The 500,962-nt window shown below is 49.5% G+C and overlaps 3 protein-coding genes and 1 long non-coding RNA gene across 9 annotated transcripts; 3 read left to right on the top strand and 1 right to left on the bottom strand.

Moving 5' to 3' along the window:
- The first annotated feature begins 6,823 nt into the window (after positions 1-6,823).
- CRYBB2 (crystallin beta B2) lies at positions 6,824-16,393 on the top strand. The gene is made up of 6 exons (XM_019426488.2): positions 6,824-6,929; positions 8,556-8,635; positions 11,566-11,684; positions 13,132-13,264; positions 14,441-14,583; positions 16,117-16,393. The coding sequence occupies exons 2-6, from the start codon at positions 8,582-8,584 to the stop codon at positions 16,283-16,285; spliced, it is 618 nt and encodes a 205-aa protein (XP_019282033.1). The 5' UTR covers positions 6,824-6,929; positions 8,556-8,581; the 3' UTR covers positions 16,286-16,393.
- An 80,273-nt stretch (positions 16,394-96,666) lies between these two features.
- On the top strand, positions 96,667-228,508 carry GRK3 (G protein-coupled receptor kinase 3). 4 transcript variants are annotated; one of them, XM_053902228.1, is made up of 21 exons: positions 96,676-96,971; positions 122,625-122,701; positions 158,206-158,279; positions 168,733-168,834; positions 171,059-171,133; positions 172,240-172,301; positions 176,229-176,280; positions 178,294-178,385; positions 182,703-182,802; positions 190,303-190,381; positions 191,985-192,115; positions 194,304-194,398; positions 198,857-198,964; positions 206,868-206,934; positions 207,746-207,846; positions 212,149-212,215; positions 213,247-213,342; positions 215,018-215,180; positions 218,128-218,264; positions 220,673-220,786; positions 222,006-228,508. In XM_053902228.1, exons 1-21 carry the CDS (start codon positions 96,859-96,861, stop codon positions 222,165-222,167), a joined length of 2,067 nt encoding a protein of 688 aa, XP_053758203.1. In that variant the 5' UTR covers positions 96,676-96,858; the 3' UTR covers positions 222,168-228,508. The 4 variants fall into 4 exon arrangements, with proteins under 4 accessions (XP_053758205.1, XP_053758204.1, XP_053758203.1 ...); XM_053902231.1 differs by lacking the exon at positions 158,206-158,279 and having other exon boundaries at positions 96,956-96,971; XM_053902230.1 differs by lacking the exons at positions 218,128-218,264; positions 220,673-220,786; positions 222,006-228,508 and adding an exon at positions 217,746-218,035 and having other exon boundaries at positions 96,667-96,971.
- An 8,438-nt stretch (positions 228,509-236,946) lies between these two features.
- MYO18B (myosin XVIIIB) lies at positions 236,947-495,270 on the top strand. Of its 3 annotated transcripts, XM_053902227.1 has the most exons (45): positions 236,947-237,112; positions 243,756-243,878; positions 251,991-252,136; positions 253,566-253,724; positions 259,202-260,452; positions 260,959-261,025; positions 261,308-261,420; positions 262,718-262,894; positions 267,184-267,382; positions 269,391-269,533; positions 270,304-270,404; positions 270,736-270,799; positions 280,927-281,071; positions 303,758-303,931; positions 306,873-306,963; positions 308,099-308,291; positions 311,654-311,734; positions 313,731-313,878; positions 320,992-321,151; positions 324,090-324,273; positions 325,108-325,330; positions 329,610-329,719; positions 340,185-340,250; positions 344,945-345,073; positions 347,052-347,195; positions 348,156-348,245; positions 362,766-362,885; positions 363,202-363,310; positions 367,317-367,441; positions 372,158-372,312; positions 376,483-376,606; positions 377,408-377,608; positions 382,039-382,149; positions 386,617-386,721; positions 393,964-394,116; positions 414,688-414,801; positions 416,074-416,190; positions 418,929-419,012; positions 420,089-420,226; positions 422,993-423,178; positions 457,047-457,177; positions 466,829-466,873; positions 468,247-468,384; positions 491,334-492,582; positions 495,033-495,270. In XM_053902227.1, the coding sequence occupies exons 3-44, from the start codon at positions 252,098-252,100 to the stop codon at positions 492,568-492,570; spliced, it is 7,644 nt and encodes a 2,547-aa protein (XP_053758202.1). In that variant the 5' UTR covers positions 236,947-237,112; positions 243,756-243,878; positions 251,991-252,097; the 3' UTR covers positions 492,571-492,582; positions 495,033-495,270. The 3 variants fall into 3 exon arrangements, with proteins under 3 accessions (XP_053758202.1, XP_053758200.1, XP_053758201.1); XM_053902225.1 differs by lacking the exon at positions 243,756-243,878; XM_053902226.1 differs by lacking the exon at positions 243,756-243,878 and having other exon boundaries at positions 494,938-495,270.
- LOC109253517 (uncharacterized) lies at positions 371,232-374,754 on the bottom strand. The gene is made up of 3 exons (XR_008422179.1): positions 374,487-374,754; positions 371,685-372,988; positions 371,232-371,604 (listed from the first exon to the last, which is right to left on the bottom strand). It is a non-coding gene; the product is annotated as an uncharacterized LOC109253517 (long non-coding RNA).
- Positions 495,271-500,962: the final 5,692 nt, after the last annotated feature.

The following is a 500,962-nucleotide window of genomic DNA, read 5'->3' as shown; positions in this document are numbered from 1 at the left end:
CATAAATAAACAAGTAGATTTCAAATATAATGTTAGGAGTTAGCAAATGCTATAGACAAGGAAGTGCAATATTATGATAGGAGGTAATGAGTGGGGTCAGAGAACTCTGCTCTGAGGAGGTGACACTGGAGTTGAGACTTGAATAAACCATGAGAACATTCTAGGCAGAGAAATAATGGGTGTGAAGGTCCCAAGCAGGAGTGTGACTGGGTGATAGAGACATGGCAAAGACATGGCCAGTAGGTCTGGAAAGGAGTAAGCAGTAGAGAGGGGGAGTGGTCAGAGAGGGTGTGGGGCCAGGGCAGTTAGGGCTGCACAGACTCTTCTCTGAGGGAGGTGGGAGCCATGGAGAGTCTGAGCGAGGCAAGACACGATTTAACAGGATCACTCTGGCTGTGGCACAGAGTGTAGACCATGGGGCCAAGGGGGGACCCAGGGACACCAGCCGGGACACCCCTGGCTGAGCTCTGGTGGTGTGGCCTCCCTGACTCTGTCTTTTCCCTGCATCGGCAGCCCTGTGAACCTCCCAGAGGTCTCCTGAGAACCTATCCCACCTCCTACCTGTCACTGCTTGGAGCCTCAGTGCCTTCATCTGGCCAGAGGGGGGTGCTGTGGCAGTGCCGGGGATCCATGGGCGTCTCTGGCCCCAGTGAGAAGAGAAGGGAGTGTCCCCTCTGCCAGTCAGGTGACAGCTGGCTTCCTGCAGTCCCGGGGACCCGCCCTGGACCTTCCCACCTCCATGAGCCAGCCCTGCATGTCTCCCTGACTTTGTTCCCCTGTTGTGCCCAGAGCCCCTCCCAGCCACCTGCGGCCTGCCCATGGCTGATGCAGCTGGTATGTGGGAGGACTGAGGGGGCCTCAGGGAAGGCGCTGAAAAGAATACAGCAATTGTCACTTACCTCTGCTTGCATGTTTAAAAAACATATATGCACAGCCGAGAAATCACCTTGAATTATTTTTTACTTTGGTGTGCAGGGGAGAGCTGGGTGGGGCGCCAGGCTCCGGGTGGAGGGTGAGGGGCACCCAGCAACCAGGCAGACAAAAGGCGGGGTTGACTCCCGCTACGTGAGGATGGCAGCACCCCCCTTGTCCCCCATATGCCCCCCAAGACCCGCCCCCTCGTCCCTCTCGCGGACAGAGGCCTTGTTTTGCTTTATAAATGAGTCCTCGCTGAATGCCAGACGTCATCTGAATCACTGAGCCCTAAGAATGACCTTGACAGGCCAGCCCAGTTCTTCACCCCATTTCACAGATGAGGCAACCGAGGCTTAGAGAAGCAGCGTCACCTTCCTGGGGTCACACATACCAGAAGTGTCAGAGCTGAGGTCTGTTCTCTGTGTGCTGACTCTGGGACATCCTCCCCTGAGCCCCATACACTGCGACCTGTCCGTCAGGGGCAGGGACACACAGCAGAGGAAAAAAAACCAGCGGCAACAACAGTAATAAAAGCCACCAGCCTCTTGTCTCCAACACCACGGGCTGAGCACATCACCAAGGGCTTTATGTTATCATCTCTAACCTACTGATAGGAGACACCCATCCCTGTGGGCAGAGAGAGAAACTGAGGCCCAGAGCGCTGAAGCAAATTGCCCCGGGTGCCAGAACTTCAGAGTGGTGGAATTAGGACTCAAGTTCAGGTCTGCCTCCAAAGCTGTCGACTGTCCGTGCTGTGGCTGGCCAAACTGAAGCCCTTCCTGCTGCTGTAGCTGCTGGCTGGGGAGGTGGCTGCCATTTATTGAGCACCTACTGTGTTCTAGGCGTTGGGCCAGTCTGTGACTGGTCTCAGCTAACACCGAGAAGGCCCGTACGTAACCAGCTCCCGGGTGAAGGGGTCAGAGGAGGGCTCGCAAGGGGGCTAACTCAGTGCTGGCTCAGTGGGTCCCTCCCTCCCTCAGCCTGGGCTCGACCCCAGGGTCTGTAGCAGGGGCTGACTCTAGAGGTGGGGTGCCGCCAGACCCCAGTCCAAGGGGAACCCAGGAGGTCACTGACTTCCAAGTGACTGTCCAGTGCTTCGGTCCCCCACTAATTGTGCCAAGGAGGACTTGCTTTTCCACCAAGTACGCCAGGGCATCTTTCCTCTAAGGCATTCAATCCTCCTAAACGGCCTGGGAAGCTCAGAGAGGGAGAGCCGGCTGCCGGGGTCGCACAGCCAGGGAGGGACAGAGCCGAGATTTGACCTCAGGCTTGTCTAACTCCAAAAGGCTCAGACTCAAATCCTAGCTTGTGCAGGGACAGGACCCGAGAGGGACAGTGAAGTAAGAGTATCTCTCGGTGACAAGAGAGTGAGCCTGAGGGTCAAGAAATCACTTTATCTATTTAATGGAGAGGTAGGTGTAGTCAAATAACTCAGTAATGGGGTTCATCCTAAGGATGCCAGGGCAAACAAGGAAATAAGGCAACCGGGCTGCGTGGTGAGAATCCAAGCTGCAAAAAGGGCTTCATGCGAAAAAGGGGAGCTGGGGGTGAGCGGGGCTCACGGAGGCAGGACTGGAACCCAAGAACTCTTGGGAGCTGGGCCGCAGGCTCTGTGGGCATTCTCCTAGGGCCCCAGCACTGGCGAGCCTCAGAGAACCCATCACCCCCCAACTCCCCACTCCCTGGGGTCACCTGCTCCTCTCTGCAGCCCTCAGTCTGGACGTCTTTCATCTGCCCCGGATGGTAGCAGGTGCCGTGCGTGTCCCCAGAGCCCTTAGAACTCACAATGTTGGGGCGCCGGGGTGGCTCAGTCGGTTAAACATCCGACTTAGGCTTGGGTCATGATCTCGCGGTTCGAGAGTTCGAGCCCCGCATTGGGCTCTGTGCTGATGGCTCGGAGCCTGGAGCCTGCTTCGGATTCTGTGTCTCCCTCTCTCTCTGTCCCTCCCCTATTCATGCTCTCTCTCTCTCTCTCTCTCTCTCTCTCTCTCTCTCAAAAACAAATAAAACACTAAAAAACATTAAAAAAAAAAAAAAAAAAGAACTCACAATGTTGGTGTGCCCGGGGCAGCTGGGATTCTGGGGGAATTCACGCCAACTAGGTGTTATGACCTGTGCAATGACTCATCCAGGGGTCAACAGGAATCCGTGTACAGGTCCCCCAGGTCCCCGTCCTCAGGCGGGAACTTTGCCAAGCTGTCTTCCCCATTTTGTAAAGTCATGGGGCCCGTGGCAATATTGCCTGTGGATTGGGCATCATTGATCAATCACCTCTGGGCTAATCTGTGTGCGTGGCTGTATGATGTTCAAGATAATTCCTTGTAGGCTTGTGAACATGTCAAACGCACGTTCAGTCCAATATTATCTTCCTACCCAAACTTGCCTTTTGAAATGTTTATGTATTTATTTTGTGAGACAGATAGAGAGCAAGTGAGGGAGGGGCAGGGAGACAGAGGGAGACAGAGAATCCCAAGCAGGCTCCCTGCTGTAATGCAGAGCCTGATGTGGGGCTCAACCTCACAAACCACAAGATCATGACCTGAGCCGAAATCAAGAGTCAGACACATAACCAACTGAGCCCCCCAGGCGCCCACCCCCCCCCCCCGACTTGTCATTTGTAAGTAGCACAAACACTTCAGACTCCTTTTGTACATCATCTGGTATAGCTGTGTCCAAACCTTTCATGTTGAAATACATATTATTACACATTTCATTTATTATTCCTTATAATATAGTTAGGGCATTTTATTAGGCACTTATTCAGAAAGCATGTATGTAAGTGGGTTACAGTTTCAGTTTTATTCCAAGAAAGCGAAGGGGCTGTCACAAAATGACTGTCATGGGAAGCAAGTGTTGGTTTTGCTAGAGTTGAGAGCCTTTCAACTTGATGATCTCGGAGGTTCTTCTTCTAGCTCAGGGTCCTAAGTGTCTAAGGGTTAAATTGTATTTGGGGACACCAAGGCATATCCTATTTGTAGCACGGTGAGGCATGTATCAGTCAGGCTATGCTGGGTAACAAACAGCCCCCAAGTGTTGGTGGTTTCACCATAATGGTTTATTCCTCATCCATGCCACATGTCTAATGCTTGTCTAATACAGGCCATTCACGGACCCTGCCTGACGGAGGCTCCACCCTCTTGCAACAATGTCATTTCAGGGCAGTGGAAGAGAAAGCGCTGGAAAGCCTGACAGCAGCACTAAAATGACCAGACACGTGAGACATCTCAGAATCCACTGGACAGAATGAATCACATTGGCTCCCACCTAATTTCAAGAAGACACCGTGGTGGCCTGCTCCCTGATACACCCCATCGGCTGCCTTCCCTTCCCTGCTGATACTCCCTGGGATGAGTCCTCAAACAAACTACCTACACTTGGACTCTTGTCTTAGGGTCTGTTTCTGGTAAAGCCCAGATGAAGACACCTTCACCCTTCTCTTTATCTCTTACTCGTTAATGAATTCGACTGGCCAACAAATATCTTCTGAGCGCCTACTATGTGCTGGGTCTAGGCAGGCACTGGGGACATATGGACATGACTGAACCCAGCTCTGATTGGGCTCATTGTCCAGGACAGCAGATGGCTCAGAACACACCCAAAGCCAAGTGCGCTGAGATGTCCCCTCTAGAGTTGTCAGAGAGAGCACAGCCCTGCTTGATTTCCCATTTCTGGCCTCCAGAACTCTGAGATGATACACTTCTGGGGGATGGGCTTTTTGGACACGATTTTTAGCGTGGTAAAATATACATAAAACTTACTGTTTTAATCACTTTGAGTGTGCAGTTCACAGTGTTGTGCAACCATCACCCTCCTTTTCCAGAACTTCTTCATCTTTCCAAACTGAAACTCTGTGCCCATTGCACACTAACTCCCCATCTCCCCGTCCCCCTGCCCCTGGCCCCGCTGTTCCACTTTCTGTCTCTATAAAGTTCGCTACCCCAGGAGTCTCAAGTAAGTGGAATCATGTGGTATTTGTCATTTTGTGACTTATGTCACTTAGCATCATGTCCTTACGGTTCATCCATGCTGTAGCACGGGTCAGAATTTCCTTTTTTTTTTTTTTTAAGCGTATTTTTTTATTTTGAGAGGTGGGAGGGGGAGGGGCAGAGAGAGAGGGAGAGAGAGAATCTCAAGCAGGTTCTGTGCTCCCAGCATAGAGCCGGACCCGGGGCTCAGACTCACGAACTGCGAGATCATGACCTGAGCCGAAACCAAGAGGTAGGCACTAAACCGACTGAGCCACTCGGGTGCCCCAGAATCTTCTTCCTTTATGAGGCTGATTTATATTCCATTTTATGGATGTTTTGTTTATCTATTCATTGATCGATGAACATTTGCGTTATTTCCCCCTTTGGGAAACTGTGAATAATGCTGCTATAAACACGGGTGTGCAAGTGTCTGTTCAAGGCCCTGCTTACAATCCTTTGGACTAAGTATCCATAAGTGGAATTGCTGAGTAGAAATGTAGAAATTTTACTGGTAATTTTTTTTAGCTTTTATTTTATTTATTTATAAGAGAGAGAGAGAGAGAGCAGGGGAGGGGCAGAGAGAGGGAGAGAGAGAATCCCAAGCAGGCTCTGAGCTGTCAGCATGGAGCCCGATGTGGGGCTCAGTCCCTCAAACCCTGAGATCATGACCTGAGCCGAAATCAAGAGTCGATGTTTAACGGACCGAGCCACCCAGGCGCCCCTTTAGTGGTAAGTTTCTGAGGACCCGCCATACTGTTTCCGTAGAGGCTGTGCTATTTTACACCCCAGATTCCTGTCGTCTTAAGCTGCCTTAGCAAAGCTTCCTAGGCCCGTGTCAGGCCGTGGACTGGGTGGGAACCACGCAGACAATGGCTCTGCCCTCATGATGCCTACCTTCTGATTGGAAAGATGGCAAATAAACGAGTCGCGCAATCGTCGGGCGGTGAGAAGTGCAACAGACAGAAACAGCATGGCCGAGTGTGAGTGTGTGTGTGTGTGTGTGTGTGTGTGCGTGCACGTGTGTGTTGGGGCCGTGGAAGGTGGGGGACGGCAAGTCTTGCTCCAGCCTGGTTTCCGAGCCCCAGTGCTGTTCCCGGTCTCCTGCCTGATCTGGGATTCGGTCGAGACGCAGGCTGGCTGCAAGGGAGCCATGCACACTCGAGGCACGTGAATAAAGGCCAGGTGCCCGGGGGCAGTGGTGGAGGCCACAGCAGGGATCTGAGCGGTTTCTCCAAACCTCTGGGGCCTAGGGTCCTAAGAGCACCCGCTGAAGAACAGCAGGTGTTGGGACAGCGCAGGGTATTCAGGGTGAAGTTCACTCTCCCCGGCCTGCAGGATCAGGCCCCCTGCCCTCCTGGAGCTATCTCAACCGGCCTCCGAGTCTTTTAATGGCACGCCAGCTCCTGCACATGGCCCCTTTCTGTTTGGAACTCCCTTCCCCGTCTGGTTTCCCAGGCTAACTTACCCTCGTCCCCGAGGACTCTGTCTCTTCCGGGAGCTCTCCTGGATGGTCCAGACTGGGGTCGGTCCCCTCCCTGACGCTACTCACCTCGCCCGAAACGGAGCTTGGCACTATGTGCCAGATAAATATTTGTTGAATGAATGAGTGGATGGATGGGTGGACGGACGGATGCTGGACCCTGGCAAATCGCCGTCCCCCTTCCCTTGTTTTCTTCCCAGGGCCACTGAGATTTGCCTCTGTCTGCCTTTCCCCAGGGCTCGACTGACCACACCGGTGAACCCGGCGTGCCCCCGGTCCTGGCAGCCGGACGGCTGATGCATGCAAAGTGGACATCCCCTTGCCCAGCCGCCTGACCACCCTGGCGCGGCCGAATCCAAAAGCTAATGACATTATTGTGCAGAGACACAATGTCTGTGGGCATTTGCTGACCCGGGCTTTGGTGTGGGCTTAACCCAGCATTCTCGTCCTGCTTTCTGTGGGGACGCAGCGATCACCCGTCTCGGCACCGGCACTCCTGGGGAAGGTATAAATGCCACCTCCCGCCGGCTAGACTTCACGGGAGCTCTCGGAGGCTGGCGTCACTGGTAAGAATGCCTCTCTCGCTTGCCTTGCCTTTTTCTCTCATCCTTATCCCCTGTTGGTAAGTGTGGGAGACCTGGGTTCCAATCCAGGTGCCACCCCCTTTCTGACAAGGGGACCTTGGGCAAAGACTTCACTGCTGTAAGCCTCAGCCTTCTCTTCTGTTAAATGGGGAGAGGGGTCGTCAAACCTCCTTTGTCAGAGGTGACACAGGCGCGTGGTCCGGCACGGTGCCTGGCACACAGGCTCCTCTATTAATGTCAACCAGTCCATCAGCGTCCTTGCGTTGCTAGTGACTGGGGGGGAGAATCCGAGGGTTTGTTAGTGGAAGGAATCAAACCAGCGAAGGCCCAGCATCGTTTCGAAGGCGGTGAGACAGTGCTCCCCAAATCCGCAGACATTCCCGGGCACCTGCTACGTGTCCAGTCTTGGGGAGCGCTTAGTGGCCAGGAAGCAGCTGGGGATCTCTGAGAGCTTCCAGCGACAGGTGATTCCAAAGCCACTAAAGCTTGGTGGAAATGACCCTCATGATGCCATAACTGCTGCCATTTACAGAACGCCGGCTGTATCCCGGACCCGCTGCCCAGGGGTCAAGTCGTCACAACCTGTTCACAGATATCGTCGGGCGCCATGGCTGTCCCCACTTTGCAGAACAGGAAATTGAGGCCCACATTGGCGACACCCGAGTTGACCTGATTGAGCTTAACCTTTAGTGTGAGGCGGTCAACGACTGGGGGCTGCATGGCGGGGCCTCTGGCCGTGTGACAGGTGCACAGGGTTGGTTATTTAGGAGAACAGAGCGGGCTTGGCCCCCAAGCTGCTTATTTGCAGTTCTTTGTGGGGGACGTCCTGGCCTGGGCTCGAGTGTGGAAGGGGCTTCTGGAAGGCTGGGTGTCTTCTCTGGAGAAGGATTTCAGGTGTCTCCTGTTCACTGGAAATACGCAGGCTGGGGTCACTGCTCCTCCTGCGGGAAAGGGGAAGAAGAGTGCCAACTTCCCAGCCGTTCTGGAAAACGTTTTCTGACGTTCTCACCAGGGAAGAAATCTTCCCTGCTGCTGCCTATCACAGTGCCTGAGTTTCTACCATTATGCTCACTTCTTCGCCTTCTCGTAGCATGAGTCCATCACAGATATGGGCGCTCATGGGGAGTGGGGGAAGGTCAGCAGCAGAGGAGCATTCTGGGTAGTGGGTGCCCGGGGAGAGGGGGTCTTGAGGACGAAGTCGGGGTGAGGGCCTGGGGTTACAGGAGACTGTGAGTGGGGTTTGTGGCCCGCACTTTGCTTTTGATCGGGAACTTTCTGCACGATATGGATGGGGCTGCATCATTCTGCGTGGCTCCCTTTGTCCAGAGCTGAATGACGGGGACCCACCTGGGACCCTGCTTGAAGCCCCAGTTTATCACCGCTTTCTTAGCAGACCTCGATTTCCCCTCCGGAGCAGTCCTGGGCACCAAGAAATGAAGCTAAGGATGGGAAGTCAGACAGCCATTTGTGGACCCTGCTGCTCTGGGACATCCTGAGACAGGGATACCAGAAGTCTCGAGGGCCGGAGTGGAGGGGCCCCGAGGCACCCAGGGGAGAAAGCAGAGGGCCCAGAGAGGTCCTCACTGCCGCTTCCCACATATCTTCCAGGTCTTTCCTGCACAGGACCACCCACCATGGCCTCAGACCACCAGACCCAAGCGGGCAAGCCACAGCCCCTCAACCCCAAGGTGGGTATGATGCGGGGGAGGGTGGGGGGCACACAGAACTCCTCCTCCAGACTCAGTTTCCCTTCTGTAAAGTCCAAGTGGGTGTTTTCCTTCCTGAAGCTCCCGCTCTCTGCCCCTGCCCCTCTCTGGGCTCCAGTCTCCCCCACTTGCACAAGGGGGCAGTGATTCCGCCCCCCTCCGCCCCCGCCCCGGCCCCTGCACCAGCCCACGACTGGCCAGGATTCCTGACACCAGCTTCCAGCTCTGGAGACTTACGTTTCTCTGCCTCACCCCATACCCCGTACCCCATTGCCCACAGGGGCTCCCCAGAGCTGGGGCGGACCCACAGTCCCGTGCGAGAGGGGGCTTGTGAACCGAAGGTGAGGTGGGATTCCTGACCTGCTGTGTGACTCGGGCCAGTCACTTGACCTCTCTGAGCCTCAGTTCCCACCTTTGTAAATTGGGGAGAATAGGAATCACGGTGCAAGGTGGGTGTGAAGAGGCAAAGGACACCAGCTCGGCCTGGCCTGCGGTGTCCAGCTAAGACCAGCTATCACTGCCTGCTTTGCCCCCTCATCCTTCTCGCCCTCCTAGGGTCCAGTGAGGGGGGACTCATCATACCCAGTCTGCACCCAAACCTCTACCAGCCACCATTCCCCTGACTGCCTCGGCCGGGCTCCCTCCCATGGTCCCCTGCTTCAGGGACCCTGGGCAAGGGGTCCACCCGGGCACTGCCCTTTTGTCTGACATGTGGCCTCTCCGGCCAGGGAAGCTTGAGTTCAGAGAGTCGGGATGAATGAGGAAAGGAGGTGTTAGCTGAGGCGGTCAGGGAGGCCTCTCTGAGGAGGAGACACGGGAGGGGAGGCCCGGGTCACTGGCCACGTGAGTCGGGGTGGGGGTCAGGGGGAACATTCCAGGCAGAGGACACAGCGAGCGCAAAGGCCCAGAGGTGAGACCGAGCTGCATGAGTCTGAGGAGGAGCACGAAGGCCTGTGCAAGGTGTTTAGAGCTGCACTGGCCCACAGGCGTAGAAATCGAGCCCCCATGCCATTTAGCATTTCCTGTAGCCACGGTAAGAAGGTACAAAGGAGCCAAAGAAATTAGTTTGCGTATTCTATTTTATTAAACGCAATAGGCCCTAACGTATAATCAATAGAAAAATTATGAGAAAGCCCTTTGGCACTCTTTCTTGACTATCCTAAACCTTCAAAATCTGATGTGTCACCTTCTGTGACAGTGCGTCTTCATTGGGACGGCCTGAGTGCGTCCCTCAGACTTAGGTGGCCAATGAATGGCTGCAGCACTAGCCTGCACTTATTTATTTATTTATTTATAATGTTTATTTTTGAGCGAGAGAGTGTGTGAGCAGGGGAGGGGCAGGAAGAGAGAGAGACAGAGACAGAGAGACAGAGACAGAGACAGGATCCCCGACGCAGGGCTCGAACTCATGATCCGCGAGATCATGACGTGAGCCGAAGTCGAACGTTTCACTGACTGAGCTACCCCGGCGCCCCCGGACAGTGCGCATTTAAAGGATTAGATATCGCGTAAAATGTCAGCATCCGTGTGTGGATACATAGCAAGAACAGTCACGGTGACAATACTGAGCTTCCGGGCCGTCTGGGGACGTTTGAATATACGGAGAGGCTGACCTCCCTGGTCCTCCTCCTTGTCTCCCAGGCCAGGGTGATGATACGTTGGCTCCTAATGTCCCTGCTCCTGCTTCTTCTCGGTAACCCTGTAGAGTGCTCAGCCTCTCCCATTTTACAGACGGGCCAGCTGAGGCGCGAAGCAACCCGGTTGCTTGCTGAGGTTGCCCAGCTGGAGACGCAACAGGGGTGACATCAGAGCCCGTGTCTCCTGACCCTTCCGTGGTCGAGTCAGTGACCATAAAGGCCGAACTGAGCCCATGGAATTTGTCTCTGAGCCCCGCTGGGCCTCCCTGCCCTGCCTTTATCTAGCTAATCCCTGGCCTGGGAGAGAGGGACGTGTTTACACAGCCAGTGCTGACCATGTAGATTGTGCAGCTGCCCTTCCCAGGAGCCCGCTGCCCTGAGCCCGCCTCTCCACCCAGGGCGGGGTGGGGGGTGCTCCCTGGGGACGTGTGGCTGCAAACGCGCTCTGAAATTGTGCAAGGTGGCGGCTGCGAGGCCGTGGCGGGGTGGGGTGGGGGGCGCCTTCATCTTGCAGAGATTGTGGCTTCCTCATGGGGAGCCTGCTGGCCCCCTTCCCCGGGCTGATGAGAGCCCCCTTAAGGAGGGAAGGCCCCCTAAGAAGTGTCCCGGGGGAGGAGACCTGCAGAGCCCGTGGGGGCTTAAAGAAAAGGCACAGGTATGCGGGGTCTTAGGGGCCAAACGGGGTCACGTGTGTTGGTGGTGCCGGCCCGGCTGTAGCAGGAGCAGGAGACAGCCCTACCTCTCCTGGGAGCTCGTTAGGGATGCAGAATCTGGGGCCTCACCCCCAAGACGTGCTGCCCGGAAACCGCATTTTGTCAAGGTCCCGGGTGCCTTGTGTGCACGTTGGCTCGCAAAGCGCCGCCCTTAACGGAAACGGCACCAAACTTGGACTCCAGTTTCCACTCTGCCACTTGCCTGCCTGGGATCCGCAGGTTGTCCCTTCGTTCTCAGGGTTCTGCCTCCCCCCACACAGAGCAGATACTGCGTGCTCACCGTTGTGCTTCTCTGAGCCCTTCCAGCAACCCCGAGAGGTAGGCGCTGTCACTTCCCATTTTACAGATGGCGCAGCCGAGGCTCAGCGAGGTGAAATACAGGCTCAGGAAGGTCTCACAGCTGGCAGGTGCCAGGACTGTCTGGCTTTCGTGTTGGGTCTGTGACTCCTGAAAGTGGAGCCCGTCAGGATCCCTCGAGGCTCCCTGAGCCCCCTCCCCGCCCCCAATGCCCTGCTTCCGTCCTCCGCATCGTGACGGGTCCCACCCTCTCCTCCTGTCACAGATCATCATCTTTGAGCAAGAGAACTTCCAGGGCCACTCGCACGAGCTCAGCGGGCCCTGCCCCAACCTGAAGGAGACTGGCGTGGAGAAGGCAGGCTCCGTCCTGGTGCAGGCTGGACCGTACGTACCTGGGTGGGGTGCGGGAGGGGGGCTCGCCCGGTGGGAGCTGCCAGGGTGAGGCGTATGGAGCTGGGGGGACCTGCCCTCCCCCACTGTGCTCTTAGACCCTGAAATTTGGGGCAGCCTATGGAGAGAGTTTGTGCTTTGGGGTCACAGAGAACTGGATTCAAATCCCAGCTCGATCACTTTCAGGCTGTGTGACCTTGGACCAAGAACTTCCCTCTCTGAGCCTTGGCTTCCTCCTCCGTAGGATAAGAGGAACCACGCTGAGGGGGAAGGAAAAGAACTCATAGGCAAATCCTGACACGGAGGCCAGGCACCTCCTCGAGGTGGGGAGATAAACACAGTCTCTCTCATGGGCACAGCTGCCCGTCTGTGGCTCCCGGAGCATCTGCACTCTCCTGGGCGGTTTAAAGCTAGACGTCCCAGCTCTGCTTTCACCGTGCCCTTCCCAAATTCTGGCCACGCTGGATGTCAGCAGATTCACCGGCACACTTGGGGGCAGGCAGCCTTGGGTCCCTGACCCCGGAGAGGAGGGCTGGTAGGATCTGATTCTGCCCTGCTCAGGTCATAGAGCTAAACACAGCCTGCAGGGGACTCTCTCTGTGGGTGTTGACCACTCCTTCTCTGCAAAAGCCTCAGGAATCGGGGGTGGCCACTGGTGACCCAAGAGGTCAGTGATTCTGGAGGGGTTGGGGGTCCTACGTGACCCACACCCCAACTCAAGGTTCTCAGGGGATTCTGCAGAGTTCAATAAATGCTACTCATGTCAGGATCTGCCAGAAGAATGGCCCTACCCGGTCGCCCTTATCCAACACGCTCTGGGCGTCTGTGCGCCCCAGGAGCGCGTCTTCCTGGACGAGGGAGGTTTTGACCATTTAAGCACTGCATCTGATTCTCAGTTGCCACCCCCCTTTTTTTTTTCGCATTTGGATGGAAGAATTTCTCAAACGGACTTTACACTCCCCTGCTGTCTTTTTCTTTTTTTTTTTTAATTTTTTTTTAATGTTTATCTATTTTTGGGACAGAGAGAGACAGAGCATGAACGGGGGAGGGTCAGAGAGAGGGAGACACAGAATCTGAAACAGGCTCCAGGCTCTGAGCCATCAGCACAGAGCCCGACGTGGGGCTCGAACTCACGGACCGCGAGATCATGGCCTGAGCCGAAGTCGGCCGCTCAACCGACTGAGCCACCCAGGCGCCACCCTGCTGTCTTTTTCAAAATCTAACTTTTGGTATTTTTATTAATGACCGTTGACTGTTCAAAATTAAGTTCTGGATCACTGAGGTGACTCTGCTCCTGGACTGGCGGTGTCTGCATTTTGATGGGTGAGCTGAGCAACTGTGAGCCACCCCCCCGCCCCAGGGGGCTCGAGAGACTAAGCCAGGGTCCTGCCCGAGGAAGCCTGGGGTGGCTCGACCTCCCCTCTGTCTGTCTCCACTGCAGCTGGGTGGGCTACGAACAAGCCAACTGCAAGGGTGAGCAGTTTGTGTTCGAGAAGGGCGAGTACCCCCGCTGGGACTCATGGACCAGCAGTCGGAGGACGGACTCCCTCAGCTCCCTGAGGCCCATCAAAGTGGTGAGCCTCCTGTCACTTCCTGCTTCTTCTCTTTGCTGCTTGTGGCCAGGGCTTTAGGGACCAGGAGGGAGCCTTCGCCTCCAGCATCGTGACCCTTCTAATGCACAGGGTGCGCTTCCTGGCTGTGTGACCTGCTAGAAGCCGTTTGCCTCCCTGGGCCTCAGTTTTCCCATCTGTAAAATGGGGATATTTGGCTCTGCGGCCCTGAGATTCCCACATGCCCAGCCTGAGAGTTGCCACATTGCACAACCCCAGGGGGCTCCATTCACAAGACCTCAAAATGCTCTGGCGGGGGTGCCGCTCACATTCTATTCTGTACAGACGGTGCTTTCCGGGGTTGGGAACGCATCACAGAGCAATTGCGCAATAAACAGTAGCCATCATAAACATGAAAAGAAATCCTGGGATTGGTGTGGAGGAAAAGGTAGTTTAGCTCCTGTTTGTAACTCGTGCCGGTGGGGCCTTCTGGTGCATCTCTGAACCTGATTCTTTACAAGAATGTGAGCTCTTAGGGAGGACAGCGGGCCCAGCAATGCTCAGTTACACTCCCAAGCCTCCCCAGCACAGTCTAGTTCCCCCCAGAGCTTGATGGAAGGTAGGAGAACATTGCATCCCATGGACCCGGGTTCCTACCTTGGCTCTGGTGCTCCCAGCTGTGTGACCTTGGGCAAGCTGCTTTACCTCTCTGAGCCCCGGGTTTTCTCATCTGCCAGAGAGCATAAGAGTATTTAAAGGATTAAAGGGGATGACTAAGGAAAATGTCACAGGAACAGGAAGATGGGAAGAGATGTGGCGACGAAGGAAAGCCAAAGCATCTCAAGTGCCTTTTCGGGGCACCACCAGCCTGTGTCCCTGTATGTGTCGATTGTGGCTGCCTTTTTTTTTTTTTTTTTTTTTTTTTTTAAGCAGGCTGAGGCTATGGGGGGGAACATGACCTATCAGAATTGAATGTGCCTTAAAGTGTCGACTCCAGAGTGTCGCGTGCAAATAGCCTGTGGGACCTCAACAAACGGCCGCTGTTTACCTGCAGTTACAATTGCACTCGGGTGGCAGGGGTACTGGGCAGAGGGCTGTAGATGGAGTGTGCTAATCCCAACACCGCAGCACGCGGATGGGGCCGGAAGGCCCTCCCTCGCTCCCCCTCCCGCGCTCACTCTCCCTACTCCCTGTCAACAGGACAGCCAAGAGCACAAGATCATCCTCTATGAAAACCCCAACTTCACGGGGAAGAAGATGGAAATCATAGACGATGATGTGCCCAGCTTCCACGCCCACGGCTACCAGGAGAAGGTGTCGTCGGTGCGCGTGCAGAGTGGCACGTGAGTGCAGACCCAGCCCTGCTCACCCCGCCCGGGAGCCCAGACCCCGGGGCCCTGAGTCTCGCTCTGCCCCGAACCCTGCTGATCTTGCACACTTGCGACCTCAGTCTTCCTGCTGGAAAATGGGCGTGGAGATCGCGAGCTTGCGTGTGGCTTTCAGCCCTTGCCGTCCCCTCCAGATCTGCCTCTTGGGCAATACCCTACCTGGGGGCGGAGAGAAAGCTTGGCCTTAACCTCAGTCCCCAGGAGCAGGACCGTAAATGGTGGTGGGGGTATAGGAGAGGTGGGGATGAGTTGCGTGGTCTTAACAGGGCTACGGGGGGAGAAAGCCCAGCCCGTGCCGGCAAAGTTAAACCCTCTGGGGGTTCACAGAGGGGCTACAGGCAGTGGGGTGCTGCAGGTGGTTGGCTCCAGCTTGCAAGAGCCGACTCTGAAGGTTTCAGAATATCTGTGAGCTGGTTGCTGAATCATCGGTGGCTCGAAACCAGCCGGGGTGGGGGTATTGACACCACAGACATTGGAAAGTGAGACACGCCAAGACCTTTTTCTACCCCGCCCCCCCTCAAGAGAGCTGGTTTGACCCAACACCGACTGGCTTTTCTGGGGTTCGTCAACCTCCGAAAATGGTGTGCACGGCTCTGTGTTCATAGTCCTCGTCGTTTGTGTGTTTACTCGTTACTCAAGGGCTGGAGTCCTGCCACGTGCCAGGCGTCGCGTTAAGGGCTGCGTGTGTCAGAGCAGCTTCAAGAGACCTGGCCTTTTCTTTGTGTAGCTAACAGTCTAGTTGGGGTCAACGGTTCACAATTTAAGAATCCACACAGATCTGGGCTCCTTCCTTGAGGAAGGGACGTTGAGCTCAGATCCCAAGAAAGAGTAGGAAGTGCGGTGTGAAGAGAGGAAGGACATTCCAGATAGAGAAGGGCATGTGCAAAGGCCCTGGGGTTGGAGGAGCCTGGTGAGTTGGAGGGACTCTCCAAAGGTTAAAGTGATGGGTGCGCAGAGATATAGTGCACAAGACCACGAGGGAGAGCCGCAGGTATACGCAAGGGTTGGCCTGGCAGGTCCTCGTAGGCCAGGGCTTTGTGACATTTTGTGTGTGGGGGGGGGCGGGGGGGGAGAAACTGTAACTTTCATTAGGTGCTCAAAAGAGTGGAGGATCCCCCCTAAACGGTGCTGACTTCAAATGATGAAGGGATAATGGAGGGGCCCTGGGACCTAGCCTCCTCTCTCGTTTGGCCTTGCAGCCAGGCATGGGGTTGGGATGAGGGTGGACAGAGGCAGTTAAGAGACCTGCGTTCTTGTAGGCTTAAGTGGGCTTGAGGTCACCTTTCCCTAGTAGCAGGCCTTCAGCCAAAAGTTGCTTTAGGAGATAGTGATCTCCCCACCAAGAGAAGGAAGCAAGCAGAGGCCGGAAGGGTGGCGTTCGTGCTCGACAATCAGGAAGTGTGGAATGAACGGGAAACCCACCCTTCCTCACGGCCTAAGGCGGCTCTCCTTCTCTCTCTTTTCGTCTGCTTCCCCTCCGCCCCGCAGGTGGGTCGGCTACCAGTACCCCGGCTACCGCGGGCTGCAGTACCTGCTGGAGAAGGGAGACTACAAGGACAGCGGTGACTTTGGGGCTCCCCACCCCCAGGTGCAGTCCGTGCGCCGCATCCGCGACATGCAGTGGCACCAACGGGGCGCCTTCCACCCCTCCAACTAGTGCCCCCCCCCCCCCCCCCCCCCCGTTCCTCCTTCCCAGGGGCTGCGCCTGCTGCCCAGAATCCCCCTGCGCCCCCTGGCGAGTGAATAAAGCGTGACTTGCAATTTGTGCGTTGCATTTGCCTTTCGTCTCCAGCGGGAGCTGGTGCTGCGGGCGGGCGGGCGGGCGGGCCTGTGTGCGCGCGCGAGAGAGCGGGCGAGAGACCCCGAGACCGAGAGAACCAGGAAACGTCTGGGCCGCGGCACGACAGCAGAGCCTTCGCCGAGACTCACAACTCTGCAGCTACTTCGCTGTGTGGTCTTGGGCGTGTTGTCCAAACCCTCTGAACCTCTGCTTCTTCGCCTGGTTCGCCACCACCTTTGCCGCGTGAGCGGCTGGCTCGCCTGACCTCCTGGCTCCCTCCTGCGTGGCTGCTGAGTTCCCTCAAGGTCGGGGTGCAGGTGAAGGAGGCTCCAGGCCTTAAAGGTGCATCCACTGCTGGCCATCCCATTAGCGTGTTATCCCCTTTGAGCCTGGCCCTTTTCTTCCATCCGAGGGACCCACAACCCAGCAATCCCTCCCGGTCCCGGAGAGAGGTCGTAATTACCTGTTTGTGCGTATGTGTGCTCATGTGTCCCTCTGTTCGCTATTTGGATGGTTCGGTCTGGATTCTAACGGCTGTTCTGGAGCCCCGGCCAGTGACGGGGGCTCACACACATCACTCTACCTCTCAGCCCCTCCATGGGTCTACCTGGAAAGAATGGGGGAAGAAACAGGGCCTCTCTCACTGGGTCCCGTGAGGATGAAATGAGCTAACCCAGGCCCTCTCTGTAGAAACGGGGATCATTTGCTGGCTGCCTGCAGTGCAAATGTCTGTTCCCAGGGCACAGATTCTCTTCACTTTGTATTTGGTCTCTTTTGTTTTAGTGTTTATATTTTTGAGAGAGAGAGAGAGAGAGACAGACAGAGCACGAGCAGGGGAGGGGCAGAGAGAGGGAGACACAGAATCTGAAACAGGCTCCAGGCTCTGACTGTGAGCACAGAGCCCGACACGGGGCTCGAACTCACAGACCGCGAGATCATGACCTGAGCCGAAGTCGGAAACTTAACCTACTGAGCCCCAGGCGCCCCTATTTGGTCTCTTTCGACGTAAGTGGTTTTAAATTTTGATGTAGCACAACATCTGTCTGTTCCTTTACGGTTTGTACCTTCTACGTTTTCTTTAAGAAATTCTTTCTCACCCCAGGTCACAAATATATTTCCCAAGATATTTTTTTTCCCTAAAAGTGTTCAAGTTGTGCTTTTCACATGGAAGTTCTCGATCCTTCCGGAGCCGATTTTTGTGTATGGCGTGTGGTAGGGATCTCATTTCTTTCTGGATCTCCCTTTTGTCCTGGAATCATTTTTGTTAAGAAGTCCATTTCCCCCCACGGTGGAGCAAATACTACCTTGTCACATATTTGATTGGCATGTGTGTATGGAGTCTATTGATGGGACCTCCCCTGTCTTTCTTTCTTTCTTTCTTTCTTTCTTTCTTTCTTCCTTTTCTTCCTTTTCCTTGTTTTCTTTCTTTCTTTCTTTCTTTCTTTCTCTCTCCCTTCCTTCCTTTTCCTTCTTTTCTTTCTTTCTCTCTCTTTCTTCCTTCCTTTCTTTCTTTCCCTTCTTTTCTTTCTTCCTTTTCCTTCTTTTCTTTCTTTCTTTCTCTTTCTTTCTTCCTTCCTTCCTTCCTTTTCCTTGTTTTCTTTCTTTCTCTTTCTTCCTTCTTCCTTTCTTTCCCTTCTTTTCTTTCTTTCCTTCTTTCTCCCTTTCTTTCTTTTCCTTGTTTTCTTTCTTTCTTTCCTTCTTTCTTTTCCTTGTTTTCTTTCTTTCCTTCTTTCTTTCCCTTGTTTTATTTCTTTCTTTCTTTTCCTTGTTTTCTTTCTTTCTTTCTTTTTCTTTCTTCCTTCCTTTTCCTTTTCTTTCTTTCTTTTCCTTGTTTTCTTTCTTTCTTTTTCTTTCTTTCTTCCTTCCTTTTCCTTTTCTTTCTTTCTTTTCCTTGTTTTCTCTTTCTTTCTTTCTTTCTTTCTTTCTTTCTTTGAGAAGGTGTGGAGGGAGGGAGGGAGGGAAGGAGGGAGAGAGACAGAGAGAGAGGAGAGAGAGAATCTCAAGCAGGTTCTGTGCTGACTCAGGGCTTGATCCCACGAACAATGAGATCATGACCTGAGCCCAAATCAAGAGTTGGACACTCAACCAACTGAACCACCCAAGTGCCCCAATGGGGTCTCTTTTCTCTTCCTTTAGTCAATTTGTGTGTTCCTGTAGTTTGACCACATTGTGTCAGTAACTGCTGCTTTGTAGTCATACATCTCGGACCATTCTTCTTATTCAGAAATATTAAAAATTTTTAATGTTTATTTATTTTTGAGAGAGAGAGAGAGAGCGCGCATGTGAGCAGGGGAGGGGCATAGAGAGGGAGACACAGAATCCCAAGCAGGCTGCAGGCTCCGAGCCGTCAGCACAGAGCCTGATGTGGGGCTCGAACCCACGAGCCATGAGATCATGACCTGCCCGAAGTTGGATGCTCAACCGAGCCACCCAGGTGCCTGTTTCAGAAATATGTTAGATATTCTTGCCCTTGTATGCCTCCATGTAAAATCATCCCCTAAAGTCTGGAAACATAGAAAACCTTGTTGAATGAGCTAAATTGGATAAAATAATTGCCATGGAGGTGGGGACTAATCAGTGTTCAGCTGATGTTACTGGTTTCCATTTGCTCATTCATTCTTCAATCAACCCATTTTCTTGAGTGTCTATTTTCTTCCTGGAACTGGGCAGCGTAGGGGATACAAGATAAGTAAGACAGAACCCTTGCTCTCAGGAAGCTCCCACTCTGGAGAGATTGTAATAGTCAGGCAATAAAACCACAGGGATTAAGATGGGTTGAATTGCCCCCCCCCCAAAAAAATTCACGTGTGATGTCCTAACCCCTCAGGATCTCAGGATGTGACCTTATTTGGAAATATGGCCATTACAGATGTGAGTAGTTAGATTTAGATGAGGTCATGGTTTATATACACAATGGAGTACTATGTGGCAATGAGAAAGAATGAAATCTGGCCTTTTGTAGCAACATGGATGGAACTGGAGAATGTGATGCTAAGTGAAATAAGCCATACAGAGAAAGACAGATACCATATGGTTTCACTCTTATGTGGATCCTGAGAAACTTAACAGGAACCCATGGGGGAGGGGAAGGAAAAAAAAAAAAAAAGAGAGGTTAGAGTGGGAGAGAGCCAAAGCATAAGAGACTCTTAAAATATGAGAACAAACTGAGGGCTGATGGGGGGTGGGAGGGAGGGGAGGGTGGGTGATGGGTATTGAGGAGGGCATCTTTTGGGATGAGCACTGGGTGTTGTATGGAAACCAATTTGACAATAAATTTCATATATTTAAAAAAAAAGATTTAGATGAGGTCATTTAAATGAGGTCATAGTGGATAGGGCAGATCCTTAATCCAATACAACGGGTGTCCTTATGAAAAGGGGGAGATTCGACGCCAGAAACACACACGTGCATACATGGAGAACACCGTGTGGAGATGCAGGCAGAAATTGGGGTGATGCTGCAGAAGCCAAGCCACATCCAGGCCACCTGGAAACCACCAGAATCTGAGAGAGAAGCATGGAACAGAGTCTCCCTCCCATGCCTCCAGGGGGAGCCAACGCTGCTGACACTTGACCTTGGACTGCCAGCATAAAGAGAATAAATTTCTGTTGTTTAAACCACTCTGTTTGGGGTACTTTGTGATGACATCCCTAGGACACTTATACGGTGATGGCAAGAAGAAAGGGCCAAGGACACCAAGAGAAGGCAGGGGCGCTTCCTGGGGCATTAGACCTCCCAAAGAAGTGGGGAGGTTGAAAGAAGAGTTAGCATTTTGCAGGTGAATCTTGGGGAGAACAATTGTGGCAGAGGGAACAGAGTAGGTGAAGTCAGGGATGCAAGAAACAGCATGGTATGTTCCAGTGTTCTGGGTACAGTGGGTGCTTCAGGGTGTGGGAACATTGAAGGTTGGCTAAGCAGAAAGTCCTGAAAGATTGGATGATGTTGGTGATGGTGATGATGATAATGTGCGTGGTAGGTGGCACCAAAAGGGTTTCCATTCGTCTGTTCCTACATGCCAACCGACCTAAACTTAGCGGTAAAACTCCCACAATCATTTGTTTTGTGCACATGTGTAATTTGGGCAGGACCCAGTGGGAACAGCTCATCTCTGCTCCAAATGGAGTCATCTCGGATGGCTCAAAGGGTGGGGGTGAGTCCCACGGCTGGGCACTGGTGCTGACTGTTGTCTGGGCCTCAACTATGACTCTCAGGGCAGACACCTCCCATACGTGGACACTCCATACAGCTGCCTTGTTTCCCACCCCCACCCCCCCAGCAGGTAGCTGGATTCTGGAGCAAGTATTCCGAGAGAAAGCTGGAAGCTTCATGGCATTTGTACAACTTAGCCTCAGAAGTCACACGGCATCACTTCCTCCGTACTCTATTGGAAAGCGGGGGGGTCTCATACGTGGACCCAGGTTGAAGGGAGAAGACAAAGGCCCCACCCGTCAACGAGAGGAAGGTAAATGCATGGAATGAGATCTATTACGGTGGCCATATTTACAAAACATGCTCCACCAAGGGAAAGAAGACACTAAGAATGGGCTTTGGCAAGGCTGAGCAGGTAGCTGGGATCCACATGACCATGCGTGAGACACTTCTCAGCCCATGATCATCCTCCCCAGTGAAAGAACAAGGCTGGGCAAGATGGCCGGTGCGGTCACTCTTCCCCCACATTGCTGCGATTGTGTCTCTATTTTTTATTTTTCTTTGTGTTCTCTTGCCTCTCTATCTCTTTCTACCTCTTTCTGTCTCTTTCAGGACTCATCTTTATCTTTGCTGGTATCTCTGCCTCCTTCTTGATCTCTCTCCGTCTCTCTGTTTCTCTCTGTTTATTTCTATCTCCTTCCTTTCCTATCCCTCCCCTTCATCTGCCTCCCTCCTTCTGTCTCTGTCAACTGAGGACTGTGCTCTGTGGGTCCCTCTCCCTGCCCCCCAACGCCTCCATGCATAGCTAGACCCACCTTCACTCAGATCTCCGCAGGGAGGCCCTCTAGGCGCACTCCCGCAACCAGCCACCAGGCGTCAGCAGAGCGTCATCCTCAGGGCTCCTCGCCCGGTGGTTCGCTGTTCGGGCCCTGATTGGAGCCAAGCCCCGTCAGTCACACCGGCTGCCAGAGGTAGGCGGGGCCTCAGAGACTGTCCCGGGACAGAGGGGAAACCAAGGCTCCAGAGAGCGAGGTCTTGATAGAGCAGCGGCAGGCCTTACTGCCCTGTTTCCTTCTAAAGCTTGCTGGAAGGGGAAACAAACTCAGCACCGATTCTTTGCGTGAGAAGGTGCTTCCAAATCACTGTCTCACCCACTGTCACTGGAAGCGACTAGCGAAACTTCGTCCTGCCGCTCAGACATAAGGCTTAGAATAGCCTTGGAGTATGTCTCGGCCTCAGTTTCCCCTGAGATGGGGGAAATACTAGCGCCCGCTCATAGGGCTGCAGTGAGGATTCAATGAGATGCCATGTGTGAAGTATTTGGGGGCAGTTCCAGCCACACACCAGGGACTCAGTAAATGAACACGTGTGACAAGGGCTAAGAGGAGGCTGTGCTATCGTGAGGTGGGGTCAGGGAGGACTCCTGGGAGAAGGTTTTTAACCTGGGCTTTGTGGGACGGGTAGGAGTTCGCCAGGTGCGCAAGGATGGAAGTGTCTCCGCCACATTCACGCACCAATTCGCTCATTCACCTGCATCTTCTTCCTCCTGCCTTCCTGTTCTTAACCCACCCCCCCCCCCCACACACACACCCCTCCCCGCCTCACTCTTCCTCTCCCTCTGCCGCCTCCTTCCCTCTCCTTCCTCTCCCTTTTTCTTCCTTTCCTCCTATTGCTCTGAGTTCCCTTTGCCCCACTTTTTCTTCATTCCCCACCTCCCTCTTGCCTTTGCTTCTCCTTTCTTTCCTCTTCTCCTCCTCACTATCCTGCCCCAGGTTCTCAGCCAGGTCCCAGCCCCACCATCCCCCTCCCTGCAGCCTGATGGGGGGAGGGGAAGGGTGGCTGGAGCAGGCGGACTCCCTAGATGTCCCGTGTTCCTTGCATTATTTACAATATAGCAAACGCGTGCAAATAACCTACAATCCCACTGACAGATGAATGAATAAAGAAAACGTGGTAGGTGTGAAATGTTACTCAGCCTTAAGAAGGAAATCTTGCCATTTGTTGCAGGACGGATAAACTCGGAAGACGATTTGCCAAATGAAATAAACTTGTATTCTTTTCTGAGAACGTGGAGACTCCGTTTAAACAGGCCTCCCTATTAGTAAATCCCCAAGGTATGTCTGGTTGCCCTGCGGGGATGGTTCTCAACATGTGCTCCCCAGAACAGAGCAGCAACATCACCAGGGAACTTGTTAGAAATGCATATTCTCAGACACCGTGGCCCAGGGATTTGTGTTTCACTGATGCATCTGGTGTCTGAGAACCGCTGCTTTAAGGTTTTGTGTTTCTGCAAGAGTCTACCTCTCTGCATTGTTTTAAAAATAGGCAGCTGATGTTCATGAACACTTTATGGTTAACCCTGTTACTGCATGAAATTCTTCTTTTTCCATTAAAGAAGACAAACCTGAGTGGATTGCAATCCCCTTTCGCTACATTAATCCAGGAAAGAGGAAAGGCCAGCCAGGTGGGCCACATTGCCATTTCCAAGGCAGAAGTTTCGGTCCCAAATATTGATCTAAATATTGGTCAAATCCTTTTTTTCCCCTCAGACACTGAGTAGGTGCTTTATTTTATTTCATTTTATTTAAGTTTGTTATTATTATTATTTCAGTAATCTCTGCATCCGACATGGGGCTCGAACTCACGACTCCAAGGTCAAGAGTCACATGCCCTTCCAACTGAGCCAGCCACCTGCCCCAAGTAGTGGCTTTATATTCGTGAGGATCACTAACTCGTTCCGTCCTCATACCGTGTGTCTGCTCCTCGGGGCCACCCACGGACCCCTCACCTGCTTTGCAGATGTAACTGTCGCTACTCACTGTTTGGCCCGACTTCCAACTGGACTGGAAACTTCATAAGGACAGGGAGGGGGTCCGCTCACATCCCCACGCTGCACCCACGAGTGCATCCGCACGGTCCTTGTTACAGAGCAGGGCGCGCTAGCTGGGCGCGTGTGTGGAGCCCCTTCTCCATCCCTCGGAGGAGCCATCTCTGATCCACTCCTCCTCCAGGTAAGTTCTCAAATACCCAACCCGTGCAATAGGAAGGAAACGTTGAAGGGGGCGCCTGGGTGGCTCAGTTGGTGAAGCGTCCGACTTCAGCTCAGGTCATGATCTCGAGGTTCCTGAGTTCAAGCCCTGCGTCGGGGTCTGTGCTGATGGCTCGGAGCCTGGAACCTGCTTGGGATTCTGGGTCTCCCTCTCTCTCTCTGCCCACCCAGCTCATGCTCTGTCTCTCTCTCTCAAAAATAAATACACATTAAAAAAATGTTTGTTTGTTTTTTTTTAAAAGGAAGGAAACATTGACCTGTTGAAACTGCTCTATGTACTTGATCTCCACGCAGGTGGGTGGGACCAGGGTTGCCTTGATTCAGGTTTCCCCTGAGCCAGGTGCATAATAGCCCCACTATAAATGAATGTACGGATATATGGGCAAATGCAGGGTTCTCAAGTTCCGTATTTCTTCTTCTTAGTTCCTGTCCTCCCCCCAAGTACACCCACAAATGCCCACCTCACAGTTAGGACGATGGTAGCTGGATGGTTAGATGCGGAGCTGGGTAATTACTTACTTAATGTTAGTGTCCCGTTAGCCCTGAGACACGTCTCAGTTGCTGTTGTATCACACCATTTGGTACCATGGCAGGCTCACTGTGGGCATTTGGGGCTGGCTGGCTGATTTATTCACTCTCTGACCCGTTGACAACCTGTGGGTTGTTCCCATTTTGCAGATGAAACACGGAGGCTCGGAGAGGGGGCAGTGACGTGCCCGAGCCCACACTGGTAAGAAGTAGGAAAGCTGGGGCTTAAAACCAGGGCTCTGTCTGGTGCTCCATGATCAGCCTCTCTGGAAAGTCAGGGGAGGCCCTTTGAAGCTTTTAGTACGAGAGATGCCGATGGGCGGGGCACCCCGACCCCAGCTTTAAAAATAGTCTTTCCGGTGCCTTCTCCTCCCTGGGGGTCTTTGTTGCTGGCTGGCTGGCGGGGTTGCTGGGTCCCAGTGTCCTGCGGCTGCTGAGACAGGCTCTGTGGGGCGTGCAGGCTGGAAGCCAGGCCACGGTGGGCACGGCAGCATCTTCCTAAAAGCAAAGGTTTGCCCCCGTCACGAAGAGGTAGTTCACTGGTGATGGCCTTGGCATCAGGAAGCTTCGGCCAGACCGCCCCGAAGGAGCCGCCTGCAAGGGGAAGGGTGTGTGATTTCACTGTGTTGGTCTTCTGACTCTCTGTCACCCTGTTGACCTGAATTTCTGTTAAATCCCCTAGTCCTCAGCCATCTCTGGACCCAGGGCCATATCCTCTCTTCTTCACACAGTTCCAATAGCCTTCTCAGAAGGATCCTCTCCAAATGCAAATCCGATCATGACACCCTCCTGCTTAAGCCTGCTGTGGCTCCCCATCGCCCTCGGGATAAAGACCCTAATCTCTGACTCACAACACCTTCAAGGACTAATCAACCCCTGCCTCACGTCTCCAGCCTTCTGCATACACACACTCGTTCTTTCCATCCTTTGGACTCATCATGAACCCTCCAGCCACAGGGCCTCCCCAGTCAGCCTCACGTCAGCGTCTCCCCTGGCTTCACTGGCCAGGCCATTCCTCAGATGACCCACACTTTTCTGCTCTCCTCACCTCTCTCCGAAAGACCTGATCACATGTGTTGTTTACCATTTCTTTGTCTGGTTCCTTGATTCATTTCCATTCCCTCCTTGACCCAGGTCTCCATGAGGGCAAGAGCCAGGTCTAATTTTGTGTTCCATATACCCAAGAGCCTGCTACATACGTGTGGAGGCCTGATAGATACTTACAAAATGAATGAATGAATGAATGAATAGTCACACCCGAGATCAGGGACCTACCAAGAGGACAATCTCCTTAGAATCAGTCATGTCCAAGCAAAAGGCCATGGAAAATTCGGTCAGTCTAATGACGGTCAGGCGCCAGGATGAAAAACTTGTCTTGCTCTGTTGACTTGTGCCCATCCCACCCCACCCCCCTCCTTCGGAAATGCTTTCTCCTCCTTGAAATGGTGCCCCTCCCCCAGTAGTCCCTTCTGGAGCACAGACCCCGGGATCTGTTACACGGTGAGATGTGACTCCTGACTCTTCATGGCTGTGTGCCTGACGCAACTGAGCCTCAGTGTTCTCATCTGAAAACAGGGCGTATGAGGCTTATTCAGCAGGAGATGTGGCCTCAGAAGCGCGGGGCCCAGAGCCGGGTGCCTCGCTGCTACAAAACAAACCTCACTCCTCTCTTTTAAACTTTCAGTGCTCCTCCTGTCTCGGTGCCAGCAGGACGTTTCAGTCGGCTCCGTCGAGAGACTATAAAGAACAGTGTCTAATAAATGCCTTCACTCTAGGGCAAGGCTGCTGAGGTTTGGGGCTCCCCATCAGCCCTGGGGTCTGTCCTGTGCATCTCGCTACGTTCAGCAGCGTCTCTGAACTCTATCCGCTAGATGTCAGCAGCAGGTCAAGTTGTGACAACCAGCAGGGGCTCCAGCCTTTGCCAAATATTTCCTGGGGGCATAATCGCCCCAGGCTGCTCTAGGGGATGTGGGATAGCCTCCTGGGGGTACACATTCTCAAAGAGGGAGGCAAGTGGGCTCACAAACGGTGGGACTTCAGGCGGGGTTGCAGACAGGGAGGGGAGCAGTTAAGACAGACTGTACAAGGTAGGCCTTGGCCTCTGCCTCCTGCATGAGATGACTCAAGATAAACTGCTAGGGTGGGAGGGGGCGCCAGGCCTCTCATCTCACAGACAGGAAAACTGAGGCCCGGAGGCAAAGGCTTTGGTACTGGGCAAACAGCAAAACTTGGGTACCTGACACACATAAATATACATGCATTTAATATGCGCCAGTATATTAGAGATACTTTTTACGTGGTTGATATATAGCAACTCCATTAAAAGAGGCTATGGAGTCACAAGTAGGAGAGCTCTTTTCCATTTTTTTTTCCCCTGTGCACCTGTGCGTGTGCACACACACTTCTTGCTTCCTTCCCTTAGTTCTGGAAAGAGGAAATGGAATGGAACTGGGGGTACATTTGCTGCCTGTGGTCTTTGGGCTTGAAGCCTTGGAGAGAGGGGATCAGGGAGGGCTTGGCAGGGCGGACAGCATACATGGAACAGGTACCCCTGTGCCCAGCCAGAGGGACATCTGTGGGCTAAAGGAGAGGACAGTGTCATTTTGTCCTTTTGTCTTGTTCCACTGTTGGGGGGGGGGGAGGGGCTGCATTTGGTTTTGAATGAAAAGAGCTGAATTTTACCCTCAATTTTCTATGCAAGTTGTTAACCAGCAAACAGACTGCAGGAAGTCAGGCAGGGGGCGTAGGGAAGGGCCCATCCTCCAACTTTTGGGCACAGGACTTCAGACTCTCCCCAGGCAGCTTTGCGCCCCTGGGTGAGGCCTCTGGTTTGGCATCAGATGAACAAGGCTGGCGGCCGGGGGAACGCTTTCCAGAACAAAGGGGTCACAAAAGCAAAATTATCCAGGTGAGAAAAACTGTGTTAGCAGAAGGGTAACCGTAGGTGGTTCTGCAGGCTGAACTGGGGCTTCTGCACGAGGAAGAGCAGCGAGAGGCAAGGCTGGCCAGGTACCGGCACTGGGAACATGGAGGTACATGGTGACCACAGAAAGATGTGGGGGCTTGATCCGCAGGGCACTGGGGAGCCATGGGATGGTTCGGAGCAAGGGAGTCATGCCATCTGATTAGCGCTGGAGAACACTCCCTCTGGCTAGTGTGTGGAGTGGGGGGAGGCAGCAGCTGTTTTGTCTGAATGACAGAGACCCACAGCTTGTTCTGTTGGGTGGGGAATGTGCTAAGGAATGGGGTGGGACTTCGGTGCACCCACTCCTTGGAAGGCGTACCGGGGAGCCCTGCCGTCTACTTCGAGAGCTCCATGGGGTCCGGTTCTTCCTCCTTTTCAAAGCACATCGGTTCTGTTCTTTTTTCAGACATCTTTCATGAAAAGGAAAATGTTCCAGGTATGGTGCTGTGCCCCTCCCCCCAGCCATCCCCTTTGCGGTTCCACTTGTATCTTTCTTTTCTTTTTCTTCCCCCTCCTACTATATGTTTATATCCACCATGCTGCAACATGTAGCAGATTCAGATCCTTCACCTTATAACTGGTGTGGAGTGTTTTATTGCATAGACCTAATGCAAGTTACGAATCTTGTCCCAGACTGTCAGGCATTGATGTCATGTATTGCCATAAACCACAATGCAGTGACACCCATGCATGCGTTCACGGAATACTTTATCTAACCTCTGCTTGAGTGGCCCCAGGCCTGCTGGTGTTGAGAGAACAGCGTGGGGTGCCTGGGTGGCTCAGTCGGTTAAGCAGACACTTCTTGATCACCGTGCAGGTGCTCAGGTCATGATCTCAGGGTTCGCGAGGTGGAGCTCTGCATCAGGCTCTGTGCTCACAGGGTGAAGCCTGCTTGGAATTCTCTCTCTCCCTCTCTCTGCCTCTCCGCCATTCATGCTTGGGAGTGCATGCACTTTCCCTCTCAAAAATAAATGTTAATTTTTTTTTTTTTAAAGAGAGAAAATACTGTAATGGGGTTTACTGGACTCAAATCCCAGCTCTCTTGACGTCTGGGCTGGGTAACCCAGGAAGGTGCGTAAGGAACCCTGATTTCTCATTCGTAAAAATAAGAATCCAATTCCTTGGGGTGCCTGGGTGGCTCAGCCGGTTAAACCTCTGACTCTTGATTTTGGCTCAGGTCATGATCTCACGGTTCACGAGTTCGAGGCCCCCCCCCCATCGGGCTCTGTGCTGACAGCTCAGAGCCTGGAGCCTGCTTCGGATTCTGTGTCTCCCTCTCTCTCTGTTCCTCCCCCACTCGCACTCTTTCTCTCTTTCAAAAATAAATAAAAAAAATAATAATAATACCTACCCAAAAAAAGAATAATAATACCTATCTTCCAAGGTTATTGGAAGGACCGATGATGTTAATGTAGGTGCAGCACTTAGACCGAAGACGTCCTATGCAAGTGTTTGATATGACTGTTATGTTGTTATAAATTGAGCATCAGAAAAATGTGAAGGGAATTATGTAACGGCCCCTCTCCCAGGCTGTGTGACTTCGGACAAGTCCGTATACTTCTTTCCTTCTCACCTTCTGCATCTGCAAGATGGGGCTTTGTAACGATTTCAGGAGATGATGGCGCCATAGAATAGACCCTCCGCAAAGAGTTCATTTTTTCCCCTCTTACTTCCCTTACCTCCGGTTTAGGGGGGTTGTATGGGTACATGTTCTTGTTGGACAGATAAGGAGACTGGGACTCAGAGAGGTGGAGAGGTTTTCGACAGATCACGCAGCCTGTCGGTGTCAGGGGACTCTCTCTGGGCAACGTCCGAGCGTTGGGTCCCCGTGGCTGTTGTCACAGACCTCCAGGGCCAGCCTGCCTCTTCCAGCAGACCTCTATACCGCCACCGCCACCCACCCCCCCCCCACAACCTGAAGCCTGGCCTCCTGCTAAGTTCTTGCCTCCAGGGCGCAACTGATACAAACAGCCTTCCACGAGGCCTCTTAGAAACAACCACCAAATGCTCCGGTCGCATAGCAACCACAGAATCAAAACAAGCTCTTAATAAAGGATCAAAAAGGAAGGGGGGGGGGATAGAAAGCCCCCACCCCCACACTGCCCCCTGCCAGGACGCCCACGCAGGGCGTTCAGTTCATAGAGTTGATTAGGTTGGCCTTGTGTCTGTACATTTCAAGGCATTCCCCCTGCCCAAAGTTGTTTTCCTCCAGCGGCCTGGGGCTGGGAGCCAAGAAACGGGGTTTAAAATACACAAAAGGAAACAGAGCATGGTGAGGTCTAGAGGCGGAGGACCATTAGCAAGGGGGGGGCGGTGCTCGAGGCGGCAGAGCGGAGCAGGCACTGGGCGGTGTCTTAGAGCGGGACAGTGGCTTTGCCTCGACCCCCGAAGTCACTGGGCGGCTGCAAGGCAGGGGCCTCTCGTGCCTTGCTGCTCAGCCCTGCCTCAGCCCCTTGCAATGAAATCCCCAAACATAAAGCCAGGATCGCTCTGCAAGACGATCTGATCCAATGATTTCCAATTTTTTTTCTTTTTTTCTTTTTCACAGCAAAGAAGCTGTCTCCTGGATAATCTAGCATAAGGCATCCCAACATGTAAAGCTGATAAGAGGGTGTCAAAGGGGAAGTGGGGGTTCTCCACTTTATGCCCCGACCCACGGGGTCCCTTTCACATTTGCTCCCAGTATCAGCACCGCAAGGCACTGCAGGGCAGATCCAGCAAATCCACGGCTGCAAAAGCTATCTGTGTGGATAAGAATAGGAGCTAACTATTATTATCTGCACTTAAAATATGCCAGGTGTAGGGATATTGCTTTTCATGTGTCTTAGAATGAAATCCACAGCTACTGGGTGAGGGTAGATCCCACGGCTACCTGATCCCCACTTTGCAAAGGAGGAAGCAGAAGCACAGAGGGGTCTAGTCCGTTCCTAAGGTCACCCAGCTGGCAAGTGGTAAAGCCAGACTTCAGAGCGTTTGACTCTAGGCCCTGTGCCTCTAACCAGTGTATGGCCCAGGGGGGGACTGTCGCACTGTCACACAGGAGCTGGGCCAGCACAAAGAGGTGGTCTGGGGTGGAGGGAGGCGCACCGGATGTGCAGGGCTGGAGCTCTGGGTCCAAGATGTGCAGCAGGTCCACTTGTGCTGGCTGTTGGGTAAGAGTGAGGGTTAGTGGCCAGTGGCCATGAGAGGAGAAGAGAAGCCTCGAGATCGCTCAGGCGAACTTGGAACTAGGGAGTTACAGCAGGTGCTTGAGCTCGAGTTTGCAACCCTGCCCTTGGCCGCACATCAGTGTTGGGACAATAGGCCCAAAGTATTTTACTAATAATAATCACAACAGTTAGACACCGCGTTAGGCACTTGAGAGGCAAGATCTTGATTATCACGAAACCTCTGAGAGAGGTCATGTTATCATCCCATTTTATAGATGAGATCACTGAGGCTCAGAGAAGTGAAGGGATTTGCCCGAGGCCACAGGCCTGGTGCGTGGTAGAGCTGACATGGGGAGCCAGGACTGGCTGATCCCCAAGCCTGCATACCTGCCTCAGGCCACTGTCATGCTGTACAACAAATGACCACAAAATCTTGGGCCACCAAAGTGCCTTCTTTGCAGATTCAGCCACAAAAGGGCAACTGGGTTTGTAATGGAAATGTTGGCATCTGCCCTGAGCCCTCTGCTCCAGCAAAGTCATTGTAAAGCAAAACCCTTCCGCATGCTCCCCACCCTCCTGCGGGGACCCCTCAAGCTTCATTTCCCATCATTGCAAAGCCCAGCACGGGGGCTGGCAGCCTCCGGTGCCCTTGCTTCTCCCCAGCCGCCTCCTGCCGTTCCTACAGCCTGCCCTGGGGTTCAAGACCAAGGGCCTCATCAAGGAGCACCGCGGGGACTGTCACCAGGTGAAGAGCCCTGGGCTGCGGCTCAGCTACTGCAAAACAAACCCACCCAGAGCACAAGCAGAGACAGCTGTAGTTCCTGTCGCTGGAAGATACTGTGCAAAATTGTATTGCGTCCTCGGGAAATGGTGTCACTTTATGGAAAGACAAATAACATTTAAACACGGTGCAGTCTAAAAAAGAATCTCGGTGCCATAGAACGACAAGTGTTTATCGAGCTCACACGTCTGCCGTGTGTTGGCTGAGCCAGGCTGGGCTCCGTGGGGCAACTGTGTTCTGTTCCGTGCATCTCATCCTCTCCCGGGGTCGGCAGGCTGGCTGGACGTGTCCCTCTCTGGCAAGGGCAGGGGGGCAAGAAGGCAACCAGAGACCGTCAAAGCCTCTCGGGACCCAGGCTGGGAACCAGCGTGCGTTGATTCCACCTCATTCCATTGAACTCGGCCGCAGGACCAGGTTCAACATCGAGGGGTGGGGAAGGCCACTCCATCCCTTGGCAGAAGGAACTGCAAGGTCACTTGGTAAGAGTGGGGATACAGGGAGGGGAAAGAGCCAGGGCCAGTGTTGTGTTCTACGAGGCGGACTACGCTGGTGAAAAAGATGCTTTGATCCTCCTTTGAAAAGGTGGAGCCCTCAGTGTGGGCTGGGCTTCTTGGCTTCCTTCCAACGAGCTGAACAAAATGGAAGTGATGGGGTGTAACCTCCAAGGACACTGGGATTCCCTCCTTGCCCTCGTGAGGATCACCGCCCTGGGGAAGCCAGCCGCCATGTTGTCAGGACACTCCAGCAGCCTTCTGGAGGGAGCCACGTGGCGAGGACCTGGGGACTGCAGCCAGGAGCTGTGTGCGGGAGCCTTCTGGAAGCAGCACCCCCAGCCCCGGTCAAGCCCTCTGGCATCGTGCTGGCATCCTGACTGGCAACTTCCTGAGAGGCCCTGAGTTAGAACCATCGGGCTCAGGTGCTCGTGAATTCCAGAACGGCAGAAGCTGTGAGATCAGCAATGTTTATCCTTCGAAGCTGCCGAGTTCTGGGGCGATTTGTTATGCAGCAACAGATCACTATGCCTCATCATTATGCTAACCCGCTGCTGGCATCTCGCACGCGGCTTGGCCAGAAGATGTTTTTGTTTGTTCCCCAGAGAACCGACAAAATCCCAACAATTTACCAAGATGAGGGGACTAAAAATACTCGTGGTCAACTGGGGTCATTAAGAAACACCTGTTCTTGAGCGGCCCCCAAATAGGCAGTTCTCACATGGAAGGAAAATGCGGCAGAGGATGTGGGGACGGATGTACGCGGACGGATGCCCACCCCCCCGGCAGGCTCAGCGCGTCACTCGGTCCCTCCCCGTGGCTGAGATGGGAAGAAGAATCCAAACAGAGATCTGAGGCAATACGCTGAGAAGGTTGCCTTGGTGGCAAGGCACTGAGGGCTCTACCCAGGGGCAAGGGAGGTTCTCACGCTGACCACACCCCTACTTTGTGCCAGGTGCAAGGTGGGCACTTCAAACTCTGCATATGGGGACCAAAAGATGGAGTGCTGGAGGACTTTGGCTTTATGATGGGGACTAAGGGGTGAGAGGCGGGATGGACTAGTGGTTAGAGCCATGGACAGACCTGGGTTTGAATCTGGCAGTTAAGCTCTGGACTTGTAAATGGCCAGTCCTTTAAGTACCCTCACAAGTGGATGCCATAACAGTGCCCACTTGGTCTGTGGCTGGGGTCTGCCCGACTTTGCTTTGTAGGACTCCTCCCCTACTTATGTTTCTGCCAATCCTGGTGCCCTGTTATTGTAGCACATCCCCTCGGCCACAGCGATTGGTTCAGGAAAAGACACGTGAGCCAAGTGAGGCCAATCAGATGGACATGGGGAGGTGTTCTTTCTTTCTTAAAGTGCTAGATCTAGAAAAATGGGAGCCAGAGTCGCCAGGGTCCACCATCCTGCATACCAGGTGAAGAAATCTTGCCTGAGACGTGGCAAGTGATGACAGAACCACATGACACGGTGTAAGCTCCTGGATCCAGCCATACCTGAAGCCTACCCAGAATTTGTCCTGGATGTCTGTATTAGAGTTCTGTAGAGAAACAGAATAGGATGTGTGTGTGTGCTGTACACACATACACACATGCACACACACACACACACGCATCCTATTGATCGATAGCTACAGATGTAGAAAGAAACGATAAGACATTAGTTTATACAATTATGGAGGCTGAGAAGTCTCAAGATCTACAGTCAGGGAGCCCAAAAGAGCTGATGGTGTAAGTTCCAGTCCAAAACCGGCAGACCTGAGAGCCAAGAAGATCCAGGGGTTCAGTTAAAGTCCAAAGCCAGAAGCTGGGATGTCCAGCTATCCCAGACAGCTCCCTCTTACTTGTGAGTGGGTCAGCCTTTTTGTTCTGTTGGGCCCTTCAAGTGATTAGGTAAGGGCCCTGATGCTGGGGACTACATCTGCTTCACTCAGTCCACAGATTCAGACGTTAGTCTTATCCCCCCAATCACTTTCGCTGACACACTCAGAATGACGTTGGACCAAACATCTGGGCACCCCGTGACAGGGTCGGGTTGGCATGTAAAATCAGTCATCCCGCTGTCCCAGTTGTGGCATCTAATACCTTCCCTTGTTTGCCTTAAACACATTCAAGTTGATTAGAACTCACTTGCAGTCAAGAGTCCTGATGGATAGAAGTGCTTCTTTCGTAGGGATATTAAAAAAGTGAACGAGCTCTTGCAGAGCGTGGTGCCTGGGAGAAATAAGGAGCCCAGAATAATACCCACTGATGCATGCTGCGGAGAACCATCCTGAGAACAGGGTTTGTCTGGCCGGCCGCCGCTTCTCCCCCGTAACCCTGCAGTCAGAAAACGGGCTGACGTTTCTTCCGTTCATCTACATCGTCTCCTCTCTTAACATAGGTCGAGGGGTCCTAGGTAGATGGACCAGACCGTCTACCTCGCGGGAAAGCTATGTTCTCTGTCGTCGGACACAGTTATCAATAGGCTGAAAGCTGGAGGAGGCTGGAGAATCCCCAAAGGCTGTTGTCTGGGTGCATCATCTAATTTCAAATGTCCACTCTGTCTTTCTCTTCATTTTCTGAAATAAAGTCTAATCTTCCCCAGACTAATGGATGCCTAGGGCTGTACAGATCAAAAGCTGCACTCAGGGAAGCGAAGGGACAGGCATATTAAAAACTTGTAAACTCGTTATCCCAGGACCGTATCTTTCTAAGAACGCTGGGTGTGTTGTTTTTGACCACAAGCATCCTTTTCTTGATGGGAACACGCGTCCCCCACTCCCCACGGTCCCTCCAGGCTGTTCACCACAATCTCCCACCTGCCTCACCCGGGGGATGCGGGGGCGGGGAGAGTCTGTGTCCAGGCTGAGCAGATAGGGACAAATCCTCTCGGAACAGTGATTGGTCCTGAGCTGGCCATGTGATCCAAGCAGAGCCAATCTAAATGCTGCTTTGGGTTCCTGTACCAGCAGAGGAAAAAGAGAGGGGAAGAAGGGAGGGAGTGGGGAGGAAGAGATGGAAAGACAGAGGGAGGGAGACCCTTTCTCCTTTTGGATTGTGAGCCAAATCAATGAGGCCTAGGGCTGCCTATGGACATTCCTCCTGCCTCGTAGAGAGCGCAACCCACAGAGGGAAGAAGGGAGATAGAGAACTGAGTGCCAGGCCCATGGGAGGACGTCCCGGGAGCCCCTGGATCCAGCTATGCCTGAAGCAAGCTAAAACTTCCTCCTTTTGCTTAAAGCCCTTTAAGTTGAAATGACAGCCTGTGGCTCTTTCTCATTCCTCAAACCCACTTAAAACATGGTGACGAGAACTTCAGCCACGCTTGTGCCAAGAAGCGCCAGCTTGGGCCGGGCCGGGCTGCACATCGAAATGCCAGATGGCTGCGACTCTAGCTACCTCTCATAGTTTGGAATCCTGCCCTGTGCCCCAAAGTGCAGACTTTGGAGTCGGACGACTAGGATGAGAGCCCTAAATCTCGGCTCTCTGAGCCTCAGTTTCCTCCTCCGTAAACTACAGATAATGGTACCCACCTTCTCGGACAATCAGAGGATTAAATGCACCCCTGATTGTCGAATGTGCAGCTCAGGGCCTGGCACTCAGAAGTGCCCCATCCGCGGGAGCTGTCTAGCCCCAGTCCTCAAAGATCCCAGCCTGCTGCTCCCTCCTCTGCCTGACCCAGTTTTTCATCCAAATTTGGCCACAGGCCCAGGCCCTGGCCTATTTTAGGTACATGTCTTTTTGTTGCAGGAAAAAGAGCCCCACGCAAGTTACCTTAAAACAGGGGGTTTATTGTGGGGACAAAGGAGGACGGGAATGTGGAGGGGGTGGAGACAGGAAAGCCCTTGGGACTGGAACTGTTTTGATTGGAATCTCTTTTCTTTGCTTCTTTAAAAGGAATCGTTTTCACCTGTTCTTACCCGCAGGCCCCCCCCCCCTCCTTCGGAGCCTGGGTGTCAACCCGGGGAGGTCTGAGGACCCCAAGCTCCTGTACTGGTAGGGAGGGAATGTGTATTTTGGTTGCCAATAGTTTGGAGTCAGGTTTCAAGAGCTCTCAGAATCGGGGCGCCTGGGGGGCTCCGTTGGTTAAGCATCCGACCCTTGGTTTCGGCTCAGGTCACGATCTCACGGTTCGTGGGTTCGAGCCCCGCATGGGGCTGTGCGCTGACAGCACAGAGCCTGCTTGGGATTCTCTCTTTCTCCTTCTCTCTGCACCTCCCCTGCTCGCTCACTCTCTCTCCCTCGAAGTAAATAAATCAACAACAACCAAATAAGAGCTCTCAGAATCCTGGAGGCTACTGGGACAAAGAAAGTGGGCGGGCAGTTTGGAATGGAGGGAACGTCTCAAGTGACCGTAATTTATCATCCAAACCAGGGCACCTCGAGAATGAAAGGGGAGTCGTGAATGATGACACAGGGATGACAGCAGTCAACTGAGCCTGTCTAGGTGAGCGGGCACCTGTGGTCTAAGAAGGGAGGGGATCCAGACGGCAAACAGGTCTGCAAGCGCGCCTGCTGCCCAGGAAGTGCCCGGCTCATGAGTCCAGGGCTGGACCACGGGGAGGGCAGCGCTCAGGCTTCCAGAGGCCCCGTATCACCTGCCCCGGAGGTGCTGGACAGTGTGTGCACTCATGAGACTTTGCTCCTTCCGGAGCAGACGCATTTGGTGGCCCACAGCCCTCCTAGGAGACCCAGACCTTCCGCTGATCTTCTCAGACCCCCACCTAGGATGCTGGAAACCCATAGACGCCCCCCTCCCCCCGTTACCCTGACAGGTGATGGAAGGAGACTCCTCACTCTGATGCTTGGGGCTGTGGGGGGAGGTGGAGAGGTGGACTGAGCAGGTGCACCCCTGCCCCCAACCCGGGTCATCGTAAGTAGCTCTCTGGGTGACACATGCAGAGTCCTCAATGTCATATCTGCGTGCTCAGAACGCAGTATGTGCAGGAATTTCCTGCACTCCCTCTAGCTCTGCAGTTTCCCGTGACCCTGCCCCTGCCTGATTCTTCCCTTTGCCTTCCTGACTGGCGCCCAGCCCTGACCCCTGGCAATGATATCACTCCTTGTCTCAAATCTTAACAACTTTGACACAGCTCTTTTCCACTCCCCAGGAAAGCCTGGGATGATCTCACCTTCCGGGGGATTGCGGGCCCCTCCATGTGGTGAAAACGTGTGGCTCTTTTCATCCAGCTTATAGTCTCCCTCTTTTAAATGGCACAGTGCCCTAGTTTTGCCAGGAGAAGGCTCTCCTTTGCTCACACGCATTCCCTGGGCATTCAAGAAAATTGACTTCACCCCCTGGATGCCAACCATGGAGCATGTGACCTCAGCCAAGCCAATTAGCACCTTCTGTCTTTCTGGCCACTCACGGGCCCAGATAATTTGTTGTGTGGCTTGAGGTGCGGAGAAGAGCCTGGGACAAGAGAGTTTCTGATGCTCTCAGAGGAAGGCAGAATGAATGGAGCGCAGAGCCACCAACACTAGCTTTGATGAAGGATCTGCATGAAACCAACCCCCGGGAATGATTGCTGAGAAGTGGAGAGAGAGAAACTGAGTCCTGGTGACATTACTCAAGCCGCTGGATCAAGCCACACCTGAAGGTATGCCCCTGGGCTGGGCTGTTCAAAACAGGAGCCGACCAATTCCCTTTTCTCGGGTCAGGTTCTCTGGCTACCTGCAGTTGATTGAGCTCTAGCTGAAGGCTAGGTCCCAGAGCAAAGAGAATGCTCAAACCAACGATGGAAGGATAAATTAATTATGGGGCTGCTCACACAAAGTTCCGAGCCTTGCCCTCCTGTTGTGTGGATTTCTAGGCTCCAGTTAAAGCTAGGAGGCCCTGTCCTGTTCCCCTAACCCATGACTCTTACTGAATCCACTTCAGTCATATTGCGAAGTAGGTCAAGTTCATTTCGTGACCTCGGTGTCCCACCTGACCTCCCTCTGCACAACCTCCAGCCCAAAAACTGGCACCGAGGCCTCCACAGAGCCTGTTTCGTGAATATCTGCGCCCCGTGGGACTCAATGGCCTCGCATCTCCCTCTGCTCAAAGCCCCCATCCCGATGCTGCCTCCAAGCACCTGCACAACCGGGCCCCTGACCTCCCTGGGCTTGTCCTGGACCGTGTTCTCCCTGCTCCAGGATCCAGCCATTCTGGCAGCTTCCTAGGTTCGGGAGTTTTCCCCACATCGAAGCTTTGCAGATGCTTGTTGTTCTGCCTGGGATTCCCTTTTCTGTGTCTGGACCTAGTTATCTTCATTCCTCCTTAAAGTCTCTGCTGAAATGTCACTTCCCCAGGGAGTCAGTCCTTCGTGGCCTTTAACCTGGGTCAAGCCAGCCTGTTTTCCACTCCCGTGATGCCTTGCAACCTTTCTCTTGTCACTGGATGGCCGTGCTTCCTCACTCCCCGGGACCTAGCAGGAAACCCGGTACGTGGTAGGTTCTCAACAACACCTGGATGGATGAGTTCAGCAGTGTCCGAGCCCCGTCAGCAGTGCAGGCGGGGAACAGAGGTCCAGAGAGAGGCAGAACTTGCCCAGGGTCACACAGCAACTCTGTGGCAGTGTGGACACCTGAAGCGGGACTCTGGTCGGGTGCTTCTGAAGACACCTGGGGGGGGCACTTGTCCCCAAGGAACTTTTCTGGGACTCTGTGGCTGCCAGCCATGTGCTGATGGCCACGGAGGGCCCAAGCTGGTGGCTGGTGACACCCTGGGAGGCAGGGAGGTGAGCCCGGAAGGAGTTGTGGCTGTCCTGAGGCCAGGTAGAGACAAGCTGGGCTCATGCTTATCCTGTTCCCAGAGACGTGGGTCATCAGACCAACAGCAGGGGCAGGAGGGTGACCGTGCAGGGAGACCCCAGGCACCTGGGCCCTGATGTGTCTGCAGGGGACAGAACGAACAGAGGCAGAAGGCCCCGGATGCTCTGCCGTGGCCCGTGGACACACCTGGGCTCCACCCCCAGCTCTGCCACTTGCCAGCCGTGTGACTTTGCCACCTCACCAGTCTCTGCTTGCCTTTCTTTGTAACAGGAATATTAATAGTAACAACCTTATGAGGCAGCAATGAGAATTCAATGAGAACACAATTGTGCGCTTAGAGCTGACCCCGAGCAGAGGCACAAATTATGTCTCCTGCATAGCGGTTTAATGTGCCTACCCGAAAAGTTATCCTAATATTTGTTTTGTTTCCTTTGTTATTGTCTGAACCCCCTATGGACTGTAAACTCCATGAGGGCAGATTCTTAGTGGGTCTTGTTCACCAATGAATTCCTGGCACGGTGCTGAGCACATAGAAGGCTCTCAATAAATGTATGGAAGGAAGGAAGGAAGGAAGGAAGGAAGGAAGGAAGGAAGGGATAGAGGAAGGGAGAGAGGGAGGGAGGGAGGAAGGAAGCGAGGAAGAAAGGAAGGGAGAAAGGAAGGGAGGGAGGGAGGAAGGAAGGGAGGAAGGAAGGAAGGGAGGAAAGAAGGAAGGGAGGGAGGGAGGAAGAAAGGGAGGGAGGGAGGAAGAAAGGGAGGGAGGGAGGAAGAAAGGGAGGGAGGAAGAAAGGAAGGGAGGAAGGGAGGAAGGAAGGAAGGAAGGGATAGAGGAAGGGAGAGAGGGAGGGAGAGAGGGAGGAAGGAAGCGAGGAAGAAAGGAAGGGAGAAAGGAAGGGAGGGAGGGAGGAAGGAAGGGAGGGAGGGAGGAAAAAAGGGAGGGAGGGAGGAAGAAAGGGAGAGAGGAAGAAAGGAAGGGAGGAAGGGAGGAAGGAAGGAAGGAAGGAAGGAAGGAAGGAAGGGAGGATGACAGGGAGGACGTGTGGGTGGTTAGATGGGCAGGTGTTTGAGTGGATGCACTGATGGAAGTGTGGGTGGATGGGTAGATGAGTGGACGGCTGGCTAGGTGGCACGGTATAGATGAATGGATTCATAAAAGGTCAATTCACCAAGTGTCAGCTTCACTTTCTGACAACCTGCGTCTGAAGTCTGACCCCTCTGCTCGTGTCCGGAGTTCTCTTTCCTCTCCCCGCTAGGTGTCCGTGGCACAGGCTGCTGCGGGTGTGAACAGTGGGCAAAGCAGACAGCACTCTCTCCACGGGTATTATTTTCAGTTTCCATGCTGCAGAGGTCGGAATGTCAGACAAAGAGAAGGCTTTTCTCTTCTCTCTCAAGGAAAGAATCGGTCACATCTGTGTGGGCGGCGGTGGAGGTGGGCGTTCGTTTGTTTGGTTTAACAGCTATTTGACTCAGACCTCCTGCCAGCGGGAGCGGGTGACCTTTCCTCTGAGCTCCGGGCCCCCAGCCAAGCCCGGGAGGGCCGTTCCCTTGGCCCCTGAGCTCCGTCGATGCAGCTATGTCCTGCCGAGTCAATTCCCGCTGACTCCCGTGTTGCCACCAAATGTGTGCAGACGATGATCGCCTCGCAGAAAGCAGAGCTCCTCGGGGCCAGAACAAGGAGGGGGAGGTGATAAAACGCCCCCGTGCTCGTCGCGTTACATTAACTCATTAACCCCTTGGGGTAGGCAGTGTAATAATAACCTGCCCCGAAGTCCCGTCTCTCTGGGTCCACTGGCCTTCGCAGTGGGCTTTTGTCACTCGGGACGTGGAGTCTGCTTCTCCACCCTCTTGAACCTCTGATTTGCGCTGCCCAATAGGATGTGACTCAGGTAGCGCTGGGTGCCTTGTGAGGCTGGGTGTCGTTTCCCTGGCCCTCTTGGAACTCGGGAGCACCAGGCTGCACAGAGAGGCCACGTGGCGGACATCAGAAGGTGGCTCCTTGGGTGGCCAGGCACCAAAAGGCCACCTTGGACTCTCCCGCCCAGCCAACCTCCTGCCGTGAAGCTGCCGAGCCAAACTGGCGGAGGGGCGCCTGGGTGGCTCAGTCGGCTGAACGTCCGACTTGGGCTCAGGTCATGATCTCACAGCTTGTGAGTTCGAGTCCCACGTGGGGCTCTGTGCTGACAGCTCGGAGCCCGGAGCCTGCTTCGGATTCGGTGTCTCCCTCTCTCTCTCTCTCTCTCTCTCTCTCTGCCCCTCCCCTGCTCACGCTCTGTCTCTCTCTCTGTCTCAGGAATAAAAAAATACATGACTATCTAAAAAACGGGCAGAGGAAGTGCAGAAACAACCCAAAGGATCGTGAGACATAAGATGCTGTTTTAAGGCGCATTTGAGAGTGGTTTCCGAGGCAGCAGAGGCTGATGAAAGGTAAGCGTAACACACATAAAATGTTACCCAGGCTTTCGTGGCTCCACCCCTTCCCGTCCAGGTCTGATGTGCGCGGGGGCGTCTGTTCCTTGCAGTCATTCGGAGACCCCGACCTCTCCTACACGAGGGCCCCAACGTACCCCGAGGAGCCGCTGCCGAATCGCTGGCCAGTGAGGAAAGACAGCGTGGAGGTGGCGTGAGAGGCTTAGGCTCAGGTCACTCTGACTCTATTCCATCGGCCAGAACCCACGGCCATGCCGATGGCGGGAACAGGGAACCGGTGTCTCCCACACGAGCCCGTCCCAGCCCATCCGTGCCAGGCTCTGGACTCATGCCTCGCACTCGGCATCTCGTTAAAGGCTCACAGTCCTTCTGTAGGAGGGGGACTATTCGATACTCGCTCACACACCTACACAGCCCCCCAAATTGAGCCAGATGGATAAGACAGGTACAGTTTCTGCTGTCTTGTACCTTACCTTCCAGTGGGGGAACTCAGTTAATAAGGAGATGAATACAGTGATGTGGGAGAGTGATACATTCTCTGAACCGTGTATGGGAGGGCGGGTTCGGCAGGAGAGGCGCTCTTTTGGACAGGGGTGGGCAGGGGAGCTGCCAAGACCTTGCTGGAGAGGCTATTAGTTGCCTGTTATCCACCTTCCCCTTCTACCTGGGTAACAGCCATGCTCTGCTCAACAATATTCTTGGCTATAGAAGTATGTGTCTTAGCTTTTCTTGCAGATAGGAGCACATGATGGGATTTAAGTCAAAGTTATTAGATGGAGCCTCAAGAAAAATTCCTTAGAAGAAGCAGATTTAACCAGGAGGTGAGAGTAGTTTTGCCATTTCTGCCCCCCACCCCCCGCCTATGATGCAGTTATGATGTCTGGTGCTACAGCAGTCATTTTGGACTATGAGGTAAAATGTTGAAAATGTTAGAGCAGAAAGACATAAGAAGCCTGGTCTTCTGGGAGGATTTGTTAGCTCTGAAAAGGAGCATGCTGAGGGACCGAGGGGTTGCTGCAAAGAGCTCATCCCTTTTGGCTTTAGAATCTAGATCTAAGCTCTGTGATCCCATTGGCTCTCAGCCCCATCTTTTTTACCCCTGACGAGTTAGCTGATTTATCTCCTGTTGCTGTCTTAACACCCTCCTATAAAACCCTCTCTGGAGCAGCACTTGGTGAACTGCTTTCCCTGAACCCTCTCCAGGGCCATCTAAGCCAGTGTGAGCTCAGCCCCCTTGCTACCTGCAACCGGCACCAGGCAGATCCAGGCGAAGCCAAGTGAAAAGCAAATGCAAAGTGATTATGGTTAATCATACCGCACGATATAGTTGAACGTTGCTAAGAGAGGAGGTCCTAAATGTTCTCACCACAAAAGAAAAAAAAATGGTAATTATGTGACCTGATGGAGGTGTTACCTAACACGGTGGTAATCATTTTGTAATACATAAGTGTATCAGATCAATACGTGTGCACCTTAAGCTTATACAACGCCGTGCTGATTGTCTGTCAGTAAAGCTGGGGGTGGCGGGGAACAAACACGAGGTCTCTTAAGGGAAAACGATGTCACTGGTGGCTAAGGTGATACAGAAATCGAGAGGATATTTGCCGCAAGGCTGCGTTTTGTGGGGCTGTTGGGGGGAGGGGCAGTTGTATGCATTCCTGCCGGTGACAGGATCTGTCGTTTGAATCCCTCTGCCTCCACGTTCGACCCCCTCTTGCCCACGGCCCCCATACTTCCCCCAAATTGTGGGGCTGCGGGAAATCACCCCAGTTTGTCGAAATCCAAGATATTCCCCTCTGAGCTGACAATGAACACTTACACAGAATAAATGCAGATGACACAGCTCGGGAAGAGACCAGACACAGGTCAGCAGAGTCAGATCTCTGCAGGTCGCATGAAGATTCCTTTTACAGGCGCCTGGGTGGCTCAGTCGGTTGAGCATTCGAATCTTGATTTCGGCTCAAGTCATGATCCCAGGGTCGTGGGATCGAGCCCCGCGTGGGGCTCCGCAATGAGTGTTAAGATTCTCTTTTCCTCTCCCTCTGCCCCTCTTCCCTGCTCACACAAACACTCTCTCTCTCTCTCTCTCTCTCTCTCTCTCAAAAAGAAAGAAATAAAAAGGGGCGCCTGGGTGGCTCAGTCGGTTGGGCGTCCGACTTCAGCTTAGGTCATTATCTCGAGGTTCGTGAGTTCCAGCATCGCATCAGGCTCTGTGCCGACAGCTCGGAGCCTGGCGCCTGCTTCGGATTCTGTGTCTCTCCATCTCTCGGCCCCTCCCCTGCTCACGCTCTGTCCCTCTGCTTCTCAAAAATAAATAAACATTTTAAAAGTTTTGAAAGAAAGGATGCTTTTTAAATTCCTATAAAGATTGCGGCACATGTCCGACCTTTGTCTATATTGTCCACTCCGCCGAGAATAATCTTCCCCCAGCTTTTTACATGACTGGTTCTTCCTCACCCTTGGGATGGCAGGTTAAATGTCACCTCTTCAAGGTTACAATGTTTCCACATGAAAAGTTGAACGGGAAAGTTTTTAACAGCATTCATAATAGCCCCAAAGTGGAAGCAACCTAAGTGTCCATTAAATGTGCTATATCCTGGGCGCCTGCGTGGCTCAGTTGGTTAAGCGTCCGACTCTCAGTTTCAGCTCAGGTCATGGCCTCGTGGTTCTTGGGATTGAGCCCCGTGTTGGGCTCTGTGCTGACAGTGTGGAGCCTGCTTGGGATTCTGTCTCTCTCTCTCTCTCCCTCTCTCTTTGCCCCTCCCCTGCTCATGCTGTCTCTGTCTCTCTCAAAATAAATAAATAAACTTACAAAAATGTTCTTAAAAATGGGCTAAATCCATTCCACGGAATATTATTTGGCAATAAAAAGGAGTAACGTACTGACAACATGCTACAATGTGGATAAACCTTGAAAACATTATGCTAAGTGACAGGAACCATTCACAGCTGAGTGAAGTAAGTCAGTGACAGAAAGACAGACGGCATATGTTTTCACTCATATGTGGAACTTGGGAAACTTAACAGAGGATTCCGGAGGAAGGGAAGGGGAAAAATAGTTTCAAACAGAGAGGGAGGCAAACCCATAAGAGACTGTTAAATACAGAGAACAAACTGAGGGTTGATGGGGGGGGGTGGCGGGGAGAGGGGAAAATGGGTGATGGGCACCGAGGAGGGCGCCTGTGGGGACGAGCACTGGGTGTTATATGTAAGCGATGAATCAAGGGAATCTACCCCCAAAACCAAGAGCACGCTGTGTATACACTGTATGTTAGCCAATTTGACAATGAATTATACATGCACATAAAAAGAAATATTCACAGACGGCCATACATCGTGTGGTTTCATTCATAATAAATGTCCAGAAGAGCAAATTCATAGGGACAGAAAGTAGATTAGTGGTTGCTGGTGGGTTGGGGCAAGGGGAGCACGGGGTGTGACTGCTCACAGGTACAAGATTTCCTTTGGGGGTGATGAAATGTTCCAAAATTTGATTGTCACGATGATTGCACAACCTTACAAATACATTAAAAACCGCCGAATTGAACCCGTTAACAGGGTGAATGTTACGGTATGTGGTTTACATCCCAATGAATCTGATGAACAAAAAGGCACCTCCTCTGAGAGGTCTTCTGTGATTCTTCTCTTTGAGGATGGCGCCCCTGATGTCGTTTAACTTGACGTCTGCTTGATTCAGTCTCATGCCATTGGCCACCACTTGTGATTATTTAGTTGGTTTATGTGTATATTGTGCACGCGTGTGTGTGTGTGTGTGTGTGTGAGAGAGAGAGAGAGAGAGAGAGCATGAACATACATGGTTGTGCTTTTTTTTTTAAGATTTTAAAAAATGTTTATTTACTTTTGCTAGAAAAAGAGAGACAGAGCATGAGCAGGAAGTGGGGAGGGTGGCGCAGAGAAAGAGGGAGACAGAATCCGAAGCAGGCTCCGGGCTCTGAGCTGTCAGCACAGAGCCCGATGCGGGGCTTGAACTCACAGACCACGAGATCATGACCCCAGCCGAGTCGGATGCTTAACCGACCGAGCCACCCAGGCGCCCCTAGTTGTGCCTCTTTCAGGAGCAAGCTCCATGAGAAAGAAAGGCTACGTCTGCCTGTCAAAGCTGTGTCTTCAGCAGTTGGCATGGGGCTGGTTGTGGACCATTTGTTGGTTGGTTGAACTAGTCCTGGCAAGCTCGAGCTGCAAGGGAACTAGGTGCTCTTCTGATCCTTCTTGTTCATAGATGTGGAGGCTAAATATTGCGGGGGCGAGGGGGGCGCTCATGCAGTATCCTAGCTTTCCGCACTCAGTTGCCTTCCAAAGATTTGGAAGCCCAACAAACCAGTGACTCAGTGGTTACTTTGTGATAAATGATGTTGGGGGTCAAGGTTGAGTTAATTGACACTCTCTTCGATGGGAGTAGACAGTATGTGGCCTTATTGTACATAAATGCCACCCGTGTCCCCGCAAGAGCTTTGCCACCGCCAGGCTGCTGTCAGATGCTGCCACAAGGAATGGGGGCTTCAGTCACTCAGGTCTTGCCGTGGGAGCTGGGTGACAGGATGCTGCAGCCGGGCCGTGCCGCATCGTGGCAAATAGCTCCTCGGCGAGCCAGCTGGCTCCCAGCCTGCTGAGCAGTGGGGTCCTTTGTGCCTTGAAGTAATTAATTATGCCATATGGCAAGGAAACACAACAAGATTTATAGCAGAGTCAGCGACAGATGGCCCTGACAGAAAAACACAGATCCGTGCAGAGATGTTGAAATGCTGGCGTCCCAGGCCGTGGGAGATGGTGTGGTGTAGTGTGTGTGTGTGTGTGTGTGTGTGTGTGCGTGTGCGCACTCTCACACGCGCGTGCAAGGCAGGAGCAAGGAGCGAAAGGGCACTTGGCTGGAATCTGAGGCTGTGACACGTTTTAGAAACTGCCCAGCAGAAAGCACGGCCCCCTGTGGCATTTTTTTCTGCACCTCCCTCCACCCGTGTGCGGGAAGATCTGGGTTCTGGCTTCCAGGGTGTGTGTGTGTGTGTGTGTGTGTGTGTGTGTGTGAGGAGAGAGAAATGCCAGTTGAGAGATCCAGAAGAAAAGTGTGAAAATTCTAGAGAGGCTGTGACTGCTTTCCCGTGTGGCCCCTGCCTGCCTCAGGACTCCCAGGCTCCTGCATTTGGCTCTGAGGAGTGATTCCCACCCCCCAGCCCCCAACGCCCACCCTGGACTCCACGCCCCACCAGCACCTTAGATTCAACACACCCAAAGAGAGCTCCCCCTCTCTCCCTGCCCCCCTCCCAGTCTGACTGCTCCCAGTCTCTTTGAGGATGGGGCTCCTGACGTCATTTAACTTGACCTCTGCTTGATTCAGTCCCTCATCCCATTGGCCACCACTTGTGATTATTTAGTTGGTTTACGTGCATATTGCACACGTGCATGTGTGTGTGTGTGTGTGTGTGTGTGAGAGAGAGAGAGAGAGAGAGAGAGAGAGCATGCACATACCTGGTTCTGCTTCTTCTTTTTTTTTTTAAGGTTTTTTAAAATGTTTATTTACTTTTGCTAGAAAAAGAGACACAGAGCATGGGGGCAGGGTGGGGTGCGCAATGCCAAATCCTTCTAGGATGCAAATCTGACCAAGTCGCCCTGCTGCCTAACCCCCTCCTGGGGCCTCTTCCCAGGGCCCGGAGGATAAAGTGGAACTTCTCTGCAAGGCACCCAACGCCCTCTTGCATCTTTCAGGTTGACCTCCCATTATTTCTCTCTGCCTCCCACCTACACCATGCCTGCTGTTTTGTGAACTCAGCATCCTATCCCAAGCCTCCGTGTTTTTGTCCATGCTGTTCCCTCTCCCTGGAACGCCTTCCCCGCCTGGCTCGCCCAGGAAAGTCCTCATTCATCCCAGCTCACATAGCTTTTCCTCTGTGGTCCCTTCTCCGTTGGATTTAACAGAGTTAATCCTATTCTTTGCGCTGCCACTAAATTTTGAGCATTGCTCATGCATGGTGCTTATCACTTGATTTTGTAAAAAAAAATTTTAACGTTTATTTATTTTTGAGAGAGACAGAGAGAGAGAGAGAGAGAGAGAGAGAGGGGGATGGGCAGAGAGAGAGGGAGACACAGAATCCGAAGCAGGCTCCAGGCTCCGAGCTGTCAGCACAGATCCCGAAGCAGGGTTCGAACTCACAGACCGCGAGATCATGACCTGAGCGGATGTCAGACGCTCAACCGACTGGGCCACCCAGGCGCCCCTGATTTTTATACATGTGACTCAAATTCCTTGCTTGTTATCTCTTTATCCCTGAGCATAATAAAATGACTGGTTAATGTATGTGCCCTTAGGCTTCTCCGCGATTGGGGGTCCAGCATAATACATATTACACGCTAGAAAGATAAAAGAGTAGAGAGGAATCTAACTCTCTGGCCAGGGATGGCAGTCAAAGGTAGAAGTTAATGGACTTTCTTCCTCGATGTTGGCTATGGGATCGACTACAATGATATTCCAACTCAAGGCTTCCCAGGACCCACACCCCTTGTAATGAGACTTTGGAGAGCCCTCCAACCAAGAGGCAGAATCTATTTTCCCACGACTTGGATCTGGGCACCCTTGTGGTCCACTCTGACCAGGAGATTGAGACAGAAGTGATGGTACCCAAGTTCTGACTCAGGCCTCAAGACAACTTACAGGATTTTCTTCTCAGTCTCTTGGAAACCTGGACCAGCTGCCATGTAATTAAAGCCCAGGCAAACCTGCTGGGGTTTGAGAGACGCATAGAAGTAGAGATGCGCTGTCCCAACCAAAGCCATTCTGGGCCAACCAAATCTAGCCAACCTGCTACCCAGTTTAGCCAGTCACTGCCCAGCTAAACATAACCATCTGGTAGACCCACAGACTTGTGAGCTGAATAAACCCTTGTTGTTCCAAGACATTGATTTTGCAGGATGGTTTGTTACACAGCAATAGCTAACTAACACATACTCCAACATGAACAGAGATTCATCATGCTGTTACTGATTTGCAAACTGTGAATCTTGCTTGGAAAGAAGTTTGCGACCGGGCAGTAGAGTTAGGACTTGTAAATTTCTTATTGGTAAAGTGGGAAGGAGAGAGAGAGAGAGAGGGAGAGAGAGGCCAAGAGAGAGAGCGCACAGAGCCTCTACTGATTTTGCCCATCTCATCAAGTTATGGATCTCTGGGTTGGCTAGAACTTTAAACACCAACTTGCCCAGTGTTTCTCAAACTGCATTTGACAGGACATTAGTTCTTTGGGGTGTTAGTTGATGTTCCTAAGGAGGAAAAAGGAAGATATTTTGGTCTAATACCTTTGGAAAGTACTGGCTTAATGAAAGCCCACACAGTCAAGGCTCCTCGACTCAATGCCTTGTTGGTAGCTTTGATATGTTCACTGTGAGTTTGAGAAGAACTTAGTGACCAGCATCTCTCCAGCGGATTTGACCAGAGTCTTTTTCATGGGACACATTTTGGGAAAAGCTGAACTGGTGTCCACAGCCAAACTAGGACATTCTTGAAAAGTGATCTGTCAGTTTTCACCTGGGAAATGTCTACAAACGATTGGTAGGAGCTTCTTCCTTGGGTTAACAGCTGGACCTCTAAGCTTACATTCTTTGGTCGTACAGAACACACCTAATCTTCTCTCACAAGTGTGTCCTCAATCACATTTCACAAAACTAGCTTCTTTTTTTTAATTAAAAAAAAATTTTTTTTGATGTGTTTATTTATTTCTGAGACAGAGAGAGACAGAGCATGAGCAGAGGAGGGGCAGAGAGAGAGGGAGACACAGAATCTGAAGCGGGCTCCAGGCTCTGAGTTGTTGGCACAGAGCCCGATGCGGGGCTCGAACTCACGAGCTGTGAGATCATGACCTGAGCTGAAGTCGGACGCCCAACCGACCGAGCCACCCAGGTGCCCCCACAAAACTAGCTTTGAGTTCCTTCCATCTACCTGGATCCTCTTTTGCTGTCCTTTATAATTTGAGGAGAATCAGAACAAAATTCAGTAGTCCAAGCATGGCATCATCCCCTCCCTCATTTAGACCCTATACCTCTGTTAACTTGGCCTTGAGAAGTTTTCGCTTTTACCTCCATAGCAGTGCAGTCCTGACTTGCATTGAGTTTGGTCTGACCAAAGTCCCACCTGTTTTACTCATACATAGGAGCTTCTGCAAAATCCACTTTGTACACATGCAATTTTTAAGACCTAAGCATAAAGCTTTATGTTTATCCCTTATAAATGTCACCTTCTAAGATTTGCCTCCTCACTCCTGTTTGGATCCTGACTCTGAAATCCTTCATATTCCCAGTCCCTTCTAGAACTCTGTCTACATCACAAGGTTTCGCATAAGGCCTTTGGAATGGATGTGCGATATTTTTGCCACCCAGCAATACTTCTAGTAACAGCAGCATGACCTTGGTCTTGGAAATCCCCTCCTCATTTCTCCTATAATAACCTCAGGCGGAGGGGACTACACCACCATTCCCGGATGAGCATGTGACCAAGGTCTGGCCAATGAGAGTGTAGGACTCCTCCCCCATCACTGATTGGTTACTGGATGGACGTACGATGAACGATGAACGTCACTGAAAGCTTAACTCCTCAGCCTAGGCCGGAGGGACCCTGAAGGGGGAGGGAAGTGCCTCCTTTTCCACCAGGCTCGGGGTAACAGAATGCAAATCTGGAGCTGCTGACAACTGTCTGACCATCCCACAGGGGACCTGTCTGAAGGTGAAGCCGCACAGTGGCTTGCAGGAGAGGTGAAAGTAGGGAGGGAGCCATTCTTTGACCAGTCAATGCCCAGTGAAGGCAGCGCGGCTACTAGGGCAAGTTCGGAAACTTGTCCAGTGTTGCTGGCTGTCTCAAGGACGTGGACCCACTGGAACTCTTTGGAAAACACTCTGGCACTTTCTATGAAAGCTGAACATATACACCTCCCCCCTGATCCAGCGATTTCACTCTTAAAGTACATACCCAACAGAAATGCCTATGGACGTTCACCAAAGACCTCCGCAAGTCTCTTTACGGCAGCTTTATTCTCCAGTAGCTTAAAAAAGGAGCAAATCCTATGCCCCTGAGGAGCAGAATGGGTCATAACACCGTGGTGTTTTCATACCACGGAATACTGTACAAACATAAATAGGAACCAATGACTGCTTGACCCGCAATGAATGTGAATCACACAAACATTTTCTCTGGCTGCTGTCGAATTTTTTTCTTTGCCTTTGATTTTCAGAAATTTAATTGTGACGTGTCTTTGGTTCACTCAAATTTCTTTTTTTTTTTTTTAATATCTTTTTTTTAAGGTTTATTCTTTTTTTTTTTTTTTTTTTTTTTGAGAGACAGAGCATGCATGGGGGAGGGGCAGAGAGAAAGAGGGAGACACAGAATCCCAAGCAGGATCCAGGCTCCAAGCTGGTAGCACACAGCCCAACGCGGGGCTCGAATCCACAAACCATGAGATCACCACCCGAGTAGAAGTTGGATGCTTAACCGACTGAGCCACCTAAGCGCCCCCCTCCCACTTTTTTTGAAGAGAAAGAGAGAACACTCCTGAGCATGTGAGTGGGGGAGAAGCAGAGGGAGAGGGAGAGAGAATCTTAAGCAGGCAGCATGCTCAGCGGGGAGCCTGACATGGGACGGGCTCAATCCCATGACCGTGGGATCACGACCTGAGCTGAAACCAAGAGTCTGAGATTTAACCAACTGAGCCCCGCAAGTATCAGATATTTTGTCAGCGTCCCATAGGTCCTAAGTCTCTGTTTATTTCTTCCCAGTCTGTTTTCTCCCTGTGGTTCAGACTGGGTCACGTCTATTATGCTGCATTTCAGTTCACTGATATTTTTTTCTCCTGTCCCCTTCATTCTGCTATTAGCCGGCCCACTGAGTTCTTTAATTCGGTTATTCTATTTTTCAGTTCTAAAATTTCCATGTGTTTCTTTTTTTACATCTTCCATTTCTTTGCTGAGATGCCCTAGTTCTTTGTTGAGGATTTCTATTTTTTTCGCTTGTTTCCAGCATATCCGTAATCGCGCATGGAATCATTTGCATCGCGGCCTCTTTAAAATCATCGTGGGGTCATTCCAGCGGGTCTCACGTCATCTTGGTGTTGACACCCTAGCGGTTGTCTTTTTTTCATTCAGTTTGAGGTCTTTCTGGTTCTTTCTATGACAAGTGATTTTTTTAATTAAAAAAATTTTTTTAGTGTTTATTTTTGAGAGAGAGAGACACACACACACAGAGCATGAGCGGGGGAGGGGCAGAGAGAGAGGGAGACACAGAATCTGAAGCAGGCTCCAGGCTCTGAGCTGTTAGCACAGAGCCCCATGCGGGGCTCGAACCCACAAACTGTGAGATCATGACCTGAGCCAAAGTCAGATGCTTAACTGACTGAGCCTCTCAGGCGTCCGGACAAGTGATTTTTGATTGAAGCCTAGACGTTTTGTACCATGTTATGAGGCTCTGAATTTTTTTCGAACCTTTGGTTTCAGCTGGCTTTTTCTGACACATCCCTGGCAGGGCGTGTGGTAGAGATGTCACCCGGTTCGAGCCCCAAGTCGGGTTCTGTGCTAACACACAGCTCGGAACCTGGAGCCTCTTCAGATTCTGCGTGTCCCTCTCTCTCTGCCCCTCCCCTGCTTATGCTCATGCCTCTCTCTGTCTCTCAAAAATAAATAAATGTTAAAAAAAATTTTTTTAAGTCTCTTGTCCTGCGAGGCAGGTTTTGGTTGGAACGTTGGTTTTTTTTGTTTGTTTTTGTTGTTGTTGTTTTTTGTCTGCACCTGTTGGTTGGTTCCTGAGTCGCCTTCTTCTTCAGCTCCAACTTTCGGATATTTGAAGCCAGGAGAAGTCTCCAGCTGCTCACTGATGCATCCCTCCCCAAGTCCTAAGGTCCTTTGCTTGTCTGTCTTCTTCCCTCTGCCTTTCAAAGCCTTCTTATGTTTGTTTTATATAAAACATCCAGGGTTTCCAGTTGTACTTGATGGGAGGACTAGGAAAAAGGACATATATCGCATCTTCCCAGAAGCAGTCTTCATTTCCATTATTTTAAAATAAGAAAGTTATGGGGCGCCTGGGTGGCTCTGTCGGTTGAGGGTCTGACTCTCGATTTCGAATCAGGCCATCATCTGACAGTCATGAGACAGAGCCCCACGTCAGTCTCCACGTGGAGCCTGCTTAAGATTCTCTCTCTCCCTCTCTCTCTATGCCCCGCCCCCCTCAAAGAAAAGCGCTCTATCCAGCATTTTGTTTAAAATGTCACGTTGAACTTTGGAGACAGAAATACAATTTTTTTTTTTCTGTATAAACACATCAAGGTACATCGAGAGATGCTTACATTTCACAGCATTTGGGTATGAAAAGCCAAGACTGGGAAGTGAGACTTAGGAACTTTCTGTGGGACATGCTTGTAGGTAGGACCATACCTATGTAGCCATGACTCTAATATGTTAAATCTATAGTAACTCTGTTGACAATATCATCTCACATCTGTTGACTCTGCAAGCTTTTATTTACTTCATTATATCTTCGAGTGGCGTTGGATGTGAACGTTTAAGTAGTGACATGTGTATTTTTTTATTATTATATGTGTTTTGTTACTGAAGTGTAGCTGACACCCAATGTTAGTTTCAGCTGCATGACATATTGACGGGACAACTCTATACATTGCTCAGTGCTCACTCAGTCACCATGGTTACAATATTGTTGACTGTATCCTCTCTGTGGTCCTTCTCATCTCTGCGACTTATTTTACCCCCAGAAGTTTGCACCTCTTAATCCCCTGTGCCTATTCCGCCCATCCCTCCACACCCCTTCCCTCTGGCAACCGCCAGTGTGTTCTCTGTATTTATGAGTCTGCTTCTTTCTTTGTTCATTTATTTTGTTTTTTAGATTCCCCATATAAGTGAGATTATACGGTATTTGTTTTTCTCTGACGTTTCACTTAGTGTAATGCCTGCTAGGCCCATCTATGTTGTTGTAAACACCCAGATTTCATTCTTACTTTATGGCTGTGTAATATTCCACTGTATATATAGACCACATCTTTATCCGCCCATCTGTGAAACGGACACTTGGCTGCTTCCATGCATTGGCTGTCGTAAATAACGCTGCAGTAAACATAGGGGTGCATATATCTTTTTGAATTAGTGTTTCCATGTTCTTTGAGTAGGTACCCAGTAATGGAATTACTGGGTCAAAACAGTGGGGTACTGGCACGAAAACAGACACAGAGATCAACGGAACAGGACGGAGAGCCCAGAAATAAACCCATGCTTATATGATCAATGAATCTGTGACAAGGGAGGCAAGAATATCCAATGTGAAAAAAGGCAGTCTTTTCAACGAATGGTGTTGGAAAAACTGGACAGCTACGTGCAAAAGAATAAAACTGGGCCGCTTTCTCACATTGTACACAAAATGAAATTCAAAACGGATTAAAGGCCCAAATGTAAGACGTGAAACCATAGAACTCCCGCACAGGCAGTGATCTCTTCGATATAAGCCTCAGCAACAAATTTTTGACCCCTCGGGCAAGGGCAACAAAAGCAAAAATAAACTGTTGGGACTACCCCAAGGTAAAAAGCTTTTGCGCAGTGAAAGAAACCATCAACAAAATGAAAAGGCAAACTACGGAATGGGAGGATACTTTTGCAAACAGTATATCTGATAAAGGGTTAATATCCAACATATATAAAGAACTTATACAACTCAATGCCCCCAACACCAAATAATCCAATTAAAAGAGGGCAGAGGACCTGAAGAACCTTTTCCCCAAAGACATCCAGATGGCCAACAGACATGTGCAAAGATGTTCAACATCATTCATCATCAGGGAAATGCAAATCAAAAGCACAATGGGATATTACCTCACACCTGTCAGAATGGTTAGTATCAAAAACACAAGAAATATCAAGTGTTGGCAAGGATGTGGAAAAAAGAAACCCTCATGTGCGCTGTTGGTGGGAATGCAAACTGGTGCAGCCACTGTGGAAAACAGTATGGAGTTTCCTCAAAAAGTTATAAACAGAACTACCCTGCAGTTCAGTAATTCTACTACTGGGTATTTGCCCAAAGAAATGGACCTTTGTGTTTTTATTATAAGACTATTCTGTTTTCTTTCCTTGGTAATGCAGACAGGACACTCAATTGATTTTCTATTAAACTCTGTGATGGGTGGATTATATTATCTGTGAATTTCATTTCAGAATTGTAAAGGCAGCATGACAGATCATTTGTTATAAAAAGATGTTTGACCTAATAGTGTTGATACACCTTGATCAAACTAGACCTGAGTGTGTACCATCCCAACCTCTTAGCCACTATACTGACAGTTTGAAATTAAATGGACTCTTCCATTTCGTGAACCGATAAATGTATTTTTAAAAGCTAATTAGAGCTGGTATTTTTTTTTCCTACATCCCGACTCATACAATGATAGATGGCTTCTTCTCATCGCTTTCCATTTCCATGGTCTTTCTGCTCTCATGGTCAAGACCGTGAGCTTTTTGAAAGCAAAAATGGCATCTTTTCCTGCTTATGACTTTCCCCTTATTGTAGCCAGAAGGTGTGGTGAGGATTAAAGTTTGTTGACCACCTCTTTTGTGTTCAAGGTCTGAGCACAGTCACATCCATGACATCTATTGGGTGGCCACCTGTGCCAGGGACTGTTCTGAGTGCTTCGTAGGTATGACCTCCCCTGAGTATCACGACAGTCCTTTACAGAAGTGTTATCACTCTGGTCTTGCAGACATGGGAAAGGAGGTCTGAGAAAATGCTTGTCCCCAGTTGTTTCAGGCAAGAAACGACGTCAAGTTTCAACCCCGGGTCTGTGGGATTCAGCGGATAGTGATCATACAATTCTATACATCAGCAGTCACCATCTATCACGATATGACGTTATTGCAATATTATTGACTGTATTCCCTAGGCTGGACTTTTCATCCCTGTGAGTTTTTCATTTTATAAGTGGAAGTCTGTACCTCTTAACCCCCCTTCATCTATTTCGTTTGTGCCCCTACCCACCTCCCCTCCGGCCACCCCCAGTTTGTTCTAGTGAGAGGGAGGCAGTACAGGTAGGGATTAGGAGAATGGGCAAATCATTTCACCTTTCTGAGCCTCAGTTTTCCCACCTGTGAAATGGGCTCATAATGGTAGCTTCATCTTGAAGTGGTGGAGATTTAATGGGACAGTGCATGTCAATCGTTTAGCATAGTACTGATATTTACAGGACACAAATACATGTTCATTTGCAGTGGGAAATTTTACTCCATTGTGGTTCAGTGAATGGCCCTGGAGATGTCACTTAGACTCGGGTGTATCTAATTCTAAAACCAAAATTATATAATATCTTTTTTAAAACCTAGAACTGTATCCTTCCCCCACAAACATGTGTGATGAAAATCCTGCCCCACACCCTACCCCCACCCCACCCCACCCCACCCCTGCTCCCGGGGCATTTCAATGCGCACCAACCGTTTCATCTTTAAGTGGATAGTGTTTCCTGGTTTTGTTTTTTTTGTTGTTTGTTTTTTGTTTTTTTCCTCACTGTTCCTTAGGTTGTTACAATCAGATACTAAGATGCAGTTTTGAATAGTCCCTGGGAGACCAGGGGAGAGAAAAGATTCTGGTCCCTGAAGAGAACAGACTGGAGATGCCTCCCATCCACCAGTCACATGGCTCCATCCTGGCTCGGGGCTGATGGTCCCAGCCATAGGGGCTGTTGTACTTGCTCCTAAACTGCTTTTTGTTTGTTTGTTTCTTATTTATTTTTGAGAGAGAGAGAGAGAGCACAAGCAGAGGAGGGGCAGAGAGGGAAAGGGACAATAGGGAGTCCAATATGGGGCTCAAACTTGCAAACTGTAAGATCATGACTTGAGCCAAAGTCAGACACTTAAACTGAGCCACCCAGGCACCCCTGAACTGGGTTTGAATCCCGACTCCTCCACTTACTAACTTGGCCGTGTGACTGCCTCTGGGAGCCTGTTTCCCCATCTGTAAAATGAGTCTTGAGTCTTGATGGTGTGGCTCATAGGGTTCCTGTGAAGGTTACACCACCTAATGGGATGGATGTGCCAGGCAGTGGGAGACGTGAGCCCGCAAGAGGTAGAGAATGGGAAGGGTCTGCTTTCCAAGACCACTCCTGGCTCTGTGCCCAGGTGCCACTCTCATCTGACATGGCCCCTCCCCAACTCCCTGAGCCCTGCTGGTCCCTGCAGTTCCCTCTGCTTTTCAGTGCCCACAAGCTTCTCAAACGATGACATTAGAGGACAGGTGCTACCCTACAGTCTATGGAGGGTCAGTGGATCTCTCCAGGGTGGTTGTAAGTTTCTGGAGGCATCAACGGGTGCAGGTCTCCCAGGTCTGGATCACACATGGCCCTTCATGCCATGGGTGGCTCAATAAATATCATTTCCCAGGTGACTTATAAGACAATGAGGTAAGTTACAAGAACGTTAACAATGGTCATCACAGCAATGACCCAAGAATAACTAATTATCAATTTGCAGGTGCCATAGTAGGCTCTGTCAACAGCAGCTGAGCTCTGGGGTAGGAACCATTGCAATCGATTCCATACGGCAAAAGAAGAAACTGAAGTCCACAGAAGTCACACGGCCCATGAAATGGGAATGTGATCCGAGTTCTTAACTGGCTTGAGCCTCTTGGACTGGTAATTAAACATGAAAGGGGGGTGCGGGGGCATCTGGGTGGCTCAGTCAGTTGAATATCCCAATCTTTTTTAAATCTTTATTTATTTTTGAGAGAGTGACAGAGCACAAGCGGGGGGAGGGGCAGAGACAGAGGGAGACCCAGAATCCAAAGCGGGCTCCAGGCTCTGAGCCGTGGGCACAGGGCCCGAGGCGGGGTTCGAACCCATGAACCACGAGATCATGACCTGAGCCGAAGTCAGACGCTCAACCAGCTGAGCCACCCAGGCGCCCCTGAACATCCCAGTCTTGAGTTTGGCTTAGGTCATGGTCCCAGGGTCGTGGGATCAAGCCCCATGTGGGGCTCTGCACTGAGTGTGGAGCCTGCTTAATATTCTCTCCCTCTGGCCCTGCCCTTTGTATGCGCATGCACACCCTCTCTCTCTCAAAACAAACAAACGAACAAACAAACAAGAAGAACACAACATTTCTGAATCTCTTTACCTGGAGGTAGTTACTATTAACACGTTGGAGTGTATCTTTCCAATATATACACTATACAAACAGAACAAGTATGTGTAGCATTTATGTATTCATATAATGCACATATATGTATATGCATGTCGTAATCAAGAATTTGGTTGGCCTTTGTCCCTTCCTAGGACAGAGTTCTAAACTCTTGGAATTTCCCAGGTGATAGGATTGTCTTTGTTAATCATGGTAGGACCTCAGGACCACGTTCAGTTTACCTGGTCAGTCCCTAGATGGTTTCAGCAGGGGGCTGGTCAGGCTGGAAAGACCAACCTCATGATTAGAAGGTTGGGCCTTTGAGGGACGTCTGGGTGGCTCAATGGGTTGAGGGTCCAACTTCGGCTCAGGTCATGATCTCATGGTTCGTGAGTTGGAACCCCATGTTGTGCTCCCTGCTGTCAGTGCAGAGCCCCCTTCGGATCCTCTGTCCCCTCTCTCTCTCTGCCCCTCCTCTGCTCACACTGTCTCAAAAATAAATAAGCATTAAAAAAAAAGAAAAGAAAAGAAGGTTGAGGCTTTGAGCCAGGTGCTATCAGCCCAACGGTACAATCATGCCTACATAACAGAGCCCCAGTGAAAAACTCTGGCTCTGAGGTTTGGGTGAACATCCTAGCTGGTGAATACGTCAGGGTGCCCTCAGACCTCATCTTACCATGATTACCTCTTTCAGGTCCTGCCTCCAAAGAATGTGTGGATCCAAACTCAGCCTGTCGGGCTGTCTTGACAAACAAAAGATGCTTCAACACCCAAAAGGACAGAGGGTATGGCCATCAATGGAGGACAGTGGAGAAGAAGAGTGCTTCTAATTCCTCCCACAACACCCAAGAACCCCCGATCCCAAAGTCCCCAGTTAGCCCTGGGTTACAGGAGGCAGTGCACCTGTCCTTCCTCCCTCTCTTCCCTGGCACCCCCTGAGTCACCATCTGAATCCTGCTTTCCTTGAAGGTGGCAGGTCACCTTGGCGATCAGAAATCCTGCTAGCTGGATTTGGTTCAAGTTCACTTGCGTCCCCTGACCGGCCAGAACCTATCCATCCGTGCTGAAGTACTCGGCCGATAACAGCCAAGGGGATGAGGCCAGCTCAGGAAAATGGATTGCTAACAGGCTGGTTTGCTTGGCCTCCAACTCCGGATAAGATACGAGCAGGGACGTAAAATGGAGACGTGGCTGGGTCATTTCATCCTCCCCAGGGGCCTTGCTGCTTCTAGTGGAGGGTCCTTGGAGCTGTGACTTCACAAACTGCAGGCCAAAAAAAAAAAAAGTAAACTGTGCACTCACAAACTCCTAAAACTATTGTCCAGTGATTTTGAAAAAATTAATGTCCTGTGACATGTTAACATGATTTTCATGATTGAGGTGTTGGATATAGGTTCTGTATATACTTATTTATATAAGCCAACCCAGACTGGGAAATAATATTTTTAATTTTTCACATCTCTGGCAACACATTGACCGAGCTGTTTCTATGTACTTCACAGAGGTAGAGAGAAATTTCTTTCCATTGGAGAGATAAATGGGTAAGTAATAAGAGACTAGAGAAGGAAAACCTTATAAAACGACTCCCTGTTGTTTAATAATTCCTCTTGGTTTGTTTTTTGTATTTTGGGGTATTTTAAGAGTCCAAGGATTCAAGAATGAATCCTAAGACCATCACCCAGGCCCCCTTCTCAAAACTCTGGCAGCATATTCGGTCCGGACGCCTTAAAATTAAGGCTTAGATAACCATCTGCAATTCTAATTGGTAAGGAGGGACAGTGAAAACTCATTCAGCTCAAGCCTGGAAACTCCTGAGGTTCTACTGAGGATGGGGAAGATCTTTAAGCAGATCTGTGGCTCTTAATACTTGCTGGGGTCCCTGGTTTCTTGAGAATTTGTTGAAAGGTATGTGTACCCTCTCTTCAGAAAAGTGAGTACACAGCATAAAATGGTCACACAATATAGGATATATAGCGTAGGTGTATCGGTCAGCTATGGCCGCATAACAAATCATACCTAAACCCAATGGCTGACAACAAGCAGGTCTTTCTTGCTCATGTGATTGGCATGTATATGGGTTGGCTGGGGCATTTTAGTTGCAGATTATGGGTTGGCTGTGCTTGGATCCAGGCTTTGGGACCATTCAGCTCAACTTCATGTGTCCAATTCTGGAGCCCAGGCTGGAAAGGCAACCTGCCTTGTGGAGCATGGTTTTTTATTTTTATTTTTACTTTTATTTTTATTTTTATTTTTATCTTTTGTGGTGATGGTGGATGCTTAGGAGGTAAGCCATGCCACACAAACTTGTTTTGAGGTTCTATTACCTCCTGTCTGTGCACATTTCCTTGGCTGAAGTAAACCAAAAGGTCTAAAATATTCACTGGGGCCAACACTTCCCCAAAGAGGAGAAGAAAGGGGGTGGGCATGTGTTGAACAATACTCCGGTTTATTATCAATAGGTCGTGGACTCTTGGAAAGCTGTCCAGGGATCACTGGATTGGAACCTGAGTCTTGTGTGCTTAATTCCCAAACCTCAGCAAACATAGAAATCATCTGGCTCAAAATGCAGAAATGTGGGGCACCTGGGTGGCTCAGTTGGTTAAGCGTCTGATTTTGGCTCAAGTCATGATCTCACAGCTTGTGAATTCGAGCCCCGCGTCGGGCTCTGTGCTGACAGCTCAGAGCCTGGAGCCTGCTTCCCATTCTATGTCTCTCTCTGCCCCTCCCCTGCTCGCACTCTGTCTGTCTGTCTGTCTCTCTCTCAAAGGTAAATAAATGTTAAACAACGAATTTTAAAAAATGCTTTAACACCAAAGTGGTTCAAAATGCAGACCGGATGCTATCCTCCCCCAGAGATCCTGATTCAGTGGATCTGGGTGGGGCTTGGGAATCTGCAGTTTAAACGGTCACTCCCTGGGGCGATTGTGATGCTGACGCTGACCTAGGGGCCTTACTTCCAGAATCACTCCCACTTAGTGGGCTCAGGACTCAGAGAGATGAGTTCAGAGTCCAGTTCTGCCCTAGCTGTGAGCTTTGGGTGAGTAGTTTTGCTTTCCAGAGCCTTGGTTTTCTCCTCGGAGAAATGGAGTAATACCTCTCAGAGGGCTATCGCGGGAGTTCAGAGATGAAGTTGGTAAAACAACTAGCATAGTGCCAAAGGCTAGTTTACTGCTACATCACCATCCTCTGGTGTCATCCTCCTCCCCCTCCCCTCTCCTCCTCCCCCTCCCTCTCCCCTCCCCCCTCCTCCCTCTCCTCCTCCCCTCCCTCTCCCCTCCCCCTCTCCCCCTCCTTCTCCCCTCCTCCCCCTCCCTCTCCCCTCCCCCTCCGTCTCCTCCTCCCCCTCCTCCTCCCCCTCCCCTCCGTCTCCTCCTCTCCCTCCCCTCCCTCTCCTCTTCCCCCTCCCCCTCCCCGCTCCTTTAATTCTTTGCCTGAAAACCCAGGGTGGGAAACTCTCGCCGGTGGCCTCATTCATGTCCACATTTAATGTTATCTACCCCAACAGGCAATGTCCCGGACTCCTGACGCCAAGTCGGTGATGGAGATCCCCCTTCAGAACCAGGCAGACCAAAGCCTCTGAAGGCCTCCAGGTTGAGAGTGATCGATTTAAGATCCGTGAACAGTGGCCAAACAGGGTTCCATGCACGTCGCAGAAGGAAACAATGTAGGTAATGATTTACTGCAGTTCCCAGCTCAAACTTTTTCTTCCGTTTCCTCTCTTATCGTCGTTGGCTCCGTATTTCTATTTCTTGCTGCTCGGTTTCCCTTCCCTCCCACTTATGTTTCTCTCTCTCTTTCTCTCTCTCTTTCTCACTCTCTTTTCTCTATTCCTTTCTCCTATTTTCAGAAGCCCCGCCCTCCTTAACATTCTCTGCCCTGTCCCTCCTCCACGAGTGCTGTGCCTGATGCCTGGTCCCTGGTGGGTGTTTGATGAACGTCTGAGAGAAGGAGTAAGTGAATGAAAGGAAAGGCTCCCCATCCCTACCCACCCATCCGACATCCAGTTTCCCTCCCTTGAGCTTCCAGCACCTCCCCGGCCCATGGCTGGGGCGGGGGGTCCTTCTCCTGGTGAATAGAGCATATTGATTAGTTGAGTGAACCACAACCACATCCCCTTCTAAAGCAGAGGCAGGATCTCCATCTCTTGCCTTGAAAACAATTTTTTTTAAATGTGTTATTATTTATTTTTGAGAGAGAGAGGCAGAGCATGAGCGGGGGAGGGGCAGAGAGAGAGGGAGGCACAGAATCCGAAGCAGGCTCCAGGCTCCGAGCTGCGGGTACACAGCCCAACGCGGGGCTCGAACCGTGAGATCGTGACCCGAGCTGAAGTCGGATGCTTAAGCGACTGAGCCCCCCAGGCACCCCTCAATCTCTTGCCTTTTAGAAATGCCATCTGCAGCCTGGAACAAACGCTCACAGCTTGCTCTCCCCCCACACTGGAAGTTTTCTTGCTAGAGTTGAGTCTTTGTCCAAATTTTGAACTCCTTTTCTTTTTATCTCCCCACCTGTTGAAAATGCCCTTGCTAATCTCCCTGTCCCCTTTCCCACCCCAACCTTCATAAGAGCCGGCACGTCCCTTTCTGTCTCCACTGCCTTCCAGTCTGGGGCCGGCAAACTTCTGTAAAGGGTCAGGTTCGGTGGGCCATTTGGTCTGTGGCAGGAGAACAGCCGCAGACAAGCTGTAAATGAACACGGATGGCTCTGTTCCCATAAAACCTTCTGTATAAAAACAGCAGGTGGGAGGAGCCTGGGTGGCTCCATCAGTCATGATCTGGCATTTGTGCGTTCAAGCCCCACGTCAGGCTCTGTGCGCGCAGCTCAGAGCCTCCAGGCTGTTGGGATTCTGTGTCTCCCTCTCTCCCTGCCCCTCCCCTGCTTGCCCTCTGTCTCTCAAAAAAAAAAAAAAAAAAAAGAAAAGAAAAGAAAGAAAGGAACGAAAACAAACAAACTAACAAAACCTTGATTTGGGCTTAGGTCATGATCTCACGGTTCCTGAGTTCAAGCCCCACATCGGGTTCTGCCGTGACAGCGAGAAGCCAGCTTGGGATTCTCTCCCTCTGCCCCTCCCCTGCTCTCTCTCTGTCTCTCAAAATAAATAATATCTAAATACATAAATAAATAAAGTTAGAAAAAAAACCAAACGGCAGCTGGGCCCCCACCCTCCCCGCTGGAGTCTATAGCGTATTTAGGTTTGTAGCGAAGCTTCTGCCCTGCCACTTCCTAGCTCTGTGACTGTGGCCCCATGCCTTGCGTATGGAATTTCACTTATTCTCCCGTAAAATGGGGTCGGGCGGATTCATGGATGCATATCTGGGGGTGCTTATCAGGAGGTTTGGCAAATAATTACTCCATAAATGCTACTTGTCCCTTAGAATTTTGACTCCTGGATAATGACTTAGCCAGCCTTTACTGGGCAACTAGTATGTTCAGATTTTGCTTTTTACAGCGATTCAGAGTGTTAGGGCTGGAAGGCCTTTAGAGATGTAATCGAGAGGTTGAAAACTGGCAAAGTGTTCCCAGATCCTACCCACGGAGGATTCTTTTCCTGTATCAGCTGTGTGACTCTGGGCAAGTTACTGAACATCTCTGTGCCTCAGTTTCCTCATTTGTAAACGGAGATAGGACCTACCTCGCTGGACTGCCATGAGAACCACGAAGCTAATATATGGAAAGTGTTTAGGATAAGCGCCTGGGATGCTAAGTGTCCCATGGTATTAAGTACTATTACTATTATTTACACGATCATTGATATTGTTACCAGTTTTCTTTCCCGTGGGGCATACACACTCTGGTTTCCCTAAATTCTTTTACCTGCCACGCTTCTGAAGTTATTTGATTTGTCCGCCCCTCCTGAGGCCCAACACCTATATTTCATAGACAGGAAGTCTGAGGCCCGGATCCAAACGGGAGTGAGTTGGCCAAATCCCCACAACAAATCAAGGACAAAACTCATTTAGATTCGTAGTATTTACTCCCTAACTGTAGGGTGCACTCAGCTCTTCTCAGCCACAAGCCGCACACCGTTCCAGCTGAAATCCCCCTTTCTTGAATATTTCCACTGGTTACCAAGGAGCCCAAGACTACTTCTCTCAAAACCACTCCGACCCAAAGGCTGAAAGGTGTAAAAGAGGCCTCCAGCCACTTTGGCTGGGAGAGAATCCAGCTGAGGTCCATCTCGACCCACATGCACTTAACTGGGGCTCACAGAGTTTAACAGAACATAATTTAAGGGGCAGGGAGTCATGCTAAAAGGAAAATTCATGTTGCTTAATTGCATTCCCAGGAAGGGTCCGGAGAGAGCCTTCCAGAGAGAGTCTGACTTATTACCGAACTATTTCTGCCAGAAAGTCATTGAATGTCTGCCATAGATTAAAAGTCAATCATGGGGGAGTGAGAAGGGCATCCCTGTGGTCACAGGAAACCAATAAACCAATTTGATCTCAATCGGTTCAAAGGGGCAGAGACAGGAGTCATCTTAACATTACAAGGACCATTAAAAAAAACAAAACAAAACAAAACACTGTTCCAAACAGTCAATTTATCTTAATAAGGCCATGTTGCTTTTAATCGAAACATCTTTGATAATGGACCTCATCATTTGTTTCTGCTGAGTCGCTTTCACAGACCCAGTGGAGAGATATTTCCTCTTGGCGAAGGAGAAAACGGGAAGGTCTTTGGAGAGGTCAACCATGAAGGCACCAAGGAGGCAGCGTGTTTGCAGGAGAGTGTACGTGTGCGCTCGGGATTGGGTTACGTGGAACCTTCTATCAATAGCAATGTCCATGATGGGAACACAGGGGTCACCTCTGATCCAACAGCATGGAAATGTCCTCCAGCTAGCACAGCGGACGTCTGTGCAGTTGACCTTTGGCGCCAAACTTAAATCGACATTTGGCAGCTCCAATAATGGGGCTGTAAGTTCACGTAATGTGAAGCCACCAGGAGGGTAGAATGGACGTTCCAGGCCAGGTCTGTGTTGACGGTGTGAGCTGGAAAATCTTAAGGGAAATTGAGAATATCACAGGAGTGTGGATGGACAGGCAAGGAAGAACTAGCTTCCCATCAGATCGGAAGGTCATGCCCGGGTTACCTTCCAGGGCTGTGACGCGAACTATATTTGTGCCTCCTTACCACGCCTGGCTTTTCCGAATTCAGAGAGCACGTGTGGTGGTGGGAAAAGGTCACGGAGCTTGGATCTGGTCGGTCCCGGGTTTGAGTATCGCCCTCATCTCCTAATCGCTAGGTGACACTGGGCAACTTACTGAGTCTCTTGGAGCCTCGCAAAGTTTGTCCCATGGTTGTGGAGGTCAGGAGGGGTAAGAGACAGGCTACATAAAGTGCCTGAGAAACTAGGTGCTCAATAAACGTTGGCCCCCTTCTAGTGGTGTGCTGATAAATGTTTACCAACTGGCTCTCAAAAAACAGAGAGAGAGAGAGAGAAAAGAAAAGAAGAGAGAGCATGAGTGAGCTGTGATTTAGCGGTTGCCAGTTGCCATGGTGTGAATGCTCCCATCATGGCCGATTTCAAGCTATCGATATGATGTCATAGAATATGCAAGTAGGAAGAGATGAACACAGGAATGATTCTCCTAAGCTGGCGGTGCAGGTGGTTTTAGAACACCACTGCTCCTTCTTTCTGCTCAGCCCTCTCGCCTTCCCCACTCCAAAATCCTATACAGAATCCTAGATTCAAAGTCAGCCGGGAGCGGGGCGCCTGGGTGGCTCAGTCGGTGAAGCGTCCAATGTTGGCTCAGGCCAGGATCTCACGGTTTGTGGGTTCAAGTCTCAATGTTGGTCTCCTCACTGATCGTGCAGAGCCTGCTTGGGATTCTCTCTCTCCCTCTCTCTCTGCCCCTCCTCCATGCGTGCTTTCTCTCTCTCAAAAATAAAGAAAGAAATCTTAAAAAACAACCCACAAAGTCAGCAAGGAGCTCATTGGTGTTAAAACTCTCTTGTGAAATAGCTGGAAACTGAGTCCCTGGGTTAAAGGTCATACAGCCAATTCACGGCAGCACTGGGACCAAGATGTGGGCCTCCTGACTCCAAGTCCAGAGCACCTCCCACCCCATGCTGCTTGTGGGATTTGCCATGGGGTTGTCCTTTCAGGCACGATGGTCTCATGACAAACTTTTTGGGCTCTTGTTCAGATCAAGTCTTGTTTTCAAAAACTTTTTAAAATGTTTACTTCTTTTTGAGAGACAGAGAGAGACCGAGCACGAGAGGCAGAGGGGCAGAGAGAGAGGGAAGCACAGAATCCCAAGCAGGCTCTGTCAGCGCAGAGCCCGACGCGGGGCTCAAACCCACAAACCTGAAATCGTGACCTGAGCTGAAGTCAGATGCTTATCCAACTGAGCCACCCAGGCGCCCCTCGAATCAAGTCCTTTTAACCAAGATTGAATGAGTCAGCCTTGTTTTTGGCTAGATATTGAATAGGGTCACGCTGAAGGACTCCTATGTGCTTGGACAGCATTGATAATGGGATCATTCCATTTTTCTAGCCTGTGCACACCCCCTTCTCTCCACCACCTGTACCACTTGTCAGCAGGAAATGAAGCTTCTCAATTCTGATGTCCTCCAGGCTGTAGTTCCTGAACGTGGAGAAGCTTCCTTTGGACTGTAATGGGTAAGCCACATCCAGTGACATCAGCAAGGGAACCACAGGGACCCTACGTCAATGTTGATCCTGAATGTCCTTTCTGGCCCATTCAGATGACGTTATCGGAGCTGCTTCCAAGAATCCTTTGCTTTCACATCTAACACCTCTGGTTACTCAAATTCAGTGTGTATAGAGTGCTTACTATGCCCTCGGGTCTGTGATCGATTTCTGAGCCTTGGCAGGAGTGTAGGGTATGGTTCCTGCCTTAGCATAACTTTCCCCAGGAATATCCATCTATATCAAAACTTATCTATCTGCCAACTGTCTGTCTATCTATCTATCCATTCATCTCATTTTCTAGCTAGTATTATCCTTCCGTATTTCTTCATTTAATCAGTAAAACGTTCGTTTGTGTGGTGTCCCGGGAGGGATTATGTCACAGATTGGGCATTCAGAGACAGATGGTACCCGTCTTTAGGAAACACGTTTGAATGGAAAACACAAGCGTTTGTAACAGTTGGAGAGACCCACGTTCAAATCTCGGCTCCGTTACCTACCTGCTGCGTGACCCTGGGCGGGCTGTTGGATGTCTCCAGGCCTCTGTCACCTTGCGGGACGAAACTTTGTCTCTAGCTTGTGAGACTGCTGTGAAGGTTCAGCTGCACACTGAGTAGAAAGAACGTGCCTGAGGCACAGCCTCACGCACGGTGTGTGGGCAAGAAGTCTCACCTTTGATTGATGCTGTTGGCTGCGTACGAGGTGTGGCTTGGGGGCTGAAGATGTGAGTATGAATGATGCACACAGTACCCCAGAGCATGCCGTCTCCTGGGAATAGCAGGCATGTTAGATAATCTGAAGTGTTCCAGGGAGGTATTGATTGATAAGCACTGCAGGGGACTAGTGAGCTGGGCGGAGTCAACCTGACAAAGAAGAGGCCTCCTCTGTGCATTTCCAAGTCCTTTGTCTCATTTGATCCCCTGGAAGACACTTGAGAGATCAGAAGTATTGCCCCATTTTACAGATGCAGCAACAACAGATGCAAAGAAGTCAAGGCATAATGGTGCCCCCCCCCCGGAAGGGATAAGACGCTACCCAGGCATCCTTGCGGGTCTAGGTCTCACGGCAGGGGCCTAAGTCATGCCCACTGTAGAAGTCCAGACACCTCCAGGTGGGTCTGATAACCAGTGAGGCGGCCTCTGGGCTCAGCAGGAGTCTCCAGGCACAAGGAACAGAGTCTCCGGGCGTAGAGGATCGGGAAACCAGCGGGACAAGCTGGGCTCTGATTCCACGTCTCAGAACCAGAGGGCAGAAGTGACTTCCCGTGGAGCGTAACGACCAGCCCTGGTCTCTTTCCTCAGCCCAGTCCATGGACCCGTGTCTGGGCCCATTAGAGAGAAAGGTAAGTAGAAGCGGACAGGGGCTCCACGCTGGGACGCACTGGGGCCTGGGCAGCACTGCCCCAGGACCCACCACCTACCTACCAGGAGGAAGGAGGGAGGCACGTGTCCCCGACTCTGCCACTTTTGAGAGATCCGGGATCTCCGTGGAGACCCAAAGGTGGAGACCACAGACCCCACGAGGCATGAGACTTGGTAGAGACGGAGATAGACACCCCCTCCCCAGGGAATACACTAGCCGTATTTGTCAGCCTGTCCGAAGACAGCCCCCGAGACAGACAGAAATACTTGGCTGTGGAGGATATTATTAAAGCTGAGGTCCTATGGAACCAACGGGGGAAAAAGAGGTAGGAAAATGTGGGATGTATTTATTTATTCTGGTGATGGGGCTCCATTGACCCCCACAAACTGCTGAGGCCTGTGCAGGGGTTTGTTGAGGAAAGAGAACAACCAACCCCGTGCTTTAGAAACCCAATCCGCACCTACTGAGCACCAGCTATCGTACTATCGTACAGAGAGGAATATTGTAATCACCATCTACTGGAAGCCAGTGAGAAAATCAGGATTGTAGTTCAGTACAATAAGGGTTGGGATAGTAATAGCTGTGATGATCCCTGAATAGGTGGGCATGGCCAGCGATGGGCGTGGGATCTCAGCTTGTCCAGTCAAAGTGAATCTCAGAGCTCGTTGCTGGAACAAGAGTCTGTTCTCTCTTGTTCTGGGTGATGGGAGTGTGGATATAAGGTGTGGAGCTCTGCGGCCATGTTGCTGCCAGATAGACAGACAAAACTGACAGAGGAAGGCAGGACAGAAGGGGGAGAGAAATGGAGCTGAACTCTGGTGAGACAGTGAACCCCTGGATCAAACTATGCCTGAAGCCCACACTCCTGCTTGACCCTCCAGTTAAATAAACCAACACTCTTTCCCTATTGTTTCAGCAGGTTGAGTTGGGTTTGTTAGCACTTGCAATTGAGAGCATATTTTAACAACAGATAAGACATAGTAGGAAATTCAGGGCTTTGAAGGCTTTGTAATTAATGCCTTTGGTACTAAGTGAAGGAATGATAACCCTTTCCTTAAAGTCATGGGGGAGTTCTCAAAGTTCTCAAAGTATATATGTATATATATGTATATATATATATATATATATATATACACATTGTCAAAGATCCCTCCCAGCTAGTAAGCGAACACATCCATCACCTCGTATATTTATTCTTTTGGTGTTTATTTACTTAGAGAGAGAGTGTGAGCAGGGGAAGGGCAGAGAGAGAGAGGGAGGGAGAGAATCCCAAGCAGGCTCCACACTGTCAGCACAGAGCCTGACACGGGGCTCAATCTCACCAACCATGAGATCACGACCTGAGCTGAAGTCAAGAGTCAGATGCTCGACAGACTGAGCCACCCAGGCACCCCAAACCTCCTATATTTATTTTATATTCATTTTGTGTGTGAGAGAACATCTAACTTCCCCTCGCTTAGCAAACTTCAACCATACAAAACAGTGTTATCAACTATAGTCCCCACGTTTTATGTTACATCCTCAGACCTTACTCATCTTGTAACTGAAAATTTATACCCTTTTACTAACCTCTCCCCATTTCCCCCACCGACCCTCTGAGCTCCTGGCAACTGCCTTTCTACTCTCTGTTCCTAGGAATTTGACTTAAAAAAAAAGATTCCACGTATAAGTGATATCATGCAGTGTTTATCTCTGTCTGACTTACTGCGCTTAGCACAATGCCTCAAAGATCCACCCACACTGTTAAAAATGACAAGATTTCCCTCTTGCTCATGGGTGAATAGTATTCTTTGTATATTCATCCGTTGATGGATGCATAGACTGTTTCCATACCTTGGCTGTTGCAAATGACGCTGCCATGAACACGGAAGTATGGATAGATATCTCTGATATCCTGTCATCACTTCTGGAATGTGCCTTTTTTAAAAATCTTATTTTCGAGAGACAGCGTGTGAGCAGGGGAGAGGGGCAGAGGGAGAGAGACAGAGACGGAGAATCTTAAGCGGGCTCTATGCTCAGTGTGGTGCCCAATGTGGGGCTCGATCTCACAACCCTGGGCTCATGACCTGAGCCGAAATCAAGAGTCAGACGCTCAACGGACTGAGCCCCCCAGGCCCCAGAACGGGTCTTCTGACAGAGCAGCGGTATTTGGAGCATGGAATTAATGAGCCACCACCTCAGTGAGAGGGATTGCTTCACTGAAAAGCAGAGGCTCTTCTGATTCCGGTGTCTTCATGTCTGGCGGCCACTCAGTGTTCTCTTGTTTGTGAAATAAGATCAACAGAACTCTTCTGGAAGAAACTCTTTGATATTTGAACATCAAAATTATTAATTATTGTCATTAATAATTCATTATTTTAAAACCTCAAGTACTACACTCACTTGTTCAACTGTTTGGCCCCGAGTTCCCTTTCATTTAAAAATTTTCTTAAATGTGTATTTATTTTTGAGAGAGAGAGACAGGGTGTGAGCAGGGGAAGGGCAGAGAGAGGGAGGGAGACGCACAATCCGAAGCAGGCTCCAGGCTCCGAGCTGTCAGCACAGAGCCCGACGCAGGGCTCGAACTCACAAACCGCGAGATCATGACCTGAGCCAAGTCGGAGGCTTAACCGACTGAGCCACCCAGGTGCCCCTTTTTATTTAAATGTTTATTCATTTTTGAGAGGGAGAGAGAGAGAGAGAGAACAAGCATGAGCAGGGGAGGGGGAGAGAGAAAGGGAGACAGAGGGTCTAAAGCGGGCTCTGAGCTGACAGCCAGGCTCAAACTCAGAAACTGTGAGGTCATGACCTGAGCCGAAGTCAGACATTTAACCTACAGAGCCACCCAGGTGCCCCACCCAATTTCCCTTTTTAAAATGTATTTTTGGGGCGCCTGGGTGGCTCAGTCGGTTGAGCATCCAACTTGGGCTCAGGTCATGACCTCACAGTTCGCGAGTTCGAGCCCCACGTTGTTCTGTGCTGACAGCTCAGAGCCAGGAGCCTGCTTCGGATTCTTTGTCTCCCTCTGTCTCTGCCCCTCCCCCCGCTCACACTCTATCTCTCTAAAAAATAAATAAACATGAAAAAAATTTTTTTAATGTATTTGTATAATAGTGAAATGTAAATGCCCACTTCAGATTTTCGTGTCCCTGGGACTTAAATGGTTGTGGGTCTGGGGCACCTGACTGGCTTAGTCAATACAGCATGCGACTCTTGATCTCAGGGTCGTGAGTTTGAGCCCCATGTTGGGCATAGAGGTTACTTAAATGAATAAATTAAATGTTTGTGGGTCTATAAGTTCTTGCCACAGAGAAGACGGGCTGGATGTGTAATACTTAGATTTTGTTACTTGAACTATGGAAAATGTCACATTTTGTGGTGTCAGAGTCCGTTTTGCTGGCAAGGACAAATCAAGAGCCAAGATCAATTAGTTACCGTCATCACTATGACGACCCCCACATTTATGGAGCACTTACTGTGTACCCGGCACTGAACCAAGCATTGCACCTCACCATAGCTTTTGGTCCTCACAACCACTAGAAGCCGTGTGTGTTCATTGTCCCCCCTCTTGCAGGTAAGGAAACCAAGGCCCAGAAAAATTAATAAATGACCCAAGGTCCACAGCTAGTATGTGGCAGAACCAGCGTGCGAAATCAGGCAGACCAACTTCGGAGTCTTCAATCCTAACCGTTGTGCTATCCTGCTTGACCAAAGGTAGAGACAGTGCAAGGTGGGGCCCCCGTACCTTCTTAAGCGTGGGCCAAGCACCAAGGCTGTCTGGGTCTAAGTCACGTTCAAATCCGGAGGAAGAGGTGGGTATATGTAAGCTTTCCCGCTATGAAAGACAGACACTAAAAGTCTGACAACAGTGTAACAGAAGCACGGAGGGGAGAAGGACTAGTTTGGGGTGGGAGGTGGGGAGATGATAAAGGTTCACAGGAGAGGTGACCCTTCCACTAACTGGGCACTGTAGGATGAGTAGGAGTTGGTTAGGTGGCCATGTTGGGGAAGGAGATTCTGGGTAGGGAAACAATATGAGCAAAGGCAGAGAGGAATAAAAACACAAGGCGTGCTGAGAACATGAGGTCGGAAAAGTGCAGAGGGGGTTCCATGGACAGTCAGCCAAAAGAAAAAAAAAGAAAGAAAGAAAAAGAAATGAGTTTGCCACAAGATTATGAAAGATGCTTAAATGCTTAAAGCATGCCAAGGATTTTGGATTATGTTCCTTGATTGATGAGAAGTTATCAATAATTTTTATTTTTACTTTTATTATTATTTTTTTAAATTTATTGATTTCTTTTGAGAGAGAGAGAGAGAGCAAGTGGAAGAGTAGGGGAGGGGCACAGAGAGAGAGAGAGAATCCCAAGCAGGCTTGGAGCTGTCAGCACAGAGCCTGATGTGGGGCTGGAAGCCACAAACAGCGAGATCATGACCTGAGCCGAAGTCAGACGATCAACCGACTGAGCCACCCAGGCATCCCCCCCCCCCCCGCCGCCCCCATCAATAATTTTTAAACAAGGGTTTAAGTCTATGGGATTGACAATTTTCTAGAAAGATTGTTTCGGTGGTCGGATTGAGAGTGGTTGGAGGGGAGGGCCCGGTGGCAGAGGGGCTAGGCTGCTGGTGTGATCAGTCATGAATGATGCTGGCAGAGGAAGGAGACAATGTAGAAAGGGGAGAGAGGTTGGGTTCCTGAGACCCTGAGCAGTTCAATAGGACAGAGACAACCAGCAATGAGGAGAGAGAGGGGAAGAGCCCTCAACGATTAGGTGAAGGCTTCCAGCCAGGATTGTGAGGGTCCTGCAGGACAAGGAACGAGTTCTCTGTCGATGCTTAGAACATTCTATTTGTGTATCCGTGGAAGGAAGTTACAGACATGGCTGTAACGTTGTCACGTTAATTACAAAGGCTTTAAGGGGAAAAAAAATCTCCAAAGGGAATAAAGATTCTCTGAAAAGCATTCTTGTCTAAAGGAAGCTGCATGCAAATGGAAAAACCTTGACATTTAATTGATTTCAGTAATCGTGATGACACTGTGTTTTCATTCAGGCTGTGCAGTGGGGCTTTGACACTGTGGAAAATTGACAGACAGGCCCTTGTTAAGGGAAACAAAAACGGCGCCAAGTTGCAGGGTTGAATATTTTTCTTTTTTTTTTTTTAATAAGGAAAAAAAATAGCCCATCATTTCTAACAGTCTGAATGACATTAGCATTATTTCTCTCCTTTAGTAGATAGAATCTAAGGTGTTCCACATAATAAAAAGCAGTCTGAAGTGTGGGTGACACATTTAAAAATACTAAATAAATACCAAAAATATCTCGTTTTGTAGATTTGACGTGGGAACGACGTAGATTTCTTTTATCATCACAAAGTCAAAAGGAAAGTGCCGAGTACCTCTTTAAGAGCAAAAACAAAATGGCAACAAATAGCCCCAACTGGGTGTTGACTTGGTGACTTAATCACCCATAAGTAAGTTTAAAACTCATCTGTTTGTACATTCTTAGAAAGACCCCAAAGGCAAAGGAACTAAAAAAACCAACAGCCCAGACACTTAAACCATTCTCGTTAATCATATTAGTAGTATACCATCGGTATTGTTGTTTCAAAGCTGTGAGGTATAGAGGTGCCTGGGTGGCTCAGTCGGTTGAGTGCCTGACTTCAGCTCAAGTCATGATCTCACCATTCATGAGTTCGAGCCCTGTATCAGGCTTGCTGCTGTCAGTGCAGAGCCTGCTTTGGATCTTCTCTCTCTTTTTTTCTCTCTGCCACTCCCCCACTCATTTTCTCTCTATCTCTCTCTCAAAAATAAATAGACATTAAAACCTGTTAGGTATGTGCATGGTGAATAAACTATACAGTAAATGCATTCTTACATCAAGGTTGTTAGAAGCCAAAATTTTCAGCCTAAGGGAAAAGACATAAAAATACAAAGTCAACCAAATGAGTGAATTGGAAATCCTATCAGCTCCTGAGTATCTTCTCTTGGAACATTTCTTGTGCTTTCCAGCTTCCGTCACTGTAAATACCTGATAATAATGACCAACCCAATAGTAATGACCTAGACTGTAGTCTTGGGGAAAAATTTCCTGGTAAAGGGAACCAGAGCTCCTCGGAGCAATGGCTGATTCCAGAGCTGGGCAGGAAATGTACCAAGATGGTGATGGGACATTGTGTTTCATCTGAAAGCGAGGAAGCCATCAAAGACTACTGTGATTGCATCAAAAGGACTCAGGAAACACCTCACTGGCTCCCATTCCCCTCTGGACTCCCTGATCCTCTAAAAAAATAACAACTTCAATGCATTAAAATACATCAAATATATCAAAGTCCATGAATTCTTGATGATACTGAAAACAATGCGAAATAAGCAAGCAAACAAACAAAAAGCCTAAAACTCCCCGGCTCCCTTTGGACGATGTTAAAGAACCAAATCATTATTCTGAAAATTGGTAAATAAAAGACTCAAGCCGTTATTTTACCTTTCCTATAGGAATTGCATTAGTGTAATGAAATAGTTGATGAAGAAAAGCTTTCTCCATAAGAGCAGTCCAACTCTTCCATGGGGAATAATGAAAGAGTATTATAGTTAGAATAGCACCATTTTGCAAATAAGGAAATAATGGATCTAGGCAATGGTCATCACTGACTGCTAACATTCCCCCCAAAAGAGACCACCAGACATTACACGTCTTCTGGTGGAATAACTCAAGTCCCTAGAAAACATTCTTGCCCCAAACTCAAACCTGAATTAGGTCAAAACTCTAATGACAAATTTATAGGAAATACAAAGGATAGAGGAACACATAAAAAGACACCATGTGAATACAATCAACAAAATCCAGATGTGAGAAACTCTATGGAGCTAATGAGCCAGTTTTTTCATAAATAAGTTGCTAGGAAAATTTAAAGAGAGAGAGAAGCTATAGATAAAGGGAACTAAACAGACATATCAGCCAAGCACAAATGTGTGGACCTTGTTTAAATCCTAACTCAATCAAGTCCGCCGTAAAAAAAATCTGGAGGGCAGAGAAACAACCAGGGAAATTTGAACGCTGACTGGGTTTTTGCTAACATTCATGAATTATTGTTAAGGTTTTTGTTAATGATGACTTAGGGCTATGTTTTTTTAAGGTAGACTCCACACCCATCATGGGTCTTGAACTCATGCCCCTGAGATCATGAGTTGTGTGCTCTACCTACTGAGCCAGCCAGGGGCCCCAAGGCTGTGTTTCAAAATTTTTTTTTAACATTTATTTATTTTTGAGAGACAGAGACAGAGCATGAGTAGGGGAGGGGCAGAGAGAGAGGGAGCCGGCTCCAGGCTCTGAGCTGTCAGCATAGAGCCCGACGCGGGGCTTGAACTCACGGACTGTGAGATCATGACCTGAGCTAAAGTCGGACGCTTAACCGACTGAGCCACCCAGGCGCCCCCCCCCCCCCCCAAGGCCATGTTTTTAAAAAGAGAGAGAATAACTATCTTTTAAAGAGATGCATACTGAAATATACATGGATGGAATGATATAATGTCTGGAATTTGCTTCAAATAATCCAGTTTGGGGGAGGGGAGCGGGTAGATAAGGGATGAAACAAGAATGCCCATGAATAATGACTACTGAATCTTCATGATGGATTATAGGAGTATTATTATTATTGTTATTGTTTTGCTTTTGTACATATTTGAAATTTTCCGTAATAAAACGCTTAGGAAAAAGAAACACCAACATGGCAGTTCTCATTTAGGGATGTATCCTAGGACAGATGTATCAGGATTCTTTGAATTTCAGAAACCAAAATGGCACAGCTATTTCAATCTCATCAATGGTGAACTTTCCCTAAGAAATCAGGACCTGGACGTTTACCTAATTAGAATAGGGCTGATCTTATTAGAACAGAGGTAGACAGAGATTTGTACTTTAAACCTATACTCCCAATTGCCTTTAGTCATCCCTCCTTGAATTTCTCAACCTATCTGAATCTGAGTTCACCTATCTCCCTCTCAAATGAACAGGAGAGGTCAATTCCTCCCCCAGTGCCCACGTCTATGAAAATGGCCCCAACAGTTACCCTGTTGCCAAAACCAGAAATCTGGGAGTCACCTGTACCATTTCCTCTTTCCTGGTTCTCTCCAATCCCCCATGGCCCAGCCATATTGATTGTGGGCCTTCCTAGAGGCTCTTTGAGTCCCCTTCGCCCCATCCAGGTCACCATCATATATTTTCCTGGACTCTTACAATTGCCTTCTTACTGATCTCTCACTGCTTAAAAATGTTCTGCGGATCCCGATAATCCTCAGAACAAAACACAAACTCCTTACCACGTGTTGCTGGAGATCCAGCATCTGACAAGCCTGGCAAGGAACAGGTGCTCAACAGCCACTGTTAACTTAGGTGGTGACTTAATCTCTGAGAAATCTTCTTAGCTAAAGTTATCTCCCTCACCAAGCTGTCAGCGTCTCTAAACTCGACCTTAGCTTCTCATTTCTGACCCCAGCCTTTAATTCCAGGCATCTGCTTTTAAAATGCACGTTCACTTTTATAATAGTTGTAATAAAAGGGGCGCCTGGGTGGCTCAGTCGGTTAAGCATCTGACTCTCGGTTTCAGCTCAGGTCATGATCCCTCGGTTGGTGCGTTCAAGCCCCGCGTCGGGCTCCCCACTGACAGTGCGGAGCCTTCTTGGGATTTTTCTTCCTCTCTCTCTGCCTCTTCCCTATTCGCTCTCCATCTCTCTCTCAAAATAAATTTTAAAAAAATTAAAAAAAAAAAAAAGATCGTGGAAACCCAAGAAATGCTTGAGCCTGATAAGTGCTACTTATGAGCTGCATGCCTCAATGAAGCCCTCTGGAACTTTATATCTTGTTCTGTATTTCGTGGACAATGAAGCTAACTTTACAGGGGCACCGTATAATCTAGGGATTATTTTCATGAAGCGTCTTCTCTGTTTCACACATGGTGGCTACTCTGTAAATAACTACAGTTTAGAGGATTAATAACTATAAAGAAAAAATCGTAAATGAGAAATGGAGGTATTCAAAGTAAAGACGGTGACAGAAAATTCTCGAGCAGCCCAAGACATAAATTTTGTAGGTGAGATCAACACTTTGGCGAGTGCGTTTGGAGGGGCAACGCTTGCTTTAGGTACAAGGGTAACTTCATCTCGACCGAGTCAATGTAAAACAAAAACCAGGAACATGGATGGCACCCAAGTATTTCTGTAATAATTCATTTGTCATCACCTATTTCGATACGCATGCTGCATAGCCGCTCCCAAATCTCCGTGGTCCGTAACAAACCACACTTACTTCTCTCCCCGCCGCCCCCCTCCCTGGGTCTGGGTATTGGATTCAGGGCAGTTCCATGTTGGGACCAGGATTAAGAAGCAGTGGCTGCCTGGAGTAAAGCCAAGTCAACAGAACACAGGTGTATATAAGACCTCTGCTTATACGCGTCGGCCAAAACAAATCACAGGGGCTCGTCTCGAGTCTGTGGGGTGGGGGAGTCCACTCTGTCTACACTGAAGCTATGGCCAAACTGGGGGAGAAGGAAGAGCCTTGAACCCAGCGGTGCTGTCACAGTAGCTCAAAGAGCCATACATTTTTATCTCAACCATCATTCAAACTGTTTTGTGTTCTCAGCATGGCACAACCTACTGCAGGCAATTATTCCATTATTTATCCTTGGCAAGGAAAGTAGGATTTTTCTGATTTTTTTTTCCTCCTGATAAAGAAATAACAGTGATGACCATAGCCATAATTGGCTGTTTGCCCTATGCCCTGCGGCTTCGGTATGGAGGTCTCTTTTACATCCTTTCACATTTTACATCCTGGGAGAAAGGAACCGTGGTGCTCACATTTTAGAGAAGGAAGTCGAAACGTTGGAGAGTTAAGTGACTTCCCCAGGGTCACACACACAATGTGAGGCATGTGACTAAAATCTATTTTTAAACTTCCTCCTTTATCCTCAAGGGATGTCTCTGATTATATAGCATTTTCTTTTCCTAAACTCGTTATTTGAGAATAGATTTAGGGAGGTGCCCTGAGGTCTAGACTCAGAATTAGCATTCAGTCACCTTGGCCTCATTCTGTTGGCCAAAGAAAGTCATGTGGTCTAACTTGGCTCCACCCTCTCAGTGGAGAGGGAAGAGGGAGTGAATATTTCTTGAAAAATAACCTACCCCATTTCTGAGTGCCTGGGTGGCTCAGACAGTTGAGGGTCCAACTCTTGATTTTGGCTCAGGTCACGACCTCACGGTTCATGGAGTTGACCCCCCTCAGGCTCTGTGCTGACAGTTTGGAGCCTGCTTGGGATTCATTCTCTCCCACTGTCTCTGCCCCTCTTCCCTCCATCTCTCTCAAAGTGAATAAATAAATATTAAAAAAAACCTACCCCATTTTACTATGTACCCCCTGTTGTGGATCAGTTATAAAAATCTCAAATCAAGGTGTTTCTGGGGTCTTTGAACTTTCCCCAGTGAGCACAAGAACGAACTGCAGAGGTTCTAGAAGCTGTAATCAATGCCAGACTGTTGGAAACGTGCTTCTCCTCACCAATATCCGTGTGCCTCTACCCTGAACACCTGCAAGACTACATTTCCCAGCTCCCCTGTATGCAGATAGGGCCATGTGACTTCTTCCAGCCAATGGAATGAGACCGAACGTGTAACGTGCTGGCTCTGGGCCAAGGCAGTTAAACATGGATGCACCCTTCTCTCTGTGCTCTTTCCTCCTCTGTTCATTGAATATAGAAAATACAGTGAGGGTCTTCAAGGCCCTTGGGCGTGGAGGAGCTCTCAGATGCAAGAAGGCTGGGTCCCCGAATGAGCAGAGTGTCTTCCAACCCACAGTACTCTGGACCACTTTGACGAGTGCCATTGTGTTAAGTCACTGAGATTTGGGAATATTTGTTATAGCTGTTAGTACATAGCAACTAATATAATTCTCCTTCCTGATGGCCCCTAATAGTACCAGTTGAAGACATTTCCTTTGAGTTAATTTCAGTAAACTATAGCTTCTATAAAATTTATGCATGTGAGTGTTCATTCCTTTTTTTAATGTTTATTTATTTTTTTTGAGGGAGCATAAGTGGGGGAGAAGCAGAGAGAGAGGAGGACAGAGGATCTGACAGCAGCAAGCCTGATGTGGGGCTTGAACTCACCAACTGCGAGATCCTGACCTGAGCCGAAGTCGGTTGCTCAACCGTCTGAGCCACCCAGACGCCCTGTATGTGAGTGTTCATTCTTGACAAATGGTCTGAAGGTCTAATTCAGCCATCCCCCAACCCTTCCCACTTTTGACTATATGACTCTGAGTTTTGCCGGGGGGGGGGGGGGGAATTGTCCTTTCTCTAATCTTAGCTGATGTGCTTCTGCAAAAGGTAACTCCGCCCCCCCCCCCCCCCCAGCTGGGTTCGAGGGGTAAGGCACATGACTTGGGCCAAGCCAATGAGGTTATTGAATTCCCCTAGCTCAGTGATTATTCCAGGGATGGACACATCCCCTAAGCCGTCCAAATTTAATCTCAGGACTTTAGCTGGGCAAGTTGAAATAGACTGTGGCTGTCTTTCACTAGGCATTAACAAGTAAGATGATAGCCGGGGGAGATACCGGCAGCCGTCCCGTAATTCTGAAGGAAGCCAGCCTTAGGAGGAAGCGGGCACTATGGATTGTAGAACAGAACAATGAAGACAGAGGCTCCCCGGTATCATTGTCAAGCCACCAGATCAAGCCTCGTCTGAAGATGATGTACTATTGGACTTTTCAGTCAAAAGAGGTCAATAAATAGCTCTTATGGTTTCAAGCCAACTGGTTGAGTTCTCATTACTCCTACCCAAAGTGGTCTCAATGGATTCAGCATTATCACCTTTATCATCAAATAAAAAATTTCTTATCAGAAAAGGTAAAAGAGTAAATGATATTAAAAGAGGTGATCTTCAGAAACGACTTCTAGTTGTAAAATTTAGAGTTTATGAGGCCCAGTCCGAATTCCTAGCACTTAGTAATCTATACATAGAAGTATCTAATTATCTGGACAACCAAAGAGTCTAATTATGAGGAAGGTTTGGGCAGAAAGATGATGAATATTCCATAAAAGAAGTATAGACCTTCCCACACATGGCCAAAATCCCTCGATGACCCTCCATCATTCTTAATGGATTCCAGAAGACTCTATATGACCTGGCTCCTGCCCACCTCTCAGACCTTATTGACTGTACTCCCACCCATCCCTCTCAGCTGACTGAACTTTTAATTCTCAGAGCTCATTCCTTCCCCAGGACCTTTGTACTTGCTCTTCTCCTGGCTTCTCCTCCTTCTGGCATCTACCCAGATCTCCATTCCTCCTCAGAGAGACCTTGGCCGACCACCCATCTACAGGGCTCTCCCTCTGTGGTATTCTACAAATCACTGTTTAATTCCTCCCCTGTAATTCCTACAACCTAGCGGTGTCTGGTTCATTTAGTCACCTGCTATCTCTGTCTCCTGTTAAAATAAGAGTTCTTCAAGGGCAGAGTCCTTGTCCATTCTGGTGTCCCCGTGTCTCCAACACCTGGCACCGTGCCTGACACTGGCTGCCACTGTGTAAAAAATAAAGCCTTAGATGCCCAATGGAGGCAATAGTGTCCTTTGGAGAGGAGTGGGGAATGGAAGGGACTCGTGGTGTTGTCATAGGGTTGGGGGTTTGGTTGGGAGTTTCTGGGCCAAAGGCAGAGTGACATGGTCCAGGGGCAGGTTGTTGCTTGGGGTTGCTTTTCCAGTGTATTCAGAGAGCATTTTCATAAAGGAACGATGTGGTAAGAAAGAGAAAGGAGAGGGGAGAGGAGAGATTGACAAACAGAGACAAAAGAAGAGAAGCCTCTTCATCCGGAACAAGGTGGAAGAAACAATTAGAAGCTTTGCCACACGGGTCACTTCATTTCTGCCTGGTATTTGGGGGTCTGGGCTCTCTCTGCACCTTATGACCCCCATGAGTTTCTCCTCCCAGGTACAATCTGGGAGGATCCATCTGGGGGAAGAAAAGGACACTCCCGGCCATTGCATTTCGGCATTATCATTTCTTTCCACTCCCTTGTCATGAAGTGGGAATAAAGGTCGCTCTCCTAATTTCAGAAGAATTGAGAATGAGTTTTCTTTAGGCAGGAGGGTAACTTCCCCCTCCTCCTCTCGCTGCTGCTAGCTCAGATCCACCTGCCCCTCTGGGTTTCAGGGGGACCCCTCTCAATCAAAATACCGTTCCTAAATGTAAATCTCAAAGCAGAAATGCAAAAGGACACCAAAGGCACCTGTAGCCTTTTTTTAAATTTTTTATTTTAGCTGAGAAACAGAACATACGATCCGAACCTACTTCTCTTTTTCTCCTCTTTCCTTTTTATTTCTTTTCCTAGCAGATAAGGAAAGATGAAGCTGCTTCCTTTAGGGCTTAATTTTCAGAAAGATAATGTCGTACTGGGCTGTAAGCTCAGAAAAGTGCTCTGGAAATTGATATGAAACAGATCTGACGTGGTGGTTGTCGGAAGGCAAAGGAGACCATTAGTTTCCTTGTGTTTCATGTTCCCTCGTTTTGAACATTTTCCTGTCGTTGCGGATGCACCAGCCTCCGCACACGCGGCTGCGGGCACTGCCGTGTGGCTATTGTCGCCTGTGGTCTCCGTGTTACTTACCCGCCTCTTCCGGTCCATCTTGTTGACCCGATCCGTGTTGTCACTATTTCAGGGACAGTTCTGGGTCCAGACATCCAGTTCTGGATCCTGGATGGAAAAAGAGGTGACCATCCACATTTCACCGAGGACCCGTGGCCCAGAAATAGTAAATGTTTGTTCGACAAGGGATTTATTACCTTTCATGCCATGACTAAAGTTTAACTTTCATTGACCGACTGCTCCATCCAAATCGGTAAAAATAAATACTCGGGAACAAGTGTCATGGCCCTTTCACTGGCTTCCCCAGAGTCTGACTCCCCACTAAGCCAAACTCTCTACAGCACTTCATCTGAAAAGCAAAAATATAGCCATGCCAGGCGCTGGTATCACACACTCCATGGCTCCCTAGTGCCCTCTGAACTCAGTCCACACTCCTTACCCAAACTTCAAGGTGCTGCAGGGTCTGGCTCTTTATTGACATCTCCAGCTTATTCTTGCCCCTGCCGTCTCAGAGGCTAGGGGCCAGAATAGGTGCATCACTGAGGGGTCGGTCGCAGAAGCAGCACCACGCCGTGTTACGGGATATGTAGGACCTTACAGGAATCAGAACACACACGTGTGTGTGGAAGAAGCTGGGGAAGCAAAGGTCCATGAAGGGGAGCTGTGGCTGCAGAGAGCTCACTAAGCACGAGTTACTGAGCATCATTACAAGAACTGGTGATGTAAAACAGCCAGAGCTCGCAGGGACATCTGGCCCTTGTCGTGTCCCGCTGAAGCAGAACTCCGTGAAGGGGGCTGATGTAGGAGTGTCCACCCCTCACTGCTTGTGAAAGTCTGGGACACAGGAGAATCCGGCAGAGTGGGACGGGGTGGGGAAGAAGGCAGACACTGTCCGTCCATGCCCCGTGGCCTCACGTTCAAGTTGGCATTGCTTCCTTCCTTCCCGTCCTCCCTCCCTCCCTTCCTCCCGGCAGACATCTTGAGTCTGGTCCAAAGCTGGCCCGGGGAAGAGCGAAGCCTGCGTAGGTGGCCCAAGCACATGCAATTTCCATTTTATTAAAAAGGACATGTGTTTGGGGGTGTCTGGGTGGCTCAGTTGGCTAAGCGTCTGACCCTTGGTTTCTGCTCAGGTCAGGATGTCACAGTTCGTGAATCCAGGCTCCATGCTGACAGGGAGGAGCCTGCTTGGGATTCTCTCTCTCCCTCTCTCTCTCTCTCTCTCTGCCCCTCCCCCACTTGCGCTCTATGCCTCTCTCAAAATGAATAAATACAACTTTAAAAATAAATAAATAAAAGGGACATATGTTTCCAACGTTGCAAAACCACAATCCAGCTCAACTGTTGCCTTTTTTTAAGTTTATTTATTTAATTTTGAGAGAGAGAAGGGGGGAGGGGCAGAGAGAGAGAGAGAGAAGGAGAGAGAGAATCCCAACGAGGCTCCACACTGTAAGCACAGAGCCCGGTGTGGGGCTCGAACCCAAAACTGGGAGATCATGACCTGAGCCAAGATGAAGAGTCGCTTGCTTGCTGGGGGCGCCTGGGTGGCTCAGTCGGTTGAGGGTCCAACTTTAGCTCAGGTCACGATCTCACGGTTCGTGAGTTCAAACCCCATGTTGGGCTCTGTGCTGACAGCTCAGAGCCTGGAGCCTGCTTCGGATTCTGTGTCTCCCTCTCTCTGCCCCTCCCCTGCTCGTGCCGTGCTGTCTCTCTCTCTCGCTCTCAAAAATAAATAAAAACATTAAAAAAAATTTTATTAAAAAGTTTAAAAAACAGCACCTCCTTATTGGGAATCAAGTGACACAGAAGTCTGAAAAGGAAAAAAAACTAAACGTTATGTCTCCCTGCCAGCCCCACTCACTTTTTGTTTTATCATCAAACCAGCAGAAGCCCAAAGAGGTTAAGTGTCTCACCCCTCATCACACAGCCTTATCATTTTGGCTTTATGAAGGAGGCTCTTATGAGTGATCTATCTCTTAAAAGGCTACGCTCTCAAAGCCCGTTCTCCAAAGTGCATCGTCATCCACCCGAGAGGTCCGAGAGTGTCTTCACTTAACACAATTTGCATTGATCATTGTGGTTGCAATTTCCACTTTGACATGAAATTGGGCAGACTGAGTGATTGTCAGGCTGCTGTAGGGTGGTTCTTATGGGGTGGTTGTACCGACCGGAGCAACCACGGATGAGGGGCTGGCCTCGGTCTTGGGGACTCAATTTTATAATTTACTTGAGCCAAGTCAATGAATTACGAATTTATATTTGCAGTGACCGGAATGCTTGTGGACACATGATCTGGCTCAGGGGCTTTCAAAGTCGTTGATCCTGGCCCACCGTAAGAAGTACATTAAAATTTTTTTTTAGTGTTTATTTATTTTTGAGAGAGAGACAGAGTGTGAGTGGGGGAGGGGCAGAGAGAGAGGGAGACACAGAATCCGAAGCAGGCTCCAGGCTCCGAGCTGTCAGCACAGAGCCCAATGCCAGGCTCGAACTCACGAACTGCAAGATCATGACCTGAGATGAAGTCGGACGCTTACCGACTGAGCCACCCAGGCGCCCAAAGAAGTACATTTTATGAAGCAGCACACACACACACACACACACACACACACACACACACACACACACCAGCACACATCTGTACCTCTGAAACAAACGTCTCACAAAACAATGCTTAAAACTAACTCTGTGACTCACTCTGATGATTTTTACTCCATTCTATTTGACTTCATTTTAAAATGCTGCTTGCATCTGTCTAGATGTATTTCGTGACCTACCACCCATCAGTCTTGAGTCACGGCTTCAAAATCGCTGATCTAGGGCGCCTCTTCTTTCAATCAAGAAATCTCAGAAGTGGAATTAATCACCAAAGTGCTCATTCTGCCTTGAATCAGAGTCAAGCGTGTCTGAGGGTTTGGAGGGCAAGTTCAGAGAGGCTGCCGTCGGTCCGCCTGGGTTACTTCTGCTCCACGATGGGGCTCACTTCTCAGTGACCACACTGGTTCACGTTGCCAAGCAGTGATCATCGCTCCCGTTTATTGAGGGTTTACAGTGCGCTACGTGATGGAGAGTCAAAGAGGAAGAAAGAGGTCTGATAATAAGGTAGAAAGAAGTGGATAGACACAAGCAAGAGAAAGCAGCCCTCTGTCAAAGTTCCCACCCAGACACAAGTGTCCTGGAAATCGAGTTGTTTTAGCACCTGCCGGCGTCCTTGAGATGTGGCAGGGGAAACACCTGCCACTGACTTGTCAGGGTCACCGAGCATGATACAGTTCGCAAAGCCTTAGGAGAAAACCCCCAGTAAGGGTTTCACGCGGGAAGGGCTGCTCAGGTTCTAGGGTGGGGGCTCAGGACCGCAAATCTTCCCAGCATTCCTGTCATGAGATGAGGGAAAGCAGATGCACAGTCCTCCTGGCGTCCCAGGTGGGAATTCTGTGCACAAGATGCTCCTTGATGGAAAAAAGACATTAGGGAAAAAGAGCCTTCTTGGTTGTTTGTTTTGCATTTGGGAACTCCAGGCAGGCTGCAGGCTGTACGTCTTCGTCTGCTTCTGATCAAGTTCATGTAGATAGCGAATCTCATGGCTGCATATTCTGTTATTTAACCGGTCAATATCAGTGTGTGGGAGAACGCTGGGCTCACAAAAGACAGACGCCCTCTCTTCTGATGCCCTGCGTGAAGCAATCAAGGCAAGAAGGGTTGGGAATGGGAGCTGACGGTCGACACCAAATTTTCATCTACTTAGATCGTAAATAACTAGACCAAGTTGTAAATAACAACTAGATCGAGATCTAAAACACTGGCAGCCCTCCAGGAGGCTCCCTCCTGCCCTCCCAGTCAGTCCCCACCTAAGGTAACCCATTCTTCCGACCAACAGCAGCAATTAGTTTTTGCTTGTTTTTCAATTGCGTGTAAATGGCTCCATAACATATGCGTTCTTTTGTGTCTGACTCCTTTGACTCACAACTACGTTCGATTTATGCATGTGTCTGCACGCACCAGTGGTTCGTGCTTTTTCATTGCTGCGTTGTATTTCCATTGTATGGCCATGCTATGATTTGTCCATTCCACAGCTGATGGATGTCTGGACTCTTTCTGTTTTGGCTGTGAATAAACCTGCTGTGAACATCTGAGTACAGATTTTTTGGGGAGTGGGGAGGGGGGCATACCTAAGTACTCATTTCTGTAGGAAATATGCATATCTTGGAGTAAAATTCCTTGGTCATATGGTAAATGCATATTTAGCTTTAGCAGATTCTGCCAATTTTCCAAAACGGTCAAACCAATTTACACTCACAAGAGCAGTGTATAAGAGCTCCATCTGTTCTGTGTCCTTGTCAACATTTGGGTTTTGTTTGTACTTTTTAATTTTAGCCATTCTAACATAAAACACTGTTACAGGCATCATTCTACGTTGTACGGGTTATCTTGAATCTTTCTGACAAGCCTGTTACTGGTCCCACTTTCTCTTCTTTTTTTTTTTATGCATTTATTTATTTTTGAGACACAGAGAGAGCACAAGTGGGGAGGGGCAGAGAGAGAAGGAGACAGAATCCAAAGCAGGCTCCAGGCTCCGAGCTGTCAGCACAGAGCCCGATGCGGGGCTCGAACCCACAAACCGTGAGATCATGACCCGAGCCGAAGTCGGACGCTTAACCGACTGAGCCACCCGGGGGGCCCCCTGGTCCCACTTTCTGAATAAAGAACCAGAAGCCTTGGGAAGTCAGGGCATTTGCCTAAGGTTCCCCCAACCAGAGTGAATTAAAGTTGAGAATCCAACGGTGCAGGTAACACCCTGGTTCCTGGTCCATATGCTGAGCCACGACCAATTCTCACTGTCACCTACCAAACCAGTGTTTAGGGGCGCGATCCCACGGACCTCATCCCCATGGGTAATCGTATTATTCCATTAAGCAACACCTCTGAGTCTGGGCTTGTACCCTCACTCCATTCTTGACCCCCCAGGGTCCTATATTGCTGGAACTAGCTCTTTTCCATTACTCAGAGCATAAATTTCAGGGAAACCATACCCTTTTGTCCCCTAACAAATAGCAATTTACTTGAACCAGTGACCAAGGATTTCATTCTCTTGAGGGGAGGAGAGATTTCCAAGGCTGCGGGGACAGTTTCTAGGGTGCCCCCCCGTGATCCCGTCTCTTGGTGTTCACACCCTTTGGGCAGTTACCTCTCGTGGGGTGTGGGCAGGATCAGTGGCTGGCTTTGAGCTAGTACACCACGCAAGGGGAATGAGTCTATAAGATTATAATGCCCCTCTTGTGATACATCGTTGAGGCACATGGCCATGCTCAGGAGGTCTAAGTCACAAGAAGCTGGCTGTCACTTCTAGGAGCTAAGGGCAACCTCTGGCCCACAGTCAGCAAGAACCTGAGGCCCTAAATCCGACAGGCCCCAAGGAACTACATGTCAGTGGGACCCACATAAACTTGGAAGCTTCTCCAGCCAAGGCTCAGATGCGACGGTGGCCCCAGCATGTTCTTGATCGCAGCCTCGTGAGCCCCTGAACGGAGGGGGCTCATCCCTACCCAGACCCCTGCTCATCCCTACCCAGCCCCCCATGCACAGGGGCTTTGAGGTGCTAAGTGTCGCCTTCAGCTGCAAAGTTTGTGGGCACGTGACTCCCCAGTGATCACTAACGCAAAAGCCTCGTCGCTGCACGGAGATGGCAAATGCAATCAAAACACCTGATCTGATCAGCCAACAGATCTCACCCAGGTTAAGTGCTGGTAGGAAACAACCACAGCGTTTCTAGATGGGGGGAATCTCCCCGTGGGGATGCTAAAGTCCTGCACCTGGTGACCAGCAGATGAAGGTTTTGGAGCCCAACATCCCCGTGATGTCTGGACTGTGATCCCACAGTCTTGGGAAATCACTTTCTCTCTCGCACATCTGTCGGGTTCCAAGTGTGATTGGAGCAGTCCTAAAGACTCCCGAGGGGGCTGTTGGCTGGAGTAACATTTCTTGAGCAAGGGTGCAGGGTTTCCCAATATGTGCTGGGTGTCCATACGGATGGGAGCTGGATTGATGGGGCAGCAAACGTGGGTGAGCACAGGGGAGAGGTCAGGTGCTGTCAGATAAGCCCCGGCACCCGGATCCTGCCTGTGACTCTGCATCTCACTCCCTCCCGCCACCCCCTCCCCCGCAAAAGGCTGACCCCACGGAGTCACCATTTGCATGTGGCATCTATTTGCATAGCACACACTGGTCCCTGGCACTTGCTAGGAGGAGGCAAAACAGACGTTTCTTTTCAAGGCCTCCGGGGTGGGAGCGTTTTGCCCCGATGCTGTTCGTCACTCTTGTTTGTTTAGAAAAATGAAGGCCTCCATGGACAGAACTACCATTTGTTTGCTCCCTCGCAGTCCTATATAAAGCAGTTTGTAAGGAAAGTCCTCCAGAAAAATTCGGCATCACCCTCTCCCTCTCCCCAGCGCCCCGCCCCCCCCCCCCCCCTCGCCTGGCTCATGTCTTTTTCTGGGCTTATGTTAAAGGCAAGGGAAGGTCATTATCCAGAGAGCTGCCAGAGCTCCCGTGAGCAAGGCCAACCGGACCATGTCACGTCTCTGCTTGATGCCGTCCATGGCTCCCCATTGCTCTCAAGGCACAGGCCCCGCTCTTTGGAGTGGACTTCATGGCCCTGCAAGGGTGTGACTTCTGCCCCGTCTCGGTCTCAGGCTTCACCTCACCCTTCGTCCCCGGGCTGTCCACGAACGCTTCTCCTACTCAGGGCTTATGCCCAAGCTTCCACTGCCGCCCGGAAGTCCTCTCCCCTCCTCTTTCTGCCCCCCTTCAGTTCTCGGCTTCAGTGTCACCTCCTCAGAGAGGGCCTCCTGGATCCACACCTTCTTGTGAGGTCCCCCGTCACAGGCACGATCACGCAGCACATAGCGCGATCTTAATTCAAGAGTCAGTTACATGCTAATGAAGTATACTTGCTAGAATGTTATCCTGTGGAGGTAGGGGTGTCCACCTGGCCCCTGTTGTCATCCAGGGCCTTGCACACAGTAGGCCCCAACAAATACTTGCTAAATAAAGCACTGATACAGTAAAGGAATCTGGGAATACATGAATGAATGGGGAGCAGTGTCATTATTTACTTATTTATTTATTTATCTTAAAATATTTTTTAACATTTATTTATTATTTATTTAAAAAATTTTTTTTTATGTTTATTTATTTCTGAGACAGAGAGAGACAGAGCATGAGACGGGGAGGGGCAGACAGAGAGGGAGACCCAGAATTGGAAGCAGGCTCCAGGCTCTGAGCTGTCAGCACAGAGCCCGGCGCAGGGCTCGAACCCACAAACTGCGAGATCATGACCTGAGCCGAAGTCGGATGCTCAACCGACTGAGCCACCCAGGCGTGCCGCAGTGTCATTTTTTAGATCTGAGACCTTCCTTGGCTCCTTGGAGAGACCCATCTTTCAAAAACGATCACTTTAGGTTTGGGGTTCATGGTGGCTGGACTCTGATTCCCTCCAGGGGATGGATGTTTGCCTTTGGAGGGGCCGGGTTTGGTGACACGGACTCCGTGAAGGTCGGCAGGCTGGGACGGCAGGGGGTGACACTGGGCTGGTCATGGTGACAGGAAGGGGAGCTTCAGGGCTGGAGTGGTTCCAATCCCCACATAAGCCTGAGATACTTCAGAATTGGCCTGGAGAAGGCGATTCTCGGAGGGAGAGCATTCTAGACTTGAGACTGGCCAGAATTCCAGGACTTTTTGTGGTCTGCCAAATTCCACGCTTGGCTCTTCCCGGAAACAATTACGTGCCGTGGGGGCCCTGGGAGAGTGTGTGGGTGTTGGCAAGTCTAGGCACAGAGGCGATCGGGCCTGACTCCACCATGGGGACTTCACTCATTCAAGTCCTGTTGGGCCCAGCCGTGTGCCTTACCATCTCATTTAATCCCTACAACAATCTTTGCCAGATATATATTTTAAAGTTAATTTATTTATTTTGGGGGGGGGGGAGGAGAGAACGAACTGGGGAGGGGCAGAGAGAGAAGGGGACAGAGGATCCAAAGTGGGCCTCTGCAGACAGCAGAGAGCCTGATGCAGGGCTTGAACTCATGAACCATGAGATCATGACCTGAGCTCAAGTCGGACACTTAACCGACTGAGCCAGTCAGGCGCCCCTAATCTTTGCAATATTAATTATCCTCAATTACAGAGGAGACAAGGGAGATTCAGAGAGGGGAAGCCGCTTTGGCTAAGATCATACAGGTAACGACAGAGATGAGACTCAGACCGAGGCTTACATCAACGATCCATTCTCTTTATTTTCAAGCATGCCACCACCCCGAAATGGCTCTAGGTCAATAAGGTCAGCTGAGTGGCTCTTGGGGCTGCCCCAAACACATTATACATACACGCATGATCGCACATATGCGCACAGATAATCCAGGCAAATGAAAGGCAAAGCCTTCTAATTTATGGTCAGGAATATGGTTTAAAACTCAGACATTTCTTGCGGTACCTGTGTGGCTCAGTCAGTTAAGCGTCAGACTCTTGATTTTGGCTCAGGTCATGATCTCACAGTTCGTGGGTTTGAGCCTCACATCGGGCTCTACGCTGACAGAATGGAGCCTGCTTGGGATCCTCTCTCTCTGCCCCTCCCCTACTCTCACTCTCTCTCTCTTTCTCTCTCTCAAAATAAATAAAATAAACATTAAAAAAAAACCACTCAGACATTTCTACGAAAGTTGACCAACAAATTCACACTATAGTGTAAATGGCTGATAGGAGATATTTTTCATGAGAGCAGTTCTCGATGAAGGAAGAGGGCATTTGGAAGAGACAATAGTGCCCGAAGGGCTAAAGGGACAACAAGAGAGAAAGGAGAAGGAAAAGGAGAAGTGGACTTAGGAAATGAAAGGAGCCTCAGAATAGAATTCTCGACAGCTTTGCATTACTGCTTAGGGGTGGCTTTTGAGCAGAAACTCGAATGGTGAGAGGCCAAGAAAAGATCTGGAAGGAGAGCATTCCAGGTAAAGAAACCAGGAGGAAAAAGCCCCCGAAGTTAGACTTGGGTTGGCCAGTGTGACCCAGGCTTGGCGAATGGATTTGCAGTAGCAGAAACCGAGTTAGAGCATTTTCTTGGGATTTTCCAACTTAGCGCACAACGGAACGTGTACTACGTTATCTTGCCTGACCCAGAAGCCCCCATGACTTAGAGTGCAGGGGGGCTATTTAGAAGACAGGAATTAGGGGAGAAAAAGCTCTTTCAACCCGCCGGGTTCAACTGCTATTAATTTAGTTATGGTACTTGCTTCGCAAGGGACTTGGCATCTTCCTCATGTTGAAAATGAAGCCAACCGTCTCCATCCCGGCGTTTGGGGAAGAGTTAATGAGATAGTCACGCAAACTATTCCATGTGCTAGTTGGTATACCATAAGCACTTAATAAGTGCTGCCTGCTATTATTATTTCTATTTCATACAGCCAGAGTGCCCTATTTGGAAGAGGATGTCAGCGTGGCCATCTACCTCCTAAGACTGGTTCTGTGTCTTGGCGGATGAGTGATTTCTTTTTAGTGCTTGCCACACTGATGGCGCTCAGCGAAATGTTTGTTGAATGAATGCAAGTGTGAACAAAGGTGGCACAGATCAGGCGGAAATAGAAGGCAGAGCATAAAAACGCGTGGGCAGAGGAGTTTGAAGATAACTTGGTAAGCAATGGGGAGTTATTGAGGGCTCTGGAGCAGGGGCAGGGAGGTGTCAGAAAGATTGGAGGAGGGCTGGGTTGGAGGCAAGGTGAACAACTGGCAAGCTGGGGGCCTCTTCTGGATGAGGAACATGACACATTTGTTCTGAAGGTTCCAGGGAGGAGGGAAGGAGGGCTTTCCTTTCGTGTTTCCTGCTGGCATAGAGAACTGCAAGTCACCCTGCATGACTCCCCTCTGTCCTGGCACACACCAAGGTGTGTGCGGGGGCCTTGGATGCTACCCTACACCGGGCCGGGGTCCCTCTCGTCCACCTATGTCGTATCTCCAGCCAGAAGAGTCCAAAGCATATCTGATAAGTGTTGAAACCTTCCACTGGCTTCCCTAAAATAGCTTCAGTTCCCCTCTGCGGCTCCCAGGCCCTACCTAATCCCATCCTGCTGACCTCCCTGACACGTCTCTCCTGTTCCTCCTCCTCTCTCTAGGGGCTGCCCATCTGGACTCAGCTCATCTGATCTTTCCCTAATCTGGATTTCTCCCATGTGGTGTGTGCCTGAACTAAAGGTTCAAGGGCGACCTTCTCAGCCTTTAACCACGGGAATCCCTTGGTGGTCTGGTTACAGTGCAGATTCCCCCTTGGGTAGGCATGGGGTGGGGCCTCCTCCTTGAGGCCCAGGGGGTCCGGGCTTGTGAGAAGTGCAGTCTCTCAGGGCCCCCCTCTGGCTTTCTGAGTCTGGATCTGCACATTAGCAATTTCAGCACCTGGGTGTCTTGCCGGGGGTGGGGGGGGCTCTAGGCCAGCACATGTGATCACCTTTCTGGTGGCTCTTGGGAGCGTCCTCTTAGATCGGGGTTATGCCAGGGCTGGCCCAGTGACCATGATTTTGTTTCTGAGTCTACACCCATGAGCTCTGACACAATGAGACCAGTTGGGATGCTCTCACCTCTGGCTGGGAGGGAAGAAACAGAACCGGCTGCGGCTGCGTGAGAACGAGATGCTAGCTGAGAGGGGGGGAATAGATTCACTGGTCCCCTGCAGCCACTGGCCCATGTGGTATGCCCCACATGACTTGTGTTTGAAGGGTGTGACAGAGCAGGCCAATAGGATTTTTCTTAGCAGACTGGGGTCTATGGTGGCCTTTCTCGGACGGGTTTCGATATAATTTCCCAGCTGAGTGGCCCATGTCCTTTTAGGCAGAACCACGGAGGGAAGGTCACCGGGTTAAGGGCCAGAGGTAACTTGCCAATGCAGCCAAGTTCAGGCCTTGTGACTTACATACCCAGAGGTCATCTTCTCACTGCCAGAGAGGGAGACAAGATGGGCTTTCCGGTTCCACAGAAAAGCCAAGACCTGCCCTGGGTGTCTGAGGGTTCCGAGGGGCTTGCTTTCCAAATGTCATTGCTGGCCCTGCATTCCTGCTCTGCTCAGCTCTCATTCTCTCCATCTTTTGGCTGTTCCTTTATCACGGGTGTTGGGCCCAGGTGGCCCCTGGCTCCCCATATCCCCTGCAAGCCACCAGCGAAGTGCCCACAAATACAAGCCATGAGATTGTAAGGGTCACCCGAAAGGCACGGCCTTGCTCTGCCCAACAGCAAACTCAAAACATCACAGATGACAGAGGAACAGACTTCCTATTCCTGAATGTTCCCTGGACCACGTCCCCTCCCCAACTCTCCCCCTCCCCCCCAGGGGATTTTCACTGGAGAGCCTGGTCTCAGGCCATTTCATTGCTTTCTCTGCCTTACTCTCTCCTTCTGCAAATTTCTGTTAGGCAAAGGGATTTATCTCTGGCCACCATAAGGATTAACTGTGTACTGTCTGCGTATTGTCTGATAACGGTAAAACCGAACCCCACAAGATGTTATGTTATTGAGGGGCGTCCATATTCTTCACCGTGCAAAGGGATTCGCTGTAGGATTACACAGATCCAGAGAACTTTAGAATTTGATGGGACCTTGGGCACCAGCTCATTTGATCCCTTTACTAGGCAGGGGTGGGCAGTGAGATTTAAACGGTGTAAGAGGCTTGCTTCCAGCTACTCAGCAATGCCAGAGTCAGGGGCGGTGGGGGCAGGGGGGGTCGTCACATTCAGCATGACTTCTTGTGTCCCAGGACTGGGCTGTTCCCATCAGGCCTTGCATGATATAGAGAAACTCCCAACAGTGAGGAGGATAAAATCAGTGACAATATTTTTTCGAGTGCTTTCTATGTGTCAGATGGTGTCCGAAGTGCTTTTCATGTGCTATAACATTGGTCTCCCAGCAATGCCACGAATACCACTGAGAGAGTGCTGAGGCACAGAGAGATTAAGCGATTCGTCTAAGGTTGCACAGCTCAGAAGTACTAGCACGGGCGTTCCAATCCAGGCTACCTGGCACCTGAGCCCCCGTGCTGAACCACAACACTCTAAGGCTTCTCTTTAGACTCCCTGACCCGGAGCCCTGGCAGAGAGATGAGTTTCCACCTATGTGTTTATTTATTTTCATGCTTATTTTTGAGAGAGAGCAGGGGAGGCACAGGGAGAAAGGGAGACACAGAATCCAAAGCAGGCTCCGGGCTCTGAGCTGTCAGCACAGAGCCTGATGCGGGGACCAAACTCGTGAACCGTGAGATCGTGACCTGAACCGAAGTTGGAGGTTTAACTGACTGAGCCACCCAGGTGCCCCTCCATCGACATATTTAGAGGAAGATACTTCCGTAGTGAACATAATTTCAGTGCCATGCAAACCAAAGCTTGATATCAGGTCTCCCGACAGATCTTTTAAAGTACTGGGTGGTTAGGCATAGGGCCACCATTCAAGTTTGTAAAGCTTTGCTGATAAAATAAACGCAGGTCGTATGATGCACACATGGTAAGAAGTGGGATTGTGATGAGGTTACAGGTGAAATGGGGTCACCATCCTGTGTGGGGTCACCATCCTAACACGATTGAAAGAAATCGTGTTAATTAAGTCATGAAAGTGTGTTACACCATCCTGCTAGAGATGCCTGCAGACTTCACAGAGTGAGAAGTTTGGAAATGAACCCACTCAAATGCCAATCGTGTATATTGCTTTTGGGGTAGCAAAATTATCTTGCTGTTGCAAAACAACGATCATGTCACTTACAAAACATGTGCCTGCAAAACAATCATGTCACTCTTAGCAGTGATTGAATGAAAGATGGTGATATTAATAAATTAAGGCCAGGCATGTTCTGCTGGTCTCCGACATCAGCTCATCTGAATCTTAGACTTGACTTTTTTCCTGTGGGCTTGATTAATTTCCTGGAATATCCCTCACTTCACTGCCCCGCCCTCCCTGCCCAGTCCTCTATAGTCTGGAGATTTTCACTGTGGGTAGGCAGCCCCAGCTAAGCCCAGAATCTAAAACAAAAAAGACGAGTTAGCTCTCTAGTTAACTTCTTCCTTTCAAGTGGCTATCATAATTAACCCTGGAGAGTATGAACTTTAATGTATCCATCTCAGCTACGTTTTCCCCGAATCCTGGAAACTCATAGAAAAGAGAACATTAGGAACCTTGTAGGAACTCAGCAGTTTCATCTATTATCACAGGCAGTGGGAGCCCAAAGCTATTTAAATCATCTGGGGGAAGGGCAGAGTGGGACCGTAATTATTTGCAAGGGGCATGATTGGCCTAGTGCAAACGGACTGTCATTTTTCTCTGTGCATAGTAATGATTACAGGCTGGCCATGGTGTTTAGCAACAGGATCTAGCGGGTCACTTAGGACAACTTCATCACTGTCATTAGGGCCTCTTGCTTGCAGTGAACACAAAAAGCTGTTCAACGTGAAGAGAGTCAAGGGAAAGAAAGAGAGGAGGGGGTGGAAAAAGCCAAGGAGAGAGCCAGGGAAGCAAGGTTCGCGCACTATTAATACCAAGGAAAAATACCCCTGGGTGCTCCAGTCAGCTGACTTCAATGGTGAAGCGGCCTCAGTTAGGGGACCCAATTTTGGACTCCATGCTCTTTCTCCTAGAAGAGTAATTGCTTATGTTTATGGAGGTTAATCATTTATGCCAATTTTCGTTCCTAGAAAAGCCCCAGGGGGATGTTATTTTTGGTAAAGGGTCTTCCTGCTTCAAGTGTAGTGACTGAATAACTAGTTTCAGTATCTCCTCTCGCATGCCAGGGTAAAATGAAACAAAATAAAATAGAGGAAGTGCAGTGACCTTTGTTGGGGACCTACTGGATGTCAGGCAAGGTGGCATTTTACGTGTATCATCTCCTGTGTCTTCTCAATAACCCAGGGGGCTGTGGCTTGATGAGATCCATAAAGGACAGAGAGGTAAAAGGTTGCCCCTGAAATCACCCGGCCAGTGAGAACCAAGCAGGGATTTGAATTCAGGTGTCTCTTGTTCCAAGTTTATTACATTACGTCAAATACACACACACACACACACACACACACACACACACACACACGCATACACATAAACCAACCCCCTCCCCCGCCAAACAAAACAAGCACAACCACCAAAATTCTAAACTGACGTCAGAGGCGAGGTTAAAAATCTCACCCCTTGCAAGATCATGAAAAAGTAGGCAAGAAGTATGTATTTCAGGATCTGATCCTGTGAAAGCTTGAATGATCAAAAGTCATATTGAAAGAAATCGTGTTAATTAAGTCATGAAAGTGTGTTACGCTTTTTTGGGGGAACTTACCCCCTCCTCCTGGGGTGACCTTTGACAAGACATTCTGTTCCCGTTTTTAGGGAAAAGAAAAAAAAGTGGTAGAAGATGAAAGTTTGATATTTGGATCACGCAAATCTTTGTCTCATTCGTGTATTTTGCTTGTGCTGGCTTTCTGCTGCCCGACCAAGTTCCTTTGACTCATGTTCCGACTCCTTACGTCCTTCTTATCCTTTTCTGGACAACTTTACCAATATCGTGCCTTAGATCTTGAGAAATATCTGGTAAAACTGGCCAATTGGGATGGCAGGCATAACTGGGAAACAGATGGGGGGGGGTGTGGTAAGAAAGGGAGGGAGAGAACAAAAGAGGGCAGCTGTTCTCAAGACACCCAGAGGCTGCCTCTGCTGTGACATTACATTTAATGCCTAAAACTTGACCGGAGCCATTTCTGGTGAACCGTGTTAAACCCTGTAAGCTATTGGCAGGACGCTTACTCACTTTGTACTGAGTCCGAGCTCCTGGTGCAGTGTGACCAACGGGCATGAATTCAGGGGGATTGAAAAAAATTAATTCCCAGGGACGCCTGGGTGGCTCAGTCTGTTGACCACCAACTCTTGATTTCGGCTCAGGTCACGGTCTCACGGTTCTTGGGTCGGAGCCGTTCATTGGGCTCCGCACTGACAGCACGGAGCCCGCTTGGGATTCTCTTTCTCCCTTCCTCTCTGTCCCTCGTTCTCTCTCTCTCTCTCAAAATAAACAAATAACCTTCAAAAAAAATTCCCAGCTCAGGTCATCTCGGGACTTCCTGGGTGTCCCTTACCACCACTCCAGCCCGAGTACCACGTGGGTTCTAAAGGGGACTTGTGTGTACCGCCGGGGAAAAAGTAAGAAGCAAATGAAAACCTCAGGCAGGGGTTGGGTGGTGGTGAACAGACGCTGAGACCAAGACTGAGGATCAGGAAGCTGGAAAGTCCCTCCTGCCTTGGTGTTTGGGTTCTCGCTTTTCCACTTCCCTAAATCACCCGGGCGGTGGGCCCCTGCGCACAGTGGGTGCCCCCTGATTCTCTCTTTAACTGATGGCAAAACCACAAGAGCCGGACTCCTTAGTTCTCCTTCTCAGCGATCAGGTTAACATCCAAGCTCCAACCTCTCACCTGAGTGCAAGGGAGCTGTGACCACCTTGACCAGAGGGAGCGCTCCTCCATCAGGGGGCTCCCTAAGGGCAGCTCCCGTGGGAGCGCTCACCCCACTTCGCCCCGGCTTAGCATGAGACAAGCAACTTTCTCCAGTTTTTAGGGTTTTCCTGGCTGAGTTCACAAGCGAGGCTGTTTGGAGTCAGGGGCGAGGCTTGCGGGGGGGGGGGGGGTGCCGGCCGGCTGGGTGCTGTTCGAGGGTAGCCCGGAACCAAGGCTTCGGCAGCCGCTGCGGGGGCAGGTGGGGCACGCGCTTTTCTGGGGCCACCCTAGGCCTCCCGCAGGAATGCTGACTGGCACTGTCCGGTTTGAGAAGTAGCGTGTCTACGGCCCCGGGAGAGCTCCCCTCCGCTTCTTGGGTGGTGGGCGTCGGGTCCAGGGCATCCCCGGCTGGCAGGGGTCCGGAGGAGAGGGGGCGTGAGCGCGCCTGGAGCGGGAGGCGGGAAATGGGGAGGAGGAGGAGGGAAAAAAGGAGGGGGAGGAGGAGGAGAGGAAGTCCCCCGTGGCCACCCCGAAGGGAGGGCGGGTCGGTGCCCGCGGGCACTCGGTCAGGAGACGAGGGCTGGGCCGGCAGGGCAGCTACGCCCACCAACCGAGGGACTACGACCGCCGGGCGCGCGCTCCCCGCCGACCCCCGGCTAGAGGGGCGGGGGCGGCGGCGCGTGCGCGGGGAGGCGGGCGGGGGCGCGCGTGGGGGGCGGGGCGGCGCGCGGCGACCCCGGCGGGCGCGAGGCTGCGGCGCGCCGAGCGGGGCGCGGGGGCGCGCGGGCGGGAGCGCGCGCGGGGGGGGGGGGCTGCCCCGGGGCGGCCCCCCCACGTCGGGGCGCGGCGGGCGGCGGCGGCGGGAGCGCGTCCCGTCCGGGTCCCGAGGAGTCGCCGCCACCGCCGCCGCCGCCGCCGCCACCGCTCGCCAACATGGCGGACCTGGAGGCCGTGCTGGCCGATGTCAGCTACCTGATGGCGATGGAGAAGAGCAAGGCGACCCCGGCCGCCCGCGCCAGCAAGAAGATCGTGCTGCCCGAGCCCAGGTACCGGCCGCCCGGGTCCGCGCCGCCCCCCGCGCCGCCGCCCTCGGCGGCCGCCAGCGACCCCCTGCGTCCGGGAGGGTCGGGCGCTCGGCCGCTGCTGTTCTCCTTCCCCCACCCTCAGCCTCACCGTTCCCGTCTCTGAAATGGGCATCAGAGGGCTGCTGGGAGGGGGGGGTCCCCGGGAGAGAGCGCCCCAAAGTGCCCGGCGTGGCGCCCGCGCGCAGGAGCGCCCCGGCAACGGGCTGCCGGGAGGTGGTTGTGACTTGGCTGGACCAGCTCCAGCCCTGTCGCCCCCTCGTGTCCCATCTCTGTGGTCCTCAGCGCTCCTCTGCCATGGCTCTCTCCTGCCCCAAGCCTGCCCTTCCAGCCCCATCCCTCTCCCTTCTGTCCCATCTCTGTCACCCGTCCAGCCCCATCCTCATGGGCCCCTTCTGCCCCTAGCCTGTGGCTCCCCCGTGCTGCATCCTGGTCGTTCCTTCTCTGGTTCCTGCTGCCCCGGTTGCCAACTGCGTCCTCTCCCCAGCTCCCTGTGTGCTCCTTAGCCTGGGGAGTGCAGGCTTCTTGCCTTTGTCCCAGGTACTTAAGTGCAGTTTTCAGTGCTTTCTCCCCTTGGGGTCCAGTCTATTCCGCTTCCTATCCTCCTATCTTTTCCTCTTTCGTGCCCCCCAGGCAGTGATGAGTGGCTTGTGACCCACACAGTTTTCTTTTTGGTGCCAAGCCTATCGCCCAAGCAGCTTTCCTCAACTTGCAGATCCACTGGTGGTACTTTATTAAAAGGTTGAAATGGGATTCACTTTACACGCACATGGAAAGGTTGATTCCAGACAGGAATTTGTTGTTTAAATTACCAAAGAAGGGCCCGATTGAATTGGCCAGGGGTTTTAGTGAGGGCTGTACCAAGTTCTAATTTTATCTCGAAAATGGTTTCTTATCAATGGAACCAGTCAAAGACTTTACTGGTTTGTGTCATTAGCACTACCCCAGAAAAGATCATTCATCAGATTGATAGAGTTTCAAATAGTGTATCAAAAGATTAGGGTTCGATTCCCCCCCCCCCCCTTTGCTTCTTTTCTGATTAACACCATTATGAGTTGTATAGTGAATGTGCTAAGTAGCTCTTGGTAGAATTGATGATAAAGAGAGGCATCTTCTTTGTGGTGAATTTGAAACCAGGCAGTTTGGTAAAATACTAGAAACTCAACCAAAACTATTCTCCACTGGCCAGCATCAGTGTTTCAAGCATTACACACCGAAGCTTGCTTAAATTGTTATCTTGACGTAAGAAAACAATCCTTCTTTTAATGCGAAGTGATCACCAGATAATTTTTCCAAGTCCGTTCATGAGCCTGAGCCCTATGACAGAGAAAATTATCAGTCCGTTTGAGCTACTTGTTGTGAAAAGACCAACTGTGTAAATGAATATGTGGTAGATATTTTTGGCTCGCTTGCCCTTTTCATTAGCCTGTGCACCCCCTTGGTTTTGCAGGGTGTGCTCTTTGCCAAGTAGGGAAAAGCAGGGGGGAGCATAGACCTTTTGGAGTACTGTGAAATTAACACTCCTCTTCCGGAGTCTAACATACCCGTTGCTCATTGAAAATCAGTGCTGTTTAAATTTTTTTGGCAAATGGGAAGCTAAGTAAAACAAGAACCCCCAAACCAAGCCTGGATTTCATTTTTTAAAAAACTGCATTTTTATAAATATGGTATACAGTGCTTAATTCCTTTTTCTTTTGCCTTTTCTACTTTTCCTGAAGGGCAGAGAATCCTAAATATGTAGAGTCTCTAAACATAAAATTGACGAATCTTAGTTCATGGGTAGTTTTGGGGGGGGGGGGCAAAATATAATATTAAAATTAGGAACTTCTGCTCGTGTGTGTGTGTGTGTGTGTCTTGTTTTGAACTTAATATGACTTCTGCTTTTTTAGTGTCCTTCTTGAGAACATACTTACATGTTTTGGGTATTCACTTCCTTGTATGAATGCCTTTGTTTTCAGTGGTGTTCTTTGGTAACACTTTCTTTTAAGGCAGAACTGGGAGGTGGTGAGTATATTTCTCATGACATTTCAAGTAAAACATCGTGCAGATTTTTATCTACCACTGGATGACAGGTAGTGGTGGCTACCTGCTGGACTTTGGGGTAGGGGTGGGAGGCTGCGGGGTTTCTCCATCTGGTAAGGAAGTTAATTTTCATTTTATTTTTTATTTTTTATTTATTTTTTAATTTTTTTTTTAATGTTTATTTATTTTTGAGACAGACAGAGCATGAATGAGGGAGGGTCAGAGAGAGAGGGAGACACAGAATCTGAAGCAGGCTCCAGTCTCTGAGCTGTCAGCACAGAGCCTGACGCGGGGCTCGAACTCACGGACTGTGAGATCATGACCTGAGCCGAAGTCGGCCGCTTAACCGACTGAGCCACCCAGGCGCCCCTAATTTTCATTTTAAAATGCCTCAGCACAATGGTTCAAAAGACTAGTATGATCTCACTCTGTCGGTAAAGGACGGTGGTCAAATGTTTTCTGATAAGAGTTTCTATTTCAGTTTCATTGTGGCATGAACTGTGTGATCACCAGTCTTTGGTGTTCTTGAAAAAGATGTTTAGATTCGTCTTTTTAGTGTCTCCATGACGAGTATAACACTTGCCATGGGTCTGTCACCAGTGACCTTTTATTTCCAGCCGATTATTTGAAATCACTGTAGTATTTTCTGCATGCTTCCTCGTTTCAGTTGCTTTGCTGCTTCCGCAGCTTTAACCAGAAAAGCTACGGGACTGCATCATATCTAGCTAGTTTAAATGAAAGGTTGGGTCTGCAGTCCCCTGCCTATTACAGGAGAGTATCAGAAGATGGACCGTCCTGCCCCCTGGGGAGATCTCACTTCTCTGAGATAGCGAGAGGCAACTGTTTTGTTATGTTGACAGTTATTTAATTAATGAACCCATCAGTGTAAATCCCGGAATAGCTGACTATTCGTTCAGATTACATAGCTGCTTCAGTTTACTGAAACATTTGTTGAGTTAATGTAGCTGATGATGGGATCTGTTGGGAAGACTGAACTGTGACCCACGAGCCCACTGTGCAGGCCCAGACAGAAACTCGAGCATTACACCATGTTAGAGAAGAAGTACCTTTATTTGATAGGGTCTAATTCATAAGCTAAGACTTACAGAAGGGTCAGCATCTTAAAGCCCTGGATCATCAAGACAACTTTACTTTAGGCTCATTACTCTTTTTAACCTTGTCCAAACAGAGTGAAGTCCCATTGGCTTGGTTGGGTAACATGAGCTTGACCCTTTCCCTGCATCCCATGTCCATTTAGGAGACATTGACAGTATTGGATCATTAATTGCAAAGCCTGTCCTTTTATTTTATTTTTATTATTATTTATTTATTATTTATTTTTTATTAAAGCTTTTTTTTTAAAATGTTTGTTTCTGAGAGAGAGACAGAGACAGAGAGCACGAGCAGGGGGAGGGGCAGAGAGACAGGGAGACACAGGATCCAAAGCGGGCTCCAGGCTCTGATCTGTCAGCACAGAGCCTGATGTGGGGCTTGAACCCACAGACCGCGAGATGATGCCCTGAGCTGAAGTTGGATGCTTAACCAACTGAGGCACCCAGGCACCTCAATTCACTGATTATTAAAAAAAATTTTTATGTTATATTTATTTTTTTAGAGAGCGTGCAAGCAGAGGAAGGGCAGAGAAGAGAGTGGGGGACAGAGGATCTGAAGTGGGCTCCACGCTGACATCAGTGAGCCCGATGTGGGGCTTGAACTCACAAACTGGTATCGTGACTTAAGCCCAAGTCGGACGCTTAACCGACTGAGCCACCCAGGCACCCCAGCAAAGCTTGTCCTTTTAAGGTATTCCTACAATATGATAGGAAGTTCTGAAAAATAACATTTGCAAGATTCTTTGTAACTTTCCTAGATCATTTAGAATATCCTTCAGGACATCTGTGACACCCTTTATTACATGACTTCAGTAGGGGGTTGTAGAGGCTGGGTCTCCAAGCCAGGCATGGAGAGACTATGATGAGCCTGACCACAGCCCCATCTTTCAAGGGGCTTTTTTTTTTTAGTCTAGTGGGAAATACACAGTTGATCCAAGAAAGATGTTTATAAAGTGCAGTTTCTTGAAGATTCTATTTAACCACAGACAAGTAGCAATTTGGATGGCTTTTTTATTCTGCAATCATCGAACGCATTATGTTTGCTGAGCGTTTTACAATAATTGGTTAGTTATTCCCTCCGAAGACCTATCCGGCCAGAGTATACATAGTAATGTGGTAATGCTGCGTCTTCCTGTTTGTAACCGGATCAGATGGGATCCATGTTGAGAAGTAGCTCGGTTTTCTTCTTCTGTGGGAATGGAGTTTCTTCAGTGATTTCCCCGACTCCAGTCTGTGAGCCGTTGGGGGTAGACTTGAACTATTCCTCTGTTTTGGTTGTAGGGGATTCTGTGCCCGTGCACACCCCTCCCCAACTCGGAACTGAAGAGTCAATGTTGAAAGAATGAACGGCCTTCAGGGAAAGAGTGCTCTGTATCGCCGATAGGAGTCTTTCTATGTATAGAACGGTGGCGGTGTTCTTGCCTCTTTTCCACTAAGGTGCACATTCGAAATGTAATTTGTTCTGACCTTTCGGTTTTTATTCCATTCTTGGGCAGAGGCAATTTGTGCCAGTGACTTGGTGATTCAAGAGCTGTGCGTGGTTGTCAGTTCTTAGAAATAGATGTTCCAGTGCAATCAATTTGGGACCTAGAAGCTGCCCCAAATCCGGCATTGTGAAATGTTTTGAACGGAGAGCCCAGTAGATTTCTTTGGGTTCAGACAATCCCGGTTTTTACACGCAATGTGTTCTTAGAGACTGCGTCTCAAAAGTGCTTTTCAGTATGCTGAACTTGGCTTTGCCAAACATGTGTTTGGACAAGACAGGAACTGTTGGCTAAGGCTTGAAGCAGGGACGTGTAGGTCTTTATCTGACAGTGGGCGGCAAAGCACAGTAAGAAATGCAGAGTGGGGGAGAACAGGATGCTTGGGGTCTCCGTAGCCCTGAGGAGGGAAAGAGAAGGTTTATTACTTCCACGAGCTAGCAACGTAACAACTACCATTTATTGAGATTTCCCTTCTCCCGGGCACTTTGCATCATGAGTGCATTTGTTCCCCGTGACAGTGCAGCCTGGTGAGTGACGTAGCCTCATCCGGACAGTTAGGGACCTCTGCCCCGGGTGACAGCTGAAGCGTAGTCCAGAATGGGGTCCTTTCCTCCTTGCTCTGCCATTGTGCCAGCACGAATAAGGAACACCCTCACCCCTTCTGCAGTTTTTCCTTTGGGGAAAAATCACTTTGCGGGCCATGTCTATCGGCTGCTGGTGCAGCGTTTGCAAAGTCAGGACCGTCCTCAGAGACTGATAGAGAACAGCTCTTCCTCTGGGATGTGGCAAAGCGGTAATTATCACTAAGTGGATAAGCAGTTTTTTCCTTATTTCCCATGAGGAGCTCGAGGGTTAAATTCCCGTTCTGTTCAACGCAAGAAACGCAATCTTGCAACCTTGCCGCCAAGAAATCTGTGTAATAGACCCCCTCTCCCCTCCTCTCCCCAACCCGGTCCCCAAACAGGATTTCTGTGTGGGTTATTATTCGGAAAAGAGAGCGGCCCCCGTCCCCCGCCCCCGCCGAATTGTTCCATTCTAGAGAAAAGGGAAAAGGGACACAACAATATTTTTGGCTTTCTTCGCGATAAAAATCACTTTCTCCCGCAAACAGTTTTCCTTTGCTGGTGAACCATGTGTCCGAGGAATGCTGATAGTTTGATGAAGATGTGTATGCGTGGTGGTCTTCTCTGTCCTTGTCCTCCTCTGGACTTTGGCAGTGGGGCAATGGAGACCTTGGAGGGGCGACTTCCACTTGAGTGTTGTGAACTCATTTGCATATTTAGAAACTTGCACACTAATGAGGCCCTGACCTGCTTCTGCTTCTCCTGGTTCCCGAGTCTTTGTTCTTTATTTTTGTCATCGATCAGCACTCCCACCCCCTGGGCCATTCGTGATTGCCCTGTAGGTCTACAATAAACTGTGGGGTGGCGGGGGGGAGGGGGGGGGTGGGTGGGGGGAGAAGTAATACCTTGGCTCCCCATACCCTGTAAATGTTTCTTCTAATTTTGGAAGTCTTCTCCTGGGTCATCTATGCTTCAGCCTCAGCGCGGAGCATCTGCAGGCTGTAGAACTTTCTATGTGGGGCATGACAGAGAGGACAGTTCGTTGACTCTGTCATTGGTGTTTTGTGACAGTCAGCCTCCACATAGACCTGTACTCTTGCTGGCTGCCGTTTCCTTCTTCCAGGGTCTCAGGAGTCTAGGAAAAGGTGATGATATGAAAGTACCTAGGCCCAATTTTCATCCCTAGTGAACTTGTAGGTCAGCTGTTTCATTTCTGGGCTCATTTTCCTGTGCCCTCCTTATCTGCCACACTATGATACAGTTCTAGATCAGGAACCAGGAAATATGGACCAGATTCCATTGGCAACTTGCCACAGGCCCTTGATAAGTCACTTAAATTCACTGTATTTAGTTTTTCCTAGCTGTATAATATGATATCTATTCATTTGTGATCATAAAATGTCCCCTCCCCCCCCCCCCCCAATCTCTGGGCATATTCTATATAAAATATATATATATATTTTAATGTTTTATTATTTTTGAGAGAAAGAGAGCATGAGCAGGGGAAGGTCAGAGAGAGAGGGAGACACAGAACCCAAAGCAGGCTCCAGGCTCTGAGCCGTCAGCACAGAGCCCGACGCGGGGCTTGAACTCATGAACCGCGAGATCATGACCTGAGCCCAAGTCGGACGCTTAACTGACTGAGCCAGCCAGGTGCCCCAATGTATATGTATATATTTTTAAAATTTAGTCATTTATTTTGAGAGAGAGAGAAAGAGGTCGAGGGAGGGGCAGAGAGAGAGAGAGAGAGGGAGAGAGATAATCCCAGGCAGGCTTCGCGCTGTGCTGTCAGCATGGAGACCAACGCGGGGCTCCATCCCACGAACCATGAGATCGTGACCTGAGCCGAAACCAAGAGTTGGACGCTCAACCGACTGAGCCACCAGCCACCCCATACAATGTATTTGTAAACAAGAGAGGACATTAATTTCACACAGTCACAACTCAGAAAAAGATAGGACAAAATATTAAAAGGTGATTTTTTCTTTAATTTATACCATGGGTGGTCGTTGTAGGGATTAGATGCAGCACAAAATGTAACACCTTAAGAAAGTACCAAATAGTAGCCGATAAAAGGCAGCATTGCATGGAGCCCCTGTGCCATGTGCCCTGCAGAAGCAGGTTGGGAGACAGGATTTCTGAAAAGTTGATATGTTGACCCAGGCAGCAAAGAGCAGATGTTGACCTTTAGACACATAAGTAAGTGAATTTCCCAGATTTCTTCTGTTTTCTTCTAGCCTTGGTGGCACTATGTGTCTAGAACCTTGCATACATGCTACCTCACTCAGTTCTTTTTAATTTTTTTTAATGTTTATTTATTTTTGAGAGAGACAAAGAGCATGAGCAGGGAGGGCCAGAGAGAGGAGACACAGAATCGGAAGCAGGCTCCAGGCTCCGAGCTGTCAGCACAGAGCCCGACGTGGGCCTCGAACTCAGGAACCGCGAGATCATGACCTGAGCCGAAGTCAGACGCTTAACTGAGTGAGCCACCCGGGCGCCCTTCACTCGGTTCTTTTTCTTTCTTTTCTTCCTCGCCACCTTTACTCTATCCTCCCTCTTTTTTTTCTTTCCATCCATCCTCCCGCCTACCCATCCATCCTTCATCTGTTCTTTCCTCCCACCCATCCATCCATGTTTCCATGTTTCCTTCCTTCCTTCCTTCCATCCATCCATCCATCCATCCATCCATCCATTCTTTCTTCTTTTCATCCTCCTTCTTTTCATCCATCCACCCACCCATCCATCCATCCATCCATCCATCCATCAGGCTCTGGGCTATGTTGGCTTCAATACATAAGAGTTCATGAGCATTGCTATTCTTAAATACAGATAACTAAACAATTAGGAGAATTAGCTCATCCTTTAGAGGCCTTTGCTTCAGTAAAATGAACGAAAATCACAGCCTAAAAGCAGCTGGCTTCAGTGTATTGAGCATAAGGTGATTCATTTCAGTATTCCTTAGACATTAACAGATTGCATGTTAATAACATAGCATTGTAGTATCTCATGTTTGAAAAGATCTTGGAGGGCATCCAATTTAGTCATGCATTGGATGGGTGACTTCCCTGTCTGACGTCCAGGCAGGGTCATCTCCGAGGAACATCTTTGGAAGCTCTGTGATGTTGGAAAGCTCTCTTGCAATTAATTCTGTGCACTGATGTTTTGCTGTCCTTTCATGGTTGTACAAACAAGTTTAGTCCCTGAAAAAGTGACAGATTTTCCGATATCTGAAGGCAGCTACCCTATCCCACAGTGGCTTTCACAGGAAGCTGTCCCCAGTCCTTTTAGTCACTCCCCAAATCAAGCTGAAGTCTGCACGCTGCTCTCTGTAATCTGTGCCCATCAGTCTGAATGTGACCTGGCTGGGTCAGAATATTAAGGTTTAAGAAGACTGAAAAGATACCTGTAGAATTCGTCTGCTTAATTCAGTGGTGGCAAAACCAGTGAAAAATCTTATTCCAAGTGTGTGGTTGAACCTCTCTCAAGTTCCGTTATGGGGAGAAAATTTTTGGTTCCTCTGATGATTTGAGATTCATCACACCAGCTTGATTAGGGGATTAACATTTCCATTAGTCAGAATTTAGAAGCTACGATGGGTACCAGGTGTCTTTTTGACATTGTCTGCCACTTGCTGAGTGCTAACTTCTAGGCCCTGTGTACATTCTGAGAAAATTGTGGGCTAAAATATTTTTAGGAAGAAAACGAGCTTTAATTATGCCAAAAAAAGCCTTTTTCTGAGGATTTTAGGGCTAATGTTTCATATATTCAAAAACCTACACCTACAGTTCCATTAGGAATCTTCTGGGGAAGGCAGCAAGCATATCTTCATTTTCAGCAATAGAACTTGACTGGGGAATGAGCTCTTGGTATTTGTGCTTTTGTAATTAAGTCAGTCCATTGTTCTTTATTCTCGATCTAGAAAGATCACTCTGGTTATATTTTCAGGGTACTCTCAATTTTCTCTGTCTGCATTGCTTTTGATGAGGGTTTAAGTTAAAAATGAACTAGAAGTTACATGGGAAGGCATTTACACAGCTGTTAAATACCGCAGACTCTCATTTTGCAACGTGAATGTCTAAAGCTGAGATGACATTTTCAGATGTGTCTTCTTTTCAACATATGAGGCTTTTGCTACTTGGTTAGGGGTGGGGGTGGTAAGGGAGGTGTCTGTATTCCATTTAGAAACAACTAACCCTAACAGGTAAGGTCAAGGGATTTTAATATTCATCTTTAATGGGCCATTCTTTTTTCAACTACGTTTACTATTTCTTTTCTTATAGTATAATGACACGCTAATTAAGCAGTGGCTCTTGGAATCACAGTAAGTATAGAGTAGAATGTAAAAGTTTGTGCTATCCTCTCTGTTCCATTTAGGACCTGCTTCCTTCCGTTTGGTCTCCACTGGCAGTAGAGGAAGGCTTATTATTTATGCAAAATGTCGCAACTAGAATTGGCCTAGAAGGGGGAGGTGTTTTCTTCACCTTAGCAGTTCTGGGCAGATTCTGTGCTGTCAGAGCAGAGCCCGATGCGGGGCTTGAACTCACAAACCGTGAGATCCTGACCTGAGCTGTGATCAAGGGTCAGCCGCTTCACCGACTGAGCCACCCAGGCGCCCCTGCACGTTAGCAGTTTCTAAACCTTGAGCGAGAGGGGATACTTAGGTTCATGACCTACCCCCCTGCCCCCAAAGAAGTGTGACGGTTTTTGTGGTCCGGGGTTTCTTAGGGTTTAATCATTTGATTGGTTTTTTATTCCACAAGGAAAACCAGCCAGTTTTTCTGTGTTTCTGTTGTTCAAATAACGTGCCCTGTTTAGTGGGGAACTGGTGTTCAAATTATTCTAAAAAAAAAAGTCAAGTTATGCTATAAGAAAAGCTTATTTTTTCTGACTGTTTCATACCGGGAAAGCTTAATGAGGTAGATGGTGGAAACTCACCCTCCTTCATGTGAGATTAGAGTTTTAGGGTAAGTGTCCTGGCTTATGATTAATCATCTCCTGACCATCCAGGGATCTAGGGTAGGGTTGATGATGGCGGATTGCCACTATATAGTCAACACGAATCTCCCGGGAGCCCAGATGCTGGAGGGCTGTGTGACCAGAGCATTCTGTCCTGTGTGTCGCCCTTGTAGAGGGGAAGTGACCCTCCGAAGGTAGCAGAGCCACCACAGGCTATAGCCCGATGGGTCGGAAGGGTCTAGCCTCAGGTTCGTCAGTTCTAGGAGCTGGGACCTAGTCATTTCTCCATGGGATGGCTTTACGCTGGATGTGACGTGCATGAATTCCCCAGCAGTGATGGCACCTGGGTGTCCTTCCGTGTTGCCGTGTTTCCTGTTCTCACTGGGGGGCAGACCTCCTCTGGGTTGGATAACACAGTTACAGCTAGTGCCTGCCAGCCAGCCCAGGAAACTTTGGCATTTCTCTGCCCTTTGTGTGAGGTATTGATTTAAAGTTTTTACTCTCAGAGGGCAAGCTTGCTTCTTTATTTTCAGATTCTTGGAAACGGCTCTCCAGTATTTCATCATCTCCATTTTAGAAGGAGGCAATTCAGGTCCAGAGAGAAACTAATTGCTCGAGATCACATTGATAGCCAAGGGCTCAAAGCTCTGTGCATTTTAATAGACACCTACAGACTATCTTTTGCCATATGAATCATCTAAGCAAAGAAAATTCCTAGATGTGGGTAGAGGAGGGGTGTCAATTTCAGCTATTACCAACACAGTTTGAAAATGGATTGTCCTCACCGTAAGGGTTATCAGCTACAGGGATCTGATAAGGGGGTTACATATCATTTCACTGGTGATGTTGATTGAATAATAAATATGTGAATAATTCCTTAAAAGATAAGATGTCATGAATGTCATGTTCGGTAATAGGATTAGTTGTCATTAATGATGACCGTGTTACAAATTGAGAAAAGCTACACGTCAGTATTTTTGATCTTAATGTTTTCTTACCCCAAGCATCTTTTTGTAATCTCACATGTGCCCTTATCTTTAAAAAGCAAAAACTGAAATTCTCTCTCTCCGTCAGCAGGTACATGGATACCCTTGGCTCGAGCACACTTGTCCGTTTACTCTAGATACATAAAGGATTTTTCGCATTAAACTTGTTAGCAGTACATTCTACATTGTGATGGAAAACTAATGAAACAGGTTGCACATTTAACCTTCACACAGAAAGGCTGTGGGCATCATACTGGGACAGAGTTGTGTTTGTCAGGAACACATTAGTGAGTCCCTTTACAACTTGCCCTCTGCTCCTGCTGAGACATGTTCGGCTTGTCCTTGGTAGTAGTGAAGAGATGCTTCTCGGTGCTCTGAATTGCTGCCTGATACATCGTAAAACCGCTGTTTACCCAACCCTGTGTTCGTAATCACAAGCGCCAGCGCAGTGGGTATGCTGACCTGTGCCTCTTTGGGGTCGTGGGATAGACCCCTGGAAGTAAGAGAGGGGCATTCTCAGTTTCGTGAGACGATGCCAAATTGTCCTGTATGTTTTAAGGATAAATAGGGCTGCATTCAGAAGTGTTAATGTTATTGTTCGTTTAAAATCATTTCATATAGACTATCTAAGTACAGCTGGGTAATAACTGAGATTTTATTAAAAAAATTTTTTTTGACGTTTTTATTTACTATTGAGAGACAGAGAGACACAGAGCGTGAGCAGGGGAGGGGTAGAGAGAGAGGGAGATACAGAATCTGAAGCAGGCTCCAGGCTCCGAGCTGTCAGCACAGAGCCCGATGCGGGGCTCAAACTCACCAACCGTGAGATCACGATCTGAGCCGAAGTTGGAGGCTTAACCAACTGAGCCACCCCGATGCCCCTAGAACTGAGATTTTAAATGTAAATGAAGAGATACAGGAGTGTGAGACAAGAGCTAAGTAAAAACCCTATAAGGTTAAATTCGAATTGGAAAGTCATTTTATTTTTTTTGTTCTTTGAAACAGTTTCTTTTATGTTTATTTATTCTGAGAGAGAGAAGGCATGAGGGGGAAGGACAGAGAGAGAGGGAGAGACAGAGAATCCGTGCTGTCAGTGTGGAGCCCGACTCAGGACTTGATCTCACCAACTGTGGGATCATGACCTGAGCTGAAACCAAGAGTTGGATGTTTAACCAGCCAAGCCACCCAGGTGCCCCAGAAAGTCATTTTAAATTCATGGTTTTGTCTTGTCTCTTTTCTTTTCTTTTCTTTTCTTTTCTTTTCTTTCCTTTCCTTTCCTTTCCTTTCCTTTCCTTTTCTTTCCTTTTCTTTCCTTTTTTGGTCTTACCACATATGTGTATGTCTTAACCCCAGTCATGGAAAAGCCCAAGAAACAACTGCTGTCCCATCCTTGTAGGTACCCAGCGCAAACATACCTGCCCTGAGGGGTGGGCAGGGTCTCGGCAAGAAGAACCCAGAACTTCTGGTATCTGTTGTATCAGAAAAAGGAGCCATCCGAGGGGTGGGGTGGGCACGATATCTAACAAATGCAGAGGCCGGAAGAAGGGGTCCCCACTGGCTATCAAAGGAATATGGCTGCGGTTGATTAAAATATTCTGAATATATTCCAGCCCTTGCGCTGGGCAGAACACTAGCCCCTTCCCCCACCAAATGTCCATGACCTAATCCTCAGAACCTGCGACTATGTGAACATTACTTGGCAAGAAGATTGCAGATGTAATTCAGGCAGCTGATGTTGCAGACTTTAAGATAAAGAGATTATTATCCTGAGTTATCTGGCTGGGCCCAGAACAATAGCGAGGAAGGGAGGCGGGTCAGAGTCAGAGTGAGGTAGCTTGAGAAGGAATATCTGACATTTGCTGGCTTTGATGGTAGAATGGGGTCATGGGCCAAGGAACGTGGCGGCTTCTAGAAGCCTGCAAAGATAAGGAGACGGGTGCTCCCATAGAGCCTCCACTAGGAACAAAACTCTGCTGGCATTTTGATCTTAGCTTAGTGGGACCCATTCCAGACTTCTGACCTACAGATCTATAAGATAATACTTTTCTGTGGTTTGGAGCTACCAAGTTCGAGGTAATTTGTTATATTAGCGGTAGGAAGCTAATATATCTATGATATCCAAAAGGGAGATCCCCAAACAAAACAGATAAAAACAAGACACCTATTGGTCACCACTGGCTGTCAAAATAAGGTACCAACTCTGTCCCTGAAAAGAGGCAGTCAAAAAGGTGAAGCATTTAGCGCTTTTCTTGCCTTTCCTGTAAGCTACAGAGGGTGATCACAATTTTTACTTGATGGGACATAATTCTTCCTTAAGAAGATTTACAGAATGGGAATGCAAGCTGGTGCAGCCACTCTGGAAAACAGTATGGAGGTTCCTCAAAAAGTTAAAAACAGAACTGCCCTACAACCCAGCAATGGCACTACCAGGCATTTATCCAAGGGATACAGGTGTGCTGTTTCGAAGGGACACATGCACTCCCATGTTTATAGCAGCACTATCAACAATAGCCAAAGTATGGAAAGAACCCAAATGTCCATCGATGGATGAATGGATAAAGAAGATGTGTTATATATGTATATATATATGTATATATACATATATATATACACACAACGGCGTATTACTCGTCAATCAAAAAGAATGAAATCTTGCCATTTGCAACTACGTGGATGGGACTAGAAGGTATTATGCTAAGTGAAATTAGTCAGTCAGAGAAAGACAAATATCATATGACTTCACTCATATGAGGACTTTAAGAGACAAAACAGATGAACAAAAATAATATAAAACCAGGGAGGGGGACAAAACATAAGAGACTCTTAAATATGGAGAACAAACTGAGGGTTGCTGGAGGGGTTGGGGGAGGGGATGAGCTAAATGGGTCAGGGGCACTAAGGAATCTACTCCTGAAATCATTGTTGCCCTAGATGCTAACTAATTTGGATGTAAACTTAAAAAAATTAAAATAATAAAAAATAAAAACTCATTGATTGGTTAAAAAAAAAGAAAAAAGATTTACAGCAAGTGAACGTGGCAAGGATGATGGAATTGGGAGAGTCACCATCTTGCAACTCTTAATGGAAGTGTTGAGGTAGGTAAAGGTCATCAGAGCATGAACCCGCTAAATGCGGTGTCGTGGGGAATTTGAAAAGGAGAAATCCGATGATCACCAGCTCAGTTGTTAAGTAATTTTCACATCACTAAGAAGAAATAACTGTACCTCCTTGGGGGGGGGGGGGCAATTTGACATACAAAGACCATCTCGTGAGTATTCCTGCCCCTGGAGGTTGAACTCGAATATCATCCGGTCTTCAGAGGGAAACTTTCAGCGTCTAGGAAATACAGAGCTAGAGGAGCAGGTCGAATGACCTTAGAGGAAGCAAACAGATAGTCCGGAATAGGAGCTAGCCTCTATACAGCTTGTCTTGGTGCCCTCAGTAAGTCACTGGTTGCGAATATAAAAAGCAGATGTCGGGGAGAAGGAAGAGCTCTTGGTTAAAGCAGATTGGAGAGAGACAGTGGTCTAATGAGTGCGCGATCCTGATTATATTAGATCCTGGCTCAAAAGACGACCCTAAGAGAACGATGGACATTTATGGACATCATGGACAGGGGAACTAGGTAGTAGATGTGCAGGAGTTATTATTATTTCTGGGGGGGGGGCATTCAGGGGAGGGGCAGTATTGTTTCTATAGGGAAGGGGGTGGGAGTAATAATAGATTGTGTTTACCTAAGGAAAATGTCCCTAATTTTTAGATTGCAAACTGAGGGAGTAAGGGTAGAATGACACGCAGTCGGAGATTCCAAGCCTTAAGATGCTTTAAAGCTTGGAGGAGAAGTTGGGGCGAGGATAAAAGTAGCAGACGAAAACCTTGGTAGCTACTCCGGAGGCGTGGGAGGACAGTTACCGGGGCTCACTCTACTATGCTCTTCTGCATGTTTGAACATTTTCATTATGATCTTTCAAAACAACAGAGTAGATGGCTAGGCCTGAGGATCGCAGTTAGAGGCTTGCAGGGCTGATGGAAACTTCGGTTGGCCCGATGTCACAGGTAGGAGCAGTGGTGACTTAGGACCGAAACTCCCATGATGGCATATGCAAGATGTGCTGCGTCTCCAGTAAGTTAGTCTGCGGGAGGGTGGCTTGCTTTTTGGAAACCACGGTAGGGCGGCTCAAAAAGAAACCCCGTGACACCGATCGCAAAGATGTGGGCAGAGGTTTAGTCAACTCACTCGTAGCCAGAGTCCTGACCAATCCCAAGTGGTGTGGACAGATTTACAACCTGTTGACCTGCAGACTTCTCGGGGAACGATGAAGGGGGAGCAGAAGCCATAAAGAAGGATTTCCAAGAGGCAAAGCAGGGTAAGAAATGAAACTTGAGAAAACTATGTCCATTTACCCCCTGAACACAAAAGACTTCCCTGAACTTTGTGAATATCATTCAAATCATAGCTCTGATGTTTAAATTTAGCAGGAAAGAAAAAATAACCCTTTCTATTTAAGATGATCTACCCTGTAAGCATCTTTCCAAAGCCTAATGAAACTCTACGATCCAGTCTCTGTTACTGAAATGACTTGAATAGCTTTCTGTTTTGTTTTTTTTTTAATGTTTATTTATGTCTGAGACAGAGACAGAGCATGAGTGGGGGAGGGGCAGAGAGAGAGAGAGAGAGAGGGAGACACAGAATCAGAAGCAGGCTCCAGGCTCCGAGCCATCAGCCCAGAGCCCGATGCGGGGCTCAAACTCACGGACCGCGAGATCGTGACCTGAGCTGAAGTCGGACGCTTAACCGACTGAGCCACCCAGGCGCCCCGAGAGAGAGAGAATCTTAAGCAGGCTGTGTGCTCAGTGCAGAGCCTGACACGGGGCTTGATCCCAAGATCCTGGGATCATGACCTGAGCTGAAATCAAGAGTTAGATGCTCAATGAGCTCAATGAACTCAATGAGCTCAGTGAGCCACTATGGCACCTCTCCAAGAGCTGATTTTTTTTTAAATGTTTTATTTTATATTTGAGACAGAGAGAGAGAGAGAGAGAGCGCACATGAGCAGGAGAGGGGCAGAAAGACAGAGACAGAATCTGAAGCAGGCTCCAGACGCTGAGCTGTCAGCACAGAGCCCGACGTGGGGCTCGAACTCATGGACCATGAGATCGTGACCTGAGCCAAAGTCGGTCGCCCAACCGACTGAGCCACCCAGGCGCTCCTACAGCTTTCTGTTTTTAAGTCATTTGAATATTAATTTGTCAAAACATTTCAAAATAATTACTTTAAAATTGATCTTTTCTAATGTGTTGCTCTAAACCTGACCTCACTAACTACCGTAATTACCGACAAGACCTGTATGTGAGAAACACAAAACTTTATTTAAAGGCCAAGAAAGCCTGGATAAATGGAGTGCCACAGGATCTTTGCAGATAGGAAGACTCAGTTTGGGAAGATGTCAGTTCTCTTCAAAAGAATCGGAATCCAAGGCAATCCCAGTCAAAACCCAAACGAGAATTTCAAAGGACTTGAAAGGTGATTCACGTTCATCTAGAAGAGAAGAATGGACAAAAATAACCAATGACATTTTGAAAAAAATGAAACAGTGGGGATCTGCTCTGTCTAAAAGAAAACATTGCTATAGCAGTTACAACTGTGGTTGTGGTGCAGATATAGACACACATCCAGGGCACAACAAGCCTTGTGTGTATGTGTATGTGTGTATATACATAATGTATACACACACACATATTCAAAAAAATTTTTTTAAGTTTATTCATTTTTCAGAGAGACGGAGAGACAGAATGTGAGCAGGGGAGGAGCAGAGAGAGAGGGAGACACAGAATCCGAAGCAGGCTCCAGGCTCTGAGCTGTCAGCTGAGAGCCTGACACGGGGCTCGAACTCAGGAATCATGAGATCATGATCTGAGCCGACTGAGCCACCCAGGCGCCCCTACGAGCACACGTATTATATGTGAGTTTGGTTTATGAATAAAGGTGACATTTTGAGTCTGGTGGGGAAAGGCTGGTGTGTGATCTGGCAAAGTTACAATCCCTCCACATTGTACGAAAAAAGGAATTCCAGAGTGTTCAATGAGATCATCACAAAACTATTATAATAAAACAGAAAAATATGAGAGAATGTATTTCCATTACTCTGGAGTATGACAAAGGGTTCTCGTAAGCAAACTGCCCCGCCCCCCAGCCTGTAAAGGAGATCAGCGGCTGTGATCATGCGGACTTCTTGTGGGACAGTGGGTATCTTATACCAAATTGAGAGTCAAATCAAAGAAAATTTACCTTGGCTGATTTTCTGTGGAGCCTGTTTTAGTGTGTGAATCTGTTTGCCCAGACAGTGACCGGTTTACGCTGCCTCAGGGAGGAGTGGGGGACAGTAGGTCACGGTGGCGTTTGGGGGACGAGGAAGTACAGTGACTTATGTCCAATGAGTCAGCATTCTTACCGGTGGTAGAAACAAAATGTCATCTGTCAGTCCACGGAAAGGAAGTGTTTGCTTTAAAAAAGCCACGAAAGGGTGCCTGTGTGGCTCAGTCGGTTTGGCTCAGGTCATGATCTCATGGTTCGTGGGTTCAAGCCCCACATTGGGCTCTGTGCTGACAGCCCAGAGCCTTCTTGGATTCTCTGTCTCATTCTGTCTGTGCCTCTCCCCTGCTCACACGCTCTCTCTCTCTCTGTCAAAAATAAATAAACATTAAAGACAAAGAAAGCCATGAAAGGCTGACATTAATCTCATGGGGGGTAATTTAGATACGCTTTTCACATAGTTAGAGTGGGAGGTGTTTGTGGTCTGGCGTGTGTGGTGTGTGTGTCTCTGTGTGTGTGTGTTTTAATTGCTGTTGTCCTTTGTCCATTTGGTTCAATTATTTGGTACAGGCTGAGGTGACATGACTATGAGATCCTTCTCGAGCGGTCCCCTTGCTTTCTCTCATTTCCCCTTTGCCAGCGGCCCCTCAGAGTCTATAGTTTAGTCCTGTTGAGCTGGCCGTGCAGTCCCTGCTGGCTGCCACGTTGGATTGGGGCTTCCTGTTCACTCCTCTGTCACCCCTATGGACAAGGGCTCTTTTAGGGCAGAGACCGGGTCGGATGCACTGTGCATCTCTGGCGTCACACACAGTGGCTGGCTGTCTCCTAGAAAGGATGCAGTACCTATTTCGAACGAATGAACGATTGCATGAACCGATGACTACACTGTCTTTTCCTCCTGAGGAGGACAGGGGTCCACTGGGGACATGATACAGCAGTGCCATGTGACGGGCAGTGGAAACCGAAGTGACTTACCTCTGCCAGAGCTGGGGACAGCATCATAGTGTCAGCGATCCCGACGTGGATCCTGGAAGACAAGGAGGTTTTCATGTAAAAAGAGGCATTCGAAGGAGTGGCATTTAGAGTCACGGAGCAGTGAGAAAATCAAGCATGGCCGCTCTGGGAGAGAAACCATGACACGATGTGGTTGACGAGGTGGGTTGGGGCCCCATTGGAAATGCTCCCGGTAACGTGCTAAGGAGTTAGGACGTTGGGCAAAATGGGAGGCCCTTGGAGTCTTGTAAATGAGATAACTGCATGGAAAATTACCCTTGGAAACGAGGAGGATGCTGTAAGCCCTGCTATAGACTCTCCTGGCCTCTGTCCCTCCCTCCTCCGATGCTTCGCTGTAAAATGAATCTGCTCGTATGTTGTTGCTGATTCAAAAGTATTCTGAAAAATAAAGGTGAATGGGTTCTAGAATGCTCATTGTAACTAATTTGAAGGGATGGTTTGGGTCATGAGGTTTTAGTGGCTTTTATTAGAAAAACTGATGACCCCATAAATGTGTTCATCTCGCCAATTCTCTCTGTCCAGGGACGACTTTCGTTAAGATGATGGATTTTTAGTGACCAGTGGAATTCGGGTTATGTTAGTGTCACTTTAATATCAGGTAATCTGTTGCAAAGAAAAAGGCATGAGGAGAGCTGATCTGGATTGTCAAAATATTGTAGAAAAAAACACAAAGGAGCTTAAATTCACATCTAGCGTAATTGGGTTGTGATTGTCTAAATGTAGACTGTCTCTTGCTGAAATGTTTAATGGTATGCAAATTATATGCAAGCCTTTCCTGCCAAAGATCTGGTGAACCCAGGAACCTTGACAAGAGTTGACATTAAACCGTCCCAGCTACTTTTACAGACCTCTTCAGAGTCTGTCTGGCAGAATTCGGTGGTTTTAAATCTAGTGGCGGAGTTTTTATTGTGACTTTGGATAATGTAGCTCTATTTTGGGTGTTTAATGAGCAGTTAGTGGAAAATATTTAGTAACTACATATAAAAGAAAGCAATTTCCTTTTGGGGGAATTGAATCTTTGTATGACTGCTTAGTCATCTCATCTTAAAAAAAATCTGCCTTCTGGGTTTCTTGGTGGTCAGTAATGGTAACCACTCATTTATGTGGTGCTTCTAGTCTCTTCCCATAATTTTGCTTTATCTTCACAACTACCTTTTGCATCCTCATTTTTTGGGGGTGATATGTCACATATTAGAGATAATTGTTTAAACTCATTTTGTTTTGGACACTAGAATAAAACAGAATTAAACCTCAAGAGAATATAGAGGCCTTTTTTAAAGTTTATTTATTTATTTTGAGAGAGAGAGGGAGCTTGTGCACATGCACGTGCAGACTTCCCCCTTCCCTCCCCCCCCCCCACATACATACACACACACACACACACACACACACACACACACACACGCACATAGGGGAGGGGACAGAGAGAAGGTGAGGCAGGATCCCAAGCAGGCTCGGAGCCATCAGCACAGAGCCTGATGCGGGACTCAAACTCAGAAACTGTGAGATCATGACCTGAGCCGAGGTCAAGAGTTGGGACACTTAACTGACTCAGCCACCCAGGCCCTCCTATAGAGGCTTTTAAAATGGGAGTTGGCTCACTGTGTCATAAATATCGTAGTTTTCTGCTAGTGAGGTGTTCAAGTACAACTTAAGCCTACCTAGTCCTTGGCCAGTAGAGAGCAGATCTTTCAACCACTTTAGTAGTAGAAGAAAATGTTAAATTACAATACAATATTTATTATACTTACCTTGTATTTATATGGCAGGACCCTAGTAGGCAGGGGTGCTGTGTCTCCAGCTAGTTGGTGTTATATTAAAAAAAAATCCATTAGGCCTCCCATCAATATATATGGTATTATATATAGTATATTATGCCTTATCTTGATGAGGAGGTATGTAAAGAAATGGTTCAGGAGTCTGGAGGGTTTGATTTTTAAAAAAACTTTCTTTGATGAAAATTTTAACCATGTACAGAGAGAATAGTATAATTAAATTGATGTAGCCATCACTCGGCTTTATGTGTTATCAACACACAGCCAATCGTGTTTCATCCGTACTTCCTAATTCCCTTTAGATTATTTTGAAGCAGAGCTAGACATAATCTGTCATTGCATCTGTAAAATATCTGTATCAATCCCTAAAAGATAAGAACTCTTTTAAAATATAAAAGCATAAACATGATGTAACACATTGCTGCTGCTAAATTGTAATACTTCCTTAACGGCAGATATTTGGTCTGTATTCATTTTCCCAGTTTTTTATTTTAAAATTTTTAAGCGTATTTATTTATTTTTAACGTTTATTTTTGAGAGACAGAGCATGAGTGGGGGAGGGTCAGAGAGAGGAGACACAGAATCCGAGGCAGGCTCCAGGCTCCAAGCTGTCAGCACAGAGTCCGACGCGGGGCTTGAATTCACGAACTGCAAGTTCGTGACCTGAGCCGAAGTCGGATGCTCAACCGACTGAGCCACCCAGGTGCCCCCAGTTGATTTATTTATTTTGAGGGAGAGAGAGTAAGAGAGAGAGCATGTGCACACGAGCAGGGAGGGGAGCAGAGAGAGGGGGAGAGAATCCCCAACAAGTTCCGTGCTGTCAGGGCAGAACCTGATGCAGGGCCTGATCCCTGCACTGTGAGATCATGACCTGAGCTGAAATCAAGAGCTGGACAGACGCCACCCAGGCACCCCTCTTCAATTTTTTATAAGATTGGGTTTTTTTTTTGTTGTTGTTTGTTTTTTAAGGTGTCCTGCCATCATTTTTCCCTCTTGTAATTGATTTTGCTAAAGAAATAGGGTCAGGGGTGGTAGAGAATATCTAACACTCATGATTTTGCTGATCACATCCCGGTGATACAATTCAAAGAAAAACAACAACAACAAAAACCAACCCAGCTTTTTTGAGGTATAATTAACATGAAACACATTGCACACATTTCGAGGGTCCAATTTGGCAAGTTGTATCTACACCTGTGAAGCCATTACCAAAATTAAGATAATGCACATATACATTTTGTCATCTTCCAACAATTGTCAATTCTCTGACACCAACTGAGTGTCCTACAGTTCAACTCAATCCTGATGCTAACTACCCAGAGTTGGCACAGCCTCCAACTTAAGGGCTCAGCCCCACAAGACTGCCCCACTTCAGATGCCAGCTGCAAATGGGGTCCTGTAGTCTCTTTGCATTACTGCCTGGCTGCCTGCAAGTTTGGAGGTTCCCATGATCCTCCCCTTATGTTTGAGATTTCACTCGAACAACTCACAGAACTCAAGAAGGTGCTATACTTATGGTTCATTTTATTGTAAAAGATACAACTCAGGGACTTCAAAGGGACTGTTACATAGGGCTGGGTCTTGTGGGAAGGGGTGGGGCACCGAGCATCCCTGCCCTGTCCGGAAGCACCAGTGTCCCAGCATATCCATGGGGTCACCAGCCCGGGAGCTCTTCAGACCTCATCTTTCTAGAGTTTTTATCAAAGTTTCATTATGTAGGTGTGATTAAATCATTGGTCGTTGGTAATTGAACTCAGTCTCCACTCTCCCAGATGTCAAGTGATGGGGCCAATAATTCTACCGCTCTAATCACATGGTGGGTTTCTCTGGCAACTAGCTCCGCCCTGAAGCTGTCTATGGGCCGCCAAGAGTCACCTCATTAGCATAAACTCATGTAGGGTTGAAAAGGGATTATTATGAATTAGATGCTTCTACCATAAGAAAATTCCAAGGGTTTTAGGAGTTCTGTGCCAAGTACTGGGACAAAAACCAAATATATATGTGTGTGTATATATTATTTTGCTCTGTGCTCCATCACGCAAGAGTTTGCTTCTGCCTCTTTGTAATCAGACACTGTGTTTTCTCTGTCTCCGTCTGTATGTTTGTCTCTCTTTTTTAATCTGGCTTCTCTTACTCAGAATCATTATTTTGAGTTCCATTAGGTTAAATGAAATAGAAAAATTCCTTCAAAGACACAAGTTACCAAAGCTAATACAAGAAGAAACAGAAAATATAATTAGTCCTATATCTAGGAAAGAAATGGAGTGTGTAATTTCAAAACCTTCCCACAAAGAAAATTCTAGGCTCACGTGGCTTCACTGATGAGTTCTATCAAACATTTAAGGAATAATTAACATTGTTGGGCACCAACTCATCCAGAGAATAGAGGAGAAAGGAATTATTCCCATCTCCTCTTATGAATCATAGTATCTGGATATCAAAACCAGAGAAAGCTATTGCAAAAAAAAAGACCAGACTTCTATACTGAAAGCTACAAAATAGTGATGTGAGAAATTAAAGACCTAGATTAGTGAAGAAACATATCATACTTACGGATTCTACACTTATTATTACTAAGAGGTCAATACCCACAAACTGATCTATAGATTCAGCACAATCCCAATCCAAGCCCCATCAGGCTTTTTCTGGGCAGAAATTTCTGGGGAAAAACTTACATGGAAATGTAACAAACCTAGGATGGCCAAAAAACGAACAAACGAACCAACCAAAAACTCCACAAAGGCAGTAAAACCAAATTGAGGTACCTGATTTCAAGATATACTCTAAACCTCTAAAGTCAAGAAAATATAGTATTGATGTAAGAGTAGACATACAAATCAATGATACAGGATAGCCTAATGAAAGACCTTCCCAAATTTAGTGTTGTATCAAAAAAAGGTGCCAGGATAATTCAATGGAGTAAGGATACTTTTTTTTTTTTTTTTACCCCAGCAAATGATATCGGAATAGCGAGGTATTAGGAAGAAAAAAAGAACCTTGAGGTTTTACTTTGTATCATACACAAAAATTAACCTGAAATGGATCTTAGACATACACATTGAAGCTAAAACTTTAAAATGTCTAAAGGGAAATACCAGGTTAAAAATCTTTATTACCTTCAGATGTATAAGATTTCTTAGCGTGGTCCATCAAAGAAATAATAAATCGGAACTCATTGACTAGACACTTGTGCTCTTAGAAGGACTTCATGAAGAAAGTGAAGACAGGGTATGGACTGGGTGAAAATATTATGATCATGTAAATCGGACACTAGACTCGATTCCAGGACATAGAAATTTTACAATTGAGTCATAAGACAAGTAACTCAATTAAAAGGTAGGCAAAAGACTTCACCCCATGCCTCACAGGAGATAGAAGTACTCCAATAATCGTGTCCAAACGTACTCAACATCCTTACCCATTAGCGAGATCCTAATTAAAATAAGCTACCACTACACTGCCTAACAGTGGCTAAAACCGAAAAGACTGACAACCAAAGTGTTGGCAAGGAATACGGAGCAGCTGGGACTTCATGTGTTGCTGGTGGGGATGTAACGTCATACAGTCAGTTTGGAATATCATTCAGCAGGTTTTTCATAATGTTAAATATAATTAACCACGTGACCAACAGTTTTACTCCTGGATATTTACCCATGAGAAATGAAAACACGTGCCTGTAAAAAGACTTACACACAGATATTTAAGGCGGCTTTATTTGCAATAGCCCCAGGCTGGAGACAACCCAATTGTCTGTCAACAGATGAATGGATAAATGGTGGAGTATTCATGCAATGACATACTACTTGGCGATGAGAAGGGCCTAAATACTTAGTGCACAACACTATGGATGAAGCTTGCTTATGTCAAGTGAAAGAAGTCAGACACACGACAACATATTGTGTAGTTTTATTTATGTAAAATTCTCAAACTGGAGGAGGTAAACCATACTAAAAGAAAGGAGATCAGTATTTGCTTGGATCTTAGAGTATGGGGAGACTGATTGCAAAGGGGCATCTTTTGGGGTGATAGAAATATTCTACGTCTTGATTAGGGTAGTAGTTATATGTGAAAAACTCATCTGTTGGTACACTTAAATATGCATTTAACCGTATATAAATTATACCTCAGTTTGTTTAAAATTTTTTTTAACATGTATTCATTTTTGAGAGACAGAGAGAGACAGAGCGTGCATGGGGGAGGGGCAGAGAGGGAGGGAGACACAGAATCTGAAGCAGACTGCAGGCTCTGAACTATAAGCACAGAGCCCGACGTGGGGCTCAAACTCATGAACTGTGAGATCATGACCTGAGCCAAAGTCGGACACTTAACCAACTGAGCCACCCAGGCACCCCTTAATCAGTTTGTTTTCAAGAGGGAGCTGCTAATGCCAATTTTTCCCCCCACCAGTGGATGATAGAGACTCAGTCTCTACTTTTTCCATTTGGATATTCACTTTTCGTTCACTTACAGAATAATCCTTAGCTTCTCCATTTCTCTGCCTTGCTGCTTATATATTAAAGTTCCATATTTATGTGCTCTCTATTCCATTTCATTGATCAATTTGTTTATCCTGTCTTAATTATTTTAATTTCATAATAAGCCCTGTTCTTATTATTCTCTTTCTTCATAAATGTTTTTGCTCTCCTTGATCCCGTGTTGTTCTGGATACAGTTTATAAAGACTAATCGTTTCTATGTTCTGTGAAAAACTCTGTGGAATATTGATGGGGTTTGAATTGATTTCACAGATAAACTTGGATAGATGTTGAATTTTTGCAATACTAAATCTTTCTGTTCATAACTATGGTGTTCTTTTCCGTTTATTACGATTTTCGGTGATGTCTCTCAGTACATTTTGTAATTTTCCCCATAAAGTCCTTGCCCATGTTTTGAAGGGTTTATTTCAAAGCATTTGGTGTTTCTTATTTTATCGTTAAGTGAAGTCTTCTTCTAATTATGTTTTCTCACTGTTTATTGTTGATGTATAGAAATGTGGTTTTTAAAAATCGCAGTCATGCATCCAGGGAACATTTGCTTTTGTTTCAGAAAGAGCTCATTAATCCATTAGCGGAATGTGTCACATGTGCGCGCACACTTGTATGTATTTTGAGAACGGTGGTGTTGAGGGTGAGCGTTCCCACAGCCCTGGGGTTATTTTTGGTCCAGTGTCTACACGTCAGGTTGGCCCTGAGTCACAGGACAGGATACCAGCTGGAGCCATGATGCTCCCAGCTTTAAGTGTAGTTAGCCGGCCGTGCGATCATGGCTGTCAGTAAGAGGGCTCTCTCCAGCCAGCATCCTTGAGTTAAGACATTCACGTATTGTCCACACTAGGGATGGTTTCTCATGATGCAGGCTGTCACCGTTAAAACTGTGTCCCTCTTCTCTTTTAGTATCCGGAGTGTGATGCAGAAGTACCTCCAGGAGAGAAATGAAATAACCTTTGACAAGATTTTTAACCAGAAAATTGGTAAGTCCCACTTACTCATTTGGCATACAGTCTAATGGTGGTTTCAGGTGGCATCACAGTTATGTGTAAATGCAGCCTTTCGTGCTTTATATGCTTTTATAGCTCTGGCTGGGAATGAAGGACATTTCATGTAGCAATAAGATACGTAATGGTTACTTCCATCCCTAGTAACAGACCTTGTGAATAAGCTCTTGGGAGACAGACTGGCTCGATTCGAGGGTTTAAGACAGTTTGGGGGTTGCCAAATCAAAGGATTGGGTAGTTGGTAACCAGAAAGAAGTGCTCTGGGTTTCGGACCCGCTTCCGAGGTCCCCACCTTTCCTCACTGCTGTTGTCCTCTCCGTGATCACAAGGAGGTGGCCCGTGTCTTCATAAACATGTTGCACTCCTGTGTTTGGCCGGCTCCTTGCAAAGTGTGGGGCTGGCGCACTTGATCTCATCGGTTTTCACTGGCTGACAGGCTTTACACACTGCTCCTTATTGTCAGTTCCCCATCAATTACTCTTATCCCTGAGGCTCCATTCAGTAAGTAAGGCTTATCCCTGAGCCTTAGTTAGCAGGTCACCAGGACTCTCCTGTTGTGTGCATAGAGGTCAAGGATCCATTTCTCTCTAGCTGGTACCCAGTTCTGGGAAGTGCTGGGCTTGGCTGGAGCAAGTGTGTGGATGTACAGGCGTGTTCTCCGATTACCAGCAGCTAGTGCTTGGAGAAGTTAGGACTGGACAGGAATAGCTCTAGTGTGAGGTTCCAAGGCTTGGGGAGCATTGGAGTATTATGCTTCCGAAGGGCTGGCAGTTTGTTTAGAGGTTAGATAAGAGCTGTAGTCCACATACTTTCTTTTTTTCATCCCCCCAAATCGGTTCCTGCTGTCCAGAAGTTTCCTACACTATATTTTTATTCTCAACTCAGATAGGATTCATCGTTTGGCCTGCCAGCTGGGTATTTTGTTAATCTGCCCATAGTAATGTGATAAACAGATAATTCCAGGATTTCACATGAAATCACCTTAGCTGAATACGAGAGAATTGGAACCTTCTTTCCCTCCCTTTACTTGCCTCCCGCAATTACTCAGATAAGATTTGCCGAGGAACTGTGGCATCATTTTTAAATGACTTTAATACTCGAGGAAATGACTTTATTAAAATTGCAAGAAACTGGTTATACAAAAGTTTCCTGGAACTCCGTTTCTGCATTTAGTCCTGTCTCCATGATTCACAGACCCACAATGGCCGATCCCCTTGGGACTGAATATCCTTGGAAGTAATTGTGGGCAGCCCTCCTCCTTATAAGTAAGGAGTCATAGACTCAGGTCGGTGAAGTGACTTATTCTGACTTGTAGTTCTCCTTGTCCAGCCATTCTGTAAAGGCTCTTGGAAAGGAAACAATGAATATAAAATGTACTGCTGAGGGTCACCCTGTGAGAACTGGATAGTTTTTTGTTTTTTTTAAGAAAGCGGCATGATGCTCTCTTGTGTTCAACTAAAGTAGAAACCAGTGCAGAAAAGCCTTCGGATTTTGGCAGACTTTTTAGCTAGCCTCCAAAACTTAGCCATCTATGAAGGCGATAGAGCTTCTTTCACAGCCCCTGACATTCAGTGGTGAAAAGCTGGATGCCGTTCCCCGGAGAAGCAGGTGGAGTACTGCCCTGTCTGTGCTCAGAGCACAATGTGTGGAAAGCTAGCGGCCCGTAGCTACCTAGAAATCTCACATCCCGAGCATCGAGCGTCGGGATTTGGCTATGGAACGGAGCGGTCGAAAGACTTTGACTTTCATCTCATGCTTCATTGCTGCTTCTCCTTGCGTTCACGGCGTTTGGTTAACTGTCATCTATATAAATAAACGCCCCCCCCCCCCCCCCCCCGCTTTGCTTCTGCTTTTGTACGAAAGAATGGAAAACAAAACTCTCACAGTAACGAGAGAGAAATTTGTGTCTTTGGGAAACAAGGGAAGAAAGAAATGCCTTATTTATTAGTTGAAATTTAAAAATAGGTCTACAGCTCTGTTGAGAGCTACTTGCCACGGCGTCTCTCTCGTTTCACGTGTGCAGTTCAGCAGTTTTTAGCGTGTTCACAGAGTCGTGCAGCCCCGAACCCAGCCTCATCTTAGAACGTTTCCAACACCCCCAGAAGAGGCTCCATACCCATCAGCACCCCCACCCCCACCCTGAGATACCACGAATCTGATTCCTGCCCCTGTGGATTCGCCCAGCGTGGACATTCCTCCCGGATGGAATCAGACGATGCGTGGCCTTTGCATGGGGCTTCTCTCATATTTTAAAGGTTCCTCCATGTGGTGGCATGTGCGGGTACTTCATTCCTTTTTATGCTTTATAAGATGTGGCTGTGCGCGTGTTGTTCATCCACTCATCCGTCGGTGGATGTTTGGGTTATTTCCACTTTTTGCCTATTATACATAATGTTGCTACGAGAGGAAGGTGTTTCTCAACCTGTGATGCGAGCGGGTGGTTCCCTGTTACTAAGGCACACTGGAAGATTGTGACGAACCCGCTGTCGCCTGCACTCTCGTGCCAGTCTGTGAAATGCACTGAAGGTTATTTCTCCCGTTGTGTTTTCTGATCCTCACCCCGCTCCTGTCCGCCGTCCCCCGCAGCACACATGCAGGCTCCCAGACATGTCTTTCCTTCCCATTGTTTTGATCCAACCCTTACCCGAAGATGACCCCAGGGGCCCTTGATCGGAGGCCCTTACTGGCATTAAGGTGGCCTTGTGTCCTCGCCTCAGCCACACAGGTTCTGCCTCGCGAGCAGCTTCCTTGGGCACTGATGGCCTGTGAATTCTCTCGGTGAAGCTGTTTTGAAGAATTTAAAAGTTGCTTAAATGAATAAATGATTCCTTCCTCTTCCCTTCCTTCCCCTTCGTGAGCTTGGAGCTGGGCAGAGGAAGCTAGGTCTGAACTTGGAAGGTCACAGGAAAGAGCAGCAATCGTGGGACGGGGGGCGGGGGGCGGGGGGCGGGATGGGGAGACAGGAGTGCGTGGTAACGTCGCCAAACACGTCTGTAGTTACGTCCGGACATCGCTGTACATTCAGTGTCCGTCTGGTCCTTCCTCCTGCCCTGTAGGGTTCTCCTTTTCAGCTGGTGTGAGGGACGGTGGCCTGTGGTTGGAGTGAATCTGTCCTGCTCTCTAGGTCTTCTTTTCTTCCCATTTCGCTCCCCCTCACCCCCTCCCCCGTCCCGCCCACCGCCTTTTGCCTTTGTTTCTCCCATCTGTTCATCCGCCCCTTTCCGTGACTGTCTCCATGTGTCACCAACTTGTTGATTTTCTGTCGTTCTGTTGTTTCCCTTTCACCGTGTATCCCCTGCCTATCAATCAGCCCCTTTTCTCTCGTCCGGCACCTCCCACCCTCTCCTGTGCTGAGGTTAGCGCCTGGTTTGGGGGAGCTGCCCACCAACCTGTGCTGCAGCCCGCGTGCAGAAACCCTTTGTGAAATGGAAAAGTTTACTCAGTCTCCGAAGCTTTGTTGAGATGACAGGCGATGCGCCGGCCTGTTGGCTATACCCCAAACTGGTTGATGTTTCGTTAAGTTTTCTGAGCTATGAAAGGGGGGTGAAAACACTATCTGCTGCATAAGGCAGTTGTGAGGATGCAGCAAGAAATGTCTGCAAAGCTCTTAACACAGGGATTGGTTCTCAGCAGATGCTCTGTGAATGAAACCCTGAAATGAAATTGTTCGGTATAAAAATTTATAATTTTTTATAATTATAAATTATAATTACAGGAAATACAGAAAACGGAAGTGTAATTTAAATAATCCCATGAAGAAGCAAAGAAAAATTCAGAATGTGGAACATTCTACAATACAACGGGCCCAGTTTCTTCAAGAAGTCCGTTACCTGTGTGTGGGAAGGGGAGGGGAGGAGGGGGAAACACCTGTTCTAGATTAAAAGAGACATTATTACCAACTACAATATAAGAACATTCTTTGGATCCTGAATCAAACAAACCAAGAGTAGAAGGGCATTTTTAAGTTACTCAGAAAAAATGTGGGGGTGCCCGGGTTTAAGCGTCTAACTTTCGATTTTGGCTCAGGTCATAATTTCAGGGTCCTGAGATCGAGCCCCACGTTGGGCTCTGTGCTGGTATGGATCCTGCGTGGGATTCTCTATCCCTCTCTCTCTGCTCCTCCCCCACTTGCATGCATGCTGTCTCTCTAAATAAATAAATAAATAAAAATTAAAATAAAAATATCTAGTCATGCCCAAAATTAGACTAATAACCCCCCATATATGTTTGTCAGCCAGATTTTTTATTTTACAACATTTTCCTTGTTCATCCTCTCTTTGCATGGCTACCAAAATATATATTTTTTAAGTTTATTTATTTATTTTGAGAGAGAGAGAGAGAGAGAGAGATTGTGCAAACAGGGGAGAGACAGAGAAAGAGAGGGAGAGAGAGAGAGAATCCCAAGCAGGCTCTGCAGTGTCAGCACAGAGCCCAATGTGGGGCTTGAACTCATGAACTGTGAGATCATGACCTGAGCTGAAGTCTAGAGTCTGATGCTTAACCAACTGAGCCACCCAGGCACCCCTGCCAAAATATTTTAAGCAATTAGCAAACTCTTTTTAGAGTTTCAGCCCTATATCCATCTGTAAAGACTACGAATGTTTTCTTATACAACTTTAGTCTCTACCCCAACCAATGAAAACGATGATTCTTGGGGCACCTGGGTGGCTCAGTTGATTGGGCACCTGACTTCAGCTCAGGTCATGATCTCGCGGTTCATGAGTTTGCGCCCCCCCATTGGGCTCACTGCTGTCAGCACAGAGCCCACTTCAGATTCTCTGTCCCCTTCTCTCTGCCCTTCCCCCACTGGTGCTCTCCCCAGAATAAATATTTAAAAAAAAAAAAGAGAAAAGAAAATGATGATTCTTAGTTTAATATCTGATTATGGTTCTTACTGTAATTCCAAGTCTATATTTATATTTTTCTTTAGTTTTTTTTTTTTCTTTTAGAGAGAGAGAATTTGAGTAGCGGGGGCAGGGGGGCACAGAGAGAGAGAGAGAGAGAGAGAGAAAGAATCCCAAGCAGGCCCCATGCTTAACTTGGAGCCTGATGCAGGGCTTGATCCTATGATCCCCGGGACCATGACCTGAACCAAATTGAAGTCAGACGCTCAACCCACTGAGCCACTCGGGCACCCCCCATTTTTTCTGAGTAACTTAAAAATGCCCTTCTACTCTTGGTTTGTTTGATTCAGGATCAAAGAATGTTCTTATATTGTAGTTGGTAATAATGTCTCTTTTAATCTAGAACAGGTGTTTCCCCCTCCTCCCCTCCCCTTCCCACACACAGGTAACGGACTTCTTGAAGAAACTGGGCCCGTTGTATTGTAGAATGTTCCACATTCTTGGGGCGCCTGATGGGATTATTTAAATTACACTTCCGTTTTCTGTATTTCCTATAAATTGGAAGTTAGCTCTAACAGCTTATTAGATTGGTTCGACTTTTGTGGCAAGAGTGCTTTGCAGGTGGCGCTGTGCACTTTGTGGCAGGAAGCACATGACACGGAGCTGTCGCTCTGTAGTGCTGTCTCTAAAGTGAGTTCAGATGTGGTCAGTTGTCAGCTCCTCATCACGCTGTCGTCTGCCATGCGTTTCATTTTCATTGACACTGGTTGCCTAAATCAGTTATTTTTTTTTTAGGAAGTTGCCAGATTGGCGGGGGGAGGGGGGGTTCTGATTATGCCATTCTTTCCATATTTATTATGGCTGCTCATCCACGAAGGCTATTTGGTTGCCTTTAAATATAGTTCAGGAAAAGGCAGGTGCAGTTGGCCGAACTTGAAGGCGAGGCCCGTGACTTTGGCCTCATGAGGTCACTCCTGCAAGTAACCCAGCGGAAGAGATTTTACAGAGGAAGCCAGGACTGTGTTCCGGGTGGGCTTAATCTACTCACACCAGCCCTTTAAAAAGCAGAGAATTTCCTCAGGCTGGCAGAAGAGGAAGTCAGAGAGAGCGAAGCACAAGAATGATTGGACATGGCTTTCCCAACTCTGCAGGTGGAGGGGACCACGTGAGAAGACGGTGGGTGTTGGCTAGGAGCCGACCAGGAAGCCAGGACCTGAGTCCTACGACCATAGGAACTGAATTCTGCCAGCAACCTGCATGAGGTTGAATGTGCCTGACCCCGGGAGCCTCTAGATAAGTCCCCAGCCTGCCAAAACTTTGATTTGGGCCTTGTGAGCCCCTAAACGGGAAACCCAGGAGCCTGCCAGGATTTGTGTCCTCAAAAATTGTGAGTCAGGAAGGAGTGGTGCTTTCAAGTCACCGAGTTTGTGGTGGTTTGTTACACAGCACTAGAAAACAGGGTAGATGCTTAAGTCTTTGTTTTCATTTTATTATTTTTTAAGTTTATTTATTTTGAGAGAGAGAGAGCATGAGTGGGGAGGGGCAGAGAGAGAGAGGGAGAGAAAATTCCAAGCAGGCTCTCCGTTGTCAGCGCAGAGCCCGACGTGGGGCTCAAACTCACAAACTGTGAGATCGTGACTTGAGCTGAGATCATGACTTGGCTTAACCGACCGAGCCACCCAGGCGCCCTGTCTTTGTTTTTGTTTTGTTTTTATTTATTTATTTTTTAAATTTTTTTTTCAACGTTTTTTATTTATTTTTGGGACAGAGAGAGACAGAGCATGAACGGGGGAGGGGCAGAGAGAGAGGGAGACACAGAATCGGAAACAGGCTCCAGGCTCCGAGCCATCAGCCCAGAGCCTGACACGGGGCTCGAACCCATGGACCGCGAGATCGTGACCTGGCTGAAGTCTGATGCTCAACCGACTGCGCCACCCAGGCGCCCCTGTTTTTATTTTTTTTAATGTTTATTTAGTTTTGAGAGAGAGAGAATGAGAGAGAGAACGAGTGGGGGAAGGGCAGAGAGACGGAGACACAGAATCCAAAGCACGCTCCAGACTCTGAGCTGTCAACACAGAGCTTGAAGTGGGGCTTGAACTCAGAAGCCATGAGATCTTGACCTGAGCTGAAGTCCGAGCCTAACCAACTGAGCCCCCCCAGGCGTCCCCGCCAAGTCTTTGTTTTTAATTGCCAGTTTTCAGAATAAAAAAGATTAAGTGACAGGCTGCTTTTCTCCTTCTTTTCTCCTTCTTAAACGGAAATTGTATGTCTTAACAGACATCAATTATGCTGATTCCTAATTTGCTATCAGTAAAACCTACACTCATTTCAGTACGGACACAGTGTTCTTGGTTTGGCTTATCTGAAGAATGGTTTTAAAGAGATACCGATTATTGAAAGACAGACCACTTTACCAATTGGGGTTAAGATTTTGTTACCATTTTTTCAGTAAGATACACTGAAATAATCTCATCATATGCAAGTGAGGCGCATGGCTTTTGATAAATTCCATCTGTCTGTCGACAATCTACTTAGCTCCTGTCTGCCTAGCCAGTCTCATTAGAGGGCAGTGTGTCTGATTATAAGGAGACTCCAAAATAGGTACTTAATTCATGAAGTATGCAAATGTTACCCTCGTGTAGGAAGAACAACCTGGCTTATGTAACATTACGTCACCTATTGCCACCGGATCATCTCCGTTTATCACACTGACTCCCGTTTGTGCCAGCGGAAGCCTGCCATATGTAGACTGTAGTCTTTTGGTTCTGGCTTCTTTCATTTAGCATAAGATTTTGGAGGCTCAACCACACTGCGCGTACCCATCCTTCACCAACCCTTCTGTGGCTGAATTAATATTCCATCCTATGGATAGACCACAGAATTGGTTATCTACCCGCCATTTGGTTGATGGACACTCAGATTACTCCCACTGTTTGTTACAAATGATGCTGCTGTGAGTGGTCATGTGCCAGTGTGGACACCTGTTTCCATCTCTCTTAGGTGTATAACTAGGAGCTTCGGAACTGCTGGGATATCTGACAAATTCAGGGTTAACCTTTTCAGAAATCGCTGTTGTTTTGCAAAGAGACCGCACTTCTTGACATTCTCACCGGCAGGTTCTGGAGGACCAGGCTTGCCATAACCGCATCCAGGCTTGCTGTTGTCTTTCTGGTCAAAGCCATTCTTGTGGGTGTTAAGTGATGTTTCATTGTGGTCTTCATTTGTATTTCCCTAACCATTAGTGGCCCTGAACGTGATTGGGCTAATTAGCCTTCTTATATCTTTGGTGAAGTGCCTATTGAAATCTTTCGGTCCATTTAAGAAATTGATTTTCTCATTTCTTAATGGTGACTTCTGAAGCACCGAACGTTTTAATTCTGATGAAACCCAATTCATACGTTTTTAAAAATTGTACTTTTGTGTCATATCTAGGAACTTTCTGCCTACCTGAATGCCGTGAAGATTTTCTTCTATTCTTCTTCTAGATGTTTTATCATTTCAGCTCGCACATTTAGGTCTTTGGTTGATTTTTGAGTTAGTTTTTGCGTATTTGTGAGATAAGGGTATCTTATTTAAAAATTGTATTTTTGGGTCATATCTAGGAACTTTTCTGCCTACCTGAATGCCATGAAGATTTTCTTCTATTTTTCTTCTAGATGTTCTATCATTTTAGCTCTCACATTTAGGTCTTTGGTTGATTTTTGAGTTAGTTTTTGCGTATGATGTGAGATAATGGTTTAAGTTCATCTTTTTTTTTTTTTTCTGCATGTAGATATCCAATTGTCTGGATGCATTTGTTGAAAAAACATTTCTTTTCCACATTGAATTGTCCTGGCACCTTTGTTGAAAATTAATTGACCATAAAATGGATTTATTCTGGACTCTCAATTTTGTTCCATTGATCTCTGCCTTAGGCCAGTGCCACACTGTCCTCATTACTGTAGCTTTGGGGTAAGTTTTGAAATCAGGAAATAAAAATCCTCCCACTTTATTCTTTTTTCTTTCTTTCTACATTTTTTTTTTTTCAGAATTGTTTTTGGCTATCCTGAATCCTTTACATTTTGATACGAATTTTAGCATCAGATTTTCTGCAAAAAAAAAAAAAAATTCTGCTGGGATTTCCATAGGGATTATGTTATAGCTACAGATCAACGTGGAGAGAATGGCCATTTTAACAGCATGAAGTATGCCGATCCGTGAAAATGAAATGTCTCTGCATTTATTTAGGTCATCTCTAATTTCTCTTAGGCGTGCTTTGTGGCTTTCAGTCTCTCGTGTCACATTACATTTATTCCCAAGTATTTTCATGTTTTTTGGTGCTATTTTGAACGGACTTGTTTCCTTAATTTCATTTTTGGCTCTTCATCGCTAGCACGTGGAAATAGAATGGGTTTTTGTACGGTGACCTTGGATCCTGCCATCTTGATGAACTAGTTTATTAATTCTAGAGATTTGTGCATAGGTGTATGTGCATGCACGTGTGCACACGTGTGTGTGTGAATTCCTTAGGATTTTCCCCATAGAGAATCTTGTCTCTGAATAAAAACAATTTTACTTCTTTCTTTCTTTCTTTCCATTCTGGTGCCTTTCCTTTTCAGTTTTTACTTTTCACTTTGATTTCTTAAATATTTCTTATGTTGGTCTCAAATACATTTAGCATGATTTCAAAGCACATTTATGTAGCAAGAATGCATATACTGTATTTGGCACCTTGGGGTTAAGGCATAAGAAATATACTTGTTATGGGCTTTGGAGACAAAAGTATATGTTTCATTATAGAAAGAGTACATTAGAAAAATAAAAACTACTACCTTTCAAATAGATTTTTGAGCAGTTTCTATAAAAACAAAGATGGACACAGATATGTCATGGGTACCTATTAAAAAATCGATATTATATAAGACCACCGAAATAGTTAAAAAAAAAAAAACCCACAAACAACACAGAATAAAACATTTTAGTATTATTCTTTTGTTAATTTCAAAGACCAGGGATTCCAATCAATTTTTTTTTTTTTAATTTATAAAAGTATTGCTTGAAGTGTTCTGTGCTTCAAAACATAATAGGTGGTTAAAATCTGCCAAAAACCTTGTAGCCCTGCAACTCCTTACTCAAAGGCCAGGGTTAAATGATAGCAAATTGAATCTCTTTGCATTTGGTTATAATGAGGGGAATCTGAACCTGGGAACCAGCTTCAATCTCTGTCTCCCTGTTTTTGTGCCCAGCTTTGTTTGGAAGTGGGTGTTTCTGCCCCTGCGAAGGCCCTTCCCCCTACAAACAGCCCTGATTGAGGGTCACAGAGTCGGGCTCCCACCCCATCATATCTTTCTCTAGAGGAAAGCAACCAACCACCAGGGAGAAGAAAAACCTAGGGCCCCATTCAGTGCTGCATCAATTATACATGCCTTTGTGGAGACTTTTAGCCAGTGAAAGAGTTAAAGATCCACTTAAACTTTCAAAAAGCAGAGATAAACACTTGACTAAGCACAGCTAATTGGATTTTCAATTGAAAAGGCTGAGGCAGCAACAGGCAACTCCTGGCGAGGGAACTCGGGGAAGTTAGGGGCACCGATTCTGCACATTTTCATCTTGCCTGTTACCGGCAGGCTGTCTTTCCAGCTGACTTCTTACCTGTGCTGGCCTCATGCAGGCTGGGTATCTACCCCGCTCCTCCCATAGGACCCTGCCTGAGCTGGGGGCTACCACCTGCCCTGCAGGCACCCTCTGCCACTCTAAGTATTTGGGACGTCCGCGATATTTGAGGCAGCTTTCAAAGAGCATGAAAATACCTTTTTTTTTTTAAGTTTATTAAGGCTGGTTTTCCTTTTTTTTTTAATATTCATTTTTGAGAGAGAGTACAACTAGAGGAGGAGCAGAGAGAGAGGGAGACACAGAATCTGAAGCAGGCTTTAGGCTCCGAGCTGTCAGCCCTGAGCCCGACTCGGGGCTCGAACTCATGAACCACGAGATCATGACCTGAATTGAAGTTGGACGCTTAACCAACTGAGCCACCCAAGCACCCCTGGTTTTCCTTTTTAAAGCTCTTAAAGCTTTCCTTTTTAAAGCTTTAAAGATCTTCAGGTTTGAAGATCAGCCAGAATGATCACTTCCAAGAAAAATTCAGAACAGCTACGTTTTACTGGAATAACACAGTACTTTGGCATCTGCTAATCACTAGAACGACAGGAACACCGCGGTAGGATGGCTAGACCCCTGATCTGCTGCCTGGCAATCCGTGATGTTTAAAAGTTTTTTTTTAATGTTTATTTATTTTTGAGAGAGAGAGAGAGAGAGAGAGAGAACATCAAAGGGGGAGGGGCAGAGAGAGAGGGAAACGCAGAATCCAAAGCAGGCTCCGGGCTCTGAGCTGTCAGCGCAGAGCCCAACACGGGGTTTGAACCTCGAGATCATGACCTGAACCCAAGTCAGTCACTTAACGGACTGAGCCACCCAGGTGCCCCAATCTGTGATCTCTTAAATTGCTATTTAATTCTCCCTGATTTCTTCTGAGCCTGCTTTGTAGGAATTCCTTTTAGTTTGAGACGGCGATGGCTCCCTCTGTGCCAAACACTGTCCTGAGCATTTCGCATGCTGGGTAAAGGAATGTGACCAAGTTCGCTTACCCCCCAAGAGGCAAAGCCTGGATTGGAAGTTCTGTCTGTCTGTCACCAGGAAAAGTTAGTGTGGAAATTCGCATGGAGATGAAGTGCCTCTTTTTTTTTTTTTTTTTAAATAACATATCAACCCTACAATTTTATTTAATATATAATGATGCTAAAATCCAGAATTTGGGGGCAGTGCACAAAGATCTTTTGGTAGCAGATGTACTTATATGCTTTGCGAAATGAGACATTCACAGTCGAATATGTTTTGATCAAGTGCTGTACTAGGAAGATCTCTTTAAACAAAAAAGGCACACGGGGGAAGGTAAAGACCACATCAGGCTTCCCACCCCCGGCCAGCTCACCCTTCGAAAGAACGTATATGATGCGCACAGACCTCTGGCATGTCAAGATCGAAAGTGCCAGTGAAGTGTGGTTACTACTCCCAGGGAGTCCCAGCGATTCATGGAAGGGACTCCCGGTGATGTCTAGGAGGCACGAGTTTAAATCCCAAGGCGAGTGTGGACAGGCTACTCTCTTAGCCGAGAGGGAAGCCTAGCCACCCAGCAGGCCTCTGTAGCTGACTCAACCTTATAGCTTTCTCCCTGGCAGGGTCCACATACGTTCGGGGAAGCGTGTGTGTGCTCTAGCGATATTAGCAAATATGGGGTCTTCATATGTATTGCTAGAGAATGCCAGGGATCCAGGAAGCATCACCTCTCTTGGGAAAACTGTCCATCAGCTTTCAGAACCGACAGTTAAGGGGATGACGGGACCCTTGTAGGATTTTAAAAGCTCCAAACGCATCACGAAATGTCATGTGGTAGTGTGCTGAGGATAGCCCCTGGTTTTAGCTGTTTTGGAAATCCTTTTTTTCTGAGGATTTTTATACCTCATCCTTGATTTTTGTCAGTATTTCTACTTCTAGTCAATGTCAAAACCAGGAATTGCAGAGATGTGCTACGGGGTGGTTATTAGAGTTTGTTTGAAATCTGTTGCTAAAAACTTAGCCATTCGTTCAGTAAAATTTATCGTGTGCCACACACATTCTTGTGAGTACCGTGAGAATGCATCTGTGGACAGTTCTGAGGCCTGTGTCTTCGTGGAGCTACCATCGTACCCGGGGAGACGGGCTGACAAACTCATACTGTCCCCATGCTGGTACAGGTCGTGGAGATTCGCAGAGCCACGGAGGGGAAGGGTGTGCTGGTGGCGGTTTCTGATGGAGTGTTTCGAGAAGGCACTGCTTATAAGGGGTCAGTTGGACAAATCCCTGGGGGAGGTGAGGGAGCCGAGCCCCTGTGTATCCGGGGAGAGCAGGTCGGGGCTGAGGGTTCAGCAGACACCCTCACTCAGGAGCCACGATGGTGGGCGGACAGCCTGGAGGCCCAGAGGCTGCGGCCAAGGTGGGGAGTGGGAGTGCCAGGTGGGGGAGGTCGGACAGGCTTTGCAGGCCATCGCGAGGGTGTCGGCTTTTACTCAGAGTGAGCAGGGACGTAGGAGAGGCCCGACCACTGGGCTGGCACTCTCTCAGGCCTTCACAGAGCAGACGAGCTGCCATGGAAACGGGGCTGGGAGGTCAGGGTGGAAGCGGGAGGTTGATTCTGGCCTTTGGGTGAGTGGGGTAGCGTTGGAGGCGGTGGGAGAAGTCACGGAGTTACAGCCTTGACGACCGGATTTGTAAGGAATCCTGGTGTGAAGCCGGTGGGAGAGTGAGAGACAGAGGGGCTTGGGGGGGGGAGGGGGGAGGGGGGCGGAGACAGTGTCCAACGGTTCAGGTAGGGCCAGAAGGGGAAGAAAAGGCTCAGGTCAGAGGGCAGTGGGTCTGTTCCTGCCCCTCAGGAATTAAGGGAACTTGATCTGCACAGGGTCACTTGCCGAAGGCTCTTGTCACACGTCCTCTGCATTCTTCCTGATGATTTGAGGTCATCTGTGTAAGCTTAGAGCTTTGTTCCAACTCTGAATCACTTTCTGCTCGCTGAGGAGCAGAGAACATTCTTCAGGTCTGGCTCAGAAGAGAAATAAATCCCAGCCGAGGTGGGGCAGACTGACTTGTGCTAGTCTCTCAAAGAGACTATTTATAACTGAAGCACAAAGAAAAGAGGGCTACTTTTAAAAGAAGCAAACATTCTTACCTTGTAAAGATGCACTTACTCTCCACAGAAATTGGTGGTTTTTTGCTTTTTTTTTTCCAGTGGAAATTTTCATTGCTTCGAGTGTGGATGCAAATATCACTTAAAAAAAAAAATCATTATTGGCTTTTGGAGTTTGTTCTCAGGAATCCAATTTGCTTGCCATACAATTTGTGACTATTTAAGACAATTGGAACTCGTTTTGTTTTGTGGCTCCTACTCTCACACCAGCAAGTGGGCTCAGAAGTGGTGGAAAAGAACCCGAAACAGAACAGCTTTGCTGGGAACACTGATTTGGGGGCCCTTCTTTTTCTCTCATTGTTTCTTCTCATTTATGGTTTTCAGAATATACCTGACTTCCTCCTCATGAGATACCACATCTGTAAGGATCCAGTTGTCACCGATTTTTTTCTTGCTTTCGTGCTAACCGTGCTATATGCTTGTGTTTTTTTTTTTAAATTAAAAAAAAATTTTTTTAATGTTTATTCTTGAGAGAGAGAGAGAGAGAGCATGAACAGGGAAGGGGCAGAGAGAGAGGGGGAGACACAGAATCCAAAGCGGGTTCCAGGCTCTGTCAGCACAGAGACTGACGTGCGGCTCGAACTCACGAACCACGAGATCATGACCTGAGCCGAAGTCGGACGCTTAACTGACTGAGCCACCCAGGTGCCTCCCCCTTTTTTCCCCCGAGTTTGACTTTTGACAGAAATGTACACTGGTATAACTATTACCACAGTCCATACGTATAGACCAATTCCATCGCTTTATTTATTTATTTTTTTAAATTTTTTAAACATTTATTTATTTTTGAGAGAGAGAAAAAGCGTGAGTGCAGCAGGGGCAGAAAGAGGGAGACAGGATCTGAAGCAGAGTTCAGAGCCCAATGCAGGGGCTTAAATTCACAAACTATGAGATCATGACCTGAGCCTTAATCGAGAGTCAGCAGCTTGAGGGACTGAGCCAGCCAGCCCCTCTATCACTTTAAAGAGACCATCCTGGCCCCATTGTATTCAGCTGCCCACCCCCCCCCCCCCCCCCGGCCCCAGGCAACCCCTGATCTGCTCTCATCACAATGGATTACATTTGTCTTTTCTGGAAGTACGTTTAAACAGAGTCCAACAACATGCAGTCTTTGGTATCTGGCTAATTGGCCCAAGCACAGTGTCCTTCCTGGAGAGCCATCCATATTGTGGATTGTTCAGGGCTTGGTTTATTTTCTTGCTGAATAGTATTCCATCGTGTGGACTTAACACAATTCAGTGTTCATGGACATTGGGATTGCTTCCAGTTTGGGGCAATTATGAGTGAAACCACTATTGACATTTTTACCCGTTTTATCCTTGTTGTGAACACATCTTTTTAAAGTTTTTTTTTAAAAGTTTATTTATTTATTTTGAGAGAGAGAGCATGCACAAGCGGGGAAAGGGCAGAGAGAAGGAGAGACTGAATCCCAGGCAGGCTCTTGTGCGGTCAGCACATAGCCCAGTGTGGGGCTTGAACTCCCAAACTGTGAGATCGTGACCTGAGCCGAGATCAAGAGTCGGGCAATTAACCGACTGCGCCACCCAGGTGCCCCTTGTTGTGAACACATCTTCCTTTTTGGTAAGTGGCTGGAGTGGAATTGCTGGACCCCCTCCCCCTTGAGAGGTGCATGCACATTGCGATTGTTAATGTCAGTTAACGTTCCCTCCTTATCTTGGTGAGACGTCCTTTTTCACCCTGATAGATTGTTCTGATGTCTGCATTCCCTACTGTGGATATAACCACACTTCCCTTCATGTGTGCATGGTAGAGCTGGCCTCTAATCTCTGCCTTTTAATTAGAATATTTAGAACATTTACAGGAAAATAATGACCAATATAGTTGGGTTTACGTCTCACATCTTCCTAGTTGTTCTTCTGCTTTTTTCTTCTTTCGGATTGAGTATGTTCTAGTCTGTTATGTTGCCACCCCTGGTCTGTTAGCTATTCCTGTTCATTTTTTTAAATGTGTTTGCTGTTTCCAGGCACCTTCGATCCCCTGAACTTCCGGGGCCCTCGCCTCAGCAAGGCCACCCTGGTCTGCTTGGGTCGCACTCCCAACATCACGGTTCAGAAAGCACCTCCAGGCCAAGAGCTGGCCCGTCCTGGGGCCCTTCTCTTTATTCCCCTTCTCCCACAGACCATAGCCCCTTTTAGGCCTGAAAACAGTGGCTGCATACATTTTGTGCTATTTTCCGGTTGTTATGGTGGGAGGTGAAGTTCACCCCTTGATACTGTATTATGCCCTGCAGTGTAATTTTATTTTCGAACTAAAATATTTGGCTCTTGGTGGGAAGATGGGCTAACTGTATGGGACTGGAGCAACCTGTGAGGCCCTGGGTGTGTAATACCACTGCTCTGATCGCACAGGGGTGCAGAGGGGGTGGTCGGTTTCCAGCAGAAGCCGAAGAGGCAGAAGAGGTAGAGACACTGAAAGAGTTTGTGTCCGGACTTCCGGGTGGCGATGGCCGCCGTCATCCAGCCCTTTGGTGCTCAGTGCTCTGCATCTCGATCTCAGTCTTCAGAATAACTTCCTGTGGAGGCTGTCGTTGGCCTCATTTTACAGGACAGAAGACACTCAGAGGTGAAATGACTCGCCGCGAGTCTTGAAAAGAAAGATGGGCTGAGCGGGACTTGACCTCACGGGGTTGGCGTTGGCCCCCTCCGTAGCTCAAGCTGCCAATGACTGTGCTGTGCTGGGTAGTCTAATTAAGAGGTTTTTCCCGACGATGCAGGTGACACATCTCATGAGGCAGCGGTAGAATTCAGGGGAAACGCGACCAGCTCGGCCGTGCATGAAGTGGGGAGTTTCTACCTGGAGTGGCTCCTTGTTGCCAGGACAAGGCAGTGTGATTAATTTCCCACAAGAACACTGGTCCATGAACACCCTCACCATCCCCTTCATGCACTCCAAACTGACCCCTCTTCTCCCTTTGTATTGATGGTAACAACACCACCGATGTTCTCCAGCCACCCAGGGTCCCCAGTTGTGACGCCAGTTTGACACCTCTCTGCCTTTGTCACACATGCCCCCTTCCTTTCCCATTTCCACTGCCACCTTGGTTTATAGCTAAGATAACGCCCTGACCCATATTTTTCAGGATGGCTATTCTAGTTTTTTGTTTTTTTTTTTTTTAACTTTATTTATTTATTTTTGAAAGAGAGTAGGGGCAGGGGCAGAGAGAGAGAGAGGGAGAGAGAACATCCCAAGTAGGCTCCATGCTGTCAGTGCAGAGCCTCCCTTGGGGCTCGAGCCCACAAACCATGAGATCATGATCTGAGCCGAGATCAGGAGTCGGACGCTTAATCGACTGAGCCCCCCCACGGGCACCCCTGGCTCTCCTATTCTTATGTTCATTCTGCAGCCCCTTTTTTAACTGTTAGGAGGTATTGTGGAAACACCGTTTCCTCCTGTCCTGCCCATGTTCTACGCCCTCCCGCATCCCCCCCGATGAATGAGGTTCTACTTGCTGCTGCCACTTGAATGACTGGAACCGGCCTCTGTCTTCTCCCTTCATCTTTTTCCTCTGGTGCCACCTTCAGTGACCAGCGTTACGCGCTGTCCCTGTTCACCTTCCTTTGCATTCTGTCCCCCTCCGTGGAACGCCTTTGTCTTCCACGTGCTTCTGGGCTGTCCTCCCAGGGCCACCCGTGGGAGGGTGAGCTTAACCCCCAACCTGATTTCTGACTACAAACAGTCTGTTTTCTGACTGTTTTTGTGTGTGGCACGTTTTGGGCACTTACTGTGGAAAATGTAGTCATACCAGGTTCCTCTTTCCTGCTGGTTCCCTAACTGGAGTTTAAATTCCTCGGGACCAAAGATAATGTCTGACGCTCTTCCTTCTTTGTGACTCTCTGGCATCTAGTTCAGTATTTTACACAGCTGAGGCCCTGGCTTTTTTTTTTTTTTTCCTTTGGTTGACTCTTTCAGCGCAAAATCCTTTCAACTGCCATTTCTAGAAAACTCTTCCTTGCAGCCTCTTGTGTAAAGAGTATGTTTACATATTATGTGGTTGCCTCTCAGTGTGGAGACGGTATTCTGGGGGGGAAGTAATGGCCCGCCGATCATGCACCCCGTGTCCCCTCCGTCCCCTCCGCCGTGTCCCCCGTGGGCGTCTGTGCACCGTTGGGCCGGGTGAGTGCACGGCCCCCCCGGAAGTGGAGGGCTCAGGCGGACAGCTGTTGGGAGCAGACGGGTCACGGAGCAGCCGTTGTGGTAGCCGTCCCCTCCATCGCCTCCTTGCACAGAGGGTGGGGGGAGGCCAGCATTGCTTCCCACGGCCGCATCCCTGCTTCCGGGAGATGGTGTAACCGCCTTCAAACACTTAAACTTCGTCTATAGCTTTATAAAACACCTATGTCATTTCGTGGTCAAACTACTGTAGTCAGCCAGTTAAAAGTTAAAGTGCATTTGGGCACAGTAATCACAGAGACGGTGTCCTTGCTCTCCTGAGTAGTCACCTCATGTTCACTGAATTGCACATTACATATGAAAAGCAGCTCCGGCCTCTCTTGCTTGGGGTTCCGCCCCAGCGGGCTGTGGGCCTTCTCGCCCCGGCGGGTCGGCCGCGGCAGCCTGAGCACCTGGCGTTCACTGTCACGGTTCCGTCTTTTGGCGCCTTGAAGCCTTTTGAGAACGTCTTCTCCTCCTCACACAGATGTTCAGGGGTGGAGGTAGGGAGGCGCTATTAGTAACTAGGGGTCACCACCGAGTGCCTATTTGAGGTCGGCTCGGGGAATGGGACAAGGACACGGAGGTCCACCTGGGACAGTGTGGTGGCAGCTGGGTGTCATATTGCAGAGAGCCACGAGGTAAGAAGTGACAGTGGCAGGGTAAGTGACAGTGTCCAGGGCCTGCTGTGTTGAGGAGAGAGCCCTGACTCTCAAATCCTCAGACCTGGATTTGAGAGCAGAGTTGCACTTTTGTATAAAACCATCACCGACTTCCAGGAAAGACCGTCCCCCAGCAGGCCTTCGGGCATCTGGAAGCTTTCCGCGAACACCAGCTATTGTGCCAGTGACCAGGACGCGGTGCCGGTATTCTTGTCTGTGGGCCCTGGGCCCGCTGGCTGAAGACCCCTCCCCTGCACGCTCTGGCCTCCCCGGGGTCGTCCGGCATCCCTTCCACTGCCTTCCTGTGCCCAGGTTTGAAGTCTCACCCTCTCCTTCTGGCCTGAAATTCCCGCCTCCGAGCCCCTGGCCGCTCTTCCTCCCGCCTCTCCCTGGCCCATTCATGTCTCCACGCCTGGCTTGTGCCTCCCTTCTTCCCAAAAGCATGTGTGACTGTGCCACAAGCCACACTCCCCTTTCCCCTTAGTCAATTAATGAAAAGTTTATTGAGCCGATTAAGCCCTGGCCATTGTGCTGGGATTAGAGAGACGAGTCCCCAAGGGAAGGCTGTCTCGAGGGGCCTCCGGGTAGACAGCTGCCATGCACTGACACCAGAAGAGGTGCGTCCTTCCCTGACATGACGCCAGCTGCCCGTTCCAAAGGCCAGAGTCCCGGTTTACGGGGAAATGCTACAGGTATTTCTGTTAACTCCAGGAGTGTGACGACGAACCAGACATGGGCGCACAGGTCACCCAGACGGGGCCAGGGACCCGACAGGTGGAGAGCCAGAAGGATTGCTCGGACAGCAGCGCTGACTAGTGAACCCCAGTTCAGAAAGGCCCTACACACTGTGAGCAAAAGACCCATAACCCAGGGTGAAAATGGGCGAAGGTGGTAGAAAGACAGATCACTGCAAAAGAAATAAAAGGAACCGGACCATACGAAAAGATTTTCAACTTTATGAAAACGTAAGAGCAGTGCAAAGTGAGGGGACTCTGAAATCTTAACTGTTTTATCTTTCAAACTGGTGCCGGGGCCCGCAGAGTGGTGACACTGTTTTGGTGTGGCTGTGGGTTTCAGGGCAGGTGCTGGGCCCTGTTGCTGTGGGGAGGACAGGCAGGTGCTTCGCCCACGGGGCCGGTTCCGCCAGGTCTGTGAAACTGACAGAACGCCGATAAAGCCCTTTGGCTCAGAAGTCTCACGCTAAGGAACATATTCTACAAATATGCTTGAATGCACGAGAAATGACGTATGGGGAGGGTTATTCAGTGCAACGGTTTTCCAAGAGCCGAGTATTTGCAACAACCCAAACGTTCATCATCAGGGAAAAAGTTACACAGATTATGGCATTCCATAGGATGGAGTACTGTGCAGCTGCAAGGAGGGACCAAGGGGCTCTTCAAGACCGGGAGAGCGGGCTCTCCGAGGTATAGTGTTGGGGAAAAACGGCTGACTCGGGCAGTGCATAAAGTATGGTGGAAAATAAGAGTTCATTCTGTGCCTCCCTTTATGTTGTGTTAGAAGGTAAAGTGCCTGTAACAGACCCAAAATGTGATGGGCTGTACACATAGAAGTCTCTTTCTTAGGGCACCTGGGTGGCTCAGTTGGTTAAGCATCTGACTCTTGGTTTTGGCTCAGGTCATGACCTCACAGTTTATGAGTTCGAGCCCCACATCAGGCTTTGTGCTGACAGCGCTGAGCCTGCTTGGGATTCTCTCTCCCCCCTCTTTCTCTGCCCCCCCCCCCCCCGCTCGTGCTCTCTCTCTCTCAAAATAAATAAATAAAAACTTAAAGAATTTTGGGGTGCCTGGGTGGCTCAGCTGTATAGGCCTCCAACTCTGGGTTTCAGCTCAGGTCATGAACTCATGGTTTCATGATTTCAAACCCCGCCTCGGGCTCTGTGCTAACAGTTTGGAGCCTGTTGGGATTGTGTCTTTCTCTCCCTCCCTCTCTACGCCTCTCTTGCTCACGCTGTCCGTCTCTGTCTCTCTCAAAATAAATAAATAAGTAACTTAAAAAAAACGTTCTTTCTGGTAGCAGTGCAGGGCAGGTGTTTGAGGTTAGTGGGAGGCTTCCTTCCACGTGCTAAGTTTGTTCTGTGATGTGGCACTGGTGTCCCTCAGGACTGGCAGCCCCTGCACGGAGCTGGGTGAAAGAGGGTTAGGAAATCACACCGATTTCTTAATAGCCGTGGCCCAGAAGTGACACACGCCGCCTTCCAGAAGAGATACCAGGACACCAACAGCCGTGACTCTTTGGGGGCGATGGTGAAGGCGCACGGCTAGGACGATGAGGCACACACAGGCCGGGAAGGGAACTTTTCACTTCATGCCTTTCAGTACATTCTTCACACTTTGAACTGTTTTGTCTGTTCATAATTTAAGAATGGATAGTTGCAGTGTAGCGGACTCATGCCTTGAAAGAGCTAAGAACCCCGGGCCGTGGGGGCAGAGAAGAGGGACGGCTCCCCCTGGGGTGGCCCTAGCCTGGGGTGGGCTCTGGGAAAAGAGGAGCTGGGCTCGGTTGGGGAGCGAGTGCATCTGAAAGTGTGCAGCGCCTGCAGGCCCTCCCTCGATGTGGCGGGCTGGGCGGCTGGGGTGCGCACTGCACTTTGGCCGGGCCGGCAGTGGGGCAGCACGTGCCCTGGAAGGAGGCCCAGCATTCTGTGCAGCCCCGACGAGAAGTTCAACAGCAGGGGAGCTGCGTGCTAAGAGCCAGGGCAGCAGCATGGGGAGGGACTGGAAAGGGACCTGGAGACCTGGCGGGGAGCCAGGCGAGGTTGCAGTGGGCCATCTAAGGGGTGCCTCTCTCCCCTACAAAGCCGGCTGGGCCTTGGCTGATGTAGCGCAGTAAGTCTGTCTGTCCATACCTCCGGTGAGATTGCAATTGCCTTGAGAAGCCCTTCGTTTCACACTTAGAGTGTCATGCTGTAAATACATTGGGCTTGATTCTCTTTTGTTTTAAGTGAGACGTTTATGTTTCCGCACGCTAGAAAAGTGCCCAGATCCTAAGTGCACAGCCTCAGGAGTGACGACAGAGTAGGCTCGCGTGTATCCGTTGGCTGACTCTTGCTCTGTTTCTTCCTTGTTAAGATCACGGTTAGACTCATCAGGTGCACGGCCACACACGCCCCACACACGCCCACCCCTTTTGTCCTGGCCGTGTCTTCCTCTGTGGCCTGCACACTCACACCCCAGTTTCCATAATGTCAGTTTTAACAGGTGCTCCCGCAGAAGTCTTTGGGAAACATGTATTGGGTGGCTTACTAGAATAATATTTCTGTTTCATTTTAAGTGATTTTGCATCTCACTTTAATTGTCACTTTGTTTACTGTTGGATGTGCACAGACCCGTGACAGACGAAAACATTGACCGCAGTCTAGAAAGAGTATCAGCGTGGTGACCTTTCTCTTCTATCATTAAAAAAATGTTTTTAATGTTTATTTATTTTTGAGAGAGAGAGACAGAGACAGAGACAGAGCACAGTGGGGAGGGTCAAAGAGGGAGACACAGAATCCAAAGCAGGCTCCAGGCGCTGAGCTGTAAGCCCAGAGCCCGACGCGGGGCTCAGACTCACGAACTGCGAGATCATGACCTGAACTGAAGTCGGATGCTTAACCGACTGAGCGACCCAGGCACCCCCTACCATTTTATAATAAAATGTTTTTAAAAGGCTGAAAGTAAGGCAGCTGTTAGAAGACTCTAGATAGAGTTTTCTTGCCACTGTATTTCCACATTTTCTTCTCCATCCTGACTTCCTTTGTTCCCTTTTGAGTCAAGAGCTAATTTCTGGGAACATTCATGAATTTTTTTCTGGCCACGTCCATTACCATTTGTGCTTTTTGTCTACTGGATTCTTAGTATTCAGGGCCCCACATCTCCCCATTATCTAAATAAATGAACCCATTAATTAATCTAAGAGTGTTTTATTGAACATGTATGTCATGAATTTAAATCAGGGGCAGAATGGATAACTTGGATTTTAGAAGACCTAACTCTGGACAGTATTCCTAACTTACATTTCATGTATAATTTTCTCCTGTAAAGTTTTAAATCAAGAAGTGAGAGTTCTAATCTGGTAGAGTCAAATATAAATAAGTATAGTTAAGGTTTAGGTGAAATAGCTAAGTATAATTAGCTAAATATTTATTTCACTTTATATTTATTTATTCCTGTTGGAACTTGGAACAAATGAAAGGAAGAATTATTCTTTGGGAATTTAGGTTAGTAATATTCAGCCGGGAGGGACATAACACCCTTTGAGAGTTTTCACTATCTGTATGCTTTTTTTTCTTGTGACTTTGCTTATCTATTTATTATTTACAATTTCATTTTTACAAGAATATTGTATATCCTGGATGTGTGAGAGTAGTTGTTGCCGACCTCTGTGTTATCAAAAACCTTTATAATTTCCTTCTTGGCTCCCATGCCTCTGGGTGTGAATGATTTTATCTACCATGCAAATGTGTGCTTTCTGGAAAACATCCTATAGACATCGATGACCATATAAGTGATCGGGCGTTGGCTTCTAGAAATTTTTGATCCCAGTTTGTGGCCCACTTACAGCCACTGTTCAGGAACATCTTTTGAGCCTTGTTCCTGTTGTATGTACTCAATCTTATTTTTCTTTCTTCTTTCACATTACTTTTTTCATTGGGGGAGAGGGTCAGGTTTCTTGAAGTAAAGGAAAAGTCACCATTTAGAGTATACAGTTCTGTGAGTTTTGACAGATGCGTGAAGTTATATAACTACTACTGAAATCAAGATATAGAGCAGTTCATCATCTCCCCAGATTTTCTAGTGTCCCCTGATGGTCAGCCCCTATCCCACTCCCCACTCCCTGCCAACCTCTGCTCTGTTTTCTTTTAATAAAAATTTTTTTTAATGTTTCTTTATTTCTGAGAGAGTGAGCGAGCGTGAACGGGGGAGGAGCAGAGAGAGGGAGACACAGAATCCAAAGCAGGCTCCAGGCTCTGAGCTGTCAGCACAGAGCCCGACGCGGGGCTTGAACTCACGAACTGCGAGATCATGACCTGAGCCAAAGTCGGAAGCTTAACCGACTGAGCCACCCAGGCGCCCCCCTCGCTCTGTTTTCTGTGCAGTCACTGAGTATGTAGCCTTTTGAGTCTGATTCTTTCACTTTGAGTAATGCACCTGGGATTCACTCATAGTGCACTATCAGTAGCCGATTCTTTTGTATCGTTGGGCACGGTTCCATCTTACGGATATGTTACAGGCCTTTTGCCAGTTGAAGAACCTGGGGGTTATTTCCAGTTTGGGGGTGTTAGTATATAAGGCTACCAGAAATATCTGTGGCAGATTTTTTTGTGAATATAAGAGCATTCATCTTTTCATTCCTCTTGGGTAAACACCTAGGAGAGGATTGTTGGGTTGAATGGCAAAAGTCTGTCTGTTTGTGTATTTGTTTATTTAGAGTACAAGCACACATGAGCAGGGGAGGAGGCAGATGGGGAGAGAGAGAAAGAGAGAGAGAGACAGACAGACAGGCAGAGAGAGGGAGAATCTTGAGCAAGCTTCATGGTCAGTGCAGAGCCTGACATGGGGCTCAATTCCACGACCCTGGGATCATGACCTGAGCTGAAATCAAGACTTGGACACTCCACCAACTGAGCCACCCAGGCGCCCCAAAATTTTAAATCAGCTTATTGACTTCTACAAAAATTCCGACTGGGTTTTTGACTGGGATTGTGTTAAATCTATAGGTCAGTTTGGGGAAAAATGACATTTCAACAATATTGAGTCCTCTGATCTATGAACATGGTATCTCTTCCCCTTTATTTGGATCCTCTTTGGTTTTGTTCATTAGTATTTTGTAATTTTCAGCATACAAATCATGTACGTATTGGCTTAGATTTTTTCTCGGGCATTCTATGTTTTAGTGTCAGTACAAATGATACTGTGTTTAAATATAAATTTCCCATTATTTATTGCTATTATATAGAAATATTCTATCAATAGTGGGGTGTGCAACAAATTTCTGAATAAATCTAATTAGTTGAATTCTCAAATTAAAATTTAAGGATCTCTTGGTTCCATTATCTCAGTAAAAAAGATGAATTCTAATATTTCAAGGTGGTAGTTTAAATAGTTTATTTTTTATGTTCTATTTGAATGCCTCTTCACTAACTTAGGAAACTTTATCCTTCATTAAAAAATAATTTGATTATTAAGAGCTTTTTGTTATTTTGCACAGCAGAATTCTGGCAAGTGTTCACTGTCTTTGGTTGATTTTATTTAGATTTTTGGACCATCATGGTACTGATTTCTTTTCCTGTCTGGGTGCCTTCATGGGGTTTTCCAACTCGCCAGTTTGCTGTGTCTGATTTTCTTCTCTGTGACCTCATGACTGTTAGTTATGTTTATGTGTTCTTCACCATTCATTCCATGCCTTTATAATTTGATTAGTTTTATTTTATTTAGAGTAATAGAATCTTAGAATTGAAGAAATATGGAGATTGGATAATCTAAGGCCTTTTCTATTTATTTATTTATTTATTTATTTATTTAATGTTTGTTTCTTTCTTAGAGAGAGAGAGAGAGAGAGAGAGAGTGTGAGCATGAGTGGGGGGAGGGCAGAGAGAGAGGGAGAAGGATCCAAAGCAGGCTTCAGGCTCTGAGCTGTCAGCACAGAGCCTGACACAGGGCTTGAACCCACAAACTGAAATCATGACCTGAGCTGAAGTCAGACGCTTAACCAAGTGAGCCACCCAGGCGCCCCCCCCCCCTTTTATTTTTTTTAAAGTTTATTTGAGAGAGAGAGAGAGAGAGAGAGAGAGCAAGTGGGGGAGGGGCAGAGAGAGAGGGAGAGAGAGGATCCCAAGCAGGCCCCACACTGTCAGCACAGAGCCCAGTATAAGACTTGAACTCACGAATTGCAAGATCATGACCAGAGCCAAAATCAAGAGTCAGATGCTTCACCGACTGAGCCACCTGGGCTCCCCTGAGGCCTTTCCTTTTAAACTTGAAAAAAAACGTGCTAATATCAGAGACCCCCCCCAACACCTGTTTTGTTAAGTTGTTTACGTGGAAGGTTAAGCTAGGAGGTCTAATGTATAAACACTTCTAATCCTGGTTTAGAGACAGTCTAGTGCGGTTGATGGAACCATGTGTTGATTTGTGTTGTGCTAGTGGGTGACAAGTTACAAGGAATTATTTTAAGGGGTGCTGGAAGGAGTTGAAGAACATTTCTAGAAATGTGGGATTTGGAATGGCTGCACAGTGTGGTTCATTCTGAAGGCCATATGGAAATGCAGTGCATGAAATGGTAATCTTCACATTGTTAGAAAAAAATATTTTAGAGAACTCTTGGAACATGTAGCTCTAATTTTCTACATGAAGTCACTTTCTCCCCTCTCTCTTAGAATTAAGTTTAATTATAGTGGAGCTTATAAGCATGGCTCTGTTTAAATTATATTAGCTTTCCCATTATATTGTGTTTATTCAAGAACTCTGTAGCTTTTAGGTGGACGGAAAATTACTAATTATAAAGGGAATAAATATTTGAAAAGCTAGGTTTATAGCAATAATTTCTGTTCGAAAAATCCACATTAAAAATTTTAATTATTCAAAGCCAAATTTCAGTTTTCTTTCGTATCACTTCCCTTTCTTTTCCAATAAATGGTATAGAGTTTCAGTCTTTTTTTTTTTTTGAGAGAGAGAGCATGCATGCGTGTGTGCACACAAGTGGGGGAGGGGCAGAGAGGCAGAGAGTGAGGAAGAGAGAATCCCAAGCAGGGTACGCCCTGTCAGCACAGAGCCTGATGTGAGGCTTGATCCTGATCTCATGAATCGTGACATCATGACCTGACCCAAAATCAAGAGTCAGAGGCTGAACCGACTGAGCCACCCAGGTGCCCTTCAGTCATGTTATTTTTTATGACTTTGCCTTTTTTCTTGTAACTTTTTGTTTTTACATACATTTAAGCATTATAGTTTGCTCTAATTTCAAACTTAAAGCAAAGCGATAAGAACAGTTCAAGGAACTCCTACGTTCCCCTTAGATGGCTGCACCATCGCACGTATCCGGCCACTTTTGCTTTATCATTCTGTCTTTCACTGCGATTTGTTTCTGAACCACATGGGAGCACTTTGGAGACCTCACACCTCTTGATCGTTATCTATTTCAGTTCGTGTGTGTTAAGAACAAGGTCATTCCCTTAGATAACGGCCCTGTGGCATTCAAAATCAGGAAACTTCACCCCAATGCAGTACTGTTGTCTAATCCACAGACTATGTCCAGATTCTAACAGTTGTCCCCAAATGTCCATCTTGGCTGTAATCTTTCCTAGCCTGGGATCCAGTTGTGGGTCAAGCTTGCTTTAATTTGTCACCACGTCTTCGTTCTCCTTTAATCGGGCCAGGTCCCTTAGCCTTCTTTGGGTTTCTGGACTTCACATTTGAGGGGTACAGGCCAGTTTTGTAAAATGTCCCTTTCTTTTGGGTTGTCTACTCTTCCCGAGCAGTTAGGTTCAGAGTATGCATTTTGCCAGGAAGACCGCAGACGAGATGTGCTGTTCCCAGCCTGTCGTGATGCTGCTTGGTCCCGGTGCCAGTGATGTTAATTTTGATCCCTTGCTTAAAGCGTGTGTGTTTTCCTTTGTAAGTAATAAGTAATTTATGGGAAATTGCTTTCGAGACTATATAAATATTATCAAATTTTTACCCTCTGTTTTAGCACGCCTTGACTTGTGTACTCCATTATTCCTTCTGCTAATTGGCATTTGTCTCTAAGGAAGAGCTTTCCCTCTGTCCTTCCCTCCATCTTCCTTTGCCCTCTTTCTCCTTTCCCTACCTTTTTCCTTCAATTTTTCCCTTCCTCATTCCCTCCCTCCCCCTGTCTTTCTTTCCTTCTTCCTTTCTTTCCTCCCTCCCTCCATCCTTCCTTTTCTTTCTTTCTTTCTTTCTTTCTTTCTTTCTTTCCCTTTTTTCCTCCCTTCCTTCCTTTTCCTTTTTTCTTTTTTCTTTTCCTGTTTTTCTTTCTTTCTTTCTTTCTTTCTTTCTTTCTTTTTTTCTTTCTCTTTCCCTTTTTCCTCCCTTCCTTCCTTTTCCTTTTTTCTTTTTTCTTTTCCTGTTTTTCTTTCTTTCTTTCTTTCTTTCTTTCTTTCTTTCTTTTTTTCTTTCTCTTTCCCTTTTTCCTCCCTTCCTTCCTTTTCCTTTTTTCTTTTTTCTTTTCCTGTTTTTCTTTCTTTCTTTTTCTTTCTTTCTTTCTTTCTTTCTTTCTTTCTTTCTTTCTTTCTTTCTTTCGTTCTTACCTGCCCCTCTCCCCAATCCATCTATCAGTGTGGACTCATGGATCCTTAGTTTAGCCAGTGGTAATAATCCATTACAATATTATTTATTTTGATGTCCTAGTTGCCCTAGTTTTGGCTAGTGGGAGCCTCTTCGAGCTGGTTCCTGTGTCCTGTTGATATGTCCCCATCATCCTTTGAGCACTGTCCTACTGTGTGGGGTAGTAAGATGTCTAGAGCTTAGCTTGGTATTCACTGTCCCTGCTGTAGAATCAACCAGTCTTTTCTTCAAGGGATCGTAGTTCCTTTTAATAGAGCACGGTGTTTAGAGCCTGCAAACTTGTACGCTAGACGTGTTCATTGCTTCTAGGTCTTCTTGGCTAAAGAGCAAGGAGTATGTATGTCTGTTTGTGTATATCTGTTTGTCTAGCTGGTTAAAAAAGTGAGCTCAAGAGGCGCCTGGGTGGCTCAGTCGGTTAAGCGTCCGACTTCAGCTCAGGTCATGATCTCACGGTTTACGAGTTTGAGCCCCACATCGGGCTCTGTGCTGACAGCTCAGAGTCTGTCTCCCTCTCTCTCTGCTCCTCCCCGACTCTCACTCTCTCTCTCTTTCAAAAGTAAATAAACATTAAAAAAATTGTTTTAAATGGATCTCAAATGGATACCCTGTTCCAATCCTTTAGTACAGTATACATGCTCTTTTCTTTCCTTGTTTTATCCCTTTTCCAAGAAGGCTCCTGTCACCCTCAGTGTATTTACTCAATTGTAGAAGCCTAGAACACATCATGAATAGTTTTAGAACTGCCAACTCATGCTACTGTGAAAAGCAAACCTACTAGCTAGAGTTAATATTTGCTTAGAGTAAATTTTACGTGCAGTACTGTATACAGTTTCATTCTGATAAATGCATAAACCCACATAACCCACACCTCTATCAAGCCACAGAACATTTCCGTCCCCAGAAAGTTCCCTCATGCCCTTCCCGGTCAATTTCATGTCCCCTTTTCTTGTTTTATTTAAATTACAGACTAGTTTTGCCTGTTCTAGAACTTCATATATAGAGAATTCTATAGTATATACTCCTTTATGTCCGCATCTTCGGACAAGCAAAATGACATTTACTTATGTTGCTGTATGTATTAGCGTTTGTTTTATTGCTGACTAGCCTTCCTTTGTGTGAAAATATGACTATTTATCCCTCAGTCGACGGATTTTGGATTATTTCAAATAAATTGTGAACACCCCTGCTATGAAGATTCATGTATGTCTTTTTGGAGCCGTATGTTATCACTGGGTAAATACCTAATAGCGGAGTTGCTGAGTTGTGTGTTAAGTGTGTGTTTGACTTTATAAGAGGCTTTCAGACTGTTTTCCCAAGTGAATATACATTCTGCAGCGTGCTCAAAATCTGTATTAGTCTGGTGTTCTCCAGAGAAACAGAACCAATAGGGTGTGTGTGTATGTGTGTGTATGTATGTGTGTGTATATATATATATATATATAGAGAGAGAGAGAGAGAGAGGGAAGGAAAGAGAGAGACACAGACACAGACACAGACACAGACACAGAGAGGGAAGTTAATTATAAGGAATTGGTTCCTGTGTTTATGGAGACTGGCAATTCCAAATCTGCAGGGTGGGCTGGCAGGCTCAAAAGCCCCAAGAGAGCTGATGTGCAAGTGGAGTCCGAAGGCTGGCTGCCGGCAGAATTTCTTCTTGCTCACGGGAGACTGGTCTTTTCTTCTAGTCAGGACTTCAACTCCCTGAATGATGTGGCTCCCAACCCCATTATGGAGAGCAGTCTGCTTACTCACAGTCTGGTGTTCCTAACTACCCCCTCCCACCGCCCATTCTGTATTCCCTTTACCTTCTGCAAGCACCTCAGCTGGTCATGGTTGTTTACCTGGTGGGGTGACCCAAACCTTCATTCCTGAAGGGTCTGGGCCATTAGCAAACCTGCCTGAATTGGGTTCTTGTGGTTTTCCATTGACGTTAACAACAGAGCAGGGCCATACTGGGAGAGAGGGGGTCTCCTTCCTGTTTTCCAGACATACTCTTCCTTCCCTCTACTCTGGAGGAGCAGTTCAATGTCCCCTGGATCAGTCACCCCAGCCCACACAGCGACTCCCTTCTTGGCCTGTGGATTCAGAGGCATGAGGAATCCAAAGCAGCATACGTGCTCCTCAGCGAACGAGAGTTCTGGTTGCCAACATACAGTATGGTCAGTCTTCTTAGCTCTGCCGTTCAAGTCGTTGTGCAGTGGTTTCTCAAAGTGACTTAATTTACACTGGCATGATGATCAACGATGTGGAGTCCATTTCATGTGCATAATGCTCCTTTGTATCGCTTCCATTGTGAAGTGTTCAAACTTCTATGCACTCTTTTATGGTGGTTTTCGTTTAAAAATTGATGTGTAAGAGGCTTTTAAAAAAACTATATATAAGTTGGGCATAAGGCCTTTTTCAGACTTAAGTTTTTGTAATATTTTATCCCCAGTCGGTGGCCGGTCTGTTTTCTTAATTGTCTTCTGATGAACATAGTGCTAAATTTTGATCAAGTGTAATTTATTGTTCTTTTTCTGTGTTCTGCCTCGGAAATCTTCTGCGTAAATATTTTCTGTGAAGGTATTCTATACATTTTCTAGAAGTTTTAGAGTTTTACCTTTTACATTTAATTCTGTCATCAATCTTAATTTAATTATTTATAAGGCGTGAGGCAAGGGTTCCTTTTGTTTCTTTTTCCCTCCGCCTTTGGATGTTTTTCCAGCACCACTTGTTGAACAGACCTTCTTTTCCCAATAATTGCTTTAGTGCCTTTGAAAATAGGTTGGCCATCTAAGGGAGGGAGTTTTTCTGGATCTTCTGTTCTGCCCCACTGGTTTAGTTTTATGCCAGTACCACACTGATTACCATGTCTGTGTAATGAGTCTTGAATTGGGTAGTGTAAGTCCTTGGACTTTTTCTTCTGTTTCAACATGTTTTGGGTATTCTAGGTTTCTTGCATTTCCCTAGACATTCTAAAATGAAAGCCTGTCAGTTTCTTTAAAAAGCCTCCAGCGATTATGACTGGGTTTGTGTTGAATCTAAAGATCAATTTTGGGAGACCATACATCCAAGCAAGACTGAGGCTTCCAACCAATAAACTGAGTATATCTTTCTATTTAGTCAGGTCTTTAATTTCTATTAGTGATATTCTGTAGTTTTCAGCAGAGTAGTTTTATATATCTCTTCTTTATGTATTCCTAAGTATTGATTATTCTTTGATGTTATTGTAGATGGACTTGTTTTAAAATTGTGATGTGATGGGGTGCCTGGGTGGCTCAGTCAGTTGAGCGTCCAGCTTCAGCTCAGGTCATGATCTCATGGTTTGTGAGTTCAAGCCCTGCATCGAGTTCTGTGCTGACAGCTCGGAGCCTGGAGCCTGCTTCGGATTCTGTGTCTCCCTCTCTCTCTGCCCCTCCCTGCTGGTGCTCTGTCTCTCAAAAATAAATAAAAATGTAAAATTGTGATGTGAGCATATCAGAACGTCATTAATGCTTATCTAATGGCCTTGTACCTTCAGGCCTTGCTAAATTCACTTATATATCCTGGTAGTTATGTTGTAGACGGGATTTTCTGTATAGATAACCAGCTTGTCTATGAATAGAATCGGTTTTAATTCTTCCTTTCTTTCCATTTTGAATAACTTATTTCCTTTTCTTGCCTTATTGCACCGGCTAAGACCTGTAATACATTATTGAATAGGAGAGAGATTAAACATTTTAGCCTTTTCTAATCTGACACACTGTACTCTGTTCATCTCACAGCCCAGAGGGGTCTTATTGGCGTTCTGTATGGACATTCATCTCCTTCTTTTTATCATCTGTCTCAGCACTTTTTAAAATTCCTTTATCTCATTTACCATAAATTGCACTTATTTTATTTGTGTACTTCTTTGTTTTCTGCCCCTTATGCCAACCCATAAGCCCCTTATGGGACAAGTTCTATTTATTTTCACTATTGCATCCCCAGTGTAGAGCACAGTGGCTCTTAGTAGATACTCAGGAAGTGCTTTGTCAAATCAGTCAATATTGGTAGACACTTTTACAATTACACAGTCTATCCTTCCCAGTGTTAGAATCTCCTTGGCAAAACGTGGCACAGACATTATTTCTTGTAAGACGTTTTTCACATTTTGCTTTCTCCTTTGAAAAAATTTTAGGAGGTAACATTTCAGAATTTCTAATAGACATTTATATTTGATACTTTAAAAAATTTCTTAATTGGTATTTTATAAAAAGCAATATAAAAGTTATATTTGGGGGCGCCTGGGTGGCGCAGTCGGTTAAGCGTCCGACTTCAGCCAGGTCACGATCTCGCGGTCCGTGAGTTCGAGCCCCGCGTCAGGCTCTGGGCTGATGGCTCGGAGCCTGGAGCCTGTTTCCAATTCTGTGTCTCCCTCTCTCTCTGCCCCTCCCTCGTTCATGCTCTGTCTCTCTCTGTCCCAAAAATAAATAAAAAACGTTGAAAAAAAAAAAATTAAAAAAAAAAAAAGTTATATTTGTATATTATAAAAAGTTCTCATTGGTATTTCATAAAAAGCAATACAGTTCTTTCTCCTAATTTTTGCAAAATAATTGTGACAAATTGGGATGGTTTACCTTTTCTGGATGTTATATACACCCCAAAGTTAATCAGTATTCAGGCAGTTTGCAGTGGTCCAAATATAAAAATAGGGGTAAACACATCCCACAGTTATCTAGTAAAAGCAGGTATCAGGTCACTATTTTTTATTCTTTAAAATCTGGAGAAAGCACACTGGTGAAGTGAATCTGTTAGGCAAATTTTTCCTTATTTTTGCCCTTTAGCTTTGGTTCTAATCTGTAGAATGCTACATTTGGTGTGTGTGTGTGTGTGTGTGTGTGTGTGTAATTTAAGCCCAGTGAAGGGAAATTGCTTTCAGCCTATAACACAGTGATCTAGAATTTATCCAGAAGGCAAAATACCTTTCTTCTTGCTGTTCCATTTTAACAGCTGCTGGGACAGAAAGTAGGGCTTCAGTTTGTGTGCAGACATGAGGAAAATCATGGGGCTTTTCCCTGTAGAGTGTTACAGTCATTCTTTGGCTCATCCCACACATTGACAATGGAAATTGCATTAAAGAAGCAGGTAGAAACATTTGTAGTTGGGTGTGCATTCATTCATCTCCCTCCCTCCCTTGTTCTCCTTCTTTTCCCTCCTCCCTTTTCCTTACTTGCCCCTCATCTCCCGTTGTCCCCCCTGCCCCCTCCCCCCGACCCCAGTCTTCCTTCCTTCCTTGGTTCTTTTTCCCTCACCCCGTCTGTGTCACGATGTTCTTGTTCCTGCGTATGTAGGTACAGAATAGGACCTACATGGTCTTTCCGTAAGCGGCTTCCAGTGTTTGTGGGGGAGGTAGGTAATAAAGAAGTAAACCAACATATGCATATGATCATTTGTGCTAGTCACAAGTGCCGTAGAGAGTGTGTGGTACGCACATGTGTGTATGTGCACATGTGTGTCTACATGTGCGTGTGTGTGAGAGAGAGAAAGAGAATGAAAATTAATGAGAATCCTACCAGGCCTTAGGAGGGGGTGTGTGAGCTGAGCTCTGCAGCTCTACAAGGTCAGGGCAGACAGCAAGTTGGTAACCCGGAGAGCATATCAAGCTTAGTGTTAAAGAGCGCATGGAACGCAGGCCCACGGCCTCAGCGCAGTGAGCTTGGGAGAGAACAGTCCAAGCTGGAGGAGAAAGTAAAGCCTCGATTCCAGAGGGCATGATGGGCCGTGGCGAACAGCCTCCCCTTGATTCCAAGTTCAGCCCAAAGCCGGTGGCCGGTGTAGATGCATATTAGTTCGTGCTGTCGTCTAGGCGTCGCAGAAACATCTCTCATGGGATCAAAAATAGCCTCAGTTCTCATTTTAGTTTTCTCTCCCCAAAATAGAAAAATACATGAACCAAAACCTGACACAACTGAAAAAAGATGAGCAAATCCACAAGTACAGATGAGGATATCAACAGTCCTCTGTTGATAATGGATAGAATAAGGAGACTTTCAGTAAGGATTTGGAGGAGGGATTTGAACAGTCCTTGTCAACCAACTTGGCCTCATTGCCTTTTTATTTTGTTTAACGAAACACTCTACCCTATACCCTTTTTTTCCCCCGAGCGCCCATGAAGCATTCACCTGCGTGGACCAAATTTGGGGCCAAAGCCAAGCTTCGGTAAATTTGAAAGCATTGAAATCCTACCGAACATGTTCTCTGGCCACAGCAGAATTAAACAGAAAACAGTATCATAGAAATACCCGAAAGCCCCAAAATACCTGGAACTCAAACCGCACATTTTTCTGAATGACCCATGAGTCAAAGAAGAAATGCCAAGGGAAATTTGAAATTACGTACTTTGAAATGCCACGAGTATGAAAAGATAACCATTGCTCGTGTTTAAAATAAAAATGTTAATGTGCAGACAGGTAGAGATTTGCCTCGTCCGCTCTTTCTCTTTGTCTGCTTCCTGAATTTCCTCCTGGTCATGTGTCAGGGTGTCCTCAGTGCCTGGAGATGAGGTGAGCTTGACCATGTCCCTGATGCCAGTCTTTGCCCGACCCTAGTTGGTTTGGCCTGGTCCTAATACTTCCTCCTAGTTCCAGTCAGTGAGCATCTACCATTTTCAGAGGTCAGCTTCCTGGAACTGTGGAGGGGAATGTATGGAACCGTAACAGACAGGTTCAAGTGACGTGATTTCCTTAGGGAACCTCAGATGAAATCTGTCAAATCTGCTTCTTCCGCCTCTCTCTGTCCTACCTGGGGAATTCTGGCCTACTTTCTCCCTACGTCTTAGACTCTTCGTTGAGTCTTTCCTTCAGTTCCCATCTGTGACTTCTGTTTCCTCCAGCCGTCCCTTCTTCCTTCTGACTTTTTTTTTTGACTGTTTAGTTGTTTTTTACTTTTAGTCTCCCACCCTCAGCCTGGTATCACCCTGTCCTAGTCAACTTCATTCAGTCATTTAGGCTTGACTATATGCCAGGCATTAACCTAGGCATTGGGTTTGCAAATGCTGGGGCTGGGGCGGGTATGACTTATAAGTTAGATAATCGGTTGGAGTGTGCTAAGCACTTTGACAGAGTCATGTGGGAAGGGTTACGTAAATAAGCATTTGTTCAACAAACATCTAGTGGCCTCCTGCTGTGTACTGGGCACTCTGTAACAGAGGTGGTATTCCACTCTTAAGGGGCTGATGGCTTAAAGGTGAGGCTTGGAGCTATGAAGGAGCAGAGCACAATCTGGGAGTGGGTAGTCTGCTTTGGCACAAGGTATTTGGGGATTTTGAAGGACTTTGAGGTAGTAAGTATAAGAGGAAAGGCTGGTGGGAAGGTCTTGAAAGCCTTTTAGTAGAGTTCGGTCCTATTTCCGTGGGTGTGGTATTTATTAGCTTTATGAAGACTCTTACCAACACTTACACCATGCCCATAGCTCTTATTTCTTGGGTGATTCTTCTGTTTGCTGTAGAGACCAGTAGCCCCGAGGAGCATTGATCCCTGGCTCTGTTTATCATGCAGTTTTTAAAAGTGGGAGGGAGGTTGCCAGTAGAGAAGGAACCCCAAAGCAAGGAGCCAGGGGTGTGGTACTCTTACCTTACCCAGAGTATTTCCTTCTAGGGGGTAATTAGCCCTTTGAAGTCTTTATTATTATTTTTGAAGGTAGGGGAGAAAGAGGTTGAGGTACAAACATATTACTTTGAAAACACCCTGTGGGGTAAAAATTCAACATATTGCCCACCCTGAAATTTTTTATTCTTTTCCTTTAGGTTTCTTGCTATTTAAAGATTTTTGTTTGAATGAAATTAATGAAGCTGTACCTCAGGTGAAGTTTTATGAAGAGGTAAGAAGTAACTGTTTTACTGATGCTTTTATCTTAAAAGCATATTTAGACTGTACTTTGGAAAATATTGAGACTACTAAGTGTCTTACAAATATGAAGAAGTTCATTGACTATAATTAGTAGTACAAAGTATAATATGTAGTTGATTATAGATACTGATGACATCTATGAACATCCTATTTTTAAGGGCGCTGGAGTGCTCCGGGAGCACTTAGGAACAGTCGGACTAAAATTCTAGAGGAGGGATTACTATTGAGAGGGACGCTGAGGATCATCAGTGATTTGATTTTCTGCAGAAACTTACCGACTCTGGAAACGTAAGCTGAGGCAGAGGGCTGCTACTGAGTGAAAGAGAAAGTAGCAACATCTTCCGGTCACACATGGCTGGAGTGACAGATTGGGAGACGTGGTGGGAAAGGGGAGCCTTGGACACACAGCTGGTTTTCCCAGTAAGACATTGGGAAGGCAGCTGAAGAGATAGGCCAGGAGCTTCTGGAAGCCTCACTGAAATCTCCCACAGCCTTATGGCGCTGTATTGAAATATGGACCTGCGGTAGCAGGAGTCTGAAAACAGAACCGGCAAGAGATGAAAACCCTATAGGGAGCGGTCGACTGACACTAAAGATCTGTAGCTACTTATCACGTGGGGCAGCCACTGATTTCCAGACTCTTGTCTGATGGTCCAGGTTTGGCCCCAGGCAGACGGCTGCTTCTGGGAGACAGAGAAGCCAGAAGAGGTTTCTGGGGCTAGAATAACAAACAAATGAGACTGGAGGAGCCCCAAACATGTGATTACTCTCCCTGTCGAGATTTATGTCAAGGTTTGAGGCCGGGTGGGACAGGAGGCCAAAGACCTATCTGAAAACTTTGTATGGGCAGGACTGAATCTAGTGCTGACAAAGACTTCTCACTGAACTCCATGGAGAGCCATGCCTTGGGAATAGGGGCAAACCAGAGGTGACGGGGGTCCTACAAAAATGGAGACCCAGCCCAGCCCCATCCCATATTGGGTGATGAGTCCTCTCCCCACCTGTGTAACAGAGTACACGTGGAACCCTCTGTGTCCTGTTTTTGCAGGTGGAAGATAATATAGAGAGACCCTACAGTATTCAGCGCACAGTAAAAAATTATTGAACATCTAAGATACAAGATCATATGACCCAGAAAGTAATAGAAGCAGACTGACAGGAGACTCAGATAGTGAGTCTTCTCAGATACTGAGCTAACAAGTACTTAAAAAATAACTAAATAACATGTTTAAGACAATAGAGGAAAAGAAGAAAAAATGGAGGAATAGTGAATCTCAGATCAATTTATTATGAAGAACGAAATGGATATTCTAGAACATCTAATTTCAAATATTCTAGAGTATTAGGTAGAATACATAATATGTGGAACATTCTAGAATATTATGTAGAATACATATTCTAGAATGTTATGTAGAATACACAATATGTAGAATATTCTAAAATGTTGTGTAGAATCCATATTCTAGAATATTATGTAGAATACATAATATGTAGGATATAATATTCTAGAATATTTGAAATTAGAACCTAATAACTGGAATCAATAGCAGGTTGGTTACAATGTAAGGCAGGATTAATACATAGGGAGGCAGGTCTGTAGATAATCTCACACTAAAACACAGAAAAGAAAGAATATAGAAAAGAAAAAGATAAGGACATTAAAGACATGTGGGACATGGTTAAAAGGTCTAACATATGTAGAATTGTAATCCCAGAAGGAGAAGAGAGAGGGGATGGGGCAGAAACAATATTTGAAGAGATAATACTGAGAGGTTTACAAAATGATGAAAGGCAGCTACTTACAGATTCAAGGTACTTAGAACCCTGAGCAGAAGGGCTACAAAGGAAACCTATCTTTGCACATCAATGTAACACATGGAAACCTGTGACAAGGGGAAACTCTTAGAAGCAACCAGAGGGTGGAAAAAGACACATTATTTTTAAAAGAGCAATAAATAATAGACTGTGACATCTTAAAACAAATGATTAAAACAGCACAACAAAAAACCAGGCAGTGAAGTGCCCATCTAAGTAATGAAAGAAAAAAAAAAGAAAACCTAGAATTCTATTCCCAGCAAAAATTTCCTTCAAAATGAGGGTGAAATAAAGATATTTTCAGAGAAAAACTAAGGGAATTTTGTCAGCCCTGGACCTGCATTGCAACAAATACTAAAAAGAGATACTTCCGGCAGAAGGAAAATAATCCCAGATGGAAATTCAGGAAGGAATGAGGTCATCATGAAGGGTGACATCTATGTAAAATATAAATGAATGTTAACCATGCAAAATAATAGAGCTTTTAGATTTTAAAATATATATAAAACTGAAATATATGATAGCACAAAAAGCAAGAGAGGGGTTAAAGAAGTTAAAGTGTTTTAAGATCCTAGGATTATTGGAAGGTGGGTGGATAGTAAAAGTAATAATTTGCATTGACTGGTAATCAGTTAAGAATACATATTGTAATCTCTAAGACAGCTCTTATAAGAATAAAAAGTATATATCTAACAAGTTGAAAGAGAGAAAATGGAATAAGACAATAGTGGATTCATAAAAAAGGGAAAAAGGAATAAAAGAAGGACATAAACTAGATAGGTCAAATTGAAAACAAAGAATAAGATGGTAGCCATAAAACCGTCTGCATAAGTAATTACATTTAATGTAAATGGACTAAATACTCCCAAGTAAAAGTCTAAGTTTGCCTTCCTGGATAAATAACCGGAACTTTATTATATACTGCTTACAAGTGTACTAGAAACAGAAGGATGGAAGGGGACGCACAGATACAAATACCAACCAAAGCAAAGCTGGTACAGGCCAAATATTTGGTAAATGCTACTTGGAGCTAGAGATTATTTCATAACGATAAAGGGGTCAGGATTACGATCTTAACCTTCTTGGGTACAAATAATGCTAACTTCAAAATATATAAAGCCGAAATTGACAGACCTAAAATAAGACAAGTCTACATTCTTAGTGAGAGATGTTAGCATACACTCCTCAAGAGTTTATAGAACAGACAGACAAAAAATTAGTAAGGATATAGAAGATCTTAATAAAGGGATGAATAAACTTGACCTAAGTGACGTATATAGAATGAAGCACCCAGCGGAAATAGAATTTGCCTTCTTTAAAGTACACATGGAAGATTTATCAAAAGAAATTATTTGCTGGGCCCTAAAGAAAACTCCTGCAGATTTCCAGATCAAAATTGTTCTGAGTGTTTTCTGACCGCAGTGGAATTAAACTCAAATTTAATAACAGAGTTTACTAAGAAATCCTTGACTTCTTGGAAGTGAATACATTTGTAAGTAATTTATGAGTCAAAGAAGAAATTAGAACAGTAATAGGAAATATTTTAAATTAAAATATATATTAAAAAGGACATATGTATCCTATCCTCAAGCATTTTAGGACTCCTTTGTAATCTTTGTACAAGTTTGAAAATTGGAGGAATATTCTTTTCTTCCTGGATCATATATAAAGCTTGAAATTTTTTTATATATATACTTGAGAACTTGATATTTTAAAAATTATATTAATGTATTTCCAGGGAGAATGGTCAAATGATGATGTACATTTAGCATCATATAAAAAAATAAGGCAAATCAGAAGGATATTACTCACTATGCTGTAACTTTTGTTATTTTAATCTGAATTCTAATCTGGATGAGTATCACAGCATCATCTGTCAGAGATTTCTTTTTCTGTTCTTAAAAGCCTCACCTCTCCAGTTTCAGCAAGTACTAAATCACCTTGTCAAATACAGGGAGATCTTTAACACATAACTTTTGCGAGGTTGAAACGTGGGCAGTCTACTTGGGTTACTTCTTGAGCACTTCTTGCCAGTATGGCGGTGAGTACTGCAGATGTGTTTCAATTTGAGCTTTTAAACATTGGAATTTCTCTGGTTGGTGTGCTTCCAGCTCTTCACTCCTGTCTTCTTGTTTGGTGCACAATGGATCTAACTTACCAGATGATCGCTTTGGAGGATAACTCTTCAAAGCTCCTCAGGAGCTTGCTCTATATTCTTTTATTGAAGATACCATCCAGTCATGGGGCTTCAAATAGAGGTTTCTAAATTAGTACAGCCTTTAAGCACTGAGGTTATCAATAATTCCTCTCTGTGCCCTTGGTTTTATCAGTCTGATGATTTCTGGAGGCCGTTGTATGACCCCAATCCCTAGAAGACTCTTTTTTGTCAGATATCTTGCAATGTATATTTTATATGTTGTACTTCCATTTTCTTGGGTCCCCAGACTTTTCGTGGCTATCCATTTCCAGCATGTTTAAGGCCTCATAACTTATCCTGACATTCACATATCTCTATATTAGTTATTACTTACCTTCCTACCTCTCTGTCTTTATCTTTCACTACCTTCTTATGTAGAACTTCCACTAACCATAGAGCGCATTCTTTTTTTTCTTTACTTATGTCCTTCCTCCAGCCTAGAATGCTGCTTGCCTTCCCTAGCTTCTGTTAAAGTCTAGCTCACTTTACGTATTTGCTAACAAGTCTCTCTGGACAGCTAGCCCCATCTTCCATGATTGCTTACATCTTCGATTCCCATGTCATTTGTTGTCTGTAATGCTCTGTGATACTTAATCTATGCCTGCTTGTTCTGCGTGTGTAATTGGCATTCATCGTCATCTGTATCTGACTCATAGAAGGCCTAGCAAGGCTCTAGGTATAGCTGCGCCTCTCACTTGCTGTGGGATGTGGGGCCAGTCGTTGAGCCATCTCTGAAGCATCTACGTTTCAGACCTGGAGCTTATAAATGTGAAGGGTACACTGTTTCTGTACTTGAGGAGCACACAGTATGGATGCTTCATATTTGAGCTTCAGTTACCTCATCTGTGAAACGAGGTTACCGATCATCACCTGCTGCTTCACAGGCTGATTGTGAGGCTCAGATAAGTTGCTGGATGGACAGTTGCTTTCTAAACCGTATCTGTAACATGCTGTTTACGGGAGGCTGTAACTTAGTGGTTGAGAGCACCAGCTCTAAATTCAGCCCACCTAAGTTTGGCTTTAGACTCCACCAGTTTCTGACTATGTAAACTTGGGCAGTCGATTTCTAGCTTACCTACCTGGGTGTCCTCAGCTAAGATTTAGGGCGGTGGCAGTGCCTGTCTGTGACTGCAGGACACTAGAACATTGCCTGACGCATAGTTACTGCTCAGTGTGTTGGTTCTGCTTCCTTGTTCCAGTGAGATTTGGAGGCAGCTTATTAAAATATGTAAATATACCTAGATTTAGAAATAAATTATGGAGAACAGAGAATAAATATAAGATCAGAGGCAAAGTTAATCCGTAGACTTTTCTTCATTCAACCAGTATACGTCAGCCGCCAGTGCCAGGCATTGCTTGGATGAGCAAGACAAAGCCCTTGCTCCCCCTTGAGCTTCTATTCTGGTCGAGAGAAACAGACAATAAACAAGCAATAAATAACAGGAAATGTATCAGGAAGTAATAACTGCTATGCAGTGACTCAGAACAGACTCAGAACTGAATGTGAGGTACTGTGACTTGGGGGCCACTTTACACTGATGGGTGAAAGACTGACTCTTTGAAGAGTGGGCATGGAAACTGAGATTTGATTGACAAGGAGGCTAGTCTTTTGGAGATGGGAGCAGGGGGAGGAGAGAGAGCATTTTAGGCTAAACGGGGCTAAGACATAGCCCCTCATGTGGTGGGAAAGAACTTGGCATGTTTGAGGAACTGAAATTAGACCACCATGGTATGTTCATAGTGGATTAGAGGAGTGGGGTAGTGTGAGATAAGATGAGGTTGAGGAGGGAGATGGGGTTGGGGGCCAGAGTAACAAATTCAGATTTTATTCTAAAGCCCATGGAAAATTTAAGATGGGAGTGTTAACTGAATATTCTCTAAATATCAATTAACATTAAGGGGGTTGATAGGACAGACCTTCTGCATCTTTACTGAGTTTTTAAATTATTTTTTTTAAGTTTATTTATTTATTTTGAGAGGGAGAGAGAGCACGAGCAGGGGAGAGGCAGAGAGAGAGAATCCCAAGCTATCAGCACAGAGCCAGACTCAGGGCTTGAACTCATGTACCCATGAGATCATGACCTGAGCTGAAATGGAGTCGGACACTTAACTGAGTGAGCCACCCCAGTGCCCCTCTTTCCTGATTTTAGATCTAGTTGTTCTATCAGTTGCTGAGAGAAGGGTGATAAAAATCTCCCAACTCTGTAGAATTGTCTATTCTTTTTCTCGTCATTTTTAAAATGTATTTGGAAGCTCTGTTATTAGGTGCATATGTGTTTATGATGTTATGTGTTTTCCTATGAAATGTCCCTCCTCATTGCCGGTCATAGTCTTGGTCTTATAGACGACTTCACTGGATATTAATGTAGCCATTCAGTCTCTTTATGCTTCCTGTTTTCATGATACATCTTTCCCCTTCTACTTCCAACCAGTGTTTTTATATATTAAGTGTGTTTCATTGAGACAAATATAAAAATATCTTGCTCAGCACCCCCTCCCCCATTTCTGACAATCTGTATTTTAATGGAGTAATTTTAGATATTTTGTTTATCCTTTGTAGAGTTTGCTGACTTTCTTGAAATCTGTAAATTTATTATCTTTCATCAAATCTGGTAAAATTTGGACCATTACTCTTAAAGCATTTTTTTTACCTAGTCTCCATGCCCAGGGCAGAGCCCAACATGGGGTTTGAACTCACAACCCTAAGATCAAGACCTGAGCTGAGCTCAAGAGCCAGATACTTGGGGTGCTTGGGTGGCTCAACTGGTTGAGCATCCAACTTCAGCTTAGGTCACGATCTCACAGTCTGTGAGTTTGAGCCCTGCATCGGGCTGTGTGCCGACAGCTCGGAGCCTGGAGCCTGCTTCAGATTCTGTGTCTCCTTCTCTCTCTGCCTCTCCCCTGCTTGCACTCTGTCTCTCTCTGTCTCTCTCTCTCTCTCAAAAATAAATAAACTAACAAAAGAAGTTGGATGCTTAACTGACTGTGCTACCCTGGCACCCCTTAAAGCATTTTTTCTACCTCAAGCTCTCTTTCCCCTCTTTCTGGGATTCCAACTATATGTATATTTGATTTTTGGATATTATACTGAATATCACTGCTGCCCTATTCAGTGTTTTTCCCCAAATATTTTTTCTTTCTGTGGGGGTAATTTCTATGGATCTTTCTTCAAATTCATCAACTCTTTTGGCATCTCTGTTATGTCCATCCATTGAAGGTTTTATTTCAAATGTGTTTTTTAGTCTTAAAATTGCCATTTGGTTTTTCCCATAGTTAATATGTTTCTTCTGCTATTTCCTATCTTTTTATTCATTATATGTATATTTTCTGTTACATCTTTGAAGTATAGTTATAAAGCTGCATCAAATCCTTGTCTGATAATTCCGACACCAGAGTAATCTCAGAATGGTCTTCGTTTATGGTCTGTTCTCTTAGAGTGTGTGGGCCACATTTTCCTGTTTCTTGGTATGTAGAATAATTTGTTTTCTTATTTTTATTTTACTTTATTTTCGAGAGAGAGAGAGAGAGAGCATGAATTGGGGAGAGGGGCAGAGGGAAAGAGAGAGAGAATCCTAAGCAGACTCCACACCCAGCGTGGAGCCCACCATGGGGCTCAATCCCCCAACCCTCAGATCATGACCTGAGCCAAAATCAATAGTCACTCAACCGACTGAGCCACCCAGGTTTCCCGATGTGTAGGATAGTTTTGGACTGTGTTTTGTACATTGGGATTGATATATTATAGATATGTACTCTAAATTCTGTACGCTTCTTGAAAGGGTAGTGATTTTTTGTTTTAGCAATTAACTTGAACTCAGTTTTCAAAAGCTCTGTCTTATGAGTAATAGCCGAATCTTGTCCAATTCTTGTAGCCTTATCTGGACTGCTTTGGACCTGCCATGCTTGCAGGTCATTATAGGGTCCAACAGAGATCTTGGCAGTTTTTACACACAGAATTTCGGAGCTCCCTCTCTCTCGCTGTTTATTTTCGAGAATATCCTCTCCTACTTGCCAGCTTCTGTTTGGTGCTCCTTCCCGGTTATGTTTGTACTTTTGATCCCTCACGAAGGTGAGCGTATAGTATAGTGTAGAATGTGTAGTTGTTGCGGAAGCCATCAGTGGCTTTACAAGGCCATCTCAACGGAATGGTAGTAAGAAAGTGGAGCTGGGGACCAGAAGTTGCTTGCCCTTAGGGTTCTGGTTATTGAGGCTGCATGTTCAGCCGTGAACTTTGTAAGCACCCAGGCAGAACGGGACCACACGATCAGTGAACGTTCGTCATCGATGACCACCACACTTCTTGCCTGCGCGAGGGGAGACTTTTCACCTTGAACTCAGGCCTCTGCCTGCTCAGGTTACCTGGTCAACCTAACTGCCCCAGTTAGAGGTGTGGCATTTTCCATACATAGGCTACAATAAGATCATCCTGGCTAGATTGACAGATAGTTGACTGCATGTTCTCTAGTTAGTGGTCCTCCTGATAATAGAAAGTGAATTTTGGATTACAGCCACAGACACTTGAGGCTCTTACTTTGCCTACTGAGAGTTACCTTTTCTGTTGTTCAGGTTGGGAGTTCATGAGCTACAAGCTCTTAATAAAGCTAGTATTGTGGTTCAGCATATCATTTGCCCAAGAAACAAGAATGTTCCATGTGGTCGGATTGCTACAGTTCATGGAAAACTTCCCATGGCATCAGCATTTGTTTAAACAGGTGTCAACTTGCTTTTGAGGCCCCCAGGAACATAGACTTATATTTCATTACATTAGTTATCTAGGATAATAATTCCATGAAGGCTTATAATTTCTTGAGTTCATTTACTTGTTTAGGCAGAAATGTTTCCGTGAACCTCTTCTATCCCAGAATTCTGCACTGACCTATGGACCTACCTAATATTACAACAACAAAAGTAATCAACCAAGCCAGATCCTCTGTTTGTTTTCTGACTCTACTTCGGATTTTGGTGTCTGGTTTCCGTTGCCTCACAGCTGCCATATTTGCATCCAGTATGGTATTTGAACTCCTTAGACTTGTTTTTCTGAACTGACTCACAGTTGTTAAGCCCGGATTCTTTGGCTACGCCAACATTGCTGGGTTGCTGCTTCATTCGAACAGTCTTTTCTGGTTGGGTGGGGGTATAACCTACCCCAGTCCGCCTTCCTTCAAGGGAGACTTTATTGTCTGTTCCAACAAGACTCCATTCTAAGCCCTGGCAGTCACAGACTTGTGAATCCCAGCCACCTCGTTGTAACACTGGTGGTATTTCAGGATAATAAGATGACCCCAGTCATTTCTCTGGGTGTCAACCAGCTGGTTCTCATCCGGGACCTCAGTATTTCACACACACACCCACTCCCTGCCAGCTGTGCCCCGTCTTTATCGGAAATTCTCCTAGGATTTACTGGTTTTGATTTCAAAATTATCTAACCCAGCCTATCCTGTAAAAAGGTAACTTTCATTTCTGTTCTGTCATCCCGGAATAAAGAACTCTCAGATACTGTGAAAGGTCCATGTAAACAACTGTCTGTCTGTTGAAAACGCTTTGTTCCCAAAAGTAAGTCATACATAGCAATTAATGATTATATTGAAGATCTTTGCTGCAGTCTTCCTGCTAACTCCGTATTTCATTTGTGCTCTCGTTCCCTGTCTTTTGGATTAGAAGTATTTCTGTAAATAAATAAAAGCAACTCCTCTGATGCAGGAGCTTCTGTTATCAGATTGGAGTGATTGGGGCCATTTTCGACATAAGGCAAGTGTTTCTAAAGCATATTTTTATTATTTGGCCTATCCTCACCATTCCGATTAGCTTCCCTGTATAGACTGTTTGAAGGCACCTGTCTGTTAACACTTTATTGTGCAGCTGAGGCTCAAACCTGAAAAACCAATGCTTGCTTCTGTGGGTCAATGCCTTTCTAAAACATTCAATTGGTTTTTTAAAAAAAATCTCTTTGCAGGAATTGTGACAATACATATATATATATTTTTTTTCTTTTGTTTTGTAATGCCATAGCTGAGTGAGAACGACCCCCGTCATAAGTCTTAGAACTGAATTACAGCCAGATTTAAATGGGTTTTGCTCTGGAAAGGAGAATTGGCAAGGATGAATGGTCCCGGGCTGGTATATTGTAAGATAATTGTAACCATGGCAATATTTGTTTCCTGATATTGTGCTTCTAAATTTAAGTGATGGGGTTCATCATAGGAAAAAACTCATTTGTATGTTTCAAGTTGCATTTAAATGATCCCAACTTCATTCTTCTAACATTAGAAGTGGTTGTTTCTGGTAGAGTAGCGGGTTCAGCAATTTGCCTTAATCTCCTGTGGAAGTGGTTTTTCCCGGGCAAGTAATATCTTTTAATAAAGCGAGTTTTCTGGGAAGACGTACCTAACCATGCTCACTTTGAAAAATCTAGATAAAAGAATACGAGAAGCTTGAGAATGAAGAAGACCGCCTTTTCAGGAGCCGGCAAATTTATGACAAGTACATCATGAAGGAGCTGCTGTCTTGTTCGCATGTAAGTCTTTCTTTGTGTCCTGTTCCTCCAGGATGGGTAGGGGACAGCTTGCAGAGTTCCCAGAGAGAAACCCAAATGGGAGGAAGAAGTTTAAAAATCGAACAGGAGTCCCCGGGGATGGGACCTGTCTCTTCTCTTCTGTCATTTGTCTCCTGGTAACCCTGATACAGAGCTGTTGCTTTGTCTCCTCCGAGTGTATTTCCGAAAGCAGATCTTTCACGGCGAAGAAGAACGAGGCAAATAACATTGACAGCTCCTTCAGCTCAGCGGAAGAAAGGGCTGGTCTCAGTTCTAGACTTTCTAAAGGAAATTAAGCTTTATTGTTGTTAGTGTGGCTCTCCTTTAAATAATTAGGCTAATCAAATATTGATCAACATAAATTTTAAATGGTTTCGTGGATTCATGAGGAAGAGCATAATTATTACGTTAATTTTATTAATAGCTAAATAGACAGTGGAAATATCCCCCCCCTCCCCCAGTGTAAATCAGATAAATAATCCATTCGGTCATTGCGATAAACTAGGTTCTTAGGAAACTATTCCACCAGGAGTGAGTGGAATAATTAGTAATAAAAATTTATCACATGGGCCGCCTGGGTGGTTCAGTCGGTTAAGCATCCGACTTCAGCTTAGGTCACTATCTCGCTGTTGGTGAGTTCGAGCCCGGCGTCGGACTCTGTGCTGACGGCTCGGGGCCGGGAGCCTGCTTCGGATTCTGTGTCTCCCTCTCTCTCTGTCCCTCCCCTGCTCGTACTGTCTCTCTGTCTCTCAAAAAATGAATAAATGTTAAATTTTTTTTTTTTTTTTTACCATGTAATGTCTCCGAGAGAGTTTTCTAAAGGAGTGGCCCCATGGTTCTGGCCTGCTGTGTCCAGTACAGGAGCCACAGGTGGCTGTGTAAACTCCATTAAAATCCAATGGAGTTAAAAATTTAACTTCTCAGTGCCTCATGAGCCACATTCAAGTGCTCAATAGCCACACGTGGCTGGTGGCTCCAGTATTGGACAGCACAGGTTCACACCATTGCCGCCATTGCAGAAAGTTCCAGCAGACGGCACTGGCCAGGATCATGGTTTATTTTGGTGCCTCTGTATTTATTGTGCCATTCACTGTCTTAACTGACATGTGAATAACTGTGGCTAAAGGTGGCACCTCTTGTGGCATGCATTTCTTTTTGTTTTTTAATGTTTATTTATTTATTTTGAGAGAGAGAGAGCATGCGCGAACAGGGGAGGGGCAGAGAGAGGGAGAGAGAGAGAGAGAGAGAGAGAGAGAGAGAGAGAGAGAGAATCCCAAGCAGCCTCCGTGCTGTCAGCGCAGAGCCCGATATGGGGCTCGAACTCACAAACCACGGCATCATGACCCGAGCCCAAATCAAGAGCCAGTGGGCTTAACCAACTGAGCCACCCAGGCGCCCCATAGTAGACAGGAATCCTGAGCTGGAGCTAAACGGTCGATGCTCTGTGCCTTGCTACCTTGCCAGAGAATGGCTGAACCTTGGAAGATGCCGGATGTTCTGTGGGGATGCCTCGGAAATTAGTTGTCATGTAGCTCAGCAATTCAGGTTTTTTGCCAGTATAACGTGCGTGTGAAGCTTTCCTTCTTAGGGTGCATTATTAAAGAAGATGTAATTGGAAGTTTGGGGGGAGAATAGAATGTGTACTTCTTGTTGGTGTAGGCTTTATTCTTCCAGAGCCAGTTCCCCTCTGCCATGGTCACGGCAAGACTTCCCTTAACCTCCAGCCCTCTACCACCCTGGATTAGCTTTGTAGTCCTGACGTTTAACTCTTACGTGTATTTTCACGCATTTGTTTGGTCTTATCTAGTAGAATTTGTATGTTCTCAGGACCCTCATTATTAGCTAATTAAGGGATATATGCATTTAATAAAGTGATCGTAAGCTTCTTTACACTTTTTTTTTTTACATCACAGTTAATCTTAAATTTCTTGTGGGACTAGATATGTCGGTCAGGTGCCCCATGCTCATCATCCTTCTCGACACGGCATCTAAGAATTCTAGAAGCTCAGAGGGACAAGCATCTGTTTGGATTGCCCATAAATATCCAACTGATTTCTAAAGAATGCATGTCAACATAACTACCATAGGTTCCTGCCTAGTAATTGTGTTAAATTATATGTTGTGGTATTGTGTAACATAGGTTTATGTTTTATATTTGTGGAAAAAAAATAACTGTTTTCTGATTTTTTTTTTCTTAACAAAAAAGCCGTTCTCAAAGCAAGCTGTAGAACATGTACAAAGTCACCTATCCAAGAAACAAGTGACATCCACTCTTTTCCAGGTAAGGCAAAAGTACTTCAAAATACATACAGCTGACCCTTGAACTACATAGGGAATAGGGGCACTGACCCCCTGTAGTCGAAAATCCACTTATAACATTTGATTCCCACCCTCAAACTTTACTGATGGCCTGTTATTGACCAGGAGTCTTACTGGTCACATAAACAGTTGATTAACGCCTACTTTGTATGTTATATATATTCTATTCTGTATTTTTATAATAAGCTAGAGAAAAGAAAACATTAAGAAAATTATAAGGAAAATGCATTTACAATATTGTACTGTAAGAAATCAATGTATAAGTGGACCTGTGTGGTTCAGACTCCTGTTATACAAGGGTCCCCTGCAGATTGTTCTCTGTAAAGGGACATGCACTGCACAAATGAGCCAGGAGCCCTTAATCTTGGTCTAGCCATGAATTTGCTCAGAGACCATGGGATAGCACCTGCCCGCAGTGCCCCAGCCTCCGTATGTGCAAAATGAGGAGAGAGATTAACTCTTCCCCATGGTTGTCTTTATCTCTATGATTATGTGAGGTAGAAAGTCAATAAGTAAAAGAGCTAATTACAAAAAACCCATTTACTCCATGGATCCATTAGCTTTTAGTCTTTAAAACTCAGTATCGATGCTGAGTAGCAACACTTATTAATTAACGAAATGTGCTGTGTAACTTCCAGAGACCAGTGCAGCATGAAAGACATGGGCCCCTTGGTCAGAAATTAAGAATTTCAAGATGGCGATAGCAGGGCCCCAAACCACGCAGTGGGCCCTTTTGGGTGCCAGCCCGATGGGGCTGCATGGGTCACACACCCGGAAAACCAACTCTGGTCACCCGGGAAGCCTCTGTGACTTTCCAGGAACCATGCCAGGCCGTAAGGATTCGGTGGCAAACAGGACAGACCTGTCCTTACCTTCCCGGAACGAGCAGTTGAATAGTGCAGATAACTGTTAAGTAAATAATCACGGTGATGAATCTGTTATTGAAAACGGGGCAAGCACCGACAAGGGCAAGTGGAAGAGTGGGAACTCCCACCAGTCCGAGTCTCATCAGTTTGTGTTATGGGTTCCTATTTATGCAGTGTGGAATTTCTTTTCCATCCTTTCCAGCCCTACATAGAAGAAATTTGTGAAAGTCTTCGAGGCAACATTTTCCAAAAATTTATGGAAAGGTATGAAACTTCACGTATATGCCTGACATTTCTGGGGTGGATACTTGCTAGGACGTTATTTTAACACATTAATATATATATAAAATCTTGTATAGGTGTATCTCCTTTTACCCAGTGAGCTCTGTCCTTATTAAAATGTGTGCAGATTTGTTCATTTGACAAGTACTTAACTGAGCACGTACTATGTGCCAGGCTTAGCCTTAGACTGTTACCTCAGTAGTTTAAAGTATTATTTAGGATTCACATATCTTAATGTCTCTTCATTTTGAATCTCTTTAGCTTCAAAATGGTCTAAAGTTTAAATAGACTATGGAACCACAACATTAAAAGTAGCTTATTGGGCCACCTTTGCTAATGCAAGCCCTGTTCTGTTAACCTCATTCCTTGGTTTGCACTTTGAGATCCTGCCCCCGAAAGTGGATCAGGCCTGCACTTGATTCCTCATGTGATGGAACTGAAGGGTCCAGGCAGACGTCTGTGCTCATATACGTTATTACGATCCCTGCTAAATATGTTCCCTTTGAGTGACTCAGACTATACGTGTGTGCTTGTCCTACAAAACCCTGAACGCATTCAGTGCTGCCTGCAAAAGTGCCCTTTCAGGCACCCAGCAGTCGGGCAAACAGCAGGATTTCGAGTATTCCTCTGTGAACAGGCACCGCTGGAATTGGGGCTTTTCTGAAACCGAATCTGCATTCGCACAGACCGTGCTCCTCTCCACAGACTCGGCTAATTTCTCGACAATCGACATGATGATTGTGTCTCAGGGCTGGAGCAGCCCCGCAGCTGTTCCATAATTGCCCTTTAAAAACAAATGCTTCTTCACGGCGGTTTTTTGCTCCCCCCCTCCCCATAGTCTCTGAACTAAAGTAATTAAACAAAACAAAACAAAACAAAAAACGTGGTGGTGTGATTCCACTAGAGTTCAAGAGACAATTTTATCCTGGAGTAGAGTCAGTACTTGGGGGAAGCGAATATGCATACAAATGATTATTACACTTCTCTGAGCAGGAGCAGAGACTTTGCTAGAAAGCAAGTAGTTCACACCGAGGGGCTAGGCTGGCTGGGTTTCAGCGGGAGGCCTGCCCGCGCTGTCTCCATCTCCGTTGGTTCGAAAATCTGACCTTTCCCACTCTTGGGTCGGCTGAGAGCTTTTAAGTGATCCTTGGGGCAGAGGGGAAAAACAGGGGTGGGCATAAAAGTCGGAGGGGGGGGCGTCCTGTAGCTCTTTGCTCTTAGGTTGTTTCATGAGCCACCAGGCCAGCCTGCCTGTCACTTTTCTCCCCGCTGGTCAAGCCTTTGGCTCTTAGTGCAACCCCCCCCCCCCCCCACACACACCAGCTGTTTGCATTTACACACACGCACACACACACACACACACACACACACACACACACACACAGACACACCCCAGCTGTTTGCGCTTTAGGCCAGCGCGTGTACTGGATTTTCTGAAATCATCTTTTCTGAAACTATTCACCGTATCATGTAAATGCTTTTTAAAAGCGAATTTCTTCATTTTTACACCGCCCTGGGTTCTTTTTATGTGACCACAGTCTCAAATGAGAATGTAAAAACTCCATTGTCAGACCTAGAGTTTCGTGTTTGGGTTTTGAAAAGCGTGGGCACTCCATAAATAGAACCTTGTAGCCTTCGGCCTCAGCGGGACTGGCCACACTCCCCGAGGGTCTCACGGTGAAGGCGGTCTCTCAAGGGCCTGCACTGCAGCCTGGTAATAATGAGGAAATCTTCAGCAGTGCCTTGGCCGGTCTGTGCCTTCACTTGAAGCAGGCAGGGCCCCAGGGCTAAGTTCCAGGCGGGGCTGAGTCTGGGATGTGAGCTTCCGTCAGGCAGTGAACTTCAATTGCCCAGCAGTCTTAAGCCCGAGTCACAGATTGGGGTTAAAAATGCTTAGCCTACACCCTGCCCGCACTGCACCCCGGTTGTTTTTGTATCTTTAACCTCTGCTCTTCCCTCTGGGGTGGCCATATGTCATCTGCAAGGGCGCTGGCTGTCAGGAGCCCTCTGTTGCCCAGGCTCTGCTCTGTCCTCAGCCCTAGTTCCTCTTCTGTCAGGAAGTGCCTGATTCCAGCTTTAGGTATTGACCAAAAATAGCACTCAAAGAACCTCCATGGACACATGACTGACCCCGGACACCCTGGGGGCTATCTGTACTTCCTAAAGAAGAGCTTGTTACAGCGAACCCATACCTCAAGGGCAAAATGTGAGTTTGAGGGTGTTCCTTTTTTTGGGGGGGTGTGTTCTTTTAGGGCAGGGTATGTGTTGGGATTTGGTTCCCTCTTCTCTTGGTCAGCAGGATGGTTCTCTCCCAGGTTGTTAATCTTCCCCAGCTGGTTCGCAAGTTTGTAAATCTTGTAAATTTTGTAAATCTCCAGATCACCGGCCCCTGTTGCCAGCTCTGAGTTCTAGAGTCCATGAGGGAAGGGAGTAGGTTTGCTGGTTGGACTCATCATGCTTTAAAAAAACCAAAACGTTTGAAATAACTCTCAGAAACTCTCCAAATATAATTTGACTAACCTCACAGAGATGATAGGGAGATCAGTGAAACACTCTGTAAGCTTCATTTTAGATTCATTGACAAAAGATGCCTCAGAATTGTAAAGAGTTCTTCTGCTTTTGATTTTCAACGTGATTATATTAGCCTCAGCAATATTTTTAAAAGATCCTAAGAAGGCATATTAAATGAAACCCCCAGGAAACTGGGATATTTAGATGCCTTAAGGCATTCTGTTACAGTGCTGATAATTCCTATACCATGCATTTCGTAAGTACTCTCTCCCTCCCCCCACCTCTCCCTTTCTCTCTCTCTTTCTCTCTCTCATTCATTCATTCATTCATTCATGCATTCAAAGAACCCTGGATACTGTGCCTGTGTAAGGAATTGTGCCAGGGGCTACGTGAAATCCAGCAGTCACCAAGAATATTCTTTGCCTTTGAGCTTTCAATCAAGAATGCAATTCATTTGAAAAAATGTTTTAAAACAAACCCCTTAGACGGCGTTGCTCATTAATTAATGAAAATCATGTCTGTATTAAAATAGGTGTGGGGATAGGTATTTTTCTTACTTCCTGGAAGAAAAATCTATTCATCACGCAGTTGAGTAAATTGTGGGAGCAAATCGGCTCAGTAGGACTTAGCGGATCTTGCGATTCTAGCCTGAGGGGCTTTTTCTCCTACAGCATCTGTGTCTTGGAGCAACAGTGCTGGGTCTGGGTTCAGGTCTGGCCCCACCACTCCTCTCACTGTGTGACCTTGGCCACGCCTGGGTCTCCTGTGCTGCGGAATGGGCATCTTCATCGACCAGGGCCTTGCACATGAAAAGCCCCATGGGGTGTCTGCTGTTCTTAGAATTCCTTACAAATACTAATTTTCTTGTCGCTTAGAGCGGCATGGTCGGGTATGGTAGCCACTAGCCACGTGTGACTCCTGAGCACTTGAAACGACCGGTGTGACGAGTGTGAATGGATATGGGCTCCAGGTGCAAAATACACACTTAAGTTTCAAAACCAAATGTAGGAACTAGGTTGTAGAATGCCTCGCTACTAATTTTATACCGATTACGTGTTGAAACGATAGTTTTTTTGCTGTACTGGGGTTCAAGAAGGTAACGGTATTCAGATTAAACTACCAGCGTGCCTCACGTTAGGCCTTCTCTTGGACGGTGCCGATTCAGATAAAGACGCAGTAACCACAGTTTAAGGGGAACACGCCGTCTTTCACCTGAATCGTAAAATAAAGCTGAAACATAAAATAAATGCTTTGCGAGAAACATGTTGGAAGAAAACATGCCTCTGGTCAGGAAGCAACACAGGTGTTCCGTCCGAGGTTGTCTGTTAACATTGCCCGGTCAACCCGACTCCTGTGACACGTGGCTCTTCAGTGACCATTATTATATTCTTTTTTTAGTGACAAGTTCACCCGATTTTGCCAGTGGAAAAACGTAGAATTAAACATCCATGTGAGTATCCTCTTAATTCTTCCCCCCCCCTTTTTTTTTAAATAAAAACTTCCTCTGGCTTAACTTCGTGAGAAAATACTTTATCCCGGAGCACACTCCCACGGGTAACGCGCCACTAACAGATGTCTCCCTTACAGCTTTAACGTAAGAAGAATTCATCCCCCCGTACCCGGTTTCGTAAACAGTTCGAGGTTTAATTCTCTTTTTTCCCATTCATATAAGGATGTGTTTATTTAGTTAAGAAAGGGTATTTTAAGCAGTGACTGACCCACAGAAATAGTAGTAAAAAATACAAGTCTCCTACAGAATGTGCTTCCCACATGCTCTTGTCTTTCGGCATCCTGGTAAAGACTCTCTTCTCTTATTATTAGGTCTAATCTTGTCATAAGAATGATGGCATCTCTTATCAGCCCAAGGTTTCATCTCCTTTTTTTTAATTTATTTTTTTTTTTAATATTTTTGAGAATGAGAAAAGCAGTCCTCAGAAACTGGCTACTTTCTAACACACATTTCCCGAAAGGCTCATCTGCTTCCAGCTTTCAACCTCAAGTTCTGGGGCATGCCCCCTGCTTCACTTTTAGAACCCTCCTTTTTTTTTTTTAATTTTTTTAATGTTTATTTATTTATTTATTATTTTTTTTTTTTGAGAAAGAGAGCACGAGTGGGGGTGGGGACAGAGAGAAAGGCAGACACAGAATCCGAAGCAGGCTCCAGACTCTGAGCCCTCAGCACAGAGCCTGACGCGGGGCTTGAACTCACAAACCCGAAGATCGTGACCTGAGCTATAGTCAGACGCTAAATCAGCTGAGCCACCCAGGTGCCCCATACCCTCGTTTCTTGATACAGCCTCTTTTACCTTCCCCTTCATGTCCATTTGTGAGTAAGAAAAAGAAATCATCAACTGGACTTTTTTTTTTTTTAACTTGAGGATACCATTGGGAGAAGCAGTTGTGTGTGTGTGTGTGTGTGTGTGTGTGTGTGTGTGGTTTTTTTTTTTTTTAATTCTTCTTTTTTTTTTTAAACTTCCCCTTTCTTTCACAGTTCCTGGCAGGATTGTAGAAACAAGAGGGAAATCACACATTTTTCAAAAATATCCTCTGTATTTGCCATAGAGCTTTCTCATGCTTCTCCTTCAGCAGACCCCGGGTGCTCATGTCCTGCTGTCTGTCCCCTGAGCATCAGATGTGAGGCCTGTGGGCCCAGTTAGCTGCGGCTACAAACGTGTTTCAAGGGCTGTGTGGGGGGAACCCTTCAGGAACCTGACCCTTAACTTGCCAGCACGCATAAGCTACTAAGGTGTTTGCTCTTTTCCGCCTGCCCCTTTGGACATCGGGCTCACTGTCTGCCTTTGTACCATCGAAGACTGTTAAAGCTATTGGGGAGGTGGGGCATTGCTGAGATCCTGACACAAGGAAAGGGCTTATGAATGAAGCCTCTTGATACACTTTCCTCCTACTTCGGGTCTTGTTTTCATGCTCACATGCCCAGCATGAGTCCTAGCGATTCCCTGACGTTATCAATAAAAAATTCACATGGCCGGCACCCGCCGAGTTTTCTCATCATATGGCCCGCTGTTAGGAAAACATAGATGCCCTCGATGTAGACTTATTTTTTTACCATGACAGTTCCTGGAATTGCTGAGCTGTTCCCACACTTCCGGCTTCAGAGTAGCTGAGGCGGCTTTTCATTTGGACTAGAAATTTCACACTCCCCTGTCTTCGGGGCATACGGCTTACGACCTAAAACGCAGGAGATCGGAAAAACAATCTGACTCGGCTCCCACTCTGTCCTCGTCCCACTCGCCTCCCTTTTGTGCGCTTTGAGGGTGGAGCACATGGAGGCTCTAGAAAGTCTGGCAGCCTTGCACATCTCGTCTTGCAGTCCGGGGAATCAGTCACAGAAAGGGTAGATCCCTCTGTCAGAACGGCTCTTTTAGTAACTGTGTGTTGCATGAAAACAACAGCATAATTTTAATGCAATTCTGTGTTTTCGTATCGTGTTTTGAATTCACAGTTGACCATGAATGATTTCAGCGTACATAGAATCATTGGACGAGGAGGATTTGGTGAAGTGTATGGTTGCAGGAAAGCAGACACTGGAAAAATGTAAGCTTTCTATGGGTTTTGTGCTTTGCATCAAAAGAAAACACCTGCATAGGTTTGTGGAAGCCCCGATCTCACTCCTGAAGTAACTTAACCTCAGAAAGAAAAGGGCTGTTTTTTGTGAGGCATCGGAAATGAGAACAGTTGGCTGGAACTTCCATCACGTAGGGTGAAATGGGAAGTTAGCCAGTGACTATGTGTCATGAGCCCCTATCACTCAGGCCGTGGGTGAAGCAGTCTGGGACCTAGAAGTGACCAAGAAGGGGCGTTCTGTACCGCCTCCCGGGCCAATCGGTTGCAAAGAATTCTCTGCTTCGCAGAGGAGAGAACTTTTCTTCTAGACAGTGACCACCCGTGATTTAGCACATACACTTTTCGGTGGTGTAACATCCCAGGAGATGTCGGTTCCCGTAGTAGGGTAGCTCGAGTCCTGGCGAACAGGATGCCCTCCTAGGAGGGTCGTGATCACGGGTCTCCATGACTGCGTCGGCCGCTGATCGTACAGGTGGTTGATGTGAGGCAGTTAACATGCACGTGTGCCGGGTGTGAGGCTCTTCCGGAAAGTGAATGGTGGAGTTCTTAAATGGTGCAGGTGTCGGGGGGGGGGGGGGGAGGGGGGCTAGTTTTTAGAAGCAGTTTGTTTACGTGAGCATATATCCAAAAGCAAAAGACAATGGGAAAATACAGTTTGATAGGCCCAGAACCACCAAGTTTGATCAAGTGACAGGCCTTTTAGAATAACAGCAAAGTGGAATAGTCTGTGCGGCTTGGTCTGAGTCGGTGTAAGAGGAGTAATTGGGGTCAGCGAATTCAGTGTCCTTCTCCCCCCACCACCGGGTCATCACTCAGCCTCCACTCGGGTCCTCCCCGTGATTGGGCACTGACGGCCTTGCCAGGTGGCCCTCTTAGTTTTCAGACAGGTCCAGTAACTGGCACGATCTTTAGTAGGTGGGGGCTGGAATTCACCTTCACTAACTTACACCCACTGGTCTTCCTGTTTTGGGGCCCTGCGTGGGGTGAACCCAGTGTCTGGCACTCGGGCATCTGACGTCTGGTGCCCTGCTGAGACAGGATGGCCTGGTGATCCAGAGTGGGGGCCCTGGCGTCCCATGGCCGGGTCAGACCCGGCTTCCGCTTTCCGGCCGGCACGAGGTTTGTGCCTTCTCTCGGCCTCTGCACCCAAGTCTGTAGGGGGCGGAAAATACTTCCTGGTTGTGAGAATTGAACGGGATGGTACATCGTAAAGCCTGCAGATAACTGCCTGTTCCATAGTCCGTATTAGCGAACAGTCCTCTGCGGCCCCGTCTCTGTCCCGATTCTGTCTGTACTCCCGCGGTGGACTTTGATGCTAAGTGTCGCTCTTCCTTTGGCACTTATTCCGTTTCACCAAATGTGTTCGCTTTCCTTCCTCACGGCCCAGGTGTTTAGGAGATCTGCTAATCTGCCACATGATGTGCAAGTCAATGTCACCGTGTGTCCCTGCATTACGTTGGTTATTTCACGCGATTCTCTGTGTGTGGAAAACTGTCTTCCACTTTCTAGAACAAGGGTAGACACTTACCGGGGAGTCCCACAGCTAGGAAGCGGCCAGGCTCAGTCCCTGTGGATCCTGGAGCCCATCCGTGAACTGCCACCCACCTCGCTCAGAAGCCAGTGGCAGCCAACTGGCTTAACCCCGGGGCTCAAGGCCCGTGTGTGCCAGCTTCTCTGGTCTGCAGTTTGAACGTTCTTCCAAACGCCAGCCTGGTATAGTGATAGAAGCAGTAGGACACAGTTTGAAAATTCATCATAGAACTTAAATGAAGAACACGTTACTTCATATGTTCTCATGTGTAATCCCTTAACTAAGCAAATTAACGTCTCCATCAATGGATTTGTTATAAAGAGCTCCTGGGAGAGTCGATAAAATTACCAAATTTGGGGGCGGCTGGGTAGCTCGGTCGGTGGAGCATTGCCTCTTGATTTCGGCTCAGGTCACGATCCCAGAGTTGTGGGATCGAGCTCCGTGTCGGGCTCCGGGCGGGATGTGGAACCTGCTTGACATTCTCAACCACTTTCTCTCTCTCCCCACCACCCGCTCTATGCTGCTCCTGTGCACGCTCTCTCTCTCTCTCTCTCTCTAAAAAGAAAAGCAAATATCAAATTTGAACATCCCTCTCTCTTTTGCTAAGTCATAACATTGTGAGTTATGATCGGTTAGAAACAAGTGGATTTTCTGTGTCCCGTCACAGCCGGACAAACATCCACATTGTGTGCCGGGGCCTTGTAAAGTGGGACTTACAGCCACACACAGAGTTCTGAAGCCCCTGAGGCCCCTGTGAAAATGTCCTTTCAGCTTTCTGCTGTGCTGCTGACAAATCATCCTTCTTTCTTTAACCTGCGATTATAGAGAATGCCAAATAGCATGTCTGCATTACCTTAATAGAAGTTTGTACCAAGGCTTCAAAAAGCTTGAGTTGTCAGCTCTTTCTTCTCCACCAACTTTTATATGAAAGTCTTACGGATTCTTTTTATTATTTGAAAATACGATCACTTCGATATCCAGATTAAAAACAAAACAGGGCTGCCTGGCGGGCTCAGTGAGTGGAGCATGTGACTCTTGATCTCCAGGTGGTCCATTCGAGCCCCACGCTGGGTGCAGAGATTACTTAAAAAAACTGAAAACAAACCAATCAAACAGCATTTTAGAACGTGCCTTTTTGAGCATGGGCTGGCCCTTTTCATTTTGTTGGTTGCCAGTGTTTGAGTCTTGCCCTCTGCACTCTTGCAAAATCTTGACCACTGCTGAAATCACAGTTCCTAAAAGCTAAATATTACACACACTACTGCAACACACAGTAGCAACTAAACAGCAACAATATGTCCAAAGTTTTATTTTCACTAAATTTATTCACATCCCTCTACTTCTGGTTCTCATTTAACTGGAACTTCTATTGTGTAATGGTATTAATATCTTAATTATTGCTTAATTTTTTAAGCTTTCTTTTGATTTAAAATTTTTTAAAGAAACCTTTTATTTTATTTTATTTTATTTTATTTTATTTTATTTTATTTTATTTTATTTATTTTTGAGAGAGAGTAAGTGCATGAGGGAGAAGCAGAGAGGGAGGGAGATCGAGAATCCCAAGCAGGCCCTGCACCCAGCATGGAGCCCAAAGCAGGGCTTGATCTCACAAACCGTAAGATCATGACCTGAGCCAAAATCAAGAGGCCGATGGATGCTTAACCGACTGAGCCACCCTGGCGCCCCTGACACCTTTTTATTTCGAATTTTATTTTTGCCACCTAATTTTAGGTTTACAGAAAGGGTTCAAAAACACACCCAGTATCTCTGTCTTACGTTACTATGGAACATTTCTCCTAACAAATGAACTAATATACATTATTATTCACTGAAGTTTCTACTTTTTTGGGTTTTTTTTTTTTACTTTACTTTAAAAAAAGATTTTTTTCATGTTTATTTATCTGTGAGAGACAGAGAGAGACCATGAGCAGGGGAGGGGCAGAGAGAGAGGGAGACACAGAATCTGAAACAGGCTCCGAGCTGTCAGCACAGAGCCCGATGTGGGGCTCGAACCCACGAACTGTGAGCATAAGTCAGACGCTTAACCGTCTGAGCCACCCAGGTGCCCCTTTACTTTACTTTTTTATTTTACTCTTTACCCAATGGCCTTTTGTGTTAACCAGATCCCGTGTTACATTTAAGTCCTCTCCTCCCCTTAGGCTCCTTTAGACTGTGTAGTTTCTTGGACTCTCCTTGTTTCTGATGGGCTGTGCTGCTTTGGGGACCCCTGGCCAGGTGTATTGTACGTCTTCCAGTTTAGGCATGCTTTCCTCCTGGTTATACTGGGGCTGTGGGCTTTTGGAAGGAAGACCCCAGTGGCAGAACACCATTCTCATTGCGTCCTATCATGGGTGCCCGTCGTCAACATGACTCCTCACTGTTGATGCTGACCTTGACCGCCTACTTGAGGTCGCGTTTGTCAGGCTTCTCCACCATAACGTCACTGTCCCCTCTCCTCCACACTGTCCTCTTGGAAAGGAGCTTACTGTGTGCCGTCCCCACCCAAGGAGTGAGGAGGGACGCTCCACGTTGAAATGTTTTCTTAATGCGTGCAAAATTTAAAAAATACATTTTTTATAAATATTTCTTTTTTATAATTTTTTTCTTTTTTTTTTGCATGACAGTCAGCAAGTACCATTTTGCTTCTTTCAAACACTTCCCGAGTCTTTAGAAACTTTCCCCAGTACGACATGGATCGTTTAAAGCAGCTTGGATTCTTTCCAGCGCAGCTCTTTCAATAACATTTATGTTTCCAGGTACGCAATGAAATGCCTGGATAAGAAGAGGATCAAGATGAAACAAGGAGAAACATTAGCCTTAAATGAGAGGATTATGTTGTCTCTTGTGAGCACAGGGGTGAGTATTCCGTTTGGAGCACTGCTTGCTCTGGTCTTTGCTGGTTGCTCGGTTTTCCAGATCGAGACAATTTATTTAAAATGCAGGCATTCTTTCCCGGCAAATTATGCAGCCAGCCAGTTTTCGGGTGAGTGAGCGTTTATAGCAGGGAAAAGCAGCACTAAGTTAATATAAATAGTGTAGAATCCGCATATTATCTCTGTTTAATTTGGGAGTTGGAAAAGTGCTAGCAACCATCATTATGCACACCCACGACATCTCCCTTTAGTGGCTGTTTTATGACTTTCCTCTCTGCGGAACGTGGTTGCCGAGATGGCAGGAAATAATTGCGGCAACGGCAACGAAATCACTTGAGTCTAGTTAAGAACTGCCTGCATGACGGAGGACTGACCCAGAGAAGCTGGAGTGCAAGGAAAGTCGCTCTTGTCCCTTTGTGAACAGATAGAGAGGAAGCATCTTGGGTTACTCAAGTCCGAATTGCACTTGGGGCTGTGCGCCATCAGAAGGTGGCTCTGTCTTCGCGGCCCTTGCTGCTTTTCACCTGCTGCCGTGGACTTCGGTCATTTCCATTTCCAAAACGGTGTTTCCACCTGTTGGACAGTTTATTTGTCCATCAGCCTGGCATTTTTAGCTCAGCCTGTGTCAAAAACTCCTGCCCCGTGACTTCTTGCAAAACAGGATCCCATTCTGGCCGTTTTTGCAGTGAATGGTATGAACCTTGGCGGTTCTGTATTTGAACAGATGGGTGTGAAGACACCCAGAAAAACTCAGTGTCCCAGAAACCTGGGCAGTCCTGCGTGTGCCAGAGGGCCTGCCATCCAGCATGCAGAGGGGGTCAGGGACTCAGGGTCTCCAAGGGAAGGCAGGAAATGAGGGTGGAGTGGCCAGACCCATGCTGAGTGCCTCCCCCTGTGAATTTAAAGCTAATCACCAAGCCAAGAAGGTTTATATGCAGTGAGATATATTGGGGAGGGTGTGGCCTCCCGATAGCCTAGCTGGTTTCTAAACAGGCTCATTCTCACCGGAAGGAGAAAGGAATCAGACTTCAATGGTGAATCAAAGAACCCTTTTCGACTAGTAAGCAAGGAACCCGACACCCGGAGGGGTTAATTTCCTTACCCAGAGTCTATGGACCCTCTGACTAGTGTTCCTTTCTTACAATCACCTTCTAAGCTCTGTGTTTTTTGGTTAGCACCTATATTTAATGTATTGTGGTTTATGTTTTCCTGGGGTTCGTTTGAAGCAGTTTCAGAAAGGTTATGTGCTACCGAAGTAAAGGATTCTCATAATTTGGCTCAACCATAATAAAAAAGAACACTGTAGCTATAAATAATCTCTAACTATGTGCCTCTGCCTCCTAACATCTGGACATTGAGCATTTCAAGTAAGAGTCGTGTTGGGTGCGTGACCGCGTTGGCACCTACTTGGAACCGAAGCTAAGCAGCTCACACACTCTTGGAACCAGTAAGAATGGCATTGGTTTCTAGTTTCTATTGGAAATGTCATCGCCTTAAATTTCAAACATGGGTGTGCCCTTACTGCAGATTTTAAGTGGTAATTAAAATATTAATTTTTCATGAGCCGTCTCCACACCTTGCATGTTTATTCTCGAGAAGGGAAAACGTTGGGAGTGTTGAAGAAATATACATACAGTTTTCACATAGCATTTTCATAGTTACTTTTTTCAGGCGAGGGGGAATATGGTTATGTAGATGTATCGGTCATTCTTCACCCATCTTAACCCTCCACGGGAATAAATAAAAAATTGGTCTACTACTTTGAGCTAATTTAAAAGAATTATTTATATTTTTAATTCAAGTATCAAGCCTTTTTGTTTGGTTTCATTTTTTGGGAATTAGAGGTTGATGTTTTTTACTTATCAATACATAATTTAACCACAAGTGCTGTAATAACACTATTTGGAATTTTTTCCTTTTCTTTTTTGCTAATCAAAGGCCACTTTTTCTGGTTCTTTAATCATCTTTAATTTAAAATCACCTCACTAGTACACTTAAGATCAGCATGTTGGCATGGAACTGGAGTGCCGTCCCTCATTACAGTTTTCCTTTTATTGGAAGGGTTTTTTTGTTTGTTTGCTTGTTTTTCCTTCCAATTTCAAGTTGAGTGTTTCTTCCCCCAACCTTTCAAAGAGACAGTGGCAGTACCATTCCCAGTTTGATTCTAGAATAGTAAAAGGTAATCTTTAGGATTAAGAACTAGGATAAGTATGTCCACAGGTGAGAATGTCCATAGCTGAGAAAGAACAGTCAGCACCTTCACTAAACAGTCACGTAGTGTCCTCCAAAGTGTCATTCATTCCTTGAAACACATTTCCGTGCCTAGATCATGTCAGGCATTCTCCTGCAGGATGGAGGGTCCCAAACTGTGACTTTGGTCCCTGCTCTTTTAGAGCTACACAGAATGAAGGAAGGTGGTAGTGTTCACATGATCTCAGAAATGTATAAATAATCAGGACACCTCTAGAAGGTGCCCGGTGCTCAGGAGGCACTTAGCAGGGAGGAGGTGGCAAGGGATAGTCCTCTGAGGTCACAGGAGGTGTCAGTGCTTGTCTGGGTCCTGGGCGCTTCAGGAGGCTTTGCAGACTTCGGAGAAGGTCAGCTGAGCTGGGGTCTCGAGTGGTGCGTGCATAGCCCCAGATGAAGTTGGGAGTGGAGAGGGAGACCGACAGAGGCCAGGCCAGCCTGTAAAGAGCTTTCTAGGGCAATACTGAGGATTTAAAAAAGAAAAAAAAATCTTTTAGCAATTGGAGACAAAGTGTTTTAAGCAGGAAGTTAACAGAAGCCTCCTCCTGACTGCAAGGTGGAGAATTTTCTTGAAGAAATACTGCGTGCTGTATTTTATCACAGTTTTGCAGAGTTCCTGCAAAAATACAAGCTGTTTTGCTCACTACCGGTAGGAAATCAAAGAAGACAGTTCCTTGCTGAGGGTCTACCTCTACGAGGCCCTTTAGTTCTTACTGCCTTTAATTTGTAATCAAGGCAGAACATCTTAACCATAATGATGTTCACAACTGTATCAGCCCCATCGCCGAACTGCCATTTTTTCACACTGGTCGGTATTTGGTTCTTTGCGTCTCGAGCTTCCCACAAGACCTGGTGTGGTATCTGCCCAGCACCTGAGAGGTGACGGATTGCAGTCAGCATACAGATAACTGAATCGCATCCCTTTAACTGAGCTCTTACTTGACTTTGCCACAGAAGCCCAGCCTTTGTGAGCAGCGTAAGTAACATAGAACCCTGGAGAGGGTCAGGAGACTGGGGGTTGAAATCCTGGCTGGCTACCACATTTCTTTGTGACCTCAGGCAAGTCATTTCCCCTTTTTAGGGCCTTAGTTTCTTTATTTTAAAAATAAACACGCAAGACCAGGTGATTTTTTTTTTTAAAGAGCCCTTCCTGTTCAGAAAGCCTGTGATGCTAAATCTACAGTTCGTGTCCCTTCTTAATAACATATGATCTTAAGTGAACCTATTCTGTTTGCCTTTTGCCATTTCCTTGGGGTTACCATTAGAAGGATCATATCCCATTGTGTTCAGAAATACCCCTTGGTGGAGTGAGTACAGATGCCTCTGGAGCTGGGAAAGACTCTGGCCTCACTAAGTTCTGGGTCCACCCGCCTCTCTGCTCTACAGACGAATTGCTCATCGGATCAGGAACCAGAGTGTGTGGGGAACCCCGTTCAGGAAGGAGCAGAATGAGCCATCTTCAGCAGGCTATTAAAAAGGTGGTTCCCTAAGGGCTTCCAAGTGGGAGGGTGCCCCCCACCTCCAGGAAGTCCACATGGCTTTTAACAGAAAAAGGAAAGCACTTTTATTTTGCCTGTTTAAAGCAAAATCAGCCTTGAAATCAGTAATCACTAATACCATCTCAACGGTGTTTTAAGGCAAACTAGGTAACCACAAAATGAAATTTGTAGTTCATTCCGGAAGATACATGGAAATTGTATTCAGGTTCATGAATCTCTGGTATAGAAAGGAGTCAGATTTATCAGTATGCCCTTAATACAGAGGTTTGGACGATGCAGATTCAGTGTATAGATTATTCTGTTGAAACCTGACTATTTTCTGTGGAATTTAATGATTTTTTTGTTTCTGTTAAGAAAGTGGATATAGATGTGGGGTGTTTTTTTTGGCCAGTTTCTATTTTAATCAGTTGAGTGGCGAGTATACACTGTATATAAAGAATCTAAATGGACCTAGTTATAGATCTGGCTTAGCACTGAGGAGTTTTCACAGGGAACACAAGCATGTGTCCAGCACTCAGATCAAGGGATAGAAAGTTAGTCGTATTCCTTGGGGCACCTGGGTGGCTCAGTCGGTTGAGCATCCAACTTCGGCTCCAGTCGTGATCTTGCAGTTTGTGAGTTTGAGCCCTGCGTCGGGCTCACTGCTGTCGGTGCAGAGCCTGCCTTCAGATCCTCTGTCCCTAATCTCTCTCTCTCTCTCTCTCTCTCTCTCTCTCTCTCTCTCTCTCTCTCTCTCTCTCTCTCCCTCTCTCTCCCTCTCTCTCTCTCTGCCCCTCCCCTGCTTATGCTCTCTCTCAAAAATAAACATTAAAAATAATAAATAAATAAATAAATAAATAAGTAAATAAATAAATAAATAAAGTTACTCATATTCCTGAAGTCTTGTGCCTCTTCCAGTCACCTCCCCCGCGCCCAGGTTAACTACTACCCAGATACCTAACACTGTCATTTAATTTGGCTTTGCCTGTTTTTGAACTTTGTATAAATGTGCCCTCTCGCATCTGGCTTCTCTCACTCATCGTTGCTTGTGAGATTCACCTGCATCATCGCACGTGGCCATGGTACATTCTGCGGCTACGTAGCAGAGGTCCGCAAGCTGCGTATGGCCAATGGACCAGATCTGGCTTGTGGCCTTTTTTTCTGTAGAGCCCATGGACTGGCAATGGGTTTTCCGTTCCTGAGGCATGGTACAGAAAATAAACAAAGGATATGTGACAGAGGTGGCCTGGAGCCTGCAAAACCGAAAATAATTCGTGTCTAGCCCCTTGTACACAAACTTGCTGACCCTTGCTGTATAGCATTCCCCCGCGTAAAGCGACCGCGGTTCACGCGTCCGTTCTAATGCCGGTAGACATCCGGGTTATTTTCCGCTTGGGGCTCCTTTGAACAGTGCTGCGAGGAGCATTCTCTTGCGGTTCTCTTAGTGCACATTGGGTACGGGCTGCTGTGAGGTGTGCAGCTGGCGGTGGAAATGCTGACGCCTGGGGTTTGCAGACGGGGCCCAGTTTCGGCAGATGGCTCCGACCAGTTGCCAGAGCAGTTGTTGGCACCGTGCGCCCCTGTGTCGTATGTAGGGGTTCTGTTTACACCCTGTCTTTCCAGCCACTTGGCCTTGGTGGTCTTTTTGATTTTGCCCATTCTCTTGGGGTTTAGCGATAACCCATTGTGAGGACACATCTCCTTGGTGACCGCTGATGCCCAGCACCTGTTCATCGGCTTGTGAGCCATTCGATGACCCTCCTATGTTTAGTGCCTTTATTGATTTGTTGGCTGGTTTATTCATTCATATTGTTATTATTACTCCTACTATTGCCGTTTTTTGCCACTGCTCTGTTGGGTCGTTTGCCTTTTCCTTTATTGATTTATGAGAGCTCTTTATATATTCTAAGTATGAGTCCTTTCTGCGTGTATGGATTGCAGATATCTTTTCCTATTCTGTGACTTGCCTTTTTACTCTCTTGATAGTGTTTTCTGAAGGCCAGAAGTTCTTGATTTTATTTTTGTCCAGTTTAGCAGTACTTTCACCATTAGTGCTTTTGGGTGGCCTGAGAAATCTTTACTTACCCTAGGGTCACAAAGATACTCTCTTTGCTTTCCTCTAGAAGATTTATTGTTTTCCCTTCAGATCTTCGTCTTCCTAAAGTTGACTTTAGTGTGTGGTGTGAGGTAGGGGTGGGCGTTCACATTCTGTTGTACAAATATCCATTTGTTCCAGCATATCACGGAAGGGCCATCCTTTCCCCTCACCCTGTTGTGTCACTTATCACAAATCAGTTGACCATTTATGTGTGAGTCTATGTCAGGATTCTCTCTTCTGTTGGTCTGTCTGTTCTTGGGCTACTACCACACTGTCTGATTTACTGTTGCTTTATAATAACTTTTGGGGCACGTGAGTGGCTCAGTCAGTTAAGTTTCAGACTTTGGCTCAGGCCACGATCTCACAGTTCATGGGTTCGAGCCCCTCATCCAGCTCTGTGCTGACAGCTCAGAGCCTGGAACCTGCTTCGGATTCTGTGTCCCCCTCGCTCTCTGCCCCTCCCTTGCTCACACTCTATCTCTCTCTGTCTCTCTCTCTGTCTCTCTCTCTCTCTCTCTCAAAAATAAACATTAAAAAATATATATTTTTATATATTATATATATTTATATATAATATACATAAATAAGTATATGTAAATATATAAAACTATATATAAATACATATTTATATATAATATATAAAACAAATATATATTTATATATAATATATAAAACAAATATAAATATAAAAATATAGATATATATAATATGTATAAAATAATTCATATATATATATATATATATATATATACATACACACACACAATAAGTCTTAGTATCTAGCACTATGACTTTTCTGGCTTTTTCTTCTAGAGTGAATTTTTCCTGGCTGTGCACATCTCCATATACATTTTGGAATCAGCTCGATTTTCACTTTAATTAAAATTGTAGCCGGGCGACTGGGTGGCTCAGTTGGTTGAGCATCCGATATTGGCTCAGGTCATGATCAAACTTTGTGAATTCGAGCCCCGCATCGGGCTCGCTGCTGTCAGCACAGAGCCCGCTTCAGATCTTGTGTTCCCGCCTCTCTCTCCATCCCTCCCCCACTCCCACTTGCACTCTCTCTCTCGAGAATAAATAAAACATTAAAAAAATTTTTTTTTAACTTGCATAGAATTTCTAGAATACTTTGGGGGAAAACTGACATCTTTACAATTGAATTATTCAGTCCCCGACTCTGATGTATTTTTCTACTTTGAAAGCTAGCTGTGTTCCCTTTTTATGCTCAGTGTCTCAAGACGGTGGTATAGATATTTCCTCCCACTGGGGTATGGTTCTTCCAACCTCAGAATCAGAGAGAGAAATGGATATTTGACTAGCCAGAACCAACATGTAGAGCAACAGAGAGCCTGGCAGGGCAGCGATATCTTTCTGTAGAGTCTGGGCCCTTTGAAGAAGCTGCAGATAGAAGGGTCATGGTTGAGTTGGCGAGAGACAAGACCTTTGAATTCATCTGCTCCACTCTGTCCGTATGCATTTTGTCATGTAACCAGGTCCGTTTTGGTGGGACGGTTAAGGTTCCTAAGGAGGGGTCTCTGTTCAACGCACAGGGCAGCGGCATGGACGAGACCTGTGGATGCTCTCTGGTAGAAGATGTGCTACCCGGGACAGCTTTTGTTTTTCTGACAAACTGTGGCTTTTTTTTTTTTTCCCTCCCTAGGACTGCCCTTTCATTGTCTGTATGACCTATGCCTTCCATACTCCAGATAAACTATGCTTCATCTTGGATCTGATGAACGGTGAGCAACACGCAGGAAGTCTGAGTGCAGAGAGAGACTTGGCCGTGACGTGAGACCTCAGCACACCCTGATCTGCACACGCCAGCAGTTTGGGTCTCTGGGATAATTGGGTTTCCCCCCGAAATTTAAGGAAACCTTCTGCTCTTCAAGTTTCCATTGAAATTCATTTTAAGTTCCCCTCTGCACCCTCCCAGTTTCTCACCAGGAAGTTTGCACTTTCCGGAAGAGATTTTCACAAACGATGTAAACTTCATCTTCTGGAACGCAGCTGGCCTAGATCTTTAATTAGCTTGTTTCCTAACCCTCAACTTTTAGGAATGAGATGCCTCATAAGAACGTAGGCCAAAGATAGAAGTATATTAGGAAGCCGACTTTGAAGGACTGGCTGTGGGCCAGCCCGGCTTCTGGCTGGACGGACCAGCCGTCCATTGGTCTTGTAAGCTATGAGTGCCGACAAAGTTCTAGCTAAAAAAGTAGCTTTCTAATGCTAGAGAGTGACACGGCATGTACTCAAAGCGTTTTCCGTAACAAGAGCTGACGTAAAAGGCATCGGGGACAACAAATGGACAGCTTCCTTTTTTGGAAGTTCATTTGAAGTTCGGTTACATTTGGAGGGTTTGACCCAAAGCCAGACCTATTCAACAGCGTGGAGGAATTTCACAGACGTTAATAGTGGGCCAAGAAGCCAGACACCATAGCACATATCCTGCGTGATTCCACGGTTAGCACTCTCAGAACGGTTAAGATGAACGGACGGTGGAAGGTCAGATTGCAGTCCCCTTGGCCTAACCGAGGGGCCAGGGGCTGAGGCATTGACAGGGAAGGGCACGGGGCCTCTGGGATCCTGCACATCTTACATCTTGACCTGCCAGTGGTTCTACAGGAACACGTGTGTGTGGAAGGGAAGGTGCTTACAAAAGCAGGGGCCATACAGTGGGCACACGTGAACTTTTCTAGATCAGTAGAAGCTACTCCTTGACAGCTTATGAGAACATTCCCTTATCCTGTTGGTGGCATTCTCTCACTGTGTAACTTGAGCCCATATGGTAACTGATTTTTTTCCAAACGTTTTATTATGGAAAATTACAAACACAGGGAAAAACTGAAGAAATTGTACGGGGAACACCCAAATCCCCACCTACCTGGATTTCACCAGTTATAATTTTACGGTTGCATCCGCTTTATCATCTGTCTCTCGGTATGATCATTTTGTTTGTTTGCTCATTCCTTTATTGTCCCCGGAGCCAGTTGCCAAGCCGGCTACTGGGTCAACCATGTCATGACCTGTTCATTAGACAGGAAGTTAGTGATCCAAGCAGGTTAGCTTGCGAAGGTACACATGGGAGCTGGATTCCCAGTCTGCGAATGATGGCTTCCTTGTCTATTGCCCCGGCCACCCACCCCTGCACTTAAGTGTTAACAATGTATAAGCTTCCTCTATACTCTCGAAAGTGTTTTGTCAGACTACGCAAGTCAAAGACAGATACATACGAAGCAGGAGCCAAGTTTCCTTTTTGTACTGCGTCCTAACGATTTAGGATGACGTTTTTTGTTTCTTGCAAATTAACATGCTTTGCCTTGACCTGTCCTTCTCTGATTCCAGGGGGCGATTTGCACTATCACCTTTCCCAGCATGGGGTATTTTCTGAGAAGGAGATGCGGTTTTATGCCACCGAAATCATCCTGGGGCTGGAGCACATGCACAATCGGTTTGTTGTTTACAGAGATTTGAAGGTAAGGCAGTCTGGTTTCGGGACCTGCGCGGTAGGTATCGCGGTCACGGGTGTCCAGACGGTCCCTTCTCTTTCACAGGACCTGCCGTTTTCCTCATCTGAGCCCTGGGGAAGTCACCTCTGTGTGGTATCCATCTGTCCAGACCCTAAACTCTGTTCCAGGATCTCCCTTTCTTCCTAGTTGTCACTGTCCACCAAGTGTGTCCTACCCTGCCTGGTGCAACACACATACTAACTCAAAAGTTTTTCATTGGTTAATGAATGAAAAGCAAGCCAGGAGTTACTTGGTGTTGCCGATTTTACAATTAATTGTAACGCACTTAATGTTCACTAAGCAGCCGATTCGGCCATGGCTCTATGTTAGAACTCGTGATGTTCAAAACTGAACAAGCAAAGAACATGCATCTTCTGGGATTCATACACCGGTAAACTGAGGCGTAGAACGGCCGAGCCACAACTCCTCCGAGGCAGGGCCAATCAGCCTGCAGAACTTTCCCCCTGCAGGCCACTCTGAGAGTTGCACATTGTTTTAAGACTTTGTTCAAAATCACCAACAGATTTGTAGATCCTTGAACTGCAGAGCCCTAGACTGTTGGTGCCTGGGCTTCTTCACTCTCACTCTCCCTGGACTGGGAAGAAAAGGCAGTGAGTCCATTCCGAGTCTCCCCCTTCTGAACCACGATGCTCGGTCCTGGGTTCTGCGTTTATGAGGGAGCTGGGGTTTTGCTCAGTATGTCCATAGGGACACTTGTGGTCAGAAGACCGGGATAGAGACAAAAGAGACCTTGACAAATGATAGAAATGATCAGGCAGATACATAAATGGGCACATGATGACGCGAAGAAAAACGAGAGGACAGACAGTCTCCCAAACTGAGAAAGCAGTCCGGGAGGACGTGTTTGCCTCCTCTTTCAGATTCCTTCTGGAACAGACCCAGGGCCACCGACTGAAATGTACAGCTTATGCTCCCTTTTCTCTAAGTAGCTATGTTTTGATCGGCTGCCTTAGCTTTTTAAAGTTACCTTCTAAGAATCTAAAAGATGGTATTTTCTTTTTGAGCCTCTTGGCTTTTTTTTTTTCTTCACAAAATGCTTTGTACAAGTTAAGGCTTTCTGCAAGGTTACAGAATTACTCCCTTAGTTTTCATCTGAGCATGAAGGAGACAAAAATATATTTTCATTGAATTAGAAATAATTAGGCAGTGGTTGGCACCTGACATTTTGTTCCCCTGCTCCGTGAGTTTTGCAGGAGAATATAATACATGCTGAAGGCCCTTGAAGCCCTATTGTAATACATTTTAATTTAAATCTATAACCGGTCTCTAATCATCTTTATGCTGTATCTTGTTTTTGTTTTCGAAGCTATTTAGTAGGCAGTGGTATTATTTAATTTCTATTCAAACTGAATTCTAGTCACTCATGATTATTCATGCTTGAGTTTTATAATAGCATGCCATTATTTTTATTTCAAGCAAAACAATAGTTGATCTCCAGCAGAAAAATATTAAGATGACTGTAATTCAGCGTGTATTAGGGAGAGGAGCTTTGTTTTCCTTGCTCATGCCGACTAAATCCAATGTCAGCGGATATATGTCATCAGAGTTGTGCTGAGAATCACAGTGGGTCATTCGGTAGGGTCCTGTGTTCTGATTACGCACTCACAGGCGTGCCGTTCGAGATCAGTGTGGCACGGTGGAGTGTTCTGGTTTCTTAGGTCAGCGTTTGTACGTTCTTGTGAGCTTCCTTTCTGTTCTGTGCCTCGTGGCCTCATTCCCGGAGCCCTTTGTGGGTCACAGAAGCCAAGAAGCTGGTGGGCTCACTCCCTTTGTGGAGAGGCGTGCTGTTCTGGCCGGGCCACAGTCCCCACGGGGGAAAGGAGCTACTTTCTATCTCTGGTGAACTGTGGTCATAAACCCCCCCCCCCCCCCCCCCCCCCCCCCCCGCCCAAAGCTCCCTGCCCTGTGTCTCCTTATCTCATGAGTAGGCTCCTTTGTGTCTGTCATTGCCACTTTCCTGCTGGACTTAAACGTGAAAAGGGTTACTTCCCGTGTTATACCCCACTCGGATGTGATAGTATGGAACTTGTGTTTAGATGAAACGGTAAGTTACCAAGTGCGTATAGTTTCAGAAATTCTCAAAGCCCGGTGACAGTCTGGGGACTCTTGAAGATCATCTTGTCTTTCTCTTTAGCCTGCAAATATCCTGTTGGATGAACACGGACACGTCAGGATATCCGATCTCGGTCTTGCCTGTGACTTTTCCAAAAAGAAGCCACATGCGAGTGTGTGAGTAGCACATCAACTCTCTTCACTCCTGTTTCTCTCCACGACGCGTTGATTCGCTCAGACCCCAATCTGGTCACTTGCTCCCCCTGCTTTTTCTTGCTAGAGGTGATTCTTAATATGTGATAATGCTGGGAGGGGGGCAGGTCCCAAATCCCTGGCGATGGGAGACGAGATAAGCGGGGAGCGTGGATGGACCCAGAGAGCGATGTCAGGGGCCGGGGTATCTCTGCAGCACACCCGAGCCCACGATGGCAGGGTGACCCTTGTCAGTCAGTTTCCCTGCTTGACCGCAGTCTTCTCCGTAAAGTAGAGGCCGTAGCAAATGCCTGCAAGTTGTCTGTCCTACAGATAAGGGAAGTCTGTGTGCCTGGGAAGGTGCAGAGACATCTGTGTGGAACGCTCCAAGGGAGGCCCAGAGGTCGAGTGTCTCTCTCCAGCTACTTTTCTCCTTCATTTGCAAAATGGCTTTTTTTTTTCCCCCCCGAAGGGAAATTAGGAATCTTTTTTTCTTTTTTTTTTTTTAATTAAAAACACAAATCATCTGCTCGCAGGTCATGGTAGACTGGGGCATTTATTACATCAGTCCTCCAGCAGACCATGTGGAGGGAACCCCATGCCCCGCAGCCCCCAGCCAGCACCTGACCCCCCCGCACGCCCCCCCCCCCCGGAAGCTTGAACACGGGGCGTAAAGCTACCACACCAGGGCTCCGCAGAAGCAGAATGACACGTCATTTCTGTTTCTTCGGCTATCAGTTTATCTGAGTGGAAAGTGTAGACATGTGTGCGGTCTGTGGAAGGGCAGATGAGTGTTGCTTTTATCCTTTCTCTTTGTCAATGGATCACTCTCAGCACTGAAATCTTGGAAAATTACATTTTCATTGTCCACCTTGAGCTAACATTCATCTCCGTGGTGAATGGGCCTGATGAAACTCCCCGGGGTCTCCTGTCACGCATCCATTCAGAAACTAAAGCCCAGACCCTTCTTTTTGTGGGTCTAGAGGTGGCCCTGCATGGCAGTGCTGGAGGAGGGCCTGCGGTAAATCAGAAGCGCCTTGTGAGGCCCCGATCAGATGTGAACGGAGGATAGCACCGATTCTGAAAACACGTTTCCCCCTTCCCTCAGAATCCGGGGTGCTGTGATAACAGCGTTAGCATTTTGCCGGCACTTTACAATTATGAGGCCAGAACCTGTGGTCGTATAAGCTTCTCTCGGCAAGTTCATCAGACATTTTTAAGAGGGTTGTTTGAATTTTTAATGCTGCAGCCATTTGGTATGCTAATTTCTTCAATTTAGTGTGGCCGCCACTGAATACGAATCCGAGAGCTCAGAAAAGTTAATCTTGCAAAGGAATTAACTTGCAGCGATGGGATGGCGTTATTTATTTCCTTACAGAGCTGCACCCGCTTCTTACTGTAATTCACCTGTCGGCCCCAGGAGGCGGGCTGCTCTCAAGATTCCAGCAGCAGCTACAAAAAGGGGTAGGCGTGGGAAGGTTGGTTTCTACGCTTACATGATCATAGTGAGGCCACTATATAAAAAAAAGATAAAGGCGCAACCAGATGCTTTTTTTTTTTTTTTTTTTTTAAGTAGAGGGGGCATGACTGGGATAGGAACAGGCTTCTGAGTCAGCAGATCTGGGTTCGAATCCTCTTCCAAGCCGTGCTTCCCTTCTCCCCTCTCTAAAAAGGACATAACAACGAAGTTTATTTCGTCTGATTGTTGTGAGGGTCAAGTCAACTGACTAATACAGCAAGTTTTTATGTGACATTGGCCGGGTGCTAGGTGCAGGCAATGCTGTGGGGACCCCTTGGAGCCGGCTGTGCGGGAGGTGGCCCTTGAGTGGGTGGTGGCGTGCCAGGAGCCACAGCGCTCACCGTGTCATCGGTTGAACATCCGCTGTCCCAGGTGTGCTCAGCTGCTATTAATATGCTACGATCTTCATAGAAACACCAGACGTTATAGGTAGAATTATCTACTTTATGGTACGGTCCCTGAAGTCCAGAGAAATCGAGGTCACAGCCCTGGCACATTGTGGGGCTAGAATTACAGTCCAGTTCGGTCTCCAGAGCTTATACTTGGGCGACCTCCCGGAGGCTCGATGAGTAATTTAGGGCCAGAATTTCACCCTGGACTTGGTTCCTCGAGTCTTTTCAAAACTGTAGATGTGATCCTTGGACTCCATCTAGCTGGTCCACCTACAAGAAGTGTTGTGGTTGAGGTCCCCAGTTTGGGCTTAGGTTTAGTCCATTTAATGACGGGATCAAGAATTATTGTAAATGGAAAGTTAACTGTGCAGTGGCCCCGAAAAGTCAAAAACTTCTGTAATTGAACAGATTACCAGTGCCCGATTTGAGTTCCAGCTTATTCGCTGTAAGAACACAAAGTTGCATCTCATGTCACAGTGTTCTCAAAACCTTCACGTGTTCTTTCAGTATTTGTAGTAGTTCGGGTCGTCAGGGGACAATGTTGTCAGGAAGCATCAGTAGCTGCCATGCGGGCAGAGTCAGAAAGCCATGGGGGCAGGTGGACCCGTATTTGGCTCCGATTGTGGCCAGTGTCATCATCTTAGAGAGCTGATCTGCATTAACCTATTGTGTTTACCCTCGCTGTACTTTCCCTTTCCAGAATTGGGTTCTGATCCCAAGAATCATAGGCTCACAATTCATGACAAAGGTCTGTCCGGGCAACACTGAAATTAACCCTTCCCAGAGACTGGTTTGGAGACCCCCTCATAGAAATCTCCAGTACCCTCACAGCGTGGCTAGGTGACCTTATGCCATCAGACTTTGGATTCCGGATGGTGGGGCTACTGCTGGTGCTGGACCCGCCTGTGAAGGACCAGCGCCCCTGTTCACTGTCTGAGAGCAGCCTTCCAAATAGAACTTGTTAGACAAAGAGCTCTGGCGACAGTGCTGATCCTGGGTCAGTAATGATCATGAGTGATCCAGGAGCACTTTCTGAGCAGATTCTCAGTGAGCATAGAGATTAAAGGCCCTGACGTGGATTGAGTTCTTCTGTGCCAGGACTGTTCTTAACCCATCACGTATATGTAATCCGCACGGCAACCTTGCGCAATGAAGTGTTATCTTATCACCCATCTTGTCTGGGAAGAAGATCAGTGAGGGGTGGACAGGTTGGAGGGTGTGGCTTTTGCAGGCGCCCTTTCGGGCTGCGTCTGTGCAAGCCCCCATGAGCCCCCTCTTGCTCTTCTCGATGGAACAGTGCACACTTGGATCCTTAAGGAGGAGCCCAGAATCGACCAATGGGAGGGGATTCGAAGTTGCAGAAGAGTGCATATTGCAGTTAAAACAGTTGTCCTCCCAAATCTTTCAGCTTCTGAAAAGCATCCTCACATTTGCTTAGCCGGGTCCTCTGACCTGTTGGTAGCCCTTAAAACCTGACACAGGGTTTCTCTATCTTTTTTGCTTTTTAAAAAAAATTTTTTTAAGTTTATTTTAAGAGAGAGAGAGTGGAGGGCAGGGGGTGGGACAGAGAGAGGGAGAGAGATCCCAAGCAGGCTCTACACTGTCAGTGCAGAGCCCAACGCCAGGCTTGATCTCACAAACTGTGAGATTTTGATCTGAGCTGAGATCAAGAGTCAACCACTTAGGGGCGCCTGAGTGGTTTAGTCAGGTAAGCGTCCAACTTCGGCTCAGGTCATGATCTCCCGGTTCGTGCATTTGAGCCCCGCATCGGGCTCTGTGCTAACAGCTTGGAGCCTGGAGCCTGCTCCAGATTCTGTGTCTCCCTTTCTCTGTCCCTCCCCTGCTCACATTGTCTCTCTCTCTCTCTCTCTCAAAAAACGAATAAATGTTAAAAAAAAAAAAAAAAAAGAGTCGGATTCTTAACCTACTGAGCCACCTGGGCGCTCTGGATTTCTCTGTCTTTTGTACCTGCCGGCTTGTGCCCCTCTTCTTCCCCACTCCCTCAGGGTCTGTCGCTGACTCTGTGAGTAAGTAGCCCCCACACTTAACCATGTGTCCGCCCAGGTCCTCAGCACAGAGGGTGGCACCACACAGGAGGGATGTCCATCCCTTCTGGTCCGTGGCACCACCTGTAGGTGCCCGCTTATCGTCCCCTCCCCCACTTCACCTCTGCCCCTTGCGCATCCTCACTGGAGCTCTGGACCGGGCAGGAGACCCCCTAGCCCTCCATCGCGGTAGTGCAGGAAGACCAACATGGTTCAGATTTCTCCTCCCAGACCGGACCTTGCGTTCTCTCACGTTTACCTCATACTGTCATTTGTTTATATTCCCTCCTACACTAACGAAGACGGAAACGGTCGATTTCCCATTGGGTGCTGCATGGCTCACGTTGGGCGGGATCCCCATCGTCCCCTCCGCCTCCTTTATGGCCGCTGCCATTTAACAAATGGCGTCTGAACCCCTTGTCGAGCTGTTGACATTTCCTAAGGTGGGCATGCCCCCCTAACTGCGTGTACACTTTCTTCTCCCTAGTGGCACCCATGGGTACATGGCTCCTGAGGTGCTGCAGAAGGGGACGGCGTATGACAGCAGTGCTGACTGGTTCTCCCTGGGCTGCATGCTTTTCAAACTTCTCAGAGGGTGAGTGAACCGCATCCTTTTCAAACTGCTGCCATGGTGTGTCCCGGGATCAGAATCCAGACTGGTTAGACATCACTGGGCCTCACATCCTCTTCGGTCACACGTGGTAACCTGGATGGTGACCCTGGCTCTTCCTGCCTCGTAGAAGGGAGAGCTTTGTGCCCGGAAGCTTTTAGGCAGAAGCTTACAGGTTCATATTTTTGTTCCATGCCAACACATTCAAACCTAAAAAAAAAAAAAAAAAAAAAAAAAGACTGCTTTGAAATAGCCCCATCGAGGACCCTGATTTGGGAGCACAAGTGTTATTTTAAGATGTGAATCACTGAAGAAGGTAGGATACTTTTTCTTCCGCTAGGAATCAGTTACTCATGATTGTCTCACCCACGTCATGCATTTTGAGGGTCACAAGAAAGGACCCAAGATCCAAAGCAAACTGATTTTAAAAGCGTGCATTTATTTGTAAGCATGCTGAAGTTAATTTGTGCCTTTTTTTTTTCTCGAACACAAAAATGAAACTGCGTAATTCTGTGTTTTTAATTAATCGGTGTTAGTTCTCAGCCACCAAAGATGGTGAAATAAAGCGGAAGGATTATGAAATGAAAGCACTGTCAAAATATGTTCTTCCTTTGAACACAACGATTATGTTAACACTTCCATTAATGTTTGAGAATTTGCAGCCAACTGGAGTGGGACTCTTGAAGTTTTGCAAATATGGTTTTGGTTATTCCTCATTCACAAAGATACAGAAAGCACTTCATGTTAAAATTTCCTGGTCAAGTTTCCCCCTCTCATGGTTCTGCTGTGAAACGGGTCTGGTCGTTTGCCGGGCTTTTCACATTTCCACCGGGAAGCCCCGTGGAGCACGGCCACATCTTCTCATGGTGTTTAGCACATGCCTCAGGGCGGCCGGATTCCATGTTTCCCCCCAGATTAGGTTCCAAGTGCCCTGGCCGCTTCCCCAGGACCCTGGTAATCGAGTTGTTCTCTGCTCCCGGTTTTCACTGGGGAACTTAAATTGTGTTATTTCTCAGAGAGTCAAGCCCTGTTGGGCCTTAATTGAATTACTGTATTTGTGGAGCCTGGATGGGCCTAATTCATGTCATCGGACTTGCTGACCTAATTAGAGAGTTTCTGCAGGACAGACCAGAGAAGACCACTTCCCACGCGAGATGTGGGGAGTGGGAAAGCCTCCGCACGCGTGGTGAGTGTGTGGAGACGCGCCCGGGTCTCTGGACATCCTCTGGAGATGGGGTTGGAGGTGCGGAATCCACACTCACAAAATTGTGAGATGATAAAATTGTGTGCATTGGCGAAACCATTGCATACGCCAAGTCCAGATTCGAAAATCAACAGTAACATGTCACAGGGGAAATGAAACCTGCAAAGCCAGGCATTCAGGGCTTTGTTCACTTCTTTAGTCTGTTTATAATAACGTCCATGTGTGTAGATTGGGGATGATCTGGTGTGACACCGCTTTTAAAAAGACCAGAATATTTAATTACTAGCAATATGCCAGCAATGTGATTTGGGGCTAATAAGGTGAATCCGGGGGCGCCTGGGTGGCTCGGTCGGTTAAGCGTCCAACTTCGGCTCAGGTCATGATCTTGCGGTCCGTGAGTTCGAGCCCCGCGTCGGGCTCTGTGCTGACAGCTCAGAGCCTGGAGCCTGTTTCAGATTCTGTGTCTCCCTCTCTCTGACCCTCCTCCGTTCATGCTCTGTCTCTCTCTCTCTCTCAAAAAAAAAAAAAAAAAAAAAAAGCATTAAAAAATTAAAAAAAAAAAAAAAGTGAATCCAGCTGTATTTAGCCCCAATTCAGATTGGGAGTACCGAATTGGGAGGTTTCATTCTTCATGAAGTCCGTGATCGGGCCTGGTGGGGAAGTGTGGCTTCCTGCCCAGAGGAGTCCTGGCTGGCGGGAAGACATCCAGAGGGGTTCCCCAAGGAGGGGATGGATGAGACGAGGGGACAACGGTGACAGACCTTGAAACCATGGCTCCTATGGAAAGGTAGGAAGAGCTGAGTACAAGGCTTAGGGGGGCCCTAATGGCTTCTGGCTGGTGGAGGGTCCATCGTCAGGGAGGGGCTGTATGCATGCTGCACTGCAACCAGGAGCAGGCATTTAAGGAGGGGAAAGATTTCACTTGGACACAAGAATGCCCACTGGAGCATTTGAAGGAGTGTTGTACCTCACAGGTAGTGAGGTCCCCGTCACTGCTGGGGGACCATCCCTTGAGTCTGTCATAGAAAGAATCCTTCCAGTGTATAATAGATAGGACCAGATGAGTCTTCCCCAGTAAGATTTATGATTGTTTTTAATGTTTATTTGTTTATCTTTGAGAGAGAGTGTGTGAGCAGGGGAGGGGCACAGAGAGAGTGGGAGACAGAGAATCCAAAGCAGGCTCCACACCTCCAGCACAAAGCCCAATGCAGGGTTTGAACCCACAAACCATGAGAACATGGCCTGAGCCGAAATTGGATGCTCAGCTGACTGAGCCACCCAGGCGCCCTGGGGTTTATGATCCTACGCTATCCTTTGCATTCCTTGTTTGGAAGCCATTCACGGGAAGGACAGAGCACTGAAACCGAAGGGCAGGGAGACGTTGTTTGATTGATGTGATTTCGAGTAAATTTGGTAAACATTTATTGAGTACCTGCAATATGCAAGAGGCTGTGCTTGGTGCTCTGGGGAGAGGAAGGGAGGGAAGGAGGAAGCCACATCAGGTCCTTAAGGAGCTGGCGGGAGAGTAGAGATGTCTACACCCAGGAGCAAGGCCAGCCGCAGTGTCCGGGGGCACAAAAATGGGTCCCAGGGCTAACTTGGGAGATCGGGGCCAACTCCACGCAGGAGATGCTCTGTGAAGCGAGCTTGAAAGAGGATGGCGATTCCAAGACTGGGGCAGAGTAGACACGTTTTCTTCGGGGAGCAGACAACGCTGGGCAGTTTGCCTTTCGCCAGCTGTGATCTGGGCGGGGCGGGTCACTGACAAGAGGATGGAGTGTGCTCGGGGAGAAGGTTGAGGAGATTGGGCGGAGATCGGAGAGGCTAGAACACTGTGCCGGGGAGTTGGGGCTTTGCTCTCGAGGCCCCGGAGCCTGGAGGCTTTTATGCAAAGGAGGGATACAGCTGGGGTGTCTGTCAGAAGAAGGTGACTGGACAGAGGGAGATTGGGACAGGTGCAGGGACCCAGGCGAAAAGCCAGGAGCACTCAAGCTAGCCCTGCAGCCCCGGGACCAGGAAGGGGGCAAGTGGTGGACCTATCTTGCTACGCTGAGGGGTGGGGGTGGCAGTTGCTGTTTTTCCGGATGGGTGCTCAGATACAGAAGCTAAGGGGTCGGATTCGAGGTAGCTGGGGCGAGAGTGACGTCATTACCAGAATCCGTGGTTGTAAAATGTCAGTGGTTCCTATTAAACTGATGTTTATTGAGGGACCTTCAGGAGCAAAACACCGTACTGGGGTCAGTAGGGGAAGGGGCTGTGCCCAGGAGGCTTCATCCCCTTCAGCTGCAGATGAGGGGACAGTGTCACCTGTTCCACTTCACAAGGTCATGTGTGGGGAAGACACGGAAAGTATGTCTGGAAGTGACCTATTCAGTTTTCACTGGCCGCCTAGAAGGGAGCCCTGAGCAGCTAGCTGGGTTTTTTTCCGACACAAGGGGCTGAGGAAGCAAGGCAGCAGGGCAGGGGGACGATGGGGAGAGCACCAGCCCACAGGCCCTGCCCCCCTGCTTCCTGGTGTGCTCACAGGACAGCCACAGTTCAGGTCCTTGCAGAATGGACCCGATGCCTTGCCAGCCGCTGCCCAGCGCTCGGCCACCACCCCAGGGGCGCTTGGCAATGCCCGGAGACGTTTTTGGTTGTCACAGCTTTGGAAAGGGCTACTTCTGACATCTGGCAGGTGGGGTACAGGGATGCTGCTAAACATCTCCCAGTAGTCAGGACGGGCCTCGCTGCCCCAGCAAAGCGTTGCCCAGCCCAGAAGGTCAATGGCGCTGAGGATGAGCAAGTCTGCTCTTAGCCTGTCTCTTCCTTCCCATGCCCATGCAGTGAGGTTGAACAGGTGGTCACCAACATTCTGTGGTTGAATGCTTCCTTACATGGACCCGTGTGTCCCCACTGCCTCTGCTGAAACACTGGTCTGCAGCCCCCACTTTGACTCGACACCCTAGAAGAACACCACAGGGCCTGAGGGAAAGGAGCAAGCTGTCCCAGCTTGAGCTCGCGTTCTGCACCCCTGGACTGACAGTGATGGACCGAGCCGTTCAGAAGCCATGTGTCCGGGAGGTGTCACTGTTTCCCCCTCAGGTGACTTTGTCTGGTATTGAACATGTGTCCTTGTTGCAAATGTGTGGGATAGCTGTCATGATCCTCCAACCAGATTTCAGGTGTCTGTTAAGGAAAAGAATTGATGTGACAGTGGCTTTGATCCTAAACTTGTCACCACTGATGGTGTGTCCCCGAAGCTGTCAGATGCAGGGAAAGAGCCTGGACGGTGCTCTGGGGACAGCTGAGCTCTGCCCGAGGTTACTGAGATTGTTCCTGTATGGAAGAAACAGGGAATGTTTATAAATATTTTGGCAGCTACTGGCTTAGGTTCAAAACTCCTATTTGACGTAACGTATGATCTTTTTCGTATTCTAAAATTAATTTTTGGCTTAAGAGTTTTGAATCACTCGTACTTAGAAATGTACTGCTTTTGAGCTCATTGTTTCACTGAGTGTGATGTGTGTGTGTGTGTGTGTGTGTGTGTTTTCCCAGCATTTCCGACATCTTGAGCGATTTCCCAACCCTTTTGGGGGAAATTTGCAGCGCGCCCACTCGGTCTGTAATTCACAAGCCACATCTGACCACCACACATGTGAATTTCATTCCCGCCGCACTTCCCGGCTGCAGCCAGCGTGTTGCACGCCCTGCAGGGGGAAGCGGCCGCCCTGCTAGCTGCCGGCGGGCCGGATACCCTCCCCTATTTAAAGCGGCTGCATCAGGGAGCGGAGCAGCTGCAAGGCACACAGGGTCTGTGGGTACCACGTGCCTGCCTCAGAGCGGAGGTCGTTACCGTCGTAGGGTCTCTTTAACGTTTTCCAAAATAGACACAGCGTCTTTGGCTTTGTGCACAAAGAATAATCAAGACTACATTGGAAACAGATGTGCAGCGCGATTTTGAACTTGAAAGACCAAACTTTCTCAGCGCCGCGAGCCCAGAACCGAATCGCTGAAAAGCATTTCCGACCATTTTGTATGCAGTCGGGCACGGACTAGCTATGTTTCTAGCACGGGACCGGGGCAGGGTTCATGCGCTGGAAATGGGTTTGGCCCCACTGACTTTAACTCCGCTCCCCCCTGCCAGCCTCCCTCTGGTCTCATGAAAGACGTTTTAAATTTAGCACAGAGCATTTCTGTCAGAACACAGCAGGCCTTCTCTGCAAGGGTCAGGGCACAGCCCTTTCCTTCCGGCGGCAGACGCAGGCAAGTGCATGGGGGTCGGGAGCGGGAGTGGGGTCCCCCGGCACCGCACACAGGAGCCAGACCGGCAGGAGCTGCCACAGTGCCAGGAGATCCGCACACAGTCCCTTTTCATGGGTTCAGGGGCTTTGTGGGGTGGAAACAGCCATGTCCAGCAGAGAGGCTAACGTTTTAGTAAGATTTAATAAGCGTTTATTCTTTTTCTCTTGAACCATGAACGTGTTAATATCTCTGTGTCTTTTGCAGAGGAGAGTGATACAAGTAATGGTTTTTTTTAGATGTTACTATCTTATAAATAACAGATACCATTTGACAAATGCCATTTGTTATTATATCCTATTTGCTTTTTTTTAATGTTTACTTTTGAGAGAGAGAGAGAGAGAGAGAGAGAGCAAGCATGAGCACGAGCAGGGGAAGGGCAGAGAGAAAGGGAGACACAGAATCTGAAGTAGGCTCCAGGCTCCAAGCTGTCAGCACAGAGCCCGACATGGGGCTTGAACCCACAAACTGTGAGATCATGACCTGAGCCAAAGTCAGACACTTAACGGGCTGAGCCACTCAGGTGCCCCCATTATTTGCTTTTTCAATGCAGTAATTTTACATTTTTATTTTTGGACACGAAGAGGTTGAAAAGGACATTTCCAGCCAAAATCTAGTTTAAAGATTAGCGTATGTTTGTTTAACCCTAATTCACCTTGCTTTATATTTTATTACTTTCAAGAGATGGAAATTACTTTCTATTCTGTTGCATGATAAGGAGGAAAACAAAGCATTAGAGTGCCCTCTCTTGTACAAAATGAACATTAAAATCCTGAAAATAATAAAGGCTCTGAAATGTAATAATCTTTTCCAAGAGATGATTCAGTGCAGACTTCTCTAATTCAGCAGGATGGTCAGAGCGGTAGTAATACGTAGTGAGTGGACAAATACAAGGTTTAGTTCCCTTCCTAAATCACATGCATTTATGTGCTCAGTATTCTAGTCCACTGAAGACACTTCCAAATATTTTATAGAGTATCTTGCCTCTGATTATGTTATATATGCCTTAGAAATAAATCTGTAGGATTTGTAATTTTATGGGCCTGTCTTGCTATCTAAGAAAACTCGTGTGTGTGTGTGTGTGTGTGTGTGTGTATCTTCTTTAATTTTCAAATAAATAAAGAAGGCCAGGATTTTGTAATTTGCATGTTTACTGCAAACTCTTTTGATAAGATTTCCTTTAAAAGCCAGCTTCTCGGGCGCCTGGGTGGCGCAGTCGGTTAAGCGTCCGACTTCAGCCAGGTCACGATCTCGCGGTCCGTGAGTTCGAGCCCCGCGTCAGGCTCTGGGCTGATGGCTCGGAGCCTGGAGCCTGTTTCCGATTCTGTGTCTCCCTCTCTCTCTGCCCCTCCCCCGTTCATGCTCTGTCTCTCTCTGTCCAAAAATAAATAAAAAACGTTGAAAAAAAAATTAAAAAATAAAAAAATAAAAAAATAAAAGCCAGCTTCTCTGGGGTTTTCACAACAGGGTAAAGAGGAAGAATGATTTGTTTTTACACAGTTTATCCAGCAGGCATTTGTTGGATAAAGTAAGATTCATCTTCATGAAGTTCACGAATGACTGCTGGGTCAGCCCCCTCCTGCATACTGCCGCTTACTACCGGCACCTCCATTGTTTTGTTGTCCCCTTCGCTGTTCCCGAGATGCGACCTTAGGCCCATTTACAGATGAAGAAATCGTTGCTGATCGTTTCCATGACTGGCTCACAGCCAGTGAACACCCAGTCACGACCTTGAATCCAGGTCTGTCGACCGCTAGATTTGGGGCTCTCCCAAAGTAAAACATGAGTGAGCAGCTCTCAGAGCCATGGATGGCCTGGGGGCACTGGGTTAGTTTCTGTCTGTTATCATCAAAGGAAGGTATTGCTTAAAGTTACGGGGCTGTTCCCCTTGGTGTGTTTTGTTTCCACTACAGTTCTCTGTGGGTTTTTTTTTTGTTTTTTGTTTTTTTTAATTTTTTTTTAAGTTTATTCATTTTTGAGAGAAAGAGACAGAGTGTGTGAGCAGGGGAGGGGCAGAGAGAGAAGGAGACACAGGATCCAAAGCAGGCTCCAGGCTCCAAGCTGTCAGCACAGAGCTCGACGCGGGGCTCGAATTCACGAACCGTGAGATCATGACCTGAGCTGAAGTCAGACATTTAACCGACTGAGCCACCCAGGCGCCCCTCTAACGATATTTTAAAATATCTCGGGAAATATGTTTGCTGATCAGCCCCCCTTTCAGAACCTAACGCACCCCAACACCAGTGTTTCTCTGGAAATGGTAAATGTGTATGGCTTTGGTGTTTCTGTCGTTTCGGATGAACAGTGACAGAACACAGTCCTCTCTGCAGGTGTGAGCCGGGGACGCGTGTGTGCTGAGAATCCCGATACCACATCATCACAGAGTGTTGTTCATTTCCACAGGCACAGCCCTTTTAGACAACACAAAACCAAAGATAAACACGAGATAGACCGGATGACTCTCACCGTGGTAAGGAGACTGAAAACTCCATTTTTTTTTTTAGTGTCTATTTATTTTGAGAGAGAGTACGCGTGTGAGCAGGGGAGGGGTGGGCAGGGGGAGAGAGAATCCCAAGCAGGCTCCACACTGGCATTGTGGAGCATGATGAGGGGCTGAAAGTCAAAAACCATGAGATCATGAAATCCAGAGTCAGACGCCTAACTGACTGAGCCACCCAAGTGCCCCTAAAGACTCCATCCTTAGTCGCATGACAGTGTTTATGTTTCAGTTCGTTGAAACCGGTGTAAAAACTTGCCTTCTTAAAACAAATGAGCAGAGACACAATTCATAGAGGAATTCCTGATTGGAGATTTAGTGGAAATAGATGCCAAGGCAGAAATCAAGGTTTGCACCCCATCAGTAAGAGAAAGATACAGGAAATCAAGAAGTAAAGTGAAGAGATCAAAGAAAAGGAAAAATTGCTGAATGTAGAAGAGCGAGGAGACCTTCTTGTCTCCTGACCTGGTCCCCTGGCAGGTTGATTGTCATTGAAAATGATTAGTAATCGGGGGGCGCCTGGCTGGCCCAGTCGGTGGAGCCTGCGACTCGTGATCTTGGAGTCGTGAGTTCAAGCCCCATGTTGGGCATAGAGATTACTTGGGGGGGAAAAACAAAGAAAGTGATTAGTAAGTTTCCCATTTCTTTGGAGTAAATATTAATTCATGATGACTCTTCAGCTTTTAACACTCTTCATCCAAGAAATGGCCTTTAGGTCTGGTTGGGTGTCGGGGCCCTGGTTCCAGGGAGCGTCTTCGAAATCGTGTTCTTTTCTCTCCCCCAGAACGTCGAGCTCCCGGAGGCCTTCTCCCCTGAACTTCGGGCCCTCCTAGAAGGCCTGCTCCAGAGGGACGCTAGTAAGCGGCTTGGCTGCCGTGGAGGCGGGTAGGCCCTTTTTTTCACTCTTCAGTGTCAGCATCATCACACAGAATACCTAATGGCGATTTTCAGTATGTCACAGATCATTCCTAGCCCCTAAAAGTGTCCCATTTCGATCTAAGCGGGGGGAAAAATCCACAGGAGAAATACACATGCTGTCCTTAGTGTTTTATAATTAACGAATTGAAGGAGTCATTAACTTTTGAACTTTAAAAATCGATCATGTAGGTGGTGGAAATGAATCCTGATGTCTCGCGGTTCATCTGGTGACGTTTTCCTAATTACGTTTGCAACCACGGCAGCTCAGGACCCCGATCTGGCCGCCGCCCATTTTCGCTCACGCGTAGCTGGCCGGCTGCTGTCTTGAACTCGCTTTCCAGCTGCTGTCCCTCCACTGGGTGAAAAGGACAGTAATACCTGGAAAGCTGACAGAGAAGGAAATGCCGACTTCCAACAATCCAGTCTCTCCTCACCCCCGGGCTGGCTCTTCTTCCCATTTCATAGGAAGCAGCTTCTAGAATGAGCAACAGGGTAGTGAGAGGTACATGAGTAAGTCACGGGGGTGGAAGGCACAGCACAGAATACAGTCGATGGGACGGTAATAGTGACAGTCTGGTGACAGGTGGTAGCTGCAGCATAGCGAGTAGACTTGTATCATTCCGTGTGCACCTAATGTAACACCGGCTGTACTTCAACTTAAAAAAAGTTTGGAACAAAAAAGAAACAACTTTTAACCATGCGTGGTATGAGTGTATGTCCCATACGTATGCATACGTGTATTTTAGAGTAGCTTGTATGTGTGTATACATTTTATACTGTATATTACACGTATATTGTGTAGGTAGCTGCGTAACGTGCTCATGTGCGTACTTTTTTTTTCAAGTTTATTTATTCTGAGAGAGTGCGCACATGAGTGGGGAAGGGACAGAGAGAGGGAGAGAGAGAGCATCCCAAGCAGCCTCCACACTGTCAGCGCAGAGCCCGATAACCAGAAGATCGTGACCTGAGCCGAGATCTAGGGTCAGATCAGCTTGACCAGCTGAGCCACCCAGGTGCCCCTGCACACTTCCGTCTTTATTAATTTGAGAGATTATCCATGCCTGCTGATACAGATGAAGATTTAGCTCTTTCAGTACTATCTCTATAGCCTTCCCTGTCCACCACCCCTCAGAAGAATTGAAACTCTATGTTTGTTTAACCCGTGCGGTTTTAAATGCTATGCTTACCCACTTGTGCCTTGTCCCACCAACTACAAACAGGGTCTTGAGTCCCTACTTTAGAAAATGAGGGTCTTGGCATCCCTGTCTTGCACTGTCCTCTTCTGTCCCACTGACTGCTTTCTGTCTCCGTTCACTTTTATTTTCACCCGGTCAGGCTGATCCAGTTTGCCCAAGCCTAGCCTGGAGTGGCCCTCACTTTCGTTTGCGCTCTATATGAGATCTCCATGTGTATGTGTGGGCTTTCATTTCTGACTGATTTTTTTTCGGGAAGGGCTCAAACCCACTAGCTTCGGTGACAGCCGACTGCTTGGTTTGTGCTACTCAGCACCCTTTCTTCTGACCTTTTCTCTTGTTGCCCTCCTGGTTTGAATCTGCTATTTACTTGATCCCATGCCTTCTGGGGAGCCCCCATCCCAACCCTCCCCCCGATTAGCTAGAGAGTGTTCTCAAGGAACTCCTTCAGAGAGGGGGTGCGAGAGGTAAACTCTCCGTGTTCCTACACATCCAGAATGCCTTCCTGCTGTCCTCCAACTTAACTGCTATTTTGGCCAGCTGTAGAATTCTAGATCGATAATAATCCCCCCAGATCTTTGGAGATACTGCTTTATTATGTACAATAAAGCTGGTCTTGGAACTCCATTATCACTTATCACGTCCAGCACCGAGACTCCCGTGGACCGTGCAGGCTTGGGGAATGTTCTTCTGCTTGGGGAATACTGTTATTTTATTTATTTGACATTCGCGCTCCTCCATTTCCTTGGTTAGCTCGCAGAATTCCTTCTAGGTGGCTGTGGGAGCTTCTAGAAGGGTCATCAATGCCGCTGACCCTGTGTATTACCTGTATCTTTGCTTTGATTCTGTTCTATTTTCTGATGGCTTAAATTTCTAATCTCTCTTCTGATTGCTCTTTAAAATCTTTAGCAGGCTTAATTTCTTTCAAATAGAACCTTTCAGAGGTTTCCCCCACTGTAATAGAATAAACACCTAGCTGTAGGTGTTTTGGGATTAGATACGGAGAAAGAAAGTATGGTGTCTGTGTGTGTGTGTGTGCATGCACACGTGTGCTAAGTGTTCCATATACAGAGCTCAGCCTGTGTCTCCAGCCTGTGGCTCACCATCCCCCCTTCCCCACCCCCTCCACACCCCCCTCCATACACACTGTGTTGAGCCTGGAGCTCAGTACCTCTGCCTCCCAGGAGATAGCTTTGCCATTTCTTGCCAACAGTCCCGGCTCCTACGTCCACGCCTGTCCTGTCTGCTGACGGTTCCCCGATGCGCTTTGTGGTGCATGTATGTCTCCGTGTTCCTCTTCCATCATTTTAGCGATTATTGGGAAGGAACAAAGCAAAATGCAAAGGGACACCCTTTAACTTGGATGTCATGCATTCAGTGAACACTTCCTGAACACTCCCCTGAGTGCCAGCCACTGTCCTAAGCGCTGGGGCTCAGGCCGTGCACAAGGTAGACACAGCCCAGCCTTCCTGGGGCTTATATTGGGTGGGGGTGAAGGACATTGTGGAAACGATCGAATAAATAGGATGATCCCAGACAGCGAGAAGAGCATGAGTGAGATCAATAAGGCAGTGCTGTCGCTGAGACCTCAGCCTTGGGAGGAGGGCGGGGAGGAAGGATCCCCACCGGAACTTTGGACAAAATGCCTTATTGTGCACAATAAGGCTGGTCATGGAGCTCCGTTATCATTCATTATGTCCACCACTGACAGTCCCATGGAATCAAGCTTCCCCGATGCACAAAAGCAAGGAGGCTGGGGAGCCAGGAGAGGGAGGTCAAGAGCCAGTCAGAGAGGCGGGGGGCTCAGGCAGGTCCTGCATACCGTGTCCCCGGACTTTTGCTGTGAGTACAACAAGAAAGCCTCCGGAGAGTCTCGGGCAGGGGCGTGGGGAGATTGTTTGAATGAAAAGGTGATTTGGGGGCTGCAGGGTAGAGTTGGGGTTGCAGGCTGTATGGCCCGAGTGCCGGCTGGGGCAGGGGGCAGTTAGAGTCATTCAGGGAGCGGGGCGGGGGCCGGATGGTGGCAGTTCGGGACATTTAGCATCCCCTCCATAATCAAAGACCCCACTGCCCCCACTGGGAATCAATTGTCTTGAGGATGGGGGCAGTAAGAAGTACCTCGCCCATGACTTGGCGAGGGCTGGACCGTGGAGTATGGGGGAGGTGGGGCGTCGAGGGTGATCCGGCTCATTGGCCTGAGACAACAAGTTGTGAGAGGAAGTCGGTTCTACCGACCTTTCGCCCCATCGAGTGGTCATGCCAAGGAGCCAAGTAGGCACCGGGTGGGTGGGCGTCCCGGTGTGCAGGACAAGGTCAGAGCTGAGGACACAGATTGGAGTGCTGTCTGCAGGTTCAGGGCACTTAAAGGCCCCAGCAGGGTGAGGTCACTCAAGGAGTGAGAGCAGAGGAAGGGGACCGAGAGCCAGCCCTGGGGACTCTGCCAAGGGACAGGGCTGAGGGGGACCCCGGGCAGAGCTGGGGCGAGAGCCCCCGGTGGGGCACAGGGGCCGTGTGTATGTTTCCCCCACATAGGCTTTCCTCATGGGATACGGCCCCTTTTCTTCTGCATAGACTGAGCTTTAACGGTGATCTCTGGGCAAGCCTGTTTCTTCAGTTTATGAGGAGGTTTGGTGTGCACTATGTTCCTAGATTTCTAGTTTGTTTCTAAATTAGTATCTGGTGCCTCATATGCCTGCCGTTTGATCTAAGATGCCTCATAGACATTTGCTGTAAACCTCCTCAGTGTGAAGATCTCTAATGTAATTCTTACTTGAATCGGTTCTCATGATGACAGAATCCCATGTATTGGTACATCCGTGACAACTCCTAGGTTCTCTTAAACTGAAATGCACATCCTCAGTCAATTACCATACGGGATAAGCTGCCTGGCCTCCGCATCCAGTATTTCTAAACATCCCGTGTTTCCTGTGTTGCTTTGAAAGAAGCCTATTTTCCTTGCTTACTTAAAGAACTGAAATAGTCATTCCCCCATGTTCTCGCACTAGGAGACAGTTTTTTGCAAAATATTCCTTAGGTTTGCAAAGGCACGCTCACCACTGATGTGTTTCTTCCACAGGGCACAGGAAGTAAAGGAACACGGCTTTTTCAAAGGCATCGACTGGCAGCATGTCTACTTACAGAAGGTACTCTCTCTGGGACCCCACGCTGGGCACCGCCACCCCCATGCTCCCCACTTCCTGGGTCCATCCCCCAGGGCCCTGCCCCAGCCTCCCACGGCCGCCGGGTCATTCTCGCTGCCATCCAGCCGACTCCCTCGGGGCCCGCTTCTCCCCTGGTTTCCCTAGTTTCAACGTTGTGAAAACATCTGCAGTATAAATTAACAGATGCTGAACTGCAGTTGTTATCTGATGAATTCAAATGTCCAAATAACTGAGACGCTTTCAGCTTTTGCTCGTCTTTTTGACTTCCTGTCTCGATCCGTGACTGTGTCTTCACATAGCACCTATCGAGGGACGACGAGAAAAGTTGGTCGCAAATTTACGCCTGCTTTCTAGCCCAGCACCACACAACTTTTAAGGATCAGTGTGACTGGATGTCAGCATAACTCCCTCCCCTTAATTTGGAGATATTTTTATATTCCCATTGGTTCGGGAAACCACCCCCAAATTAAGGTGTTTTTTTTTTTTAAATGTTTATCAGCTTCCGATTTGTTTTTGCATGATCTCAAACAGTCCAACCGTGGAGGGCTGACGCTCTGTTAGGCCCGCCTGATGTGAGTGAAGGAGTGAGCTCTGGCGTAGCTGGCATTGGCCTCCGGACGTCTGTGGGTGTGGAGCCCTGCTCCTGGCCCCCAGCGAGCAGAATGTGGTGCCGCGTTGTCTGAGAGATCATGTTTTCCCAAAGTTCAGCTGGCGGCATGTGCAGTCTTGAGACTTCATTGTATTTAGCGATGCTTTAAGACCTTGGACATGAATCTCCCCCCGCCCCCCCCCCCCCTTCAGTTTCTCTAAAACCTGGGGTCTTCTCTTAGGGCTGTTCCATGCAAAGCTCCTCTGTGACATATGTGTTGTGACGGGAATGACCTCGGCTGGAGTGTCCACAGAATTCAGCCTGTTGGTATCCTGCACCATGTTCTCGCTATAGAACGATAACGTGGGTCGAACAGGCCGTCAGGTGATCTGATAACTGAAACCTTCCTGTTTGGATCTTCCAGTACCCTCCACCCTTGATTCCTCCCCGGGGAGAAGTCAATGCTGCCGACGCCTTTGACATTGGCTCATTTGATGAAGACGACACCAAAGGCATCAAGGTACACTTGTGACGTTCGCCTGCAGGTGCTTTGAAGGGTGGGGAGATTTTCGTCGGCAGTCAGACGGGTGGCTGTCTTCGTATCGGCTGGCTCTGGGATGTTACCAGTGAACGTCCACACATTTGAAGGATGTAGCCTTCAAGGAGCTAAATTAGAAACTATGAAAGCTCTCCCCTGGCTAATCGTTCTGTTCGATAAGCTGCACGGTGGTCAGTCTCTTACAGATTTGGAGGTACTTGCAATTGAACTAGATCTCGCACGTACGTGAAGCAGAGAAAACAACTGCGTGATAGCAAACACACTTTGCCTGGCGCTGGAGAGCCAGCCATCTTAATCCTTTTAAGTATTCAGATCTCCCCGCCTCAGGATGAAAAGAGCAAACAGCCTGAGCCGTTTTGCATTTGTCAATCAAAAGTGGAATAATCACTGTGGTGGTTTTTTTTTTAACATAATCCTCTGCATTTTTCAAACTTTTGTTCGTATCATTATGCCTCTCAGTAGACAAGGCATAATTACAGATGGTGAGTCATGGGAGAAAATCATCCTTTTCAGGGTGCTAAGTCAGAGCGTATCACCACATGTCGGCTCATGTCTGCCCCCACCTCCCCAGCTTCCCCCAGGACCTCCCCATCTCAGCTCAGCTGCCTCATTATACCCTGGTTGTGTAAGCTCCCCCCTCACTTTTCCTACCAAGCAGCTCTCCCCCACCCCCCCACCCCCCGCCCCCCGTAGCAGGCCTCAGCCCTGCAAGCGCACGCACCTGTGAGGAGCTGTAGCTAGGGACACGCAGAACTGGAGCCAGTGGGGCATGGGGACAGAAGTGGCAGATACGTGGCTGGAGGATGATGGGAAGATTGCTGGGGAGAGGAGGGAAACCGGAGACCGAGGGCACTGGGACCAAGGAGTAGCAGCCGGTTGGAACTGGCTGTGTCGGGAAGGAGGGGCGGTCAGGACCAGCTTCCCGGGAAGGGGAGCTTGGGCGAAGGGGAAGCCGAGAGGGCCCAGGCCACTTCTGTGGTCTGGTGCGATGGCCGCCCTGGGGGACGGTGGTGCAGCCAGTGCCCAGACGCGTGCCCCACCAGGCGGCGTCTGCAGCCTGGACGGACGTTCGAGTCAGAGGCTTAAGTACCGCTTCACGGCCAGGCTTGGGGCAACAGGGTCCTTTAAAAGGATTACTGCCGTCACAATAGAGTTTTGTCACCATCACGTGTACTACCGTCCACGAAAGAGTGCCAAAAATAAGACGGCTATGATGTGGCAGCCCAGAGACATTTTTGGGGTTAAAAAGGGGTCCTCATACTTTACGTTTTGTAAACCATAATCGAGGCTCTGGAGTCCCGCAGACCGGGCTCACATCTGCACTTACCAGCTGAGTGACTTTGGGCCATTCAGGCAACTTCCCGAGCCTTGGTTTTGTCCCCTGTAACTGGTTTGGACGCCCAGGTTTCCCTGAGGTAGCCTCTCCAAGCCTCCCGACAGGTAGTCCGTGCCTAAACTAGGAGCTCCGATCAGTGTGGTTTTCGTGCTTCGTGGCCAAGAGCTGAGGACGATGTCGCTCGGGATGAGCAGGGGCGTGTGGCCAGTTGACTTCCCACGCACAGATAGGATACTTCTGAATCTGTTGCCTTGCTAAGGATGTTAAATCGTACCTGTCTTGATTTCTTAAAATAATAAGCTTCTTGATTGCGACCAAGATCTCTACAAGAACTTCCCCTTGGTGATCTCTGAGCGCTGGCAGCTGGAAGTAGCAGAAACCGTTTATGAAGCAGTAAATGCAGACACGGATAAAATCGAGGCCAGGAAGAGAGCTAAAAATAAGCAGCTTGGACACGAAGAAGGTAAAATAGCCAGCGTGTCTCAAAGTATTTCCAATGCGATGAATTTCTTAAAATTTCTTGTAAAGCTGAAAAAGTATTTGGGTCATAAAGTACTTTCCAGGGGTGGCGGGGGGGGGGGGGGAGGGGGGTGGGTGCCATAAATAGTTCTATGTGGCTTGGAAAAGTGCAGTATAATATTTCAAAGCCTTTAGTCAACGTATAAATAAAGATGGTCAGCATCATTGTGACAGTGAGTCCTCTGATCTTGGAGCCTTGAGGGTGAGCTGACAAGTGTCTTCCCTGAAAACTCGTACGGTGTCAGGAGCAGGCCCGGCTTCATGGGAGTGTGACCTGGGCCACCTCAGAGGGCACCCCCCTGGGCTGAACACTCTGCGGCCACCGTCTTGGCGTCCTTAATAATTTTTGAGCAAAGGGCCTACGTTTCCGTTTCTCAAAGTATGTGGGTTCGGGTGGGGAACTTGGCACACATATCACTTGTCAAGAGATATCAATGGATATAATTACAGTTACTTTACAAACAGCAATAAAGTGGGTGCCTGGGTGGCTCAGTCAGTTAAGCGGCCAACTTCGGCTCAGGTCATGATCTCACGGTCCGTGAGTTTGAGCCCCATGTCGGGCTCTGTGCTGACAGCTCAGAGCCTGGAGCCTGTTTCGGATTCTGTGTCTCCCTCTCTCTAACCCTCCCCCATTCATGCTCTGTCTCTCTCTGTCTCAAAAATAAATAAACGTTAAAAAAAAAATTAAAAAAAAAAAACAGCAATAAAGTTACCAAACCGCCTTTTTTTTTTTTAATTTTTTTTTTTAACTGTTTATTTTTTATTTTTGAGACAGAGACAGAGCATGAACAGGGGAGGGGCAGAGAGAGAGAGGGAGACACAGACTCCGAAGCGGACTCCAGGCTCTGAGCTGTCGGCACAGAGCCCGACGCGGGGCTCGAACCCACGAACTGTGAGATCATGACCTGAGCCGAAGTCGGACGCTTAACTGAACCACCCCGGCGCCCCACCAAAGTGCCTTTTTATTTACAATATTTGAGTGCCCGATGGGGGATATCCAGAGTTGCACGCACGACGCCAAGTATCAGACCAATCAGCCGTTCTTAATTCAGCGAACGTGGGCACTCTTGCTTTTCCGCGGACTTTATGAATTTTGGATGTCTGAATCTGTTGTGGTTGATGGGGATGACATCATTTCGCTTTAGCTCCGGGCAAAGACTGTCTCTGAGGCTGACGTTATATGACAGGAATGACCGGAACCAACTCCATTCTGTTCTCAGTTGCTTGAAGGGGGGCATCTTGATCCAGGCTCATTCGTCCCGTTGAGAGTTTGCCAGTAGCATCCACCACCTGCCCAGAAAAGCATGCCCGAGCCTGGATGAATCCCTTCTTACGTAAAAGCCACCTGAGTACACACCATGGGAGCAGTAGAGCCCCGTAAGTGTGCTCCCCTCCGTCCTCCAAGGAGGCAGGCTTCATCTCTAAGCTGCTCCTTAGCACGTGCGTCCATGGACATCACTCTGGACTCTTTGCTGTAGCAAATTAAAAAAAAAAATTTTTAACGTTTATATAGATTTTAAGAGACGGAGAGACAGAGTGTGAGTGGGGAAGGCGCAGAGAGAGAGAGGGAGATACAGAATCCGAAACAGGCTCCAGGCTCCGAGCCGTCAGCACAGAGCCCGATGCGGGGCTCCAACCCACCAGCCGTGAGATCCTGACCTGAGCCGAAGTCGGACGCTTAACCGACTGAGCCACCCAGGTGCCCCTGCTGTAGCAAATTTTACACGGCAGGTCACATCCATGATAATTTGCTCCCGGGAGGGCCATGATGTCACTAGGATCTTGACAGAGTGGACCCAGACAAAGCGGACCTGAATGACCTTGCCCAAATGTCTCATTGTAGCGAGAGCTGCAATCAGAGCATCTAGCAGATTAGCGAATTTACCCTCATATACAAGCGATTGATGTGGGCATCGCTGGATCTTGGTTGAAGATCTCCAGTCACTGTACAGAGCAGTACAGTCTAGGCTTAGGTCTCTGAAGTCGACCCGCGAGGCTTCCACCATCGATATACTTTCGCAGCGCAAACAATTTTCCATTAAAATGACAACTCCAGGGAGCCCACCCGATCCCCTCGTCCCCTCCCTCCTTGGTTCTTTTCCCTCCTGCGTGCGCCGCTATGTGGGTATTACTTATCTGTTCATCCTCGGGGTCTCCTGTGAGGACCATAGCTCCCTGAGGCCAGGAGTCCTGTCTCCTGTGGCACCCAGCGTGCCCAGAACAGGCGTTCCCTTCGTAGCTGTGGAAGGAATAGGAAAAAGAGAGAGTGAACTTTAGCCCAGTCACGAAAGCCTTTAAAGAGTCAAAGCCAGCCACTTAAAATGAACCTTTAACCAAAGAGCGAAAGACAGTATTTCATTCTAACAGCGTGATCAGGACTCAGCATGAGTGTGAGTTGGTCTGTCTGCGTAACCATGTATTTGAGGCATAAATACAACCTTAAGGAGTAAGCAGTTTTGATCCTCGTGTTACCTCGGCTGCTTGGTAAGTTCCTTATTATTATTCACAGGATTGAAGGGAGAACCCCAGGCCCACGTAAAGGCAGAGGTACTTTGGGCAGCACTCGAATCGAACTCCTCTCTACTCTCCCATTCTTGCTGTCACGCGTAACGAAAGAATAGTTTGGGAACAAACCTCTGTCCTCTCTGAGCAGTCAGGGAACATCACAGACGAATCCAAATATTGAGGAACAGCCACTTACGACGTCAGCAGAGAGCCAAAGAGACCCGTCCTTGTGATCCCGAGATAATGGTTTACGGGACATGTTTCCACTCATAGAAACTTGACTTTTCCAAAGAGTGTGTCATTCTTCTGTTGTTGTTGTTTCTGAGAATAACACGGGCGATCTGTTTCGGAGCCCATTTAATTCGTGGCTATTTTATATTCCTCAGATTACGCTCTGGGAAAAGACTGCATCATGCATGGCTACATGCTAAAACTGGGGAACCCATTCCTGACTCAGTGGCAGCGTCGCTATTTTTACCTCTTTCCAAACAGACTTGAATGGAGAGGAGAGGGAGAGTCCCGGGTGAGTCTGAAGTGCCGTCACCAGCACGTGCTTCCAGCGTCCCGAGTGCCACATGGCTCTCGTGTCGCAGGGAATACGCCGCGAAGCTCCGCGTAACTGTTTTAACCTGCCCACGTGAGATTTTGGTGTTCAGACTTTAGCTTTTAACCCTCGAGTCAAGGAAGGATTTTGTAACATCTGAAAATAGAACGTGAGAGGTCAAAACAGCCAGGTTTGAAGAAGGGCTAGAGAGCAGTCAGGTAGGTCAAAAAAGAGGGGGGAGAAAAGAATCTCGGACCTTGGAGTCAGACGGAGGCATGTAAATCCAGAGCTCAGAGAAGAAGATCCAACGCCCATGACACAGCCCAACAGTTGTGGGTCTGCCTGTACCCAGTCTCCCCTTCACGGGGCCTCCCCTCGTCAGGCCCAAATGCAGCGAGCCGGGATGCTGGGCGCAGAGGTGAGGTCACCCCGCCACACTTCCTCCGGTGTCCGTTTTGTTGGAAAATTCTAAGTGACTTCCGTTCCGTAAGCAGGAAGATACCCTCGGGTCGTTTCGAGGGCTCATGTTTGTGAACAAGGTAGAAAGAAATTTCTGATCCCCACTGTCCCTTTAAGCAAGGCAGGCAGCATTTATTAAGCGCCTACTGTGTGAGGAGTGGAGGGCTTGTCTGGAGCTGGCAGCCCAGGCGTAAGGGACACTTCTGCTCTCGGGGAGGGAGTGGCTCGGCTTCTGGGGCCAAGGAAGCAGGACGGGGGTCTCACGTATAGTCGATGTGTTGTATGTGTCCGCACACTGCCCATCAGTTGTCCAGTGGTGAGAAGTACAGAAAAGAGTGACCTCTAATCTTGTTTGTTGGACTTTTTAAAATCCCTGTGGGTAAAGTGGCTGCTGAATTATGAGTGACTGCTGTCGAACATCACATCCCGTTCAAATGCACAAGACCTTCTCACCATTACCAGTGCCAGGGGGCTGTCTTCCAAAGCCAGTACATCTGGGCTATGAAGTACTAAGTCTCTGGGAGTACTGAATTATAACTCAGGTGCTGGTATTACATAATATGTATTATGTTATATAATATTATACTATAGATATGTGTTACATATAGTATATGTATTTCACAAATCTATAAACTCAGCACCCAAGCTATAATTCATGTATATTAGTACGATGTAATCTTTCCAGATAATGAGTGGCCCTGAGCATATGACATATTTACAGTTAACCCTTAAACGACAGGGGTTGGGGTCAGGGCTGTTGGCCCCTCATACAGTCAACAACCCACATATAACTTTTGACTCCCCCCAAAGAACTACTAATAGCCTGCTGTTGACCAGAAGGCTTACCGATGACGTAAACAGCTGATTAACACAAAATTTGCCTGTTATATGTCTTATATGCTGTATTCTTACAATAGAGTCAGCGAGAAGAAACAAAACGTTATTAAGAAAATCATGAGAGAAAATGCATTTACAGACCTGTCCTGTATTTCCTGGGGGGAAAAAAAAAAGAAACCATATCCGCGCGGAAGTGGACCCACACGGTTCAAACCCGTGTTGTCCCAGGGTCAACTGAATTCTGCTGTCTACTGGGCAGTCTCTGTGGCGCACACTGAAAGGAAATTGTCTCACTTTTCAGGATATTTGAAAACTTTAAGAAAAAAAATCTTCCCTTTTTTTAAACACATGGGATTCAGTAAGTTAGCTTGCTTTCAAGAGAGTCAATGTGTAGCGTGCTGTTTGAGAGCTGTCTAGGTGTATATGGATGGATAGGTTCGTAGGTATAAATCAGGTAATATAAAACGTGAGCCTCCATGATGGTGCTTTTCATTTAGGATTCCTGGAGTATTTATCCAAAAAAACATTAAACGGTCAGGTACTCATGACCCTATAGCAGTCACCTTAGGCCATCCTCTTATAGACCCGGTGTGACCATCTTTTAAGGATGTCACCTGGATTTATTACATCATTTTGATATTTGCGAAAAATCATTAGCTTATAAGCCAACATTGCTAGACCTTCCCTGGGCTGCCGTGTCAAAAACAACCCGCCCCATTTGCTCACGTAAGTCACACGGTGCTTCATTGTCTGCTTACAGCCTGGTCGGTAGAATTCAGATGGGCGTGCGACACAGAGAGGGTACGTGTGACTCACGGCCGCTCAGAAATCAATTCTGCGTGAGAGTTATCGAGATGTTCCTTTCTTTGCCGTTTCCTCCGAGATGCCGTAGTTTAAATTTTGTGCGTGTTTCTTTGTAGCCATTCCCCCTCGCTTCTAGAATATCCTCAAAGAAAGAAAAAGACTGATTTTTTTTTTTTTTTACTTTTTCTTCTGAGCTGATAGTTTTCCGTATTATTTATCCATTGAATGGAAGAAGCTGGGAAATAGTGTGAAGTAATTTGTCATTTTTTTTTTTTTTTTATGGCTAGCAAAATTTACTGACGATGGAACAGATTCTGTCTGTGGAAGAAACTCAGATTAAAGACAAGAAATGCATTTTGTTGAGGATAAAAGGAGGGAAGCAATTTGTCTTGCAATGCGAGGTGAGTTTTTTGGTTTTTTTTTTTTTTTTAAAAACGTGTCCCTTAGGTGCAAGCTTGGGCAGCTATACATATGTCCAGTGAAGATGGCTGCCTGGGTATGAAACCTCTGCTTAAATCCATGCTTTATCACTTACTTAGCAGGAAAGCCCCGGGGTACCAGGAGCTCAGCAAATTAACAGTTACCGTCAAGGATATGAAAGTCAGAAAATGGCAGGAGGGGAAGACTGTGGAGTAATTGGATTGCCCTATCTGGAAACTGTCCACTGTTTACTAGGGGTCTATTTGTCATCGAGTCTCCCAGTTCTTTTTTTTTTTTAAGTTTATTTATTTTGAAAGAGGATGAGCAGGGGAAAGGCAGAGAGAGAAGAAGAAAGAGAGGGAGAGAAAGAGAGAGAGAGAATCCCGAGGAGGCTCAGCCTTGTCAGTGCAGAGCCCCGTGTGGGGCTCGAACTCACAAACCATGAGTTCCTGACTGGAGCCCAAGTCAGACACTCAACTGACTGAGCCACCCAGGCGCCCCTGGTCTCCAGGTTCTCCTCTTTCAGCATGTTTGAGGCTGAGGCTTGGATGTTTAATCAAATGCAAGATACCAAAGTGACTCCTCTAAGGGGGAATGCCGTCCTTCTCGCTCCAAAGTTCTACCGTAGCCCAAATTTAATTCCTCTGAGGTGCTGGTGTGTGTGTGTACGTGTGTGTGTGCACGCGTAGGTGCGGGTGGGAGGTGGGGGTGTATGGTATGTGTGTAGGCGTGGGGGGCGTGTCTCGGGTGTGGAGGGTGGTGGGGTGTGCGCGGGTGAGTGTGGGGGTGGGGGGATGTGCACGAGAGCATATTTAGAGAGAGAAACCAGCAGTAGATGCCCAGGCCGTGTGTTGAGTAACTTCACCGCCACAGGGCCCGCGTGAAGGTGCAGGTTAATCTGTCAGAGCTCCCCCTCAGGTATTATTTTACAGACTTGAGTTTAGAAATCAGAAATCGGAGGTCATGTCTGAGCCGATCACCGGCGGTGCTTCGGGGTGGGGATCAGGAGCGCCCGAGGGGCTTCGCCGGCCTGGCCCTGCTTCCCGCGGGAGGCCCTGGAGGAGGCCGCCCGTGTGGCCCGCAGTGATGCAGGCCGCCGCGGGCCGGAGAGTAGCACGTCACTGTCATTGCCAGAGGCACCCCGGCTGTCGGCAGGATGGGCCAGCCCGTGGCAACTTCTCCCTTTGTGTCTCCGTGCAGAGCGACCCCGAGTTTGTGCAGTGGAAGAAGGAGCTGACCGAAACGTTTACGGAGGCCCAGCGGCTGTTGAGACGCGCCCCCAAGTTCCTCAACAAGTCCCGCTCCAGCGTGGTTGAGCTGTCCAAGCCTCCCCTCTGTCACAGGAACAGCAATGGCCTCTGACACCCAGGGCAGGAGGGTCCTGGGGAGACAGGGCCGCAAGGAAGCCCGTGCCGAGGGTTTTCAGCCCTTGAGATGGAGCCTTTTGGAGAAGTCCGGGGGTCGGAGGTTCGGTCCCCGTGTCCCTAGGGCCCCTCCACGGCCGGGAGGACCCAGGACGCTGAAGTGCTCCCAGTAAGAGCTCTGACCGCTGTCGGCATGGGGCCGGCCAACCCCCCCCTACACAACCCCTTCCCCCCGAGTGCCTCCCTCTGCATCACATCTGTCCACGCTCGAAACTACTGAAGAAACAAGCGAAAGTTCTTTTCCTTCGTCGCGTCCCGGTTTGGGTATCTATGAATTTAGAACTTGGAATGATTCCTGCCCATCCCCTCGATCTGTACGTCTGACCATCAGACACATCTTGCGCTTGCCAGGACGGAGCGCAGCCCTCTGCCGCATCGGGCACGGATGGCCCTGGCGCTGCCTCGTTCCACGTGCCACTTTCCCCCGTGCCTGGTCCACAAGGCCGCAGGGCAGGACGTGGGCACACCCACCTCTCGTTGCCCGGGGCTGAAAGCCGAAGATACTTGCCGAGAAGGCTGCACTTGGGCCCCCACCGTGTGTGCGGAACCACGGGTACCAGCCTGCCTCCGACAGGGAACAGAGGGAGTGTGCCCTCAGAGGACGTGGCCATCACTCGTCACTGAGGGCGTTCTACAGCGGATCCGTCCCACAGCGGATCGTGGGAAGGCCTGGCGGGCTGTGAAGGCGAGGCCGTGGGGTTTTGGCTTCCGGGGCAACAGCGGTTTCTCAGACATCTTCAAATAAACACATAGCACTTTCACATGTCTGGGTGCACACGGCTGCTGGGGGGCGGGTCTGTCTAGGGTTCCGACAGTAAGCGGTTCCAGGACGCGCTCGTTCCGGTTCCTTCTGCCTGCCCTCAGGACACGTATCCATAACGGGTGTGTACAGGAAGGAAAGAATCGCTCCGTTTCACGTCGTAGCATAACTTACAGTGAATTTCATTGACTAAAGGATGCTGAAGAATGAATGTGTCCAGATGGGCTAACCGCATCTGTTGACTTTCCTGTCGACCTTGGCCTGTCGTTAGTGAGTAGTACTTTGCTCCCCCGGGTGGGTCACCCCATGCCCGACACAGCAGGGGAGCGGAAAGGCCCTTCCCCTGATCCCAGAGGCATCTTGTCATCTGCCCCCAGCCCCGGCTTGCTCTCCCGCCACGCGCCCTGCGCCCTTTTCACACCCCAAATAAATGCTGGGCTGTAAGAAGCAGTAATTTTCCCAGTGCAGTCCTCTCTGTCATCAGACTAAAAATAATAACAATAATTTTTTTAAAGTCCACATATCTGTCTTCTTAGTACAGTCTCGTTGTATGTTTCTAAGTTAACTACTAACAGTACCAGCAACCGATCACAGCTGTCTGCATCCTGCCCTCGATATTTTCAGTGGGTCCAAATCTCTGGGTCCTGTGCTCATTGGGAAAGTGAGTACTTTTTAATGAAATTCTGTTTGGAGAGTTTGGAAGATAATTACAGAACGTGTTTCATTTCATAGGAGTTGCTTTGGAAAAGAAATCTGGAGGTTCCTTACCCGTCTCAGCTACCAGTTGGGGTCTACATGAGCATATCCATTCTACTCCGCTCTTGCCAGTAGAGGAGGAGGGGTGCCCTAGTTACATGCCTTCCCCTGGTCTAAAAGGGAAGACTGACGTTCAAATTCTGTTTTCAGAACAAAAACAAAAAAACCCAAAAAACTGCCAGCAACAGAAAAGTAGTTGTTCCTCGCAAAGGGTGAGCGCCTTCCCGACTATGGTTAACGACAGCTGTCCCTGCTGTCACCAGCCCCGTTGCAGCCTCCCATGCGCTGAGCACTTACAGTTCCCTGTGCCCCGAGTCCCTGCTCGACAGTCAAGGCCCTCGGGCACAGACTCCTCGAGGGGCTGGGCTTAGCGTCTCCCCTTTCAGACCCGAGCGCGTCAGCCACGCCAGTGTGCGGCTGTTTGAAAGATACCTTTTTCGCTCCAGAGTAGAACAGAAGGTTCATCTGCCTTTTAGAAGGGAAACGTGAATTGGGAAATTACCTGAGAGCCCTTTTGCCTCAACCTTAATTCCCAGTGCTGGGGTCTTGTCTGGCCTGTCTCCTACCTGCACCTGCCCCCGCAGGCGTCCTGACGGGGCCAGTTTCTCCGCTGCCAGACAGAAGACACCTCCGGGACCCTTCTGTGCCAGCGCCTTGTGCCTGCATGGCCTTGCATGGCCAAAGAAAGCCGCTGGTTTATTTCATTATTATTTTTTTTAATGTTTGTTTATTTTTGCGCATGAAAGAGACGGCACAAGCGGGGGAGGGGCAGAGAGAGAAGGAGACAGAGAATCGGAAGCAGGCTCCAGGCTCCCAGCTGTCAGCACAGAGCCCAACGCAGGGCTCGAACTCACGAACCGCGAGATCGTGACCTGAGCCGAAGTCAGATGCCTAACCGACTGAGCCACCCAGGTGCCCCAAGCTGCTGGTTTAGAAGTCTTGGCATACTTGGCTGTTTCCGAAGGTTTTAAGAGTGTCACATCATTCCTAGACGTTTGACCCTTCCTACGTGTGGACCATTCAAAAGGACGAAATTCACACATTTTCTCATTATCCAAGGAAGATAAAGTTGGTAATATTTTTATAAAGTTACAATGTCTTGATTTCATAAATCAAGGGAATGAAAAGGGCAAAGTCTAAAAACAAAGATGATCTTACCTCCAGCTGCTATACAACATGTATGGAATCCATGAAAAACTTGAGTGAGTCCAAGGTTATTTTTTTAAGCCAAAATACTCTCACTGGTGCAATCGCTCCTTCATGGCCTTGGGGGGTCGTGGTTTTTCCTTCTGTCTCATGTGGAAGTAGGAGTTTTCAGCAAAACTTACAGCAGTTCGCTGGTTCCGTGCTAATGGAAATGATTGGCCAGTTCACTGACATTACGATTTCAGGATCCGTGGGGAAGAAGGGCCAGCCGTGGAGGACAGCAGCCTTCCAGCTCCAGAAAGACCACAGCGACAACACGCAACCATCTGTTTGAAGCAAGACTGAGCTCGATTTGTGATTTGAAATGCGCCACACGGATATCAGAAACCATCGTGTTAAGGCCCTCACTGGCCATTAAAAAATACACCCTTTACCAATTGACAGCTTTACCTACACGAGAAAAGATCGAAGAGCGGTTTTTCTCTGATGATTTAAAAAATTTCATTTCGCATTTGTAGTTGCACCAGTTCAATCACAGCATTTGCCTTTTTGACGGAATCGACTTCATGTCAGGAAGAAAACCAGGTTCTCAAAGCTGGGCCTCTTTCACGCGATGCAAATCTAGAAAACATACTTTCAAATGCGCTGGCATTAAGATAAGACTTATCTTGTAAGACTTCATCACACGTGGGTTTTTTTCTCAGTAGTGTTCAGGGAAGGGTTTCTGGGTCATCCAGAGACGCATGATGAATGACCTCCTCTCCACCCCTAAGGACTGACACGTTTGTGCCCGGAGAGGAGGTGGGGCTTCACTGGAGTCTGGCAGGTGGTGGCTGGGGGGGCTGTGGGCTGGAGGGGTGAGTGGATTGGGCGCCGCCCCCCCAGACAAGGGCAGTGGTAGGAATGGGGCAAAGGAAGGAAGACGTTACCTTGCAGGTCAAAACTCACAACCTTTACACCAAGCACCGTGCAAACGCCCGAGTTAAAGCTGGCTGATTCTTTCCCTCCTTGAAACAGGAGTTGAATAGTAATTATGGTGAGACACGGCCACTTTATTTTCAGTTATGGAGCCTCTGAACTTATAAATAGGCCATTGGCTTTCCATCAGGACTCTGCACAGCACCCAGAGCTAACACCCTATTTGGCCATGCCTTGCTGCTCCCCAGAGGGCCAGACGCAGGGTCTGGGTGGCTGTCCCCAGGGCCATGTGGCCAGCTGCAGACGTTGTCGCACATCCATTGAAGCCACAGGAAGCCTCCCAGAATAACAGCACCAGACTTGCTGTTTAAGCCATGCTCACTCCTGGAGGAGCTTGGATACTGGGTGCCTGGCTGGCTCCGTCGGCAGAGCAGGCGACTCTTGATCTCGGGGTTGCAAGTTCGAGCCCCACGTTGGGTTAGAGATTACTTAATAACGATCCGTAGACTGAGCTTTTAATAGTTTAAATTTGAAAACGTTTTTTCCGAAAGATCTAACCTGATTTTCCCTCCCACGAAAAGTTGCCCCGAGAGATCTGAATTAATTACTTGAATTCATACAAATATGCATTTTTTCTTTTTACCCAGGCTGCATTCAAATAAGTTTTTTCCTGTCGAATTAATGAAAGTTGAACTCTAAAATAATACGATTTCCTCAGGTCGTAATGGACTTTAGATTTCTTTCACTCTCAAAAACTAATAGACCTGCTGTTTTACAGCTGAGGGACAGGGATGCCCCCCCAACCCTGGAAGTGCCCAATGCCCAGACACTCACTGACGTGGCCGGGGAGCACTGACCAATAAATGCAGCACCCCAAATGTTAAATTACCTTTATTTAAACACACACACACACACACACACACACACACACACACACCAGAAAATGGATTAACAGTATATGCATTTCATCAAAAACCTACAGGAATAAAAACTGCCTTTTAAGGTTTCAATAACTCAGCATTCTTAGAGGAAACTCTCTTATACCACCATCTCAAAATCATCTCTGAATACTGTTAACTCTGCTCCCATATTTTATTTTGTCCTACTATAAAATGTCTTTCATGTAAGGGTAGGGAATGGAGAAATATTTCTAACCGTGCACTTGTAATTACAAAGGACTTGAAATTTAATTTCTTTCTTGTGTCTCAGTTGATTAACATTCCATGCTGTATATATTATATGTGGTTTGTAAGCTAAACACTGGCCATTTTTTAAGTTCTGTTGTTAAATTGTATTTTTCTATGTTTTAAATGATTATGATAGATTTGGCTTTTTCTGGGTAACATAAAGATTGCTAAACTGCATATACAAATATATATATATATATATATAAAAACAGAGTTCTATTTTAGCACAAAAGCATTTTATATTATTTATTGAATCCTTACGTTTGTTTTCCATCGAAGCATTCCTTATTTCTGCTCCTTTTTATTTGTATAGTTTGTTATTTAAAGAAAAGGCAGTCCTTTCTGTTTCTCGTAAGCTAAAGCGGAAATAACGCGCGCAGCCACATGGGGCCAACAGCCGTCCCCACTGCCATGGACTGTTTTCAACAAAAGCTTATCGGCTGCTCTGTGCTGAGTAGCGCCTGCGCTTTCTCGAGAACATCTGACAGCAAACTTGCCATGAAATACTGCTTTCACCTACCTCTTCAGAAGCCGTCCTGCTCGTTGACAGGTACCCCACACGCTTTCTTCTAGACTGGCTGCATCATAAACGAGTCTCAGTAACACGGTTCGGCGGGATTCCCTTTTGATGTCAGTTCTAAAGCCACGGCCTCGTCCTAGCGAGCGGGGCAGGGAGACGTCCCTTCTGTTCCATCATCCTTCAGCCCAGATCGTCATTTCCTGGTCCGATTGTGCCGAATCCCCGCCACCCGTCTCGCCGTCGCCCCGAGATGCGACTGTTGCACCTGACTTACCAAGCACCGAAGGAAAGGTCCGCCCTCGGCACTCGTTACGAATGGCCAGCTGTGTTTGAAAACACCACTTCCGAGGAGTTGCACATTTGAACGTGACTTTCCCCTGCCCCCTCACTGCTTCCAAATGGTTTGGAAAACGGGATCATAAAGGCGAACACCCGCATCTAGGATTAAAACTTTGCGAGAGGTTGTATTTGCAAGGGGTCTTATTTTCGAGCGGACAGACCGGTTGACGTGAGCTGGAATGACCGGTCCCTGGGAGAAGGGGTCCCTCCTCACATGCCGACATTTCTCTCTGCCTGTCTTCCTCGCTGGGCAGCCACCAACACGGTAACGTATTTACTGTATTCTTGGCAAAGTGTCACATCCCGAAAGAAAGAAATTCGCTTCCTGTTGTGCGTTGCTCTACAGCCTTATTGTAAATCTAGATACCGTTACCTGTAAAATCACCATGTAATTCCCGTGTGATCTCTCTTCCCGTTGATCGTGCCAGTGGAAGTCTATAGCCCGCCCCCAGTAGACGCCTAACTAGTGCACGTTTCAAGTCCTCTCCCACGTGAGATGCTGTTCCACGCCTGCGGCCACCCGCCCTGTGCGAGGCACGTGCAGTCCATTTAATGATCACCGGCTTTCACGGTTACTTTGGAGCAGCTAGGCTGGTTTTCCATGTTGATAAACTGCTTACCTAAAATCTCAATAAAAAGCATCTGTACAAAGATTTCTACTCTGGTGTGCTGTCCTCCCACCCCAACCCCCTCCCCCGCCCCTGATTCAAAACTGCGTTTGTTTGTTTTTTTTATCAAGCTGCTAAGACGTCAGGAAGTGACTCCTTTTAATGAATCCTGGTTTTGAGAACGATCCACACAGGGGCCGATTTTATAAAGAGGAAGAGGACTGCATTTCTGTGGTTATCTGGAGTGTTGGAGCACAGTCTCCTCCCCACTTAGTCTAGGCTACCCCAGCACTCCCCCTGCCCCCCCCCCGCCCCCGCCGCTTACTCTCAGGGTGACCTTGGAGTCCCTCCCGGAAGTGCAGACCCCTTACTCTCCATCCCTGCTCCCACGGGGACAAGCTGAGAGACCCCAGGGTGCACGTCAGTTTAAACCAAAAATCCAAGGAGGTGGCGTGGCACATCTGCCCGCCTGAGGGCCCACAGGTGGAGGGTAGGCTGGCTGTTTCCTGTCCTTGAACTGGAAGCACGTTCTGTGTGTTGCCAGTTCAGGAAAGAAGGAAAGTACGATGGACTCGTGTAGCCATCTGGTTTCCCCGGAATGTGCTCGTGTTTGCCGATTCGAAACCATTTGTCAGAGAAGTTGTGCGGAGGCCCGGCTGTGGAGTGGGTGGTCCGCTCCGTGGGCAGAGGGTGGCACGCAGCCGAGGCCTCGGTCGGATGCGCCCTGTAACGAGGGCCGCTCTCGAGAGCTGCTGGCCCAGCAGGACGGGGTGAGTGCTGGGCCCCCGACTCCCAGCCGGCCGCTCTAGGCCACCTGTTCGCTCTGCGATTTTCTCGTTCCTGAATTACGAGCATTCGATTAGATGCGCCCAAGGGACCATCCCAACCAAAAACATCCAAGTTTCGACTAAGGGTGAATGTGAGGGGCCCTTTGCAAGCAAACAGGGAGCACCTGCCACGTCCCCTGGCTTGTTCCACGTTGTCTCACGGATAATTGCTGCTCTCCCTTCTAAAGCATGCATTCCCAGCAACCCCCACCCCCTCCCCCTTCCCAGTCCTGCCCCGACGTGCGGGGTGTGGACCCCATGGCAGAGCGATGGGCAAGGACAGAAGAGGACAGGAGCCCCGGGCCCTCCCCTTCCTCAGGCACCAGAGGTGGGCACCAGAGGCACCAGAAGAGCGTTTCTCGGACCCAGCAAGTTTGGGGCTGGGTCAGTCTCTGGCGGGGACAGCGGCACGTCCTGGGCACTGTAGGGTGTTGAGCACCACTCAGCCTCTACTCGCTGGATGCCAGTGCCCACACCCCTCCCAAGCCAGTCTGGACAACCCCAGACGTTGCCAAATGTCCCTTGTGGGGGTGAAGCCACCCCCCAGTTGAGAACCCCTGGTATAGACGATGGGAAGTTATCTGTGTTGGGGACAGAGTTGGGGCAGAGATTCCACCAAGGGGAAAGGTTGTTGCCAAGGTTACTGGCCAGGACTCTTAACTCCTGGGAGCTCCTGAGGACCATGAGGTCTGCCATGTGGTGGTTGTGGCCAAATTCATTGTCGTGCCAGGAAATGAGCTGGGCAAAGTGGTGTTGGAGGTGATGCCATCCCCAAAGGAGGAGGAGCAGGCGTTACTGTTAAGATTGCGGCAGTGGGGGCTGGTGCTTCCTGGGGCCCAGAGCGCCCTCTGACACCTGCTGCATTTCCTTCTTGATATCAATGCCTTGGACAGATTTTTCTAGACCGCAGATCTGATCCATGAGATGCAGTGGGGGCGGGGACACGAAACAGCATGCCAGTGAGCTTCCAGGTCATTTCAGGGTGGAATTTGCCCATGGCTTTGGCCAGTGACTGCAGGGGTGAGTGTGGACACATTGTGTCCAGGCGTAGCAACAATGGTGCTGACTGTGGTCATGAGTCGCTCTACCTTGCCAAATATGTCACGGATGACCTTGGCCAAGGGTCTGTAGTGGGTAGCATCATGTGCTGTCCAGATCGTCCTTCACGGAAGAACTTCTCATCTGGCTGCCCGAAGCCATTTGGGGGGCCTTTGTCACAGCTAGACATCCCCCCCCCACAATCCTCATTTCTTCTCCATCCTTCCATTGGTATAGGTACCAGAGAACTCGTCAATAAACTTCTGTTCCTTGAATTCTGTCTCAGAGGCAGCTTCCCCCCAAGACAACAGTCTGCAAGGTCAGTCCCGGGTGCGGTGGGAGAAAGCAGGGGCTGAAGTGGGGCGTGGGGGCCTGGATCACCCACTTCCCGGCTGGCCGTGGTCAGAGATGGGAATCGGTGGTCGTAGATGGAACATAGGAAGCCACTAGTTCAACGAGAGGGGGCTCCGAGAGTGCAAATTTGCAACAGAGGTGAGTTGGGACGGTGTGCCAGTGGAGGGAAGACACTGGCCGCTATGTCCTACCAAGCTGCGAAGAGGTCGCAGTCTCGAAAAGAACTGCGGGTGCCAGTTAAATGTCCGGCTCTTGGTCTTGGCTCAGATCATGATCTCACAGTTCGTGGGTTCGAGCCCCGCGTCAGTCTCTGTGCTGGCAGCTCAGAGCCTGCTTGGGATTCTCTGTCCTCTCTCCTTGTCCCTCCCCTGCCTTGGGCTGTCTCTGTCTCACTCACAATAAATCAATAAACTTAAAAAAAAAAAAAAAAAGAACTACAACATTGGAAAGGAACCTGGAGCATGTGCCCCCAGGAGGATAACACTGATTTACAGAAGACTGATGGCGTGGGAATCTTCTTGGATGTTGAGGCATCGGTCCAAGCTTGTCCCATATCTACCTTGGCGAATTTTGCCAGAGGTGGGGGCGGGGGGATGACTCAGGGCCGGGCTGAACGCAGCTTCGTGTGGCTTCACCGGTTCCGTTCACTTTAGTGGCGGGTGGGGCGCATGTTGAGTGAACTGCCCCCTTGTTACATTCCCTGCCCACAAATACAGCCTATCATCCCAGGGGCACCTGGGTGGCTCAGTGGGTTAAGCGTCTTGAGTCTTGCTTTCAGCTCAGGTCAGGATCTCACAGTTGGTGAGTTCAAGCCCCGCGCCGGGCTTGACGCTTAACCCATGCCTAACCCAAACCCACCATAAACTGGAGAAGGCTTTGACGAAACACTTACAAAAGCTAATCACAAATAGGGTACCTAAACTTAATACAGTGCATATTCTCATCACTCCTACATGGAATCTAACCGTGACCAATGATGTGAAAAAACCGTCATCGTCTTTCAACTATAAGAATTTAATGACCAACCTCCGAAAGTCTCACCCACTCCTTAAAATTATTAATGAATCCGTTATCGACCTCCCCACTCTGCCCAACATCTCAGCATGATGAAACTTTGGCTACTCGTTAGGAGGCTGCCTGAGTCTACAAATCCTAATAGGCCTGTTCCTCGATAGACGCTAACAGACACAGCACCTGCCTTCTCACCCGTAACCCACCTTTGCCACGACGTTAACTGTGGCTGCATTATTCGATATACACATGCCAGTGGAGCGTCTGTGTTTTCCCCCTCCTTTATCATCTCAGTGCTAACAGCAGTTCGTCTTTTGTTCTCACGGGAGACAGGATCTCATAACCCCTCCGGAAGCGCATCCGACTCGGACAAAACCCCATTCCACCCGTATTGCACAATCAAAGATATCCTAGGTCTCTTACGCCTTGTTCTAATGCGCGGACCGCGCAGAGCCTGCTTGGGATTCTCTCTCTCTCCCTCTCTCTCTCCCTCTTCCCTGCTTGTGCTCTCCCACTCAAAATAAATAAACATTTAAAAGAAACATACGTAACTTATCCCAAACCCCCAGCCGGCTCGCCTGCAGCTCGCTACCGTTTTTGCTTGTCCAGAACTGCAATCCGTCTGCAACCCCTGAATGAACTTGCCAGTTTCAAGCTTGCTTCCGTCGACCTCTTTATTTAGGGCAACAAAGAGTTTGCGAAAAGTGGGAGGGACACTAACTACCGGACAGGGGGACGATGCGATGGGCGGCTATCGCTAAGCTTAATGGATGCTTTAGGGAAAGATAAACAGCCGAGAGGAACCAGCTGCCAGACTGAGAGGGCCACATCCACGGTGGGCGGGAAGGAAAACGAGGACCAGACCTAGGACCCAGGAATGAGATCAGATGACTTCCAAAGGTGGTTAAACTCCCAAGGCAGGTCTGTCCGCTTGGCCAAGGCACGCTCAGCTTGGGGAAGAATGAGACCTTGTCACACGGGATGGGGACATCCGAGCTGACGCCCTTGGAACTCTTGGACCTCCAGATTCCTCTGACTTCTCCGAGGCCGCAGACGTGTTCTACTCCTTCCTATGGAGAAATAGCACCCCCACCCCCAGGATCTGCCCCTCCCTTACCTCCTCGCCACTAGGCCTTTGGCTAGGGTGACGCCCCATCATCCCCCCGCTGGGGAAGTGCTTGATGAGGGAGGAAGGGAGTTCTATGCCAATGCAGCTGCAAGACGGAGCGAACATGGATGGGCAGGGGCAGGGAGACATTTTCCAGGGACTGGATACTGAGGGTGTTAGAGCAAGGGGAGTGGGGCCCCAAGGCCGGATATGGGAGGGTATATGCATTCAGGGCCACTCTCCGGGGCTGCAGGGTTGTTACCCTGACAAGGACCCCGGCAGCCTGGCTCCTCTGAGCACAGAAAATGCTAGGGGAGGCTGGCCAGAATTCCTACAGTAGACCGCGGAGGAAGGGATTAGGAATACAGAGAAGTGGACACGCTTGAAGGGACGTACCAAGTAAGGCCGGAAAACCCACCGGGGGCGGCCGGGAGGCCACCAGAACCACTAAGAAGTGGGTACTGGCTTGCTTCTGCAGGCAGTGCAGAGTCAGGAGGAGCCTTTACAGATCTACATGCGGTCATTCAGTCACTCAACAAACATTCCCTGAGCACCTACCGTGGGCCATGAAGGACTAGAGCGGTCAGTGGCCCAAGGATCCTGATGTTGTAGAAGGGAATCCTGAGGCCCAGTGAGATGAACACACCTCTTTGAGATCAGGATTGGGCCCAGCTCCAAAGCCTGTGCCCTTCCCTGACACCCAGAGCTCTGGGCACACATACCACCTCCAGACCCTGGCCAGGGGGTGGGCTTTGGGGGTCCTTCTACAGGGATCTCTCTCCCCTCCACACTCCGGGCTATATAGTCTTCTGTTCACTGGTTTTACTTCAGCCACCAAAGATTCCATGAGCACCTGCTTAGTGCCTGGCCTGGTGCTGGGTAGCCAGGATGAACACGGGACTACAGACTAGTGGGAGATGGACAGACAGACAGACGGGCATCCAGAGAATGCACGATGCGGGACCAGATCCCGGGACACCTGCTCCAGTCCAGTTTCCGTACGTTTGGCGATTTATTCCACATGCACTTATGGAGCACTTGCTGTGTACCAGCCACTTACAGACACAGACGCAGACCATTCCCTGCATCCCGTGGGGACCATGACGCTCAGATGCACAGGACTGTTCTCCAGTTACCAGCACACACACACACACACACACGCACACACACACACAGTTCTCTAAGAACACTGAGGATGATGGGAGCCCCACACGACACAGGCTGGGGGATAACACTCAGCCGTCACAAGCCAGGTGGAAGCAATCACCCTAGCGTGCGGTGAGGTGGGGCGCACTGGGCGCCCCCGAGTCACAGGCCGTATGGAGACGATGAATAGAATGTGGCATCCCCAGGGGCAAAAGAGATGGGCCCCCCACAAGGGTCCTGCTCAAAAAAAGAAGGAGGATCGGGAGGCTGAAGTCAGTTGCCCCAGTAAAATGGCACAATCCATCCCTAGGCCATTCTGTGGACCCAGAACTGACCAACTGAAGACAGGGCCAGGTCTCCCGGGGGGATAACCTGGCACCCCCAGGGCACGGGTGCACACTCACGGCTCCCTGGTCTGTGGTCTGTGCTGCAAAGGACCTACAGCCACTCGGGACGGTCTGTGCTCCAGAAACACCAGAAGGGGCCAAGTTTCCGGGGCCCTTGGTGACAGTGCCTTCACATTCTCGTGCTGTCCTGCCCCCCTTGGGATGGAAGCCTGGAGACCGGAGACAAATGCTCAGCCGGGTGACAAACTACTGCTGACGGGGGCTGCCCTACATTACGGCGCGGTCAAGGCAATACTTAGTTGTCCTGATGGATTTTCCAGCAACACAGGTACCAGGGGGATACTGCTGACGTGCCAGGTGCCCTCGGGACTCAGTTGCCTTCAGGCCAACCTAACCATCACTGCAGGTTGAGGCTGACGGAGACCCCCGGCCCAGCCTTAGAGAGCTATTTCTGCGTGTCCACCCCACCGTGTAAGACCGACAGCCACGAGAAGATAGAAAAGATCAACGGGACAGAAAAGCACCAAGAGGCTTCAGGAGCTGGCGGGAGTGTGGGGGCGGGGGTGAGGGTGGGGTCAAGTTTCAATGTCAAGAGAAAAGCGTTTCCGTGAACTTCCAATAAAACGCTAATTCTCAGGGCACCCGGGTGTCTCAGTTGGTTAGGCCTCGGACTTTGGCTCAGGTCTTGATCTCGTGGTTCGTGAGTTCAAGCCCCACATCCGGCTCTCTGCTGTCAGCTCAGAGCCCACTTTGGAATCTCTGTCTCCCTCTCTCTCTGCCCCTCCCCCACTGAAGCATGTGTTCTCTCTCTCTCTCTCTCTGCCCCTCCCTTACTCTGGCACATGCACGCTATCTCTCTCAACAATAAATCAACATTTTATTGTATTTTATTATTTCATTTTATTTTAATTTTTTAATGTTCAGGGGCGCCTGGGGGACTCGGTCAGTTAAGCGTCCGGCTTCAGCTCAGGTCACGATCTCGCGGTCTGTGAGTTTGAGCCCCGCATCAGGCTCTGCGCTGACAGCTCAGAGCCTGGAGCCTGCTTCGGATTCGGTGTCCCCCTGTCTGTCCGCCCCACCCCTGCTTGTGCTCTGTCTCTGTGCTCTTTCAAAAATGAGTAAACATTTGTGCTCTTTCAAAAATGAGTAAACATTTAAAAAATAAATTTTTTAATGTTTATTTATTGTTGAGAGAGAGAGAGCACGAGCGGGGAAGGGGCAGAGAGAGAGGGAGACACAGAATCCGAAGCAGGATTCGACTGAGCCACCCAGGTGGGCCAGTAAACGTTTTACTAATTGTCAGCACCGAGAAGGAAGGAAGTACTCTGAGAATAGATTGCTCTATCAGCCACAGGGGTAGAAAAGTAACATATACTACTGGTTGAAGTGTTTCTTTCTTTTTTTTTTTTTTAAATTCACTCATTTATTTTTGTGAGAGAGAGAGTGTGGGGGGCAGGGGTAGAGAAATAGGGAGAGAGAGGATTCCAAGCAGCCTCCCCACTGTCAGTGCAGAGCCAGACTCGGGGCTCAAACTCACGGACTGTGAAATCACGACCTGAGCATCGCGATATTAGGAGTCGGACGCTTAACCTAACTGAGCCTCCCAGGCGCCCCGGCTGAAGTGTTTCTTAAGAGAAGCAGCATGTCATGTTTGAATGGAATGACCGTGGGCTTCGGAATCAGAAAGACCTAGATTTGAGTCCCTTGCGAGCTGCGCGATCTTGCGTGATGTGCTAAATCTATCGGCGTTCTTATTTTGCGCCTTCTGGGCAGCGGACAAAGCACTTTTTAAAAAAATTTTTTTAAAGATTTATTTACTTTTGAGAGAGAGAGAGAGAGAGAGAGAGACAGACAGAGTGTGACCAGGGAAGGGGCAGAGAGAGAGAGGGAGACACAGAATCCAAAGCAGGCTCCAGGCTCCGAGCTGTCAGCACAGAGCCAGATACAGGGATCAACCTCACGAACCGTGAAATCATGACCTGAGCTGAAGTCAGACGCTTAACCGTCAGCCACCCAGGTGCCTGGACAAAGCACTTTTTATTGCATCCTGTTGGATGCAGCATTTAAGACTGGGCCCTCTGGGGCCAGCACCGCCTGGGTTCCAATCCCGGCTTTCCACTGCTTTGGGCCAGTTGGTCGACCTTTCTGTGCCTCAGTTTCCCCCTCTGTCAAACGAGAGTGGGGAAAACCCTACCTGGTGCGGGGTTGTCGGGAATAGTAAATGAGCTCAGGAAAGCCCCCGGGATGGCATCTGGAGTGTGACGCGTGTTTTCCTGCATCGATTCTTCACCACAAGGCGGCAGAACTCGCTCCGGTTATTTTTTTCCAGAGTCCCGCTGGCGTGTGGGGCCCGGCTCTCCTCCTCGCCCAATCCCTGCGGCCTCCGGTGGTTATCTGTGTAGGGCCGAGGCCGGAGTGTGCGGCCTGCCCGGGGACAGGGATGACGGCTGAGAATGTGCTTGCGTGGGGAGCTGTCCCCTCCCCTGCTCCGCGCCACCAAATATGTCCATGCTGTCCGATGCCTGGTCAACGGCCACCCCGGGCTGCCGTCTCCCGGCCAGACCTGGGGCTCACCGGCTAATTTTAGAAATGACTTGTCTGCTCAGCTGCTGCCATCACATTGGCGCAAAGGGAGGGTGTGGGGAGGACGGGGAGGAGCAGTCAGGGAAGGGGATGTGTGTGAGGGTGTGGGTGGGGGTGTTCCTAGCAATTCTCCTTCGCCCCTGCTGTCCGGGCTTGTTGGGGTCTCTGCACTGCCGGCCGGGCAGACCTCTCGGGCCAGTGTGGTGCCTGTGACCTGTGGCCTCGTGCAGAAAAGGTACCGTGGGGCCGGGTGTTACGATGGGCAGCTTGCGTGCGAGCTGATGGGCATAATTTTCCAGAATGTGCCTTTGGGGGCTGGAGGGGTGGGTGTCTGGCCCCGCGGTGGGTCTACTGAGGGCCTCTCCAGCCAGGTCGCGTCCGACAGCCCGAATCGTCCGCTTGGAAAGCAAGAGCATTTCGTGGAAGTCATTTTAGAACAAAACGCCAGGACGAGCGGACTCTTTCAGAGATTCCCCCTTGTCTGTCGGGACCCACCCGTTGGCTAGCCATTTTTAAAAATATGTTCAGAGTCATAGGATACCCTCCACTTTGGAATCTTAGCCGACGTATGTCTGCTGGGTTCCTATTTTTCCTCCGCTACCACTGATTTCTGCGTAAGGGGTCGTCAGTTAACGGTCAGGGAGTGACTCTTCCTGTCCCCAACCCTGTGGAGGACAAGCCTTAATGGTAGTGGCTTTTGATTTTAAATAACCATGTGCGTGGTGGGGGAGGGGAATGGTGGTTCCCGGACAAAAGCTTGAATTTCATGCGGCGCTGACTTGACCCTCTGTCCCAGGAGGCGCTTTATCAGGGACGCCTTGTATCAGGCGTCTGTTTGAATGGAGAAGTTGCACAGACCTCAGTGGCAGGGGCGAGGGGGGTGGGGGGGACAGAGAGGGGGCCTTAGGCTAACAAGACCTCCCTCCCTGGGGGTCCGGAAGACATCAGCAGCTGCTGCGGACGGCAGGGACACGGCTTCTGTGCTGCTTTCTTGTAGAGGCGGCTGGGAGGAAAAAGCCCAGCTGGTTCCAAGCCGCCCAGTCTGGCCTTGACCCGGCCGGGGCGTGGGCTTCCGTCCCACAGGGCCCGGAAAACTGGGCTGGGACTTTCTCTTTGTGGCCGGGCCAGGAAGATGCCCGCCCTGTTCAGTGCACCGGCTTGTGGTGGCTGAGGGTCCCTCTGGAGCGTCTAGTGTCCAGCAGGGTGGTGGCTTCCTTGGGTGTTGTTTTTGCTTCTGATCCTAGCTGTGTTTGCTGAGCAATATGTCCACGGGGCTTGGGGAGGGCCTGTGTCGCAGAGGCTATGAGTGAGCTCTAGAAAATAACAGAAGGAGAAGGCGGGCTGGGGAGAGAGCGAGGAAGAGGACGAACAGGGTCTCTTAGCCCCCTGACCTATGAGGGAGCGCCCTGTCACCATTTAGTAAATACCCGGTGCCACCTGCACGCAGGCCTGGTCACCTTGAGTCGCCTAGCTTGGGCTCTGCCGACTCTGTGACCTCGGACGAGTCCCTCCCCAGTTAAGCTTCAGTTTCCTCTTCCAGACCTGAGGGGGGTTGGGTGGGACTATCCCGGAGCTTTCTTCCAGGACCCGACATCGGGGCAGGATTTCTCCAAGTCTCTCTCCCTTCCTCAGCCTCACCTGGGGGCCTTTCAAAATGCAGATTCCCGAGGTGCTGTGTGAGACCTGCCCAACCGTCTTGGGGGAAGGAGCCCAGGAATCCGCAGATTTCAAACCTCACAGGTCGCTCGGTGCCCGTGAGTTGGAGAGCTGCCCTTCCTGTGGCATGAGCTAATGAAACCGCAGAGGGGGGCTGCCCGGGACCCCCCACCCCCAACCCCGACCTGTGTCAGAGGTCAACATATAGTCACACAAAGAAGAAACACACACATGCACACACACACACACACACACGGACCTCTATTCAGGCCTGATTATTGCAAAATATCCCAAGGCCGGTGTCAGCCGGGGGAAAGATCAAGCCCTTCTGGTGGCATTTCGAGAAGAGAACAGAAGGCCCAAAAGCCAGAGGGACTTCCTGAAGCTGCCAAAAGGTCAGGAACTCTAGCTGTGTTTCTCCTGGGCCATGATGAGACAGCCCTTCAGTGGGTCCTGGCTTACTGGCCTGGTGGAGAAAAACACTGTCCCAACTGTCCGTTTTAAGCAGGAGGTTAGCTGCTGTGGGATACGGCACGTCCTTCTTTTTTTTTTTAAGGTTTTACTTGAATTCCGGTTCGTTAACATACGGTGTTATATTAATTTCAGTTAATCTTTTTAACCCATAAACTATTTTTTAGAGCTGTTTTAGGTTTGCAGCAGAATTCAGGGGAAGGCACAGAGATTTCCCATGGACCCCGTGTCCCCACACATGCATAGCCTCCCCCATCATCAACATCCGCCACCAGCGTGGGACATTTGGTACAATGATGAGCCTACATGGACACGTCATTATCACCTCAAGCCCATAGTTTACATTAGGGCTCATTTTTTTAAAAATATTTATTTATTTTGAGAGAGTGAGCAAACATGGGAGGTGGAGAGAGAGAGAGAGAGAGAGAGAGAGAGAGAATCCCAAGCAGGCTCCACGCTGTCCGCATAGAGCCCCACATGGGGCTCGGACCCACGAACCGTGAGATCACGTCCTGAGCTGAAGGCAAGAGTCAGATGCTTAACTGGGTGGACCAGCCAGGTGGCCCACATTAGGGCTCATTCTTGGTGTTGGACCTTCTACGGGTTTAAGCAAAAGTATAATGACATGGTATCATGCAGGGGATTTTCACTTCCTCCGTGCTCCTCCTGTTCACCCTTCACTCCTCCCCAACCCTGGCAACCACTGATCCGTTTACTCTCTCCATAGTTGTGCTTTTTCCAGAATGTCCTATAGTTGGAATTGTACAGAATGTCGCCTTTTCAGATCGACTTCTTTCACTGAACGGCATGCATTTAAGTTTCCTCCGTGTCATTTCACAGTACCCTTCCGCCACAAGAAGCTGTGTGAAATTGAATTATTTGAAAAAATGGAGAACGTGGGTTTGAGACAAGTGGAGGGCCATGGGGTGCTGTCAGACCCAGGCCCGCCTGTAGCACAGAGAAGGGAAGCAACTTGCTCAAGGTCACACAGTTTTGCAGTACAGGTGGTAGGCTCAAAACAGCCCCTGCTCTCGGAGCACCTGGGTGGCTCAGTCCGTTAAGTGTCCAACTCTGGCTCAGGTCACCATCTCGCGGTTTGTGGGTTCGAGCCCCACATCAGGCTCTGTGCTGACAGCTCGGAGGCTGGAGCTTGCTTCGGATTCTGTGTCACCTTTGCCTGTTGCCCCTCCCCACTCATATTCTGTCTCTGTCGCTCTCTCTCAAAAATAAATAAAACAGAAATTTAAAAACAGTCCCTATCCTCCAGGCTGACACCTGTGGAGCAGCCTGGGGTGCCTCATTTTGGGGATCGTAACCTAATTTGCCCTGTTAGCCCCACCCCCAAAGCCCTGTCCATCCTCCTCCTCCTCCAAGCCTCAAAGGAAAGGATTAAAGCTTAGGTCTCGTGTCAACAGAGGCAACAAATATGAACGTTATTAACCAAACAAGGTCTTTGGGATGAGAGCTCACAGCGGGGTCGGCAGGGGGCATATCGCGTAACTCTCAAGGCAGATGTGTGACTCTCTGTGTCACACACACCACCACCGCCGCCCCCATTCAGTCTGAAGGATCCAGAAGCACCATCACCTTCATCTGAATCACCCCCCGCCCCGGGCGTGACTCACCCAACTCCGTGACTTTCCTGTCCTGCTCTGCTTCGCACTGAACCTCTCCCTAACGCCTTGTGACCTTTAAGAACTACAGTTTCTGGCCACGGAGGAAAGATCCTTGAGAATCCGCAAGGTGGGGTCACCAAACACCGGGCCAACCCTCACGCTCGGAGAAACAGGAATTTATCTGTTTCTTGGGTCCCAAGGGAATTTACCTCCTCCCATCAAAGACCGAATGCCTTTTCAGCTGTTTCTTGGGTCCCAGCTGGGGTTTGAGTTTCGATTTCACGGAGGGCAACCGGATTAGCTGTTGAGTTGAGAGAGCGAGACGGTTGCTCAATGGGATTAAGTGTCTCATTGGTGCTGGATATTCCTGGGAGCTTGGGCTGGAGTTGTTAGCCCCATTTTACAGATCATGAAGTGAGATATAGAAGCTTACGTGCCCCAAGGTCACGCAGAATGAAATTAAACTGGGACTTTTCTTTTCTGCCGGAGACTGTGTATTTAGTCTGGCATACTAAACAACAGGAGCTAAGATAATAAATTATACCACACTGCTTCAGACGGACAGATGACACAGCCCATTCACACTCCTTGCCTCACTTAATCCATTGGCAATCCAGTGGGAAGGGGGGTGAAATTGAGAATCAGAGAGGTTTAGTGACTGTCCAAGGGCACAGAGCTACTAAGTGGTGATAGGTCCGGGAATTTCTTCTCTTCTTTTGTCAACAGTGGGTCACCTCGTTTTCTCTTTTTTTTCTATTATTGTTCTTTGCTATTGATAACAAAGAAAGATGATTTTGCCCTTTGTCTCCCCATTAATGCCCTTCTCCACTTCACATGGATTTTTTAGATCAAGGTGTCTCAACCTCCTCCTTATTGACACTTGGATCTGGATAATTCTTTGCTGTGTCTGGGGCAGGGAGGGGGGGGAGGGACGTCCTGTGTACTGTGGGATGTTTACCAGCGTGCCTGGCCTCTACCCACCAGATGCCACTAACACTGGTCCCCTCTGGTTGTGACAACCAAAAATGTCTTCAGGCAATGCCAAAAGTCCATTGATGGGCACACTGATACCCAGCGAAAACCACTGACCTAACCCAATGTGATCCGATAGAACTTCTGCAATGATAGAAATGTTCTGTACCTGTGTTGTCCAGCATGGTAGCTGTTGGCCAAATGGGGCCATTGTGCATTTGAAGTCTGTCTAGGGTGACTGAGAAGGTGACGTTTTGGTTTAACTTAATTTTAAATAATTAAAATTTAACTAGCCACCCTGCGGCTGCTGGCTGCTGTATTCTACGGCACAGCTCAAGGTAGCAACACAGCACGGGTAGGAAGACAGCCCTCTGATGGGGCACTCAAACCCCAAAAGCAGTCAGGAGAGCCCCCCCAGCAGACGTATGCCCAGCTCCTTGCTTCACAGGTGGCCGGGGGAACACTGGCCTGCAAATGGTAAATACTTGGCAGACGTACCCCATGTAGCCATTGCTGTGCCCACAGCAGGCATTACTAGTCAATCACCACAAGCCCTTGGGCTAGTGGGGATCATTCTCAATGCCACACTCTGGGCAGTTCTCAACTGCGGATGAGCTGACACTGGCATGAGGGAGAAACCTCGTGGGCCTCCCCTGAATGAGGCCAGGAGGCCCATCTGCGAGGTTTAGCATCTCATCAAGCTACACGGTGACTGGTAGAGGCATGTGGCCAACCTACGTCGGTGTGACAACCACAGATAGGGAGAGGAGAGTGATGTGCTGGAGGAACCAAGACTTTTCACTAATCATTTCTCCAAGAAACACTCACTGCACGATTTAGGGATAGAGGCAAGGGGTAGGGGGTGGAGGTGGGTGCCGGCCTGTTGGCCACTGATGTGCAAAGCATGGGCGGGTTTTAATCCACGGGGTGTGATATTCATATGACCAAAATATATTTCCCATATATATCCGGTCTTCATCTACAAATCAGGGCTGGTAACTCCCTAAACATTGAGAGTGATGAACGTGACCTTTGTTATGCTAATGCCCAGATTTTGAAAAGCACCTAAGGATGGGGGTTGGTTGGCCAAAGAGCCAACCACTTGGAACTTTCAGTCCCACCCCTGACCTCTCTGGGGACTGGGGACTTGGGACAGGGACTGGAGACGCGCTGGAGATTGAGCTCAATCACCAGTGGCCGAGGACTTAATCAATCATGACCATGTAATAAAGTCTCCATAAAACCCCAAAAGGACAGTGTTTGGAGAGCTTCTGGGTTGGTGACTGTGTGGAAATTTGGGAAAAGTTGAGCCCCTGGAGCAGGCACGGGAGCCCCACACCCTTTCCCCAGACCCTGCTCCGTGCATCTCTTCCTGAGTTCTAGCCCTTCATAATAAACGGGTGAGCTGAGGAGCGAAATGTTTCGCTGAGTTCTGAGCTGTTCTAGCAAATTAATCCAGACTCAAGGAGGGGGGTCATGGGAACCTTTGATTTATAGCCAGAGTTGGTCAGACGCACAGGTGATGGCTCGGGTTTGCGATTGGTGTCCAAAGTGGAGGGTGGTCTTGGGGGACTGAGCCCTTTACCTGCAGAATGTGATGTTGTCTCCAGGTAGATAGTGTCAGAATTGAGTTGAATTGAGTTGACTCCTGGTCGCCCTGCAGGAGTCTGAAAACAGCCTGGTGGTGTGTGGGGAGCCACCTCCCCCTCCCCCCATTGGAAACGGGTCCAGGAACCCAAAAGACTAGAACTTAAATGGGGACAATAGGGGACAGGGCTGCTGTGAATGTCACGGCTCACAGGTGTACAGAGCACCCAGTACTCCCACATTCCTGGTGAAGAAAAGCCACTTCCCCCACTGGACAGAAGGGGAGCTGACACCTTAAGAGGTTTGACAAAAGGCAGGTGGGGCCCCAGCTTGGCTGTGAGACCTCCAAGGCTGAGGTCAGCCCACTGAAGGATGGCATCTGCTGTGTTCACCCTGGCCAGCCTCTTGTGAACTGAAAAGTGTCCACTTCTGTAGCAGAGAACCATCTAGAAATCTCCCGGGGGACGGTGGCCGGTGATCTGAAGGATCACCTGAGAAATGGCTGAAGGCTTCAGATGAGAAGATTGGGGGCAGACCCCACTTGTGTCACATGGAAAACCTTGTCTGTCTCTCCAGAGGACAGAACTGGGGCCAGCAGGTGGCTGTCCTGGCAAGGCAGCTCTGTGGGTGGGAAGAAAATGTGGCAGACCCCAGGGAACAGGGAGTTGAAGACCCTAGACTGTTCCAGGATGCCAGAAGGTGGGTTCTGTGGCCTCTGAGAGCTTTGTAGTTCTGGTCCCAAAGAAGAGTAAAATTAGAGTAGACCCTGAACGTTTTACTTAGTAGTGAGCTCCCCATCACTGGAAATGACCAAGAAAGGACTCCTTGACTTTCTGTCTAGGAGATTCCTTGTGAGAAGGTCTGGTCCTCTGGGAATCTCTGATGGTGGTTACACATTGCATTCTCCACCCCTGCCACCCCATTTTCTCCATTCTTCTCCATCTCAATGCCTCCCTTTTTCCTCTCTCCCTCCCTTTACACTCTTTCCTACTGCTAACATCCCTGCCCTTTATTCTCATTAGCCACCCCTCTTCTCATCTTCTAGGATAATGTGGGTTTTGCGACTGTGGCCTTAATCCTCAGCTACTTGTTAGCTGTGGGCTTCCCTTGCCCTGATGAGGGGACGGTGTCCCTGCGTTGGGCAAAGTCTCTTTTCAATACTACATGACCCTTTGGCCATCAAACTCCAGGTCGGGGTGAGCTTGGCTGAATCATGTATGAATCATGAGAGTCCCTTTGTCCATTAAGCCTGCATTTGACAAGGGACACCTGGGTGGCTCAGTCGGTTAAGCGTCTGACTCTTGGTTTTGGCTCAGGTCATGATCTCGAAGTTTCATGAGTTTGAGCCCCGAGTCAGGCTCTGCACGGACAGCACAGCCTGCTTTGGATCCTCTGTCTCCCTCTCTCTCTGCCCCTCCCCTGCTCTCTCTCTTTCTCCCTCTCTCTCTCTCTCTCTCCCAAAAATAAATAAACATTGAAAAATGAAAAAAAAATATAAAAATAGAAAGCAAAGGTGCACCATTCCACCTTCCATGCCCAGGGCAGACATTAATAATCAATCAGAGCATTCTTTTCCACTGAGCCCAGATAAAAGTTCAGAGTCCTTCCCATATATCACTCCAGGCAGAAACTAACCATCTGTCAGAGGTGATAGTGAATTGAAACCTACTTGCCCCCCTGGCCGTATTGGCCAGGGTCTTACCGGGAGACCGCATACCCAGCTGGTCAATTGGAGAGCCTTTTGAATGAAGGAACTCTTCCGAGAGTGGGTGCAGCGTTAAGGAAACCAACAAAGCGTGCTGAAGCATCCAGAGAGGATAGTGGTGGGCTATTAGCCTTGGGCCTGATGCAAGGCACGGAAGGTTAATAGAAGAGCCTGGGGGGTAACTGCAGTCTGTTCATGGAGAGGGACCTCTCCAAGGGGCTTGTGGCCGTAGATAGAGAAACACAGCCTTTCCCCAAACTAGGGGCCAGGGAAGCAGGGCCAGCAGGGGGATAAATACTCTACCGTTTGTGGTTCCCATACGCAGGTCTCATTCCAGAGCCTTCCACTGAACAAACTCAACAGGAGGCCAGAAAGCCAGGGAACCCTGAGGGCTGCAACCCTAGTGGTCAGCACCCCAGAGGACAGAGCGGTCTAAAGATGGGAGTGGGGTGTTATGAGACACAGAAAGATGAACCAAGCGTCCACTCTTCCCTCCCCCAACAGCTTCCGTAGACTTGAGGCCCTTCCCTTTGGGAAATGGCCCCAGACCTGGCTGCCTGGCAAGCAGAGCCTGAAGAGGTCCTCAAACTCAGCAAGCAGCATGGATGTTGGTAGCCTTGTTGACCTTGTCCTTCCAGATTTGGCCAGGGCCACATCCAGCTCTTGGCCCCCTTTAAAGAATAAAGTTGTACTGACACAGCCACGCCCATTCATTTACATATCACCCAGGGCTGCCTCAGCAATGCAAAGGCAGAGCTGAGTAGTGGAGGGAGACCCTGTGCCCTCAGTGCTTGAAGGGCTTACTATCCCGTCCTTTGCAGGAAAATTTGCTGACCTCTCCCGGGTGCAGCATGCCGGGACCAGCCGCAGGAGGAGCTGCTATTTCCTCCAGGACCAAGGAGGCAGGGGAGGGACCCGCCACCAGAGCAGGAGAGGGTAGCCAGAGGAAGGGGCGGCCCGAGGGGAGGGTGCCTTCCGGTGGAGGGAGGCAGCCAACCCGTGGCCCCCAAGCAGGGAGGGCGTGGGTGCCCTCTGATCTCTGCCAGTGGGGGGATTGCCGTGACCTTGAACCCACTTGGAAGCTGGAAGGTTGTGGAAGATGTGTCTAAGGGGCAAATGGAAGACACCCACCTCAGGGGCATCTTCCTCTCCCCACGGTCTTCTGATCCTGGCATGCCCGGCCTCCCGTGTGACCGTCAGACCAGATGTCGAGCACCCTAGCCTCGCCCTGGCTCTCACAGCGGCCAACACCTCTGCCTGCCTCCAGGCGCCTGGTGAGCTAGCTGGGGCGTAAATACACTCACCAGTCACACTGTGGGCAAGATGGATTCCAAATGGAAGTCGAAACAAAGAAGGACCATGCAGCGACGTAAGGTGTGTGGCTGGTGGAGCGAAGGGCAGGGTGATGGGGGTGATTGGGTGGAGCAGGCAGGAGGCTGTGACCGCTGGGAGGGTGGCATGGGCTGGCACCGTCAGGAAGGCATCCTGGAGGAGGTGGCCCAACGCGCTAGTGAAAGACGGAGGCTAGGAGAAAGGAACAAGAAGCTGCTGTGGGCCAGACACAGGGATGGAGAACCTGGAAACCCCCGGGTGCTATAGCGACCGTGGGCTCTGAAGTCAGACCGTCTGGGTCCATCAGGCAGCTTCGCCGCTTCCTGGCTGGGATCAAGGCACGTCCCCTCCCTCCGACATGGGGTCACTCACAGAATCCACCCTATAATCTGGTGGCTCGTGACCGTGAACGACGTGAGCGCTCGAGTTCTCAGCACCGAGCAGCGCCCAGATCTTAGTGGCACTGTCATCAACGGTCTTGCTTGCGTTGCCTCCCTTCCGGGGTCGGGGGGCAGAGACCTCAGGGTGGACGGAAGGAGGAGGGATTTAGGCAACTGGGTCATCCCCACTCCTTCCCGTGTGGCCTCGAGCGAATTTGTTAACCCCCTCGATTCTCAAGCTACGACAGACCTGGTGCCGGGACTAACACCCGACAGGTGCCAACCAAATAGCAGAGCACACACAGTGCTACCCCCGGATGTACCTACTTGAGCCAACTTCCTGGGGTTCCACAACGTGCCGCCAGGACATAGGGTGCCTCCGAGCCCCAACCTGGCGGCCCCAGGTTGGCCCCAATTATCACCGCCAGTGTGAGGCTGAGATGACAGCAGGGCACGGGTAGGAGGAGAGGGACACATCCTGGGGAGCAGGTCTCAGCTTGACGTTTTAGCTGGGTGACCCTGGGCAAGTGCCTCAACCTCTCTGAGTCACTGTCTGCTCTATGGGAGAGATGCCAACCGCCTTGTGCCGCTGTGAGGGTGAATGCGATAACAGCTCTTAAGATAAAGAAATTCCAGGTCCGGCAGGAATTTAAGGGGGGGCTGGGGGGCAGTGGATGCTGGGTTCCCCAGGCTGGCTTTGACCCGTGGAGTCAAATAAAAATGAAAATATGATCAACAGCAGTTACTGGGGATCGGGCATGTGTGTGGTGTGTGCGTGGCTTATTTTACCACTGAGAAAACAGGCTCAGAGAATTTCCTGGGGTCCCACCGTGTGATGGTGGTGGAAGAGCCATGATATCATGCCGCCCGCCCTCCCCTCCCCTCCCCTGCCCCGTGGATGCCGACAGCACAGGGGGGATGTCAGGAGTCCCTGCCACAGGCTTGCTTGCCGAGGGCCCGCTCCGTCCCTCGTCCGTTTTACTCCTGATTGTTACCCACCCCTGCATTCAGTCACTCATTCAACACACATTCACAGAGAGCTAAGCGCGTGCCAGGCACTCTTCTAGGCACTGGGGCTACATAAGGGGACAGAACACACGGAGCTTCAGGCCTTCATAGGGCCATGTTCTTCAGGGTGAGTCAGAAGCTAAACAAAAAATACACAGCATGATGGACAGTGATAGCAGTAAATGCTGTGGGAAAGAAAGGACGGGATAAAATGATGGGTGGTGCCGGGATGCGGGGGTGGGGGGGTGGCTATGCGTCCATTTAAATAGGGAAGGGAGGCTCATTGATGAGGTGACACTGAGCAACGGCTTGAAGGAGGTGATGGTGTGAGCCACGCGGGGACAAGCATTTGAAGCAGAGGGAACAGATGTGCAAAGGCCCTGAGGCGGGAATCTGCACAGAAGGTGCCTCCAGAAGGTCGGTGTGCCAGGAAAGGAGGAGCGAGCGGGAGAGGCTTTAGGGCAGATGGTTTGAGGGCCACGTAGGCATCTCTAAAGACTTGGGAACTTGTGTTTTGAGACAGGGGAAGTCACCGGAGTCCTGGCCGCTGTGTCAGGACTGGGCATTTGGGGAGGTGAGAGGGAAAGCCTTGAGGGCCCCGTGGGGCCACTCAGATCCAACATGTGTTCAGGAAAAACTGTTTCAAGCTGTCCCTGGCTTTGGGGATCACCTTTCCCTTCACCAGCCTCTCCCACCCCTAAGGGGGAGACTCAAGACGTTAATACCATGAATTCTGAGCATCCGGGGCCTCCTCATGGGCTTAAAACAGAAGCTGATGAGGCAGGTGTGAGTTTTAGACCTGGAAAGGAACGTGGTGATAAGAACACTTACTTAAATTAAGGCTTGACAAAGCCTTCCCAGGAGCACTGGCTCCTGGCCCTGGGTCACTGGGACTGGCCTGATGCCTCCGAGGGGCAGGACGCGGAGAGTGATGGCTCTCTCACTGTCCCCCTATGCTGTGGGCCTCTGGGCAGGCCAGCAGCCCCGGCTGAGGACAGCCCATATTGACAGCCAGGATTCTCCCTGGAGCCTTGAAGCCGAGGGTGATCCTTGGGAAGCCGCCACTGGCCTGGCCAGGCCTCGGCTGGATGGGGAGCCGGCGGCTGGGGGGGTGGTTGGTGGCCAGGCTACCTCACGTCAGGCCTATTCATAACCTGGGCTCTGCTTCCCAGGCGCATAGAAGAGCGGAGTCTGGCTATGAGTGACTCGGGGGCCTCCCCAGGGTCTCCCCTCCCCTTCCCCTGCCCCTCTCCCCAGAGATCTGATCTTGTGCCCATTCTCCACCCCATCGGTCTCTCATGTGCCTTTGCAAGCTGGAGAGGCCATGCTGTGAGGAACTTTCTTCTCAAGGCAAAGACTTGGCCGTCTGCCCTGGGACATGTTTCCGGGGTCTCCCTGTGGGCTTGTGACCTCATCAGAGCCGCAAGGTCCCTTGGATCTTTGGATCTCGAGATTTCCTTTTAGCCAGGCCCCACAGGGGCCCTGGGGTCTCATCCAGGGATGTGCTGGTAAACGTTTAATGGCCAGCTCCCGGAACAAAAGCCCTGATCTGACGCATTTGCCCATTTCTGGGGTGTAAATACCCCCATAGCCAATTTCAAGCCCTTCAGGTGACGTCACAGAACACGGAGCTGGAAAGAGGTGGCCACGGGGAGCCCTTGTGAGATGATGGGAGCCGGTTTCAGCCCAGCCCAGTCCGCCTCACCGGCTTCCAGGACGTACAGCATCCTGACAGACAGACAGCTGTCTGTGCGACACACAGGATCACCTTGAACTCTGTGCGAACCATCTTCTTATGGATAAGTCACTGAAAGAGGCTACCCACAGACCGACCATGAACACTCTGGCTTTCAATGGTGATGGTGGTTCTGACAGCTGGGAAGGGGGGCATCTTCCAGAAGGGACTGGGAGGGAGGGGCGGTGGTGGGGGGGACACTGCTCCGAGGGCAACGCCCAGCACAGACGTGCGGAAAGTTGGAGGGAGGAGAAGACGTCCACTCCTTCACTCCTGACCACTTCCTTTAAGACCTTGGTGTGCTTCCTTCCACTCTTGGCTTTCTGTGGAGCGTTTTGGGTTTTGCCCCTTTGGGAGAGTTTAGTGTGTGCAATGCTGAGCTCTGCCTTCTAATCTCTAGAGGGAACACAGACACCTTCCAATATCACCGTGTTATGGAGCACGCGTCCCGATCGAGCCTCACACACTGCGGGTGGCCCATGGGGGACGGTGCAGCCACTTGGGAAGACAGCCTGGCCGGGGCTTAAACAGTCAAACAAAGCGTCACCCTGTAGGCTTAGCACTGCGACCCTCAGGGATCTACCCAAGAGAAATGGAAACGTAGGTGTGCGATGATTTACGTGGCTGTTCAGAGCAGCGCCATTCATCCCGACCCCATAAACGAGAGGTGATCCATGGGTACAAGAAAACGCCAGTTAGCTCGTCTGCACAACAGTGCGGACGAACCTCGAAGACATTATGCAGAGCGAAAGAAGCACAAAGGACTGCATGTGCTAGGGTTCCATTTATAGAGAATGTCCAGAAAAGGCGATCTATTTAGTCATACACAGAATGGTAGTGGTGGCCCGGGGCTGAGGGTGCACACAGCTGGTGGCTGCAAATGGCCTTTCTCTTCTTTTTAAAGTTTACTTATTTTGAGAGAGAGACAGAGAGAGTGAGCAGGGGAGGGACAGGGAGAGAGAGAGACAGAGAGACAGAATCCCAAGCAGGCTCTGCACGGTCAGGACAGAGCCCGGCATGGGGCTTGAACTCACGAACCGTGAGATCACGACCTGAGCTGAAACCAAGAGTCGGACGCCAACTGAGCCACCCAGGGACCCTGCAGCGGGTCTTGGAAGGGTCTTTTGGGGGTGATGGGACTGAGGTTCTGGTGGCAAAACTCTAAAACTTTTCAGAGATCATCACTGCATGTTTACAAATGGGCAAGTCTTCTGTCTAGCATAGAAATGATGCCTCAGTGAAGCGGTTTCTAAAATGCTTCCTACGTACCCTTCTCAATGGATTCATGGCATATTCCTTCAAGTCAGATGGGCTCTAGTTTATTCAGCCTCCTCTACTTCCTGGCCACACGGGCTGTGTCTCTGGGGTTGGGGCTACCAGCCCCCCAGTGATGAACTTCTCTGCTTTAGAATCACTTCCTTGAGCTTGTTATCCAGAAGGGGCCTTGCTAGGTCAAAAGTCGTGAACATTTGTCAAGCCTCTCAATCAGATGCTGAATATACTAAATTGTTTCCCCCAAAGCACCAGCCCAATGAATACTTTTGGTTCCCTGTCCTTTCCTAACACGCGTGATCCAATTATGGAGCCCGTGGCACCCTCACAAAAGAAAAACACACTATTCTATGGTGTTACAAGTCAGGAGAGTGGTTGCCCTGGGGGGGGAGGGGGAGGGGACAGTAACTTTAGACGGGGGTGTGAGGGAGGGTCAGGGGGCTGTAATGTTTTCCAGTACAGAGCCCAACGCGGGTCTCGATCTCACAAACGTAGGTCATGACCCGAGCCCAACTCAAGAGTCAGACGCTCGACTGGCTGAGCCCCCCAGGCTCGCCTTTCATTCTTTTTTTTTTTTTCTAAGTTTATTTATTTATTTTGATTTTTTTTTTTTTATTTGAGGGAGAGAGAGAGAGAGAGAGGGAGGGAGGGAGGGTGTATGAGCCGAGAGGAGGGAGCAGAGGGAATCTTAAGCAGGCTCCGCTCTCAGTGCTCAGCACAGAGCCCGACGCGGGTCTCCATCCTGCAACCCTGGGATCGTGACCTGAGCCGAAATCAAGAGTTGGGTGTTGGGCCGACTGAGCTGCTCGGGCGTCCCTGTTCTGTTTATTTTTGAATTGAGACAGGATTGACATCCAGCGAGTGGATTGTACAGCTGGGTGAATTCTTTCATACGACGCACTCGTGTGGCCCCCTCCCGGTTCAAGATACAGAACAGTCCCATCACCCCAGGAAGTTCCCTCGTGCCCCTTTCCAGCCAAAAGCTAACAGGTCCTCCGACCTTCATCACTATAGATTAGATGTGCTTGTCCTCGAACTTGTAACAAATAAAACAAGATGTTTTAATCTTCATCAGGGTGCTGGTTAAATAGGTCTATTCTTTAGGGGAGAATAGCTGCTTAGCTGTATATTTAGGTCCTCTTCTGGTATATGTTGTGTCCCAATGACAAGTTAAAGTGCGGGGTTAAGGGTAAAGGATCTGGGGGGTGCTGTCCACTCCATGGCCAAGGGCCTCCATGCTGATCGTTGTCCTTCCAGTGGGCCGTGCCCAGCCACGTGACCTTGGTTCTTGGCGTCGGCGGGGGCGGGAGCAGGGCTGTGTCCAAGAGCTAACCTGTATCTCTCTTCTCTCCACCCCTCCCCGTGTCTCCGTGTGTCAGTCTTGTGTCTGTTCACCTCATGTGCCCTGTGTGTCCATAAAGCCACATTTCGTGCTGTCTGCAGAGAGCCCCGCATCATCTCATCTCAGCCTTGACACTGTCTCAGCATGGCCATCTCATCACGCCTCGCCCTGTGGGAGCAGAAGGAAAGTAACACTCAGGGCCCAGGCTGGATCCACAGGGCCGACTTGACCCTCAGAGGGCAAGTCAACGTGGGTGGCCCAGGCTGCTCCCTGTGGTGTATCCAGTCCCACCTTCCATTTCCCCTGAGCCGGCTCGGTTAGCCGCGGCCCCCCTAACCCAGTCCGTGAACTCCTTGAACTCCTCCTATGACTGCCGGGTCTTTTCCTGTTCCTCGGTAGGCCGCGGGGGGAATGAGGGTAGACCACCTGTCCCGTCTGGATCGTCACGGCAGTTCTGATGAGCCTGGGGTTTGTGTGGGCAGCGGGACAGAGGCAGAGCTCTTGGCTGCCAGACTTGTGCCGTAGGGATGGCTTTCTGGGGTCCCTGGCTCCTGTCACCATGGAGAACTGGAATCAGGCCCTTCTTCCGAGTTACTCATTTCCCTTTTGTTATTTCCCACGAGATACCGTGAAGGGCTGTCTTTTTCTCTGATGCCTGCTATCTCCTTTACCCCGCATCCCACCATTCATCCACCTTACCCCACCATCCCCCATTCATCAAATCGTGCATGATTTGATGAATTGGAAGGCTGAGGTGTGGGGTGGTCGAGAAGCTTCTCCCCGGCTGCCTCCTGGTTGCCTTTGCCCCTCCCACACTGATCTGGTGTATCGCACGAGGACGGCATCTGCTGAGCGGGCCTTAAGACTCCCCTCTCTCCCATGACATGGCTTCAGCCTCCATCGAGAGAGAGAGGCGTGGAGTCAACCAGCCCCTCAACTTCCCTGCTTCTCTCTCCCCGGACGGAGGTCTGCCCCAACCTACCTTATCTCCTGGCCTCCGCTTTGTCTCCTCGTCTTTCCTACCTCCTTTGGATTCCCCTTTACTCAGCCGGGCTGGGGTGATCAGGTCCTTGCCAGCCACCCACCGAGGACCTTGATAAGGAGCTTATTTAAACCAGGGTATAGCTCTGCCATAGAAAGCACTATACGTTTTTACTCCCCTCCGTGAGCAGTCATGGTGATGCCGGTTAAAGATGTACCCCCCGGTCGGCCAGAGCGGGTGGCCTTGCGTCAGCCCCCAAGGTCGCTGCAGTCCGCAGAGGAGTCTCCGCTGCCCCCTGACCCCAGCCGGCTCTGGTCTAGACTCTGCTTCTGGTGTAAAATGCCAGCATCCAGCCCCTGGCTGCCCGGGTCCTGGTTTAAGGGCCATCAGGAAGCCACAGCCCTGGGTCAGTGGACTGGGCTGTAGCCACAGGGTTGGATTTTTACAGAAACCCCCCAGAGCCCCGCCGAACCTCATCCGCTTTGCCACGGCCGCTCACGCATGCGCTTGAGTCATGTATGTCCTCCCTGGGGTCCCCTCCCCCGGGTTCCACTGCTAGCATCTTAAAGGGCCACTTGCTTCCACTGGTTCACTCACAGAGCTGTCTCCTTCTTTGCTTCTGCAAAACAGATTCGGGAGGAGGACAAGAGCCCTCCACCTTCCTCGCCCCCTCCCCTGTTCTCTGTCATCCCAGGAGGCTTCATTAGGCAACTGGTCCGGGAGACTGAGAAAGAGTCCAAGGAAGCAAGACTGAGGAAACAGGCAGCGCTTGGCTCTCCTGAACAAGAGGTAAGTGGTCCCACGGGAAGGGGGACGAGGTGCCTGTCGATACCCATCGTCCTGTCCTATGAGACTCCCCAGCCACTTGTCATCCTGCCTTTATTCCTGTTCTCCCCGCTTTGAGGAACGTCCTTTCTTCAGTTGATCGATGGAACTCTTACGCATCCTTCAAAACCCAGCTCAAATGGGACCTCTCTGGAACATCCCCGGAAAGCTCTCCCGTTGCCCTCCTTCCTCCGATTCCCCCAGCACCCTCTGTGTTTGTCTTACTGTGGTCGACATAGTTAAATACTTGACCGTGGGGCTTATCAGACTAGCAGTTCCTTAAGCGCAACAGTTCTCTCTCTCCGTCCACTCTGTATTGAGCACCTCTCGTAGAACTTAGCCCATAGCGAGTACTCAGCAAATGTTTGTTTAATGAATGAATGAAGGATATCGGCTGATGTACGATGGTGGGGATCGTTTTACCCCTCTTTTTGCAGAAAGGGAAACCTAGATGTTACCTAAGGATGTGTAGTCGGCTTACTTTAAGCGGGAAAGATATCCAGTTACTGGTTATAGGTGTCAAAATCCTGAAACCTCTCCATACCGGGTGGCAAATGGCCACCGCTCTGGCCAAGCCCCGCTCCGGTGCCCTCCAGCTTCCCCTCCCCTGAGTGCCTTGGAATGGCCACATGCCAATAATCAAAGGGTTAGTGCTTGGCCCAAGAAGGGACCTCAGTCCCTCGGTCCAGCTGATGTTCTTTCTGATTGGTTGGTGTCCACTAAATCCCTTCATTATTCTGAATAGCTCTGCTGGATTGAAGCAGTCATTGGACACGATGCTGTCCCTGTGCTTTAAGACCTTGCAGAGTTATCCCTGATGGCGGCCAGCGCTGCCTCCCTCCTTGTCCCCAGCCGCTCAGCCAGGGACCCTGGGCAGGATGGACGAGGCTGGACACCAGGCAGGTGGGCTTGGAGTGCGCCGTGGGCGGATCGCTGTCAGGCAGACAGGCCATGGCCTCGGGTCTCTCTGGCGCCCCCTTGAGGTGGGGCGAATACCGCAGGGGTTGGGCTGAGAGATCTGGTGGCCTTCTGGCCGGGAGTTGGTTCCAGTCCAGTGACAACCTCAGCTCCACCTCCCACCCCCCTTCAGCTGTTGTTTGCCTGTCCGGTCCCCCACGTGCCCGCACCTGTCCAATTACAATGACTTTGCTGCCTCAGAGAAGTTCTCTGGCAGCTGAACGGCAGCAGCTGTTGAACACATCCCCGCCACGTCTTTGTGGGGGAGGATGCCAGGGAGGACTGGCTCGGCCCCCACCCCTGCCCGACCCAGGCATAAGCGAGGGCTAAAGTCAACCTCCGTAGGCTGCTGTTGGATCACGATGCAAAGTGACTGGAGGCCGTTCATCACTAGACAAGGTTCACTCTGCCGCTCGTGGGCTCCTTTGATCCCTGCCCTCCCCCCCGCGGCAATGGGGTGGATCAGATGATACCCACTTAGCAGAGGTGGAGACTGAGGTTCAGAGGGGTCGAGCAACTTGCTCAAGGTCATGAGACCAGATAGCGGCAGAGCCAGGGCAAGAGTCTGTGTGCTCACTGCGCTGGCGAGCTGCTTGGGAAGGGCTAGTCTGGGGAGCAAGGTGGCCGATGTGGCCACAGAGGCCTGGGAAGGAAAATGTTCCATGAAGCCGCAGGCCGTGCTGGCATCACCGTGCACAAGTTAAGAAGCAGAGCCGAGCATAGGATGGGGACAAACTGTCGCCCCAGGGCCTAGGCAGAGCCTCAGAGCCAAGATGCAGGATGGACAGGCCTCAGAGCACAACAGGTGTCTGGACCTTGGGCCAAGATGTTCCTGGGGCTGGAGCACGGCAGCCCGGGGACATGTTTCTGCGACACAGCAAGCCCTGGCTGGTTCTTGCCAGTTTGATTTTTTTGTCCCGATCGGTAAATAACCAGACTCTTTCTCCTTACCCCAGCACAACTGCTTTATTTGGCCCCCATCTAATCCTTGCACGGAGCCGTTAGACTCTGCCACCAGTTTGCAGGGATGTAAAACGAGGCTCAGAGAGGCGGCTTGGATTTCCAAAGGCCCCCGAGCCAGTGAGAGACAGGAAGAGGCTGGAATCACACGGGGCAGAAAGAGACCCACGTCAAATGTCGGGAGAGCTGGGTTCTCGCTCTGGCCCCACCACTCTGTGTGGTCCAGGCCAAAGCCCTTCCCCTCTTTTGGCCTCAGCTTGCCCATCTGTAAAATGGATGCGCTGTGAGTTTCCTCTTGGCCCCAGTGATTCTACAGGCGCCTCCTCCCCGTATACTGAGAAGGCTTCAGAGCGGACTGAGGGCTTTGGTGACTGAGAAAATCCAAAGGATTTGGGTGAGGGAGGGTAGGGCCGGTTACCTCGTTTGGCTCAAATTCATGTCACTGTTTCTGCTATGGTGGTTTGGTTAGAAAATAAGGCACTGACTCACTTTTTAAAATGGTATAGACAGTGGAGAGATGTGCTAAGTGCAGCCAATCCTCTTTCCAAGGCTGTGTCCTGCCTGGCCCCGAGAAGGTCAGACTGAGCCACTAGGCCATGGGCACCGGAGCAGGTTTTCTCAGTCCTAGCTACACTCTGGAATCACTGGGGCAGCCACAGCCCAGGCCAACTCCATCTGACTGTCTGCGATTGGGGCCAAAGCATTCTTCTTCTTCTTCTTCTTCTTCTTCTTCTTCTTCTCCTGATAGAACATGAGGAGTGGGAGAAGGAGACAGAGGGAGAGAGAAAAAATCACAAGCAGAGAGAATCTCAGTGCAGAGCCTGACTCCACAACCCTGGGGGTCATGACGTGAGCCGAAATCAAGAGTCAGATGCTCAACTGACTAAGCCACCTAGGCACCCCAGAATCACTGTTTTCTTAAGGCTCCCAGGAGATTCTAGGGGCGCCTGGGTGGCTCAGTCGGTGAAACGTCTGACTTCGGCTCAGGTCATGATCTCAAGGATTGTGGAACCCTGCGCTGGGCTCTGTGCTGACGGCTCAGAGCCTGGACCTTGCTCTGGATTCTGTGTCTCCTTCTCTCTCTGCCCCTCCCCTGCTTGCAGTCTGTCTTTTCCTGCCTCTCAAAAATAAATAAATGTAAAAAAAAAAAAAAAAAAGCAAAAGAAAAAAGCTCCCAGGAGATTCTAGTGAGTCCTGGGGACAAGTAAGGCTGTGACTATGCTTCAATTAAGGGCACTGACTTTAGACTCCCAGAGGCTTGTATGACTTTCCATTCTGGCTTTGTCTCTCAGGCCACCTGATAGCCTTGTGTTTACTTCTTTATCCGTAGAATGGGGGCGGAGCTCAGAACCTACTTCGGTGGGTTCTTACGAGGCTTAAGTAGGGTGTGATGGTCCTGTAGAACCCACTGCAAAGTGATCTGTGCATGACGGTTGTTATTATTACCATCATCATCATCATCATGACAAAGCCGTGGAGACCGTGCCCTTGAGGCCTCCACCACCTGAAACGGGGCAGAGACACAAGTCAAAGCCAGACTGGGGTGCAGAATGTGGCCGTTGCTGCTGACGGTGCACCTGCACGGTGCCCTGGGACCAGAGGGGTGCGTGAGACAGGTTCTGAGCGAGGCCTGCAGGCACACATTTGCAGAGGGGTGGCATTTGAGCTGGGTATAGAAAGATGAGTACAGCATCGGCAAGTGAAGAGGGGGAAAGAACATTCCGGGCAGTGAGCTGATGTGAACAGAAGCATGGAAGCAGAGAAGCATCAGATGTGGTAAGAGATGCCCCTGTGTGGCTCAAGCATGGGGACACACAGGGACTATAAGGCCAGAATGGAGGGTGGTGACTCCTCATTGAGGGCTTTGAATGGCAGGTGATGGTAGGGAATGACTTTCCCATAGGCTGGGGGCCACTGCCAAAATCTTTTGATCAGGTTTCAAATGACTGTGGCAGCAGATTCAAAGGCCACCAGTTCAGGGACTGTGACCGTGGCCCAGATGAATGCAGACCCGGGCTTGGGAAGGGAGACAAAAATGTGATGCCGGGCAGGTGGAATCGACATGATCTGGGGGCTGGTTTGGGTGCAAGAGGAGGGTGAGAAACCGAGTCCTGGGCCCAAGTGTGTGGGGAGGTGGCCAACATGGTCCCAGACGCAGAGCCCAGACCTGGGCAGGCGGTGAAGCCAGGCACCAGGATGGACCTCCCACCTGCACCCTCCAGCTCTCTTTCTGTAGAGGCAGCGGCCCAGGTGGCCCTGTGAGCAGTTCAGGCCACAGCCAGGCTGGTTTGAGGACAAAACTCTGGGTGGGGCTGAGGCCACAAGGCAGCAGAAGAGCCTGGGAGAGGAGCCTGCAGGGGGCGTCGGAGATCAGATGTCCAGGCCAGGCGAGGGGGTGGGGTGGGGGGGTAGGTGGGCTGGGAGGACTTCGGCCGGGAGTAGGGGTGGGGGGAGGACCGCCGAGGGGGGCAGGGTCTGGGGAGGACCGTGGGGGACATGCCAGGGCTCTCACCTGGCATGGGGAGTGCATCCGGACGGCAAAAGTCGCAACAACTCTGTTCAGCTCTCTGCCACTTCCAAAGCGCTTTTCCACATCTCACTCCACCAAAACTCTGGATGGTCAGGTGACCCTGGCCTTGCATGGAGGGAAAACCGAGGCTCAGAGAGGTTAGGTGGTGTCGTTCACCGTCACCCAGCTGGAAAGCATTCCAGCCAAGACTAGAACAGGTCCTCTGCTCTAGTCCCCAAGCCCCCTTCCCTCTCCTTGGCCCAGCAGGAAGACTCAAGGCAGAAATAATAGTAATAATAACAGCGACACAGCAAAAGTACCAATGACAGCAGAGGGAGCTACTGTTACCAAGGACGAATTCTGCACTGGGCTCAGTTTCTGTGCATTATCACGAACCCTAACGCTCGCCCTGTGACGTAGGCCATTATGAAACTCATTTTATTGTTGTTTTTTTTTTTTTAAATATTTTTCTAACGTTTATTTATTTTTGAGACAGAGAGAGACAGAGTTTGAACGGGAGAGGGTCAGAGAGAGAGGGAGACACAGAATCTGAAACAGGCTCCGGGCTCTGAGCTGTCAGCGTAGAGCCCGACACAGGGCTCGAACTCACGGACCGCGAGATCACGACCTGAGCCGAAGTCGGACGCTTAACCGACTGAGCCACCCCAGCGCCCCGAAACTCATTTTATTGTTAACAAAATAGGCTCAGAGAGGGGAAGCAATTTACCCAAGGCCACACAGCTGGCGAATGGCAGAGTGAGAAGCTGAACTTGGGTCTGTCGGGCTCCAAAGTCGACTCTTTCCACTCCGTCGCTTGGTTTTGAGGTGCTGGGCCAAGGTCCAGGTGTTGGGGTTCAGTTCACTGCCTGGCACAGGGCCTGTCCAGTCCTGTGTCCCGTCGGTGCCTGGGGGTCTCTGGATGGGTGAATGCCTGGGTGCATGAGTGAGTGAGTGACTTAGTGATAAGGCTGTCTGGTCAGCGAGCAGCTAAGTGTGGCTGTGGCCTCTCTCCTAGACCCCAGAAACTTCTGCTGGCCAACCCAAGGGCAAGTCCAACAGTGGCACCAAATCTGGAAACCAGCAAATCCCCCAAGGCAGCCAGTCAGGCTCTCCGCAGAACTCAAACATTCCAGGCAAGGAGAGCCAGGAGGCCGGCCCCACAGACCCCGTGCTGATGACCAGCATCAATGGTGAGAAGCCCCAGGAGCCGGGCCCCAGTGGGACCCCAGCCAGAAAACCCCTGCCCTTCAAGAGAGGTGTGAGGAGGGGTGACGTGCTGCTGATGGTGGCCAAGCTGGACCCGGACTCAGCCAAGCCGGAGCAGAGGACCCAGCCCCATGACACCCCCACCTGTAAGACCCCACCCCCAGCCACAGACCCTGGAGGGGAACAGAAGGGGGGGACTCCAGGGACTCATGGCACTAAGGACACAGCCCTGAAGGCTGAGAAGACCCAGACTGAGGGCGTTGTGGACCCAGGAACACAAGGCGTGGTGGGGAAAGGGGGCAGGGACCCCCAGACCAAAGGGCTGAAAGGGGGTGAACTCCAGGGCAGAGAGGGGCCAGGCGAAGGGGGACAGTCAGCTACAGCAGAGAAAGGGGCAGGGGACCCCCCGAACAAGATGGCAAAGGGGAACCTCTCCAAGGATTCGGGGGGCAACGGCAAGCCCGCTGGGGCCCAGATCCAGGTGAGAAAGTGGGGAGTCTCCCTGGGCAGCAGGAGCAAATGGGATGGTCCCCGGAGTAAGAAGGATAAAGAAGGTTCGCTGCTGAGTAAGGCAGAGAAGACAGAGGAGCCTCAGGTCAAGGCAGAGAAGATGAGCAAGGTTCAGGGGAAGCCCGGGAAGGTTCGGGGAGCTCCCGGAGGGGTGGAGAAAGCAGGCCAGCCTCTGAGAAGGACAGAGAAGGCAGGGGAGCCCCAGGCCAAGGTAGGAGAGGAGGGGCGGCCTCAGAGTGAGCCCGGGGAGGCAGGTAGAGCCGGGGGGGAGAGAGAGAAGGGCTGTGAAACCCCCAAGGAGGTGGGTGCATGCAGGGAGAACCCAGCGGCGGCTGGGAAGGAGGGCCGGCCAGAGAGCAGAGGACAGGATGCCCGGGAGCCCCGTGCGGGAGTGGATGATGCGACAGAGACCCTGGAGACGGAGCTGGAAAGGGCCGGACCACCTGCTCTGGCGGGCCATGCAGACAGTTCTCAGGATCGGAAGGAGGGTGAAGAGGGGCCGGCCCTGCCGGAGGGGAGCAAAGGAGGACAGAGCAGAGACTTGGATCAGGTGAGGGGCTCCAGACCCCGGAGTGGGGGAGGGGCAGGAGGGAGCCTTCCGAGGGGGGGGGGATGGGCAAGAGTTGCCCCTGGGGGCATCCTCCTTGTTGCGTAGGGATCTTGGGGCCCCCACTGCACCGATCCCGGGGTTAGAGTCTCCACGGCATGACGGAGGTCCCAAGACGGAGATGTCCTGTCATGGCTGAGCTTACTCACAGAGTTCTCAAACTCGGGGCTGCATAAATAGCAGATTGCTCAGAATGCAGATTCCCGGGCCCTGCCTTAGCGGTTCCATTCCAGGGGCCAGGGGTGGGGCCGAGGCATCTGCCTGTAAATAATCGCCACCCCACTTGCCCTCCCTTGGGGGAAATTCTGACTTCAGTGGGCCCAGATCACACGGTGAGAAACTCCCATGTGAAGGGTTCACTCCGGACAAGGGGGTGGGGTGGGGGTGGTGGGGGCAGAGGGAGGGCAGCGTCCCCTTGGTCACCTGATTCATGTGATCTTTGCTCTCAGGCTCCTGAGGACAGATGGTACGAGGCAGAGAAAGTGTGGCTGGTTCAGAAGGATGGATTTACTCTTGGTAATTAGGGGTGTTAGCCCATCTGGGAGGGTCTAAGTCTTTTCTTCCTGCGCCCCCTCTGTTGCTGGCCGTATTTGCCAGATCAGAGTCTGGAGGGAAGGGTGAGGGGCATGCCGTGTCCATGGGGCACGTGGGTGGCTCATGTGGTTAAGCGTCCGACTTTGGCTCAAATCACGATCTCACGGTGCATGGGTTCGAGCCCCACGTTGGACTCTGTTCTGACAGCTCAGCTTCAGATTCTGGGTCTCTCTCTCTCTCTCTTTCTCTCGGGGCTGTCATCAGCAACTGTCCTGAAGCCGGATGAGGGAACAGCTGACCTGCCGGCAGGAAGGGTGCGAGTTTGCATCGATGCTGACAAAACCGTGACTGAGGTGGACGAGGAGTGTGTTCATAGGGTGAGCCCTCCGTCTCTCTCCCCGCATGCCGCGCACCGTCTTTCCCCACCCCTGCAAGAGATTTCCTTGCACTTGACTGCACAGACTTCTTTGGCTTGATGCCCTGGAGGGAGTTGTAAGGAAGGCCGTCTTGGAACTCACTGCTCTGCTGGAGGTGTATCGTCAGGAGGTCATTTCTCTCTCTCGGGGTTCTCTTGACACAGGCACATTCACAAACATGTTTGTCAGAACTGGGAGTTCTGCCTGATCCAAGAACGTGACCGCTTTTCATTTTACGGACAGTGCAGATCATGTCACAGGGCGGGTTTCCCTTTTCACCCTGGCTGCCAGGGAATTCAGGGCCAAATTTGCAGCTTGTCATCAACTGTAGCTGAGGTTTCGGTGGACTATTGTTTGGGGTATTATTGCGGTGGGCTCGTGTCCTTGACAAAAAGGTTGACCCACAAGAGAGCTCAGGCTTGGCCCAAACCCCAGAGCAGTAGGCCCTAAAAACTCTTTGAGGCTGGAAAGAATGGTAGGAAGGCTTTTAGAAGGGACGTCCCAAGGAGAAGCTGCAATCATTCCTCGCTTCTGGAAGAGTTTGAGCATATTTCCAAGGGATCAGTGCACAATGGGCTGCCAGAGAAATGGGGCTGTTTGGCCATTGGCCTTTACCCCCGAGGGTCACAGAACACATGCAGAGCTCCCTGGCAAGACCCAGAGAGGAGGCAACAGCCACTCTAGAACACCATCCTTCTCATAGTATTTGAGAAGGCTCTCTGAATCTTGCTGTGTCCGTCTCAGGAATCTGTCCCCTCCTGGGGCAGTGAGTTCAGGAGGGAGGACCGGTGTGAAGAGACAGGTGGCAGGGGCGCCTGGGTGGCTCAGTCAGTCAAGCGTCCGACTCTTGGTTTCGGCTCAGGTCATGATCTCACGGTTCATGAGATCGAGCCCTGTGTCGGGCTCTGTGCTGACGTCATGGAGCCTGCTTGAGATTCTCTCCCTCCCTCTCTTTCTGCTCCTCCCCTCTTCTCTCTCTCTCTCTCTCTCCAAATAAATTAACTAAAGAGAGAGAGAGAGAGAGAGAGAGACAGGTGGCTCTCAGGCTGTGCAAAGGGCAAACGAGTTTTATACGGATTTGTTTCTCTCTCTCCAGAGTCTTTGTGTTCTGTCCTGGTCTGTGGCAAATAGCTCTCCCAGAAGAGGGTCACCGGGGCTGTGTGTGTGTGTGTGTGTGTGTGTGTGTGTGCGCGTATGGGTGGTGATGCTGGTATGGAGGCCCAGGAGGGCAGAGGACACTTTGTGTGATGCTTCACAGGCCAACCCCCCCGAGCTGGACCAGGCTGAGGACCTGGCCTCCCTGGTCAGTGTCAACGAATCAAGTGTCCTGAACACGCTTCTGCACCGCTACCAGGCTCAGCTGCCCCACACCTTCACCGGGCCGGACCTGATCGCCCTCCAGCCCCGGAGGCCCCCGGTGCCCTCTGCAGGCAAGGTGAGGGGGACCATGGGAATATGTGCTAGCCGTGCAGGGGGTGCGTCCCTCTGCCTCTCAGGGGAGAGCAGGGCAGCCAAAGCCCCCTGCAAACTTGTCTGTGAGTAGCATCCTGCCAGATAAAAAGGTATGGGGTACTGTGGGCATCGCGGGGGCATCGAGGACCACGTGATTCCCCCCTCCATCGAGGGGAACCTTGAGTCATGGATAGAAATAACAGGGGTGTTACACACAATAATAATGAGAAGATATTGAGCAAATATCATTTCTGCACCAGCCACTGCTTCCAGCACCTTACATATCATCTCAACTAATGCTCACACCCACCTGGAAAGGTCGGGCCCTCTCCTAGCCCCGTTTTACAGATGAGATGTTCTGGGCCAGCCCTTGTGTTCAGCAAGGGGGAGAGCGGGGGTAAAACCCAGGCCACCAGCCTTTCTGTGCTCTGAACCCCATACTGCCTACTCGAGAGTCCCAGACACCCACATACCTCGGGAAACAGAAGCCTCCCTTCTGTTGTTTGTTTAATTTTTTTTCCCTGCCAAGTGTGGAAATGGCCGGTTTGTGTCAAGACAGTCAAAGCAAAGGAGATCTCTCAGCGCCACCTGGTGGCGGGCCCTGCAGCCACGACTGAGCCGTTTGAGCCGGATTCTCTCTTTGATCCCATTCCTTGGTCCCATTGATTGAGATACTGACAAGAGGGTCTCCTCTATGCCCCGCATGGAGGAAAGAGCAGGGAGGAAGACCGATAAGCCTGCCCCGGTGGGCGTTCTGTTCTCGAGGGGGAAGACAGGCCCCCAGTAATAAAGATAACAGTGGGGAGAGCAGCTGGTGTGGAGGAGGAGACAGTGAGGAGGCCAGGACAAGTGGGGTCTGGGTCGCAGCAGGTCTTCTATGTGGTCATGATGTTCCCGGCTGTTGCTCTGAGCATGATGCCAGCTTCGGGGGATCTTTGGCAGAGGGGTGAGATGGTCTGACGTGTGCTGGAAAGGGCTCCCCTGGGCTGCTGGGTGGATAGGGGAAAGCGGGCAAAAGAGGAGGCAGGGAGGCCTGACGGAGGTGCTGCTGGGAGGACTGGGGAAGTCGCAGGCCTTTGGAGCCGCTGCCGATGCCCCTCCAGTGCCTTGGAAAGACCACGACACCTCTCTGGCCTCAGCGTTCTCGTCCGCCAATTGGGGATGAAAAGCTGCATCTCGCCCTCTGGAGTACCATGGGGCAAACCCATCCGTAGCCCCCAAATGAGGCTAAGGTCCATTTAGAAAGGGACAGTGGCTCTGAGTCTGCCTCTAAGACTTCTCTTCTCCAGGACACACCCCTCCCCCGTTGCTTCCTGCCCAACCTGGCTATCCATAAGGGCACCTGCACTGGCCCCTCCCTTGCCGTGAGGGCTACGTTCGGGCTACTGCAGCCCAAGGCCGCTGAGCCTTCCAAGATGCCGGGTTACTTGTATTGCTCCTTCAAAGCCTCGGGGAGGGAGATTTAGCAGAGACTCCCACGGTAAGGCCGGCTTCTCACCGGCCATCCTGGATCGAGGCATCCGTTGCAGAGCCTGGGATGTCCAGGAGCTGGAATACGCCCTGTAACAAAGAATTTGAGTGAGGTGATCCCCCAAGCCCCCTGTAACCCCTCAAAGCATCCAGCTTCCCACACCCAAACCCAAAACCACCTTCTACACGCTTTGGCTGAGTCACGTCTGGCTCCTCAAATGGCCACCAGGTGGGAGCATAGACCTGCGATGGCATCTTGAAGCCGGACTTGGTGGGACCTGGGGCCGGGCTGGGGGCCTCTCTCACTGGGAGTCTGGCCCACCTGGCGCGGCTGGGAGCTGGGTGTGCGCCTGGGGGTGCAGGTCTGCGTGGCTGTGAGCACGGGTGTGAATGTGTGGGGTATAGACGGGTACAGCTCTGAGTCACTGGGGCCTCTGCGACTCTTGGGTGCGTGTGCCCGTGAGCACGCGTGTGTGCGTACAAGCAAGGCACGTGTGCACGCATGCACCTGTATGTGTGCACAGGGGCCTGGGTTTGAAGGATTCCCCTTTTCCCTTCCGGCCCGCTGGGGAGATTGACAGATGGGACGGCCTGTCCCCTGGACCTCAGTGTTCCCAGAGTGGGAGGTGGCTCCAGGGCTCAGACCCCAGGACCCTCTGTCTCTGCTGCATGCCCTAAGGCTGTGTCCAGCCAGCGTGGGGGCTGGTCCCACTTTGGCCAGCTTTGGGGTCCTCCTGAGCCCTGGAACCTTGTGTTTTGTGTCAGGACAGGGATTCATTATTGTTGTGGGATGTCTCGGGCAGGAAGGGCGGCCCTGAGCCCCAGGCGGGAGGTGCAGGGTGGGGGAAAAGCCGCCATTCTGAGGTTTGTGCCCCTGGCCCTGCTAAGGCACGGAAGAGGGCAGGTGGGGCCTTTCTGGGCCCAGTCGTCGCCTGCTTATCATTCCAGGACATTTGGATGTCCTCGTCCGGCCGGGCCGGCTGCCCTGCCCACCTTGGTGCCCCTCCACTGACCACTCTGTCTCCAGGTGCCCTCCTCCCTTCTACCCCAAGGCCACGCTAAGCAGACTTTCGTCAAGGTCACCGGTGGTTTCCACGCTGCCAAACTCATTTGCCAAATGTTCAAGTCTCTGATTTCCCCTGACTTGACCCTCAGTATAGCGTTTGGTGTGGCCAAGCTCCTCCTGCAAATGCTCCCAGGACTCCCCTGTCCTGCTTTTCCGTCTGTCCTACTGGCCTCTCCTCCTCAGCCTCCTTTGCGGGTCTCCCTGACCTCTCCAAGGCAGTTGCCCTGTCCCCCCATACCTCTTCCCTCCTCTTTAAATACCCCCTTCCTTGGTGATCTCACTCAGGCTTTAAAATGTCTCCCGATAGTTTCATTCTTTCGTTTGTTTCTCATCTGTCTCTTCGCAACAGAAAGCAGGCTCGACTCCGTAGGCAGGGCTGTTTTAAGGCAGAGTTATTAAGGTATGATTTGCAGTCGGTTCGATTCACCCCTTTTAGCGGACAGTCCTGTAAGTTTCTGACAAACGCGTACCGTTATGCAACACCCTCCACCGTCAGTTACAGGACTGTTCCCATGCCATTGCCCCCTAGAAATTCTCTGGAACCTTGGTTGTCACCCCGCCCGCCTCCCGGGTCCTGCCCTTGGCAGCCACTGATCTGTTCTTTTTGTCCCTATACTTTGGCCTTTTCTGAAAAAGTCACGTAATTGGAATCATACGGCAGGTAACCTTTGAATCGGCTTCTTCCACTTGCCACGATGCGTTCGTTCGACATTCACCCCTATTACAGCAGCGATTGGCCATTTGTTATTGTATGCGTGCCCTGGTTTATCCATTCAATAGGGTGACCAGTTGTCCCAGTTTTCCCAGTTAGAGGGGTTTCCCGGGATATGGGACCTTCAGTGCTAAAACCACGATGTTTGGTTACCTCCGTTCACTAGTTACAAGGCATTTGGGTTGTTTCTAGTTTTCGATGACTTTGAATATATATTTAATAGGACCAGTGACATTGAAGGTTGTCTTTTGTGTGTGTGTGTGTGTGTGGACATAACGGCTCATTTCTCTTGGGTAAATACCTAAGAATGGGATTGCCAGGTTGTATGATGAATGTACCTCTCACTGTTTCCCAGAGTGACTGTGTCATTTGTCCTTCTTACCAGCATTGCATGGGCATTCCAGTCACTCTGTGCCTTCACCAGACCTTGGTAGTGAGTGTTACAAAAATTTAAAACCTGTTTTTAGCCATCTAATATGTATACAATGGTATCTCCTCACGGTTGGTAGGGATTCCCTTTATCTGTTTTGTGTAGCGCTGTGCCCGCAATAATATTTTTGTGTATTGAATGAAGAATAAATGAATGGATGAATGGAGTGGAAGTCCTCAGGTATAACCTAAAACTGTCATGGCCAATGCATGGCATATGTACCACCATCTACCCCGTGCTTCGTTCTGTTTCCATGGCAGACATCACTAATCAATCTTGCCAGTCTGTCCAGCTGCCTCATTCCGGGCAAGTACTATCCAATAATGAGCTAACACAAGCCTCCTAGGGGTTAAAGAGGAGACCCAGGTTCAGAGTAGACTCGGAGGCTGTCCAAGGGCTCACGGTGAGCCAGGGGCAGGAGTAGACCCCAGGACTGGGCTTTTCCCAGTAAAATTCGACTTGTCTGATAAGGTTGGGGTAGGATGACAGGCAGGGGTGGGCTGGGCTCGAGGCTGGGGTGGGACACCGCCTTGGGGTGCTCCCTGGGCCCCGGCTGGGGTGGGAAGACCGATGTCGACGATCGTCTTCCTGCAGGTGCCCAGGCGCCGCCGGGATGGCCTGCCAGCTCACGTTGGCTCCCTGGCCCAGCGGGCATACTGGGCGCTGCTGAGCCAGCGGAGAGACCAGAGCATCGTGGCCCTGGGGCGCAGCGGTGCTGGGAAGACCACTTGTTGCGAGCAGGTCCTGGAGCACCTGGTGGCGATGGCAGGCAGTGTGGATGGCAGGGTCTCAGGTACAGTGGTCTCCAGGTGGCATGTGTTGGGGGCGGGCTGTGGGGGAGGGTGGGGAGAGTTGGAGGGGACGCTGTGTTGCTCCTCCTTATACCCATTCAGCTAGCATTCACTGAGCACCCATGTGCAGACTCTGTGCTTGCTTCTTTCTAGACAGGGCCACCCATAGTTCATTGCATGCCTCTGTGCAAGTTAGAAAAAGGTACTCCTTCCTCAAGACATCCACAGCTGCCTGCAGAGCAATCATCATGCACTGACATTGTCAGAACCATACCCTTGACCGCCATGTTCTGGGAAATTGTCCTAACAGATATACAAACCTGTAATTGTATGATGTAAACAGCATGTCCCTTCGACATGGTGTCCTTGTGCGGTGCACAACCTGCTGCACCGTACAGAGGACCCAGTAGGTAAAGACAGAAGGGCAGGGCCTATGCTCATGAGGAGTCGACAGCCAGAAGGGAAACTGAACTTCACATATGTGCCAAACTCCAGTGCTCTGCACAAAGGGCTGGCAGAGCTGGTTAGGAGAGAGTCACGGGGAGCTCAGAGGAGAGGAGTTCAGGGGCTTCCTTGAAGACGTGATGTCTGCCTGGGTGGCTCAGTCGGTTAAACGTCCGACTCTTGATTTCAGCTCAGGTCATGATCTCGCCACTCATGAGTTCAAGCCCTGCCTCGGGCTCCGTCCATGCTTACGGAGCAGAGCAGGCTTGGGATTCTCTCCCTTCCTCTTTCTCCCTGCCCCTCTCCTGCTCATGCTCTTCCCCACCGCCCTCAAGATAAATAAATAAGACTTAAAAAACTTTAAAAAAAAAAGGAAATGATGTTTGAACTAGGCTTTAAAACATGCCAATTAATAATAATAATAATAACCATAGTAAACATTTGCTGAGGACTTACATGCTGAGCCCTATTCCAAGCATATTAACTCATTTATTATTTAAAACAGTTCTTTAAGGTAGATATTATTATTCAAACGTTATAGATGAGGACATTAAGACTCAGGTTAACTCGCTTGCCCTAGGCCACACAACTAAAACATCCTAGAGCTGAGAGTCCAACCCAGACAGTCTGGCTTTGGAGCTATAACCCCTGGGCCCGTGTTCTTAATGCTTCTTCCACTTTTGCACACCTAAGGAGCTTTCTCAGACATCCCCCATCCCCCAATCGTCCCCTACTGTGAAATTTTACTGCCATAGATATACCATGATCTCTTCATGCAGTTTATGCACATCTGTGCTTTATACATAAGAAAACGAAATCCCCCCTACCCACAAGAATCAGCTTTTGCCCTCTTGGGGGCAATACATAGCCCCTATGAGAGGTTAACTGATTTGCCCCAAATGAGCTAACTAGCAAAGGCAGAGCCCATGTTCAAATTCCCTTAACCACCGTGTGTGCTGCTGCTTTGCTGGGGTTATTCTAGAGCTTTATTGATCACCTACTCTCCACCTAACCCTCGGGAGGGCCTGGGGATACAGCGGGGAGAGGCACCAGTCTTGGCTCTCCCCAAATGTAGCTCTGCCGTGAGTGCGTGTACTTGAGGGTGGGAGTCAGGAAAGGCTGTATCCAGCACCTAGCACAGTGCCTGGCGCATAGTAGGTGCCTAAGAAATAATTGTGGCGAGAATGCAGGGCTTTTCAAGGCTGTGGCTACTCTGTGAGCTCCCTCAGAGCAGGTCTGAGAATGTTAAGGCCCTGCCTTCCTTCATCAGGCCCTGGAGGCCCCTGTCACTGGACTGTAGCTATCCCGGCCCTGTGTCTTGACTCAGTCTTCTTGACTCAGTCTTCTTCCCCCTGCACTCTGCTTGCAGTACACAGCCAGGGCAGCAGTGAAATGTGTGTGGTCTAGTGCTGAGTTGGGGGTGGGGGTGGCGGGGAGCCTGCTGGGGGTGTTGGGAACAGATGGGCTTGGACCAGTGCAGATGCCAGTGGGGAAGGTGGTCCTGTGAGAGGTGGGGTGGCAGCTCCAGGGCCATGGGTGACTCGCTGCCCCGTGCCCCCCAAACAGTGGAGAAGATCCGAGCTACCTTCACCGTCCTCCGGGCTTTTGGCTCTGTGCCCACCGGCCATAGCTGCAATGCCAGCCGGTTTGCCATGGTGATGTCGCTCGATTTCAATGCCACGGGGAAAGTCACGGCCGCTCAGCTCCAGGTGAGTGCCAGGCCCACTCAGCAGAGGCCACATACCCCCCCGCGACCCTGGAACGTGTCTAAGTGGTTGTGGCTCCCCCGGCGGTGGTCACCTCCTCCCCGACGCACTCAGCACCCCGGACCATCGCCAGCCTGTCTGCGCCTCGGAATGTCACGGGGATGAACTATTCATGAGTAAATACATACCTCAGCCGCTCATTAGCTGGGTGTTAAAAGCATAAGCTGAAATCAAACAGACGCTCGCCGGCCTTCCGCGAACGTCCGCGTGTAACCAACACATGGCTTGTTTGTTCCTATCTCCACAATCACCCGTGCCGATTCCCTGAACCTCAAGCAGGCTGTTTAGGCAGAAAATAGGATTAGGTTGTTAGAAGGGTTGTTTGTACATTGAGCCGGGATGATGTCCAGGCTCCAGGAAAACTCCTCGGTGCCCAAAAGTCCCTCTTCTGTCCCAGCCCTGCAATTCTACCATCAATCACCACTTGGGGCAGCTTAGTAAGCTTCTGTTAAATAAGAATATGTTGGAGAGTGGCTCTGGTTGATTGTGATTACCTTCGGATGCTTTCATCGGAATGAGTCTGTCACGTTACTTGGGTCCCTGGATGGGCTCTGGATCAGCGAGATAAATGAGCAGTTTCGATGCGGACGTGTCTGGCAGAGCGTGGACCTGAGCCGTGGCCCCAAAGAGTGCATCGGGGTGGGGGACACCCCAACAGGCTCTCTGGGTAGCTGGCCACCCGGCTGACCGTGTCCTGTCCACTCCCATTGCAGACGATGCTCTTGGAGAAGAGCCATGTGGCCCGACAGCCAGAAGGGGAAGGCAACTTTGAGGTTTTCTCCCACATGCTGGCTGGGTTAGACCTGGATCTCAGGTGAGTGACAGAGACCTCAGCAGACGGCAAGGACTCATTCAGTCTGACTGTTGTAATATTACCCAGGAGCGAGTTCACACAGCCGATTAGCAGAAAATCTGGAGGCAGACCCACTCCCCTGGGTTTAGTTTGTGATTCTTTGTGCCAGAAAACACTTAGGAAAGAGCCACAGACGGGCAGTGAGTGAGGGATGTTCCAGAAACGGGCCTGGGGCCGGCAATGGGACCGTCCGGGCCACGGGGTGGAGCCCTGTGTCACGATGTCCACTCGCTCCGCCAGGTCGCTGATGTGGGCGGTCCTTCCCTTACTTCTGTCCCTTCTCTGCTTCCAGGACAGAGCTATACCTACACCAGACGGCAGACAGCAGCTCCTTCGGCATGGGCGTGTGGCCTAAGGTAAGGAGAAGGTCCTTCTGGGGTGTGTGTGGATGTGACCAGGGGACAGAGGATGCGAGGGTGATGCAGGGTTCCCTGTGCAACTCTTCTCCTTTACCAGTGGGGTTGCTGGCTGGCAAGGACTGGCCATGGGGGCGGGCCTGGGCTTGTAGGGTGTCTGAGACTCGCACACATAAAGGGAATCAGGAGGTGGGACGCAGAGAGGTAAGAGTGTGGGCTCTTGCCTCAAATCCTGGCCCTGATATTTACTAGACACATGATCTCAGGCCGTATTATTGGTGATTCACATGGGTAGGTGCGGTCAGGGGTGGCGTTCCCGGAAGACGTGGTCTGTGAGCAGACTTTGAGAGATGGAGTCCACTTCAAAAAGGCCAGGTGTTTGCTTGTTTGTTTACTCTTTTATTCTTTTGTTTATACCTCACCAATTGCTTTCTGAGTCACTCCCCACCCCACTACACCCACCATCAGCTCCCGTGCCAGGCCTGCATTAAGTGCTGGGCTTATGGCCTCCAACCGTGGGGTTTTACTCCATCAGGAAGACGATATGGGCATTAACGCAGTCATGTGGGATATAAATATGGCAGGGGTTGCACAAGATGCCGTGGGCACAAAGGACAGTTGAAAGAGCTACTTGGTCTCAGACAGAGAAGGCTTCCTAGCTAGGGTGACATTTGACTGGGTTTTGAGGAATGAATAGGAGTTCACCATGTAAGGGAGGGTCGATGATTTCCACACCCAAGCCTTTCAACAAAGATATGATCTGGGAAAGAAAGAGTGCTGGAATTATGGGGTATCTTCAGGTCCAGAATGAATTGCAGAGTCGACAGCCTCACACCAGACAGAAATTAACAAAGAATGGAGTATAGGCCCAAATGTAAAACCTAAAACCATGACATTTCTACAAGAAAACAAGGGGAAAATTTCTCCAACTTTGTTTTAGGTGAAGCTTTTTCAGATGTGACACCAAATGCACAGGTTATAAGAGGACAAATAGAGAAATTGTATTTCATCAAAATTAAAAACTTCTGCTTTTCTAAAAAAAGGTTTATTTATTTATTTTGAGAGAGAGAGAGAGAGAGAGAGAGAGAGTGTGAGCAGGGGAGGGGCAGAGACAGAAGGAGAGAGAATCCCAAGCAGGCTCCTTACTGTCAGCGTAGAGCCCGATGTGGGGCTCGAACCCAGGAACTGTGAGATCATGACCTGAGCCAAAATCAAGATTTGGACGCTTAATCGACTGAGCCACCCAGGTGCCCCAAGAACTTCCGCTCTTTGAAAGGCACCGTTAATATGAAAATACAAGCCACAGACTGGGGAAAAAATATTTTCAAATCACCTATCTGATGAAGTTTTGAATCCAGACTATATAGACGACTCTCTAAACTCATAAATGCAACCTGACAAAGAAGGCGGGCAAAAGATTCCAACATACACTTTGCCAAAGAAGACACGTGCATGGTCAATAACGCACACGAAAACATGCTCCACATCATTAAAGAAATTCCAAGTAAAACCACAGCACCCTGCCACTACACAATCACTGACTTATCTGCAGTTGAAAAGATTGGTCACACCAAGTGCTGGTGAGAACTGGGGCCGCTGGTGCTCTCACACCCGGCTGGTGGGGATGTGAGACAGCACACCCGTTTGGGAAAACAGTTTCACCTTCTCTATAATACGCTAGTCTACTCTGGGCTATCGATGCAGGAAAATAAAGGTGCATGTGCAGACAAAGGTGTTTACGTGACGGTTCATAGTTTCATTTGTAATAACAGGGGCATGGGTGTGGACTACCCATAAAGGTGGCGTAATAGCCGTGAAAGTGAACGAGAGGCTGGCGTATCCAAGGGGGCGAGGGCTCTCAAAATCATTACGCTGAGTGAAAGCTCTCAGATGAAAGAGAGACTAACTGTATGAGCCCACGTATATGACGCTCTAGGAATTGCAAACTAACCCACAGTGGCAGAAAACAGGGCAATGGTTGCCTGGGCATTGGGTGTGGGCAGGAGGAGGGGAGAGAGGATTTATAAAAGGAAACTTCTGGACCGTGGTGTGGATGTTGTCTTCATTGTGGCAATAGCTTCATATGCGTACACATCAAAGCTTATCAAGTTTATTTATTTTTAAATTTTTATTTAAAAAAGTTTTAACGTTTACTTATTTTTGAGAGACAGACGGACAGAGAATGGGTGGGGGAGGGGCAGAGAGAGAGAGAGAGAGAGAGAGAGAGACAGAATCTGAAGCAGGCTCCAGGTTCTGAGCTGTCGGCACGGAACCTGATGTGGGGCTTGAACCCACAAACCACGATATCATGACCTGAGCCGAAGTCGGTCGCTCAAATGACTGAGCCACCAGGGCGCCCCCGAGGTGCCTCTGTACCTTTTAAAGAGGAATAGTTTATTCTTTGTCAATTATATCTTGATAAAGCTGTTCACACACACACACACACACACACACACACACACACACACTGCTAGGGACCCTCCACAGAGCTGCTGATTCAGCAGGTCTGGGGCAGGGCCTGGGAGTCTGCATTCCTCAGAAGCTCCCAGGTGATGTTGATGCTGCTGGTCCAGGGACCGCGCCTCCGCTCTAAGAACCAGTGACATAGAGTTTATTTCTCCAGTAGGAAGGAGTAAGATGATACGGCTACTCCCTCTTTGGTTTTTTTTTTTTAAGTTGATTTATTTATTTTGAGAGGCGGGGGGAGAGAGAGAGATGAGGGGAGGGGCAGAGACAGGGAGAGAGAGAATCCCAAGCAGGCTTTGTGCTGTCAGTGCAGAGACCAATGCGGGGCCAGAACTCACGAACCATGAGATCGTGACCTGAGCCGAGATCAAGAGCTGGATGCGTAGCTCCGTGAACCACTCAGGAGCCGCACGGCGATTCCACCTTTACGTTCTGGGGGCCTCTGACACCCTGTGTCACTGGCGGGCACCCGCGGCATGGCTTTCTTTCATCCCCCGTGACTGGGGACTATTAGGATCCCAGCCCTTGGCCGTGACAGCACAGGATGAGAGTCTCATCCAGCCCTGCGTCTTCCCATCTGTTTAAATGAAATCTGGCCAAGTGGATCCATGGGAGTCTGCAAGAAGGTTGTTTTGGAGGAGAAGGGCCCCAGCGGGGTCCCTGTGAGCTCTCCCCAGCCTGAATTTTTGTTAACAGTCCGCACACGAGAATGGGTCACAGCGGGGAATCCGTGTCAGGGAGGCTTTTGAAGTAGTTTTCTTCTTTTGTGTGTTTCTGGGGGGTGTTTTTGTTTTTTTTTTTTAGTCCGGTTGATTTGTGGGAACGGGTAGGGGCAGCCTTTGTTCTGTCCCTGCTACCTGGCAGGTATCCAGGGAAGGTTTTCTCAGTGTGCTAAGAGCAAAAATAAAGTCTGAAAAGTCACCAGTCCTCCATACCAGCCTGGGCGAGTTCTCTGGGGTTGGGTGGTCCCGGGACTGCCTCCGTAAGGGAACTTGGTGGTCGGGAAGCCCCCCCAAGCATGGGAGTTGCTACATACAAGCTCCCAAAGCTGCCAGACGGAGCTAATAGAAATGCAGGATGCCTAGAACTTCTGTATCTCAAAACGGACCCAATGTACAGCAAGGTGACTGTAGTTAAAGACAGTGTTTGCTGTGTGCGTCAGATTTCTTAGGAGAGTGGATCTTACGTGTTCTCACCACACGCAAAGAACGGTAACTACGTGGAGTGATGGCTGCATTAATTAACTTCGTTGCGGCCATCATTTCAGAACGTGCTTCTATCAAATCATCACATTGCACACCTAACAAGATGTAATTTTTATCTGTCGTTAGAACTCAGTGAAACCTAAAAAAAAAAAAAAAACAACCCACAGGTTGTCCAGTGAAGTCTGAATTTCAGATAAAAGTATAATAATTTGTTTAGTATAATTCTGCCCCAAATACTGTGTGGGCAGGCCTGGAGGGTTGGGGTTGTATCAGAGAGGGCTGCCTGGAGGAGGTGAGCCCAGAGAGTGCCCAGTGAGGATGGACAGAGGTAGTGAGTCCAGCATCCCTGCTCTGCCAGGCATTGTAGGGAAATGTACTTATACTAGAACAGTACCCATCGTCCATCAGAGATTCCAGTTGAACTATATGTCCTGCCTTTCACCTGGCAGTTCTACAGCCCAATTCATCCCTGGCTGAGCCTTCTTCCTCCTCCTCCTCGCCAGTCCTGCTGACTCTGATCAGTCATGCTTCGACTTTATCTGTAACCGTCGCTTTCGTTGTCCCCTGAGAATTCATTGACGACAACGGTTAAGAAATGGGTTCTGGAGTCTGACAAATCCAGGTGCGAACCCCAGCAGCCGTCAGGTGGCCTTATGGAAGGTGACTCCATTTCCGTGGGCCTCAGTTTCCTCACTGGTAAAACCGGGATGCTGATACTCCCCCTGGCTCCCAGGTTAAATGAGATACAGCCTACCAAGTGCTCAGACTCTTAGCTTTTATGATTATGATCTATTGGCATTCTTCACTGTTACCTTGTATGGCAGTGCTGGACCAGTTGGGGGGGGGCAAGGCCTCAGTGGCCCGTGAGCCCCCCAATCCATGCTTCTTGGCAGTACACCCCATGTTTTTTTTATCTCATTGGCCTTATGTCTATTCCCTGGTGTATGTGTGTGTGTGTATTAAATTTTTTTAATGTTTATTTAGTTTTGAGAGACAGAGAGAGAAAAGTGGGGGATGGGCAGAGAGAGAGGGAGAGATAATCCCAACTGGGCTCTATGCTGACAGCAGAGAGCCTGACTCGGGGCTTGAACTCATGAACTGTGAGATCATGGCCTGAGCTGAAGTCAGATGCTTAACCGACTGAGCCACCCAGGCGCCCCCTTGGTCTACATTTTTAATACGACATTATTTCTAGGGGCACCTGCCTGGCTCAGTCTGTCTTCTATGAATATTTTATACAGTTCGTAACAAACTGGAGGTCATTAACACTTTCACGAACAATGCTTTTCATGACCAGATGTTCAGAGTGGAGTCATGATTCCCCGAACTGTTTCCCGAATGTTGTCCATTTACTGAAAAGGTTCTCAACTCTTTTGGTAGCTCTTAATAAGGAGATGATAAACACCTTTGTGCATCTATCCTGGGCTTTCGTGGCAGCGTGAGTGTCCCCAGCTTCCCAGTCCTCTGTCCAGGGAGAGACCTCCTTTTAATGGGGGTGTGTGTGTGTGTGTGTGTGTGGTCTCGATAACAATCTCTCATTGTCTTTGACACTCTTTGTTTGCTTATTACCGATCTGCCTACCACCCTAAGGTCCAAGAAGACGAGGGTCTTCTGTGTCCTGTTCACTGCTCATATATTTCACAAGGCCTAACGCTGAGCCAGGCACACAGCAAGTGCTCCACAAATGTTTGTTGAGTGAATAAATGAACGAGCGGACCCCACTCACCGCAACTTGGCTACACTTTTCTCAATTTTCCTGCCGCGGTAGCAGAAATGCATTAATTACACTTGAATTTAGCCCGCCGTGTCTTTAAAGGCATGGGCTGTGGAGACCTTGTATGTTTCTTCGGCTCCATTGCCTGCATCCTGGGAGCTGGGGTCGTTCGCTGGGAGGCACAGAGTACCCCAGAGAAGGGAATTCGCGAGTGTGAGGCTCTCCTTCCTCAGCCAGCCTGGCCTCTGGGGTCCTTGAATATGGGATTAGCAGCGCCGTGGGCCTGGCTCGGTAGGTGGACAAACTCAACCTCGGCATCAATGACTCTCATTCAGGGACAGTAACCGGCAGCTCATTGACATTCACTCCTCAATGGATATTTACTGATCTCGTTACGTCCCAGGCACTGGCACAGAGAGATAACTCAGCTGGGTCTCAGGCACAAGGAGCCCATATGTTAGGAGGCAGGTGGGGGCTGCCACGGCCATATTGCAGATCATTCGAAGCCAGAATGATAGGTGCTTGAATAGAGGTGTGTGTGGGCTGAGACCAGGCTGCAGCGGTAGAGGCATATCAAGGAAGGCTGCCCAGAGGAGGTGAGAGGGAAGCCGGGCAGGTGCACTGAGGCCAGCATTCCTGCTCCAGGGAGCACCTGATGCAAAGGTGAAGGTGGAGAGACCTCAAACGGTGCAGGTGAAGAGTACAGGATGAGGTGCAGGGGGAAGGGGGGCAGTCAGCTGGAGCAGGTGCTCAGGGGGGAAAGCGCCAAGACCCGCGGGTGGTGCCGGCCCTCGGTGGCGCCTCCGCTCGCTGTCAGTGTCCACCCCCTGGTCCCTGCACTGTGCCCTTGCTGCCTGCCACTTTCAGCTTTTAAATGGAACTTATTTGAGATCAGTCAGGGCACCAGGACCCATTTGAAATCACAAAGCTTTCATATTATTCTCTTCTTCCCTGTAATTTATTTTTTTGCAACGTAGCCTGATTTTTTTTTTTAAAAAGTGCCCAGCAGCAGTGATAATAATAATAATCTTTGCCTCCCAGCAGTTGGCTTCTGGCTGTTACCTTCCGGGCTTTGGCCCGAGGCACATTTATTTTTTTATGACCCGGTTGTCAACTGTGGAGGAATGGTCTCCAAACAGAAACGGGGGGTGCGCTCTTGCCGGGGGCTCTGCCCAGAGCCTCTGCTTCCTTAATCCTCCTAATGGTCCTTTGAGGTGAGGGATTATTATCACATCTGATTTCAGGAGTAGTAACCAGGCTCAGAGAGGTGAGGTTACTTGCCTAAGAGCACACAGCTTGTAAATGTCAACCCTGTGTTTTGGCTGAAGATCCTGTGCCTTGGGTTCTGACCTGCTGTGCTCTCTTGGGTCATTTATGTCCTCTCAGCCTTGGGTTTTGCAACTGTGGAATGGGCAGAGCCATACCCAGCTTCTTGGTCTGCTCCTAGGACTGGAGGCTTGGAATTCCTCCTGCTCCACCCCAGTACTCACATCACCTCACTCATTCTGTTTGCTTCACGCACCACTACTTCCTGGAAGCCTCCGACCCTCTCCAGAGTCTCCCAACCCGCTCCCCCTCACCCCTGTCTCAAGGACAGCGCCACACCTGGTTCACTTTCCGTGGAGCGTTGGGCATGCACTTGGGCAGCGGTGGGGAAAGGTGTCCCGGAAAGCGGAACAGTCTGCGCAAAGTCATGCCAGAGAGACGCAGTGGTGTGTGGGAACCAGCATTTATTTGGCACCATTGCGTGCAGGGCTGGGTGCCCCATACACGACTCATTCATTCCTCACAATGGCCCTCGGAGGAAGGTAGGCTACGATTTCCGTTCTACAGAAGCAGAAACTGAGCCCCAGTGCAAGGGCAGGAGATCTGTACAAAGTCACACTGCTGGGGAGCATTGAGTCATGGAAACGTCCAGTTCTGACTCCAAATCCAAACCTGGCCTCTCTCTCTCTGCACTGTAGGGATCTCCTGGGTGCTCTAAGCACAGCCCAGTCTAACGTGGAGAGAACATTTTGGATTTTTTTTTTCCCCCACTAAATTACCTGCAGTCTTTGGTTGACCTTGAGTCTTTGCATCAGATAAACCCTGGGCGTCTTGTGAGTTGATTTTTTTTCCCATTAATTTTTTTTTTAATTGTGGCGAGACAACTAACTTTAAGCCTCCAACTCAGTGATGAATATATTCTTTATTTTTTTGTCGTTTATTTATTTGAGAGAGAGAGAGAAGGAGAGAGAGAATGAGCAGGGGAGGGGCAGAGAGAGAGAGGGAGACAGAGGATCCGAAGCAGGCTCTACAGTGACGTGGGGCTCGAACTCACGCACTGCGAGATCATAACCCGAGCCGAAGTCAGACACTTAACCGACCGAGCCACCCAGGCTCCCCCCAGTGATGACTATATTCTCAAATGCACCCGTAGCCACACCCCAGATCAACACCTGGAACATTTCTGACGAAGGCTCCCTTGAGTCTCTTCCCGATCAGGGGCGTCCCTCCCGTCCCAGCGTTACCAAAATGACTTTTCTTACTGTAGGTTGGCTCGGCTCATGCTTGAACCTCACGGAGAGGGAGTCATACAGTGCGGAGTCTTTGGTTCTCTGGCTCACGTGGTCTGTGGGATTCGTGCCTGTGGATGCACGGATCTGTGGCTCGTTCTTTTTCATCCCCTCGTAGCACTCCACCGCTGTTCCCTGCGACACTGCCCTTTGTGTATTCAGTCTCCTGTTGATAGACATTTGGGCTGCGGGCTGATCTCCACGTTCACGATCTTGCCGGAAGGGGTGGCTTTCGTGACAGCATTAGGCAGAGATGTTTGGCTCCCTGGAAATTTAAGCAACTATAAACATCTTCCTGATCTTGATTGTTTGGATCAGAAACATACACATTTGCCTCTCTCTATTTTCTGTTGCAACAGAGACGTGGGCGGTGGAGGGGGAGGCGGTGGGGAGGGAGGGGAAGAGAAACAGATTAAGCTTTGGGGAAAGTTTCTCCTTCTTTTCGCATGAGCTAAGTGGCCAATGATGGAGTCCGCCTGTAATTTAAATTCAAATGCTCAGAGCTGACAGTGGGAGCCATAATAAATGTGTTGCCACTGTCCTTTCGGTGTCCTTTCTGTGCCGCTTTGAAATCTCATAAATAACCGAGAACATGTTGGTAAGATGCCTTCCTTCCCTCCGTGTGCTCCAGTGGAGCAGCTGCGGTTGCTAGGTTGAGCTCCTGGTTGCTAGGGATTTTGTGGTCCTGTGGTGGCCCAGAAATATGATGGATCAGTGGAACATGCTTTTGCTATTAATTGAAATATTTTCACAGCGAATGTCTCAATGTCACTGCATGCTTTGACATCGGCCCGGCTGGTTGCTGATTCTCGCAGCCTTCTTTGCTAGTTAGACGTAGCTGGAGTGGAGGGGACAAGCGGCCTGGACAGGGAGTCAGAAAAGCCTGATTCTAGTTCTGTATCGGATGCTAATTTGCTGTGTGACCTTGGGCAAGTGTTATCCCCTCTCTGGGCGTTGGATTCCACAAAATTTAAGAACCTGCCAGCTTTACCAGCCTACAGTTCATCACCCACGCTCTGTAAGAGGGCCAAGTGCAAATCAGTTCCTCATTATCTGCCGGTGGATTAGTGACAAAAGAATTCTTGTCCCCAGCTCACTTTCTCTCAACCCAGCAGGTTTCTGGGCTGAGTCTCCTCAGCCAGATGGTGTGTGTGTGCGCGCAGGAGTTTCAGGCTAATTTTAATATTCAATCAAACATAATTGGGATCATAAATCTGAAAAAGAAAAAAACAACACCCTACAACCCATAAACATCTGATCATGTCACTTTCTCTTTCCTCCTGCTTAAAATCCTTGGGCAGTTTCCCATCCCTTGCCCTGGCGAGAGCATACAGATTGCACTTCCGTTGTTGAGGCAGATCAGTTGGTGGCGGCTGCAGGGGGTGGGGTCCTGGAAACAGTGGGGACTCGCTGGCTTGCTGTGGCATCTCGATCGATTAACGACGTCTGTCACAGGTCCGGGAGTATAGACAGGCGTGTGTATTTGCCAGGCCTGGTTGGCATCCAGAGCCCATGCCTTTAACATCATACGTGAGGCCATCCCAAGTGGAACCTGCCAGCTTCTCAAGCTTTCTCTCTTCTCTGTCGGCCCCACCTCCAAAAATACCTGCTTCTGTGCCCGCATTCAGTTGACCACCTGTTGTCCCCCGAGATCTCCTTTGGTCACGTTGTTCCCTCTGCTTGTAGGGACTTACTGCATTAAATCGGTCAGTGACGCCTATGCCTCTTCCAAACTTCAACCTCAGTGTTGTCTCGCCTTCTAGGACAACCTCTATGACAATTTTGAGGGGGATTCATTGACGCCTTCCTGCCTCTGCCCGGACCCCACCACTTAGCCTGCGTCACACTAAGTTTTATGTCTCTTTCCATGGCTAACCTCGAGAGGCCCTCCAAAGTCAAGTTCTGGGGTTCCCTCGGCTTTGCGTCCTCTGGGCCCCGTACACAGCAGAGCCTCAAAAACTCTACCCAGGGAACCCACGGGTGAATGAGAATCACAGTGCATTCCAAAGACAGATAGGAATGACTTACTTTCCCTGCAGTCTGAGCTCTGGGCATCAACACTCCACAGCCTAATTGTGGGTAATTTACTGTGGTTATAAAGCGACCGCATTGTTTCCCCCCCCGCCGAGTCTGAGCTTTGCATTCTCGCCACCCTGACGGCCTCTTCCTCTCTCCCTTTGCTCTCAGCCCGAAGACAAGCAGAAGGCGGCAGCCGCCTTTGCCCATCTCCAGAGCGCCATGGAGACACTGGGCATCTCGGAGGGCGAGCAGCGAGCCATTTGGCGGGTGCTGGCAGCCATCTACCACCTCGGCGCAGCGGGAGCCTGCAAAGGTGAGTCCTTCCTGCCGAGCTCACCTGCACTGCCAGCTGTCTGCCTTGGCAGGTGCCTGATGAGCCCCTTCTCTCCATGAGGCGGGACAGGATCAATCTGTCATCCTCTGTGTCTCCGGGACCGGTGTCTGGGAGGCCGCCGGACCAGGCGCCGTGAGATGGAAACAGGTCTGGGTTTTTCAAGCAAACCTAAGTGTCCTAAGCGCAGAAGGTCTCGGACATTTGAGAGAGAGTTGGGTCCAAGCAATAAAGGTGCTGTGTTTCCATCTCGACATCTTGGAGATGCTCTCCACCATACGTGGTGAAGCTCACCCAGCCATCCTTGTCCTCCTGAGTCTGTCCCTGCTCTTAATGGTCTGTTTACTGATCATCCTTACTTCACCTTGTTTCCCCAAGGTGGTTCTGGTCTTCTCTCTGGCCCTTGCCCCTCCCTAGCCAATCTTTATTCACCTTGCCCTGTAGATGATCTCTGTGACAGCATTTATGTCTGTGTTTCTCTATTCCTACTGTTTGCCAGTCTTTTTCTTTTCTTTTCCTTTTTTTTTTAATTTTTGCTCAGACTATTGCAGTAGTCTCATTGCTAATGACTACCTTCCTCCCTCTGTCCATCCTCATTGTGACCTTTGGGGTCTTTAAAAAAAAAACAAACACAAGCCTATTGTGTGCCATTCCCCTGCTTAGAATCCTCCCAAGTTTCTCCCTTGCCTGCTAAATCAAGTAAACTTCGTTGACTTGGCATTCAAGGCTCCTCCCTTCCCTAACCAATTTCTTTGATTTCTTTTGACATTGTAGAAGGTCCTGGGGAGAGAGTAGGGATCAAGATCAGTGTGGTTCCTGCCTTCTTGAGGATTATGGTGTCTTGTATTGTGATTGTGTCCTTGTCTAGCTCTTTCGAGTAGGGAGTGACTTCCTTGGGGCCCAGGACATAGAGCTGGGATTTACTTGTTGAATGAATACATGTGAATTGAAGGCTGTCCTCTGAGGGCTATGTACTGACTCTGGCTGACATTCTGGGTCATTTGTCTGTGGGCAGCAGACTTCTGGAATATTCTGGCATGTCATTCCTGCCATCCCCACACTCCTGGGCCTTGGGGCTCATTCTGTTGATTCTCATACACGTGAGCTGCATATATTTGGCCCACTGATTTGATTTTGGAAGTTTCTAGGAGTTATGCTGAGTCAGAAATAAGTAAGGTGGGGACTCCACAGTTAGTCCAAACCAAGGACAGACATGCTTGACTGGACAATGGTGAAAAATCAAATGCCACTTGCCTTTCCAAAACTCAGTCGTGGGCCATGATTGACCCCTTGGGCATTGGGGCACCACCATCCTTTTGCCCACGGGACTGTAATGTGTCCCAACCTCCTCGCCACTGAGACCAGCCTGAGTCACGCACACCATGGTGTGAGAACGTGGCCCCATCTCTGACCTGGGCTGCATTTCTTTTCCTGCAAAGCTCTAATCATCTGGTAAAATCCCCACCTCTGCATCTGACTCTGTCATACCGAGGGTCAGCAAAGCATAGCTTGTGGGCTAAATCCAGTCGGCTGTGTTTCTGGATGACAGCAGGCTAAAAATGGTTTTTGTACTTCAATTAGATGAAGATCTATCTATCTATGTGTAATATTTTGGGATGTATGAACATTTCTTTTTTTAATGTTTACTATTTATTTTGAGAGAGAGAGAGAGAGAGAGAGAGAGCAAGCAGGGGAGGGGACAGAGAGAAAGGGAGTCAGAGAATCCGAAGCAGGCTTCACCCAGTCAGTGCGGAGCCCGATGTGGGGCTTGAACTCATGAACTGTGAGGTCATGACCTGAGCTGAAGCCAAGAGTCGGCTGTTTAACCGACTGAGCCACCCAGGGGCCCCAGGATGTGTGCGAATTGTATGGCATTGAAATGATAGTATCCATAATTAAAGTTTTATTGGAACATGGTCGTGCCCCTTCATTCACATGCCTGTGGCTGTGTTCCTGCCACAGTGGCAGAGTTGAGTAGTTGAGGCAAAGATTGTGTGGCCTGCAAAGCTCCAACTAATTGTTATACAGCCCTTTACAGAAAAAGCTGGCCCCTCGTCACGGAACGTCATAGCAAGGGGGGATCTTTGTGCCTCTGCAGGGCCTGTTTATGCTGTGAGAAAACTCCTCGGTCCTCTTTAGACCCAAGCCAAGCCAGAGAGAGGATGTTAGGAATCTGGCTCTGCCCTCAACCGGACGTGTGACCTTGAACAAGTTCCCCTGTCTCTCTCTGGTCACCATTTTGTCAGATGTGAAATTCTGCGGTCGGGCCAGATTACAGGTTCTTAATCTTGGGAGCTTGTTTCCTGACGGTTCTGGAGGCTAGAAGCTCAGGTTCAAGGTCAAGGTGCCTGGCAGGGTTGGTTTCTCCTGAGGCCTCTCTCCTGCGCTAGGAGAGGGCTGCCTTCCTGCCGCGTCCTCACATGGCCTGCCCTCCATTCATGGGTCTGTCTGTGTCCTGATCTCCTCTTCTTGTAGGACACCAATCACATTGGATCAGGGCCCACCCAGATGACCTCATGTTACCTTAATTATCTCGTTAAAGCCTCAGTCAACAAATACAGTCACAATTTAAAGTACCGAGCTTTAGTACTTTAACATATGAATTTGGGGAGGACGTAATTCAGCCCATAATACATCCCAGTCCCTGAGATGAGCCAACGTCTACCCTGTGCCCGGGCCTGGCAGGGGGAGGGATGCGGGGGGCTGTGAGACTACTGTCCCGTCTTGAGAATTTATCATCTTATTAGGAGACACGAGACTTCCAAACTGGGACCAGCTTTGTGAACAGGTTGGGCTGAGGGAGGGATTGCAGAGGTCGGACCAGGAAAGCTCTGAAGGTTCAGAGTCAGGGCGCCTGTGGTTGGGGAAGAGCGGAAGGAAGCAAGCCTATTGTACAGAACAGAAACCCGAGGCTCTTGGTGCAATTAGCCAGGATCGAGAACCAGACTTGTCTGAGCTTTGGTGGTCTCCTCTTTGATGGGCAGAACATGGGGTTGATGCATGGATTAAACGGGATTTGGAAGAGGAAGCTGAACGGGGCTGGGTTCCACAAAGCAGACGCCAAGACGAAGATTTGGGTGCACATGGCTCTTCTGGGAGGGGATCACCCGTAGGGGAGGGAGACAGGGAAGGGAAGATGGGTGACAGTGTTACTACGTGCTTTAACGAGCACGTCACCTGTGGGCAACTGGAACCAGTTTCACTGGGAACCATGGCTCCCAGTGGTATTGCCTGGAGACAAAGGAGCTGGAGTATTTACCCGGTACCTCCTGCTTCTCCGTGGTTGGAGGTTGCATGAACACCTGCCCTTCCAGCCTGTGCTGGGCTTGAGTGAAGCATGTGCCTGCAGCCAGCGACAGCAGAGAGGCAGTGACAGACCAGGGACACGTATGGGATAGGAGGTATGGGATGGCCGGGGCAAGGGCTGGTGCACAGGTCCTCAGTAGCAGCCAGCTCGAGGCAATCCTTCAGTAAAAGGCAAGTCTAGGATTTTGTTGTTGATCCCAGCCTAGGTGACCCTCCCAAGGTGGCCCAGCCGGTTGCCTCTTGGCTGCACTTAGCTGACACAGGATCGCTCCCACCAAGGCACTCTATAAGCCCTGCAGACAGGTGGGACCTGCCTCCTGATTTCCAAGTCAACGTCAGCCCTCTCTGCCTCCAGTGTGACAAAACAGAGGCTGACAGAGCCCTCTGATCTGTTGACCTGTCACCAGAGGAGTTTGGTGGTGGAATTTCTCTTCTGGGGGCATGTGGGATCCCCCCTCTGATGTGGGCCCCAGGGACCTGACCCACACCTGTCGCTGCCTGTAATGATAAAAGGAAAAGTCACGTTTATAAATATTTTATTAATACATGATTATGGCAATAATTTCTCCCAGCCTTCCTCCCCACCCCCCCAACACACACACCTTATAAATTATTTTAAGAGGAGCTGCCGTCAGTCAGCCCGGGAGGCCCTGCCCGATGATTTACTTACTATATATTCTGCTTTGGAAGATTTCATAATAGGTTGCTCTAAAATCAGCTATTAAGAATTTCAAAGTCATATATAAATGTCTTTGCTTTGTGTCATAACAGATCATTTTGAAATATATTAAGAATCATTTCCATTAATCAGGTTTTTTTTTTATTAAAATGATGATCTCCTCCCAGTGCGCCTGGCTTCCGTAATTTATTTTGAGGGTCCTGATCTTTTTTTTTTTTAGTTTTTTTTTATGTTGTATTTATTTTTGAGAGAGAAAGGGAGAGAGAGAGAGAGAGAGAGAGAGAAGGAGAGCAAGCACAGGAGGGACAGAGAGAGAGAGAGGGAGACACAGAATCCGAAGACAGCCTCCAGACTCTGAGCTAGCTGTCAGCACAGAGCTCGACGCGGGGCTTGACGCGGAGCTCGAACCCACAAAACGTGAGATCATGACCTGAGCTGAAGTCGGACGCTTAACCGACTGAGCCACCCAAGCGCCCCTGCCCTGATCGTATTTTAAAGACCAAGATCAGTCCCTAAAGGGACATTTTGGGCCTTATAACCGGACTCGGGGTGTCTAAACCTTTACGGTGATAACAACCACCACCACGGGATTGGCTTCGGATTTGACAGTTTCAAAAGCAACTGTGCCACGGTCACGCCTCTTGATCTGAAGAGTCGGCCTGCTGGGTGCGAGCTTTGGCTTGGCCACGTTGAGCCTCGGTTTTCTCCTCTATAAAATGGAGCGGCTAATGGCACCCAGCTCGCAGACTGAGTCAGTGCCCAAGAGTGTGGCGCACAGGACTTCGCTCATAAAGTGTCGGTTCACAAGTATTTGCTATCGTTCATCACCGTCTGATAGACGAAAAAACAGAGACTCAGATTAAGTACGTGATGTACCCGACGTCACACAGCTAGTATGTTCCAGAGTGAGATTTGGAAGCTCAGTTGGTCTCCCTGCAAATACCCCTCCGCGGTCCTTGCCTTAGCAACAGGCTGTTGCCATCTCCTGATGGGGAATCGGCTTGTCTTTCTGGGCCCTGGGCTGAGTGGTTGTGGATACAGTGATGTCATTGCAGCCTTAGGCCAGCCCGGGAGGAGTGAGGTCTATTACGATGCCCATTTTACAGATGCGGACACTGAGGCCCGCCGGAGAACTTCATCCATCTCCCTCGTGGCGCATAACTAAAGTCAGAGGTGGGGTTTGGACCCAGGGCCTCCCAAGCTCCGAGCCCAAACTTGGGGGCCACACGTCCCGCCTCTCTTGCTCCGCGAGCTCCCACTTCTGTCCTCACAGGCTCCCGGAGGGCTGGCAAAGTCACTTTCTCATCAGTGCACTTTCCAACACCAAATGCGTGGGTTTTCCTTACACCAACCAGTTTTCTGATTCTCCAGGCACCAGTGGGGGGTCCAATTCAATTCAGCTCGATTCAGACACTGGAGTTCAAACAGACCCCACAGGTTAAGGGCTCGGTCCCACAAGACTGTCCGACCTCAGATACCAGCCATCCATTTGGGCCACCTGTACTTCTGACCGACCGGTTGCAAAGTTGGTAATTTTCCAGAAAAGCTCACAGGACCCAGAAAGTCACTTTACTTACTATTATCCCAGGGGCGCCTGGGTGGCTCAGTCGGTTAAGTGTTTGACTTCAGCTCAGGTCATGATGTCTGGGTTCCCGGAATTTGAGCCTCACATCAGGCTCTGTGCTGACAGCTCAGATTCTGTGTCTCCCTCTCTCTCTGCGTCGCCCCTGCTCATGCTGTGTGTGCGTGTGTGTGTGTGTGTGTGTCAAAGATAATAAGCATTAAAAAAATAAGAATAAAGGATACAGCTCAGGAACAGCCAAATGGAAGAGAAGTGTAGTGCGAGGCATGGGGAAGGGACTTCCCTGCCCTCTCTGGTCCGACCGTCCCAGCACCTTGATGTGTTTACTGACCCGGAGGCTCTCCGAGTTCTGTAGTTTAGGTCTTTTAAGGCAGCGGGTGCTTAATCAACCTCCAGCCCCTCTCCCCTCCCCGGAGGTCAGGGGGTGAGGCTGAAAGTTCTAAGCTTCTAATCATGCCTTGGTCTTTCTGGCCATCAGCCCCTGTCCTGAAGCTATAGAGCACCCTGCCACCCCCACCCCCCCCACCCCCCCCCCACCCCCCCCCCCCCGCGCGCAGGAAGCTGGTCATTCATTAGTGAACAAAAGACCCTCCTCACTTCAGAGATGCCAAGGGTTTTGGGAGTTGTGGACCAGGGACCAGGGACAAAGACCAAATGTGTGCTTATCACAGGTGCCAAGCTTTGAGCAGGAAGCCCACTGGGCGCATGTGGGTGGTTCCAGGTGGATGGCACCCCAGGCTCTCAGCTCACTATGGGGTCCCAGCGTGCTCATGGCCCCTGCTTCATTTGAGCCTTCTGCGCCTACATCATACACGGCCGCAGCATAACTCCTTGGGGCTGCTCTGAGCCGCCTCCTTTGTGGGGCTCATATCCTATGCAGGTCCCCGCTGACCCCTGAGTTCCTGTAGGGAAACATGCCTCCTCCCCACACCCTTCTCAATCCCATTGGCCCCTGTGACATGGTGGCCTTTATCCCAGGAGGCTGGCTGCCTGTGGGGAGGAGGGGGGTGGGCTGCCCTGTTATGAGCTCTGCCCGCCCCCCCCCCCCCAATCAGTCGCAAAGTCAGAGGCATGCCAGCATGCCAGGACATGGAGGGGAAAGGACATGGAAGTTTTGCAGTCAGCCGGTTCAGATTTCAGCCTGGCCTTTTATCAGCGGGCTGTGACCTTGGCCAAGTTATGGAAGCTGCCTGAGCCTCAGGTGGGGGAGGAGGGATGGAGGGGGGACAAAGGATGTCTTAGAGCTATCTGGAGGCTTCCCCAAGGTTGCAATGCTAATAACGCTCTGACTCTGGGCCGCTTCCCATGCGGCCCAGAGTGACTCTGGGGAGTCCCAAGGTGACTCCTGGCTCGGTTGGTTCATTAGAAAGTGACTTGTTCTGGGGCGCGTGGGTGGCTCAGTCGGTTAAGCCTCTGACTTTGGCTCAGGTCATGATCTCGCGGTTCGTGGGTTTCAGCCCCAAGTTGGGCTCTGTGCTGACAGCTCAGAGCCTGGAGCCTGCTTTGGATTCTGCGTCTCCCTCTCTCTCTCTGCCCCTCCCCTGCTCACTCTCTGTCTCTCTCTCTCTCTCCCAAAAAATGAATAAACATTTAAAAAAATTTTTTTTTAAGTGACTTGTTTGAAGAGGTCAGTCACAACTGGCTGTTGGGGCTTAGGGAATGTGTTCTAATAGTGGCAGGGGCAGGAGGGCCCAGAACTTTCCCTCCTTCGCACAGTGGTTCCGCCTCCCTTTCTGTCTCTCAGACTTGCTGTCCCAGACCGGTCCCTTGGGAAGCCGGGGGGAGGACGCTCTGGGGGCTGGTTCCACTTGGCAGGCAGAAAACCCTGGGTGATTTGACATTGCGGTTGGTTTGCTGTTGACCAAGGCTCGTGGCCCAGGCCATCCCTCAGGAGCCATCAGGGAACCATTCATCCAACCTTGTGGTTCTTTCCTTTGGCAAAGGTGGCCCCTGGAACAATTAGCTGGTGCCTGTGTGTATGTTTTTTTCCCTTTTATTTATTTATTTATTTATTTATTTATTTATTTATTTTTTTGATGTTTGTTTAATTTTGAGAAAGAGGTACAGAGAGACAGAGCATGAGGAGGGGAGGGGCAGAGAGAGAGAGGGAGACACAGAATCCGAAGCAGGCTCCAGGCTCCGAGCTGTCAGCACAGAGCCCGACGAGGGGCTCGAACTCACGAACTGCAAGACCGTGACCTGAGCTGAAGTCGGACGCTTAACCGACTGAGCCCCTCAGGCGCCCTCCCGTGTGTTTCAAAGGCAGCAAATGGATGCTCTCTGGAACTCGATAAGGCGAGAGAGGGGGAGAAGGAAATAGCAGGGGCTCTGGTATTTGAACCCAGGCTCCCCCCACCCCCCTGACTGTGTGATTTAACTTGTGCACAGTGATTTCCCCTCTCTGGACTCAGCTTCGGTGTCTGTGAAATGGCAATAAATCTGCTTACCTTCTCTGAGCATTCGATAGTCAGAGAGACTGGATGCGTGACACCCAGCACATAGGAGGTATTCAGCAAGCCGTGACTTCCTGCTCTGTGCAAAGTACTTTTGTGGCTGGTGGTTTCTGTCGGTGTTAAAGCCAGCCCATGAGGGGGGCTGGGTGGTAGGTTGAAAGCCCGTTGGGTGGGTGGGTGAAGAACCCAGGCCTCTAAATGGAGACGCTCCTCTCCGAAGGGCGCACTGTGAGACTTCTGTACTAACGAATGGCCGGTTCCGAACCAGAATCCAGTTCTGGACTCACTGTCCAGTGCTCTGTCCACAGCCTAGCAGAAGGTCCCCAGGGCCAAGGACAGTGCAGGGCAGTACTGAGAGCAGCCAGGAGTGACACAGACCTGGGCTCACGTCGACGCGAGGACTTGAACAACTTGCCAGCTTTGGGACTGGTCAGCTGACCGTGCTGCGGAACACGTCAGCCCCAACCCCCCGTGCCTTGCACGACAATCGTTTCATTGTCTCCTGGAAGGGCTCCCTTCCCTAAGCTGGCGGTTCGGGTTGGAGGCTTGTCCTACGGTCGCAGTCACATGGTGGAAGCAGGTGGAGGAGGCTGGGGCTGGCTGGGCATCTTTCTGTCCTGTGCGGTCTGTGGCCTCCCCGCGTGAGCTCGTTTGGGCGGCTTCTCGGCGTGGCGGCTTCAAGTGCAACCTGGAAGCTGTGTCCCCTTTTCTGAGCTGGCTTCGGATATCACGCAGCGTCCCTCCTGCCATCTTCTACTGGTGATGAGCCTTTGACAGCTTCGAGGGCCAGGGGAACCAGACTCCATCCCCGGAGGGGGCAGCGAGAAGGTTCTAGAACACGGGGGCTGAGAGATAACTGGGTTGGCCATGTGTTGCCACAGTGGCTTTGAGCAAGTCACTTAAGCTTTCTGAGGCTTAGTGTTCTGGCCTGTACAATGGGACTGAGAAGGGCAGTGACTTCACATGTCCACCGTACAGATGAACCGAGATGCCATATGTCAGGGGCTGAGCACAGAGCCAGGCACATGGTAAGTTCTGGCTTTTGGAAGGTACGATGGCATAAAGCTTGTCAAATTCCACAGCCAAGGCTTCCCTGCTCCCTGCTGACGTGGCAAGAAGACACTTCTGCTCCCTGCTTTTATTACCAGGGCTTTCCCTGTTCCCCGCCACTGTCCTGTAATGTCCCCTGAGGACCCCCTTCCCACAGGAGAGTAAATGAAGGATGAACTCGGTTCCCTCTTTGCGGCAAGAAACCATTTCTGTGTCTTGGGTCCCCCTGTCTGTGGGACAGTAGAACCAGACGCAATGGTCTGCCTGGGAATGATCTCCATGCACAAAACCCTCTCAGAGTCCCCTGTTCTCCACCTCAGCCCAGGACCGGGGGACCCCTTCACCCGCACTCTCGCTTTGAATCCTCCCAGCACCCGTGACAGATAGGGAAGGAATTCCCATTTTGCAGTTGAGGAATGCCGAGGCTCAGAGAGGTTATGTGACCTTGCCAAAGTCACAGAGCATCACGTGGTGGATCCAAGGTTAGAGTCGTTGCCTGCCTGCCTCCCGGATCCCTGCCCTTCGCTATTTTCTCTGCCACCCAACTGGCCTAATCCTCGCGTGCATTCTGGGCGCCCGGATGGTCGCCTCTCCCCTAAGAGCTTCTCCGCTCCGTCTAATCTCCAACCGTGGCTGTGTCCAATCTCCAATCCCTATTCCCCCATCTGGAAGGTTATGCCGTTAAGCAGAATCAAGGTCGGAGAGCTCACGAAAGGCATGGGTTCTGGGACCAGGCTGACCTGCGTTTGATCCCTGTTCTCCTGCGTGATCTCTGCGACTCCTTTGACCTCTTGAGAGTCGGTGTCCTCCTCTGTAAAATGGGAATAACAATACTGCCTGCCTCCTAGGGTTCTCGCGAGGCTCATGTCATTTAATCTGAGTATGCGAAACTTTGTCATTGTGGTTATTTTATCGCTGTATTATTATTAATAGGAAGTCTGTCCACCTCCAGGGAGCGTTCCCCTGCAAAGGTGGAGTTCCCGAGGCTGATGCGGGCTGGTCTTTCAGCCTCTCCGACCCCTGTGGTCCTGTCGCTACAAGAGAAAGCCCGAGACTGTCAGTCTGCCTGCTCTCTCTCGTTATTTCAGAGCGATGACAATAATGTCCAGAATCCAAAATAGCCACAGGACGAGCGATGCCTGTCTGGATGGCCACATTGCTTCGTTTTCCTTTTTCTCTGAAGGCCAATGGGAGGGTTAATTTACTATTCTTTCACTAAATTTGCCAGTCTACTTGCTGCTGACCCCATGGCCTAATAGATGACACTACCAGGCCCATATATAACCCAAGGGGGGGTCTCATAATGGGGTGATGAAGGGAGGTTGCCAATCAGCTGCTAACTCCCCAAACGCTATAATAAAGATGTCAGTCCCTGAATGGATGAGGTCGTAACTCGGGGAGCCGGGGGTGGGGGGGCGGGGCCTGCGGGAAGGAGAGACAATAGCAGCCAGGACAGAGGCCTGGCACCCCCACCCCCACCCCCCACGGCCCCGCCTTCTCCTGCGATGCTCTGACTTCCAGTGGCCAGATCCAAGGACAGGAGGAGGTGACCAGACATTCCCCCGGCCAGGGCGAGACCCTGTGCGCAGAAGGCCGGTGACCCCACCAGCACAAAGCACCTTGTGAAGTGCTTTACTCTTTCTGTTTGAAAACCACTCTGCACACATAATACTGTAGAGTCGTCTTCCTGTCGAAAGCGGAAACCATACAGAAGACGGTGGAGTAGCAAAGGGTCCCTCCCTGCCCCGTCAGACCCCTCGGCCCTCCAAGGGGATCGTTGTTAAGGGCGTAAAGGAGCAGTGATTGCAAGCGATGAGCCCGTGCGGACACGCTGCGATGAACTAAAGTCCGCCGTCTCCATTCGGGCCCACCCTTGGAGTTGTCCATCCCGTGGGTTTTGACAAATGCGTACTGTCACATTCCACTGTGACCGCGTCATACAGGATAGGTCACTGCCCTAACAGCCTGGGTTTGTTTTTTTTTTTTCTTTCCCTCTCTTAAACTTTCCGGTTTGAAGTCATTATAGACTCATAGGAGGTCGGAGCACCTACGCAGCCCCATGAACCCTCTCCAAGCGCGGCCAGGTCCGCAGCAGCGGTGACTGACGTGGGTGTATTACTGTCGCCTAAACCACCGGCCGCAGGGTCAGGCCCTTACACACCATGCATTTAGCAGCATCTCTGCGTGTCACAAATATACAGGCGGGCGGTTGGCTTGGATGTTGTTTGAATATCACCGCGACTCTGTCTGCGCCTGTAAGGAGCCGGCTCGTGTCCTTGACCTCTTCTTTTATTTTAATTTTTTTTTAATGTTTATTTATTTTTGAGAGAGAGAGACAGAGTGTGAGTGGGGGAGGGACAGAGAAAGGGAGACACCGAATCCGAAGCAGGCTCCAGGCTCCGAGCAGTCAGCACAGAGCCCGACGCGGGGCTCGAACCCACGAACCGTGAGATCGTGACCTGAGCCGAAGTCGGCCGCTCGACCGACTGAACCACCCAGTGACCCTGTCCTTGACCTCTTTGCGCGCTGAGTCATAGGGGTGACCCTAATTTTCTCTGTTGACCGCAGGGACCTGCCCATTATGGGGGGAGGGGAGGGGCTCTGTATCTGTAGCCGTGTTCCTGGAGGCCATTCGGGTTGTTTTCGGGTTTTGGGGGGCCTAGACAACACCGCCCTGAACACCCGTGTAGGAATGAGCATTTTGGAGGCATGGTTTCCTGAACACAGATCTGCTGGGTCAAAGACTGTGTTCTAGGCCTGACGTCTCGATGCACCCGGCCTGGTTCGCATCCCCGGGGTGTTACATGGGTTGGCTCACTGAACCCTCACTAGACTGTGGGGCGGGTACTGATGTCGTTGTTTCCACTTGGAGGTAGGAAGCCGAGGCTCTGAGGGGTGAAGTCACGACAGCTCTAAGTGGCACAAAGCTGGACCTTCTGTCTGCTGGGCACTCTGTCCGTCAGGGGCGGAGGGAGGCCTGGAGTTTCAGAATGGATCCACTGTGCCCACTTTGGGGACGCCCCCTCTGTCCGCCACTTCTGTCCTCTCCTCACTTGTCCACGCTCACTTCTGTTTCCGTAGGGGAAGCATGCAGGCCCCCAGGTGCCTCGCTCCCCTGCCCCGAGAGGGGCTCCTACCTGCGCGTCTCCCTGCCCCCGAGGACACAAGCTGCACATTTGTAGCAAGGTGTTCAGAGCCCAGCGTACCCGCACCTCCTTTGTATTTCCCCCCAAAGTGCTGATTAGGGTTGGCATCCGGGCCCCAGCTGGCGGGGGCCAGGGTCGTTCACTCCTCCGGGCTCTGGACGAGGGGACATCATGAGTCACCAAGTCGGGCCCGCTAGAGTCTGGGCCTGCATGGTTTCTCCTTGGCTCAGATGGCAAGTTCAGCCTCTCACAACCTGGACCCACCTGCCTGGCTCTGTGAACACCCTGGGCTGGGGAGGACAGAGAACCACCTGCCTCGAAGGGACTAAGATCACGCCAGGCCCGAGCCCCTATTTGTACCGGGTGGGGGCAGAGGATCAGAGAGGGGAAGGGCCTTGCGCAGGGTCACACAGCAAGGCTGTGGGGGAGGTGGGACTACAGCCCGAGTGTCTGGGCTCCTGGGCCATTCCTGTGTTCATTTTGCTCAGCCCTTCCTTTCCTCTTCCCTCCCTCCTCCTCTTCCTCCTTCTCTCCTCCTTTCCTGTCTTCTCCACTGTGCCTTGGCTGCCCAGGGACACCATCCTTACTTTCCAAGACAAAATTTCAGTCCGATCAAGGGAGATAGACCCAGATCAGGGCATGGAGGAAGCCCGGAGAACACTGTAGGCAGGAGACACTCTGAATTCAAAGTGGTCAGCCCCGTCCAAGGGGCCTACCACCCTAGGGGACCCTTGAGCTGAATCTCCAAAGCTGAGAAGAAATTGGAAAGGGTGCTTCAGGGAGAGGAGCCTCCCCGAGCAACGGTATGGTGGTTTCAGCAAAGCCTCCGCGTTCCTGTCTGCAAGGTGCCAACCTAAGGGGTGATGCTGGGTTGAAACGGGGCCCTGACGAAGAGATTGCCACGTGGCCCTACAACCTAGAGATTGCGCTGATGTGTCCTTGGACCCAGCATCCCCGAGGCCCGTCCCCCTCCTGGGACCCGTCCCACCCGCCTGCCTTTGTGTAGACACAGACCCCGCATCCTCAGCCCTGCCCCAGCTGGTGGCTTGGCTCCTTGCCCGACAGCTGGTGCAGCCGGGCCTATTCTGGGCCACAGGCAAGGATTTATTCTGCGTTTTCTGAGCATATTGAATTCATTCATTAAGCCGAAATGGCTGCTCTGGGATGTAAACAATTATATTTTTAAAAAGCCCACAAAACCCTGAAGTGGCCGACGCTAGAAGGCATTGCTCGTGGGCAGCCCCACACCGTGGGAGGGCGGGGTGGAGAGGCTGAGACCCCCCCTCCCCCGGGCCAGCAGATTTCACATAGGGTGAGCTACTCCCTTGCCGGATAGCCCTGTCAAGGCCCCTTCCAGCTTCGTAGCCTCAGTTTCCCATAAATGATAACAGGAGCTGATATCTATCTAGTGCTTACTATGTACCAGGCACTATTCTAAGAGCTTTGGCCATTTCTTATCCCATTTTACAGATGAGGAAACTGAGGCTCAGAGAGGAGAAAGGGCTTACCTAATGGGGGTGGGCCAGATGCCCTCGGGGCTCTCTATAAGCCTTGATCACCAGAGCCCCTACTAACCTATAGCTGGAGGTGGGGAGATGTAAGAGGTAAGGTAAGTTATGTAAGGTCATGGACGTGGGAAGGGGAGGAGCCCAATTTTGGGTTGTAGAATTCCATCCTTAAAGATTTCGCTCCTATTCATTTTTTTAAAGTTTATTTGTTTTGAGAGAGAGAGAGAGAGAGAGAGAGAGAGAGAGAGAGAGAGAAGAGGAGAGGAGAGACAGAGGGAGAGAGAGAATCCCAAGCAGGCTCTGCACTCTCGGCACAGAGCCAGACTCGGGGCTCGATCCCACGAACTGTGAGATGATGACCTGAGCTGAGCCCAGGAGTCGGACCCTCAACCCACTGAGCCCCCCCAGGCGCCCCTAAAGCCTTCCGTCCTATTCTTTATGCCACGTTATGTCGTAGGGTCCGGGGCGCCATCATTAAATGCAAGCAGTAATGAGACCTTTTCACATGGCTACAGTAATGGCAACAGTAATGGCAACAGTAATGAGACCTTTTCACATGGGGAGAGCAGGTGTGGATTTAGCACAGGGTCAGGCACGTGGTGAGCATTCAGGAGACACCGCCTGCCGGCTGGGCTTTCCTCAGGACCCAGGAAGCAGCTCCAAAGGGAACAGCGTGATAGGCTGAGGGACGCCGGAAGGTAGGAAAAGCACGGACGGGGAGCCAGCCAGGGCTGCTCCAGTCCTAGCTTCTGCCTCACTAGCTGTGCGGCCTCAGGCAAGTCTCACACCTGCTGCTGGCCCTGCCGGCCAGCCGAGCCCTTGCTCCTGGAGTCCCCTGGAGGGAGCAGAGTAATGTGACAAGTCTCCCCTTCCACCGGCTCCTCAGCAAAGATCACCAGCTCTGCGGGCTTCACATCCAATGTCTCACTTCATCCTTCCTTCAAACAACCCTCTGGGAGAAGAGCCACCCGTCTCACGGATTTGGAAACTGATGCTCAGAGAGGGGACATCTCCTGCTGGAGATCTCGCCGCCAGGCCGAGTCTGCCTTTGGATGTCCAGCCTCCGCTTCTTTCCCTAGTTGCCGCCGCCCCAAAGATGCCATGTCTGCCTTTTCCCTCCAGCCTCGTGATCGAGTTAGCTCGGGAGACTCCTCCTCCGGCTCCCCTTCTCTTGTAAATTCCTGATGCCCGTTGGTATACTCGAGGCTCTGAGAAGTCCTGCACGAAAGCGGCCATCTTCCTTGGTTTACTCTGATGCTGCCCCAACTGATTTGTCTAGTGAGACTTCTTTTTTTCCCCCAAACACCTGCTCATACTCCCCAGAGCGCTGGGAGTGGTCTGTACATTGCCTTCTAGGCAATGTGAGCTGCGATCCAGTTGGGTTATAGATGGCTTATTGACCAGGCCTTACAGGGAGCACTGACTGTGCATACGCAGAAAGGTGTTGGGGCAGACGGCAACTTTGTCTGAAGCCGGACAGGTGGGACAGTAGGGACATACAGTAGCAGCGATAAGAAGCAGGCAGGGCTTTGAAGTTCTAGCCCGTAAGAGGGTTGCCTTTTCCATGGTCCAAACACTAGAACCTTGCTGGTCACCCCTGCGCAGAAAGCCACAGCTGCCTGAATTGAGTTGGTTCCCGGGGTTTCTCTTTCTGACCCATCCGTCCCCTGGAAGGGCAGAAATCTCAGGGCGCGATCATAATCGTAGGAGCTGACGTTCACAGAACGGACCGTGTACTAAACGATCTGCACAGATAACCTCACTGAGGCTCCCCAAGCGCTTCATGGGGGTAGGTTCCCATTTTACAGAAGAGGAAATGGAGGCTCTCGGAGGTGACAGGACCTCCCCCACACCACGGGGCTTTAGGCGGGAGAGGTGGGATTCGAACCCAGGCACTGCCTCGTCTTCTAGCATCTCTAGACTTTCAGGCTTATCTCTTCCCTGCAGGTCACATCCTTCCTCGCAGGGCTCCGGATTGTGAACCGCTGTGTGAGGAGATGTGACCCAGATGCACTAGCGTTATAAATAAGTCACATAATGCTTGGTAATTCAGCGACAGCACGGCTATTGTTGGAAGTTGTTGGAAGGAGAAGTAACTTGGTTATTAATAAATGCAGGAGGCCTCAGTAATTGATAGCAATTGAACTCCTGGTGCACAGGGGAAAGCTGTTGTGTTATTATTTCATCTCTCTCTCTCTCTCTTTTTTTGGATCAAACATAAAGGGAAAAACCTGCTTTTGCAGGTGGATTTGAGCCTCTCAGAAACTGTAGTCCGTTTACATTTCCTTGCTCCTTCCTTTTTTTCTGGCTCTCATTTTCGTCCTTTCTATTCAAATCCCAACCTGCCTCTTACCAGCATAGTGACCTTGGTAGGTGATTCAGGTAAGGCAATTTGTCCAGGGTCATCTGGTTAATTGAAGGGTCTTTCTGGTAAATCAGTGTTTCCTAAACTAGCGTCTCATGGGACATCAGACCTGCAAGGTGCTTCTAAAAGTATTCTCAGGCCTAATATGTCTGAACAGAATGTCCTCTTCTTGGAGATTCATAAGATATACTTTAAAGGCTCTGAGAAGTCCCGCAGTTTAAGAAACTTGTTTCACCAAGCAATGACCAGCTTGATATGATACAGGATTCATTTCTTCCAAGTGACACTGATGAATGACATGGAATGACAGCTATGAGGAATGCCTTTGGGGGAACTGAGCCCCCAGCTGTCTGGCCGCTCTGCCCTGTTCCATACCGCTCTGCCACACGGGGACTTTCTGACTCAGCCCTGCCCTTGGTGGCACACTGGCTGGAGCCGGGCCTCACCCAGATGTTGCAAATGGCTTCAGAGGAACAAAGACACAAAGAAATAGCAGCCTACCAAACCTTGGGTCTCTTTCAGACCCAATTCTTGGCCTCAATAATTGAAGGGAAATGCAAACCAAACTTTGCTCTAAGCGTGACCAGCCTCGAAGGCCCTCTTGGAGTCTTAGCACCTGACGTGGGTACAGCAGCTGATGCAGGCATTCAAGGGCAAGATGGTTCACGTGGGAGGTGATCCCAGGATGTGCTGTGGGGAAGGAAGGCAGCCTTGAAGGGTGTGTTAGCAAGCCAGCTATCGCTGTGCACAACAGGGGCTCAGTCCCGCTAGAGACCTCTGGGGGGCAGCATAGAGCACACACACGGAGTTAACCCACTCAGAGGGCATCACCTTGGTCATTGGTTGAGGGCTGAGGATTTCAATTTCATGGCACTTCCAGCTCCCCTGGCATGAGCAAGTGCCACTGGGAGAGTGGCAGGGAGCATTTCCTGCTTACAGCTCAGCATCCCGTGTCCTGTGCGATGCTTGCAGAAGAGGGAGCAGCAGGAGGGAGCACAGCAAGCCTCCCCGGGGGGTGGGGGTGGAGCTCTGACGGCGCCCTTGCTGGTCCCCCCAACCCCCATGTTGCCAGGAGAAGTCTGTCCCTGTTTCCTTTTGACTTGACCTACATACAGCCCACGTGTATGTTCAAACTCAACCTAAAACGGGATGCAGGGAGGTACCAGAACCGCCGCTAATCAGGGGTCAGGGACCTGGACTCAAGTTCTAGCTTGGCCACTTACATGCTGGGTGACTTAGGGCATGGCAATATCCCCTCCTGTGTCTCAGCAGCTTGTACTGTAAAATCAGGCTTAAACAACACTCAGCCTGCAGGCCCTGCAAGGCAGTTGGGAGCTCGGCCAAGGTCACACAACTGTCCTCTCCCTCAGTGTAGACACACTCAGTGTTCATCCTTCAGGCCATGGCGAGGCGCACGGACCCTTTGTCACTAAGACTAAGAGAAGAATTGGTCCTTGCAAATAATCTTTAGAACAGATCCACGGGTGGGTGGTTCCTATGACACGTGCGTTGTATTTATGCAAATCCTGCCATACATGCAAGGCAAACACAAAGCTAGGGGTTACAGGTATGCGTCTCTTCAAAAGTCCTGGCCGCTAGAGGCAAGCCATCCATTGTGTGTGTGTGTGTGTGTGTGTGTGTGTGTGAGCGTGTGTGTGTTCTGTTGGAGGCAAAGCCTTCTGTGTTGGACTTGTAAAGAAGAGAAGCTATTTACGGGCCATTTGAGATTCTCCAGGGCAATCTTAAGGGCACTTGACTTTAGACTGAGACCCACTGTGAGGCGAGGCCCCTCTGCACCAGCGCCATGGTTAGGATATTGAGTGCTGGAGTCAGGAGGCCTGAATTCAAAACCTACCTCTGCCCCTTCCCAGCCGCGTGGCCTTGGAAGGTCACCCTGCGGTCTGGTGTTTTCCTAAACCAAGCGGTGATGTTACTGTTGGCCCCTGGGGCCACGGGGAGGATTCAATGAGGCAGCAGCGGTGTTTGGTGCTGAGTCCAGCGCCTGGCGTGGGAAGGTGCATGGCACGTGCTGCTGGCTGAAGTTAGGATATTCAGGTGGCCTTTGTGATATTGTCAAACACTGGCCTTTTGGTTTCTTTTTCTTGGGTGAGCGAGACAGAGGAGGAGTGACAGGTGGGCCACCAGGGAGCATTTCCTGCTTAGAGCTCAGCATCACGTGTCCTGTGCGACGCTTGCAGAAGAGGGAGCAGGTCCCTGCATGGTGTGTGCAGAAGCCAGACTGCGGTCCTACCTGCCACGGGGCCCTGTGTCCCGCCAGGGACCGGCAGAAGGGCTGACAGCCACGTGCACAGGCCTGAGATGATCTCTGTGTGTGGCTTTGGCGTTATTCTGGGCACAGTCTCCTTGCCTCCTGGTGGGTGAGGAGAAAGCCCTGGGTTGAGTTGCATGACCCCCTTTGGAGGGGGCTAGAGGCAGGGAGAAATCCACAAACCCGCCCCACAAAGAGTCCCCTCTGAGGAGCTGGCTCCATCCTGTCTGTCCGTCTCACTTCTGTGTTGTCTTTCATTTGATCTTTCCTGTTAGAAAAGGCGGTCTCTAAGGTTCAGATGGCGGGTTCCGTGGGGAGAGGAGAACACAGAGATTCTCCCTCCCCGGTCTTGGAGAAGCGGCGAGGGAAAGCAGGTGGGGCTGGCCGTCATCGAGAAGCGTGCATTCCACTCTCCATTCCTTCCACCATGTAATTACCCACTTTACAAATGTTTGTTGAGCACTTCCTGGTGCCAGCTCTGGTCGGGATAGAGCAGCAACCATACAGACTCTGCCCGAGCACACCAGCAGGTGGCTTCCGCGCGGTCTGAGATCCGCACACAAGGGCGGGAATCCTGCTCTGCCTCTCACTCCCTGGACCAGAAACTAGACCTTGCCGGGTCTGTTCCACATCTTTGAATTACCTCAGAGGCTTTTTATGAGCGTAAAGAAGAGGGTGAGGAAACACATCGCACAGTGCCCGGCACGTGCCGACGCTTGATGGCTGTCCTTGTTCAGTAAGTGATGGCTTTTCAGGAGAAGGAAACATCGCATAAATGAACATCACTTGGATGGGAATCTCCAGCCCCGGTGGCTTTCCGAGGACAGCTTTGTCCTTGGCTTTGGGGTCGGTTGGTAGGAGGTGCTGAGCCCATGTGTGTCTGCATTTCCGTGGAAGAGAAATGACCTCAGTTGGCTCAGAATCTCTGGGGCGTGGCCCAAATCTGAAGGGCGCCGATTCATTATCCATCCCCCAAATCCTCTCCTGAAGCCAGAGACAGACAGATCTGCAGGAGGAGTCCCTGCAGCCGCCAGGACGGAACAATCCCGGTCGGGTGAGTGGTGCCCTCTTTGATTTCACAGGTGGAGAAGGGAATAGACATTTACTGAACACCTTCTCAGGGCCAGACGCTCTGTTGGATTATCTCCCGCATAAGTGTAACCATCTCACCCAGTCCTTGCAGCCCTGTGACGAAGTGCTTGGGGTTTTATGACTCCATTTTACAGATGAGGAAACTGAGGCTCAAAAAGGCTGTGCACCTCACCCAAAGACTGGCAGCTGAGAATGGCAGAAGCGGGGATAAGGACCCAGATCCTGTCTGGTCCAGTGTCCATGTTCCTGTCTCTGCCTCGGGTGCCCCCCAGTTCTCTGTCTTCCACCCATGTCTGAACAAATATAGGGGAACCCATGGGGTTGGATCTTGTGCACCAACCAGTCTTTAGGGAACTGGAAGCAAAACACGCATTTTCCTGGAGAAGCTCCCTGTGTGTCCCCCCTACCCCCACCCCCACCCCCTGGATGCTGCCACCAGCAGGATGCTGCACTGGGCCCTGGGAAATATCCCCCTTGTCAGGCAGGATTTAGAGTCAGATCGAGCCTGTTCACTGCTCCTTTTTTCAGAAAGAGCCATGGTTGATTGCCCTCCCGATTCAGCAAGGTACCGAAGGTCACTGCAGGCAGAGTGTAGGGGAATAATTTGGAGAGTGGCAGAGGAGGGTTGACAGGGCAGGAGAGAGACAGGACATCGCCTACCTAGAACATTATCTCCTATTTAACTGCCTTTCAACCCCCAACACAGGGGGAAAGAAGACTCACTAGGGGCTAACAGCCTTTAAAATCTCTAACCCTCACTAATCTTCCATTTTGACACAGAGCAGACCTCCGGCTCCCAGGTAACTGTGTCTAATTAGCATCTATTGATACTTTTGTGCTCATATTGTATTTATTTCTGCTTTCTGTTTGTGACAAGTGATAATGGTGTTGGTTTGCAAACTGGCCCCAGCCCACCCAGGGCACAGGGACTCCAAAGACAGAAACAGATCACTCCAGATTGGTAGCCGGCAGGTGTAATAAGCAAGGGAATTTACATAGGAGCCTTGTCTCTGCTGGCCAGCCCTGTACATCCCTGCACCCACCCACCCGAATCTTAAAAGTGTGTACAGCATATTCAATCCAGATGGTGTAAACAACACCTTACTCACTCCAGGCTAAGTCCTTGAAGACAGCTCCCCCACCCGCTATGGGAACGTGGGCAGAATGTACGTTTCACAGAGAGGGGAGGGGGGTGAGGAGCCCAGGGCCAGCTCCAGGGTCAATGGGCAGTCACGTCCTCTCGATGGCCTCCTCCAACAAGTGGGTTTTCATTTAAGATAAGGCTGTAATATTTCTCCTCACAACATATTTAGTTAAGTGAAAAAGATAAATGAGTCTGTTAAGGAAAGTCTCACCTAGGGTCCCAAGGATACGGCAAATTTCTTAAAAGTGGGTATCTGAGGGACTGATTTTGGTGAAATGGTACTTCTTGTATTTAGTGTCCATCTGATTTCTGGTGGCTTCTCTGAATCAGCCTTTTCATCTGTAAAGTGGGAATATTCTCTTGTGATGATCAGTGCTGAGTAACTGGCATGGAGGAGGATGCCAATGAGCAGTGGCTATTGTGGCCCCTCGGTGACCTGGGGGCACCCAAGTATCACATAAAATCTTTTTCCGAATTTCCACCAGACTGATTCTTCAAGACGTCTTCTTGAAGAACTGGGCCCTGTGATCTCTTTCTGATGGATTGAGAAACCTAGGGCAGCTGTGTTTTTTATTTCAAAGAAGGAAACATTTATGGGAAGATAAGTAATGGAAGAAATTATTTAAGGATGGCACTCGTATTGGTTTTCATCAGCCATTAATTTTTTATTCGAATTATAAAATTAGTACACAAGCGCCATAGAAGATTTAGAAAATACAAAATCCCCTTACCCAGCTATGACTGTTCATATTTGGACATATTTCCTTTTTACTATTTTTAAATTTTTTGAAATGTTCGTATTTATTTTTTGAGAGAGAGACAGGACACAAGCAGGGGAGGGGCAGAGAGGGAGAGAGAGGGAGACACAGAATCAGAAGCAGACTCCGCGTTGTCACCACAGAGTCCGACACCGGGCTCGAACTCGCGAACTGCGAGATCGTGACCTGAGCAAAGTCGGACGCTCACTGACTGAGCCACCCAGGCGCCCTGCTTTTTACTATTGTTGTTTTTTCACAACACTTTAGAATGATTTGCACAGTTGACATCATACTCTGGTACAGTTCTCTAATTTGCTTTTTACTTAATGTTTGGCTGTAAGCATTGTTTGTGTTGGACAGTCTTTGTTGTTGATCCTAAATGGCCTTATAATAGGTCATAGTGTGGTTCCCCATTGCTCCTTCAACCTCATTCGGCTCCTCCTCATCCCCCTCCCCTGCCTTGCCTTCCAGCCACCTGGCCTTCTTGGCATTTCTCGAATAGACTATGTGTATTTCTGCCTCAGGACCTTTGCACAGTCGCCTCCTCCCCTCTCTAAAGCTCTTTCCTACTTCTTTAGGAAGCCACCTCCTTCTCACCTTTTATAACCCAGCTCAGACCTCACATCCTCAGACAGAGCCCTCTCTGACCACTATGGATCCACAGGGATGCTCTTAGTTTCTCTTGATCTCATCTCTTGGCTTTATTTTCTCCTTAAAGGGGAGTCACTTTATAATTCTATCACCTGAAGTTATCTTGTTCATCTATTTGTTTTCCTGTTTACTGTCTAATTCCCTCAATAGATTGTAGGCTCCATGAGGACAGGCACCTTGTCTGTCTTGCCCATCATTGATTTCTCTGTGGCAGACACAGTGCCTGTCACGTAGTAGGAGCTCAGTACATGTGTTTTGAATAAATGGATGGGTAGTCAGGTGGTCGGATGTGTGGCTGGGTGGGTAGTTGAATGGATGGGTGGGTGGGTGGCAGGAGGCAGTGGGTGGGTGGATGGATAGGTAAGTGGATACATGGGTGGACAACTCATACTTGTTTTTACTATCAATTCCCCAATTCCACATTTAGAATGTCCACATGATAATTGTAATTGCTTTGAAAAAGTGAACAATGCAAATGCAAGGAAGCAGGAAAAGCATATGTCTTGGGAAACCTGACCCCTGCCTGGGGCGGTTGTTGGGGTTCCCCGCTGAGGGCGGGTGGCCCAGAGGGTGGGAGGTGGCGAGATCCCCGAGGTCCTCTTGGGAGCCCACACACTCCATGCCCAGGGGTTCACCACCGTCCTTCTGCTTTGTCCCTCTTGCAGTCGGCCGGAAGCAGTTCATGCGGTTCGAGTGGGCAAACCACGCAGCGGAGGCCCTGGGCTGCGAGTATGAGGAGCTGAACACGGCCACCTTCAAGCACCACTTGCGACAGATCATCGAGCAAGTGACATCTGGGCCGGGCCGACGGAGACCTGAGGGGGAGGAGACCAGCTCAGGTGCCGCACTGCTGCCTCTCTGGGTGGGCCAGCCTCTGGGGACACTACAACACACGTTCACCTGCTCATCAGGACACACTATATGCAGGTCTTCCAGGTGCAAGGGAAGCCCTTGTGGGCGGAAGTGGACATGGGTCCCGCCTGCAAGGTGCTTCTGGCCAAGCAGCGCTGTCCAGGGTCCTTGAAGTCTCTGCTGCAACCCAGCAGGACGCCCTGGGCTATGGAGGGGGGATGCTGTGAGCTCTGCCAAGGGACCAACACTTTTCCATTGGCTATTACGTTTGTTGAGCCCCTACCTGTCGGGGGAAGCCTGGCCTTCCAGTGTGAGGAACCAAAATTAGGCCGGGATGGCAAAAAGGACTGGGAGAATAGTAGATGAGGCTGAAGAGCTGGGGTGGGAGGTGGTCAGCTCATATAAGACTCTGTTTTTTGTTTTTTGTTTTTATGCTCAGGCCCATGAGAAGCCTTGCAGAGGCACAGGCAGGGAATGCCATGATGTGACTTGTCCTTCAAATGGCTCAGCCGGTGGCGGCGGGGGGCGGGGGGGGAAGACAGGGGAATGGGTGGGAGAAGGGAGGACACACAGAAACTTACACAGTCACTTAGTGAGATGATGGTGGTTGCACAAGGGAGGCAGCGGTACATATGTTCAAGGTCTACTCTTATACAAATAGAGATTATAACATGGGCCCTAGTGGAGAAGCAAGGGATTGGGGTGGCTTCTAGGATTTTGGCCTGAGTGGTTGGAGGAGCAGAGGTGCCTCGGACTGACGTGGGGTGTGGGGGGAAGCAGAAGGGCTTTGTATGGCACCTGCTGGAGTGTGATCGGATGCTTTGGCTGCAGAAAGTGAGGACAGAGGGACCTCCTGGAACCCCAGGAGTCTCTGAGAACTAAGAGTGGTTGTCTCAGAGACTGCAGAGTCCGGCATCAGTGGGTAGCACTGTTTCGAATTGTGGTATGGGGCCCCATCTCTTCGAGGCCCCTCAGATCCTCGGAGCTGCCGCACCTCTAAGGACTTCCGCTTGATGACTAATGTCACCTGGATGCCACTAGCCTTTTGTCTGCTTCTGGGTCCAGGTGTGAGCTGTAGTCTGCTTGTGGTCACTGCTCCTCTCTGAAACACACACACGTGCCCCACAGTCACACACATGCACGTGCACACACACACCACAGGCCCACAGACTCACACTACACATGCACATGCACAGGTGCACAGACATTCACCACACACACGCACAGGCACGCAGGAAGCACACCAGTGCGCACAGACACATGAGCGTATGTGCACACACATTCCGACATCAGCGCTAATTACATCTCAGGCCAAGGTATCAAGGGTAGATGTGAAGCAGACAGGGGACCAGCAGGCTTTGGAGAGATGTGGAGAGGCTGGGGGTTGCCTAGCAACAGCCCAGGTTGGGAGTGGAGCTGCAGGAGGGGTGGGAAGTGCCTTGGGGCTGCACTGGGGCTGCCTGGAATGTACAAACAGAATTGTATCTCCAGGCACAGCGCAGATTTGAAAATCGTGTTTCCGATTCTGCGGATGGACCCGAAGCCTGAGGGTCACGATTTACAATCTGACCCTCCCGTCGCAAAGTCTCACTCTGCTTCGTTCAAGGCACCCTAATCAGGGCTAGCTATTTTAATGGGACGTGTGTGTGTGTGTGTGTGTGTGTGTGTGTGTGTGTGTGTTTAAACAAAATTGAGACTGTGACTGTATTAATAGTTTGCTAAGCCTTTTCATTCCTCCTAACATCACAAGTGGGCACTTTTCCATCTCTCTCCAAATTCATCTCTGCCTGACTTCAAGCACTCCTTTGCACAGACTACAAATTATCTAACCCCATTTGCTATTGTTGGATATCCAAGTTGCTTCAAAAAAGCGATTTTTGTCCAATGTAATCAACAATCAGGAGAACATATGTACCCAGAGATCTTTGTTTCTCTGAATATTTCATTAGGATTAAAAGCCCAGGAGTGAAATTATTAAGTCCAAGTGTACGAACATTTTATGGCCTCTGCCACAGGATTGCCAACGTTCCCTCCAGAAAGAGGGAACAACAAAAATTTACTGAGTGCCTACTATGTGTCAGGCACTGTGGATCTGGGAGCCAAGACACCCAGAGATGGTCCCCATCCTCGGGTCATTCCCGGCCTGCTGCCGGGCACGGGCGTGGGGGGAGGTTGTTAATGAAATAACTACACAGTAAAGATATACTGAGCTCAGTGCTCTAAGAGCAGGGTACCTTTGTCCTTCTGTGTCTGGCCTATTTCACGTAGCATAATGTCCTCTGGGTTCATCCGTGTTGTAGTGCGTGACTGGATTTCCTTTTTTTACAACTGAATGATACACTTCACGTTCCCAATTATATGTGGAATCTAACACAGTCACACTCATAGAAGCAGAGAGTAGGGTGGGGGTTACCCGGGGCTGGGGGAGGGGAAATGGGAGAGAATGAGTGAAGGGTATACAGTTTCATTCGTGCAAGATGAGAAAAGCCTAGAGCCCAGACAAATAAATGGATGGACACGATGACCAGCAGACAGATATGTCCACTGTGCAGCCTAAGAACCTGTGGCTACCAATACTGTCTTGTATACTGACAGTTCTTTTGAGGGGGTAGATTGCCTGAGAATTGGCTTAACACAGGGGTGGTCAAGGCAGGCTGCCCTGGGAGGTGACACTGGGTTGATCCCAAGCGATGAGAAGGAGCGCGCATTGGAGAAGACGTAGGGCAGGTTACTCAGAACCCCGTAAGTCCCGATAAGACACTTGGACTTAGTCCTGAGAGTGTGGGTACACAATTTCGGCAGTGGAGGGAGGTATGTGAGTGGAGTAGGGGTTCTCGAAGGCCAGCAGTGATGCCCGTGGAGTGTGGTCCTTGGCCCCAGGCAAGGTCCTGACCACGGATGTCTGCCTTTCCCTCTTTTCCACTCCAGGGCTCAAGATGACGGGTGTGGAGTGTGTGGAGGGGATGGCCTCGGGCCTGTACCAAGAGCTCTTTGCGGCTGTGGTCTCACTCATCAACAGGTAACAGCGGCCTCTTTGCAGGCACACAGATGAGCCCAAGCAGGGGGCGCTTTAGCAGTTTTTTTGTTTTTTGTTTTTTGGTTTTTTTTGTTTTTTGTTTTGTTTCTTAGCAAGAGAAGAGTGAGTTTTTGAGCCGGGAAGTGCTGGAAACGTTTAAATTCCACCTTGGCCACCCAAGGCATAGCTGTTCATCTCTCGGACCTCCCCTCTGCACCTGTGAAATAGCTCTGTCCCCCAGGGTCATTGCGAGGATTAAAAGAAAGAATGTATTTAAGCAATTCTTACTAATGGTGATCGTAAGATACCAGCAATAAAAATTAACAATTTGGGGGGACCCGCTAAGTCAGGACAAGGGCCTGCGCTAATTGGTTCCCTCGCCTTGTGACATTTAAAATATATATTTTTAAGCTTTTAAAATTCATGTATTTTGAGAGAGAGAGAGACAGAGCGAGCAGGGGAGGGACAGAGAGAGAGAGACAGAGACAGACAGACAGAGGATCCGAAGCAGGCTCTGTGATGACAGCAGTGAGCATGATGAGGGAATCGAACTCACAAACCGTGAGATCATGACCTGAGCCGGTCGGCCGCTCAACCGAATGAGCACCCAGGCACCCCTTTGAAAGGGCTGGTTTTTAAAATTTTTAAAAAATGTTTATTCATTTTTGAGAGACAGAGACAGAGCATGAGTGGGGGAGGGGCGGAGAGAGAGGGAGACACAGAATCCGAAGCAGGCTCCAGGCTCTGAGCTCTCGGCACAGAGCCCGACACGGGGCTCGAACTCACCGACTGCAAGATCATGACCTGAGCTGAAGTCGGACGCTCAACCGACTGAGCCACCCAGGTGCTCCTGACTCCCTTGATCCTTACTGTATCCCCTGGGATCATCTTATTCATCCTACTATCATTTAAGAGTTGGGGAAACCTTAGCTCAGAGAGGTTAATTAACCTGCCTCAGGTCACACACCCTGGAATCGGTATTGAGCCTCGTTTTGGCGCTAGATCGGCTGGATCCCCATATCCACCCAGCATGCTGCCTCAGTTTCTCCACGTTTGTGATGGGGGGAGTGGGAGAGACTTGGACCAGCAGGGCCGGAAGGTTCCATGTGGCCTCGGGGCCTCGCCCCTCTCTCCCCAGGTCCTTCTCTTCCCGCCACCTCTCCATGGCCTCCATCATGGTGGTGGACCCCCCGGGCTTTCAGAACCCGCGGCACCAGTGCAAGGACCGGGCGGCCACCTTCGAGGAGCTGTGCCGCAATTACGCCCATGAGCGATTACAGCTGCTTTTCTACCAGCGGACCTTCGTCTCTGCGCTGGAGCGATACCGACAGGTGTGACAGGCCTTCCGAGGGGCTTAGCGGCGGGTGTGAGGCCAGCCGGGGCTGGGGGGGGAATGGTCTGGTCCTTCGGTAACCCCTGGTTTCATCCTGTTTGGCCCGCCACCGAACAAAGCCCTAACTCCGGACCCCGGCTTCCCGGGGCCTGTGCTGCCTCCCCATCTCCATGCACGGCCCCCTGTGCCCTCCCGTCCACAGACACCAGGGAACTCGGGGCTCCCCAGGGCTTGCTCCCCTGGCTGTCCCTTCATTGCCGTGACCTGTTCCTCTTGCATCTTCCCGGTGGAAAGCCCTTTGTGCTCAGTGGGTGGGTGAAAACACTGGACGTAAGGAGACACACAGCCCTTTGGATCCTAGCGTGGTAATATCTAACAAAGCCCAAGGTGCACTTCTCTAGGGGCATGAACCAGGAAACATGTACAGGTACTTTCCTTGCCAGCCCTTCTCTTCTTGCTTTTTTTTTTTTTTTTAAAAGCAGCTTAAATTGAAATATAACATTCACACAGAAAATGCATAAAGCAGTGGAGTCCAGCTCAGTGAATTTATCCCAATGAACATACTCATGCATGTGCCACCCAAGGCAAAAGGGGAACACTGCTAGCACCCAGGACGCCCCCGGCCTATCCACTGCCTCCTTCCTCCCTGAAGGGGACCGCGTTGACTCCAGCAACTGCTAGTGGCAAAATGTTAGAAATGATCATCTTGCGTATCAGTAGGATAATGAGTATTGAAATTATGGTTTGTTTTTTGTTGTTTTGTTTTTGGTTGTTTTTTGTTTTTTTTTTTTTGTTGTTTTTGGCTGGAGACAAAAACTGATGATAAGCCCTGGCATCTGACTCTAACTCTGTCACTTATTGGCTGTGTGGCCTTAGGAAAGGCACGTGCCCTCTCTGATCCTTGGTTCCGTCACATGTAAAATAGAAATAGCAATATTCCTGTATCAGTTATCAACTGCCACAATAATGCTACGTAGTAAAGTGCCCCCAGAATCTAGTGGCTTTAAAAAATTACCTCTTGTTATTGCCTACAAGTCTCTGGATTGCCTGGGTAGTTCTCTGGTCTTGGCTGAGCCAGCTCCTGTGTCTGTGGGCAGATGCAGGGTGGGTGGGTAGCTCTGATGGTCCTGGCCAGTGCTTTCCTGTGTCTGGGGGTCAGATGGCCGTGAGCTGATCCGGGCAGGCCTTGGCTGGGATCACTCCTCTGTGAGCCAGGAATGGAATGTCCTATCCTCCGGCAGGCTAGCCCAGGCTGCTCTCATGGCACTAGGCAGGGTTCCAAGAGATGAGCAGGCATGTGCTGGGCCCCTCGAGTCCTCAACTTGGACCTGGCAATGACACTTATGTATTCAGTTGGTCACGGCGGGTCCAGGGCTGAGCCCTGACTCAAGGGGTGGGGAAATAGGTTCCCCTTCTTGATGGCAGAAACTGCAAGAGTGAGAGGCACAGAAGGGGAGACAACAGGGGCTATTTTTAAAATCATTTTTACCACACCGCCTGAAAGGGCTGCTTGAGTATCTTATGAAGTAGGATAGAAAACGTCCAGGCTGTATTAGGTATTCAGTACATGATAGCAGCTCCCACAATATCTCAAGTTATTTCTGATGATCAAAGCAATACGTGCTCTTTATTCAAAAACTGGAAAGCGCATAGACGTGTCCATAAGCAGAAAACCTAATCTCCTTTAGCCCCACCGGCCACAGGCGACCATTGTGGCTGCTGTCTGTATTTTATACCACTTATTTTCCATTTATCGTCTTCTCTGCAGAGTTCTGATCCTTCCCTATACAGGATGTCGTTGTCTGCTGGTTTCCGCCCACCATCGTGCTATTCACGTGTCTTCCTTCCACGTGCAGCTTTTAGTAATCATGCATTTCAGTGGTTACGTCCAATTCTGTCTCCACCCTCCTTTGCACGTCTGGCTGTTTTCCACGATTAAGCTATTGTAAGCAACACTGCGATGAACATCGTGGTGCATAGCCGTGCCCGCACATGTCTGGTGACTTTTGTATTACAGGCGACTGTCATTAGCCGTAGTTTACGTTTGCTCCCTCGGGCACCCAGTGTTCAGCCCAGCGCTCATTAGCTACTCAGTAAATCCTAGAAAAGTTTGGATTGAATGACCGGCTCCTGATAAAGCTGTCACCACGATTGCTGACAGCCCGCCAGGATGAACAAGGTCAGGATGTTATTGGAATGTCGGTCTACAACCCTTCTTCTCATACAAAGGCTATGGGGTGTTGAGAGACACATACGGACGACCTGCTTGAAAAAAGGGCAAAGGATTTGAATGGATACTTTTCCAAAAAAGATATACAAATGGCCAAGAAGCCCATGAAATTTAGGGAAGTGCAAAGCAAAACATTGAGATATCACTTAATACCCAGTAGTGTGGTTACTATCAAAACATAAACGAAACCAAAAACAGAACACAGCAAATGTTGGTGAAGATGTGGAGAAATGGGAACCTGTGTGTTGCTGGTGAGAATCTAAAACGGTGCAGCTGTTGTGAAAAACAGGACGCTGGTTTTGGAAAAAATTAAAAAAAAAATAGAATTACCGTGTGACCCAGCAATTCTCCCTCCGGGTATCTACCCCCAAAGAATTGAAAGCAAGGTCTCGAAGAGATATTTGCACCCACGTGCACAGCAGCATTATTCGTAATGGCTAAAAGTTAGAAGCAACCCACGTGTCCGTCAGTGGATGGTGAATTCCTGCGTAAATAAGTGTCCACACAATAGGCTGTTATTCAACCATAGAAAGGAGGGAAGTTCTGATCCATTGCAACGTGGATGAACCCTGAGGACATTATACTGAGTGCAAAATAAGCCAGTCACCAAGGGACAGATCCCGTATGACTCCACTCATGTGAGATGCTCACGAGAAGTCAAATTCCTAGAGACAGAAAGTGGAACAGTGGTTGCCAGGGGCTGGTGGCGGAGGAGGGGGGACGGGGAGCCTGTGTTTATTGGGGACAGAGTTTCTGTTTTGCAAGATGACAAAGTTCAGGAGGTGGGGGGCCGTGACGGTTGCACAACATGTGAGTCTGCTTAATGCCTCTAGCTCTACACTTAAAAAGGTAGATTTTTATGCCGTGTGTATTTTACCACAATTAAAAAAACGATAATAGGAAGGAGCCTGGCTTGCCCGGTCAGTGGAGCACGTGACTCTTGATCTCGGGGTTGTGAGTTCAAGCCCCATGTTGGGTGTAGAGATTACTTTGAAAAACTATTTTAAAAATGATAATAAGAAAAAAGTTAAGGGAAGGCAAAAGCCTTCACTTCTCTTTTCTCCTCTAGAAGTTTTCCACCTTGGTCAGCTCACGGAAGGAACTAATGTTGAACTTTTGTGACTTTGCAGGAAGGTATTCCCGTACCCTTTGACCTCCCGGAGCCTTCCCCAGGGACCACGGTGGCTGTCGTGGACCAGAATCTTTCCCAGGTAACGCGGGGCCCAGCCGACTGAGGCTCTGAGATGCCACGGAGGTTTTAATTGAAATACTAGATGATTCGAGTCTTGAAGCCACTGTTTCTCAATGCTGTCTGTCCCTGGAATGGCCGAGGGGTTGTTAAAGACAGTGAAGCTGGTGACCCACTCCCAGACCGATCCGAGGATGTGGCCCCGGGGCAACGAATCTTCAAATCCCCTCAGGTTGAGGACCACCCCTCTACTTGATGTCTGAGTCTGTGCTCGGTGCTAAGCTGAGGGGGGCTCAGGTCCAGTGCCCAGTGGATGGATGCTTGTCTGGAAAGGCCAGGAGCTCAGACTCAAGTGCAAAGTCCAGCAGACACAGAAAGAATAGGGGCCACTGGGGGATGAGAGTGGGGGCAATGGTGGGTCCAGGCACTAATGGCCTTCAGTCTGGGGGATACCTGAGTCTTTACTTTTCTTTCCTATCCCAAGAGCCCGCGTGGCTGGCCCCAGACCCGCATACCTCTGCTCAACCCCCTCTCAGAACTGCCCTGGGCCATTTCACTCAACTTGCCAGATTCGGGGCCGATCCCGGTGACCTTGATCATATCCCATCGCCTCTCTGGGCTCAGTTTTCTCATCTCCAAAATGGGAACGGTGGTCTCCCCTGGGGCGGCTGTGAATGTTGATGAGATCCAGAGTCTAAAGTGGCTGGCAGGCTGCTGGGTGCATGCGAGGTGGCCTGCAGGTCACATGTTTCTCCTGCCGGGTGATACCACAGGCGGCCACTTTTCTCATTCTTTGTCTCCTGCCGGCCCGGGGTGGGTTCCAAGCCTTTTCTTGGCTCATAGTGGCCTGCACCTGTCCCTGCAAAGCTGCCTTGTCGGTGAGCCCTACCGGCCATTGCCTGTTTTTGCTTCCTGTTGGCACCTTTGGGCTGGTCCCCCTTCCCTTTCATGCTTCCTGGACTGGAGGGACGACCCAGGCAGGGTGAGGAGGGAGGGGCGGTGGGGTCCCCTGGACGCCTGCACAGCGGCTGGGAATAGCTACCTTCCCAGCTGAGGATGGGCTGGCTGTCGCTTTCAACCCCCATAAAGAAAGGCGAGGTGAAGGCTCGGGATAGCTGGGATCCAGCTCTGGTTCTGCCCCGGTGCCCCTCCGTGTGACCCTGGGTGTGTGTCCCTTCTCCTCTCTGGCCCTCCGAGCAGGGTGGGTGGGGCACCCAACCATCCTGGTTTTCTGGCTTCAGCGCCGAAATGCCCACGTCCTGGGAGGTGCCGCAGTCCCAGTCACCAGGGGACATCTGGTCACCGCACGCGTCACATTTCCACCATAAGCACTTGGGGCCATTTCCCTGGTGTCCACTCACTGTGGACCCTCAGATAAGCAGCTTAGACTCTCCAGGTCTCTCTCTGTCACTGTGAACAAAACTTCAGAGTTACCTAGACGGCTTCTGAGGCTCGTGGCTCGATTTAAAATTCCGTGCTGTGCTATGAAGCCAAGTTCACCTTCTCCTCTAGAACATTCTCCGGGCGCTCCCCTCCCCCTCTTAAGAGTTTAGTTTAAAAAAATGCAGATTTCTAAGAGAAAGCGATATGGATGGGATTAATCCTTTGATGTGTGGCTGTGCACAAATACATCCAGCTGCCTGTTTGCCTCTGGAATGTGTAATTTACAGAGTGCTCTCCCTTGTTAATTCCTCACTGCAGCCCTCTGAGGAAGGTATTGCCAGTCTCTAGTTTCCATAAAAGGAAATGAGGCTCAGAGTGGTGCAGTAAGTTACCCAAGGTCACACAGGAAGTGAGGACAGAGGCCGGAATGTACCTCCTGAAACTGAGAGCTTGTTAAGGTTTGAGGTTCCCACACTGAGAATCTGGGGGTGGGAGGGATCATGGCTCCGGGCCAGCACGTCTGAGCCATGATGCCTGGGACTCAGATTCCCCGACTCCTGTAGGTAGGAAGAGAAGCCTAGGACTGGCCTCTGTCAGGGATCAGGGCTCCTCGGTGATCCTGGGTTTTCCACCAGGTCCGCTTACCAGCTGTTGGAGGTGCTGAGGACTCCAGGGGCCTTTTCTGGCTCTTGGATGAGGAATTCCGGGTGGAGGGCTCCAGTGACAGCATGGTGCTCGAGCGTCTCTGTGCAGCCTTTGAGAAGAAAGGGGCTGAGGCTGAAGGTAAGGGAGTAGGGTGAAAGATGAAGGGAGAAGGGTGCTGAGTCCAGCCTGGGACTTGGAATCTGTCCTTGTCTGCTGCAGGAAAAGCCCTGACAAGGCCTGCATGAGGCGGGGTGGGGGTGGGGGTCTGAGCGCACAGATGTCTGTGCACATGCCTGCGTGTGCTTTGATTCATTTATGTGTTCATTCATTCGTGTAGTCAACAAATACATTGAGTGGCTACCTTTTTTAAAAATATTTTTAACGTTTATTCATTTTGAGAGACAGAGTGCAAACAGGAGTGGGGCAGAGAGAGAGGGAGACACAGAATCCAAAGCAGGCTTCAGGCTCTGAGCGGTCAGCACAGAGCCTGATGTGGGGCTCAAACTCACAGATCACGAGATCGTGACCCAAGCCGAAGTCGGACACTCAACCCACTGAGCCACCCAGGCGCCCCTTTGAGTGGCTACCTTGTTCTGAGAACCATGCTATGCGATGATGAGCCAGCCTGATGTGGCCTGTGTCCTCGTAGGGAGGATGTGGGTAGAGACTGTGGACAAGCTAACAGATAAGCACATCATCTGGTGAACCTAGGAGGACAGACCTGCTTGATGGTGTACGTCAGGTGGACCTAATTCTTCCGCGATCCAGGGAGTCAGGACAAGGTTGGAGATGTCATCTGGGCTCAGACTGCCAGAGGCTCTTGTGGGCCCCCCCCCCACAAAACATTAGTCTCAACCCCAGAACTATGAGAAGCCATGAAGGATTCTAGGCAGCAGGAGGTAAGGTCAGATTCAAGTTCTGGAAATTTAGTGGAAGGCGGCCAGGGAGGTGAGAGAGAAGGTGGGCAGGCTATGGAGGTATTCAGCAGGCAGAACACACAGCTTTTGGTGATGGGCTGGGTTGGTGGGGGAGGGAGAATCAAGAGGAGAGATGGAGACATCCAGAAGGAACCACGAGGTCGGAGGTCATGGGCTTTGGCTTCATTCAGCCCCAGGTTCTAGTCCGGCTGTCCGTGCTTCAGCAGGGAGACTGTGAGCAGACCTCAAATAGCCCCAGGTGGGGTGTTCACACAGTAGGAATAGGGGTCACCCCTGCCTCTCTCTCACCAGAATTTCTGCTACAGCGATTGGGTCAGAGACGTAGCAGCTTTGTTACGGGCAGCCGAGGGTCACAAGTACCGATCAACAAGGACAGGGCTGTTGATGGCGATGAAGAATGGGACTCCCGTCTTCTAAGGGGTTGGAGAAATCTGTCACGTATCTGGTGGTTGGTATTCTTACCCTCCAAGCTGAGGACTCTCAGCTCCAGACAGATGCTGGTAGAGGTGTCTAAGATCGCCCAGAGCGTGAGTGTCAGAAGGCAGATGGCAAATGCTCTCTGTCCGGATCAAAATCTCTTGCGACGCGCCCCCCTCCACCTGGATGCCCTCAGGCTTTTACAAAGGCAGATTTGCTTTGAGATCTTACAGTTCCCGCTGGCATGGCGGGAGGGACCGGGACTCATTCCTTCAACAACGTTTATGGAGCACCTCATACGTGGCAGCCATGTCCTAGGCTGGGAGACCCATCCCTGAACAAGACAAATGCCTCTGCCGCCATGGGGCTGACATTCTAGCAGAAGATGATAAAGCGAGTAAATCTGTAAGAAGACTGAGGACCACGCTTCTGGGTCAGATCACTAAGGGAATCCAGGCTGGCAGAGAAGATGGCAGAGGATTCAACCCCGGGACATGCCAATGTCAAGGCCCAGGGTCAAGGCCAGTCACCGGCAAATGCAACAGGAGGGGTGGCCAGGGAGGTAGGAAGGAAGCCGGGAGAATGTGGCACTCTGGACGCCACCGGAGGAGGGAGGGTGCTGACCTCATCTGAGAGGTCAGGTGAGGTGTGGCTGAGGAGTGGCCATTGACGTGGCCACGTGGAGGTGCCTGGCAACGGAGACCCGTGCCATTTCGATGGAATGTTTGGGGTGAACCCCCACCTGGAGTAGTTTACAGGAAATTGGGAGGACATTTGGAGAAAGACGTTATGACAGCTCTCATCGCTGTCATCCGCTGGGCTGGCGATGGCAGAAGCCTGCCCCACGGGGACCAGCTGAGGCCTCTGTCCCGGACATTCGCGGAACGTTCTTGTACTCGCCATCGGGATGAGATTTTCTGAGCAGAAGCAGCAGTGGCATCTGATGGCTCCAGCAGCCCTCCCTGGCCCACGCTCAGAGCATCAGGACCCAAATTAGTCCCAGAGGATTTAGCTCCTCAGTGACCAGCCCGGTCAGCTTCCCCAGACACAGTGCTTTTAGGGGCCCATGCAGATGTTTTAATTTCTGTTAAAGGCAGAAGAAAAAAAAAAAGAACTATATGATATACATGGGGACGCCTGGGTGGCTTAGTCACTTAAGTGTCCAACTTCGGCTTAGGTAATGATCTCACAGTTCGTGAGTTTGGGCCCCGTGTCGGGTTCTCAGCCTTCAGCGCAGAGCCTGCTTCGAATCCTATGTCTCCCTCTCTCTCTACCCCTCCCCCGCTCTCTCTCTCAAAAATAAACATTTAAAAATAGGTTATACATGTATTTGTATGTATGTTTAAACATTTTTTTTTACCGTTTATTTATTTTTGAGAGAGAGAGAGACAGAGACAGAGAGCATGAGTGGAGGAAGGACAGAGAGGGAGACACAGAATCTCAAGCAGGCTCCAGGCTCCGAGCTGTCAGCACAGAGCCCGACGCGGGGCTCGAACTCATGAACCATGAGATCATAACCTGAGCCAAAGTCAGATGCTAACCGACTGAGCCTCCCAGGAGGCCCTGTATGCCTGTAAGTTATGAGCTGACTTGTATCCCACCGCACATTCACGTGTTGAAGTCCTAGCTTCCAGGAGTTCCGAATGTGCTGTATTTGCTGTATTTAGGGAGAAGGTTTTTAAAACGGTCATTAAGGTTAACTGGGGTCATTGCTGTGGGTCCTAATTTCATATGGCTGGTGGCCCGACAAGAAGAAATTAGGACTCCGATGTGCACAGAGCAAAGATGGCCGGCTACAAGCCCAGGAGAGAGGCCTCAGGGGAAACCAGCCCTGCCCACACATTGACCTTCGACTTCCAGCTCCAGGACTTTGAGAAAAACACACGTCCGTTGTTTAAACCCCCCAGCTATGGTGCTTTGTTATGGCAGCCACAGCAAACTGATACAGTGTGCTTATATATTATTAATACTATTTGCCCTTGTACCAACATAGCCATGAATGTAATCATATAAATATATATAATAGCAGAAGGGGTCTGTGAAAGCAAACGTGCCGAGTGAGGGCCCAGGACGGGCAGGATGCAACCCTGGACTGCCCTCGCCCTGCAGGGTCCTAGTGCTTGCCTGACTCCTGGCAGTGATTACCTCTGTTGTCCCAGGGTCATCTGTGTTCTCTAAAGTACTTCTGCCCCTGGGCCAGCTGGTGGACAAGGATGGAGGGGCAGAGGGAACGGTTATTTGTGGAGCCTGGGACTGTGGCTTCTACTACCTCCCACCTATGGCGGGGTCAGTGAGGCCTCAGAGAGGCCAGGTGGCTTCCGGGGCCCTGTAGGCACCTGAGAGCAGAGACAGGGCTAAGCCTGGGAGTCCTCTCCCCAGAGGCCAGGCAGACCCCCATCCCTCGTCTGGGCTCCGAAGGTGGCCCCTGTGTTCAGGGAACGGCCCCAGGGCTTGGGAGTGGTTTTGTGGGGCGGAGGGAGACCCTCTCGCTCAGATCCACAGGAAAACGGGACGCAGAGCTCTTAAAAGCTCACCCAGGCTTTGGACCCCAGAGATTTGGGCTGGATCCTGGCTCCACCGCTACACTGCAATGTGTGTGACTTGTGCGAAGTCATTTCCCCCATCCGTAAAAGGGTAATAATGGTAACACCACCTCAGGGGGCTCGTGTGAGGACGGACGAGCTAAGGTGTGGAAGAGATTTCTACATCTTCCTCCCTCGCCTTTGTGCCTTGTCCTCCTCAGAGACCTTCTGGACCCCTGTCTGAAGCTGTCCCCTCTGCAGCCCCTCTGACCCACCCTGACCTCCTGGTTATTTCCTTCAGGGGCCTCTCCAGGCTCTGGAATGTTTGCTTCTTCCCTGGCTTCTCCTCCGTCCCCCAACTACCCTGTACGATCGATGAGGGTGCAGGGCGCCCCTCTGTCTTGTTCTCGGCTATCTCTCTTATGCCTGGGACCCAGCAAGCCCTCCGTGGACATCTGCCATTTTCCCTTCCCCTCTCCTCCATCGCTCTGTTCCAGTCACTGTTCCAGTCACACCACGCTCTCGGCTGCTTCTGAAACACCCCAAGCACACTCCCGCCTCAGGGCCTTTGCACTGGCAGTGCCCTCTGCCTAGAATGCTTCCCGTTCTCTGTTTTTCCCTTCTCCCTTGCAGCCCTCCCACCTGACATCACGCATCTGTCCTCATGGGAATGTCAGGCTCGAGAGGACAGGGACTGGGTGGTCACCTCTGCCTGCATCAGCCAGGATGACGCTGGCCCAAAGACTACAATGAATCCTTGATACAGAATGGATGTATATGTGAAAACCCAATGATCCGACGACCCAATGATCTAATGAAATGGATTCCTCGAATGGAGTGCTTTCTGGATCCTGACTTTTAGGCAAATGACACCCGAGTCGGGTCGGAGGGAGAAGGTGTCATGTAGGGCATGGCTAAGGCAGGAGGGGATTCAGAGAGATCTGTGGCACCTGCTCCTTCTCCCATGAGGTCTGACGTGCCGATCCCAGACACCCCGAGCAGGCTGTCCTGAGGCTTGTCAGTTTCCAAGGGAGACAATGTTCCAGTCCTGGCCCGACTGAGATAGACCCATTAATTCAGATATTTTGGTGACAAATAAAAAGGTCTTTTGTCTCTAGGGCTTTCTGGGGAGCTCAGAGTTAATGAGAATGTTCAATCAGGCAGAACACGTGGGGCTTTCTGGCTAACCCGGTGCTTTTGCTGTTACTTCTCAACGAAGGTGTCTTTGCCGTGCCAGCAGGCAGCCCCCACAGAGCCCAGGCCGGCAGACAGGCGACAGGCATTCACAGTGCAGACATAGAGGGTGGCTGCTGGGATCGCAGGGGCCCGAGAGTCCCCTACCCCAGTCTGGGGGCTCGGGCTTCTGGGAGAGACACAAGGGAGGTGCACCGAGTCAGGTTCTGTCTTACAGCCGTTTCCTTGGGGCTCCTGAAAGCGAGAGCTTTCCCCGCAGTGCTTGGATGGACAACACTGCGGTTGAAATCACCTCTGAAGAAGGGGGAAGGCGAGAGGACCGAGCGGACCCCCTGGGAGCCTGGGAGGGCTTCCCGGGGCTGTGATGCCTCCATGTACCCATCCACCACCCGGATGAACACAGGGTTTGGGCCAGCAGACCCGTATCCTCCCCCCGGCTCTGCCCACACACGCTATGCAACTTCAGCCGAGCTGTCTCATCTCTGGACCTCCGTGTCACCTTCTAGAAAACCAGCCCAGTGATGTTCACTTGACAGACCTGAGCGGGATCGAGGGACATCATGCACATAGTATGTGCGGCAGAAGCTGGCTGGGGCTTAGCAAACACGAACGTCCTTTTTTCTCTCTTGCCTTTGCTTCCTCCTCCTCCCTCAAAGCTCTTGGGGTCCTCATTCAGAGCCCAGCTCTGTGCTGGCTGCTAGACATAACTGTGGGTGAACGTGGTCCCTGCCCTCAAGCTGCTTCTAGTCAAGACGCTTTGTCATTGCTTTCATTGGAAGATCACCCTTTGAGGGCAGGGCCTGCACGGCCCTGGAGGCCTCACAGGAAGCACTTGAGGAAGAAAGACTTGACTTCATCACAAGTGCCCCTTGCTGGTGACCTCAGTCAGCCCTGGGTATTGAACACAAAGGGCCTCTCAGAAGCCACACACGAATGCAGAAGCCACGTCCCTTCCTCATCTGCAGACCCTCAGAGTCTGTTGACTGCGTACAGAATTCCGGGAAACGCAGGTTTCCTGTTTCCGAGCTCACGGCAGCCGAGCGGTGGAAAATCAGCCTTTGAAGGAAGGACTCAGGACCCTGGGACAGTAGGAGGAAGGGAACTCACAGAAATTCGGAATACGTGGAAGAACCAAAACAATACTACCGCTCCTGATGGTAATTGGTCTGGGGCCGTTACTCAACCCGAGAGCTCACCGCAGTCCGAGTGACGTGATTGACTCATGACTAGGATTCGCTCATTCATTCCTTCCACAAGCACTTCCGGGCTCCATTCACGTCTACCAGGCACGAGACGCCGAATATTAGGAATATGGAGGTAAATGCTTTGTGGCTCCAGAACATCCACGCAAGGTCAACTGCAGGAAGTGGCTGGGACGCCCACTACGGCTTACTGAGCAACTACTATGTGCCAGGCACACTGCCAACATGCTTTACGCACGTTATCTCTTCTAAGATTTATGTCACCCCGGGAGGTAAATATAATTTGCATTTCACGGAGGAAGAGACAGAGGGTCAGAGACTTAAGAGGTTTGGCCCCTGACACACGGTAGTAGCAGGAAGAGTCAGGATTTGAACGCAGACCTCCTCTCGAAGCTCCAAGCGCCTCGGGCTCCCCAGCGCTGCCCCTTGTGACCAAGTGCCAGTCAGCGTCTCCCAAGTGTAGGCTGTGCACTTTTTTGGTTGATGCCATTTCAAAATGATTTTCAAAATACTTAATAATTATGTATCTATTTCCACAAGTATTAGAAAATATAGCATGGGGTGCCGGGTGGCTCAGTCGGTTGAGCGTCTTGACTCTTGGTTTCGGCTCAGGTCACGATCTCGCGGTCCATGAGTTCCAGCCCCGCGTCGGGCTCTGTGCCGACAGCTCGGAGCCCGGAGCCTGCTTCGGATTCTGTGTCTCCCTCTCTCTCTCTGCCCGTCCCCTGCTCACCTTCTGTCTCTCTCTCAAAAATAAATAAACATTAAAAAATTGTTTTTAGAAAGGAAATAACGCGCAGACGTACATCCGTACCTACGTATAGCAGGCGAGGCGAGATGTTGGTGCCCAGCACCGGTAGCTTTAGCTGTCTGGAAACATAGTTACGTGGAGAAAGTGTATTCTGGGTGATGTCAAGCACCTCCCGAGTGTCCTCCCTGCCTGAGCCCCCAACGCTCACGTGCTCTGTCTGCTTTCAGGGACCTCTGCCCTTCGGGCCTGTGAGCAGCCCCTCCAGTTCGAGATTTTCCACCAGCTGGGACAGGACCCTGTGCGCTATGACCTCACGGGCTGGCTGCATAGAGGCAAGCCCAACCTCTCGGCCCTGGACGCCCCTTCAGTGCTGCAGCAGTCAAAGAGGTGAGCCCGGCGGGGATCGGAGCCAGCCAGGGGCATTCGGTGCCCTGCAGTTCCCTCCTCCCCCGGGGCCATGCAGTCGCCACAACCCAGTGAGTGAGGGCCCGTCAGGGAACCCCATCCCTCCAGGGCAGTGTGTCCCTGGGGCCAACGTGAGTCTAGACGAAGAGAAAAACTAGCTTCTGGGGCAGGTGGCACAAAAGCCAGGAAAAAAAAAAAAAAAAAGAGGCAGAGACTTCTTATTTTGGCCTTGTGCCTTTCATTAAGTATCTGGGAGATGCTGTGACTGGAACGATTTTATGAACATCCTAGGACTCGGGGGTCATAAAACTGAAGTGATAACGTTTTGTGGTGTTAGAAAAGAAAAGTGGCCCATTGCAATCCCTGACGGCTCTGCTCAGGAGTGCTGACAGCCACGGCTGCTTGCAGCCCGCAGTTACTGGAAAATGCTGCCCTGTGCCTGTGCGCGCACGCACGCAAATATGCATCCCGATCCTCCCCGCCCCACCGCTCCCGCCCTGCAGGGGCAGGGCTCGGACACAGAAGAGAAGCTGAGAGAACCAGAGGGGTGCTGGGGGCGTGGGGATGGGGAGGAGACACTTAGGGACCATCCGCTGTGCACCCCGCATCAGGATAAATGGGTTGATAAGTCTCTGGTTACTCCTGGCAACCACACTGCCTCCTTAGCCCCATTTCACAGATGAGAAAACCGAGGCCCCAGTCAGTGAATGGCCCCCCTGTGATCACACAGCAAAAGAGTGGCAGAGCTGGGACACGCTTGGGGTCTAGATTGTCCCTGTAGAAGTTCTATGCACATTATGGTCCCAGTTGATTGGAAAGCCCAGTGTGCTGGCAGGTTCAAGGGCACACACGTCCTGAAAGGAGATCAAGTCAGGGGGCAGGGGCACAAGGAAGGTCGGTGAGCACACAGAGGACAGCATGGAGGACCAGGGGGCCGGGGTCAGGTCCTAGCCCTGCCCTCCCCACCGGGGTAACCTTGGGCAGTCACTTTCTCTCCCTTGGGTCTATTTGTTTGTTTGTTTGTTTGTTTTGTTTCCTCTTCCATAAAATAAGTGTTTATTGGACGAGTTTTGAGGTCAGGCAAATGTTCAAATTCTGCTTCCGCCTCGTTTAGGCTGCATGTCGTGGGCCTCAGTTTCATACTCCAAGAAGTGGGAACGATAGGGCCAGGCTTACGTGTTTGACGTGACACTTCGGTGGCACAGCGTCACGGATGGCTCATTAAGGATCCTGGTTCATAGCAGGCCCTCAACACGCATCTGTGGCCCCTGTGTCACGTCTTGCTCTGACATCCCGTGGCTCTGGTCCCCTAGAAAGAGGGAAGCCAGATTTTGTTGGCCCGATGGCCTGGCGAGGGAGGGACACTGTGGGAAGAAGGAACAGTGTGTATAAGGCCGTGGCCCTTGGGGGCAGAGAAACATGGCAACTTCGAGGGTAAGTGCCATTAGGATGTCTTGTGTGTTTGAGAGCCAAGCATTGGTGGTTTTTGAGAGCAAACAGTGCTTTTTTTAGAGTGTGCTTCCGCCCCCAAGAGTGTCAGATTCACTGGACTCACTGCTGGTCTAACATTCCGATTCCTGGGCCCCACTTGATCTCTCTGGGGACTTGTTTTGCTGACAAGCACACTCAAGTTTCACTGCTGCGGTCAAAGCATTTTGTTCCATATATATATTGATCTCCAGCTGTGGCCCAAAGCAGACGTGACCTGCCCAAGGGCACACCTTCCGTTGAACACCAGAAGTCAGATCTACTAGCCCCAGAGATGGGGCAATCCACACGGGGAGGGCAGGGTCATGGGCACAGCCTCCTCTCCCTGTACCGGGGTGGGGGGGTGGTGCCCACATGCCCCAGGGCCCTGACCTCTCCTCGCGGGGCTCCTGCTTCCAGTAGGAGGGGCTCATACAGCCTCCTCCCCCAGATTTTTATTTCAACACCAGGGTAGTGAAGCCATTGTTAATCTTTGTGCTCTGCCAGGCACTTAACCACTTGAAATACCTTTGGATCGTTTGGACAAGACGGTTCCTTAATAGTTTGGATAGTTCGGTGAGGCACGGAGGGAGGGAGGTAATGTGGCTTCAGGGCTGTGGCTGGCATGCAGCCTGGACTTGCAGAGAGCGACAGAAATTGCCTGCGTCCTTTGACTGGAAGGGATGGGGCAGAGGGGACGCGGGAGGCCGGAGGCTCCCTCTGGGTCCCAGCCTCCTCCGAGGGCACAGTAGGGTGTGCCCAGCCTTCTTAGTCCTTATTGGCCCCAACAAGAAGGCAGGGCCGTTCAGGTTTATCAGAGCAGACGCTTAAGGAGTCCTGGGCCTGCACCTGCGTGTTACAGGAGTTCCGAGGGAGGGCACTGTCCTCTGCTGGGCATCGGGTGGGACATTTCACCCACGGGATCTCGCAGGTCCAGAAACTGCCTGTTGAGCCCGTCAGTTACTCATTCTGGCATGAATTGTATCGTCAGCACCCGCTATGAGCTGGGCCTGTTCTAGGGAGAACCAAGATGACTTCGTTAAGAAAAGCACAGGCAGGGTGCCTGGGTGGCTCAGTCTGGATTTCGGCTCGGGTCATGATCTCGTGGTTCGTGGGTTCGAGCCCCGCGTCGGGCACCAGGCTGACGGTGTGGAGCCTGCTTGGGATTCTCTCTCTGTCCCTCTGAAAGTGCAGGCTCAGTGGGATCCCTGCAGGTGTATCAGTGACAAGACCGTCCGTTAGATCTTCCTGTTGCTATGGAGAAAGAAGCTGAGAAGCTGGCGTTTGCCACGAAGTGAAGGCTCGCCTGGCAGGAGGCCCCGTGGATGAAAGCGTAGCAGCTAGGATGTGTGATTCAAGGGGATGGTTCGGGAAGCAGATTAGCAAGAAGCAAGGTGGGCCCGTCCCCCACAAGCCCCTAAAGTCCCTCTCTCTTTTGCCTCCTGCCCGCCAGGGAGGATCTGAGGAGTCTGTTCCAGGCCCGGGCCAAGCTGCCCCCCGTGTGCCGGGCCGTGGCCGGCCTGGAGGGCACCTCCCAGCAGGCCCTACAGAGGAGCTGCACGGTGAGGAAGGCGTTTGCCAGCAGCTTCGCCGCGGTCAAGAGGAAAGCGCCGTGCTCCCAGATCAAGCTGCAGATGGTGAGCGGCAGCCCTGTCCCCACGGAGCCGGGGCCTCCACTGCCACGTTCCCTGCCCTCCTCCGGGATGAGTTGTCAACCCGAATCACCTCTAGCCTCCTCTGCAAGCCTGGAGGGGCAGGCGTCCCCCTGCGCTCCACAGAGGGGGAAGCTGAGGCTCAGAGCAGCGAAGGAACGTCTGCCGTAACATCCCTGGGGCCGGGGGTGATCTGTCCAAGTCTGAGGCCAAAGGCTGGCCTACTTGGGGTTGCCTTGAGCAGCTCTGGGAAGTTCCCAGGGACCAGGAATACCCTCTTGACCAGAGTGACAAATATCACAGCCAGACCAGCCCCACCTCCCAAATGCTTATGTTTTCACCACGCGGCTCTCCTTGGGGGAGGGCTGCAGGATCTCGCACTGGCTGGAAATATGGGACCTAGATACACGAATCCGATGGCAGACGAGAGCACTTCGATTGGTCAGTGGCCAGACTGAGTCCAGAAAGTGGGACGTGGCAGGACAAGTTCTGGAAAAATCCTCGTGGCAGATTATACAGGAAAAGCCTGTAGGAGTAGGTCCTGGGTTCTAGCCCGCCTCTTCAGCTAGTGGTCTGTGTGACCCGGGGCCCTCTTGTGTTTGCCTTCTGTATGCCTCAGTTTCCCCATCGGTTATAGGGGCTGTGATAAAGCTCCCCTATTTCTCATGAGTGAATCAGGCCATAAATAGGAGGTCCTTGGTATAAGACTCAGGGACCCCCAAAGGTGCCCAGGCTAGGCTGAATGTATGTTGGGGGAGCGTCCCTGTCCATCTTACCCTGAGACAGCAGGCCTTTAACCCCCTATCCTCTTGTTCCTAGGATGCACTGACCAGCATGATCAGACGGTCTCAGATACACTTCATCCACTGCCTTGTGCCAGGCCCCACGGGGGAGAACAGAGGCGGGCAGGGGTCTCTGACCCCACCGCAGCCTGGTGGAGATAAGCCCGGGACAGGCGGACCTCTGCCCTTGGACATCCCTGCGCTGAGGGTGCAGCTTGCGGGGTCCTGCGTCCTGGAGGCACTGCGTCTGCACAGAGCAGGTAAGAGACGGCCAGGGAGCAAGCACCTTATGTCTGACTCCTCGGACGTGCCCGCTAACTGGTGGCAGCCAAGGAACTCCCAGGAGCATCAACGATGTGCCAGAACTTTCCATCCAGCATCCCGTTTATTCTGTGAAATAATAAGCCTGTGAAGGGGGAGCTATGATTTCAGATGGAAAAACGGAATCTCCGAGAGTTAGGGGACTTGCTCAGGGTCACACAGTTGGGTCAAGGCAGAGCCTCGATCGGACCTAGATCTTGAGGTCCTAGCCTGTCTTATTTCCTGAATGGCGTGTGCACCCCTGGAAGGCTGGGGCTGTGACCTGCTCATCTTCCTTTCTGGAGCAAACGTCCAGGGAGCTTCTGTCTAGGAATAGAAAATGAAATTCCCACAACGAGCAATACCTTGGTCTTCAAGATGCTCAGCGTGGTTTGGGAGGTCAGAGTGGGGACATGTGATGGGGGCCTGCATTGTCACATGGGGATGCAGGAGGTACCAGATGTATAGAGGAGGGAGCCCTGTGCTCTCATTGGAGAGACTGAGTAAACCTCTGGAAGAGGTAACATCTTACTTGGGTCTCGATGGAAAGCAAGCAGCTCATGTCTGGAGTGGAATGCTAGGCAGACAGATCAGCATATGCAAAGGTCCTGAGGCAGGGAAGAGCCTGGATTTTCAGGGACTGGGGTTCAAAATGAGTGGGGCGGTCGTGGCCGATGAAGCAGGTTGTCCACTTTTGGAGGTCTGGCTTTCCCTGGATCGAGCTGAAGAGATAAGGAGGTGGCAAGGAGAAGAAGAGGGTTCAATCAGAGGAATGAAGTCTTTAGGTCTATATTACAGAAGGCAACCATGCGCCCAAGGTCTCCACATAGCTCATCTTAGGAGTCGAGTTCTCTCTGAATCCTTCTGATTCTTTTCGCCCTCTCGGACCCCAGCGGCCGCTGCATGGATCCCCGTCCCTGACATTTGAAACGGCTCAGGCATGGCCATTGTCTCTGCAGAGGATGGGGTGATGGGCCAGTGGGGAGGCTGGCTTGGCGGGCCCCTGCTCGTTGAACATCTCTGTGGTCGCTGACACCTGGCTTGTGGCCACGGCCCCAGCTCCTCCCGCTGTGTTAGTAACCCCACCCCGGGCACCAGACATTTGACAGAATGGCTGGAAGCAGCTGGAAGCAAAGACGAGACCCTCACTTCTCTGAGCGCCTCATTGATTTTTCCTCCTGCCCGCGCAACCACAGTCGAGGGGTGACAGATAATGTCACGGGGGAAGTGCAAAATGGTCACAGTGGTGGCCGATCGATTCTGGCTGGCTGGCTGGCAGGGGGTGCTGGGCCTTTGAAGACACCCTGGTCCGCCCGTTTGAACCCCTGCGTGCATGCTTAGCTCAGTCGTCCCTGTCCTCGACCTTGGGTCTCACTGTGATGGGCTTCTGCCCTCTTCATTCTTGGTGTGGCCTGCCTGGGGCAGGACGAATTTTCCAACTAAGTAAAGATTTGAGGTCTCGTGATAAAACCGTTCAGTTTCTGCCTCCCAGGCTTGGTCATTTCCTCTTTTTTTTTTTTTTTTTTTTTTTTTCTGCTCAAACTGGCTTCTGTGTCTCTTACACCCTAGAAGAAATATTTGCATGCACACATGGATGCATACACATGTCAAATATTTATGATTTCGAATTCATGCACATATAATTCATGCATGCATACGCGTGCACACATAATACACACAAATGTATGCAGGATATTGAGTACTTATGACGTGCTGGCATTGTGTCATTATACATACTAACTGACGTCATTCTTTTTTTTTTTCTTAATGTTTATTATTTGAGAAAGAGACTGAGAACAAGCAGGAAAGGGGCAGAGAGAGAGGGAGACACAGAATCGGAAGCAGGCTGCAGGCTCTGAGCTGTCAGCACAAAGCCCGATGCGGGGCTCGAACCCACAGACTGCGAGATCAGGACCTGAGCTGAAGTCGGCCGCCCAACTGACTGAGCCACCCAGGCGCCCCACTAATTGACATCAGTCTTACCAAGCCCTCAGCACAGCGCCTGGCATAGAGTAAATGCTCATTAAACCTTACATATTGTACAGCTTGGTGGGCGTGGCTCAGGCCCCGGAGGCGGCTGGCCTGCCCTTGACTGTGGCCAACAGCAGGCAAGTCGCTAGATCATGTCCCTCTTTCCTCTGCCTTAATAGCTCAGGTGCCAGAGAGCAGCATCAATCCGTGTTAGTATCTGTTACTCTGTCAGTCATCTGTTTCAATCCTTAGAGTGACCCCTTGCCCAGAACTTGTTATCCTCACCTGACAAACGAAGAACTTGAATCTCAAAGAGATGGGGTCACTTGATAAGGGCAGAAATGGGATGTGAACCCAGATCATTCTGTCCCGAAAGGGCACGCGTGTAACCTCGTATCTCTGCGCAGTCAGCATCCTGGGAACCTGGCCTGACACATCCTCTTCCCCCAGGAAGGCACCCTGGATTCATCACATGTACCTACCATCATCACCCTTCTTCGTGGTTCGTGCATTTGTGGAGTCTCAAAGTGGAGTCAGATTTCACCAGACCTTCACTCATCTGGCCAGTGAAGGGGTCTTTTTGAGGCAACCAAGGGTCCACCGTGCCCCTTGTCTTCAGGACGAAGTCCAAACCTTGAGGCCTGCAATTTGACTTCAAGTCCCTCTGGGATCTGGTCCCTGCTCATCTTTGACCTCACTATTGGCTACTGCCCCCTGGATTAGTTATAGTCTCTGTCCGGGTCTGAATCCCAGATAGGAGAGTTACTATCCATGCTGCTTTGGGCTAGGTGACTTGAACTCTTTGAGCCTCATTCTCCACATCTATAAAATGGGTATAATGATAGAGGCCCCCTGAGTGCCTATAACACAAGGAAGTTGTTAATCTAGTGTCTTGTGCTCAGCAAATGCTGGTTTCTGCTATGACCGAGGAGCCAGCCTTGGGTCACCCCTCTCTGGCTCCCTCTGCCCAGACACCCCTTCCACACCCAATCCTGTGACAAACTCTTATGGCTCCTGCAGAGGCCGCCTGTAATGTCACCTTCTCTCGGGAGCTTTCCAGAGAACTTTCTAGCAAACTCTCGGGAGTTTCCACACAGAGGGGTACTCCTGTGTCCATCCTGCATGTTAGATTTTTAAAAAAAAAACCCTTCGAAAATACTCAATGCAGCATTTCCCACAAGTGGGGTGGGCGTAAGTATTGGACCAAAAAACATTTTTTCCCCCTGTGGTCAAACAGGTTCTAAGCGAAACCGATCCCATATCTTCCTGCGGTGGTTCACGGAGCCTTGGGCATTGATCCTGGCCCACAATGTGACCCAGAGGGCAGATCACAGTGCTGCTTTTCCATATGTTCAGTGGAACACTTTAAAAAAATTTTTTTAATGTTTTATATATATATTTTTTAAATTTTTTTAATGTTTATTTATTTTTGAAAGAAAGAGAGACAGAGTGTGAATGGGGGAGGGGCAGAGAGAGAGGGAGACACAGAATCAGAAGCAGGCTCCAGGCTCTGAGCTGTCAGCACAGAGCCTGATGCGGGGCTCAAACCCACAAACCGTGAGATGAAGTCAGATGCTTAACCAACTAAGCCACCCAGACGCCCCAATGTTTATATGTTTTTGAGAGACAGACAGACAGAATGTGAACAGGGGAGGAGCAGAGAGAGAGGGAGACACAGAATCCGAAGCAGGCTCCAGGCTCTAAGCTGTCAGCACAGAGCCCGACGCGGGGCTTGAACTCCTGACCTGTGAGATCGTGACCTGAGCTGAAGTCGGATGCTCAACCGACTAAGCCACCCAGGAGCCCTGGGAGGATTCAGTGGAACACTTTTTAAAAAAAGTTTATTTATTTACTTTGAGAGAGAGAGAGAGAGAGAGAGAGAGAGCATGAGTGGGGAAGGGGAAGAAGAGAGAGGGAGAGAGAGAATCTCAAGCAGCATCCGTGCTGTCAGAGCAGAGGCAGACATGGGTCGTGCGATCAAGTCCTGAGCATGAAAACAAGATTCAGACACTTAACCAACAGAACCAACCCCCCAGGCGCCCTTCAGTGGAGCACTTTATAGGGTTTGTGTTCTAGGGAACATATTTGAGAAATGCTGATTGAATTCGACCTCTTAACAAATGGGGAAACTGAGGCCCCAGAAGGGAGTTTGCCCAGCAAATGAGCCGCAAGGCTGAGAGCAGGGCGGGGGCTGCCTGTGAATCCAGGCCCCGGGCTGCCCTTCTCACCTGGACTCCACGTTCTGCTTGCTCCCTACCCCACCCCCAGGCTATGCTGACCATGTGGGGCTCGCTCAATTCCGCCGGAGATTCCAGGTGCTGGACCCTGTCCTCATGAAGAAGCTCACGTCGGCCTCCGAGGGCATAGATGAGAGGAAGGTATGTGGAGCAGTGGGGGAGGCGGGGAGGGGGCATCTGGACCCGTGGGCATCTGAGGCCCGGGCCCTGGGGGCAAAGATGAGGGCCGAGTGAGCTTTTTTTTTTTTAAGTTTATTTATTTATTTTGAGAGGGAGAGCACACACAGGGGAGGGGCAGAGAGAGAGAGAGAGGGAGAGAGAGAGAATCTCAAGCAGGCTCCACACTGTTAGCACAGAGCCTGAAGTGGGGCTCGAGCCCATGAACCGTGGGATCATGGCCTGAGCCAAAACCAAGAGTCGAGCTCTTAACTGACTGAGCCACCCAGGCACCCCGAGGGCAGTGTGAGGTTTGTCTCAGACCTCTGCTCCCGACTGCCCCCCCTGCCCTGTCACTTAGGAATGGCCTCCTGAAGCCCTGCATGATGGACTGCAGGAAAAGAATGAGGGCATGTGCCACTAGGAGGGCCCCTAGAAAGATGCGAAGCCATCATTTTCAAAAGGAGTTCCAACTCAGCACTGGCACTGTTCCCGGAGTAGTCCATGAAAGGAGAGCTTCACGGTCCCCAATATTCAGGACGTGTTTTATACCAGAGCCCATACTTCTTAGGGAATCGCCGTGAACACCACCTCAGGGCCTTTGCACTGGCTGTTCTCGCTGCCTGGAGCACACTTCCCTCAGTGTTTTGTGTGGCTAGTGTCATCTTGCTTTTCAGATGCCGGCTCAGAGCTTAGCCTCGTGATATCATCCTGTTCTAATGTGTGTGTAGCACTTCCCTTGTCTGAAATGATTTACATGTCCTATGCGTTTTCTGGGTCTTAGCAAGGGCTCAGTCCATTGTTGGATGAATGCATGAATGAATGAATGAATGAATGAATGAAAACAAATGCCTAACCTTGTATTTCTGCTCCTGTGTGTCTCCTGTCTGCACTTCCACCATAAACTCCTATACCCCTGTGGCTGGGACCTTGTCTTTACCCCAGTGTCAAACCATCAATAAATATTTCCACTGAGAACAGCCACTGGCCTATCAACGGTTACAGAGCCCTTTAGAATCTGTAAAGCCCCGCATCCTCCCAGTAGCCCTGCAAAGTGAGCGCTATTGTATCCTTTTTTGCAGATGAGAAAGTGATTTTCTCAGACAGATGAATGGATTCCCCTGAGGCCACACAGCCAAGTGTTGTTGTGGGTTTTGTCCTTGAACCTGAGTTTCTGGCTTCCAGGGAGGGCAGTCAAGAAAGCACGGCTCCAGAGTCAAACAAACCTGCAGGTGACTCCTAGCTGGGGCCGTGTGCGTGTAAGCAAGCGACATCATCTTTCTGCCTCGGTTATGGCATCTGTGAGGTGGGCACGACAACAGTGGCCACCTGCAGAAGGTGTTTGAGGATCACACGCAATAGTGGAGTTCACGTGCTTGACGCAGAGCCAGCTTCAGAGTGAGGGCTCCGTGTATGTAAACTACTGTCATCAACGTTAGCGTCAGTTTGCGTATCAGCATCCTCTCATAAGCCACCCAGACTCCATGTTCACAACCGCGTTGAGACTCCGCCTCCAGGCGAGTGTGCCCGTGCGTGTCTGAGGACCAGGGCACAGGTCACCTGCTGCAGACAGGGCAGTACCTTCTACGTAGCCCTCCTCACCCACCACGGGGAGGGGAGGGGGCATCAGACCCAGCTCGTATGCTGCTGCAGGGGCATCCTCTCCCTTGGTGGCAGCCCAGTCTGGAAGTCATGAGACTGCCTGGCTCGATGCCACCGTCCAGTCTGGACCAGTCTTCATTCGGGGTTCCTTATCCTGGCTCACCCCAAACTTGATCTCTGTTCACAGCATCTGGAGGGGAGCCACGGAAAGGGTCTGGGGCTCATCTGCCATCGAAAACAGCACAGAAGTGGGGTGTGGGGGAGTTTTCTGCGGGGGCAATAGGTACAGCATATGGGACGATTCTATTCTGGACGACTCAGCAGTTCTCTCCTGTAGCCAAACTGAAACCACCTCCATACACATGCTGGAGGGCCTCGGAAAATGGAAAATTACAAGTGGAATGGACTTGGCTGGGAGTTTTCGCTCCTTCTTATTCTCTTTTTATTTGCTCACAAATTTCATTTGCTACAGCATAGAATTTTGGTAGCAACAAAAGGAAACACCATCCTGCCTCTTATGAAAAAGCTGATAAATATTCATTTGCCAGGCAACGTGATACACCATGAATTATACATGAACACGTGCTTGGGTGGCCCAACTGTCAGCCTCTGTGTGCAAAGCAGTTAAGACCTCAGGATTTAAGAAGATGAGTTTGACAGCCAGAGAAGGTCAATATGGTCATGAGACACTAGATGGCAGCAGAGAGAATTGATTGTCAGGGTGTAAGCCGGGCCTTGATGAAGTCCCCTGTGTGCCTAATATGTGCCTCTCATTGACCCAAGGGTGCCGTCTTTCCTAATGAGGTGCACTCATTAGGTGGGCACCCGCTGGATACTTTGTGCCTTTTATGTGCCAACTCTGATCACAGAGCAGGCACGATGTGAAAAAGTTACAGATCCTTCACCGGGAACGGACCTCAAAAGATAAAGCCTTCCCACTCTGGGAATTAGCCCCATTTTATAGCGGAGGCGACTGAGGCCGTCGCTGCCCAGCCAGGTTCTGGTGGAGCTGGGATTCGAACTCAGGCTCTCGGATTCTGCACGCAGGGCTTTTGCGCTATTCGTTGTGGTGGAATATACCCAGCCTAACATTTATCAAGTTAACCGTTCTTAAGCACAGAGTTCAGCGGCATGGAGTAGCATGATTGATCCCTCATTGAACGGGAGCGTTGCGAGGATAGGCAAGGTATCTGGTGAATTTCTGTACCGAATGCGCCTTCCGTGATGTTAATTTAAAGTCATTATCCTTGATTCCATCCAGCTTTGACCAAGTGGCTGCTTTGTACCAGGCTCTGTGCTGGGTGCCAGAGATACAGGGATGGACAGAAGACAGTCTCGCTGGGTGAGGGAAAGGCTACAACAGGCAATTTCCATACAGAGGGATGGCTTTGGGACACCCCAGGGAGCACCTCACTAAAACATTTGGGGTGAGAGTGTAGCATTCATGGAAGACACCTCAGAGGAGGTGACGATTGAATTGAACCCTATGGGACAATTTGGAGGAATTAGGTGAGAGAAAGAGCGAAGGGCAACCCATGCTGGGTACAGCACATGCAGAGATCAGTGACGAGGTTGCATGGGTAGTTTAGTGTGGCTGGAGCACAAAAGATGCCAAGCGTCATGAACAGGGGCTGAGGATGTTGCCAGAGGCCAGGCCACGGGTCACTGTTGGCAGAACAAGAGAGTCTGGGCTTTAACAGGTGGTCGGTGACGGTCAACTGAGAAGTCATTGGCAGGGGTGTGGCATGGAAAGCCGACCTTCGTTACTTGAACTGGCTTAAGCAAGATCACGAAGGAAGTCCAGTCCGCTTTGTCCTTCCGTGGTCCTCCCCAGGGAGCAGTATCCTCACGCCCATCGCCAGCTGTTCAAGATGCTCCTGTCCCTTCTAGACACCCAGGCAGTGCTCCGGTCTCCAGAATAACCCCGTCCCCAGCTCTGATCAACTGGGTCCTGTTCTTCTGTCCCCGCTTATCCCGTCTGGCTAAGACTGTGCATGCACCTGCAATGAAGCCCACCCAGAGTGACTATAATGGTGGAATTTCAGGCAGGTCCGCTCACCTTGGCCATGTCTCAGATTCTGGTCTCTTCAATCTCTCTGCTGCTCAGGCAGGACTTGCCAAGTCTCCCCGATCGATGCGAGGAAACCCTAGGGCCTGCCCTCTTCGCAGAGTGCCTACAGCGCTGATTGATTTGAGCCAACAAAATCTCTGTCCCTGGGGACTCGATCTGAAGAACACAATCAAGGGATGTCAATCTATCTTCTTGAAGGCCCCTCTTGTTCCATCTCAGACCCTTGTGGATACCCCCAGTCACCCGTGAATCTGTCCGAGCCCCTTTCCGCCGGGGAGGGGCCCCTAGGAGCCCACGGCTGGGAGGGGGAGCTGTCCACTCGCAGCGTGCTGACTCATGATTCAGGGGTTCCCGTGGCCTTAGCCTCCGCAATGTATTTATCATCCTTTTCTTCCTCCCTTCAGTGTCTTCCTCCAGTTCACGTTTACTGCTTTAATAATTGTACACGTTTTACATTCAGTGTTGACCGACCCAATTGTGTGTGTGTGTGTGTGTGTGTGTGTGTGTGTGTGCGTGCATTCTATTTACAGCTCTGAGCATATGGAGTTAAACCTCACTGACATAGTCCCACCCTTAAGGGAGAGCTTCAGTGGCTGAAAGCATGTGGGTTAGAGTCAGACAGACTTATATTCCAATCCTCCTTTCTGCCATCTCTCTTTCCACTCATCCACACCCCTTGATATTCAATAGCTACGCGAGCACAGGCAACCTGTAACAGGGCATAACAAAGCGCTTGGCACATGGCAGGTATGCGACAAATGGCAGCCATTGGGCCGTGGTGGCCTTTGGGTCATGGTGCGGGTTTCAGGGAGGAGGTGCCATGCTCACAGCAGCCACGTGGTCCTCTGGGTAAGCATTCAGTTCCACACACAGGGATGCTTTTCCCCACACCACTCACCTAGGAGCGAGTTGGAGAAGAATTCCCAGCCGCGGGTCTCCATTATTCCTGGAGTCTCTCACTGACTGTTTGAGATGTGAGACCACATCCTTGTTGAACATTGAAGAGGGAGCTCTTTGCAAAATTCTAGGACCCAGAGGGGCTCTGTCAGTGGGGGCATGAGCTGGGCTTCTCCCACATGCAGTCAAGGAGCCTAGAAGGGTGGAGGCGAGGGGTGCGTTATCACTGCAGTGCCCAAGAGGGCCTCATAACCTCAGACCCCCCACCACTTATTAGTACGTACTGAAACGTAGCAGGCGCCGGGCATGACAGTGAGCATTGTGTGTGCAATGTGATAGCTGCTTGACTATGTGTGTTAAGTCCACGCGTAAGCCCACAAAGGGTTTCTAGTGACTGATTTTCTTGTTCGTTTCCTTGAGGGTACGTCACACTTTCCAGTTTCTTTGTATGCCTGTGTGTGTGTGTGTGTGTGTGTGTGTGTGTGTGTGTGTGTATGTGTGTGTATTGCTGAAAACTGGACACTATAGATAATATATCATAGAATCTCCAGATTCTAATCTTTCCCCCAATTATTTAGTAACTTATCTGGACCAGATGTATAGTCTGTCTCCCCCACAGTAAGAGATCACTGATGTCTCCACTTGGGTTTTTCATTCCTGTCTTTATTATAAATCCTGGATTCTCAAGGGTTTCCCCTTTGTTAGCATGGCTTAGCGGTCAGCACAGCACCTTGAATTTTCGAGCCTTTACCTAATTCAAATGGAGCTACATGCGGGTTGGGAAATGTCATCTGTGATCGGACACTTACACTTGTGCCACAGATTTTACTCTTTGTTTGGCCTCTCATAGATGTTCCGCCCATGTATATGGCCTCACCTTTATTTATTTATTAGTGTTTTAGTTTTTTTTTTTAATTTATGTTTGAGAGAAAGAAAAGTACTAGCAGAGGAGGGGCAGAGAGAGAGGGAGACCCAGAGTCCAAAACAGGCTCCAGGCTCTGAGCTGTCAGCACAGAGCCCCACACGGGGCTCGAACCCCCGAGCTGTGAAATCATGGCCTGAGCCAAAGTCAGATGCTTAACCGATTGAGCCACCCAGGCGCCCGGGCCTTATGTTTGAATAGAGACGTCTAGATAGCTAAGGGCTCGGTCAGTTTCTCCTGTCCTGCGTGGAGCCTCGAGCACGTGTGCTTCCCTCCAGATTGCTTAAGAGTATGTGGGGGCTTATCAAGGCCCACATGGCTGTCCATTCCCTGTATCTCCTCGTCAAGTTTCTGGCTGGTCAATGCCCATTTCCGGCCCCAATCCTGATGATAATATCAGGCTAGCTGTGCCACTGACCTTCTCCATTTCCTTGCTGCCAAGATCACCACTGTTTCTAACAACGATCCTGGGTGTGGGACTTGCCCGTACGTCCCTCCATGTAAGTGGGCCCCTTCTGGGAGCAAAGTCACTGGTTTTCACAGCTTGCCTCCTCCTGGTGGGATTACCACACTGCCAGAGTTTGATGGGGACCGGAGCAGCCCAGGTCAAGATCGTCACAGTCTCCGACTGCTCTTACCGGAGATTCAATAGTTTCTCTTGCACAAATGCTTCTCTGCTGTATGCCCTTGCTCAATTTCCAGAGTATGGAACTTGTTGTTTTTGAAGATTGTATCCATTTTTATCACTATTTTTTTCTGGTGGGGCGGAGGGCAGAGAATTTATCAAGTTCCTTCCTCCACCATTCTGTAAATCTTACGCCTACATGCTACCTTTGTGACCTTAAATCTCCACTCCATCCTTGGAGGATAAGGATGGGCATGATTACCCCATATCCTAGAAGAGGGTACGGAGGAGCAGAGAGCAGGTGTGGCTTGCTCAAGGCCACACAGCCACTGAGTAGTGGAGCTGGACAGGATCCTAGCATCAGAGGGCCGAGAACAAACTCAAGAATCTGATTCCCTGGAGTTGCATCTCCCTCCACCATTTCCTAGCGCGTAATTTTTGGCGGGTCATTTCATTCAACTGGACCTCGCTCTCCTTGTCTGTAAAACGAGCATGAAGTCGTACCTGTCGCAGACGTTTGAAAATAAAATGAGGTGTGTGTAAAGCACTGAGAGCCATGCTCAGACTCAAAAGCACAAGAGAAAACCATTTAACTGTTTCCTCGGAACAGGATGGCCAACGCTGTGCGCAGCATTCCATATGGGGAGGGGCAGACCTCAAATATCTGAACAATTAGGGTGGGATAGCTGATTCCAGAAAGATGTGGGACCAGGAAGAGGTTTGTTAGAGTAATCCGAATTCTTGCCCTGTCTTCCACCAACTGGCTGTTGGACAATGATTTACATTATGTAGAGACAAATGCAATTGCTGATAATTGACCTACATATGTGCCCATTTCATAAAGTTCCATCTGAGAGTAATACTCATTACGATAACAATAACAGCAATAACAGCAATTAAGTGCAACATCGCTTACAAAGACCTTTACACATATTCTCAATGAATTGTCCCAACACCGTAAGGTCTAGGCAGGGAACCTTATTGCCATATTGCAGGAAAATGAGGGTCAGAAGCATTGTTCAATGACTGCAGCCACTCGGGGGCTCTATCACTTGGGACGTAAGCTTTCTTACCTGTAAAATGAGATCAGTGGAACAGAATGTCTTTGTTAGGCCTGATCTTCTTGGCTTTGTCATCTACAGGGCTCTAAGAAAGAGAGGGTACGGGCAAGAATCCTTGGATATTGGATGGCTGGGTGTGTGTTTTGGCAGTGTTTGGGTGTGCCCGAGAAATAGAAGCTTGGTTTATGTTCCATAGTTTTGACCGCTACCAAGTTTTGACCAAGACGGAGCCAGTGGGACTAGCTCAAGGTCATTAGGAGTAGCTCATCATGTTTATTGAGCACTTACTATATGGTATGGAGCTCACTGCAGGAACAGCCACAGAATCTTCTGAAGCAGATGTGAGCATTTCTTTCCCATCGTTCTGAAGAGAAACCCAGAGCTCCAAGTAAAGTGCTTGTCCAAGGTCGCACAGTTCATGAGTGGTAAAACCAGGATCTCAGCCAAGGTGGATCTCCCTACAGGTCCTCAGTGTTCCCCCTCCCCAAACATCTACTCTGGATGCTATGTCCAAGGTCAACTTAGAAAAATTTCAGAATTTCACTGGCTGTAGCTTTCATTTAGTTTTCCTCCATCTGTCTTGTTTTCAGTCAATTTTTATTTTGTTTTGCTCTTGTGCAGAGAGGAAAGATGCTGTGTTTTGGATATATTGGTTTTTATGCATTTTGCTGCCTATAGCTCCCTTGGAACACTTTTTGGCTAACATGTCATAAGTGAAACCACTGAATTTTGGAAGGAGCATTATGGAATGTTCTTCCAGGAGGTCAGAGGAGGAAAATTGCTCCTAGATTATAGTCTTGGACCAGACTTTTAATATGCTTTTTTTTTTAAGCATCTTAGGAAATTTTCTGTGATGCTGACGACCCACGGAATTGAAACTCATCTACTAAATTACACCAGGCCCATAATACCTTTTGTTTCCTGAGTGTGGCAATTACCTTCCTGACAGTTTGTTCTGAAAATAGACTGATTTTCAGCGAATGGAAGGTCCATGAGGGGTGGTGTGGAGGTGGACTGGGAGGGGAATTGGAGGCCCAAAGGAACCAGGTATGACCCGCATTTTTCTGAGGGCACAAATCTCCCCCCAGCGTTGTTTCAGACCCCGCAGACCTTGATGACAAAGGAAAATCCCATTAAGTGGCTGTGCTGTGGCCGATGCCACATTCAGGAAATCTCCCGCGGTGAATTTGTTTCTCCTGTGTGGGTCTGCCCTTCCCCCTCTGTCCCATACCCCTTCCACCTCTGCGGGATCCCTTGTTTGTTTGCTCACTCAGCCATCGTATTCATTGAGCTCCTGCTGTATGCATAGACCGGTACCAGGTGCAGCAGAGGGAAATAAGGGATGAAGTGCAGGCTTCCCCCCAGACTCAAGGTCAGGCACGCGAGGTTAACAGCCATGTCATTTATTCAGCTGATATCTGTGAATGTGAGGCAGAGTCTTGGGCAAGAACAGCGAGGAAGGGACAGAGTGCTGGGGAGGCTGCCGCAGCCAGCCTCAGTGGCACAGCGCGTGAAGTTCCTAGTGGCCTGGGGTCCCTCTGGAGCCACCCTGGGCGTGTGAAGGGGTGATGTCATTGAGGTTGCCATGTGGGTCTACTGACCTTGATTCCAATCTGGCTCTGCCCGCATGTGACTTATAACCTTGGGGAAATGCCTCCGTGTTTTTTTTTTTTAATTTTTTAAGTTTACTTATTTATTTATTTTGAGAGAGATGGAGACAGCGTGAGTGGGGGAGGCGCAGGGAGAGAAGGAGAGAGAGAATGCCAGGCGCTCTCCGTGCTGTCAGCGCAGAGCCCGACGCGGGACTTGAACTCACAAAACTGAGAGATCACGCCCTGAGCTGAAACCAAGAGTCGGACGCTCACCCGGCTGAGCCATCCGGCGCCCCATCATTTTTAAAAATTTATTTATTTATTTTGAGAGAGAGAGAGAGACCATGCACGTGAGCAAGTGGGGGTGGGCAGAGAGAGAGGGAGCGAGAATCCCGAGCAGACTCTGAGCTGTCAGCACAGAGCCTGACGCGGGGCTCGAACCCACAAACCGCGAGATCGTGACCTGAGCCGAAATAGGATGCTTAACTGACCGAGCCACCCAGGCGCCCCTGCCTTCGTGTTTTAAAAATTGTGGTAAAATTTACATAACATGAAATGTGTCATTTTAACTATTTTGAAATGTGCAGTTCGGGGGTATCAGGTACATTCACAGTGTTGTGCACCCAGCACCGCGGTCCACCTCCATGACACCTCATCTCGCAAGACTGGAACTCTGTCCCCAGTAAACACTAACTCCCCACTCTCCCTCCCCAGCCCGTGGCACCAGCATTCTACTTTCTGTCTCCATGAGCTTGATTAGCTAGGCACCTCGTGTAAATGGGATCATCTGTCTTTGTTTGACTGGCTTATTTCAGTTAGCATCCTGCCCTCGGGGTTCATCCATGTTGCAGCAGGTGACAGAATCTCCTTCCCATTTAAAGCTGATTAATACCCCATTGGGTGTATATCCCATGTTGTGTGAATCCATTCGCTTGTGGACGGACACTGGGTTACTTTCACCTTTTGGCTGTTGTGCATAACTCTGCCATGAACGCGGGTGTATCTGTTCAAGTCCCTGTTTTCACTCTTCTTGGGTATATACTCAGAAGGGGAATTGTTGGATCCCACTATAATTCTAGGTTTAATTAAAAAAAATTTTTAATGTGTATTATTTATTTTTGAGAGAGAGAGAGAGAGAGAGCACGAGAAGGGGAGGGATAGAGAGATAGAGAGAGAGGGACACACAGAATCTGAAGCAGGCTCCAGGCTCTGAGCTGTCAGCACAGAACCCAACGCGGGGATCAAACTCACGAGCCATGAGATCATGACCTGGGCCGAAGTCAGACGCTTAACCAGCTGAGCCCCCCCAGGTGCTCCTCGAGGTTTAGTTTTTAGAGGAACGGCCATACCGTCTTCCATAGCAGACACATCCTTCATTTATTCTTGTGTCTTTGGTTTTTTTCCTCTGTACGCGGGCACAGTAGTATGAGGACCCACCTCGGGTTGCTAGGGAGATGCCAGGAGATGGTATCCATGGGGTCCCAGCATGGGAGTGGATGGCATACAGTAGGCACTCAATACATGCTCATCTTTTGTCCTCGCCCGGGTGAGGTGGGGCTCAGTTGCTCAGACTCAAAGACACGTGGAGCCGTCCTCTTTCCCAAGGCACCAGCCATCCAGCCAACCTGACTCCCGCTTTGGGAGCCTGCCTCATTCTGTCCGTCTAACTTTTCTCCCCAGGCTGTGGACGAGCTCCTACAGACCCTGGATCTGGAGAAGAAGGCGGTGGTTGTTGGGCACAGCCAGGTGAGTACAGCTTCCTTTTTATGTCACTCTGCTCATCCCATCAGGGACCCAGGTGAACCCTGATTCTGGTCCTACTGCATCATCCGCTACCTGTGTGGGCCTCCTTTTCACCCAACTGAAGACAGGGCTAGCGACTTTCTGCCCTGCCCATCTTACAAGGCCAGGAAGATAAAGTGGTATTACGTGGGAGGCAACAACATTGGGGAATATCATTTGTTAGAGGTTACACTCCCAGGGACCTCAGCAGTCTGGAAGAGTTCACATCCTGGACCTCAGCAGGGATTTCCGAGCCTTAGAAAGAGCTGCCGTAAAAGCCAAGAAGAAGCACTCCCCTTCACCCGGAGCCTGGTTAACTTTTACTTGGCAACCGACAGTACCCCGGCGAATAGTCCCGGCTGATTAGCAGCAGTAAGTGAAAAGTTAGGGCTCCGCGAGAAGGCACATGACATTAACGTTGAGGGAAATAACTTTCTTCAAACTGGTGTTGAGCCCAAGGCTTTTCCAATAACGCTTCAACATTTAGAGAAGAGGTTCACAGAGTCCTGATGTGCCTGTACAGCCTCCGAGTTTTCAAGCGGGAAAATACTGTATTTAGGGCTTCCCAAGGGGAGTCCCATCCTTTTGTGTTTGTGGAAGATCCCTTACCAGCTCCTGGAGCTAGTGTCCCATGGACTCTGCTTTGGGAAGTAAACTCAAGGACCATGCGGCAGGCAGGGAGAATGGCAAAGTATAGAAACAGAAACTGGGGAGAAAACTGACCAAAGGGAAAATTGCCCTCCCACCCTCATCCCCTGATTGACTAACATCAACCAATAAACCTTTGTCGATCTCCTGCCACCTCCAGGCGCGAGGTGCTGGGGAAGGGCCCCGGTTCTCCAGAAACCCACCATGGTGGCATCATTGGCCATTAGTCATTCTGGGGCCCCTGAGTAGCGTGTCCCGTTACACCTGCCTTGGCGAGCTCACGGGTTTTCATATAGTCATTGCCCCATAGACACGCAAGCCTCTTAGTCTACCGGCATCTCAACCTGATTCATTCCACTGGGAGTTGGCAGCGACTGGGACTTCGCAGACCTTTCCAGTAGAAGGAAGGAACCTGTCAGTTCCTGGGCTTCCGCTTCACACACTGTTCCTCTTTTCCCTCAAAAGCTCCTAGGAGATAATTAGTAAATCCCTTCTTTCCAGGCAGGGAAGATGCACCTCTGGGAAGTAAGCCCCCTTTCAAGGCCTTACGCTTATCTAGAAGACCAGTTACAGCTCCCGTGAAAACCCATATGGCCCTGGATCCATACACTCGAACACACACTCTTTACACACACGTCGGTATGGTCCAGATTCAGAGGCCTTGTCCTTCAGCTCCAAGAACTTCATCCACGTAGACCAGCCGTTCTCAAAATACAGTCTCTAGACCCGCAGGATCCCCTGAGAGCTTGCTAGAAGCATAAACATTCAGCTACCCCCAGCACAGACCTAGTGAATCTGAAACTCTGGGGGTAGGACCCAGAAGTCTGGGTTGCAGCAAACCCTCCCCGGGACTCCGGCACATGTTCAAGTTTGACAACCACTGGTCTAGATAATGACTCCATTATTTCATGAATACAAAAATCAGTCTCTATAAGCCCGGCCGCTATTGTAGAGCAAGGAAGAAAACAGAGGCAAGAGGAGTCTTTGTACATACTTTCACAGAGTGAGAGCAAGAGATTTAGAAGCTGAAACATCCCAATTACAAACAAAACCAACACTGTTGGTCTCAAGTAATGCTTGGTGTTCGTTAAAACAGCAGTTGAGAGCAAATTAAAGTCAGCGTATCCTTTGGAAGCTAGGCTATCCTGCAATCTTTCAGGGCAGAGGAGGCACGGCAGGACTGGGCACTTCTTTTTTCTTTTCAAATATGTATTTATTTTGAGAGAGAAGAGAGAGCACTGGTGGGGAATGGGCTGACAGAGAATCCCAAGCACAGAGCCTGATGCTGGGCTTAAACTCACGAACCATGAGATCATGACCTGAGCTGAAACCGAGAGTCGGACACTTGACTGCCTGGGCCACCCACCTGCCCCTCTGCTCCCCCGCTTTCTAATTATGAATCTCTAGGGACTGATTTAGCCTCTCTGAGCCTCTGTTCCCTCATCTGTAAAATGGAGCCACTGCTCCCCACCCCCCAGGTTGGCTGTGGGAAAGCAGTCAGTTGTCATCTATGTGTTGAATGCGTTTGTCACTGGGACAAGACGCTTATCAAATAGGATAAGATTTGAATGTTTCAAGAAGGAAACCCCTCTAATCTGGAAAATTACTAGGACAAGAGCTGATTCCTCAGCAGTCCCAGATATGGGAGCTTCTGCCATATCAGAATTTTGAACCTTGGTCTTCAGTGTTTTTAGAGGAAAAACAGTTTGCATCGTGGTGGCCCCCGTAGATTTCCTTAAATGTGAGGATGTTGAGATGTTACACTCTGCTTGCGTCTGATAAGCCGCTGGACCCACAAAAGGCGAATAATTTAGATTTTTCTTTGTGATTCTCAGCCCCTGGTGCCTTATCGAGGCCTGTGCTGAGGGCCATGACATTTATGAAAAAGGTGGAATCCCACATGCAGTTGGCCTTCTGGTTGGCAATATGCTCTTTAAAGGGAAAAAAAAATCAAGATAAGATTCTGCAGAGCCGATGACTTATTCCCATTGTGTGTATGGTCGCTTCCAATTATCTTTTTAATGAAAGCTTCATACTTAATCAATAGTGGTTTTGGAAGCACCCGCCGCCTTTTGTAATATACGAACTAGGGCTGTCATCATTTTGATCATTGATTTTTTTTTATAGCAGCTTTTGGGACTCACTAGCTTGTGAAATTAATACAGTCATTATTGAGACAATCTGATAGGTAATGAGTCAGTCGTGTCTTTATTTCAGTGAGGCTAATTGTCTCGGTGGCTCTGGCTGATAGGAAGTGTCCTGTAAAGCCAGGGAAGGTTGCAAAACAGAGTTGGCACCAACTGGGCGTGTAGATTCTCATCCTCGCCTTGAGGAAGGGCTCTCTGTGGGACGGGCGGGGTGGCTGCCATTACAGCAAATAGGTTTAAGGGAATGGACAATCGATTGAGACCCTTTGTGCACCTGGAATCAAATTGCAATTCAACCCCAAACTTCAGGCGTTTGTACGATAGCCAATGAAGAAACGAAGCCTCGTGTCGACGTTGAGAATGGGTGCTGGAGGTGAACTTGGCTTTGCTGATCGCCGGCTGGGTGAACTTGAGTCAATTACATAATCTCCCTGGGCCAATAGATTCCTCATAAGGTTGTTTTTATTATAATGGGACAGAGGAGAAAGAGCTTTGAAAAATCTAGATGCCATGCAAATGTTAATTGTATTCAGTGATAACTATAGTCTGGTCTGGAGTCAGACGGAGGGAAACATTTCTGCTGTTTCCGCTTGCTAGGGGAGGGTCATGGGGGAAATGCCATTGTCAGCCTTAGTCTTTCCTTCCATAAAATGGGGGGATCGCAATAACTACCCTACAGGATGATGTACATTCAGTACTTTACCTGCACGTATCAGGTAAAGTGGTTGGTTCCGATCTGCAACACTGATTGATAACGTCCCCAATTACTTGATAATATCGCTAAGATGCAGCCATCCAGTGCCCCTAGAAAATTGCACATCTTTGGGGTGAGAAGCCACGTTTGGCAGAGAAACACGGCAGGCTGGTCATAGACATTAGCGTGACGTGGGCATCTGAAAAGCGCCCCCTGCCCCTGTCACCGACTCAAGTCCCAAGCTGCTAGGGCATCTTTCCTTTGACTCCGGGGAGGTAAGACTGACAGTAACCACCCTGCCAGGTGGGCAGAGCAGGCCTGGCCCCAGAGCGTTAGGTTCTCAGAAAATCCTTCTGTGTGCCCTGCAGTATATTGAAGGCGGCCCTGCGGGGTGTCAAGCAGGCAGTGATCACTTTGCTGCGGAAGGCCTCCATCCATTATGGATGAGCAGAGGCCTGGAAATCGTGGACCGCAAGCTCTTTTCCGTTAGGGTGCCTGACCACCTTCTGTGGGTGGCACCAGCCTGACCCCCTCCTCCCCTGGCCGAGGAGGGCCACCCTCACTCCCTCCACATTCTCCGGCCCTCCTTATAAGGCAGGACTGAATATTTCCAGGGCACTGCTTCTCTCAGGGGGCCAGCGGCACTTATCAGAAAGAACGTACAATCGCAGGCCTGCCACTAAATCCATGGATCCAGCATTTCTAACAAGCTCCCCGGTGGTGACAATGCCACTCCTGGGGACCGTGCTCTGAGCACCCAAGGGCCAGAAGAAGGAAAAGAGGACTCGAGAGGAGATGAGATGTTTTGACAATTTATGTTTTTGTTTTATTTTTGAGAGAGACAGAGCGTGAGCGGGGGAGGGGCAGAGAGAGAGGGAGACACAGAATCCGAAGCAGGCTCCAGGCTCCGAGCTGTCAGCGCAGAGCCTGACACGGGGCTCGAACTCACAGAGTGCGAGATCATGACCTGAGCCAAAAGGATGCCCGACCGACTGAGCCACCCGGGGACCCCTGTTTTGACAATTTAGACCCTCAGTCGCAGGCAGCTGCTAACAAATATCTCGGCGGGGGAGGGGCGCAAGAAAACTGGGTTGAGTGGCAACCCCCTCTCTCTTCAGACCATCTGATTCAGCCGCACAGGAGTCACCGGTCACCTTTTGTCCCTTCAGGTTTTCCTCAAGGCAGGCGTGGTCTCCAAGCTTGAGAAGCAGCGGGAGAAGCTGGCGTCTCACAGCATCATTTTATTCCAGGCGGCTTGTAAGGGCTTTCTGTCCCGGCAGGAATTCAAGAAGCTGAAGGTATGGCACCCAGCGAGCCTCGTCACCCCTGCAGAGGTGTGATATCCCAGAAAAGCAGCATCCGAGCTGATCTGGGCGCGGTAACCTCGCGCTTCGCACACTCACGCTTGGGCATGAAACCCTGTGGGATATTTCCACATGCAGTTCCAGATCCAGTGGGTCTGGGGTGAGCATGGGGCGGGGGAGGGGTGGTGGTCTTCAGGTCTCCCACGATGGTGCCAGTGCTGTCGGTCCATAGGCTCACCCCAAATGGGAGGACTTTAAAGTGACGCTTTGCAAGATGTGATGATTGTTTCTAGGACGTTGACATCAAATGACCAACGATGTCAGACTTGATCTAGGTATCATGGGGGAATCCAAGCCCTCCCGGGTCCGTTATGGTTTCAACCTGTTTCATCGCTGGAAAACTTGGCTGTTATGGGCCAGCAGACAGGACATGATAGGACCTGGCCATTGAGGCTTTTGGGACTGAAGGGGCAGCTCAGAGTCCGCAGTCCTGAGCCACCCTGGAGACTGCATTTCTTCCCTGTAGCTTGTGCAGTAGAGAAATGTGTGCATGGTTCCCCTGAGCATCACATTATAGAGCACAGCTCTGGAGACAAACAGTGGAGACCCACCCCTTAGGAGCTGGGTCAAGGTGAAATGAGGTCATGCGTGCCGAGTCTAGTCCGTGCCCCAGACTGGCACATTGTTCAACAAATGCCAGCTCCCGTTACCTCCAGGTCCTCATTATTAAGTCCTACCACTAGCATGGGGTCTCATTACATGTGCCCCCAGTAGATGTGAATTCGTAAATTCAAGTACACGCACTTGGCAAAAGCAGAAAAAGGCGAGAACGTTAATAATTAAAATATTGTGGGCAACCCCACTGGCCCACTGCCTTCCAGTAGCTTATGCCTCAGAATGATTTAGAAGACAGGTTCATTAACGCCCTGGATTCTGTCTGCATCCAGACTTGTGGGGTTTCAAATCCCAACCCCACCACTGGGAAGCTGTGTGATATTGAGCAGGTGACCGGGGTTGGGGGGAGGGGCGTCTCTGTGGCTCAGTTTCCCCATCTGTACCGGTGGTTCTCAAAGTATGGTCCCCAGACCAACAGCATCCACGCCAACTGGGCACTTGTTAGCCGTGCAAATTCTCCGGCCCCACCCCAACTTCCTGAATCAGACCCTCTGGGGGGTGGGGCCCAGCACTGGTGCTTTATTAAGCGCTCACTCAGGCTTGAGCAGCATGGGGTTCGTATTTAAATAACACTTAAAGTGATACCTGTCCCCTAAATATCAACCCGCAACACAATCATGGCCTTTGGATCTTGTGGGCAATTTCAGGGATTTTCAAGGATCGTTTATTTATTTATTTTTTGTCTTTCACGGTGATTTTGCATCTGATGCCCTTACTAGAGGTGACCCTATTCCCTCCTCCTCCGCTTCTCCTTCTTCTTCGGTCATGCAAGATTACGTTGTGGTATAATGTCTGAGGCCCAGAGCCCGATTCCATGAAAAGCTCTCAAAAAATATTTTTAATTAAAAAAAAAAAGTGTGCATTTACTTTTTTTTTGAGTACAGTTGACACAATGTGACAGTTTCAGGGGCACAGCCTAGTGATTGGACAAGTCTACACGTGACGCTGTGCTCACATGGGCAGCTACTGGCCGTCACCGGACAATGCTATTACAATACCATTGCAAAGAAGCTTCTTTTTTATCTTTTATATTAAATATAATTTATTGTTGAATTGGTTTCCATACAACACCCAGTGCTCGTCCCAACAGGTGCCCTCCTCTCTGCCCATCACCCACTTTCCCCTCCCCCCCACCCCCCAGCAAAGAAGCTTTTTAAATGTGTGAGTTACCCAACATCTTCCGTTAAGATATGGAACTCGCTTTTTCCAACCGCTTTCCCACCCCCTTTGCTCTCTTTCCTTCGCCTTTACCGGGTTGGGAAGGACCCCTCAAGTTTCTGGTTTCCTTTCCCCGCAGATTCGCCGCCTGGCTGCGCGGTGCATCCAGAAGAACGTGGCTGTGTTCCTGGCGGTCAAGGACTGGTCCTGGTGGCGGCTCCTCGGTTCCCTCCGGCCCCTGCTGAGTGCCACCATTGGGGATGAGCAGCTCCACGCCAAGGAGGTCGGTCCATGTGGCAGGCAAGACGTGGGGTGGCCCCGTCCTCACACCCCCATAGTAACGCTTGCTTCCAGACTCAGTGCCTCCACTCTGCGGATTCGTGATGCAGAAACGCTCTGCTCGGCAGCCTTGCTGCCGCCTTCCAGATGCCACTCTGCTGTCATTAACACAGACACAGACCACCCTCCATCCCACGTCCAGCTCTACACCGGGCCTGTGGGTGCCGGTCAGATACCCCATCACTACCCAGGGGCACACGAGCACTGACCATGATGCTGGTCGTCCCAGGGAGACGTGGTGGTGGCATCTTGAGCCTTTTAACTTCTTACCTCTCCGAGAGGTGCTGACTGTCCCTTCCACCCCGGTGGTGCCCGCCTTCTGCAGGGAAACCGTTTTGATTGGTTTCTGGTTTATCCTGGCTGTTGTCTATTCTTGCAAAATTAGCCACTTCGCACACATGCACACAATGGCTTTGCACAGAGGTCTTCCTGATTCTCTTCCCGTGACAGCCTCCTACTCCGTTTTTTGTGCCCATCCCATAGTTCATCCCAGGGGTCTGCTGTGGGGGAGGGGGGACATTTAGGCTGCGCCTAATGACAGTACCAAAAGCGTAACGCAGAGCCACTGGCAGAGTGGTGGCCTTGGGGAGGAGGAAGGGCCAAGCTCCCCATCCCGCTCAGGCATACGCAGTCTTGGGTCGAGTAATGGACTCATTCTGAGGATCTGCGTTCCACCCCTTGACTGGGATGCTCATGCAAGCCCGGTGGCCCCAGACTTGCACGAGCAGAGACGCTGATATTCCGAAATGGGGAAAGAAAAAGTCCCTTGTGGGAACTTAGCATCTGGGCATCGTCACAGAGAGGCTGGCAGAATCCCTCGCTCTGTTCCCCGGGGACTCTTAACACATGCGGAAGCCCTGCCTCTGATCCAGGATGGCTTCTGTCAAGGTGTTTGCTTTTATAGGAGGAACTCACAATGCTGAGACAGAAGCTAGAAAAATCGGAGAAGTCACGGAATGAACTGCGGCAGAATGCGGACCTCCTAGAGAGCAAGGTACCCTGTCTCTTCTGTGTGGGGTCCCCTCTGTGGGGTGACGTGTGTTGATGGGGCGGATTATGATGTGCCTGACACTGTGCTAAGTGCTTTACAAAATAACCTCAGATAAAGGGTTTACAAATAACCCCTCAAAATAAGCCTGTGGGGACATACTGTCCTTGTCCCCATTTTACAGAGGAGGAGACTGAGGCTCTGGGATATTAAGCATCTCCCCAAGACCACACAACTAGCATGTAGAGTACTGAGATTCAAACCCATATCATCTGACTCCAAAGGGAAGAATTTCTGGCATAAGTCACAAAGGCACAAATTGCGAGGAAAAAAAATGATACATTTGACTATATTAAAGTAATCAACTTCTGTTTATCAAAGCATAAAGGGAAGACACACTACATACTGGGCAGGGAAATTTACAACATGTGTAACCGGCAAAGGGTATTTGGACATATAAAGAGCTTTCTTAAATCAATTGGAAAAAGAGAAACACTCCAGTAGGAAAAAAAAAATGGGCAAAAAGAGGAATTGGCAACTCCCAAGAGGAGAACTCTTGTTTCAAGAGTTCAGATGTTCTGGGCACCTGGGTGGCTCAGTCTGTTGAGCATCTGACTTCAGCTCAGGTCATGATTTCACAGTTTGTGGATTCAACCCCTGCATCGGCTCTGTGTAGACAGCTCAGAGCCTGGAGCCTGCTTCGGATTCTGTGTCTCCCTCTCTCTCTGCCCACACTCTCCCTCTCTCTATCAAAAATACATAAACATTAAAAAAAAAAAAAGAGTTCGGATGTTCAGGAATTCAAATGGCCAATAGACTCATGAGCAGATCATCAGGAAATGCAAATTAACAGAGCATTCCCATCAGGAAATGCAAATTAACACCACCCTAGGTACGATTTTGCACCTTGGACTGGCAAAATCGAAGTCTGACGTAGCCACGTATCAGCAAGGACGTGTAGCAGCAGGAAACCATATGCTGCCGTGGGAGTGTAATTTGGTACTTGATCTCTTCACCCTTGAACAACTTAGGCTTGTCTCTGAAGGCTGACCCCAGCAATTCTACTGTGTAGAATATATTCTCACATATGTAAGAAAAGCCAAGAAGTATACAAGAACAGCATTGTCGTGTTGAAGAAATCTGAACCCCCAAATGGGAGTCTATCAATGAGAGAATGAATGAACCCATGTTGTTGTATTAAAGATTGAGCTGCCAAATAAACACGAATAAAGAGGCAGGCAAACAATGGCCCAGGAGGCAGACCCAGTTTTCCACCTTTTTCTTTGTAAATAAAGTTTTATTGGCATACGGCCACACCCACCCATTCGTGTGCAGTCTCCGGCAGCTTTCATGCTACGATGGCAGAGCTGAGTAGCTGTGACAGAGGCTCTGTGATGTACAAAGCCCAAAAGTATCGAACTCTTTATGGAAAAAGTTTCCTGACCCCTCAACTAGAGATAGGTGAGTCTACGTGGATTGCCCTCAAAAACATAACGCTGGAGAAAGATTATTTAAGTCATGAAAGAATACTTGAAACACGATATCGAACATAGTAATTTTTTAAAAGTGCAGGCTGATACTGTATATTGCATGGGGCATATACCGTATGATTGTGGTGTAAAGATATTTCCATGGGAATAATAACATCAGCTTTGGAGTAGTGGTCGCCTCTCGTGGGTGGAGAGGAACATGTGATTGGAGATTACATCGGTGGGGATGGGGGTGTGATCACCGTGCTGAGGTCTTATTGTCTTTAGTTGGGTGTTGAGTTCACAGACTGGGGATGAGGACAGGAGCCAGAGAGTCCCTGCCCCCAGGGGACTACTGCAAATTTCAGATTCCTAAGCGAATCCATGCAGTGTAATGTGAGATGTGGTCGGGGAGCTGTGGGTAGATCACGGAAGAGCTGTGCACGGTAACTTGCTGTTCCGCTTAGTTTTTCAGGGCCAGGACTCTAGTAAGTCACTCGCCTGGGGCATGAAATTTAAAGGGGTGCCAGAAACTCAGCAAGAGAAATCATATTTCAATGCAGTGTCTTTTAAAATGTAAATGAATGCAAAAAAAAAAAAATCCACGATGAGCCAAATACCAAAATTTCAAATAAAGGAAGGACTGGTGGGCTGGGATTAAGGTGAGGGGTAAGTGAGAGAGTATGCACAGTGGGATCCTGTCTTCATTTAAATTTTTGATGTTTTATTCATCGTGGATTTTTGGCATGAATTTTGACTTTCTTAAATATTGCATTAGAATGCTATTTAATCTCGGTTTCTGGGTTTCTTGGCACTCCCTGAAATTCTGCACCCTGGGTGAGGGCTTTGCCCGTCTCATCCTTAGTCTCAGCTGACTTTTGAAGCCCTGGGCACCTCACAGGGTCCTGCTGAAGCTCAACTGTCGTCCAGTCTTATTCGCCCATTCAGCAAATGAGTATGAGCATCTCCCAGGCAGCAGGCATTCAGCTGGCCACCTCAGATGCAGCTAGGCAGAAGGCAAAGTCCCTGTCCTCATGAGGTCTCCAGGCCAATCGAGGGAGACAGACCACAGTTAGTAAAAAAGCAAGCTACTTTTTGATGGTCAAGTGCTGCAGATAATAAGCAGAGGGAGGTGACAGTGAGGGGGCTATTTTTGCCTGAGCGGTCTGAGAAAGCTTCCACGGATTGAGATGTCTGAGTCTAGGTCTGAGTCATCTGGTACAGTCATCTATGCGCAGATCTGGGGAATTGAGTTGAAATGGCAAGTGCAAAGGTCCTGAGGCAGCATGGGATAATATTTGTCAGTTTGGAGCAAAACTAGAGCTTTCCACACCTGCGAACCCATGGTGCTATCGTGACTGATCATATTGCTTGGTTTGCTAGACGGACGGTGGGGGCTATAATTCGGTTCATGATCAAGCCAACAGAACACATTCTGCTTCCTGTATTGACAGCCCAAGTTGAGCCTGGCTGGCTCCCGTGGGGACATGGAATGAAGTTTGGGGTAGGGGCTATCTCTTTTCCACCTCTTCTCATTCTCCTTGTCATCGTGTCCACTCTCTCCACCAAGGGTTCTCTGTCTCACTCCCACAGACAAGGAAGAGTCAGAGGCTCCTGGAAGGGGACAGTCACGTCACATAGAGTTAGGAGAGTCAGGGTGGAAAAGGCTCCACCATGGGCCTCTGCCCTCTTGTAGAAAATACTGTAAGGAGGAGAAGAAATGACACCCAAGTGTCATTCAAGGCTCTGGAGAGCACCCAGCCTGACCTCTCCCGCAGGAAGTAGCAATGACAGAGCAGCAGAAGCGAGCAATCAGAGAGCCGTGCGTGGGCTGGGAATATCGGTGACTCCCCTGCAGAAACTCCTTCCCGCTGAGCTGACATTTGACACACTGTCGAGTAGGACGTGGGCGCTTGGGGTGCTTCAGCGGCCGGGGGGAGACGGGGAGACAGTGAGGAGGGGAACATCATTAGCATCTAGCTATACAGCTCACGCCGCACTGGGAGAAGGAAGAGAAGGGGCCAGGCTGCTGAGACCTGGACCAAGCGTTCAAGCGTCTGCACCTGCTCCATATGCTACACAGGCTCTTGGTGTCTCTGTGTCCTCTGTGGCTCCGAAAAGATGTATGGGGCCTGGAAAAAAAAATAAGACAAAATTTCAAAGCTAAGAAAGGCAGAACAATGGGAAATAAGAGGTTGAAGAGTGTACCAAAGGGGGGGGGGGCGGTGAGAATTAGAAATAGAGATTTACCGTGAGCCTTGGACTCGCTCTCACTTCAGACTTTGCATCTGCTGTTGCCTCTGCCTGGAATATTTCCCTCCACCCTCCTCAGCTGGTTAATGCCTGGTCGTCCCTCGTCACCCAGTTCTGGTGGTACTTCTTCCAAGAAGACTTTGTTAACCTTTTAGGGATGGGTTGGGCTCCTACTGTCGGCAATCCTGGGCCCTGAGCTTCCTGTTACTGCGTTGATGGAGGTGTTCTCACCCCCTCTGGCATGCTTGTGCCCTGGCTTGGTGAGGCCCCAAGGGCAGGGGGGATGTCTTGCCCATCACGTTGGCCGAGCCCCTGGTACAGAATAGACATCCAATGGACCAATGATGCCATGTAAGGTCAGCTGAAATGTTGACACTGAGCTTCCTAGCAACCAAAGCAAAGAGGGAAGCAAGAGATTACATAGACTTGTCCCCAGCTTAAACACACACGCACACCTGTTGCTTGAGATAATACTCATTCTTCCAAGTATTGAGCTATCAGAGAAGTTTCTTCTATGAGTCCTTGTGAAAAGGGGCACCAAGTAACGTGGCAAAGTACAACCTCAGTAATATTCGTCCAGGAAGTAGAAGAGGTGACCTCTAGGAGGGCTTTGGCGGGCCTCGTCCTGAACTGCAAGACGAGGGCATGGCATCAATTCCCTAAAAAACTCAGTTAGGAGGCAAAGCAGAGTTTTATCCAGGAAGCACGTTCAGGTGACTGAGTGCTATGATTTCTTTCCCCTCCCCCTCCCCCCTCTCCTCCTCTTCCTCCACTTCCTCCTTTTTAAACTTTATAGTAAGGTCCAACATACAAAAAAGTGCACAGTTGTTAAGCATATACGGCTCCATGAATTTTCACAAACTGAACACACCAAGGCAATGGACACTCATATGGAGACACAGAACATTCCCAGATTCCCCCCAAGTCCCCCTCATGGCCCTTTCAGCCACGACCTTCCAAGGGTAACCACTAAACTGACCTCTAGCACTATAGATTGGGATCCCCCCCCCCTTTTTTAACTTTACCGAAATGCAATCCAATGCCTTTCATATGACCTCATGACATTCCTCCGTGTTGGGGGCGGCTGTGGCCCATCCATTGTCATTGCTGTGTAGTATCCCGACATGGGTATAGAGCACTCTATTCATTCTACTCTACATGAGAATTTGGTTGTTTCCAGCTTTAACCTGTGATGAATAAGCCTGCTGTGAACATCCTTCCACACGTCTTTTGGTACAGGTATCATACATTTCTATTAGGAATGCACTAGGAATGGACTTGCTGGGTTCGAAGTTCTCTCTGTGTTGAGTTTTAATGGATGCAAACAGCTTGCTCAAGGGATTGAGTCGGTTTACCCTCCTACAGCAGTCCACACCCTTACCAGCGCTTGATATTGTCCTTTGCATTTATTGATTGTGTTGGGCGCCCCGTGATCCCACACCGTGATTTTAATTTGTGCCTTTTCCCGTGTTTTTGGCCGTTATTCTCTTTGGCGAAGCGGTCTTTCAAGTCCCTTGGCCACTTACTACTGCTTTACTTATTGGTTTGTAGCAACTCTTTATATGCCGTGGATTTAAGTTCAGTTGTTGGATATGTGTGGCACAGATCTCTTCCTCCAATCTGTGGCTTGCCTTTTTCTTTTTTTTTTAATTTTTTTTTTAAGTTTATTTATTTTTGAGACAGAGAGAGACAGAGCATGAACAGGGGAGGGTCAGAGAGAGAGGGAGACACAGAATCAGAAGCAGGCTCCAGGCTCTGAGCCATCGGCCCAGAGCCTGACGCGGGGCTCGAACTCACGGACCGCGAGATCGTGACCTGAGCTGAAGTCGGACCCTGAACCGACTGAGCCACCCAGGCGCCCCTTTTTTTTTTTTAATTTTTTTTTTTTTTGGCTTGCCTTTTTCGATGCAGTAATTGGAAGTATTTTCTGAAGCCCTGAGTCTCTTCAGACCTGCCCAGGGGCTAGGAAGAGGTCAAAGGGCTCCAGAATCCCCCAACCTGTATCAGTGGTGATAGATGCCCTTCTTTAGTTTCATTCTGTATTTGATTGACTTTTTTGGACTCCCGTTATTTTCCACCTTTCTGCGTCTCCAGAATTGCACTGCAGTTCCACAATCACTGGCGTCTTACACTAAAAAATGACAGCACTTTCTTTCCTTTTGTTCCATAATGGTGCAGCTTATAATCAGAGGCAGCTCAGATTTGGTGAAACGTAGTGTCCTGGGGCCCAAGTAAGATTTTATTGGAAGAAAGGTCTTTAATTCTTTCCCCTCCGCCAAAAAGCCACTTTGATATTTTTTTTTTCTGGTGGCTTTTATACTTCACGGAACATCAGGATCACCTGGGGGAGCTGTGTCCCCTGTAGCTTCCCCATCCCATCTCCTGAGGATTCGACCCAGGAGGGAATCTCGGGGAGGGGAACTCTTCCCTGCTTCTTTTAACAAGCCCCGAGGTGAACCTGAACGCAGCATCGTGCCATGTGAGACTCGTGGTTCCCGTGCTCGAAAGCGTGTCAAAATCCCCAGGAGGATGTGTTAGAATATAGCGGGCTGGTCCCCAGCCCTAGAGATTCTGACTCAGGAGGCTTGGGGCAGCCCTGGAGAATCTGCATTCCCCACGAGCTGTGTCAGGTGATGCCGAACCCGCTGGTCTGGGGTCCACGCTTTGAGGAACAGATAGAAGGGACCCCCTTCTATGCAGTTCTCTTTTCTTAGAAGAGTTTCTGCTAACGGTTGGGAGGCAGACACTCCCACGGGCCATGCATTACGCAGACACTCCTGGCCCCGGTTCGTGGCCTCTGCACCCCGCCCGCTTGTCTCGGTTGGTGGGGAAACAACGGATAGAAATGTTGCTAAAACATGTTGTGCCTCATCAGTGAAAACTCCATTTGACTAGGCTTATTAAAAAGACAACATTATTGCAAAATGATTTAAGTGCTTCATTTGCGAAGGAGCAGAAGAGGAGATGAGACGCCTCCAGGAAGCTGGCTATAAATATTCCTCAAGCGTGCAAAATCTGCCTTGATGCAAAGTGGGGTTTTTTATTTTCACGAGAAGGCAGGGCTTGTCCTCTTATAGGGACTTCCTATATGGCTGCGGGAGCACATGGGGGGTAAAAATGACAAGGGGGTGTTTTCTTCCCTCCTTGGCTTGTCATCTAGGTTTTTCCCAAGAATTTAGTCATTGCGGGCCCCGGGCACTCTGGATGTCTGGCCTCGTCAGCATGACAATTTTTCACTTTTTGGTAAGGGACGGTCGAGAAGACAGAACCCACCAGCCTGGGGCGGGAACCGGAGATTCAGGTCAGGAAGTCCGTTTGCAAAGTGCTGGGGTGTTTGGCCCGGGAAGTTATGTGTGGCCGGCCGCTGATCTCTGGAGGGAAGGGAAGCGACTTTCCAAGGGCTGTGTGGCTTAGTGGTGACTGAGTCTGGAACATATACCGGGCCTCCTGACTGCTACCACGGTACCACAGCTAAGGCCCCCCAGAGGAGTGCACAGCTGGAATGTTCTGCATGCTTCGGTCTCCCCGTATGAAAATCCAGGCCATAATGCCTTCTCTACCTACTTTGTAATGCAGATGAGGAAGCTGGGGACTGTGCAAGGGATGGGTATGACAGCCCGACCCGGGATGTCTGGTCCAGGAGCAGAGAGGGTGGGTCAGGACGGTTGGCTCTGGATCCTCATTGCAGTGGGACTGTGGGCAACTCCTTCCAGGCTCTGAGCCTTTGTGTCGTTGTTGGCAGAATGGTGACAGTGGTGGTTCCACATTCCTCTCTACAGGGTGGTGTGACGAGGTGCCTGTAGAGTAATTATTACAGGGGCGCCTGGGTGGCTCAGTCGGTCGAGCGTCCGACTTCGGCTCAGGTCATGATCTCATGGCTCGTGGGTTCGAGCCCCGCATCAGGCTCTCTGCTGTCAGTGCAGAGCCCATTTCGGATCCTCTGTCCCCCTCCCCCCCTGCCCCTCCCCAGCTCATGCTCCCTCTCTCTCGAAAACAAATGGACATTTTTTAAAAAAGGAAAGTAATTATTACACTGGTTCTTACACGAGTCTCTCCACATCTCCGCTGTTGCTAACATATATGTGATTACATCTTAGCTATTCCTACACCCCTCAGAGCATTCGGTGCCAACTGCATGAGTAAAGGAGATAATGTTGAATTTAGTAATTCAAGTAATATTTAACGAGCGACGCGTCTGTGCCGGCTGCCGTGACACATCCTTCGCCCGCTTTATCTCGTTTTACCTTCAAATCAAACTGTGAGGACGGTGTCATTCATACCCCAAGTTCTAGAAGAAGACAGTGAAGACCAGAGAGGTGGAGCGATTTGTCCACTATCACACAGCCGGCGAGTAGCAGAGCTGGGCTTTGACCCGGGGTCTGGCTGACTCCAAACAGGCTGTGAAAGAGGAGCCTGGAGTGGCTCATCCTTTAAGACGACCCGGAGATAGCCAGGTGACAAGGTGGGGAGGCTGTGCGTTCCAGGTAGAGGGCACAGCAAGAACAGAGAGAGAGACCGGGGACCTGGGCTGGCACCCACAGTCCTCGCCGTTGGAAGGTCTCATGCGTGTGGGGAGATTTGGGGGTAGGGTCAGTCGCCGAGGCTGGGCCAGATGCCAGGGGCTGTGAGAACCACGTGAGAGGTTTGAACTCCATCCTGAAGGTGGGGGCCAGAGAGAGAGAGAGAGAAAGTGTGCCCATGAGCTCAAGTGAGCTGGGGGAGGGCCAGAGAGGGAGAGAGAGACAGAGAGAATCCCGTGCAGACTCCCGACGTGGGCTCAAACTCCCACGACCTGAGTCGAGATCAAGAGTCAGACGCTTTACCCACTGAGCCACCCGCGTGCCCCTAAAATCCATTTTCAAGATGGGATATGTGGGTGACAGCATCAGAGGGGTTATTTCCTCTTTAGGGGGGTGCTATGGGACCTTGAAGACCCCTTCTAAAGCTCACGAAAGTCCATAGCTTCTGCTTCTCCCACCCAAGGCCAGTCGGTGATGTGTTGTCCTGCGTGTCCCTCTCTGATGCATGACATATGTCCCAGCACACCTGCAAGCGTGGTCCCCATTCCCGCCGACCTGCCGGAAGCTGTGAATCCCTCCCTCCCTCCTTGGCTCCCGGATACATTATTAATTCACTTGGCATATATTCTTGGAGCCCCCAAGAGGCAGTTTGAAGGTATGGCTAGGAGTAAAGGCTCTGGAACCAGGCTGCCTTGATTTGCATCCAGCTCCGCCACTGGCCGGCTGTGTGTCCTTGGGTGAATGTCCACACCCCAGTGCCTCGGGTCTCCATCTGCAATGCAGAGGTATCAGTCCCCAGCTCTCAGTGTCTCTGTGAAGGTTCTGTGGGTTACCCTGTGCCGGACCCATGGTAAGCACCCTCCGTGATAGTGATTATTATTTTTTATTAAATTTATTTATGTTATTTTGTGTGTGTGTGTGAGAGAGAGAGAGAGAGAGCAGGAAAGAGGCAGAGAGAAAGGGAGAGTGGGAATCCCAAGCAGGCTCCATGCTGTCAGCAAAGAGCCTGACTTGGGGCTCGATCCCACAGACCGTGAGATCCTGACCTGAGCTGAAGTCAAGAGTCGGAGCCTCAACCGGCTGAGCCACCCAGACGCTCCCGTGGTCGTGATTATTATTAAGGGAACTATTACCATCACTTAGTAGCAGCCGGGAAGAGAAGTACACAGGGCGGTCCCTGAACTGGTGCCCAGAGTGAGTCTCTGGAGCCCTGGAGCCCGCCAGTAAGCTGAGATTTGTTCTGAATTTCCCCTCATGACCGAGGCAGCTTCGAGGGCAGATACCGTGAGATTGAAGCCCAAAGTGGCCAGCTGGCTCTGCAGCTGGACAGACCCTCTGCCTATTGATTTATTTTCTCCCCATCCCCTCTTTTTCTGCTTCCACTTTCCATCTTCTCTCTTAATCGCTCAGGTTGACAGGGGTGGGGCTTCCCTTCCTCGGGGGCTCCATAAAGCTCCCTTTGGTCATGGCCCCTCGGGGGTGGGTGGCCTTGCCTTTGAACCACACCCAGCTGTCTGTTTCGCCTCCTTTCCCCCACCCACTACCTCCCGGTCTGCCCCAGGTACACCCAGGCTCCTGTACTGCTGACCCCCAGCGTTGAGTCAGGTGGCAGATGTGGGACAGGACGGCCCTGTAATTATGAGTCAGGACCTGGGATTCAGGCTGCCCAGCTGGACTCCCCGTGTGACTTATCAGCCATGACCTTGAACAAATCATTTCACCGCTCAATGCCTCAGTTTTCCGTTCTGTGGAAAGGAAATAAAAATCCTCTCCTCATAAGGCACTTGACAGGCACACAGCAAGAGATTAGCACATGTCTCTCCCCAGCATCCGATGAGTATGAGCTATTTCTCCTGCAAGGGCTTCTAAGGAACCAATGCTTTTCCTTAAATTGAAAAGCGCACAGTGAAAGGCCACTGCTTGCTTTCTGTAGACCAGACAATTTGGGGAGCTTTGAGAACTCTTGAATATAAGAGCCAAGGACAGGGTTGGGCTCAGACATGTGGGTTTATCTCCCCAGCTCAACAGAAAGATCCTTGAAGGCAGGGCCTGGCACACAGTCGGTGCTCATATAATGAATGATAAGCGGCAGTGACAGTGACAGCCCAAAGGGTCGCACGTGTGCTCAGCATTTAATGCCCGTCAAATGTTTTGTTGCCATCTCCCTCAGGCTGCCGTGATGCCAGGGCACGGGATATGGAGTATTTCTATTTGACTCTATGCCACATGTACAGCCCATTTATCCGTATCTGTCCCCTTCTCTCCGGCAGACTTTTGGAGTCATGGTCCCTGAGTAGAAAGAGAGTTTCTGATGATTTGGCTTAAGTGGTGGATCCAGGGAGGTTTTCAGAATAATTTCTAGTTAATTGGTGCCTGAGTAATCGGCAAGGACCCTTCTGGGTTTGCAAACCAGGCTCTTCCCTCATTAAACCGGTTTTCATTTTTCACTCACCTAATAACTCTGGGCATGGTGCCCACCTCTCACTCTGTGAATAAAGCCCTTGGGCCCCGAAATGTGGGAAGGGGAGAGGGATTTGTGGGGCTAGGGGAAGGCCGGGGGCTACTCGTCTCTGGGAAAAGCATCTGTCATTTCCCTAATCTGAGAGGACTAATTGTCCTTTGGACTCCAGACTTGGATTGTGTAGAACTCAAAATTAATGCATTAAATTAATGTTGTGCTCCCTTTGCTCAGGCTGATTAGCACAAATGAAATTTCGTACTAATTGTCTAAGGCGGAGAGAACACGATCCTGGTGTTGAGGATTGATGCTGGTGGTGGGGATGGGAAGGCGGGGATCAGGGGCATGGTCTGGGCGTTCCTGGATCGTACCAGTCTGTGTTCAGAGCCAAGTGCAAACGATCACTCCCCCAGTGCCAGTGCTGTTGTGTGCCCATAAGGAAATCTAACCCATCTAAAGCCAGGTGTGAGGCCAAGATTAGGAAGAGATTCTGGCAATTTCTATGCCAGCAGTTCTTTTTTTAAGGTTTATTTATTTATTAATTTTTTTTTTTTTGGAGAGAGAGAGCACAAGCAAGGGAGGGGCATAGAAAGAGAGAGAGAGAGAGAGAGAGAGAGAGAGAGAGAGAGAGAGAGAATCCCAAGCAGGCTCCAACTCTCAGCACGGAGCCCAATGCGGGGCTTGAACCCACGAACCTCAAGATCAAGACCTGAGCCGAAACCAAGAGTTGGCCACTTAATCGACTGAGCCACCCAGGGCCTCTATGGCAGTAATTCTTAAGCTTGGTTGTGCTTAAGGACAACCATGGAGTGTGTTGAACTTCAGATCCCTGGGTCCCACCACAGAGGTTACGGTGTGGGCGTTCTGGGACTACTGAGGAATATACTGGGAATATTTTAACAGCCATCCCAGGGGACTGCAGGGCAAATGTTTCCCCCAGAACACTTTAAAGATGACAGTGGGAGGAACAGCAAACAGAATCCCCACCCCAGAGACAGCCCGGTGCACCCTGGGAGAGCCCCTGGCTTGTTAAGTGGCGGTTACTTGGACCAGAGGGATCTGAGCTCCCGTCCCAGCTCTGCCACTCACTTGCTGTGTGACTTCAGAATGCTCCCCCTAAGCCTCTCCCCCCACCCCATTTCTATAAAAGGCACACGTAAGTCTGAGCAGCTACTGGTGTGGTCACCAAGACGGGAAGCCAATGGGCAGGTGGAGGGGAGAAAAAGGGGGGCAGCATAGAACGTGCAGAGCAGCAGCTCTGGTTTATTTGTTTGCAGCTCAATTTGGGGGGACTATTTTTTTTAAGATATTTGTTTTGTGCTCTTCTGATTACCAGCAGTGCAGAGATGCATCGTAAAGAAACCGGAGTCCTCTGTGAGCCCACACCCTTCTAGGAAAACAAGAAAAAAAATCCCTATACAGTTTGAGAGCGCCTTTTTCTGTACAAGTAGAAAGAAAACAAAAACGAGCACGGGTCAAACGTCCTATTCTGCCACTTTGCTTTTCTCCCCCACCGTTGGCCATATATCTTGTTTTTGCTTTTGTTTTTCATGTCGAAACATACAGATCTTCATCTGCCTTCTTCATGGGGTGGAGGAATGAGTTTTGAGACCACCTATGAGCTGATGGTATTGATGGGAACTAGCTTGGGGGGGGGCAGGTGGATTCCACGCCGGAAGGGCCACTTGGTGTCTGTGACAACACCCCACAGCCACTCCTTGGTGCCACACACAGGGTCTCATGGGAGAGTGAAGCGTGTAGACATCTTCAGTCATGACACGAAGTTGTGGCATCAGATGGGAATGCCAGCAGGACAATAGACAGTCCTTAATGCAGTGTGTTTCACAGCTCAAGAGAAGAAGGGATTTGTCCAAGGTGACGCAGTGTGTCTGGACTTGAACCCCATGCCTTACTTCTATTGTTTTCTTTTCCTTCCCTGTCTTGACTTTGACCACTGCCCCCATGGAGGGAGTCTCCGTTTCCCAAGCGACCCTGCTGTGTAAGATCATTTCTAAGCCTCTTGGTCATAAACAGTCCACTTCCCGGGTTCTCGCCTCATTTGCTTTGGCAAAGCCTTGAACCTGGAAGGCTGCACTTTGGGACAGTAATAACACAGAAGCCTTGACCCATCTGGCATCTGTAGTTGGTCACTGATGGGGGGAAAAGTCAGCGCAAGTTGGATTTCATTAAGATATAAACATTTTTATTTTTGCCCCTGAACATGACTACAACTCACGCTATTTCTGGACCACAGCCTTCAGAGTATGAGCACCTGACTTGAGACATTCTTCCTTTCTTAAACCATGCCCCTAACACGTGACCGTGTGATTTCCAGCTTTGATATCATTAAAGCAGAGCAAATGGAAAAGTAGTTTGAATGCATAAGCCGAATTTTTTAGTTCCTTTTTTAAAAATAAGTTTGGCACCTGAAACTGTTTGACGAGACACATGCATTTTAAAAATTAGAATTTTAAGAGTTTGGGGGCACCTGGGTGGCTCATGTCGGTTGAGTGTCCGACTCTTGATATCTGTTCTGGCCGTGATCTTGTGGTCTTGAGATTGAGCCTTGTGTTGGGGTCTGTGCTGAGCGTGGAACCTGCTTGGGATTCTCTCTCTCTCTCTCTCTCTCTGCCCCTCTCCCACTTGCACTCTGTCTCCATTCTCTCAAGAAAAAATAAACATTAAAAAAACAAATTTTAAGAGTTTTTTTAATTTTTTTTTTTTTGAGACAGAGAGAGAGGAGGAGGAGGAGGAGGAGGAGGAGGGACAGAGAGAGAGGGAGACAGGATCCGAAGCGGGTTCTGTGCTGATAGCAGAGATCCGGATGCGGAGCTCGAACTCATGAACCGTGAGAGCATGACCGGAGCTGAAGTTGAAAGCTTAACCGACTGAGCCACCCAGGTGCCCCACAGATTTTAAGAGTTTTGAGAAGCAACTCGTATTATTTCTTCCAACGCGTTCCATTTAGTTTTCGTGGAAACTCCTGGCCTGGTCGTGTTTCATAGGTATATACAAGAGCTAATTGAATCGGTAATTACAGCAGAAATGCGACAGGCATAAATGGGTGGGGAACACGCACGACCAGTACTGGGTGTGCATGGCTGTCCCCTGGTGGAGGCAGGTAGATCACGGGGAGCCACAGAGAGGTTTCCTAGCTGAGGGCGCTCTTGTGTGGTGAGCACCTGTGTGTCTTACCAAGGGGAGCCCATTGATCCGTCCAGCAAAATGGCTCGCTGAAGGATGGGTAAGGAGAGCTTCTGTTAGAATAACTTTTTTTTTTTAATTTCTATTTTTCTTAAGAGAGAGAGCAAGCAGGGGGAGGGACAGAGGGAGAGAGAGAATATTAAGCAGGCTCCCCACTCAGCGTGGAGCCCCGTGTGGGGCTCAATCCCACCACCCTGGGATCATGACCTGAGCTGAAATCAAGGGTTGGACGCCCAGCCGACTGAGCCACCCAGGATAACTTCCTTTAATTGAACATTTACTACGTGTCAGCACTGTGCTAACTTTATGTGGATTATCTCATTTAATTGTCAAGACAATTCTCTAAGTCATGCCCACCCCTTAAAGCTGAGGAAACCGAGAATCAGACAGGCATCCTGCGTGGGGCAGTCACACAGCTAGTGAGCATTGGGCCAAGAATTCTAACACATCGGGACCAATAACATTCTGACCATCACACCCCGAACCGCCTCATTACACGGAGATGCCCTTTTGCCACAAGAGCCCGTGATTTGTCCGGGCTGGCCCTGTGGAGGGTGCCCCGGGGGAGAAGAGATGACGTCCCCTCACCACGAGTGACTCTGCTGTAACCCTCCCATTCCAGGTTGCTGAACTGACCGCGGAGCTGGCTGATGAGCACTTCAGAGGGGACGTGGCCTGCCAGGTGCTAGAGAGTGAGCGGGCAGAGCGGCTGCGGGCCTTCCGGGAGGTCCAGGAGCTGAAGGTGGGTGGCCCAGGGGTGGTGGCGGGTGTGGCTGAGCAGGGTGGCTGGGAGCCTTTGGGTCTACCCGCCTCCTTGTCTGCTCACATGTGGGAGCCGGAAGCCTATAAGCAAGAGGCGGTGGCTTACTGACTCTCATGTTCAAGGTCCTGGAGGACATTTGTGTCTTCCTAAGCCTTGACCTTGGAGGTGCCCTGGATGAGGACTATGTAAAGGGTAGACAGTCCTTGGTTACCAAGCCACCATGGGCGGGCGGGGGGGATGGCCAGGCCCAGGCTGCACTGGGCTCCAGTTTGACACCCTGGGGCCTTTCTTCCAGAGCAAGTATGAGCAAGTCCAGAAGAATTTGGGAGAAGTACAGAAGCAGTTGGGAGAAGCGCAGCAGAAAATTCAATTGGGTGACTTGGAAAGGAGCCACACAGGAGGAGGTAAGCAAACCGGGACTCTCGGGATTAGACAGGGGTGAAAAACATGCCGTCCTTTTGTTCCATTCATTCGTTCGTTCATGCAGTCGTTCGCCCTGAGCACTTAGTATGCCCTAGAGGCTGCATCAGGGGCTGTCATTTTGTCAGAGCAAACGGCCACAGCTCTGCCCTCCTGGAGCTTCCGGTCTGGTGCAGACATTAAACAGAACCCAACAATATCCCAGATAGTGCTTTATCAAGGTGACAGGTACACGTCAGTAATAACGCAAAGAACGACCCAAACAACAGTGACTCTATGGCAAGGCCCCTTTACTATAGACGACATGGATTTTAGGTTAAGGCATTTCGGTGGTTACACGCAGCATCTGTGAAATGGCATTTCTGGATTTGAATCTGGACTTGACTTTCTTTGAGGTGGGTGGCTTTTGGGCAGAGAAATGTGTGCTTTGGCTCCCTCATCTTTCAGATGGATGGATTGATAGGAAAGGCGGTTGATGGAAAGCGGTTAACGCCACGTGCATGGCGACTTTATTTACTGCTAATGCTGTAGTGGGGTCATCATCCATCCATGTTCATAGGCTGTGGCACAGGAACTACTACCCTCCCCATTTTGAAAAATGTTTATTTATTTTTGAGAGAGAGAGAGAGAGCAGGGGAGGGGCAGAGACAGAAAGAGAGAGAGAATCTCAAGCAGGCTCCTCACTGTTAGCGCAGAGCCCAATGCAGGGCTCGAACTCGGGAACCGCGAGATCATGACCTGGGCTGAAATCAAGACTGAGCCACCCACGTGCCCCATACCATCCCCATTTGAGAGCGGTGCCAGGCGCTCAGCAGTTACTGGATGGAGAGAAGCTGAGGCCCCTGAATTGCCCAGCGGTTAGGTGTGCTCAGCAGAGCCGGGGTTTCTGGTGGAGCCGGGCTTCTGGAGTTGCCTGGGGGCTCACATCTCATGGTTCAACGGGCATGGTGACATCTCCGTCAACTCCTCTCCCCAGCCTAAATGAGTCAGGGGACAAGGATGCCCGGTGTGTCTGTCAGCTTTTATAAAACGTTGACATTCTTTCTTCCATGCCCCCAGAGGATGTATGCCCTAGAAACGTCAGGGACGCTCAGAGGAACGGAGGTCAGGAGGCGGTGAAGAGGCAAAGTGCGTTTGCTTTTCACTCCCCTCTTGCTTCCTGTCTTCCTGCCCCCCACCCCCACCCCCAGGACAGGCGTTTACAGAGGAGTTTGGGGGTTCTCTGGCACACGACACTCAGTACAAGCAGGGAGAGAGGAAATGGGTTTTTACAGAACCAGGAGGTAGGACAGCAAAGTTTCCCCCAGAAGAGCATGGCTGCAGTTCCGTCCCGACTGGGACTGAGACCCCCCACGCTAGTCCCCAGTTCGTTTTTCTCTGGGAGGATCTGAGAACTGGATGGGAGGGGGAGGCGTGCTGAGCTCGCGAGCACATTCGTCACGATGCTATAGAGGCTCTCAGCCCTGGAGGCTCATTCCAGGAAGCCAATCTACAAATATTTTGTTTTCCATTAGGAAAGCAATACATGCTCATTACAGGAAAAAATGTTAAATATAGGAAAGTCAAAAGGAGCAATAAAACACTTTAATCACACCCGAGCAATGCCACCACAGCTCCTCAATGGATGGAGCCGGAGTATCAATTATGAAAAACGTAGCTGTTTTCCCACCATGCATGGTGGGGTATCTGAAGAGGCCCTTTTATGGTGTCTCCGACTCTTGATGTCGGCTCAGGTCGTGATCTCATGGTCCGTGGGCTCGAAGTCCCACCGGACACCCTACACTGACTGCGAGGGGCCTGCTTGGGATTCTCTCTCCCTCTTTCTCTGCCCTTCTTCCCCTGCTCGTGTGCTCTGTCACTCTCAAAATAAATAAATAAACATTAAAAAATTATTTTAAAGAAAAGAATGCACCCCCCCCCGGCCCCAGGGAGGGGCGTTGGCAGGAGAAAGCAGTGTTGAAGAATGGAGAATGGTTTTCTCCTCTGCTCATGTTGACAACTCCTACCACCTGCTCTGTAGCACATCTTAGCGCAGAACACATGCACAGGTGCGGAAATGCTTTCTGCTTTCTCCTCCTTTTGCAGCTATCTGCTGTTTGAGTTTTTTTTTTTTATCCTGGTGGGGAGACAGGATACTTTTCCCACCATGATATTATTTACCTTAGTGGAAACTCAAACAAGCTCTAACTCCTTACAACTATATCACCCTGGTTGGGTTACTTATGTGGGAGTCCCTATTGGGGTCACCTCTTCTAAGACCTCAGTCCTACCATCTATCCAAGAGTCTTTCCTTCCTTCCTTCCTTCCTTCCTTCCTTCCTTCCTTCCTTCCTTCTTTCCTTCCTTCCTTCCTTCCATCTGTCCATCCCAGTACTGACCTATCCATCCACCCTAATATCCATCACCTATCCAGTGAAAGTTATGAGGTATTTATGATATGCTAGGCATTGTAGTAAGTCCTGTGGACACAATGATGAACAAAAACATTTGCTGCTTTAATGAGTTTGAATTCTCTTCTGGAGTTCCCTAAGCTTGCCTTACGAGAGCTCTGATCATTCTAGATTGCAGCTTTCTTTTTGTATGTTGTCTCCCCCACTAGATTTCTGCTGGAAGATACAGTAGTTTCTTATTTGTTTCATTATCCTTTGTGCCTGGTATGAAGTAGTGTTGCTCAGTGGGCATTTCAGTGCATGGTAGATTGAACAATGTATGATGGGTGGATGATGGACAGGTGGATGGATGGATGGATGGATGGATGGATGGATGGATGAAGAGATGGATGGATGGACAGGTGGATGGATGGAGAGATGGATAGATGGATAGATGGATAGATGGATGGATGGATGGTGAGAGGAATGGATGGATGGACAGGTGGATGGATGGATGGATGGATGGAGAGATGGGTGGATGGAGGGATGAATGAAGAGATGGATGGATGGAGAGATGGAATGGATGGATGGATGGATGGATGGATGGATGGATGATGGATGGACGAATGGATGGATGGTAAGAGGAATGGGTGGATGGATGGATGGATGGATGAAGAGATGGGTGGATGGAGGGATGAATGAAGAGATGGATGGATGGAGAGATGGAATGGATGAATGGATGGATGGGATGAATGGGATGGATGAACAGAGAGATGGATGGATGGATGGATGGATGGATGGATGATGGATGGATGAATGGATGGATGGTAAGAGGAATGGGTGGATGGATGGATGGAGAGATTGATGGATGGACGGATGGAAAGATGAATGAAGTCGTCTCTATCTTCAGCTGTCCACATATGGAATGTCTCCCACAGCTCCATTACCTTAAGGGGCATTACTCTATTACTCAGAAAATCCAAAGACATCCTAACCTGGTCTAGCCCATTCTATTCATGCAAACAGTTTTCATCACGTCAGCAAGTGATTTTTTTTTAACTAAATCAAGGGATTGTTCTCTCATAGAGACAACTTGGGACCAATGCCTCTGTTGCTATGTATTCAGTAGATTCCTTAATTATTATTCAATGTTTATTAAATAATTTAACCAAAAGTCACTGCGTATGTACTATCCCACCCAAGGTGGTTGGCCAGTAAGGTGATTCCAGTTGGTGAACTTGTATCATCACATATGGGGAAATATTCTGTGTGGGTAGGGGACACTCCTAGAGGGTGTTGAGGATCTATACATGACTAAAACATCTCTCCGGTCCTCGAAGGTCATGGGATATCCTTGGAAGAAGGAAAGTATATGTATGCTTGTAGAGGAATTGAACGGTATGACTTTAGACAACCAGAAGTGGTCAGGACAGGCTTCCTGGAAGAAGTGTTTTTTTTTAAAAAAAACTTGGACTTAAAGCAGAATTTCTTAACCTAAAGTCCAAGATCAAGCCTCAGGAACTCTAAACTGTGAAATTATGATCAAAGAGCTAAGAGAGTGTGAGAGAACCACCCTGATTCACCTAGCCTCCCATCCCGGCCTCCCTGACTTTGTCAAATAGCAGATGAATGGATGATGCAGTTCGACTGTGCTCAGATGGAGAACAACTTCCTGCGGAAGCGTCTACAGCAATTTGAAGAGAGGCTGGACTCTGAGTTGACATCCAGGAAAGAGCTGGAGCAGAAGGTAAGAGGTTGTAGCTAGTCTGGGTCCCAAGAATGTCAGATTGGTCAGGTTCCTACCTCCACCGTTCAAGGTATTGGCCGAACCTGGGGAGGGAGAAAGAGAGCACCCCCATTTCATGTTTTTGCACCTCCACTGTTGTTACAAATGCGAGTCTCTGTGGGAGGTGGGAAATACTTTGTCTATGTGTGCGTGTTCTGCATGGGGAAGAATACTCTGGAATAAAGAACCTCAGATCTTGGGCCTCAGATCTTCTCTTCTATAAAATGATTTTAATAAGCCCTTAGAATAGTCAAATCTTATCCATTCCCTTTGCCTCAATATGCCACCTCCATCTCTCATCTAGACCAGAGCAACAGCCTCCTCCTTGGTCTCCTTGCCTCCAGCCTCTCCCCTCAACCACCTGCCACACTGAGGCCAAGAGATCTTTCAGAGTCTCTTTTGGACTGTTCTGTCTTTGCAAATTACGCTGACTCTCAGGGCAGATTGTTTTCTTGAGTGTTTTGTCAGTTTTGATTGTGAGCTCATCTTCAACATGCCCCTCTACTCCTGCCACGGGAACCCCAGGTGGTCTGCATGGTGGAATGTTCCTTTTGCTTCCTGTCTTACAGTGAATTGTGCGTGTGTGTGTGTGTGTGTGTGTGTGTGTGTGTGTGTTTCGTTCTTTTGTATTGTCAGTTGATCTTACTTTGAAATTTTTAAAAACTTTTTACTGCTTTTCATGGCAGTTCTGTTTACAGGGCTGTGGGTGTCTCTGTCGAGATGGGACACTTTTGCCTTGTCTTCTACAGCAGCCCCTGAGACTATGTGACATTCTCTCTGTTTCAGACTGTTGCAACTTGTGCCAGGTGCCACTTGGAGCTTTAAACCCCCCCGAGGCACAGACCCGGGGTTTGGATTTCTTAGGGGAATACTTTCTCCCCCACCCAGAGCCAGAGTGCACCAGGTTTTCTGACCATCCAGGCCAGTGGGTGGATCATTTCCTGTCCCCTTGCCCCAAGGCCCAGGTCTTTGAGGGTCCTGAATGAATGCAGGGGTATTCATTCCAACTTTTCATCTTCTGTGCCCCCGAGGCTTTGTCTCTCGCCCCTGTCTGGCCATTCAAACACAGCCATTATCTTCAGTGTTATTTCTGGATCTTTCTGCTGCTCGTCTTCTCCTCCACCCTGTCTGCCAGAGTATCAGCATCTAAGATTACTGCTTTCGTTTTGTGTCCTTTGCATTTTGGATATCCCCAAATTTTCCTTTCTTTCTTGAATGTGCAGCTGGATGTTACAAATATAATGTATTTGTCCCTCGTGTTCTCTAGGTGAATGGAGGGATAGTTTGACCTCTTTGCCTGTGTTGCATTGTCTCCAACTACCCCTATTTGTACATTCTGACCAGTCTACCCTTCAACTAGCGGTGTGCTAGCAACTGGCCCTCTGAAAATACACACCCCGATGGGTAGCATTTGCCAATTTCCAATGTCCATGGCATACAGGGGACAGTTTCCACCTACCATTGTGATATCACTGGGTGTGGAACTGGGAGGAGAATCCGCTCTCCTAAGTGGGTATACCAGCCCTAGCACACCGGGTCCAACCACACTCACGTGTTTAAAGCTCATAGCCAAATAGAGCGGAAGGTACTTTCCTGTGATTCCCCTTTATAGCCTCCTGCATGGTCAACATCCCCCACCAGAGTGGTCCACTTGATACAATGGATGAACCTACATTAACACATCATCATCACCCAAAGTCCATAGTTTATGTTGGGTTCCCTCCTGTCGTTGTACGTTCTGTGGGTTTAGACAAATGTATAATGGCATGTATCCACCATTGTAGCTTTATAGAGTATTTTCACTACCATAAAAATCTTCTCCGCTTTATCAGTACACCCCTCTACCAATTCATCCCTCCATACTTTTGCCTTTTCCAGAACGTCCTATAGTTGGAATCCTATAGCATGTAAACTTTTTAGACTGGCTCCTTTCACTTAGTAATGTGCATTTAAGTTACCTCCACGTCTTTCCGTGGCTTGATGGCTCATTTTTTAAAAAAAATTTTTTTGAGAGAGAGAGCAGGGGAGAAGGGCAGAGAGAGAGAGAGAGAGAGAATCCCAAGCAGGTTCCATGCTCAGTGCAGAGCCCCATGCAGGGCTCGATCCCAGGACCACGAGATCGTGAGCTGAGCCTAAATCGAGTTGGATGCTCAACCAACGGAGCCATCTAGGCACCCCGATAGCTCATTTCTTTCTACCGCTAAGATCTTTGTCCCATTTTTTAAAATTGAGTTGTTTTCTTGTTGGATTTTAAGGGTTCTTTGTATAATTTGGATAACAATCCTCTATCTGACAGGCTTTTTTGCAAATATTTTCTCCCAGTCTGTGGCTTGTCTTTTCATTTTCTTGATTGTGTCTTTTGCAGCATGGAATTTTTTAAAAATTTTAATGAAGTCCACCTTATAAACTTTGTTTCATGGGTCATGGCTTTTGTGCATTTCTAAAAAGTCACTGCCAGGGGTGCCTGGGTGGCTCAGTCGGTTAAGTATCCAACTTCGACTCAGGTCATGATCTCGAACTCTGTGAGTTCAAGCCCTGTGTCAGGCTCTGTGCTGACAGCTCAGAGCCTGGAGACTGCTTCAGATTCTCTCTCTCTCTCTCTCTCTCTCTCTCTCTCTGCCCTTCCACTGCTCATGCTCTGTGTCTGTCACTCAAAAATAAACATTAAAAATGTTTTTTAAGTCATTGCCAAACCTAAGGTCATAAAGGTTTTCTTCTACATTATCTTCTGGGAACTTCAAGGTTTTGCATTTTACATTTAGGTCTATGATCCATTTTGAGTTAATTTTTGTGAAGGGTGTGAGATCTGTGTTAAGATTCTCTTTTTTTGTGTGTGTGGATGACCAAGTTGTCCCAGTATCGTTTGTAGAAAAGACTGTTTGGCTCATTGTATCAGCTTTGCCCCTTTGTGAAAGACCACTTTTCTAGATTTCTCTGAGTTTATTTCTGGGCTATCTGTCCTGTTCCATTGCACTGCCTTGTTCTTCCTCACCTCTGGGCCTTTGCACATGCTGTTTCCTTTTCCTAGAATACTCTCTCTCCCCTACCTGGATACTTTCAACTATCTTTAAGATCTGAGCTTACATGTCCTTCCTGCCAGGAAGTCTCTGCTGATACAGATTGTTTGGGTGCCTCTGAATTGGGTCCCCAAGTATAAAACTCATCATGGTGTATTGTAATTATCTGCTTACTTCTTGGTCCCTCCCCACCTTTAGTGGTAAGCGCCTTGAAAATGGAGGCCATATTTGCCTGTCTTGCCATTATCTATATCTATATTTACATCTATATCTATATCTATATCTATATCTATATCTATATCTATATCTATATCTATATCTATGTCTAATCTATATCTATCTCCTCAGTGTGAGAGAAAAGCATAGTGTAATCACCTGCGGAGGTGGGCCAGGGTGAGATCACATGGGATTTGATAAATAATGGCAGTGAAACTCAGGATCCTCCATGGTGTTGATGGTTTTAGTGGTCACTTCCCAGAAGGGCATTATGTCTACTCCTCAAGAACATCCTGAGCTGTGGCTAAACCCAACTGCAGGAAAATAACACAGTTCTTTAATAACAAATTATAAAGGCGGGTCAGGTTCCCCAAGGAATGGGGGGGGCGGGCAATTCATGCTGCATTAAAAAGTAATAAAGCTGCAACCTTTCCTGAGCAGCAGAATATAAGAAAACATCCCATTTGCCGTCAAATACTGAATTTAGAATTACAGGCTTCATTAACTCAGAGTTTTGCTTATTTAAAGAAATTCTTTAATGAGGCCATTTCTTCAAAGCGAGTGTGCTGAGTTGTCCTCTCTCCCAGATTCAAATGAGGACATTTGGGGGGGGGGGTTCCTCGAGAAAGATGCAAGAGGCTTTGCTTTTCTGTTTGTTCACGGTCATGTGTATCCCCATGTAATTCAGCCCGTCGGAAGGGCCATTTACTGCTCTAACCTTCAGAGCCCATCTCTCAGATTTCCTGGCCAGATCTTCTACGGCCGCCATTTTGGCTGCTCCATGGCTAATCCCCACATGGGTTCTGGGATGATGCTGGCTGATGGGGTTATTAGGTATACAGTCCTCAGTCTTCTTGTGAAGGCAGGGTTTGTAAAGACTCTATGGGGCACCTTGGCAGGAAGATTATTGAGTAAAATTAAAAACAACCTTGAGAGACTGATGGAATCACCCCCCCCCCCCTCCACCTCACCTCTTGGGCAGACGGGGTCAGAGAAGTAGCTTCTTCCCTGGGAAACAGGCAGAAAGTGGTCAAGACAGGGTCTCTCCGACCCCAGTACCTGTTCTCTTTCCCACTGTGCTCACCTCAGAAATGGCAGCTGCTTGAAATAAGAAGTAGACAAGGGAAGGGAAACAAAAATAATATCAAAACAGGGAGGGGGACAAAACAGAAGAGGCTCATACATATGGAGAACAAACTGAGGGTTGCTGGAGGGGTTGTGGGAGGGGGGATGGGCTAAACGGGCAAGGGGCACTAAGGAATCTACTCCTGAAATCATTGTGGCACTAGATGCTAACTAATTTGGATGTAAATTTTAACAAATAAAAAATGAAATTAAAAATAAATAAATAAAAACGCTGTTGTGATTAAAAAAAAAGAAGAAGAGGAAAGCCCATCCAGTGCGGGCGGAGAGGGGTAGCTCATTCTGTGACTCACTCCCACAGCTCGGGGAGCTGCAGAGCGCTTATGAGGGGGCCAAGAAAATGGCTCACCAGCTAAAGAGGAAGTGCCACCATCTGACCTGTGACCTGGAGGACACCCGCCTCCAGCTGGAGGACCAGCAAAGCCGGAGTCACGAGCTCGAGAAGAAGCAGAAGAAGTGAGTTGCGTTTCACGCCGTCGCTGGGCTCCAGGGTGGGCTGCGTCGATGCTGGGGCCTCCTGGGGGTCTCCAGGTTCTCCTCCTCAGCCCCCTCACTCCTGTCGGGGCTCCTCATCCACAAGGTGGAACCCCTCACCCCTTGTTCTGCTCCCATTTTCCTCCCCACCCCTCACACTTACTCCTGTAGGCTTCTCCCAAGCATGCAGCAAAAAGCCATTCTTTTCTGTTCCCCAGTCTCGCTCTGCAACCAATCGACCGTGTGACCTCGGGGAGCTTTCTTGGCCTCTCTGGGCCTCAGCACCCCCCTTTGTCAAGTGAAGAGATGGCCGTGGAGGGCGAGGACACCCGAGCACGGTGGGCGGGAGAGCAAGGGCTGATGTCAGACCACCCCAGTTCAAGTCCGAGCTGTGCCTCTCTCTAGTTGTATGACCTTGGAGAAGTCATCCAACCCCCTCAGCCTCAGTTCCTTATCCTTAGGTGGGGGATGGGAATACTCCATTGTAGCGAGGACTAAGTGATGGGGTTGGTAGGCTCGACAGACTGAATCCCGGCTCCTAGCCCCGTTGCGGAAAATGGGGCCAGAGAATGGGGGAGGCCCCAAATCGACGCACTTCCCTTTTCAGTCGGCACTTAGGCTCTCCGATCACATGAGCACTTCTGGCGTAGACAGGGCCCTGTGCATGAACGAGATGCCAGCCTTGAAGCTGCACCCTGCACTCTGGTTCCCACGCTTGCTTTCCCGTCGGGATGTGGTCATAGCTCAGCAAATGGTAGAGCCTAGACGGGTACCCATGAGTTTGCACATGCGAAACCTCAGTGCCTATGCTCATCTAATCCCTGGACACCCTGGCTGTGCCTGAGTTCTGCAGCTTTGCTGGTGAGGGTGAGGGTGTGCAGGGAGGGGTCCCGTCTGGAGTCAGACCGCCTCTAATGATAGACGAGACACAGTCTCTTTTAGACAGTCTGGACTAAAAATACTGGAAAATGTGACTAGGATGTGGTTTTGCTCAAGGCACTTCTTTTCCAAGAGGTGGCAAGCTGAATTATATTTTCATGGGAGGGGCACGGATTTTGAACTTGGGTCTGCATAATTAAATATTCTTCCTGTATGGGGCGCCTGGGTGGCTCAGCCGGTTGAGCGTCCGACTTCGGCTTGGGTCATGATCTCGCGGTCTGTGAGTTCGAGCCCCGCGTCGGGCTCTGTGCTGACAGCTCAGAGCCTGGAGCCTGCTTCTGATTCTGTGTCTCCCTCTCTCTCTGCCCCTCCCCCGCTCACGCTGTCTCTCTCTCTCTCTCCTTCAAAAATAAATAAACATTAAAAAAAATTTTTTAAATATTCTTTCTCTCACTCTGAGCTTTTCTTTTTTCTTTTTTTTTAAGTTCATTTATTTTGAGAGAGAGAGAACACGAGCAGGGGAGGACAGAGAGAGGGAGAGAGAATCCCAAGCAGGCTCTGCACTCTCAGTGCTGACCCATGCACGGGGCTAAGACCCACAAACTGCAAGATCATGACCTGAGCCGAAACTGAGAGTCAGATGCTTAACTTACTGAGCCACCCAGGTGCCCTATCACTTTGATCTTTTCAGAGCTGACTTTTTCATGTGAAAACAAAAAGTCTTTGGGGGGTTGTTAGCATGCCCCCCTCAAATGAGAGAGGTTCTTTAATCTTTTATTGATAATCTGACTCTGTTTCCTTTTCCACCTGCCGGGGTATTCTGGCTGAACCTTGTCCTTGCAGTGGGGAAAATGGCTTTGTCTTTCCTTGGCCAGTTCCTGTGTGACCTTGTCAAATGATACCACCTCTCTGGGCCAGAGAGACTGAGGTTTCAGAGGAGTCCTTGACTTAAGCAGGCCACCTGTTTGCTGAATAATAGCTCCGACAGACCCTATCTGCAAACTGAGAGGTGGGGACTCTAACATCCCCTGAGTTTCTGCCAGCTGTGACAACGTTGGCTTTCATCTGTGGCTTCTGTTCCTGTTCTGAGAGGCTCTAGGTAGGGTTTCCGCTCTCTGAGGGGTCCGGGGGCTCTCTGTGGAGGTCATGCAGTCAGAAAATTCCATCTCTCTGGTCGTTCCCGACCCCCTTGGTCAGAATCTTTCATTCCAGGCTCTCAAGAACCTCCCCATGGTGCCCTCCTGGGAAAGATCCCATTTCTTCCTTCCAAGACTTACCTGTCCTGTGATGCTTCCCTACCGCTCTACCATCCCCTGGCAGAAGTTAATTCATGTTTTGACGCTCGTTGCAAATGGCAGCCATTTTCCTTCTAGGGGGTCCAGCAATATAGCAGGGAGGCTAAAGGCCTAAGTGGGAATCCCGGCAAAATAACCATAGGGAGGGAAAGATCTAGAAGTCAGCAATACTTCTTCATAATCTCTCCAACTTTAATCGAATCATAGAGGTAGCTGCCTCCTTAGTTTGCTGAGCCCTGGATGGACTGATGTCTCCATGCAGGGGAGTTCCCTGTCCCCAACGTGGTTTCCAAGTTCAGAGTGGCCCAAAGTGGCTCCATCTGGGCTTGGCTAATCGTTGCCACGGTTACCCCATGGGTCACAGAGCTCGGTTCCGAGGGCCGATGGAGCTCCGAGCCTGTCGCCTTGGGGTGGGGCCTGCGCTGGGCTCACCAACTCCCACACATAGTGGAAGTTAGACCCCAGGCCTGCTTCTAGTGGGGTGAGGCATGTGTGTGAATCCCTCTGGCCTCAGGCAGGCGGTCGTTCGGTGTGTTCCAGAAGCTGGAGTCCATAGGAGCCATTCTTTGGCATCGGGTGGCCTGTTAAGTCAAGGTCTCCTCTGAAACATCGGTTCCCTGTCTGGCCCCCACTGCCTTATCCCACCTGCCCCAGTTAGATGGGGGACTAGCTGAGACAGTAGAGAAGCTGGGCTCAAGCCCACCTCGGCCACTTTGGAATTTAGGGGAGAATCACTCTGCCTCTCTGAACTTCAGTTTCCTCTTCTATAAAATGGATATCATTACATGTTTCTTGCTGAATTGTTATAAAGACCACATGGACCCCAGCCCAGAGCCCGGCACCTTGGGACTGCTGGGTCATTATCACCATCACAATGTTTCCGTTCACAGGGGCGGCAGGGGGCGCCTCTTGAATGATGTCACCAACAGCCAATCAGAAAACTCCTGGGCTCTTCCAACAGGAGGACCCCCTCCTGTGACCCATGATCGGCTTTCTCAAGAGTCTGAGGCTTTGAATGACCATCTAGCTTTAAGATACATTGGATAATCTTGTAACAAGGGGACTTTCTTCTCACTAAGACCCCAACCCCATGCCCAGTTTAACCCTTCTGGCCATACCAAGGTCCCTGGAGCAGTGGCACTTTCTGTGTGGGCCAAGGGCAAGTGACCAAGATCACATCTTATTGAGGCTTGCCAAAGCCTCCTGTACTGATCTCCTCATCTGTGATAGGGATATAGGACCAAGGTAACTGCATGGAATGATATCGAATCCAGGAAGTTCTTCTCACCCAGTGGTCACCATCCTGGAGGGGCAGGGAGCCCCCAAATGAATCATTTCCTAATTCCCTGGCCAGCCCCCAAGAGGACAGGCTAGTCTTTGTGTTTTTTTTTCTGAGATGACAAACGAGGACCACACCGAATGTATTAATGTCCAACATTTTATCAGTAATTACAGTGCTCTAATGCAACGTATGCGTGCCCAAACCAGATGATATAGAGGGGGTGAAATGTAAAATATCTCTTGTTTGTGCAGATATATGCATTCACTCCTTCACGGGTCAATGAGTGCGAGACCCCCCCCCCCCCCGCCCCGCAACCTAGGTCTTGTAGATTTAACCATTTCCTGGCATATATGGGCAAACCAGATAGGTGCAATTTTTCTATCGCTCTGTAAGTTTTTTTTTAATTCTTTTCCCTTATCTGTATATACTTTTATTCTATTATTTTTACTTATGCATGTTGTGTTTTATGTAAGTCTCCATTACTTTTGCCGAAACTCCACGTAAACCCTAAAAGTTGCTCTCTGGCGTTGCAAATTTCAACCGCACGTCCGCAACCTTACGCAAAAGCACGGAGCAAAACCTCCCGTTGTCTGGGGCCCCCTCTCTCGGCCTCACGGTTCTCAGCAAGCTAACCGCCTCTCTCCAGCCCTCCTCGTCCTCCGCCCCAGTGCCATGACATCTGCTCTGCTTGAACAGGTTTGACATGCAGCTGGCCCAAGCCCTGGGTGAGTCTGTGTTTGAGAAGGGTCTTCGAGAGAAAGTGACCCAGGAGAACACCAGTGTCCGATGGGAACTAGGCCAGCTTCAGCAGCGGTTGAAGGTAAGGGATGGGGTGGAGTTGGGGGGGCACATGGAGCCATCTTGGCTCTTAGTTGCTGGCTTCCGGGAACCTCCCCTGCCCCCGCCATTCCCTGCCATGCACCTGCAGTAAATAGTGACGGGGAGAGAACTCTGGGGGGGTATGCCGGTCTGCCCGCCAGCTGGGGTCATGGATCCCAGGGTGCCCTAACACAACAAAAAGGAGTTGGGATATTGATAATGAGATCTCCCTAGCACTCTCAAGGTGCCCACCTGGCAGGTGGGAGAGACTGGGCAAGGAAGGAGGTCGTTGTCACCCCACCCAGGGGCACGATGCAGGCTTCCAGCACAGAGGGGTTTTATTAAAGTACAACACAGGCACCTTACTCATTTGTTCCTCACCCTTCTGTGGCTCCCTGCTACCCCTAAAAGAGCTCTCAGCCTGGAATTCAGCTCCCTCTTGATCTAGCCCAAAGTTCTTTGGCCTCGGAGCTGACTTTCTAACCTGAACGAGTCATTTCTGGACACCTTGCCTCTCTGCCCCAATGTCTGCATCCCAGCCTCGGCAGATACCCAGCTTACAAATGGACAAACGCTCCCTTTATGTGCTTTGAGGCCCAACTCTGGGGGGGTGGTAACTGCTCCCCCAAAAGGCCTCCACCCGTGCTGTGTAAGCTGTCCCAGGGAGCAGCCCTTGGTGTCCCACGGGGGAGGGGGGGCGGCCTGCTGGGGCTGCCAGGCCAAGGTAGGGATGTCAGGCGGTTCCCTGGTGGATGGGGCATGTGGTCACATGACTCTAGATCTCTGCCCCTTTGGTCTCCAGCAAAAAGAGCAGGAAACCTCGCAGCTGAAGCAGGAGGTGGAGACATTGCAGGCCCATAAGCGGGAGCTCTTGGGGTTGTCCTCTCTGGGAGAAAACTGTGTCGCTGGCTTGAAGGAGAGGCTCTGGAATCTGGAATCCAGCGCCCTGGAGCATGAGAAAATCCAGAGTCAGCAAGAAAACACCATCAAGCAGCTGGAGCAGGTAGGAAAGCCCTGTCCCAGGCCGATGCCCTGTCCCATGCTGGCTCCTGTGCGGTAGGGGGTTGTTGGAAGGCAACACCAACGCCTCACCTCACTCAGCTGCTCCTCATTCTTCTATGGCTCCCGATTACCCCCGAGACTCTCTCAACCTCCAGGTTCGGCATTCGGGTCCTCCATGATGTAGCCCACTCCTCCCATCCTGCAAAGCGTCAAGGTCACCTCAGAGAAGCTTGCCTTGATCACCTTCTTGAAAGCAGCCCCACCCCCACCCCACGTCCACTTCCCATGCCCTCAGCTGCTGTCTTCTCCTTTACAGTATCTATCATCTTCTTCCATAGTATTTAAAAAAAAAATTCCTCCATGCTGCTCTCCCCCATTAGAATGTTTCAGGAAGGCAGGGTGCTTTGTTGATGTTACTGATCAGGCTTCCCCAGAGCCTAAAATGAGCCAAGGTACTTAGCTGGTGCTCAAGAAATAGCTGTTGGCCTGGTATCTGAGGCTTACTGAGTGCCGTCTGTATACCTGACTCAGCCCTTGGCTCATATCTCAGGAATCTCCCCCAGAACCTTAGATGGTCAGATGTCAGTATATCCCCACTTCACAGATGTGGAAGCTGAGGCTCAGAGACAGAGAGGGTGCCAGGGAACTGGGGCCTGTGCCCTATGACTCCGTCGCACCCAGAACACCTGTTACGTGCACAGCCTCGAGGAAGATTGGAGCACTAGCTCTTTGGGAACCACAAAATAACTAAGGGGAAGTAGGCAGAAATATCAAATACTCTATCTAGTTCCAGCACCCTTTGTGAGGTATCAGATGAGGATTTTATTTGTTGGCTTGTCTGTTGATATGCCCACCCCATTCCACAAAGGAATTGATTCAAGCAGCATATAGAATGTCTGCATAATAAAACAGAAACATTATATACATTTTTCATGTTTATTTATTTTTGAGAGAGAGAGACAGAGCATGAGCAGGGGGAAGGGAGAGAGAGAGGGGGAGACACAGAATCCGAATCAGGCTCCAGGCTCTGAGCTGTCAGTGCAGAGCCCAGGGCAGGGCTGGAACCCATGAACCCCAAGATCATGGCCTGAGCCGAAGTCGGATGGTCAACCGACTGAGCCACCCGGGCACCCCTAAAACAGAAACATTATAAATAAAGCAATCCAAGCCAGAGAAACACACACTAAAGCAGACACTAAGGAGTTTGGGGGACAGCGAATGCATAAACAGAACCACAAAGCATACGATCTTACAGCCTTCATGGTTCCTGCTCTAAAATTCCTGGTGGCCAGAGAGAAAAAGGAAATGTGAGCTGCCTGCTCTTTATTATCCCAAGGTAGAAACAAACCAGCTTTTCATGGGGGAAGCAAAGCTGTTTCCTGATGCTTCTCTGGGAAGCAATGTCTCCTGGGGCATTTCTCAGGCTGCCGTGATTTCAAAGTGGTTATAAGTCGGGGACCCCCTTTTCAAGAAAGTGTGACTAGGTAGCATGAATATATACTTTTTTGAAACGTTTATTTACTTATTTTTGATGCGGTGGGTGGGGGGGAGAGAGCGAGGGAGGGGCAGAGAGAGAGGGAGAGAGAGAGAGAATCCCAAGCAGGCTCCATGCTGTCAGCACAGAACCCGATGCGGGGCTTGAACTCACGAACTATGAGATCATGACCCGAGCTGAAATCAAGAGTTGGACACTTAGCCGCTGAGCTGCCCAGGCGCCCCAGGTATAGCATGAATATGTAAAGCAGATGAACCCTGAGCAGCTCTGGGTAAGTGAGGAACAGGAGTGGTGGTTCGGGGGGCAAGGAGGAGAGGGAGCACCGGGGCGCCTACCCTTGCTTCTCACTTACCCTCACTCCCTTGGCGTGGAGCCCAGGCTTGTGGTGGGCATGGAGGGACAGAGTCCGAAGCAGTTCAGGAAGCAGAGTCCCTTCACTCACTCAGCCGGCAGGAATTTATCAAGCGCCTACTTTGCATCATGCCATGTAGCTGTAAACAAGACAGATGTGGTCTCTGCCTTCTGGAAGTTTGGAGTCATGCTGAGTGTTAAGAGGAAGTTTAACTTGCCGATCTGGTCTTGGGAGCTGGGGTGGGGTGGGGGAGGAACAATCAGGGAAGACTTCCTGGAGGAAGTGACATTTATGGAAGGGTGAGTGCAAGTTGGCACGGAGAGAGTTCCGGGCAGGAGGAACAGCCAGTACAAAAGCCTAGAGGCAGGAAAGGTCTGTGGCTGAAGTATGGTCGCATCCACATGGGGTCCTCAAGGCAGCTCAGTCAACATGACCTTAGGCAAGCTCCCTGTTTTCTCTAGACTTCGGTCTCCTCATCTGTACCCCGAAACGGGAGGCTTTTCAACCCTCTGGCTTTCCCCAGCTCCAGCGAGGAATCCATGGAGGTACACGAAGGAGGTGGGATGTCTGTGTAGATTTTTAAGGGATATGGAAGATCGCGCAGCTCCCATAGCCACCCAGCGTCAGGAATAAAGTGGGCACTTTGGAAAATTGTGTCGGTTCTTTAAGATGTCACCGGCACCCCTCGGCGCTCAGCAGCGGAAATGTGCTCCTGTGACCGCAGGGACCCGAAAGTTAATGCAACTTTCCTAATTCGCCACCCTCAACCTACACAGGAGACAAGGCTGACTCAACACTTCCATCCGTCTTTAGCTTTGCCCAGAACCCCACGCGGCGTTGTGCCCTTGTAGACATCCGGGAGATATTTATGGATTACAATATAGCACTTTCCCCGGGGAATTTTATGTTCACTCATATAGGCTTGACATAAATGGTATCGCAGATGTCAGGAGTGTCCAAGAGGTTGGGGAAAAAAAAAGAAAAGGAAATATTATATTTACTTGCTTAAGCTCCTCGTTTTGGATTATCTCCCCATAACCTGTCATTTTAAAAGGAGGCGAGGAAGGAGGTTGACATTTAATGTAAGCTTACTTTATGCCAGGAGCTGTAATAAGGGCTCTGTGGTACACTATCCTTTTGCCTCACCACCACAGTAGAGAAAGCTGGAAAGTATAGATTCTTGGAGCCTGGACCCTGGAGATTCTGCGGTAGGTCAAGGGGGAAGCTCTAAAAATGCAAATTTTTTTTTACAAATTGTATTGTTCAATTCTAACACACCACAGAATTTGAGAAGCAGGGGCTTGGGTCAATCCCTCATGGATCAAAGATCAAAAAAGGAAAATCTCGAACCGCAACAGGAACCCGTGACGGTTGCTTCCAATTCTAGAACCTTCTAGACAGCACCATACAGCTTAGACATCATGCGCTGCAGCTCTTTGTCGGCTGCGAGCAAGTTTTGGAGGCTCTTATTGAAAAGACTCACCTCCTTCGCGGGACACAGCTGTTCGTTATGTCTTCCAGGAGGGAGGGGGGCAGTTCTCTCTGTTTTCAAAAGAGAAAGTCAGATTCGTGCGCCAGGCGATGTACTAGGTGCTTTACGCGGGCCATCTCACTGAATTCTCATAATGCATTTTAAGGTGATTGTTTTCCGCAGAGAAGAGTGATCAGAGGCAAAGTGAATTGTCCAAGGTGACATTCTGGGCAAGTGATCTCCCCCTGGAGGCTTTCATACCTTCATAAATAAACTCGTTTTACCATCCAGCCACCCACCTACCCACTCATTCAAAACACCATCACGGATGCTTTGCTCCAGAGAGGACACATATGCTTCATTTTTTTTTTTTTTTTACTTTTTTATGTTATTTTATTTTTGAGAGAGAGAGACAGAGCATGAGTGGGGGAGGGCCAGAAAGAGGGCAAGGCACAGAATCCGAAGCAGCTTCCAGGCTCCGAGCTGTCAGCACAGAGCCGGGTGGGGGGCTCGAACTCCCGAACCCTGAGATCATGACTTGAGCCGAAGTCAGACACCTAACCGACTGAGCCACCCAGGTGCCCCCCACTGTTTAAAATTTTTTTATGACATCTGCCTCATCTTAAAAGTGTTGAGAAGCGGGTTCTTAGGTGGCTCAGTCGGTTAAGCATCTGACGCTTGATTTCAGCTCAGATCATGACCTCACGGTGTGTGGGATCGAGCCCCGTGCAAGGCTCTGGGCCGACGGTGCAGAATCTGCTCCGGATTCTCTGTCTCTGTCTCTCTCTGCCCTTCCCCTGCTTGTGCTTTCTCTCTCTTTCTCTCAAAATAAGTAAATAAACTTAAACAATTGTCGAGAAGGATTCTGAAGCATTCTTCCATCTAAACTCAGCAGAAAGTAGCCTGACAGATTAATGATGTTTGTAGTGACCACAGGAGGGGATAGAGGTGGCATGTGGGCTATTTATCTACCATTTCTGACCTCCCTGGGGACCTGTGTGGGGGCTACTGGACTCTGACCCCTGCATCCCAGAAAGGAAGAATGCAGCTGGAGTACCACAGATGACATGGTTGGTGTGGGTCACCCTCATGTGCTGTCCTTGCTGTCCCCAGCTCCGCCAGCGGTTTGAGCTGGAGATCGAGCGGATGAAACAGATGCACCAGAAGGACCGTGAGGACCAGGAGGAGGAGCTGGAAGATGTCCGCCAGTCCTGCCAGAAGCGGGTAAGTGCCCCTTGGGCCCTGGCAGGTCCAGTCTTGGGTGCCATTTTCCTTAGAGTGGGGGGGGGGTGCACTCCAGAGCCTGGGGACCGACTTTTTGTATCCACCTAAGACCTTAGCTGTCAAGGCTGCTAGAGCAGAAGTACCTCCCTTAAATATGGTTCTGGAGCTTCCAGAAGCCTCTGGAACTGTCAAGCATAATCACCCCCAGATTTCTGCCCAAAGCCCACAGTTCCATGTGGCTTAGGCCTTGGGGAAGGCCTTCCATGTTTCAAGAAGGGGACCAGTCTTTTCTGGCTGTCTCCTTTGCAGACAATTTCCTAACGCGTCATCCGAGCTCCTGCAGACCTTTCAAACAGTGGATAAGAAAGCAATAAACCCTTCAAATCTTACCATCCAGAAACTATCATTACCACTATTTTACAAGCCAGTTCGTATCTCTCTGTCATGCGACACACACACATAACATATTTGTTGAGATACCGTTTCACCCGACTGGGGCCGTGCTTTCTTGAAGCCTTTCACTCGGCATTTTGTCCTTGGCCTCTTTCCTCTTTCCATGTCAGTAAATACCGGTCTGATGTACATAGTTAAGAGCTTCAAAGCAGTCCACGTTAGGCACGTGCTGTAATTTGTTCAACAAGCCTCCTGTGGCTGGGCATTCAGGATTTTCAGATCTTCTGTTATTATAACCAGTGCTGAGATATACACCCTTACAGATGCATTGACTGACGTGAATGTAAGAGGAGTCCTTTCAGTGGAGTGGCTGGAAAGCTGTGGGGCATGGCTCAGTTAATAGGTTTTCTCGCTGCGGGACCCTTGCAGATCTTTCACGGCTTTGTGTACATTTGACTCTCCAAGAAAGGGCTGAGGAGCATTTCCTAAAACTGACTCCTGCTATTAGCTCCCAGGGCGGTCTGTCTACGGAGACCTCCAGACTGTAGGGCTTGAGGGTCTGGGTGTTGGAATTTGCAGACTCTTTGTCCGGATCTTTGCTTTTCCACCTTAACAACTGTGCCGTCTTAGGAAAGTGATTTAAAAGCTTCAACTACCACTAAAATCCACGCTATTCCTTGACTCCTTGCTCTGTATCCGGCGCTGGTCACTCAAGGCCAGTTTATAAGACGCACAAGAAAGCCAATGTCGCTGCTTTCCTCGGAGTCATGGAGGCTTGGGTCAAGTCCCAACGTCATCAACTACCAAGTGTGGGGCATCGGAGAAACCCTGTAACCTTGCTAGGAAGCGTCACTGTGTGATTAATCCATCCAAGAGAAGCAGGGGGGGGGGCACTTGGCATCCCACAGAGCTCACAGCTAAGAGCATCACCCTGGGCAGGGCTGAAGGGCGCCTCGGTGATTGGCAGAGCTTTGGCAGGAGACGGGAGGCTAGCTGAGCACATCCTCGGGCGGATCTGACCGCCGTGGTGCCCTGACCTTACTCCAGGGGGGTGTTTGAGAACTGAGCCCATTCTTCACCCCCAGTGGGTGATGTTACTGTATCTGCTGCCTGTCTTTGTCTCCAAATACGTTTTTTGTGGGTCTCGTGAAAGCTCAGTCCCTCTGGGGGTTCACATCTCGAGGAGCCAAGTGCATTCCTTCCCGAACTCCCCAGGGCTGGAAAGAGTCCAATGATTTTGGACTCCTCCGGACCTCGATGTCCCATAACCTCCCTGAGACTCAGTTTTCTCATCTGTAAAATCGGAGCAACGATAGAAAATGTTCTACCTTCCTGTGCTCTTATGAAGAAGAGAGAAAAGAATGAGAAGTACCCTGCAAACTGGAAAGTGCTGGGGGTTTGCATTGAGGGACCAGTTTTTCCTCCTTTTCCATGATCCACATATCTGGGAGAAACGGATGGGAGTCTTTGAACACCCAGTGGGTGCCACACGCCAGGCTGGGTTCTTTATGCCCCACTTCTTTGCCCCTCTGAAGGGCTCTGTAACATCGATTGTCCTGGTTTGCAGATGAGAAAACCAGAGTTCACAAAGGTGAAGTAGCATTGCCCAAAGTTACCCAGCCGGGAAGTAGCCAAGCTAGGACCTGTCTCATGCCAAAGCCCAGTCTCTTAACCAAAATACTAGATTTGAATTTTTTTTTTCTTTTGCAAACATTTGGACCTTGGAAGGCCATTTTAGGAAGCATTGATAGAAGGTAGCCTTGGGCAATGCTGCTGCCTCCATTAGAGCTTCCTGCACACGAACTTGCCAAAGGCTCTGATAAGTCTTGCACTGAAGAAATGATACACTCAGTGATTCTGGAGTGGACTTTCTTCCGTCCTCCACCTACATACCCATCACACTTGTGAACGCCAAGGGGAAGCATCCTACAGAGCACACCCCAGGAAACTTGGCCTTGCTTGATATATAGTTCTTATTATTTTGTGTATTTTTCTTTTTTCTTTATTTTTTATTAAAATTTAAAAAAATTTAATGCTTATTTATTCTTGAGAGAGAGAGAGAGAGATACAGAGCACAGGTAGGGGAGGGGCAGAGAGAGACACGGAATCAGAAACAGGCTCCAGGCTCTGAGCTGTGACCACACAGCCTGATGCAGGAGCTCGAACCCACGGGTTGCGAGATCATGACCTGAGCCAAAGTTGGAGGCCCAACAGACTGAGCCACCCTGGCGCCCCTCTTTTGTGTGTTTTTCAAATATGAATTTCTCAAAATGAGTTTTAGCTTTGCCTGTCTTCCCTCTACCAGCAGACACAAACAGAGTGCCTTGTTTCTCTCACTGTTAAAAGAAAGTTCTGAAATGAACTTGCTTTCTACATAAGTGACCATCAATCAGTGCTTTTTCCCCTCCGTGGGTCAGGAGGTGGAAACCCTCAGTCCCTTCCCACGTGCCCTCAGGTGAAGGTTGCACAATTTCTGGCGCATTCTAAAAGTGTCGCAAAGCATCACGGGTGCCCTGACCCAGGGCCCCAGTGAGACGGAGATGTGACCCAGACCCTCCTGAGGCTTTTCCATGGATAGATTTATGAAGGGAGAGGGTGAGGTCAGAGAAAGGTGTTTTTATCCTTATGACAGGCACTCACATGGACTTCACGTCTAGGGCCTGCTCTGTGTCTCTCACCGTGGCAGGAAATCAATCGTTTTAGCGACCCACGTGGGAAAGCTGATGGCTGTCTGGGGTGGCAGAAAAGCTGGGGCCAGAAGACAGAACACTAACTGCTCTCAGCAGCAACTGACTTAGGAGCATGTGCCTCACAACTTCTCTCTGACTCAGTTTACCCAGCTGTGAGGTAGGGTCACTGATAGCATGGAAAGGAAGGACGAAGGGAAGGGTGAGACATGTAGGAGAGAGGCTGGTAGGAAAGGTGTGCAAAGCGGTTGCCGTGGGGTATTCACTTCGGCGGGGAGCACCTGCCTTTGCGGGGGGATTAGAGAAGTCAGGGCCAACTGTAAATTGAATGAGTTGCTTGCAGCCAGATGTCTTAGTCCATTTGGACTACTGTAACAGAATACCGTAGACCGTGGGCTGACAACAAGATTTACTTGTCACGGTTCTGGAGGTTGGGAAGTCCAAGATCAAGGTGCCAGCAGATTGGGCGTCGGGGGAGGACCCTCTTCCGGGTTTTCGGACAATGGGACGACGGTCTTGCTGTGTCCTCACGCGGTGGAGGAAGAGGAAGCAGGCTCTCTGCTGTCTCTTCTTATTTTTTTAATGTTTATGTATTTACTTTTGAGAGAGAGCACGCATGCACTAGTGGGGGAGGGACAGTGAGAGGGGGACAGAGGATCCAAAGTGGGCTCTGAGCTGACAGCAGAGAGCCGACTCGGGGCTCGAACTCGCGAGCTGTGAGATCATGACCTGAGCCGAAGTCAGACGCTTAACCGACTGAGCCAGCCAGGCACCCCTCTTCTGTCTTTCCTTATAAAGGGCACTAATCCCAGCATGGGGGCTCTGCCTTCATGACCTTGGTCTAAACCTAATTATCTCCCAAAGGCCACGTCTTCAACGAGTACTGCACCAGGGCGTTAGGATTTCAACATAGGAAGTTTGGAGAGACACGAACTTGTAGTCCAGACTTCTTTTTACAAGAACGGATTCCCAGCCTATTTGATAAAGAAGGTGGATACATTTCAACACATCAGACATAATGTTGTACAGAGGCCTTAAAAGTCCGAATGCCGAGATCTGCAAACATTCGAGCAAGGGCATGGCATAGGAGGAAGCACCTGTTAAGGAGTGGGCAGGGAACTGGGGGTAGGGGCTTCACATCAAGTGGCAGGGGGTTTCCCATAAGCGGCCAGCTCGTCCCGTAACTGTCAGGCTCCCAAGCTTCTAGGCTCCTGGGTTCTCTGACAGGGACGCGCCCTCCTGATGGCCAGGGCAGCCTTTGTGGAGGCGGACGGCGGCCGTGCACTTCACATTCCTCCCCTCCTCCGGGTGGGGGTCCCTGCCTCGTGAGCTTGGTCTGGATGGAGCTCATTTATCCCATGTGTGTATCCGCCCTTTGTGTCCACAGCTCCGCCAGCTGGAAATGCAGCTGGAACAAGAATACGAAGAGAAGCAGATAGCCCTTCATGAGAAGCAGGATTTGGAAGGCTTGATTGGAAACCTCTGCGATCAGGTAAGGGGGAAACACCCGCAAACAAAACGTGTTTGAGGGAACACATTCCCTGCCCTCCAGGCCCTTTTAGAGAGGTGGATTCAGGGGCAAGGACAGCTCAGTAGTCTTCAGGAAAAGCCAGACCCTAGTCATTTCAGCCAGCCTCCCCTGATCCTCCCAAGCGCCCTCTTGCCCATCAGTTCAGGCCCTGTCCACACTCACCGACTTTTCAAAGGACAGCTTCTGGGGTCCACACGCAGCAGAGTTCTTGGGAGAACCATGAAAATACATGGAGTGGGCCTGGCCAGAAGTGACAGACGAGGTGGCCTTGCCTTCAGCAGGCTGTCGGGGAGACGGGGGAGGCAGGCCTTGCTTCAGTGGGGTGAATGAGAACAGTCACTGTGTTCATAGCCGGCCTCGTGAAGACGAGACTTTTGCCAGAGGTGGCAGGCTCCAAGTCGGGCAAATGTAGCTTTAAACCCTAGCTGGGCCACTTCTGTCTGCCTGGCTTTGGGTGAGCTGATTAACCGCTACTGGAAGGCAGAGCCTTGGGCTCATGTTGCCACGGTTGGACATCAAGGTTCTCGGCTGTGGCGCTGTGGACGTTTCAAGCCACATGAGCCTTTGTCGCAGGTGAGGCTGTCTCGCGCGTCGTAGGATGTGGAACAGCATCCCTTGGCCTCCACTGGCTGAACGACGGCAGCCTCCCATCCCCCCTCCCTTGTGACAACCGGAAATGTCTATACACCTTACCAAATGTCCCTTGAGCACCAAGTCGGAAAACCACAGCTGTAAACAAAGCAGGCAGGGCCCTGCACCAGCTCCCCGATTTCCCAGCTGGAAAGCATCTTCCTGTCTGTACCGCTGCTGCGTGAAACCTCAGCATTGGAGGGGGAAGCCTGTGGCTTCTATGATGTCTTTGAAAGTATCACAGGAGTGGGTTTTAATGGATTTGCTTAATACGCATTCATTGCCTTTTAATTAGCAATGCTCTCGCCGTCAATCACCAGAGTTTCCCTTTCTGTTCACGAAGGAATGTGGGCCGGTCTCCAAATGCCCCCCTAGGGCATCCAGGCCTTAGACAAATAGGAGCTCGTTGGGTATTTTTAAAAAATTGATTAAATGAGTGAATCCTAGCGCAGGATCACCATAGCATTGAGCATCTGGGTGGGGAGCTGAAGGAGGCAACAGGAAAGCTTCATCATCGTCCTTCTCTGCATTTTCTAGTTTCTCAGCCGAGCAAACTGGGGCCATTGAGTGCAGAGCCATCGGGGTTACTCTTTCATTAGCATTAGTGCCAGAGTGCCCAGCCCAGTATTTGATTCTAGAACGAGAATGGGAAATCGCCGGGAGAAGGCGGCGTTCTATTCAGCAGGGTCCACTGGCGCTAACAAAGTAGGTAAACCAGGAAGGAAAGATTTTTATAGATATTGCTGAAATGAAACATTTTCTGTGCAAAGGGAAGGTGATTTGAGATGAATAAAATGCTAATTTTGTGTGAGTCACCACGCTGGGACCTCTAAATAAATGATCACATTTGGTAATCTTTAATGTTTTATTAAGACACTTGCCAAACACGTGGAAAAAAGTAGAATGAATAATAGAATTCAGGCTCATGCACCAAGCACCCACGGTTCACATAAATTAAAATTTTGCTGTATTACATTCAGATATTTTTAAGGACAGGAAACCCACGCCAAAAACAGCTGGTGGCCCCTTGGTTTCCATTCCCAAAGTCCCGCCCCTCCCACCTTCCTTCTTCCTTGCCTCCCAGAGGAAACCATCATCCTGAGGCTGGAATGTAGAATTCCACTGTATGTGTATTTAAACTTAACCACAGGGGCGCCTGGGTGGCTCAGTTGGCTCAGGTCATGATCTTGTGATTCGTGGGTTCGAGCCCCATGTCGGGCTCTGTGCTGCCAGGTCAGAGCCTGGAGCCTGCTTCAGAATCTGTGTCTCCCTCTTTCTCTGCCCCTCCCCCGCTCATTCTCTCTCTCTCTCTCTCTCTCTCTCTCTCTCTCAGTAATAAATAGACATTAAAATTTTTTTAAAAAGTTAACCACACACAGTACATATGATTTTGCATTTTACTTTGTTGCCTTCTTTTATGAGATCAGTCTATGATGATCCATGTAGCTCTAATTCATTTATCTTAACTGCTACCCCATATTCTTTTTATTTTTAATTCTATTCTTCTGCTGGTGGGTATGTAGTTGTTTTCATACAAAGACACAAAACTTCAGTGCCTAGTCTTATATCTGTCTTGCTGTGCACGTGGGCAAGAGTTTCTCCAGGGTATGCATATATTTTGAGATTACGTTTTTAGGTGCATCTCAGCTTATCATTGTTTTCTTTCCTTAGCAGATTGTTTTGATTATTAAATGGTCCCTCTTTCCTCAATGAATGGGTTTTGCCTTATGTTATTTTGCTTGATTTCTTTTAGTTAGCCTGCAAGACCTTTTTTTTTCATCCCTTCAGGTTCACCCTTTCCAAATGTGTATGTGAATGTGTTTTGTTTTCAGTGTTTTTAGTCTCGAACTTTTTATACGAGAATCTAATTCATTTACATCTATTGGAATAACTAATATATATGAAGTTACTTCTATTCTCCTATTTTGTGTTTAACATTTGTTGGCTTTTTGTCCCCTTCATTGCTTCTTCCTTTTTGAAAAAAATTTTTAAATGTCTGTTTATTTTTGAGAGAGAGAGAGAGAGAGAGAGAGAGAGAGAGGCAGGGCAGAGTGGGGGAGGGCAGAGAGAGAGGGAGACACAGAATCCAAAGCAGGGTCCAGGCTCTGAGCTGGCAGCACAGAGCCTGACATGGTGTTTTAACTCCTGAACCATGAGATCATGACCTGAGCTGAAGTCGGATGTTTAACCGACTGAGCCACCCAGGTGCCCCTCTTTGCTTCTTCTTATATTCTTTTCCTGCTCTTGGATACATTGGTAATGTTTTCTATGATCCCTTTTGTTCTAATGTTTGTTCTAAAGCTACAAACCATATTTCTATTCTTGTGGTAGATAACTAGTCATAATTTTTTCTAATATACGGTATTTGATTTTTACAACAATGCTGTGGGATAGGTATTATTAGTTCCTTCTTATAAATGATAGAAGTGAGGCTTAAAAGCTAAAGGAAATTTCCCAAGATCATATAGCTTGTTAGTGGCCTAAGTGGGTTTGAAATGGGATCCATATTATTTGAAAGCCCTGTATTTTTGAAACCCAGTGCTATACTGCTTAAAAATGATTAAGGTCCAGGGGTGCCTGGGTGGCTCAGTCAGTCAAGCATCCAACTTCAGCTCAGGTCATGATCTCAGAGCTTATGAGTTCGAGCCCTGCATCAGGCTCTGTGCTGACAGCTCAGAGCCTAGAGCCTGCTTCAGATTCTATGTCCCCCTCTTTCTCTGCCCCTCCCCCGCTCATGCCCTCTCTCTCTCTCTCTCTCTCTCAAAAATACATTAACATTAAAAAAGTTTGGGGCGCCTGGGTGGCTCAGTCGGTTAAGCGGCCGACTTCAGCTCAGGTCATGATCTCGCGGTCCGTGAGGGCTGTGAGTTCAAGCCCCGCGTTGGGCTCTGTGCTGACAGCTCAGAGCCTGGAGCCTGTTTCAGATTCTGTGTCTCCCTCTCTCTGACCCTCCCCTGTTCATGCTCTGTCTCTCTGTGTCTCAAAAATAAATAAATGTTAAAAAAAAATTTTTTTTTAAAAAGTTAAAAATGATGAAGGTCCAAAAAAATGATAAATATCCGGTTAATTAGAATCATACTTTTGTTGACCATATTGATTTTTTTTAGAATGTTATTCATTCTCTCTCTTAGTCTCAATTTCCCCTTCTGTAAAGTGGCTTGATTATCCCCAATGGCATTTCCAGATTGCATTTTTAAAGGACTCAGGGATCTTTGTCAACAGACATTCTTTTTAAATGTTTATTTATTTTTGAGAGAGAGAAAGAGTGAGCAGGGGAGGGGTAGAGAGAGAGGGGGACAGAGGATCTGAATTGGGCTCTGCGCTGACAGCAGAGAGCCCGATGCGGGGCTCGAACTCACGAACTGTGAGACCATGACCTGAGCCGAAGTCGAATGCTTAACCGACTGAGCCACCCAGGTGTCCCGACAACAGACATTTAACAACAGCCCCAGACAATTTGGCGTTATGATAAATGTTGAAACAGTTGAGGTTTGAATATAGTTTCCCAAAACAACACTAAACATCATTTAGATTTATTGGTTAATTATTCACCAGCTTTATCCAAATTTGAATCTTTGTGCTACAGAATGCAAACTTGCTGAATGACATTTATTTCCCATTAACCTAATGAGCTTTCTCTCTCTCTCTCTCTTGCCCTCCTCTCTTGTAACGATTCATTATGAAGAGGAAGGTGACTTGGTCTGAGATTTTATTGTGAGTTTTGTTTGCAAAGACCCCTCTGCAAAGGAGATGGGGTGGTCGCATTTTCAGGGTCTTCAGTAAGTTGATAGACTCTGAGCCGTGGTCAGCGCCAACATTAGGGAGTGTCCCTGACGCCAACCTGCTCCACAGGCAAATGAATGCTCTTTATACTCTGGGGATGTATAAAGATCAAGAACAGACATAGAAATAAGAAAGATGCTAATATGCTGCTTGAATGCAATCATGGTGATGAACCTGGGCTCGAGTTAGTGATTCAGGACTCAGGTTCCCTTAGGCTCTGCCGTGCAGTGGTTAGAGACTTGCATTCTAATAGTGAGCTGCCCAGGGTTCTGCACAGCCACTCCATGACCTTGGGGAGAGCACTACTCTCTCCATGTCAGTTTCACCCGCTGTACCTCCATTTTCCCGAGACGGTACATACTTAAAGAGTCCCCACTGCTCACAAGACATGAGCTGGCCCCAGGCTCCCTGCCCCACCTCTGTGTTTTATACCCTCATGCTAATCACTCAGAACCAGATATACAAGACTTTCTCAGCTCTCTGTCTTTGCTCATGGCATGGCTTCTTCCTGAAATGTCCTTCCCACAGCTCACCTGGCTCCCACTTACCTAAGACTCTTGCGGATCCCCTCCCAGCCTGAGCTGGGCGATGCTCCTCCCAAGCACGCTTTCCCTTAACTTAAAAAGCAGAACACATCTCTTGTATCGTACATTTCCCTACAATTACCCCTTTCTGGACCAGCCAGGACAGCTGGATTCCTATCCAAACTTCCATTTCATAGCTGTGTGACCTTGGGCTGGTTACTTCCCCCTCTGTAGGCATCAGCTTCATCATCTGTCAAATGGGACTCCTAATACTACATACCTCATAGATGCTTCATGAAGACCAAACGTGTTAATTTCCCTAAAGGGTTTTGAACCGGGTCTGACACTTAGAAAGCTCCCTTTAAACCTAAGCTATTACTGCGTTTTATAAAGGCAATAATAATAACATCTATTTTTAAGAGATTGTCACAGGAGTTAGATGCAATAACATGTGACAAAGGGCCTGGCACAATGCCCCGTCCTGATCTCAGCTCAGCAGGTGAGATTATATAACATACACACATACACACACACACACACACATTAGACTAGCATTTCAAACTTAACAAAGTAATACATCTGAGAACGAAGAGGCTATATTCGAAGAACCAACTCATTTTTCAAAGAATTCAAAGCTAGTTGCCAAGAAATAGTAATGTGTAATCTAGAGGAGTGGATTCTAGGTCATCAGACAATACTCATAATTCTTTATATTTGTAAAGCACTTGACAGCATGCAAAGTGCTTTCTGATCCATTATCATGCCTGATCCTTGTCTTATCTCAACATGGAGGGTAGAGATTATTTTTTTCACCTTATTTTTACAGACAAGGAGATTCGGGTTCAGAGAGGTCGTATGATTCAGCCATCCTTCCCAATGTCAGCAAATGGCGAGCCAGGGTTTAAAACCGGGGCCACCCCATTCTCAACCCCACCTTCTTTCTAGATTATTCTGGGGCATTCTGAGCATCCAGGAAATGGTTGTTGAGAGGCACAGGTATCCGGGTGGGTAGAAACACACCTACACCCCGTTTTCTTGAAAACTCCCCTTCTGATAGATGGTGCTGTGTTCTTTCCGCTGGTCTCTGGAGAGTCCGAGAAGGGAGCTGTTAGTTTCTTTTTTTTTTTTTTAATTATTTATTTTGAGAGAGAGAGAGAGAGAGAGAGACAGACAGACAGACAAAGCATGAGTGGGGGAGGGGCAGAGAGAGAGAGGGAGAAAGAATCCCAAGCAGGCTCTCCACAGGCAGTGCAGAGCTCAGCGTGGGGCTTGAACTCATGAACCATGAGCCGAAACCAAGAGTCGGAGGCTTAACCGACGGAGCCACCCAGGCACCCCAAGGGGCTGTTAGTTTCTTCCAGAGTTTCAGAGGTGCTCCCCTAGTGTTTTTCCAGTAGGCGCTGTTTGTAGGTGAGACTGTGGACTGTCGCTGTTTCATGCCGGTCCTCTGGGGAACCCTGTGCCTCTCTCCGTTTGTTGGCCGCTGGGAGCTGTCACCCTCCTGGTGCTGAGTCCAGGAACGTGGCTTCTGCAGGGGCCACTGGACAGCTGCCCGCTCAGAGGGCCTACAAGTTCAGGGATTTGGGGAAAGGAACGTGCTCACTTCTTGGGTAACAACTTTTTGCAGAAAATGACCTCATGCCTTAATGTGGCAGAGGGGACCAGCTCGAGGGACAGCAAAACTTGACTTAGATCTCCAAAAACAGCACAGCTATATTAAGCACCATTTACTGAAGCATAACATATAGGCAGAGAAGCATACCGGACCCCTCCCGTACAGCTCAATGCATTTTCATAAACTCAGAGAAGTACCACCCACATGAATAACATTAAGGGGCTCCCGAGTTCTGCCCTATCTAGTCCCTGCCCCTGCAGGGAAACTGCTGTCCTCACTTCTGTCACCAGAGGGCCTCCCCTGACCTGTAGGCTCTTACAAGGTGGGGAGAGGCCATATTGATGGCTTTGGTGCCGACCACGAGACATAGTGACTTTGGATCCTTACAGGCTGTGATGGCAGCTTTGGGCACAGCTTATTAGGCATTCGGCTAAACACCTTTCTAATTCCCACGACAGCCCCGCACGGTTGATGTCGTTCCCATTTTGCAGATGTGGAAACTGAGGTTTGGGGAGAAGGGTTTTGTCCAAGGTCCCACAGTGGGAGAGGCAGGGGCCAGATTTAAACCCAGGGAAGCCTGGTTCCGGAGAACTTGGACCCTGGCCACTGCTCTGCCATCTTAGCTCACGAGAGCCTTCCCTTGGCTTCCAGATCGGCCATCGGGACTTTGACGTGGAGAAGCGTCTCCGGAGGGACCTCAAAAGGACTCACGCGCTGCTGTCCGACGTGCAGCTCCTTCTGGGGAGCATGGAGGATAGCAAGACGTCGGTCAGCAAGGAGGAGCTGGAGAAAGTGCACAGCCAGGTGGGTGTCGTGGGTCCCCTCAGGACCAGGCTGGGGAGGGTGCTGCAGCCAGCCAGGGCATGGGGACGGGCGTGGCCACTGCGCTGATGTCCAACCTTCACAGACCTGCATGAAGAAGGGGGACACCGAGGGGCTGAGCATGCCACATGGAGGTGGTTTATAAGTGAGAAGGAGGGGTTTATAAATGACCGAGAAGTCCAGTTCCCTTCTTCAGGGCGGAGGCAGAAGGCAGCCCGAGGGCACGGGCAGATCGGGGGCCTGTGGCAGAATGGCCGAGGGCAGCGCACGTGCACATGTGTGGTGGCCAGGTGGTGCCCACCCAGGCTGGGTATGAAACAACGGGTAGTCGTGCTGATAAAGCAAAGCCTGAACCACCACCACCACCACCAATAGCCGTTTGCCAGTTAGAATTGTAATGATGCGGATCTCTGGCCGTCACACTTCTGGAGCTCCCACCATGTAGTGCTTACTCTGTATGGGATGGGGCACCGAGTTCTGTACCGAGGTCTCCAGGATTCTCATCTCCATTTTCCAAGGGAGGGGACTGGGAGACAAGGAGGGCAGGAGACCCACCCCAAGGCAGCTAGAAAGTGTCAGAGCCAGGATTCGAACTCAGGACTCCACCCTCCCTGGCTGCCCCCGGGGAGGAGTGGAGGCAGATGGGAGGTGAGACCAGGCAGGAGCCAAGGACCTGGGGAGATGGGACGACGGGCTTGGGCTCTGCCCAGTGCAGACAGCGCAGCCCATGGAGGCAGGTGTCGAGAGGCGTGAGGTGTTCAGATTCCGCGGGGTGGGGTGGGGGGAGGTTGGCGGACTTGGGGAGAGAGGTCCCAAGGCGGAATATCACAGCAGGGACACAGGACTTGCTACCTGACCCATGGGGGGACAGGGAGCGGGGGAGTGAGCTGAAAACAACGCAGGGGAGCTGAGAGCCCCACTGGGGGTGTGGTGCCCTTGCATTTGGTGTCACTTCTAAGTCCCTCGTTTCCTGCTAATAAACGGCATGTGCTGAATCCAGGTGTGGAGAGACGGAAGGCATTTCCTGCTGCCCTCACCACCTCACCTTCTCAGAGTGTTGCCCTCTGTTCTTTCTCCTTCTCTGGCCTTCTATCACGTAGCCTCAGTGCTGCCACATGGCTGCAGGCTTCTCTATCTCCACAGAGTATCCCCAGAAACTTAGATGGGTTATCTGTACTTTTCGGACCCTCAGGCAAAATGATACACTTCCGGAGGGCAAGGCTCTGCTTTAACCATGTCTGATGGTACCTGTCCAGTCCATCGCCCATAATAAATACTGAATAAATGCCTGCCTGTTGAATTCAGTGGGGTCCTCTGCCTCATTTGACAAGTGAGGAAACTAGGGAACAGAGAGGGTGAGGGATTTGCCTGAGGTCACACAGCCAGTCAAAGGCAAAGCTGGGCCTTGAACCTGCTTTCCCTGACTCCAAAACCACTAACTGCTCTTCTCTCTTCCTTCTGGAGGAGCTCAAGAAGGTCAGCAGGTCCCCAGGAAGGCAGCGGGAGGCAGCAGAGTCTAGCTCAAGGTCGTAGAAACTGGATCCAGAGCTTTCTCTGCTTCCTGTCTCCGGCGTCAGTTTCCTGTCTGTAAAATGAAAGGTTTCAGGTAGCAATTGGTTAGCTAAGGGAGAAAACCTTGTTTTCCTTTTAAACAAAATTCCAGCCTCCATTCAGATTTCACGAGTTTCCCCGTTCATTCTTGGATTCCGTTCATTCCCGTTCCAGGATCCAACCAACCCAGGGCACGACACTGTGTTGGGTGGTCAGGCCTGCCCAGGCTCCTCTGGTCTGGGACAGGTTCCCAGTCTTGCCTTGCTTTTCATGACCTTGACAGTTTTGAGGAGGAATGGCCAGGTATTCTGTAAAGTGTCCCCCCAGTCTGGCTTTGTGTGATGCTTTTGTCATGATTGGACCAGGTTGGTAGGTTTGGGGAGAGACCTCCCCAGAGGTGCAGTGCTGTGAAACCTGAAGACGCTGAAGGGCCTCCTCTCTTAATAATCCTATTAATTAATGCTCTGTTGTATCTGCTAATGCTCTTTCAGGGTGACCAACCATCCTGGCTTGTCCCGGACTGTCCTGCTTTTAAGGCAAACCCTATTCTCCGCGTGGCCCTGTCAGAAAACTAGAATCCCCTGGGCTTAGGTGCACCCTTGTACTCAATCTCATTACCCTTCTTACTCCCTGGGGAAGGGAAGCGACCTTGCGCCCATCTTACAGGTGGGGAAGTCCTGTCCAGAGATGGGAAGTGACGTGCCCGGCAGCTAAGTGGCAGAGCTGGGATTCATATCCAGGGCTCGTGATTCTAACTGCAGAATCTAGGGGTTCCTTGACCTTTCTCTTTGGCTGTCCACGTGGGTGGAAGACGCTTAGCCTTTTGACTTGCCTCAAGTGGGCAGAGGTGTCTGAGCACTTGGTCAGGATCCAGGCATGTCGGGCTCCTGCAGCCCCCTTGGCAGGGGGCCAGCTGCTCTTCCTGCCTCCCACCAAAATATTCCTGATGCCACAGCATCCAAATGTCCCCGTCCCCACAGGTGATTGTTCTCCAAAAGGAACCACGATGGTTTTGTTCGTTCTTTTCCTTCCTTTTTAAAGTATTCATGAGCAACCTTCCTCGGCAGGGTTAAAATGTGTGTTCTTGACAAATGGTGGTATTTAATGAAGGCGCCTCGAGCTGAATCAAAGAGCTTCATTCTTCTGAAAGTCCTTCTTCCCCATCTCTGCATCCGGCTCCTATCAAAGGGAATTCACAGCCTTGGCTTTCTGTTGCTGTTGTCATGGAAATCGTTATAAGGATGGTTTCGCGTGGACCAGAGGTCAGGGTACAGTTGCTTTGGTTCCCAGCACACGTGTCCCGGATGCCGGAGTCAGAGCTAATCAAATAAAGCAGTGATGACATTGGGCATCACTGTGTTTCCTCTCCGAGGGAAGGTATTTGTCCTTTACCTGAAGGCTCCAGGGACCGAGGCAGAGAGAGCAGAGAGGAGGGGGAAGAGAGAGGGAGCTAATTTTGCTACTGACTGTGCCGTAAGTGCTGGGTATGGCACTGAACGACTTCCTTCCTTCCTTCCTTCCTTCCTTCCTTCCTTCCTTCCTTCCTTATCTATGCAGCACCTGCTGGGAGTCAGGTGATATGCTCCATCTAGGCGTATAATGGTTAGTAAGGCAGGTACCCTCCGTCGTGAAACTTACATCTGATGGATAAGGAGGCAAGCAAACAATGATAGAAATAAGTAGAAACATCTCACACCTTGATATGGGGAATAAAGGCAATACATGGAGTTCTGGAATAGGCAATTGCAAGGGGTCCCGTTGAGCCTGGGTGGTCGGCTCAACTACCCTGGGAGAAGGAGGAGCAGACTGGGACCTGACCACGCAGGACCTGGAAGGCTTGGGTTTTACACGAAGGGTCGTGCGAAGCCATTGGGAGGTTTTGAGCAGAGAGTGATGTAATCCGATTCGCGGTTGGGAGGCTCGCTCTTCTGTGCGGAGACTAGACGTGAACAGGATGACAATGCCGTTAGGAGGCTAGAATACCCGTCCAGGCCAGAGGAGATGGTCATCTGGGCTAAGTGGTGACAGAGCTGGCTAGAAGGGACAAACCTGGGGCTGGTTTGAAAGTTAGGGGGCTCGTAGACTTTCTGGTGGCAGCAGTAAGTGCGCTATTTAGATAATCCTTACCATAACCACAGGAGGTGGGTACTTCTATTATTGACCTGTTTAATAAAGATACAATCTCTGAGAGGTTGAGTAACTTACCCAAGGGCACACAGCAATATATGTCCGAAAGCTGTGAATGTCACCAGTTCTGTGTCCATGCAACTTGGCCGGTACAGTATGGGTCCTATTAACATTGAGCACCTACTATGTACTAGGCTTTTCTGTGGTGTCTTGGGATCCCCAAACTTGGCCGCACATCAGAGAACTTAAGCACTGCTTAAAAATCACAGATTCTGGATCCCACCTCCAGGTAGTCTTTTCTTTGTCTTTCTTTATTAAGTCTGGGTTGGCACCCAGTATCTACATTTTTTAGGACTGGCATCTGGGAATCGCGGGCCTCATTTATCTCTCAAAACACCCTTTCCAGTTCTGTGGTGACACGTCCATTTCGTAGACGAGAAAACTGATGGCGAGGTTACCTTAGTGGGACAGACCTTCATTCGGCCGTCTCGACATTAATTAAATTTGAGTCAAGAGGACTGGATCTGGCAGCTGCTAAACTCGTGACCTTCAACGCGCAGCGTGGCCTCCCAGAGACTTTTTCCCAAAGTGGAGAGTTCGCGTCGCTTGATGGCCCAGTGCTTGTGGGGGGCTGATGAGGTCAAAGCCGCAAGGTTCTCGGGGGGCTGATGAGGTCCAAGCAGCAAGGTTCTCAGAAACATGACCACGCCCTGCTGCCCTTCTAGCTCAGTAACTGTGGCGTGGAAGAGCCCAAAGAAAGGTTTAATCTCTCAGGGCACGGACAAGGGAATCGCTTGAATGCACCTATTAAAAAACTCATGCATTCAGCAAATATTGATGTGGTCTGAACTCTGGGACGCATGGGAGGCCAGGCTGCAGGGATAAGGAGGAGACAGTATGGGGGGGGGTATGTTGATAGTTGGGTTTAGTGAGCGTGGCTAAGGGGTTTGGGTTTTATCCCAAAGGTGATGGGGAGCCATAGAGAGTTACAGGGTAGAGATGGGTGTGGTCAGATGGGCGTGAGGATTCCAGGCCCCAGCTGAAGCTCTGATGTTCGGTGTGCCAGGCCTAACCAGCAGCATGGGAGAGTTCCCTTAGAGCATCTTCCAGAATCTCTGGATTCTGCCCTTAGTGGACAGGCATCCCCTCGGCCCATTGCCCCGGCGTCTAGGACCCCGAGAGAATTATTTGGCTCTTTTCACCCAGTTTCCTTCCACTGGGAGCCTTGGATATATCTCTGATAATACTGTGGTTTAAGACCCTTGTGATAAATCATAGAAGAGTCCTAGAACTTTTGGCGTTCAAATCCTGCCTCTGCTGCCTAATTAGCTGTATGATTTGGGGTGAGATATCCTGTGTTGCAGCCTCCTTTTCCTCATGTACAAAGGGACATGAGGGACGCCTGGCTGCCTCAGTCACTTAGGCATAAGACTTCAGCTCAGGTCACAATCTCCCGGTTTGTGGGTTTGAACCCCGTGTCGGGCTCTGTGCTGACAGCTCAGAGCCTGGAACCTGCTTCGGATTCTGTCTCCCTCGCTCTCTGCCCCTCCCCCGCTCTCGCCTTGTCTCTCTCTCCCTCTCTCTCAAAACATTAACAAAAAGTCTTTTTAAATAAAAAGGGGCATGATATTCCCAGGCCCGGGGCTGGTTTAAAGAACGCTATGACCGTGCATTTGCAAGAATTCTCTAAAATAAAAACTTGAAGACCATGATTTTTAAAACGTAGAGCTCCCCGCCGGCTCCCTCGTCCGAGTCACAGGGGTTGACTGCCGGAAGACTTTGGTTTCTGGGCAAACGATTTTACAAGACCTCGTAGCACAGACTAGGCAGGGCGATGTGTGGGGATGATCTAAAAACACCTGTTCTTTAGGAGCAATTACTAATTAATTCCCATGGAATGTTTCCACTGGAAACAAACTAATCTGGAGACAGAAGCAATCCCAACAACCAAGATACGTAATTGAGATTATCGCCGTGTGTAAATAACATCTGTGAGAAGCAGATGCTGGCACCTGGCTCCCACAAGACCCTGGAAGAGGACGTTTTTCACACCTTTGACCTTCGTCTCTTCCCCCAAAGGGAATACGGTATTTGCTTTTTGCAAAATGGAGACCCCCAAGCTCTTTCCTTTACTTCATTCATACTGGGGACCGTGTTCCCCCTCTTCCTGCTGAGTACAAAGCTGTCACCAAGTCTCAGTCATTGTACCCTCAAATGGCCCTTCAATCCTTCCTCCTTGACACCTCCCCCCCCCCCCCCCCCCCACTGACCACCCACCATCAGTATTTCTCATGCTGGCCCCTGGCCTGGTCCAAGCAATCTTTCTGCCACCCAATCTTTGGAGAAAGAATTTTAAAATGTACATACAGTCTTGGCTTTTTGTGTTCGAGATCCATCAGTGGCTTCCATCATCCTCAGAATACAATGCAGGTTCTCCAACGTGACCTTTACGGGTGCCAAGTCCGGCTCCCGTGCTCGTGACATGTCTGAACAGCAGCTTAGGGACAGCTTGGGGTCGCTCACACCTGTCTCATCACCTTCCCGCCTTTGCCCAGGCTGTGCCTTTGGCCAGACTCCTGCTTCTCTCTTCTGAAGACTGTTTGCCTGGTGACCATCTAGTTCTCTTCCTTTTGTTTTTGTGTTTTTTTAATGTTTATTTATTTTTGAAAGACAGAGGGGGAGAGAGAGACAGAGTGCGAATGGAGGAGGGGCAGAGTGAGAGAGAGAGAGAGAGAGAGAGAGAGAGAGAGAGAATCCAAAGCAGGCTCCAGGCACAGAGCCCGACGTGGGGCTCGAACTCACAGACTGTGAGATCATGACCTGAGCCGAAGTCAGACGCTTAACCCAGTGAGCCAGCCAGACGCCCCCGTCTAGTTCTCTTCTGAGCTTGGGTGTGGGCATCATTTCTGGGAGCCATCTCTGACCCCCATGAGCTGGCTGAGGGCCCACCCCTCTGGGCTCTCACTGTCTGCTGGGTTTACCTCTGGGGTGGCACATTCTCTCGCAGTGTATTCCGAGGGCAATGGAAGCCACTGATGGATCTTGGACACAAAAAGCCGAGACTGTATATAAATTTTAAAATTCTCTCTCTGAAGGTCGGGTGGCAGGAGCATTGCTTGGACCAGGCCAGGGGCCAGCAGACATGAGGACCCCGCATGAGAAATACAGGGGGTGGGTGATAAGTACGGCAGTGAAGGGGGAAGGACTGAAGGGCCTTTGGGGGGTACGATGACTGAGACTTGGTGACATTCTCTCGTGGTCACCACCCTTGCTTGCTTGTGTCCCCCCTTTACCATCCAGCTCCTTCAAGGGAGACACTGGGCGAATAAGTAAACATACGAAGAGACTGGTCCAAAGTCACAAAGGTAGTAAGAGATGAAGCTGGGATTTGAACCCAAGGACATCAACAAAAGGCAGTTTAAAGCTGCTACTACCCACCCCCCCATGAATGTATCTCCTGTCAGCCCTCTGCCACCTCCGGGTCCTCACGTCCCTGCGGGAATCCCGGGGTGCTCCTACAGGCCCTGCCACCGGGGGAGTCCAGCTCAGTCTCTGTCCCTTCGGGGGGGCCCCTTGAGCCTGGTGTATCTTCTACGTGAACTCCCAGCCATGGCTAGGCAACATCCTGAGGCAACCCCCCCCCCGGCCCCCACCACTAGTGTGCAGAAGACCGATAACCCTTGATTCATCCCCAGTGCCCTTAGGCAGGATGTTTGTCACCACGTGTCACCCATGCTTCCACGAGACATTGAAAATAATTAATAAGCTCTGGGAAGATGAGTCTGATGGGAATTTTTCGTGTGAGCGAGCACCTTCCTCCCCAGCCAGGAACCACAAGACAGGTGGCCTGGGTATTTTATTCGAAGAGACAAAAAAAAAATTTTTTTTTTCCTTTTTAAAGATGATGTTGGAGTGAATTGACTCAATATTAACATAACCTCCTGTCAGAGGAGATAAAAACCAAATTGTAATTGGGTGAAAACATGGTTATCGCGGCCCGTTTACCCCACAAATATTGACACTTCCAATGCTGTTACAAATGGAGAAAGGCTGGTTTTATGATAGGCCGGGGGTGCTGTCTACGCATCTCCCCAAAAGGACCCGTGACAGTTGAGAGCTGTGGAGGGCCAGGCCCCCGGAACAGCCGGCCATCCCCCAGCGTAATCACAGACGTCTTCACAGTCATGATATTGGTGGCAGGCATGCGGCTGGTTCGGGACCAAGCGTGGGACCAAGTGCTTAGATGCCATGACTTAATTTGCAGCCCCCCCTCCCAACCCACTTGAGTGTAGTGAACGCCATGTGAGCAGGACCTCTTCTGTTGGGGACCAGAGTGCAGGAGTGAGTCCGCACACCGCAGGTGCTCTGTGGATCAGTGGGGACTCCCAGGATGGGCCGTGAGTCTCCATGGGAAGCAGCTCCCTCATTTCAGGTAGGAGGGAGCCCAGCATATAGGAGACTTGCCCAAAGTCACAGAGTTTGGGGGGAAGTGGGATTTCTTTTTTAAATAACGTATTTCGAAAGAATTTCAAGCTTAAAGTGGCAAGAATAGTTAAGACGATGCCTGTTTGTCCTTCATTTAGATTCATCAATTTGTGGGGCACCTGGGTGGCTCCGTTGGTTAAGCGTCCAAATCTTGGTTTCCGCTCAGGTCATGATCTCACGGTTCGAGAGTCCAAGCCCCGAATCAGGCTCTGGGAAAAGCCTGCTTGGGATTCTCTCTCCCCCACCCTCTCTCTGACCCTCCCCTGCTCTCTGTGTCTCTAAGTAAATAAATAAACTTTAAAAAAGATTCATCAGTTTGTAACATTGTACTACGTTTGCTTTCTCATTTTTTCTCATTCTGAATCCTCGAAAAACCAGTTACAAACACAATGCCCCTTTGTTCCACTCAAAAGGGAAAATTTCACATTGATAAAATACTGTCTTCTAATCCAGAGGGTCAACGAACTATGACCCACAGGCCAAATCCAGCTCAAATCTGCCTACTTGTTGTTGTTGTTGTGTGTGGTTTGTTTGTTTGTTTTTTTGATTTTTCTTTTTACCACAGCCTGAGAGCTGAGAATGGTTTTCATGTGTGTGTGTTTTTAATTATTTATTTGTTTTGAGAAGGAGAGAGAGAGAGAGAGAGAGAGTGCACAAGTGGAGAAGGGACAGAGAGAGCGGGGGAGAGAGAGAGAATCCCAAGCAGGCTATGCACTGTCAGCACAGAGCCCAATGCAGGGCTCAGAGTCACGAACCGTGAGATCATGACCTGAACTGAAGTTGGGTGCTCAACCGACTGAGCCACCCAGGTGCCCCTGGTTTTCATGTTTTTAAATGGCTACATTAAAGTAGTTAGATAAGTGGGGCGCCTGGGTGGCTCAGTCAAGTGAGTGTCCAGCTCAGGTTATGATCTCACGGCTCGTGAGTTCAAGCCCCGCATCAGGCTCAGTGCTGACAGCTCAAAGCCTGGAGCCTGCTTCGGATTCTGTGTCTCCCTCTCTCTCTGCCCCTCTCTGGCTTGTGCTTGGTGTCTGTCTCTCAAAAATAAATAAACCCTAAGAAAATTTTTAAAAGAAAAGCAGTTAGATAAGTGTGGTACCTACATACAGATATCTATCTAAATCTATATGTATATGTATATGTATATGTATATGTATATCTAAATCTATATCTATATCTATCTATATCTATATCTATCATCTATATCTATACGATTCAGATTTTGTCCATTGCCCTCGTCAATGTTCTTCACAACAAGTTTTCTCCGTGTTCAGGATCCAACACAGGATGCAGAAGTGTTTGTGCTTCGTTTTCATGATGTTATGGCCCCTCAGTCTTTCTGTCTCTGTCTTTCCTGATGCTGGCACTTTGGGAGGGGTTCACGCCAGCCGTGTTTGCCCTTCCATTCGGGTGAACTGGAATTTGAGCCCCTGTCTTTGTAATGTCGGAGCCTTTGGGTTTTGTGCAGGTTTGAGGGTGTTCCTGGGGCATGGGACTTCTGATTTTAAAACCAGAAACGTCCCCGGCAAACAGGGGGGAGTCGCCCATCCTAGGGCCGGCATCTCCAGCACCGAGGAATTGTGAGGAAGATAAAGGAAGGTACCCGTGGGTTTCGGGGAGGGGTGGGGGATGAGCCAGATGCCCTCTTGAGTGCCTTTTCTCGATTATCTGCTCATTGTTGCTCTTTGGATGGATTCCTACCGTCCACATGTGTTGGCCGGTGTCTTGCTTTTTTTGCTCCATTTATGCGTGCAAGATTTACTGGTATTATCGTATGTCGCAGTTGGTTCATTCTCCTTGCTATTTCTGAGACTATATCACAATCTAGCCATTGTGTTGTTGATGGGCATGTAGGTTGCATCCAGATTTTGATGATTAAGAATACAGCCTCTGTGGGCATTTTTCCCCCGTGTTATTTTATTCAGGAGGCAGGCGGGTGTGTGTGTGCATCTCTGTAGGGTGTAGACCTAAAAATGTAGAATCTCTGGGTCACAGTACACCTGTTTCTTTAACTGCGGTCGATGTAGCCAAATCGTTCTCCCGAGTGTCCGTAGACACGTTTACTCCGGCCAGCCGGATACGACAGTCCCACCGGTGTCCCCTGTGGTCACCACCTGCTTTTGTGAGTTATTCACATCCTAGCCGTTCTGAGGGAGGAGGTGTTCCGTGGGTCTGTTTTGCATTTCCCCGAGGAGTAACGAGGTGGGTCACCTTGTTGAAGTAGATGGACCATTTGCATGGCTACTTCTGCCCTGTTCAAGCCGCACGTGCCTCTTTCAAACTACTGGCTCTTTTTCTTAGTGATTTGTGAGATATGCTGGATGTAAAACTCTTCGCTCGTAATGTATATTGCGAATAGTGTCTCCCACTTTGCAGACAAACTCGGGGCATACTGCTGCATTCTCTTAGCTTTGCCATTTTACGAACAGAAGCTCTTCATTGCCAGGTAACCCAACTGGTCAATCTTAGGTATCTTGGAATCCAAATTTAAAACGACTTGGTCCAGCAGAGGGTGTTCTGGTTAGCCGAATGTTCTGGCTAAGTGAGCGCGGTGGTGCAGGATGGCCGGAAGCCCACCACCCTCTACCCGGGTCTCTAGCCTGGACTCAGGATCCAGCCCTGGAGGTTGGCTGGACACGTCTGTGGTCACTCTCTACGCAGGACATTTCCTCCTGCAGGGGAGGGTCCTGCCCACACAGCCTGCCCCTCGTCCTTTGTGTGGAGCTGGCTGTCTGGACTCCGGCCGGTGTCTGGGTCAGACACCTGTGCTCGGGAGGAGCTGGGAGCGGCCAGGCAGCAGGTGGCTTCCCGAGGGGGTGTTCAGGGCTGGCTCAGGCAGCAGGGCCAGTGGGCTGCAGACGCGGGCAGCCCCGCCCCTCCCCGGACCGGGACAGGTTAGTGATGCACTGAGCTGACCTCTTTCCTTGGCTCCCTCAGCGCATGTGCGTGCAGCCCCTACCGTGTGGGGACCCAGAGGGGAGCGAGCCCCAGGTGGCCTCCAGGAGCCCATTATCTAGTGGGAACACAGGGAGGTACTCAGACAATAACACTATTTAGGGGAGCAATGGGGTGCTGGGACAATGGGGTGCTGAAAATATAATAAAAATGAGGGCATGATAGGATGGGGGCAGGGGAGGCGTTTTATGTGTACCTTATCCTGCTTTTCCAAGGTTTTCTTTTTTTTGGAGAACATCAGGGTACGCGAAAGCCACTGCAACCAGAGGTGAAGGCAAGAAGGAAATTCGTAAAGTCTGTTTAATCATATAGTACCTGAGCAGTCCTTAGATCCTATAATGCAAAATTAGGAAGGACCCTTTTTTTTCATTTTAATTTTTACTGAAGGATAGTTGGCATACAATATTATATTAGCTTCAGGCGTACAACCTAGTGATTCGACCATTATATGTGTTATGAGATGCTCACTGCCGTAAGTGTCGTTACCTTCTGTTACCGAGGAAGGACTCTCAAACCCTCAAAGAAATAGACTCCAAACAAGTGAAAGGAGGTCTGTTTTACTCAGCAGGGGGGAAGCCCAGGCCACAGGGCTTACAAGAAAAGGCTGTGGGTTTAAAATTCAGGCCCGGTCCTGGCCCCATTCACCACTTACAAGCTGTGTGATCTTGACAAGTTAACTAACCTCTCTGAGCCTCAGTTTCTTCATCTATACAATGGTGGTGAAAGTCGCTACTTCAAAGAGTTATTACGTGTTGCAAATAACATATTCATGGTAAGCATTCAGAGACTGGTTATGATTAGTCCACTACTAACAATGATTATTTTTACTCTGAGGAGGATGGAAACCAGAAAGCATTTCGATGCATCAATAAATAATGATGCACAGGGTAAGCAAGACGATGGAACGTTTAATATATGCTCAAGTCGTTTGACCAAGGACACAGAGAGTAACCACCAGATGGTCTTAGGAAGTTTCCCCTTGGGGCCACAGTCATCAGACTTCTGAGCCGGATAGACCATTGGTGGACCTGGCCTGACATTTTTAATATGTTTGCATTTAATAAATTTGTTCGATATCAGGGCTGTCTATAGTTTGAGATGCCGCTAATTCCCTTCGGGGGAAAGCCTTCCTACTGAAGGTTAATTCTTCCGAGCGCCCTGACGGGATGTCAAGGCCTGGGATGTGTCGAGATCAGCCCGCCAGAGTCACCGTGTCTTAGAACGCTTGCCCGTGGCATTTGCGACGCAGGATTCTTAAATCCTGCGAGTTGCTCGGCCAGACCCAGAAATCCAAGTTCTAACAGCTCTGCCAAAACATCAGCATTTTCCCCTCTCCCCGCCTCATTCCATATGTCTGGCCCACTCATCTCGTGGCTTAATAAGTCCAAAGCAAACATTTTCGCCAGGTATTTAAAGCCGGCAGATGGCTTTGCATAGGCAAGTAATATGCTATTCATCGGGTTGTAGTTGATGTATATGTGATGGGAATCTCAATCGCCCTCCCAGGGAGTGCAGGGAGGGGAGGAGGGAGATGTTGCAGACAGCACTCCGCAGATGAAGTCAGCAGCAGGGAAAGGCTCCTTGCAGCGTGGGCTGTGTGGTGGCCCAGGAAGAGCAGGGGCTTGGAGTCCCATTGGCTCGGATCTGATCCCGGACGAGTCACTTCCCCTGCCCGGGGTTACCGTTTCCCCATTTGTGGGCTGAGGCCTGCCTCGCAGGGCAGTTGTGGGCTGTGGTGGTAATGAGCATCGAGGGCCCCCAAGGTGCCTAGTAGAGTCGGTGTTGGAGAAATCTCATTCCCTCGTCTTTTTCCCACTGAACAATCAGGAAGGGGGGATATTTATCCCCCTGTGAGGAGGGATCTGTACACAGAATAGGCAGACAACGAATGATTGTTATCCTATCCCAAGGTTTGGATCGAGCTACTTTGGTCCAACACTTTTAGCAGATCAGTCAGCAAACACTATCACCAAAGGTTTGGTTTTTTTTTTAATTTTTTTAATGTTTATTTTATTTATTTTGAGAGAGAGAGAAAGAGAAGGGGAGGGGCAGAGAGAGAGAGAGAGAGAGAGGAAGAGAGAGGATCCCAAGCGGGCGCTGAGCTAACAGCTGCAGAGCCCGATGTGGAGCTCGAACTCACAAACCGGGAGATCATGACCTGAGCCAAAATCAAGAGTCGGACGCTTAACGGACGGAGTCACCCAGGCGCCCCTGCCACCAGCGGCTCTGAGTGTTGACTCTGTGGCTGACAGCGCCTTCCGGCTTGGCCGGACCTAGATTCTCCAACCACGTCATTGCGAATGTGTTTCCTGCCTCAGCACCTTTGATGTCACTTTATATTCTCAGGCCGTCTCTTCTTTCCTGCTGGGAAGGACTGCCAGACACTCCGACCTCACATCCTGCATCACAAAGAACCAACTTCGTTCCTATAGTCCCCCCAAAATCCCGGTGTCTTCTAGGCTCTTACCCCACAGCTAAGCACGCTGGTGAACAGGAAGTGGTGTTCTGATTGGCTGGGCGGAGTCACATGCCCTTCTCAGAGCTTGCTAGGGGAGGGTCAGCTCTATCAGATACACTTGGACATCTGGGGATGGGTATTTTTTTTTTTTTTTTTTTTGCAGGGGAGATGGGGTGCCGCTATCAAAAGAAGGGAGATTGGGGCACCTGGGTGGCTCGGTCGGTTAAGCATCCGATTTCGGCTCAGGTCACGATCTCTCAGTTTGCAAGTTTGAGCCCCGCGTCGGGCTCTGTGCTGACAGCTCGGAGCCTGGAGCCTGCTTCCAGTTCTGTGTCTCCTTCTCTCTCTGCCCCTCCTCCGCTCATGCTCTGTCTCTGTCTCAAAAATAAACATTAAGAAAAAAATTTTTTTAAAAAGAAGGTAGATTAAATGCTGTGCAGACGCATCGCAGAATTTCCCCTGTAAAACATCCGTCATGGGCACCACTGTTACTGGAGGAATGCAGTGCAATGGCTCAGAGTGGGTGTCATATTCCAGGTCTGCCACTTAGCAGTTGTGAGACCTTCAGTAAGTCCTTGACCTCTCTATCCTAAGTTTCCTCGACTGTAACAACAAGAATGGTTATTGACCCTACTTCAGAGTGTCATTGTGAAGGATAAATGAGTTCATACAGTAAAAGTGCTCAGAGCAGTGCCCTGAGCACAGGGTAAGAGCTCATCTTCATAATCCATGTGCATGGCAGCCCCTAGGCTTGTGCAGTGCACAACGAATACAACTGTACTCAGCAGTCCTGCTCAATGAAAATACGGACCATTATTTCCCCCATTTTGTGAATGGGAAAATGAAAGCTCAGAGGGGCTAAGTCACTTGCTGAAGGTCGTAGGCTCATAGATAGAAATTTGGGATTGGACCCCGGTTCTGCATGACCATTGGGTGTGCTCTTAACCACCAGGCAATGCTGTGGTAACGATGAACATCCCACCTCGTGGTGGGTGAGAAGCCATATTGGGAGAACGCACTGCCAGCCCCGTCTTTTGGTGAAAAGTGCTCAGAGCAGTGCCTGGCACAGAGTAAGAGTTGGTCATAACCAACGTCCATGACATCCCTTGTCCAGATTCATGCAGTGCTTTGATCTGTCATTTCCTCTTGCCCAGGAGAGCACCAGGCTTCAAGGACCTTCAGGGCTCTCCCATAATCCCTGGAGAGTCAGGACCTCACCAGAACAAAGCTAGGAAGCCCTTAGTTCATGCACAAGGTCAGGAAGCACGTTCCCACCTGTAGCTATAGCATAGAGAAGACTCCTAGGTCAAGGGGCCGGGGCGGAAATGACACCCGCCTGGACGCCCACCTTTCTGAATTCGAGCAGATTCCGGGGAAGGGTGCCCGATTGAATGACACCGTGTGCAGGAGGAAGAGAAGCTTCCAGTCATGGAAGGCGTTGGGTGCTTTGTTCCATATACATATCTTCAGTACTGTCGTGTGGGTTTTACGAAAAACTAGATTTGGAGGAGAAAAGAAAACATGAACGTGTACGAAAATCAAGTCAGTTGTCTCGCTGGGAGCGTGTTGGGGGCCCAGCCCCAAGACAGGTCTGGAGAGAGAGGATTGTCCCCCGAACCCTCTCCGCCCTGCATCTTGGAGGTCTGGCAGGGAACCGCCCCAGAGGGCTCGTCCATGCAGAAGGATGGTGACGCAGAGCCGAAAGGTGTGAGGTGTCCCCTGCCCCCTGGGATCCTCAGTGCTTACACTGGCTACGAGGACAGGAGAGTGGACCCCCATAACCCTTCCTGAGGGGAGTCCTGGCTGCCCAACTCCCTTCTGCTCTCTGACTGCTCCTCCCGGAGTGCCTCCCGGGAAGGGAGGGCGTTTTCCAAGCAGCGTTGGGCTGTGTCACTCCCCCGGAAGGTCTGATCTCAGCCCCAGCATGACTTGCCACCCAACTTCATAAAAACGTCACTCAAACAGCCCCCATATGGAAATAACGTGCGGTGAGTTATTCTTACGCCGGGTCATCCATAATGGAAAATCAGCCCGAGATGGCCCTGTATTTCTTCCCGCTCCCTAAAGTGTAATAAATTGACATTTTTAAAGCTCGGCATTTAGATGGCTTGTCAGCGGCAGCCCGGAGCCTGCCCAGTGGGGGCCTCGGGCTGGCGGGCGGCTTCTGGTTTTGCCCCTCCAGATCCTACTGGCTTGTGTGCCTCGGGTGGGCCCCCTCCCTCCTCCCTCCCTGGTCTGCCAGGAAGCCTGAAGTTCCTCCCTGCGATGGTGGGAGCCGAGGCCCTGCCTCACCCTGGTGGCAGGAACCTGACATTCTTTCTGTCATTCTCCTTGCCTCCAAAACAGGGTTAAAAACACCCATTTCGGGGCACCCGGCTGGCTCAGTCAGTTACGCATCCAACCCTTGATTTCGGCTCAGGTCATGATCTCACGGTTTGTGGGATCGAGCCCCATTTCAGGCTCTGCGCTGACAGTGCGGAGCCTGCTTGGGGTTCTCTCTCTCCCTCTCTCTTTCTCTGCCCCTCCCCTGCTTGTGCGTGCACGCACTCTCTCTCAAAATAAATAAATTTAAAAAAAAAACAACAACCTTTCTTAGGCCGTTAAAGGGAATGAAAGGGGCAAACAGGAGTGACAACTGCCATTACTATTTTAGGGTTTTCTCGCTGCCAGACATGGTGCTAAGCACTCCCAGGGTCTCACTCACTCACTACGCAGGACTCCGTAGTGATACGGCTCTGCCCAGTTTACAGGTGAGGAAACTGAGGCACGAGGTCACGTGACCAAGTGAGAGAGGCCCATCCTCCAGACCTGGCTCTATGCCCAAGCTCTGACCCCCACACGTGGTGGGAGCTGGCACTTCGCAAGCGCCCGTAAGTGTTGGTTTCGTTCCTCGTCCCTCGGGGATGAACGTGTTTATCTCCGGGAGGCTCTGGGGATGATGCGTGTTTCCTCGGTCCCACCGACCGCAGGGATTCAACCCCCGAGTTCTGTTCCACTGTCTCTGACTGATCCAGCCCCCGGCCTGGTCCAGGCCGTCGTGACACTGCCCGGGGGGCTCCCATTGGAACACCAAGCCACTGGGTCAGCCATTCACTCTGCAACCGAGCTTTCTCTTTCTCTTAATCCGCCCTCCCCGCGCGGTCCAGACTTTCCAGACAGTGTCTTTTCATGAGGGGCGGTGGAGCCCAGCAATGAAGAGCTTGGACTCTGGAGTCGGACGCACCAGGCTTCTCCGCTGACCGGCTGCGTGACCGCTGGGCAAGGCCTCTCCGCTCTGTGAGCGTCGGTGTCCTCATATATCAGCCAGTCCTAATGGAGGTACCCCTGCTCCCAAGAGCTCTTACGGGCTTTTCTGAAGCAAGACGGAGAAAGCACAGCGCCCTGGAAATGGTCCCCAGACAACGGTGACAGGTGCAGCTGTTCATGCCAAAACCCATCAGGGCCAAGATGATCCTATCCCAAACCCAGCAGGAGCTAAGAATAACCCCAATAGCCATGCCCGTCTCCGTCCGGGGAGGCTCTGAGGGCCAGGGTACCGTGCTGCCAAAACCCTCAGCCCAGGTCGGGAACTGCTGTCCTTGTCTTTGGAACTACACTGTTTTGTTCCTGACAGTGGCTGTCGCTCGCCTCTTGGCCCCGGGCCACGCAACTTGGCCTGGAGACAGGGCCCTGTGTGATTCCTCCCTCCCTTCCACTGTTAGTTATCTGACGTCATCTCCCAGGACGGCCTACCAGCTCCTGCCCGCCCAGACCTTTTCTTCTTTGCACATACCACGGTGTGTCCTCATCGGCTGCCCTCCTTCCAGTCGTGTCCACTAAAGCCCATCCTGCCCACAGCAGCCAGGGGTAGATCATGCCACCCTCCTCCTCCTGCTCCACCAGCGGTTTCCCTACCGACTGAGGTCGGCTCACTAGCTTCACCAATGTGCCTCTCCCCCCCGCATCTGCCACTTCAGCACCATATCCCCTCCTCCCCGTACAGCTGTCCAGCCACACTGGCTCCCTTTCTGTCCCTCAGCACCGCTTCCGCTTTTGTTCTTGTTCCTGCCTCAGGACCTTTGCACCAGCTACTTCCTCCACTCAGGGCACTCTTCTTCTTAGATATGTACATGGCTGCATCTTTCAGGTCTTAGCTTAAATGCTTCTCCTTAGTGAGGCCTCCGACTTCTGCGAGAACCAGGGCCTGGCCTTGCCCTGCCACCTCCGTGCCTTGCCCAGAGGCCCCTGGAGCCTCCTGCGGGAAGATAAGACGGTGCCTGACATGTCACCTCCTCTGTCGATGATGCTCTAACAATGCCTCCACATCACACTCCATGCGCCTCAGCTGTCCCACCCAGGGAAACGGGCTGTCCCCCACCGAGCCCACTGCAGGAATACATTGTTCTTGGGGTCTTGGAAAATGGGAGTTTTGTGGATGGTGGCTGCCGGCAGTGGGGTGGGGCTAGAACTAGAGGTGCCAGTGTGAGAAATCTCAGGGCCTCGATTTCCCCACGTGTATAATGGGTTAACAGCCGTGCACACCTCACAGATGAGGATTACAAGCAAAAATGAGAGTAGCACCTTTCCCGGAGCACTTGACCGGAGATGTGCGCATCACTGGTGACCTCCACTGTCCCCCGCCTTCCATTGCCATTAGCATCATTCTAACATCTGGGCTGAGCTCCGGATATCCTGAGGAAGATATTCTCTGCCCAGTTGGGAAGGAGATAAAAATGATCCCGGACGGGCTCTTGGCCAGTTGTCCTGGGGTGGCCTCCACCTTGGCTCAGCTGTTTTCCTTTTACAGATCAATGGGGCGCCTTCACTTACTCGGTGGCCTTGGGGATCAGAGATCGTGTGCATGTCATTTCACGAGGACTCCAGCTTGCTTTTCTGTTCTGTCTTGTGAGCACGCACCTTAATATTGTTAACTGTTTTGGAGGGACCGTGGCTTGGCAGTGAGAAAATCTGCGAGTCTGGGCAATAACGAGTGGCGTCTTCACTCCTTGCAGCTGTGTGACCTCAGGCAAGGCACTGTCCCTCTCTGAGCCTTGAGTGTTTTCCTCGGGCGATCTCTAAGGGTGTTTTCTGCTCAGAGATTCTAGGGTTCGGAAATCAAGGGGAAACTGACAGGTGCAGAATGGACTTAGGGTTTGTGCCCAGATGTGGTTTTCTCCAACAGGGAAAGTCTGTCTTCTGGGGCCATGGAAGATAGTTGTACCTATTTTGATGGCCCCACTTTGCTAAGATAAGAGGCCTACTGTGTGCCGGTGGGTGAACATCAGATGAGACAGAAAAGGGTGAGAAAGAGAAACTTTGTTTAGGTCAGTGGCTCTTAACCTTCAAGAACCCAGGAAAAATGCTTACATGGCAAATATGTTGCATACCATTTAGAGGGGCTTTACAATTCTGAAACCTGGTTAAGAAACATCTCCTTGGCAAGTTCCCACTGACTTTTGAGCACCTCCTCCAGAAGGCCTTCCCTGGTTTCATCCTGTGTTCCCAGTGTCTCCATGGCTTTCTTCCTGTGCTCCTCAGGGAGGCTGTCCCTGCCTGTCTTCCCCACAGCGGGTGGGAAGGGCCCAGGCTGACTGCTCTCTGCCTGCACTAAGTGGGTGTCGGCAAATATTTGTTGAGCAGAGCTGGGGACCAGCTACTGGCACTGAAGCGGGCTAGCCTGATTTCATGGGACAGTGCCCGTTCAATTTTGAGTATCTCAGAGCCTGGCCATCTCAGATGCAAACACGTTCTCCTCCCCTCATTGTGGGTTGATGAATAGCTGTGAAGACAGACGGGAGGAGAGGATCGTTTGTAAATTATTCCGCCACTTGGGAGGGGCTGGGCTGGGCTGGAGGGGAAGGACATTCAAGGAGGCGGCATCATGAGGCTCTTCCCTTCCCTTCCCTCCCATTCTCTTCCCTTCCCTTCCCTGCCCTGCCCTGCCCTGCCCTCCCCTCCCCTCCCCTCCCCTCTCCTCTGTTCCCTTCCCTTCCCTCCCATTCTCTTCCCTGCCCTGCCCTGCCCTGCCCTCCCCTCCCCTCTCCTCTGTTCCCTTCCCTTCCCTCCCATTCTCTTCCCTTCCCTTCCCTTCCCTGCCCTGCCCTGCCCTCCCCTCCCCTCTCCTCTGTTCCCTTCCCTTCCCTCCCATTCTCTTCCCTTCCCTTCCCTTCCCTTCCCTGCCCTGCCCTGCCCTCCCCTCCCCTCCCCTCTCCTCTGTTCCCTTCCCTTCCCTCCCATTCTCTTCCCTTCCCTTCCCTTCCCTTCCCTTCCCTGCCCTGCCCTGCCCTCCCCTCCCCTCTCCTCTGTTCCCTTCCCTTCCCTCCCATTCTCTTCTCTTCCCTTCCCTTCCGTTCCCTGCCCTGCCCTGCCCTGCCCTCCCCTCCCCTCTCCTCCCTTCTCCTCTGTTCCCTTCCCTTCCCTCCCATTCTCTTCCCTTCCCTCCCATTCTCTTCCCTTCCCTTCCCTTTCCTGCCCTGCCCTCCCCTCCCCTCTCCTCTGTTCCCTTCCCTTCCCTCCCATTCTCTTCCCTTCCCTTCCCTTCCCTTCCCTGCCCTGCCCTGCCCTCCCCTCCCCTCTCCTCTGTTCCCTTCCCTTCCCTCCCATTCTCTTCTCTTCCCTTCCCTTCCGTTCCCTGCCCTGCCCTGCCCTGCCCTCCCCTCCCCTCTCCTCCCTTCTCCTCTGTTCCCTTCCCTTCCCTCCCATTCTCTTCCCTTCCCTCCCATTCTCTTCCCTTCCCTTCCCTTCCCTGCCCTGCCCTCCCCTCCCCTCTCCTCTGTTCCCTTCCCTTCCCTCCCATTCTCTTCCCTTCCCTTCCCTTCCCTGCCCTGCCCTGCCCTGCCCTCCCCTCCCCTCCCTTCTCCTCTGTTCCCTTCCCTTCCCTCCCATTCTCTTCCCTTCCCTGCCCTGCCCTGCCCTGCCCTGCCCTCCCCTCCCCTCTCCTCTGTTCCCTTCCCTTCCCCTCCCCTCCCCTTCCCTTCTCATTCCCCTGCCTGGTGCAGCTGGAGCAGAGTGAAGCCAAGTGTGAGGACGCTTTGAAGACCCAGAAGGCGCTGACGGCGGACCTGGAGAGTATGCACAGCGAGCTGGAGAACATGACCCGGAATAAGAGCCTGGTACCTGCCCCTTCCTAGAGTTGCGGGGACCTGGGGCCAGCATAGGGCTCTGAGAACCAGCATGGGACCCCTGTGTACTCAGCACCACAAGAGGGGCCGAGGGCACTGATTGCACACTTGCTGGGTCAACACGCTGAGAGTGCAGGCAGCCTATTATGAGCTGAGCACTAGAAAGCTATAAGGGCATATGTGAGGATCAGCTATGTGTTCATCTCCCCGAAGGTAGTCAAGGAAACTTGTAGACCTACTGTGTGCTCGGCACTGTGGGGATGCATTCATTGTGAGCCTACTGTTTGCTCAGTACCCTGACTGGGAACAAAACTGTCTGTGGTGTGCCCATAGTGTGCTCACCACGTGAGTGGTCCCAGGCACCTGTTGTAGCCCTACTGTGTGCTCACCACCATAACAGGGGACTTGGGCATTACGGTTGGGTTACTGCATATTCATTCTTACACATGGAGACAAGGGCATCCCTCATGGGCCCTCTTAGGCTCACTCCTCTAAGGTTCCCAGCCATCTATTAGGAGCCTACTATGTGCTCACCACTGAATGGGGAAATGAACATATATTATGAATCTAATATATGGGTGGAAATTGGGTGCACATTTCTAAATCCCTGTCTGGGTGTACAAGGTTGACTTAAGTTTTTACTCCGCATCTAAAATCCCGAAGTTTAGGTATAGCCACAGATTTATAGGCAAAAGCTTGTCTCCAGATCCCTGTTGGACCCTTTAAGGGGAACTTACCACAAACATTCACATGCACACACACACACACACACGAATGTACACACTCACCTACAAAATTGCCAGACACACACACAAAATAAATGCCCTCATAGGTAAAATATGCATCTAATTTTATCCATCTGCCCAATTATCTATTTATAGAGCACCTGCTGTATGCAGGCCGAGTGCTGGGGATGTCTCTGTGAACAGAACAAAGTCCTGGTTCTCGCGGAGATTACAGGGATTTGCACTCACACGTGTGTCCCAGGCACATTTAAAATGGACATAACATGTAATCCCGTGTGGGCTTACATGGACACACGTCCGTCCACATAGACACAGGCTGCCCTGTTACACATGCACATGCAAGCACACACACCCAGAGCTGTCACTGACACCCCCACGGCCAGCCTCTCAGGTAGACGGTCACTCCTCTGATGCACGCACAGGCGAGCCCCCGCACTTTGCTCCTCATCGGGCCCCTGCTGTCGTCCTCCCACCCACCCTTCTACCTCCACCCCACCACTGTCCTGCCTCCCGCCAGGTGGATGAGCAGCTATCCCGGCTGCAGTTTGAGAGGGCTGACCTGCTGAAGCGCCTCGATGAGGACCAGGACGACCTGAACGACCTCATGCAGAAGCACAAGGACCTCATTGCTCAGGTAGCGACGGAAAGTAGAAGGAGGCTTGGTGGCCTTGGGCCGGGGAGGCGGGAGATATTGCCAGGGGGATGTGGTTGGGCCCCTCCTCTCTGGTCTGAGGACCTTGGAGGGGTAAATGCCACAAGGATAAATAGGGATTGTGAAATTTTGTGGGGTCCTGATAGAGGAGGATGTCACCCTTAGATGGGCGTGCATTATTGGAAGACATCTCCACCAAGAAAAGTTTTGACTTATTTATACACCTATCTACACATTCACCCACCTGCATGCCCTTTTTATATATCCATCAAAATATTCATCCATCCACCATTCTTCTGTTCATTGGTCCACTCATCCACTTATCCCCAATTTTTATCCACCCATCTACCATCCACCCACCTATTTACCCATCCATCCAGCTACTCACCTATCCATCCCTCCATCCCTCCATCCATCCATCCATCCATCCACCCATCCATCCATCATCCACCCATCCATCCAGCCACTCATCCATCCATGCATCCATCCATCCAGCCATCCATCAATCCATCCATCCATCCATCTAAAAATCCATCCATCCATCCATCCACCCACCCACCCACCCACCCATTTACCCACTCATTGATGCATCCATCCACCCATCCATCCAGCCACTCACCTATCCATCCCTCCATCCATCCATCCATCCATCCATCCATCTATCCATTCATCCATCCATCCATCCATCCATCAATCCATCCATCCATCCACCCACCCATCCAGCCAGCCACTCACCTATCCATCCCTCCATCCCTCCATCCATCCATCCATCCGTCCATCCATCCATCCATCTCTCCACCCACTTACCCATTCATCACCCATCCACCTATCCTCATTTTATCCACCCATCTACCCATCCACCCATCTACCCACCCATCTGTCCACGCACCTACCCAGCCACTCACCTGTCCCTCTATCCATCCATCCATCCCTCCCTCCACCCACTTACCCGTTCATCACCCATCTACCTATCCATCCACCCTTCCATCTATTCATCTACCACTCCATACATCTATTGAGATATCCGTTCATTTATCTAATATTTACTGTGCCCCCATCATGTGTTAGGTACCATGTCAAATGCCAAGGATGCCATGTTGGACAAAAGCACATCCCATTCCTGCGTGCACGTGGCTCCCAGTTTCATGAGCTGGGCAGACCTTCTCACATAATCACCCAGAACAGAGGGAATGTTTGCAAACTGAGCTGACAGTCCAGAAAGGAAATGAACATGGTTCTGGGACTCCTGACTGAGGTTAGAGGTCAGGGAAGCCTTCCCTGAGGAGGTGGCCCTCAGATGGAGATCCAAATGAGGAACAGGAGTCAGTGAGGTTGAATGGGATAGTGAGGGGTGTGGGAAATGTTCCAGGCAGAAGGAACAGCACATGCAAAGGGCTGGGATGGTGCATTTGAGAGCCTGGCAGGAGGCCAGCGAAGGGAGTGTGGTGCAAGATGAGTTTGGCAAAGCCAGCAGAGCAGGGGCTTGTGGGCCGAGATGAGTTTGGATTTTACTGTGTGATGGGAATCATTGGCAAGTTTTCTCAGGGGCACGAGCAGGAGAGAGAGGATCAGCCAGGATGCCACCCCTGGATGCACTTGTCTTGTGCTACGCTGGATCCCAGAGTCTAGAAAGAGTGCCTGGTGTGGAATAGGGCACCCAGTAAACAGCTGGTGAATGAATGAAGACTGTAGCTGGCTTGTACTGGGGAGGCAGAGTGGACATGGGCGAGGGATGGACCCAGGAGGCAATCAGGAGGCATAGTGGCAGGCTGGGGCACGGCAGAGGCTTGGGGGTGGAGCTGACAGATGAGTGAGGGCATCCCTGGCAGATTTCTGATCTGCATCACGGGGAAGATAGCCCCTCCAGGAGTAATGAGCATCATCCCCACATTGTACCCCAGAGGAGACCCGTGGTACAGTGCCTACCAGGCTTCAGGTGCATCCTCCCAAGATGGGATCCTTGGGAATTTCTGCTAAACAAGAAATAACGGTAATAACCACTGATATATTTCATCAACATTAAAACAGCCATCACCAAAATAGCCTATGCCATCTTCTACCTTTGTGAATCACACCTATTTGGGGTCAGAAGGGAAATTTCTTCATGTGATCAGTTATAAAAGCAGTGTACTCCTATGCGCATTATAAATAATTTACATAATACATAACATGCAGGAAATAGAAAGTGAGGGGTCTGCCTTCCCCCTGGAATCCCTCTCTTCGGAGATAATCATGCTTAACAGTTTGGTTCTACTTTTTTTTTTTAAAGGATCTTTATAGTCTCCACCGCATTTAATCTCTGAACAAACCCTACGTGGAGGAGCTAAGCAGAGACTATCAGCCCATTTTATAGATGGGGATACTGAGGTGCAGAGCGGGCAAGGCCAAGTCTAGAATCCCAGTCACTTGACACGCAAGAGTTCTCTTCCCTCAGTATCTGGCCCTACCGCTGTGGCCAGCCCATTTCTGTCTGGGCTCTCAAGGGTATAGAACAGCATGCCGGCAGTTGACCAAAGCCATCGGCTTATATAACGGGAGTGACTCAGCGGACATTGAGACGAACAATGTCGGAAGGATGTGAGCAGTAACTTTCTGGAACGAGCCATTGTGTCACAGGTTCTGAGAGTCTTAGACATCTGGGGGTGGGGAGAAGGGATTTCCAGCAGTAGTTTCCCCGCAAAGCCTCAAGGTGACATTTTTTTTTTTTTTTGTCTCACCAGTCTGCTACTGACATTGGGCAGATCCAAGAACTACAGCTGCAGCTGGAGGAAGCCAAGAAGGAGAAACAGAAACTTCAAGAACAAGTATGTGCTCAGAGCCGCCACAGTGCGGAGACGAAAGGAAGGGTTCCCTCTGGGACCTCCCAGTTTGGATCCTGGAAACTGTCACTCACTCATTCATTCATCCATTCACTCAACTTCGGTTGTGCACCAAAGGAGTTGAGAACGATCCCAGCAGGCACACACACACACACACACACACACCGCTGACTTTTGCTCATGCCAGTGTGGCATCCAAAGACGCCCTGTGCAGTGAAACTCATCAGCCATTCAGTGCAAGAGTTTCCCCCTCCAAGAAATGGTTCCAAGGGGAAAGGGACGGTCTGTGCAAGACAGGACCATTGTCCTTTGTGAAATCTTCCTTTGAAGCCTTATTTCCTCCAAACACCCCTGAATTTCACTCATTAGCTAGGGCTGCTATCATCCATGGGATTCTCAAAGCACTTCTAAGGTCTGTCGCCTGTGCCTGCTTAGAGTTTCTATCGAAATGACAGAGCCTCAAGCAAATGTCCATGGGGATGAGTAATACCAAATACCAGAAAAATAATAGCAGCAGTAGGCATCTGTTGGGTATTTATCATATACCAGGCACTAATCGCCTTCAATCCTCAGACAAAAGAAAGAAAGAAAGAAAGAAAGAAAGAAAGAAAGAAAGAGAAAAAGAAAGAAAGAATGAGCTCATGGAAGGGAACCGGCCTGCCCAGGTGCATCCGGCTGGAGAGTGGCAGAGCCTGGCTTTGAAGTCTGGTATATATGCTTGGCTCCCAAGCCCACTTTTGGTTGCGTCCTTGGGTGCTGAAGCTCGCGGCTCACACGCTGGCTTTGCCCCCTTAGCAGAGCAGGGAAAGGAGGTAAGCAAAGCACTGACTGAGTCTTGTATTGGACGCGGAAGACACAGGAAACATCACCTCCAGCATCTGAGACGCAGGGGCAGGGTCTGGCATGAGGGGATCGGCACTTGGCACTTGTGTCTTTAACATGTATCACCAGAGCCAAGAAGGAGGCCGTGGCAATGGGCCTGGGGCTGAGTCCGGCATATGTCTCCATTCTGGGACTCAGGGCCAGCAGGTGGCCAATGGATCTTTTGGGCTCGTTCCCAGCTGCAGGTGGCCCAGATGCGCATCGAGTACCTGGAACAGTCCACCGTGGATCGAGCCATTGTCAGCAGGCAGGAGGCAGTCATCTGTGACCTGGAGAACAAGACGGAGTTCCAGAAAGTGCAGATTAAGAGATTTGAGGTATGCTCGGACATGTAAATATTGCTCGTGCCTAGAGCCGTGGGGCTTTCGTGTAAGCTCCCTCCGTCCTCTGACCGTCCCTCCATCCACTCATGCCTTTCTCTGGATACACATTCCTCACCCGTCTCTCATCCGTGTTGCTTCCCCCATTCCCTCCTTTCTGCCTTCCTTCAACCACACGGTCCCACAGATAACTATCCATCCAGCCTACCCACCTCATGTATCTCCATCCACGTCCATATGCCATCATTCCATCCATCACCCTCCTTATGTCTTTTCTTCCTTCCTTTCTCCATGCTTTCTTCTCTCCCTCTGTTCTTTCCCTTTCTTCAGACCTTGACCCCTCTGTCCGTGTTTTTATCCATCAGTCCCGTTCTGCCTGTCCCCATCTGACCACTCATGCACTTATGCACCCAACACTCACTTTGAGCAGAAATTTATTTTGCACCTAGCGTGTACCAGGCTCTGTTTTAGGCACATGAAAGACAGATGTACAAAGCAGATTCTGCTTTTCAGAAACATGGAGTTTTGTAGGAGATGTGAGTAAAATAGGTACATAAATACCCATAATATGGACAGAGGGCTGTGAGGTTTGGGGGGCAACGAGGTCTTTTCAAGCTGAGGAATCAGGGAGGCCTCCAGGAGGAGGTGACATTGATGCTGGACCTTGAGCGGGGCAGGTAAGACGTGGATGGGCTGGGGTGAGATTCAGTGACAACATTCACATTTAGCTCTGCAGGCCAGCGACATGGACGTCACCACTGTCAAAGTTGTTTGTCATTAGCCACTCCCCTGGATGTTCGCCACAGCCCCGTAGGGAAGGTAGGATAGGCCTCATCGAATGAACTACAAGGTGTCGGCAGAGAGGTCGAGGGACCTGTTCAAGATAAAGCCGTTTAGTGTCAGTGACAGGAGTAGATGGACCGGGGATCATCACTCTCCCCTGGTCCCAGGCTGTAATTTCTCCGCAGTCAGCTGGCTTAGCCACCGGACGATGGTCCATCTAGAAATGCGAGGCTGAGGCTGCGTTCCTCACTTTGAGCCATTCTTCCAATCCCCCGTTGGGCACTTTGTCTCTAAGAAGGCTGTGTGCGATGTATGAAGAATGGAGAAAGATCCTTCTTTGCCTTGACCCTCAGAGCTTCTCGGAGCTGCTCAAGGGATCCCTCGAGGCATAATCGTCTCTGCAGATCACCATGGAACTTTGATCTACTACGCTTTAAGTTTATATAATGTCAGGCTATATCCGTTTGCTTGAATCTAGCATAGTCAAGCGATAGCAGAAAATAAAATAAAACTATGATTTTAAAAAACCCTTTATGTGGCAGATTCCATATCCAAATTCCCTTTCCCCTCTGCTGTTGTGACTTGAATTTAGTAGAATTCCAGGCCTCGGGGACACCTTTTGAGAACTATTCTTCTTCCTTTTAACACCCCCCCCCCCCCACCCTTTGAAATTGTTACCAAACTCCATTTGAAAGGCGAAGGGCAATTGAATTGTAACGCTTTTCTTCTAAACCATGATCTTCTAAACCATGATTCAGTCTCAGATCTGGAGAGGGGCTCAGCGTCTTGCTCAAGGACCTGAAATATTCATGTGGGCTCCCTTTTAGGTCAACACTCGAGTATTTGCCCATCAGAATCGATTGGCTGCAGGCATGTTGGCCAACTAATGAATTCTGCAGAACAGCCCTTGGGTTTGTTTTCTGTAGCACTGGTGATGCCCACAGCTCTCTTCTATTTTTTCATTGTGTCCTCTTGGCTTTTCCCCCTGGAAAGGGAAAAAAGCCATAAAACATTAGAGCTGAGGCTCAAGGGACCTTGTTTGACCAAAACCTCCTCACTTTACAAATTGGGAGACCAAAATCCATACTAGGGAAGGGGTTTTGATTTCCCAGTGTAGTGTTCTCCCCACTGCACATCTTCGTAAAATGATGGGGGCTGCTGTAAATAGTAATAATTCCCAACTTTTGGGGCGCCCGGGTGGCTCAGTCGATTTGAGCGTCCGACTTTGGCTCAGGTTGTTATCTCGCGGTCCGTGAGTTCGAGCCCCGTGTCGGGCTCTGTGCTGACAGCTCCGAGCCTGGAGCCTGTTTCAGATTCTGTGTCTCTCTCTCCCTCTGACCCTCCCCCATTCATGCTCTGTCTCTGTCTCAAAAGTAAATAAACATTAAAAAAAATTTTAAATAATCCCCAACTCTTATCTAGAATGTTCTATGTGCCAGGCACTGAACTAAGCCTTCTGCAGAACTTAACGTTTTCAAGTCTGACATGATCCCTAGGACATAAATACTGTCATCATCTCTGTCTCTCAGAGAGGTTAAATAACCTGCCTAAGGTCACACAGCCAGGAACAGGCAGTTGGGGGATTGAACCTAGGGCATATTCAAAGCCAGGGTGCTCAGCTGTATGCTAGGCTGCCTCTCTGAATAGCAATTATCATTTGCTAGGTTTTTTTTAAGTTTATTTATTTATTTTGAGAGAGAGAGAGCACAAGCAGGAGAGGGAGAAAGAGAATCTCATGACCCGAGCCGAAAATCAAGAGTCCGTCACTCAACCAGCTGAGCCACCCAGGCGCCCCTCATTTGCTAGGTTTTTAACATAAATTATTTGTTTCGGTATCAGAACTCGGGATTGTCGTCCTGATTACCTTATACAAGGTCAGGGAGACTCAGCAAAGGATTTCTCTTGCCGGAGCCCCCTGTCTCGGGCGCCTGGCCTCTAACTCCACGGTGCACGTGTGCTCTCCACACCGCCTGCCTCCAGGTCCTGGTGATCCGGCTTCGGGACAGCCTGATCAAGATGGGCGAGGAGCTCACGCAGGCGGCCAAGTCCGAGTCCCAGCAGCGGGAGAGCAGCCAGTATTACCAGCGGCGCCTGGAGGAGCTGAAGGCGGACATGGAAGAGCTGGTGCGGCGGGAGGCGGAGGCCAGCCGCAGGTGCATGGAGCTGGTGAGTGCCCAACGCTGGCTCTCCTGCGATGGAGGGATGGAGGGTTTCGGGCGCAGTCGTGCCCGCTGCCTGCTGAATCGGAGCCCCCTGGGGCAGGTCTCGGGCCTTTGGGAAGCAGGGAGACACCAGAAGGGGCCGGGAGGAGGATCCACGCTGCTATTGGCTGCAGAGCCTGGGGGCGGCCCAAAGTGGGCCAATGGCATTCACTGCTGCTGGATGGGCCGTCCAGCACGTGTACATGTCAGATTCCAGCCTTTCTTTTCCTGCCTCATGCTTTCCACTCCAAAGGCAGGAAAGCCTCGTGGGAAGAGGAAGGCATCAACATTGACTAAATGCCCAGCTTGCATCACGTCTTAACACCCATATCATAAAATCCTCATAACAGCCCTGTGAAGTCAGAATTATTATCCCCATTTTACATATGAGGAAACTGAGGCTCCAAAGGGGTGAGATAACTAGTCTAATGTCACATCTAGGAACTGTCAGAGCTGTTTCTGGGCTAATAACAGCAACAACAAAGATAAAAGTACTTCCAGGTAGGTACTATTCTTATCTCCACTTAGCAGCTGGGGAAACTGAGGCAAGGGGACAGCAGCACGCCAAATGGAGGCTCAGAGTGGTACATACACTTGCCCAAGGTTACACACACACGAGTAAGAATTCGAACCCAGGCTTGTCCAACTCTGTAGTCTGTGTTTTCATTGACTAAGCCATGCTCTGCTCCCTGGTGTGATTTAAAAATTTGTCTCCTATCCTGACCAAAAAAAAAAAAAAAAAAGAAGAAAGTAAAATAATAAAAAAATAAAAATAAATAAAATGTAGAGTTTGGCATTTTATTAAATTTCATAGGGAGATAAAAGGGGAAAAAAGGTAAGAATTTGTATCTTGCCCCATGGGAAGGTTTCTCCCATCATGCACTGTATTTTTCTAAGAATGGTTCCCTGCATGGATCACAGGGCATCTCAGAGAGCTGGCTTCTCCTTTTCCCCATGAGGTCTGATGTCCCTAGAGCTCCAGGTTTCTGCTTCTGTGACCCGGGAGACATCTGGCACCCCCTTTGCCTGCCACCATAGAGCCTTCACTGAGACAACCCACCACCTGCCAAGGCTTGGCCAGAAGATCCCTAAATCACGGTCTTTATCTCTTCCCACCCTGTCCATTCTGGTTTTGTGACAGGTCTCGCCCACTTGTCCGCCTGCAGCGAGTATATTTCTCGGGCCACTGCCTGCCACGGCTGGTGTCACTCTCATAAGCTTTGCCCTTGACAAGCCATCAGGCAGGCTGTTGTGTGGGGGGAGGTGAGGCTCCGCACAGAGACCCAGGTTCCCAGACAAACCCCAAGCCCCATAACTGGCAGTTTCCCCGCCTCCCATGGCCAGGGAGAGAGAAAGGCTCTTTCCTCCAGTTGACAGAATGACTTCCTCATTCACCAGCCCTGTTTCTCATGCAGCTGAGTTCCCCACCTGCCATGTCTGGCTGGAAGCGAGAGAACATCCCAGCCCATCTTCTCTGATGTCTTCTTTAACCGGCCAGACCCCCAGGCGTGCTGGCCAGATCAGATAGTGGCTGTCTTCCCCTTCTCTCTGCTCTCCTGTTCTCCCTCTCACTCCTTTCCCTCCTTCTCTTCTCACTTTCCTGTTCTCTATCCCCATTTCCAGGGACAACTTAAGATCTTTTAAAAAAAATTTTTTTTAACGTTTATTTATTTTTGAGAGACACAGAGAGAGTGAGAGCAGGGAAGGGGCAGAGAGAGAGGGAGACACAGAATCCGAGGCAGGCTCCAGGCTCTGCGCTAACATGCTGACAGCAATGAGCCTGATGTGGGGCTCGAGCCCACGAACCGTGAGATCATGACCTGAGCCGAATTTGGATGCTTAACAGGCTGAACCACCCAGGCACCCCAGCTTAAGATCTTTAAAGGCCCTGAAATGCTGAAAAGATTATAGTGCACTCCCCACCCCCCCATATAGGAACCAAAATGAAAACAAACAAAAAACTGTAAAACACAAAGCTTGTGTGTTTGCTGAAATGAGACCTGTATGGTTCTCCGCTTTCCGATTGCAAGATGCTACATAAATTTACCAAGACGAATTCTGCTCTTTGTTTTGGTGTGTCTGTGGTTGGGCAGGGTATTTTCTAGGGCTGCCTTAGCAAAGTACCAAAACCTCACTGGCTTCAAACAACAGGAGTTTATTCTAGCACCATCCCGAAAGTCAAAGGCCTGAAATGACAGTATTAGCAGCACCAGCACTCCCACTGAAGGTTGTGGAGGAGAATCCTTCTCTGTCCTTCCAAATTCTCGTGGCTCCAGGCATTCCCGGGCTTGTGGCCACATCTCTCCAGTATTTGCCTTCTCCGTGGATGTGTGTCTCAAATATTCGTCTGCCTTTTTTCTTCGAAGGACACCTGTAATTGGCTTTAGGGCTCATCCCTAAATCTAGGTGGATTTTATCTTGAGATCCTTACCTTAATTATGTCTACGAAGAGACTTTTTCCAAATAAGGTCACATTGCCGGGTTCTAGGAGGCTTTTCGGGTTTTGGGGGCCACCCCGGGAAAGGAGGGCGTGTTCCTGCTTAGCCGGTGTGTTCTTACCGTGACCCCGCACAGCTTGTTTCTTTCGTGCCTCTGTGGATTAGCAAGGCTCAAAGGACAGTGTCAGGCTGGCAGACGCTTCCTAACAGTGGACATCCCAAACGCACTAACCTACTTGCCTTCAAATACGCTCCTTGCCTGTGGGCCCTGGGATATTTCCACTGGGAGAGGAGAGGATGTCGTAATTTCTTGTTACCATTTATTCACCAACATCTGGCTATCCAGCACCAACTGTGGGCGTGGCACCAATTGTGGGCGTGGCACGAGGGGTGGGCCTCGGTGGGGAGCTGGGAGAATCGGAAAGCCTCTGCTTTGTAGACGCTCACAGTGCCCACCAAATGCATCTTGGGGGGGGGGCGCCCTGATGGTAAGCACCCCAATCCCCCCCGCCCGCCCCATCAGTGTGGTGTCCTGGAGCGTCCCCAGGCTTCTTGGCTGTGACCTCACCTCTCCAGGTTCATGCGCGTGCCTTCCTCCGTCCGCTCCCTGTGAGACGAGGGGACGGCTGCTCATGTGTTGCCTAACCAACTTCACCAAAAGCCTGCAAGGCAGTCACGGTTCCGGTTCTTTCCTTCATGCAAGAGGTATGCTTAGGTTTTCGCATGGGCTGTAGGAAACAAGGCACACTTTTGCCCTTAAGGAGCTCACACGGACTAGAGAGAGATCGCAAAGGCCATTATTCATGTATTTCATGTATCCCTCTGTGATGGGCCCTCAGAGCTTTTACAGGCAAAGCAAGGTGTCTGTGCACTGGGGTTTGGGGGGATTCTTAGAAGGCCAGCTGACTGTCACTGCCAGCCATTCCTTTGAGTAAAGCATTGCTCCTTTCGTTTTCCATGTTTTAAGTTCAAATCTGCCTGGGAGAGATAGAATGAATTTTCTTTTTTTTTTTTTAACTTTTTGAAAAAATTTTTTAATGTTTATTTTTATTTTTGTGAGAGAGAGAGAGAGAGAGCAAGCAGGGGAGGGGCAGAGAGAGAGGGAGACACGGAGTCTGAAACAGGCTCCAGGCTCCGAGCTGTCAGCGCAGAGCCCAATGGGGGAGGCTCAAACTCACGAACCATGAGATCATGACCTGAGCCGAAGTCAGACACTCAATCGACTGAGCCACACAGGCGCCCCTAGGATGAATTTTTCTAACTCCCCAGACCAAGCATGCGTGCATTCATTCATTCACTGGACATTCTGTGCTTAGGCCCTTTGCAGACATGGCTTTTTTTCATGTACATGTCAAGTCCAGCAGGTGGAGAAGATGGAGGGGCACGCATGTGAGGGGCTTTGTCCAGGGCTGCAGAGTTGGGAGTGACAGAGGTAGGATGGGTGTCCCCGTGTGTCCAGCTCTAAAGCTGTCACCATGACACAGCCCTGCCCTTTCAGCCCAATCTGGCTGAAAAATCCTGCTCTGCTGGGGGACACCCCCCAAAAGATCCCACCTTCTGGGCCCTGGGGAGAAGTGGGAAGGATGTTGATGGATCTCCCTTTCGTGTCCCCTTCCGCGTGTCCCAGCCTGCTCCATTTGTCACTGTTGGTGTTGGTTTAAAGGGCTGTGAGTTGTTTCGCGTGAATGATTTACACCCCTGGCTGGCACACCGGCACGTCCAGATCAGGATCAATTACCCAGCCGATGGAACTTCTCTTCCCGGAAAAAAGAAAAATGAGGTTTTGCCATTAATTTTAGTAAATGTACTATTCCTGGCGACTCCAGGAGCCATTATGGGGAAAAAGAATATTCTGGCTTCAAATCATTCAAGTCCCTTTGTCATGGGAGCGATGAGACAGCTCATCCGTGGATTTATGTCCTGCTGTTTTTCAATAGTTACAGAGCCCAGGGGAAACCACCTCAGCCCCAGGACAGGGTTACCAAGGGAGGTCAAGGGCAGCTGAAAAGGCTCCTGGTGACAGGGAGCCCTACTCTCTGCCTGCTTTGCAGCACATGCTTCTGTTTGGGAGGCCGCACCTGTTGGGTTTACCCCCTAGCACCTTGGCCTGACTCCCTACCCTGAACTTTCCCCTGAGTCAACGGTCTTTTTCAAAAGTTCCCCAGGTCTGGAAAAACATAGGTTGGACTTCTGCTTGCTTTCCCCAGTGACCCACGCTAGAGATCCCAGTGGCCTGTCTCTCTCTCTGGCTCACACAGTTTAGCGGCCAGGCCTGCTGTTTTACCTTACTTGGGTATTTACAAAAACATCCATCCCTTCCAGTCCTGTCCTTGCTTCCTCTGTCTTTATTTAAGCCCCATTCCCTCTGGTCTGGGGCTCCACAGTTACCTTCCAACTTGTCTCCCCACTTTCCCTCCACCCTCACTCATCCCTGCAGAAGATCTTTCCAGAAGGGACACGTCTTACTGGGTTACTCTTCTTGCTGAGAAATCTTCCACGGCTCTCCACTGGCTTCAGGACCAAATCCCAGCTCCTTCCCAGAGCCTCTGTAGATCCTTCTGCCTTTGGTCATCTGCCTCTTATCACCTCAAGTGTTCTACTCCAGCATGAAAGGACCCAACGTCGTGTTGTTTCTTGACCTGAGTGCCAGCCACAAAATCCCTTCCTCCCACCCTGAACCTGCTCTCCTCTACAGCTGCCCTCGCTCTTCTTCGGCTCCTACCTATCTGCCACCTGCATAGGGCAGACACATTACGTCTCTCTCTCTTTCTCATTCCCTCAAATAATTGCTTTAACTCGTGTGGGGAGAAGGGTGTGTATTAGCTTCTTAGAGCTTCTGTAACGAATTACCCAAAACCCGTTGTCTCAAAACAGTGGAAATTTATGATCTCACCATTCTGGAGGCCAGAGTCTAAAATCAAGGTGTTGGCAGGGTCGCAGTCCCCCTGAAGGCGTTAAGGGAGAATCCTTTCTTCCTCTTACAATTTCTGGCAGCTCTGGGTGTTCTTTGGCCGTGGCAACATGACATTAACCTCTGCCTCTGTGTTCACATGACCTTCTTCTCCTCTCTCCCTCCATGACCTCTCCTCTTCTTATAAGAACACTAGTCCATTGGGGGGCACCTGGGTGGCTCAGTCAGTTAAGCAGCCAACACTTGATTTCAGCTCAGGTCATGATCATACCGTCGTGGGATCAAACCCTGCACCAAGCTCTGTGCACTGACATCACAAAGCCTGCCTGAGATTCTGTCTCTTTCCCTCTCCCTCTGCACCTCCCCTGCTCATATGCGCTCTCTCTCTCTCTCTCTCTCTCTCTCTCTTCCTCTCCAAATAATTAAATACACTTCAAAAAAAAAAAAAAAAGAACACTAGTCATTGGATTTAAGACCCACCCTAATCCCGTATGACCTCGTCTTGACTAATTACATCTGTAAAGATGTGTTTCCAAAGAGGTCACACTCTGAGGTTCCCAGTGGATATGAGTTTTGGGGAGACACCCTTCAGCTTGCTGCAAGGTGGGAAAGAGAACCGGATTGGAGTCAGAGAGCTTGGGCAGCTAGGTTAACATTACAGGACCTCAGTTTCCTCATCTGTAAAATGGGGAAGGGAGATATGATGCAGCCAATATCATTGGGTGGCAGTGAGGCTTAAATGAGATGCTTTATGTAAAAGGGTCCAATGATAGCACACGGTACGGTCTTAGCAGATGTCACACTGTTTTCTTTCTCCTTTCTTCTCCTACCCCTCCCCTGACTCTGATTCTCCATCTACTTAAACTTTATCATGAATCTGCTGACTCTCCCTCCCATCCCATGCCCATGATGGTTGATGGTCGTGATGTTGGTGGGAGCTATTTATTGTTCATCACTCACTGCATGCTGGGCACAGGGCTAAGCACTTACACGAGTTCTCTCATTTAAACCTCCCCTCTTGAGCAAAATATCCCTATTTTACTAGTGAAGGAATAAGAGGCAAAGAGCTGAAGCACCTTGTCCAAAGTCACCTTCCCAGCAATGACAGAATCAGAATTTGAACCCAGGTCTGACCAACTCAAACCCGTTCTCCTACTCAATAAGTTTTAGACACATTGTATTTACTCATTCGAGTACATTTGTTAAAAACAAAAACAAAAACAAAAACCTGAGGGGCGCCTGGGTGGCTCAGTCAGTTGAGCGTCTGACTTCAGCTCAGGTCATGATCTGGCTGGATTTGTGAGTTCAAGCCATGCATCGGGCTCTGTGCTGACAGCTCAGAGCCTGGAGCCTCCTTCAGATTCTGTGTCTCCTTCTCTCTCTGCCTCTCCCATGCTCATGCTCTGTCTCTCAATAATAAATAAATGTTTAAAAAATTTGAAAAAAAACCCTGAGGTATAAAAAGTCATATTGGTTTTGATTCTGTCATCTAGGCTTCATTGACTTTTGGGATTGGATAATTGTCTCTTGGGGGCACTTTCTTGTGCCTCGTAGGATATTTAGGTGCCTCCCCAGCCTGTATCCACTAGAGGCCAGTGGCATCCCCCCACCCCAAGTCGTCACAATCAGAAATATCTCCAGACATTGCCAAATGTGCCCTTGGGAACAGAAGCGCCCCCAACTAAGATCACTGCCCTCACATCACCCTTACAATAACTCTGAAGGCAATGCTCATGAACTCCCCACTCATTGATCCCACTGATCAAACAGGTTTAGGGGTGTGATGTGATGTACCCAAGGTCACAAACACACTGGAGAAGGAGAGGAATTCAGGGCAGGAGGAGGAAGCAGCTTAATTCCCTACCCTCGGAGGAAAAAGACAGGAGGGAGTCCAGTAAAACCCAATCCCAACTTTTCCTGGCCCCAGTGGCAACTTCACAGCACAACCCAATTCTGGGTGGAATGAAAGATATTGCTGTAGACTGTGTACTTTTAATAATGTTTAAATAAAACATGGGAGCATGGGTGTGATCTCCTCACTGAGCCTGGCTTGTCAGCCGCCCGGGCAAAATCATTAATAGTTAATGGGCAACCACTTATGGCTCTACTTTTGTTAAATCCAGCATCAATTATATATGGCCCATGAATTATTTATTTGGTGTGACTTGGGGGTATATTTTCCACCTTTGGGGTGGCGGGGGGGGAAAGAATGCGAGGCCTAAGACAGATTATGGGCTAGCCGTGAGGGTCTTGTCTCCCTTCTGAACTGGGGGGTTTCCCTGCCCCTTGTTAGGAGAAGAGTTCCCACTGATGTGAGCGGCAGGTTGCGATGAATGTGGATCTGGGAAGGCACTGGCAGGAGAAAAGCTTGGAGCCGTCATGTGCTAGTAAGCGTGTTAACAACCAGCTCTCCAAAGCAGGTGAATCCTGGTAGTGTTTTCAAATCTCCCCCTAGAGCTGATTTCAAGCCAACAGTATGACATCACTGGACGCGGAAATGGGAAGCCGCCCTACACACAGGCTAGAGATGAGACACTTCAAAATCATTGGCCAAGAGTAAAATGTTGCTGCAATTATTAGGAAGCAATGCATTTTGAGTCTGTGTTCCTTTTTTTTGTTCTTCATGATTTATTTGATTGTAAGTTTACACTCATTGTGTTTTAATGGCAGTTGTGTTTGACAACTGGCCTGCAAAGTGCTTGAAAATTTAGCAATAAGCTGTGCAAGCTGATAGAAGCCGTTGCCAGGGGCTTGGAGTCTCCTTGGGGTGGGGTTGCCAGGGTTAGGAGGATTTGTAGGTTTGGGGTCCTAGGCTCTTAAATCAAATCTCATCATTCGCTGACAATTTTTTAAAATTTTTATGTATTTATTTTGAGAGAGAGAGAGAGAGAGAGAGAGCAGGGGAGGGGCAGAGAGAGAGAGAGAGAGAGGGAGACAGAGAATCCCAAGCAGGTTCTGCATTATCAGTGCGGAGCCTAATGCAGGGCTTGATCCCATGAACCATGAGATCATGACCTGAGCCAAAATCAAGAGTCGGATGCTTAACCAACTGAGCCACCCAGGTGCCCCACATTCACTTTTTTTGTTTTTAAAGTGGAACTACTTCACCATCAGAAGAAGGACTTCTTTGGCCTTGTGTGTCAAATGGGTACGATCGATCCCATCTGCTCAGAAAGACTAGAGCAAGCAGTTCACTCCATGTCCTAACTCTGCCTGTCATGTCCGCCCCTCCTACTCTCCCTCTTGTCCACTTCCTCCTGTCTTCTGAGAACCTGGCCACACCTGGTGAGGGCCTTGGTTTTCACATTTGTTCTCGTTTTTTCTCTTCTTTTTTTTTCTTGGTCACCCAAGGACCCATGTTTCCAACCTGTGTTGAGCATGCAGCCCCCTCCCACCACTTTGCCCAGAGGCATTCACCACACCCAGAGTTAAGGGTTTCATTTAAGAAACACACACACACTCACACACACACACACACACACACACACACACACACACCTCTCTATGTTTTCCTCCCGCAAATGGCTATGAACTTCAGAGCATAAAGATGAATTATTTTGGCTGGGAACTGAAGTATTTAAAAAGGCATTCCATATGGAGGGCATTTGGGGCCATGAGCAGGGTATAAATAATACCTTTTATGGTTCTCCTGATGGGGAGAGAGCTCTCCTAATTACAGCCCCGTTATCTCAGTGTGATCCAAAATGACCCAACACGTTTATAAACTCACTGTTCACACTGCTTCACTCCCCACCCATTCTGGCCTCCTGCATTCTCAGTGAGCTGACAGGGGAAAATGTGGATATTTATATCACTACCCCCTTCCGGGCACCGCAGGCTCCTGTCTGTCTCCCCACAAAGGTTTCTCTACAAAAGAAACTTGGTCCTAAAGGGGACTGGGGACCCCATGCCCACAGACCCAGACTCGTTTCTGGGATGGAATTCTTCCAACCTGCCTTTATCCCAAACCGTGAACGTGTTTGTCTCCATTCAAGAGGTGGTATCGTCTGATGAAATGGGTTTCTTTGCGCCTGCCTCTGAGATGAGCTATCTTGATAATAAAATCTATTACGGAGAGCCAACCTGGGAATAATTGGGTCTATTATTCCCCGACTTGTGGCTTTGTTTCTGCATCGAGAACAGGCTCTCCTGTAATTAATCAGAATTTAAAGTTGCTAATACCAATTACAAATAATGCATGGAGTTCTTGAGATGGTGAACAGAAGAGCAGATACTAATCTTGTCCCCCGAGACTTCACCAATTGAACTTTTGTCACTTCAGACTTGCTGGAAATTAGAGTAACTTAACTCTACAAAGTTAATTATTTTAAAAAGGTAAGGGGGGAGCAGATATTGATTGAATGTTGCAGGTGTACATTAAATTATTCAAATAGACCCAATTCAAATTGTTTAGATGCGATTATGCTTCCCTTAATTGCATGTCAGAGAGGCTCAGGAAGGTTAATCTTCACGATCGAAAGCACCATCATTGGCACGATTAGACATCTCCAGAAGATAGTGGTCCCAGGGAAGTCTAGGGGGCCCCAAATCAGACTCGATGTTCTGAATTCGTTCCCAAACTGTGACTTAGTTGGAAGGGTAATTCATCTCTTTCTGGCACCCATTTTTATTTTGGCTGAGCTTAAACAACGAGAAGTCAGGAGACCTCAGACCAAGAAGTGGGAAAGAAAATGGTTTTTACTAGGAGAATTGGCTGGTTTGGAACTGCCAGTGTAATGTAACAGGAAAGGGTGAGCGAACTGGTCTAAATTACGGCCCTTTTGGTTGTAAGTGGCAGACAAAATTCAAATTGGCTTAAGCAAAAGGGAATGCGTTGGTTCATCTAATGGAAAAGTCTAGTGACCTCTGATTTCAGGTCCAGTGGGATGCAGGGACACAAAAGATACTGACAGGCTGAAGGCACTGTGTTGGGACCAGAGCAAATTGTGAACATCCTTTCCTAACCGTGTGTTCAAGGGTATCAGGTTGGTAGGTTGACGTTAGCCATTGAAGGAGAATTTATACCATGGAAATAGGCAAATGCTCCAAACCTCTGCTTCTCCCAACCCCATTGAGCCAGCTTTTAAATATTCACCAGGATACCAGGGGCTGAACCCTTCCTTCCATCCCCGTTCTCAGGTAGGCTTTTCCTTCCCAAGGGGCAACAAACAGTCAGGCTGAAAAAATGATCAGCAAATCAACCTCCGTGATAAGACACGGTGCCTTGCACCCAACAACTTAGATGGAGGACCAAAAATGGAATCTCACTGACTCTGGCCTGGTTTGAATTTAATGCGTGTCCCTAAAGCGAGCACCAGTGCCAAAAGGGCACAGTCTCTGGCCGGATAGTTCTGGGAGACGTGCCCAGGCCCGAATCCAGGGATGGAGTCAGCCCTATCCTAACCACGTAGATGGACAGTAAGGGAAGAAGTCCTCCCCCAAGCAAACCCAGAAGGCCTGGGTGTGGATTCCAGAGAGGAGACACCCTCAGATGTTCACTGCAGAGGCTGTGTCTGTGTATCTTGACCCTGGCTGGCTTTCCTCTGCTCTGCCCAGGTTCCTTTTATGTTTTCTCTTCTCTACTTATTCTCTTGTCTTTCACTTGACTTCCCTCCTGCTTTACTTCTTTTCTGTTACTCCTGGAGCTGGGAGGTCCCGTAAGTAGGATGGATCAAAGAAAGGGGAGGGGAGGCCAGAAGCAGGTAGCCTGATTCTCCTTCGCGTCTTCATGAGGAAGTGGCTCCTGTAATGGGAGGAGCCTGCCTGGAAGCCAGAGGGCCTGGATTGGAGCCCCGCTTCTGCCTCGTGCTGGCTGTGGGAGCTGGGGCATGCCTCTCCCTGAGTGGGACTCATTTTCTCCCTCTCTGTAAAATGGATGGGATCACCTCTAAGGCCCTTGTTGCTGGGATGGTATGCGAGGCTAGAATTGGGCGATCATGGAGCTGTGGGCTTTGAGTGTGTCTCAAACAGCCCACAGGTCACGGTGGCAGGCTCCTCCTGGAAGGAGCCCGTCCCTACACCCCAAGACCTCTGTGCAGAGTCACAGAATCTCAAACCTGAAGCTGTGTAGGCTCCTCCATCCCATCTGATGCCTTCTCCAGCCTCAGACCGGTGGAAAGCCCACCTCTGGTTAAGCAGCTGCAGTGCTGGACAAATCCCTACCTTTGCAGGCGACAAAACCCCTGTAGTTACCTGCCTTTCTCCACTGCATTCCAGGTGGATTCTATACCGACCCCAGATTCCAGATGTGGATTCCAGATGTGTCACCTTATCTCTGGGGAGATGGGAGGTACCCTCTTGCTTCTCTCACCTGAGAGAGAGCCAGGAGTTATCCAGAGAGGACCGTGTTGTCCTTTTTAAGCAGCCACCCCCCACTTTTAAATTCATAGCTAATGCACATTTATGGGAAATCAAAGCAGAGCCCTTCATCAGGCTTCACCCATTTTTCCCCTGGCCCCTGAGGCAACACCCACAAAACACAGCTTGATATCCCATCACCTAGACCTGAGGTCAGCAAACTGCAGTCCATGGGCCAAATCTGGCCTGTCCTCTGTGTGTTTTTGTTTGTTTTTGTAAATAAAGTTTTATTAGAACACAGTCACAACTATTTATGTATATTCTATGGCTGCTTTCAAACTGCAATGGCAGAGGTGACTGTGACAGGGACCACTTAGTCCATGATATCTAAAATATTTATTATCTGGCCCTTTACAGGAAAAAAATGTGCTTACCTTTGCCCTAGAACATTGCTGGGTGCATACAAGGCATGAAAAAAATGCACGTTGAGTGAAGAAAGAGCTTGACAGAAGGGCAAGATAAGGAAGTAAGGAGACCTTGGTGCAAATCTTTGTTCCCTCACTTCCCTCCTGTGTGACTTTGGCCATGACACTCACCTTCTCTGTGTCTCTGTCATCTTATAAAATGGGGATAATCGCTGCAATTCCCTCACAACATTGTGGGGAAGATTTAATGAGAACATGTCATGGTAGCTGGTGCAAAGCAAACTTACCTATCATCATCATGAACATCGTTTTAGTCCGTTTGGCCTACTATCACAAAATAGTACAGACTAGGTGATGTTTAGCCAACAGAAATTTACTGATGACAGTGCTGGAGGTTGGGAAGTTCAAGACCAAGGCATCAGCATGGTCATGTTTTAGTAATGGCCCTCTTCCTAGTTTGTAGCTGGCACCTTCTTGTGGTGTCCTCACATGGCGGAAGGGACTAGGGAGCTCCCTGGAGCCTCTTTCATTAAAGCACTAACTCCATTCATGAGGGTTCCACCCTCATGACCTAATCACCTCCTGAAGCCCCACCTGCTAATACCTTCACCTTGGGTGGTTAGGATTTCATCAAAAAAATTTGGGGTGGGGGGACACAAACATTCAGACCATAGCAATCATCATCACTGTTACCATCATCACCATCATTTTCATCATAATCATCATCGTCTTCACTGTCATTTTCCCTCCCACCATCACCTCATCATCATTACCACTAATACCATCCCCCCATCGTCATCAACATCACCACTGCCACCATCATTACCATTAATTACCATCATGATCCTCATCACCTCCACCACCACCATCATCATCCTCACCACCATCATCATCATCATCATCACCATCACGACCACCACCATAACCACCACCACCACTCCCATCATCACCGCCATCATCATCACCACCATCACCACCAATACCTCCATTATTATCATCACCACCATCATGACGACCACCACCATCATCATCATCATCATCATCACCATCATGACCACCACCATAACCACCACCACCCCCATCATCACCGCCATCACCACCAACACCACCATTATTATCATCACCACCATTGTGATGACCACCACCATCATCATCACCACCATCATGACCACAACCATAACCACCACCACCACCCTTATCATCACCACCATCATCAACACCAACACCACCACCATGAACACTACCACCACCACCACCATTATTATCATCACCACCATCATGACGACCACAACCATTATCATCATCATCATCACCATCATGACCACCACCATAACCACCACCACCACCCCCATCATCACCACCATCATCATCACCACCAATACCTCCATTATTATCATCACCACCATCATGACGACCACCACCATCATCATCATCATCATCATCACCATCATGACCACTACCATAATCACCACCACCCCCATCATCACCGCCATCACCACCAACACCACCATTATTATCATCACCACCATCATGATGACCACCACCATCATCATCATCATCACCATGACCACCACTATAACCACCACCACCACCCCTATCATCACCACCATCATCAACACCAACACCACCACCATGAACACTACCACCACCACCATCATTATTATCACCACCATTATGATGACCACCACCATCATGACCACTATCATAACCACCACCCCCATCATCACCACCATCATCATCACGACCATCACCACCAACACCACCACCATGAACACTACCACCACCACCACCACCATTATTATCATCACCACCATTGTGATGACCACCACCATCATCATCATCATCATCACCATCATGACCACCACCATAACCACCGCCACCACCCCCATCATCACCACCATCACCACCACCACCACCACCACCACCATTATCATCACCACCATCATGACGACCACCACGACCACTACCCACTACCACCACCACCACCACCAGCACTATCATTACACCACCATCATCACCATCACCACCATTATGACTATTAGCATGACCATCACCACCACCACCATCATCATCACTATTATCATCAACACAAGAGTCAGACCCAGAGCAGAGAGCACCTCAGAGCCCCTTTGAGAGCAGGCAAACTCTGAGCTTCAGAGCAGAGATAGAAGGTTCTGGGAATCTTGTCCCCCGTGTGCTGTCCTCCCTCGTAACGGGTGGGTTCGTGGATGCCTCCTTATTTGTGCTCAGTGTCCCTGGCACTGGCTTCATTGGAATTCTGCCCTTTCCCCAGCCTTGCCTTGGCTGCATGCCAGGTAAATGACGCGGAGCCCATCCTGCCTCTAGTCACCTCTGCCACCCGCTCAGATAATTAGAATCAACACATCCATTTCCCTAATGGCATTCTCATCTTCCTCCCCGAAAAGTTTTCAAATAGAAAAAGAAAGGCAAAAACAAGCTACAACTGTCCTTGTTTGGGCAATTTGCAGCTCTCCACAGCTGACATCCACCCAGCTTTGTGGCAGAGCAGAGCTAGGTGGGAGATGACGTGGTCGGTGCTGTTATTAAGTTTGGCAGCGATTTGGAGACAAAGCGTCCTGCTGGAGAGAGGCTTATAAACAAATACTCAAGGGTAATCCTTTAGGCTCCAGCCTTTGTGAGCTCATTGCTGGTGGGTGGGGAGAAAAAAAAAAAGAAGCCTTAATGTCACTTCTCGGCAAACAAAAGGAAAGGAACTCAGGAAATAAGATGGCTTTCACTTCTTCCCAAGAGCCTGGCCAAACGTCCTGAGTTGTGCCCAGGTAGCAATCGGATGCTTTTCACCAGGGATCAGCAAATGTTTTCTGTAAAGGGTCAGGGCGTAAATATTTTAGACTTTGCAGCCTATACAATTTGTCACAAAACGCTGCACATTGTTGTGCGAAAGAAGCCATAAACAATACACAAATGAATGGGCATGTGTGTTCCAATAAAACTTTATTTACAAAACAAACCAACAAAACCACAGGCTGTGCCTTGTTGACTCCTGTTCTAAGCTCTAGTGGAAGGAAAAATAGAATAGGAGACAGACCTCAGAGCTAGATTTAAATCCTGGTTCCAGCCTTTCCAGACTGTGTGTCCAGGACAAATCCGCCTGTCTTTTCTGAGCCTCAGTTTCCTCATCTTTAAAATGTGTTATAACATAGGTGATTTAAAAGTGTCTGGCACATTTTAAAGGTCAAAAAATAATAAGTGTCCCTACCTACCCCATGTTTATTATAGAGCACTGCCTCAGCTGGAAAACCCCAAGGACTAAAATCAACAGTCTGTGTACACACTTCTGTTGTGAGAGTGAACAGTAGGTTGTGGGTTAATGTCAGGCCATCATGAGACACTGAGAGTCAAGGACACTGCACTGTTTCAAGCCTAATAATTATGTTTGCATTTTAACTGGAATGGCTTTCAGAAGGGATCTTTGGGAGAATTCTGACTTTTGTGAGATGATGCTAATAGTTAAGACATACTTAACCAGAGCGGGGGAAGGGACTCCTTTTCATACAAAAAGTATAAAAAGAACCCTGATTTGTGATCCCATGGTTGGTTGGTTGGTTGGTTTCCATTATGGATTTTAGCTGGAGGTTGATTTTAAGTTGAGTTGTATATAGTTTATATTTACTTGTTTTTTTTTTAACTGCTGTGATTTATATAACAGCTTGCCATTTATGCCAGGCATGTTTTATGCCTTATATTATTTATTTCTCCCAAATCCCCTGGGACCTACTGCCTGCTTTTCAAAGTGTGGCTCACAGATGAGCGGTCATGGCTACAGAAATGCAGAATCCCAGACCCCACGCCACACCTTTAAGTCAAGATGCACATTTTAACAAGACCCTCAGTGGTGCACATAGACACAAGGAATCCTAATATAGACACTGCATCATGGTTATATTACAGATCGGGAGACAGAGGCTGAGAGAGGTGACAGACAGAGCTTCCCCCCATCCAGACCCTGACCACACAGTCGACTACCCTATTTAGCTTATGGTTCCTGCCTCTGTATTAGTGATATGGTTATTTTGCTTCTCTAACCTTTCCGCCCAGCTAACCGTGTACTTCCTGTTGTTAGGCATCCCTTTCTTCTTGACTCTTCCATTGTGGGGGTCCAAAAGTTAACCGCACACCAAGTAGGTGCTCAAATATCTGCTGTCTGGTTGAGTGACTCCATCAAACATTTGCATATGCAAAACTGAAAGCCTGCTATTTAAAAAAAATGGGGTTGGGGGCTGCCAGTTGTAATCAGTAGGGTGTCCTGGGCACATGTGCCTTTCAGTGCTGAGTCTTTAGAATATAGAATAATAACCTCTCTTGGAGGGTTAGAAGCATAAACACCTTGACCCCAAGGGCTCTAAGAAGCTTCAGGTTTCTCTAGTTTTGTCTTCTGGAGTGATAACTTCAGCAATCAGGACAGGTGAGGCACAGTGATTTCCCCAGTGTTTAGATTATTCTATTTTAGTTTTTAATTTTAAAGTAATCTCTGTGCCCAGTGTGGGGCTTGAACTCATGGCCCTGAGATGAAGAGTCCCATGCTCCATCAACTGAGCCAGCAAGGCTCCCCTAGGTTCTTTTCTATCTCCCTAGAACATATGCGAATCCCCTAGAGAGGTGGTCTCCAAATATGTCCGCCAGCAGCCTCATGGAGCTATTTAAATTTAGGTTAATTAAAATTAAATACGATTAGGACACAGCTGTTGACTTGCACGGGCCACGTATCAAACACTCAGTAGCCACCTGTGGCCAGCAGGCATAATCTGGCACCAACATAACCTTTTGGCATGTAATCTGAATTCTTCCCCTTTGTTCCAGTCTTACTCGCGGTTCCTCCCCGACCTCTTCCTGGGGTGAAGCCAGCCAGGCCACATGCACTTCCTTTCCACTTCCCTCTTTGGGCCACTTATGGCTCTTCTCATGGCCAGAAGGAGGGGGACTTGGTTTTGGAGCAAGAAGTAACAAGGCTATGCTCAAGATAGCCTCACTGAGCCGTCAACTCCTTTAGGTTAAACCCCACTCGTGCCTTGGGCCACCCTGGTCTTGGGATGGCAAGGACACCAACATTGTCATCTAGTCTCTGTATTTCATCCATTTTTCCACAGGGCGCCACCGCCCTGCATTTTTTGAAAAATAAGTTTTACAGCTAAACTCTGTTATGCCTGTAAGTTAACTTTCAAACCTTCCTCTCCTCTGATATGACTTCCTAACAACATGATTGCTCAACATTTAGACCTGTGGAATCTTAGCATTTGGAATGATAGCATCCTAGAGATACTATGGTATCTAAGACCTTAGAATCTTCAAGCTAGAAAATCTTAGGACGCGTAGAAGCTTGAATCATTAGACATACATAATAGTAAAATCTTATTAGGTTGAACCATACAAAATTTCCATTTGTATATAAAATGGTTGACTATAGTTGATTTCACACGGTTCAGCCTAATAAAAGTATGGACTATTGGAAGTAATACATTCTTAGAATTATTCACTCCCAAAAGCTACTGAATTTTAGAACCCTAAGATTTTAGAACAGGGACCAGTAAATTTTTTCCCCCAAGGTCCAGAGGGTAAATATTTTCAGCTTTGTGCACCACAGACTCTCTCTCAACCTCTGAATCCTGAAAGCATCCACACGGACAATACATAAATGAATGTGTGGTTGTGTTCCAATAAAACTTTATTTACAAAGACAGGCACAGGCCAGATTGGAATTGGAGGCCATAGTTTGCTGCCCCTGTTTTGGAACATAAAAGCTGAAAGGGTTCCATCAAGCACTCGGATTCGCACAGGAAACTCCTAGACCTACTTTCAGAGGTCCTGAAGGGCCTCATTCAAATGTGGAGACATTTTTTTAATGTTTATTTTATTTTTGAGAGAGAGAGTGAGCAGGGGATGGGAAGAGAGAGAGGGAGACAGAGGATCCCAAGCAGGCTCTGTGAGAACAGCAGAGAGTCTGATGTGGGGCTCAAACCCATGAACCATGAGATCATGACCTGAGCCAAAGTCGGACACTCAACCAATTGAGCCCCCCAGGCAGCCCCAAACGTGGAGACATTTTAAGGAATTGTTGCTTAGTTCAGACCACTGTCTCTCCCGGGGCAGCATGTGGCCTCCAGAGAGGGAATGAGGAGAAGGAGGAGCCTCTGGAGGCTGTTGCTAACATGTTCCCCGGCCCTGGGAGGGAGTCAAAGCCATGTGTCTACCCTGAGGAGAATGAACGAGGCCTGCCTTCCAGCAGCCCCAGCCCCTCTGAGGCCAGCAGCCCCTCTGAGCCAAGCCCCTCAATGAGAAGGTCCAGATGACCCTGCGTGCTGGAGAGGGCAGGATGGATAGAGCTGGCAAGAGCCAGGGGTGGGGGGAGGGTGGGATGGAGGGCAGCAGCGAGGTGGATTTGATGAGGCTGTTCGTCCAGGTGGCGCGGGCCACAACCTCGACATGTGGAGGAGAAAAGAGAGATCGTACACTGCTTAGCGATCGTTTCTTTCCCGCTGAGTCAATAAATGAATAAATGGACCACGAGTGGCCAAGTGGCTGATATAATTTTAGACTCCATCAAAAGGAAGATCACAAAAGTGTATGGAGGGAGCTTCCACGTCTCTGTGTCCCCCCGCGGGGGGCCTGGGCTTCCTAATGTTACAGTCTGGGAGGCATCTCAAAGGAGGACAGGGCAATCTGGGGACATTTACTGCCTGTCTGCTACATGGCAGACACAGTGCAAAGTGCTTTCCACGCTTTCCACAATTTGTCTCATGAAATCGGCACTTCCAACCTCATGAGCCAGGTAATATTTTTTTTTCCCCTCTATTTTACACAATTTTTTTTAAAAAGGCGTTTAAAAAGACGAAGTGACTTGCCCAAGGCTAAATAAGTAGGAAAGATTAGCGCCGGGACATGGAATTGGTCTCCTGGACTTCGAAACCTTTGCGCCCAATCAAGATGTTGCTATTTCGTGAAGGAACATCACGATGCATGTGGATCACCCCCGGGGTATTGTTCAGATACAGAGCCTACGTCAGCACATCTGGGGCAGGGCCTGAGAATCTGCATTCCCAACCAGGAACCAGGTGATGCCGCTGGCCCAGGGGCCTCCCTGGGAGTGGCTGGCACTGTATCATGCTCTCTCCTTATTCCAGACCCCCTGAAGCCATGGAAGGGGAAAGCGGATTTTTTTAAGATGAGGTCACACAGCAGGAAGTGGTTTACCAGTTCAGGATTCAAATTCGCATCTGTCTGATCCAGAGTCTGTGTCTACTGCCCCCCCTTCTGCCTTTAGCTTGGCTTTCGACCGCATTGGATTTTGCCACTCAGGGAATACTTTGCAACATCTGGAGACATCACTGATGGGCACAATGTGGGGGCAGGCATGCTGCTGGTTATCTACTGGGTCAAGGTCAAGGACACTGCTAATGATCCTGAAATGCTTAGAACAGCCAGCTTCCCGGCACCCCCAGCAAAGAATAATCTCCCTCCCCAGGGCACCTGGGTGGCTTAGTCAGTGAACTGTCTGACTCTTGATTTTGGCTGATCAGGTCATGATTTCAAGGTTCCTGAGTTCGAGCCCTGCGTCAGGCTCTGTGCTGTTGGCAGGCTGTTAGCACAGAGCCTGCTTGGGATTCTCTCTCTCCCTCTCTCTCCTTTCCCATTCAGTCTCTCTGTCTCTCTCTCTCAAAATAAATAAACTTAAAAAAATGATCTCTCTCCCCTGTCAATGTCCATCGATGTCAATACATCAATAGTGTCGATAATGTCAGTAACACTGAAATTGAGAAACCCTCCTTTCTAACAGAGTCTCCTTCCATCCAGAAAATAAAAACCCACCTAGAACCCCTGTCTGGAGACCACATAGTGCTCTTGAATTAGAGGAGTTCATGAGCATTTGAAACTATGCTCCCACAAAAAAAGTAGCGTGAATAAAAATGACAGTCAAAACTACCGACAAAAGCCCATTTCCCAGTCAATAAGTGGAACTTTCCACTGCTTCGAGATGAAGCCAGGGTGTTTGCGTCTCTGGAACATCCTCTCGCCTCAGCAGATGGAAGTCAATCAAGTCCAGAAATCATTGTCTTAATCTCCGGTCATTATCACGCCTGGCCGCACACTGTTTATCGGCGTCTTTAGCTGTTAATGTCGCACGCACTGTTTTCTCTGACAACAGCTCCTATTTCCACCCATTTCTCAGCCAGACGGCATTGACCGCGGTCCAAGCACGAGAAAAGCTGGGATCCGGCATTGATTGCCAGGACCCACAGCTCCGGTCCACGTCCTGGCTGATCACTTCCGGGGCGGGGGGGTGGGGGGGAACGTATCTAGTAACACAAGACTATTAATGAAGGTTGATGGACCTGGGAGGGTTTGTTTCTGTTCACTCGAGCTCATTGGTGATGGTTCTTTGGCTTGTTGGGACCGCCGGCTGGGGCTTCAGTCATGATAAGACGACTGTGTGTGCCTGAAGCAAAGTGGATCTCTGGAGAGGGACGAAGCCATATGACAATGGTCTTGTATGCATTCCGCTCTTCACAGTTTACAAAGCACGTGGACGTGACCTGGGCTTTGCAGACAGGGAGAGAATGGATGGCTAACGTGGAGTTGAGAGGGCAGACTCTCGCATGTGTCCCTGGTGCTGGGGAGTCGGGGCAGGGGCGGGCCCCATATCCGGGGCTTGGGTCTGGTGCCTTTTCTCAATCTCACCGCTGCGCTGTCTCTCCCTGGCTGTGCATATTCCTCGACTCCTAGGGAGTATCTGCGGTCCTGCCCACATCTCTCCTGGAACTCTCTGAACTCAGAAGGATGCTAACAAGGACGAGATCTCACCTGACGATGGGCAGTGGGGGTTAGCACATTGGCAATAATGATTTTCTCCGATTCTTGGGCACGTTTGCATGACTTGTGACCAGGAAGTGAGGAAGTTGGGAGAGATGGGAGTGTGTTTTGGTGGAGAGGGGACAGGAAGGATCTGGGGCATTGAAATAGTACAGCCAGGGCGGGTGCAGGGTTGAGTGGCCCAGCTGCCTAAATGAGGAGCCTGAGAGGGCCAGGGGACATGGGGGGAACGTGAGAAAATGTCACGATAGAGGAACCCCCGTCAACTTGCCACACTTTACAAGCTGTCACCCGGTTGCTCCGGGAACAGGAAAGAGGGCTGTTTATGGAGCACCTGCTGTGTTGTATGCGGTATATCAAGCACCTTCCACCCAGGAGCCCACATCTGTGGGCTCTTGTACAATCCCACAGCACAGCCATGCTGAGGTCATTCCCACTTTACAGTTTAGGGAAACTGAGGGTCAGGTAGATGGGTGACAAGACTGGACTGGTGTCAGACTGGACGCAATGGAGAAGGCATCATCGTGGAAGAAGGCATCATGGAGAAAATGACTATGAAATGGGTCTTGAAGGATGAGTAGGAGTTCACTCAGCAGGGAAGAGCATTCCAGGTAGAGGAACAGTAGGCGCAAAGGCACAGGGGCAGGAAGGAGCCAGCCTGTTTGGGAGCTGGTGAAGACCATGGGAATTACCAATGAGTGGGGTGCAGAGGGTGGGTACTGGAAGGAGAAGAATGTCAGAAGGTGGGCGGGGGACCGTGAAGCCTCGCCAGGCTTAGCCACACAGTTTGGACTGTGAGAAATGAGGAGGAACTAGGGCCTCTTAAGCGGGAGAGGACGTGATCACATTACAGAGATTCTCCGTTGGGCGATTTACGAGATGCAGCACAGAAAGGGGGCTAGGCGGAAGAGAGGGACAGCAGCCGAAGACAGCAAGACAGCAAGAGCACCCTTAGGGGATGATGATGGACCCTCTATGATCATGAACAGAGGGCAGGAGAAAAGTGCAAGAGACCAGCCCCATTGTACTGAGGAGACACTTGAAGCCCAGAGTAGGGACCGGGGGGTGGGGGGTAGGGGGTATGGAATAAATGGTGTTTGCGTTACCTTCTTTGGGTGCAGGACCCAGGGGACACTTGAGAAGTTTCAAAGTCCAGCTTCCCTATTTCTGCAATCACATGGACTAGTGGGCTGAGAAGACATACGAGCTTCATTTCCATTTAAATTGAAATAAGACATGTCAAAGGTGACTCGATAATTACTGCCTGGAACAATGGCCCTCTGATGCGGGAAGTGTAGTGTCAGTGTATGTGGTACAGATAATTTTTGCATTTGAGACTTAATTATGTTGATATAATTATTCTTCTGTCAGGAGAAATTGGGTGGCACAGATACGTCATATTTGCATCTGAGTAGAAAAATGAAATGCTTTCCTTCTTCTTCTTTTTTTTTTTTTTGCAGGAAGCAACTGGGTGGGCGACTCTGGGGAGTCAGGAATGGGGGGTTTGGAAGTTCACTCCTGGTCAGGATGGCTGTCTGTGGCTGGCGGGGCTTTGTGACACCCTGCTGGTGTCCCCTTGGGAGGGCTGGACTCCACCCACAGTCCTTCTTTGCCCCTTTCTGAAGATGCTGCATCAGAAGTCACAGCCTGGGGCCAGTTTTAGGGCTGAGAAAGCTGTGAGCTCTGAGTAGCTAGAGCTGTAAGGAATTTTTAGAGAGTGGGATTTATTTTATTTTATTTTATTTTATTTTATTTTATTTTATTTCATTTTATACTACTCTGTTCCATATTAAATTAAATTAAATTAATTAATAATTAATTTAATTGAATTTAATTTAATTCGCAAAGCTTGTGATTCAAAGACTCACAAAGCCTGATCACTTCCCTCCTGGCTGTCCCCACCCCACTGGTCTTTTGTGAGGGTCTGGTGCCGGTGAAAGGAGTCTGTGCCCTCCACCACCCCCCACCCATCTGGAGAAACTTGGGACCCCCCAGAATCCAGTACAAAGCCCCCTCCTCACCATTGGAACCCCAGTCCGTGGCACCATTGTCACCCAGGGGTGGCGCCCAGTGTTTAGGCAAAAATGGCTCATAGTCCAAAGTGGGTGAAAGAGAAAACGTAGAGGGAGGAGCTCACTTCCTTTATAAAAAATGCTTATTTATTTATTTACTTTAAATGTCTTATTTATTTTTGAGAGACCACAAGTGGGGGAGGGGCAGAGAGGATCCAGCTGGAGGAGGGTTCTGCACTGACAGCAGTGAGCCCGATGTGGGGCTTGAACTCATGAACCATGAGATCGTGACCTGGGCTGAAGTCAGATGCTCAACCGACTGAGCCACCCAGGTGCCCCAATGGTCATTTATTTTTGAGAGAGAGAGAGAGAGAGAGACAGAGAGTGAGTGGGGGAGGGGCAGAGAGAGAGGGAGACACAGAATCTGAAGCAGGCTCCAGGCTCTGAGACGTCAGCACAGAGCCTGACGTGGGGCTCGAACCCACGAACCATAAAATCATGACCTAAGCCGAAGTCAGACGCTTAACCCACCCCAGTGCCCCGAGGGGAGCTCACTGTCTAACAGAGAGAGGACCTAGGTTCTAGCTCGACCTCGGCCACCCAGGGGGTGGCTCAGCAACCCTTGGCCAGGTGTCCTCCTGCTCAGAGCCTCAGTTTTGGGGCCTGGCAGATGCTGTGTGTGTCCACAGATGCATCTGTGATGTGTGCATGCATATCGCACACACAATATGTGCAGGCCAGGTCCTCATCATCTAGATGTTTATCAGCCCAAGCTGCCTAAAACGTTCATTTTCCGGAATTCTATAAAGGCCTTCAGGCAGTAGCTGGGGGCATTTTGAAACAATCAGTTAGGAAAATGAGCAGGGAGAAGGAGGGCTGCAAGCAGGTGCCTGGAGTCCCAAGCCCTTCTGTCTCAAGGTGACGGGGAATCCTGGTGGGGCAAGCTGGAGGGGCGGGGTGGGGGTTCCAAGGCTCCCTGCTTGTCTGCATGGCTAACTCCATTCTGCCTTTCACATAAAACCATTTTACCCAAGCATCTATACGCACGTGCAGAAATGAACACAGGATGGAAAGACACCGTCTTAGTCCTTAAGAGGGGTTGTCCCCAAGTAACAGACATTTTTAAAGGGTTTTTTTTGCCACTTTATTTTCTAAATTCTCTATAGGGAACCCTGTGGGAACCAGAAAAGAGAAGAAATGGTGTTTAAAAGACAAATAAAGGATCACAGGGCATTATACAAGTATGCTAGGGCTGCTGTAGCAAAGTGCTACAGACAGAGTGGCTTGGACAAACAGAAATGTCTCGAGGTCTGGAGGCCAGAAGCCTGAAATCATGGTGTCGGCAGAGTTGTGCTCCCCCTATAGGGGCTAGAGAGGGAAGTGCTCCATGCTTCTCTTCTAGCTTCTGGTGGTTTGCTGGCCGTCTTTTATGTTCTTTGGCTTGTAGATGCATCCTTGGGATCTCCTGCTGACACATGGAGCCCTCCCTGTGTGTCTTCACATCATCTCCCCTCTGTGTGTGTCTGTCCCTTTCCAAATGTCTCTCTTCTTATAAGGACACTGGTCATACTGCATGTGGGTCAGCTCATGTTAACTTGATTACCTCTGTAAAGACCCTGTCTCCAAACACAGCTGTATTCTGAGGTACCGGGGATTAGGATTTCAACCTATTTTGGGGTCAGGGGGACATAATTCAACCTATAAATAGATATGTTTCTAGAAATGAGAAGAAGTGCAGGATGGCTACGGTGTTTTCCTTTGTGGGTGGTGGAGTCCATTGAGATGGAGGTTATATGTGAAGAACGTCTAGTGTTACCGTGTTGGTCAACTTCCAAGATGGTGCCCCATGATCCCAACCTCTGGCATTCACACCCCTGCATAGCCTCCTCCCATATTGTGCCAGAGTTGGTCTGTGTGATCAAGAGATGGTCAGTAGTGATGACACCTTGTCACTCCTGAGGCTAGGTTATCCAAGGCATTTGGCATTTGCCCTCCTCTGTCTTGGATCATGTGCCCTGGGACCCCCAACCACCACGTCCTGAGGACACTCAAGCAGCTCAGTGAAGTCCCTTGTGGCAGAGAACCGAAGGCTCCAGCCAACAGCCATGTCAGTGAGCCTTTCTTGGAAGGGACCCTCCAGCTTCAGTCAAGCCTTTGGACAACTATGCCCTGGCTGACATCTTCACTAATACAGATTCTGGATTAGTTTTCTTTTGCGGCTGCCATAAATTATCCCAAACTTAGCAGCTTAGGATAATGCAATTTATCCTCTTACTGACTTGGAGGTCAGACGTTTAAAATAAGTCTTAAGGGGTTAAAATCAAGGTGCAAACAGGACTGGTTCCTTCTGGAGGCCCCCAGAGCAACTCATGCCTTGCCTCTCTCAGCTTGTGGAAGCAGCCAGAAATTCCTGGCTCCTGGCGACCTCACTCCAGCACTATGCCGCCATCACTTTATTGCCTTCTTCCCCACTGACCCTCCCACCTTCTTCTTATGAGGACCCTTCTGATGACATCCAGGGATCACCCGGATACTCCAGGATAACCTCCCCATCTCAAGATCCTTAATTTAATCACACCTGCAAAATTCCTCTTGCCATCTAAATTAACATAGTCACATGTAGCAGGGATTAGGATGTGGACGTCTTTGGAGGCTGTTATTTATTCTGCTATAGACTCTGAGCCAGATAAGCCACTCCTGAATTCCTGACCCACAGGAGACACTGAGAGAGATAGTGAATGATCTTTCATATTTCAAAACACTAGGTATTGAGGCAACCTGTTATGTAACAATAAATAACTAATACAGATTAGGGGGTTGTAATCCAACATTTGGTTTTGTAACACTTGAAAATTGTAATTCTGGATTTCTTAGGACTTTTTCCTTGAAATATATATATACATATATATATTTCAAGGAAAAACATATATATATATATTTACATATATATACATATAAATATATATATATATATTTACATATATATACATATACACACGCATCTATTTATCTATCTACTATATATTTACATCTATATAAAATATAAATATTTATAAATATAGGTATGGATGGAGAGAAAGAGAGAGAGAGAGAGAGAGAGAGAGGAAAGTGTGCAGATCTTGCAAACATACAGTTGGATGACTTTCTACAAACTGAGAACACTCTGTCTTTCATAATGAAGCCTGGGTTAAGCCTGGATATGTCTGTGCTCTGTGCCCGTGATTCTCCTCTCTTCCTCTCAGATACATTCCCGCTCCTTCTCTTCTCAACTTTACGTTGTAGGAAACTAGGGGCGCCTGGGGGGCTCAGTCGGTTAAGCGTCCGACTTCTGCTCAGGTCATGATCTTGAGGTCCATGAGTTCAAAACCCGTGGTGGACTCTGTGCTGATGGCTCAGAGCCTGGAGCCTGCTCCGGATTCTGTCTCTCCCCCTCTCTCTGCCCTTCCCCTGCTCATGCTCTGTCTCTCTGTTTCAGTCTCTGTCTCTCTCAAAAATAAACATTAAAAAAAATAAAAATAAATTGTAGGAAACTGTTTTCTCATTTCCTTGCCTTTCATTGGTCAACCAATGAAAGGCGGCAATGGACAATGAGCAGGAGAGGGAGAGAAGCCAGGATATTTCTCCCTCTTTTGCACTACCTTGGAGGTGCATCCCCGGCAGCAGCTGAGGCAGCCTCCCATTGGATGGCCCAACATTCTGATTTGTCCTTCGAGCTCTAGGTTGGCAATGCCTTCCTGCCATTGCTAATCTATCCTGGCTTCTCACCTTTTTCTGTCATCTGAATAACCAATTCCCTGTATTAAATTCTTTTGTTTGAATGATCTAGAGCTATTTCTATTTTCTCAACTGATAAAGGCTCCTTTGAGGCACTGTATTAAATCCTTCCAGTTTCAACAACAACAAAAAAGCAACAGGCTTATAAAACTACATTTTCTGAAAAATGAGGCTGTCCTTGCCATGTGATACCTGCAGGCTTCATACTTTCTGAGTCTTTTCATAGAACGAAGGACATTTTGTTATGTATCAAGTGTGTGCCCACATATTAGGTAGACCAGATGTACACCACCATACATTATTTCGTTTGTTTCTTGCCATGATCTTTTGTCTGGATACTTGCATTTTGCCAGATGAGGGACTGGAAGGAAGGAAGGATTAAGAATTCTTCAAAATTCACATAAGTGTTTCATTTCTCCTGCTGTTCCCATATTGTTGTTAGCCCCCCACCGCCCCCGACTGGGGTCTCTCAATTCCACAGAGCACTTACCAGTTTTCAAGGAGACCTGGCCCTCTTGTCTGCCAACCAACCAACCAACCAACTAATATCAGTATCTTCTTTGAGGATTCAGGATGCATTTCCAGGAAGATGGAGGTCTTTTAGAGTGTGGCACGATTGGGAGTTCCGGCTGATGGGCCACTGGATGAAGTGCTTAGCTTGGTGGTTCATAGAGGGGACTCTGGCCCCAGATTGCCTGGGTGTATGCAGGGATCGATTGGACATGCCTGCTGCGGGTGCAGAAAAGGGTGGGAGGAGTTGTTAGGTATTTACTGATCCTTTGGAAACAGGCAGCCCTGAGCTTGAATCTGTGTGTCACTTTCTAGCTGTGTGACTTCAAGGTCTTTGATGAGTCTCTCTGTGTCTATTACCAAATGATAAGCACAGAATCAAATAATTAATTTGCAGGAAGATTGTGAAGAAAGGGACTTGGCGTAGTGATGACCACCTTATCCTTAGCCCCTCTTGTTGCTGGAGGTTGGGCTCTAAGTAAGAGAATCTGGTGCTTCCTTTGGGGGTTTCTACTGGGTACCCCAAGACTTTCCTTTCCCACATTGAGACTCAAAGCTCCATGCTAACGCTTGTTCCATTGCCAATATGACCCTGGAACTCTAGCCAGGACACCGTTGACAGGGCTTTTATTTTACCTCGCAGCCTCATTTCTCCCAGGCAAGGGACCCTGGGACAATTTGAATGAAACAATGGAAATTCCTCATCATCTCATCACTTCTTTCAGAGAAGACTCCCCCCACCTCTGGAGACACAAATATCCTTGGGTAAAGCAGGAGCAAAGGGGACAAGAGCCATGGGCTGGAGTCAGGACACCAGGGTCCAGCTATAGATCACTGTGTCTTGGGTGCATGACCTTGGGCAGATGATTTCACCTTTCTGAGGCTCAGTCTGCTCATCTGTCAAATGGGGATAACGAGGCCAGCATGGGAGGCACTGAGCGGGTGGTCCGGCGGATTGTTCCTCGCAGCATAGACAGAAATAAAATCTTATATAGTTTTTAACTTTCTGATAAGAAAAGTCATCCATATTCTTTGCAGAAAGTCTGGAGAAGTATAGAAAGGAAAACAAAAGTCACCTGACCTCTCACCACTTGAGATAATAACTCTGCCATTACTTTGTCGTCATGTCCTCAAGTTACTTCTTATGTGCTTGTGTCGCACTTGACTTTGAGGGTTCTCATAAAAATTATGTGAAATGAGGCATTTCATACATTTAGCAGGGGACCTGCCCATGTGAGAAAATAGAAATAAATATACTCACATAATAATGAATTAAACAAATATTTATTAAGTATGTGCTATGTGTCAGACTGGGAATGTTCACGCAGGTGCATCTGAATATACGCACGTACACGTGTGTTCATGCATATTTATATGTATTTGTAATAGCATATATATTTGTGTGTAATTTTTTTTGGGGGGGGAGGCAGGCTCTGTAACATAACATTTCTATTTGTCTTTAGCGCATCAGAAGAAAACAAAGTGAGTTTTCATTATGTTCAGGAGGTGTTTTGAGATGGCCTGATCTACAATATAAACTAGGAGAAATGAACTTTGCAGTGGGATACCTTGAAAGGATGTAGAGGCAACCTCTCGAGCCGCAGAAACTGATGCGTGAGTCCTGCGCATTTGCAGACAGGAGGCCGTCTGCTAAAGATGCCCTGGGCAGAGAAAACAAACAACAGTTTTGAATATTAGCCTCCAATGGAATGTCACAGGAGGAGATGATTTTAATTGCAGCTACTAATTATCGTATGACGACCTCCCACACGGGCAGCTCTGTGTGGCATGTTCCAGGGGGAGTAGCCTGGAAGTTTAACAAGGGTTAATGATTCTCTTAAGCGATGCTGGGGAGGTCAGCACATACACACAGTACTGTATTTATCTCTGTGTGTGTGGTAGTATGTATGCATAATGAATTCCCAGGCCCCCCCGCTTCATTCACCACTTAGAGTCATGCTATAACACCATTCATGCAATCCCCAAACATACGCTGAGCGCCTGCTATGTTCTGAACACCAGCAATACAGATAGATGAGGTCCCTGCGAGAATGTCGAACTCCGTAGAAGTTAGGACTTAGCCTGCATCGCTTGTGCGTAGATCAGGGCTGGCACACAGTAGGTGCTCGATAACTGTTTAGTGAATGAATGAAAGGTATATAAACATACATATACATACATGTAATGAATATATCATACATGTATATAATATCTATGTTGTGTGTTATTACAGTGTGTATATGGCTCGATTGCAGCCATAGATGAACGTGGGCATATTTGCCAGTGGGTTTCTGCCGTATACGTCTAACTATCTGAATAGTTCCATATCCTAATTTCTCCCCCAACTTCTTCACGCTTCAAGCCTCCAAAGAGAGATAAAAACAGAGAAGACCGGCTTCATGCTTGGCCTCCAAACACAACCCCATGTGCACGTGGTGGTCCCAGTCCAATCCCAAGCACTGTTAGTCAGATGTTGTGGAGAATGGAAGAAGGTCCCAGGCTCCCAGACGTGAGAGAGGGTGCCTCCCCGGTGCCCCCTTCTTGCGTGTCCCCTGTATGTCTCCCGAGGGGTCTCCGGCGGGGGCATTGTTTTGTCTGCCCCAGGGACACTGTTTGGGGCACCGCATCCATTGTCCTAATGACTTGGTCTCTGCAATCAGCAGACGCTATTTGTCTTCCAAGTTGAAGCAGGAAAGGTTTGCTGATTACTGATGGCACATACTCTAGACTTCCCCAAACCATCTCCTTGGGGTGTTCCCGCTGAGTCTGATGTGACTCCCCCGGGCCCCGTCCTTGGTCCACAGATACCCTTATCTACGGAGGGTTTTCTTTTGTTGTTGTTGTTTTATTATTGGAGAGAGACAGAGGCGGCGCAAGCAGGGGAGGGGCAGGGAGAGAGAGGGAGAGAGAACCCCAAGCAGGATCCACGCTGCTGGTGCAGAGCCCGACGCGGGGCCCGAACCCATGAAACTGTGAGGTCACGACCTGAGCAGAAAGTCGGACACTTAGTGGACTGAGCCACCCCAGGCATCCCTATAGATGGTTTTGCTCACAGCTCTCCTCGCTCTATCTGGTTACATCATCCCCTCCGCTGCCCTTGCTTTTCACCCACATCCTTCCTCTGCAGGGCACTGAAAATCCCTTGGAGCCAGAGTCCTTGCTCGCCCGTGACCTTGGCAAACCTCAGCAATGCTCCCCCCCACTCCGGTCACTCCTCGTTCTCCTCTAAGAATTAAATGATAGCAGTGCCAGCGTTGGCCAAGCCTTTCCTCTCTGGAGATCAGAGAGGTTGAGTAACATGCTCCAGGTCACACAGCCAGTGAATGGCAGAGCTGGGATTTGAACCCCAGCACCCTGGGTCCAGAGGCCACTTTGTCTTTCATGATATTACAGATATGCTTCGTCTCAGCGCCTCCTCTCCTCTGCCCACCTGCTTAGTCCCAGCCCAGAGTCACCCACCCCTGAGATGACAGTGCCTGTCCCTGGTGGCCCCGTCCTCTGCCCACCAGGAGGCTCCGGGAGGGTTCCGTGTGACATTGCATGGGCACAGCTGACCCAGGCACAGCTGGGAGGGGACCTCTGTGCTCCCTTCTCATCCCTGAGGCTCATGAGGCATAAAGAGCTGTTACTGAGAAACCCAAGACCTGGCCGCCCGTCTCGGCTTTGTCCTCTCCCGGCTGCATGGCCATTCCACTGCTCCCGCCTCACTTTCCCAATCTCCCAAATAAACATTCACCACACGCCCAAAACGGCCCAGCCGTGGCCCTTGCGCAGCCTCTCCGTGTCTTACAAAGACACAGGTGCCCCGTCGCCTGGGAGAAGGTGGTCGATTCTGTCGCCCCCAGGAAGGGGCTGAGCTCGGAAGCCACAGGGACTTCGCGCCCAGCCAGTTCTCTGGGTGCCGTTAGGAGCTGACGTGTGGGCGTCCAGAGGCAGGTACCTCCTCAGCCATCCCACGCTGTGTGTTATTTCCTCTGACAGCCCACTGGCCTCCTGCCCGGTGGGGGAGGGGGGTGCCCTGCCTCGGACAGTCTCTCACCTTGTCAGCACCAAGATGGGGATTTCACAGCTGGCGGCTTCGATCAACTGCAATGCATTTCCAGCTCCTTGTCACCCCCCCGACCGCCTCTCTCCACACCGCTTCTCCTCTGCTCAGCCCTTGGGCTTCTCAGTTTTTGCCTTTTCTCTCTCTGTTTGTCTCTCTCTCTCTCTCGTTAAAATTGGAAAACCTCAGAATCAGATGAAAGGCACAGACTCACAATAAGCAGAAATGGCTGAGCCGCTCTGCAAAGGAGAGCTGTGCATGTCCCCATAATTGGGGAGCAGCCCCTGCTCCTCCCTGACTTTCGCCAGGGGTGTGCACAGGTAACCCCAGAAAGATCATTGGCCTGGGAGCGGGGGCAAAAGCAGTCTTTAAATCCAGGCTCTGTGCCTTACTGCCCTGGATGCCTTCACTGGCGTCCATTTCTTCATCTAAGAAACAAAGGCAACAATCCCAGGCTCAGAGAGGGGATGTAAACTGTTTGAGGTTGCACAGCTAGTGAGTTAAATGGGCAGCCGGGGACTGTGCTTAGGTTGACCCTAAATCTTTATATTTTGCCCCCTTCCACGCCCTCAGCGGTTGGTATAGATGTGTGCCTTAAAACAACAGTCGACAAGGGACACCTGGGTGGCTCAGTCAGTTAGGTGTCTGACTTCGTCTCAGGTCATGATCCCAGGGTCCACGAGTTCGAGCCCCACGTCGGGCTCTGTGCTGACAGCTCAGAGCCTGGAGCCTGCTTCGGATTCGCTGTCTCCCCCTCTCTGCCCCTCCCCTGCTCACACTCTTAATGTCTCAAAAATAAACAAAAGTTATTGTGAAAAAATTTCTTAAAGTCGGCAAATAATCCTTAAATAATATTAGAACAGCTTAAAAGAAACATTTTATCTATAATACCCACTCCCTTCATCCTCATCCTATAAATACTACCAACTTCCTAAGTGTTTTTCCAACTGCGTGCGTGTTATTTGCAGACTGCTAGGGACACAATATTCCTCCGTTCTATTCCGTTTGCGTGCCTTCATTCTGCAGAAGCATTCCATGCTGCCACAGCCCTTATTTCCAACGGGAATGTGTAAGAGCGTCAAAGTGGTACACCGTGATCCCCCTACCGATCCCCAGTTGTTGGCTGATGAGGCTGCTTTCAGCTTCTCCCCATCCTCAACACCACCGCTCGAACCATCCTCCCCTACAGACCTCCCTCTGCCTTTGATTGACTCCCCCTGGGCTTACCTGCTGGCAGGTGAGATTCTGGGTTTAACCCGAGGTTTCTCAGGGACACTGTGGACATTTGGGCGAGGTAATGCTCTGTGGAGGCAGGTGTCCTGTGCATTATAGGATGTTGGGCATTATCCCTGCAAGGTGCCAGTGACACACACACACACACACACACACACACACCAAGGTGTGACGGCCAAAAATGTCTCTAGGCATTGCTCAGTGAGTGTCCCCTGGGGGGAGCGCAAAATCACCCTTACTTGCTAATCATTGCAATTAAAGGGTAGGGGTGGGTGAAATCTGTGGGTGAAACCTGTTGCCAATGGAAGTCAGAGGTTTTCCCGAGTCTGGACAGAATCCAATTAGGGCAGGGTCGGAGGGGGAAGAGATGAGCCCACAGAGGAGAGGCAGATGCGCAGAGCTGGAGTTCCAGCACTGCCATTAAGCCTTTGCTTCCCCGGGCCTCAGTTTCTCATCTGTGAAATGGGAGCAATGATAGCCATCCGCCAGGCTTCTGAGCAGGGAGGGAGGTCCTGAGGGTAAGACGCTCAGCACAGTGCCAGGCACAGAAGGATCTTAGTAAATGGCAGTGGGGTGCTCTGGGACGAGCCCCGTTGGCTTGTCAATTTTTGTCTTTGCACCCTCTGAGGACAGCACGGCAGAGTGGAAAGGGCACCGTTCTTTTTAAAAAAGTGTATTTATTTTGAGAGAGAGAGAGAGCACTCGAGTGGGCTAGGGGCAGAGAGAGTGAGAGAACCCGAAGCAGGCTCTGCCCTGGCAACACGGAGCCTGACCTGCGGCTGGACCTCACGAACCGTGAGATCATAACCTGAGCCGAGATCAAGAGTTGGACGCTTAACCACCTGAGCCACCCAGGCGCCCCGCGAACCATTCTTGTCTGCTCCCCAGCCGACACCGATCTCCCACTCCAGATCCATCCCTGAGGCAGTCTCAGCTTCCTGAACCAGCTTCGGTGACTGTTCTGGGAAACATTAATTGGTTCATACATTTGCTCATCCATCCAAGGTGTAGTGCCTGGTGCAAAGTGGGTGGTGCAGGTTCCGAGCGTGGCTCTGGGGTCGGACACGCTGGGCTCAGAACCCCAACGTGGATGAATGAGCGCTGTCCATGGGCTACGCCCCAGTGGCCCCCCAAATGCCCCTGCCCTCTATAAAATTCAAAGCATCTCTCTGAGGGTCCATAAGCCCATCTGTGCAGAGAGCGTACCTCAAGGGGTGCCCACCATGTACTAGGTGCTCAGTGAACACTTGACTCAGCCCAGCGTGTCTCCTCCCCAGAAGCTCTGGCAGGTGTGTGGGTTCTTGCCCAAGGCCAACGTGCGCTTGTGGTCTCTGCCTCCAGGAGAAGCACGTGGAGGACCTCTCGGCAGTGAGACAGACCCTCCAGACAGACCTGGAGACATCCATCCGGCGGATTGCCGACCTGCAGGCAGCCTTGGAGGAGCTGGCATCCAGCGACAGTGACACGGAGAGGTAACCTACGGGGGGTGGGGGGCAGGCGCAGTGGGGTGCAGCAGGTGGCCTGGGGCCCTGGGGTGCCCTGCAGCCTTCGGTAGATGGAACTCCTTGTCTCGGGTCCTCCGGGGGCCGCATCTGCGGGGACACCCGGATGCATCTCATGGTGGGAGGGACGACCGGCTGGCTCCCGTGAGGAGGGGCAGGACGCTTGCTTCCTCTCCAGTGTCAGCATCTCCTTGTTGCCACCGAAACCGCCTGGCCCAGCTTTCCAAGACTTAGGGGAGGTGACCCTGGGAAGTGTCTGCAGAGTGGGCTCCAGTTTGTAATCGTGGCCAGTGACGCGTCCAAGCTGGGCCCAGTCCCCTCACGCGTCAAGTGGACGTAATACTTTGAACCGACCATGTGAAATGGCCAGTTGTTGACCACTCTTGACCTGCAGATTGGCATTCCGTGGACTCAGCCCTCTGCCTACCTGGTAGGATTGTCAGAGTCAAATGAGGTACCAGATGGACATCGCTTAGAACCAGGCACACAGGCTGTAAGGGTGTGTACTGTGTTTGTGCCCAGAAATGGGCATTGCTTCACAAAGGCAACGACTGATTCGAGGATGCAAAATTAGCCAGCTGGTGATAGGCAAGGCCTCTCAAGTTCAGTGTCGGGGCTTCTCTCCTTTCTCGGAAGACAGGTTGCTTCCTACCATCTCCACTCAAGTCTCGAGCTGCTGCAGGCCAGGGGTGCCCCGGGTGGCCACATGGGCCCGGGCTGTTGAGCCCCTGCAGGAGGCCCATAGCGTCCTGTTCCCCAAAGCTGCCTTTGCAACCTTGGCATTGTCACCTCTCTGGAACCCACAGCTGCCTGTCTGGCTGCAGCCTCTCTGTCCCCATCCCAGCCTCTGTCGCAAAGCCTGGGCAGCAGGGAGAGATTTTCTTTGCGATTGCTTTGGGAAGAAACAGGTGCCTTAACTTAACCTTCAGAGGCGGTGCCCTCCTTACACACCCCTGTGTGGGCTGCATCGGCCCCTGGTCCCTCTTGGGCTTTGTCTCTGTGGGGGATGGCATGCGTTGCAGCCACAACAATCAACGATCAGATCATGGAGTGCAACCCTCTCCACTCTCGTGAGGACCCTGGGGAAGGTCAGGGTCGCACAGCAAATTAGGTGCTGCAAAACCTGGGGCTGCTGAGTTTCCCATCCTAGACCTTTGCCTATCACACCCCTCTTAATAGGGTGAAGCAGGAGCCAGCTGCTGACCTGCAGAAGGTGCGGGCATGAGCTGGGCAGTGAGGGAAGGAAGCAGTGGCGTGAGTCAGCTGCGGTCTAGCCAGTGGGGAGAGCCCGTAGAGCTGACCATGCCTCGTTAAGGGGGAAAAGAAAGCCCAGAAGGAAACACACCAACATTCTGGTGCAAGGCATTGCTGGTGACCTAAATTTTGATTTGTTTCAAGCGTATTTACATATTCTAAAGTTTCTGCAGTGAACATACCCAGTCCTCGCTGTACTAGGTAGGTTCCTCTTTGAGGAGATTTTGCTCCTATAAGTTACAGACTTGATATGCCTGATTTTATTTATTTATTTATTATTATTAACATTTATTTATTTTTAACATTTATTTATTTTTGAGACAGAGACAGAGCATGAACGGGGGAGGGTCAGAGAGAGGGAGACACAGAATCTGAAACAGGCTCCAGGCTCTGAGCTGTCAGCACAGAGCCCGACGCGGGGCTCGAACTCACGGACCATGAGATCATGACCTGAGCTGAAGTCGGCCGCTTAACCGACTGAGCCACCCAGGCGCCCCTTAACGTTTATTTTTGAGAGGCTGAGAGAGAGAGAGAGAGAGAGAGAGAGAATGAGAGAGAGAGAGAGCGTGAACAGGGGAGGGGCAGAGAGAGAGGGAGACACAGATGCCCAAGCAGGCTCCAGGCTCTGAGCGGTCAGCACAGAGCCCGATGCGGGGCTCGAACCCACGGACCACAAGATCATGACCTGAGCCGAAGTTGGCCGCTTAGCCGACTGAGCCACCCAGGCACCCCACAGGTTTTCGTTTTAATTTCAGGATAGTTAGCATACGGTGGTAGGTTAGTTTCAGGTGTACCATATAGTGATTCCACAATTCCATGCATTACTCCGTGTTCGTCATGACAAGTGTGCTCTTGATCCCCATCACCTGTTTCCCCCATCCACCCCCACCCCCCTGCCCTCCGGCACTGGCCAGTTTCTTCCCCATATTTCAGCATCTGTCTTTTGGTTTGTGTGTGTCTCTTCCCCCCCCCCCCCCCACCTTTGCTCATTTGTTTTGGTTTTTCAGTTCCACAGATGAGTGAAATCACACGGCACTTGTCTTCCTCTGCCGGACTGACTTCGCTTTGCATGATACTCTGTAGCACCATCCGCGTCATTGCAAATGGCAAGATTTCATTCTTTTTTTATGGCTGAGGAATAGTCCACTGTGTATATATGCCACTTCTTCTTTCCCCATTTATCAATCGATGGACACTCAGGCCGCTTCGATAATTTGGCAGTTACAGATAATGCTGCTATGAATACATGTATCCTTTCAAATTAACGTTTTCGTATTCTTTGGGTAAATACCCAGTAGTGCGATTCCTGGATCGTAGGGTAGTTGATTTTTAAGTTTCCGAGGATTTTTAAGTTTCCGTTTTCCAAGGTGGCCGCACCAGTTTGCATTCCCGCCCACAGTGCAAGAGGGGTCCTTTTTCTCCACATCCTCGCCAACCTTTGTTTGTGTCTGTGATTTTGGCCACTCTGACAGGGGTGAGGTGATCCCTCGCCGTGGTTTTGATTTGCATTGCCCCGATGATCAGTGATGTTAAACATCTTTTCATGTGGCTGTTGGCCATCTGTAGGTCTTCTTTTATTTTTAATTTTTAAAAATGTTTTTATTTATTTTTGGGACAGAGAGAGACAGAGCATGAGCAGGGAAGGGGCAGAGAGAGGGGGAGACACAGAATCCGAAGCAGGCTCCAGGCTCCGAGCTGTCAGCACAGAGCCCGATGCAGGGCTCGAACTCACGGACCGTGAGATCATGACCTGAGCTGAAGTCGGACGCTCAACCGACTGAGCCACCCAGGCGCCCCTGTAGGTCTTCTTTAGAGAAATGTCTGTGAACATCTTCTGCCCACTTTTAATTGGATTAGTTGGTTTGGGGTGTTAAGATAGCTTTTCTAATAAATGAAAGCTATCAGCAGAACAAATGAAAGTTATAAAAATAACCAAATTGGAAAGAGGCACAGGGTGTGGGCGCTTGCACGTGTGGGTATAGGCTGGGCAGAGGTATGACAGGAAGCAAGGAGCCTGGGAAGCGAGATCCTGGTGGCAAGGTCATAGAGGGTCACAGACATCACTCCAGTCTCAGCTTAGAGGGGATCCTTCGGAGCCTTAAAGGGACCCTGCCCTCACCCTCATCTTGATAGGAGGCACTCTTATCTCTTTCTGTTCCAGGTGAAAAGCCTCATGCTTACCTTCTGTCCCGATCCTACTTTTCTGAGGTCCCCGGGAATCCCATCTGAACCCCAGCTTCCTGTCTGCATTTTCACGGCCTTGGGTCTCAGCGAGACTCCATCCTGACTCTCTGCCCCGTTAACTTGGAATTGAACTAGACACAGAGCAGAGATCTGACCAGTGGCACAAGAATGGGGGGGGGGGGACACTGGGGGGAAATTGCCCACAAAGAAGTCTCAACACATTTCGAAGAATTAATGTGGCACAAACCTTGTTCTCTGGTCACACTGCCATTGAAATGATTATCGGCAGTGAACGGCAGTCGGTGCCTTGCCAGGCTGCAGAGCCAACATCCGGAGCAGAGCCCCAGCTCCTACCTGGGTGCCAGCTTCTCCTCCTCTTCCCCCATCCTGACGGCTCCATGGTGTACTTCCTTCTTAATTATCTCATCTCCCGGGGTACGAGGTTTGGATGGGAGCCCGAGGGATTCGTCGAAGTACCTCTCCAAACTGAGCTCTCAATTAGGATTCACACCCACCGGGCGGAGAGAGAGAAACAGCGTGTGTGTGTGTGTGTGTGTGTGTGTGTGTGTGTGGTGCTTCCGCTGGAGGTAAGGTTCTTTAAGAGACTTGTTCAAATTATGAAAAGTCACATTTCCCGTGTTGGGAATTCAATCCGAGTGTAACAGGCCTTCCAGGCTGGAAACGTGGTTACGTGCTCGGAAAGCCAGGCTGCCCATGTGGCAGCGTTGACTCCCGTGCCTTTCTGCACTTGGGCTCTGCCTTGTGACTTCAGCGGTGGCGTCAGCCTTCTCGGATGAATGGGGGAAATGCTTTAAGCTGTTCCCCCGCGGCCTGGTGCAAGCTGATTACTGCTAGAGGGAGAGATGTGTCAGCTGACGGCCCCATCTATTCCTTGGGCTATCCCAGGGTCTGTAGCTACTCACCTTTCTGGGGTCTGGCGGGGGGGGGGGGGGGGGAGAGGGGGAGGGGGAGGGGGAGGGGAGAAAGTGTGGCGAGGTCGATGGATGACCTCTGACTCCTAGGTCAGCTGAGAGTGTGTCAATTCCAGTTGGCCCAGTCAGAGACCAGTGCTCTAGAAAGGTGCCTTCCATTGCTGTGTTGTGTGTGACTTGTATGTTTCTCAGCCTGGGTAAAATTAGGCCACAGTGAGAAAAGTGGGAAGATATGGGTCGCACCAAAGATTGCAGCTCCCGCCACGGGCGCAATTTTGAGTTAATTTATTTATTAGGGGTCCCGGGCTCCAGCCAGACTGTTAAAAAGATGCAGAGTCAGAGCCTCTCTCCATTATTCTGAGAAGGTTGATGCCCCATTCCCAAGCACAGCATGGCTCCCTACTGCAGGATAGCACACGTTCAAATGATGCCACGGAGGCCATCTGGCTTTCCGAGCGTCCTTCTAGCTTGGGAGGACTGGATCCCCCAGCCAGGTGGGTACTCTTTGCTGAGGACCCGCTTTGTGTCAGCCTGCACAACCTACTTGTTTTGTAGACATTGTCTCCCAACTTTTGAGGCTGGTACCCAGTTTGTGGATGAGGACACTGGAGTTTGAGAAGTCGAGGAGCCGGCTTGGGCTCAGGCAGCAAGTGCAGGGGCCGCGATGATTTCCAGCCGGACCCCACCCCCCACACTCCTGATAAGCAAATTCTGCTGTCGTGTTCAACAGACCCCTTCTTCCCCCTTTCTCTTGTCACGGTCCTTGTTCTCCACCCAGTAACTGGCCTGTCACTCTGGTGGACGCGTGTCTGTGTCACTGGGACCTGGGGCCAATGCATTCACGCGTTACTTCCCAGGCAGTGTGTGCGTTTAGACTGGAGTTGTCTGACGGAGACTCTCGCTGAAGGACCACAACAGAAGACATCTAATTAATTATCTTGCTTAGCAGCAAGCCCCTGTCCTCAAATGCTCGGCACAAGTTCTTTAAAAGCCACGTGCACCAATGTGAGAGAAAGAGCCACCGATAAGTCAGGAGACAGGGTTCTGTCCGGGCTGCACCGCCAAATAGATGCGGACCAGGTCTCCTGCCCTTCCTGGGCCTCTGCTTGCCTAGCCAACACGTTAAAATCATCATCATCACCACCACCAGCAATATTCACCTTCTACGTTAAGATAGGAGGTACGTTGGGATGCCTGGGTGGCTCAGTCTGCTGGGCGTCCGACTCTCGATTTGGGCTCGGGTCATGATCTCAGAGTTTGTGGGTTCGAGCCCTGCAGTGGGTTCTGCGCTGACAGTAGGGGGAGCTTGCTTGGGATTCTCCCTCTCTCCCTCTCTTTCTGCCCCTCCCCACTCATGCTCACTCTCGCTCTCTCAAAACAAATAAACATTAAAAAAAAAGACAGGGGGTGCAGTAAAAAATACAGTGCCATTTTGGAACTTGGAGCACAGAGACTCTTTCTTCATAGGATAAAAGGGTCAGTGGGTTTCAAACTCCCTCTCAAGTAGAACCCCACCCCTTTTTATTTTGTATACCAACACAAAGACCTGGAGAAAATTCTAACTTAGGATGGAGTGCAGAAAGAAATGAAGGTTCGGGGTCAAGCCTCCCTACTTGGTCTCTCTCCCTGACCCCTTGGACGCCCCTGTGAGGTCTCCAAGAATGCAAAGGCTCTGTAGACTGTGGTGTACAAACTCCAGTATCTACCAGGACCAATAATCCACGGCTTATAAAAAGTCAACCTGGTGGCGATTTCTACCCATCTGGTTCAATGAGTCTCAGGATCACGCAGAACAAAATAGCCTGCTTCAGCCTGAAAGCCTTTCCCCTCCCCCTCCTTCCAAGCTGCAGACCACCCCAGAACGAAGCTGTTAAGTGCCTTCCGCAGTTTCTCAGACCATAAGGCGTGAGGTGGCTTCCAGAAGCCCGTCTCCACCCCGCCTCTTTATTTCAGACATACTCCATTTTGTCGAGACCTTCAAAAATGGCGGGTAGCATGAGGTCCAGCCTGGACACCACGCTTGGCTTGGATGGTAATTCATCAGGAAGTCGACAGGCAGAATGGCCGGCAGACCTTGACTTTAACCTCAGGAGTTCTGTGAAAGTGCAGTGACATGGGTTCACAGGCAAAAGCAACCAGTGCACAGATGAAAATTTCTATAAGAACGTAAGATTATTTTCCATAAGCATCCATACCTGTGTCTTTTTATTTCTCGCGGCTGGTTCTTTTCCAGAGTCACAGGGCTTCGAAGGCACTAATAATGACCACTGATAATCTTATGCTCTTACGAGATTGCTTCTTAAGATTCTTCACCATTTTTTTCCCCTGCTTGGTGATACAGGGTGCAACAGTCATTGATACAGCAGTGATGGGTCATGCCTGATGCCTGCTGATTTCTCATAGGGAATATTGGCTTAGAAAACCCGGTTGTTTCTGTTAAGGCAGAAGCGGGCCCTGGGATTAGCTCTTGTGATAGCCAGAGTCTGGCAGGAGCCAGAGGCTTACCCCAAACGAGGGAAACTGAGATCGCAAGCAGGGAAGAGAGTAGACCCGGGCCACACAGCGAGGTCCCTAGGCTTTGGTCGCCTTTCCCCTCAGTGTCTTATTCTTTCTACAACCCTAACCCAGCAGAGGCATGGAAAGACCCAGAGCAGCAGCAGGATCAGAGTCGGATCTGCTCACATTGACCACTTCAGGGTGGAGAGAGAGGGAGGCAGGGAATCCCAAGCAGGTTCTGTGCTGTCCAACCATTCACACACTTAACCCGCTGAATCATCCAGGCACTCCCCGCAAAGTGGGGTTTTTTTAAAAGTATTTTCAATAGTTTGTTAAAAAGTTACATCAAGGGGCACGTGGGTGGCTCTGTCAGTTAAGCATCTGGCTATGGATTTCAGCTCAGGGCATGATTTCTGTTTGTGAATTGGAGCCCTGAATTGGGTTCTGCACTGTCATTGCAAAGCCTGCTTAGGATCCTCTGTTCCTCTCTCTCAAAATAAATCAGTAAGCATTTAAAGAAAACTTTGTCATCAAAACTTTATCTATAGATCCTCAAGAAGATTCAGGGTCACCCAGCAAAGACAGTTTTGTTCTACTGCAGGGTTGTTTTTTTTTATTGGTGCCATAGCAAATTAACACAAATTTAGTGGCTTAAACCAACACGAGATTTATTATCTTACAGTTCTGTTGTTTAGAAGCCGAACAAGGATTGGGGCATCTGAGTGGCCCAGTCAGCTGAGCATCCAACTTCAGCTCGGGTCATGATCTCACAGTTCGTGAGTTTGAGCCCCTCATTGGGCTCCCTGCTGTCAGCACAAAGCCCCCCTCAGATCCTCTGCTACCCTCTGTCTTCCCCTGCCCTCCTCATGCTCGCTCTCACTCTCTCTCTCTCTCAAAAATAAACATTTTTTTAAAAAGCCCAGCAAGGATCTCCCTGGCCTAATAAAGGTATCAAAGGGGCTGTGTTCCTTCTGGAGACTCTAGGGGAGAATGCATTTCCTTACCTTTTCCAGGTTGTAGAAGATACCAACACACCTTGTGACATTTATATCTCTAGAGCCAGCAATATTGCCTCTTGGCCAATCTTCCATAGCCACATCTCCCTCTGACCATATCTGGGGAAAGTTCCCTGCTTTGAAGGATGTGAGGGCCTAGGTTGGGCCCACCCAGATAATCCAGGATAACCTCCCCATCTCAGGATGTTTAACCTTAACCACATCTGCAGAGTCCCTTCTACCATGTCAGGAAATGTAGCTCCAGGTTCTTGGGATTAGGATTAGGATTAGGACATGGGCATCTCTGGGGGTCGTTCTTCTTCTTCTCCCAGGGTCATTCACAAAGGTTGCTTTTGTTATGGTGGAGAGGTCACTGCAAAGCTTTCTTTAAAAGGCTAGACAGTGGGGCTCCTGGGTGGCTCAGTCAGTTAAGCGTCTGTCTTTGGCTCGGGTCATGACCTCGGGGTCCATGAGTTCGAGCCCCACGTCGGGCTCTGTGCTGACAGCTCAGAGCCTGGAGCCTGCTTTGGATTCTGTGTCTCCCTCTCTCTCTACCCCTCCCCTGCTTGTGCTCTGTCTTTCTCTTTCAAAAATAAATAAACATTTTAAAACAAAAACAATAAAAAATAAAGGGCTAGATAGTAAATATGTTAGGCTGTGGGGGCCACATGATCTTTCTTGCAACTACTCTGCTACGGTAGAGCAAAAGCAGTGATGTGCAACATGGAAATGAGTTAGTGTGGCTGTGTTTTAATAAAACTTTATTTATAAAAAACGTTTGTAGGTTGGACTTAGCCCATGGCTGGAGCTCATTGGATTCACAAAGCATTGTCTGAAAGAACTTCTGGTCTGGCCTGAGCCCTGGGGCTAAAGATATGAATAAAACACGTTCTTGGATCATGAGGGGCTCTTGCAGTCTGGTAGGGACAGACAGATATGAATAGGAGCCCCAAGACTGACAGATCCTTGAGGATAGGGACCAAGGAACCACAGGTACATCCCTTGGAGAACAACCGGGTTTTCTAAGGAAGGAATTCCCCAGATTCCATGCGAAAAACAAAGCGGGAGGCCCTGGCTTGTGAAGCCAGGATTCAGATGAGGTCTCCGGTGTCCGAGGGTGTGGTCTGATTGTCCACACCCGCATGCGGGACAACTGGTAAAGAGCATGAGGTTACTAGCTCTTACAGACCTGGGATGGATTCAAAGCTATGTGACCTTACAAGGGTGTCCCTTTCCTCATTCACTAAATGGAGATAGGCGGGATGGTTAGATGAGATCACAGGTAGAGCATCTTTGTTGAATGAAGGGATGCTCCCTAAGGAATAGCTACCACTGTAATTAGTCTCGGAGTTTCCCAGAATGCCCTGGAAAGCTGGCCACCTGCCCTCTTGTCTGATTCACTCGCACTCACAAAGAACATAAAGCAAACGCATTGCTTGTTGACGATAATGATGCTGTTAATAACAGCAGTACTGGTTGTACTAAAACAAGAGCAGGGATAATGGTTGTTGCCTTTTAATCAACACTATTTGTCAGGAACCAGGCCGCGATGTTTACAAGGGTTATCTCGCTTAGTCTGCCCCACAACCAAACCCCATTCGTCACCGCGTTTTACACAGGAGCCCAGGAGGGTCAGAGAAGGTGGGTGACTTGCCTGAGATCACGCAGGGGCAAAGGCCGGAAGTTTGTCTGACATCGAAGACCATGTTCTTCCCCTGGAAGCACAAGGGGGACAGACTCATTCTTATGTCTCTTTCTAGTGTCCAGACGGCAGTGGACTGCACCAGCCGTGGCGGTAAAGAGATGTAAGTGAACCCTGAGTGAAATTGAGCAGTTGACATTGAAGCCAAGGGCAAGCCCTTGGCTCTCCGCGTCCAGTCTGCAGAGGGAACATGCATGCCCGCTTGGAGAATTACTGGCAATGCCACGATATCTCTGACTCCATGGTCACAACATATAGCACTGGGGACACATTATTGAACGGCCCAACTTCTTTTAGACAGAGAAGCCCATGACTTACCGTACCACTGCCCCCACCAAATACTTTCAGTGGCTCCCTATTACCTCAGAATGACACACATACCTGACCCTACTTCCCTCTCTACCTGGGACTCCTATTTTGCATATCACCCATGCCCTGCCCTTTTCCAACGTCCATACCTATGTGTATGCTGTTCCCTCCAGCTCAAAGTCCTTTCCCCAGGCCCTGCGTAGCCAACCCCCAGCCTTCAAACAAGTTGTGGCTCAGCTATCACTACTTGATGCCTTCCCTTATGCCTCCAAGAAGCAAATCAAGGCTCCCTCCTAATTCTCCTACTTTCTATCCCTCTCTATGGCCTTAATAATTTTCTCCTTTATTTTGTGGTTATCTCTATAGATGTCTACTCTGGTAAGATGGAGTCTTGAGGACAAGTTCAATGTTGGGTTCATGTTTATACATCCTTCCCATGGTGCCCAGCATGGAGCATGCTATAAACAAACAAATGAATTTATAGACAGATACAAATATAGGCATATATAAATACAGATACAGATATCAAAATAGATATATAGTTATAGATATAAAGATTGATGTAAATATTGACAGATATAGTTGAGTGAGTATATCAACTAGAAAACAGAATAATCATTGAGTACCCACATCAGTGACAGGCCCACATAGCCTCACCCTGTGCTGCTTTCAGAATTAGGGGACATAAAAGCAAAGGCTCTGTCTACAAAGACATTCTGGTTAAGGCAGGCAAGAAGTTAAGACCTTCACACTTGACATATTCCATGGGCTTATCACTTGGTATAAAATGCAATGCCAAATTTTACTTTAAAATCAGAATTGCCTCAATATCTATATTAGAGTGCTTATCTCCCCAAGGAAGAGCAGTAGTTAGTAGCAAGGGCATTAGAATCGGAGAAACCAGGGTTGGCATCCCAACTTTTTCACTAACTAGACGGATGACCTTGGCAAGACCCAAATTGGCCTCCTCAAATTCCGTTTACTCTCATCTATATAATGGGGACAGCACTGGCTCTCACGTCTCAGGGATGGTGTTGTGAGCACTGATTGACGTTATGGGAGTACGGCATGTAGCACATGCCTGGCTTATGCTTAGGGGTTAATATCTAGTTATTGCAGTTACCATGGTTGTCATTGTGCTGACAGCATCCTGTCTTCTGGTTCTAGAGATAATGTCTCCATCCTCAGCTCCCAGCCAGAAGGCAGTCTGCAGTCCTGGCTGAGTTGTACTCTGTCCCTGGCCACAGATACCGTGAGGACCCCCTCTCGACAGTCAGTCATCAGCAGCCACACGCTCAGCCCCAGGTAAGAGTATCTCCCTGCTGTCTCTGGATGGCCAATAGCTTGAAAAATCTCATCCTTCAAAGGCTGTTGTTCATGTCTTCCACTTTCTCAAGCATAGGCATGGTCTTGGACAGTTTGAGCTATGACCCTGCCACTTCTTACCTGAAGGACTTTAGGCAGGTCGATTATCTTCTCTGAGCCTTCACTTCCTCATCTGTGCAACAGGAAATATAATTGTGTTTACTGCTCCAAACAGTTAAAATGATGAAGATCTAATGCAGCCCTCACTAAAGCACGGTTTTCATGATGATTTTTTAAAAAGCATGTGGTGAACATTTTTTAAATAACTGTGGATTTATTATAGTTTCCTTCTATCTAAAGCAAGCCCTCCTTGTTTTCCATGTATGGATGGTTCTGGATTTAAATTTTTCTTTTGTAAACATATTCACTTAAGTGTTTCTGTATTTGAGTTTGTGTGTGTTTTTTTTTTTAAATGGCAAATCAGTATCATTGACAGTTAGGCTGGATAATTTCTCCCTCAGAGATTTTAGCTTTGTTCTGAATGTCAAGGTTTTATATTTTCCCCACCACAGAGGGTGATGGATTCAGTTACAGCCTGAGACGAAACTCTCGCAAATCTGTAGGATTGCCAACAATAGGTTCCTTCAATAAACGGGCCTCAGGATGCACCCTTAGTTTAGGGCTTAAATCCATCATCACCCTAGTTTTTCAGCCTCGTTTCTCTCAGCTCATTTGGTTTTCCTTTTCAAGGGCGGCCCTCTTATAATTAGGAGCTAACAGCCATAAATCAGAAATTATGGATTAAGCAGATGCGTAATTAAGATGAAATGCATACTCCTTTCATGGTAACAGAAGACCCAACGTGAAAAGACAGAAAGAAAAGTCAGAGACTCAAGGAGCAAATACAGACAATCCCTTCCTGACTTGAAATATGTTTGCTCTGAAGGAGGGGGCTGTCTCTACAAAAAGAAGGGGGTGGAAGTTCACGCTAACCTTTCAGGCATATTCAGCAAATGGCAAATGTCTGACGCATGCCTGCAGATAATCTTAGGCTGAAAAACTTGACATCGAAAATATCAGAGAGAGGCTCCTAGAGTGTGGATGCATCAGGGGAGTTAATTAAAGCAAGATCATCTGATTACTGCTCTTAATTAAAAACAAAGGCCTATATGGAGAAAAAGCCACCTCCTCTGTGAACCCCAAAGGTTGAGGACTTATTCTCTCCTGATAAAGTAAACGCCCTGTTTCTCCCCATCGACCAGTGTATAAGGCAGTGAAGCAGAACTGGAGGCAGCCATAACAGCATGTGAATGCGCATTAACATAATATCCGAGCTTTGTAATTATAATCACACCAGCATACGATTTTGTCGTGTTCGCTCTGTCTCACTGTCGGATGTTGTGTTACTTACAAACTGGAGTTTTGTCAAGCAAGCCTACGGGTGCCATTTTTCCAACAGCATTTGATCTGTCTCGTGGTGTCACATTTTGGTGATTGTTGCAACATTTCCAACTTTCCCCTCATTATTTTATTTGCAATGGCCATCTGTGATCCGTGATCTCTGATGTTGCCATTGTAATTATCCTGGAGCGCCACGAAACACTTCCATGTAAGATGGTGAACTTAATCAGTAAGTGTTGTGTATGTTCTGACGACCCTACTGATCCGCCGTGTCCCAGCCCCTCTCCCGCTCCTTGGGCCTCCCTATTTCCTACGACACAGCGATATTAAAATTAGGCCAACAAATAACCCTACAGTGGCCTCTAAGTGTGCATGTGAAAGGAAAAGTCGCACATCTCTCCCTTTAGATCAAAAGTTAGACACGATTCAGCTTAGTGAGGAAGGCACCTCGAAAGCTCAGAGAGGCCGAAAGCTGGGCCTCTTGTGCCAAACGCTTAGCCGACCGGTGGACACGAAGGAAAAGTTCTGGAGGGAAATGACAAGTGCTACTCCAGTGAGTTCACGAATGATAAGGAAAGAAACAGCCTTCCTGCTGATCTGGAGAAAGTTTCAGTGGTCTGGATGAGGATCAAACCTGGCACCACACTCCCTTAAGCCAAAGCCCGATCCAGAGCAAGGCCCGAACTCTCTTCCATTCCGTGAAGGCTGAGAGAGGTGCGGAAGCCGCAGAAGAAATGTTCGAAGCTAGCAGAGATTGGGTCACGAGGTTTAAGGAAAGACGCCGCCCCCGGAACCCAAAAGTGCAGGGTGTGGACCAGCAAGCGCTTGTGTAGAAGCTGCAGCAAGTTATCCAGAAGATCTGGCTAAGGTCATTCGTGAAGACAGCAGAGGTTCAGTGCAGATGGAAGCTCCCACTGTCGGAGGACTTTCGTAGCTAGAGAGGAGAAGCCAAGGCCCGACCTCAAAGCTTCCCAGGACAGGCTGACTCACGTGTTAGGGGCTAGTGCAGCTGATGTCTTTGAGTGGAAGCCAGGGTCCACTGACCAGTCTGAAAATCTGGGGCGCTCAAGCATTGTGCTAAGTCTGCTCTGCCTGTGCTCTGTAAGGTGAACAACAAAGCCTGGAGGGCAGCACATCTGCTCACAGCGTGGTTTCCTGAAGACTTCAAGCCTGCTGTTGAGACCTGCTGCTCGGAACGCAAAGACTCCTTTCCAAATATTCCTGTCCATCGGTAGCACACCCGGTCACCCAAGAGCTCTGATGGCATGGGGATGTATGATGAGATTAATGCTGTTTTCAGGCCTGCTAACACAACATCCATTCTGCAGCCCACGGACCAAGGAGTAATTTCAACTTTCAGGTCTTATGATGGAAGAAATGCATCCGAAAGCCTAGAGAGCCTCCATAGACAGGGAGTCCTCTGATGGATCCGGGCAAATTGGGAAGCTTCTGGAAAGCATTCACCATTCTAAAGAGCATTAAGAACGTTCTTGATTCACGGGAGAGGTCAAGATAGCGACGTTAACAGGAGTGCGGACGAAGTGGATTCCATCCCTCATGGAAGGGTGGAGGAGTCTAGACTTGAGTGGGGGAGGTAGCTGCAGATGGGGTGGAGACAGCAGGAGAGCAGGGACTGGAGGTGGAGCCTAAAGGGGAACTGAATTGCTAGAAACCCGTGGTAAGCGTGAACAGAGGAGGAGTTGCTTCTCAAGGATGAGCAAAGAGAGTGGCTCCTGGGGATGAACTGTGCTCCTGGTGAGGATGCCATGAAGACTGTTGACATGACAAGAAGGCATTCAGAAGGTTGTACACAGTAGCTGAGAAAGCAGCGGTGGGGTTTGCAAGGACGGTCTCCAATTCTGAAAGAGGTTCCACTGTGGCTAAAATGCTATGAAACACCATCGCCTGCTGCAGAGGAATCATTCGTGAAAGGGAGAGTCAATTGATGGGGCGCACAATATGTGGGCTTATTTTAAGAAACTGCCACAGCCACCCCAGCCTTCAGCGACCTTCACCCTGATCAGTCAGCAGCCATCACCACCGAGGCCAGACCCTCCACCAGCAAAACGATGATGGCTCACCAAAAAACTCAGATGATGGTTCACATTTTTAGCAATAAAGGTTTAATTAAGGTATGGACTTGATCAGGCTTTTTAAAAAATGTTTATTTATTTTTGAGAGAGACAGAGCGTGAGCAGGGGAGGGGCAGAGAGAGAGGGAGACACAGAATCAGAAGCAGGCTCCAGGCTCCGAGCGGTCAGCACAGAGCTCGACGTGGGGCTCGAACTCATAGACCGCGAGATCATGACCTGAGCTGAAGTCGGAAGCCTGACAGACTAAACTGCCCAGGCACCCCTTAAGTATGCTTTTAAAAGACATAATGCTGTTGCACATCTAATGGACTACGATGTCATAGTGTAGTGCAAACATAACTTTAATGTGCCTTGGAAAACTAAAAAATTTACTTGACTCGCTTTATTGAAATCCTCACTTTACTGTGGTGGTCTGGAACGGGACCCACAATATCTCCGAGGCATGCCTGTAGTGACGTGCGTGATAAGGATCCTTAGCCCTTCGGTTACATCCTAAGTGGCCAAACACCCGTGTGAGTGGGAGGTGGGAGGCTACCGTGGTTTGGGTGCACGGACGGAAGTCACAGCATGTAGATTCCAACCCTCTATTTGCTCCTTTGCGGCAGCGAGATCTGGGGCAAGATCTTTCAACTTCTCTGTCCATGTTTCTCTGTGAATAAATCTGGGTTGTTGTCAGGTTAATGAGATGATGCACACATTTGTCTTCATTCGGAGCCTGGCACCTAGAGAGAGCTCAAGAAAATTAGCTTTCTTCGTGTCGGTATCTGCTGGATGCCCAGAGGAAGCCCAGGAGACAGCAGAGACAGAGGCCCAGAGACAGAGAGGAGACAACCGATTCAGGCACAGATGGTCTTACCCCAGCTTCTAGAGCTCTGCCTGAGGCAGAGCTTGCCTCCACATGCTCAGGCAGCTCTCGCCAGGGCCTCACCCCCCTTTTTCTTCCCCTCTCCCCTTCCGAGTCCTCAGGCTTGTCCCAGGACAGCTCAGAGCGGTGGTGCTCCAGGGACAGTGAAAGGGCAGGAGGCAAGGAGGGACCATAAACTTCTTGTCTATTTTCCTTATATCTGTATCGCTGGGGCTGGCACACAGTTGGTGCTCAATGAATGTTTGTCGAGTGAGTAACTGACCATAACATCCAGGCTGGAACAGAAATAGTAACCATACTTGGTCACAGCTCAGCCCTGTGCGAGTCACAGAGAGTCGGTAATTGATCAGTATCCCATAGCAGCCAAGTGGAAGGGCGGGTATGAACCCAGGTTGAATCCCTCCAAAGCCTGTATTTGTATCTGCTGCCCTGCCATGGGCTCTCTGACATTTATCCAAGGCTGGGATGCAGATTACTCACCTGCAGCATTTACTGGCATACAGCTGTTCTTACTATTAAAACTGCATAAGGATTGTTATTCAACATTCAGCAGCCATCCGAAAGATACCTACTGAGTGCCAGATCCCCCAGATCAAGCCCTGAACATTTTGAGCACTGTCCTTGGAATACGTTTCCAATTTAAAGCTGCAAGAGCTTCTGAGTTGGAAAGAAGCCCTAGAATTATCTGATGTGATTTGTTCATTACACAGACAGGGGACATGGAGGTCTGGGGAGGGAAATACCTTACCCAAGCTATAGTGACGTCCTGGTTTAGAGCTCAAGTGCCCTCCAGATCTTCCTAATTGCACAAGTAATCTACAAATACTCCCTGCCCCCGCTCCCCGCCCTGTTCAGGAACTCAAAATAGAACAGATAAAGCTAAAACCCTCTTAACCATGGTGACCCCCATCTCAGCTCCCTTCCCAAAGGTATCTGCCATCAATGATAGGATGCTTTAGGGGCGCCTGGGTGGCTCAGTCGGTTAAGCATCCGACTTCGGCTCAGGTCACGATCTCGCGGTCCGTGAGTTCGAGCCCCGCGTCAGGCTCTGGGCTGACTGCTCAGAGCCTGGGGCCTGTTTCAGATTCTGTGTCTCCCTCTCTCTTACCCTCCCCCGTTCATGCTTTGTCTCTCTCTGTCTCAAAAATAAAAAAACGTTAAAAAAAATTTTTTTTAAAAAATGATAGGATGCTTTGTTATGTACATGATGGGGTACATAAATTCTTACAATGTCTTTCTCTCCTTCAACATCCCTCAACAATATATTTTGGCGATCATTCCTTATCAGTATGCCTAGGTCTGTTACCATTCCTTTAATTCCTGCAAAAGATGTGCAAGCTAAGCCATGGATTCTTTAATTAAAGTCTTCTTGTTCCGCTTTTAGCTGTTTTCAAGGTATTTTTTCTGAGCTTGTAAGCCTTTAAAACACACACACATTCAGGGCGCCTGGGTGGCTTAGTCGGTGAAGTGTTCGACATGGGCTCAGGTGGTGATCTCATGGTCATGAGATCGAGCCCCACGTAGGGCTCGTGTGCCGAGTGTGGAGCCTGCTTGGAACTCTCTCTCTCTCTACCCCTCCCCTGCTTATGCATGCACTCTGTCTCTCTCTCTCTCTCTCCCACCCTATCTCTCAAAATAAATAAATAAAACTTTAAATTAAAAACAAATAAAAACACGCGCATTCTTATCCATATGGCCAGACTATTCACTGGGTCCAAGGGCATTTGCATTTAAAAAAAATTTTTTTAACATTTATTTATTTTTGAGACAGAGAGAGACAGAGCATGAATGGGGGAGGGGCAGAGAGAGAGGGAGACACAGAATTGGAAGCAGGCTCCAGGCTCTGGGCCATCAGCCCAGAGCCTGACGCGGGGGTCGAACTCACAGACCTCACGGAGGGCAAGATGGTGACCTGAGCTGAAGTTGGACGCTCAACCGACTGAGCCACCCAGGCGCCCCTGGGCATTTACATTTTAAACTTGATTAGATACTACTACCAGATATGGGTACCAGATCATCCCAGTGTCCTTTCTGCCAGGAGACGGTAGGTAGTAGAGCCTGAGACGCCCGTGTCCCCAGCCCCGTGTTACCTGGCACCTCTTAGGGCTCAATAGAGGAGTCTCTTGGACATTTCGAATTTGACTGAGAAAGAAGGTCACTTTAAAAACAGAGGAGAGAGAGAAAGCAGTCTTCTGCCAGAAAAATAAAAGCATTCACTGCATTATTTATAAGGGACGTCAGCCCAAGAGAAATACACCTAGAGCCTTATGATTTACAGACCAGGAACCGTGCAGCTGCTGCTGATAAATGCAAGCGCTTCTGGAGATGGAGACACTAAATTACCTTCGTGGCCCCCAGAGAGGAAGTTTATGGGTTTGGTGGTGGCAGGAACACTTGGCTCAGGAATCTCTCTTAACACCTGGCTGCAGGTGGTGCCAGGGCCATCCAGGGACGGTCAGCTCGGCCCCTGCCGTGTGCCTGGCCTCTCTGGCCACTGCCCTGCTGGAAGAGTGTTAAAGCAGGGGACCTCTCCCCATCTTCCCTCTGGTCTCAGAAGATGAGATCCGGCCCTGCCGGCACCCATTTTGCACCCCACGCACCCCCCTCCCCTGCAGCCCTCCGGTCCACTTAGTGTCTCCTCTCTCTCCTGTCTGCTCAACTGCCCATTCCGGTCGTCCTTCTTCACGAGTGAGAAACACCTTGAGGTCCTCCCCATCCTAATGGTGTGCTCCCCCCCGTCACCCCGGAGTCCCACCGAAGTCCACCTTCTTCTCCTCTTTGGAGCCAGGCTTCTTCAGAGTGGGGGTCTGCACGTGCCATCTGCACTCATACGCCTCACGTTTGTGCCTCGTTCGTTGCCTACAACCCAGAGCCCGGCCCCCACCGCTCCCTGAAACCTGCCTCACCACGCCAGTAGATTCCCAAGGGACAAATCGAGGGATGTTCTCCAGTCTTGATCTTTTTTCTAGACTTATCCCTGCCCTTAGCAACTGCCGAACACTTCTCTGTTTACTTGGCCTCTTAGACATTCCTGCTCCTTGGAGCTCCTCAAACCCCTGGTCTTTTCCTTCCCACCCCCAGTCCCCAAATGTGTGTGGGTGGGGGGTTTCACAGGGTGCCGCCCTCATCTGGCTGTTTTGCTTTCCACCTGATCCCAGACGATGGTCTCGTGATTTTTAACACCCCTATCGTAAGTGGGAAAACCCCCAGTCTAGACCTCCAACTCTTACATTCTCCCGGGTTTTAAATGTAGACATCATATCTCACTGCCTGTACCGAGAAGATCGCCAACCACATCGCTAACCAGATGTCTTCACTCAGCATATCTGGGAGGAAACTCCTGCCTTCCCGCCTACTCTGTTATCAGTGTCGAATTTGGTGGTTCTCTCATTCATAAAGCCTCCCAAGCTGGGTCATCTCAGACTCTCATCTCTTCTCTTTCGTCCTCATATTCATCAGATCCCCAAATCTTGTTTATTCTGCCCCATCTCAACATTCTTGGCTCTCTCTGCTTCTTTCCATCCTCACCACCAACACCTGTAAGTCAGGCTACCGTCATTTCTGTCCTAGGTGCTGACAAAGAACTTCCAATATTGTCCTTCCTTGGTCCATCCTCTATACTTCAGCCAGGGTGATGCTTTTAAAATGAAAGTCTAGTTGGGGCACCTGGGTGGCTCAGTCAGTTGAGCGTCCGACTTCGGCTCAGGTCACGATCTCGCGGTCCGTGAGTTCGAGCCCCGCGTCAGGCTCTGGGCTGACAGCTCGGAGCCAGGAGCCTGCTTCGGATTCTGTGTCTCCCTCTCTCTCTCTGCCCCTCCCCCACTCATGCTCTGCTCTGTCCCTCCCCCGCTCAGGCTCATCTCTCTGCCTCTCCAAAATAAAGAAATGTAATAAAAAAAATTAAAACAAATTAAAATGAAAGTCTAGTTGCAGTGGCTTCCCATCTCTTACTGCAAGAGTCAGCAAACTCCTGCTTGCAGGCCAAATTTGGCCCTCGACCTGATTTTGTAAAGTTTTATTGGAACACAGCCTTGTTCACGTTTTTGTTTTTGATTTTACATATTGTTTATGACTATCTTTGCACCGTGATGGCAGAATTGAGTACTTGTAATGGAAATCAGATGGCTTTTAAGCTAAAAATAATTGCCATCTGCCCTTGACAGAAAACATTGGTGATCTCTGCCCTCCCGGATAGAACAGGATGGAATTCAGACGCCTTAGCAGGCTTACAGCGCCCTTCGTGATCTGGCTTTTGCCTACCTTTCTGGTCTCATGACCCTCTCTGTCTTCTTCATATTTTGTGCCCCATGTGGACTAGAGCTCTCCCCCATACATTATGTTCTTGGCCCCCCTCTTTGATCTTTTGTCCATGATATTCTCTCTGACTAGACACCCTTCTCTTGTTTCTGTGCTTAGCAGACTCTTACTCATTCTCCAAGACTCAGCTCGTGGGTTACCTGTCTTTGGAGGCTTCCTGATGCCCCGGCTGGGTCAGGTGCATGACCACCACAGTCCTACAGACCCCACACGGCCCTCTCCCATAGCACTTACCATATTATGTTGAGCTTATCTGTTTGGGTGTCTTTCTCCCTCATGGGGCAGTGAGCCTTTTAAGGAAACAAACTTCACCTTTTTCCTCTTGTACCTCAACACCTAGCACAGTGGCTGACACATAGTAGACACTCAATAAATATGCATGGAACAAATGAATGACAGTGGATAGAGAAGTAAGCTGGCCCCACATAAGAGTGATTTGATGGCTAATGCTGGTAATCAATACCAAGGGTGGACTTCCCAGGCTGGTTGACTGTCTCCAGTGTTGATGGAATGTAGAGGGGAATACTCAAGGTCTGGGCCTCAGCAACCCCAGAATGCAGACCGGGGGCAGAGGTCAGTGGCGGGCACTGTGTTAACTAGATGTGGTGGAGGTCTTGAAGATACACTTCAAAAGAGGTAAGAGGCGATAACAGGCTTTGCAGTGTGGTAGACCTGGTTTCTAATCCAAACTTATCAGCCACTTGACCATGAGCTTGTCATAGTGTCTGAGTCACTACCTCAGAAAAAAGCCCGACTCAAACTGGCTTATGCAAAATGAAAAACACTATTATCTCATGCAGCTTAGAAACCAAAGGTAGGTCTAGTTTTAGGCATTACTGGATCCAGGGATGCAAAAGTGATCATGGGGATTTGATCCTTCAGCAACCTCTCTGCTCCACTCCTCTCTGCATTGGCTTTTTTCTGAGGTAGCAAGATGGCAGCCAAGATCTTCAAGCTCGTGCCTGCACCACTCAGAGTCCAAAAGTAAAGAGAAGTAACCTCTCTTCTAAAGAGTTCCACAAAAATCCTGAGCTCGGCTTTCATTGGCCCAAAGGGAATCACATGTCTGTTCCAAACCAGTCAGATAGATAAGGGGAATGAAGGAGCCTTTTACCTTAGGCTCAAGTTGGTGTTCTCACCTGGTTCTGGAATATGGGTTTTATTCCCACTCAAACCATAGAAACACTGGGAGAGGAAGGGTTTCCCCAAAGGACAACAGAGTGCCTTACCTGGAGCAGAAAACTAATAGGGGGTGGATAAATTTTTTTAAAAAAATAAGCAAAGCAGGGGCACCTGGGTGGCTCAGTCGGTTGAGTGTCCGACTTCAGCTCAGGTTATGATGTCACAGTCTGTGAGTTTGAGCCCCGCATCAGGCTCTGTGCTGACAGCTCAGAGCCTGGAGCCTGCTTTGGATTCTGTGTCTCCCTCTCTCTCTGCCCCTCCCCTGCTCGTTCTCTGTCTCTCTCTGTCTCAAAAATAAATAAAAACATTAAAATAATTTTAAAATAAGCGAAGCAAATGTTCTCCACCAAGGGGAAGGTTGCATTATGTGAGTGGACAAAATTATGCAGACAGAGCCGGGGGATGGGGGTTGGAGAAGGGACGAGAAGGGGTAGGAGAGGAGAGTGAGAACAGAGAAGACATATTCAAGTGTTTGAGGTCCAATTTGGTAGCCTTGGGAAGTCCACATAAAATTGTGTGTACCCTGGTCAGAGACTTTCTTTATCCCTAAATTTCAGTGACCCATCTATCACCACATAATTAGTGACGCCGTGCTTTGAATTTATTACCAAACATGGCTCTCCGCTGTTGCTATTGGACTTGTACCATATTGCAATGTGAGCATAGAGATTATTGTATAAATTATTCTCACTCACATAATCATCGTGATTTTAATTACTGTGTAATCTTCGCTAATTACTGTTGTATGTATCATTTGCTTTGGTGCCGATTTAACACAACCGCTGTTCGTTTGGCTAAACGATGGCATGACAACTTTTCCTTTTTCTGGGGAAAATTTGCTTTCTGTAAACATTTGCAGCCCTATACTCGCGGCTTGCAGCTCTCGGTTTAAAAAAGAACAAGATTGAGACACCAACTTCCTTTCGCCCCGTTGATTTTTACGTGGGATGAGGCTGGCTTGAATTAGTAAAAAGGTCTAAATTACGGGGTATTGTTTTTAAAATAAAGTCGTATGCCTTTCAGGGAAGTGCAATTACTCTACTACAGAAAGGAAGGCAAGGATGGGTCACACGAGGCCTGCTTAAATGATTAGATAAGATTCGTTTGTAATTAGTTCATTAATTATGTAAATGTGAATGGATGGTACTTAGCATTAAAAACAGCTTGTTCCCAAAGTAGGTTAAGCATCCACCGCTAATCTTATTTCAATAGTACATTTATTTACTGGTCTCTGCATTCTCAGAACCGGAGCTCAGAATCATTTTAATCCATGCTGAATATACTTCATGAAGAGGCCTCCCATGAATATGGTTTTATGTCTTCCTGGGACAAAAGGGTTCTATTCCATTTTACCAGTATTAGGAAGTTTAGTGGAAACTGAAACATTTTACCACATTTACCATGGACCCAAGGTCTGAGCAAGCAGAACCGGAAGTCCGGCTCTGCCCAGGATTCATCCTTGGAGCCAACAGGATTCTTGGACAGGTTTCCATGAGAAGGGGGGGGGGCGGCTATTTTCTATCTAAAACTCCAGGTCTTGAATGGTGGATCTGTGGCCCTTTCGGGAATTTTGAGGCGCATCTAATTTAGCTGCAGGTTTGTGTAAAAACCCTGGGATTCATCAGTGATGGTTCAGAACATTCTTTTGGAATCTGTGGCTCTCCCGTTGAGCTCTATGTCCGTGAAGTAGACCCATTGTTGACATATACATCCAGGAAAGTGCATCTGTATGATATTTTCCAGAATTGGTCCTACCTGTGTCATGACAACCCAAATCAAAACCAGATCGTCCCAGGTGCCCCTACAACCCTTCTTGGGTCTGTTCCAGTCATGACCTCCTCCTTCCTCACAGGTAACTACCACCCTGACTTCTAACACTATAAATTAGATAGGTTTTGAACTCAATACAAAAGGAAGCATCCAGTAGGAAGTGCTCTTTGGCCTCTGGCTTCTTTCTTTTAATGTTACGTTTTTGAGTTTCCTTCATACTGTTGTTACGTAACAACATGTTGTTCTGTTTTGTTTTCTTTGCTCTCTAGTCCAGAACTGCGGTTCTCAACTGGGGGCAGTTTTGCACCCCCCCTCTCTGAGCTCAGAGATAGTTGATCATGTCTGGAGACATTTTTGGTCGTCCTAACAGAGAGGGGTGTTACTGTAGAGCCCAGGATGCCTCCGAACATCCTATGATGCACAGGACTGGCCACAAAGAACTATCTGGTCTAAAACGTCAATTATGCCACCACTGAGAAACCCTAGTCTATAACATTCCATTGTAGAAATATGTAATAATGATTTATTCATTCTGTTAATAGACATTCAGGTTGTTTCTCGTTTAACACTGTTATGAATAGCACTACTGTGAGCAATCTTGTACAGATCTTTTGTTGCATGGATTGAGATTGCTTTTGGGTGTATACACCAGGAGAGGTGTATTTTCAACTTTAGTAATTGTTGTCAAGACAGTGGTAACAATTTACCTTCCCACCAGCAGGAAACGGGGGTTCCATTTGCTCTGCATTGTTGCTAACACTTGGTCCTGTCATTTTTTTTAATGTTAGCTATCCTGGTGGATATGAGTTAGGGCCATGTTTTTGGTTTTAACTTGTACATTCCTGATAAATGAGCCTCTTCATGTGCTCATCTGTTCTCTGGGATATCCTCTTTGGTGAAATGTCTGATGAAGTCTTTTGCTCATTATGGTTTTTCTTTTGGGTTGTTTCTTCATTATTGATTTGTAGGAGTCTTAACTATATTCTACATGTAAGTCCTTTCTTTTTTTCTTATGTTTTTAAAGTTTATTTATTTTTGAAAGAGAGAGAGAGCACACAGGCGAGTGAGCAAGGGAGGAGAAGAGAGAGAGGGAGACACAGAATCCAAAGCAGCCTCCAGGCTCTGAGCTGTCAGCACAGAGCCCCACGTGGGGCTCAAACTCACAAACCTTGAGATCCTGACCTGAGCCGAAGTCAGAGGCTTAACCGACTGAACCACCCAAGTGCCCCTATATGTAAGTCCTTTCTTGAGTATGAGGATCTACTCCATTTGGTAGGATGCCTTTTTCACTCTCCTGTGGTTTATTTTGACAAACAGAAGTTATTCATTTTAATATAACTGAATTCAGAATATTTTCCCTTTATGGTTGGTGCTTTATATATCCCATCGAGGAGTTATTTGCCTATTCCCAATTTATGAAAATATCTCTCTGTGTTTCCTGGTAAATGCTGTATTGATGTAACTTTTATATCTAGATATGCAATTCATCAGGAATTGATATTTATGTTGTGAGGTAAGGGTTAAGATTCATGGCCATGTAAATATGCAGTTAGTCTTGTGTGTGTGTTTGAAAAGAAATCATATTTTCCACATTTTAAAACTGTATCATCTTCTATTAAAGCAAGTGATTTTATATATATTCTAGACCCCGTTCTATTCCATGTTTCTACTTGTCTATCTTTGAGCTGATTTATCATTGCCTTAATTAATGTAGCTTTATATGTATGTCTTGATATCTGAATGTGTGTTCCTGAGATTAGTTCTTCTTCTTCAAGATCAGCAATTTTCTAGGGGAAAAGTGCCACAGAGCTGGGCTCACCTCAATATTCTTCCCTCTTTCCAGAACTTAATCCTTTAAGTCTTGGTGGCTTCGGTGCCCTCCGATGCCTGTAAATTTAAACTTAGCTTTTCTAGTTTTTCTAAGCACAGATCTTCTCTGATACAAGCTCATCTATCATATCTGGAAATTGAATGCTGAGCTAGCTTTTCTACTCCCTTTGCTCAGTAAACATTTCTTGTTTAGTTTCCATGCCTAAGACGATGTGAAGGTTCACTCGTATTTCCTTCCAGTCATAATGCAGTGAATCGACTTTCCTTTTTAGACTTTAAGATTCTGTACTGCGAGGGATCATGGATTCAGTAAAGGATGTATTACTGGATGGATGTAAGGAGGGCTGGCTGGCTGGCTGGCTGGTTGAATAATTTCCACTCACTTAAAACTGTGTTTTCATGAGGAACTGGGTACTTTTATGAATACGTCTAAGATTTTTTTTGTGCGGTTATTGCCTTTGCACCATGTTTCGTTGTGGCAATGTCTACGAAAAGTGAAGGAAGGCACTGAAAATGTATTTAAGTGTGTTGGACCCAAATTGAATCTCCAATCCAATTAGAGATTTTAATGCCTTTACATATCCAGTTTGTCCTTTCAAAACACTGTGGAAATTGTATCAGAAGATCAAGAAGTATAGACCCAGAACTTCCACTGTCCTGTCAGACTATGAGCTGAGATGTTCTCTTCCCTTCTCTGGTGTTCCAGATGTAGGATGAGGTGCTCAAGCTCTTTCTATTCTGATATTCCAGAAGTTGACGAAACTCCGTAGCAGTGAAACAAGGCTTTTGGCTTGGGATTAGACCTGAAGCATGCCCTCCAGCTTGTGTACCAGATATTGGCTTTGAATCTATTCTCCTTAAGCTCAGAGCGGTGGAATTGGCTGGCTGAGAAGCAGCACTGCCGGGGTCTGAATTCATCAATGAGAGGAGCCCTTTTGTTCATTCTATCTACGTTTCCGCATTCCCCTCCTTCCCTCTGCTCCTCCGTTTCTTCATTCTTTCCATTCCGTGAACTTCCCTTCAGACGCTCTTGAGATACCCAGGATTCATAGAAGAAAAATTCGATCTAGTTCATAGCAGTCTTGTTGGGAGTTATAAGTAAGTCAACAAGCAATTGCAGTACGGAGTGATGGGGGCAGGGCGCACAGGGGCTATGAGACTCCAAAGAGGCACCTCTCCCAGCCTGGGAGGTGGGGGAAGGCTTTCTGGAGGAGGCTAACCTTGCGCTCAACATTGAAGGATGAGTAAAAATGTGTGCTGGGTTTTTTTGTTTTGTTTTTATTTTTGTATTTTTTGGTAATATAGAGCAATGGTTCTTCCAAATCACCTTCTTTCATCTTCTTAATACTTTTCTACTGCAGAAGTACCTAGGCACCATCCACTCTATTAGCCTTAATTTGACAATGACCGGAGTTTTGTATATCAACTTCATTTCTGCCTTAACCTCCTTTGCTACCTCTGTCTGTATCTAAACACATTTTTTTGATGCTGAACAATGTGCAAGTAAGTTGAAAACATCAGGATGGTTCTCCTTAAAATAGTTTCCCATCTTCCTCCTCAGAGGAAGGACATTTCCCCACTATTACAGCACTCTTGTACCTAGGAAAATTAACAAACCCATAAGGTCATCCAAGATCCAAACATCCATATTACCCCCAATATCCTAAAATTGTATTGCTGTTCATTGTATTTGGTGGTTTTGTTTCTTTAATGTCTCTCTTTATTTTTTTTAAAAATTTTTAACATTTACTCAGTTTTGAGAGACAGAGCATGAGCGGAGGAGGGACAGAGAGAGAGAGGGAGACACAGAATCCGAAGCAGGCTCCAGGCTCTAAGCTGTCGGCACACAGCCCGACGCAGGGCTCGAACCCACGAACCGTGAGATCATGAGCTGAGCTAAAGTCGGATGTTCAACCAACTGAGCCACCCAGGCACCCCTAATCTCTCTCTTTAAAACAAAAAAAAATTGGTAGAATTTACTTGAGGGGGAAATTTCAGAAGGATATAGAAAAATTAAGCAGAAGGTACAGAGAGTACCCAACTATCTCCTCTGCCCACACACACTTTCCCCTCTTATTCACATCTTGGTTTTTAGCCTTTATCCCCTTTGAAACTAGAATGGTCCCCTCACTACTCCCCCATCGCGCTGAAATAATTTTCTTTTTTTTTTTTTTTTTTTTTTGTATAGAGTTCCAGGGATGATTCTGACAGGCAACTGTGTTCAAAAACTGTTAATTGTAGTCCTTGTACGTAGTAACCACTAGAATGTATGGGTGAGGCCTTGCTTCTAAGCCTTGGTTGGTTTCCTTGCCTTGAGATTTAGATGAGGAGCCCTCACTTGTCAAGGGTTTTGCAGATTGAATAAGCTCACAAGTGGCAGTTGGGGGGTGGGGGGACGGGAATCTCCTCCTGCTGCATGGCGTCTCTTTCTTGCCATCACCACCCAAACCCAACCCCGCTTCCAGAAGCCTCACTCAACCCCACCCACGTCCTCCAGAAAGGCCGTGCACGCAGGCTCCAGCACCTCTCTCCCTTGCCAACCTCTCATTGCTCTTAGTCAGAGGCTCAATTTACATGGAACCTTTTGCCCTGCTGGCCTTTCTCATGGGCTTATCCAGCCTCCACTCTGCCGTGTGCTCTGCAGGAGGGGAAGACAGCACAGCCATCAGCCATCAGCCATCAGCTGCCATGAGCTCCGCCTAGCCTTGTATACAGTCAGACAGAGACGAGAACCTGCTATTTCCTCAGCAAGCCCATGCGCCTCTCTGAGCCTCAGTTTCCTCGTCTGTACAATAGGACGATAAAGGAGAGCAGAGCAGTTAGGAGGCATGGGTCCCGGAGTTGGCTTGCCTCCGTGTTCTCTGATTTATTACGTGACAAATTACTCATCCTTCCTTTGTGACACAGGAAGGTGACGACAGTGGATTATAACAGAGGGCCGTCGTGAAGATGAAATCAAGTAACGCCCGTGAAGCCTAAAGACACAAGATACAGCAGCCATTATTATGCAGAATTCAGTGGCACACTGTAGGGGCTTAATAAATGTCTCACGTTCCTATCCCATCACGCACAGTTGGTGGGCACCGCGTCAGCTTTTATCATAGGTTATCCATCGTCGTGTTGGATGTGGTCACAAAACCTACAGGTCATCTTAAAAAGACATCTGGTTTCCCGTCCCAGGCCTCGCCAGTATTAGAACATCTATACATTTTTAATTTCCTCTTTAATTTCAGGGTGTGGATGAAGAATGGGGGCGACAGCATATCTTGGGGGATGATTCATGGTGTCATTAAGTCTGCCTTGAGTTTCCTGTGGCTCCTGTTGGTCCCGGCTCTGCCCAGACTCAGACCCAGGAATTATTTTTGCTGCGTGATTGCGTCTGATGCCAGTGAATCCCATGTCTCTCCTTGTCTCGGGCCTCACTTTTTTGGTTTATTTTGTGCCAGTGGATTTCGAAAAATATATACATGCAACTATGGGCTCTACCGGTTGAGTTTTCCACTTGGCTTTCTGCCTGGAGGGCATGTGATGTCACAGAAGGAAAAAAGGGGTGAGATTCAGACCTGGCCAACCGGGGTTCACAATCAGGCCCAGCCACTTTGCCGCGCGACCTTGGGCGAATGGCTTCTCACCAGTGAGACTCAGGTTCCTTATCTGCAAGATGGGGCGATAATTCTGATCCTGACGAGATCACGCATTCAAATTGCGGGCACATACAGGTGCATTTTTCATTCTTCGCCTGACATCCATGAAGCATCTATTCATGTGGTGAAAGAGTGGAGCCACGTTCACAGACATCCAGGCAGGGGAAGAGGCATGGTTCGCGCTGGAGACACGGGTCTCAGCAGCTGGCTCATAATAATGTGGCCCAACAGAGCACTTCAATATCCTTGTCCTTTTCTACTCAGAACAGGATCATATAGAGCAACCTCTTATTCTTGAACATCTGCCCTCAGTCTGGGGCCTTCTCTAATCCTGATGGAAAGGGCCATTAAAGGAAAGCGAACAAGCATTAAGATTTTTTTTTAATTTTTAAAATTTTTTAATTTATTTTTGAGAGAAAGAGAGAGAGACAGGGTGCAAGGAGGGGAGGGGCAGAGAGAGAGGGAGACAGAATCCCAAGCAGGCTCCGGGCTCTGAGCTGTCAGCGCAGAGCCCGACACGGGGCTCGAACTCACGAACCATGAGATCATGACCTGAGCCGAAGTCATACACTTAACCGACTGAGCCACCCAGGCGCCCCAAGATTTCTAAACATACATTTACTAGTAGCAACGTTTTGAAATGAATAAGTAATACGTGCACGTTGAAGGGCACCGCCCTTTGCCTTCATGGAGTGCTGGGGGCAGATGGAGGTGGCCCCGGGCAACACTTCTGGAAACTGACTATCCCTATCGCCTATGTCCCCTCTGATTCCGCACAGATCCCTGTGAGATAGGGCGCTGTGGTTCCCAGTCCTACAGTTGAGTCATCTCCAGTTCTACAAGAAACCTGGCTGGGACAGAAGACAGCCAGGATTTGAACCTAGACGTGTCTGTCTTCCTCTGAAGGTACTCGTTGAGTACCTACTAGGTGCCACGGCATTGACACTTCATTCATTCATTCGGCACGTGTTTGTGGAGCGGCTGTTCGGTGCTCTTGTCTCCACAACGTTGCAAAGTTGACCTGGTGTCCCCCGTTTCACAGCTGGGGATGTTGAGGCTCAGTTAGGGGACTGCCCCCAAAGCCATGTGGCTGGTGAGTGGCAGAAGCAGAGTAAGCTTCCGGTGACAAATGCTATGTGGACATTGCAGGGCTCAGAGGAGGTTTAAGAGGATGGTGCTGCAGGCAGTGGGGTCGGCTATCCTGGGATTGCAACCTCACCTCTGTCACTGTAACCTGTGTATGCTTGTGGAGGTCACCCCACCTTGCCATGCTTGGAGGTCATGATTCCTATGTCCAGGTAAATACCTATGTTACAGGTAAAGACTGAATGAACGTGACCGTCAGCTCCGTGAAGGCAGGTGACCCATCAGCTTGGTCTCCTTTGTGTGCATGGCACCCAGCACAGGGCCTGGCACACAGGGGGTGCCCAACCAGAGGTAGCTGTGCCAGTGACGCTTGACTACCCAGTTAGGGGACCCACCCAGCACTGTCATGGCTAGATGCGCAGGGAGGCCTGCTGGCTCCTGACGGCAGGGATGCTTGAAATCTAGTCTTTTTTGGATAGACTAAAGGCTAGACAGCAGAAGTTCCCAAGATGCTCCTGGAGTCTCTCCTTAGAGAAGCACGGTATCCCCGCCTAGCACTTGTCCACACCTGTGTCCCAGCCACTCGCAGAGCATTCCATCCGTTATCCCTCGCCTTGGCCAAGGTTGTGGGAGGCAGGCACAGCGACGTCTTGATTATCTGCCATCCACCCGTCATGTGATGCTGATGGAAGAGGGTTTCATCTGTGCCCAGCTGTCCTCTACGGGCAAAAAATGAGTCTTCCCGGGCCCCTGGATGACGACAGCAGGCTGGTTCGAAACGCCCCAAGCCGGGTCAGACATGGAGAGGATCGTCCTGCCTCAAAAGGCAGAACGGGGACCCTCTCCCTGAAGCCTGCGAGAGGGCGTCTGCATTCACGTTCAATTCTGCAGTCTCCACCCGGAAAGGAGTGGATGCAAGGGACTTTGTACTTTGGTAATGCAGATGGGAACTAGAGGCCGGCGTCGCAGAGATGTGGGTGGATTTCTGAACGGTAGACCCAGTCACCACTTCTTTCACTCCTGCTGTCCCTCCCATCCCTTCCCCATGTCTCCTGCCTACATCCCCCTCTTCCTCCTCTTCCTCCTCCTCCTCCTCCTCCTCATCCATTCAGCACCCCAGGAGTCTGCACAGCTTGGCTTGTGTTCCTGTTTCAAGCCTACCAGCTGAGGCTCTGAACGCACCAGGCAACTCCAAGGTGGGACCCAGCCCACCCCACCCCCAGAACACCAGGCCCTTGGGGCCGAGCCCAGGGACAGCCCGGCTGGGGCCTGAGCCACTGCGCTGGGACATTTTGGTTTGCACCCCTTATGGAAGGCACTGCACCTGGTGGGTCTTGGGGAAGGCAGTCCGATCTGGCCAGCCTGGTGGAGCTGGGGTCCCCGGGACTTGGGCCCAGTGAGCCTGTACCCTGTGTCCCGGGCACCAGCTCTCACAGCCTGGGGCCTCCAGACCCCCAGCCCTGGGCCGCTGACAGCTTGCCATACCCCCAGCCCATCCCACTTGGTCAAAGAAGAGGAGGGCAGATCTTCCACTGCCAGCCTGCGCCCCTCTCCCACGTCCCCCCTCCCCTGTCTTTGCCCTCAGACACCCTCTTCCTTCCCCTCTCCATCAGCCGAGCTCTTTCCCCCTCCTCTCCGGACCCCCATCTCTCCTCACTGCAGGTGCTAGCTTGTCGGTTTCTTCTTCCCGCTTCCCTCTGCCCCTCCTCCCTGTCTCCCGTTCTTCTAGGACCTCTTCCTCGTAGACTCTGTTTCCAAGGTAGACTTGATTCAGTTCAACAACATTTACTGAGCAGCTGCTCTGTGCTGGGCTCAGTGCCAAGTCAGAGTGTGCAGGGGTGACAGCCTGTGCGGTCCAGACAGCAGGGCTGGGGGCAGTGGGGCTTCCCCGCCTCCTCTCCGTCTGCCTTTCCCTCCTTCCTCTCCCTCCCCTCTCCTCCCGTTCCTCCTCCTCTTCTCCCTCCTCCTCCCCCTTTCTCCTGCCTCTTTCCTCCTCCTCTTCCCCTCCTCCTCCCCCTTTCTCCTGCCTCCTTCCTCCTCCTCTCCTCCTCCTCCCTTTCCTCCTCCTCTTCTCCCTCCTCCTCCCCCTTTCTCCTGCCTCCTTCCTCCTCCTCTCCCCCTCCTCCTCTTCTCCCTCCTCCTCCCCCTTTCTCCTGCCTCCTTCCTCCTCCTCTCCCCCTCCTCCCTTTCCTCCTCCTCCTCTTCTCCCTCCTCCTCCCCCTTTCTCCTGCCTCTTTCCTCCTTCTCTCCCCCTCCTTCTAACTTCTGTCCCCTCCCTGCCCCCACGCCCTGTGTCAGCATCCACAGCCAGCACTCCGGGTGGGAGCTGGGGTGAGCAGGATAGCAACATCCCAGGAGACTCAGCAGCAGGTGCTCCCGACGCTGCCATCCCCACATGGCAGACGACGGTTGAGGCTGAGCTCCCCAGACACATTCATCACGCCCACCTCCCTTCAGGGCCAAGGCAGGACGGAAATGACTTTTGTCGGGCTCTCGCGGCAGCCCACTGCCCCCGGCAGCTCCCAGAGCTGTTTATTTTTAAAAAGCAAAGATAAAGAAAACAGGGAGAATGCCGTCCTGTGGCTTGCTCAGGGAGGGGACTCCACCCCGATGATACTGACAACACACCTTCAGGTCCTCACAACAGGGGCCCTCCAGCCCGTGTCCAGCGGTGACACAGATGGAAGGTGACAGCCAAGAAATGGGAAAGGAGGCAGCCGCTCCAGGGAAATTGTGTGGCTTCTGTCTTAGCACAGTGGGATTGGAGGGGGGGCGGGAACCAAGCTTTCTCGGGCACCATGAGCCACAAGGTCACCTGTTCATTCATTCATCCGCTCATCCCTCCTGGAGCTTGAACTGAGGCTTTCATTGAGTCCAGCGGTGGGTTAGGCTTGAGACTCAGAGATTCGGGGAGAAATCGTGATCACCATTAACTGTTACTTGTTAATGATGCGCAGCCTCTAGTTCCTGGTTATTAATTGTGCATCTTGCCGCTCTTATTTGAGGAGCCAGGGCCAGCTCTGTGTTCCTTCCTGTGACTTCCCCACGTGTCATATCATGATGGGGTGCCTCCCTTTCAGACTGGATGCTGGGAAGGGCTTGGCACCAGGAGACTGGTGTGGCTGGACCACAAGAGGGGGACTCGAGGCAGGAGGCTGGGAAGGTAGTAGGGAGCCTGATCCCGCAAGAGAAGGACTGAGGGTGGGGGGAGAGTTGGTGATGGAGATAGATTACCCACACCACCTCAACCCCGTGGCCTCCCCACCACACCCCCCAACCATGACCTTGACCCTCCATCCAGCTGACCAAGGGAATAAGGAGATGAACACAGCCAGCCCTGTGCCCATCACTCATGGAATCATTGCCATGGAGACCAACCACAGACCTGCAGTCTCAGGAGGCTCTTGCCAACCCCAAGAGAGAGAGACAGATAGGATGGTTAAAGCTTTGGCCTCAGGAGCTCAGGAAGGCAGAATATAATTCCCTAGAAAAGATCTTGATCCTCTTACCCTGTCTGTACCCTCCTCCGCCCTCTGGGTATCTCCTCGGGGGGACCATCGGTTTCGCTTCCCTCCCAGATCCAAGAGCCCTTTGGGACATTGTGGTCAGCTCGTTTCCTTCTAAACCATCCTGTGTGATTGGGAGTGGAAATGGTGATACCACACAGCAGTGAGCAAGAAACCCTCTTCAGAGTCTTGTACCCGAATCCCAACCCTCCCCACCCCCGCCCCAGTGTGCAGGGGGCTGGATCCTATTGTCACAACTGGAGCAGCCGTCTACAGAGAAGCAGAATAATGACTAGAGACCTGCGTATATGTGGCCCGTGGCCGCCCTCAGGCCCCAGCCCCCGGCCCTGTCTGCTGTGCCAAAGTTCCGACATCCCTACCCCTTTCGCTTTTTCATAAATGTTGACTTTGCCGTGGGTGTGAAGGGGGTCGTTTCTCTTAGGGAGAGGGCAAATAGATTTTATTTATTACAGGAATGGCTGATGGGACTCTGGTCTCTCTCCTGTAAAGATGCCCTTTATTTTATAGTCTATAATTTCGTCTCGCTGCGAGGTTCCCATTTTTCAGAGGGGGAGTGTTTTTGGCTCTGCCTGTTGTGAAAATGCCTCTGCATCAAAGCCAAGCCTGGTGTAGTCCCGGAATAGAAACCGTCTGTCCTCTCATGTATAGACTCAGTTCCATGTCTCTTTTATGAAAGCCTTTCTCTTTTGGCGGGGGGCGGGGGGGGTGTTTTTCTTACCTCCACCCCGTAAAACAATCGAGGGGTGTCATGGAACATCCCACTGAGACATATTTGGGTCATTGATTCTCAAAAGCCCTGCTTGGTGGGACCTTCCTCTGGGCTTGGCCCTAAGTCAATAAATAAATACCCCCCCCAACCACCACAGGACCCCCTCAAAGTCTCCAAGAAGCAAACGACTTATGTCACAGCGGGCCCTGGGGTGGTGGGTCCTATCATGTCAGATAGGATGGCTCATAAATCTAAGCCACCGTCCTCACTGCCATTTTAATCTACTCACACGTAGTTAGCTGGGTTTAATTAGAGGCAGAAACTACATCTCAGAAAGCAGCAAGAACTCATTTGTGTGGCTTGAGTTTACGCTTGAAGTCATTCGGTTCATTTGAGAGCGCGGTTAGGGACGGCACGTCCAAAGAAAACTCATATTAGTGCCTGTGCGTAGTGGCCCTCGCACCAACCGCACAGACTGTATGAATCGTGTGGTTTCTACTGACCGCACTTGTCTTCTTGGCACAGGATCAACGAGGAGACCGGGGATGCAGACAGGTCCCAGCCGGCGTCGGCCCTGAGCAGAGCCCGGACCATGCGGAGCCAGACCTCGGGGGACAAGTCTGTTTCACCCCTCTCCCTCCGGCGACAGAAGTACTACCATTTGGGGGACGGTGATGAGTGTGGCGGGCAGAAGCAGCCCACGGAGAGACTGGGAGCACGGTCTTCCTCCCCGGCTTCTCGGAGTCCAGACTCGTCCCCAGCGTCCAGGGAAAAGCTGCCCAGCCCCTCGGCGGCCCTGTCGGAGTTCGTGGAAGGTCTCCGGAGGAAGAGAGCTCAGAAGGGACCGGGCTCCACGCTGAGCCTGGAGGACTGGCCCACTCTACCCATTTACCAGACCACTGGGGCATCCACGCTGCGGAGGTCCAGGGCGGGCAGTGACGAGGGAGACCTCTCGCTGGGGTTTGGGGCACAATCGGCCCTGGAAAAGGAGGGTGGCTCCGGGACGTCGGCCGGGCTCCTGCGGTCCACCAGCCTGAAATGCATCTCTTCCCCCAGCACAGAGGGTACCACGCTGCTGCCCAAGAAGCCGAAGACCAGGTTCAGCTCCTGCGATTCCCTCTTTGAATCAGGGCAGAGCTCAGGGAGAACACTGAGCTCCCCAAGCACATCCAGGGACCTGGTCTTGTCACCCACGCTGCGCCCACGGAGGCGCTGTCTGGAGTCCTCACTGGACGAGGCGGGCTGTCCAGACCTCGGGAAGGAGCCTCTCGTCTTCCAGAACCGCCAATTCGCCCACCTCATGGGGGATCCTCTGGACAGTGATCCGTTCACCTGGAAGGTCCCAAGCCTCAACTACAAACGCAAGGCCAAAGTGGATTTCGATGACTTCCTCCCAGCCATCCGGAAGCCTGAGACTCCTGTGTCCTTGGCCAGAGCGGCCAAAGAGGGTCAGGACAGTCCGCGGCATCCGCGCATCCACTTTGAGACAGAGGAGGCCGACCGGACCTTCCTCTCAGGGATCCAGACCATTTTGAAAAAGAGTCCGGAGTCCAAGGAGGACCCCGCTCACCTCTCTGACTCGTCCTCCTCCTCCAGCTCCATCGTGTCCTTCAAAAGCGCCGACAGCATCAAGAGCCGACCAAGAATCCCGCGGCTGGACGGTGACGGCGGCGAGCGAACATCCCCCGAGAGCAGAGAGCCGGGGGCAGGGAGAAAAGACGAGGATGTTGAGAGCATAATGAAGAAATACCTGCAGAAGTAGGAGCCGGTGCAGGTAAAAGAGGCAGGCGGGGACCGTTCTTGGGGAATGAAAACCAAATAGCCCACATGGGTCTGGCGGCCTGGAGACAAACCTGTTGATGTCACTGCCTTCCACACTGTGAGTGATTTCTCTAGAGACCACGGGTTTTAGAGGTTTTTGCGGAAATAATGAGTTGCCGCTTGCAAAGCTGTCTGCTAGGTGCCATTGATCCCTTAGCCCTTTAAGATGCGGACCCATCGGAAAGCCGAGCGGTCCCATGGGGCAACACTAAAGAAGGTTCTGGGCTTCTGGTTTCCCCACCCTTGCCTGGTAGTCTTTCCAGGGCTCCATCTACCTGGAGCTAGACGAGCCGAGATGGCGTTCTGTCCACCTGACGACAGCAGATCTGTGGGGGAGGGTCAGGCCAGGGTAGAAGGGGCTTTGAGAATAGTGGAGTGGAACTCTTTTTTTTTTAAAAGAGACAAAGAGCATGCAAGAGAGAGAGCAGGGGAGGGGCAGAGAGAGAGTGAGGGAGAAAGAGAACCTCAAGCAGGCTCTGGGCCCAGTGCAGAGTCCGACGCAAGGCTCGATCTCATGACCCTGAGAGCATGACATGAACCAAAATCAAGAATCAGACGCTTAACTGACTGAGCCACCCAGGGGCCCCTGGAGTCCGACTCTTGCATTAAGTAGCCAGAGAGAAACTGAGGCCCCAGGTTGGGGGGAGGGGCAAGTACAAAGTTGCCCAGAGAAGCAGTGGGAGAAACAAGGCTTCCCTCTGCCTCCTCTCCTCCCCCAGTGCTAATCCTGCCACTTCTCCAGACTAAAGGTAAGAAGAGGGGTCCACTGCTCATAATGGCTTACAATTCATTGGCTGTGTATATCAAGCAAGTCACTTAGTATCCACAGTAACCCCCAAAAGGTGGTTAGTATGATTTATTCCCATTTTACAGGTTGGCAAACAGAATCAAAGAAGTTAAGGCCCTTGTACGAAATCACCCAGGCAGAACTGGCACTCATAACTCCGGAGACCCCACTTGTATCTGTAATACATCTCCTTGGATGCCTATTCCAAGCATGCACATGAATAAGCTCAGAGCCTCCTTGAAGGAGCTGGATTTTATTAAAGAGGTCCACTGACCCCCCAAGCTGAGGCAGACATCAGGACCATCTAAACGTAAAGGGATGTTGGGACTCCCAGACCCCGACCCTCACTGGTGAACAAATGAGGGAAAACCCCAGATCGAGCCCCCCCCCGCCCAGTGAGTCTGCCTCCAACCCAGCCACCTGGACTCCCATTTCAGTGCTCTCTGCCCAAGGCAGTCTAGCCCCTGACCCTGGGCACGTCTCAAGCCTTAGGGCACCTCACGGCTCCTGGCTGAAATGCAAAGCCAGTTAGGGGAAACTTGGCATCAGAGGAGAAGGTGTAAGAACCTCCCTCTGGATTCAGACACCAGGCAAACCCCCTCCCTAGTAATAACCCGCGGCCTTCATAAATCTCTTAGTCACTGAACTTGAAACAGCTCAAGGCTCCAGTATAACGGAGCAGTCACATGCAGGTGCTTCGCCGGTGCCTCGTCTCAGTCCCCAGCCCTCCTTCCAGAGGCCTCCTGGACCCAAACGAGCCACCTGGCCTCCACGTTCATAGATCTGCTACTTCGAGAGGCACCCTCAGCCCATCAAAAAGCCATTGCCCCTTCCTTGGAGATGGGCTTGGACTGTATCAGAGCAAATTAATTTGACTTAACATGGCCTTCTCTCTGCTCTCAATTACCGGGAAGAGATGTGATATTCATTTACATTATTATGCTCTCGGGGACACGGAAAGCAGTTTCAAAGGCCAAGTAAAGGGCACACGTCCATGAGGGGAACAGTTCTTAGCCGAAGTCATCACAGAACATCTTGTCTCTGCCATTTTTTTTTAAACTCAAGTCCTTCCCCCTCCCAGCAGTGCTCACCGTGGTAAAGGAGCATTTGCCAAAAAATATCCTCCACCCTGACATCCACGCTGGAGGCGTGAACTGAACGATACAGCCCTGTCCCCCTGAGCAAATGTATTGTGGGATTCAGAACCCAAGCAAGCCCCTCAACGCTCACTTCTTCCTTGTACCTGGCTGCGACCTTGGGCACGTGATGTGAACTTGCCAAGCACCTGTGTCCGCAGCTCAAAAATGGGGCTACTAATAGCCACCCGAAGTAACACCATGTGTCCAGTGTGAAGGCCAGAGACCCCTAGCCTAGGGCCCAGCAGCTGCCGGAGGCAGTAAGGGTCAGGTTGTGCTGTGCTTGAACATTTTGGCCCTTCAGCAGCTCCGTCCCAAGTTTCTTTCCACTCATTTCCCTTCTGCTGCCTGCACTCCTTCATCCCTCTGGGTGGTGTCTCTGCAGGAATGTCCCCTGGGGACATGGGATCGCAGGACCTCCATCCCCAGAACAGCCTGCCTGTATCCCATTGATCAGCTCTGACCTGCGTTTGTTTCCAGCTTCCTGAGATAGACTGTCCTCGAAGACTTCCTGACTCCACAACTGTCTGGAGAGAGAGAGAGAGAAAAGAGAGAGAGAGACCAGCCAGACCTCCCCAGGGGCCCTGAGTCCAGAGCCGGCCAGCATGGCTGCACTCAAGAGGCAAGAAGACCCCAGCAGGAGGCATATCCCTCAGGCATATCCCAAGGCATCCCAGCTTGCTTGGTCTGTACAAAATAAAGTGATAGCTGCTTGGCATCTGTGCTTCCTCTCCATTCTGTGATCCTGTCCCCGGGGACTCTGGAGGTTCGACTGGGGGCAGTCCAGGTAGAAAGTTTCCAAGGAATGGACTCAACCCAAACCATATTTTCGAGTGCACACTTCTTTCCCCCCTACATGACTCCAGGCAATGGCCTTGCTCCTCCTCACCTGCCCAAGTCAAACTCAAGTGTCACCCCCTCCAGGAAGTCTTCCCTGATACATCGAACTGAAATAAATGCTCTGTCTCCATTCTCCCTCAATCCTCCCATCATAGCCCCCTTGTCTGTCTACTGTCTACATTTTGTATATATGGGTAGGCAAGCGTTCAAGATAATTTTTTAACTGTTTATTTATTTTTAAGAGAGAGAGAGTGCAAGCATGAGCAGGGGAGGAGCAGAGAGACGTGGAGGGGACAGAAGATCCAAAGTGGGCTCTGTGCTGACAGCAGCAGTCCTGATGAAGGGCTTGAGCTCACGAACTGCGAGATCATGACCTGAGCCGAAGTTGGACGCTCAACTGACTGAGCCACCCAGGTGCCCCAAGCATTCAAGAAATTTTGAATGAATGAATGAATGAATGAGCCACTAAAAAAGTTAATGAACCTACACACCTCGAATGCATGTGACACACTGACATGAATACATCCCCACAAATGTGCGCCCATATCGCCATTCTAGATCCCTGTGAACATGTGCTCACAGGCCCCTATACAGCTCCTCGCGTATACAGCCCTACCATCCAAACACAAATATCCACATGTACCACAGACCACACTCCCCCAGGCATGTCTATAGTTTGGGCACCTGCTTCTTCAAACATCCTTGAAGTCTTAAAATACTAAAACTATAGGCTATTTATTGCTTATTATTCATATACTGTGTTGGACACTGGGCTAAGCATTTTATATGTGCATCTCACTGCAACTTTATAAAAAGTCCTGAGAGATAAATACACTTCTTATTCCGTGCTTGCAAAGGCAGTTGCTAGCTTACGCCCATTTTGGGGATGCCAATGTTGCCCTATTTAAAGTCCCACCAGCAATAGACTATGTCCTGCCCCAAATGCACCTCTGTTCCTAGGGCTCCTCTGGGATAGCCAATTGGAGCTCCCTCTGTGTGTTAGTTTGCAAGGGCTACTGTAAAAAAAAAAAAGTACCATGAACTGGATGACTTACACAACACATTGACTGCCTTGTAGTTCTGTGGGCTAGACGTCCAAGATCAAGGTGTCAGTGGGTCTGGTTTCTTCTGAGGTCTCTCCTTGGCTTGTAGATGGCCGCCTTCTCCCTGTGTCCTCACACAGCCTTTTGTCTCAGCACATATCCCTGCTTATCTCTGTGTGCCCAAAATTCCTCCTCTTATAAGGACACCAGACAGATTGGATTGGAGCAACCCAAAGGACTCACTTTAACTTAACTCACTTTAACTCACTTTAACTTAACTCACTTTAACTCACCCCTTTAAACGCCCGATCGGCAAATACGGTCACATTCTAAGGTACTGGGCATTAGGGCTTCCTTCCCCAAACACATTTTGTAAGGATCATAATTCAGCCCGTAAACACATGCTGTGCGAAAGTAGGTGGCAATTTCATTTGTTAAGAGCAAGCGTTATTCACGTAGTGATCAGAAAAGTATGTCCCAAGCTCCCAGCTGGGTCCCCCAGTGAAAGCAATTATGGAATTGGAGAAAAGATTTGCATTGCCTTCCTGGCATTGGGGTTTTGCAGAGATTTTTAGGGCCCGGAAGCTGGGCATTTCCGTGAGCCTCTCTTCCTGTGCCCGCAGGATTCCTCATTCAGCGGATATTTGTTGAACACCTGCTAAGTGCCAGGCGCTGTCCCCTACAGGGGGGATCCATGGCGAGCAGGAACCCCTCTTCCTTTTTAGAGGCAAAATCCTAGCTGGAAAGACAGTAAGCAAAAAAATAAATTTGTTGTCAGAGAATGCGAAGTGCGATAAGGGAAAATAAAGATGAAATTATCTTGCTGAGTTCCCTGTTAAAAATGTACTGGACTTTAATTTAATTTTTATTTCATTTCATTTTTAGACTCTTTTTAAGTTTATGTATTTATTTGAGAGAGAGAGGGCATAAACAGGGGAGGGGCAGAGAGAGGGAGAGAGAGAATCCCAAGCAGGCTCCACACTGTCAGCACAGAGCCAGACGCAGGGCTCGAACTCCCGAACCGTGAGATCATGACCTGAGCCGAAACCAAGAGTCTGACGCTTAACTGACTGAGCCACCCAGACACCCCTGGGCATTTATTTTATGAAGGACATTTTGGTAAGGGAGAGACCAGTCATTATTCTTCAATGATGTGCACGCAGTGCACCCAAAAAGGTTAAGCTCAAGTCATAACCACAAAGCTTTCCTCGCTGTTCAGCAGGAAACAGAAATCCCGAAGATGCTTGTTAGAAGTCAGCTGTCCCCCTGCCCCGCAAATCCCCCAACTTGACACAGCCTGACGCAGAAGGTGCTGGCCCAATGTGGCCTTCCTCCATGCAAGCCAACTGCAGAAGTTCCCAAGCGGACCCTCACTCAGCCCAGGACCCAGCGCAATAAACACCACCCAAGCCACCACTTCTGTATCAAAATGGCTCACGTCCTGGGCTCTGCCATCCCCTCCCTGTGTGCCCTCAGCCACTTCCCTTCTTTCCGGGCCCTCCCTTCACTCATCCGTGTAATGGGTCTGGAACTCAAAGCACTGGTGCCCGAGTTTGAGGCTCCGTGTGCACAGCCACGCCCTTCTGTGGCTTCCCCACCAACATAACCAGAGCTCTTTCAAAGGTGAGGGTGTTGGGAGGCATGGATCCAAGTGGGTTAAGTGGCCAGCCCCAACTTCTCCTCTGGTTTCCATGCCCTGAGGCCATGTTCAACAGCGTGCTTGGGTCTTAAAACAACCCTCCAGTCTCGGGATGAGAAGAAGGACTTGAGATAATTCTACAGGAAAGGAAAATGAGACTCCGAGAAGGAAAAGATGCGTCCAAAGACACTCAATGGCAGATCTGAGCTTAAGACCCAGTTAACATTCTTTTCATTCAATAAATATTTATGGACCTCCCTGCCACCCCACGCCCCGGGCCCTGTTGTAGGTGAGAGGATAAAGCTGAGGCTGGGGTGGGCAAAGGGCTGCCTTCATGAGACTCTCGGTTTTCGGAAGACTGATAATGAACTTGGAGTTACACATTGGCCATGCCTCCATCACCTGATCCCCCATCAGTTATCTGCCTGCTACAGGTCACATCTCCCTGTATCTGCACCACCTCAGCCCTGCCCAGAGCGTTCCGCAGGCCACCAGGGACCCAGCTCTGTCCCAAGGCTCCTGGCCATCTGCACAGTTTAGGGCTGAGCAATTGAGGGTTTGCATTCTTCTCCTAATGCCAAGGATCGTTAAGTGGGAAAAACAAGAAAAGGTAGAAAGTGCAGCCGGGGGACGCAGATGCCAAAGGATGTCGGATATAGCATGGAAGGCTCTAGATGTGATTAATGGCTTAGCCAAGCTCCCGCTGCTGTCTTTGGGAGGTGATGGGCAGCCGAGCTCTGTTCCCACCCTCCCCCTGCCACCAAGTCCCAGTTGCTTATTTACCTGTCAGGGTGGGCAGCTGCCTTCAGAGCATGGTGACAGATGCAAAGCAGCAGCCCTTGTGACAAGGTGAGGCAGTGTCACCGTTTGTTAAGAACCGCCGATAGCTCCCCACTCCTCATAGGTCTGCAGGGAGCTGGGTGCTGTGCTTGGTCAAATTTCAGCATCACTTCTAGGAGGCAGGTGTTGGGGGGTCTGTTGCCCTGTCAATCACCCCCACGCCTTCTATACATGAAAGAATATACAAGTGACTCAGATGCTGCTTTATCACTAGCTGCATGAAGGCCCGGTAGCCCCTTTCTGGGCTCTGGTAAAATCGTGCTCATACCACACGCCTTCAGCTTGCAAGGCTCGGTGGGGTGGCTTACGTAAACAGTCCCCATCTCCCATCTCCCATAACTGAAAGCTTGTAATCCTCCTGCTTGGGCTGGCCGCAAAGGGTAGCAGGAGATGTGGCTACATTTGCCAAAAACTCTTGGCTCAGTTGGTTGAGCATCTGACCCTTGGTCTCTGCTCCCATCACGATGTCACGGTTTGTGAGTTCGAGCCCCGCATCGGGCTCTGCGCGAACTCTGTGCTGACTGCGCGGAGCCTGCTTGGGATTCTGTCTCTCCCCCTCTCAAAATAAGTAGACAACAACCAAAAAAGCCCTTGGACTCACCTTGCCCCTCATTGTCCTTGCGAGGGTCTGCGGCGGGAGGTGGAAAGACCCTGGGGGCATGCTCCCTCTGGAGGTCATGGGGCCCAGTCACTGGGAACAGGTTTGCGTTTACGCCTGCCTTTGCCATTTTTAAAGCTGTGACCTCAAGCACTTTACCAAATCTCTCTAGGCCTTGGATAATAAGCAGTGGGAGAGGAGACCCAGTTTGGGAATTAGTCTGGCCCACAGAAGCATCCGCCCAAGGACTACTGAGCCCATTTTACGGGTGACAAAACTGAGGACCGTGCTAGCAACGAACGGGCTGCGATCAGAGTTCAGAGCTCGCTGGTTCAGTGCTCTCTGGCTGACCTCCGGGCCTCATGACCTGGTTGCCTGGCCAGGGTGGGGAGACGCTGACAGGGTGTTCTGGCTCTGACACAGGCAGAGACCCCCCTACCCAGCGTGAGTGACCCCCCTACCCCCCTACCCAACCATTCACCACTGTTGTCAGTTCTGATCTCAAGCAGCATCCCTGAAGGAAGGGGTGTGATGGGGAGACGGCTCCATGAGTGCCCAGCGGCTCTCCTGACGTCGAAGGAACCCATTTCCATGCCTAGTGGGTAGAGTGGCTTATCCCAAACTGCCATAGCATGAGAAGCCACCGGACAGATCTAAATCATTCTTGCTGCTGGTGGTTCATCAGGTGTCTTAGTGGGAGCCAGGTGGGTGCCATGGCTCACAGACTGTGGACCACAGACCGTGAACCACTGCCCGCCAGAGCTGGCCATGGAAGTCCCCAAGGGGAGTTTGAAGAGCAGAGTGAGCAGGGAGGGGTTTGCAGGGACCTTCTCTGTGGCCCATCTTCCTTCCGTTCTCAGCCTTCCCTGACTTCTCAGGTGGGCTCGTGGGGGCTCTGCCACAGTGTCCACATGCCTGCGTGTCCATCTGCCGTCGCATTTACAGCCCGGCTTGTAGCCTCTGTGCGCTCGCTGCTCTCTCCCACCTAACCGGGAGCTCAGGACCCAACTCGGGTGATGCCAAGGCAGTTCATTCGCACAACCAGGATTCATAAAGCGCTGCTGTGTGTTGATTTATAAAGCACTGCTCTGGCCCCCGAGATACAACAGTGACTCAGATAGAAAGACATGCATGCCCTCATGGAATTTACATTCTAGCTGGGAGTAGGGACAAATGGTAGACAAGAGAAGAAAGTAACACACGCAATGCATCAGTTAATGAAAAGGCGGGGGAGAAAAAAATGAAGCAGGGGAGGGGTCTAGGGGGCATTGAGAGGGGGTGTGGGGGAATATTTTAGACGGAATGAGCAGAGCAAGGCTCGTTGAGAGAGAGAGATTTAAGCAAAGGCTTGATAGGAGTGAGAGAGTCAACCATTAAATGGGAAAGAGCATTCTAGGCAGAAGGAACAATCAGTGCAAAGGCCCTGAGGTGGCAGCATGAATGAAGGAAG

The sequence above is a fragment of the Panthera pardus genome, unplaced genomic scaffold, assembly GCF_024362965.1.
Source record: "Panthera pardus isolate Hobbes unplaced genomic scaffold, ASM2436296v1 HiC_scaffold_15, whole genome shotgun sequence".
Classification (NCBI taxonomy): Eukaryota; Metazoa; Chordata; class Mammalia; order Carnivora; family Felidae; genus Panthera; species Panthera pardus.
Note: the sequence above shows the minus strand (reverse complement) of the source record. Positions and strands in the feature narration are given on the sequence as shown.

Coding starts and splice junctions, on each gene's coding strand:
- CRYBB2 (XM_019426488.2), top strand. CDS start 8,582: ATGGCCTCAGACCACCAGACCCAAGCGGGCAAGCCACAGCCCCTCAAC. Junction 11,685..13,131: donor GTCCTGGTGCAGGCTGGACC/GTACGTACCTGG, acceptor TCTCCACTGCAG/CTGGGTGGGCTACGAACAAG. Junction 14,584..16,116: donor GTGCGCGTGCAGAGTGGCAC/GTGAGTGCAGAC, acceptor TCCGCCCCGCAG/GTGGGTCGGCTACCAGTACC.
- GRK3 (XM_053902228.1), top strand. CDS start 96,859: ATGGCGGACCTGGAGGCCGTGCTGGCCGATGTCAGCTACCTGATGGCG. Junction 192,116..194,303: donor TTGTTTACAGAGATTTGAAG/GTAAGGCAGTCT, acceptor CTTTCTCTTTAG/CCTGCAAATATCCTGTTGGA. Junction 207,847..212,148: donor CTTGGCTGCCGTGGAGGCGG/GTAGGCCCTTTT, acceptor TTTCTTCCACAG/GGCACAGGAAGTAAAGGAAC.
- MYO18B (XM_053902225.1), top strand. CDS start 252,098: ATGGCCATCTCATCACGCCTCGCCCTGTGGGAGCAGAAG. Junction 345,074..347,051: donor AGGAATTCAAGAAGCTGAAG/GTATGGCACCCA, acceptor CTTTCCCCGCAG/ATTCGCCGCCTGGCTGCGCG. Junction 394,117..414,687: donor TGGAGAAAGTGCACAGCCAG/GTGGGTGTCGTG, acceptor TGCCTGGTGCAG/CTGGAGCAGAGTGAAGCCAA.